Source organism: Phalacrocorax carbo, chromosome 3 (genome assembly GCF_963921805.1).
Source record: "Phalacrocorax carbo chromosome 3, bPhaCar2.1, whole genome shotgun sequence".
Taxonomy (NCBI): Eukaryota; Metazoa; Chordata; class Aves; order Suliformes; family Phalacrocoracidae; genus Phalacrocorax; species Phalacrocorax carbo.
Genome location: NC_087515.1, coordinates 13,206,948 through 13,783,663, shown reverse-complemented (window position 1 = coordinate 13,783,663; position 576,716 = coordinate 13,206,948). Strand labels below are relative to the sequence as shown.

At 40.1% G+C, this 576,716-nt stretch overlaps 9 protein-coding genes across 27 annotated transcripts; 3 read left to right on the top strand and 6 right to left on the bottom strand.

Moving 5' to 3' along the window:
- Positions 1-30,313: 30,313 nt before the first annotated feature.
- Positions 30,314-34,918, bottom strand: NANP (N-acetylneuraminic acid phosphatase). The gene is made up of 2 exons (XM_064445883.1): positions 34,365-34,918; positions 30,314-34,195 (listed from the first exon to the last, which is right to left on the bottom strand). Exons 1-2 carry the CDS (start codon positions 34,452-34,454, stop codon positions 33,500-33,502), a joined length of 786 nt encoding a protein of 261 aa, XP_064301953.1. The 5' UTR covers positions 34,455-34,918; the 3' UTR covers positions 30,314-33,499.
- Positions 34,919-34,921: 3 nt separating this feature from the next.
- On the top strand, positions 34,922-61,860 carry EIF2AK2 (eukaryotic translation initiation factor 2 alpha kinase 2). 8 transcript variants are annotated; one of them, XM_064445877.1, is made up of 18 exons: positions 34,933-34,967; positions 36,947-37,099; positions 39,026-39,120; positions 40,471-40,855; positions 45,665-45,779; positions 46,961-47,130; positions 47,937-48,063; positions 49,751-49,782; positions 50,727-50,811; positions 51,271-51,305; positions 51,473-51,610; positions 52,036-52,155; positions 53,381-53,488; positions 55,164-55,356; positions 57,509-57,634; positions 58,204-58,302; positions 60,220-60,282; positions 60,360-61,860. In XM_064445877.1, exons 4-18 carry the CDS (start codon positions 40,752-40,754, stop codon positions 60,474-60,476), a joined length of 1,632 nt encoding a protein of 543 aa, XP_064301947.1. In that variant the 5' UTR covers positions 34,933-34,967; positions 36,947-37,099; positions 39,026-39,120; positions 40,471-40,751; the 3' UTR covers positions 60,477-61,860. The 8 variants fall into 8 exon arrangements, with proteins under 8 accessions (XP_064301952.1, XP_064301947.1, XP_064301948.1 ...); XM_064445882.1 differs by lacking the exons at positions 36,947-37,099; positions 39,026-39,120 and having other exon boundaries at positions 34,922-34,967; positions 40,729-40,855; XM_064445878.1 differs by lacking the exons at positions 36,947-37,099; positions 39,026-39,120 and having other exon boundaries at positions 34,946-34,967.
- A 396-nt stretch (positions 61,861-62,256) lies between these two features.
- Positions 62,257-68,366, bottom strand: GPATCH11 (G-patch domain containing 11). 5 transcript variants are annotated; one of them, XM_064445884.1, is made up of 9 exons: positions 68,228-68,366; positions 67,745-67,877; positions 67,437-67,663; positions 66,516-66,557; positions 66,316-66,436; positions 65,490-65,580; positions 64,270-64,374; positions 63,424-63,505; positions 62,257-62,877 (listed from the first exon to the last, which is right to left on the bottom strand). In XM_064445884.1, the coding sequence occupies exons 2-9, from the start codon at positions 67,789-67,791 to the stop codon at positions 62,822-62,824; spliced, it is 771 nt and encodes a 256-aa protein (XP_064301954.1). In that variant the 5' UTR covers positions 67,792-67,877; positions 68,228-68,366; the 3' UTR covers positions 62,257-62,821. The 5 variants fall into 5 exon arrangements, with proteins under 5 accessions (XP_064301954.1, XP_064301955.1, XP_064301956.1 ...); XM_064445885.1 differs by having other exon boundaries at positions 68,215-68,233; XM_064445886.1 differs by lacking the exon at positions 68,228-68,366 and having other exon boundaries at positions 63,424-63,539; positions 67,745-68,007.
- On the top strand, positions 68,298-125,025 carry HEATR5B (HEAT repeat containing 5B). 3 transcript variants are annotated; one of them, XM_064445873.1, is made up of 36 exons: positions 68,298-68,327; positions 70,828-70,996; positions 71,545-71,756; positions 73,416-73,524; positions 74,609-74,758; positions 75,238-75,409; positions 76,224-76,381; positions 77,391-77,640; positions 79,257-79,412; positions 80,831-81,081; positions 81,533-81,644; positions 82,839-82,991; positions 83,283-83,382; positions 83,991-84,100; positions 84,921-85,084; positions 87,026-87,201; positions 88,406-88,511; positions 90,247-90,437; positions 91,999-92,158; positions 94,581-94,770; positions 96,141-96,310; positions 98,648-98,792; positions 99,668-99,907; positions 101,770-102,021; positions 104,056-104,237; positions 105,356-105,424; positions 106,028-106,207; positions 107,501-107,738; positions 108,385-108,645; positions 109,611-109,738; positions 109,925-110,069; positions 114,531-114,800; positions 117,075-117,299; positions 119,157-119,308; positions 122,301-122,514; positions 124,067-125,025. In XM_064445873.1, exons 2-36 carry the CDS (start codon positions 70,871-70,873, stop codon positions 124,369-124,371), a joined length of 6,222 nt encoding a protein of 2,073 aa, XP_064301943.1. In that variant the 5' UTR covers positions 68,298-68,327; positions 70,828-70,870; the 3' UTR covers positions 124,372-125,025. The 3 variants fall into 3 exon arrangements, with proteins under 3 accessions (XP_064301943.1, XP_064301942.1, XP_064301941.1); XM_064445872.1 differs by lacking the exon at positions 68,298-68,327 and adding an exon at positions 68,477-68,561; XM_064445871.1 differs by lacking the exon at positions 68,298-68,327 and adding an exon at positions 68,498-68,665.
- A 3,119-nt stretch (positions 125,026-128,144) lies between these two features.
- On the top strand, positions 128,145-194,910 carry STRN (striatin). Of its 3 annotated transcripts, none has more exons than XM_064445866.1 (19): positions 128,145-128,555; positions 141,714-141,817; positions 150,099-150,172; positions 153,282-153,360; positions 155,381-155,545; positions 166,229-166,364; positions 168,263-168,398; positions 172,236-172,346; positions 174,749-174,835; positions 175,379-175,522; positions 178,157-178,293; positions 183,474-183,649; positions 184,643-184,690; positions 185,369-185,490; positions 186,326-186,493; positions 188,705-188,845; positions 191,068-191,172; positions 192,501-192,587; positions 192,717-194,910. In XM_064445866.1, the coding sequence occupies exons 1-19, from the start codon at positions 128,256-128,258 to the stop codon at positions 192,884-192,886; spliced, it is 2,490 nt and encodes an 829-aa protein (XP_064301936.1). In that variant the 5' UTR covers positions 128,145-128,255; the 3' UTR covers positions 192,887-194,910. The 3 variants fall into 3 exon arrangements, with proteins under 3 accessions (XP_064301936.1, XP_064301935.1, XP_064301937.1); XM_064445865.1 differs by having other exon boundaries at positions 128,146-128,555; positions 191,065-191,172; XM_064445867.1 differs by lacking the exon at positions 174,749-174,835 and having other exon boundaries at positions 128,146-128,555; positions 191,065-191,172.
- A 9,442-nt stretch (positions 194,911-204,352) lies between these two features.
- Positions 204,353-261,917, bottom strand: VIT (vitrin). Of its 2 annotated transcripts, XM_064445868.1 has the most exons (19): positions 261,624-261,917; positions 246,139-246,208; positions 244,214-244,279; positions 243,064-243,220; positions 240,978-241,111; positions 235,553-235,630; positions 232,629-232,709; positions 230,613-230,822; positions 229,924-229,974; positions 225,731-225,769; positions 225,574-225,630; positions 224,885-224,956; positions 220,172-220,219; positions 214,657-214,719; positions 211,766-211,913; positions 211,467-211,570; positions 210,731-210,957; positions 208,151-208,664; positions 204,353-207,525 (listed from the first exon to the last, which is right to left on the bottom strand). In XM_064445868.1, exons 2-19 carry the CDS (start codon positions 246,167-246,169, stop codon positions 207,347-207,349), a joined length of 2,259 nt encoding a protein of 752 aa, XP_064301938.1. In that variant the 5' UTR covers positions 246,170-246,208; positions 261,624-261,917; the 3' UTR covers positions 204,353-207,346. The 2 variants fall into 2 exon arrangements, with proteins under 2 accessions (XP_064301938.1, XP_064301940.1); XM_064445870.1 differs by lacking the exon at positions 224,885-224,956.
- A 24,019-nt stretch (positions 261,918-285,936) lies between these two features.
- LOC104053258 (visual pigment-like receptor peropsin) lies at positions 285,937-317,281 on the bottom strand. The gene is made up of 6 exons (XM_064448595.1): positions 317,072-317,281; positions 308,083-308,288; positions 293,939-294,038; positions 291,708-291,812; positions 288,528-288,751; positions 285,937-287,868 (listed from the first exon to the last, which is right to left on the bottom strand). The coding sequence occupies exons 1-6, from the start codon at positions 317,190-317,192 to the stop codon at positions 287,428-287,430; spliced, it is 1,197 nt and encodes a 398-aa protein (XP_064304665.1). The 5' UTR covers positions 317,193-317,281; the 3' UTR covers positions 285,937-287,427.
- A 20,428-nt stretch (positions 317,282-337,709) lies between these two features.
- FEZ2 (fasciculation and elongation protein zeta 2) lies at positions 337,710-369,612 on the bottom strand. Of its 2 annotated transcripts, XM_064445863.1 has the most exons (9): positions 369,275-369,612; positions 367,528-367,636; positions 364,621-364,737; positions 363,065-363,209; positions 359,331-359,599; positions 356,510-356,590; positions 351,577-351,652; positions 348,332-348,397; positions 337,710-341,727 (listed from the first exon to the last, which is right to left on the bottom strand). In XM_064445863.1, exons 1-9 carry the CDS (start codon positions 369,505-369,507, stop codon positions 341,711-341,713), a joined length of 1,113 nt encoding a protein of 370 aa, XP_064301933.1. In that variant the 5' UTR covers positions 369,508-369,612; the 3' UTR covers positions 337,710-341,710. The 2 variants fall into 2 exon arrangements, with proteins under 2 accessions (XP_064301933.1, XP_064301934.1); XM_064445864.1 differs by lacking the exon at positions 356,510-356,590 and having other exon boundaries at positions 369,275-369,609.
- A 2,607-nt stretch (positions 369,613-372,219) lies between these two features.
- CRIM1 (cysteine rich transmembrane BMP regulator 1) lies at positions 372,220-570,185 on the bottom strand. 2 transcript variants are annotated; one of them, XM_064445861.1, is made up of 17 exons: positions 569,440-570,185; positions 555,892-556,065; positions 478,018-478,260; positions 468,044-468,164; positions 450,051-450,172; positions 436,884-437,066; positions 434,064-434,261; positions 415,861-415,989; positions 404,484-404,640; positions 396,372-396,493; positions 392,247-392,456; positions 385,578-385,793; positions 383,655-383,876; positions 379,567-379,761; positions 378,447-378,569; positions 376,847-377,034; positions 372,220-375,127 (listed from the first exon to the last, which is right to left on the bottom strand). In XM_064445861.1, exons 1-17 carry the CDS (start codon positions 569,789-569,791, stop codon positions 374,951-374,953), a joined length of 3,132 nt encoding a protein of 1,043 aa, XP_064301931.1. In that variant the 5' UTR covers positions 569,792-570,185; the 3' UTR covers positions 372,220-374,950. The 2 variants fall into 2 exon arrangements, with proteins under 2 accessions (XP_064301931.1, XP_064301932.1); XM_064445862.1 differs by lacking the exon at positions 555,892-556,065.
- Positions 570,186-576,716: the final 6,531 nt, after the last annotated feature.

Here is a 576,716-nt window from a genome sequence, read left to right as displayed (position 1 = left end):
GTTTTACTCCTTCCCATTTCTTTGCTTGTTTATGTATTCCTGCATCCATCAAGGCCCAGATTTCTTACTGTATCACTGGCACTATTTGTTGTAAAAAGCTTTTCTGCATTGCAAAGAATAAGTACAGATGCACTGGGGGGATGAGGGGAGTGGTGCCCTTGCTCCCCACCTCTGATCTGCACTGCCAACAAGAGACCCCACAGCGATCCTCTCCCACCCCTCCAGCCCCAACTGATGGCTTAAAGACTTGCCTCTGGAAATCAAGTTTAGAGGACAAAAATGATCAGAGTTAGTATTTGAATACATTTGTCTGCAAAGCTGTAGTTGTATGGCAAGTCACCAGGACATGTCCATAGCTGCAGCATCAGGCTTCTGTGAGGCTTTTCTAGCTAAAGGGGAGCAGCGGATGCTGGTCGTCTCGTGTGAGGTATTTCCAGTTAAGAAAAGCTGCCATTACAGGATCTGAACTGACAACCACCTGGCATAATAACGTAGTATAACAATGAAGCATAATAATGTAGTATAATCAGGAACATACCACATTTAAACAGACTAAGCAGGACTGTAAACTTGCAGTCACGGCAGAAATGAAATGTTGCTGCCTTTCTGCCTAGGCTACGGCCCCCTCTGTGAGTTCAGCAAAATGTAGGAGTATCCATCATCTGCACCGCTACAAGGTCTCCCCACTGTGGCAGCCTGGCTGCAATTTCCTACTCAACTTGGACCTCTAGACCAGTCATCATTTTTCACATCTCTTCCAGCATCACATATTCCCAGATTTCTTCATTTCATGAACCGTGTATATGAATGGTATTCCCCCAATAGAAAGCCAACATTTTTCTTAGTCATGTCAATTAGGCATTAATCCCAAAAATGTAAATATTCAAATCTGAGTAAGAGAGTAAGCCTATTGATTTACTTTCTTCCCATTTCTTATCTCTGCTCCCATTGTATTGTTTCTTAGCTCTCAGAGGTTTTTAGTAAAGATGTTACAATAAAACTGTTTTCTAGTATCATTCATGAAGAATGTAAGTTTAAACAGAAGCAAGCACATAATTGAATACTTTATCTGCTATGAGAAACATAATCAGATTATCATGTGGATACATTTCTGCTATTGTTGGCTGTCCAGAAAAACAACACCTATTTTACTCCAAACATCTGATAAGGTATGAATATCGCTTTGCAATACAGTTATGTGCAATGGACCAAAATGCTCACCTTCAAGGTGGAATTAGTCGGAAACTGAAGAATGTACAGATTTGGGCTTTGGTTGAAGGGGACAGAGATTTATAAAAGGTATCTAATAGCTTAGCAAATGAAGAGGGATGGCAGTGCAGGTCAGGAATTAAGATGGCAAGAAGGGGTTTTCTAATGAGCTCTCCCAAACCTGGCCATGGGAAGCATGCCAGAAGTGGGGCTGGCTTTGGAAGGCGGTAAAATCACATGGTGGCACTCCTGTCCAGAAATGCTGCTCTTCACAAGAGGGGTGGTTTAGGGCACCTTGCAGTGCCTCTGAGGATTTATTTGGACTGCTGGAGCAATGCTGTATCCCAAAGGTATAAGGACAGGTCAAAGCCATTTCTGCGTGTCTTCTCTCCTTTTTGAGTGCTTTCTCTGTGTCAGTAAGATGCATAGCAGATTCCTACATTGTGCATTTCTTAAAATATGTTCTATTCAGAAGCGGAATGTCATAACACATTAACATTATTTCAGAAATTTTCAAGTGAAAAAAATTGGCACAAAACCAATCCATGAAGACACTCACCATTTTATCACTGGGTTAATTCAGGACGTGGCATGAATGGCACATATCTGTAGATATGTAGATGGTCCTATTTGCACAACTGCTGAACTGGCCTGTGCGTTGGAGGGTGCATGATGAAACTGGAATTTAAACTCTCCTTTGGAAAGTGGCTGTTGACAAGGGGGCATGAGATCAGCAGGTTTCTAGCCACCTGCCTAAACCCTTAAGCCAAAAAATATTGAAATAAAGCAGAGCTGCTTAAAATGTGGTGGTTTGGATTTTCATGAAAACCATTTTCTGCTTGGATGGTTCCTCCAGGTTCACACCCACCAATGTTGCTCTGGTTTGCAGGTTCAGATTAATATAAAACCTCCAAATGGCAAGTCTAGCCAAAACAAGACAGAAGGCTTTATACCATGAAAAACTGTTGAGTTTCAGATGTGTTCCACCTAAACTCATAAATTTCACATCTGAACACATTTGGATGAAAACCAGCTAGGTTTCCTTAGCACTCAGCTGAAAACTGCAAGGGATTCCAGCTGTCCCTGTCTCCGATAGCAAATTAAACCAGACAAAGAGGTATTGGGCCACGCCTGACTGATGTTATTAATACTGTTCTCTGGTGACAGATTCCTGCCCTAGGACAATCATACAAGCAATGGAAGAAATGAACTTACCATACATTACTGGTAGTTTTATTTTTATTATTACCCTAGTTTTATGCCCTCCTTTTGTTTCAGCATCCTTTTATTCCTGCACTCATGTCAATTCGTGTCTGGTAGATAGTTTAAAATGTTTTCCTTCAACCTTCTGAGTTTTTTTCTTCTTTCCATTACTGTATGATCCATTTAAGGGCAGCACTGCGTTCTCTGGATGCTACTTCCTAACAGTGGCCAATGTTTAGGGGCCCCGTCTGTGAATGAGCTGATGTTGCACTTGTCACAGGACTTAACACAGGACAAGCAGAGATACTACAGGTATTACCTTTGTTCCTGTTCTCCAAAGCCTGGCCTGTGAAGAAAAACAGAAAGTCTGTGTTGGGTGAATAAATACCAATGGCAGTAGCTGACATACAGCATGTGCAGGGATGGTCATTAGAGTAGGTAAATGTGCTATCTTAAGAAGGGGTTTTTTTATACAGTAAGGTTATATTTTCACTGAACTTCACATTTACTTTGGGGAAAAAATGTATCCAATCTGATTTCACAAAATATTCTGTAGTGATCAGAAATAAAAATAGTGTAGTTTGAAAAATAAAATGAAACCTACAGAACAGGTTTCTGCGGGGAAGAGAAAAAGTCATCATGCAATGACTGAGATTAGAATTTGTCCTTTCGCTTAGAAGACATCTGTTTCCTATTTGTATGCAGCATATTCTGTTCTGTACAGATGCCACACAGTATATCAAGAGGTTTTTTACCAGTTGTCACAAAATATTGAGCAGAACTTCACGTGTATGAATTAATTTTTGTCAGACTATTGTTTCCCCCCAGTAGTTGAAAAAAAGAAAATCTTTAAAGCTTAGAGACATTTTCTTGGCAACCAAGATGTGATTTTATAGGGGTGCATGGAACTGTAAACGTACTGAATGCCTTGTAATAGTGATTCACACGGGCTGTACTCATTTGGTGGATTGTCAGTTATAGCCTGTAGGCAGTATCACAGCTTGGACGGCAGATACTACGGAATCATCACCCTTCATACTTGTTTCCTCATTTACTGGTGGATAGTAGAAAAATTATTGGTAAAGCCTATAAGATCTGTCCATTATATGGCTGAGCTGAGAACAACAAATATAATAATAGTCATATACCTATCAGTGAAGCATGCAACATATGGGCCAGCTATTACTGTTATAAAGTTGACTCAATCTCAGTGTGAAGAAAAAGTGGTGAACATATATATATAACTTCAGAAACAAAGATCCATTACTTAAAAATGAAATTGCAGCCTCAGAAGGCGGTGTTCGGAAGAGCCCTTAGGGAAGATCTATGTCAGGTCCTTTCACTGCGAGAGGATGAACTGCATTTAGGCATTCCCTAAAAGGGTTTGTCCAGTGAGTTTCTGAAAACTTCCAACATCCATAATGAGTCTGTTCCACTAGTTCAGGACTCCGATCAAAAGGGTTGTTTTTTCCCCCAACATCCAAATTAAAGCTTCTGTGATGCAAATTAAGATAATTTCTTCTTATTTTCTCTGAGTGGCTCTGAAGAGAAATTTATCACAATCCTCTCTCAAATAACCTTCAGAGCAATCCATTGGAAGATTACTCTCTAATCGTCCTCACTCTGCCCGCATGCAGGGTAAGCAAGACAAATCTTCTCTCAGAGTCAATACTTCAACATCTTGTAATCCAGACTCTTTCTCTCCAGTTTCTCCACATCTTTTATAACCAAACACAACGTGACATTTGAGGTCTTTTCTAGCAAAGAGAAGAAAGCTATTGTTAACTCCTGTGAGATATGTTTGATGCTGCCATTAGTACAGCTGAGATAAAATAACAGCATTATTACTTCACATTCAGCTTAGAATCAGCCTCAACCCCAGCCTCCCTTTTTGACTAAGCACTTACTTGTGTGTTTGATTTTTCTTTCCCGAGTATCACGCCATGCACTGTCATTACTGAATGTCCTCCTTGTTTGGATTTTATTCTTTCTGATTCCTCACATTCGGTTTGAATTCTTGTCCCATTCTCCAAAATCCTTTAAAAACCTTCCAGCATGGTGTGTCACCTTTCAGCCCGCTCTCACTGGAATATTGATTAGCGCTCTGCTCAGCAAAGGTCCTTGCGGGAGCACACATGAAGGTAGACACCAAAATCCTGAGAAGTGCTCTTTCAAAGTGTTTTTCCAACCAGCTGGGCACATTATGTTTATACCAATGGCGATTAACTTGCTTTTGTGAGTATCATGTGTTGCTACTAAAAACCTTACTGAAGTCAAGAAGTATCTGTATCCAATGCTTCCAACTTATCCACCAAGTCAGAGACTCTGTTCTTCAGATACCCATGCTCATAATTTTTAGTCTTGTTGATGTCTTCTAAGTATTGCCAGACTGTCTGAATAATAGCTTGTTCAACAACTCTTGCTGGTATTGAGAGTAGGATCACTGGTCTACTGTTTGCCAAGTCCTTGCCGAAGGCAGGCACCACTTTGATCTTCTGCCAACAGAATGGACAGTTGCTGCCTCCTGTCTTCAGTGGTGCCAGTGTTTCCCTCTGAAATGTCACTGAAATGGGACAATATCTAAAGTACTGTCTTCTCAGTTTATGAGCAAAATTTTGTTCTTCAAAGGGAAAAATAGATGAAAAAATCTATGGCTGACTGACCCCTATTTTCAAGTGAAGGGCAGAAGGTTTGGGTATATTTTGGGTGTGGCAGAAAAGACTGTGAGAAGACAAGTATCTGTACAACCACCACATTATTCCTACTGTTATTCCTTAACTTTTAAGAGCCTTTGTCCATCTGACAAGTCTCTCTCTCATTTTCCAGATCAGTTTAATTTCTTTAAGAGCCTTCTGTGAATGACCTGCTTCAAATGTTGTTTAGAAACCCAGTTAGACAATATCAGTGAGACCTGGTTTGTTTGCATGTTTGTTGCCTTCAGGTAACACTTGTAGATCTGTGACATACGACCTCACTTCTCAGAAACCCTACAGCTTTTCATTGATATACTGCATTTATCCACATGCCTACTGGCTGTGCTCCTCAGAACAGTTATGCTGTATTGCCTGGTGTAGATATCAGGTTTGCTTTTCTGACAGTTTCTTTATCTGCCTTGAAATTCTTTTACTTTCTTTTTTTTTTTTTTTTTTTAATCTCCAGTGAAACAGCCGATTTTTGCATCTACCAGTATTAACCAGCCCCATTTCTTTGGCACAGAACACTGTTTATGCACTGGCTTGAGCCCAAAGAGAGAGATTCATTATAAGAGTTTTACAGTAGATTCTTTATATTTTCTCAAGCCCTCAAAAGCTGATTTATTGTTTTCACAGCCATCATTCTGCAGAATAAGGCCAGATCCTGAAGTGACACAGATTAACATAGCTCTGGTGCTTTCAGCATTGTGTTAGATTAATAAAGCTAACCTGAGAGGTGACTAGTTCCCTTTCTATGCACAATGACTTTTTAATTTGGGTATCACAGTCCATCCCTAAGAAATATTTGATGACTGCCTCTGGTTTGGAAATTGCCCAAGCTCCTCCTAAAACCCTGAAGTTTTGCCTGTTTTCTCTTCTTCGCTCTCCTCCAGCCTAGTATCCCATTAGAAGAACTATGATTCTGTGATTCTCTGATTCTAGTGCAGCATATTTTCACCGAGGGTAGAGACCTCTGTTAAACTGCCTCCGGGACCCCCAGCTGAATCTGATATCTGATATCTTAATTTGTTGGTTAATGTTTAAAGACTTGCGCAGGTGTTATGTTCATGGTTCAGTTAATCAGGTCTTAGAAAACACCTACCATAGCGAACAGACAAGTAAGAGAACGGGAGTTACAGTAGTTACAGTAAGCACGATTTTTCTCCATTTAACACCTTTCATTCACCAGGAGCGGATTACAGGAAGGAGCATGACTTCCTAGCTCAGGGAGTTGCCTTGCTTCTGAAGCAGCTTCTGAAGGCCGTAGAGACAATGTGTTGAGGACCAAAACTCCTGAATTTCCCATTGTCTTACTGCATTATGGTAAAACCAGAGCCAGCATAGCGTGACTGACTTGCTAAGCCCAAGGTGTAGCGTGCCAGGACAGTTGCCAAGTTTTTAGACTATGTCTTTGTTGTCTTTCAGGATGTAGACTGCCAAGATATGTGGTTTTGGCTGAGTGGAAGGACTTTTTGTTTCAGTATGAAACATAGCAGGCTGGTAGATCAAAACATATTATTACTAAGTTCCGACATGCATGGGATACTGTCAATGAAAGTGGCTTCTTTATCTCTTCAACAACCAGGCATTACAGGATGTATTCCTGTCTGTGATGTTTGCTTTTGATTCATTATAGGTTTAGGAACACTGAAATGGCTGCAACTTTATATCTCAAACTGAGGTCACGGGCAGAGGAGAAAGTTGTTCTTGTCATTGGCTTTGTGAGGAAATGAGGATATTGACTGGAGGTCTTTAGGTGTGAAATTTGAAGAAATGTGGGTTTTACATAACCAAATGATTGTTCACTCACCATTCACTGTCCACTTGCTCCCAAGACTGAGAGGCATCTGCCTGTGCACTGCGGAGAGCTCCTGGTTTACTCGTGGCTTCTTGTTGCCTTCCTTTGTCTACCAGTTATGGCACTATCACCAAATACTCTCATGTTTGCTATGTATTCATTCTTTGTACACTGCATCCTCCATGACTATGCTATAGTATAATTGTGTGGTTAGCCAGTCTTTAGCAGAAGCAAACAGAGCCTTCACTGCTTGCTAATTCTGAAATTGCAGGGTATGGTGCATGATGTTCAGCTCCACCTCCCAGGGGAGATGTATTTCATTTTCTTCCCTGGAACTCTAAAATGCTAGCAGGTAGAAGTGACTACATTGACTAGAAAGTCAGTGCTCACCTTGGTCCTGTGAGTGTGACTGGAAGCTAACTAGTCCCCTGGCATAAATTGAGACTGCAGTTCTTCAGTGTTCATTACTGAATATACTGGGTAAGAAGAAGATTTCATGAACTCCAGTAATTTCTAGTCTGTCCCGTCCATTAGGCAGGGAAAGACAATGTCATCCATAAATACAAACACTTTTTTGTTGATTACTCTGATAGTTCTGACTGCTTTTGTTCAACCAGGATTTAGTTCTGAATTTCACAGAAGGTCTGTCTGCCTTCCTGCTAGGGTTGAGACTTGTGCCTGACCAGCAAAAAAAATTAGCTTTCTGTGAACTTTGCTAAAATAAGAAGCAAAACCACAGGACTGATCCTTTGAAGACTGGATGTAAGAGCTATAGGAAATAGACAAAAAGACAGGATGCTCTCCTCTAAAGCACCTGGGCCTGCCTACCATGCCCCTGGGGGCTGACCACCCCCAGGCCACCCCAGAATTCCTTGTAGGACACACAGCAGGGACATCCACGAGGCTGGTCCAGCCAAGTACAGTGGGAACCTGCCAACCCATGGCACTCACATATACACTGTTTTTTGCTGAAGAAAATTTTCAATTAAAGACTGGATTCCAAGATTCAGTTTCCAATTAAAAAGAAAAAAATATTTCTGGGTAAAGGAAACCTTCTTTTAAGAAATCAGAGGCGGACTTAGGCCCTGAGGGATTTATTCTGTTCCTGTTGCAGTCAGTGCCTAAAAGACAGTAGGCAAGAAGTCATCTGCTGAATTAACTGGCCTAAAGGGATCATGAAGTGTTAGTGGGGAATTACCAGCCCACAGGGGATTTTGGTAAAATGTGTTTCATGGGGAACAAGTCACATGAAAAGGCTGGCTGGAATTCACCAGTGATATGGAAGAAGCACAAACTGCTGGCTGACTGAAGACACAATTGCAGATGGCACAAAAATCAGAGGAATAGGAATTAACAGCTAAGGGAGGGCACAGGGGAAAAAGCACATTGTGGCTCCTTTGGTGTGATAGGAGCAACAAGGTAGCGCGAAAGCCTGGACCAAGGGGTCTGTATTACTTCGGTGGGTGCTCAGGAGTCTTGTACCAAAGGGTGTCCATGTCAGGGGTGCCTGAGTCCAAGGAGATGCCCTTGGTATGGGGGCTACAGGCTGCTGAGCACCCCAGGCCAGGAACGTGGGATGGGACAGGAGGGCACAGCCCGAGTAGCTCCCCTGCCATCAGTGTCTGCCACCAGGCAGCTGCAAAGAGCTGGACAGAGCAGTGGTTTGGGAAACAGGAGGCTGAAGGGCACAGTTCATTTAACTAATTGCAGAGAAAGTGAAGGGGTAATTCAATCAGAGTCTGAGTGTGTACGCGAAGGGGAGGGGAGGATGCCTGAAACTATGGGGCTCTTTAATCTCACAGATAAAGGCAGAACAAGATTTAGTTTCTTAAAGTTGAAGCAGCCAAGTCTAGCACTGGGCACAATTAGCTGCTGAAATGGCAGGAGGTGAGAAAGTCTTCAGCACTCAGAGTCCCCACACCAAAGCTGGATTTTTCTGCCAGGGACAGATCATTGCTCAGGCATGGATGGAAAATGAAGATCTCAGCTGCTGACCGAGTCCACAGCTAAATGATGTACCAGAAAGCCTGCTACACCGTCACCCAGTCTTGTGTCTGGATTTGTAATGGAATTTGAAACCAGGATGAAGTCTGCTGGTCAGTACTGGTTGGGAGACTGTCTGCAGTCATAGCTGAAAGTTATTATTAGAATCATCATCATCATTGTCCCTATTCCTACTATCATTATTATCTGTACTACTGTAGATCAGGACCATTTTGTACTTAGGGCTGTAGGGACACTGTGGCAAATAGAACAACAGTGTTCCCTGACCCAAAGAAAATTTCCTTGCCAGTTAGCTATAAAAGGCATAAAAGAAATTGCCTACTGATCTTCCCTCCCATCTTCTTTGTTTTCATTAAACCCTTATGGATCTTATGGATCACAGTAGTTTACTCTTGGAAAAAAACAAACCAAACCAACCAACCAAAAATCCCTATGACAGAAAAGTAACTTAAACTTTATTTCCCTTTTTTATTGAATAGTGGGAAACCTCATCTGCACTGCCCAACTGGGTGTGTTTGGCTGTTCCTCAAACGAAAACAAGACTTGGAAGATTAAAGTGAAGCTTGGCTCAGGATCAGGTGAATCAGCACAGTTATAATGCCACAAATGGCCTGCAGGATGGCCTTCTCTTCTGTAATTATGCAGGGGTTTTATGCTGTACAGGCAAAGGAAGTAATTTAATTTATCTGTTCTAATTAAATATGTGATGTAAGGAAACAGTGACATGTTTGCTTAAAACATGCTTTAAGTTCTTTTGGTGAGAAAGTGAATGGGCTGACTGCAGCTACAGTACTTTAGCATAACTGTAACTTTCCTGTTAATGCTCATGCTTTTAAATGTCATTTATGTAGCAAACTCTCATGGCAGGTTTGGGCTAATATATGGGATGAAACTTCATACAAAGAACTGGACTTGGAATATGGGTATTTCCCCCACCTTTTTATACTGCATGAGTTTACTTTGCAACCTCTTGCACACCAGTTGGGGAAATCCTCATGTCCACAAAAATTAAATGAAATTCATTTATCACAGAACCAGGACCAGTGAAAGTATTTGGGAAAATTAATTCCCACAGACTGTAGTGGAAACCATGTGGTTTGGCCCACTTGTGATTGTGGTCTCATTTAGCTGGGAAACAGCAATTTTTCCTTAGAAGGAGTATTTGAAGGCTGACAGTCAGTATTTCTTTTCTCATCTATTGGTAAATGCCTGATCATAAGGGTCCTGCCTTTGGTTTCAAAAGCCAAGGTCAGGCCTGGCCTGTTACAAGAAGGTGTTAATGGGAAGAACTGGAAAGAGGGAGGATTGTGATGAGTGAAGGAAAAGGATTTAAGAAGTCAAATTGCCAAATAGTGATCAAAAAAGAAAATTAATCAAGTTCTCCCATTGTGCCTGTCTTATCTAGGGCCAAGAGAAGCTGAAGAATTGTTTGCGGGCATGCATTAAGAAAATATCAGCATTTTAAGACCCCTAAGAATGTGCCATCTAACAGCACTATGTGTTTTTCAGGACCTTTCCCATATTCTTATGTATGATTTTTAAAAAAGCACCAGGCTGAACATGGCCTGGCAGTGTGCTCAGGTGGCCAAGAAGGCCAACAGCATCCTGGCTTGTATCAGGAATAGGGTGGCCAGCAGGGGAGCAGGGAGGTGATAGTGCCCCCGTACTCGGCACTGGTGAGGCCGCACCTCGAGTACTGTGTTCAGTTTTGGGGCCCTCACTACAAGAAGGACATTGAGGTGCTGGAGCGTGTCCAGAGAAGGGCAGTGAAGCTGGTGAAGGGTCTGGAGCACAAGTCTTATGAGGCGTGGCTGAGGGAGCTGGGGTTGTTTAGTCTGGAGAAGAGGCGGCTGAGGGGAGACCTTATGGCTCTCTACAACTACCTGAAAGGAGGTTATAGCGAGGCGGGGGTCGGTCTCTTCTCCCGAGTAACAAGCAATAGGATGAGAGGAAATGGCCTCAAGCTGCGCCAGGGGAAGTGTAGGCTGGATATTAGGAAAAACTGCTTCACCAAAAGGGTTGTCAGGCACTGGAACAGGCTGCCCAGGGAGGTGGTGGAGTCTCCATCCCTGGAGGTATTTAAAAGAAGGGTAGACGTGGTGCTTGAGGATATGGTTTAGTGGTGGGCTTGGCAGTGACAGGTTAGCAGTTGGACTCAATGATCTTAAGGGTCTTTTCCAACCTTAACAATTCTATGATTCTATGATTCTTAAAACCTGCCTTATCAGTGAAGAGGATACATGCTCTTGAGGAAAAACGGTACTTGTTTGCTTTAAGCTGGCACTGTTATTTCATTATGTATCATTGGTTTCTAATGTTGTGAGATTTGCAGAAGGATTTGATGTTGCAGCTGTTTAGGGGTGAGAAAATATGCTGTAAATTGGACTACAGCTTTTTGGTGAGGATTAGAGCTAGGCTTTGGGGAAGGAAAGAGAGTCTGTGAAAGCTCTGGTCCTGCTGACAGTGGTATCACACCCAGGGAGCCATCCCCAGCTCACAGCTTGGCCTGGGGGATGAAGATAAAAGAGAAAGGGTATTACCTGTACCATCCAGGAAGGCTTTGGCAACATTACCCTGGAAAGCTACCAAGGGAAAGTGATATTTCTGGGAGAAACTAATGGCTTACTCAGCTCCTAAAGCCGGTGGTGCTAATGACTTGGAGAGCAGGGTACCTTGTTTATGTAGCCAAATGCTTTTTGCTGACTGTGAGTGATGGGTTTGCCAGGGCAGAGCCAGTCCCAAGGTTTGCCAGCAGGCCAGGAGAGGGTTAAGGTGAACACCTACCTCTGACTTTGAGGAAAGGGGTGCACAAGCTGCCAAGGTGCCTGCTGGCTGCAGGGTGATGCTGCCGGCATCCACGGGGCAGGTTCACTTTCTAATGCCACCTGAGAGGAGCACCAACTCCTTCCAGAGCCCTTCATGCCTCAGGTCCCCCAGGATAAAAAGAAAGGTACCCATCTCCAGCTGCACCTCGTGGTCTGGGGTGGCTGACATACAATTAATCTACCACTGCCACAAACCATGAAGTGCTCAGGAACTCAGCAGTGACAGGCACTGGTTTTTGTTACAGCACCTTGCTTAATCCCTTCATCCTCCAGCTCCCACCTGAGAAACTCACCCCTTCATGCTTCAGGGTTTGCGGATGTCATGGTTTAACCCCAGCTGGCAACTAAGCACCACACAGATGCTTGCTAACCCTCCCCCACTTCCCAGTGGGATGGGGAGAGAATCAGAAAAAAAAGTAAAACCCGTGGGTTGAGATAAAGACAGTTTAATAGGACAGCAAAGGAAGAGAAAATAATAATAACAAAAATAATAATAAAAAATAATATATAAAGCAAGTGATACACAATGTAATTGCTCATCACCCACTGACTGATGCCCAGACCGTCCCTGAGCAGCGATCACTGTCTGGTGGCCAACTCCCTTCAGCTAGTTTTAACCTACCTTGCCATATATATACTCAAACCGGTTCACATATAGCTTTTAGTAAGATTCATGTGGCATACCAAATACTTTCCTGAAATCCTGACTTGTTGTATGAAACCTTTTCTCCTCTCCCCATTCAGCTTAATCCTGTTGCCCAGATTATGGCTCTATTGCCCACCTCTGCTAACAGCATTAAAACATGTGGGCTACTTCCTTAGCTCACTGTACGCACACAGGGAAAATTTGCTAGGGAGAATAATAGCATTGTTGCTAGTACTCCAGTCTCCTGCTTTTAATTACACTTTGGTAAATCCAAAACACTCCCTCCAATATTTCTTTTTCTCTCTCCTAATAGTACTTCTGACATAAGACCTTCTTGTATCACCTGTAGGAAGCAAGTTGGCCATACCTGTGGTTTTGGTTTCTTACTGCCCTGCAGTGCGTGCTTTTTTTACCTCCGTCATGTTAAGTAGAAGAGGCAGGAAATGTGATGTGTGGTGGAGGGCTTGTCGTCCTTAGGAGCTTTGGTCAGTTCGGCACTGCTGCAGTGTTGGGAACACAAGCACTGTGTTTGAGCGTGGCTGGGGACAGGCTGATACTCACAAACCTGGGATTTTCATTGCTTGTAGTAAAGGGTCAAGTGAGTTCAAAATCACAGCTACGCATTTTACTCCAAAATGGTTTTGAACAATTATATTGTTACCTTTGTAACCATACTTCAATGGTCATAAACCAGCATGGCAGTAGACAGTCTGTCATTACTGTTCCCCGCTGGGGACTATGCAGTAAGAGCCATGACTGTGTTCTCCTTGGAAGAGTTCTCCTACTCCTAATTTTTAAGTTTCACCTAGTGGCATGATCCCTCTGTGAGAAGAAGCACTTGAAAAAGAAAAAGTGAGCAGTCAGCAGCCTTGCAAAGCCAAAGCATTTTAACAGAACCCAGCTTTGATGTAGCCAGTTGTAAAAATAAATTATGTTTAATTATTGAATCTGTCCATATATATATATATGGGGGTGTGTGCATATATACATATATATACCACATATATATATATACACACACACCTTGCACACGTTACTGTTTCAGTTTTCCTGTTTAGTTCATGTTTCAGCTAAGGAGCTGTTTCAGAAACTTCCCACCTTCTACTGGCCTTCTTTCTTCATTAAACATAATAAGCATCTGTTGGTGTCTGATGGCATCTAGTTCAAATACCTAGCAAGATCAAACTCAGGAGAACATAAATGGGAGCCATAAGGCACTCTATAAAATAGCCTACACCTTTCATGAACTGGAATGGATGTTTGTCAGTAATGAGGCACTGCAATTAGACAAAATAAGCCTTGGCAACAGCTCTGCCATATCTGCCTGTACAATGCTCCCTCAGCAGCAACACTCCCATGGGAAATTAAATACACAGCCTGTACATTAACCAGTCTTATTGTCTGGGTGCCTGCAGCCAAGGAACCCTCAGCCCTGCCTCCAGAACACAGTCCTTGTGGAGGGAAGGTTTTGGGCTTCCCTGAAGTTTGGGTGCAAGCTCAGGAGGAGGCACTGTCCGAGTCCCTGCAACATGCCCGCCCTGGGGAGCAGGCAACCGTGAGGGGCAGGAAGATGGGGGAGAGACCTTGGCTCTTCTCCTGCATTGGGTCCCCTCCTGTGGGCTCCTTCCCCAGCGGCAGACCTAAGCCCTAAGACCTAAGGTATAACGTGAATGAAATAATATTAACAATAATAGTAACAGTAATCATAATCATCATCAAAACAGTGAAAAATAGTACTGCCTTCCTAGGATGAAAAGGTCCAAACACAGGTTGTCCCTTTCTCAAGAGATCACTCATTCTAACTCTTCAAGTGGGCATGGTGATCCTTCATTATCCTTATGGCGAGCTTTCCTGTTATTGGGAATCTGTTATTGTCAGATGAGCCTGAGGAGATCAAGGAACACCCTGGTGATAACAGTGGGATGAAAACTTCTCCCTTTGGAGAAGTAGGCATTCTGGGGGGGACTCAGTACTTCTTAAGGTGTTTTGGGTTAATGGCCACTGTCACCCCACAAAAATATTGTGGGAGGGAAAGACAGGAACCATTTTGCCAGCATGCTTTTATCTAAAAGTGGGAACCACGTTCCATGTCTTCCTGAATCATCTGCGGTCAATAATCTAGGAACAACTCACTTGGTTTTTGTTGTCTTAAGGTAGTTCTTCTTAAATTAAGTGTTTACTAGACTGGGAAAGAGACTAGAAATGTGTGAATGCCTGGTTTCTAAATTCTTTGTCTATGCAGGAAAAATGAACGCACAATTGCCTTCACAGTGAATTAAATATGTTCAACACCTCTTAATTTTTAAAGATAATTTAGTCAAATTCAGCTTCAGCGTTTTCTTTGGAAAACAATTTTTCCGAAGGGTTTCCCAGGTGTAATCAGCATTCTCAAATCTTCTCTAAATGGTTAGATTGAGATTGCATTTTCTTATAAACAAGACATTAAAAAATTGCTCAGATCTAACAGTGATGCAACACTTCAATAATTTCTAAGACAAATACTATTAAACAGTTTTGTGCTATTAAATATGATGGTAAGCATGGCAACGTAGTATTGTACTCCAATGTAATTATGTTCTTTCGATTTTCCCATGAAACTTAACCGCTTCAAAGAAGTTCTCAGAAAACACTAACTTCTCCAAGCTAGGTAAATCACACCAGAGTGTAATAGTCTCTGCATTATCCTCACTTTCATGTAATTAGGTATTTCAGAGACTTTTTTTCAGGACTTCTCAAAAACAGAACTAGGAAAAATCAAGAAAGGAGGCTGGGAATCAGGAGTTCAATAATGAGAACCTCAATTAGAACATAAGAGATGGAAAAAAAGAATAATGCAAATAGTAAGGGAAAATAAGAGCCTTTCATCTGACATGGTAAAAGCAGAGATGACAATATCACTTAAGGTTTGAAGAGGCAGTGTATGCAAAGTGAAATACTACAGATACATACTGCCAAGTATGTTTTAGAGATCAGTTCAGCACCTTTTCCTAAAAGAATAATGCCATGAATGTATTTTAAAATATTAATTTGATCATTACTTTCACAATGCATACATACAGGAAATACTAAAATGCATCTTAGTTTGGTAAATAATTCTAACATTAGAATTAACAGACGGGATTAGTACAATCCAAAATCAAATCAGGTACATAATAAAAATAAGTATTACAGAGAGCTGAAATAATCTATCTGTGTGTAAGATGTCTGTGACCTATCACTTCACTGCATTCACAGCTGAGTGCTCTCCAGCGTGGTGGGAACTGCCGAGCATGTCTCCTACATTGTCCTCTGAAACACCTGGTATTGACAGCTGTCAAGAAAGGGGAGTGGACTTAGTAGACTGTTCTTCTGATTTGCAATGGTAATTCCTGCAATGCCATTGCAGAAGTCAAAAAAACAGGCAAGTGATCAGTTGTGTAGAGAGAGAGAAAGAGAGAGGGAGAGAGAATAAAGGACAAAACAAGATTTCTCTTCTCCACCTGGGGATACTATGAAACTGAAGAGACAACCCTACCGTGGAAGCTTGGTCAGATGTTCAGCTGAGGTACAGCAGCAGAGCCTCCCTGTCTTCAGTGAGTTATTCCAGCTGACACCAGCCTGGACCTCACCCATGACATTTACACTTCCCAGTCAAGACAAAACTTAATACTGCGAAGAAAGAGGAATGGTAAATGCAGGTCTCAGTTACTGTGGAGGAATTTGGGGTCCTGTAAATCTGCGCCCCATCTTGGGACGTAGAGCTCAGGCCACCATCCTCTTGGCGTGCGGTGAGGGACAGGAAGCGGTGTGCTCTTTTCAGCCTGGTGAGAGCCGAGTCTGAAGGATGCCTTTTAGCAACTACTAATTAATATAGTTAGCTAGCAAACTGATTAGTTAGATAACTAATATGCACTGCTGCTGGTCTCCAGAGAAAAATGTTTGGGCTTTGTCACCAATGGAACTATCTGTTTTGTCCTAGTTTGAAGCCCAGCAGCAAATGAAAATACAATGTGGGTAATCAGGTGATCAGAGCCCCAAAATAAAATAGGAGCTGCTTCATCTGTGATACAGATGGGTAGTACTGCTAGCTGCTGTGAGTGGTGGTGCAGTCTCTACTCACTGAATTTGCTAAATGAAACTCCTCTGCTGTTCAATTGTGTAGATTCTTTCATCACATTTATTTGCTGTTTTAATATCTTGCAGCAGTATTTTTGTCCTGTCTGCTGGATCCTTAAAATAACAAATAGTGTCTTGGCTACAGTGACAATGGGTTATTTAAAGGAGTGTGCAGAGTTGCTGATAAAGGGGGAATTCCAAATACACCAAAACCATTTGGGATTGCTTTTTGGTTGAACAGGAAAGGGCAAAAAGCTTGCTAATAGTAACAAAGTAAAATTTTCTCTAAAAGCAGATTAGGTTTTCATGGCCCACAGCATTAAAGTTCTTTTTAAATAGCCATCCTTATTAAAAAGGTCTCTCTTTGCTTGTAGCTGGATCTGTTTAGCTGAGTTGGACGACACATTATCAACATGTTGTGAGAGAACAAGCCATTTAGTTTAAGATCTCAAAATATGAGATTTGCTTGCATCTGGGATAAGGAAGTTTTTAGCACTTTTTTAATTTAAATTTTTAAATTTTAGGTGAAGAAGTTATTCATCAGAATATCCTGCCAATATCCTGTTACCAGTAGGGCCAGTTCATCACTTAAGAGCTCTTCTTTTATAAACTACTGAAATTTGCTTTGTGCAATTTGTTTGTTTAGAACTCCTGCTCCTTTGGGTAGGGACCGTATCTCCTTAGGGCTAGGTGTAATTGAATGTGGACATATATTCATCTTTATTTCTGGGGTGTAAAACAGAAGTGCCTGTCAGCTTTTGAAAACCACTGTCTTTGCAGCTATGCTATGATGGCACACCACTTTAATTTAATTTTTAATCTAGTCTTTTTCATAGCGAATGCAGCTCATTTATTTGTAACTCACTGAAATGTCATCCTGAGTACATGAACAGCACATTAAATTCCTGCCCAGCTGAGGTTTCACAGCACAAGGAACAGCTCTCAGGGCAAACCTATGCCTCAACGTTCCCCAGCCCCAAGCTAGTGATTTGTGGAGCTCTCCTTTGGGTCTTTCCATGGGGATTGTGGCTGCCTGCGCCCTCTTCCAAAACTGGGTTTTCCTGACATAGATAGCATTTACCTTCAAAATTATGCTGGTTGGCTGTATAATTTAAATTTAGCCGTATAATCTGAAGACACTCTTTATTCACTTTTAAATATTACATATACTAGTTGAAGGTGGCGATAAACTCAATTAACTAGGTTGATATAAACCTTATTTAAATCAAATTAAGTGCATTTCTGCAGTGGTTAGCATCTATTTCATTAACTGTGAATAAAAACTGCTTGGGAGTTAAATTGGTATGACTTTCAATATAGATAAAGCCAAAGGAAGAGAGAACTGGCAGCTGAGCCTGAACCAGACTGGAAAGTTTGGAGTCCTTCTTTGTACCCAGAACACCAGAGCTTTGTTTGTTTTAATTAAAACTGGGATCCTGCAGAATGTAATGGACGTTGTTTAGAAAAGCTGCCCACTTGTTTCTGATAATCAGATTTTTCTAGCCCAGATTAATATCCTACTATGCCATTTCACCGGGTCCGAGAGGATTCCTCCAAATAATTAAAAAATGAGTGCTAAAGACTGTAACCACCTCATTAAGATAAACTTACAACAACATCTTGGGTTCAAATAAGGAGTTCCTTTCTTTTTTTCTGGAAAGAGGCCACAGTTTGTTTAGCCTGGCAGTGGCAAGACACTGCTTTTTGTGTATGCAAAAAAAAGGTTTTTAAGCCATTACTGCTGAATCATTGTGTCTCAAGTAATACAAATTGGACTAGTAAGCTTTGACAGGGGTCTGCAGGAACTGTTTTTGAGTTGATTACAGCACCTAAATAATGAAAAATAGAACATATGAGAAAGTGTAAATATTTCCAGAGATCTTCTGGCACACAGTCTCACACCAAACAGACACTGACAAATACACCTGCTGATACTTGATGCTAGAAAGAAGAATAGCTCTTCTGTTTATTCATCAAAATTATATTATCTATTTGCAGTTTATGCTTAATATATTATGTAGCAATATATATATATAAAATATATAAATTACATGTATGTAAAAAGATATATAATTATGTAGCAATATATTACTGCTGTTTGTCTTATTCATCAAATTTATATTATCCATTTGTGGTTTATGCTTAATATATTATGTAGCAATATATGTATTTATAATATATAACTTATATATATGTAAATATATCTATAATTATGTAGCAATGTATTAGTTCTTTTCGTTAAGACGAAGGATTGCTTACTATACGATCAGCTAGTATTATAATGACAGATCTAATTTACAAGTGCTGCTTTTTGTTAGTTTCTGCATTTTTTTCTGAAGGATTAATACAGAAAACTTCTGATACATAGAATCATACACTTTAGCCCTAAGACATATAAAACCTGGGAAAGCTGGCTAGCCTGTCTAGGAAGATAGGAAGCTGCTGGAAAACCTCAGTGGAAAAATCTTTGGAGGCACTGGAGAAGAATGGGAGGGGCAAAAATGTCTATGTGACTGTTTAAAATATACATGTTAATGATCAGAACTGTACCAATTAAGAGAGCCGGGGGGCATCTGCGGTTGCATGTGCTTGTGCTTATCGCACACGCAAGTCACCCAGGTTCTGCTAGGCACTAAGGTACAAATCTAACTTTAACCTGAGAGCAGGCGGAGGGTGCTTGCACATGTTGAAATCTTTGTAGGCTTGCAGGGTCTCCCCGTGCTTTGTGAGAGATGGTTTTAGACTCTAACTTGTGCAGTCCATAGCTTTACTCGGAACTTCTTCCTATGCAAATTTAACATCAAAAGCTGTAAAATCCAGTAATGTCACCTTTAGAGAGGTAAAATGTTAGTATCTACTTATAGAAATATATTCTCCATATATATTTGAGGACAACTTTTTGATACAGGTGGTGGAGGACCCAACAAGGTGAGATGTGCTGCTCGACCTTATCCTAACAAATAAGGAAGGGCTGGTTGAGGATGTGAGAGTTGGAGGTAGCCTTGGCTGCAGCGACCATAAGATGGCAGAGTTCAGGATGCTGCGTGGTAGAAGTAGGGCGACAAGTAGAATTACAACCTTGGACTTCAAGAGGGCCAAATTTGGCCTCTTCAAAGACCTGCTAGGAGGAATCCCGTGGGCTAGGGCTCTAGAAGGCAGGGGGGTCCAAGAGCTGGACAGTATTCAAGGACCACTTCTTCCAAGCTCAAGATCAGTGCATCCCCAGGAGGAAGAAGTCAGGCAGAGGAGCCACGAGACCTGCATGGATGACCAAAGAGCTTCTAGAGAAACTCAAATGGAAGAGGGATGTCCATGGTACATGGAAAAAGGGACTGGCCACTTGGGAGGAATATAGGAATGTTTTCAGGGTATGCAGAGATGCAACAAGGAAGGCCAAGACCCGCTTGGAATTAAATCTGTCAATGCATGTCAAAAATAACAAGAAGGGCTTCTTTAAATACATCAGCAGTAAAAGGAAGACCGGGGATACAGTAGGCCACTGCTGAACAAGGAAGGGGCCCTGGTGATGCAGAGAAGGCGGAGTTACTAAATGCCTTCTTTGCTTCACCCTTTACTGCTAAGGCTGGCCCTCAGGCATCACAGCCCCCAGAGAAGAGAGGACAAACTGGGACAAAGGAAGGCTTACCATCAGTTGAGAAAGACTGGGTCAGAGATCACCTATGCAAACTGGATCCTTGCAAATCCATGGGCCCTGATCGGATGCACCTGCGAGTGCTGAGGGAGCTGGTGGATGTTCTTGCTGAGACATTCTCCATCTTCTTTGAAAGGTTGTGGAGGACAGGAGAGGTGCCTGAGGACTGGAGGAAAGCAAATGTCACTCCAGTCTTCAAAAAGGGCAAGGAGGAGGACCTGGGGACCTATAGGCCAGTCAGCCTCACCTCCACCCCTGGAAAGGTGATGGAGCAGTTCATCCTGGAGATCATCTCCAGGCATGTAGAGGACAAGAAGGTTATCAGAAACAGTCAACATGGATTCACCAAGGGGAGATCATGCTCGTCCAACCTGATACCCTCTATGATGGCGTGATTTGCTGGGTTGATGAAGGGAGAGCAGTGGATGTTGTCTATCTTGACTTCAGTAAAGCATTTGACACCATCTCCCATAGCCTCCTCACAGGCAAGCTAAGGAAGTGTGGGTTGGATGAGTGGACAGTGAGGTGGCCAGAGAACTAGATCAACAATGGATCTCAGAGGGTTGTGATCAATGGAGCGGAATCTGGATGGAGGCCTGTCACTAGCAGTGTTCCCCAGGGGTCTGTGCTGGGTCCAGTCCTGTTTAACATATTCATCAATGACCTGGATGATGGGACAGCGTGTACCCTCAGCAGGGTCGCTGATGATACCAAGCTGGGAGCAGTGGCTGATACACCAGAAGGCTGTGCTGCCATCCAACAAGATCTGGACAGGCTGGCGAGCTGGGCCGAGGGGAACCTCACGAAATTCAACAAGAGCAAGCGCAAGGTCCTGCACCTGGGGAGGAACAACCCCAGGCACCAGTACAGGCTGGGGGCTAAACTACTAGAAAGCAGCTCTGTTGAGAAGGACCTGGGAGTGCTGGTGGACAGCAAGCTGACCCTGAGCCAGCACTGGGCCCTTGTGGCCAAGAAGGCCAACGGTATCCTGGGCTGCATTTAAAGGAGTGTGGCCAGCAGATCGAGAGAGGTTATCCTCCCCCTCTGCTCTGCCCTAGTGAGACCACATTTGGAGTAGTGTCCAGTTTCGGGTCCCCCAGTTTAGGAAGGACAGGGAACTGCTTGAGCAAGTCCAGCAGAGAGCTACCAAGATGATCAGGGGACTGGAGCATCTCCCTTATGAGGAAAGGCTGAGAGACTTGGGTTTGTTCATCCTGGAGAAGAGAAGACTGAGGGGGGATTTCATAAATACCTATAAATATTTAAAGGGTGGGTCTCAGAACGATGGGACCGGGCTCTTTTCATTAGTGCCCAGCGACAGGACAAGGGGCAATGGGCACAAGTTGGAACACAGGAAGTTCCACCTGAACACGAGAAAAAACGTCTTTCCTGTGCGGGTGCCAGAGCAGTGGCACAGGCTGCCCAGGGAGGCTGTGGAGTCCCTTCCCTGGAGACATTCAAAACCCACCTGGATGTGTTCCTGTGCTCCCTAATCTGGGTGTCTCTGCTCAAGCAGGGGGGTTGGACAAGGTGATCTCCAGAGGTCCCTTCCAACCCCTACCATTCTGTGATTCTGTGGTTCTTTTAAAGCAATATTTTTAAAATTCTTATTTCTGGCTTGGATCACCAGCAGTACCTTGCATACCAAACATAACAAATGACACTTAAAAGAACATGAGGAGAGAGTTGTGATGTTTGCACCTCAGTAAGAACTGGCTGAAGGAAGTGTCCTCACACAGAGAAGAAGAGGCTATATTTTATTCTCAGTTAGGGATGTACTTTATAGTTTTGTAGTAAGGTAGGGGTGGGATGTTTCTTCCTGTATGACTTATCTCAGGTATTGTCTTTGGGTTACATAGTTCCACGGGATATTTTAAATAACTATTATGGAGATTTCATGTGCTGGGTGAGCTAGGCAGGTCCCAAAAGTGCGTTTGAAAAAACTTGCCTCCAGGTGTCAGTTGGAAGCTGGGAGGTAATGAAGGTGGTTAGTGCCAGTGGGAACAATGTCTGTGTCTGAAATACCTGCATGTTTTGCCTGATTTTCTGAGGTATTTGTCTGCGAGCTGTAAGAAGCTCATATCATAATGTTTTCTGAGTGAGAGATGCAAGATATATGCAAATTATATAAATTTTATCTTAATTGGATTTCTTTTTTGAGATTTTTGGGAGAAAATATTGTATGAGAACATCTCTCTGGGGCCAGATCAGCGAGTCAGCCTCCTGTGCTGTCTGCAGCAGTGGCAAGTGGTAGATGACTGAGGAGGAAGATAGAAAGTGAAGCATTTTCTAGGGTGCTCCTTTCCCTGGTAAGCAGTTTTAACTGCTGACCGTTGGTGTGGTAGAGACTTCCAGAGGCATAAGCTTCCAGAATACCATTCTGTTCAGCATATTCTTTTGGCTGCATCCTCCACAAATAGGTTTCATCTTCCGAATCCATTTGTACTTTGACAATCACAACACACTGTGGGAATTAATTCTACATTTAACATGTAGGATGCCACTGTTCCCTAATATTGGTGTTGCCTTATGCTCATCTGCAGAGATCCTGGGGCATCGCTGCCCAGGATTTCTCCACTTTCCTCCCAGCAGCACTCAGGTTAAAGCACTTGCTATTCTACATACCATGTTCGTTTTCTGCACGCCAGACTGCCACATGCTGACAAATACCTGCCAGCAGCTATGGGTTTTGTCTTGGGAAATTCCAGGTGAACATGATCCCTCAGCCTCTCGCAGGTAACAGCTGCTACTTTCGCTCAAAGGGAATTCCCACTGACTTTGATCTGTAGGAGAGGACATCACCCCTGGTTTGCTTCGCTACGGTGAGGTAACAGACATCAGCTAAAATGTTTGTCAAGGACATGTGATAGCAGTTACTTCACAAGCAGCAGGCCAGACTTTTCTACCACTTACCTTAGTCATACATGCTTTGCTCTTAATGGGGTTCTCTATCCACCCCAGTGAAAGCGTGACCGGAGTCTGAGCCAAAAAGCAGCAAGTAAGAACACGACAAATACCAGTTATTTCTCTGGTATGACCTGTGGAAAACTGCAGGCATGTTGGATTTTGGCCTTTTTACCTTCTACATTTGCTGTCTTTGGTGCATGGAAAAGCACCAAACCTTTTAGGAGGTCTGCTTTTCATTGCTTAATGAAGAAATATTATTCATTAAAACAATGCAATTATTAGCTGTGCTTATGTTGGGCATGATGCACTGGCCAGCCTCCTGGGCTTACTTTATGCTAGGCACCGTAGAAACCTGTAGTAACACCATTCAGCCAAGGGAGCTTAACAAACGCATCTTGAAAAGTGGGTGAAATGAGAGAGAGGAGCTGGATGGGCAGAAAAAGGAAAAAGAAAATGAAAGGGAAAAGGAAAATGAAAGGAAGAGGAAAAGAAAAGGAAAAGGAAAAGGAAAAGGAAAAGGAAAAGGAAAAGGAAAAGGAAAAGGAAAAGGAAAAGGAAAAGGAAAAGGAAAAGGAAAAGGAAAAGGAAAAGGAAAAGGAAGGTAGCAAATACAGCATGAGGCACAAAATTCCTAGTCAGTCTTATGACATAGCCTTTTGCAGTCTCAGTGACCAAAGCTGCATTGACCATTTATGCTGACTCTTCCAGACTTTTGGCATCAAAGTTTTGGTATTTTGTGTCATTCTGGCCTGAGTAAGGCACAAAGGTCCTTTAAAATCATTGCATTCCCCACATTTGGTCTGTGTGTTTCAAACCGGCAGGTGCTTAGGCAATGCAGCATCCTGCCTTCTAAGCATCAATGAAAGAGCTTGGGGACTGTTTAAGAGCATTTTCTCTGTGCAGACATCTGATATTACTTAACACGGAGAAGGACCTCCTCTAACACTAGGCCTATTAAGAAAGCCCTAAAATGTTCCAGGTGCTTTCAGGACAAGACAGTCAGTCAGTGCAGAAATGGGTTTTTTTGAGTGTGTACCCTAATTCACAATTATTTATCAAAGGTTCTTCCCTGTAGCAATACTTCTCCTGCACAGCCATGCTTTCAGCTTAGCAGAGTTGCTGAGTGCAAGTAAACTTTTTGAACCACCCCAGTGCTGCACTGTTTATTCTCATTACATGGACAGACCCTGTCACCATCCTGTTGTCCTTGGCCTAGGAGAGTTTCAGAGGAGGCTTTGCCTCAGATTCAGTGGCCAAGGCCACTATCCAGGGCCAGACGTGGCTGGTTGTGATCCCTGTCTCCACCCTAAGCTTGCTGTGTGACTATCAGCCAGTCACTCCAGTTTTCTGAGTCCCTACTAAGACGGAGACAGCAGTATTTCTGTACCTCACAGTGGGGCCACCCTTTATCTCTCTGGCCACGTTCTCGTTCTCATTTTTTAAAATTTTTTCTACTCTGGCTGACTGGAGCAGTAGCAGCGGATCCAGCTGTGCTGCTGGTGTTCTGGCAGCCCTGGAGCTGCAGATGGCTCAGCAACAGCACAGAGGCCCACAGCATGCATGTTGGGCAGTCGTCCTGCCTACACACCACTCATCTGATGAGAGCCAAGTGTACGCTGCAGAAGATGCACTGGCCGAGCACTATACGTTGTGGTACAAGCTTCTGAAACGCAGAAGACCACTGCAGGTGTTGATCAGTTTTTCTATGCTTTTAGGGTCAGTGTGATTAGTGAGGTGGGGATACGCTTTGATGGGCTACTGAGTTGTACGGGGGTGTTGTAGCCTGTGGCCTGGTTCTGCTGAAAACCCATCCTCAACTGCCACCTGCTGAGCACTGTGGAAAAATGCAGCAGAAACTCCTGCCCGTGTCAAGGCTTTCTCATGCGGGCACCTAAAGCCCTCACCGAGTGCCAAAGTTCAGATCAGTAGCTGGGGGAGATGGCAAACCCAGTGTCACTGGGTTTGTGACTGAAAATCAGCCTACGTTTTCAGGTGCCCGAATAGGAACGGGGGTGGTCTGAATTGCTGGTCTGGGGATGGGGTCGAGAACTTCACAGAGTGAGGAAAATACAATGCAGTAGCAGGTCATGGCATGAGGTCATAGAAATAAAGTGCTACTGTGTTGTCTAATTATAGAAAGAGGAGCTCCTCTGGAGAATTTTGAAATCATAAAGATGCCACTGCAGTATCAGCTGAAGGAAAAAATTTTCATTTTTCTTAGATAAATCCAATACCTACATAACATACATAAAATTCAGTTCAAGCAAAATGCATCTGTACCTTAGAAGACTGGATTTTGTTGGTGTGCTCTTCTTCAACTGACATGCATTTTTCAAAATACACCAGAGATCCTTATACTTAAAATAGAGATCTTATCTACTTATCTCAAAACCTCTTCTAAGCAGGGCTATTTTGCCATGACTGTGTACAATGCCAGTAAAATAGGATCTTATAATCATTTATGATGTCAGGAGGGTAGTCTGAAGTGAAAAGAAGCCTGCTCTGACCTCATGTACGGGTACCAGGTATGTTTTATTTTTTAAACAGTGATGGAGAAAAAATAAGAACAGGGAAAAAAAAACCCTGTGCTTGTAGCTACATCTAACAAACCTGTAATGCCACCTGCTGAGGAAACACTGAAAATGAGAATGAAGTCTCCAGCAGACTATTAATTGCATTATTCTTGTTATTGATTTCTTTTAAAATTTTAAAATTTATATTATACAAAAAATCTGAAATTATTTTAAGAAACTTAGATAAGCAACTGTGAGCATAAGCTGGGTGTATTTTTAAATACCCAAATGATGGGACTTTCTTTTCAAGCCTACTCCAGACACTAACTCCGTGTAGTCAAGAAATGGTCCTATTATTCAACTTTAAGTTTCTCTTTCTTCAATCCTAAATTAGCCACCCCAAAATTATCCTAAAATACATTTGCATTTTTTTAATGTGGAAAGGATAGCTTATTGGCAACTCCATGACTCCTTAAGGACATCACTTTAGCACTCAGCAATACAGGAAAAAAAGCCATTTTCTTAACCAAACCCCGTTACTGAGCAAGTGCATGCAACCCCAAATACAGCACTGGTCCTTTGTAATAGAAAATAGAAATAGAAAAACAGTGAGGCCTACTTTTTAACATCTTTCAATGCTTTATGCCAGCATGAACCTGCTGATACCTGAACAGTTGTACTGTGTCACTAAAATGGAGAATCCAGGCCAATTACAATTCCTCTTGGCAGCGTATTATAAAATTATTATGCAGTATTCAGAAGCATCTTCTTTGCTCATCATTCACTGGTGACAGACGTTAAGCTGCAGAGAAGGCTATTAAGCCAATCTAAAACCTGCCAAGTCCCGTAAAACGTTGGGAATGCAAATCCTAACACAGAGGCTATCAGAAGCCAAAGGGTTTTTTTCTCTGTGTTTTGCGAACACCTATGGCATGCTGCTCACCCTGCAAATATGCACAAACACGGCTGCTCTACAGAAAAGTGAGAAAAACAAATGGGAAGTGGTTTGGGTGGACAGAACCTGGTTAAACAGGGGGCACAGTATTCAAAATAAAAAGAAATTGTTAACTAGGTAGATTTATCCCAAAGTAAGATATCTCTAAGGCAGGGGCTTGTTTTCATTTTGAGATACAGTGCATAAAATAGAAATTGAGCATACAAATACAGTGTAAAACTATAATAATACAATATTAAGATGAATCTCTGGCTACAGAAGTAGCAGTTTTTAAAACAGACGCACAACATTTCACAAAGTAACAGGATAAAGATAACAAACATATCAAAGTAGTTTAGACATCAAGTTATGAGGTACCTTTTAAAATATTTTTAGATGAGAGGGACGGAAGCAAAAAGTTATTTGTACCCAGTTACATTTACTGAAATAAAAATAAACAAGCTGTTTGTGTCATTTATGCATTTTCTTCCTGAAAGGAAAAAAGGACTTGGAACATTCAGGACCCTTCTCTTTTAAATGTCTGAAACAAATCACAATGGAAGGCATCAACAGTTTGCAGAACAAAGGCTGTCAGTCCATCCACTGCAGACTTCCTGATAAATCCTAACCCCAGTGAGATTTAACTGGCCACATCATTAACAGCAAAGACTGGTAGCACAAATGAAAACGGTTAAGCCTGACTTTATCAACCAGACAGACCTACAACACACTAGTGCTCTGATGAAAACAGCATGGTAACGTGAGGATACTTGTTGGCCTAATTCATGAAAATAATAAGGGAGAAGAATTTACTGAGATTCTTAATACTTGCATAGCAAAAGGACCAATAAGATATATATTTGAGTAGTTAATGTATTTTGACACAAAATTATCTCATTTCCAGTTGGACCTTTCCGTCACACTGGTCATTGGTTCAGGGTCTTCCCACATCTGCCTGAATGCAGTACCAGTGAGCAGACTGAGCAACAACACGAGTAAATAAAAATTTGATCATCTGATGGTCACCAGGCTGGATTTTGACTGGAAAGCAAGATAAGTTGCAATGCCTTCCACTTAATTTTTCCATCTTTGTTTCTGGGGAAACTGAGCCATAACTATTCTAAGTGACTTCCTAGAATCATTGAGAAGTACAAGAAAATTTCATAAATCCTTGATCTAAAGCATAGCCCTTAGATGACCACAGTCACATATACTCAGATACATCTTTGCATTTTACTGATTCTATATTTTACTGCATTTTTGCAATATTGATGGTTTAGAATAATAAATATTTCCAGGGCAAAATACAAAAAAGAAACTAACAAAAATGTGCATTGATACATGAAATACCTTAATATATTAACATATATTAAAACGTAGTTGAAGTTACACCCATAGTTTCTTCCATATAGCCTAAATAATATGTTATTTCCAAAATATAAAGAAGTTGGATCTTCTCAGTGTGACAAAGTTGTTCTTGAATATAGTTGACAAAAAAATCAAACTTTTAGAGCCTGCGATGAATGGGCTGAACAGACAGTGGGAAACTCCTGAAATGATAAGTAGTGTTTTGTTTTCCTCACTACATTCACTTTGTAAGTCAAATAATTGTCAACATTTATTTTGAAACTTGGAGAAAAGTAACTCAGATTTAGTATTTTAAACTGGCCTTGTAAACCTTGATATCTATAGGTGACTAACAGAAGATTTTGCCTGGAGGCTTTTTCCCCCCTACAGTTTTACATATTTTTGTTTTTACAAGTTGACAAATTTGCCTAGTCTGTGTGATATGAAAGGTTGCTTTGGAGGAAAAGCCATTTAAAACAAACACAGCCCAAACACTTGCCTGCAGCACACAGCTGCCAAGGAGCTGGTACTAAACGTGTGTACTCAACACGACCTTGCTACAAAAGCTGGCTCTCTTCCATTACTTTTTTATTGAGATCCTCTGCAAACGTTGTCCCAAGTGCTGGATACCGTTGTGATTCAGAAAGATATGGAAATGCAACTGATTAAATAGATGATGGAGATCAATCAGCCAAAGGAGAAGTGGAAGGCAGAAGTCACCTGCAGATGATCTTACAGAATGAGCATGCACATCGTACTTAAACTTGTGAAGTTCCACTGATGTAAATGGCAACATTTTCCTATGTTAAATTAGACCCTATATCAAGTTATCATCTGGTCTTTAGTTAGGCGTTGACTTGATAAACATGCCTTGCACTTCAGAAAGGCTGAAATTTCATGTATTAGCACCGTAATTTCATATCATGTTTTTAAAAATGCATCTCTTTTTCTGGCATTTGAGGGCTGTTCAGCAGAAGTCTCTCATGCAACCTTGTTTTTAGTAGATGGAATGGAAGGTCAAAAAATGCTATATGGAGCAGGCAATGTGATTCCCTGTGTCTAGGCCCCTTGCAACATAGGCAGAAAATGGCAGTTTTTGCTTTAGACACAGCTGACACAATCTCTGCATTGTTATGTCTCTTGTATGTGCACAGTGTGATCTAGAAAGCGAGTTATAATGGAGACAATCCCACTGCAAGGCTGATAGTAAAAGCTGTGCACAAAAAAAAGTATACTACTACATATGGCAGAGATACACTGCATTTCTAGTTGTTGTGCTTCTCAGCGTGTTCAAATGATTTCCAGATGATGAGTTTTGTTGGTATACAACGAAGGCAGGATTTTAACTTTCGTTTAAAGGCCTCAAGATAACCTGGGAGTAAAAATCCCCACATCTTAGAGCTGAAGTTGAAAAAAGAATCACTGCTCATGTGAGCAGGAGAAACCGCCCTGATGGATCAGACCACTTCAACTTAGTCTGAAACACTATTACTGGTGTTGTCTAGTAACAGAAGCTTCAGAGGAGAAGACAAATAGAACTGGTTCCAGTTAGCTGGGGCACAGGATGTTGTCCGTTGTCCGTATTTCAGGAAATAAGAAAATCTTATTTCTTACCCCATCCAGACATCTTATCATGTTGCATTAACTGAGTATTCTAACGAAAAGTACTTATCCCCTGTATAAAACATACAGGTCACCTTCTAGAGAGCTCTAACATTGTGCTGAAGTTTTTCAAGCCTGTAAGAAAATGTCCCCACTTCTGAGGTTCTCACTGTCCAGCTTAATGCCTTACACATGCAAAGCTTCCCCAACCAGAACAGAGGTGGTGCGCAGGTCTGTGGTACTTCAGACTGCTTGCTGGCACAGCCAAGCGCCTGCGTTAGAGGCCGAGTCCTCCTTTACTCAGTTTAACCCCCTATTCTCATCTACAGTACCTTTAGGTACCTTTTCACCTCCCTCCAGCTATCTCCACAGGTCCAGAAGATGAACAATTTGTTTCGTTACCCAATGGAAAACTATCAGAGAACAGTTTGGTTTTCTGCAGCCAAGAGAGCCATGAGGTGACCAATAGCTCAGATACAGCTTTGTGCACCCATAACCTGCGGAAATGTGTCCCCTGGACTTGAGTTTTCTATATTTATTTATGTTACCTGCTTTGCAGTCTGTTCTTATGCTGCAAGGCATGTTCTTATGCCATGAGGTCAGGACATGTAGGCATACCTGAGCCGGCATTCAGCTTGGCAAGTCAGGTTCAACCAGCAGTAAACTGCAATTAGGAACTGATACACATGGTCTGGCCAAGAAGTGTCATAAATACATCCTCTGTTGGAAATGATGGGAACTACACCCAGTCACCACATCTAAATGTGAGGTCACAGGTTTTGAAGCCTAATCCTGTGCTATTTTAAAAAACAAACAGAACTCTTGCCCTTTGTGGTAAGCCTGGTCACAAATATAATTATCCACAGTAATACGGAGCATTAAGAGTAATGTTTTATAATCAAAATACTTTTATTAGACTAGTACATGGGTTATTTCAAATCAAGAATTAAAATGCAGTTGGTATTAAACTATTCTTTCAATTAATTTCACTACTGGTGACTGACCTGAGGAGGTAATATTTATCTGAAAAAAGAAGGTTTTAAAAATATAGATGGAATTTATTTTTCCTCTTTTTATTTAGTGTGTTTTGGCAATATAATTCAAACTAGACAACTTAGCTAATAGAGCATAACACTAAGCAAAACAGAACTTAACTGGAACTAAATAGAGACTGTTTTATTGATCTATTTCTGCTTCTGATGTGAAAATTATCACTACGTTTATGTTTCCATTTCATTAAATATAAATATTTTTCATTAGGCTTTCTGTAAGAGCTCCATCCAAGAAAAACATCTGGAGTAGAGATACTCCAGATATCTAATCTAGTTTATTGGGTAACTGCTTCAAAGAAGACCTCTAGATAGAGAAATCCCTGCTATCTTTTCTTCTTGTATGATAGAAGAACTGTAACGCCTTTGCCCTATCTGGGCACTGGCAGTCACATCCAGCCTGGTAAAGTACTCGGCAGTGGGAAAAATATACTTGGCTGTGGCCTCCACAGACCACAGTATCACCTGAGTGTTCAGTCACAGTGGTTTTTCATAGATTCATAGATCTAAGAAAACCACTGGCCATGTGCAAAATGAAGAGCAGTCTCTTCTAGAACAAGAGACCCTTTCAACATGAAGCAGGCTCAGTACCCCACCTCAGAATGATGCAGTGGCAAGAGAACATGAGCCTCAACTTACATTAAAAAACTAATAACCTGGCGCACATATATATCCTTCAAGCCCACAGACTTGTGAATTATTACTGTGTTATTTTCATTCTCAGCTGTATCACAAATCTCATTGTGGCCCAAGCTGTATTACCCTGATGGTGTGCAAACAGAGCTATGCTGCAGCTCCTTTGGGATGCTGCTGTAAGCAAAGTTGTTGATTTTGTATCAGACAGTATGGTTAGAACAGATTACTTCACATACCTTATCTTTTCAGGGATCCATCAACCTTTTGGATACATTTCTATTTTTACACAATATTCCTCATAGGCTCAGTATCTCTATTATTTTCTCTCTCAGTTCCTGGCTATTAGGAATGTTATTAGCAACGCTTTGCTCATCAGCTAAACCGATGACTGTTTTCATGCTCTTCCAAATGCAAAACAAAAACCTAGGTCTCTTACTTCGTTAACAAAGGTGTGTCGAGTCAGCCCTGCTGGCTCCTGTTACATGTGGCAACTCACTGTACCCCTTGTAACTGGATCATTTTTAGCATATGCCCGTTTCCTCAAAGGTACAGGTGGGGCCTGCTTCTGTTCTCTTCACTGAGCCTGATGTCTCAAAGGTCTTGGCTAGATAATGAAGAACCTGGACTGCTTTACCTTTTTTAAGGGACAATTGGATGAAAGGGGTTCAAACAGTATTTCCTTCTTTTTTTTCCCCTGCCTCAATGTTGGAGCAACTTATCCTGATGCAGCCTAAACTCTACCAAATAATTTAACCCAGATGAGTAATAGCCTCCTCTAAACTGAATCTGTCAAGCTATGCAAGACTTAACTATCTTAACTTAGACTCACATCAAGTTAAACAACAAAACCTTTCTTGTATACAGGATTCCTTCTACACACATTTCCTGGTAGGCTTCTGTACTTTTTGCTGATCTTTTATTGCTGCCCACATGCCAGACACTCTTCTGCCAGCACCTCAATATCCCTGTTCTCAAAAGATTTGTCATGGATTTATTCTAAAGTACAAAATTTGATTGCTCATGTACGGTCAGATATTCAGCTCAATGTACATATAGTAAATAGGTTTTGAAAAACACAGGTTTTCCAACAAGTGTTTATGTTTCCCTTTAGTATGTGAAAACTCTCCCATTAAATAGCAAGAATACGAAGTACAGGAAAATTAAATTATTAAGATAATGATCAGGGAAAGAGAAATCTTAGTGTTTTAGAGTCATCCCCTGCATCTAGTGGAATTCGCACATACACATTAAGAAGTTGTACACAGTACCATAATACATGACATAGTTTTCCAGTTTCCCAGAAGAGAGTCATGAAAGCCTTTTACAACCAACCAGCTAATATTTTCTGCAGAGTAAATCACATGAAATACATGTAGAAACTGGAGTAAGGAGGGATTGTATAGCAGTGCCATTAAAAGAGTCAAAAAAAGCACTGATCCAGCCGTTGAATCTGGGTACTCATACACCTGAGCAAGACCAAGAACAGTTTCTCCAAGAAGTCTGATCAAAAATCTCTAATAAAATCAGACAAAATAATAATACTAGCTTTTAAGGAGCCTGACAGTACAGTAAGAAGACCATTGAAAATATACATTTTATCAATTACATTCCAACAAAAATAATAATCTGAATTACAAGTATACTGCATATCTGCATAAGCACCAAGAAAATATAAAGTAAAAACTTATCTGTCAAGTCCCTCTGATAAATGGTCCCCTACACAAATGCAAATTTTTACTGTACATTTAAGTACTTTTGGCAAGAGACACAGATTCCATAAAAGAAGAGTCACTGCAAAGTCTGAAAAAAATTCTAAAACTTGAAAACCTGAAAAAACATCAAAGGTAGAGCATTTTCTAATGGCCTGACACATAATAAATTCTGTCGATAAATTCTGGGTTCAGAAATAGCAAAATTCACTCCTGAGTTCCTGAGATAAACTGCAGATGAATTGTTAAGATTTACCAGATTGTACCACGCTCGCTTTCTCACCTTCTTTTACACACTGCAAACAAGGTTTGAACTGAAGCTTCTGCTAAACTTACAAGTCAGCGAAGTGTGTGAAAGTTCAAAACATTCAAATTTTCTTCTCCACTATAAAAACAAGAGACTGGCAACTTAGGTCAGAGACAGATAGGCTTTAGCCAGTCTGGCAAAATAATTTCCAGACAGAGGCAGTTGTTTTAAATCAACTGCACCTGCATCTTTTAAATTAATCTAACTCTTTGTTTCTATCCTGTTTTCACAGACAAATATGCTCTTATTCATTCACCTGCTGTTTAAGAAGCATACCCTACATGAGTTCAAAATCCTAGAGTCAAATTTTTTAAGAGCGCGAGTCATCTATCAGCTCAGCAGGTCTCTCTCTGATTGTAGGCTGGAGCCGTCAATGTGCTTCATTACTGCTAGCCATATGGTCAGTTCCTAATTTAGCGTTAATTGTGTGCTCCATCTTCTGTAAAACTGCTGGAAGATCCAGAACAGAAGAAATAATATAATGAGGTACTGGGGAGGTATCTACCGGGGTAGTCATTGATTTGTTTAACCAGACAGTTGCTTTCAAGCCAGCGTTCAAGCCTCCTTGGATATCTGTATCTAGAGAGTCGCCAACCATCACGCACTCCGCGGGCTGCACCCCCAGGAGATCGCAGCAGTAATGAAAGATGGATGGCGCCGGTTTCTCTTCTTTCTGCTCTCCTCCCACAACGATGGCATCGAAGTAGGGCTGGCAGGCGCAGGCTTCGATCTTCTCCCTCTGCGTCTGCCTGTCGCCGTTGGTGAGGAGGAGCAGGCGGAGCCCCTTCCGCAGCTCGGTGAGCATGCCCCGCGTGTCCTCGGCCAGCGTGAGGTGCCGGAGCCGGGTCGTTTTCCACAAGAAATAGCACTCGGCGGCCAGGTTTCGGTTCGCCTCCCCCCCGATCGTCTCCCGGATCGCCTCCTCCCAGTGCGAAATCCGCAGGTCGGTGATGCACATCTTGGCGGGGTCGTGACACTCCTTGAGCAGCTTGGCCTGCACCTTCTCGCAAATGACACGGGCCTCCCCCTCGCCGTAGTGGTGCTTGGACTGCAGGGCCTTTATCACCTTGAACAGACAAGCGGCCGGCGTGGCTGCGCTAGGCGCACGGAGCCCGCCGCCACGCACGCCCCCCCGCCGCCGCGCCGCGCCCCTTCACGGCCTCGGAGGGGCCCCGGGGTGCCCGCCGGTGCCGGGCAGGCACCACCCCCACCCCGTGAGGAGAGAGGGGCAGTACCTCCTCGATGGCGCGCCTCCCCGCCGCCGCCGTGTCGACCAGCGTGTTGTCCAAGTCGAAGAACACCGCCTTGACGCCGTGCAGCCCCATGGCGCCGCCTCTCGCGAGGGCCGCCCCGCTCTGCGGGCCAAGCCGCCGGGGCGGAGGGGAGCGCGCCGGAGCCGCCGGGCCACAGCGGGCCACAGCGTGGCGGGCGTGGCCGGGCCTCTGCTCCGCCCCTCGCCGCCGCCGGGCGGGGCCTGGCCGCCCGTGAGGGACGCAGCGGCGGGGAAGCGGGAAAAGGGGAGGGAGCGGCCGCCCGTGAGGGAGGCAGGGGCGGCGGGGCGGGGAGGGAGCGACCGCCTGGTCCTGCTGCCGTAAAGCGCCATTCGCGGGGGCGTCAGGGCTGCGGCGGGAGCCCCGGGAGAAGGGGGCTGAAATCGGGCAGCGCCCCGGAGCGGGGCTGTGAAGGAGATCCCGCCGGGGTCCCTGAGGGAGTGCCCGTGTTGCGCTCGTCGCTTGCCGTGGGGCGGGGTGCGGTACGCGAGGGGAGGGGGAGCCGCGGCGGCGGCTGCCGAGCCGGGGAGGAGGAGGAGGAGGCAGCAGCTGCCTGGGGAGAATGGGGTGAGCAGGAGCGGGGCGAGGGGAGTGCGGCGGGCCATGGGCCGCTCTCCTTCGGTTTTGGTTTTGTGGTTTTTTTTTGCTTCGGGAGTGGTTTTTTTTCCCCTCCTCCTGTTGTGGTTTCTGGGTGAGGCCGCCCCGAGCTGCCACCTCATTTGGAAGTGCGTGCTGAGGTGCTGCCGGGCGACGGCCTCACCCCGAAAGGGCTTCCCTCCGCAGCGTTTCCACGCGGGAAGGGTGGCGCGCGGCCCCCGCGGGTTTCCCGCACCCTACAGCCGGCAGCCTCGTCCCCGCTCCCCTCCCCTCCCCGCCGCTCCCTCCGGCCGCGGCCACCGGTGAAGCCCGTGGTCACCCCGAGATGTTTGCAGAAAGGCCTCTTCCCGGGGGGGCTGCCCGGCGCCCGAAGGTGCCCAAGTCCGCGGCTTTGCACTGCGGCGCGTTCCTTGCACGGGCGTTGGTGAGAAGGTAGCTGCGCGGGGGAGGAGGAGGGCGTACCCACCGGCGAGAGGTTCGGCGCCATGCGGCGTGCAGACACCGCATCTTTCCCGGCTCCGCCGCTGCCTCCCGCAGCACGTCCTCCCGCAGGGTCCCCTGCGGGCAGAGCAAGGCGCAGTCCCTTCTGCAGCACCCGGGAGGATTGTTTGTCATAAAGGCAAAGCCAATGGCTCCACTATAAATACCTCGGTGCTTGGGGAACTGGAATTATATTAGAATAATTGAAATTCCAGAGGTGAGTATTTTCTAGAGCAAACGAATCCGAAAGGCATTCGGATGAGGGCCCGGAAGGCCCGGCAGAACGTGGCTTACAGGTCCCCGCTGCTGTGTCATAACAGATCATTTTCCCCAGGGTGAAGTTTAACGCATGTTTGATTCCTCAGGTGATATTCCTATTGTTCTTTGACACCATGTTTTAATAAACAGAGTACCTTTTCTTTCAGCCAGCAAGCAAATTTTATTTGATTGACTGCTAATGTCGATTAGACAGTAACAATTAAATGCAATTCACAAAGCTGGAGGAAACTTTGTATCTTACCAGAGAAACTGGAAATTCATTCTAGGCCACTTTCAGTTCTGAAAACCGCACCTTTGATAGCAATGTCCTTGTCTTGATAAGAGATGTTGGGTGACACGTAAGGCTAAAAAAAATTGTGCCAAAGGGCTTGGCGCATGGCAAGTAAAACTATAGAAGGCAGGCATTTAAGGACGGAGGGATTCTGAAAAAGAAATGGAGATGGCTAAGGATCCTCTAGGTAAGGAAATGGGACAGTTCTAATTAAAAATTGGTCTAGTTGACTTGTAATAAAGTGTGCTACTGCCATTTGACAAAATAGCTGAGGTGTTAGGCATGCAGATTTCACATGCCTCTACTGAATCACTGTTTTCCAGAATTTACACAGAAGAGTGATTAAAAATAGCTGAATTTCTAGAATGCTCTCTGCTTAAGAAGATGGCGTCCATTTCAGACAGCCCTGCATTCCAGTCAGGAAGCAGTGGATCCTGTGAAATGTGTACCTCTTCCGAAACATACATTTACATAAAAGTAATCTTTGTGCTTTCTTTGACAGCTGGTTGAAGAGGTTGTAATTGGAAAATAAATTTCTTTAAAGGTTCTGTAAGATATATATCTTTATTAGAAGCTTTCAGATACAGAATCGAAGCAGTTAAACCATGGATTATAATTATATTTTAAGCTTATTTTTATTTCCATTTTTCTCATCAACCCACTGTGCATGGAAAACTTAATGTTCATTTCAGAGAAGGACTGCAGTTGTAGAATGTGCTTTCGTGTATACTTGTAAAAGTAACTGCAAGGTTGTTTAACTTCAGACAGCCATTTGCCATGCTGCATTTGTATGAGCCCCACGGTTAGCAAATAAGGCCACTCATGACGGTTTATTCTATGACCATTTCAGCACGCACGATGTATGCGCAATCTTATGCGTTCAGACACAGGCAGTGCTTTCTCATTGTTCTTTCTGCAGGCTTGCTAGAGGCCAGAAATGCCTCACAGAAGCTTAGAGCCAGGCAAAGAATGGTGGTTGGAAACCTAAGTGGGAGCCAAGCTGAAACGTGGGGTGTATTGCACATTCTAGAAGTGATAATGAAAGAATGCCATTTTGGTATCTCTAAATGAGGTCAGTACACAGGATTATGGAATTGCTCTAGGGGGGTTTTATCAAGGAAGAATGTAATGAACATTTTCAAAGAAAAATTGTTTTCTCCACATGTGGAAATAATAATTTGTGATTCAAATCGTGGCTTGTCCTTTTTTTTCTACAAGATGTTTATACTTCAAAGTTTAGCGTTTTGAACTCCCTGATGCGTTTCTTGGCATCCCTGCTGGCATTTGAATGGGTTCCTTGTTGGTTGTGTCAGCACTGTGGGAGAGCAGGCGTGCTTCCTGGGTGCGGGTGGGAGCCCAAGCCATTTCCTCTACTAAGGATGAGACCTAAAGCGTACTGCTGTTTTCCTTCTCTCCTCTACAGCTGACTGGTTTCTGCTGGAGAGAGATCTTGCAGGGTGTGGGAGTAAGAATCAAAGCACAGTCCAGTATGTTATGTGACTGGCTGATCAGGGGTAGGTGTTGAGTGCATACGGTGGAACTCATCTGCTCCATACTTTACATATAGCCTCTGGAAACTAATCTTGGAGATTTATTTTCTTTCCTGATTCTCCAGAAGATACTATTAATTTGGTGGCTGATTTTTTTTTTTTTATCCTGGTAAGAGATTTACTATGAAGTGCCTTAATGTTCAGTGTTACTAGTAATGTATTTTAAGTTTAAAGAAGGGTTAAATGATGAGAGATAAGAAATTGCTCTCATGTTGGAGAAAGTTATTTGTTGGCTGAGACCAAAACAGAACTGTGAGAAGTTTAAAGAGATCTGAGCAGACTGAGTGGTTTGACTAACCACATTCAGCTCTGATAAATGCAGACAGTCCAGGCTGGAAGAAAATATTGCTTAAGCTACTTTCCCCCCCACCCCCAGCCTTTCTAAATTCAGTATGTGCACTTTGCCATGATCTCTAAAAAGTGAAAGATCACCTTCATAAAATCAGCTCTTACTAATACAGGAGGAATGTAATGAAGCACCATGTAAAAAAGTATGTTGAATTTTTTTTTCTTAATTTACATTAGCGCTATGGCTTCATTTGGAATGACTGGTGCTTACTGATCACCTCATTAAAGAATTCCCATGGATGTAGAATTGGAGGGGTAGAGAAGGTGTTTGAGTGCTGAGGAAAAACTTAAGAGAGTGCAGTAAAATGGGATACAATGAAATAATGTGATGCAGTAAAATAGTATCCAACCAAAAGGTTGTCCTCCAGGAGGACCGGAAATCTGCTTCCAATGTTGTAAAATACACCCCGAAGGAGGTTTCTTTAATATTCCACTGGTGGAACTACCAACCCCCATTCGTTTAGATTATCTTACACAGGGAACGTTAATTTTCTTACAACAACAAATAAAACCAACTATTACCAAAGGTATCAATATGAAACCAATAGCATATGCTTCAACAGCTGTATTCATTTAGGGAGACATATCCCTCATATAAACTTTCAAATTAGGGAGTCATGTTCCTCCTTTGTGGGTACTTTCCCACATCTATCTTGCACGGCCAGATCCCTGCGACTTCCAGATAGCAATACCCAAAAACCCAGAAGAATGCCTTACTCAGAATATGCAGTTCCTGCCTCCAGCTCTTCAGTCCGGGGATCAAAGTCCCTCTCCAAGAAATCCCGGTGCCGGCTGAGGTTCCTGGGATCCCAGGATCTGTCGAGCTTCAGAGGCAGAGTCATATCTGGGTCGCCAAAACTGTTACCGAAAATCGGGAATAAACCTCGTAACACCAGTGTAGTGTTAAAAGGCAGGCATTCTTTATTTACGGCGCCGGATGCCCGGGGCATCGCTCCTCCTAACGTGCTTACCTCAAAACTCATCGGCAGGACTTAAATACACATACAAAATACATAATCAGGAAGGGGATGTACACATGTAAAGTAAAAGGTGGAGACTTCCGAAAACTTATTAACATACCGTCCCTCCTCTTTGCGCAGACTCTGTTGATCCGGGAGGGGTGTCTTCTCTGGTGGTCGAGGGGAGGAAGGCCAGTAGTCCTCCTCGCTTCAGCTTTTCACCTTTTTTTCTTATTGTAAGTCCGCCAAACCATTGTATCGGTCTTACCTAGCTTGGTGGTTGTTCGCTTTCCTGCCTTTCAGATGTCGGATAATCTTTGGCCTTAGAAATGCTAATTTAGTGGTAATAACTCTATCTCTGTTTTCATCCTTAGTTCCTTTTGGTCTTTGAGCCTATATGTCTGTTCTTTATGTCACATTCCTTGTAGGTCACGTTGCTCCAACCTAAGATACATACTTATATTGCTAAGGTATATTCCAATTATTCTAAACTACAAATGATATATTATACCCAAAGTAATCGTTAATAACCTACAGGATAATACTGGGTACAAATAAAAGCATGTATCAAGGTTAGCACCCAAATTTAAAATTCAGAGTGTATAACGGAAATGCTCTTTGTTGCGTGCCCTGTCTGTGGTTTGCAGTTCGTTTCTTTGGAAGGTGCTGAGAGTGGGACCGTGGCAGCGTTGCAGAGCGGCGGGGTACTGATACGGGCGCCGAGGACATTTGGAGCTGAACTTTGCTCTGTCACGCTTTGTAGGGGATACGAGCGTTGACTGGCTAGTCAGAGAGGGAAAAGGGCTACTAAAAGAAATACTTGGACTTATTCGGGAAAAGCTGGGTGCACCCCCACCCTCCGCTGTCCGTATGGACGAGCTATAGCATAGCGTGTGGTTACTGCAGCTGCCCCCTATCGTTTGTAGCGGAAGGAGGGAACAGCTACTCAGGGAAAAATGCCAGCGGGCCAACGCCGCACGGGCGTGAAGCGACCTGTTGTCCGCCGCCCCAGTTTTCCAGCGAGCGGAGCGGCGCCGAGCAGCGCAGCGGCCGCCCGCCCCCGGGGCCGCCCGCCCCCGGGGCCGCCCGCCCCCGGGGCCGCCCGCCCCCGGGGCCGCCCGCCCCCGGGGCCGCCCGCCCCCGGGGCCGCCCGCCCCCGGGGCCGCCCTCCCCGGGGCCGCCCGCCCCCGGGGCCGCCTTCCCCCCCCGTCCTCTTGCTTTCGTTTTCGGCTGGGGCGGGCGGTGCTACGAGAAACGAAACTTGGGTGGCGGCGGCTGTGAGACTGCGGTGCCGTGGGACTGCCGTGCCGTGGGACTGCCGTGCCGTGGGACTGCCGTGCCGTGGCGGCGGCGGGAGGCAGCTCCGGGAGGCAGCTGCGGGCGCCCCGGTGCCGCGGCGCGGAGGTAGCGGCGGGGCGGGCTGCCCGCACGTCAGCTCCCGCGGCGCTGCCCGCCCGCGGCCGGGAGCCGGGGCCGCCTTCGGTGCGTGTCACCGCGGTCCGCGGGGCTCTGCGGTGTGGGTCCCCACTGGAGGGACCGGTTCTCATTCGGTCTGGAGAAACGTTACCGATCTCTTTTTTTCACAGGATTCGGTGAGTGAATCAGCATTTTCCTGCCAAGAAGGCTTCTCTAAATTCTCTGCGCTGCTTTCTAAATCTGTTATTCCAAGCAGTGAGTCCTCAAAAACAGTCGCAGATCAACCACTTGAATTAGCAATTAGAATTCGTTTTCCGTGAACTCTGTTACTGGCACCGGTTTTCTATGTCACATCACAGCAGCGGCCTGCCGGCTGTCTCTATACTATGCCTGGAAGCACAGACATATCTTTGAACGTTGCTTTGCAGAACCTTTTTGAGATTGTGTCAAAATGGCACGTGAGTATATGGAGAAGATCAACAACTACTGTCAAAAGCAGAAATTTACACTGGTTTATAGCGACCTCAAGATGACCGGCCCGTCTCATGATCCTGAGTAAGTTCACCATGCATGTCAGTAAACATCAGGACTCTTCCTGCAATGAATGAACTGGGTAAAGCTTGCGATCATAAACGGTAATTTGCCGAAAGCGTGCGTGTGGCGGGAGAGCTGGGTGAAACCAGAAACTGAGCGGTAGGTGGGTGGGGCCGATGTAATGGGGTAGAGTTTGAGGAGAAAAGAGTTGATGGCTCCTTCTTGGGAAGCAACTGCAGTGCACACTGGTAACCACACTGTGTTATGCGTCTGCCATGAAATCTCTCTGGGATTGGGGTAGGTTGCAGCAAGAATTTCAGTTTCTGACCTACACTAACTTAAGTGCTTTGATTTTTATTCAGTTTTACAAAGCGTGGGAATTATTTGTGACTTATGTTGTTAATTTGTTAACCATAAAGGTTGGGTGTATATTAACTCATGGGATACCAACATGTTTTATGTGTAGTTAATTTTTGAACATCTGTTACAGGAAAAGGGTCTTTTGCTTAAGCAATTTTGCTTTTACTTTTAGAGACAATTACAGGTGATGGGATACATTTTATTTTTTAACACAAATATGGTGTTTTGCTATTTTTTTCCCTTGCCAGAGATCATAGATACTCAAGATCTATGGTGTTTCCTTGTGTGGTTTTTTTTCCTTTAAATTTTTGCTAGTTTGCATGAAGACAAGCCTTATGCTAATAATTAGAATGTTCCTTTTAATGTCTTCCATGTTGCCAGCCAGCACTGTCTGTGCTGACTTATTCCTAGAACTGGCTATAGCCCTAGAATAAATTAGTAAGTATGATTGGGGTCTCCAATGTTAATCAGTTATCTTAATTTTTTTCCCCATGCAGCCCATTGAATTAAAAAAAGTAACCCATATTGCAGTAATGGCCCCAGCTGTGGTCACACAGCTACAACTTCGTGCTTCAAAAGTGATGGCATGGGACTAAAAGAATTTGCACACATTTCAAATTTACTCATTTAATCTCACTTCTTGCACTTTTTCACTTTTTCTGTGTGCTCTGCTACATTCACAAATATAAATCAACCCATTTTCTTGTATCTGGAAGTGATGCAACGTGTGACAGTAGTATCTAGGAAAATCCTGGATAACTCAGGCTGTTCCAAGGAGTACAACGTACAGTGTCTGGCTGCAGCGATGAACGCTGTAAACCTCCTTTGGTCCCAGTGCCCTTCCTGCTTACAGGATGTATTGGCCACTGCTGGTCCTGAGCTGGATCCTTAACTCTTCTGTGCTACGTCCCATCTCATAAGTCCTCCTGCAGTTGTCTGAGGGGTGATGCAGAGACACCTGCTGTCATCTCCTCCAGTCCTACCCTGGTTTTGGTGCTTGTAGCTGCTTCCACTGCAATGTTTGTCAGGGTCAGTGTTGAATGCAACATCAGGAGGTTGAGAGAGCCCAGGCTGGCTCAGCCTTGAACAGCTGTGAGCTTTCTTGGGCTGGGAACACAGTATGTGGGCAACCAGGCCAGTCCTGCCTAAACCTGTCAAGTCTGGGCAGTGCTGTTTAACTTGGGGTCCATGGTGGATAAGCGTGACTTTACATTTGGGACCAACTCATGTAACATTCATTCAGATAATCCTCAACTAAGATAATTAACTCGGGTCGGTCACTGAGACTCAGACTGCTGATTTCTTCAGGGTGCTTAAATAAAATGGCAAATGCTGGATGCAAAATCATAGCTGAATGTGTGTAGTATTCAGCGCTGTTGTGGTTTTGGCTGGGATAGAGTTAATTTTCTTCACTGTAGCTGTATAGTGCCGTGGTTTGGGTTTAGTGTGAGAATAATATTGATAACAGACTGATGTTTTAGTTGTTGCTAAGTAGAGCTTACAGTAGTCAAGGACTTTTCTAACTTCCTGTGCTCTGCTGGGTGCACAAGAAGCCAGGAGGGGAGGGGGCACAGCCAAGACAGCTGATCCAAACTTACCAAAGGGATATTCCATGTCATATGATGTCATGCTTGATATATTAAGTGGGTGGAGTTGGCCAGTGGAAGCAGTGATAGCGGCTCAGGGACTGGCAGCATGGGTCAGTGGGTGGTGAGTAGTTGCATTGCTTGTTTTTTCCCCCGCCCCCAGGGTTTTGAGGCCCTCTCCCCCCCCCCCCCATTATTTACCTTATCATACTGTTACTGCTAATTATTTTAATTATTAAACTGTTCTTATCTCAAGCCATGAGTTTTCTCACCTTTGCTCTTCTGATTCTCTCCCCCATCCCACTAGGGTGGGCAAAGTGAGCGAGCAGTTGTGCAGTGCTTAGTTGCTGACTGGGGCTAAATAACCATGACAAGCACTACATATGGGTTGGCTAATAAACCTGTTCCCAAAGAACGACCCACATTTCTTTTTTTTTTTTTTGTGTGTGTGTGTGCTGTTTCTTATGTGTAGAGCATGTGGCACATGGTGGTGTGCCTTGTCCTATTGTTTACCTTCTTAAGGCTTGCTTACACAATGACTGCAAGCACTATTCTGCATCTGCATTGTTTTCCACCCGAACGTTTCATTAAAGGGAAGTGGAGCGTGAAGTTGGAATAATGGAAAAAGTGAGTTCCTGAAGTGATTCCACTATTTGAGACAAATTGCCCCACAGAGAAAGTCGTGATGTTATACCTAGACTGTTTCTTTGTGTGAATCTATCTTGTTGACTGTGAGCTTGTGTATCTATAAGCTCTGCTACTATCTGAAGTACAGATGTACCCCAAGGTTATAATGGTCACTTTAACTTGATGCAAGTCTGTGCTGCTGCCAAAAGCAGAAATGTAGTTATTATTTTCTCCTCTGTTGCCTTTTGTGCAAAGGCAGTAGCAGAAACATTAGGTATTTTGAGGTAAGATCTGGGTAGAGAACTGATTTGGCTGAAAAACCAACCGTTCGTTATTAGGTCTCTGTGGTGGGTTGACCCCAGGTGGCAGTAAAACCCCCAGTGAGCAACTCACTCGCTTCCCCACAGTGGGACAGGGGAGAGAATCGCAAGGGTGAAAGGGAGAAAAACTTATGGATTGAGATAAAGGCAGTTTAATAAGTGAGGCAAAGCTGTACGTGCAACCAAAGCAAAATAAGGAATTCACTCGCTGCTTCCCATTGGCAGGCAGATGATTAGCCATTTCCAGGAAAGTGGGGCTTCATCATGCACAACAGTTACTTGGGAAGACAAACATGAGAAGGAACTGGGGGTGCTGGTTGACAGCTGGCTGAACATGATCCAGCAGTGTGCCCAGGTGGCCAAGAAGGCCAACAGCATCCTGGACTGTATCCGGAACAGTGTGGCCAGCAGGAGCAGGGAGGTGATCGTGCCCCTGTGGTCGGCACTGGTGAGGCCGCACCTCGAGTACTGTGTTCAGTTTTGGGCCCCTCACTACAAGAAGGACATTGAGGTGCTGGAGCGTGTCCAGAGAAGGGCAGTGAAGCTGGTGAAGGGTCTAGAGCACAAGTCTTATGAGGCGTGGCTGAGGGAGCTGGGGTTGTTTAGTCTGGAGAAGAGGCGGCTGAGGGGAGACCTTACTGCTCTCTACAACTACCTGAAAGGAGATTGTAGTGAAGTGGGTGTTGGACTCTTCTCCCTAGTAACAAGCGATAGGACTAGAGGAAATGGCCTCAAGCTGTGTCAGGGGAGATTTAGATTGGATATTAGGAAAAATTTCTTCACTGAAAGAGTGGTCAGGCACTGGAACAGGCTGCTGAGAGAGGTGGTGGAGCCTCCATCCCTGGATGTGTTCAAAAAATGTGTAGACGTGGCACTTCAGGGCATAGTTTAGGAGACATGGTGGAGTTGGGTTGACGGTTGCACTTGATGATCCTAGAGGACTTTTCTAACCTTAATAATTCTATGATTCTATGATTATAACCCCAAATGTCCCCCCTCCCGTCTTTTTCACCTGGCTTTTATTGCTGAGCATGATGCCATGTGGCATGGAATATCCCTCTGTCCAACTGCCCAGGTTGTGTACCTTCCCAACTTCTCACATACTCGCAGCCTACTTGCTGGGAGGCCAGAACGTGAAAAAAGAAAAGACTGATGCTGTGCAGGCACTGCTCAGCAATAGGTAAAAGGTTGTGTTATCAACACTTTTTTAGTCCTAGATCCACCATGTAGCACCATACCAGCTGCTGTGAAGAAAATGACCTCCATCCCGGCCAGACCCTGAGCTGTGTCGTTCCCTGTTCTGGCTCACGGTGTTGCTGTATGGGAAGCAGTGTGTGCACAGCTGTGCAGTGGAGGCGGAAGGGATCAGTGGTTGAGTGTGAAATGGCAGGACTGTTTTTTTGTGTTTGTTTTCTGGGACTGCCTTGAAATTCATGTCTCATGAAGCACTATACCTGGTTTTTTTTCAGTTACTAAATAGTGTATGTAGTAGCATATCAAAGGTGAGTGTAATGTCATGTCTGGATTCATGAAATCAAGATTTATCTAATCTTTCCTTTCCATATAGTTTTGCTGTGATGAGATGTGAAGCCCTAACACTAGGACACAATCTTGCCTGTAAAAATTCTGAGCTTATGCATTCTTTTGCTTTTAAAAAATTAAATACTTTTGCTTTTAAAATGCAGTTAAGCATTTTAAAATACTGTTAGAACTCAAAAAGTACGTGCATTAGGGAGGAAACATTTAAACTATTTCTAATAAATAATTATGGTAATCAGGAATTAGATGTAGTAAAAACACATGAATACTTAAATACCTCCGCAGTTAACTTATAGTGCTTTGTAAATAATAACCTTCTCAGATTCAGCTTCCTTTTTATTAAGTATATATGAGACAAAAATGTGACAATGTCTTAGAAAAGTCTCCTTCGTTTGCAGGTTCACAGTTGTGGTTAAAATAAATGATAGAGAATATGGTACAGGCACTGGTAAAAATAAGAAGGAAGCAAGAGCAGTAGCAGCAAAAAAAACCTGGGAAATGATTGAGAAACAGGTGAGCAAACTGTGGGAGTTAATTTTTTTTTTTTTGCTAGTAAAGGTTGAAGATGAATCTCTAAAAGTACCGAATGAAATATCATAATCTTCTTCAATTTTGAAGAGTTTTTGTTTATTTATTTAAGTAGTCTCTGTTCTGTCTTATTCAGTGTTTTTCTACTTCTTATCACTGAACTATTTTCCTTATTGTTCTACTACCGTGTTGGTATATAATATCAAAAGTGTTTCCTCCTCTGCTGTTATAGGAAGATGAAGAAATATATTTGCCTTTTTTAAGCTGCCTTGGTATATCCAGAGTGGATAGCGTTCCTTGTTAATCTTGGCAACTGTTCAGTAATTCAGTGTCTTCAAAACATTTGCAGGGCATTGTTCAGTGTGTTTCCTGCCGCTCTGCTCATACAAGTGCTTACTTTCACTTGATCTGACTAATTTTTGTTTCGTTTCATTATATTTTTTAATGGTATAGCTGATTCTATACTCTCTACCCTTCCTTGATTTAGTTTAGGATTGAATTTTGCTCCTCTGCTTTCTGTGTTTTGTGGTAGCCATTCTTTAATTTTCTTTTTGACTCTGAACGCTTAGCACCTTTTGAGTGAAATCTTTCCTTACCTGTTTCCGCATGCTTTTTGCTGTGTCATCATCATTTCTTTAACAAAATTACTGCATGTTTGCTAATGTATTATTAATGCTACCTAATCATGAGATGGCCAAAAAGTCCTGCTTTCCTCTCTTGCACATGCAGAGGAGCATTTGCAGCCCTTGCTAATGGCAGCGTCAGCAGCATCTGCTGCCATCCCCTTTCTTGGCTTTGGTCAGGCTGTGGGAAAATTCAGAAGGGAGCATTCGGGTTTTTTTTTCTGAGACATTGCACAACTCCTTCCCTGTTTTTTTCTGAAAAGAGGTGGGAGAAGGCATGGTGATAGGTTTATAAGACGTTGGTTCAATACTTGGAAAACTGGATTTACATGTTTTTGGAAATTCAAAATGTAATAATTCTGGGTTGGAATGGCTGTCCTTTGCCACAAGGGACTCTGTTAATTTAAACTTGGGATTTCTTAAAAATATTTTGAAATGCTGACAAACCTTGCAGCTATATTAGATGTTGTGCACTGTTTATTTTAATCTATTTATTAAGCTTAAGTTTTTAAGTTAGCTATTTTGGTTTGTTTTTTTTTACAGCCAGAGACTCCTTCAAATACACAAGCTGCAGAATTATTGACAACACAGGCAACCTTATTCCATGTATTATCTGGTGACTATGTCAGCATGCTAAATAGGTATTCACAAAAGACGTTGCAAACAGTTGACTATACTACCGGAAAACGTACTGGAGATGCCCATGCTCCCATGTAAGATGTACTTTTTCTTTGTACTTGCTTTTATTACTCATTTGTGTTTACTAACACTGTCATTAGTTACCCTGAATAGTGTTAGAACAATCTTTAGAAATACAAGTAAAATTTGGAGGTAGTCTGGAGAAAATCCAGTGGAGGGACATTGAGGAGGTGAAGGAGTTGGAAGATCCGGCATAGGAGGAGAGGCTAAAAGGGCTGAGTTTGTTTAGCTGAGAGAAAAGATGGCATGATGATAAAATGATAGTCAGTCTTGACAAATTGTCAGTTATCTTGGTTGTAGCTCTGGCACCTTTGTGGACCTCTTGGCATGTATTTTGGAGACCCCTAGGAACCAAGTGCCAAGGAGAGCCTGTTTGTGTCCCCTTCTGTATGCGTTGCAGTCAGTGAGTTGTAGAAATGTTCTACTTAATGACAGCTGAGGGATAATAAGGAATATGTACATATTTTAACTCTCCTGGCAATATCTGTTGGAAAACTCCTCTCTTCCCCTGCAAAATCAGCCATCTTAAAACATAAACTGTGGATAATTTGTGGTTGTGGGTGCATATGATATGGTGCTTTGAAGAGTTCAACCTTAAAAAGCACTAAATATTCACTCTCTGAAAATTGGTTATCTTGAAGGCATGTCAAACTAGTTATCTACCATTATTAATTAGAATAAATGTATATTGGAAATGCTGTCCTGAAGATGTAATCTTAGATTTCCATTCTGTAATGTTGGTTAAATGTAGCATTTAAAATCAGTAAATTAAGACTTGTCATAGAGGATATAAGACTTTATTCCCTGTTGTATTTTACAGATTTACTTGTAGCTGTACAATTAGTGGTTCTGTCTATGGAATTGGCCGTGGAACTTCTCTAGCTGCTGCAAAACAAGATGCTGCAAAAAACGCGTTTGAGAAGCTAAAGGCGCAAGGGGATCTAACAGTATGTGCTGTATTTAGCCTGAGGACAGAAGTTTAATTCTTGTATCTTAAATCTTTGAACAGATTTCCTCATTGCATTTAAAAGCATGTTCCATGGATTCCATGTAAGAGGGAAACAATTCATATTTTCGTGGATTGGTTGGGCTTCATGAGTCTGTTGGCAAATTTTATGTTGTGTTTTTATATTCAATTGCTGGATTAAAAAACCCCCACAGTTGATATCCCTGCGTATTTCAGAATATGTGCATGCTTGAATGACAACATATCAGACCATATATTAATATTTTTCGAATTCTGACTACTCTAATATATTGGTTGTCTCCTGTGTGAAGTGTTATCGAGATGACAGGCTATGGACATAAATCTCTTACTGCCTTCTGTTGGATCAAAAATCTATTGTGAAATGCGAGAAATGCAAAGGCAGAAGTGACGGTCAATAGGACTTGCCTTCTGTAGTGTTTCAAGGTGGAGTCTAGTGAAACAATTGCCGACACTGTCCTTTGGAGAGCAGAGTTGTTGTCTTCATGTTGGCAGTCATGTTTTCATATGTGCAAAATTTATCACGATTCTAATAGTGATCCAAAACCAGTTCTGAAATGCACAGAACAGTACATATGGAGTAATTTAAATGAAGTGTAATTCAAAGGGAAGGAAGGCAGTATGGGGAGGAACAGTAGTTTAAGTACTGTTTTCATTATTTGGCTGTTTACTGTGAATTTTAAGTGCTTCTTTTATTCTTGATTTTAAGTTAACCATGTAATTAATGGCCTATTATAGCTCTAGGATCCTTCCTTAATATTTTCCTGTATTGTGAGCTCATGGGTCTTTGCATTTTCATCAAAGGCTGAAATATACTAACTCTGTACTACAGAACCTCTGTAGCAATTATTCTAAATTTGGGGTGGGTTGTTTTGGTTTGGTTTTATTTTTTATTGATTCCTAGCGGTGTCTGTGTTACAAACAAAATGTAACTAGCAAAAAGTAGTAAAGGCCCAGTACTCCTGAATTAAAAAAAAAAGGGTCGTCTTTGTTGGCTACCATTGAAATATAAAACCTTAAGATTTTTTACTTTTTTGTCAGGTTATAGTCTCTAACAATTGAAGGGGTTGCTTTTAATGTTACATATATGCTCTTGCGACGGGGGCGGGGGGGGCGGGGGGGAAGGGCGAAGGGCGAAGAACCTCTACGAAGCATTTAGGATTAATTTTTTTGGTTGACTCTGATTTAGTAATCCAGGTTTTCAGGGTTTTCACACTGAGGATGTCGAATGTCTTTTTGTACAGACTCAGATTCTCAGTTCTGCTGATTAGATGTACCAAAGCCTTATGTATCTCTCGTTTTCCACACAGACAATCATGTATGCAGTAAAAAATGAAAATATTTCCTTTTAATAACTGTTACTCTTATCCTGATTTTTAATAGATGCCAGACTCTACTTCTGCAAATGTGTGTACATGGTCTCAATACGAGCAAGAAAATGCTTACTGTGACAGGGCCTGGTGTTTCTCTCCTCTGGGTGGAAGTTAGGCGATGCCTTTCTTCTGCAGGGCTTTGAATGTTCAGTGCACTTAACTTTCACTTAGGGCCTTGTAATCTTCCCTCCCCACTCTTTGAATGGCAACTTTTTCACTAGGGATTTTTTTTTTACATAATTTCGTTAACTGTTCTTGTTTTTTCTTTTTTTTCAGGTGGGAAGTGAAAAATCTCAGTCTGACTCAGAGTAAGTTGGGTTCACTGATAATGTGATAGCAAAATGTATTTACTGGTCTTAGAGGGTCATGTGAGCTAGTTCTAAATAAAATCTGTCATAGCTTCTTTATTGCAGTATAAAGCTATTTAATTTGAGCTTATATTTCTTAGACTTCAGAGTAAAAGTTGTTGTACTTGTGCAATTTTATTGGAGTCGTTATTGGTTAGCTTATAATGATTTTAGAGCTGTTTGATATATTTTGCCATGAGTAGTTCTTTCATAAGCATTTTTACTCTGATGTAAACAGAATAACCTACCTCATTCAGTAGCATTCATGCCGTTTTTGAAGCTCATTTTCCTTTTGTGACACTCTCCTGAACTCAGTATAATTCAATTTTGTTACTTTCCTGTGCTCCGCATTGTGCTTTCCTCTTTTTTTTTTGTCCTCTTTTTCGTTCACCATAAATCTTCATTTCCACCAAAGGGAAAACTTGCTTAGTGAAAGAAAGTGAATATGCATAAAGTTTCCTGTGTGATTTGGGAACCCTAGATCAAGCCTTCTGTGTCCAGCAGTTGATTTGACTGCAGTGCCACTACCACTTTTTTTTGACCTTTGTGTGATTGTAAAGCAAGCTGATACGTACAGTGCTAGAGGTGGCTGCACTGCCTCGAAATAAACATCTGTGTTTAACCTGTTTAGTAAAAGGATATACTAGAATCTATATTATACGTGTATCTAGCTATCATGATATCCCATCGTAGAAATAGATGAGTATGTTACAAAATTTTATTCTTTTATTAGCTTTCCAGCATAAAGTTTTTTAGTTTAGATCAGTCATGATTGTCAATGCTTTTTCAGGTTTTGCTTTTAAAAACTGTGTCTTTTCTTACGCTGTTTTTTTTCTGGTGGCAATCATTTTATTTATTATTGTGTTACTTTCACCTGAAACTAGTCTATTATTTTTCAATAACAGCAGTAGTTGCTTTGAAGACTCAGGTTCAAAGTTCGTAGTAAAAATGAAAGACATGGAGATACGTGAAAAGCCTTCACCTTCTCAGGTATAGTATGAAAATTATCTTTCTCAAAATTACATTTTAGACCCTGAATAGAGCAAGCTTCTTGTCAGCGTGCAGCATCAGTTTATTCCTTTATCCACTAGTCACTAGAAAACACGTGCATTTTTCTGAGAATATTCAGTACTTCCTTACTGTTAATCATTAGCCATTTATTTCTGTACTGTGGACCCAATTTATGTACTGGTGACCAAATGGGCAGTACTCCCAAGAGAGGGGATCAAACTAAGCTCATATTCTTCTGGGGGAAGAATGGTGATGTCATACATAGCATATGTGAAAAATTTTAAGCAAAGGTATGGCTTCATTCTTATTACGTTGTTTATATAAGGTATGAAAACATTCATAGACAATTCCTAGATACATTCTCAGACACAGATTAAACTAAGTACAGTGCAAGTATTCAGGATATCTCAGTTAGGTTTTTTTTTCTTTTTCGTATAGGGAGATGCACAAAGTTCTGCCCCAAAATCCAGAAGGTATGTGTTTATTTCTAGTTTGCTATTTCCCATAAACTACATTGCAAAGCACTTTAGTGTTTCTATACGAAGTGAAGAAATGCCACTGCTGGGAGGTGTGTTTCTTTTCTCTTGTAACGTATTAGAAAAACAACTCGTTATAAGTTTTGCTTTTATCCTTGTTGAAGAAAACTGGCAGCTAATTTTGACAATGTAAGAAAAGAGGAAGAGAAAAAAAAGATGGCAGATTCACATGATGAAAGTTTGACAGATTTGGGCACAGATACCAGTGAGCTGAATGGAAGTACATTAACAGTGAATGATAGGTAAGAAGGATATATTTTTTTTTTTTAATAAGATCTGCATGGTAATTACCGTATGTAGTGGTCTAGATTTGTTTGTTGATTTATAATGGAATGTGGGAAAATACTGCTGTAAAAATAATTTTCAAAGAAAATTGGTATTTGAGATTTTTTTTTAAATTCAAATATAATATAGAAACTGACATGCAATGATATTTAATGCTTACAACCAAAAGTCGTGTGTGAAGATGTGAGTGTAATTTCCCTACATGCTTTCAAGGGTCAGTTTTCCTTGTTTTTTAAATCTTCAGTACTATGATTTAGACCTGTATAGCTGCTGAGTGATCCCTATAGAATTGTATTTCAGCAGCTGTGAGAGATCTGTCACAATAATTTTTATATAAATTCAATGTTAAGTATACTTAAGTTATATATCTCTTTTTTTTAAGGTTTCTTCAGTGTTTTAAAAATATAGAGCCTATTGGTGAAGGTGGTTTTGGGAATGTTTTCAAAGCAACAGCAAAGCTTGATAAGAAAACCTATGCAGTCAAACGAGTTGAGTTCACAAAGTACGTACTATATATTTACATCTGTTTTTTTTTTATTTTAGGACAACCTTTATCAAGATTTTAGTAGTTTGTTTTGTCTCTTTAGTAATCCCAGGAGTATTTAAGCAATTTTTATTATTAATTGTCCATTTTTTCTAGTAAACTCTTTATTTCTAAGCGAAGCTGAAAACAGCATGCAACTTTGTTAATTTTTGCGTGCACTGGAAAAATTTCAGATGCAGCTGCAGAAAAAGTAGATTTGTTAAGTTCTACTTTCCTGAATACACTAATGCTCTGGTTATTAACGTTGCAAAATGTATTTGAAGAAAACTTGCTGATTAATAAAACATTGAAAGTAGCGCTGTTACTTTTGACAGGTTACATGGAAAATTTACTTCAGTAATGCATAATGACGATAATTAGGGAAAAGAGAGAAAAATGAAAGCAATCTATTTGTGTTTTGTAATTAGAAAATGCTTTATATACGACCCATGTAGTCATTATTCTCACTCTGTGTTTCTTGGCCTTTATAAATCTCAGCAGAGAATTATGGTCTTAATTTTTGTTTTAAAAGGTAATTTTCTGTAACCAGTACCTAGTGGCATATTTTATCAGCAGATGAAAAACTTGAATTTCTCTTAGGTAATCTATTTGAAAAGTTTCAAGTTTTGGAGATACTTGTCCCTTATATTTTGTAGCTGCCCTTCCAATTCTTGTGTTATTCACAAAAATATGTTATTTTCATTTGAATTGCATCCTGAGAACTATACTAAAAAACATGCTACTGATTCTTCAAATAAAGGCTGCTGGTCTACTGATGGGTTTGAACTTACTTCACTAGGCAATGTTACAAAAACAAGCGGAAGCCGAATTTAGGAAGAGTTCTTCATGAGTATCTACACTGACTTCTGTATATCTAAACAAACTTAGCCCTGAAAAGAAAACATGGGTGTTTGCTACATTGTGTTTGGTTACCTAATATAATCACGTATTGCAACTATCTGCTTTTGTCAGCTTTTTTGAGTGGGGCTTTCATTTCTAATAAGGCTAAAACATTTTTGTAACTACAATTTTGAAGTTGTATGAAGGACAATATTACATTCTTTTTCTAAATTTTCTAAGTCAGTGTAAAACTGTCTGTATACTACTACTTGAGATAATTTCTTTTATTTAACTTAGTGTTATATTTTCATAGGAAAATGACATTTGGAGTCTTTTTTTTTTTTTCCCCTGCCCCTCCAAATAGGGATGTAGAGCGTGAAGTGGAAGAACTTGCAAGACTTGACCATGAAAACATAGTGCGGTATTACTGTAGCTGGAAAGGTAGAGACAACATAACTGATTCAGAACCAAGGTAACTATGAGATAGTAGTTTGCACTCAAACTTGTTTGCCATAGTGAATTTCGTGATGTAAAAAGAAAGGCTGATGATTGGTTATAAATCATTATACAAATATAAATGCATGCACATACTTTCATACTTATTGTTAGGAAAAAAATGCACAGTACTTTTCAGCAGCAGGTCATATATGACTAAGTATTTGTATCTTCTTTTCCTTGTTGAATAAGATACATTATGTAATTTTATCTTTCTCCTCTCTCAATATACAGAACTTACTGAATATATAGAGGAGCATAAGAATGCAGAACTCAAAAATTTGGGGCTAGAATTAACAACAGAAACTAAGAAATTGTCTGGCAGTTGGCTGCCAAATTCCTGATCAGAAGTTTCCTTTTTTTAATAAGTACTGGACAGCCAGTAGCTCTCATAGGTTTAACTATTTCTCTAAGTTACCATTTTAACCATGATGCATGAAACAGTTTTGGTTATTGAGAACAAAAATACTAAATGAAATGCTCTTTTATTTAGAGGTAGTCTTTCAACACTAAGACTTCTGGGGACACATTAGTAAGAGTTTTACTTGTAAGTTAGGTTATTAGCTTTTCAAAGCTTCTCTGGTAAGCTTTTTTCACTAGCTGTAAATTCATACCCTTCAGATAGGTTGCCACACTTGCCTAGAGCCATAAAATATTAATGGATTCAAAATTATAGTTGGCATGATATCTGTCCAGTGTGCTCAGTAAATGAGGAATAAGATGGGGGGGAAAAAAGCGCCTTGTATCAAACCCCAACCATTAATATGTTGGAGTCTCAGTATCACTTGCCCATTTTGTATTGAACAGTTTTTGGGTAAAAGACAGAAAAGAAGTCCTCAAAGCTGAGGCCCCAGCCTGGAATTCCGCTTAGTGCCCTGACCTCAAGGCTACAGAGAGTCCCAAGACACTTAATGCTGCTTCTTTCCATGCCTCAGGCATTTTTATTCCAGGGCACTCAGATCACAGTGCAAGTAGGAAAAAGTGGTGCCTCTGCCTCCTCATATTGACCTTCCCCTCACCATCTCCAGCCTCAGCCTATCCTGCGGGCTGATGGTGAGGGAACTCTTCTGGAAAGCTGTTGGTGGGTGAATATATTTCATCTAGATTTCCAGCTTTTGGAAGGGTTTCTTGCAGACTGTTGTCAAAGATGGTCATCGTACTACCTTCTTGAAGGGACAGAGATTGAAAGAATGTGATCATTCTGGGTAGGAGAGGAAGGCTAATGCTGTGTTTGTTGAGCAGAATAGAGAATACCTGCCAGGGACTTGCAGCACTTCCTAGGGGGCAAGACAGGAGCCAAGGACAATGTTATTTCTTCCTCTATAGGACAGGCCTCTAGGTATGCAGGGAGCAGAATTTGGGCACTCAGAAAACTTTTAGTGTGAACAAGGAAGCAAAATGTTAGGAATATTCATGGGGTATGTAGCAACTGAGCAGGGATTCTTTAGTTTGCAGTTCTATGTATTTATATCTAGTACAAATCGGTCTAGGACCTTTTTTTAAAATCAAGAGACTTGCAGACTTTGTTTTGGGGAACTCCAATAATAATTAACAAAAAGGTTTCTTAAAGGAGAAGAACCTGAGAATCATTGATGGCTTGGGATGAATTGTATCTTGCCAATTTCAATACTGTATATAATTTTCTTTTGCAGGCCAATGATGGTCAAAAACATTCTCTGCCTTTTCATCCAAATGGAATTATGTGAACAAGGGCCACTGGGAAACTGGATTGAAAAGAACAGACGAGACCGAAAGTATCATGAGATGGCACAAAACAAATTTTTACAAATACTGAAAGGAGTGAAATATATTCATTCTAAAGAGTTAATTCATCGAGACCTCAAGGTAAGTTAGACAGGTAATTAAAAAAAGTTAGATAAAACCAGTACTTATTGGAATTTCAGAAAACTTTAAATTGTACTAGTCTTTGTTTAGTCTCTTATGTACCCTAGTAGTGTGCCTCTTTTGATGTTGCTAGTGACTAACTTTTTTTTTCAGCAACTGCTGGACTTCATCCTAAAATCAGAAGGTGAACTGGAGGATCTCAGAACGCAGTAGTTCAAAAAATCAGTAGTCATCAGTTAACAGGCACTTTCAGTGTATTATGTGTTACTGGGCCACAAGACTGCCTATTGGAAAAAGAAATACTAACTTTACTCTATAAAATAATTAAGGGAGAAGTTGACTCTGGGAAGTTCTTGCCATATTGTAAAGGGATAGTTTGTCTATCCTAACACTGTGTTTGGTAACAACATACTTCAGTTGCTCTTGTATTACATATGCATACAAATATTTGAATGCTACTTTTTTGGATAGAATTTTAGTCTCTACAAGTGCACAATCATAAAAAGATTTTATTTCAATATAAAGATTATGAAGGACAAAGCTGCAAGCCTTCAGGGCTTCACATGCCAGATATAATGTTGCTTACAGGGTTTGAAATTGCTGGCTTTATGGAAAAGTCATTAGTGTGGTGGTATTCCTAAAAATGTCTGTAGTGGGTCACATTAAATACTGATCTAGGACATTGTTCTCCTTGTGTAGTGGCTAATTCCAAACATCTAGAGAGTATTAGAGCTGAGAGATGATACAGTGATGCTGTCCTTGATGCATATTCCCTTCTTCTCAATACTTCCAGTAATGTGAAGTTTATGGACTTCTTGAGCCAGAGCTTGAAATCTTTGCATTTTGCATTCACAGTGTAGTTCCAGATCATGTTCACTGCCCACTTGTAGAATCTTGTCTTACGGATAGATACATTCATATCTTCTACAGCTTTTCTATTAGGCTTATTGCTACAATACTGGAACGAACCACAAATATAGTCATTATTTTCCCAAGTTGCCTGGGAAAAGGAGGTCTAATAAGTGCCTTCTCTCTTCACCCATTTATTCTTAGCTCTTCCCACTCTGCTTTGTATTTTCTTGCTCCCTCAGTCCTACTTCATTTTAATCTCAGCTCAATCTGCTACTTTCCCCTATTCCTATGAATCTGCTGCCCCAGTCCCTTGTCCATGGCATCCAGCTGTAACCTGCTTCCAAGTCTTATTGCTAACTTGTCTGTCTGCATTTGAATTTAGGAGCTTTTCTCCCCACTTTGACCTGCTGTCAACTTAGATGCTTGGTCATCTGAGCCACGTCCCAGAATCAAAGCTGCAGGGTAGGTTCAAGCTGAGATGCACCCCCTTTGTGCCTGGTATGAATGGAGTCTTCAAATAGTGTAGCCAGGTATAGATACTGTATTAAGTGTGTGTGGACGTGGTTATACTTGAACAGGAGAACGGCACTGGCCATTCTTGACACAAAGACCTCTTCCTGTTAAATGTTAAGTCTCTCCTGGCCTTACAGCTCACTGGAGTGGGCTTTGAGTTCTTTGAGTAACAGCTATTTGGTTTTGTTTTAATAGCATTCAGAAACATAGTTTCTTTATCTTCTTTGTGAAACTTCATTCAAGCATGTACAATTCTATTTTTAGTTGCTTATGACTTTGTAGAATTTAAAAATGGGAAGTTCAATGGAAACTTAAAAGCAATACTGTGAGATGCCTGTAGTAAGCCCGAACTCAGCAATTGACTTAGCACAGATAATCCTGCTGCGCCTAGGAGAAACTATGATATGAGTGGCATTCCATGAAAGCCTAAATGCTTTGCCCAAGTGTATCAAATGCTAGGGCTAGGACTGAAGACTACAAAACACTTCTGGATATGAAATGTTATATTCACAATGTATCTGAAGAGCATTAAAGCATGATACAGTTATGACTGAGCTAGTGGAAGAAAAAGTTGCAGATACCATGGCATGTACTACTTCAGTTTGTGTTTTAAAAATTAATTGAACTTTTTTCTGTTTCCCAAACCATCAGGTTCTTAATGCTAATGTCTGTGAAAAATTATCAAATTTTATGGGGAACACTTCTGTGGCTGATTATGCTTGACAATAAACCTTGGTCATATGGTGGTTTTTTTTTTTTTTTTTTTTTTTTTAATATATACATATAGCCTCAGAATATATTCATATCACATGAAGATAAAATAAAAATAGGTGACTTTGGTCTTGTGACTTCTGTGGCATGTGGGGCTCTGACTGAGAACAGAGGAACAGCAACATACATGGCACCAGAACAGGTAATTATCCTGCTATATTAGTGTCTAACTAGATTTGTATTGTAAACTCAGCATTGGATGTTCTCAATCCTAATCTCAGTACTAGAACATGTTGCCTGAAGTTGCCTGGTATGACTGTATATGAGGATAACTATTCTGGAGAGAGCTGTCTGCAAGCGTGGTAATTTTATTTTGCTATGCTAACCTACAGGGTCTGATGCTGCGTGCGGTAAGGAACGCCCTTGCAAAACCAGGCTGCCAGCCATGTGTTTCTGTTTGAATTTAGGACCTCTGGTAACTGTGGCATTTGAGTCCTATTTGTTTGTTGGAGTTTTTTTTGTGACAGAGAGATACTGGCGTGCCTTATCTGTATAGGTCTGTAGAAGTCTTAATTTCAGTGTGTTTAGTGTGACATAGTAGTCACTATTTAGCAGGTCTGTAGCAGAAAGGGTTAACAAGTAATGAGAAGATCAAGCAGGGCCAGTCTGGTAGCCCTGGGGAGGAAATTTCTACTGATTTCAGATTTTGCTTTAAGAAGTGCTGTCCAGTTGGATGTGATGCCTATGTTGTTCTTGTTCTAATCTTTGTAGTTCGGGGGAAAATATGGAAAGGAAGTAGATATTTATGCACTGGGATTAATTTGGTTTGAAATTCTTTCGGCATTCAGTTCTCAGCATGAGAGAAGTAAGGTATGTAATCTTTAAATTAAAAAAAAAGTCTTGCTGTCATTGTTTTGCCTCGCTTGCAAGTGTCGCACAATGATTGCATGCTAGAAGGAGTCTATATATCTAGAGTATTGTCTCCATTTACATTTCCTCCCTGTAAGTCGTCACACCTCAGCTGAAATGTAATAACTGAGGTAAATATTACTGGTTTTATTTCACTTTTATCCTACTGACATACACTTAAAGCCTGAGCATGCCAAAGAATAATGTCTAGCAAAAAAGATTTCAAGTTTCTGATAAGTCTTTTTGTTTGATCAGAGTATTTGAAGGGAATATTTTTCTAACTTCAGAAAATAAAAATCATGTACGGGCAAGTTTTGTCTCTGCCACACTCTCATCTTCACTGCACAGTGGAGCAAGAACAAAGTTTCTATAAAGCCAAAACACTTGCAGTTTTCCAAAATGAAAACAAAAGTGATTTGGAATCACTTAATTGAAAAAGATGTTACTTCAAGAAGAAAACCAGTGTTACCTGAGCTTTTTTTTTGGAACAGGTATCTTTTATGTATTTTTTGCCTTTTTTTTTTGGTACTTTGCACTATTATTAGTGTAACAGCTCACATCTGCAAACCTGTGTATTTGTAGGACAGCAATATAGTTGCTGAGTATCTTGTCTAAAGTAATTGTAAGATGTATGTACATGATTGGACCCAGAAGCTTCTGAACACTGTTAGCTTGGTTCTTTTGCTAATAGAAAACCATACCAACCTGTCTGCTCAATTCACAGGCTCAGCTTAGCTCTGTTTAGCTACCTGGTAGTATTTGCTAAGACATCTTGTTCCTGCTCACAGCTGACTGTGCAAGTCTGTCCACAGTCCCATGGTGTTTACAGTCAAAAGGGCAAGATCAATTACTCAGTCTGGTTTCCTTAAAGCATAAAAATCTTGTGTCTGTAGGCAGGTGGGGAAGTCATGTAGATGGAAAGTCCTGGGATATCCTCCAGCTGCTCCAGCTGCTCCATCAGCTTAAAAAATAATTTCACTTAATGGAGCACCATGAACTCTGTTGTATGGTGCTGGCAAGCCCTGCTGAAAGAACATCATGCAGAAGTGAAGCTGGTGATTATGAGCTGAGTAACGGGTTCAGCTGATGATCACCAGCAGGTAGGGTGACAGGCCTAAAGCTACTGCTGAAGCGTAGGGAAAAAGCTTGGAGTTCATGGGAGCTGCTGATTATAACGGCTTGCTAAGCCAGGCTATAGCATCCATAGCTAATGATTCAGGGTGCATAGCTAAGCGTGCAGCAATATGACTGTCATCTTCAGGTACACATTACACTTGTTAACAGCAAAATGAATGATGTGGGGATTTACCCAGAAATCTACATCACGTGGAAAAAAATAGTTCTTACCCAGAAACAGTTTTTGAAAGCATATCATTAGAAATCCTCTATGTTAGTTGCTCTGAACGCCACGTAGCATTTTCTGAAGTGACATTAGAAATAAGTATGTGGTACTGAACAAGGTAATAGGAAGCGCACCTGCTTGGCTTGCAAACAATGACATCCAAAGTCAGAAATTTAGCCGTCTTTTTTTTTTTTTAATGTGGTGAGAGCATATAAACCCACTACTTTCAAATTAAGGAAAGACAGATAATGGTTCTGAAATAGAGCGCATTGCTGAAGCAAACATCATTGCAGCATGTGAAGCTTTTAAGCTTAAAAAGGGGTGAGAGTTGATGACAAGATCATAAAATCAAAACAAAATACAACTAAATGGAAAAAAACCTTTCAAACTGTTTAGTTACTTTCGTCTTGAAGCCTTACCTTTTCTATAGATTTTCATTTTCCCAATTACTTAGGTAAATTATATGGGTCATAAAGTGAGATGCAAAACAGAAACAATAAGAACATGCTGGAACTGTTCTCTTTTATGACTTTCAGGTATGGACTCATGTTAGAGAATGTAACCTTCCAGAGAGCTTCACCAAACGGTTTCCAGCAGAGGTATGGGATTTTAATACATTATTTCAGTTTATTTACTCATAGAAAATCATCAACTGACATTTAATTTCTTTTTGTAGGCACCCATAATCAAAAAGATGCTTTCAGGAGAGCCTTCAGGAAGATACTCCGCATCTGAAATACTTACGTTTTTAGAGTCTAATAGAGCCAACTCATTTAAAATTCATACTCGGTAAATGCTAGTCTAAAAGGCTTTCAGAGTCTGTTTTCATCCAGAGTTTGGTGTCTGTTGAAACTGATGAAATGATAGTAAATGTCAGAAGCAACAGCCAGACTTTTAGGACATGTCTTTTCCTTGGTGTTTTGCCTTCCTGCCATTGAGGAGCTCGTCAGCCAAAAAGGTCACATCACTGTTCACGCCCACCAGCTCCAGACCAGGACAGCATACTTCTGCAAGCAATCACTTGTGGTTTTTACCTGGAAACACAAGTTGTGGATGAGCTGAACTATGTCGTACAATAACTACAGGAACCCAGTCCTTGTCTCCTAGAAGATTAAGTTGATGTGGTGCTAACAGGCCTGTAGCAAACACCTGTATGCATGCTCGTACCATGTGCTGCATCCGTTATGAGTTGAGGCTATCTATTGCTTTCTGTGGAAGAAGTGCTGTCTTGAGCTATGTGACTCAGACCTTTCTCATTCAATGATGTTTTTAAATAGTTACTCCAACACTCTCATTAATACCAAGACTAGTTTTGGTATAAAAGGTACTAGGAATAGGTGTGTGTTATTCTTCATTGAATTTCTGTTCTTTAAGGTGAACTTTCTTCTCTATACATACCTGTTGAACACCTAGCACCTTCAGTGCTCTGGAATTTAAAAATACATACCTAAATTCTCAAGGAAAGCTTTCTTTTAGTGTTAAGCATTCAGCTTCTAGGAAATCTAGTTTAGATGTGTTCTAAACTTTTGAAAACCTTAGGTTTTGAGGTTTCCCCCCCCCCCATCTCACATAGGAACACTTAAGGTGCTCTTAATATAGCAAAATTCTCCAGTTTTCTCAGTAATAACCAGCTGAAAGCCTGTGCTGAGAAAGCACCTTAAAACAGAGTCTCCCATACTGTTAGGTTTTAATCCCTTATTGTAAGGGGTAGGCATGCCTCAGTATTAGCAAGTGTACCGAATACCTCTAATGGCCTTAGTGTCAGCCCCAAAAAATGTAACAGCAGTTTGCCTGTTACTCTTTGAAGTATGTAACTAAAGAGTTCAGACTGGTCTGGACGAGAAGAATTGTGTGTCTTTTCCCCTTGCCCTGACTACCACACAGGCACATTAGTCCTTCAGATGCTTGTCTTTGAGCAGTATCTTGTCAAACTATTCATTGCTGTATAGCCCACATAACTCCATAAAGGCAAATGAGTGGAGATTCCCCACCAGAAAAATATGTACTATGTCAGGTAAAGTACTGTATGCTTTTTTTCTGAAATGTTAAATGGGTTAAAAGTGGCTGTTTGATTAAAAGGAATAATACAAATGAATGCATAGTAATTTTTATATTCTTGCTGATTTGCCCTAAGTATTGGTTGCTAAATAAGAATCTGATTTTACATCCTTTTATAAGGCCTGAAGTTTGTTTTTTGTTTTTTTTTTTCCTTATCATGAATCACAGACACGTACATGCATTTCGCTATTCTGGACTAGTTAGTATTTCTTGGCAGTGGTCAAGATCTGGGATAAATGATAGTCTGACACAGACAAAATACCACTAGTTCCAGTTCCTCTTCGCTTTCACCCATAAAACTACTCTTATAATATGAAAATTGATATGTGACAAACTTTGGCTGAGCATCCATTACAGTTCTTGGCCAGACCATCCACAATACCATTACCACCTCAATGTTAAGTAATAGTGAGCTTGTTCCAGTAGTTTTTTGATATTTTTCGTAGTATTTGTATACTTCAGCAGTATGTTTCTAATAGTGAGTGTGTACAGTAGCAACTGCTGTTCCCTAAAAATAAAAGGTCTATGAAGATTTATTTTTATATAGAAAAACCCAACAATATGACCTGGTTCTATTTAGTTATGCAAAACACGCACCTTTATATACAACAGAATATTGGTTTAAATAACGCTGTAATGTTTCACAAGCTTTTTTTTTCCCCCAGCAGGTCTAAGATAGTAAGGAAAAAGAAGTCTGATGTTTAGTCATCTCTGTAAAGATGAAAAAACCCCTAACACTTTATACAACAGAGTAACTAGACAATATTTATTCCCTCAAAACTGAATTTTATTATCAGCTGATCTTGTTCATTTGGACAGGGCATAACCAAAGACTGTGGAAGGCTTAACCTGCCTCTCAGTTATCATAGTTCCATTATAAATGCAAAGTTTTAAGTCCTGTTAAATTGTGCATTGAGCAGAAAATCCATAAGATGCTTCAGACAGGTGAGTTTAACCTGTCAATATAAATATTGTTCTGCATACTTTGGTGTGAATTCTTCAGGATGGCACAGCTCCAAACCCTCTAAAAGATATTATGAACTATACATAGTTATGTAGGACTCCTCCTTTAGCCAGGCTTTAGTCATGAGCTGCAGCACTGTCTCCAGGGCAGTTTGAAGATAGATCTTCAGCATCTGCAGGATAAGCAGGGAAAAAGTGAGTAACTCCAGCTCAGAGGAAGGGGGGGGGGGGGAAGAGAACTGCTCTAATTATTTGAACAATCCATGTAAAGCAGATTAAATAGAATTCAAGGAAGTTTGCAAGTTATTAATTCCAAACTTCATTTTAAAACAGTGAACACAAGTTCTACCCACTTTGGTGCAGTGGAACTGGATAGTGTTCTAAGTGTTTCAGAGAAACCTGCAAGCTTTTGCAGCTTTTTATGGTACTAGTGTTAATATCTGAATTTTGTTTTCTCAAAACAAAAATAATATGAATACCAATTCAAATAAACGCCAGTACGGTTGGTTGGGATTTTTTTCTTTCTTCCATGCATGTAAACACCGAAAAATTGGCTTATAATCGAAACGTGCAAAACTTTGTGCAAAAACCAGCAGCCTAGAAGAAAAGTTTGCTATGTAGATTTAAAAGACTTCAGTAAGAGAAACATAAAGGATATATTGTACTATTTGAGTCTAGCTGCATAAGCAAAGTAAAACACAAGACAGGTTTACTCTCACCTTCATAGGTTGTTCCACACCAAATGCAATAGAAGTGGTGCTCTCTCAAATAGGCAGTCAGGATGTGTAGCTTTTCTGATACCTGCAGATGTGTACAGGTATGGAGTGATCTGGGGCTGACGTGCCAAAGAACAGTTTGAGCTACTAGCTTTGCTAAAATAGATTGTTTAACCTTTTGCTATGGAAAAGCTACACAATACTGTAGCTCAGTAAGGCATAAAGTTTCCCAAATTTGTAGCACAGGAGTTCATGATCTCTGGAAAGTTAATGGCTGTTGCTTGCTCATCCTTCCAGCTAAGAAACCTGCACTGAAGAAAAAGCTAAAAATATTACCTAGCTACCTTATTTCAAGTAGATGGTGTTTTTTTGGTGGAATTTTTCACACCTAATCTCTGTAAGTCAAACACATAAGGCCAACATCAGCTGTGTAATCCTCAGAAAACATGAATTTCCAGAGACCATTACCAAGTCCATCTGTAAAGCATTTTCAGAACTTACTTAGTGATTCTAAAATTCAGCCTAAGATGAGGCTTAGGATGCCTAAGATGAGGCATCCAAAATTAAAACTGAAAAGCAAATAACTTTGAACATATAGGTGGTCTTGCATATCTCGGCTAAGACACAAAAATGTTTAGAATTTAATTTCTAGAATACTTCTTTCAAAGATCAGCTCCAAAACAGATGAGCAATCCGTTTATTGTTTAACTGCTATAAAAATCACTGCAAACAGGCCATTCACTACAGCTTGGAATACGACATGTATACATACATCCTTTATACATGTATCCGTGTACGCATACATACTTTAATTCTGAAACAAGCCATTAACTTAGTTGTGGAACTTACACTTAAGTCTGAGCTTGTGCATTCATCTTCCTTGTCTTCCTCATCCTCTTCGTTTTCCTCTTCAGGTTCTAGCCAATACCAAGCCTCCTTGGGAACATCAATATCCTTAAATAATGAAGGATTAAAGTGAAGATTATCTGCCTTTGTAGGTTTTCTTGTAAGATGCTGGATAAAACCGATTTCTACTAGGTGAGATGTTAGGTTTTAAAACTTCTATGTATAGTATAACCAAGAATTACTAAACCTGTAGTGGCAAACTAAGTATAGTGCTCCACAAGAAGGATGATTCACTTTTTTTAGAACAAGTGAATGCATGCCAATATTAAGTTCTATGTTCAGTATGTGTAATGCTACTCAGCAACATAATCTCACACCAAGGTTGTGAACAGATACCCTTTTTTATCAGTTGAAGACATGCTGCCCCAAGTTCTTTTATCAAGAGATCCCACAGTGCTCCTTAGCCCACCTCAGGCAAAGTCAACGGAAGAAGGGTCAAAAGAAGGTGGTCTAAACTAATTCAGCCAACTTTGTTTGAAGCAGATGAAGGAATATCACACAATCTCAGCAGAACTCGTGGAGCAGTATTAACCTCTAAAAGGTTAATAGTAAAAAAAAAACCTTGAAGTTTTCAAGTGGCAAAAATTTATAGTAGTTCACCGCTATTACCCATGTTATTCCTTGCAGGTGGAAGGTTCAGGTTGGCTTTTTGTTTAAATGCTTTTTTGGTGAACCTGCTGATTCCCTCAATGATGATCCCCATCCTTGGAGATACTCAAGACCTGTCTGGACAGGGTCCTGGACAACCTGCTTTAGGTGTCCCTGCTTGAGCAGGTGGGTTGTACAAGATGACCTCCAGAGTCCCTTCCAGTGTCAACCGTTTTCTGATGATGATGCTCCCCCAGTGAGGCAAACAGCACTGTCATTTAGGACCGCCTGACTTCGGCTACTGGAAGATACGCAAACAGCTCAAAAGTAACCTCAAGAATGCAGGAACAAAACCAGGTGAGCTCCGATGAGGCGGACACCTTCAAATATCTTAATGGTGCAAACATACACTTTGAAATATTTTAAGAGGACTGAGGTGTTGCAAAACATAGAGACTTCCAGCTAGTTATCCCACAGTTTTAGAGTACTTCCAAGAACTGAACCACTAATTTGTTTATAGCCTGTCTCTCTAACCCATAAGCGTTCCTTCCACCCCCAAAAAATATAGGTCTCACTTTTTGCATATCTAATTGCTGGCAGGCCCTCTGGCTTTTTCGGAGGTCCCCTTCCATTTTACGTTCTTCTTGTTTGTTTTTGAATCTTATTCTGTTAAGAAAAAGTAGATAGCTAAAATAAGCAGGTGTACAAACAGACGCATTACAGTTGATAGCTTTTCTGAAACAGAAAATCTAAGATTCTAGCGCTACTAATTCTCTCTGACCAGGACAAGGGTGAAGTTAAGAAGGCCTTCTGACATTGTTTCTGTGGGAGCACACATGTATTTCTTAGGAATTATACCTTCAAGATGGTGCTTTTTTGATCACACTACACCAAACACTGTTTCTTCACCAGGTTTTCGTCAGACATGAAAAAAAAGTGGTTCACTAAACATTTGCAAAAGATACAGCCTTCCCTAGGCTTTCCTTCTCTACATATAACAAGCAAATCAGAAGAAAATAAAAACAATAAAGCCTGAACAAATTTACCCTAATTTTTAAAACCATTGTAGCAACATTGCTCAGGATTATCCGTGGATTTTATACGAAGAAAGATGACATGGTTCTCTGATTTAAAAAGTTGAAAATGACTTGAGAAAACCTACTATGTATGTTGTTCACATTATTAACATTTACCAAAAGATGCAGCCCACACTTTTAGTATTACGTTTGCTTTTAGCACTGCATTTGCTTTAGAACTGAGAAACAATTACTCTGTATTTCAACTCTTACCTGTCATTCAAAACATTCAAAAATACTAACACAGTAAAAGAATAACCAAACTTAAAGCATAAAAAGAATTGCTGTTAAGACATTGCTTGGAACATGAGTTACGTCATTTTACCTGAACTGATCTGCAGCTTCTTCGTTTGCTTGCTTTTTCATACGGAGTTTTTGTCTATAGTTTTCCAGTTTTTCTTCAGCTTTCCGCTTTTTTAATTCCTCATGACCAAGCCCACTTCTGCCTATGTAAGTTCAAAAGATGACTGTAAGCAGTTGAGAAGCTCTGATACCCAACTAAGTAAATTAGGAAGTATCACAAACCTGTTTTTATGTTCAGAGGAATAGGTTCAACAATGCCTTCTCCTGTGAGGGAAAAAATACATCCATTTAAGAAATCAGGTCCTTCTCAGACTATGATTTGTGCAGTATATTCAAGTAGGTAAGCTACTTTTGCCATTAAATATGCGCATTTTCTTGTGATTTTGTTACTTGGAAGGTGAAAAATCCAAATCAATGTACATTTAGTGCATTAAAAAATCACCCAGCTGAACTGGAACTTCCTCTTTTTTTTTAGCTTGTCTGCTGGACTGCTATATACTTTTTTCAGGACACTACCCAACTGAAAGAAAATGGTGTTGACTTGACAGGTATAACACACCTGTGAGGAAGACTGCTTTGTTACAGCCTTCTGTAGCAATTTTCAATCTAGAATCTCACAACTTGACAAAGATGAAATATAAAAAGAATCTGTCTGGGCCAGTTCATCTGCTGATTTTCTGCTAGACATGCTGACTGGCACAGCAGTTATTAATGCTTTGTTTTACTGATTTTGCTTCACCTATTAAGGCACCACAAGGGCAGACCAGCATGCACAATTTATTCTTCAGAGTCCAACTATAAATTCAAAGACAGGTTGACTTTTTGGAACACTATTAGCTTTGCAAGACCACCAAAACATCCTTAATGCCATTCCTGTAGACATGCACACAAGGAAGGGCATTTACTGAGCAGCAAGTACTGCTGCTTCCCTCATATCTCTTGATAGTCCTTACCACTTTTACTTAGTTTTTTACAGATTTGCTCTTATGTCTTGTTCTGCCACATGTTCACAGTTCCGTAACGCTAGGGCTTTCAAAGAGGCATTTATTGACCGTGACTACAAATGAAGTGGCAGCTACAGTCTGTAAAATATAAAGGCACACATGAATATAGCCACACGCTTCCAGACAGTGACAAGCATACCGCTTTTGCCAAGGGCCTGGCCGCTCTTGTAGCCCATCTTCTGGAGCAAAGCAAAGCCTCTGTTCTCGTTGCCTAGTGCACTTTTCAGTACCAAGTCACGTCTCTCTTTTTCTTCTTCTTTTATACTCTTTTGTCTGTTCTTCTCGTTGGCTTCTTTTTGCTTTTCTTCCTTCTGAATAGCTTCCTTCATCCGCCTCACCATGGGCAAGCCTGGTCTTACATCCTGTCTAAGAGTTAATAATTCCAGTAAAAATTAGAATTTTTTAACGTGCTTACAATCACTTAAGACGGAAGAGCCACCTACTTACTTAATAAATAAATCGGACATATAGTCTTCCTCTTCGTCTTCCTCCATGTTCAGCACGCATGCCCTGGTCCGATCCTTTTCCTATGCACACCGCCAACACGCTTTATCACGCATTTTATTTCTCTGCAGATTACCTGAAACGCAGAACCCGCATTAAAAACTTGCCGCTCAGGTCTGCCGCGCTCGGTACGCGGCCGGAGGCTGACGGGGTACGGCACCGACGGATGGGAACACGGGAACCGGGGGGACCCGGGAACCGGGGGGAACACGGGAACCGGGGGGACCCGGGAACCGGGGGGACCCGGGAACCGGGGGGACCCGGGCCGGGCCGCCCCTCCCCCTCCCGGGGCACACAGCGCCCACAGCGCGTATTCCTGGCCTCCGCCGAGCACCGACGCCCCCGCGAGCCTCCGCCCGCTGCCGCGGCGGGGCGGGGGGTGGGGATGGGGGGAGGGGGGGACTGCTGGGGACCCCGCGCGCTCACCGGCCCCGGCCCGCTCGCCGGCGCCTGCGCGCGACCGCCAGCGCCTGCGCGCGACCGCCTCTTCCTGCTGCGCGGCCGCAGGTTCCTCCCCGCTGCCGAGGTGTGTCGGGGCCGGGGCCGGCGCCGGGCCTGGGGGCAAAGCCGCTTCTGTCACCCCGCCCCGCCGGTGCCCTCCCCGGCAGCTTGGCCAAGAACACGGTGGGGGCTGCAGCCGCCGAGGCCGCCGGTGATGGCCCCGCGGCGGGCGGGGCGGGGGGCGTGGGCTGTGGAGCGTGCCCGCGCGTGTCCGTGACCGCGTCCCCGGGGTCGCTGTCACGCATCGCGCAGCCCAGAGGTGACGGGACGCGGCCGCCGCGCGGTAGGAGCGTAACGCGCGCGCCGTGACCGTTAATGGCGGCGGGGTCGGCCCGGTCCGGCGGTCTGCGGCGGAGAGGGCCGGTGGGTCTGCGGGGTGGGCCGGCGTGTGCGCGGACATGGCGAGGGGGGTGTGTATGGAAGGTAGCACGCTTCTGGCTGGATTTTGGCGTTATTCCCTTACCGAGGAAGCAGTGCACAGCTAGCTCTGTAATGCGGTCTCGAGGAGTTATTTCCTGAGGGATTTTTGAACCAGACGAGATGCACCGGGAGAGGGGCTGCAGCTTATACCGATACAGGCAGAAGGACCGAGGCACAAAATCCTTTTCACCTGATCCGGTTCTTGAGGGGGATGTAATTTCTCCTAAACTAGCTCCTTTTTAAGCTTTCTCAGTTAATCTGCTGAAGTCCACGCATGATGAAGATCTAAACAGTTGATTTAGGCTATAGAAATATAGCCAGAGAGTAGAAAGGATCCGTTGTGCTTTAGCAGCACAGGTGAATATAGGTGCAAATTTGATACCTCAGAGCTTGTGTTTCCTAAATTTAGACAAAGAGGTAAGGGAGTATGTGGAAGGCGTGTAAGGGCTTCATGGCTCTAAAGGCTAGGGGAAAATTAAAACTTTTATCTGGGGAGGAAAAGGAGTAATGAGCTCTGCTGTCATATGGTACTCCTGTGCTGCGCGGGTGTGACGAGCAGTGTAGATCTCTGGGATGACATCCAAAGAATCCCAGTGCTGTCATTCATCGCGTTCCTCTCTGCTCTCAGGTGAAGGCGTTTTGAGGCGATGTGTCTGTGCATTATTGACAAGCAATACCTCCTCAAGTCTTTATAACTTAACCAAAAAAAAAAAAAAAAGCCAGAAGATGTCTTCAGAGGTGTCAGGGGAGGGCTGTATGTGCTTCCATATGTGGCTTTTCCACCTTTGCTGGTCTGTCACTGGAAATGTATGCAGTGAAAAATTTTATAATGCAAAGTACCAAAGAGCAGGGAACAGGCTTAGTATTACAGACATTCTGATGCTTTAGCTTCATCAACACCAAATCATTAAGGTGAATTTAGAAGCATAATACAGTTGCAGTATTAATATGACCCTTTACTGCTGTCTAATCTGGGGACTGTTTTACAAAAAACTATTTAAATCACTTCATTTGACTTTAAGAATTTGTTGCATTCAGACCACGAATGAGGAAGCAGCTGTGAGCACTTGAGAGCACAAGTGGAACCGTGCAGCTGTCAAAAGATAATGTCTTTCATAATACTCCATAGTTGCTTTGCTTTTTATGTTTTGCCTGAGATCCTGGTTTCAGCATCACTGCATTTAGGCTTTGGGGTTGGGTTTTTTTGCTTCCTGGGTTTCTTTTTGCTGAAGATGGTTGACTTATTTTGTGATTTTTAGGTAAGTTTTGTATTTTCTGTATGTTCTATTTTAAACAGCTACACTTTGTTTAAATATGGTTTGCTAAGGTTAAGTTGTCTGCAGAGCATTTGCTTACACTGGTAGTGTGCTTTTGTTGCTACTCCCCACTCTCTGTCTGAGCAGGCTCTCTAGTGTTTGATCTGTAGTATTTTGCCTGCTGGGGAGACTTGCAGTCATTTGGCTGCTGCTTGTATCCCAGGCTGTCGCGTGTAAGGCTTGCTGGGTTTCAGAGGGCTTATTTGTCCTGCACTTAAAGCAAGGCTAGTGGGATCTCGGAGGTCTTAGGTCAGTGATGCCAAATGCTGCCACTGTTTCCGTCTGTCTCAAATTTGTGATGGGTGGAAATTCCTACTTGTGATAGGCTCATCGCCTCACCCTATCTGTTGAAGGTGTTGCGAAGGTGGCCAGGTATATGCCCAAGCTTCAGGAGTGTGGTAAAGGGTCTTGATTAGAGACAATTGTTATTCTGTTTCATGTAAGAAGAATCAGTAAGGTGACCCCTTTACCTCTTTTTTCTGTGTGGGTTTTTTTTTTCTTTAAACAGGGACTTCAGTATATTTTTTTTCCACTAAGAGTTAGCAGCCCAAAATTGCCTGTAGGTGCTCTGTTTATGATTAACAACTCTGTTCCCTGTCATACTAATAGATGTACTCAGTTGTAAGCATGTGAATTATTTTTGTGTGGGACTGCTTAGTAAGGCAAGTCTAAGCGGTCTAGAACCATGGTATAGTAATCTATAGGTTTCGTCTTCATATTTTCATTGGATTTTCAAAGCTTTTTACTGTTGTACGACATTTTGTACTAATATTTACATTTTTATTTTAGAGTTGCTACACAAATTTACAATAAAACCAGAATTTAACCAGTTATGGAGCTGGCTCATAGTTTGTTACTGAACGAGGAAGCATTAGCTCAAATCACAGAAGCAAAGAGACCAGTCTTTATCTTTGAGTGGTTAAGATTTTTGGATAAAGTGCTGGTAGCTGCTAACAAGGTAATATAATGGGTTTTTTTCCTTCTTTCTAAAACTTTTGTATTAATTTTATGGTAGAGAAAGTTAACAGATAATGGCTGGGTGATAACTGTTATGATTTCAGATTCAGCCTGAAGAGCCTCTTTATTAGTTTGTAACTTCTAAGTGTTTAATTATAGGCAGTCAGTATGACTCTCTGTTATATGCCACGTAGCTTGGTTTGAGTTCTTCATTGTTGTAAATATTTGGAAGGCAAAACCTTCCCTCCCAGAGTAGGGACTCTTGGTGGTAAAGGGGATTAAAAGGTGTTCGCAGCAGGTATTACCGTATTTTTAGTAAGTATTTTAAAAAAGTAAAAATTAAATAGGGTAACAGCTAATTCTGAGCATTTAGGATCTGTCTCTGCTATTACTAAATGTATCTCAAATCTCTGAGACAAGCAATTTGCTGAATTACATACAAGTGGGAGTGGTAAAAGATTTAATTCAATCCCTTGTAGGTTTTTCTGTTGGAGGCAATACACAGGATTAAATGACTTGTGGTTATATTTATTTCTGGTCCATTAACAGACAGATGTTAAGGAAAAACAGAAGAAACTTGTAGAACAGCTAACAGGACTCATCAGCAGTTCCCCTGGGCCGCCTACACGAAAACTACTAGCAAAAAATCTTGCTGCTCTCTACAGCATTGGAGACACATTTACTGTTTTTCAGACGCTTGACAAGTGTAATGACATCATCAAGAGCAAAGATGATACTGCAGCCTACCTGCCCACAAAACTGTATGTTTAATATTATAAGGGGAAGGGGAATGATTTTTAAGAAAAGTGGTCCTGGATATTACAGAAGAATCGGCCTGTATATGTGCATGTTCTGTTTACTTATACTCTGCATACTTACTTGGAGTTCACATATGCTTGATAAAGCACAAACAGAGCAGCATTGAGATAGTGGAGGGCAGGACCCAGAGGTGACACGTACATGGCTATCTGTGAGATGCTTTTCTCTAGGCAAGGGACTATCTCATGTTTCTTCTCATGCTTGTGTCATGGAGAGGATACCAGTTGATGAAGAAATGCGATGGAGGAATTACACCAGTGGGATTATTGCTGGTTGTGCTCAGGTACCCCATTTAAGATGGAACCTGCAGATTGTCAAGCGAGCATTATCCATGCCCAGAGAACTGTAACCAGATGTCGAAGTTTTCCCCCTCCTGCCATCAAACATTGCTTATATTCCCCTGCTGTGATAGACTGCTCAAGTCTTTCAAACAGACTCTGTGTACTTGGATGTGCGTGTGCGTGTGTGTGTGATCCAGTTCATCTTTGCTTATAGGAGCAGTCTCACTGGTAGGAGTTTGATTAATGCCACAAACAGCTTCTGCTGAAACTGGTTTTAGTACTTTCCCACATGTACAGCTTCATATGTTCACAATGTCTAGTCAACCCTAATTTGGGTTTGCCTTTAGACATTATTGTAACAATAGGATTTAACAATAAAATGTGAAATAGTCACCTTTTGGGCAAATACTGTCCTCCTTCTATTTGAAGCTGTTGCACCTCTGAGAGGAACTCCTACAAGCGGGAAGGGTTTTGTACTATAACATGCTCTGAAACTTATGCTACCCACTAAAGTGGTAGCCCAGAAGGTTTTTTTACTATATGATTTCAAACTTAAGTTTTTGATGTTTGTGTAGAAGAATTGTGTAGGAGACAGGACCGTTAAGGGGTAGGCTTTAATGAGTTTGTAACAAATAGCTTTGCTAAAAAGTAATTTATCTGAGAATTTCAGGTTTGGAAAAAAGCCTTGTTCCTTTGTGATGAGAAAGTGCATGTTTTCAGGAGCTGCTTCTGTCCTGGAACAATTTGTGTGTGTAACTGCAGTGTGGTGTTACTCAAAATGTTCCTAATCTCAAATGGCAGGGCAAGAAAAAATGCATATATAACTGTTTATAGATCCAGTGATTTTTACAGCGCCTATAAATTTTATTGTGTTATGCAATAATTTATGCATATTAAGTTCTTAGGCTTGAAAAATCCCTATCATTCAGTATCTACAAAAACGTGTCAAGGTATATTAAAGGGTGGGGGTTATCTTGCAGGTGCTTGGTAGAGGGGCAGTTTATTGAAACACAAAGTCCTAATCTTGCTGAGATTTCAGCATATACTCATCTTCTCCAGAATTTTTCACTCTATGTGTAGATCCTGTAAATAATACACGTTCAAATACTAGCTTCAAACAACCGGAATGTAACTTTTCTGTTACTTTTTTTTGTAAACAGAAGTGATTTAAATGCACGGTGTTAAACAGTCAGTATAACTAGTGGATAATAAACAGATTTTTATTCATTAGTGATGATTAAAACGTACATTGCTGTTTAAGTATTTGTCTGCGTGTAGATCCAGAAAAAGGCTACACTGATTAATGTCTTTTTTTCATAGGGCTGCCGTGGCCTGTGTTGGAGCATTTTATGAAAAAATGGGCAGAATGCTGGGCAGTTCTTTTCCAGAAACAGTGAATAATCTTTTAAAGTCTCTGAAAAGCGCAGAGGTACATTTCAGATTATTTTATATATGTGGTCTTGGTTCTGTTTAAACTGAAACTGCTTCCTCTAAAGGTGTTTGCCAAAATACCTGGATTGTTTGCCTTATACACAGAGAAGTGCAAATCGCTTCTGTAGATAGTATCAAGTTAAACATGTGCGTATATTTTTTTACTGCAGAGAGTTTAGAGTCTTGTTGTGTGAATATTATAGTAGCTGCTTCATAGCGGCATCAGTAATTGCAAAATGGTTATGTATACCATTTCTAACTACTGCATTAGGATTTCTGCTTGTGTATCCTGAACAAACATACAGTTGTATAAAAATGAATAATAAAAACTTAAGTTTTGCAACCAAGATGTTACTCTGCATGTGAGCAGGGTACATTGTGCCCTGAAAAGAGTGTGTGTGCCATAATATTGAGAGAATGTGTCCTGGGCTGTCAGTGGGTCTGATTTGATGCAAATAGGTCTGTTGGGGTTTTGCTTGTGGTGGTTTTTTTGTTGTTGTTGTTGTGGTGGTGGTTTGTGGGGTTTTTTTGTTGAAATCTGTTACAAGGTGGCAGGAGCACTGGTTGTGTGGATCTTGGCAGCTGTTTTCTTTGGCTGTGGTGTTGTACCTGTGTGGTGTGTCTTTTTGTTTTGTTTTTCTTTTATATGTGCGCTCCAGCTTGTAAGTACCTGGCTGTGTGCAGTTATAATAGAAAGCTGTTGACTACTTGGACTTCCTGTTCTCTCATATCAACTGGGTTTTTTTCTTTTTCCGCGGGGCTGCAGCAGATAAATGATGGGGCAGGACAGAAGCATCTTGTCTAGGACCAATTTGTTGGATTGCCTGGGTTCATCTTAATTTATGTGACAACTGAGGCAGTTTTAGTAAAGCTGTGTATAGTGCTTACTGCTATCTAAAACTAGCTAGGCCTTGGCTGTATATGACTTCAGTGAACTCTATTATCAGTGTTTCCAAAAACATGCCTGCACAGAAGCAGGAAAATGCAGAATTATACACCTGGTTCTTGATATAAGTGCTGTGTCTACATTTTTGCATAAATGTGGTTTGTTTGTTGTTTTTTTTGTCTCTGTGTGTGTGCAGTCTCAGGGCCGCAGTGAAATTCTGATGAGTTTACAGAAAGTCCTAAATGGACTTGGGGGAGCAGCAGCTTCTTGTCACCGTGATATTTATAAGAATGCCAGATCTCTGTTGACGGACAGATCTATGGCTGTACGATGTGCAGTGGCTAAGGTAGGTGTGTTTCTCACCAGCCCTAAAAATTGTTGTGCTGTGACTGTGAAGTACCTGTAGTTGCTTTGATAATTACTTGGGCAAGGTAAGTCCTTACTAGTTTATACTGAAGGTTCAGACATTTGACTTACTTAGTGTAAATGGAAGTACTGTAATACTGTCTTCCCCACTTTGTAAACAAATATGACATAGAATATATTGGCTGTCAGCCTCAGTGGGGGAGGTTTTTGGTAACATTTTTCTATTGTTGTGCTTTCCTCTTTTAATTTGTATTTATGTATTATCCTATTCCATGAGTCTTCTGTTTGTTTACTCAGCTAAGTTATTGGATAAATGGGAGAGTGTGAGGGGGGGAAAATAATTTCTTAATATATTAATATTAAAATATTTGCTGCATAAACCTGACAGTTACACTGGTACTTATCTAAAAGGTAGGCATGACCTCTGTTGGTGGTCAGCAAGTCTTTTTTTTCCTACAGTGTCTGCTGGAATTACAGAATGAAGCAGTGTTTATGTGGACAGCTGAACTAGAGAACATTGCAACGCTGTGCTTTAAAGCTCTGGAAAACTCAAACTATGGTGTGCGAGTTGCAGTGTCAAAGCTTTTGGGGACGGTCATGGCTACAGCACTGATACCAAAACAAGCAACAGGTACAAGTTCTTCTGGATTCTATTTCCAAGTGGAAAACTGCACCTTCAGTACCACAGGATCATCACATTGTTTAGGTTGGAAAAGACCTTTAAGAGCATCAAGTCCAACCGTTAACCCAGCACTGTCAAGTCCACCACTAAACCACGTCCCTAAGCACCACATCTACAAGTCTTTTAAATACCTCCAGGCATGGTGGCTCAACCACATCCCTGGGCAGCCTGTTCCAATGCTTGACAAGCCCTTTGGTGGAGAATTTTTTCCTAATATCCAACCTAAACCTCCCCTGGTGCAATTTGAGGCTGTTTTCTCTTGTCCTGTTGCTTGTTACTAGGGAGAAGAGACCAACCCCCACCTCATGACAATGTCCTTTCAGGTAGTTGTAGAGAGCCGTAAGGTCTCCCTCAGCCTCCTCTTCTCCAGGCTAAACAAATCAAGTTCCCTGAGCCACACCTCATAAGGCTTGTGCTCTAGGCCCTTCACCAGCTTCGGTGCCCGTGTTACATGATAGTGTTGCACAATACAAGCTTCCATCTACCGGAACAACAATGTATGTGGATTGTTTGGTTTTATAAACTCTAAGCTAAAAAAAGTAGAGCGTAGAATTTATGTTGTAGTCATACAAAGAAAGAGAGAACAAACTATCAAAAACCAGCTGGGAAAAGTAGCTTATTTTTTAAGCATGAAAACAAGCTGTTATCTGAGATGCTGGCTAGATCTTTGCAAGACAGTTTTGAATTGCTAAATCATGTCAAGATCATTGCTTGTATCAGTTGGAACTTTGGGATTAAATGATTACTCTTCTTTTTGCAAAAGTGATGCGGCAGAATGTGAAGAGAGCCACGCTTGAGGAGGTCTTGGAGCTTATGGCCACAGGATTTCTGAGAGGAGGATCTGGTTTCCTAAAGAGTGGTGGAGAGATGTTAAAAGTAGGAGGATCTGTTAATAGGGAAGTGCGAGTTGGTGTTACCCAGGTTTGTCATGAACTGTAATTTTTTTTTTTTTGATAAGGTAATAAATATACATAACTAACCCTTTTACTAGGAAAAATACACACTTCTGTATTTGTATAGAGGTTAACTTACAAGTCTAGTTTGACTAAGTCTGTTTTCTAAGAGGCACATGTGGTGTCATTCACCTAAGCTACTTGCTTTTATTATTGATGTGCAGTAACAGTAGATTAAAATATGTGCCAAGGAAAGCTTATTTGATCAGTGTATATTAGGTGGGATTAACTTGCAAAAATATTTTACAATTTAGTATGTTAAAGACTTTGGCTCCATATTTAAATTTTATTTCTTTTTAGAGAGGACATGCTGTTGTCCTTTCATGTGTGCTGGCTCTCTTTTCAGGTGCTGGGTAAAGTTTGCAGCCGTAATTTGTTAAACTATATTTCTTCTTTCCATATGTCTGTCTGGAGTAGGTGAAATCTGCTGAATGTGGAAGCTGCACTTGTCTGATAGAGAAAGGTGGCAGCAACATCTCTTCAAATGCAGGCATTCTCACTCTTGACACATATTTCAATATGCTGCAGTAACTTGCCAGAATCCAGAGTTTTTGATCATAGGGTATTTTGTGAAACCGTTTTATTTTTCTCAGCCTTTTTTGGGTGAACTTGGTGAAAATGCCCGGTCTTCATTCTGAATTAGAACACATTCAAGTTGCTGATGTTGTTGACACTATATGCTTAAAATTTTTTAAGAGACTTATTTAGATCAATGTACCGGGTTTTCTTGCTGTCATCCAAAGAGTATTTTGCACTTCACAGTGTATGTAGTGGTATAGGAGCTACTCTTGGCACTGGAAACAGTTTAGCTTCAACGACAAAGACCTGCCTAATGGATTGATTGATCCTTCTTAGCTTTGTTAGGGTTGCTGTACTGCATTTATGCATAAGTATAGCTGTAGTCTTTAGTCTTTGGTGACTGAAGATAGTCTTTTGTTTGTTTTAATCGGATCTGTATGTAACTTCTGAATTTGCAGGCCTACGTTGTTTTTGTTACAACATTGGGAGGTCAGTGGTTGGAGCGCAACTTTGCTACATTTTTGTCGCATGTACTTGATCTGGTCTCCCACCCTCGTGCAACCCAGACCCATGTGGAGGCAGTTTACTCTCGAAGATGCGTGTCCTTTATCCTGAGAGCAACTGTGGGCAGCCTACTTGGGGAGAAAGCACAGATTGCCGCTGCCAAAGATATATGTCAAGCCATTGGTAAACAAATGAAGGCAGTGGGTGAGAACTATTTTTCTTTATTTGAGACCAGTTGAAAGTTACTGTCATACTGGGTCAGCCGTTTTTCAGCTTTCTTCTACTGTGAGGGGTAATTTTGTTGTTATGGTAAAAGAGACTTTAGCTTTCTGTTTGAAATATGATATCCAAAAGGTTCTACTTGAGAAATGATTGTGTACAACTGGCTTGTTATTCTCTGATGGCTTTTGACATTGTGTTTGCTTAGAATGGAAGTGGGGGGGAAAGTGTATTTGCAGTCTATCTTGGGATAGGTTGTATTGAAAGTTGCACAGAGTTCTTTACTACCAGTGTTGAAGATCCTGTAGGTCAGGATCTCGTAGGTCCTTGTGTATCCACCACTAATATCCATACCAATATCCGGTTGGATTTTATAGGTGACATATAAAGATGTAATCTGAAGACTGGAATTAGAGAAGATAATGTGGCCCCTTTGCATAACTTTGCAGAATATGTAATCACTAAGAGGACTGACAAAATTGTGTAGGCATTTCTTTCTCATGAAATGAGTTAATTCGAGCTGGAGATTGAGAAAGCTGGAATTGCACAACAATGCATTTACCAAACATCTGTTTCTTCTCCTTTTCTGCTGCTATCTAATTTGAGTTTGAAGTAATGTTTAACATATGGAAATGGAATTGATTTTGAAACTTTTGTAGGTTCTTATCATAACTATTTTTTGATAGGGTGGGTGTGTTTTGATCGGGTAGGTGTGGAACCTTAATAAGGTTCTGATTACAGTAAGTATTACTTCTAGGAAAATAGGTCTATTGGAAATGCTACTTCTGAGAAGAACCAGTTGCAGAAGTTCCTTCTCCTGCCACCTTGTCAAAGCTGCAGGAAATTCCATCATGTATTTGGATGATCAGAACAACTGTTTCATTTTTTGAGCATTTCTGATGAATTTGATGATAACTCGGAAGGATTTTTATTTGATAATGAATTGCTTCCCTTCATATAAGGGGGATGATTTTCTAAATTTGCACTGTAGTAGACATATAAACATTAAGCTGATATTAAAGTCCCTTTTCTTTGAAATGACTGTTGCTGTGTCTGGGATATTGTGTAGAACAGAACCAACAGTGGGATCTGGGAACTTAATTGGATAACTTTAAGATGATTAGAGGTTGTGATTAATTACTTACTAAAGGTCTGGAGTGTTGTTTTTTGTTGTTTTTGGGTTTTTTGTGCTATTTTAGTTCTATTCCATATATATACCTGAAAATTTGTATGCATAGCCTAGATATGTCAAGATTATACTTTTAGTTACTATGTATAGATAAAATACACACATGCTGTGTACGTGTATACTTGCTTTTGCTGTGTTATACTACTAATCCTACCTCTTAGTGCACTGCCATCCATAGTAACTATGGGCATCTGTTTTTCATGGTCTTTGGATGATTGTGTTTGGCTAATAGCTGTAAAACTATTTCTCCTCAGAATGTGTTTGGTTTGCGAGTTCACACTATGACCAAACTTGTGGTGTTGTTTTAATATAGGGTTGATGTCAAAACTAAATTGTCGCTTCCTATCCTGTATGTATTCAGGTGTGATACAGATGGTAGTTAAGCAAGATACTTTTTTTTTTATTTTTGCAGAAGCAGTCGTGAATGATGCTAACACTGAAAATAAATCAGGAGCTGCTGATGTAGCTGCAAGCCAGCATGTAATGGTGTGTGCCCTCCAGGAGCTGGGTAGTCTGGTTCAGAGTCTGAATGCCACTGCATCTCCTCTTATTCAAGAACCCTCTATTGGTATGCAAATAAATTTAAATGAGACATTTAAGCAATAAATATGAAATATCATTACATCTAGCTAAACAATAAATTAATATGTAAGACATAAATTGATGAAACTGGCACTCCCTGTCATACTCCAGGTAGCTAAGTTTGTCCAGCTCATTCTGTTTAGTACCCTAACTTGAACTAAAGTTTGACAAAGTATTAAGCAGCTATTTTGATCAAAGCCTGCCTGAAGCTCTTTTAAAGGGTGAGTAAGGTTGCAAAGTTGTAATTTTTAGAACTGATTTGTTCCAGATTAATGGTTTTATAGGAAATACATTGTTTTGCTCTATAAGGCTTGAAATATTTGCTCCTGGAAAGCTGTATTGCCTTTGGATATCAACTTTCTGTGGGAACGCTAAGAGTATTTTGTTGAGATGAAGCTATATACAGTCCCATTTTAAAAAGCTAGTTATTTGGCTTAAGTTGACCAGGGTTTGTGGGATTTTCTTCTTGTTTGTTTTAACATGAAAATCCACATTTATGCTGTAGTGTTGCAGTTTTAAGTTCTTTCAGTTTGTGGATGCCTGTGTTTTTTCCAATGGAAGTGCAAGCTCCTTTAGACGTTTCATTATATAGATTGTTGTCTTGATGCATATGACATTCTTCTCATACTGATTTTGCTCCAGCTATGGGGTGGGGAAGATTGTGCTCATATTTACTCCTTCTGACTGCTGAGCCCCATCAGAACAGAGGGGACTGTGTCTCGGTGCTATTTCTGCTAGCTGCTATGAAGTGAGCAGGTAGAAGCTCTTCACTAGCTACAGAGAAACCAAGAGATAAGGCAGCAGTGGGGGCTTTGAAGTAGGAGTTTGCAAAGTTAGAGATCTGGACTAACGAAAGTGTTGGTGTGGAGACAGATTGGACTGAAGAGCTCAGAGTTAGGAAGCAGGATTAGCTAGGCATGGAGGTTTGGAAAGCGTAGAAGGGTGGTAACTTGGTGCAGGGGAGAGAGCAGTGTGTCAAAAGGGGAGAACAGCAGTCGGTGACATCTGTAGCATGTGCTTGTCTACAACGTGAAGCAAAACCAAAGAACTGTTGCTCTGTTATTGGCAATCTGTGTAAACGATGGGCAGATTGTAGGAATCATCTCATCCAGTGCCAATTCCCTTATATAAGGTTACTGCCTCTTTTTAGTTGTTCAAGTAGTAGAAGTCAGTGCTATGGCTCTGGCAGCTCCAGCTTTGCTGGTAAAACCTGGTATAGAGCAGCATATGCTAATAATGCTTCTGTATTTCCTTAAAGAAAAAGACAAAGTAATAAAATTCAAGTACTGTAATTCTGACTTCCTTAACTTTCATGTTGCCTGTCTAGTATTGATTCATTTTACTTGTCTATGTATATTAAAAAGCACATCATAACTTTAAGACTGTAAACTATCTTTTCTGTAGGTCTATTGGAGACAGTAACTTCAGTTCTTCTTCATCCCAGCATGGCTGCTCGACTTGCTGCTGCATGGTGCTTGCGGTGTGTAGCTGTGGCATTGCCTTTTCAGTTGACTCCATTTTTAGATAGGTGTGCAGAAAGACTCAACAATCTGAAGACCTCTCCTGAAGCTGTTAGTGGCTACAGTTTTGCAATGGCTGCTTTGTTAGGTGGTGTGCATCAGTGTCCCTTAGGTATTCCTCACGCCAAAGGAAAGGTGAGATAATAAGTGTTCCATCTGTGAGTGAGCATGCTAAATGATACCTTTTTGTCTAGTAGTAATAGCTTTACAAAACGTGTGAGACGGTAACAAGTTAAAGCGTTATTGAAGTTGAATTTGTGCCTAGCAAGAGAGCAACGGCTAGAGCATGTGTTTGTAGTATTTCAGTTATGATATTTACCAGCGTTTTTCCTCTCTCTCTTTCAAATGTGCATTCTTGTTTGGCATATTGATGAATAATTGCTGAAGAATATTACTGTCTGTATTGTCATATGCAAAACACTAATCCTCTGCATGAAATGTAATCTGCATTCATTCTTTATGGAAGGTCAATTTAAATTATTTGAGAACATCTTTATATATAGTCTGCAAGGGTGGATGTGTAACAGTAGCATGCAGTGGCTTAATTTATATTTTTTAAATCCATTGGTTTTTGTAATTGATGCAGATGGTGGTCAGTATTGCTGAGGATCTGTTACGAACTGCTGCACAAAACAGCAGACTCTCCTTGCAGCGGACTCAAGCTGGATGGCTTTTACTTGGAGCACTTATGACTTTAGGTTTGTAAAAATGGTTGCTTTTTGTTTTATTTTAATGCTTGTCCAGCATTTCTGATTATCTGCTGTGGCAAATGGTGTCTACGTATAATCAGTCCAGTATCTAGCACAAGAGTGTTTATACCAAGGGAAAGTGAGTGTTAGTGCATTTATTTCAGCAGTGTTGTTTGTGCTGGGGAGAAGTGAAATATTAATGTTTATGTAAGCTGAAGGATAGTAGAAGGTGTCATACCTAAAAAAAAATTCTGCTCTCTTTTTAGAAACCCAACCTTGCGTCATTCTGTAGTCTTCCTTCCTTAATACCGTGGTGCAGAAGAAGTGGACTGTAAATAGAACATAATACATATTCCAAGAAGTTGCATGTGTGCCTCTGGATAGGCAACTGTACTGATGAGAAGTGGTACCAGTTTAAGAGCCACTCAGTTGTTTTTTAAAAAAGCCAGCCTCATGTTCATATCTGCCATCACAGAAATGTTAGAAGCTATGTTTTGAGAGGTTATAAATATACTCTTGAATTTTGCAGCAATAGTGGAGTTTTTTTGTTTGGGGTTTTTATACTGGAAAATATGATCTGATGCGTTCTGCAGTATTTTGATCTCTCAGAAAATACCAGTTTGTGTTTCATCTTGCTTGTCTAAATTGTCTCTCTTTTTTGTCAGCTTATTGTCATGTTTTCATAACAGTGTAGCCCTATTTTGGTTGTCCTTCTCCAATATATTTTTAATACTCTTGCACTGGATCTTCTGGAGCTTTTTCAGAAGTTTTCTATAAACTTGACTGTTAAACTAGTTACATAATCAGTAACTGTCAATTATTTTTGTGCTCATTTTATGAATAAGTTAGGCTAGGCTAAAGAGCTTGTCTTCAAAATAGTAATATAAACAAATCAGAAGTCAGAATAAAAAGATAGTAAAAAACCAGTTGTCAGTGGTTACCTGTTACATGACAAATCTATAGAATTGCCTATTTCCTATTTTTAGTATTGATATCAACAAACAGACTTACCCATATTATTTATTTGCCATACTTTCAGCGTAGAAACAGGAAAGAATTCCCTTTGTTTTTCATTGTTCAAGTAGGGAGAAAAGGAAAAGTGAAGTAAGAGAAAAATAGCTTGAAGAGCAAAAGCCATCACAGAAGATTTTTCACAGTTCAATACAAGTTTTTATTATACTGTTGCTTTATTTTTTTGCATAGGTCCTTCTGTTGTTCGGTATCATCTGCCTAAGATGTTGCTGCTGTGGCGAAACGTGTTTCCACGTTCTCTGAAGGAATTGGAAGCAGAGAAGGCAAGAGGAGATTCTTTCACCTGGCAAGTAACACTGGAAGGCCGTGCTGGAGCTCTATGCGGTATGAATTTCAAATGTTGAGATTACAAGTGGGTGGTAAACCAAAACATGATCCCAAGTATTACAGAGAGAACTATTACTTCCCTGCTGTCTTTGAAAATGACTGATGAAAATCTGACATATCTTAATGTGACCTGGTTTTGGCATATAGTTTTATGAACATGTCACAAAGTCTTTGATTAAACATTTTTAGTTGCTGCTTTTTTGATATTCTCTTAGGATCTGTATCGCGCTCATGCTTTTATATTTGTTTGTTTCAGTAAAATTTTAATTTAAACTATTTTGTTACTAGCTATGAGAAGTTTTGTTGCTCACTGTCCTGAGCTCCTTACTGAGGATGTGATCAGGAAATTGATGACACCCATAGAATGTGCCATGACAATGATGTCACAGTAAGTAGGCAGTTTTTGCTTTGTTCTCTTTTGTCTTTTCCCAGACCTGAAGTACTAGAACTAATTTGTTTTCATTCGTAATCTGACGTAGTAACTGTGATGTTGCTGTTTGTCCCTGTTGAAAAAGCTTATATGAGCGTTGTGTTTATGGTCATTAGCTTTGTAAAAGTATATCATTGCATAGCCTGTGCTGAAGGGCCTACCATGGTAACTGTTGTTAACTGTGTTTTGGATTTCCAGTTCAGTGAGCTTTTGAATTCATGGTTTGCTTATCCTTGTGCAAGAAACAAGATAACTAAGATACCGATATACTAGATGTTAATCAATAAATTATCCTCTTATAAAATGTACTAATGAAAACATTTTAAATGTTTTACAGACTAAAAGAAAAAACACAGTTTTGGGTTCATTTTTTTTAAAAAAATGTTGCTGTGTACGATTACCTCTGAAAATGTACTGATAATTGAGTAATGTTGCTCAGAGTAGTTCTCTGAACACTGTTTTCTTGGCTTAGCTAGTGCCATACCCTGTTAAAAGAAATCTGCAAATACTGTTTTCAGTAACTTGCAGTATTTCTGGTTGTGTCTTTTTCTCTTTTGATTCTATAGCATTCCATCAGTAATTAAAGCCCACGGAGCTCATCTCAAAGCCAGTGCAGCAATGGTCCGTTTAAGACTTTATGATATATTGGCTTTATTACCTCCAAAGACATATGAAGGTACATGCATTTTTAACAATTTTTATTAAACTAAAAATTCTACTTACACCTTTTGATGTGTTTTTGGTGTTTGCCTTTGAAGCAGATATTAGATGCAAAATAGAATACTAGGAATCTCCAAAAGTCTTCTACTGTGTTCCTAATCTTCTGTATGTTGTCTTGACAGTATAGCTACAGAGTATAAATATTGCAAAATATTAGAGTAACACAGTAAAGAAGTTACAGTCCTGTTTATAGGATTGAGAGATATGGAGATCATGGTCTGATATTCAGTTTAGGTGTTCTGTGTCACTGTTACTTGAAAGATAGAGAGCATTATTTTGTGATATACTCAAAGGGCAGAGAGAAGATTTAGTTTTGTGGGTTTTGGTTTTTTTTCTTTTTTCTCTTGTCATCCTCCTCCCCCATCGTCCTTTTTTTTTTTTTCACCTTATTTGATCTATTGGACAGATTTAGGCTATTATTATTAAATTGCCAGGCACTGTCACATGATCTGACAGGATCTGAGAGATCAGCTTTTTTGGGTTTTGTTTAGTGTTGTTAATACATCAAATTTACCTGATCATGTGGATGAGCAGATTTTTGCTCACCCTGGAAGGGATGAGCCTGATCTGTTGTTTAGAACAATGGTTTGGGAATTGGGAGCCCAGGATTCTGTTTGAAGCCTTGCTCTCAACTCTAGCCTTGTCAGGTTTACCTCTGTGTTTGCTACCTGTAAAACCAAGGTAACAGTACATGCTTTGATTTCTAACTTCTGATCACTAGCTGAAATGTTTGGATAAGAAGCAGCAATGATTCTTTTTAATGTCCGTCCTTTTAGGATCATTTAATGCGCTGCTTCGAGAGTTGGTAGCAGAATTTACTTTGACAGACAACTCTGCTAATACAACCACATCACTCCTAAGGTCTCTTTGTCATTATGACGATAGTGTTCTTCTTGGCTCTTGGCTGCAGGAAACAGATCATAAGTCAATTGAAGACCAGGTAATAACTAGAAGAATAATGAATTATCTGCTCTGTCTATGTGATATGTCTGCGTGGGAAGCCTTCTAAAAGTGAAGCTTCATGCCTTGTTTTTAGTCTTATTTCAGAGGTTTGTTAGATATAAGTCCTTCCATCTACAGAGTACCATTTTGATTAAAAACTGCCTACAGCTGAGATAAATTGCATAACACTACTCATATGGTTGTGGTTAGTGAGCTAACCTAATTTCTTTAAAACAAAACAACGCTTCCCACCCTGTCTCCTCCCCGATCTTCCTAGTCCAGCAGTTGTTCTCTCATATATTTTTTTGAACTAGGAGAAATGTAAGTTCCACTTAACATGTTTTATAATGAATCTGCTGTCAAAATAACAGTATTGCAGATGGTATTAGAGCAAAACAATATTTAACTGCTTTTATAGATGTAGTATGAAATCTTACATTTCATTTGGAAGTATTGACACAGTCTTGTTGGTATAATAAGGAATTTGCTGAACTTCTTTTAAAAAGTGAGTGTTTGAAACATAGGAATCAAAAATTTAAAAGGAAACAAGTATTGCTATGAGGGTTTCTCTTAAAATTTTAGATCAGCTGGTAGCGTTGATCCACTTATCATTTTTCAAATGGCCCTTGAAGGAGGAATAGGCAAAAATTTGTTAATGTTAAATAGTTTAGGAAGCTATCTGGTAATAGCCTTCTCTTTGCTTTCCTAATTTGTGATGGCTAGGAGGGGGCTGGCCACCTCTTTCCAAGCCCTTAACCCTCATATATTTCAGGATTTAATGATATGGAGAAAAGATGTTTGCCTACCTGGGCATACTCACCAACCTGTCTCTGTCTTCGTAATTCTGCTCTGATTTTTGATTTCTCAGCGAACTGCGTTCCCTAGATGACTAACTGTTCTGAGCATTTGCTGAACTGTGCCATCATAAGCTTTGCAACTCAGCTTCTCAGAAATTTCTTGGTATAAGAAGGGGGGAGCTGAAAATGCCTCTTCTGCCACAGTTATCTAATAATACCAAGATTTCTCAGAATGCAGCTGCCTTGATTGAGCAGATCCAAAAGCCAGGACTGATACTAAGGGGAGACTGTTTCTGAGAAAAGATCTGCCTGTCAAAGAAAAAAAAAAAGGCTTTTATAAACTTCCCTTTTTTTATTGTGGTGGACATAGTAGACTTCCAGTAGACATCAATCCACAGAGCTTTCTGGGATCCTCTAACGTGTAGAACAGCATCACTGTTGGCAACTGAAGCCCTCTAGTGCATCACAGGATTCTCCTGTGCTGGGTCATGTTTTATTTTTTAGAGATATGGAGGTCTCAACAAATGTTTGCTGTTTTCTGACCTCTTAAGATGAATACAGAGCTGCTAGATTAAAATTTTGTTTCATGATTAAATAATGAACAAATAATGAAAATAAGTTTTTCTGCAGAGAAAATAGGTGATTGTTTAATTGTGTTTCCTGAAAGAATAATGGTTTAGGAAGTATCTTCATGGTGATAGGAATGTTAGTAATTTTAGTACTGTTTCTATGTATGGAATCATTACAGCCAAAACTGATCATTTAATATGCTGTACTGTAACTCGATGCTCAAAAAGAGATTGAATGAATAACCTTTTTTCTGAAATGTCACTTTGTAGTCAGTGATTCAGAATCTACTATTAGTACCAGAATTAATCTGCTCTTCTTTAGTTTCCATCTCTTACTACCAGGAGCGATAGTTTGTGCATTTATCCAGGTGTTAACTGCTTTGACCCTCTGGGATTTAGCTGGCTCCGTAAATGCTAGTGTGTGTATACATTGGGACTGTGCAGTTGCATTCAGGTGTTTGTGAGCTATTTTGTTGTTGTAAGCTACTGCATATGTGTTTTGGTTATCACTAGTTCCAAATTTTATGTGCGAAGGTATATTCAGAGGTATTCGTATTATGTGGCATTTTGCAGCTTCAGCCAAACAGTGCGTCTGGAAGTGGTGCTTTGGAACATGATCCATCTTCTATTTATTTGCGCATCCCTGCTGGTGAAGCTGTACCCGGTCCCCTTCCTTTAGGAGTATCTGTCATCGATGCATCTGTGGCTCTCTTTGGTGTGGTTTTTCCTCATGTCTCTTACAAACATAGGTCAGTTTACATCAGTGTTCAACTTCAGACTCTAATGCCTTGTTCTCTGGGTAGTGTATATGTATGGTTGTGGGTTTTTTTGTTTTGGTTGTTTTTTTAATAAGAGTCTACTTTGTTATCAATTCTCTTTAAATTCAGAGTTCAGTATTTGGTGTTCATTGTGTCTCAGGATTCCAGAATATGTCTGCATGGTTTAGAAATAAGGTGATTTCCTCAGTTTTATCAGTTTTGAAGGTTAGAGTTCAGAGGTAGAAACTAGATTATTTTCTCTTCTTACTGCATTTAACAGTATTAATTTCCTGCAAAAATATCCACTGCAATTACCTTGAAATCAGCCTTGAAAACATAGCAGTGGCATCCATTGAATTTAGTTTGGCTTCCATGAGTAAGACCAATTGATTTATACTCAGGAAATCATCTTATGCATGATGAAAAAGAGGGAATGGAATTCAGTTCCACATTACGTTTGCAGAGTTATTAGTTGTCAGGACTACTTTTGTCATTCAGTTTAGCTAATTTGTCAATGAGCACAGAGTGAAAGCAGTTCTAAGATGCATTTCAAAGTGAAATTATCCTTCAGTGCAATCCTGATGGGAACAGTTTTTTCCTAGCAGTCAATCTCATTTTGCAGTAAGTGTGGGGTAGACTTGAGGCCAGCTTGCAGTAATTCAACTTGATCTATATCTGTTGTTAGCTATGGAAAGATTTGGCTGGGGAACTGCTGAGTAGTTAAGAATGCAGATTATTCATTATACTCCTGTCCTTGGTATCTTCTAAGGAGCTCTCGTCCTACCAGTAACACTTTCTGGCATGGTTAAATGGGGGAAACAATAGGAACAATAATAGGAATATGGAGGGTAACACTATTTTGAATGGTAGTGGAGAGGCTGCATTTTTCCACTCTTGTCCTCATACCTTTCTAGTTATATAGCCAAATGTATCTCAAGACTTACTTCCTCTTGGTGGTGTGTTCTTCAAAAGGAGCAGTAAACATCTGTGGATGAACTAAAAGAACCAGCAAAGGGACGTTTAGAATAACTCTACCCTTTCCACCTAAAGTGAATACCTTTTGGAGCCCCTGAAGAATAAATTCTGTAACTGGACTTAAAAGGCCCTTTTGTTGTGTGCAGTTTTTTTACCAGCTGTGTTTTAACTTCTATTTTGAAAGAATATCACTTAAATTATGTTCTTTCCTTTGTTTTAGATTACAGATGTTGGATCACTTTGCTGAATGTGTCAAGCAGGCTAAAGGTGTTCGCCAGCAAGCTGTGCAGCTTAATATCTTTACTGCTGTTCTTAGTGCTTTGAAGGTAAAACTTGTTAACTTGTAATGAATGCCAAAATTCAGCAGTTTGATTCATCAGTTTGTATTTGATACAAAAGGCTATTAGAAGAAGTTACCACGTAAACATTCAAAAGTTTGAAAGTTCAAAAATTGAATTTTTACAGATATTAGTGTGAGCTCTTGTCTGCATGTATCAGTACAGAGAAGAAATTAGGTTTATGTAGTCAGCGTTCTATAGTATTCAGACCTTTTTTTTCCTTTTCAGTCCTGTAGGTTTATTTGTACTGAACTCATGGATTATGTACTTTGTCATATATACTCAGAAAACCCTTCATGTCACGAAGCATTGTGCAGATGAGGCTTATCGAAATAAAAACAAAAATAGATTTGGGTTTCCATTTGGGATATCATAATTTTTTCTTCTTAAGACTCTGTAATACTGTGTAGAATTCTAGATGTTTATGTCCAGTCCCACTGACTTCAGTTACAGCTCTGTGTTCTCTATTACACTTGGAAATCCAACCTCCTGCTATCAATTCAGGAAGCTAGACAGCAAGTCGCAAATAATATGCCTGAGAAATATATGGTTTCAGTGACTCGTATTGCCCCAACACAGGGGTAGGATTTTCTTTCTACTAGCCAAATTTCTTAAGACATTTCTTGTTTTTTCCTGATGCTGTGTTATATAGTTTCCAATTCATAAATCTGGACAGCATTTGTCATTGTCATCCTTGTTGTCCTGTGCACTGAGGAAGCTACCCTCATAGAAGTGCCAGCCTGTAACTAAAGATTGGATGAGTTTCTTCTTGTCTGACTTCTGCCATACAAAAAATGGGTGCCTAGTTTAAGCTAATTATTACCGGGGCTCCATGTCCTTGGTTGATGGGCAAATTAGGTTGGCAAGACAGCACCTCCGTTCCTTGCTTTGTTCTTAGAAATGTGAGCCATGTTGCTGCAAGTTGAAAAGCAGATTCCAAGACAGATGCCTGGAATTTCCCATGCCGTGCCAAATGGCCAAAAAATTGTCAAAATTGAGCTGAAATGAGGATTTCAGAACAGAAAATGAGAATCTGTTGTAGAGTGATCAACTTTTTCCTCTATAATACGTGCAGTGTTTGTACTTTACGTGTGTTTAATTATTTTTCCTGAAGTAAAAGACTTCTTGAAAGTTGTAGTGAAAGGTGATGTACTATTAATGAAATATGGGAACCAAAGAAGCTGCAGAAGCAGTGTTCAGTGTTACTGTCCTGTAGAATGTTCGTATAACAGTCTGTATAAAAGTTTGCAACGATGTTATTATTAAGAAAAAAATATTTTCATGTACCTAAAAGGTCTTTGATTTAAATGATTCTTGCAGAAACATAACTGAGCTGTGGTTTTCCTGTCTGACAGAAAGACATGTTGCAGTTAGATTTTAAAGCTTCTGGGTGTTTTTTTTTCTGGGCTTTCCTGTCTAAGACTAGCTCAGATTCAGTAGCACTAGGGTGCATGTAGCACTGTAACACATTTGATGAAAAAGGCTGGTACAACAGGTCTTCCTGTATGTCAAATAGATGGAGTGCTGGCAAACATAAGACTATGTTGTTGATTTTGAGTTATAAATATTTTCAACCAGTATATTGTAGGATAAATGACCACAAATTTAAACAAAAGTAAAAGTGCAGCATTTTTAATTGAAAATCTCAAATATAGTAAACCTGCTTTTGAATCTTTCCTTTCTCTCCTGATATGGAATGTTTTTTTCATATTTTTTCATGTAGGGTTTAGCTGAGAATAAAAGCACATTAGGACCAGAAGAAGTCCGCAAATCTGCTCTGACGCTGGTAATGGGTGCCCTTGATAATCCTAACCCTATTTTGAGATGTGCAGCAGGTGAAGCTCTTGGCAGAATGGCTCAAGTGGTTGGAGAAGCCTCTTTTATAGCGAGAATGGCTCAGTACAGTTTTGATAAGTAAGTTACTTTTGATTCAGAAAAGGAAATAAAAATATAATTTAACATAGTATAGAAGATTCCTCTACTGAATACCATATTGATTATTCTTCTCTTTTCATGCTTGATTGCTATGATTATGTAGAGCTAACAAACCTTCAGACAGAGTCTTCTCTTTTTGGTTTATTTAATGTGATTCTTCCAAGAATAAATGCTGAGTTGTTAAACTACTTGGAATGTGAAATGATACCAATTAATAGGTTTTGATGAGTTACTTGAAGGTGACTGAACTGCTTCAGATAGATAAATGCAGCTTACACTAAGTATGTCTGTAATATGAGTTGTGTTGATAGTGGTTCTGTTTCATCAAAGCATCCTCTTTATAGATGTAACTTATCTACTGGCCCATGATTTTATTCCGTATTCTGTTGTTAATCTTAGGTCTTTTGAAAGATGTCTGGTAGATAAGACAACATTTTCCCAATTTTTGGCTTAAATTTAAGATATCAGCCTATCTGTGAATCAGAACGCATCTGTGGCAGGGCTGCAGCCCATATTTTTGGCTGGCTAGGCTGCATGCACGTAGCCTCAGTCCAGCTCTCCTACCTCTGGGTAATTCAGTTTTTCCCGTCATTTCATCATGTAATAGAGTATGTAATCTTCACTGTTTTTCCATGAATTTCTATTACTGGGACTGTTTCCTTGGATTCTTATGTATTGATAAGATTCAAGTTGTTAACGGTAGCCAGTCTGTTGACATGGTCAAGTAATTTTTTTTATATTTGAGGTTTGCATTTACTTTGTTCACTGATGGATAAGAACATGCTTGCCTCTCATATACAGACAACCAGGAAAAAAGAAAATATTTCTTTGTTCTAATGAGGATGTCCTTCTTTTCTTTCTCTTCCCCAACCCCCAAAAATGTTTTAATTAAAAAGTTATGTATGTGACGTGCATTCAGAAGCAGGACTGTGGAAAGTACTCAAGTCACTGCTTCATACAACAGCTCATTCAGAATGCTATTCATTCTGTTTTAGTTTCATTAATAGAACACTATTTAAAAAAAAGCTTTACTGGAAAAGTCATAGAACTCAGCTGAAGAAGAAAACAGCTATACTAAAAGTTATTCAGTTGACTTTGCAGTGGAAGACATAGCTGTGGATTTCTTTATAATTTTTCAATATGTGTTGTCATTTTTCCATTCTTGATTCCTTTTCACTGCAGTGGTCTAGCAGTGACTTCTCTGATTATTAAATTAGTTTGCTGTGAAACATGGGTAAACACTAGATGCTTTTCCTATATTCTTTCACTTCCAAAACTCTTCATCTAAAATGTCAAGTTCTGACCAGGAAGAAAGAAAATAACTATTAAAATATCTTTATTTATTTACCGTATATGTAATCCGCTTTAATAGCAATATAGATTAAGTACCTTGTTTTTGCTTTTGTTGTTAAGACTTCTCAAGATCTTGTAAGGTGGCATGCAAAATTCTGCGAGCTGTTTGCACTGTTATAGTACTTGAAGGGTTCTTTGTAATAAACTTAGTGAATTACATGATTTCCTTTTATTTAAACATTGATAGGTTAAAATCTGCTCGAGATGTTGTATCAAGAACGGGCCATTCATTGGCTCTGGGCTGTCTCCATCGGTATGTTGGTGGAATAGGTTCTGGACAGCACCTGAAAACTAGCGTCAGTATTCTCTTGGCTTTGGCACAAGATGGAACCTCTCCTGAAGTCCAGGTAAAAAACATAGTTGGCAGAAAACTACTTTAAAATATTCAGGATTAAAACTAAAAATTAAATTACCTTTTCAGGTGTTCCTTAATAGAGATTGTCACATGTAAGCCAAATCATGTGGGTGTAGCATGTGCCAGGGAGCGTGAAAAAAGTGGATCTTTCCTTATGAATGCTTACTGTACAGAATCCCAAATAGGTATTGCAATTGAAGTGTAACCTTACTGTTAGTTAGGGAGACGGTTGCAAGTGGTCACGTTAATTCAGACTGACACGTATCTGCAGAGTAATTCTCTGTGGGCATATTCCTACCTGACTGTAATTGTAAAGCAGAATGTGTTAGTTGTACCTTAGCTGCCTAAACTAAAGTTTTTAATACCTGGCTAATGGTTGTCATGTGATCAGTAACTGGAGTCTCAGGTGATGAGCAGTAGTTTTCTTTCCCAAGTAATTTCCGTGTATGTGATACTGTGAACACAGTATGGCAGTACATCGTCTTTGCGGGTGTTATCACAACAAAAATATGTTGCAAGCTAAACTGCGGTTAGAGGGCAGAAGGGGAACTAGTAGGAGCCAAGTCCAAGACACAAGGCAAAAGTGGGAGGGAGTCTCTTAACTATAGACATGTGGAGTTTCGCAAAAGGTCAACTTGACTGCTAAAGCTTGCTGGTGGAGTAAAAAAGGGACTAAACATGCTGCTGAAAGAGCACTGAGTTGCTGAATATGTATAAACACTGTGCAGTTCAGAAAGTTTCCTAAGTTGAACGAAAATACTTGAAAATTGGGAGGATGCGCTGTCTTTACTCTCCCAGGAGACATTTGAGGGGTCAGTGTCTTAATCTGTCTTTACTCTCCCTTAAACATTTCTTTGTGGCTATTGCTGTAAAAAGAAGAGAGGGCTAGATGGAACAGTACATCTATCTTTACGGTAATGTAGAATATTAGAGGGAAATGTGCTGATTTTTTTTTTTTCCTCTAGCAATTAAATCTATCGAAGTATTAGAATAAAATAATTACTTCAGAAGGAGGGAGTAGAAGAAACCTTTTTTGAGGAAAAGCAAGTGTCTTGTCTGTAATTACTGTTCTTCAAAGACCATGGTGTAATTGCATGATATAAGAGGTATTTTTTTGGTCATTTTCACGAGTTACTGCAAGGAAACGATTATCTGGAATAGTGACTGACTATAATGCTTTAGCAGCAGGAAGTTGTGTGTCACCCATAAGTAGGGGCACTTTATACCCACAGATTGAGAAGCTGAAGTCCCCAGTAACTATACAGAATCATACTTCCACCTTGGTTTAAATTGTGAACTTGATAGAACATGTAATAGAGTACGTTCTTATTTCTTTTCTTCAGGGCAATAAAAAAAATCAAAATAATCATGCTTATCACTTGGGAAAACAAGAGTGGTTTTGTTTGGAGATGATGTATAAAATAACAAACTATTTTAAAATATTGTTCTATATAAAAATATAAATTGTATGTCTAGATTTCTATTATAACATATGAACTATATAAATATGTTAATCTAATATAAAATTATAATATATGATATAATTTGTATTTAAAAATATATTTGTCTTCTAAATTTCCCTTTAAGGTAGGAAAAGTTCAGTTTGCATATGTAACTTACTTCACGTATGAGTAGTAATTTTGAGGCATATAATTGTGTACCATTCATTTTAAAAAAAAAAATACAAAACAGAAAGGGTTACTGCTTTATGAAAAAAATTTAAGTATAAAGGGGAAGCCCAGGTGAACTTGCATACCTACCTTATTTTCTGTTGAGAGTATGACACCAGACCACTGTGAAAAGCTAAGCTTTTAAACCTCATCCCTCACTAGATCAATGTGGTTACATAGAAACCGTATGGGAATACAAGTAATGGAAATTTGCAGGAATGAAAGGATAAGCTGTAATGTGGTTAGGACTGTAGAAGTCATTACATGATTGCTAGTGCTAATGGCTTTTGCGTTGCATCAGAGAGGATTAAAAAGGAGCAGATTTAAAGGCAGGTTTTCCAGCTCATTCCTAAGAGTCTAGCTTTGTAACTGTAATATTATTTTAAAATTTTAATCCAATTTTACAGTGGAATGATTATGTCTTTCTTTTTTTTTAAAGTGGGTGTGTTTTTTGTGTTTGTATTTTTCTTCCTCAAAGAGCTTAACCATTTTTTGCTCAAATTCTTTGTCATCTTTATCTCCATTATCTGCAAAACTGCTGATAGCCAAAGAGCGTGCTAGAGAGATTTAAACTCCCAGGTGATTGCTTGAGATTCTGAGACCTTTGAAACACTTCTGGAGTCAGAGTAGCTAACTAGATACGTTAAAGCAAGGATGTACAGAGCTAGGCTCACACTGCAGACAAAATTGTTTACATTTCCTAAATGTATTACTGAATAATATTCCTTTTGGTTTTTTTGTTAGACCTGGTCTCTCCATTCACTTGCCTTGATAGTGGATTCTAGTGGACCAATGTACCGTGGATATGTTGAGCCAACACTTTCTCTAGTTCTTACTCTGCTCTTAACTGTTCCACCATCACATACGGAAGTACATCAATGCTTAGGTCGATGTCTTGGAGCTATAATAACTACTGTTGGGCCTGAGCTGCAAGGTTAGTGGGAACTTGAAGAGAAAACAAAAAATCTAGCTTGCATAAAGATTATATATCACAACCTTAAATGGAGGAAAATAAATTTTTGTTTGTTGCAGTTGCAGGCAGGGGTGGGGGATGTTGACAAATTCAGTTACAGTCCAGCAAGGAACATCACTTCTGATCCTACTTATAACTGCTTGGGGCTTTTTTCACTGCAGTTTGAGATTTGTATAAAGAAGCTGCAGTGCAGTATGGTGTTCTGGCTAATGACAAATCTGCATGGTAGGTAAAAGATTAAAAACACCCTTGCTGCATATTTTGACGTGTATATTTTTGTGTGTAGGTGGGGCAAGAGGCAAGATTTTTCCTCTGCTTTTTAAACATGAGTTGATTTTTTTTTTAATTGATGGCAAGAACTTAAGTTTGACATAACTGATAATATTGTGAACTATAACTCATTTCCACTCATTCTTGATATTCTTAGATCACTGTACCTTACTGTAGAGAATAAGAGCTTGTCATGCCAAACACTATATCTGAAATTCTGTTTCTCAGATGGCAAAACCATGGGTTTGTGACTTCGTCTAACTGGGATTTTTAGGAACACTTATAGGATGGTCTTTGATGTAGTGCCAGAGAGACAGCCACTAGTGAAATTTTAACTCTGAATAACTGGACTTAAATTTCTAGTTGTGAAAAATCTTTAGATGGTTTAATTGAACTTGTGTATCTGCTTGCTGTCTGCTAACCTTTTGAGCTGGAGCGTCATTAACTTTTTAAATAAACAGCACCTTCTGTAGAATGTCTTCTGCAGGTTACACTTTTCTATAATTCATAATTTTTTTTATAAGCCTGATGCATGTTAATTCTTAAAATACAGAATGGGACTATTACTCAAATTAAATACCGTTCTTTTGAATGCTTGATCTATTAGAGCAGTGCACTGCATGTAATGGAGTTAACTAAAATGACCTGCGTTACGTGTATGCTAGCTTAAGTGTTATCTGATATTTTAGGAACTATTCAGTGCATGAAATGTTGCCCATATATATAGAATGAAAGAGATTTTCAAAATGTAAATTCACATAATTTTACTGGTTTCATGTCCTGGGTAAGATATTCTCAAAATATTTCTGACTTAAGATCATTGGTGCAAAATTTCATTTGGACAGGACGTTGTTTATCTGAGCTAAAAAAGGAGTGATTGAAACACTCTATAGTGTTTCTTCGAAGTTGTGTAGATACTAATTTGTAGCAGGAATTCAGAAAAGTTACATCTTAATCTGTGAACTTTGAAGCATTAAAAATTCTTGTTCCTCAAAGGTTTAAAATCTATAGTTGTCATACAACAATTCTGCTGTCTTAAGGATATCTTATTACGTCATTAGGTAATGGAGCTACAATTTCAACAATCCGTTCTTCCTGTTTGGTGGGATGTGCAATTACGCAAGACCATTCAGACTCACTTGTTCAGGCAGCTGCCATATCCTGCCTTCAGCAGCTTCATATGTTTGCACCACGGCATGTCAACCTGTCCAGTCTGGTTCCCAGTCTTTGTGTGAGTACAAAATCCGTCCCTTTTGTTCCTCAGAGTTTTATGTATGTGCTTAGCAGAGGACAGGAGAAGCACTTAGCAATGTGTCAAGGATGCCCGTACGTAATAAGCAAGCCACATTTGCAAAAACCGTGGAGGTCAGTAAAAGTATGTTTGTCCCCAAGCCATTTTACATCTTTTCATAATGCTGCCCAAACTGAAGTCATAGGGTCTGATTGTCTTTTACCCTAGATAGCACAAGATAGCAAGCATTTATATATAATATGACTGACTAAAAAGATGCTGAAACACTCTGTTTCCTCCAACTGATTGCATGCATAGAGGGAAGTGAGTGAGTTAGGGAAAAGTAGGAGATTTTGGGTTTATTTCACCACTGTCAGCTTGGTAGATGCTGACATTCAGATTCTTGTGCTGATGGTGTTAGTGTTGCTTTCTCCTTCCATTAGTGTTCTGTCAGCAAAACCTGGCTGAAGCCTGGAAGTGAGGCAGAGGCTGGGACCCAATACATACCAAATACAAGTGTTAAAAGGAAAGGTGGCATGTGGGTGTGTGTTTTGGTGTGTGGGTTTTTTTTTAACTATTACTATTTTAAAAATTATTTTTAAAGGGTTCAGCAGTCCAATACTGAGAAATTTGAAAACCTCCTCTGTAATGTCTATTGGATGTTTTGTCAAGTTCTTTGTGTCATTCTTTGTGGAACTGGTGGTTCTGTGTTACCTGAAGGAGTGTGATCCTATTTACGTCAGCACTGGAACTTTTTCTTAGTCTACCATCCAGACTTTCCCTACTGCATCCTCCCATTGTTACATGATTCCCTGCCCGCACTCTCCCTTACTTCCCATCACTCTCTAGAGCACTCCTGGGAGTGCAGTGTGTTCCCAGAATGCGTCACTTGTCCTTTCACAAAATTTTGCATGAAAGAGGTGTAATGTACCCAAAAGTAGGTAGGCCCTTTTGTATTAATACTGTGTACAACTTGACAAACAATTGCTGTAGCCATTAACTCTAAGTTCCTGTGGGTAATTTTACAGGCAATGAAGTTCATACAGGAATGACTCTTTTGAAAACTTTTGCCAGGGTTTTCTGCCATCTCTTTCCTATTCCTTTGTGGCCCTCTGCTAAACAAAGGCTGTTTTCCTCCTCTTTTCTCATATTCCTTACTTCCAAGTCATACTTAGTTTGATAAGTTTTCCTCTGAATTGTCTTGTGCGTTTCTTTATACTGCAAATACATAGATATGTACGCAAGGTCTGCCTTACCTGCCCCATTAGCAAATTCTTCATTGCTTTCTAACTCACTTTTGAATGGAATTAATGCCATATATCAAAATTAAACCACACAGTTTCACAGTCTCATTTCATTTCTTCTTCCTGCATTGGCTTCATAACTTGTTTGTTTTGTAACTTAAAACAGGGAATACTCTTTCCATTAATTAAATCACCCAAATATTTTAGTTTTAGTTCCATTAAAACAACCTCAGTGTGATATTTAGAGGTTCTTTAAAGTCTGCTTGTTTTTTCAGGACTAAAATCTTGTATATTCATGTATGGAATAAAGATTTACTGTTAAAATGCTTTATAAACTATATAACCCTTTCATTTAGGAAAGCAATTTCCATCCACATAATAACCTAATACTGAGAAAGCAAATGTGTATTCAGTTTATTAAGAACAGGTTCCCCAGCGTAAATAAAGAATCACAGTTTCTTAAGGAGTACTCTTAATCTCTGTGGAAAAACATACAGTTCTCTGTGCAGCTACTTCCTCTCAGGAAAACAGGGACCATGCACAGTTCTATAGGAAAAATATTTGCTTGTACTAGAGGTGATTCAAAAGGAATTAGAAGCCAGTGTTGCTTAGCTAAGAAATTTGAAGCTGTCTTATTAAAAGGCACTTATGCTGTAAATCCTATTGTAATTTTGAAGTAAAAGTTTTTATGATAGCTGTCGTGTGTGGTGCAGCTGATGATGGCTTTTTTGTTTAAAAGAATGTGATTTACAGCTATAGCAGAGTATGAGGTTGAGTAGTACTGAAGAGTGGAACAGACTGGGAAGTATAATTAGTCTAAAATCAGACTGGCGCAGTAGTTCCAATGTTTAAGCTCTTATCTCTTTAATCAGATCACAACTGACAGCTCTGTATATGTCAGCTTTATTTTCACATTTGTACATTATAAAAAGTGTGTACTTCTGAACTCCCAACATCTTGTAAAGAGCTTGGTCCCCAACAGCTCACACATGGGCATATAGCTGAAAAGTAGAATGCTATTAGTCCTTAGCAGAGCTGATGTATTGATATGGGGGTGCAGCAGTTCACTCACCTGTAATGGTTCTCGTTTTAGGTTCATTTGTGCAGCTCCCACTTGCTGCTTCGCCGGGCTGCAGTTGCATGTTTACGACAGCTTGCTCAGAGGGAAGCATCAGAAGTATGTGAATATGCCATGAGCTTAGCAAAAAATGCTGGAGACAAAGAGAACAGTGGCATCAGTAAGTATTTCTTTCATGTGGCCTTTTTGCAACAATTGGGTGCACATACGTAGGCATATGTGTGGTTTGCATTCAGAGAGGGGGGGGAAAAAACCCAACAACACAAAAACCTAAAACCATCCCTTCCAGCTCCAATAACTTCTGGCCACACCCCTGCTTACCTCTGGAATTTCACTTATAATTTAACTTTTTGAAAAGATCAGACTTAAACTTCTCTGCCCCATTAAAAGTGGCAATCAAATAGAGAATGCAGTGTATGCACAGTGGAAACATTTTACAGTTTTTCTGGTATTTCAGGTCTTACTCTTTAAAAATTGACTTAATTGTATGCTGTTTGATTGAGATGCCTGGTTGTGTTATGTACTGTTAGCAGCACATCTTGCTAGCCTGCGGACTGCTGGCTGGTTCAATTCTTACATGTATCATTTTATTCTGAAAATAAGAGGCTCAACAGTGATCAGCACAGTCTTTCTACAAACATAAAATCATGAGCTTACTCAAATTAAATCACACCAGTTAAGTCTGTCTCTGGAAAGATTCTTTACAGTCCAGTACTATTAGGTATTTTTACATCTTTTAAAGAGAGGTTTATCTTTTTTTTGGTAGTTAGGTTTGGGGTTTTTTTGTTTGTTTTTTTGGGGCTTTTTTTTTTAAAGGAATAGTAGGAGGTGTTATTTGCCTTGCAGAAAATAAATTAAATGAATTGAGGTATTAAAATTATTCTAGTGTTACTGAATTCCTTCTGAATTAACATCTTGGTGTATCATTGCCTGAACTATACATGCACAAATACACAATGTCCAATTCTACTGTTGTTCAAAATTTTAAAGCTGAGTTACTGATTTCAGAAAAGATTTCTCATTGTCATTTTGCAGATATGAATCCTTTTGCACCAGGAGCTGGTTCTCGCCGAGATGTTCATTCCCGGCATCAGGGGGTTAATATAACAGAGACAGGCCTTGAAGGTGTCCTTTTTGGAATGTTGGATCGGGAGACTGATCGGAAGTTGTGCTCAGATATCCACGATACATTGGGACATATGCTTTCATCGCTGGCAGTAGAAAACCTTTCTCACTGGCTAATGCTTTGTAAGGATGTCCTTGCTGCTTCCAGTGGTAAGTGTTCTGTAGTGTTCACATAGACAATATGTCCTTAGGATTAACATCTTCTGGCAATATTTGTTTGGAGCTTGTCTTTTATCCTAGTTAAGACATAGCTTATATTGTATATAAAACTTTGAATATAGTACATTAAAGCTTGCTTAGAGAAAAGAAATCAACAATGTTATGTTAAGTTTTAAAATATTGCTTTTAAGATTATAAAATTAGCTGCCTCAAAGTAGGATTTCCAGTGGAGAAGCAGTGTGATTATTGCTCTGACATTTCAGTCTCTTAGTGAAAGCTGACATATTCTTTTTAGCCTTTATACATGAGGACCATGCAGAAGGAAGAGTGCTGTACTCACTCTGAGCTTTCTTTTATGAGGTTGTGTGAGTTACTGATGTGATGATGGGTTACCATGGTGATGAAACTTTTGCTGCTTGTTCAGCTTTGCAGGCTTGTTTGCACAGATCTTGTCCTCTGAGACCTTATTCCTGTTTTTCAGCTTGTAGGATGGTTGTGACGCAGATTCTGCTCATTTCCCTTGCATTTATACTTGTTTATTGGCATACTGTGAGTTCATCCTAAAGCTCTTTCTAAATGTTCCGGCTTTGCGTTAACTGATGAGTAATGCTGCCAATGATTTCTTTATGCAATATAGTTACCATACATCTACCCAGTGAGAAGGACCTTGTTTCCCGAGTTTGAAGTTGGCTTGTCCTTCTCCTATTTCACATGGGATGGGTTTAAAAACTTCTTTTAAAGTTTTCAACATGGTTTTCCAATCTCTTACTTATTTATTAGGAGGTGAAATAATCTCTGAGAGGACCATATTTAAACAAATTTCTCTTGGCTGTACTTTAATAAGCCAGCAACTTCATTTTGAACTCCTTTTATCCAGTTAACTGGCATATGAACAAAAGCTGGTTTGCCTTTTAAACAGAGATTTACAAATCAGCCACATGAGGTGCTGGATGCCCTCTCAAGGCACTCTTGTCGATTGGCTTAATCCATGTTTGATTTGCCCTAGCCTTTCTCTCTTTATCGAATGTCTTGGCTCTTCAGCTGCTTAAATTTAGATTTTATAAGAAGTGTGCTGTAGTTGGGCAGTGTTACCCTTGCAATAATTTCTTCTCCTTCTTTAATTATTGCCACAGTAATTTTTGTCAGTACCTTGGCATTTTGCTAATTTAGACCTTGCCATTGAGATTTTATGTTCTTATTTCTGAATAGAAGAAATATGTATGGATATTTAGTGAGTTGATTTTTGTCCCTGTTTGAATTTGGGGTTTTTTAATGTGATCCCTGAAGTATTTTTATTTTCTGAAATGAAGTCTCACAGCCACACTTAGAGAAAAGAATTTTTTGACTGTTAAGCACATTTGTGGGTGCCATAAACTGCCTACTTGGCTGCATATCTGTCCCATAGCACGGAACTTTGTAGTTTTGTTTCATTTTAACATGCATTTTAGCTTTTACTTGAAACAGGAGCTGAATGGTTCAAAGCCAAGCTGATTCTTTGATTTTGAGTCTGGTAGTCTCCTTACCCTGTTTATTGGCAATTTAATAGGTAAACTTCTCACCTTTGAAAATTAACATATGTGATTCAGCTATAATTGGTATGTGTGGAGAATTAAAGTTACAGGAATTTATCTCATATCATTTAAGCCAAATAAAGGGTAATATAGCCCAGATTAGAGGTGAAGAACATTTCTTCTATTGATATTCCTTTGCCTTTCTACATTTTTCAAATGTTATTGCTTCAACAGAAGAATTAGTCTGTTTTGAATCTGAGTATAAGAGGCTTGAGTAGCTGTCTTCTGCAGATTGTAACTGGGATTTTTCTTTTTTTTTTTTTCAATCGTCCTCTGTTGTAGACATGAGTGCTACTGCTCCCCTGGGAGGAGGGAAGGATGAGGAATCAGAGAAGAAGGATGAGATGGATGATGATACAATGTTTACCACCTTGGGTGAAGAGGATAAATCCAAGCCTTCTGTAGCACCTCGTTGGGCAACTCGTGTGTTTGCAGCAGACTGTCTGTGCCGAGTTATCATGCTGTGCGAGAATGCAAACAAGGCACACTTCGATCTGGCACTGGCTCGTTCAGCCAGACTTAAAAACCCAAAAAGTAATTACAGAATGTGCATGTTTTGTTTTTGTTTTAATTTTTTTTAACTTTTTGCACCTCTTTACATTTTAGGATTACAGGAAGAAAATATAAGCAGTTGAAACGGTTAAAACCAAAGCAAATGGCCAGCAAAAGGCAATAAAACTGTAGTTGTGTAACCATTGTAGTTACTGTACCGTGAACACAAAGAATGAGGTTTGTTGGAAGATATAAATTCTGACAGACTGATCTGCTTGGAAAAAAGCACCTTAGATTTGCAAACCTTTTCTCTAGTCTGAATTAGAAGCAATAAACTTCTAGGTAAGGCTGAGCTGGGAATAGTTTCTCCAAGTTTAACATAATGACAGCGGTGAATTAGACTTCAGAGATTATTTTAGCATCTCCAGACTGAAGGGATTATTGGAAAGAAGAAAGAGATGAAGCCAGGTAGTTATTGTTGTGGCATTGGTTGTGGAGTGAGGGATGTAGGAGGGAGTTAACACATGGACCCAGCTGCTTTATAAAGTTTATTCTTTTGGTATCCATGAAAGTGTGAACATTGGTTTTAAAGCTCATATTTTGAAGATACTTATATAAGTTAGAGGATCAAAATTGAGAGGTCAGTGATGACATAGCTATTTGTGAAGAAATGTTTTTCTAACATACGGGGGGAGGTTTCTCTCCTTGAGTTGTCCATGTGTATTGGTTCTGGTGCACAGTGACCGTTTGCTTTCACCCATGTAATGCTCATGAGGACTTTGTGTATGTAGGGTGAATATCATGAGCATCCTAGAATGCATGGGATTAATGGATTTTAGTGTCTTATGTTGTTGAAGGTGTCTGTTACGGTATGGAGATTTATCAAGTCTTTGCTTGTGTTGCTTTGATACAGTCTGGTTCCAGCACTGCGCATTGGTTTTGTGAGAATCTTGTTTCTGACTTGATTTGAGGCCGAGGTCACTGTTTGAAGGCTGAGAGGGAAGAGTTTTGGGGAAGTTTATGTTGAGATGGCTTTATATTATAGAGAAAATCAGGAAATAACTGCTGCTTATAGGATCCTGTAGAGAATTGCATATAATAATCCTGAGAATTTACAACTCTGCATTTATTTAAAGTGGACTTGATCTGCTTAGTTCATTGTAAAAAAGCAAAACTCAGCAAACTTCTAGCCCCCAACTTCAACTTCCAAAATATTTAAATTTTACTAACATCTGTGGCGATCTGAAAAACGTAAGTGCAGACTGTACCATTTAGTAGGTTTTAAGTGATCTCCAGTCTTTCTTTACTGACATGCCTTTGAAAAGTTTAATCTACAAAATGAACTTTGCTTTTTACCTTGAGACTTGAAAATACGTAGAGCTTTCATAATTTGTGCTTTATGTTAGTCACCCTGGATATTACGTTTTTAAATAATTTATTTTTGTATTACTTGTACAACAACTGGTAATTTCAAATGGAGAGTAAGGAAGGAAAGAAAATGAATTGAAATAGAGAAGAATAATCCTTTCAGAAATGTTACTGAGTTGCATCTTGTTCTTTTCTGCATGTTGTCTGCTGCTTACGTACAGCCTTTGATGTGGCTTTTGGGAGCAGAACTAGATGCATACTCAGTTTTTAGGTGTTTAAACTTGACGAGGTTTTCCTTTATCAGCAGGGGTCACTATAAGCATAGGACTCGAACAGGAATTCCCTTAAAGATATTTTGTAAACTGCGGGGGGGGGGGGGATTACTAAACGTTCCAATCTCTTCTAAACTACTCAGCCACATTTACATGCTCTATTCAGTGCAATTTCTGTACGCCATATATTTAATTTTGTTTCAAATATGTGCTTAATTTTTAAGGTTGACTTAGGAATAACCAGCCCTTTTATCACTTGGGGGGTGGAGAAAGGAAAATAGGTTACATTCTTTCCTGCCTTCTTCCATAACCTAAATGTGGACCTTTGAAAAGGAAGAGGTAAAATTTGTACGTGTCACTGAGGAAAATGTTCCGAATATCTGTTGTAGTAGCTATCTTTTAAGTTACTAAATAGTCCTTCCTGTTTTGTTCTAAGATGACTTTTTAGTACTCCATCTCTCTGACCTTATTCGAATGGCGTTCATGGCTGCGACTGATCACAGCAACCAATTACGAATGGCGGGTCTCCAAGCTCTTGAAGACATTATCAAGAAGTTTGCATCGGTTCCTGAGCCAGAGTTTCCAGGCCATGTGATACTGGAGCAGTATCAGGCTAATGTGAGACCTTCATAAGTTCAGAAAATTTTATATTTATGCCAATATGCCAGTATTAGCTTTGAGAACATTTTGTAAGTTCAAAAGACCCGTGAAGAGATTTTTGTGTGTGAAGATGTACTGAAGAGAATTTTATTTACCTCCTCAAAATTTATTTTGTATCTCTTCCTATTTATTATAACTCAGTAGCTGACAAAATTTAAAAATTCAGTAGCTCTCGATTCTTGTAACTTGTAATATCTGGCCTTCATTTAATTTTTGGCAAGAGTGACATTTCATTTGTAGAATTAGGAGTTGGAATATAATGCTGGTTGAGTTCCAGATTGATTCTAATCAATCTGTTTTCCTGGGAATTAATGAATATACTGCTGTTTAAATGAAAACTACAAAAGTTGTAGAATAGGAGGTGGACCGTTGAAGAGTTATTGGGGAGTAGTACTGCTTTATTTTGTTGCATAGCTTAACTCTTTCACCTCTTTTGTCTTCACTGTGTCTTCAAGGTCCTTGCAAATACTTCTTAAAGGCAGGCTTTTGTCCGTTTCACTTCCTGGCTTTTTTTTTCTCTTTATGTAGTGCTGTAACCATTGCTTCTGTCTCTTTGACTTGGTTCTTTTTGTTTCTGAAAAATGCTGCCTTATAACAACTTCCTAAAAGGCTTTTTTATTAGGAATTGTGATTTTGGGCACTTGATGCAAGTCCAACCATAAACATTTGATTTCACATCATTATTCCTTTGGACATCAAAAAGTCATTGGCTTCTTGAGCCTTAGCATAAATTGCACCTGTAGTGCTTTCATGATTAAAAGGATACTCATTAACAGAAGCAAGGTAATACTACATACTTGACAAAGGTAGTTAAGGCTTAAAAAGGCAATGGGCAAGCAGGAAAAGACTAGGACTTTTTGTTGTTCTTGTTTAAAGAATACTATTGGAAATGTTTGCTAGACAGCAAGGATAAGTTTGGGTTATAACTACAGTGCCAGAATTGTCAGTCTTGTCTTGCTTGTTCTGTATACGTGCTTGAGCTTTAAACAAGGTGAGATTCTGTGATTCTGTGAGATGAAGAACGTTGCGTCACTATTGTTTTAGCTGGATTTTTAAATTCTTCTTCCTGTCAACAGGTTGGAGCTGCTCTGAGGCCGGCTTTTTCCCAGGATACACCATCCGATATAACTGCAAAGGCCTGCCAGGTACAGAGGAAAATGTTCAGATAGTATGGGCCAAACTAATTTTCCTTCTTTTTTGAAGAAGGATGCAGAAGCGTAGTAGTAGCAAATGGTTGGAAAAGGCTGTAAACCAAAGCCATGATATTTTTGCAGCACCTTTTGAAGCTTCTGATTAGTATGCAGCCTTAATATATAATTTGAGAGATGTGGGTTTTTAAAGATGTACTTTTATTGGTTGCTTTCTCATACATTCTTCACAGTGAATTCAATGACCCATTACTTGAATGGTCTGACCAGACACTTGTGAACAGAATACAAAAATTGTTATTACCTATTTGTGGAGGATTACAAAACAATTTAAAGTATTTTCCCTGTACCTATTAAGTTCTGTTGTAGTATGCTTTGCAAACACAGTCTTTGTAAGCACTCACCTGAGCAATTCTTTTATAATGGATGGGGAGAAGAGATGGAAAACCTCAGATTTTTTTTCTGTTAAGCAGGAGGAGAGCTGCTAATGCTTTTTTTGGTGGTTGATTTGGGTTTTGTCTTCTACAATTTTTTTTTTCCTTTATAAGGCTGTTGGGTTTTTTTTGCTAGTTTAGAATGATTCTAAACTTTGTTGTCTAGGTATGTAGTGCTTGGATAGGAAGTGGGGTTGTGAGTGACCTGAATGACCTCCGCCGAGTTCACAACCTTCTTGTCTCTTCCCTGGATAAAGTGCAAGCAGGAAAGGGATCTTCTAGCCAGCTTTACCGAGAGAGTGCAACTACAATGGAAAAACTTGCAGTTCTGAAAGCATGGGCTGAGGTAAACATTGACCATTAAATCTTTAAAAGTTTGAAAAGATACTGCAGTGTAATAGCAGCCTCACATCTTACTGGCAGTTCAGCCAGTGAGCCTTGCACCTGCCCTCCTCCTCTACCTGTTGCAGTTCCACTCCTGGGATGTTTTCATCTCCATATCTTTCTCTGTTCCTTTTTCTGCCATCCTGTCAATCCATATTTACAGTGATGCTTGATTGGTTTTTGTTTTACTGCACTTTTCTGTATTAAAGTATACACTCATATCCTATCAGATTTCAATTTTCCTCCCATCTTATTGCTCTTAAACCTAAAAAAAAAAAAACCAAACCGAACACCCTTAAAATATATTCTGGTAAAATGTTGCAGTTAATTAACTAGGAGTTTGACAAAGTGTTCATAATAAGTAACGTGCTTAATGTAGATATTATTGGGGAATGGCTAGAATACCAGAAATTGCCAACTATTTACAAAAGACAGACTAGCACTACTTACATTGCCTTGCTATCTGAAATGTTACTTGCATGCTATAGAGCTCTAAATATAATTACACAAATGGTATTTTAGTTTCTTTTAGTGTAGTACTTTAAGGTTTCGGGTTTTTTCGTTAAATTTTCTTGGGAGTTACTTTTGAAATTACAAAGGAAAGTATTAACATTTCAGCTGTGTAATGTTAACCATGCTATGCTGTAATTTTTCAGCTTTGATATGGAGCATCTGTTGTGTGAAGGCACTTATTTCTGTTCTTCTCTAAAAATGCTAAATTTTACTGTATTTATTCCCATATTTAAGTTTTTGAAAACCTTTTATCCTCTCGTAGCATCTATCAAAGACAAACGTATAGATGTTCTTGTACTCATGTAACGCATTTAAAGCAATTTTCATGTCTTTATGAATCCTAACCTGCTCCCAGAAAATGACAGTTACTCTAATTTATCCAGTAGCTTTTAATGTAGGTCAAAGAAATCTTTGCAGTAAGGATGCGTTGGTTTAATGAAATCAGTTATTTAAATCAATATGTCTGTGCAGAGCAGCAGTATTTGACAACTTTTAGGAAAAAAGTGTGTAGCCAGATTGTTTTAGAGAAGTGCGGTTTATGCCCCTAAGTGTTATATGCTGGTAGAAATAAAAGAAAAAAGTATCTAAATAAAAGGTAATTGTATTGCAAGTCTCTCTTTCCCAGTCATTTTCCAGTGATTCATCTGTGTACAGAATCTGTTACTTTCACATGGGAAAGACTGCTGCTTTTTTTCTCTTAGGGTCTCACAGCATGTACTTTTCATATCTGTTTTTCTTCTAGGTGTACGTTGTTGCCATGAAAATCAAGAAGGAAGCAGAGACCAAGCCAAAGCGTACTTTAAAGAGCACAGAGGAGGATGAGGATGATTTTGGTACCATAGATGAGTTGCCACCGGACAGCTTGATAACACTTGTACAACCTGAGCTGCCTGCACTTAGCCGTCTCTGGTTAGCTGCACTGAAAGATTATGCTCTTTTAACTTTACCAGCTGAGTTTGCTACCCAGCTTCCACCAGATGGTAAGCACTGGAATTTTTTCTTGTGCCGTTGTGAAAAACAGAAAGAAACACTTAGATGAACTTTAAAATTATTCTATAAATTATTTGGCAGGAATGGTTTTTATGCAAGTGATAAATTTATGCCTATGTGTAATAGGAATGTATGTTTGAAGTTTGAGTGTGCTTTTTTCCTTTAATCTGCAATGAAGATATTCTTTATCTGAATCACAGAGATCAGTAAAACTGTGTCCTTGAAGAATTAAGAATACTTCTACAGCTCTAATACTTTGATATCAAATGCGAAAAGATATTTACTGTAAGAAAAACATACCCCTTGAGATTAGAGCGGATACTACCTTATAGTATTTTACTGAGTTAAGAATGAGTGTTCTTTATGAAAAGTGCTGCAAGACCTGATGACTTTGTGTGTCTTTCATGCTCTCTGCTCATTGTTCCATAGTGGCCAGTGTACTTTCTTGTGAGAGGTACTAACGTTGCTCTTTCACAAGGAGAATTGGGATGCAGTGTCACTAAAAAGGATCACATCTGAATATGTACATGGTCAAATACACCCAGAGTAAATAAACTAATAACTTTAGAGTATGTGCTTTTTGTCTATTATTTGCAGAGAATTTCAGAATTTACCTTTGCATTGCTAATTTAACAGGTGGAGCATTTTACACTCCAGAAACAATCGATACAGCTAGACTGCACTACCGAAACTCCTGGGCTCCCATACTACATGCAGTGGCACTTTGGCTAAACAGTACAGGATTTAATGCTTCAGAGTCAACAGAAGAGACTGCTGCAGCAATGCCCGGTTCACAGAAGCGTGCTACATCCATTATGTTAAACCAGACACCTGGCACTCCCCCCACCACTAAATCTTTGCCAGAGATAAACAAAGATCGGATGCACTTAATTTTGGGTAAGAGTTAAAAGTTTAGAGTTCAGTACCAGTACAGTATGGTACAAAATAGTATCTTTTCTTATTCCCATATGTTTGCTTGAAGTCTGGGAGGTTTAAAATGCATCATATATCTGGACAGTAATGTTTTGAAATATCGCTGTCTCCGTCTCCCTGTGTCTCTCTGCCTTCTGTGTTCTTTATAGCCTTACCAGAATATTTGTGATTGTGATTATTGTGGTTTTTATAGACAAGTTGTATATCCAGTTTGTTTATGTGACTGAATAAATAGGGACTGTTCTATGTTGTAATATCATTCAGATAGTACAAAATAGTATGCCTCAAAGACACAAAGCTGTAAGGTTAATTAAAAAACCCACCCTCATAAAAACTCAGTCCAGTAGAGACTGATATTTGACAGGTCATGTGCAGTAGCTTTTGCACCAGTTTTTCATCTGTGAGTCTTGCTGTTTCCCTTTGTTTTTATCTAGCAGCTTTGAGAAGTGGTTGTGATCATTTATTCTGAGGATTGCCAACAGTTTGCTGAGATATACAGATATTTAAAACCAGAATTACGTGATGTATGTATAATATGAATATTGCATAATTTTTGAGGCTTAACTTCATCTCTTTTATCTTTACATTTAAGAGTTCAGTAAAATAAAACTCAACTTACAGTTGAAGGATTCAGAAGTCTGTCTGACAGATCTTTGGAACAAAGAGTGGATTTCCATTTGTTAATCTAAGTTGCTTGCTGTCACTGTTTATTATTTTTCCAGCCAAATCTTGGGGAAGACGTGATGCAGAAGAGAAAGCAAATACAATTCTGCTACTTCTGACACATAAAGTCTCTTTTGCTTTAAAGGAAGGAAAATTGAGAAAAGCATATATCTTTCTGAAGTTGTTAAGAACCTGCCACACTTATAAAGACATTTAAAAAAGAAAACTTGATTTTATGATGATGTGAACACTCTTGCTCTTTCCAGGTGTTAGTATACAGTTTCTGTGTTCCCCACGACCTGAAGAGCCTGTTGAGCATGTTACATCTTGTTTGCAAGCACTTCATACTTTATTGGATTCCCCTTGTGCCAGAATCCATATTGCAGAGGACCAGGTACTATATGAACATGTTGTAACAATCAGCTTTTTGTAGTTCTTGGTCTTTCATCTGTGATGATTACAAAAGCTGTAATTATTTTTGCATGAGAAAAGTATCTGCTCATCATAGGCAAGTGATATAACAATTAGGAATTGTTAAGTCCTAATTAATTTTTTCAATATGTACTTTGTTTTACTGTAGCTCCTTGGTGTTGAACTCCTGAGTGTGCTTCACCGACTCCTCCTGACCTGGGATCCTCCTTCAGTACAGCTACTGGTCACAGGAGTTGTCCAGCAGATAGTAAGAGCAGCTCAAGATTACTTGCAGGAAAAAAGGAACACCCTAAGTAAGATTTTGAAAACACAGCTTGCTTTGCAGAGTAAATAAGCAACAGGTTTTCATATTGGGAAAGGAACTCAAATACATTAGAGTATGGTTGAAGTGAGGAGGAAGATGCTGTGTATTCCACTGATAATTTTGATGTATTCAGTATCTTACCTGCTGATTGCTTAACTCTTGTAAGATGTGGTTTTACTTCCTCTGATCATTCTAGCAGTTATTCTTTTCATGTCATGTTTTTCATTAATTTTTCTTTAATATGAGTGATGAAAATTATACCTAGCACACCACTTAAGGTCTTACTAATACCTTGCTCAGTTTCATTAATGTTTCTCTATTGACCACCTCATAGCACTTCATTTACCTTTTTTTCTGAAGTTTAATAGTTCGGCCCCCAGTGTAGAGTCTTGTGGTGTGTCCCTGGCACAACTGGCATTCGTGAGATGAATGAACTGCTACTGGAACCAGTGTGAAAAGTTGTCTGTCCAGGAGATTTTGCCAGGAAGTGGAGCAGACTTGCATCTGGGTTCTTACTTTGCTGACATTCAGGGTGTGTCAGCAACCAGGAGCTCTGGGAACAGGGTGTGCAAACTGGAGCAAAGGAGGTGGCATGGAAAGGCATGCTTTTGCAGCCCAGAAGTGCTGTTCAAGACTGTGCGAGACTGCTTGAGTCAGCATAACGATGGCAGTGACATACAGCAAGATACAGTCTGCTGACTGAGGAACAATCACCTCTGGCACATCAGAGGTCTAATGACCTGGCTTGAAATTCAGGTGAAAGTCCTGATGTGACTGTCCTCCAGGTGCTTGTTTGTGCAGCCAGGGCTGGCAGTGGCATTGGTCTCGCCTGTGAGATGTGAAGGAAGTGCATGTGAAGATGAGCAGACTGTGTAGTTCAGGAAAGGCAAATGGAAGAATGATGTGTTCTTCACAGAGATCCTGTAGGTACAGGAGCCCAAGCCCCACATGTCACAGGAGCGACAGCCATAGGCTTTGCTGGAATATGGCCCTGGAGCATGAGACTCCTACGAAGGTCGAGGCTGCAAGGTTGTGACTTCCAGCAACAAAAGGCTTTTTCTCCAGACATCCAGTAGGAGAACGCTATAGAGATCTGGCAAGAGGAGAAGAGGAACAAGCTGTCAGGGTAGGTGTCTGGGCCAGCCATTCCTCTCTGACAGGTCAGAACTGTACCACTGAGAGGATGTGAAGGGTGATACCAGTCAGGAACTCTCTTCTTGTTTGCCTCAGACTGCCTAAGCAAGAAGAGGAAGTAGGTGAAGCCATATTAAACCAACTGGAAGAGGCCTTCCAATCACAAGCTATGGGAGTCTCATGAGAGACTTCTACCATCTGGATGTGCTGGAAGGGCAACACTGCAGGATGCTAACAATCTGAAGCTCTTAGAAGTGTCTGAGGCACAGGTTTCTTCAGTCCAGATGCTGGACAGTCCAAATAAGGGAGGTGCTCAGTGGATCTGCTCCTCATTAATACAGAAGAAATGGTTACGAAGCTGTGGCTGTAGCAGCTATGAGAAAGTGGAGTTCATGATCCTGAGGGAAATGAATGCAAGTAGCAGAGCAAAAGCTTTGGCTTAACTGATGCACTTCTTTGCTTAGTCCTCCTGTATCTCTGTGTCTAGTGAGCAAGTTTAGGGGAGAGAAATGATACCTACAGTAGATGAGCATCAGGTTAGAGACCGCTTAGGTAAAAGCTGGACATACCCTGGGACGAGATGGGATGCATCTGAGGGAGCTGGCTAATGACATGCTAAGGCTGCTGCGGTCATCTTTGAAAAGCTGTGGTGCTCAAGAAAGCTTTCTAATGAATGGCAAAAAGTAGATGCTATGTCTAACTTTCAATAAGTAAAGACATGAGGCGGGTTTTGGGATACTATGTGTCAGTAAGCCTACTGTGTGTGTTGAAATATTTTGGAGTAAATTCCCTTGGAAACCACTTCTGAGTACATGAAGTAGAAGAACGTGATTTGAAATGTTGAGCACGTACTTACCAAGGACAAATAATGCCTAATCACCCTCTGTGACGAAATAACTGGCTTTGGATGAAGGGGGACTTGTTTACCTTCACTTTTGCAAGGCTTTTGACCCAGTACCCCGTAGTATCATTGTCAAATTGGAGAGACGTGGACTGAAGAGTAGAATAACTGGCTAGACTGCTGTGCTTGAATGGAGTTCAGTGATTCGTCTGACTGACAGCTGTTTGCAGCTGGTGTTCCTTAGAGTTCAGTATTAGTTCTGCTACTGTTAGGCATTGTCATTAACAACCTGGATGATAGGACAGAATGCACCCTCAGCCAATTTGTGGATGATACCAAACTGTGCAAGTGGCAGATACACACTGGAGGGCAGTGCTGCCTTTCAGGGGAATTTCGAGCTGCAGGACTGAGAGCCTGCTGAAATTCGGCAGAGACAAATGCAAAATCATACATTGGAATGGAGTAACCTTGTGCATTTGTTTAGGCTGGGAGGCTGACAGGCTGGATAGCAGATTTGCAGGATACTGAGTTGAATCTGAATCTGTGATGGGCCTATGCAATGCTGAAGACTTTGTTTCTGGACTGCATTAAAGCATGACCAGTAGATTAAGGGATCAGATTTTCCTTTCAACCTGAGCTTGTGAAGATGTATCTGGAGCAGTGTCTAGTTTTCCTCACCTTTCCCCTCATTCTGAATAAAAGAGACGTCGACGAACTGAAGGAAGTCCAGTGGAGGTTCGCTAAGGTGCTTAGGGAGGTGAAGTATGTGACATGTGAGGAGAGGCTGAGAGCTGAACTTGTTTAGTCTGCAGAAGAGAGGGTTAATATGGGATAGAATAGCAATCCTCTTTCTTGAAGGGGACTTAAAGAGAGATCAATCCAGACTCTTCTGAAATGCATATGGTGGAAGGACAAGAGTCAACAGACACCAGTTGCAGCAACAGAAATTAAGATGGGATACAAAGAAAAAATTTGTCACCATGAGAGTGGTAAAGCAGAACAGGTGCCCAGGAATGTTGTGGCATCTCCATGCTTAGAGGTATTAAAAACTGGTCCAGCCCTGAGCAACCTGCTCTAGCTTTGAATTTGGCTCTGTTTTGAACAGGAGATCGGACTTGGATGACTTATGGAGGTCCCTGTCAACTTAAATTTCTCTGAGATTCTCTGATGAGTTGATATACCTAAATCCTTTCCTCTACTTGGCCTTTATGAGCTTTAGTAAAATAAATTCTTTCTTCTTTTATCCCTGCTTCTTCTGGCATGATATTTCAGCTTCCGATGTTTTACTTAGGTTTTTCATCAATATATTATGTTAGTTTATTTTTACTTTATGCAAGAATATCCTTGATAGGGTTAACATCAGTCTGAAGGCTACTTTCTGAGGTACTTTTAGTAACTTCCTCTTTTTAACAGTGTGTCTCCCTGCTCAATCATCTGTTTACCATTTCTTTAAAAATCTCGCATTGGATGTACTATTTCCATCTTTGCCAGGTAAATTAGTTTCCAAATGGCAACGTGGCAAATAGTTCATTGATACCTGATTATGTTAGGTATGCTGTTTTCTTTTACATGAAAGAAGTAAAATAAAACCCAAAGAATATTCTCTAACTAAGGAAAACTACTATGTTAGTCTGGCACAATATTCTGTTGAATAAAAACCCAACTGTTAGCTTTTGCCTGTTTTCCACATAAAAACAGAGAGAGGATTTTGCTGGAACTTGAGGAGCCACCACAGCTAAAAAGGCAAGCTTTGTTCCTTCATATGAATTAATGGAATTGTTTACTGTAGGCCCAGTAAGTTGCATTTTTCAAATCAGTGAATGTGATAACACTAGCAATCATTTACATTCATAGGAGCTCCATAGGAGTAGTTCAGGCCAGCTTTGACTTACTGAATCTCTGTTGCTGTTTAATGGGAGAAGGAACGACTGCAGCTGGCCAAGCTGCCATTCAAAAGAAAGACTTTTTGAACTGAATGTACTCAAATCATGAACTCAGACATAGAATCCTACAGTGCTTTTCTTTTCTTTTATTTCATAATCAGTTTAGGCTGAAATAAGATTTTGTCAGGGTGGAACATTTAATTAATACCCATTAAATGAAAAACATACTGTCATGCCTATTTATTTGGCAGTCATTCCTGTTAATTTTACAATCCATTTTAAAAGAAGCAAAAAAATTACTGCATTTTTATTTTGTGTAAGTATTATTACTTTTTTCCTAGCTCTAGAAGGATTTTTAATAAGTATTGTTGCAGGCATAATACTTCTAAAGTATTTTAAACGCCTTTAAGTCGTTCTAACTAAAACTTCTAGTTTTATATGAGCCATGTTTGTTGTATCTCACTGGTGAAGCAACTTTTTCTTGATATTTTTGTGTCTTTTCTAAAGAGTCTTTCTTGTAATCTTTGGCAGGGGATCTTTCTTAATTGTCTCCTCACACATTTCTTTCCTTCTTTTTTTTTTTTTTTTTCAGATGAAGATGATATTGAGGAGAAAGAAAATCCTCTTGCTTTAGGAGAGGGAGGTGAGAGTGGTGGTCTTGTGCCTGGAAAATCTCTAGTCTTTGCAGCCATGGAATTGCTCATGTTTATCCTAGTACGGCACATGCCCCATCTGAGTTCTAAAGTATCAGATTCTCCAAGTCACACTGCTGCCAAATCCCACCTCTCTGATGAAAGTGCTCGTCTGGTGGCTGCCACTGTTACTATACTGTCTGACCTGCCTTCTCTATGTTCTCCAGCAGGTAAGGTATTGTAACAAAATATGTATGAGTGGTTACTGTAGGGGAAGCATAGTTAGCATATGATGCTAAAAAAGCAAACTATAAATATATTTTTATGGGATACTTTAAGTGTCATCTGTTGAAAAGTATGTTTAGGTTCTAAAATAAATTAAGAATTCAGGCTTTTCCAGTGAGCAACATAAAGGAAATTATTTGAATTTGAATTTCCATGTGTCTGCAAGATTGGTGAGGACATGAGCTCTATATCACTATGATTTTACTGTTGTTTTTTTCCCTTCCTTTTTTCATGATTTTTAAACCTTTTGGCCAATTTTAATCATATTGTAAAAGAACATAGACATTTTGGAGATAATTAAAATCCTGGGAAGTTGGTGAAAAGAGAATCTTACTGAGGGAAAAACCAGCACAATTCAGCTGTGGTACACTTGTTTTGGAGCCGTTGGCTGTCAGTTATCCCAAATGTGACTGTAAACTAAATGGAGCTTTCTTCTGCCCAGGGAGACTGCCACAAAGGATTTGTGTAAACTAGGGTAATTGCACTGATTGGAGTTCATGGGTAAAGGACACAATTGCATGGGAAGCTGTGCTCATTGAGTTTTGCTTTTCATGGAACAAATTGCTTAAGGGTTGTCTCGTAGATCTCCAGGAATTTTCACACACTGACGTAGATAAGACATTTTAGAGGTTGGTCCCTTAATGAGATGCATGGTAAAGAACATACTTGGACAAAGTCATGCTTGGAACGTAACATGGGCTGTCTTCAAACAGACAATGTGTGTCTTACAGTTCTTTAAAAAAAACAGTAGATTTTGAGCTGATCTGGAGTCCTGCACTGTTTTTATTTGATTCTTGATTCTGTTTCCTTTCTCTCTGTCTTTTCTTTGGGGTGTTTGTTTTTTTTTTTTGGGGGGGGGGGGGGGCGGGGGGTGGGCGGATGTGTGTGGTGACAGGGAAAGAGAGGGTGGGCAAAAACAGTAACAGTACTACTTCTGTGTTGACTGCAGTAAAGGCTCCAGATGACTCCCAGCACCTGGCAAGTGACCAGTGAAAGTAGCTCAGAAACTATTGTTAGTCTACAGAGACTGCTAGAGTTGGGTTTTTTCTCATCCAGAAGATGTAGGGGAGGGGGTGATAGTACATGCACAAACATTTGTGTTAATTGAGCCTTTGGATGTAAGGGAAACTGTGAACAAAGAGAATTAATAATTTTCTGTGATTGGTGCATGTTTTATATTTCTTCATCTTTCTTAAAACATGAACATCTTGCAGTCTCCATTGGACAAGATCCTAGGCAATCTGATCTAGAGGAACTGCTGCTTTGAAAAAGGGGGTTGGACTAGATGACCACCAGCAGTCACTTCCAGTTGTAATTGGATTACTTTGTGTATTTATCCATACAGCATTCCCAGAAGCAGGAAAATGGCAGGTTTTGTGTTTCTACAGGTGTGGGAAAAAGAGGCATAGAAAAGATACGGAAAGAGACTTGGCTCTCTGAAGTGAGATGTAGATTAATATTACACACCTAAACCCAATAGGACCCTTCTTTGAGTCCTACAGAGGCATAAAGTCTTACATGTGTTATAGAAACTCCTAAAAAAGTTCCCATGTGTCTAAAGTCAAATTATGTGTTACTTAGCCAGTATTTCTTGAGTATGCCTAGCCTGCATCTGCAGGACTGGCCGCACACTGCTTCAGAAAAGCAATGCAGTAGGAGGAGGATCATTTTGTCTCCTTTGTAGAGTAGCCACATGGCTACAGCTTTTGCCAGGGATATAACACAGCCAGATAACTTCCTTACTTTGCTTCTGGGGCTTGTACCACACACCAGCTTCCTTGGAAAGTGCTATAACTTGGTTTGGATACCTGTTTCCAGACCTCTTCTTTTTTTTTATTTTATAGGACCATAGCGGTATGCAGATCCTGGTTTAAGATACTGAACAATCTGGATGTGCTCAATATGATACACACCATGTATCACATGACACATAGGGTAAAGCTTTAACAGCTGCATCGTCATTCCTGAATTGACAGCAACATTTTAAGCATTGGCTTGTATGACTTGTGTTATGATATGCTTCAGAAATACTGATGTATGAATTTGGTGACAAAATATTGAACGGTACATATCACTTGTTACCTGAATTGCAGTTTATCGTAGTGTCTCCTTTGTCTCTTAGCCATATATATCCATATTGGGAAAGCTAAGGAGGTTATCTATGACACTTGTTGGAATTAACTTCAGAAATTCTATTTTTTGGTTGTTTTTTTTTTTAGGATGTATGACGATCTTACCCACTATTCTGTTTTTGATTACAAGAGTATTGAAAGAAACAGCAGTAAAATCAGCAGATAATCAGGTCCCGCCTCCAGTTAGTGCAGCCCTTCAAGGGATAAAAACTATTGTTACTCTTCCAACAGTCAAGACTGATGAAACTCAGAAACAATGGACAGGTCTTATCCGCAGCACACTGGCATCTATCTTGGAATACTCTCAACCTGGTAAGTGGTTTCCCAGTGCAGGAGAGTTTAAGAGAATTGGGTTTTGCTGTAATGAAAAGGCAAATATTGCATCTGCTTATAATGTAATAGGCTTCATGTCTGAGGGTTGGGGATTAAAAGTGGTGAAGAATTGCCCGTAAAATTGAAACGGGAGAAAGATCTGAGTGCATACAGCATAACTAATTAGTTACTTAATAGGTTGTGTCGAACACAAGCACAGCATTAGCTTCAAGAAAACTCAGTTACATCTCAGGAGTTCCCACCCCAGATTTGCTGCTGTTGGTTTTTCTTTGACAATATTGATCATAACCTCCTGTTAGAAATTTTGCCTTTCACAACTCATCCTGCAACACCCCCCCCCACCCGGTCCTTTCCATAGGGTTTTGTTTTTTTTTTGTACTAATTCAGACTTTCCTGTTCCATTTTGAATCCTATTATGATGTGATTACTTCATGCGTTTGATTTTCCTCAGGCTGGCCTTACCAGTCTTCATAGTTTCAGCTAGTGACTTGTTTCTGGAACGTGCAAATCTACCTTCTGATATCGATCAGTCTTTCTGACATCTGCTGAATGTCTCACAAGTAAAATCTAAAGGAGTTCCAAGCTGAATTCACTGTACTTTCTGGACTGTGTCTCAGTTTCCGTGACTACTGGCAACTCTAGACACGTTGGCAAGGCCTGAGCAAACTCATTTCCACCGCTACTTTCCACTTTCCACACAATACCTGCTAGCTTAAAGGAAAGGAGATTGTAGTTGCCAAAACAGCGTTTGTAGAGGAACTGATCTCTTTACTGAAACTATTATTGTTCAGTATTGTACATGGACTTGACACCTTTAAATAAACCTAAACCATTAAAAAAAAAAACCCAAAAATGGCAATCAGTGTATCTTCTAAGTGTTTGCTAGCGTGAGTCATATAGTTGTAATGACAGTGAGTGTTAAAGTGAATGAGTGTGAAGATAGCAAGGTTCATACTGGAGTAGGATATTCACAATACTGTTACAAGTGTCAGTGGTGAGAAGAAAATCCTACCCCTCCCCAAAAAATCAGTGACCCACCAGCAGGATGTCTACTGTGTCTGTTTAGAGAACTGCAGACTACTTCTTCTGGTTCGCATTCATACTTTGCCTTGCCTTTTGAGAAGCAAAGGCGACATACAGTCTCAGCTGCGTAGTTAGCAAAAGAGGCACAAAGATTTGTCATTTGCATAATGGTGGTTCAGCCAGAAAACATCCCATTACATCCCCAAGGAGCCATTTATAGAGACTGAAGAGAGGCTTGAATGGAGCTACTCATGTGAGAGATAGGGAGTGAGTAGTAATTGCAAACAATCCTGAAAATGTTCCCCGTCCTCTGCAGGGGAAGGATCAGTAGATTTGTGTTAACCAAGTCAAACTTCTAATTTGATTTGTCACATCAGCTCTTGTCTTCCAGTCTTTTGTTACTGTAAAGATTTCCCAGTTCCTCTTTCCAGAAATGTTACTGGCTTTAGGCTTTTTTGCAGACTTCAGAAATCTTTCTTTGTTCTGTGCAAGAATGTATGTTTTTCTTTCCAGTCTTCTGTGGAGTGGGATGCATCACACACACAATTATCTAAGCAAGGTCTACTGCATAAGATTTCAAGTCTTATAATTCAATAAAGTAATAAAAAAAATTAAAAACAAAAAATTAAAAATTTGTCAGAGTCTATGATCATAAAGTGATTCTGTGAGAAGTAGATGCATATCTGTATGCAGTTGCAAATGAATTCAAGTACACTTATCTCCTTTCTGAGTTTGCGTTCACTGGCTTTTACTGAATAAATTCTAAACTCTTTTTGGAGTAAGCTAATAGCATATTTGTTCTTTGTTTTTCAGAAGCCTCTAAGCCTATTCTTGATGAAATAAGCATACTTACAGCTATTGCTCTCTTCCTTTGGTCAGCAAGCACTGAAATAATTGGAGTGCAGTCTTTACAAAATGGATGTATGAACAGATTTAAAAGCGCATTAAATTCATGTGATCCTTGGGTAAGATCATGTTATAGGAATGTTACTGATATATAGCTGAGAAAAAACTAGTTGTGATACATTTACCGTATTTTCCGAATGCTTTGTGCTGCCTTTACTTCAGAGACAGGTACAGCCTGTCATAAAACCTAGAATTTTCAACAGTGCGTTATAGAAACTCTTCAGTGAGCAAAACAACCCAAACTAAGAACTTCCAGATAATGTGTGTTCATGGCCTTGTGGCAGGTTCTTGACTTAAAGCTTTTTAAAAGGAAAAAAATCTTTGATATGTGAAATTTTAGCAGGTGAAAAGGTTGGTTACCAGAGAATGGTGACACTTCTACATTAATGCTGATCTTTTAGAATACAAAATAAACCACTTTTTCTGTAGAAAAAATTACAGCCCACATTTCTGATGAATTTTTATGTTTGTTTATGCAAAACCTGGGCTTATTTTACATGTTCATACAAAACAGTTTGAGTGCAAAAATGTAATTTTGTGGTCACCATCAGAACATCTACAGATTGTGAAATCACCTGTCTGCTGATTTCACTTCTGCCCTTTGGTTTTTATTTATGAATTATCTTCTAAATTATTTTCTTACTAAAGAGGGAAACTAAAAAGTTGTAGGCTGACTTTGTTCAAGCAGGCTAATGTGCTAAATAGTTATACTTAACTGTTCCAGCCACATACTCATCAGTTTAAGTGGTTATACAAATCCGTGGGTGGGAGCTGAAGAGAGAAATCTATAGTGTTTCCTCACACGAGTGCTGCAGAGATTCCTGAGAAAAATATGCAAAAAATGCTGATTTGTTAGGGTCACAGTGAGGCATTTAAAATCCTGTTAGGCTGATGATTCTTCTCTGCAGCAGGGCTGGTGTTTTCCAGCGTGGACATAAATTCAGTTGGTTCTGATGCCTGACTTTGGGTGGAAAGCCACTTAAAATTTCAGTGTGTGACTGGAAATGTCAGTTGTGTTAAGGAGAAACTTTTATATCGTACTCTCTCTCAGCTCTGTATAAACACACAATCAGTGAGAGAAGTACATCTTTGCCCACCACCCTGCTGGAAAGCTGTCAGTGAGCAAGAACTTAACACTATTCTTGTAATTCACAGAGAATGCTTTGACAGCAGCCAGATTGTGTCCACTCTCCTCGCTGATGTGCAGAACATATAGTCTGTAATACTTGTTGTGTGTTTGTTCTAGCTTTTTGAATATAAAACACTCACTGTCGGGGTCAGTAATCAGACACCTGTTTGTAATAAAAGGATTATACTGATTGTACTAAAAGCATTGAACTGATTATGGAAAAAATTCTTTTAAAGAAATTCTGCTGCCTCATAAGAGATACAGGAGTATCTGTGAAACTGCTACCACCTGCAAAAGTTTGAAAAGTTAGATATCATGCATAGTAATAACCAGAAAGCTGGTGAGCTCGATTTCATTTTGCCCCAACAAGGGAACTCAGTTGAGACACCCCCAGTGTCTCTCAGTGCTAATGGGTGAGTTTTACATGAGAGTATGCCTTACGTGTTTTGAAGAAGCCCTGATTTTTACCTCGTAGGAGATTTTGTAGACTTCTGTGAACACAGAACATTCAGAAGTTTTGTATTATATAGATGTAATAGAAGAAGCTTGGATGAAATTCTGCTCTCAGATGCAGCTGTAAAACTCTTACCTGAATTATGCATGCATGTAAGAAAAGAGACTCTTACTCCTTATGTTGAAGGCTAGTAATCTTAACAGCTAATAAGGAGTAAAGTGTAAAGAAAGTTGTCAGAAAGGGAATTATTTGAAGTGGTATGGAGAAATAGAGAAATAATTTGTTGAAACAGGTCAAAGATGATGCTGAGTAAGGCATTAGGAGAAGATGTTCTGTGGAGCTCTCTTAGGAAGCATACAAACAGTATTAGAAAATGGGTTACTACTTCAGGCCTTAAAAATGTAATTGTATAGAAAACTTGCAGCTGTATACTAGTGAATTAACAGTGACCTCAGCTGCATAACTTGGATTTTCTTACTATTAGTTTTTATTATCTATCATTTTTATTCAACATTTTTATATATACATCTGTGTTCCCAGTCATCCCCAGACCTCCTCACAGATCATTGTGTTCAGTAATACTTTCTCTAGAATGTTTCTGTTCAGCATGTGCTCAGTGATTTACCATGTTTGGACTCGAGTGCAGTTTGAAAGCATGTGCAGTGTTTTATCCTTGTATTTGTTGTGGGGCTTTCCCTTTTCAAAAGTTCTGTGTTACTTGTGTGGGATTTTGGAGAAAGATCTTTGTACACCCAAATAAAATACATTCATAAGTTCGTCTAAGCAAGATCATCAGTGAGTCACTTTACCAAACATTGACTTTAATAATCCCTGCTTTCCAGAGAAAAGAGGGAGGAGGGGGAAAAAGGAAGTTGAAGGAAGACAAGGAGAGGGTTCTGTGATCCAGCTCACTGTATGGCTACACGTATACTCCTATGCTACTACCAGCACAAGATGGAGAATGAGAAGGAAGGCTGGACAGGCCTGCCACTTTTGGCTACAGCCTTGACTCATGTTAGAGTAATAAGATCACTTTGATCTGAGGAATTCTTATGGGCTGTTTTACCCTTCTGAGACTGGAATAGCACTTCATGATTTTGCGGATACATCTACTAGTAGTGCTGGTAGCTCTGAGACGTAAAGATGTAGTTCTCTGTGGACCTGTGCAACCGACTTGTATGGCATGAAGGATTCCTTTATTTTCTCTGAGTTCATATTGTTACTGCTATTTAGTACCTGCATGTTCTTACTAACTGGCCTTCCTTTTCTTGAAAACTGGGCTAATGTCATTTTAGCAGATGGGCTGTGTTGCTGCTTTGCTCTTGTTCAGTATGTTTCCTTCCTCTATAATAATTTTTTTTTTTTTTGGTATCACATGTATCTCTCATACATAGGTAACAGAGTTTATTAGAATTCCCTGAGTTAACAAATAACTTTCAGGACAATGTATTTATCTTGATTTGACTAGGTTCAAGCCAAGTGTTACCAGCTTCTGCTTTCTGTGTTCCAACACACCAATCGTGCCCTGTCAACTCCATATATTCATTCATTGGCACCGATCATGGTTGAGAAGTTGAAAGCTGTGGAAAGGAGCCGCCCGAACAACAATCTGGAGCTGTTAGCAGTCCAGGAAGGAATTAAAGTCCTTGAAACGTTGGTTGCCCTTGGTGAGGAGCAGAATAGTAAGTATTTAGTTTTTCTAGAGAAATGTGTAATGCTAAAATAGAATGTTCAACATTAGAAATCATGCAGTTAGGAACTTGATGGCATAGTTACAAATTTTGTAATCCCAGTACTAGAACTTTTGTATACGTGGACTTGTATAGCACATACAGTATTGTATGCTGTAGTTTTTGCATTTCTGGTGATTTCAGGAAAAAAAATTCTAAACATGAACTGCAGGAGTGAGTGATATTTTCCTGTTTGGAAATGAGTAGTTCACACTGTTTAAATTTACTTTTTCCCACTGTTAACTTTAATTTATTTTAGCAGACTCATCACTTCTATCAGGTTGCTTCTACTAGCTCAAGAAAGTTTATCTAAAAAGCCCAAGAAAATGAATTGTACTGGTCAGAATATCTTGATTGTAGATGGAGCCTCCTGTTTGCTTCAGTAGATAGAACAGAGTATTTATAGTGTATCTTTAAGTTCAGTTATTCTCTAACTGAAACAATGCATTTTCTAAAGACTTACTCTACGGACGTTTGGCTTTAAATACTGTTAAAGGTCTTTGTAAACATAATACTGTTGTTTTTGTGGGGTGTGTTGGCATTTCTCTTCATTGATGATCAAACACTAAATGTATGTTCTCTTGAGCCCCATTCTGCTTCTGGCACAGCTGTTTGAAACATGTGCAAAATGAAAGAGCAGCTAAAGCAAATGATGAAACAAAACATCTGATTTTTGCTAATGCTGGCTGGAGACAATCACCCTATGAATATGAATTTAGTCAAAACCTTTAGAGGAAAATCACTAATAATCTGATAATCTACAAAATTTTAGATAAATAAGTTACCATTAATGTTTAAGCTCTTTGAGCTTAAAATTCACAATTAACATGTTACACATTTCAAAGGTATACTTGTATCCTTGCTAGATACAAAAATTAGCCTTATTGCTTAAGTTCATTTGTTTTTTTGTTCTAAAGGAAAACCCTTTTGATACCTGTGCCATTCTGGGCTGTGGCCTTATTAGGTCGTGCTAGGCCAAGTATAGCTGAAGTGCTGGCTTTTGGATTGGATTCTTCCAGAATGGAGTAATATGGCAGATAACTGCCCCTGACTTTTTTGTGAATGCTTGCATAATAGCAGTCCTGTTATGCTCACTGGGGAGGCTGATACTCCGATTCGATTGAATGATGTTTGTCTGCCTAAAAAGTATTTTGAAATCCTTTACTATGGTAGGCGCTCTACATCTTATGATCTCTTATCAGTCATCTGCAAACAGATAGTTCAAAGGCATCTCTTAAGAAAGCATCAGGAACAAAGTAACTGTGATGAACAATAATAGAAGTCTGAAACACAATCCTGGTAAGAAAGATTGGAGTGACCAAAGGACAGGAAACCATCTACGTTTCAGTTGTTCTTTTATTTAATCATTCTTTAATTACAGAGCTTTAATTGTCAATTCTGAAAACAAAATTACCCTTATCAGTCTAGTAACTCGTAAAATTAATTTTCTTTTGTTTTCTTCTCTGATATGGTTACTACATTATTTTTTTTCTTTCACTTTTAGGAGTCCAGTTGCTTGCCCTTCTCGTTCCCACTCTGATCTCCTATTTACTGAATGAAAATGCCTTTGCTTCTGCACCTACAGCATCTAAGGATCTTCACGAATTTGCACTTCAGAATCTAATGCACATTGGTCCACTTTACCCACATGCTTTCAAGACAGTAATGGGAGCTGCTCCTGAGTTAAAAACACGTCTAGAAACTGCGGTCCGAGCAAGTCAGGCCAGCAAAGCAAAAGCAGCTGCTAGGCAACCACCACCCACAGTACATTCCACCCCAACAATTAAACTGAAAACTAGCTTTTTTTGAATTACTTTTATTATTTTTGGACCATTAAGTAGTCAGAAGCATTACATTATCCCCGATGTGTTACTGCATATATGTCTGTAATTTTGTGTAATTTGTATGTGAAAGGCTGTCTAATAGAGCTTTGTGTAATTACTTGAAATCCATGCATTACAAGGGATGTGGTGTTACTTGAAGTATTTGTATAGATTTTTAGGAAATTGAATGTGATCATATTTATGAATTGATGTTATAAATTATCCACCAGAAAAACCTATTCTCTATCTGACTAAACAGTTTTATTTATTTTTAAAAGCCACCCCAAACCTTTGAGTGGTCTTTGAAATCTGGCGATTGTTATCATACCATTGTGCCAACGCGCTAACATGGTGGGGATGGAGGGAAGAGGGGAAGCTGTTACAAAATACTTACCGTGTACCCTGGGGAATTTCAAGTGTAGAAGTATGCACTTTTTCCTTTTAAAAACAAAGTAGAGAAGGGGATTGTCAGACCTTGTACATCGTTTCAGCTTGCATGAAAAAAACCTATAGAATTGAAAATTTTCAGCCTTTCAGGTAAACGATCAAGCATGCCGTTTTAATGAGTTGTCCTTATTCATGTGGTGTGTATTTCTTTCAGATCCGTTTCCATGCTTGAAAATAAAGGATGCAAATCTAATCCCCATCTCTTCTAAGATAAATTTTAAAGAATGTATTGAAAAATGAATTTATAAAGAGAACTGCCGGCTATCAGCATTTTTGTAGGTGTAGATTTTGGCCCTCGCAAGGTGCTGTGTGTTAGCAGTCTTCCTATACTGCCAGAAACTGGTTGAATATGATGATTCAGTGCTCTGCTCTTTGTCCAGACTCCTAGGTGTTTAACCTTCCTGCAAGATTTTAGTCTCAGTAGATATATGTTATCTGCAGTCCTTGATAAAGTTTGCAGAACCAATTTACTTGTGCGCTTTGTACATGTACACAGAACACAAGTGAGAGCCAGGCTCCTCCAATTTTTCCTTTCCCTGCCAGGCTTTTCTTTTGAAAAGCACATGGCTCCCCTCACATCTGAGCGAGTCTGATGTGCACATTTTGGAGCTTAGAGCTCCGGTGCTGTGCTAACCTTACAGCACAGAGCCAGTGCCTCCCAATGCGTGCTGCCAGACCTCACCCTTCCTATTGGCAGAAGTGCAGAACCGTGTATTTTCTTGTATACACAAGACTGACTGACTTGAATTTTTTGACACTGCTGTTGAATCTATGGGGTTCTATAGGGCTCTTCATATCTATCCATTTGGCTTTATAGAGCAAAGCTACATAACTAGAAGCTTCCACTGGGCCTGCTGAATTTCATCTCTGATGTTTTTCTGGATACTCTGTAATCCATATTTCAGAAGCTTCTACTTCAATCCAAAGATAACAAAGGGATAGTAAATAGAATTTAATATGATTAATAGTTGGTTGAAATATTTGTTGATCATTATTTTTGCATAGTCACTTGCCTAGTCTCTCTCTTCCTGGAAGACCTTACACAACCCTTGGAGTGTAACTATGCAAAATGGAGGACAAGACAGAGCTCTTTTGCTCTGTTCTATTTGGTGTGTGCAGAATATTTAATATAAAATCAGAAAAGCTTTTATTTCATAGTGAATATTTTAGTACTAAAGGGAGGGCACAACAAGTGGTGCATACTCTATTCTTTCAAATGTTTTTTTTCCATAAAGATGTTAACTTCCAGATCTTGTTCTGTTGTCCTACAGCTGTAAAGACACACGCAGGAGTAAAACCAATATTCCGTATATGAGGAGAAAAGTAATTTCACTACTTTTTAAATCTTTGTATAGGTAGTGGGAATTGATTAAAATATATCACTTTCTCATAACTATTCCTAGTATTACAAAGCTATTTTGCTCACAAGTTCTTAACCTGTTTAACATCTGATAGAAAGCATTAAGGAAAATCTTTCAGTACAAAATTGAACACAAAAGTTTTGCAGGTAAAACAAAGAAAATAGCTGTAACCTGTTTTAGATTCCAATGTTTGTTGGAAACTTTTTGTCTATAATCAGGTTTTATTTACCTTAATTTTTATCTCAGCACTTCTATGTTTTGGTTAGACTCTAGTTTACAAGATGTCTGAAAACTCAGAAAAGGGGAGGTGGGTGGAGGTAAGTGTAGCAATCAAGCATAACTAAGAAGTCTGTAGAAAAAAGTTAGAAGGGAAGATGGCACTAGGCAGATAAAAAGGGGTAGAGAAGGGAGAGGTTTTTCTTTGTTTACTCTGTGACTGTATAAAACATGGTCAACTTTCACTTGTATACATCCTTCCCCAGTTTCCAGTACTTGTTTGCATCTTTGCTTGCTCCTGATACTAAAGCTATAACCATGTGGTTTTACATAATACTTTGGCATCAAATTTCATTTGATTAAAAAAAAACAAAATAACTTGAAATGCCCGTAGCACTTATTGTTCTTTGTCACCCTCTTTTTCGTCTTTGTCAATGGCCTTTTTAATGAAAAAGCATATTAATCTCATTTGCTCCATTTCCCCTTCATGTCTTTCCTCTCTCTCTCTGCTGTTTCCTTCCCTTCTGGGTGAGCCTTGTTGTTCTACCCTGGTTCCCTGCCGAGGTCCCCCAGAGCACGCTCCCTCTTCTGTGCTGTCACTCCTGTTCCTCTCTGCTCTGCAGCATGCTCCGCTCCAAAGGCTTCTTCAGTTGTCTTTCCCTCTTTAAAAGCATGAAGAGGTCATCCACCAGCCACAGCTCTAACCTCTGAGGGCAGGGTTACGAAGCGGCTGAGTACAATTTCGGCACAGCCAGGAGGAAACAGGAAGCGCTGCTTGAGTAAACAGCGGGGCGCTCCTGGTGCGCCCAGGGTGCGGTGTGGGGTGGTGGGGACCGTTCTCAGCAGCAGCCTCGTGCCCTCTTTTGCACGTGCCTGGGGTTGAGTGGAGGCAATGGGGTGCTGCTGCTAGCGCTTAGCCCTGCTGTCAGGCCTGGTGGTAGCAGTGTTGGTGTCTGTCTTCAGCAAGCCTCTGGTGTTAGTATGTATGCTGCATGGAAAGCAAGCATAGCTTTTTGTGTGACTTTGGGAGAGTAGGAGAGAGCAATGCTGCTGACAGCTTACGCCCTCATTTCAGGGCTTTGCCGCCGGTCTCAAAGTATCTTGGCTTCCCTTTCTGTGCAGAAAGGCAGTGTGGTATTTCCCAAAACATGCTGTTTTGCTCTCTGTTTCATCCCACCCTGAGATAGATTGATGGCATGTGGTGCTTTGAGGCTGAGCACTGCTCAGAACAGGGCTGCGATGGAAAAGCCGGGGCTGACCAAAGTTTGTGGAACTGCTGTGAGATACCAGATCTTTTTATTTCCCGGGGTGGTGGGCCACGAGTGTGCCAAAGCCGTTTAAATCCGGCTGCGAGGTGGAGATGACGATTGATCTGTGCTCTCGCTGCTGCCCTGCCCCTGCCGCCGCGGCCTGGCGGGGCGGGGGCCGGGACGGCTCCCCGCGGCCTCCCTCACACCCCGCCAGCCGACCGGCCCGGGGGGTAGGTTGCCAGCTGCTCCCTGCCCCGGAACAGCACGTCACGGGGATGGGGCTCCCTCGCCGTAACGCCGTTCCCCTAAATAAGGGCGGCGCGGGGGAGAAAAAGGCGAGTCCCCTCCTTCCCGCCTCGTCCTCCCGCCCCGCGGAACTACGTTTCCCAGAATGCCGCGGGAGGGCCCGGGGCGAATCGCTCTCCGCAGTTGTCCCCGCCGCGCTGCCGTAGCAGCCGGCGGGGGCGGCTGTCAGGCGGTGAGGGCGGGCGGGACGCACCCAGGTTGTTGCTGCTGCCGGGAGGCGGCTGGTGCGGGCGGCGGCTCCCGGAGGAGGGGGCGGTGGCGGGGGGCAGCGCGGCGGACCTGGCCCGGCCATGGACGAGCAAGCGGGGCCCGGCGTTTTCTTCAGCAACAATAACAACAATAACGCCCTGCTTCTGCCGCCGCCGACGGGCGGGCCAGGGCTAGAGCCGGGTGAGGCGGCGGCGGCAGCGGCCGCCGCGGCAGCAGCGGGAGGCGGCGGCGGCGGGGTCTCAGCTTCCGGAGCCGCCGCGCCGGTGTCGGCGTCCCGGGCGCAGTACAGCGTCCCGGGCATTCTGCATTTCCTGCAGCACGAGTGGGGCCGCTTCGAGGCGGAGCGCGCCGAGTGGGAGGCGGAGCGGGCGGAGCTGCAGGTAACATCCGCGACCTCCTTCCCTCCCCCCTGCTCCGCTCCGGCGGCCGCTGCCCTCCGGCTGCGCAGGGCCGGGGTCCCCGGAGGGAGCGGCCGTCCGAGCCGCTGCCCCGGCCTCCCCTTCGTCCCCCTCTCCGGGAGGGAGCCGCCGGCCGGCTCCACCGCGGGCCATTTCCCTCCCCCTCGGAGGGCGGGCGGCCGCCGCCGCTGGGCGGAGGGGCGTGACATGGCGGCCGGCCCTGAGGGGAGCGGCCCCTGCCCGCCGCGCTGCTTTTGCCGGTCCTCCGGAGTTTTCCGGGTGCCCCTCCAGGGCCGGCCGCGTAAACTTGTCACCAGTTTCATAATCCGCTGTTGCAGATTGCCTCCGGCTTGTTGCGCGCCCGGCTTGTGCCGCTGCCCCTTCGCAGCGGGCAGCACCCCCCCGCGCCCCCGGCCAGGCCTGTGGGACCGGCCGCAGCTCCTCCGGTGTCCTGGGACACGTTACGTAGTGTGTTGTGTTGAAAAGCGATGGGGTTGAGGCGCTCCTTAATGCACTAGAGGAGTGATAGTGATCTTGTGGTTAAAGAACTTGTGAACTGCTGGCCTAGAGCCATTACTGTCAGATACTAAGGTGATGGGCACGTTACATCAACTCTAATATTAGTCGATAATGCAACCTTCCTTGTTCCTCTTTGGCTTTGTTTACGAGGAAATTTCTGTGGTAAACCTTAACGCTGTCCACATTACCAGCTGCCCGCTGTTTGGTTTGCAGTTGGCCATGTCTGAGACTGAAAAGCGTCTACTTGGCTTCCTTTTCAGGTCTCCTTTCTTTGTCTCTTGCTTCCTGTCCATCTCTCTTCTTTCTGTGGCTTTCCTTGAAAGTACCACCGTCTTGAAGAGAATCTTGAGCCTCTTTAGCAATGCGAACCACTTCTCTGTTTTTGGGTTGTGTTTTTTGTTTTTTTTTTTAATGAGTAAGGAAGTCATCTTTTTAATTTTGCTTTCTATGGTAACATCAAACAACGGTTCTGAGAAGAGTGGCAGATGTGACATTCTTCGGTGAGGGTTCCCTTGTAGGAATTTAAAGGAAATGGTCATGAGGACAAAAGAATAATTTTTATTTTAACTTCAATGATTCAGTGAAAAATGTATTAGTAACAGTCATGTTTCAATTTTTGCCATCCAGTAAATACTATGTAGCTAAGCTAGTTACTTTCTATGTAGAAGAACATCATGTGTCATATATCCTGTGGAGTCTTATAAATATCTTGACATTTTTTTCATAGCGGATAAAGATCTACAATAATTGCTTTGGAGAGAAAAATCTGTTTAACAAGACCCAAGAAATTCTACCAGTGTGTTAACAGTAATAACACTTCACATATTTATAGTGCTCTTCAACACAGGCTAGCATGCCATTCCTTCTCCCCCCTCCTCCCTCAAGCATCCCTCAAAAGCTTGGTAAGCTTTTATGGATGAGACAGGAGGAAAGAAGTAGAGTATTTAAACTGTTTGCTGAAGTCATGAATTATCAGTGCAGAATGGGAAATATAACCCGTTTACAAAGCTGTTTGCTTGAACACCTTTGGCTTTTGCCAAAACACCTCAATAAAGTTATAATTAACTGTGGCTGGCATTGGCACGAGCTGTAACAGCATTTATCTACTGCAGAGTCATGTTCAGAAAGGTGCAAAATTCTTGGCTGTCTCTATGGTCATCAGGCATTACGTCTGCTGTGACCGCTTGCAGTTGAATGTTCTTTGATCCGTGTGAGAGGTTTGTGTTAGGGGTTTAGCAGCTAGGGGATGGCTTTTAGAAGTTGTACATGTACAGCTGGAGGATGAGCAGCGTTAATTAAAAACCGGTTCTGTACTCCTTCTGAAGCCTTTTGTTGGCCTATATATGTGGAAATGTTTAACAGAATAATGGAAATTTGAGGTTGGGCAGTTTCTCTCTCGAGATAAAGGTGCAGTGCTCCTGATTGTACTTTACTAGTCTTCTATCCAGTGTAAATTTCAGTATTAGATTATCCACCCTCTTGGGAGGCTGTGTGGCAGAGAACCTATTTTGTATGGTCTTCTTAGTAACCTGCACATTTTTTCTGCAATTCATCCTGTATCTTAAAGGTAGACTTCTTTTATCTCCAGTTTCTTCCCCCCCCATGATATTTAAATACTTCAGATACTTTATGCCACAGTATTACTGTGCTTGGCTTCTGCTCTGTAGTTGTTGGTTAGTTAAGGTATACCCTCTTTCTAGAAAACACCTTGTAAGTTAGTCCCACTGTGATTTCCTATCTTCCTTTTCTTCGCCTCTGGGCTTCTTATTTTCTCTTTTTTTTTTTTTTTTTTCCCTTATAATTAATTGTGTGGAACTAAATGTGATATTCAGGCAGAGTACCTTTCTGTTGCGTTATGTGATGCTTGTTCTGGTGACACACACCCAAATTTGTAACATATGTGAGTTGGCAGGCCAGGCAGCTTACACTGTGGTCTTGGTTACTGGTCTAGTACTGGCTTTCCAAGGTTTTTCTTCCTGTCAAGTGCCTGTATTTTGCTTTCCCTGGCAAATATTCATGTTTACTTTGATTTTCTAATTATTTTTCTTGAACTTTTTGAAATTATTGTTGCATCTATGTATAATCTTCCTCATTTGGGGTGAAAGAGGACTTCAATATTTATATCTGTGCAAGTATCATTAATAAGCTGTGTATTTGAAAAAAAAGAATGAAAACAAATTCATACAGGGTTCCCCTAGATGCGTGTCTGCTGATTACATATTTCACATTTAATGCTTGCTTTCTGTTTAAGGTACTTTGACATCTGCAGATTGAAAAATTATCCTAAGAGTAAACTTTCATGATGCCCTGTGAAGTAATTCACTAGAATAAATGCTAACATTATTAATCTTTATTTTAGTATTCACAAACTGTGTTTTGTAGCATCATCATTTATTTTCATATCTTTTCTGAAATTACTAATTTTCCTTTTCTTAGGTTCTTCTAGCAGCTGCTTGGGAAAGTTGGCAAAAAAGGGTTTCCTGTTCTGCAAAAGTTTTGAACTTCAGGTTTTTCTCATTCTGCATTTTTCTGGACCGTGTTTGTGAAGCATTTCAGAGTTGTCTTTATGTATTGGACAAGCCCATCCCAAAATAGCCAAGTGTTTGATCAAATGTGTATGCAGGGCACTGAAATTTGTATCTTTGCTTGAGGCAAGTAGGATTTGAACTACCTCCCATATTGGTGTCTTGCCTTAACCATATGTCTTTTGACTGGTTGGAGGTGATTCTCTGTTGCGGATGTTATTTCCCTTTTAATTAGCCATCTGCCACCCCTAGGAGAGAGCGGTGGGGACCCTGACCCCACAGCTGGGACCCCTGCAGAGCTGAGTGCTGCTGATGCACGTCCTTGTCCCAGCAAGTGACAAAGCTGTTGAGCTCTGTGGCTTCTGGGCTGGATGAGCTTGGAAGGCTTTTGTGTGTGTCTGTGTCTGTGTGTGTGTATGGCTTTTGTTTTGACTAGAAATTTTGTCTTTGCAAGGAATGCATATGTTGCTGTGGAAAGTTTTGCTTCTGACAAACATTTTTCTGGCAAAAATGCTGATCTGCAGACTTTGACATTTCTCCACATTTCACAAATGTTCAGAGTTGCAACAAACTGCTGTGCTGTATGTAACCATGTGTATAGACACCCTGTATCCTGCTAGGGAATTTTGTAGCTCTTGTCCACTTCACTACTAAAGTGTTAATTTCTCCTTATAACTGTGTCTGAAGAGTAGTAGACTGGTTTGGAGTAGTGGGACCTTATAGGGTTACGTTAAAATTATTTTTCTTGGGTAAACTTCCCTTCAAAAAGGTTTGCAAGGAAATTAAGGAGAATACATAGATACAACGTGCTTGTCTTTCCGCAGCTTTGTTACAAACATTCCTTGTAAGGCAGTGCCAAAAGAAAAACAAAAGCCCCAACTGATAGGGAAAGGGTTAATGAAATGAGATAAAATGTGGATAAATGATAGCAAACAACTGTAATAGAAGGAATGTGATGGAAATAATAGATGAGCACTTGAGGTGATTTATGGAAGTCAGATTTAGTAACGTTAGCTTTCGGGGGGGGGCGGTGGGTCATGAATGGTGATCTTCCCTCTCGCTGCTGCTGTTCTGAGGCAAGAGCCAGGCGGTGAAACCAGGCGCACTACGTGGTAAGATTGTGTTCTTGGAGACAGACAAGTTAAAGTCATGAGGAGAAGGGGCAAATCAGACAGATGGCTGTGGCTATTTATAATGTGGTTTAGGACACTGGTTACTTGATTCAGAAATAGTTGGTATTTACAGTTTGTTGGCTTTTAGACAACAGTCTTATTGGATTAAGTTTCTAGTTAAAATCATTGTGATAGCTGGATAATCTGCAAATGTTCAGAGAAAAAGTAATGAGCAGTGACTTGATGAAATCAGTTATTTAGTTAATGGAAAACTCCTAAAGATTTGGTTTGGCCCATAAAATAGAAGATAAAATACAGTTTGAAGAAGTTCTGTATGCGATTTGCAAATGTAATGATGTGGGTTGAATCTCTGAGATACTGTGTTAAAGGTGAACTGGCAGAAGTGCTGTAGAAGTTTTGGATGTAATATTGGCCTTATGAGAAAAAATATTTTAAAGACGACAGTGATTAATGTTAAATTCCTCTCCACCCCAGAAGGACAATATTTTCAACTTTATTGTTTTAAATATATCAGTTAAGTAAAAAAAAAAAAAAAGGTGGAAGAAAATAAGCCATGGTCACAGTACTGAGGCATGTTTAGTTGGGAAAGGTGATGCTAAATGGGTGCCGGTGACTGCCAGATATACTTTCTTTTGCTAAGCTTTTTTAGCAAACTTTCTAATTGCCGAATTCATGTGAAGCAAAGAAGAGAAGCTTCTGTACTCTTCTTCTGTGTTTGCTTATATGCATGACTGCCAGCTAATCCCAATATATTCATTGATAAACTGTCATGGCTTGTTTTATTTAAGCCAGGAGGACTAGTGGGAGTGAATGCTGGATGATGAAAGAGCAACATTATAGAAATATGTAGCTTTTGTAGAGAAGTAGAATGTAAACAGAAACTGATGAGACTGGTTCTTTGCAGGCCTGTACCTGGTTTTTATAGTAATTTGATTTTTTTTTAATTGCATAAATGATCCAAGCATTCCCCAGCACCAGATTTTCCAATTCCTCTCCAATCTGTTACACCTGTAATTTAGTTTAAATATAATGAAAATGTGTTTCTTAAATGGGCTTAACTCTTTCAGGACAGTGCTGCTGTAAATATCGAGGTGATGTGAACAGACAATTTTGCAATGTTACGTTGTCTCCAAGTGGTCTTTAAAGCTTACCAACGCTTTTCACAGAAAGTTGTACTTTAAAAAGGAAGAAGATTTTCCAGTTTTCATGATATGCTATAGAATTGTTGAATTAAGCAAAAATAAAATAAATTGTTACATTCAAGATAGAAAACTTTGGGTTTCTGTGTTAGGTTAGCATATGGTGAAACACCCTATATTTCTTCACTGGTGCACATTTATAATTTAAATTGGTATCCCTGTGTCCCACTGAAGTTGTAGTCCTCCTTTTTCTGTTGAAGGTCTTGGCTGATGTCAGCTTTATTGCATCAGGGCTACGTAACTTTGCACTGTTTGAATAACAAGTTGCAAATATAACAGCCTTTATCGACATTTCAGTAGGTACTGAACCTGTATTTACTAATTGTAGAACAGGCTGTGTAAAATTCCCCAAGGGGAGAACTTTTGGTTCATCTTAATTTAATGCTAAAAAAAGTAAGGCTGTACAAATGCCAAGCCTCAACTAAAATGGATATCTGTACATGGTTTTGTCAGAAAATAGGTATTGGTCAGCAACCTGCTCACATATCTGGCTTCACGAGGCTGCCAGGCCTTGTCAAGCTCTAAGTTCCTTAGCTAAAAAGTGGCAAGAACTGACTTAGAAATAGATGGATTGTTATGTTTTGTTTTTAGATGCTGAGAAATGCTTAGATCCTTGAAACGGCTCTTCAGAGTACTCAGGATCCAAGCTTTGCAGATAATACACTAGAAATAAAAATACTTTGAAATGTGAAAACAAAGGTTGCCTTTATTATAGTGACCTGTTCTGTATAGGTTGGTAGATGGATTAACCTAGAAGAGGTTCTTTTCCTATTTGAAAAGTTTGCTATATGCTAACTAATATTAAATATTCTGAAAATAACCCAGTAACAAAAGAAGTTAAATTTAAGATCACGGTGTGGAAAAACTGCATTTTTTTCTGCTCTTAGCTAGGAATGTGTTTCCCTTTAGGGCAGTCACACAGGGCAGGATTGCAAAAGCATTGGAACAAAAATGGCATGCACGATATTCATATCCAAGCTTGTAAACAGGAGGTGAGAATAAAATCAGTTATTTTTGTATCTGTTTCACTTGATGCTCTAGTCAGTTCAGGGTGGTGATGCATGCGTGAATACAAGGACTAGCTGCTCCTGGCTGTAGGAGCGAGAAACAGGAGTGTGCTGATTGCCTTTGCAAATGCTTGTGTGGTCAAGTCTGGTTTGCTCCTCTTTTTGTTGCCACAGCCAAATCTAAAAATCTCCTCCAGATTTGTTCTCCCTTGTCTTGCTATACCCCAAGTGATTCATTTAGCCTGTGAACTTCCATTATTTCAGTTTAAATGTGGGCCGTAAGTCTGTTCATCAGTCCTGGTGCTGACTGCTGTTGCTGCATTTCTGCCTTTCTTGTACAGCAAGTGGAAAGGAATTATATTTGAGCATTTGCCATTTGGACTCCAGCTCATAATAATGCGATTATTTTGTGACATGTTATTGCAGTGTTGTCTATAGAATTACATCACATTTAAAACTTGCTCTCTTTTTGTCCTTATATCAGCCTACATAGAGCATGCTCCTGGGACTCAAAAGGAAGAGAAAAAAAAGTTAATGCTCACCACTTAAGTGTGCTACGAAAATGACTGGAGGATCAAAGAAACTTTTTGCTTATGAAGAATGATTAAATAAGCTGAATACACATTGCTTGGCTAAGTCAGCAAGTATTTTGATGTTTGCAGTGAAAGGCAGCAGTGGAGAATAGAAAGACTGACTATCTAAACAGAGATCTACCTAGTAAAACACTTCAAACTGCAGAAAAAAAAGTCTTCCTGTTGTTTGAGATGCTCAAATTAGTAAGCAAGGTATTGCCAGGAATAAATTACTAAATAATTTTTTGATTCTGGATGACCTATTAGGAGTTTTGAATTCACTGACAAGAAATTGTTTTTCAAACAGTTCTAAAAGAGGTGAAGAATGTAAGTAAATAGCTTTTTCAACCATCTTTTTTTTTTTTGTGCCATAAGCTGCATCTTTATCTTTTGGATGGTTTAATTGTTTCAGGGCTTAGTTCTGATGCCAGTTTTAGAATATCTCTGAGAGGTCCACCAAAAATAATTTGCCAGTAGCAGATTGTGCTGTGCATTAGTCCCATGAGGTGGTATCGTCCAGTGTGAGCGTGCAGGTGATAAATGGGATGACATGCATCTGCGCGGGTTGAAACTAAATATGCCTCAGTGCCTGCCGCTTGTTTCAGCCTGTGGCACCACTTCAATTTTTTGTTATTGTAAATGGCTACAGGTGCTTAGAACAGCTTCCTAGCCTCTGTTTGCCTGGAGTGCTAGTGGGTGGGCGCTACACTGTTAAGTATGGTGCCTGAAAAATTGTTTGCCGGTTGTACAGACCACTGATATTTCCCTTCCCCCCTCCCCTCTGCCTGTTTTTTATCTATTCTCCTCTCTTCCCCCCACTCCTCCCCCCGGAGCATACCTATACTTATTTACAAATATGCTTAAATATGTAGTGCTTCAGTGAGCCAACTATAATCTAAAATACTGAGCACCCTGGCAGCCTGCAGAATCCTTCTGGCAGATCTTGGTAGATTGGTTAGAATGACTCTTTGAGGCTGAATCATCTGTATATGTATTTAGTTATTTTAGCTATCCACATATTTTTTGCAGTACTTTTCTTGCAGTTTTTTCCCCTCACTCATTCTCTTTCTCTCAGCCAGTGAAGACCTTGTTGAATTATGGAAGCAGCCTATACAGAATTGCATGTCTTAGTAACTCTTACTTTGTCAGATAATGCTTGTTTACCTTCAAGTGCCCATAGATTTGAAGTGAGGTTTACTTTAAAATGTTAAGATAAATATTTTAAAGAAAAGAATGGGACAGCTTTTTATAGTTTGAGAGTCTTAAGAATTAAAAAAAAATCACTTTTTAAATTGAAATAGCTGTAAAATGCAGTTGATACTATGCATCATTTGTTTAGCAGCCATAGTATTGTTTCTTTTTAAACATTTTCTGTTAAAGATAAATATTTTTTGATCTCTTGCTTTTCTGTAATGTCAAGGTGTCAGCCTAAAACACTGTGCAGGTATAATATACTTTTTACCATCCTTGTGGTTGCTGATTCAAGGAAGTGTAAATTTCAGTTTACTTTTTTAAACACTGGTAAAATCCAGATTTATTGAGATGCAATTCACTTATTTGATTATATTGTTATGGCTGCTAAGCCTGTATTTGGAACTCAACAACATTTTAAAAAAAAAAAAAAGTTGTTTCTAACCCAGCGCTACCTAAAACATTGCCTCACCCTTTTGTCTGCTTCACAGTAATGTGACCTTAGAGTCTTTGGGGAATTTCTTAAAACAACAATGCTATTGCATGTTAGATTTTTTTTTTTTTAACATAATGAATGTTGTTTTTAAAATGTCTCGGTCAAGAAGTGGAGTAGTTAATATATCTACAGTGCTGTTAATTTAGACCAAATGTGTGTGAAATGTCTGAGTGTTTTTGTAGTTGATAATACTAAAATCTTTAACAAGATAAAGTGGGGGGAAAAAAAAACTGGACTGTCCAATTGTAGCTGAAATAGACTGGTTTTTTTCCTTCCTCTCACTCTCTTGATTTTAATTTCACAGTTGAACTGTAATACAGTAACTTGTAGCACTTAGCCTGGATTAAATTTAAGGCGGATGCTGCCTTGATTCCTTGCTGTGGAGCCAGCGGGGCAGGGTGCTTTATGGAGATGATGCGCCCCACCCATAAGGCACAATATGAATTTTTGCGTGATCCCCGTAGGCATTTGAGAGATTTGTGATGACTAGCTTACAACTTGATGCATTTTAACCTTATTAGCTAGAAGGTCAGTTGTCGCAGAACCTGTTTGTTGGGCATATTTGTGAATTCTTGAAATTTTTGGCAGACCTTCCCGGGAGTGGCCAAAGCACAAGCGTTAGAACAGTGTTGCAGATCATTCAAAGTGGAAGCGATCCTCCTTTGCTCCCCTACTCCCTCAGGTAGTGCGGGCTTTGAGTTTGACTTGTGCTAAAGCTACAGCCATGGGAAATGGCCTGTGCAGTCTCAATCTGTTAAGATTCTGCTGTTTACATCAGAATTATAAGAAAACTGTAGTTGTACAGTTCAGTTATACTTTTCATTGTGTTTGAACCCAGAAGTCTTATACTTTAAATGTTTGCACAGACGTTTAGGCAGGTATTGGCTAAATATTTTGATCAGAAATGGTGAACCTAGAGTTATCGCTGTTTTGTTCTAGAGACTGAGAAAGTACTGCTAGATCTCATAGTTTGTAATTTTAGCTATTTAAACTCTGTATTCACTTAAGTTTTCATTTATACTACAAGTTGTTTCATTTATGGTATGAACATTTAGGTTCCTTGATGTATTTTCAGTTTATTGCCAAACATTGTAAAGAATGAAATCTGCTTATGACATATGGACTGTTACAGTATTATTGTTAGTATAAAATTTCAGTTATTATTTTAATGCTGTCCTATATGCGTTACAAATAAACCTGAATACTGTCATTAGTTATATATGTAAGCTCGAATTTTATTTAAGAAATTCTTAATGTTTTGTTGTCCCCTGAGGCTGACTTAATTCTAATTATCTAGTACTTACATAAATGAGGGATAAGGGTCACTAACATCCTGTGGGAAAGAGAGGGAACGTTCTCCTTACTTTTTGTATATTATGAAAAGAATCAAATGTAAGCATTCTCATTTTCATAGCCAGAACTTCTCAAAAAATGATGAGTACTCCACATAAGGATGCTGCTCAGAAGAAAAGCATAAACAAACTATGCTAGAAACTGCATATTGCCCTTTCCAAGGAGAGAGCGAAATTATTCTCAAGCCCTCTGGTGCACTTGTCTGTTTCTTGATTTGCCAGTAAAACTACCGATCTATAGAATATTTAGTAACCTTGAAGGATGCTGGCAATAAGCTTGCGTAGGGCTGGAGAGATGGTTCTTGGGCCATGAATTCTACTCTGTTGTTGCTTCATGCTTTTTGAGTAATAAGCACAAGGATTTCTTGGAAGTCCAGGAAAAAGAAAAGTTCTAAGTCATCAGTTAAGAGCATTGGCATACCACTGACAATAAAAGATGTCCAAAGAATCAATTGATATTTCTTCCAGTGCTCTTTCTTCCTGTACAATATGTGTATAATACATGTAGGCTGCCAGTGGCCCAGAGGAGGTAGGACACAATCCTTTTCCTTCGTGCTGAATCGTAAGACATAGATGCTTCAGCTGCTGGTGTAGAGTTGGGAACGTTTACATTAGTTTATGCACTTTAGAAGCTTCTGGTAACAGTTTTGAATCTTGGCTCTCAAATGGTTAGTCAGGCCTGCCCTGTATTGGAAGCATGTCTCTGCTCATTTTCACATAAAGGTGGTGTTGTATGATAACTCTTAATCAAATCCATTTACATCTCTCTCTCTTACAGAAGTAAGCTGTGAAAACTACTGAGAAGTTACTTTTTTTTCCCCTTTGTTTAGTCTGCTACCAGTGGAAGATTACATTAACCTCAGTTGTTAGCATGGTAATGCTGGTTTGACCATTGTAGTAGAGCAGCGTGTCACCCAGGGCATTAATGGCTGTCCTTTGCCAACCTGCTCAGTAAAAGTGTGTCAGTTCAACCTGGTCAGTCAGTTCATTCTTAGCTAGAAATTGCTTGCAGACAGCAGGTCACATCATAGATGATTTCAGCTTGTGTCCTGATGTTATTGGATGATCTTTTTCATTCCAGCCAAATGCATATTTATAGCATGTTCTACTATTTTTAATAGTTTGCTTTGATGTTCTCTTACTTTTTGGCTTTAAGGGCACTTATTTATTTCTGCTGGGCCTGTTTGGAGGCAGGGAGAGAGGAATCACTGTCACAGTGATATGCATTATAATCTGAGGGTCTGTACAGTTACTGCAAACTAAGTTGTATGTGCTTGAGGTTTTCCTCTTGTTACTGAGAGGGATGATGACATTATTGAGATGATGTGCTGCTTTCATAGTTACATTCTTCAGGGTGGGAAATGCTGACTCCAGCGCCACCATTTCTTTCTTCTGTGCCTTTTCCTAAACCTGAGCATAAACCAAATGTTAGAATTCAATTGTAGTTTTGTGTTCATCCCAGTTAGTGTTTAAGTGAGGAGAAGCTTAATGGCAGAGCAACAGAGGCCTTTCTTTTGATTCAGCTGAGGTTTTTTTGGCAGTCAAATACATTTACCCCATTAAAGATGACTGACTTCACTACAGGGCAGCCAGTGTTTTCCAGTCGTTGTAAACTGGCTGCTCTAGTTGGTGACTGGTGGTTAAGGATTCTTCAGGGGTCTGTCAAGCTGTTTGCTAGCTGTACTTGAGCAATGAAATTATGTCAGCTGGTGTCATATTTTAGAGCAGCTGCTATAGCTGGCCACCAGCAAATGGCCTTTTGGAGTAAGATTTGTCTTGCCTGATCTCCAAAATTCAACAGTTTGTTGTATGCATTTCTTCCGTAGTTGGTGGAGAGAAAATGGTGTTTACAGCTGCTGTTTTTCTCACCTTGGAGGGGTAAAAATCTGAAGTCAGACAAGTTATTCTTGACAAGTGTCTGTCTCCATTAAGTAAAATATCTGTGGGCAAGGTTGTGGCAGGTGAGGAGAGGATACTCCTGCTCATCTCTCCCAAACTTTCCCTAGAGATTGGTACAGACTGCAGTACCTATAGAAAACACTGCTTATAGAACTGCAATGGATATTTATATAAATGAAGGGCTTACTGGTCTTAATGTTCAACAGCTGATGGTCTAGACCAGTTGCCTTTTATCCTGTTTGTGCTGCTGAAGACACAGGTGAGATACTTGGAGACTTAGCTGCAAAGGTGGCAGAAAGCTTCTCACCCTGAAAATGGCAGGTGGCTTGCAATGCAGGTGAGGCCAAGGCATGAAGTGGTGGCTGCCCATACATATTTTTGTCCATAAGTGTATTCCTGAGTTGAGAGAGCATAAGAACCTCTGTCTTACGAGGGACTTGATTTGAGCATGAGGTACAAAAGCAGGTAGTTCTACCTTTATGATTAGGAATAAGTATCTTGCATATTACAATTTTCTACTCAAAGGAGATTTTTCACAGGCAACTAAATACTTATTGTCTGCTGGAAGTAGATAAAGCTTAGCTGTCTGTTTTCCACTTGACTTATTACTTCTATACCATTTCTCTCCTTGTCTCCCTCACCAAAATACCTTTCCTTTTTTCCATTTTTTTCTCTCTTAATTACAGTATTTCTGGAGAGAGCTTTCTTTAACCTGTTTTAGTAAGCATTATAATTAACACTTGGCACTGTATTACAAACACGGTTTTATTTTTCTTTTAGCCGAACATGCGGTACTTCAGTTCTTTGACTAGTATCATATATCTAACATGTATCTGTAGAACAGTACATTAATTATATACTACTTCAGTTAGTGAGCAGAAATACTTTATCATCTCCTGCTTATTGTTAGTAAATGCTTTTATTTGCTGAAGGCTTTTTGTATGCTTATTTTATCTATTCTTTATCCTTTATTGAATGTTTAGCCAAGAGAGGAAATAAACCCTGTCAAACAAACTAAAATTGCTTTATTTCTTATCTTTTTTTTTATCTGTAATAAGCATGCAGTTTAGAAGGCTTATCTATGCCGTGTTTTGTCTATGCATTTAATGTTTATGAAACACAGTAAGCCAGTTTCTTTTGAACTGTACAAATCAATTTTAAAATAACTTGGGGGAGACACACACTTAAGAGCTATGCTGAATGATTTTTGAGGAAGCAGATTCTAAATTTAACACTTCCTTTTGCAGGCCCAGATTGCCTTTCTTCAAGGTGAAAGGAAAGGACAAGAAAATCTGAAGAAGGATCTGGTGCGAAGAATCAAAATGCTGGAATATGCGCTTAAACAGGAAAGGTACGCTGCTTTAGTGATGAGTACATGATGAAGAAATTCTGAAGACATGCTTTCTTTTGCCTTTGTATTTGACAAAACCAATAAATATTTTTTCTGTATATGTTCAGATCTCAAATTGACAAATATTATTATAATACATAAGCCTAGTAGTCTAAATGTCCTCATTATAATAAAAACAATGGCTAATATAGCTCCAAAAACATGCCAATAAAACCCACGGTTGATCGATGATAAATACTTTTTCCTCGGTAAAATTCCACCTAACTGTGTAGATTATACCCCAGATTTATAGTGTATTCTCTTTTTCTTCAAAGTACTAGCTTTGTTTAACAATATCTGATAGCTGAAATCTTGAATAATTGTCTTCAGTCTAGTAATTACTAGTTTTTAATCTTGCTAAATTTTTAGTCTTTTCAGTATGATAGACTCTATAGGAATATCTTCTGGAGGCTCATTGTGTGAGGAGTGAAAAAATATTCATGTTTACCAGTTAATCAAATGTCTGTTTCTTTGTTCAGGGAGATTTCAGTAGAAGTCCTCAGTCTACTTTACCATTTATTCTTACATATACTTTCCAGTTATTCTAATATTTGAGGAAAACAAATTGTTTGGGTTTTCTAATCATGTTTCCAGAAGTCTTTCTGTTCAACTTATTTATTGTAGGCCAAGTTTAGTTTTAAAATTGTTTGTTAAAAGGCATTTTACTAATAATACATTCTTGACCAAAGAGTATATTTATGGTACTACTACAAAGCAATCATTGCTTACATAACATTTTCCTATCAGATAATTCCTACTTCTCTTTAATAAAATACAAATAAAATAAACCTCTTTTAAATAGTTTGTATTAGAAATATTTGAAACATACTCATATGCAAATGAGATATAGGATATTACAGCTAGGTAATTTTAAAAGGACAATAAGAGTTGTACATCGCTGTGTTGCATTTAGATTTGCTCATCTTACATGGGCTGCTTTACCACATGAGTCATGTCTTGCACCATCCAGTTTGGCTTTTTCCGGTAGCAACCAATTCATCCACTAGCATGGAGCTGCAACCAGTTTCCTGGCCAGAGTAGCCTCAGCTCCAGCATACTTGCATCCTCTTTGGGGAGTTCTCAGAGGAATGCTTAAGGTAGATAGGTTTTTTGCCCAGGCCTTGTTATGACACTGATCTTATATCAAATAGCACAAAAAATATCAAATGTATGCATAATGGAGATTGCTGTTTATAGCTGTGGAAGGCTTACATTTCAGGTGTGATTGTAAAGATTAGAGTCAATTCAAAAGGAAACTGAGGCCATGGAGTACATTCTTGTGCGGTTAAAGCCATCCAGAGAGGCCTTGACAGGCTTGAGAGTTGGGTCGATGTGAACCTCATGACATTAAACAAGGTCCTGCACATGGGTTGGGGCATTCCCAAGCACAAATACAGACTGGGCAAGAATGGATTGAAAGTAGTCCTGAGGAGAAGGACTTGGGAGTGTTGGTTGATGAGAATCTCAACATGACCCAGCAATGTGCACTTGCAGCCCACAAAGTCAACCACATCCTGGGCTACATCAAAAGAATCACGGCCAGCAGGTCAAGGGAAGTGATTCTGCCCCTCTACTCCACTCTGGTAAGACCCCACCTGGAGTACTGTGTCCAGCTCTGAGACCCCAACATAAGAAGGGCATGGACTTGATGGAGCGAGTCCAGAGTAGGACCACAAAGGTGATCAGAGGGCTGGAGACCTCTCTTATGAAGACAGGTTGGGAGAGTTGGGGTTGTTCAGCCTGGAGAAGAGAAGGCTCCAGGGAGACTTTTAGCAGCCTTTCAGTACCTGAAGGGGGCCTACAAGAAAGCTGGAGAGGGGCTTTTTACAAGGGCATGTAGTGATAGGAGAAGGGGTGATGGCTTCAAACTGAAAGAGGGTAGTTTTAGATTAGCTATAAGGAAGAAATTCTTCACTGTGAGGGTGATGAGGCACTGGAGCAGGTTGCCTCATCCCTGGAACTGTTCAAGGCCAGGCTGGATGGGGCTTTGAGCAACCTGGTCCAGTGGAAAGTGTTCCTTGCCATGGCATGGGGGTTGGAACCAGATGATCTTTAAGGTCCCTTCCAATGCAAACCATTCTATGATTCCATTCTGTGATTGTAAAGAAATGGTCTAAGGTATATTAAATTCAGTAAGATTTCTTGTATTTCAAATCTGAGGGAGCTATTCCTCATTACTTAGGGTTATCTCTAATACTTCGTGTTCATAATTCAGATAAAGTAGCAATTTATCTAAAATTATCAGGCTATGTATATACATTTCTGTGTGCTACCAGGGAAGCTGTGTAAGATTAAAAAAAAAAAAGAAATCAACAATCAGACTTCCATATGGTTAGTGAAAATGTCCCCCAGTTGCATTCAGTAAAATCCACCTAAATTAAGGCATTTAAATCCTGATATAACACTGTCAGGATTAGGAAAAAACATCCGGTGGTTTCTTAGCACTTTTTACATAGGTATCTTTTATCATTTCTTGTATTTTTTTTTTCTGCAGTGTATTGTATTAGGCTTGGTTACTCAGGTCAGTAGGCTACAGTCAGCTGATCTGATCCAGTTTGACAGTTTCAGTATGGGTGTGCAATAGTTTTTAAAGTAAATGTGACGCTTGTGAAAGGTGTGTGCTGGAGACAGCTATTTATAAGAGTTTGTGGTTTTAAACAGCAGTATTATTTGCCAGTTTCTGAAGAAAGAGTCTTGTATTTCTGCTGGAAATGTCTTCCAGCAAGTGTTCTTGCTTGATACTTAAAAGAATGGCAACATGCTGAGCTTGGAAGCACTGTTCTATTTCCCAGCATTTTCCTAAATCAGCCACCAGCCTGGTCAGGCAGTAGTCAGCTGGAATGGTGGCTGTTTCTATTGGGATCTTAGAGCTAGAAAATGAGATCCTACCAGGTAGGAGGAAAACATTTCTGGTCAAGTTACGGGAGAGGTGGTGTGGGTGAGAGGGAGCAGGGAAGCATTCCTGTGTTCCTTCATTTCTGCCCTGGCCTTGCAGCACACCAAATCTTTCTTAGCTAGATGAAATAAGTTATGAGTAATGGGACAGAATGTGAATTTGTGGCCTAGAGTAGTCAATCTTTGCAATGCCCTCAGGAAACCATGAGCAAGAAATGAGTGACATTGGTTTTCTCAAATACATGCTTTTATGTGCTGCTGTTCTGTATAGTGGGTGTTCAGTATTTCTTTTATGAACCAAAGGTTTTTGAAGTTTATTATAAACAATAACTTTGGAAGCATTGTCATTGTTCTCTGTTTCATGGCACTTATGTAATTTTATAGTAGGTAAGGTAGAAAATGAGTTTTACTTTCAGATTATCACGGTTTTCTGACAAATTTAGTTTAATGTTTGGTCTTCAGTAGTTGTAAGATTACCTTTTTGTTGTGTGTATGCGAAGTTCAGTTATTTCTCCTGAGGAGTCTTAATACACTAAAAGCAAAGAGCTTAGAAGGAGGTAGTTAATAGTTAAGCACTACCGTTTGTTCAACAGCAGTTTTGATGTAGTTTTGCCAACATCCAGTAGATTGCAGTGTGAGGCTGTTCACAGTGGAGGGTTACTTTATATTACTTTATCAATACTTGCTCCACCACCAGTAAATTGCGTTGTTTCCTCTGGATTTTCAGGGGTAGCTGAAATGTAGTACTGTTTCTCTCAAGTACATGTCCTGTTTTATCTAGTCTAGCTCACTTCCTGTCCTGACATATTTTAATCAAAGAACTGGACTCCTGAGCCATGTCTCTAGAAACACTTGATTTGATTTTATGTTGTTTTCTGCACTGGTGTGTCTGATCAGTGTAAGGCTGGCGCCTTCTCCCCTGGGTAGAATATCTCGCCGTGCTGTTCCTGGCAGTTGTTCTTGTTTATGTCTCTTGGTTTGGCGGCGGCTTCCAGATCTTCTACGGATGTTTTGGCAGGCTCCCTCAGCACAGCTGGATCAGATGCTTCAGGTCTGGCGACAGATATTTCCAAGAAATAGTGGCCTTTTTTGATCGGGATCAAACTTGTTTCTCTTGTGAAGTATTCAGAAACGTTTCACTACTCTGTCTTAGGAAATTCAGAAGGATGAAAGCTTATGGCCTTCTCTAAAGCAACTCTTGAACTGTTGTGGCAGCCATGTTGAATATTTCCAAGCACTGTTTGCACAGAAGACACAATTTAAAAAAAATACTGCTAATCAAAATAGGAGAATTGCGTAATGAAGTGCAAAAGCCAGAGTGGTGGTAATATTCATACTTCTCTGAGTAAGGGCATCTACCCTGTAACATAGTTCCACAGCCCCAAAACAACTTTTTTCCAAACAACTTGATGGCTAGTTTTGAGATTAAAAAATACCTTCTATACAGTTGTATCCTTCTGTTAGTTATTTTTCAAGTAATTTTTTCAGTCTCTGCATACTGTTAATAATTCAGATGCAATTTTTGGAAATTGAAGGTAAATCATCCAAGTTGAACAAGTTACAGATAATAAAGGTTCATCTTTTGTGATTTGTTTCCTTTCTTCCTCTGCCCCAAAACCACTCTCCTCATTTTTGACCAGATGATACAAAGGTTGGAGAAACTTTGATTTATTTTTTTTTCCTTTACACTTACTTACAGAAAAAAATAATTTGCTCTTTTTTGTGATAATGGTATCTCACTGCTGTGATGTGTGAGCTAGAGTTTAATGTGAACTGCAGAGGGCCAGTTTAAAGCTGTTAATAAGTGGACTATGTGATTTCTGAAAAAGCAGAGAAATTAAGTATGACAGGTGGCTGGGAGATGTTCTGTTGTAGAAATAGATTAAATATAAACATGCTAATGGAATAAGGTTAGTTCAGAATTCATGTAGAAGAGAATTAAAGTTTCTTTTCTGAGAAGTTTCATAGCCTTTGACTGCAATATGTGTAACTGAATGGTCAAGGCTCTCCCTCTAGTCTTGGAGTCTGAATCGTTGTGTTCAGCCCTTTCCTTATGCTTTAGAAAGATGATTGATTGTCTTTCATACCTGTGACATTTTCAACTGTACCATAAGGTAGTTTCTAATAATGAGATCTCATACTTGCTGCCTGAAGAAGTGTAGAAAATATTTCCTTGATGGACTGTTAGCTATCTATATTCATTTTTTAAAAAAATTATTCCTCTGAACTTTAGAAGCTGACCATAGCTGAAGGTGAGTTCACTGGGTCAAGTACTCTAACATGGTATTCATGTTTCTGTTTCACATCTAATGGCTGTCTCGCTCAGTTACCTGAGTTTATACTAATTGATTCTAATTAATTCAGGTTTGAGTTTGGCATTGGGTTTTTTGTCATTTTGTGCAGGTAAAGGTCTTTGGCTTTTTAACTTTCTCAGCAATATTAAAAATAAGGATTGCTTTTGGGGACTGTCAGCTCTTCAGTTGTCTGTCTTTGTTAGGACAAGATTCTTCTGCCCTATCTATAATTCTACTGGTCTCTGCCTGTGACACCTGAAGTCAAATCTTCTGAAAGATGAAATCTTAGTCCAGCTTGGCCTTAAAATAAATTTAAGGGCCAGAGGTGTACAAGACCGTGTAATCTAGGTTATCCTCCTGAAGAAGAATAACAAAGGCTTTAAAAACTGTTGCATTATGAGGAGGAACCAGTTAAAAAACCTGCTACTAATAGTTTTGAATGTAGATAAAATCAATAATCTCACTTTGCTGACCTGGTTTTATAATGCCTTTAATGAGTGGGAAAGACTTCAATAAGAAGAATATTAGTCTTGATTTACAAGGGGAAGAAATTTAATAAATAAGCATACACAGATGTAACAGATTGGAATAAATATACTGAGAAGTTTAAAAAATATGCAGGCTGAATTTTTGAAAAATGGAGTTTGGAAAACAGGTGACAGATCTGAGAAATAGTAGAGGAATAAGGAATGTTCCTTCCAGTTATGCTAGCAAACATTTTCCTTTGGTTCTTAGGGTGAAAATTGTTAACAAAATTATTAACAAAACTTGTTAACAAAATAAAGAAAAATTAGTGAATGCATGGAAGAAAATGGAACTTACATATAAGATCCATGAGCAAATGCCTCATGCCACAAAACTAACTGGTCTCTGAAATTATTTGAAGGAATTGAGTAGAGCACAGTATAGGTCACTAATCCAGATTAAAGTAAAATATTATATGTGCTCACTTTTGCTAAGTCAAAGTGGATTAAACATTAGGGTCACTTGAACTGCTGACTGCATTACAACTTGAAGTTTTTGACAAAGTGTAGTGTTTAAAGTTGGTGAGGTTAGGTTAGTGATAGAGTAGGAGATTTCTTAGTTCTTGATTAGTCCTTCTTATTAGTGATGGTGGGGGGAAAAAGTATACATAGCATAGTATTTAACAATAATGAAATGCAGTTGTTTACCAGGGTAACATCTCTCTGCTGCTGAGATGTAAGAGACAGAGCTGGGAAATTAAATACTTTAAGCATTCAGCTTTAATTTTGTTCTATTCTTGGTTATGCTTTTCTGTTCTGATCAAAATGTTTATTCTTCACTTATTGCTTTTAACATTTTTCAAGTGCATCCTTTTTCCTTTCCTTGCTGGTTGCTGCTCTGCTGAGTCAGTTCCTTCATCTGTCTTTGTTGCTATGGGTAAGAAGCATTTCTTCACTCTGCACTTACCCTTCTCATCCAAAATTAAATGTTTATTAATTACTGTTAATTAATGTTAATTAAAATGCAGCTGGATTAGTGGGAAACTAGTACTGTTGATTCTGAAGCATAAGAACTACCAAGCATTGCTTTCCTCAGCACTGTTTTGTTAGAAATAATGAGTTTCTTGTTGAAATATGAAAAGGCAAGAAAACCCACTAATGTAATGAAGATGTCTGAGAAGCAATCAAGAGGTGCAGGTAACTTGAAAACATTATCTTCAGTCATACTTGATACAGCCATTCAAGCTTAGTGAGACTTGCCTCACAGACTTATGAAGTGTGACACTCATTAATTTTTTAAAAACAAATTTTAATTGGAAGAATTGCCTTGTGAGTAGGGGAGCTAATGAAGCCCATTTTCATGTTGGTGTGTATGAGGTTTGTTTGGTTTTGGTTTGTGGTTTGTTTTGGTTTTTTCCCCATTCTTTTTGTCTTTAGTAGCCTGTATCTTGCTGCCTTACCCTAGCTCCATACATTTGCATTGGAGCTGCATGTGTGTGTGTGCTAGTTGGTTTTCCCGCTAGTTGGTTTTCCCACTACTGCAGGCTGCATGCCCAGCATTGCCTGAATTCTTCACTGCCTTTCATTCAGGGTAGAAGCTAGTATGAGTGCTGCTTTTCTACCCAGTTATCAATGTCTACAAAACTTTATAGGAAATCGGGGGGTTTTTTGAGTCATCTAAATTTTCATGTCTGGCAGAAAACAATCATAGAGACAAAGGTTACAGTGAGTGCGAGAGAAGAGGGAACAGATTGCAGAACTGTCTTAAGGCTCTCTTTGCCTCAGTTTCTCTGTTACTGTGTTGTAAGTCTAATGAATCTTGAATAACTTACATGTGCATTTGTAATGCTGTACTACTGTGGCATTATTTAGTGTGTTTAAAAGTCTATGACACTGACTCTGTAGGATGAAACTTTTCAAATTAAGCTTTTTCTTCTAGCTACTTTTATTGTCATCATATAGCATGCTTTGTGATGTTTATTACAGCAGGCCTTCTGTAGGCTAAATATTTTTGGAAGAGAAGTTTCTGGTTTTGAACTTGGTCAAGTGGCAGATCTAGCAGCTTTAAGAGAAACTGGTGTAGTTGGGCTGCTGTCAGTGCTAAACCTTATTTAGAAAGGTTCTAGCCGAGAGCCTGCTGCTGTGGGAAAGCACAGCATTTTGAAGAACAAAACTAAGGTTTGCTTAATTGAGGTGTCAATATGAAATACAAAGTAGATGGCACTGAACTGACATGGATAGTAAAAATGTTTCATAGTGATGGCTAAAAAAAAAGGCTGTGTTAGGGAGGGAAGCAGAGAGTAGCACATGTCCACAGGGAAGGAACCTTTTCTGTAGTAAGAATATTTTGTAAAACCTGCATTTTACTGATCCCTGTATTTCATCAGTATTCACTCTGCAATTATGTGTCAACGTTGGAAAAAACAATTAAGCAAAATTACATATCTGAAGTTTTGCTAAAATTGTTTTGGTTTGTTCCTAGCCTAGAAGAAAGGAGTGGCTTTTCAAGTGAAGACAGGTGACATTTATGTGCTTAGAGAGACCCTTTAAATGTGCTAATAGTTTTGTGTTGTTTTTTTTTTCTTTCAGGGCTAAATATCACAAATTGAAATATGGCACAGAATTGAATCAGGGAGATATGAAGCCACCAAACTATGATTCTGGTAAGAATTTAGTAAGAATTAGTTCATTACTGGCATAAAAGCTTAACTTTGGTTTGTGCAAATGGTGAAATGGTAGCGTTGATAAAATAAGCCACTTAATGGAAGCAGTGGGAATAGAGGTAATTAAAGACTATATTTTACTCATGTAAAGTTAAAAATCCTAATGCTCTGAAAGAGTCTGTTAATAAAAAGTTTAGATTTAAGAAAACCTACACCCAAATCAACAAGCTGCTCCTGGAAAGAATAATTTTTCTCTTCCCTAGAAGTGTGTATGGATGTCTTAGAAGAGGTTTATAGCTATAGAATCCTTTTATCTTTGAATAAATCTTCTGAATAAAAAGTTAGTGGCAAAGGAGATGAAATGTATAGTACATAATTTTTTGTTCAAATACCTCAATGGTATCCCAGGAGGAAAAATAATGAAAGTGCATATTAGACATAAGTGAGAGTTTCAGGGTGGGGAATTTATTTACAAAATTGCAATCATCACTGGAAATGCATACAACTAGCTTCAGTGCTATGCTGTGAGAGGACAGTTTTTCACCTTCATTTCTGGAAAGCTCATTTGTTTTTCAAGAGGTTGCATTTCCTACTTCACAGAAATAGTTTTAAGCACTGAACTTGAGGGATTAGGAATTTAAATTACTTCCTTTCACCCTGCTCTCTATCTCCCTGTTGTTTCCTCGAGAGAAAAAAGGAATGGTTACAGATATCTTGTTATGGGTCAAGCCCTTGAAAGGAGAAGTAATAGGTGGTGATTGTTGTATCTCAGTCCCCTGATGCTCCTACTACAGCAATGAAACTAGAACCATCTGTATGTAAAGGAAGGATATAGAAAGTCTGGTTTACTGTCATGGCTAATTCTTATCTCATTGGATTCAGAAAGTCATTAAAAACAAACCAACAAAAAAAATCCAACCCAACACCAACTGATGAAACTTTACACCAGGCTTTTCTTGTCCAAGCTGTAATGAATTTTTGAGAAATTTTATTTCACATTATTATCAAGGTTATTTCCTTAACTGAAGAAATAGCTTAATGTGGTGTTACTGAGTGGAAAACCCCAATCTGTATCTGGACCACTAGAAAACCTTGCACTGATCATACCAAGATCCTAGACATCCTTGTTTTTTGTAATATCTCAGGATGCAGATATAGAGTGTTGCGTCAGTTTTCAGCTGAGGAATGTAGTGCAAGGCCTGGCTTGCCCAGCAGAGCCGTAGCTAGTGTGTTACTTCTGCAAAGTGAATGTTAGCAGAATTACCTTTGTTACAATTTCGTTATACTGATCTATCCCATTGCGTCCTATATATGTAGCTGTCAGAAATGTACGCTTTTGTTCTATATCAAACCTGGACTGATTAAAGATACACACTTAAAATAGAAACTTTGTTATCATGCTTCTTTGGAGTTATCTTTGGAACATACTTGTATGTCCGTATCTTCCCCGCTCTTCCTTGTCCCATTCCCCCCCTGTTTTTCCTGCCTGGTGAGGAAAAGCATGGAAGTGTTACTAGTAGTTCTTCCAAATGGGTCCTTGTTGTTTTGGGTTTTTTTTATGATCTCATGGGGATTCAGTAATGGAGTTTAGAAGAAAGAGTTCAATCTCCTGATAAAGGGATGCCTCTTTTTTTTTAACTGCTTGTGATATCTTCTGCTATTATTTGCTCATAATGCATGCCCCTTCGTTCTCGTCTATAAACCGCTGTTCCTATTAGCAGTCTTCAGTTTTGAGGAGACTAAGCAAAAGAGAATTCTTGCCTGTAGATATACTTAATAGTGCCGTTGGAAGAAGAGCTTTTGCTTTCAAAAGGAATTTTCAGGCAGATTTTTCTCAGTCATGTTTTAATTCTTATAGACTGAGCTTTGGTTGTTGTGCATTGGCTCCAGCTGTGTTCAATTGTCTGAAAGTCATTGTGCAGTTGATTATTTCCTGTGGTTGCTATTAAATGGACTTGTCAATTTGAGATTATAAAATTCATATGGCTTTCCTTGCATGTGAATTCTGATTAGTCTTTGATAGCCTCTTTGGGTGGGTGGTGGCCTTTTTTGTGTGTGGTGTTAATCAGTTGTTTAAAGGTAAATGACTTAATGGTAAGGGCAATAGCTTTCCCTCATCACATCCAGTTACTCATAGGATTATACAACAGGTTTTTCTGGTTCTTAATTTTTGTTTATACAAGAAGATTGTTCATCTGTCCGTGTTTGAACCACAAGGATTTCAAGTTTTGTAGAGGCTTTCATAGATAATGAACCAAGATCTTTTATGTTGGGAAGCATATTCTTATGTCCCTCCTGGAGGAGGGGAAACACTCCCGTCATGTAGTATGGAGCTATATATGGTATAAATGTGTAGCTGTTGGTTGCCAGCATTCAGATAGGTTTCTCGCCAAACAGCCTCATAATTTTTTTGTTGATTTTCCTGGAGCAGTACTGTTTGGATACAAATTTATGGTTGTGGAAAATGTAAAAATTTTTCAACAGCTTTTCAGGTTAAAAAGTAAACAAACAACCCCTGTGTGTTTTGTTTTGTTTTGGGTTTTTTTTTCTTTCCACAAGACTAATACAAATATGGATGAATTTAAAGTTGATGTGAGTAGGTCTGTTGGTTTTATGTGGAATGGTCAAATGGTAAGGAAATTGGTTGGGCAGTAACTTATAAATAGGTATGATGCTGCAGTTGCATTTGGTATTGTGAGCAGTTAAATGTGTTTGTATTCAAACTTAAATTATGAGCAGCAGTTTTATTGGAAGGTTAATGCAAAAATGGAACTCCAGATTGTCTATGTGATTATGTGCCCTTAAAGAAAAAGAATTAAGATGGGGCTTTTGCATATGAGCAGAAGGGAAGGCGCTGGTGACTAGTGGAACTTGCTCTCATACAGCAGGATGTACCTGACAATTTTTATGTGTAATTAGTATTACAATTACGTGCTATGTGTATTTTTTTCTCTCTTAATTGGTTATTGGCACTTTGAATCTTTCGGTGTGTTATTAAACTATTCCTAATAATATTAAGACAAATCACATTTGTCTTTTCAAGTGGATGGGCATGTTTTTAAAAAATAGGACAAGGAAAAAATGTTTGAAATTAAATAATCTTTTCCAGATGAAGGGAATGAAACAGAGATTCAGCCACAACAGAACAGTCAGCTAATATGGAAACAAGGACGACAGCTGCTTAGACAGTAAGTGTTGAAAAATGGACTCAAATAACGAATACAAGGGAGAGAATCTGGTAATGAAATGTGATGATGGTGGTATTTGATTTTTTTCTTTAGATTTTCTTTCAAGAAAAGCTAGTGTGTGTGATAAAGTTCATTCAGCTTCTGCCCTGCTTTTCCTAGGTTTTTGAAAAATTTAAATATTTCAGAACTTCAGATGAGAAGCCTTGTCAAATCACAAACACCTAATCTCCTTTGCTTTTCTTTCACTGAGTATAATAAAACAATCTGTTTGGGAGAACAGTGGGTCATGACGCTTTGCAGTTCTTTTCACAATTAAAAAACAACACACACAAGTAATTCTGTAAAGAGCTATATAAAATAAAGGTAACTGATGTTGGAGAAAGATAACTCTTACTTTGGCCTGCTCAAGATGCAGAAAAAACTAATATCCAAAAAGTTAGAGTAGAAGTTTTCTGATTCTCAGTTCATCTCAATGAAGCAAATTTCTGTTAATCTAAACTAGTTTTGAATTGTGGTCATAATGAGTTAGTTAATTTCCAAGATATTTGGTCACATTTTTTTTGTGGTGTTTTTTTGCCTTGGTTACAACCCTTAGTTTAAATTGAAGAGACCTCTTAAAGACATCTCATCAGAGTGTCTCTAAGTTTTTTCATGCATTTGCCTCATCCCCTATGCTGTTAGTTAGATTCGAAGGTCTTCTAATTGGCTAGCAAAACTTCTGTTTTCTGATTTATTTTTTTTTTCAGTGTGTTGCAGAGGATTATATGAGAAGGGAGTAAGAACAGTCTGCAGCTTATATTGAAGAACATTTTTCCAAGGAATTATACAAAAGTTAAATTTCTGTTGGATGGCTTGTACACGCTTTTCTTTTGCAAGAGCTCAAATCTTTGTCCCTATGTTGAATAAATGTAAATAAAGTGGTCTTGACTTGGGTCAGTGATTATGAAGACAAGTCATTCCCTCTCAGCACATTTCATAAATAAGTGACACAGTGCTGAATACAGTGTGTATTACTGACGGGCTCTGTTTTGCATAGGTGACTTGTTTGATTTTTATATAGCCAACAATCAGCGTTTCTCTCCTATTGTGCTTATATGGAGATATTGTTAAATAAGTGGATGACAATGTTCTTGCAGGAAAAGTGCCTGTCCTTGATTTGTAACAGCTGTTACTGTAAAATAGCATTTCCCTTCTTTAGAGTCCTCTAGAATACTGACCATTTCATCAGTCCAGTGCTCCTGAGAAGATAGAGCTATTAACTCCATATTCTAGAATAAAGGACAGAGACCAATTTTTACTTTTTCGTTTGTTTGTTTTAAATCACTGTTTCCCCCCTTGTCCCCCAAGGGCAATATGGCATAATGATGAAAGAGCCAACTTTAGACCTTGAGGTTTTCATACAAGCTAGTGCAGGATTCTTGCTGCCCAGCCCTTATATGCAAGACAAATTAATATCTTGCAGATCCATTGCAGAATAAGGAAAAGACAAGACAAAGATTTTATCAAACATGGTGCATTATAAATAACTCTTACTAGTAGCTACAGAATTTGTTTTTATTCCCTCTGTTTTTGGGCTTATAATAATGCTTACATAAGGATCATATCTGATATTCTCGTAAGGCTTCACATGTAGTTTCCATGTGTTGAAGAATAAAAGGGCCATGTCATACATGCAATTGTGGTGATTTTTATAAGCCAGTTGTAAATATTTTAATTGAAAGGGCTTTTCCATCCATTTTAGTAAATGAATGAATAACGTATTGTATAACCTCTGACTACTAGGCTCTTTGATTTTTTTTTTTTTTTTTTTCCCCCCCTCCTCCGTGACTGTAGAGGCTGGTACTGCAAGAGGCGATCCCTCTGCAGCTGGTACAGGATGATTTATAAGCATGTTTCATTAGCACAGCACCGTACTTTGCAAAGATAAGGCGTTGAAGATGAGTTTAGGGAGAAGTTTTCATTTACTGTTTTGAATAAGTGAGATGCGCATGGAGGATTAGCATGAGTTCTGTTCCTACAGGTATCTACAAGAAGTGGGCTACACTGACACAATATTGGATGTGAAGTCAAAACGAGTACGAGCTTTATTGGGCCTCTCAAGTGATGCTTCAGAGAAGGAGAATAGAAATCAAGAGCCAATGGTAAATGGCACAGAGGGCCAGATTAAAGAAAACACAATGATTGGGTAAGCAACAAGATTACATTGTTATCTTTCCACATAAACGCACTTAATGGTGTAAGACAAATTTTTGTTTACTGAGAAGATTTCAGGTTTTTTCCCTAGTTGGAGATTAGACCAATTCTAAGAAATTTGATTACATTAAGCAGTAAGTATGGAAGTAACTCTTAAGATTCACAGCTTAAAAGCACCATAAGGTTTTTTTCTTTTTCAGTTGGGTGGCAGCACAAAGTCAAATCAAACCTCATTGAGATAGAATTGCTAATTGGTTAGAGGTCAGCATTGTTTCAAGTTAATGGTTTATTTGTATTGCTGGAAACTCTACTGGATTGATTACAGGCTTTGTTCTTCTGGTCTCTGGTGACTATGACATGCTAATGTATATGAGATACAGGATTTTTTTTGACTGGATGTGAAAAAGTCAGTTGTTACATTTTGATTCCTGTAAGGTTTTTTATTTTTTCCCACTAGTGTATGTGTATATTTATGTATGTAAATGTGACTGAAATGTAAGGTATTAATTTCTGTCTATCAATATTTCTAATACTATGAAAAGTCAGTCAAGGAAAGTAAAAGCTCGTTGTTGTTTGCTTTTGCTTTTAAGTAATGTTGAAAACATAAGAAGCTTTTTCCCATTTTCTTCTCTTTTCCATGCAGAGTTTAAAAAAAATAGTTAAATCTGAAACTTAACTGTAAAGGCTTCACGAAAACAATCTGTTTGTTCTTGTTTAAGATATTGTAATATCTTGAAAAATAATGAAAATTATGCAGAACTTCTGTCTGGACGATACCTGAAGTAGCTGTTTCTAGTAGTTTGTGCTGCATCAGGAAGCATTACCTTTCCTTTTCTATACTGATGTGGCAAAATTCATTATCTTCTTTTCCTTAAGGTCTAATATTGTTACATGACACATTGTCTTTTAAAAAGCATTTGTAAAATTTCATTATACCCAGCAGATAGCTGCAGCAACTTCTGGCCAACAAGTTATGTAAGGGCAGAAGTTCATTGTTATGTAATTAAACTTAATGCTGTGAGGTGGAAAATTTGAACGTATTGGAAAACCCGCAAGCTACTAAAATATATTGTGCTGCTATGCACTTGACAAGCCATGTGGTTTATGCACAGCAGCTTTGTTTTTGAAGGCCAATGCTTGATAGATTACAATAACAATTTTAGTTCAATTTTTTGGTAAAGGGGTTACTTCTCAGGGGAAGTGGGTAAATAAAGCTCCTCTTATGCTTCAAAATTTATTTAAATGTGTTTACTCAGGTTTTGAAACAGATGGATATATTTATAAGATAGTCATTTGATAGATGAAATTGTTGGACAGCAGTTTTGGATACATTTGCATTTCTTTACTAAGAACTTGCTTTCTGGGTAGAGCTGATACTAGGTTTAATACTTTCTAGTCTGCCCTGTGGCTGAGGATATTAATTGATGGAGAAAAATGAGTTCCCTTCTATTGTGTCTCCGCAAGCTTGTCAGCTGCAAGGCTGGTTGTGCTGCACTCTTTGAGAAACTTTTCATCTCACTTGTGATGCATAAGATGGCAGACTGTATTAGAAAGCTTAGGGGAGCATTTTGATACATGATGTATGAGAAGTGACTTCATGGTTTTACAGTGGAAGAATTTTCCAGGCATCTTGTTCAACAGAGTTACGCCAGTCTTCATCAGATGAGATGTCCCTCACTGAGAAGAAAAAGTTGGGATTTTACTAAAATTCCTTTGTCAATCTGAGTACAGGACTAGCTTTTAATGCTGTGATTCCTCTGGGTTTTTCAATTATGCTTTCAGACCATCTCTTTCAATTTTCTATATAGGAGGGATTCGGTGGCTTTCTTCCTGCAAGAGACTGCCTGTTATTTAACAGCTATTTCATCTTGTGCTACAAGATACTGTGAAATGTTAGACCTCACTGTTTCTGTAGCATGTGGCACTGTACACCTCCTCCCAGCTGCATTGTCACTTGCCTCTGAGATTTCAAAGTGCAGCTTTATTGCAGAAGGCAAATCAGAAGTGAGATGAGATTATGTTCTCGATTAGCTCATACTTACCTGTTGTTACCTGTCTCATCTATTGTTAGCATTACTTAAACATGTATAGAACAGCTTCTTTTTGAAGATTATTAGCATTGAATAGGTGACTAAGATTTAAGGCACATGGATCCTTCTCCTGATCCCACCTGGAATTCTTACTGAGTGTTTGAAAACTTAATTCGATGCTTTTCTACCTGGTTGGCAGAACTGGGAAAAATACATGTGGCTCTTGTTATTCCTAGCATGCATGTAGAGTAAGAAGAGGATTGGGGCCACAGGAAGCTTGTATGGTTGGAAGGAGTGTAGTGAACAAGTGTCTGCAGTTTGGTAGTGGTAGAGGAGGAAAATTACAGTGAGAGACTGGAAGAACAAAAAACCAACCAAAACCTTAGTACAATCCCAGGAAGTTTAAGGACATACGTGTGTTTTTGCCAGGACCACCAGACATTGGGACAGTTGCAAACTAAAATGCAGATGGAAGACGCTCTGTGACTGTACAGATACAATGAGGCTTTTTTGCAGGAGAAAGCTTTGCTATCACCACAGAAACTTGTGAACTGCTCAAGCCAATGCGGTTAGGCAAATTTTGTCATTCAAAACATTTAATGAATGTTGATGTCAAATATCTGCTAGCATGTCTGAAGCTAGTCGTCAACCTGAAGATGCTTTAGTTAGATGTGAAGAGCAGAGGGCTGGACAAAACGTAAGGCATGGAAATGAATCTAGTCTAACAAGGAATACCTCTGTTGAAGTGAGAAATTAAACTCCTAGAACATTTAATTTATTTAATCTTGGAAGAACTGCATAATATTGTAGATGCAGCTGAGACTGTGGATTTTAAGTCTGATTTTTTTAGAAAAACATTTACGTGGAAGGAAGAATGTGAGAAGCGGAGTACAGGGATTGAATAAGAGAAAGCTTTTGGGTGAGAAACAATGAAGGCAAATCAATAAGAGTTTGGAAAGAATGTGGGTGAATGTGATGAAGATAATATACATTAAAGGGGAAGATGGCACAGTGAAAAACGGAAGGAAAATGGATACAGTGATGTGTTTTGGGAACAGGAAAATAGAAAGCACATTAATTTTAAATTTCCTTCCGTATTTCTCCATAAAGCAAATTGCAGAAAGAACAGATTTGCTAAATTGCCTTCTGTACAACTGAACACTTGTGATGAATACCATCTTTATACTTTCTTTGAGATTTGGTGCTTTAATGCTGCCATATAGGTTACCTCTGTGGGAGGAGAGATGGGGTAACAGAAACAGGAAACAAAACTTCCTTTATGTTTTGCCTATTGCTTATTGGTAATCAGCCAATATATTCTCAGTGAAATGAAAGTGGTGGAGAACAAAACAAATTGGTACTGAGGGAAATTCCAGTAAAAGAATGGAAGAGCTGGTGTACTCCTTGACACAGTCTGATTTTACCACAGTTTTTGTGTAAACCCATTAATCTGTATATAGTGCTTGTTGCTGCTACTCAGCCTCCTTCAGCAATACTTCTGATCTACCTCAAACTGTACTTCTGACAACAGCAGACACTCACACTTCTCTTTTTTTACAAGTTGTCTGTTATACCAGTTATACCTACTTCAGCAGGAGGGGTTTGGGCACTCAGTGCTGTGATATTGACACTAAGTCAACCCTTTTTATGGGAAAGGCTGGTGAGAATGTTTACAGTGATTATTATGAAGTCGATGCTGTTTACTTTGGTATGTAGAAGCATACAGTAGTTACTGTAGTGCAAATACTTACGAGAATAATATTTTGCAGTAGACAATATGTAACTTGAATAATGGTAGGCTCCAGTTATTTTAGAAAATTGCCATCTGGTCCCTCATACCTCTGAGCTTAATTTTGTACGTCTTAGAGGGTTGCAGTTACATGAGAGGATTCCCCCCACATCTTTTTTTTTTTTTTTTTTTTTTCTCCTTTTTGGTACATTGGTGAACAAACTACTGTTGTCTGAAAGCCTTTTAAAGCCAAGTCAGTTTCTCTTCTTACTATTAGGTGAAGTAGCCTCAGTCTGTGTGTGTTACTAGCTGCTACATCTGTGGCCAAACCTGTATTCTTACACTGCCTGTTTATTTGCTAATGTACAGATCCTCTTGAAAACTTTAGCACTCAAGACATCATGTGGATTTTGAATGCACCCTGCAAGATTTTGATTCCATAAATGAAATGTTAATATGATAACCTGAGATAGATATAGTCCTGTTTCCACTTTTTTCATGGAATTTAAAAGGGAATCTGTTTTCGGTTTCTTCAATCAGCTCACTTGCATTAAAAAAGATAAGTACCACCTGGCATGACTGGACTCAAAAATAGATACTAAAATAATAACTTTATAATAATGGTTTAAATTCTTAACACCTGCAGTGAGAGCAATGGGTGCTTTCCCCAAACAAACTGAAATAGAAATGAAAGTTGCCTGCAAATGTCACTTGTAGCCTTGAAAACAAGAGAGTGTATTTGGTTCACTTATTACCTCATCTTTTAATAGCTTTATGTTATTGACTGAAACCTGAAGCGTGAAATTAGTTTACCTTCTTGAAGGTATGTATTTGACTACTATTTGATATGAGTGGAAGCAGATATAATAAAGGAATAGAACTGGAAAGGAACAAGGGTATACCAAGCATATGTGTGTGTGTGTATATATATATGGATACGTGTGTATATATAAAACCAATATAGGTAAATTATCTGCGTTCTTGCTAAGGGTTTGATCATTACAACTATGTTTAAATAGGCAATAGAAACTTTTTAAAGAAATATGATCCTGAATGGTGTATCAGTCTCTCTGTGAAACTGATCTACTGCCCTTTTTTCTATTGAACAGCATATGGCTTCCACTGCCTATACTTTACATGAGCAAAAAGGCAGCAAACCTCAACATTTGAGAGCAAATCCAAAGACCTTTTGAAAGATAAAATTAAACATTTGAAGTCCTTACCTTTCTGATGTACAATAAATCATTCCAACTGACACTTCAGCAAATGAACGTCTTTGTGTGCCAGAAGGCCTCGAATAACTTCTTTGCATCTCTAAATCCTATTAACACTGACCCATGTAATGAAAATGCTGCATACTAGCTGTTGAATGTTGTGTGTTGACTAGCTTATAAAATGGTTTATTTGGGAGAATATCTCTGAATTTTATAACCTGGGGTAATATCTGCCCTGAAAAAGATTTCCAAGGTAGTATGCCAGACTAGAATATTGAATTACAAAAAAAAAAGTCCAAAATCTGTTTGCCTTATTACCCTTTACTGGTGTGTTTTTCCCACCATTTTTCTCTTTGTCCCTGCCTTCATCTTGCAGTGACCTAACAGGCATTTCAAAGATACCTGGTTTAGGCCAGACCTGGACACTTTCGAAAGATGCATGAAAGTGGGGCGGGTAGAAGATAAATTGGGGTTTTGTGTGAAGAAAGTAGTACCAATGGACCACTCTTTTCATTTCATTGGCACAGATCTATGGCTTAAGGGCTTGAGGGATGTCTCTTGGAAATGTCACATAAGACTTATGGTACAGAAGGAATGGGGAGAAAGAGACAGAGAAGTTGTGCAGTGGGAGAGAGGAGAGGGGAGGTGAATGGAGAAATGACTTTTAAAAGTTACTCCAGTTCTTCAAACATTGAATTTATTTTTTATTTTTATTCTTTAAAAACTTTGTTCATTCAACATATTATAGTTACCTGATTAGATTTGGTAAGAGAAGTGGCCTTTCCTTTTTAAATGGGATTCCAATTTACATCCAAACCATTTTGTAAGTGTTGCTTACCAGTTGTAGTACATATTGCACTGGTTCTTGCATTGTGTGGTGTGAATTCATAAGATGTTTCAAAGGTTGTGACAGACTGCCTAGCCTGCCCCATGTTGCTTGTGTGTAAATTTTGATGATTGTAAGTGTTCCATAGTTTTACAAATTATTAGTTTGATATTTTTCTGTGCTGCATTATGAAAGATTTTGCACAGTATTGAAGATTTAACTAAATGTTCTTAAAGACAGGCCTCATGGAAAGGAATATATTTGAATTTGCATGCCTTTATTTACTGCGTCTAGTTTGAAGAACTCAACTAGCCACATTGAAAAGACTGTGTTAAAACATGAAATAACTAAATTCTATGAGGAATTAATAAAACCTATGACCTTGCAGTAGCACATTTTTGATAGTAGGAGGACACTGAGCTAAAGAAGATGGCCCAAAGAAGAGTATGCTAGAATAGCTCTTTGAATGCTGGGTTGCAACAGGCTTTTTTCCTGTGCAGGCCTCCAGAAAAATTTCTCAGCCTAAGCTGAACTTGTGTTTATTTAACTTTACTGTGGGTATTTCTTCCTGCTTCTGAATTTATCAATAAAATCTGGTTTTATTTAAGATAACTTGTGTATGTCTTGGATAAAACAAACAAAAAAACCCTCTACTTTTTCCTTTGGGGGAGTGGGTAGGACTGAGGCAGTTAATGGCCCTGTGGTTGGGCAGTTCATGGGAGAAGTTTATGATAGTCTACCTGGACGTGACCACAGGCTCCCAAGAGTTATTATCAGTGAAGGAGAAGGTAATGATAGAAATATTGAATGTGTTGGTTACAAAGAAAATACATGTCTGTAATGTGGCTTTAGTCTAAGTTAACTTGACTTTGCAATATGAAACATTCTGGATCATGTTGGGATCAGGAAAGGTATCATCGATGTGATGTTTTAGTTTCCACATAACAACTTCACCTTTCCTATAGGCTATGGTTTCTACTTTTTACTCAGTAAGAAACAGGATTTTGGTTAAGATCCTGTGTGTTAAATATTGAGAGCCAATTGAACATAATATGTTTTGTACAGCTGCTAATATTTCGATGTCAGGGCAAACTGGATTTTTACAGAGAATCCTTGTCTTAAGCCATGTGACTGTAGGGCAGAAAATGAAGTTGGCTGTATGGCCTGCGGAGGCCCAGTGAGAGCCACACTTGATTTAAATACTACATGTGGAATATTGACAAGTCATATTTTTTAGATTTAATGGGAAGAGGTTATTATTGATTTTAATCTTAAAGGGGCCAAGGGGTTAAGACAAATCTGAATAATTCAACAGCCTATAGAATACAAGTTAGGATGAGATTTTCAGGTCAGTTACAGCTGCAGAAAACTTTGGCAACTTTTCCTGAGGAAAACGTGATTTCACGTTTATGTTGCTTTAAGGGAGGTGAGTACTTCAGTTACCAGCCCATCTGTAACAATTTTGTGTTTTAAACAGGGAAATGCGTCTTAACCTTGGGGATCAGAAGTACCCTGTGTCAAGCCTGTGTCTGGGGTTTCTGGCTTCTTCTTCCCCAGCCCTACTGTCTGAAGAAAAACTGCTGGGGAAGAATGAAGAAGCTACACCTAAGTTCTTGCACTTTGAAAATTACCTTCTCCCTTACATATGCTTTGATACAAGACAGTCCAGTAAAGAGGAATTGTCCTTTTTGAGAGCGTTTTGGTGTTTTTGGTCTCCCTTTATTTGCAACAGGTCCTGAACCTTGCCATAATCTTGCCTCTCTCGTGCCTGTAATACTACAGTTCATGTATCAGTCCCTGCCTTAGCTCTATTCTATTGTTTTTGCCCATTAATTTTAAAAAAAGTATTCTGGACTACAAAAGCCCTAGAAATGTTGAGTTGTGGTTTTTTCCTAAAGTGGAATTCAAAGTAACTTATAATACTACCTTATTTCTGAATATATTTTGCCATTTCTGCTTGTTTATGTTGCTTTGTGAATGACCCCTTAAGAGAAACAACCTAAACAGGTGGAAAATAATGAAACCAGCAAACTTCAGATTGCCATCAAAGTATATAACATAAATTAGCTAAGGCTAGACATTTTCTTGAGTATATTTTACAATATTCCTAAGTTTTCATGCTGACAGTAATACCTAAAATGCATTACTTCTATGTGCTGCTAAAGGATGAAAAACAGCTAAGTGAAAAATAGCTAAATTATTGAGTTACTTTTGATTTGACTGCTAAAGTGTAGTGGGATACAATATAGCAAATTGACCTGTCTGTCAGCTTGAAGCTTCTTTTCCCTGTAGAACCTTTTATAGTTTAAATATACTGTCACTTCTGGTTTTTTTGCTTATTATGAGTTCTTTATTGGAAGTTGTGCCTTAGCACAAATAATCTTTTGTGGCGCTATGCTGACTTTGTACGTTTTTGTACTGTGCAGGAGTTTTTAAATACATGATAAACTACTGTACTGTGTTTTCCAGTGCATGAGATGCCTTTTACCCCCTTTTGTAAATTGAGATCTACAATTATATATGTGTGTGTATATATATCCTGCCCACTAAAGTGTGTTATGATTAATATGATAGTTCAATTTCGACCAGTTACTTGGAAAGACATAACCTTTTCTTTTGGTGGTCACTTTAAACTTCAGCGTGAGAGAGCCTGATTTAAGATCAACTGAGTACAGAGCCAAATCTAGCTATGAATTACTGCAAATAATTGTACCTGTGTTTGGTATTAGTTCATATGTTGCTGCTTACTGTAGCATGTCTGATAGTTGCTAATAAAGAACAGCAGCCATGATGTTTTTACATGGCAGATTTTTACACAGCAAAATACAGAGGAAAAAACAGAAATACAGTTGTGGTCAGATGATTTAGTCCACTAGAAGTTGACCAGGACACACAGAATTTGCTGAATATCAAGAAGTTAGTCAAGTGAAGCACACTACAAGTTTTGTCTTCTCCAGATTTGTATGTTGGAGACAGAAAAATAAGAGTACTGTAGGATTTCTGTGAAAATGTACAATCAACATTGGAATAATCTCCCCAGAGAAGTGGTTGACTGGGCCACATTGAACACTTCCAAGATTCGGCTGGACAGGGTGCTGGGCCGTCTTGTCTAGACTGTGCTCTTCCTAGAAAGGCTGGATTAGATGATCCCTGAGGTCCCTTCCAACCTGTGATTCTGTGTGATTCATGAGGTACTGTAGTCTGCCAAAGCAGTGATTACTTAAGGAAAAAGAAAAATATTAGAGTGCTTTCAGGTTTGTCATAGAAACAAAAGGGTCAAAATACTGCAGGAAGCTAGGCAAATTGAAAGCATGTTTGAGATTATTCTTATCTAAGATAAGATACGGGAAAGTGGAAGGAATATTCTCAGTAAAACCAATGACCATGAAAACATACTGTGCATCATGGTATATTATGGTACTGTGTATGTGGAATTTCTAATGGCAAGTGAAATCTTTAATGGTATTTTTAGGCCATAAAGATGAGTAAATGAAAAAAGTATAGAACAGCAAATTGTCTTCTTGAGATGCAGACATATTGGGGCTACGAAGAAGTCACTCCTGCTAATCGTTGTCCTGTAAGCATGGAACTGCTTGAGCAGAGACTGCGTAAAGAAGGAAGCGTGTTGCTTATCACACCTGATTACACATCAGAGCTTTTGCCCTTGGATGATTCCTGTAATAAACCTTTGAAAAGTGTTATGAAGAAACACTGGAATAAGTGGGTGATGGATGGCTAATCAGGTGTTTACACTGCAGGGAGTTTAAAAGGCCTTACTATATAGGCTAGTTAGTTGATTGAACCTTTTGAAATGGGTCATAGCAGAAACAAGATGTTGCATTAGCAAGGCACTTGCTGGTAGTAAGGGTGACCATACAAGACAATTTAGAACTACAATTCTGAAACAGAGAGAGAGGCTTCTATTGTTTCAGTGGTTGTGAAAATCAAGATGACGTGCATTTAGTGATGAACTATGAAAAACAGACAACTTGCTAAAGGTAAGAAAACAGTAAACCTCATCTTTACTGCTATGAAGTCATATACTGGAAGTAATCATTACAATTCAAACGATAGGTTTTTTTCACAACTTTATCTTTGAGGGATGATGGAAAAGTGCGTCTTCTGCATAGAAAACACAGTACCTGTTGTTAATTTTAGGATTGATTTACTTGTACTTTCATCAGAGTTTTAATACTGCTTCTTGGATTCTTCCTCTTCAGTTGTTAATATGACAACCCTTATGCTTCCTGTTCTGAGGCACTGCCTGAATTTGTGCCAGTGCAGTTGTAATTGTACCCAGTCTTCATCCGTTTCCTTATTTGTTTAATGTTAAGGTCCACATAACCATTATTTAGTTATCAGTGAAATTTCCCATTATATTGTTTTATAATGGCAAATTTACCATGTCTCAAAAGTTAATGAATGATAGATCCTGAGTTTGATGTTTCCCAGCAAGGTGAGGAACATCAGATAGAAGCAGCAAAGTTTTCCTGTTCCCCCATGTATGTGTGGGAGGCCAACTTAGTAGCTGTAACTCATGTCCTTGTCGCTGAGGTGTATCAGTATTGATGTTGCTTTTGGGCACATATCAGATGAACATTGCTTTAAAATGCTTTCCAAATAAAAAAAAAATTGAAGTGTCCTGGTAATTGCAGCTGGCTGAAGAATAGTTGTTGGTTCTAATAAGATAGTTTATGGATAATGTTTAGGTTTTTTAATCCACAAACTTTTTTACCTGTAATAGTCCATTTTTACCTGTAGGCTTATTTTAGTCTTGTGTTGTTGGACATTGTAATACAGAACAGACTGGTAATTGCAAAAGTGACTTTGTTATGATTTCTTTTGACTCATGATGGTGGTTGTTGTTGTTGTTTAGGAAACCTGAATTGACTGACTCTGCCTCTCTGCTAGAGACCTTCAAGTTTCTTGAAAACGCAGCTGCGGACTTTAGTGATGAAGAAGATGAAGAAGATATTGAAGGAAGAGAGAAGACAATCATTGATACCCCAACAGTGAGTGGAAAAAATAATTGAAAAAGTTACGAAGAACAGAAAAAGTGAGATTAATGAGATGCCTATATGCAAAGTATATGACTGTGTATGTACACGTGCAAATCATTAATGCATCTTTATGATGGTCTGTCCAAGCATGTGTGCGTAAGAGGAATTATATATGCATTTCTGAGTTTGTGCATACAAGTTAAGCTTTGCCATCTTTATTGCTTTAAGTTTGCAGTGACAGATTAAAAATTTTTAAATTGTCTTTCTACTATTCCATACTGCCTAGTATTTTTGATATATATTGATAAATTTTTAAGGTAGCAGATATCCTTTTTTTAGAATTTTCAGCTTAGTTTGAAGGTATTGTTTGTAACATTGCATGTCAAAAATGCATTGTTTCTTGAATATTTATATAAATGTATTGATATTTAAAATGACTTGTAGAAATTTATCTTTATAGGGTATGGAACCAACATACCACATTTCTCTCTAAATAGCTTGTGAAAGGAAGAAAAAATATAACTGAAAAAACTCTAACGTGTGGTTAATAAACTTTTTTGTTTACTCAAATACCTGAAACTCACTTATGATCTACACTTTGCTCTATGATTGGGTCGTATGATCATATAATATAAAATACACATACAATCAGTACTCAATTTTATCCTCCTCTTTTAAAAATTAATATTTATTCAATGAGTTGCATTTCCTAACAATCAAAGCAGATAAGATTTATGATGATGTGATTATTTCTATGTTCAGTTTTAAGAATGAACACTTAAAAACCCATCACTTTTAAAGAGCTTTTAAAGAGGATCTTTGTAAACTTGTTTGTCATCCATGGGCTGTGAATTAATGTCTGAGACTCTTCTGTAAAATCGTATGTAATACAGTATGTTCTATAAGCCTGCTGAAGGAATGAAGCTTGAAGTTTAGAATTGCTTCAGGTTTTGAAGTTAGTTCATTGTATTTAGGGGAAACAGTCATTCATCCTCATGAACTATGGGATGTTGGTCTATGTAGTGAAGTCTTTTCAGACTGACCCTTAGTAAGGTTCCAAGTCAAAATATTGTTACGAATGTAACTTTTCTTTTTCTGTAGGAGTAAAATTTATGCTACTGATTTCATGTATCGTGGCATCAGCTCTCCTGTTAGTCAAATAACTGCAAAGCGTCTAGTCCATTTTCATATTGAGGGAAAAGTAAATTTATTGTAAAAAGCATACAATGAGGTCTTTCATTAAAACATGTATTTTTTCTTTTACCAAAATTCGGTAAATTGTTTTTTTACTAAATTTGCTTTTGAATTTGAAAGGGAAATGCAGTTTAAACATGTAAGTACCATGTTTAAATAACAGTAATATCTGAGGAAGTATTAGGATGGAATGATTTTTGCCAAATCTAAGCAAATCAGCTCTTGTCAGTTGTGGGTTTTTGGTTTTTTGTAGACTTCTCTTTTGGTGCACATGTAGAGTGATTTCAGAGGTGAGAGTTAAAAAGGCTATTTTCAGAGAAGCAGAGTGAGTTTGGTTTTGCTGAAGTCCTTTCTGCATCATTCTGGGCTTTTTGTTCATGGGTTTTGTGTGGGGTTTTTTTAAATCTGTGTTAAAAGAAAGTTTGTACTTTTCTGGTGTTAAAAAAAAAAAGTACTGGTCTGGGCCAGTGTAGGTACATTATCAAATGATTGGTTATTGGTGGCCACAGGAACAAAAATCTACAGACAGATTTCATTTTGACTTAGAAATTTGAATGAAGTCTGTATGCTTATTTCAGATTTGCTTATTAATGTATGCTTTTCTGCTTCTTCAACTTCCTGCTAGGATTTTGCATAGAAGACAAGATAGTACTGCTCAGTATAAAGATGTGTGTATAACTTAATTCAGCTTTTTTCTCTGCTTCCTGACCTTTCAGATTGTGAGGAAGAGAGTGCTATCTGACAGCAGTGAAGACAGAGATACAGAAGAAGCTTTGAAAGAGTTTGACTTTTTGGTTACCTCAGATGAAGGTGATGGGGAATCAAGAAGTTCAGGAGATGGAACAGACTGGGGTAAGGAAATTTAATGGATTGTATCAGGAGAAAAAAAGTTGTGCTAAGAGTATATTGTAAGTGAGCGATTGAGATCTGTCACTATCACAGCACCTTTTCAGTATTCCTACAGTAAATAATTGGCAGACTGAAGTACTCTTGAAATAATATTCTCATTTTTTCTGTCTACTGCTTTAATGTAAGGATCCTTCAAGGTTTATGCTTCTGGTCATTGTCTTTTTCCTTTTCTTTAATAGTAAGGCAGCTAGAATTTGAATTTTATTAGTGGAATTTCAATGTGTTTTTCCAGTGACCCATGCTAATGAAGGGCTCTGATAAAACTGTATTTTACAATTATGACATGAAAGTTATTTCATCATCTTTGCTTTCTCCCACTTTGATACGGAGAGTAATGTGAGACATAAAGACTGAGTTAGTTGTACTCTTATTGTGTGTTAGCAATTTGGGCAATATAAACTATGCAGTTGCTCAAATTTTCTTTTATAACTTAGCAGAAGAATATCTCTTTAAGCCCCCTAGTCATGGAGAGACATTTCACAAACTGTTCTCTGTCCTTTGAGGTTTGTGTCCTGCAACCCACAATGCCAGCATCCATTTAACTTATATAATTATATAATAATTATTATATATATAATTATACAATTATAATTATGCTGCATAAACCCACTGCATAGGGAAGGGAAGAAGGAAGAGAACTAGTTAAATATCTTGATGGGGAGGAATTTCCTCCTTAAGCTGCTCAGGAAAGTCTTGGGCATAAGTGGACACAGAGGGAGCTATGGAAGATGAATGGGAAATAACTGAGCTTTATAATGGAACTGAAATCTTCACAGACAAATAAGCCGTGGTAGCTGTGGCTGTCATGTGAGCTAACAGCTCCAAGATGCTGTATTTCACTGAAACCATCTCCAACGCTTGGTTGGACTCCAAATTATTGTTCAGAGTAGTGTAGGCTTTCTGCTTAAGAGAATGTGTCTCAATATCATTAGATACAGCAACCAGTATTCTGTTCACCAAACAAATTTAGGAATGTTACTCTTTATTAATTTTTTATTAGGTTATTCTGATACTTATCTTTAATATTAAAATTTTATCCATTTATGCTTGATAAGTGTAGCTATTGCTTGTGTCACCGAAAAGTCAGTATGGCAACAGGAGCTTTTTGTTCTCAAATTCACACTTCTGGTTTATTTTTACTTTCATCGATGACAGCTGAGTACAAATGAGCAAAAGCCTAACATTAAAAATAAATTATCATGGAAAGTAGTAGTTTCATTTCTAGAAATATTAAGGGGATTTTTTTGAGTTATAGACATTCATGTTTTTCAGTTAGTTGTTTCACAACCTGTGTCTCTTATGGTAACTGTATATAAGAATAAACTCCTTCAAGGAACTGCCATTATGAATCACTTATGTTAATTTAAGTGAAACTGCTAAATGTAACATAGAAGAGTGATGTTGTGTAGCGAGGGTAGAAGCAAATAGAGGAAGTCCTTGCTTCATTTTGGATCACAAGCATTACCGATCAGTTACAGTAATCTTTTGAATCCATTTGGCTTGAAAGGTCCTCAGAAGTATTCAGGTAACTTTTAAACTGTAGAGCACTTGCATAGTAGTAGTTCAGGATCCATTTGTGAAGTAGAACAGAACCTATGGGGCATGCAGTAAGCAACCTGGGACGGTCTGTATTATTGCCAGGAAAACACCTAATATACGAATTTTCTACAATGTAATATAAATCTATTTAAACTTTTTGTTGGAGGGCAGCAAAGAATCTTGTCTGGTGAAGGAGGAAAAGCATGATTAAAACTTACAACCTGGTCCCAGGAAGAGTACATACTTGTTCCTCTCAAACATGATTTTCTCATACCTTTTTTGAGTTCCTCACTCAAGTTTTGATCATTAGTAATACTTAATTAGGCATTTGTATTAAGAGGACATGACTTAGCCCACAGACCATCTTTTTAAAAGTCCATATTCAGCTTATTGATACCTCTCTATTTTCATACTTGCTGCAAAAAGACAAATGCCTCAAGACTTCAGGTGTTGAACTAATCTGTCACTCACGAGTATAGGATCACGACTGGAGGGTTTAAAAGAGTGAGAGATCAGCTAGTCCAACCTCCTGCTCATGTCCATTTGTAGCAAGTTACTCTGGCCTTCTTCTGGTAAAGTTTTGAATATCTTCCAAGGAAGGCATTCCCATACTCTCAGGAGCAGTATTCTGGTATTTGACTGTCCTCATGGTAAAAAGTATTTTGTTCTTCCGTGATGCAAGTTGGGGCAGAGTCTGCCTCTGTCTTCTCTACACCTGCCCATGAAGTAGTTGTAGGCAGTACTAAAATGCCTCTTTTGCCATCACTGAATACTCACAGTAGTCTCAACCCTTCCTTGTAGCTCATCTGCTGCCTTAACTATCTTAGTGGCTCCCCTGAACGTGCTATACCACATCAATATTAGGTATTTAAGGTTACACTTACAAGGTTTAGCAATGTAAGAAATATTATACTGGATGCAGTACTCAAAAGTGTGGTCTCACAAGTGCTAAAAAGAGGGGAATAATCACTTCTCTCACCCTACTGGCTCCTGTCCAGGGTACGGATGAGCAGCTTTGCTGCAAGAGTTATGCTGCTGAATCCTGTTCAATTTGATGTTGATGGAGGATCCCTAGGTCTTTATCAGTACAGTTAATTTAGAACAAGTCAGTCCCCGTAATAACCTGTGTCTGGTTTTGTATCTTCTGTCCAATCATAGTGACTCCTTCAGATGGTGACTGATAGCGTTGTGCTTCCTCTACAAACATTTAATACCTTTTCTGAATGTTAGTCTGAGGATAAGCTTATTATTGTTCGTATTTTAAAAAATCTAGAGTAGTTTGTGGATGTACAAAGCAAACTTGGTCTGAAAGGAATTAATTTCTAAATAATAAGGTTGATATTTTAATGAGGAAAACAACGGAAAAAAGTAAAAAAAAATTGTGGCTGTAATGGTCATGAAAATAAATTTGAGGATAAGCTGTATTACCTTCCTCCTCTTGCAAGTTATTTTTCTAAGCTGCCTCAGTACAGTCTTTCCATATATGGAAAAAATGACTTGGGGGTTTGAACTCTCATAACACATTTTGTTCAAAATCTCCAAATACCATAATAGTGGAAGAATACTACTTCTCTGTATCATGTCACATGGGAAGCAATTCCAGAGAGGTGTTTTTAAAAAAAAGTGGGGATTTTTCTTTTTACTAGGCGTGTTGAAATGTTTTGTGTATTTTTTTCAAAGACTAATAACTCAGGCCTTCCCCTTTTTGTGAAATTTCATGGCTTTAGTGCTTTAAGATGTTATTGAAACCTTGGTGACATGTATAGTATGTTCCAAAATGATTTAAATGTGCTGCTGCTTTGTGTAAATGACAGCATAGCACAAAGACAATGAAATCAGAATTTGAAATGCAGTGATACATCATCTGAGTTGTAAAGTTATGTTGACCAGTAACATAGCTGCTGCTTCTAGATAAAGTAATTCTTTCCCTGGAGGAAAGAAAGCTGAAAAATACATTTTGATTTATTATTAAGTAAATGTTGCTTACATTTATGAACAGCTATGTGTTTGGTTATAGAAATTAGGCATGTGAAATTCCATCTCAATTTTTTGTTAAGAAAATTCTGAGCAAATAGAAATGGAATGTGAGTAGCAGTTTTACAGCTTTCACAAGCTTGGTGCTATTTCTGTCTGTTTAAAATAAAAGGCAAATGCCATTGACAGCAGCTGTTATCTCCTTCAGTGGAGATCACTTGGTGACATTATTGAAAAAGGATGTTTCATTTGTTTCACTTTGTTTAGAAAAGGAAGACCAGTGTCTCATGCCTGAAGCTTGGAATGTCGACCAGGGAGTAATAACCAAACTCAAGGAACAATACAAAAAGGAGCGCAAGGGGAAAAAGGGGGTTAAGAGTAAGTGGAAAACATTGCACCTTAAAATCATAAATCCCACATCTTTCACACCCTTAATTCTCTCTCTTTCAATGTTTTCCTAAAACTACTTACTCTTTTACTTTGCTGCTCCTGACTGCTTTCCTATTCACCAGTTCTCAGGGGTTGAAATTAATGGCAGTTAATCAAGTTACCTGATAAATAGTTGGATTAGATATAACTTCTTCCAACCAGGTGTTGGATTAATTAAAAATTTTTGCTTTGACCATGGATTATACTTCCGTTGTTCAGAAACTTAAATTGTAAAAGGCATTGGTTTAAGAGTTCACACTTTAATATAGAAGACTTCAGAACCCTTTCTTAGCTGGAAACATGCCAGTTTCACAGGAAGAGTTAAAGTCTGGTATGTAAATAAAAAAAAAAAAACAAACAACAAACCAGAAACTGTCTTGAGTATCCTATTAGATGACAGAGGGAGAAACCAGGTTAATTTCTACCCCTGTTTATACTTAACATTCACAATGTGAAAGTCATGCTGTCATCATAATTTGTTATGCAGGGCTCGAAATAGGAAGCAACTCTGACCATCAGTTTATTTGTAAATCACAGGATTTATGTATTGACTTTCATACTTGGGGGACTAGCCTTTAAAAACGTTGGGTATTGTTATCCAAACAAAAACTGTGATCAGTATCTGAAATACAGTTTCTAGCCCTGTATTGTATTTTTTGATACGTTTCTTGAAATACAAATCTGTTTTGTAAAATCAATGTTTTTTGATAAGTAAGCCTTAAAACTTTAACTCAGATGAAGTGTTTAAAATGAAACACTGTATTCACAGCTATGTTTCAAAAATCTAGGCATATTGAGAATTCATGTGTGAATGATGTAAAGTAATAATATTGCATGTAGCCCAGTAAGAAGTTTGAGGGATGTTTCTCCCTTTGTGGGAAGATGCTTATGAATACCAAGGAAATTTGCACTTCCAAAGAGACGCATAACAATGCAAAAGATGTCAGATCCTCACATCATTGAGTCTGACTTGTTTTGTTACTTTTTGTATTGATACTGTGATAAGCGACTGCTCAGCAGTCAGTTATATTGCTGAAATTATGCTATCAAATATACAAACTAGACCTTCTCTTTTATTTTTCATTAAAAAAACAAGTAAATCATCACCATACTTCAAATTTCTCATGTGATACTTTTGTAATCTTTGGAGTCATTTAAGTTACTGGAAATTAATTGCAAGTCTGACAAGAAGCTGAGCTGGCCGGATAGTGTTCATGTTTCAGAAAATTGAATCTAAATTTCTTTATGGTTGAGAGAGAGAGGGCATACCAATATATGACTTCAGTGAAACTGATTTTTTTGTAACTTGTCTATTATTTTTAAAATACATAGACATGCTATGTAATTCAGGGTAAACAGTTGTAGGGTTAACTTAGCAGAAATTATTTAATCAAACTGCTGAAATTATATTCTTGAACAGCTGTTGAGTGCTTTTTATTTTATAATAAAATTTAATATTTTATTGTTAATATAGACATATTATTGGAACATGTGTTGTATTTATGAGAAAAATTCCTGATGTAAGGCAGCACTTGGACATCCAGTGCTCCTTCATGAAGATAACCACTGCTTACTACATTTACAGTACCCTTTGGATTGATTTGATTGGTTTAATCTTGGGAGACCAAATGGTTTACTGCAGTACAGAAATTAAGCATCTTTCCGTGGACAAACCATCACTGGAAGGGCATTGATGCAAAAAAAAACCAAAACACAAAAACAAACAAACAAACAAAAAAAACAAAACAAAAACCAAAACAAAAAAAAACCCCAACCACAAAACCAGGAAGAATCACAGCCTGTTTTCAGCTGTTCATGATATTGCACGTAGTGAAGCAGAATCTGAGGAAGAAAGTCCGGGGGAAAAAGAAGGGACTAAATATCTTGATATTAAATTGTACAAAGTTTGTTTCTATGACTTTAATCTCATCATAAATGGTGCTTAGACACTGAACTGCTACTAGGTAAAATATTGTTTTTATAAATCAGATATTGTAGTAAAACAATCTTGCAAAATCCTACTTACTGTTTTCATGAATCAAGTAATATTTTTGTGACAGACAAATACAATTTAGTTTATTATCTGTCATTATGGTTAGGGTGGACAATGTAGAGTTTGCAACTGCATTAGTAAACTTATGATTTTGCAAGGCTGTAGTAAACACTCCTGTGAAGTAATAAAGGAATAGAATCATAGAATCATAGAATGGTTTTATGAGAGAATACATATATTAGAGTACACGTCTGTGTTAAAGCTGCTTACAAATAGCTGTATTATTTACTGGTCTAGGAAAAAAACATAATGTACTATGGGTAAGACATTTTCCCATTCTTAATTAAACTTACAACAGGAAAAACTACCGAAGATATGTTTCAGCCTCAATCCTATATAAAACAGTCAAAACAGGGATGTGGGAAAATGATGGAGCAAAGCACAGGTAAGTGTCGAGAAGGGCATGGGTCTTCACCGTATGTAGCTTCAGGAAGTAGGCCGGTGAATCCAGTTGCATTTATGTTTTAATATAACTTTTTGGATTATATAGTTCACGATACTACACTACTGCACAAATAAGTTTAAAATAATCATTTTGTCATAAGAATATGCTGCACAAAGTACCTGATGCACAAATTTTAAAATATTCACAAATAGCTTCTTTTTTTGAAAAGTAAATATTTTGATAATCAGTGTGACTCAGTTGGAGGCATTCTTCAGCATCCCATCCAAGTAGCAGTATGAGCTTATAAATGTGGGGAAAATTGTGTGTTCACAATTCTGAGTTGCTTCTATCACTTTCTTTTCAAGAACTTCATTTCATGCTGGATGATTAGTAACTGCTGAAAATAGGTGCTCATTAGTTTTTCTGTGGTAATGTTATAATGCAAGGTCCATTGTTGCATGTGCTGCTGTAGCATATATGATATAAGTAGTGCTGTCATGAAGTATGCATAAACCATTTAATTTTTTGTTTTTTTCTGGTTAGGGCCCAACAGGTCAAAGCTGCAAGATATGCTTGCAAACTTGAGAGATGTTGATGATCTTCCTTCGTTACAGCCATCTGTTGCACCTTCTTCTAGGCCCAGTAGCTCAAGGCTCATTGAACATGAGATAAACAGAACAGATGAAGGTAAGTACTAAAAATGTGCATACAGCTTTGTAGAGGGTAGGTGTTACTTCTGCTTAAAGATTATCCTCTAAGACTTTCCAAGCACTTTATAAATACTAATTCAGCATTGTGAGTTCTGTCAAAGTGAGATAAATGGCATTCCTATTCCTCCCCTCTGGTCACTATTAGTAAGGTCAAGACACCTACATAGGTAAAGTTTTGGCTGAATAACTTTGCACATGATGGAAGAAACTCATTTGGCACTGAGTGGCTTTGTAATATTAGGATTTTATGTCACTTGCTTTTGATTGTACTTACGCCTGGCAGTCAAGTGTGGAACACAAACTCTCAGGACATAAGAGCATCTGTTTTTCTCCCCATTAACATAATTCTAAATTGTGTACACACACATATGTATGTGGGGTTTTTTAAATGCAAAGATAGAAGCTCTGCAGGTAAATGCAAGTGGCTAGGTATAGGTTTTAAATGTATGTAGTGATTGTGTAGTTGAATTACACAGAACAGCTTACAGCTTGCCAGAGTTTTAATTTCTGTAACGTGTTCCAAAAATTGAAAACAATTCTCATAGCAGCTAGTCCAAGTACGGAAAGCCATGCATCTTTCCAATGAGGCATGTGGTTACCTTCATTAATATTATGCCTGAAAGTTGCTAAATCATCTATTTGATTCAACATTTGAATTCCTATAATATGCAACATAGTAAAATAAATATATGAGACTATATTGACTTGCAGAAGATCATATCCTATGCTCTTTATTTAACGGTAAACATGTCTTTTAAAAATGAGCAAAACACGGGTTTCACTTAGCAGTCTTTCAGCGAGTGTGAAAAAGTAGGTCAGCCAAGTTATAATTAAGATGCATAAAAAGCCATGGTGTGTGACATAGTTACCAAAGATCTCAGTAGTTGTTTCCAACATACTCGGTGATTTTCTTTATGAAGAAGGGGGTAACTTAGCAACACTTTGAGAAGTGGAGGAGTTTTTTGTTGAATGTTTCCTTTCCAACTTTTCTCACACATACCAAAAGCCATATTAGCAAAGCTCTATTTTCATGTCCTTTCAAGAATGCACTTTTTAATTCAGAGACTCAGTAAAACAGAAGAGAACAACTGATTGTTGTGGGTCTGAGTTCAGTATTACAAAGTATTAGCTGTGTATTCCTTTCTAAATCTGAGACTCTATGATATTTTTGGCATGTAATTTTTTTATTCTCATAACTTTTCAAATTTGATGTCTTGTATGTATTGTGTTGAGTTGCATATTACATCCTAAGTTCAAAAGAGAGACAAAGAGAATGATAGTTTAGACTTCAGGGTGAAGAAGGTAAGAGATGATTGTGATTAAAAGGTAATAACTAAGAGACCTAATCAAATGGCAGAGCTTGAAGTGCCTTTATTTGGTTGCAATAAGTAATAGAAAGCAAAAAGGACAATCAGGGGTATGAGTGTGGAATGGAAGGACCATAGCACGATTAGCTTACTTTATGTTGAGGGGACTGGAGGGGAATCAAATAGCTTCTGAACCTGATGCCTTCGGGACAAGAGGGAAGCAGCCTGAACAGATCAGGCTATACATGGTGAACCATAGTTTTCTTGGTTTTAACTTAGTGTTGGTGCTGTTAAACTAAATAAGATGCTGAGAATGAGATGGCGTTTCCTTTTCTCTCCCCCTGGTAGCAACAGTATTTGCCAAGGCTTGCATTTACAATGGAGCTAAAAGGGGAAAACATTGTAATTACTGAAAAATCCTTGTAATTTGAGACAAAAGGTATATAACATTGAGTGAAGTCTCTCGTGTTCAGGAGTTAACACATTTTCATCTATTCAGTCACCTTTTGTGATTTATAGGCTTGGAGAGCTACTGTACAGGGAAGTTGGTAAAGGCATAGCATCTTTCAAGTTGTACCACTTGATGCAGAGCCTTATGTGGCATAAGTTTGTGACCTGCATTCCTCTTAGCTTTTAATCCTCCCATTTCTAGTGAATCTGCCTATGGATGTGTTTATGTTACAGTGACTGGAACTCCTATAGGCATCTTATAGCAGCTGTAAAATAGCAAGTTTGGATACTGCTAGTAAAAACAGGGAATTCAGTGCTGACTAACCTGTTCGGTAGTTAAACTGATTTTACAAGTAATGATGCATTCTCAGCTTCCCGTTGTTCTGCCAGATTGGAGTGCATGTAAACAGCTTCATTGTAGACATGCTTTTGGATGTATGTGGAAACTGTTATGAAGGAAGAGTCCCACTGTTCCTAGCAGCTATTCTGGTCTACATTTTTGCTACTTCTCCACAGGCTATTTGCATATTTTATAGTGGAGCTGGGGAAGGGTCTGAGTTTTTCTGTTACTTTTGCATTATGTATGGATGAATGGTAGTGTACTCTTCCCTCCTGTGGCTAATTACACTTACTGTCTTGAGTCATGCACACCTCAAGTGTAAGTATTATGTTCAGAGGATACGATTCATTGTTAAGTATGGTGGGTTATCTTTAGCTGTTTTTTCATGCATCATTTTATATCTTTTTGCCCTCAGCTCCTTGAGAGATGTTTAGAGTTTTGGAAGTGGAAAATGTGCTTTTATTAATCAACATTGTATAAAGCCATGTTTCAAGATTATTTTTTTTTCTTGCAGTGGAAGCTTTAACATTCCCTCCTTCTTCGGGGAAATCTTTCATTATGGGAACAGATGAAGCCCTTGAAAATGAGCTGGGTCTTGGAGAACTGGCAGGCCTTACTGTAGCCAATGAGGCAGATTCACTGACCTACGATGTAAGTGGTTATTAATGGTAACTCAAGGTCCTACTGTCTACTTGCTGAAGGCAGATACAAGTTACATGTGTGTAGACTCAGCAGAAAACATTTTCCTGTTAAAATTATGATGCCAAAGAATGCACAAATATTTACTTGACTGTTATTCCCATACACAGCAGCCTTGAAGCTCTCTGCAAGCCCCTCCCCTTCTCTCATTTGCCTGCCATGTCATTCAAATAGTTGAAAGTGAAAGTAAGTGTAACTAGTGATAGTGATACAGCTGACTACTCGTAACCCTGGTGACCCTGAGCAAAATTAGCAATAGCATGGTCAGCAGATTGAGGGAAGTTAATGTTCCTTCCACACAGGGCTTGCAAGGCCATACTTGTATGTAGTTTTGGGCCCCTCCACTTCAATAGGGTTGTGGAGACTTGGAGGGAGCCCAGTAGCCTGTGACTGATGAAATGTTGAGGGAACTAGTCTTGTTCAGTTGTTAGGAGGCTACGGGGTACTCAAATAGCAGTCTACAGGTATTGGAAGGATGCTTACAAGGATGACAGAGCCAAGCTTGTCCATAGTGCCAGGTGTTGAAGCAAGAGAAAACAGTAGTAAATTATGGCTTGAGAAGTTCAAGTTGGACATGAAGGGAAAAGTGTGAAGTAGGAAGTGGTACTGAAGCAAGTTACCGAGAGAAACTGTGGAATCCTTCTCCTGGGAGATGTTCAAGACTTGGCTGGCGGAGAGTTTACTTCACCTGGGGTGGGCAATAGTCTCATTTCAAATGGGAAGGTGGACCAGAGGCTTTTTGGGAGACTCTTGTGGCCAGCACTGCTGTAGTTATGTGCATAGCCTATGTCTTTTTCTTTCACTTTTTATGAAAAATCTTTCTTAAAATTGCTTCTTCAGTCATACGCAATTTTTGTCTGTATTTCTGTTTTCTTGGAAAAAGATACTTGAGGTATTTCTTTCATCATCTGCTCCTTTGTGATCTGTCAACTTCAGATTAATCTTGCTATTGCATTATTGAGTTCTGTCAAGGTTGAGGGATTTCGGAGATGATTTTATTATTATTGCATGTTGGAGAGGAGTCATACCCTTCAGCAAATCTGACACTTAAGTAATTACCATGTGGGATTTTGATATCACAAATCAAATCTGAGACTTCAGAAATAACCTGCAGGTCCTTACTTTGAAGTTCTACCCTTGTATGTACTTGTAAAGCAATAAATTACATAGTTAATAAAAGGTTACACACATTTTGAGAGTGACACTGCAGAGATGTGCGCTACTACTAAAGCAAGTTTCTGAGCATGTGATGTGTTGTGAATCATCAGGATTGCAATGATGTAGAACATCTCTGCTAAAATTCAGTATTTTAGCATTATCTCCTAATTTGGGCTCAGCTTTTAATTTTTTTTGCTAATCTTCCCTAAATTAACTTCCAAAAAGGGCTTAGATAGTGTACAAATCTAATTTCTTTTATGGTTACACCTAAAACTTTGATGCTGAATTTTTAAATTCAGAGGACATGACAAACCTATACCATCTGTAAAGGAGTTTAATGTTTTCAGTGCTTGACTTCATTGTTCAATTGTCCATATAAACTACAGTGTTTGTCCATGTCTCCATATCCTGAACTAACAGTGTTCATGTATGGGATCTAGCATCTTTATCCACCCCTATCCTTTTCTGAGTGGTTAAGAATATTAACTTCTGTTTGTTTGTTTATTAAATGAAGTCCTGTGATCAGGAATTCATAGTCATGCTTACCTTACCTCATATCTTTTCCGGTGCTAACAATTAAAAAAAAACTAGTTTACAAAGCTCCTTGTTCTTGTCACTCTGCTCTTTACTGAAACAAAATAAAAGGCTAATTTTTCCATTTCAAATTTCACTGGAAGTTTAGCTTACAAATAATATAATCTGTTTTTATTTTGGACTACTTCATACCTTCTTCCAGCTGCCAAATGTCCATCAGGTAGGATTAGTGGGAACTCCAGTATGAGGTGTTTTTGTTGTGGTTTAGCCCCAGTCAGCAACTAAGCACTACAGAGCCGCTCGCTCACTCCCCCCACCCCAGTGGGATGGGGGAGAGAATCGGAAGGGCCAAAGTAAGAAAACTCATGGGTTGAGATAAGAACAGTTTTAATAATTAAAATAAAATAGTAATAATAATACAATGAAAAGGAAAACAACGTGGGGGGGGCAAACCCCAGGGGCAGGGGGGGAAGTGATGCAACCGCTCACCACCAGTGAGTGACTGGCTACCGCCAGTCCCCGAGCTGCGATCACTGCTTGCTCTGGCCAGCAGTGTGTATAAACTCCCCCCAGTTTATACACTAGGTTTGACATCATATGATATGGAATATCTCTTTGGCCAGTTTGGATCACCTGTCTTGGCTGTGTCCCCTCCCCTCCCAGCTTCTTGTGCACCCGGCAGACCGTGGGAGGCTGGAAAAGTCCTTGACTACTGTAAGCTCTACTTAGCAACAACTAAAACATCAGTTTGTTCTCAACATCATTCTCATATTGAATCCAAATCACAGCACTATACCAGCTACAGTGAAGAAAATCAACTCTGTCCCAGCCAAAACCATGACATTTTTTAAGTGTCAATTTTCAATCATATGGAGAATGAAGTTGAAAGATTTCATGTGAGTCAGTCTTTAAATGTATTTGCTCTCAAGAGCTGAAGATACTTTCCTTTTTTCAGTCCTTTTCTTCCCACTCATACTTTTACTGAATTCTTTTCTTCTAAAACATGGCAGTGTTAGCCTACCTCATTTCATGGCTTACCTTTTTCACATGTTGCTTTGGTTGTCTGTAATTTAAAGAATTTTCACTGGCTAATGGAGATTATGAATTTATTACTTAAAAAAAAGCAAATTTTCCTCTTTTAGGTAAGTTTGTAGAATATCTAACAAGATGAAATTTCCCAGATTGCTAGCCAATACTCTCTTAAGTTTATCTTTCCTTTTTGCTTTATTTACACATTTTTGTCTTAACAAATGTTCACTTTGGTTGGTTCTGGTTTTTCTCCCTAATCTGGATAGATTAAGAAGCTTCATAAAATCTTAATAGACTGAGTGCTGTACATAAGAGTATCTGAACTACAAAATCATTACATTTAATATTGTGTAGAGACTTGGAGATTTTGGACTTTGAAGCAGGCTCTTGCTTGATTTCCTGCAACTCTGAACAAGAGAAGTGTCCGTATTCATATTTGCCTATCATTGCAGTTTCTGGAGTTTTCAAGTTGTCTGTATAGACACAGATATTACTATTCCAAGTCCAGATCAGGTGCTAATTTTGCGGTTGACCATCCTCTCCCACCCCTCCTCAAACTACTTTTCAAGTCTCAGATTACATCGCTATTGTATTTTAGTGGGGAGAGATAAAAGGAGGCTGGCTGCTGTGTTAGTAACCCAGCCTCTCGCAGCTTGTGAGAAACTGGTGGGTGAAGAGGAGTGATGGTGGTGCAGCCGGGCAGGTGGTGTGTTAGGGCTAGGATCTGTTTCCACCTCTGCTGCTGGTTTGCCAGCTGGGACTGCTCTCTATCTCCTACCCAATTTATAAACTCATCATCTTGGACTCCTTTGGAATAACATCTTTGAATGAGAAGCAAATGGAGAATATTATCCTGCCAGAACTGGCATGCACTGTTAGGCCATCTGAGGTGTCTCTGTGGCTTTTGCAGATGTGACACAGGACCTGTGCTGCTGGTATGGCAGCTGGAGGGTAGGCAGGGTTCCCTTTGTCACCTAACCAGCATTAGATGCCTGCATTGAGGCAACCAAATTCCCCTCCAGATACCTGTGAATGCTCTGTATGCCTTGTACCCTTTTTGCTGAGACTTTCTTGGCCAATCTCCAGAAAATCTGCCAGAGCTGCTAACTTTGAAGTCCTGACCTATCCTTGTGCCAGCTCCAGCATTTGTCTGTTGCCTCATTGAGCCAACTCAGTTTAGTAAACTGGCAAAGAAACTGAGCTGTCTCCCTGAGCGGACAGTACAGAATTACTAAGAAATATGATAAGACTAAACCCACTGCTACAACTCCTTTCTCATTGTTTAAAATCTATAGAACCTCTTAACTGAAGCATATTTTTATTACTAAATCCAGAAGTAACAAAACTTAAGACAAAGCATTTTTGTTCTTAAAACTTCCCCCTTGCCCCGCCATTCCAGAATAAAATTCCAGAATAAAATGTAAATTCTTGCAGTGGCTCAAAACAGTTGTCTCTTCTTTGCAGTTAACCAGTTAATAAGACTAAATTATTTTGGTCTATCTGTAGCTTTCAACATAATGAAATCATCAATATTTGAGTTACAACTGCTTGTTTTCCTGGTTTTCCATAATCAGCATTGGCAGCAATTATGGGAAGGTAAATTTAACTATGGCAGTGTTGACTGACAGAGTGATAAAAGCCTCTTCAGCATTTTACATCAACATTTGTTCAGAGGAGCAATGTTTGAAATAACTGCTATTTTTTTAAGGGCTTTCTTTTTGGATCTGCTAAAAATGCCTTTATTGCCAAATAATTGTGTCTATATATACGATAGCTTATTGCTTGCCAGTTACGTTCTTAGTGTGTAGCCAAGTCCTTTTTGCACCTTCCACCCCACCCCCCCCTTTTTTTTCTGGCAAGCTTTACTTGTCTTGCATTATTGCAAAGCTTGTGTTGCCTTAGGTAAGTTAGGTTGTGTTCCTTTCTGTGCTGCTAGACACTTCTCTCTTTCTCTTAGATCTTTACTTCAGAGATGCCATGTCACTGGTACTTCAGCTATTCAGGGACCACAGCTTGGTTGAGTCAGGCCCCAGTGTTAATGCACGAGCCAGTAGGTATAGATCAACTTTCAAATACCAAACTGAGTTGACAGCAGTATCAGTCAGAAAGATACTTTTCAGATTTTAAATTGCGTAACTTAACAGGTGTGGAGCATTTCAGAATTGCACAAACTGCGTTACTGTGGATGCGACATTACTTGTTGCCTCTGTGGAATACATCCACCGTCGTTCTCATTTTGAATTGTCTGATCAGTGTTAAATGGACTGTTGCTAAAGATCAGTTTGTTACCGAAACTGGGTGAGGAAATTTGACATCTTCTGAAAATGCCAAACTAAATTTCTGATTTCTTCCTTTCCTCGTGCCTTCCAGATGAATTACAGGTTTGGTGTTTTGGTTTTTTTTTTCATTAGATAGCAAACAATAAGGATGCATTGAGAAAGACTTGGAACCCCAAATTCACATTAAGAAGTCACTTTGATGGAATAAGAGGTCTTGCTTTTCATCCAGTTGAACCAGTCTTAATAACAGCTTCAGAGGACCATACATTAAAAATGTGGAATTTACAAAAAACAGCCCCAGCAAAAAAGTAAGGTTTTTTTGCATTGTTTCAAAAACAATTTTCAGTTATGAAAAATAATAATTGTAGATGCTGTTTCACGGGATGGCCCTTGGAGTTAATGGAAATTGTTCCTTGAATTTCAGAGTAGGAAAACAAGCTCTTAGAGGAGGATGGAGACTTTCAAAGAGTGGCAGAAGAAATCTCTGTATTTGTGTTTTGTTTGTGAAAATGACAACCATTCACTTTTTTGTATTTCCTTGTAGATAACAATGCAGATTAATTTACTAGTGCAAATATTCAAATGTGGCCTGTTAGTGTGCTTGCATGTGTATATAAATGTATAAAAATCCATTTTTATATATATGTATACACATATATATTCATATACATGTGTACAGCTTTAAGCATTGACAGATGTCGCTGGGTTCCTTTGTACGCTGTCTCTTTTGTGTTGCTGGGAATTTGCAGAAACAACATTCTTAGGTGGGCTAATATAGTAAGAGAGCACATCATACCTTTTAGGAGGACTGGGCAAAGTGTGTGGTCTTCCTGCAGTCTTGACTGGGAAAGTCCAGAGCAACAGTTTTTGAAGTGGGTTGTAACTGTCCTACTGCATTGGTATAAAACCAAGGTGTCATAAGCTCCTTCCCTCTGATAGGGATTGGGAACACTTAATGATATATTCCACATGATACTGATGGCTCTCCACTCCTTCGCTACCATTGATGTAACTACCTACTGGTTTGATTGGTGTGTGAGAGTTTGTGGACTTTGTACCTTGAAGGTCTTTAAACAAACAAACAAACCAAACCAACAAACAAAAAAGCCCAACTCCTGTCATATTTTGCAAGAATGTAAAGAATTCCTGGCCATAGGAAAAGTCATGCTGGGCAAGGAAGTTGTGGGAGAAACACTTCAAAGGACGTAACGGTGATTTTAGAATTTAGCAATTCTGGCACATTTTTGTAAAGCATGGTGTAACATCATATACATGTTAACACTTTCTTGTACTTCATTTAGGAGTGCCTCTCTTGATGTAGAGCCAATATATACCTTCAGAGCACATAAGTGAGTATTTCCTGAGAAACATTGTCATATTTTGAGAAATATGATTTTTAAGCAGACACAGTATTTTTTAAAAAAAAATTTCCACCTTGTCAACTAGTGATTCCATGCGATGCTTTCAGTTCCCATGTTATTTAAAACCTCTGCATACGTTAATCTCCTTTCTGCATAATTATTTATGTCTGGAGCTAGGTATACCACAGTTTTAAAAAGAAAAAAATCTGTAAATTATACAGTTCAAATACGATTAGGTGTTCATCATTGCAGCTCTTACCTTTTTGTCAGATATGTGCATCTGTAGAATGAAGCTGTTTGCAGTGAATTGAAATCTACTGAATTGGTTTCATGAAAAAGCCCTAGATTTTTAAAAAAGGGAAAAAAGCTGTTAATGCAAAATAACAAAGCCTATCATTTAAAAGTGACAGGTTTTGTATTTCATTTGCATTATGATTAAATTGTCCTGATTTCAGTTATGTTAGCAAATGTTGTGGAGGATTTTTTGTGGGAAGTGTTGTAGCATATGATCTGACTATGCAGAGCTCTTGTTGCAGTCCGTGCAGCAAGTGAATTGTGTCTAACAGGGAAATTAGAAGATTTTGTTGTCACTGGTTTTCACATAATGGATTAATAGTCAATGTTTCTTTGGGGGGGTGTGTGTATGTATGTGTGTGCTTCTTCCAGTGGACCAGTGCTCTGTGTGGTGATGAGCAGTAATGGTGAACAGTGTTACAGCGGGGGAACAGATGGTCTCATCCATGGCTGGAATACAACCAACCCGAACATCGACCCCTATGACTCTTATGGTACGTTGTTGTCACACACACCAGTGCTCTCACACACACACACATTTAGTGACATTAATGTTACGTGGCTAAAATAGTATAATTTGTAGGTATGCTTCTTTGAAAAGTTAAGAGAAAATTGAATGTTGGCTTCAATTACTTCAAGTAAATTTTTAATACTGATGCTGATTGATGAGAAGATAACATTTGTCATTTTCCTAAAAAAGGCCTTGATCTCATCATGATTTGGAGAAACAGCTAGGCTAAAAAAGTACAGGACTAAGCCTGATACCTCGCAAGTACAGCAAATGTGTATTTTAATGTTCTTTTCTTCAACAAATCTCTGCAGTTGAGATAAAGAGAGGTTGTACAGTCTGAGACCAAAGCTGTTAATGTTGTCTGCAAACAGCTAAAAAGACCCAGTTTGGTAAGATTTACCAGATCTAAATGGATGTCAGCCTTGTGTCTGTATTTTAAAACATTCTTCACTTCTCATAGCTTTAGATGCAGTTGGCATCAAAGCTGACTTTTGGGAAAAAAAGGGACTGATGTGTCATTAACAGCTGTTTGAGAGTGAATTTTAAAATCGAAGTGTGTTTTGCTGACTTCGGTACTATCCTTTCTGCTGAAACTTTGTTTTGTTCCATTAGCTGTAAACTGCATAACTGAATGCCAAATTGAAGCATCTTTATACAAGAATAATTGAGACTTCTGTATGGATATGACCTGATTGGTCTTGGTTGATTTTTTTATGGACTAGTTTCTTAAGGTTGGTCCATAAACACAAACCAAGATAGCACTATTGATTTAATTCAGATTTTGTTTTGAAACATGGTTTGTTGTGTTTTGTTCACAGATCCTTCTGTTCTAAGAGGTGCTTTTGTAGGCCATACAGATGCAGTGTGGGATCTGGTTTACAGTGGAGCACACCAGCGTTTGCTGTCCTGTTCAGCAGACGGCACTATACGTCTATGGAAAGCTACAGAAGTTGCTCCAGCTCTCAATATCTTTAATGATAATCAAGGTACCGAAAATTGCTCTACTTTAAAGTTCATGATCATCACTATTCAGACTGTCATAATTTTGGCTACTGAATAGAAATCCTTCTTGTTTGTTTTGCTGGATTTTATATCTTTATGAATGTTTTGGGGAAGAGTAAATTCTGGGTCCCTTTTTCTTTGCCAGCTGAATAGATACCTACATAGATACCTGAAAGCTGACTGCTGCAGATGATGTGCTGATGTTACTAGAACCTTGGAGTATAATGTATCAGCTCCATAGTTCAGGTTCAAGCTGAGTTTCCATTAGGCTCTTGCTTTTTGTTTGTCCAGAATAAAAAGCCGTTTCTTCCCCCAGCAGAGGTTTGGAGTAACCAGTGCTTCAGCTCAGGCCAGTATCATCGTACCTTCTCAGATTATGTTCCTTGTGTCTCTAAAAGAGATTTCAGTTGAATTTCTGAGTTTGCACATTAGCTGAAGAGCAATAACGTAGTCATCCTAAACGCTGCTAGTTGAAAAAATTTAGTCCTTTGGATTTAGTGACTGAAATGTCATGCACAAATCAAAATCCAATTGTTTAGAGCCTAATTTCTTGAAGATGCTGTTTGAGTAAGCTAGAATGAGCCTGTTGACATGGCCAAACTATCTTAGACCTGATGGTCCTAAAGGCAACCCATGAGCTGAGACAGTTCCTTGGCTCTTCAGAACAACTTTGAGGCAAAATAAACTTCAGCATAATCATAGAATGGTTTGCATTGGAAGGGACCTTAAAGATCATCTGGTTCCAACCCCCATGCCATGGCAAGGAACACTTTCCACTGGACCAGGTTGCTCAAAGCCCCATCCAGCCTGGCCTTGAACAGTTCCAGGGATGAGGCAGCCACAACTGCCCCGGCAACCTGCTCCAGTGCCTCACCACCCTCACAGTGAAGAATTTCTTCCTTATAGCTAATCTAAAACTACCCTCTTTCAGTTTAAAGCCATCACCCCTTCTCCTATCACTACATGCCCTTGTAAAAAGCCCCTCTCCAGCTTTCTTGTAGGCCCCCTTCAGGTACTGAAAGGCTGCTAAAAGTCTCCCTGGAGCCTTCTCTTCTCCAGGCTGAACAACCCCAACTCTCTCAACCTGTCTTCATAAGAGAGGTCTCCAGCCCTCTGATCACCTTTGTGGTCCTACTCTGGACTCGCTCCATCAAGTCCATGCCCTTCTTATGTTGGGGTCTCAGAGCTGGACACAGTACTCCAGGTGGGGTCTTACCAGAGTGGAGTAGAGGGGCAGAATCACCTCCCTTGACCTGCTGGCCACGATTCTTTTGATGTAGCCCAGGATGTGGTTGACTTTGTGGGCTGCAAGTGCACATTGCTGGGTACAGTAGGTAAGTACCACCATTCCTGAGCAACATTCCTGAGGTCATGTGTCCAAGAAAGATGTTTCTCCCATGAATCTTAGGTTTAGAGAGAGGTGATTTGCATTATTTGGATCCATGGACATTAGGTTGCTTAACATTGTGTCTCATCCTCTACCTCTTCCTCATCCTCCTGGCAATTGTTGTTCTTCCACATAACGGGTGGTGAACAGGGCATTTGAGGAGAAAAATACTAAGGGATATTTCCTGTACCCAAGCTCTGCTGATTTGACCTGCTGTCCTCCAGTGTTCAGATAGCTACAGTGTAAAGAGATTAGATGTATACTGTAATAAGCAGGATGAAGAAGCTTTGTAATATGAGTTTATAATGTATTTATGTAACTTTCCATGCTGATAGTGTCAGCATATAAAATTTGCGCCAGGAAAGCTTTGGGGGTCTTTTAAGCTCTGAATTTGCCCACATTAATAACGTTAATCATCTGTCATGTAAATGATTTTGCCACTTCAATTTCATGTCCTTTTACTTGATGCCATGGAGGTTTGACTGAGAATTGCTCTTACATTTAAAGGAAGGGAAGGGGGGCAGGAAGTTCTTACTTTCTTAATTTCAGTGTATATTTCTGTCCAGCTGCATTTCTGCATACAGCATCTTCGTAAATAATGTTCTTGATATGCATATCGGGGAAAAATAGGATTAAAATAGTGATCATGCAGGGCAATCTTTTTAGATTGTTATAGTGTAGATTTTAAAATATAGCATTTCATAATTTTGGTACTAAAGTACTTACCGGTTGGGATTTTTTGTTGGTTTTTATTGTTTTCTTTACAGCAATTAAATCTTATGAAAATGCTCTCTACATTGTTTTCTAGAAATGGGAATCCCTTCATCAGTAGATCTTGTGAGCAGTGACCCAAGCCTCATGGTAGCATCATTTAACAGTGGACACACTAGCATTTTTAACATGGAAACACGGCAACGAATTCTTACCCTGGAGTCAAGTGTAGATACTAGTATGTATCAAAAAAAACCCAACCAAAACCAAAGAAATTGCTTGTTTAAGATTGACACTGTTGATAGTCATTTCAGTGTTTAGAACAATTAGGCAGTGTCGTGATAAATTATAGCGTGAATTATGTTACGAGCTGTCATTTGAGTGTAACAGAAAGTTATCACTACCACAGCAGACCTCGTGGGTATTTCAGTAGCAGAAGAGTGCGCATACTTTTGAAAGAAGGTAGAAGAAACAAGCCCACACTATCTGAATTCCTCTTCAGGGAACAGTGGCATGAGGAAAAGCACAGGTTTCTTTAATAGAGCCCAGTGATCTTTGCAGCTTCAAGACTTCCATTCTCTCTTCAGACCAAAATTGCAAGATAGAGGTAATATCAGGCAAATCTAAAGTTGAATTTATTAAAAATTGGGGAGTGTGTGTGTAGATTCTTTTTTATTTTTTTCTCAGAGATGTATCCCTCTTCTAAGTTTTATATACACTTTTGGCTCATTTACAGTTGGGCTTTAGTTGAAGTTTTCACTGTAGGAGAAAAGCAAAGCTCCAGTGGAATAATATTCATAAGGTCCTTTATAATGCCTTGGATCATGGTGGTAGCCAGTATCAGAAGTTTTAGAGGAAACTGTAAGGAGCCTGCTATCAGTAAATTATTGTACCCCAGCATTAGAAAAGAGACCAGAATGAGCTGAAGCATGAAGCTTCATATTCAGGCCAAAATGGTAACATGATAACAATATAAACGTTCAGTCTTTTTTTTTAAAATGTTGATAATTTTTTCCCCCCTAAAAGTTTCATGTTAATGAATTCTACTGTCTAATTATATTTTTAAAAGTCAGTAAGCCCTTCTTGTTGGCTTCGCTTGTCGCTTTAAAATGGTTGAATGACTGTCATTTTGTAAGAGGGAATGGAAAGTGCCATCTCCCTTCTTTGTATTAATCTTTGCTGTGCAGGATTTCTTTTTTTAACCCACATATTTATTCCTGTCTGAAAAACACAGTTCTAAATCAGTTATCTCTTCACTGGATGTTACCTTTTTTTTTTCCTTCTATTTTTTTCACTTCCACCTTCTTACAGTAATTCAGTTCAATATCTTTAGTTATGTAACAGTACTATAAAGCTTACATATATTTAAAAACAAAATAATTATTTCTACAAGAACTAGGTAAAAGGAAAATAAGTCACCTTACCACCACCGTGTAGGAACGCCGCTGTTCAGTATAAGCCTCACTCTGCTTGCATATTAAAACTGTGAGGGTAGCTGGCTGTGATGCAGTCTCGTGTGCATTTAGTACTTTTAGGAGCATTTATTAATATGGATGTGTTTTTTCGTAATTTACTCTTTTCATAAATTTGAAGTGTCCTGTGGATGCTGACACAGCAGGTATCAGGATCAGGTATCAGGATGCTGACACAGTAGTATTCTATTTTGTTTATTTTAGTAAGGATTTTGATTAGATGATATGAGTGTTCTTTGGCAGCAGTTTAAGTAAAAACAGTCGACTCCCACATGAAAGAAGATAACTGTATTTTGATGTTCTGTGGAGTGGCTTTTTGTGGTAGTCTATGCCTTTTAAAACCACTCATGCATTAGTCTGTGCATCACAGCTATGCCTAGATTTCTAATCAAAAAACTATATTCTTTTTTGCGTGTGTGTACAAATATGCATGGTATTTCAAGGTTCTTGAAGGCTAGGAAAATAGCTCTTCTGTGAATAGTCTAGCATCCTTTTCTTCAGTAACAATTTTAATTATCTATATCAAATAATAGTAGGTGGGTTTTGCTCTATGAGGTTGAGGGCACAGGATCCTCGTTGCTTGGAAACATACTGCCTGCAATGTTAATTTTCTTGTACTGACTATGTTATGAAGAAAGTTTGGCTTGACCAGAGGAGGAACGTGGAGGTGGGGAAGCGCAGAAGTATTTTCACTCAGTTTTTGGCCTGATGTTCTTGTCTGGGCCCATCTAAAACCACTGCCAAAAGTTGGTCCTTATTTGTTTGTATTTACACTCATACATATGGTTTATGTATGCCTCTGTGTGTGTGTAATTTGGAAAGTATTTTAGAGTAAGCCACGTTACATAAGGTGCTAGCTGAGACTTTCCATTTTATTAAGCTAAGAATTATTTTGCAGTTAAGATTGTTACTTATAAATATATAATCAATCTTCCAAAAAGCTTAACAATTTACATGTATTGATATGTGTGGGTTTTTTTCTTAGCAGTTAGTTCCTCCTGTCAGATAAACAGAGTCATCAGCCATCCAACTCTTCCAATTAGTATCACTGCTCATGAAGACAGACACATCAAATTCTATGACAACAATACAGGTATGCATCTTTTCAGCAGGTACTAGTCACAGCAGTTGTATAACATAAAACGTAAAGAGAATTTCATTTTGATTTATTCACATAAATGCTGAGGGATGTTAAGAATTGCATATCCTCTGAAACTGAAATCTCTCATCACCAGTAGAGGCCAAAGATTGCTAGCCCAGTTAAAACTTCATTGGCACACTGATAAGGAGCCTGCATCATTCTTTGTCCATTCTTTAAAAATGCCTTATGTATGGGGGTTATCAATATTTAACATTAAAGGAAGCTTTTTTAAAATGTTCATTGCTTATGTTCATGTTTATTCTGTTGTCGTCTGTGTTATTTTGATCTGAGGGCAGGAAACTCTGGCACTACTTTAGTGCTTCCAAGACCTCTGCCTGATGGCTTGGAGGTGGAAGTTCTGTTGTAGGCATTGTTCTCAGTTTGATCCTCTGTATTTCTCCAAATCTCACTTCTGCAGAAACAGCTGGACAGCTTATAATACGTTTTCTAATTTTTAGTGAGAGTCCAACTGAGATGTGTAATTATAAATCCCTTAGGTTTCAAAGGACTTTTTGATAGGACTGGTACTATTAATCTGGTATTGTTACTGTGAATCTTGATAATCTTCAGTTTGTGACTACTCCGCTTTCAGGTCACACTGTCTGAAAAGTTAAATTGAGATCTTTCAATATTCTTGTTCATTTTAAGTTTGCTACTCCCCAGATGTATGTGAAGTAGGAAGAGGTGAAAGGACCCAATGGAAACTGAGGAAAAAGCTGAAAATAGCTGATTTATTTGATGATTTAGTTCTGTATAAATAGTAAAGGAAACAGGCGCTCATTTGTTTGTTTTATTATCATCTGCAACAAAATCCTAACTTTGACCTATGATTTCTTATTTTTAACATTAAATCATTACTGTAATTAAAATAAGCTGCAATAGAACATTAATTCTCTGAATTGACTAAAATTATCCCATATTCTTATGTAGTTTATATTCATTGCTTATTGGTATACTCAGCCCCTCTCCTCCTTCCCAGTCCAGATCTTACTCCTGAACTTCCTTAATTCACATAAGGGGCAGATATTTAAAATGTAAAGTGCTTGCAGCTTCATGGTGGTTTTGCACACATGAAACAAAGGTCTAACAATGTTGGTGATATTGGTACTGTGCCTCTCCTGAGACTGTAAACATTGAAAGAATGACTTCTTGCGTAATTTTAAGGATTCATTCATAGGACAAGATCCTGTATTTACAATATGAGCTGTGGTAGGGTTTAAGCAGTGAATACAGATAACGAAGTGAATTGCAGAAAATAACCTAAATCTTTTCTTTCAAAGGAAAACTGATCCACTCCATGGTAGCTCACCTAGATGCAGTTACAAGTTTAGCTGTTGATCCTAATGGCTTGTATTTGATGTCTGGCAGTAAGTACATTCAGTTTTCATTTTCTTTTTCTCATAATGGTGGCAGATATGAGAATTATTTTATAAAAAAAAAAAAAGACCAAAAAAAACCCAACCCAAAAAACCAAACCTGTTTCCCCTTTTCTTTAGGTCATGACTGTTCTATTCGCTTGTGGAATCTTGAAAGCAAGACCTGCATCCAAGAATTTACTGCTCATCGCAAAAAATTTGATGAGTCCATTCATGACGTGGCATTCCACCCCTCCAAATGTTACATAGCCAGTGCAGGAGCAGATGCTCTGGCTAAAGTCTTTGTATGACAGAGTGCTTCCCTTTCAACTCTAGCTTTGTATATATTTAACCAGCTGCACAAAAGAGAAGAGGAGGGCATGAGTCATCCTGCCCTATAATTCAGAGAATGTTTGCAAGTGTTTAGTTTTGCAGGGCGCTGTTTTCTAAATTGATGTTTGTTCTAGTTTCTGTGACCTCAGCTGGTGCTGAGAGCTTGGAAACTCTCAGTTTCAAATAGTTACAAAACAAAAGAAAAGCTTTTATTTCAGAGGGTGTCAATTTTCGTCCAGGCAGGCCTTGGGTGAAACTAGGTCTATGTATGCTCTATTAATAAAGTAGAGTACTAGAAAGAAGGGGTCTAATTGCATCAGGGAGTAGGAAAAGAGGGAAACTTCCTAGGATGCTTCTTATTGAGGAATCTTAATGTACTTAAAATTAAATCACCTGGAAAAAGTGTCAGTTCACCTGCTCATTACTGTGTCATGTGGGAGGCACTTTGTCATCCCTTTGGTCTTAATAAAGTAGATCTTGTTCAGAGAGCAGTAGCAGATAGTTAATGTCAGCCACCTGGCTGCTAGCCTAAGATAAAAGTAGTTAGAGGAAAGCAAATTACTAACATAAATTACAATGCAGTAAAGTTTTTTGTTACATCTTCTGTGTTACAATAAATATTTAGTTTGAAAAATAAATTTATATAATTTTTTTAAGACTGTATTAGCATGTGGCTACAAGCTGAGCCTTTAGTCTAGTCCCAATTAACAATAGACTGAAGCTATCTGTATATACTGCAGTAGCAGATTTAACTTATTCAGATTTATAATGGTGTTTATTCTTGGAGATCTGGCACAAAAAATTATCACAAAGCTTTCCAAAGAAGCTGTCCTACACTCTTAACTATCAATATTCATCTCTTCTTTCTGTTCCTGCCAAAAGGGTATCATTCTGGGCATTAAGGATAACAGTGAAATGCTGCTTTTGAAGATTAAACCTATACCTGATGCTTTGTATGGGTCCTACTAGTGCAGTAGGTGGGAACTATACAAAGTTCCATCAGTTTCAGAGATTCTGCTACTTCTAGAGGTATTTCCCAACTTCACCATTTGTGGAACAACTTAACTTCTCCGCTTCACTGGGCGCATTGTACCATTGATTAGGTTACCTGAAGAACAAGTGCTTCTTGTAATTGCTCAGTAGATGTGCTTTGTGTATCTGTTCAGAGCTTCTCTGTTGATTTGAAGGGCAAATAACTTTTAGTCCAATCTTTTAGTCTTTTTATCCCTTCTTAAGGGAAGGTGAGTGGATTCTTTTCTATTATGCGTGATCAGAGTTATTTCTCCTCATAAGGCTGAAGTTGGTGTTTTCCTCTAATGGAAGTAGAAAGCAGAATTACTGCTGGAGATGATTTCTGGTGCTGATGTGAGTAGGAAAGAACCTGATGCAACTCTTTGGCATACCAGCCTGAGGTTAAGACTGGAAACTGATAAATCTTTACCTTTAAACTGACACTTTCTAAGAAAGAATCATTGAAAGATCTCAACATAGGGATTGACTGTGTTGTTTTTAGAGTGGTGTTTGGGGATGGGACCACAACTGAAGCTGAGCTCAGAGTGTAAATCAACTATATTATTCAGAATAAAAGGTTGAGCTGTGCTGTTTGAGCCTGCAACACATCATATTTACTGCTAAAATATCCTGGAATACCTTTTATTGCTCAGAATATTCAAATATGTCACTTCATTATATTGATATGCAATATATTTCCATAGATAAGATTAGAACTTTTACCAGGGAACAGATGACTACAATAGTAATTCAGATTATTTAGTTTTTATAAAGTGTTTTGGTTATGATGGAAAGGGGGAAACTTGGCTGCAAAACTGAGCATTCAACTTTGTAAGAGTTCTGTGTACTTGACTCATGTTTTGTGTCATTATTTTATTTCTTTTTGAAGAGGAAATTACAAAGATTTATTTGAAAAATTCAAAAACTTATGTATATTATATATGTGTATATATACTGTAAACATGTATTAAATATGTCTAGTAAGGGAAGACTCCACGGGTGAATTTTAATGTTTTAGTATTAAGAGCTCTCTTGAGTTTGTCTATACAAAGGATAACGGTGTGAGTATGAAATGAATGTTGTGCTTTTGCTTACACAATACAATATGTAGTTACAGTTGTTTAAATTGATGTACATAAAACTCATAGGCTGGCATGCTTGTTTTTAAAGACTGTCATTCTGATTACAATTGGAATGTAAGAAGTGGCTGTTCAAATGTGAATTGAAAGATGTTTCCTTCTCACTATTGAGCTCTTGCTCAAATTGAAGAGTGATTTTTTTAAAAAGCTGGCAATAGCTAGAGGATGAGGTGCCTTTTAAAAAAAAAAACCACAAACAAACAAAACAAATGTAGCCTTACAAAGAGGTTGTGGAGTATATATATTTTTGTGCTGGTCTTCATAATTGATGTCAATGTCTTTTTACTGTACTTGCTCACATACTTGTAGGACTGCAGGGTATTGTGCATGAGCCTGTCAGATCTTCTGAACATCATCCTAGGAGTTAGGGATGAAAAACTTATTTAGGTTATCTAGTCCATCTGCTTCCTAAAGCAGGGTTGTAGACTTGTACATTTTAATATTTTCTTGGCCAGTGAGGTTTCATATATGTTCTAAACAATTAGGCTTCCTTTTGAAGATTATTTCAATGATTGCATCTCACTGACAGGAGGATTTACATGGTGTTCAGTAGTTCCTTTTTGTAACTTCATGCCAGTATTCCAAGCCATGTTTTGTGCCATTACATATTCCTCATCGTCTTTGTAATTTGGAACCTGCATGCACACACTGGTTCTAGCTGTATATTTCTGTTCTTTTCCACTTTTTTCAAGCTATTTTTAGTCAGGTTTTTTTACACAACTTTTTCTTGTTTTCAGCTTTTTAACTCAGCTCTCCATATCTTGGTGCCCACACCACCATTCCACATGCATGATTTGTTGGACTTAGTCTGAAGGTCATCTGTTAAGTGTGGGTTTCCTTTGGTTGGTTTTTTTTCCTCTGTAGTATGATGTTTTTTGTGTCTGGCTAGTGTCTCACAAACCCAAATCATATTTCTTTATTTCTGACAACTGCTTTAAATAACTTTGAGCATTGCTGCTTCTCAAGTTTCTTCTTCGCTTTCAGAATGTTGTTGTTATTCTTCTGCAGCTGGATACTTAATTCCTGTTTCATGATTGTCCTGGGTTTTATAAGCTTTGAACTTCTGATCTCTGAGGGCACTAAATTATTTTTATTTTTTTTCCTTTTACATGCAGTTCTTCCTGGTTCAATGGAATTGGTAACTTTCATGAATGTGATACATACATCTATTGAAGATGTAAACAAAACTGGACCTAAGGCTTATTCTTGCAAAAAAGCATTTTCTGCAGCGTCAGTATTTTTACACTTACTGTTTTTCCCATATGTAATTTACATGGTACATTTTTTTTAATGGTTAACTCATGTAATCTTTTGTGTATATTAGCCTGTGCTACTGATTTTGGTTTCACTAACTAATTTAATGGGAGAATTTTCAGTCCTTCCATATATTGAAAATTGGTCCACTAGTTTTAGATACTGTCATTTTTATTTCTAATTTACTTCACTGTGCTGTTTCCTTTCACATATTTGATTCAGTTACCAAAACGCTTGCATGGAATGATTTGAAGACGCCTGGAAGTTCTAGATATAATTATAGTGTGGAAAATATTTTCTTCACTCTTACAAAATCCTAGCGTCTGCATTTCTTTTTGTTCCTCAGAGAGAAAAATCTTTTGACATACAAAGTGAAAGATTTTATTGCTTGTAAGAAAACCACCCGATGAATATTTTAGGATCTCATTCATCTTTATTTTGATAAAATAAGTTCTTTAGCAAGACGCCTGTACAACTATATGCCACATACTGTAGGTTATTTTTTAGGCCATGTGATTTCAAATAATGTTACATTAAAGCAGTCACAATTGTAATGTCTTTGAGTGTGTGATGTTCACTGTACAGCTTTGAGATTAGGTCATACAGCACGATTCCGCAGTTGTGAATTTAAAGTAACTAGAAACTTGTCCTTTTGCATAAATGTGTAAGAGATAAAGGACTTAATTGTACCACCTTTTTCAGTACACCTGTTTGATCACAGATATATTCCCTTTCCACACCTCCTTGTTCATGTTTGAACAGTGTAATTTTGGGGAGCAGAAATTTCTGTAAACTGACGTGTCATTTGAGCAGTGTTGTTGCCACATTGGCAGCATCCCAAAGGAAGCAAAAAATTAAAAAGCACGCATAACCATCAGATAAGCAAGTTTCGGGGGTTTTTAATGCCTTTCAAGATGTGTATTTGCAGGCTGTGGTTTGGCAGTGTCTTTGCAGACTGTCCTAGGGAGCCTACTTAACACCTGTGTGAAATCTCCAATAAACTTAGTAAAACCTAGTAACGTGGGTTGAGTTAAGGAAGAAAATGCAGCCATTGTGGTTGTCCCTGTGCCTGTACAGCAAGAGGCTATAGCAGGGTTCTCCTTAAAGTTCTCTTTGCTGAAGCATATGAGGTTTGCAGTGTAACACTCTGCAGCATGGGAGTGTCTGCAAATGAGATTATTTGTATTTTTACTTTGAAGATCTGTCGGTAGCAGTCATTTGGATTGTGTGCTGAACAGCGAGGGAAGCAGGGAGACCATTTGTGATTCTGTGATTTGTTGAACTCTGTAAGGGGTGGATAGTGGGTGAAATGGCCAGAACCAACGTGCCCTCTGTGTGACTGGTGTCATTTCGGGAGAACTGGGCTGGGGAGCAGCACGGAGTTTAGCCCGATGGTATCACAAAGCGAACCATTAAAAGTTTAGAGTAGCAAGTTTAGCAAGGCTTTCCCATAGTGATTCTTCAGATTTATTAATTTGTCCATTGGCTGCAGGTTATATGAAGTATAAAATCTAGTATATGTCCAGATTCCAAATTATGCATTCTTGTGTCAAAGTAAAAGCTGGAGTTTGTTCAGATTTCAAAACTATGTCACTTTAGGTGAGGAGATTGCAGGAGATTTATAATAGCTTATTACTTAAATTCTAAGAGCAGAAGTTACTCTTCTGTTAACACACTCTTCATGTTGGGGAGCAAGTGATGCCAAGATAAGTTCTTCAGACACTGTAGTGGGACTACTGTTTTCCTTCCAGATAAACATTTGTTTAAAAACACAATTGCAGGACTAAGACTTTGTCTCATGATGTCCATTAGTACTGAATCAAAGCCACAAAATTTGGGAAGCAGAGTAGAACTTTAAGCTTATTTCTCATTTTTCTTTTTTTTTTCTTCAGTCATATTCTACATATTTAATCTATATTACACACAGTGTCATCTATATGAGTCACTTCACATTAAATATCCCATTCCATGAAAAATACCCCTTCAGTACTTTATCATACAAACGAGATGTGAATGGAACCAGTTCCAGGTAATTTGTGACTCACTTAGCATGTCTTTCAGCTTTTTAATGGAGGAGCTGATAAGATTAATGGAATTAACTGTGAAAACATGATGCTGCTTATAATATAGCATTTAAGAATATTCTGAAATTTGTGGCTGTTTAGTGGAAATTGTTTTGGACTACACTATTAAGAATGAAGAAACCAGATTATGATGGTAAACCATTTACATATGGTAGATAGGTTTGTATAAGATGTTGCAATCTTTGACACGGTAATTTGAGTTTTCTTGGGCATCTGCTGTTGGTGACTATTGTAGGGATGCTCAGCGTAGCTGTTGTATTGAGTGACAGAGAGAAAGTAGAGATTTCCCTGAAAAAACTACTTGGGTGTTTCAGGAAGCTCCCTTTTTCTATAAGAAAGAAATTGAGAAGATTTTATCTAAATCTAATAATGTATTTAGTTGAAGAGGGTTGCAGTGGGTGAACAGCCTTGACTCTTTCATCATCAGTGTTTTTAAGCTTAGAGATGAATATCATTATTGAAACGAACAGCCTATAAACTGCTAGTCAAAACCTCTGCAGTGTTACTGAGCAGCAAAGAAACAGATGAAAACCACAGCGTTCATCCATCCAGTTATGTAGGGGATGCTTTACAAGAAATAACCCAAATTGTGAAAGATAGTACAACAGAGCAAATGAACAAACACCTTGGGATGGGGGGACAGGACTAGGATGACTTTTGCGGAAATAGTCCTTGCTCAGGCAACTGCTCTTGTTCAGTTGGTGGGACTAATCCCAGGAGGGAGGATGGAGGGAAGTAAGACCTTTAAAATGATGTCTCTGCCTGTGCTGATGACATGTCTGTTGTGCAGGTTATCTATCCTTTTGATACCTGTTTATCTTCCCAATGTAATCCTCCTTTAGGCTATATTTTCTTAGACTCTTAAAATCCCCCCTGCAGTGGACTGTCATTGCACAGTCTATTTCAGAAAGAACTATTGGTTTTTTTTCTTGGAGTGTTTTCTGAAGGGTGGGGGGGGTTCAGCTTCAGCCGTACCCTTCCCACTGCCAAAAGGCTGATTTGTACCTCTTCATTCCCAGTTCACTTAATTCTACTGAGTTATCTCTTACCCCACCTGCTGACTTTATTTTGCTGCTCTGTAGTCTATTGTGAAAATGTATTAAGTGCTGTATCATTTAAGATGCTTTCGAGATTCTGAATTCCATTGCAGAAGGTGTAAATCCAGTTGAATAGTACAATTTATAGGTCTCAGCTGGTTCATTGTCAGGAGAGATTTGTTGCTGGATAACAAAATCCAAACTGTGGCTGAACTAAAAAGGCATTTAATACCAATATATGCTCTTTAGCCCAACCCTCCTCCTGATAGACTCTAGGTTGTGGTATTGTGTGTTAAACTAGTTTTGCCCTGCTCATGCTGCCAAGCCACGTTGTGATCCTGGGAGATCACACCCCCGTTTAATCCATGCCCACACGTGTGTGTGTTAAGCTGTTCAAAGCCTCGTGTTGACACGGTCCTTGAGCCCGGTCTACTTGTATTCCCTCACTTTGAATTGCAGGCTCCCAAAATTACTTCCTTGCTATTTCAAGGAACCCTTGGTCCTCACACCAGACTATTAGACTGGGATGCTGAGACAAGATCTATGCAGCTGGATTTGTACTATTCGGAAAGGGAAGGGATAACTTGTTGCCAAACCAAATATTTTCTTTATTTTTGGATTACTTACTAGCAGCAGCCAAAAACATTGTATAAGGGATAAACGATGGAATTCAAACTAATATTTTTCCATTAAGAATTTATTTTTTTATTCTTCCTGTCATCAAGATAGTGCTTTTTGAATGTAGCTTGTTTTCAGGTGTATGGCTCCTAGAATTGTTTCCTTGCAGTCAGACGTTTACAAACATGCATAGGTTTTGAAAAGTATTTCATATGTGGTAGCACGTTTTCTGGAAACGCAAACTGAGCATGTTAGCTAGTTTCTTGTACCTTTATAGCCCAAGCAGGCTGAAAAGCAGTCTTGTGCTATGTTTTCCTTGAATTATGCATCTGAAAAAACTTGTAGAAGAAAATCCATGATAAGACTATTGTTGCTGTAAGATTTTCTGTTGACGTTTGTCAACATATCAACTACCTGCATTGTATTTCCTATAAATATCTGCAATTGGTTTCTTTTAAAAGAAACTGTCAGTTAAAAAAAAAAACTTTCCGTACAAATTTCTTTGCCATATGGACCATAGTTCGGATTTTTTTGAACTTAGAGTTACCGGACGGTTCTCTTTTGGAGAAGATACCACAGGTGATAGCCACTTAAATGTTAGTAATTCCATCTTCTGGTTTGGGTCACTTCCATGACAGATAGTTGATATGAAAAGGCTACTGTGACTGATATACACACAGATAAAGGAAATTAAGACTCCCTTTCAGAATTATGCTGAGGTTATGATTTTGCACACCTGTTTTGAATGACTACTTTGAAACAATGTTGGGCTTCAAGTGTCTTGCAAAGTGGTAGATCCAAATGAGAAATACCTACTTGTTGAGTAATAGCCTGCTTGTCAGTTTCTGTATGGCTCGGTACAAGGCTGTGTCAGAATTTCAGTACCACCAAATTACCTTGCTTGAATGCTGCTGTCGTACAAAAGTGAATGTTAAGTGAGAAATTCTGTTTTCTAACTTGTGAAGGAAATAGTTTTCTTGGGAGTAAGGATCCATAAATTTCATGTATGTCATGATTTCAGAAAGGCTTCTTAATCGTGGGACAAGTGAAAAAGTGATTCACTCTCCAAAGATTTGGTAAACCTAGAATATAAGTAGTAAAAACTTTTGCTTTAAATGGAAATGCTTCTTCAAACACTTAAATTTCTTAGTAAAATTCAATATTTTAAATTCCTGGATAAATATCTAAAATGGCAAAGATAGAAAATTCAGAGGGAGATTATTTTGAAATACACAAGTATATTTTTGAGCTTCAGTCACAGCCCTGAATTTTCTCTTTTTCCACTGCAGTTCCTATTTTGTGAAGCTTCTTGGATAGGTTATAATTAAAGCTGCGTTGACTTGCCTGAATAAGTCAAGTAAATATTTTGTAATTAAAATTATATAGAACTGCTTATGTCAGTGTATTGTTTAAAATGTGACCACATTGAGGTAACCATGCAGGTATTTGTATTGGTATGACAGTGGTGAAGTGGGGTTGCTGTATACTGTACCTGCGTTCTGTGCTGAGCAAAATCACATGAACTTCCAGAAATAAGCAATGGTTTCGAAGAGCAGCTTTATTTAATGTTACAGCAGCGAGTGTCATTTGTACCATATAATTATGTAAATTGGGTGCTAATAAATACTATTTTTCAACATTTTGTATTGTGTTCATAATTCTGCGTTTTATCACATGCGTACTAGGAGCGGGAAGCGCACTCAGACTAGGACAAGTAGACACGCATTTGGACGGGCATGAGGTAACTTCATGTGAGCTTCCGTCAGAACTGTGCAAAGCGTTACCATTCACAGCAGCGTCTCAGTTACTCTATTCTCCCTAAGTCTTGGTTTTGTGCTGCTTTGCCATCTTCTCACTGTTGGCACCCTACATCTTTCCGTGCACTTAGGCACTCAGTGCCTGGTATCTTCATGGGGTGAACAGACATGCAGAGTGGGTGCGGTGCCGTCATGCAGGAGCTGGTCGATCGCAGCGAGACATGGTGCGCTTGCTTCCTGGGGAGAACGTTCATTTAACATAAAAATAAGCGCACGGTTCTGCCCCTGGGGAGAGGATGAGGGAGAGCAAACCACACATCACAGATGGTTGTCGGGTTGCTACGGGAAGATGCTCAGAACGGCACTGTTGAGGGGGTGGTATGGGAACCTACACAGAACGGAGCAGAACAACTCGTTAGCGAGTCCTTCCTGTTTTTTCAGAGCTTGTAGGTGGGATAAGTGAAGCTCTCTGCTCCTCTCCATGGTAGGTAAAATCAGCCTTCTGATTTAGTCCTACTCATCTTCCCTCCTCACAGGAAAGGAGGAATTGCTTTGTGAATTGACAATACAGCTGCGTTCACGCCAGTGCTCTGCCTCCAGAGAGGGTCAGCAGAAGATTCCTGAGGTAGGGAGAAAGATTTCACGAACAATGTAGGAGTGACCTTCCCACCTGGGAGGCCTTCCTAACGTCCTTATGCGTTTGCCTTTGAACAGGACATGTCCCTATAATGACTTGAGTGTGAGAAAAGTGGGTATGTTCTCTTTGGCCGTGTGGTGAAACTTTTCACTACCATCTCTCTGTGCTTAAAAAGAAGTCGTTGCTGTGAGTGAGTGTTGGAGTTCTTGAGCTGCTTTATCAGAGTTTTTATTAGAAATCAGAGAAAGGGTTAACCTGGGGTTAAGAAAAATGGCACTTGCTTCTTTTGCCATTCAGTATGACTGACAGCTGATTGTGAATGGTGTAGCTTATGCAGTGCTAAAACCTGTGATACCCCCCAGTTTTAAGTTTTTAAGAAGAAAAAAAAAAAGTACTTTGAGTTGGAGGCGCTCAGCTATATAGACATGCACTTGCAATGTTTTCAATATGTAGGTGATTTGGCAAACGTAGATGGCCTTGTACTAAGACTTCTTAAACTGAGAAGGGAATGGAAAAGAAAAGGGCTCAAGTTGTTTCCATAATGTTGCTGATGGGCAGAGAAAAATAACTAGAAGAATGATAGGGAGAAAGACTTTTTTCAGCCATGAAGTAATTTAAGGTATGTGTACCACAGAAGACTGATATAGTGTGTCTAGGTAATATTTCTGATATTTACCACTTGCTTTGACTTGCCAAGTAGATAGTGTGGATAATTTTCTGTGGAGTTTACAGGTATGGTGTTAAATCCACTAAGGACCACTGGGTTGGTCCTCTCTGGATGCTTAACTCCAGAGTTTTTCCTGGTTGCTGGAACAGTTCCCCTTGTGTGCTGGAGAGCTGTGGGGGGAGGAGTGCAAGGAAGAAGAGGAAGCTCCTCTGCCTGCCTGTCAGAAAAGCAAAATTCAGCAGCTGCCATGGGGAAACCCTCCTCTTGCTGAACCAGCAAAGCGGCAGCAGCTGAGGAGCAAGAGGGTGCACACAGCAGGCAATGCCTTCTGTACAGGGTGGCATGGCAGCAGAAGTGCTGAGTGTCCCACCTCTGAACCAGCAAGGTGAGATATTGCTGGGAAATGGGTTTGAGTCTCTGAAGAGGTGGTTGAACTTTGAATTGAACTTTGATTGTCCACCCAGAATGTGAGTAGCTAATGCTGTAGTTAGGGGCGAGAGGTGCTGTCATACAGCTCCCCCATGGCTTTCAGAGCATGGATGTCAGTATTTATTTCCAGGTGGGTGTTCTGCATTGTGATTGCTGAGCAGCAATAAGCCACCAGCCCAACTCCCAAGTGCAAAGATGCTTTTTTCGTAGGGAGAGGATGATCAGACAACCCCCTTTTGGCTACGCATCCAGTGACTATTTCAGATGGCTCCCAGCCCTGGCTGGCTGCCCTGCCTCCAAGTCCAACCCCCTGGTGCCTTTCTCTTGTGCACATCAGCCAGATGGCAGGTTCCACGGCACTGGTCAGGCATCTGAAACTAAGTGGTCCAGCATCAAGTGTCCAGGCGTCTAGACAGATCCTTTCTGATTCAGCCCTGCCTCTAGAAAGTGTGTAGAGACTGTTAAATTTTTTCAGCTTTCAAAAGAAGTCTGTTTCCAAATAAGACATGGTCTTGCAGACTTGGGAAGGTACGCATGATTCTGATGCCATTCAGCCATTAGACTCTGCTTCAATGACTGGTTCCTCTGGTAGGTAATTTGGGGGTCCTTCCTCTGCTAGCTCACTTTTAGGGTGGGTTGTTTATTTTTTCAGCTGAGCATGTTAAAGGATGACATTCAAACACCTGGGGCTATACCAACCATGCTAAGTCTTCTAGTAAGAACCTCAGTTGTGTTGCAGAAACTAAAATGGCATGGACCATATTTGGTGTTTATTTTTTAACCACATACAAGATGACATGTACTGCATATGTCTCTGGGACAATTTTATTGCAAAAGATATAGCAACTTGTATTGATAAGCTAAAAATAGCTTGCATATGTTACAGAAGTTCTGCTGCGTTCTTCAAACAAATATACCCCGAAACATTTATGAAGATTTGTAAGTTTGTTTCTCAATAAAGCAGTATTCAGAAACCTTTAATACATGGCAAATATTTTGATTGCTATGAAAGATAAAGGTTAAAAGGAGTATGTTCTGTGCTGATCCACTCCCTTGCTTTTGTTAATATAAGAGTGTATTCTTACAAGTTTTGAGGCTCATGCTTAAGTCTACAGTGTTTATGAATAGGACATCTAAGTTTAGATGAGAGTCGGATTAAACGTTAAACCACTTTCACACGTTGAAATCCAACAATTTCAAGGTCATCCCGAGAGGTTAATAAAAATGCATATTGGCAAACGAGTGCCATAGTTGTTCTGTAAGCTTAAGACAAACCATTTAAACAACAACAAACTCCAAAATGCCCTTTGTAAATGCTTGAGACAGAAGATAGTTGTGCAACTTCCCTGTGAAAGAGCATTTGAAAGCTCAGTGACATTGCTTAAAGTTTAAGCTTTCAGAAGAAACGAAAATGTGTATCCTAAAGGACGTGTATGGCTCTAACTGTTCCTGATGTCTCGGCTGTCTGCGCTGTGCTTTCAGCAGAGGGGAGTCCCTGCAGAGCACCAGTCTTCCATGCTGCAAGGATACCACCAGTATGGAAAACAATATGTGGTGGTAAGCTGTTGCATTAAAAATTAAACCACAATATTAAGAGTAGCTAAAAGTTAAGACTTAGGCCTTTTTCTCAGCTAGCATTTGAGATTTGTCGAGCCCATATAATGTCTCTTGTTGACCAAGAAAGATGCTTTCAGCAGAATGATAGGGAGGTGGGTCAGGACACGGTGGGATATCAGGGGTTGCTCTGCTTCTGCCTAACTCTATGCTTAATCGGTTATGTTTTTCAAGCCAAGAGGCTATTGCTGTGAAAGTGCAGCAGCAGAGATTAGTGTTTAAAAATTCTACATACAAATATATTTTATGTCTTTGTTTTGCTTTTTTTTGGAAGTTGGCAGTGCCCTGTGTCTTCTCTCTGGGTAGCATTATTATATTGATGATGTTCGGTTGAAGGTGGAACTGAATATTTCTAAGAGGAAGATCTGAACCTTCTCTGTGTAAAACCATTGTTTCATCCAGGATTGGTTTTGATAATCTCTTGAGAGGACCCTATCCTGGCTTATGTTACCACACCAGGGAGATCAAGCAGAATCTCCCATTCTCATTAGTCATTTAATCATCTGCATTATGCTTGCTTCGCTGGTGACTTTTGAGCTACTTCAGTCATACTTCCAAACACAACAATTTCAGAGACTGCTACTTTTGTTGACAAAAAGGAGTCTCCCTTATGGCAATTTACTTCAGTTAATTTTTTTATGTGACTAACAAACATCCTGGGTGATGGTGTTTATTAAAACAATGAGGGCTATTAAAAGTCTAATTTGTAAGATGTGAAGTTTGAGTTTTAATTTCTTCCCATTTCCTGTTAGTTTCACAAGCCTGATGCGGTGTGGCTGTAATTGCCGTAAGGTGCATGAACACGCACGTTTTTATTGGCTCTGAAACCCCATCCCTTTCCTTTGATAACTGCTTAATGAACATGTTTTCTTAAATTGTACTGGATGGAAACATAACCAGCAACTGCTGCTTCCGAATTCAAGTGCAGTTCTTTTGACCTTCTTAATATGCCACTCCTCCCTTACTGACTAGTGATATGGATAGTTCTTCACTTAAGAAACAACCACATGTTTTGAATAATCCAGGGCTGTAGTAGGTTCATTTTGAAATCAATCCGTAAAACAGAAGTCAATCCCAAATTTGGGAGAGGGTGTCTGTAAATGCTTGAAATGCTGCTTTTCCCATGATTAATACAGAACTCAAGATGATTCCCTCTTAAATCCTGTTAATGGCTCTTGAATAGCTCTCTTCACACTAGAGACTGCTGAAAGCTGTTCTGAACTGTGGTTTAATGATAGAGCAGTGGGTCTTAAATGCACTTCTGACTGCGAGCAACTTAAACCCACAATTTTCTCAAAGTCGTCTCTGGGTGGTAGCTCTGCTGCAGGCCTTGAGCCGCACAAGAGGAGAGCAAGTGAGCTAAGGGGACAAGACACTTCTCAAAATCAAATATTAATGCAGTGCTGCAGGAACCGGAATCTAGTCTCCTACATGTTGGCTGCTTTGTGGATCTGGGGCTTTACTGGGGTTGACTAATGGCTGTAGGGTCCCAGAGCTTAGCCTGACTTTTTCCTCTTGCTTGCTTTCCAGTCTCTGGGTTTGGATAAATCTCAACGCTTGAGTTAACAGTAGCTAAAGCTTAACCTGTTGGTAAAACAGCTGTACAGAGAGTGCCTGCTCTTAAGAAGGTACTCAAATTTGAGTGGGGCGCCCCCAAAAAAACAAACAAACAAACAAACAAAAAAACCAAAAAACAAGTGTCTGGTGTCTCAGCCCTGACCTGGGTGCTGACCGTTGGGCAGTGCCATGCAGAGGTGCTTCTGCCACAGCAGCTAAGCAGCGTGGCTGCTCCCTCAAAGGACCTGGCCATTTGGGGAAGCAGGTGGTCCATTTTAAGGAGCCTGTGTGTGCCCAAAGGTAAGACTCGGGCAAGCCGGGCCTCTCTGCTGGAAGCAGCTTTTCAAACAGATCCAGTTATTTCCTCCAAGTTTACTGCCTCGTTTGCTAACCATCCAAATCAGAGTTTCTGAAGCCTGCAAGGAGAGGGGGAAAAGAAAAAAAGGAAAAAAAAATCAACAGTCTACACAGCGCGTTATCATGCATAGGGACAGAGCTGCAATCAACCTTGCTGACTGGAAAGCGCTAAGGAAAAACACCTCCAGTGTTTCTTGAACCGAGGGCTGGCATTACTCCTGTGGCACTTGGCGTGCCTTCAGCATGGCGCCTGAGGGTTCCGCCTTGCTTGAGTCCATCAGTTCCGTGGCTGGGAATTAAATTCTGTGCAAATGTTTTGGATGAGCTGATTAACAAAGCAGTAGAGGTTGTCAAATTCATCCACAAAGAAGGAATGCTCCGTATCGGGGTCTGTTGCAATGGCTTCCAGTTCATCTTGGGCTGCCCAAGCAACTCCAATGGAGTAAGCTATAACTCCTGGAAACAAAGCCAGAGTTTAGAATGAACATAAGTTATCATTGCTTAAATTTTATTTAAGACCAATACTGCAAACATAGTTTCCAGGCCACAAAAATGTGGGCAGTGAGTTGCAATTCTCTCTCTCTCTCTCTGTATAAAAATGGCATTTTTCAAATTGGAGAAAAGGCCTAGTTTGTGCTTTGGAATTGCCTTTTGCCAACAGCAAAAAGGCTTAAACAATAGTAAAGCTCTAGGTGTGGGTCTGAACAACAGGATCCTGAACAACAGGTTCTTGCTCCAATGCAAATGTCTTACAATTGTGTTGGAAGATGTATGATTACCCTGCCTGGAAAGCCAAAGGAGGCTTCATGTGTTACTAAAACAGAAGAAATCCCCTGAGATCTCCAACATATAGCTGCATTTTGCTAGATTTATGTGTGTGGGGTTTTTTTTGTTAAGGTCCTCATTCACATTTTAAATAGACGCTGGTTTCGCTTAGAGCAAGGTGAGACCCCAGGGTTAGGTGCTACTTTTCCTTCCTAAAGTTCCATCTGGTGCCTTCAAATCATAGCAGACTGTATTTCTCCGGCCTGGATAAATGGTGAGGCACTCAGGAGGAGCAGCTAACGATAGAATAGCTTACCGTTTTGGTGAGCGGCCATGGCTGGCACTCTGACATCGTCATAAGACCTGCCATCTGTAATGAGAATCATGATCTTTCTTTTGTTGGGTTTGGATTTGCTGAACAGCTGCTCTGAGGCGTAGCTGATAGCTGCTCCCGTGCTGGTTCCACCACTCCAGTAACTGATCCTTTTAATAGCACTCAGCACATCCTGCTTTGTGCTGTACTTGTCAAAGCTGAACTCCAGCCTTTGCTCGTAGGTATACTGAACAGCTCCGATGCGGGTGTCGGTGTCCGAAATCTCGAACTCTTTGCTGATGTTGGCTACAAACTGCAGGACTGTGCGGAAGTTGCTGGTGCCGACGCTGCTGGAGCCATCGATGACAAAACCAATGTCGGCTGAATTGAGGCACGTCTTGCTGCAAGCCAGCCGATCGGTGTCACAGACCCGCTTCACCAAGGGCTGGACCAGCCTGTGTAGGCTGAACCAGCTGGGCACGTTGATGGAATAGAAACCATTTGTCCTGCACACTGCCTGCAAGGCAACAGAAGGACAAATGCAATGGAAATTCAGTCTGCCTGTTTCAGCTGGGGTATGTAGCTAAATTGTAAATAGAGGCTCCTGGAAAGAGCAATGCTGGAGTCTGAAGCAGCCTCTCCTCCAGTCACCATCTGCTTCCCTGGGAAGTGACATCAGTGTAACATCACAGATACTTGTGTAACGAGCCAGTTTTTCCTGCCCTTTTTTTTTTTTTTTAAAGCTGTGGGATGGAGCTAATGCTATAGTAGTGAAAGAAATATAATAAGAAAGTTTGCCACCTGTCAAGCTTTTTTAGATAAGTTATATTGTTTGCAGAGAAAGCATCCAAATCACAGAGCTGCTGTTAGCGTGGCTCCAGTGGGCATTATGGGAGCCTGTGTGTTTGCCAGGTGGCAACTTCAGCTCCCATCATTCAGGGTAACAAGGGAAGTTTTGCCTGGTAACAAACCCTACTACCTTGAACTGAAACCTGGGACTGAAGTTAGGTTATCCTTAGCTCATACCCTTCTAAGCAGAAAAAAACCCAGGCAATTTTGGTGAAAATGCAAAAACCCTGTAAATGTTCCCTGTTGCGCTGGCTCTGCCAAATAGTTAAAAAAAACCCAAACAAAAAAACCCCCGACCACATTCATTTTTATAACTGAATACTTCTAGGGAGCAGATCTGTGGAAGCTTCTATAGGGTTAGTGGGAGTCAGGTGAGTGTGGGTACGAAGTAAGAGTGACACAGAAGAGGGAGTGGGAGAACTCAAGCATGGCTCAGGGAAGTGATGGGGACAGGCTGGATCAAATTGTCCTTGGCTTTAGGGCCTTTTAAATGCTAATGCCTCAGGTCTCTGTGTAAGAATATTTTGTTAAGCAGGATTTGTCAATCAACTTTTTGTGCGTGTGTCTGAGTGTTTTAAAATATGGAGGTGCTGCTTTCCTGGTGCCTGGTCTTGACTTGGGTAAAGCCTAACAGTTCCAAGGGAGTTCCGTTTCCCATCTGATGGCTTCTCACCATATCCTTGTCTCTTACTGTCTTGCTGCCATATTAGTGTTACAACGCAGCAGTGTCAAGCCACTGTTCCCTCTTTAGCTTCCTGTTCTGAGCCCACTCTACTCCTGCTTCTGTCATGTCCCCGGCAGGTTTGCAGAGACTCACTGTAGCTTTGCCCTTTTAAAAACTTTAAATGCAAATGAGACTACAAACCAATTAAATGCTGACCCAGGTGTAGTGCAGCTCTCTGGAGCAGCTCGGAAACTCATGGGACATTATTTCATAGGAGAGTGACACAGCTCAGATGGGAATCTGTTTTCTGAAAATACCAGATAACCCTACTTGCTGAGCCCAGCCTGGTCTGGCACTTGGTAGATACCTCCTGCTATAACTGGGTGCCAGCTTGCCCTGAAGTGCAGTTGAGCAGGCAGCTACCGTTAGTGCCAAATACAAATCGTTCAAGGCTTGCGTTCTCTGGTTTTGCTGCACATGGCAGGGATTTACTCTGTTCCCAAAGCTACTGTGAAGTCCATAGCAGCAGAAACAAATAATAGAAAAATAATCTGCATCAGATCAACAGTGGAAGCAAAATGTGTGTTATCCGGTATAGATGAACAACTGTGGTGTGCCTGTGTTGGGAGTGTCCCAACATTTGCATGTATGGGACCTGTTTGTAAATGCAACACTGCCTTAGGTTGACAGGGCTCCTCAGCCTTTGCTGTGTGGGAGATGCACAGCAGGGAGCTCGTGGAAAGCTCAGGCTGCAATTGTGCTTTGTCATGCTACCGTATTTTGGAAAACCTCTCATCTCAGCATGACTGCACGTTTGTGCCAATGTTTAGTCAGTAAAAAGCCATTTCCTCCATGATGCACCTGGTTCAAACCAGAACTTAGTACTGACTTCATCCCCTTTCTGACTTCAGCATCACTGCCTGGCTCTTTGTACAGGACACCTCAAGACAGTATAAGCAGGACAAAGAAATAACTGTAAGTGGTAAGAAGGAAAGGGAAAGGCCCTGAATGAAACAGCCTGGAAAACAGTCAGAGCCAAGATCCTGGCCGGAGCCCAGCCCAGTAAGTACCTTGTCCACAAAGTTTGGTTCGATAATGTTCTGCTGCTCACTTTCAGCAGCTGCTTCAATAGTGACAAAGAAAATGTTGATCCCTGATTCTCTGGCCAGCCTGGAGGCTCCCTCCACTCGGTCAGTCGGCCACCCATCCACCATCACTACAACCACGTTGGGTGCTCCACCTCGATTTCCATTAGCATCCGAAAAAAAGTTTTTGTTAACAAATGAAAGTGCCTTCCCTGGAATAAAAGAGGAAATGAGGATGAATTACAAGTCTGGAAGCCCTCTGCCTGGAAATATCTCACAAAATGGTAGGCAGAGGGCTGATTCAAGTGTTGGAACCCTGCTGAGAGCTGAGGAAAGCTGTTGCTGTGGCTGTGCGAGCAGGAGGGGAGGTCGCTGCTGTCAGTGCCAGTACCTCCTGAGCCCTTCTGCATGGAACCCCATCTGCCCCACCCCACCCCGCCATGCCCCAGAGGGTCTAGGGGTGACAAGTTGGGTTAGCAACCCCTGGTGGGGCCTGCACACAAGGAGAAAGGTAAATCCTATCCACTTGTGATGGACTCACAGCACCCTGGACCAAAGCAGGCAGGTCACGGTGGGAGCGGTACCCCTCGCCAGCCCTGCCCTAGCACTGAGCACCATTCAGTCACAGCCTCCATACCTGGTGAGGAGGTGTGGGCTTGCTACAGCCCAGGCTCTGGAGCCCTCCCCAAGCTGAGGACCCACAAGCAGTCCCATCACCTACCAACATTGGAAAGTCCACCCTTCTGTGGGATTTTCTCAATTGCATTTCTTAGATCTTTGGAATTAGCATAAGTTCTTAAGTTAAATTCTGTGGAAGGGTCATCGCTAAAAGAAGAAATGAGAACAATTGTCAGTTTTTTGCTTCACATGCAACAACGCAAAAGCTGTAGGACTTCTCTGTGCTAACCAGCTCCTGAGTGTGAACTGGAACGAGACCTTTAGTATGCATCAGCCGCAGAGCTACATCTCCCAGAGTGTGCAGTCATGCTCCATAGGAGTAGCTGCACGAGAAGCTCTTACCCGTACTGAACGATGCCCATCAGAGGACCAGCGCTGCCAATGCCAAGGGCCTGAGCCATGTTACTGAGGAACTGCTTCTGGAGCTGAAAGCGGCGTCTACCAATGCTCCAGCTCCCATCCATCAAGAAGGACAAATCAATCTTGCAATCTGAGGAGAGACACAGAAACACAGAAAACATTTTTAGTACTTTCTGGTGGCTGTGCTTCTTGTGAGGAGCAAATGCCTAAGAGGTTATATCCAGGGACTAGTCCTGCTGCGTAAGCTGTACCAAAAAGCCTTTGACAAGGACAAGTCACAGCTGGGGGCTCAACTCTGTCCCACTCATTGGTAGGAAATTCCAAACAATGTGGTCCTTGGAACGATTGTCTCCCATACAACATCCCAACCTGGCTGGGTGACAGAAGGGCAATAAGATGTACCCAGATGCCAGTTAGGGGGCTAGGGAGGAGAGGTCCCTGAGGGAGGACCAGGCTGGCTCATGTCCTGTGCCCACAGAGCTGTGGCTTGGGCTCAGCCCACTTTATTCACAGCCTAGAGGGAATGAGAGTTTGTAAAGCCAACATGACCCTTGGATTTTGTGGTTGGCCACCTGCAGAGAACAGACTGCAGGATTTCCTAGGTTAAGCTTTTGAGAGCTTAATTGATGTAATAGATGTAATAGCTGTAACAGGAACAGTTCTTCACATACTGTGTTAATGCTGCTCAGAAGGGAGGGAATACCCACCCAGTTCCCTAAATGTGTGATGCTGGGATGTGCCTTGGGGCAAAGGACATTGTGGGGTCTCTTCAAGGAGCTGCTGATGTCAATCCTGGCAACTCTGCGCTTCTGAATGGGAACCGTTCGGCAGCTTCATTCTAGGCTGGAGTTAACATTGGGGGATGGTGATTTCACCTGGTATGTTCAGACTAAGCAGGGGCTCTTCTCGCATGTAGCTGTAGGCTTTTACCTGTGTGTGCAGCAGCAGCAGTGCACTGTTGTGTGCTGCCTCTCTGGGCTGAAAGCAACATTCTAGAAAGGCTACACCTGCACCCAGACAAACTCTTCCCTCCAATTACACATATGAACCTTATCTTTGTGCTTCTGTGAATGCTATTCTCATCACTGTCAGCCAGCTTTTACATCTCTGCAAGTTAATGGTAAAACATTCACCGGTTGGACAGCGACCAGGAGTGGGATCAAAATTTGGCTTAACTAGAGCACTAATTAACATTTTCCCCCTCCGGCGTCCGGGTCATCTCCATCTCTTGATGTCCCTCTGATGATGCCTTTTACCAATCAGACTGTCCAAAATAGTGTGTTTTAATTATTAGGTAGCCCGAAGGCTACAAAGCGCCAATTGTTCCTACTGGCTTACGCAACTGCCTCCCATCTCATTACCTTCAATTTTTTTCTCCCGTAGCTGTCTGTTTTTCTAATTTTAATAATGCTGAATTATAGAAGCGTGACTGAGAACCGTGTTCATTCACAGCAGATCATGAGGCGAGGCCGGGACCCACAACAAATATCTCAATTAACAGCCAAGCTTTCCTGAATTTCCTGTCCCTCAAAGGGAGCTATACCACACAGTGCATATGTGGCAAGTGGGGAGTTTGTTAGCCAGCAGGGTCCAGGCATGCAAAGTTTTACATATGCTTGTATACTTTCTGGGGAGGATTCAGACAGCAGGAGTATTTTGGTGCTGGGACATTAGCCTTTGCTCTTGCAGAGTCCCACTAAAGGTGCTCTGTAGGGAGCTGAGCACTTTCTGATTTGTAGGGAGGCAAGATCTGAATTATAGCTTTTATGGTCCTAGAGGTATCGGTGGGATGAGAGTTTTGATTCTGGTGTACCTTATCTCAGTTCAACTGCTGGAAACACAGCTGAGCTTGCCTGTGTCTTTGCTACGCTGAGCTGTGCTTTCCTGCAGCGCAATTGGGTCTGTAGGGCAGATCCTTCCCCTTTTCATCTTTCCCTTATTTCTGATCAGTTTTAGGTGTATTTGGCATCTTTTATAGAGAAAAAAAAGCTTTTAAGGATTAGGAGGAGCGCCTGAGAACATATAGACGTTTGGGTTTAGCAGTTACTATAAAGAGCCCTTGAAATACCAGTTCTGCGAGAGACAGCGTTCTGCTGCTGGAGGATGGGCAAGAGAAGACCACGGTGCCAGTGGGAGGGTAAAGCCCCCTCTCCAGGGCAACTTCCCGTAAGGAGGCGGCAGATGACCCCATCTCTCCACCCAGAGCTTACTCTCTCTTTCTCCTTCTACTCTGGTCCCGCCTGAAGATGAGTTAATGGGCAAATCTGCCTTTAATTATAAAGGGCTGTAGAACATTTCTTTTTCAGAGCAGGGGACCCTATGTCTCCATCCCTGGACTGAGGGATCCTTGATGCTCCCTCTGCATCCACTCTCTCCTTGCCGCGGCAGGTGCTGGGTCCCTTTCTCAGGTGGTTTCATTCCTTCCCACCCACGGCTGTGGTAAGGGTGTCTGCACTCAGCATAGCCATGGGAGCCTCCTGTGGTCAGCAGGGCTTGTTCATCTAACCCTGGCCGCAATGCATTGGTTTGCTGTCCTCCACCATCGAAGTCCCTGAGTGAAGCTCTGCACCCCAGGAATGCAGAGCTGATGCTGCCCAGGAAGAGGTAGCGGTGAGCAGCCACCATCTCCCTGCCCAGGTAAGCTAAATCTTGGCTGTTATTTCCTTCCCTGTAGAAGCAACAACCAATTACATGTATGAGGGGGGGTTGGTGGAGAGTACTTACTCTTCCTCTGCAAGTGAAAAATGCATTCTTCAAATTTCTTGGACTTTCTTGAAAACTTACCTTTTGCTATTTAATTTGAATCCATTCTAGCAATGTGTGATTAATAAAATGGTATTATTTAATTATGAAATTAATTCTGAAGTACATACTTGGGTTCCCCTGGGAGGTGGATTCCAGTGGCTTTGGATTCCATTCTTCCTTTGAACTGAAGCCTAGAGAGAGGAAGGAAAGGCTCCATCAGTGTGTGCTCAGTGGCTGCCCTCCCTCTGGAAGGAAGCAGGCAATGGGGTGGCTGCAGAGTCCCCCCTGGCCTGAGGATTGATGTAGGAGGTAAATGAGGACAGGGAGCACATCCTTGGAGCTTACCTTTTTCCACCTGCATCACTTCTAGGATAAAACAAGAGGGGAGGCATTTCTAAAAGTGCCACCAAAACCTGTCCAAGCACCAACTTTGACTCCTCTTTGCAAGTCAGTTTCCTCACTGCAAGGGCTTGAGTAGCATGCACAAGTAGAGGGTTCCTTAGGTGCAGAGGCTGATGGCCATGATGTGGGGTGGTGACCCCCCAGCACTTTGCCCCTGAAAGAACCAGCATAGCCACCCCCTGGCTTGCTGTGCTTCACCCATGCTTTACAATGAGCTGCATAATGTCTGAAGCAGATGAGTGACAGATTTAGCAGGTTGTTTATCTGTCTGGGGAAGAAGGCACAGGCATCAACTCACCCTACCGTGTTACAGTTGGGGAAGCAATTCAAGCCACAGCTCCTCAGGTGCTCCTGGAGGACTGGGTTATTTTGGAAAGCACAAAAGAAACAGGGTAAATGGTGGCAGAGAGCTATGGTCAAGTCACTGGTAAGAGTCTCGCTAGTCACTAGTGGATTTTAGCTGAGGGCCTACTGAGATATTTGGGTGGTAGCTGCTTTGGGAATGTGAGTTTACGTCCTTGTGAGATGCACTGACTCACAGGGCGTCATCAGGCTGGTGTCAGAAGGTTTGAAAATGCTGAACTTCACTTATTACTTGAATGTCTGGTGAGAGTCTCTGACAGTACAGCATCTCCCTCCCAAGTGAGGGCAAAGAGCTGTTTCTTTTCAATACAGCATGATAAGATTAAGGGGCTTTAGCTGTGATAATCCTCAGAAGAGACAGCAATGATCAGACAAGCCCCAAACCGAGCACTCATCAAGGAAGCAGTTGGTCAGAAGAACAGGAGAATGGTTTATTTTTGTAAACTGCATATTAACAAGGAAGACTTCCTTAGACCTTCATCACCAAATAAGTTGAGGAAAGACTACAAGACTTCAGAGAGACAATAAAAATATATTTTTTGAAAGCGTGAGCTTTATATAGAAAAAAAGATGACAAAATACTAGGTGCCACAGTGTTTGTCTCTCCACAGCAGCCAGCCATGAGCAAGCCAAGCATGAAAGCATCAGTGTATGTAAAGAGAGTGTAGGCGGCAAAGGGACATTAGTAAAGGTCACCATGTAAATATGATGGGAGATGTAACAGCTCTGAGCACATGCATCGCCTAAGCTGGTTGCTGAAGATATTAATGACCAAGCCATAATAATGCAGACAAGAGCCCAGAAAATGGGGGGAAATTCCAGCTCCAGCTCCATCCATCACCACTCCTATTTCCATTCCAGCTATGCCTAATGATCTGCCCCTCTTAAGGGGCAAATACAACTACTTTGAGTCCTTCCTCCTGCATGCTGAAAGCTGCGCATAGTTTTGGGTCAGGGGCCAAGTTTTTATTAATTCTGAGTATGCAGTACCTAATGGAAAGCTGACCTGATCCCCTACCGGGAGGCTATAGCACACTTCATCATCCTTGAGGAACAGAAAGGTTGCTTTGGGTTCTTGTTTTTTATTCAGCTGCCAGTGAAGAAAGTTTCCGCTGCAGGGATTGAACAGACCTGCTATCAGCAGCACTGTGTGATTTCCCTCTGCTTTGCTCATCCCCAGGCATCTGCTGTTGCCTGTCACTAGAGGCAGGATGCTAAGCTAGCTGCAACACTGGGTTTGGCCTTGTACAGGAGCCCACGTGGTCACGTGTGAATGAAATAGGTAAAGAGCACAAAGATTGGCCCTACTTCATTTAGGACAAGAGCTAGTGATTTCTTTGCGTGTTTTCTTTGCGAGTTTCCCTGGCTATGACTGGCCGGGTTAGGACAGTGCCAGGACTGGTGCTGCTTTTTGTCACTGCACATGCGGTGCCCTGTGGTGCCAGCAGCCCCACTGCCTGCAGCCTCCCTGTGCTCCTACCCAAGCTTTGGAACAGATACTTTCTGGGCAGGGCATAGGGTCTCTCCACCCATCCTGCCACTGGCTCTTGTGCCCAAAATGCCTCACCCCACAGTCAGTGGAGCTGGCCCTCTCCTGCCAGAGCAGGCTGGGGAGCCAGGCTGCAGCTGGCTTTGTCCCTCCTGGCTGGAGCTGTTGGCTTGTTGGCTCTTGTCTTGCCCCTCTTCTGCACACCTGGGATGAGTTCCCAGGCAAGCAACAGGAGAGAGGGGCCTCCTGAGGGCAAGCGCACACCATCAGGAGCCATTTGGATGGGGTAAAACAGCAACTGGGGGAGGCAGAGTGGCGATGTTGGGCAGGGCAGCACTGCCTGAGGCTGGTCACTGGCTCCTGACTGCAGAAAAGTGACATTTTTGGAACAGGGTGGTGCAAAACAGCTCTGTCCAGTGACATCTGCTGCAGCAAACATTTCTGACCTGTCTCAAGTCTGAAAGTCTTGCTGCCAGGGACCAAATCTGCCTCTGTCCTAAGGAAGGACACGAGGCAAATCCTGTACAGATGCAGTTGCTGCTCCTGAGAGATAAACATTCTGCCACACTGAGGAGTGTTTTAACTGAGAATACTCGATGGGAGCAAACCTATCGGCTGCAGGCATGGAGAGGCACAAGCGGCCCCAGGTGCAAGCAGCAGTGGCACAGGGAGATGAAACAAGACAGGGTTAGAGGAGGAGGTGAATTTTGGGCTTAGGCTGGTGTATGTCCATGGCTGCTCCTTGGATAAATGTGAAGGAGGGTGGTTTAGCAGCCAGGCAAAGTAAAGCAAAGGAGCAAGAGCTGCAGGACAACGCTTTGAAGGAAGTCGCCACGGCATCAAGTGTTTCTTGCAGGCTGAGGCTGGGCTGCACACTTGTGCCTGGTGACCCTGCAGCTCCACCAGCAGCCATGGCCTCCCAAACCTGGGAGAGGAAAAGCTTGCCAGAATGATTTGGCAACGCCCCCTCTTTGCCCTTGCCTCGCCTGTGTGTAAATGCCTGTGGGCATTTACATGCCCACATCCATGTGCCATGGATGCTTTCAGGTGGTGCAAACAAGCCCCAGCACCCAAAGGCAGAGCCCTCCTCTTGCCAGGCACCCATCTGCCTGCTCCTGCCCTGCTACCAGCCCCTGTGCCTGCCCGATGTCAGTGGGTTGCAAGAAGGGGAAAAAAGCAAAGTGAAACTGGGAAGAAAGAAAAAGATTAATGATGGTCTGGACCAGCTCCCTGATGCAGCGCACCCTCTGGCCACATAGGTCCCTGGGCAGAGGGTGGCTGGGAGGCTCAATGGCTCTTTTCACTGGCAGCACTGGCTTATGGTGGGTTTTTCTGATGCAGAAGTTATGGGTGACATGAGAGAGACAGACAAAGGAAGCAATGACTTGGACTTGTACATTGCCTCTGTTTGTCAGCCACATGGATGATTGTGGTTTTTTCTTTAAAACCTGAAATAGTCAGCAGCTTGCCCTCCTGACTGTGTATGTTCCAGTACAGGCTTTAATTACATGGGCACATAACAGTTCCTCAGCAATAGACCAAAGCCATGCTTCATCCTGCAGCTTGCACACCACATACCTCACAATGTGGCAGCTTGGTATCACATGTGTGCAGCTCCCCCCACTTGCCTTATTTGCAGAACAGAAAGTAGGTGGATTTAACACCCTAGTGAAATTAGATATTAACATGTGCCATTCATTTTAGCAATTAAACTGTTTAGGGAAGCTAATTCATAGCTATCTACCTCATTCATTTATCTGCATCCAATAAAATCTGTATTCCTTACCCAGGCATACAGCTGACATTAGCTTTATCACTATGGAAAACCCAAGTGTAGGCAGTGCAGCACTTCTCATTTTCATTTGCAGTGCAATTACCAGTTTTTGAAGGCTGTGGGTCAGCTGGCTGATTTGTGCTTAGTGTAACAATTAGGTCACCCACCAAATAGTCTTCCCCTACTAACTGAGGAGGCGGTCATTCTCTATAGGCCTCCCTGCTCTGCCCATCCAATTTAATGTTGTAATTGCCATGGGAATTTCAACTTGCTGTATGGGCACTCTACTCCATGCTAATTAAAGTTCCCTTCACTGGCTGTCACAGCTGTCCATGCTGATTAAACTTTCCATTCATTTAAGTAAGACAGCAGTGACTAGATCCATGCTAGAAACCATTCCTTTGAAGTGACAATCTGAATTCCTCAGACTTTATCACACTAGTCTATGCAGGCACTTCGGCTGCTGAGAAACTATTAATACAACATCACTTCCCCCATGCCTAACTTCTCATTGCATTTAATGTGATCTGTAATTTTCTGCCTCAAAATACCCCTCTCCACCCCTGGCCCTTGTCCTGTAGCTTTTTCTAAATAAGCACACAGAGTCTTAAGCTACAGCAGATAGATTTTTTTCCTCTCTCTGGCTCAGACTTCTGCTGCTGGAGAAGGGAGATCTGTTCATGTCTAGGATGATGCAAATTTTGACTGTGGCTGCTGACACTGGATTTGCAAGCTAATGCGTATGGGCTATGCTGCTTGTCACAGCCAGTGCAAGGATTAGTCATGGCTCAGCTTTGAAGTAAGCAGAGTGCTCAAGGGAATGGTCTTTACGAGGGCCACCAGCACAGCCCTCTTCAGCAGCAAAGCTGGTGATGGAAAAGGCATCTTATATTGGATGGTCCAGCCCTTTGGAGAGAGAGAGAGTACCCTGTAATGAATTGGCCTGTAGTTTGTGTAATCTGCTTTAAATATTCACAAGGACAAGAATCCCTTGAATATTGAACAAGTAGAATCTGCAGTTGGTAACTGCTCCTGATTAAGGGTTGTGCAAGTCTTGATCTTGTTGCTATTTGAGCCTGCTACAAGCATAGGCGTCTTTTCCCCCTTGCCACCAATTATAAAAATGTCTCCATATTGCAGTTTCTAAGGCTAAAATGTCAGAAAATTTCAATGATGCTCATTATTCTTTACACTCAGCTTAAGCCCTCCTTTTCTTATCTGAATGTCTTTCCTAAGTATATTGACATCAGAATAATCTGTCATCTTCTTCACTTATTGCAACTCTAGGCTGTTATCCCAGCTGTGGCATTCCCAAAATACCTTATTTACAAATGGATTTCAGCAGCTAGAACCTCTTTACTGCAGTGTAGCTGCCATCTCTTCCCAAAGTTCATCTGTTCTGCTCCTGCTTTAGGCAGGAACTGGAGACTGATGCAAGCACAGAATAATTTTAACTACTAAGATGTAAACTACATACCTTATTTATCATTTTAAATACTGTAATTACTCCTTAAAATTAGACTGTTATCAGCACTGTCATGGGCCTGATGAATAGTGTTAGCTTTCCCCATGTGTGATGGAAACCAGTTAGTTACTGGATGCTTTAAATATTTACCTGTGTCAAAAAGGCTCAATCCAGGTTTCCACGAGTCTGTTTCCATTGCTTTCACACATGAAAGAGAAGAAAAATTATTACTGAAAATAATAGAATTGCTAGAGATTACAAAACTCTGACTTCATTTAGAAATGGTCAATTCATACAATGAATTATCATTAACAAGTAGGACCTAAGGAAATCAGTAAACCTGGAAACCTTTATGCACACATTTGAAGCCATATTTAGGAGCCTTGTATCACTGCTTCCAGAGCACTAATCTTTTTCATTATTTTAAATAGGCCTCTTTAGATCTGTTTTTGTCTTGTTCCTCTAAATTGTATTGACACTGAGGCAAGTATACTGACTTCAGTATACTTTTGCTTGGCTTAGATTGTTTTCCACTGAAAATCTCCAAGTACTTCTCATCTATGGATTTTTCTGTTCCCTCAACCCTTCCAAATACAAATAATTTGTCTACATTTTGCTTGTAGCCTATCAGGCATGGAAAACTTAATCAAAATTGCTGCTTTCACAAATAAACCCCAAAGCGTCTGTTTTTGGCATCTGTTGAAGAAGTTTCTCAAAAAGTGATGTTTTGTTCTGTGTTACAGCCAGATGAAAGCCCTTGCAGCTGACTAGGACAAGAACAGTACCAAGGAGCACTGGTGAGATCCTTGGCCCTTGACAGTCCATCTCCAGGTTTGTTCAGAGTGGTTTACAAATACATATATCTCAGGCCCATTGAATCTCTACTGTCTCCCATACCTGAGTTTGCCTATGCAGACTGGCAGCTGGTGCAGGCTTGCCTAGAGCCAGTGGGTGAACCACAATGTAGGTTTGGAAAAAGTCGTGGGCTTGCCAGAGTCGTCTAGCCTAGCGAGAGCACTGACCTTGCCCTTAGGTTGCCATCCCAGCAAGGAGCTATCAGCTTCTCTTTGGGAGGGAAACTCGTTGCATGAGACAGATGGCTGAATAAGATGTGTGGTCTCCCTTAGGGTATGAGGAACTCCGTCATGTTTCATTGTTAGGTGATTTTTCCAGACCCTTCTTATGCTGAGCACTGGTTAGATACCCTATGAAGAATCTGAAAACTCAGTAAAGTGAAGGGCTGAGAAGTTAGGCATGATACACCCAGAAGTTTTGCTGTGAATTTGCTTAGAGGGAGAAGTAGGGTGAAGGAAGGTAGGGTAACAGGGAAGGAAACAGGAGGAAAGACAGAATGAATATTCCTAATTTATCATCCAGCTGGGCAGGGTTGTTTGCCAGAATATTGTACATCCAGCAGCAGAGTCATGAGGAAACAGCAGCTGGAGCTAGGGGTACTGGTTGCAGAGCAGGAGGACCCTATCCATAGAGAAGAGCTGCTGCTCATTTGTTATCAGTGGCCAATGTGCCTCCTGAATGCTGTCACTGAGAACAACAGATTTCAGTGAAATGGGCTTGTGAGTAGATAATCTCAAAAGGTGTGCTTCACCCTCCTGGGGCTGAGAAATGTCCAGTGACTGTAAAAAAGAAAAGATTCCTGTGAGGCTACTTTCAGGCTGACCAGCTGAAGAATACAGCCAAGGAGCAAACCATGAAGACCCTCACGCTTCCTGAGAATTCTGTACAAATATGTTGCTCTCTGAGTTGCAAGGGGGAAAGGTGCTTAAAGCAGTAGGAACTCCACGGCACATGAAACCAGGCAAAGAGCTGTGCAAAGACCGGCCAGGTCTGTGTAAGCACGGATGTGAGCTTACAGACCACGAGCAAGGGAACGTGCCTGTCCAACTTAGCACAGGTCTGTGTCTGCTGCCAGCTCGTTGCCAGGGACTATCCTCAGTGACTGTGGCGCAGGCTCCTCTGACTTCTCTGACTGTTTAAGCTTAAAAAAGACAGGCAGATGCTTTTTGGTAACTCCAGGAAAAGACTGCTTTTTGTCAGTAGGAGCAATGCTGAAGTTTTTCTACATTGACTCTTCTCAAGAACCACTTCAACTTGGACAGCGGGTGCTGTAGTGTGTCCAAACCCCTACGGGTGAGGCTGTCTTTGCTGCTTTGAGCAGGCTTCTCATGGCTCACACTCTTTTAAAACTTTCTGTGGTGAGAAAGCCCCTGTTTTTTCCTTCTTAATGAAGAAAAGCATTAGATAAGTGCCAAGGGGTTTGGGCTGACTGCAAATATACAGAACAGACAACTTTCTGAGTGACCTGTAAATCCAGGTAAATCTCTATTTCTTTATGTAGTCCTAGATGCATATCAAAGCAAGCTCTCGATGAAATGCATAACTGAAAGGGAAAATTTTTATTCTTTATAAGTAGCTGGGGATTTTTTTTTCACCTGATGCTCATAAAAATCAAGGGTTGATTTTTAAAATACTTCAAGACTGGTCTTCAAAAAAAAAAAAAAAAAAGACACCACTACCACATTCTCCAGTATAATTGTCTTGAAAAAGATTCTGGCCTAAGTGAGTATAGGAATTCAAGAGACTAATGTGCATTGTTAAGTGCTTGGAAGAGTTGAGACCTTCTGAAGAATCTACAGCAAGAAGCTGTGCAGGCAACCGGTGTGTCAGGGTGGTTGTTTTCCCAGCACACCCTTTTGCTAACCTGAGCCGATGAGAGGAAGTTCCTCGACAGCCTGGCCAAACCCACAGAACTGATCACTGTTGTTTGCAGAGCAGCATGTGCACACTTGGTAGGATCAAGAAAAACAACTCTCCTTTCCAAGAAAGCATAGGAGTTGTTCAGGAATTTCCCTTTGATCGTTAGAAAAATTGGCTGCTTGGAAGCAACAAATTCAAGCTGCCAAAACCTGGGCTGAAAAAAAGATTGGGGCTCATTGGGAATACAGCAAGTATGTGTTTGTGGGTTTTTGCCTTCTTGTTCTGTGGTGGAGAAAACAGAATCATACATGATGGAAAATTTGTGCTTTGTAATCATATCTGGGGGGACCTCAAGGTGCCTTAAGCAATTAGGTGGAGTCAAACTCTGACTTCGATTTAAACAAAACTCAGCACTGTGTTCCCCTGCCTCTCTGGCAAACCTGAGGGTTATTCAGCACATCCTTTGGTCCAGGTGTTACGGCTCTTCCTATTTCAGCTCCCTCAGGAAGGCAGGTTTGACACCACAGGCTATCCCTGCCCTATATCTGGTGACATATACTTAGTGCATTACCAAGAGTGGCATGTTTACAGGCAATATATTTGCTCTGCTGTTCTCACAGGCAAATGTTGCCTCCCCTCTAAAGGTGGGCACTGGATCTTAACAAGGGCAAAAGGAGTTGAGGGAGCACAAAGCCTGTGAGATTAGGACAAAAAAAAAAAAAAGGAATGGCTGTGATATCAGTATGGCCAAAAGGATATGAGAAAGACAAACAGGGATGGAAACCACAGGGAAGAGGAGGAGACTGAAACAAGGAGTAGAGGTATAAAAGTGAGGGAACAGGGTAAATCTTAGGAGGAGGAGGAGGAGTGTATCCATTTTAAATATGCTGCAGCTAAGTCAACTACAAATTGCCATTTTGATGGGGAGATTGCTGGGTAAACTCATTTGGCCTGTATTATCCAGAAAGTCCTACTGCATAATAATGTCCTCTGACCTTAACATTAATGACCGCTTCGCTCTCTCCCGTTGCAATACCCCTCCTGTGCTTCCCAGCTCTCACCAAAGCCCTCAGGGCCCTGGGGCCACCCTCAGGCTCTGCAGCCTCTCCTTCCCCAGGGGGTTTGGCTGCCTGTGCTCAAGGTCAGCTCCACCTCAGCACAGCTATGTCGCCCTGGCCCAGGCTTGGGTGCAACAGTGAGCAAGGGCTGTGAGGGAGATAGGGCTGCAGGAAGCATCCATGGGGGCCCCCACCCATGCTGGTCAGGGACAGCACTTAAGTGCATACCCTTGCCTTTACTTGTTGCGTTTGTGCCTAGTCTTGTACTTCGCTATCCTGGTCTTGACCTTGCCTTGCTGGTCTGGTGTCCTGCCTCAGCTGGTCAGACCTGCCTCATTGCTGGGGACTTGCCTGGCAGCCTGGGCTGTCTGCTGGCCCCAGGTACCGCCACTGGACCTGCGCTGCTCTTCTGGTTGGGGCTCTGTGTGTCTGCAGTCCTTGTCAGTGAGGGGCAGCCCTGCCTCCCCTGCTGCCACCCCGGCTCCCATCCCTCACCCTGCTCTAGCTGTTCCAGGGCAAAATTGCTCTCTGAGAAACTTTGCTGTCCTGCCGACGGAGAGTTAGTGTTTGTATGTACACAAAACGCTCTGGAGGCCCGGGAAGCTGTCAGTGGCCTTGCAGAGCACCCACTGATGGGGCTGCTTGCTGGTGAAGGATGGTGAATTGCACATCCAGGGACAAAAAAAAATACAGGTGATGTTTCTATGCTCGGTATTAAAGGCAACCTCTACAGTCGCAATCAGCCTGGAGGCAACTTGGAAAACAGGAACAGAATATTTAGCTCTGCAGACCTGGTAGCCTGCACAGAGCTGTTTTTTTATTCCTCATTTTAACTAACAAATAAGGAAAACTGCAAACACTGCTGTAGATGTTGGTTCCCACGGCCTGAAACAACAGCTTGCCAGCGACAGAGCTCTCCTTTGCCTTTTGCATTCAGGAAGCTGCTAGTTGGCATTCAGTGTGTGAGGCTTGTCCTGGTCTTCCTCCAGGACACAAGAAAATGACCTGTGGTGTTGCTTGCAGGCTAATTTTGGGTTGCTGAAATTATGAAAGAGAGCGCAGAGAACCTGCTGCTAGCAAACTTGCTCACCCAGGTGGGCTGGAGAGCCGGCGGCCCTCCAGAAGGCGGCAACAGGCTCTTGGTGCTGAGTACCTGCATGATCTGACAAAGATGCAAGAGGTTAGACACCAGTGGGTGAGAAGAGAGAAGCACAATCACAAGGGACGTGGTGGCTCCAAACTGTCTCTCTGCATGTTTTCAAATCAAATGGAAAAGGAAGATGGAAGCTATGGATTTTAAAAAAAGGAATTTAAAAACTGAAAGAGGTTAGCAGAAGCAGAAGAAAAGAGTTTAAATGTTAGTAGGTGCTAGGCAGTGTAGCTGTACACCTGTGCATTGGAACAAGTGGTAGTGGGGCCTGAGATGCTGATCCTGCTCAGGGCCTGGAAACCGAAAGCACGCATCTCTCAGGGTCAGGCCTTCATCCCCCAAACAAAGTTCCCTTCTCATTTTGCAACTGCAAATGTTGTAAAAGACCTTTATAACTGGTTTTAGAATTCTATTTTAAGAACAATTCTAATTTTAATTATTCCTGTTTCTTTTTTTTTTCCTAAAAGTTACACTACTGTCACACTATAAAGCGTTATAGCTGTTCTCACTACATCCTGCTACAAATGTGGTCAGGTGTGAAAAACAGCATGTTACTGTGTGACTCAGTGGATGTGAGTGGTGGAACTAGCTACAGGGAGGAATTAGAGAAGGGATTGTAATGCCTTTACCTGTATTGGGTCGTAAAATATTCCTGTTACTTGCAGAGGTGGAAGCTCCCCTAAATGCTTTGAAAATATTATATCAGTTAGTACATGTAACTTAAATACAAGGTTTTCTAGTATTTCAACAATAAAAATTACTAGTGGTTACTGATTTAAGACATACCTGTATTCTGTCCTCTTCCTTGTGCAGCCTGAACCTGTCCTAAGTAGACATCAAAATGGAAGAGTGTGACATACACCATGTTTGCTTCAAGACTGCTTCTACCTGAGTTTTCGCTGAGTCTCATTGTATGGCTGTCAGAGTTAATGGCTCATATATAGAGAGTTTTCATTAATTTACTTTCTTAAACATTAACTCTGTATATTTTGAGCCAGCTTAAAGGAAGCATTGCCTTGCTCTGTCTGTCATATACATTAGCTTAGTTAACATTCCCTTCAGTTATGGATATTACTTGTACAGGTCTCTGGTCTGCATTTAAAAGGTTTGTAGTTACTGCTGTGATGTGCTTTCCCTTATAACTTTCCTTCTGTCACTCACACTGGCTATCTATGTTTATTTCTATTTCAGTACCAGCCAATTGTTCTGGTTGTGTAAGGAAGGTTAAAAAAAGCCCCAAACACCAAACAACCCCCCAGGCCAGATGCTACCCTTTCTGCAGAGAGTGAGTGGGCACAAGCAAGCAGGCAGACTGTAAATACTTAGACAATGACAAAAATAATGTGGGAGGATTCATGTGTCTGAAATGTCTTCACCAGTATCTGCACAAAAGGCTTTTTTTTTTTAAGGTGATTTGGTTATTAAATTCCCATTGTTCAAAAATTCTAAAGGTTCAAAGCATTTGCAGATGAAAACCATGTCTTTAATCATGCCTTTCATTTCATTAATTATTCTTAAGAAGCTGGTTAACAAAGCTATCCTTTAACAAGCCTTTATTCATTAGTTTCCCAGAAAGATTAATTCCAAAGCCTGGGGAAATCAGTGGGAATGTTTTAGCTGACTCCTGTGAAGGGGCCTCTGAGATATTTTCACCAATAAGATATCATGAACGAGATCATTTTGAATGGTTGTCTCAGAAAACAGGAATTGCTGCTCCTTGGGAACGTGCTATTGCAAAATTAGGTGACAGCAAATACCTTGAGTTTGACCCAAAATCGAACCTTTACAGGCCACTGGGAACCCTTTGATGGGATTTCTAGGAGCTGTCCTGAGACCTTGTAAACTCCAGAAGCCAAAGAGATCCTGTTTGAGGAAATAACACGCTCATCTGCCAAAACAGGCAAGGCTGTACACTTGTAGCTCTGGCTCCAGGTGGACCATGGCTAGCCCAGGCTGAGTTTTCAGGATGTGGAAGGAAAAGTTTGCCTGTGCGGCAGTGTTGTATGTGGTTGTGCAGGGCACACTTTCCACGTGGGAGACTGGTGTGTGCCAAAAAGGTAGAAGAGAATTAACTCTGAGCTGAGAGCTCACCTTGTTCCAGGTTTGCCACAACTGAGCCTGAATGTGTATATAACACTCTACAAGGTCAATAGAAACAGAGTACAAGAGGGTAGGAGAGAGATTAGCTCAGTATCAGAAGTAATTTTTTCCACTTTTAAAATTAATTAATCCTACCCTCTACACACCTGTTACAACCTGGATTTCTCTCTATGCGCCTTTTGACCGTGCTGTGCCTCAGGGCTCTTCCACCTCGCTGTACCCCCACCCCCCCAAAGGCATGTTACCACCATCCCCCAGTAAGCTGGTTTCTGCCACGCCTTCATGGCTGAGGCAGACACAGTGGTGGAGGAGGAGTGGTGGTGGGGGCTGGATGCCCAGGTACTCCCTGCCTGATGCTTGGTTGCCAGCTCAGTGCTTCAGCACGGCACTGAGGACCGTGACATGGCTTATGACTGCAGTGTTCACAGGAGCACGGGATTTATTCCCAGTCCTTATCTAGGGTCCAAGCAGCTGTGCAAGAAAGGATTGCTTGAAGAGCTGGGATGGGAGAGAGCAAGTGGGTTTGTGGCCCTTGGGAGCATGTCTGGCTAACTGCTGTTGGAAAGAAGCAGAAGCTATCATTGCACCAGAGAGCAGCTGAAGTTAATGTTATGCTCAGAGCAGGAGAGAGTTTGCTTCCACTTTGAAAGCCAGCTGCCGTTGTTGCTTCCCCCTCAGGATTGTCCTTCACCATACACCGCACCGGTGAAGTGCTGCACTTGCTAGTAGGGCAGATAGGACTAAGCTGTCAAAAGTCACGCTAGTGCAGTCAGTGGTTTTTCATTTAGCAGTTTTGCCACATCGAGTCTTTAAAGCAGCGGTCCTGCAACACAGCACAGTCTCAGATTTTTTTCCTGTTTCTGTGTCTTTGACAAACAGAAGATAAAGAGGAAAGAACAGCAAGAGCTAGGACAGAGGGGTTTTGCCCCTGCTCTAATGCTCGAAGTAACAAGTCCTGCTTTTCTTTTGCCCCTCTGAACCTTTGCCAGTGCCAGTGGCTGGAAGTGGAAATACTGGAGCTAACAGCAGCCGCAGCCATGCTCATTCTGACTGTGCTCTATTTCAAGGTTATTTACTTTTGCAGTGTCTTTTGCAGGCAAGCTATCAATGCCCTGTGAGAGATGGAACTGCGAGTCCCTGTGAGCCAAGCTGGACAAGAGAACATTTGATTCTGTCCAGTCAAACCAAACTCTGGTTAAGGCCAACAGCATCACCAGAAACTCTGGCCTGAATAATAGGAGTGAGTCCTAAAGGCTCCTCAGACAGAGAAAAACTCATAAACTGCTTTTTGTATTATCATTGCTTCAAAACTATTTGTACTTTCTGTATTTTTTTAGCTGGCTCTTATCTTCTAGAATCAAGAATAGATCAGAAGAATTCAGGAAGCCAGATACCAAGTACAGGCATGCTGGACATGGTCCTAGGAGCGAAGTCTGTGGAATCCAAAGTAGGTCTCCACCACTCTTCCAGCTCACAATAACCTGTCCCTAAGTCTGATCACTTTAATCTTTATGGAGTTAATTTAAGCTTAGAACCTCAGTAAAGAATATTGTGAAGAAAGATAGATCCAAATTGCAATTAAGTGACCAGTGAAAGACTTGAAAAAGTGAGTGCTTTTTTTTTTTTTGTTCTTTTTTTTTTTTTTTTTTTGACTGAAGGTTTGGTCTTATTAAAGACAAATACAACCTTCCCACTGATTTTCCGTGTTGCCGGAACTTTACCCTCAACATGCATCTCTCACTGACTGGGGAACCTCAAGCAGGGTTTCCAAATTGCTAGTAAAGACAATAATGGCCTCTTCTGTGCTCAGCCTGCAGGGGAGAGGAAATAGAAAAGAGAGCAACAAGCAGGACCAGGTTTACAGGCACATTAGATACCAAATGATGCAGATTCCCACTGAATTTAAAACCGTTTGAATTGTGTTGGCACTTCTGTAAATCCCACCATACACATACCTGCACGTGTGACTTGGTCCCCTCTAACTCCTGCCCTTATTTTGGGCTTGCAGCTAAATTTGTCTTAATAATCTTTCCCTCAAGCCCTGAGTTGCCCAGAAGATACCTGCCCAGCCGTGTGTTTGGCTCTGAATGACTTGGCAGCAGGGACAGCCACAGTTATGTATGTGAGAGCAAAGCCGAGCTCAAGGCGCTCAGAAATAGCGACAGAGCATAAAACCTAATGATGGCCCAGCTCCCTTTTCACTCAAAAACAATCATATCCCATGCTCAGGAACTTGCAAACAGTTGAGAATATTCTCTTTTACTTTACTGCACAGCTAAGCAATTACACATTTTATGGGAAAACACCTCTAAATACTTGCATTGCAGGCTGTGGGCTGGAATGGGAGCAGTCTTCTGGATCAAGATGTGGAACTCTGAGGAGCTGCTACTCTGCTGTCAATTCCACGACTGGCATGCCAGGAATAACATCACATTTATGCCAGACTCAGAACCACAGCCTGAGGTTTTTGAAAAAGCATTGGTTTAGCGTAAGTTGGCATTTCAGATCTCTCAGCCCTAAGTTTAGATGGCTATGCAGCACTCTGCATCATATATCTTACAACCAAATCAAGTCTCCCTTTCAGAAAGACAGAAGGAAGCAATAGGAAAACACGATTCAGACAGCACAAGCTTTGTCTCAAGTGTTGCGAAACCCAGCATTTGTCAAGGCTGAAATGCACAGTATTCACTAGAAAGGCTTCCCCAGAGCCTTGAGTAATCAGCATCTCTGACATTCAGGCCAAGTGTCTGTTTTTCAGTTTAAATCCAGTCTTGGATGCAGTCATTGAGTTTGCTGAGGCTTGAAAGGTTATTGAATCATTGCTGCCTTAAAGTACACTACTGCATGCCTTGTGGCACATACTTCTTCACCATACTTACTTGATGCTGCAGCTACCACAGATGAGTATGCTGGGTGGATGCTGCTAGAACCTAAAAATAAGAGATTTTAATTTTTAGTTATTGAACGAAAACCCCCCAATGTTAATGAATAAGAATAAACAGAGAAGAAAAGGTTAAGGAAAACTAGGTGTGCAAAAATCATATGAGAATTCCTTCACAGTGTTTTAATCTTTAAAATCCAAAAGCTGTTGCAAAAAAATATGTAACAACTTTCATTCATTGAAAGTTATCACAGAATTAATTCTAAAATGAATCTTGACCTATTTGTTGAACTCTCAGCCCAGACATGTGAATCAAAGTACTGAAAATCATGACAGCACTTGGGGATGGAGACCTTACTCCCCCATGAATCAATTTATATGCCAGAATAAAGACCATCTGTAGTTGTACTGCTTACTGCAGATGACCTCTGATGTCAGAGAATCTACACATGTTTGGGTTTATGTAAGACATGCTGCTTTTGTAGGTATCTTGAAGGCTATACCCCAGCTCTAACTCCAGCCCATCTGCTGGAATTAATTTCTTTATCCACTCCTAATATTTCTACATTGAATTGCTGAATTTGTGATTTACTAAATTATGGTATATTCAGCTGCATGTCTTGTTCCTTAAATTTTAGGAAAGCTGTAGGTCAGGAGGAAAGCAATTCAAGCATCCATGCTACTGACCTATATCTCTGACCCTATGCTCGAGTCCTGCTCGAGTCTTGGCTGCAGCTGCAACTGTTGTGGTTCTGGTTGTTGCAGATGTTGTGGTTGGCTTTGGTGTTGTGGTGGAAGGATCTGTCGTTGTGGTTGTTGGTGTTGGGGTTGTGGTGGCCATTTGTGTAGCTGGTGTCGGCACCGGAGATGTCTGATACTCTTTGTGGACTGCATCCCCTGTAGGAACATTGACACAATCACTGCAGCTGGATGTGTGACACGCATGGAAGCATCATTAATAGCACTCACTGTTTAAGGCAACCCAGACACTGGCATTCTCCTCAGGATGTCTACAAGCATCCTCATCTGTGGAGCCATTAGTGCCTCTGTGGCTGTGTGGCTGTGTAGCACATGTGTTTGTGTGACACAGTATCACACAGCTCTCCAGAGGGTGCTGACAACAGCCTGTTGTGGCCTTAGTGTTTCCCCTACACTTTCTCTGCTTTGGCCAGGAACACCTATCAACCTGACAGATGTCTTAGACCTATGAAATGATTCAGCCAGCCAGTTGCCGTTTCCATTTTGTCATCGTCTTTTCTCAGTGTAATTAAGCAGTTAGAAAGTCCATATAAATGGAAATCAGATGACATCTGGAAATGAAAGATGGCCATTCTGAGTCACAGACAAGAATAAAATATGTGTTGCCCACCACAGCACTGAAAAGCTTTTGGCAGAAAGACAGCTTTCAGGTAATGGTGACTGGGGAGTGGGTCAGAGCCGGAGCAGGGAGTGTTAGGGCTTTGGCTGAGGGGAGCCAGGGACAGCACCACCTGGGAGACGCCAGTTTCATCTAACTTTGACTCATCTCACGGTTGCTACTACTTTTAAAATGTATCATCTGTTGTGAGAACAGAGACAAATCTAGTTCCAGAATTTGTATCCTAAATATCCTTACATGAAATCGTTAACATGCTTACAGCTCTTTCAAGTCAATGTCTTGAAAAAGAGCCTTCACTGTTATCTTCTCCATCTTTCTGCAGAAAAACTGCCCTAAAATATAGTCCATGTTCACCTCAGTCTTATTCCTCTTCTCCCCACCCATAGCCCTGGGGATGCCCTGACATACTGTGTACACTGAAAGGGAATGGTGTGCAGTCTATTCATTGCTGCACAGCACAAGCTTGTATTTTATTGCTGGATGTTCTCCTTTTGGAAAGCATCCTCATGAAACTGTCTGGTGGATTAATTACCACCTAATGCTAGCCAGTGAAAAACTCAGATCTCAGACAGTTTTAATGGGATAATGCTGAAAGAGAGCTCAGAAGAAAAACAAAACAACTCAGCTGAAAAAATCAGTGTGAATGGCTCTCTTTGGGGTGAACAGTGCCCTGCTCCAGGCTTCTGCACTAAAAGAAAGAAGACAGAGGGCAAAGCGAGTCTTCCCCTGCGGTCTGGTGCTGCTGGAGCAGGGAGCAGGCACATCAGCTGCATTTATACCACAGGCTGCAATGAGCAAGGAAGTTGGGAGCTAACAGTATTAGCAGAAAATCCAAGGAAGCAGCACAGTAAGAGCAGAGAAAAGATGTTGCCTTGGTGCATGTTGGCTGTATTTCTGATGGAGCCTTTAAAAAAACAGGAGGGCTCTCAAGGGCTAGCTGTTCCCAATGCTCCTGCAGGCAGGGTGCCCATCTCCCTCACAGTACCTTCAAAGGGTTTGCAAGGCACATGCCCTGCAAAGGAAATTGCCAAGAGCTGTAATGCAGGCTTTGGAAGCTCAGGGCACCTGAACTCACCCAAAGCACAGGCAGAAATTAAACTGAGAGGGTGTCCTCTCTTCTCTGAATTGGCACATGCCCTTCAAGCACTGCCACAGGTGCTCATGTACTGGGGTTGGTTTGATGTGAAAGAGGCTGTAGAGGGGAGGTTGGATGGGGGAGGTGAAGTTGTATGTGTTACCAGTGTCGAACGGCTTCCTATAAACATCTGCAGGCAGCTTAGACTGGGAGAGATACTGTAAAAGACACCAAGATCCCCAACGCATACCTTGTTCTGATGCTTTTTCTGATGCATTAGCGGTATCTGTACTCTTCATAGCTTTTAGGTCTTGCTCTGGCTTTTTAGGATCTGAAGCAAAATTAAGGACATTAGGAAATGCAGCTCTTGGAGAAAATAATGTGTGTCTCCTATTTAGAGATTATAAGTCCCAAAAGGGAAGGTATCCTGTCACCTGAATTAGACAGGTCAGTCGGTCTAATCAGAGCTTTCTCATCAAGTGAGAAAAAGTGATGGCTGGGTACCTGAGAGAGTAGTCACCCCATATTTTTGGTGCCAGATTTAGGCATTTTTACTGCCCAAAAGCTCCTGCCAATGTCAATAGAATTTCTGAAGTAATAAATATGTTTTTTTACCACTAGTAAACCAATACTTGTAAGATTAATGCATCATGTTGTTGATTTTTCCTCTAAGGAGAAACGTGTTCTGAGAATCAGGGTCACAGGGTGTGTGGGGTGTTTGGGGCATACTAGCTAACATGCAATATTTCAGTTACTAATTCACACTCAGATGTAGTTCTTGTTTGCCCGACATCGTCAGATCATTATGGGGCCAAATCCTGAAGGCCACAGACTGGCTTAGAAGGAAAAAGAAGGGGGGTTTTGTCCTTTTTTTCATCTAAGATCCAAAGTCATCAAGGTACTTGGAACATTTGTTACAGTTCATTTACTGCTACCCTGCAAAAGAATCTGCCTCTGCTTTCATGTCTGACTGAGTACTGGAGGATTCTGAGCTTCTGTATTTTTCTCTTTAGCTATTTTGGCAGCATTGACCTATCTGGGAAATTACTCCAGACAATTGTTTCCTTAAAAATTGTATTATTTTTTCAAACAACAACTTTTGTTTGGTTTTTACCAGCTGTGAATAGTTACAATTTTGGGAAGGTTTTTCTTGCTATGCCCAGCATTTGGGAAACACTGTAACCACCAGCAGCATTTAAAGAAATGTCAGGCACTGTGAATCTCTGGCATCCCTCGGACAAGGACCAAAATTGCATCTCTGCCAGCCGATCAGCTGTGAAGCAGGATTTTTCACTGATCTGGCAGCGAGTGTAATTCTCAAAGGGCTGCCTTTACCTCCTACAGATAATGGATTTACATATCCAAGTGTGCAATGTGGTCTCTGTAATTTAAATCAGAAGAAAAAGGTAGCTTTTTAAAATTAAGAAAGAAGTAAGAAATCCTCTATCACAAGATGGCCCCAGCACTGTATTACAGAGATATTTATCTTAAGAGCAAGCAGTTTCTAGCAGAGAACAGCTGAGATTGCTAGGCTGAGGCAGCAGGGCTAAGGAGGGCTGACAGGGCCAAGTGGGGTTGGGGGAAGATGGGTTGTGACCATCAGATCTCTTTGGTACCTGTGGGACAGGGCTGGGCAAAGCAAAGCAGTGGTGTCCTCAGGTGCTGAGTTTGATGTAACAGTTGTTATTTGCTGCTTTGATCATCCTGGGTTTTCTCTGTGTGAATGCACAGTCTGTTGCTAGGATCTTAACATTTTCATTCACACTGTTTGATTCAAGAACAAAGTCAAAGCAACTACTTGCATCTTTGGTTTGCTGCAGGATCAGTATCCTGGTAGTTTGTTTGCATGTCTAGGATGTGATTTGATGATGCTCCCCATTCCTATACTGATTCTCACGTAATGTGGGCTTTAGCACTGGTGGAAGAAATCATTGCTTGCAGCCTGCTGAGCTCTACCCTGGCAGTGATTGTCCCTGTTCTGGTGTAAGGCGTTTGAGCTGATACTTCACGTGTGGGTACATTTGGGAATCATGAGGTGTGGTGTTATTGTTTCCTAGAAAAAACCAAAATTTCTAAGATACCGCCTTCCTTCTAGCAATGCATATTTGGGTCAGTAATTTCTGTGTACCTGGTTAAGACACATATACAAATCTGTACCCGTTTGATTGTAAATGCAGAGGTATTGCAAACTAAAAGTATGGCTTTGTGTGATGCATATTCCATCTGAACAACTACAGCATTCAGATGAAAATGTGCCTTTGTAGAAGTAAAAGCCTAAAGATGAGGAAAGAGCTCTGTACTTTGCTTCCATGGACCAAACAGTAGTGGGGAGAAAAGCAGGACTCCACATAACCTTGGTGTAGCCTTGGATGGATGCACCCACAGACAGGCCTCTGAGTTCATGGAGAAGATGCAGCTCATTTTATTATACCACAGCTCTCAGAGGATAAGCTCAGGCAGACTCAGGTTCAGAAAACAGCAAAAGAGCCATGTTAGGGAAGTGTGTAGTAGTACGAGACATTAATTTTGTTTTTGTTCACACCCCCAAGGAAGAGCCTGAACATTGCACAGTTGTTACAGGGGACACAAGCAAGTGACATTTCAGTGACGGAGGCACTTCACCTACACTTGAATATCAACTACCACCTGCTGTGATACTCTATCCAAGACCTCTGAAAACAACTACATTATTTAAACTGACTTGAGTCTTATAGAGGAGGATGCTGACTAAAATAGTTATACAGAGTAGTTCCTTATCACATCATCCTTAGCTAAAGCTGCAGTGCATTGCCATCTGTGTAATTAGTTTTATTATATTATTATTTATTATTGTAGTCTCGGTACTGAATAGCCCAAAAAATAACATGAGTAACATTAGGAGAAAGTCAACATGTAAAAGCTCAAATGCTTTCATATAATCAGTACAACATCATACTCACTAACAGTAAGTACTTGGGAACATAAGTCTGTGAAACATGGTATGACCCAAAAATAGAAATTGTCTGGGATAATTTCCATATGCTTAACATAAAATATCATGAGGGATTTGGATGAGACACTAAGGGATGCATTAACTTCTGACTCTGAATAATTATATCTTTGTATTACACAACTGAGAAGCTAAAACAGATAGCTGTGAATGTATGTAAAGGGGAGTCAATCATAATTACTTGCCTGATTTAACAGCTGTGCTTTTTGAAGAAGAATATTCAAGAGTTGATGGATATGTCACACCTTTTCTTGGCTTGCCCTCTACAAAAAAGTCATTAAAAAGCATCACAAAAAATTTCCAAGTTTTCTTGCAGCAAAACTCCCATCTAATATATTAATTCAGAATCAGACCCCACTTATTTACTGCCCAAGTAACTTTCTTGTAGATTTCTTTCATCTGATGGCAGAATCTCAAAACCATGCCACTAAACATAAAAATTCCTAAATCCAACATCATAAAAAACAAAAAAATCAACCCCCAAACAAAGAAAAACAACAGCAATAAAGACAAAAATCAGAATTAGAAAGCATGAAAATGCAGTGCTGGGAAGGATTTGAAAAAGTCAGTTAGTTCATTCCTTTGCTCGAATGGTGTTCAGCAGAAGGGCACTATTCCTGAAGGACATCTGTACAACCTGTACTTAAACCCACAGCCTCCCCAGGCAGCCTTTTCCAGTACCCCACTATGCAGTTGAATTAGAAAGCATGTTTGATGTGGGATTCATTTCGTCACACACATGGCACTCATATCTGACCTCACTTTTGCAACATGCCATTTCTGGCAGCAGTCTTGTGCAGTAATAACAGTGAGAGAAGGCTATGCTTTTGTGTGGGAACATATGGTATCTATATTTAGATCTAAAATGAGGGTCCTGTCTTAAAACAATGAAGTATGTTTCCCAGTTAAGCTTTGAACCACAAATCATTTTAGTGCTGCATCACATGCCATCTCTATTGGTACACGTTGCCATGCAATTCCATCTCTTGAGGCAGTTTTTATATTCCCATATATCACTGAACGTGTTGCAGGGAAGCCCAGTGATGGAGAGATGCTCTGCTCTCTAGGAGTTGGTGGGCTTCTGGACCATGGTGACTGCCTCCACAAGATGCTGTGCTATGTCATGTGTGTCTGGACCACCTCAGGTGGGACCTACCTCCTTCAAAACCTGAGTCATAATGGTGATGCTAGGTTTGCTTTCCTTTGTTCTTTCTGTGGATTTTTTTAAGAAGGTGCATACGGCACTGTAAGTGTGCCAGTTGTCCTGGGTGATTAATCCGGAGACCAACAGCACTGAACAGAATTAGCTGCTACAGACTGAGCTACTCTTGGGAACTGGGGGCTATTTCCTCTGTGATGGCACACAAAGAAAAGTATATGCCAGAGGAGCTGGTCCTCTGTGTGCAGGGATGGCCATGGAGCTGAAGTGGCACTGTCCTTTGTCCCTTTTCATGTTTCTTCTTTGATTTACTCTTCTCTGAAATTTCAGATGTTATTAAAAAACCCTAGATGAAGATGTTAGTTTGAGATACTAATGGAGTAATGATGTAAGGATCTCACAGAATCACAGAATGGTAGGGGTTGGAAGGGACCTCTGGAGATCACCTTGTCCAACCCCACTGCTTGGGCAGGCACACCCAGAGCAGGGGGCACAGGAACACATCCAGGCGGGGTTTGAATGTCTCCAGGGAAGGAAAGTCCACAGCCATACATGTTTGCCAAACATGTTTGCCATCCCCATAGGGGATGGTGAGAGCACAGAGGCAGATGTCTGTCTCTTGAAGCACTTCAGCCCATATCTCCCCCCATCACCACCACCTGAGCCACTCTCTTACAGAATGGTAGGGGTTGGAAGGGACCTCTGGAGATCATCTTGTCCAACCCCCTGCTTGGGCAGGGACACCTAAAGCAGGGGCCCAAGAATGCATCCAGGTGGGTTTTGAATGTCCCCAGGGAAGGGACTCCACAGCCTCCCTGGGCAGCCTGTGCCACTGCTCTGGCACCCGCACAGGGAAGACGTTTCTTCTCATGTTTAAATGGAACTTCCCATGTTCCAACTTGTGCCCATTGCCCCTTGTCCTGTCATTGGGTACTAATGAAAAGAGTCCAGTCCCACCCTTTAGATATTTATAGGTATTGATGAAATCCCCCCTCAGTCTTCTCTTGTCCAGGACGAACAAACCCAAGTCTCTCAGCCTTTCCTCATAAGGGAGATGCTCCAGTCCCCTGACCATCTTCGTAGCTCTCTGCTGGACTTGCTCAAGCAGTTCCCTGTCCTTCCTAAACTGGTGCACCCAAAACTGGACACAGTACGCCAAATGTGGTCTCACTAGGGCAGAGCAGAGGGGGAGGATAACCTCTCTCAGTCTGCTGGCCACACTCTTTTTAATGCATCCCAGGATGCCATTGGCCTTCTTGGCCACAAGGGCCCAGTGCTGGCTCAGGGTCAGCTTGTTGTCCGCCAGCACTCCCAAGTCCTTCTCAACAGAGCTGCTTTCCAGTAGTTCAGCCCCCAGCCTGTACTGGTGCATGGGGTTGTTCCTCCCCAGGCGCAGGACCTTGGACTTGCTCTTGTTGAATTTCATGAGGTTCCCCTGGGCCCAGCTCTCCAGCCTGTCCAGGTCTTGTTGGATGGCAGCACAGCCTTGTGGTGTATCAGTCACTCCTCCCAGCTTGGTATCATCAGCAAACTTGCTGAGGTTATGCTCTATCCCATTGTCCAGGTCATTGATGAATATATTAATGAATCTAATCCATTTCTCATTTACAGTGGCATAAACCAAGAGCAGCTCCACTGAAGTCAACATAGACCTGCCAAACATCAGAGCTGGCAAGTTAGCATGCAAGAACGAGTGGAAAGAGCTTCCTCCTTGCCCTCAGGTCTCTCACAGAAGCTGGCCTAAGTGAAAGGCAGCAGGTCTTCCCTTCCACTTCCTGCCTAGCCAAAACCACGATCAGGAGCCAAACAGGACTAGGGAGCTATTTGGCAGGCAGATGGAATGGTTATGGGATTGCAGATGATTTCTAGATGGGTTTCTTTATTCCCAACAGAGGCAGAGTTGTCAGGTACGAGTGGTTGTTAGACAGATGCAGCAATAGCGTAATAATCTGATTTTAATTTAGAACACTTCTGTGCTAATCTGATACCTAACGCAAACCTGAAGCCCACTGTTGTGCAAATAAACTAGCTGGCATGGGGCTGGCTGCTCCTGGACTCTGGGGTTTTTGATAAACAGCAACTTGCATCCCATATGCGACCAAGAGGTAGGGCTGAGGCCTGACTGAATGTGCCCCTGCTCTCCTGGAACAATAGTAATATGTCTTTTTCCACTGTCTGGAAAACATTGCATCTAGGTCAGGGTTTGCTTAACATACTTAAAGACGGGTTTACCTTTGGGCTGAAAACCCTCTCACACTTATTTGTGACTAGCAAACCCAGAGGTTTAGGACTATTTTCTTAACCCATTAGCTGTAAAACTCCCACTAAACTGAATGGAGTCATTCAGCTGAGTGCCAAGGCATTTCAGTGCTTGAAAGTGAATACCAGTGCATTTGCATACCTCCTGGTGTGCTGGCTGCTTTAATCCCAGAGGACAGACCTCATCCCCCTCTGCCCCTAAATCATGCCACTTCATCGTCTGGGTCCCCCGAGGATTCCTCTTCTATGCTCTTTTGTGCGGATGCTCATTCACAATTTAAACATCACAAAATCTTGGTGACAATATCCTAACTAGAAACAAACTGTTGGCACATTTCCAGGGTACCGTAGCACATACAGGTCTGGTCTGCTGAAAGGGAATTCAGCTAGAGAACAGGGGATTCAGTTCAAGGTCTAAAGCTGTCCTGAAATTAATGCTTTGGCTGACTTTGTATTTTTTATTGGGGGATGCTTTATGCAGCTCTGTCTTTTTATGACTCATAATTGTAAAAACAACCCAACTCGGATCTTTTTGAGAATGTGGTCTGTCTGTGTTCAGCCTCAGGCTGCTGAGATGAATAGCGTAGCCTTCTAGTGGTTTTAGTGTTCTAAATTTCTCTCTAAAATCCTAAAATACCCACATTATCAGTAGTTATAGTGAGAGTTTTCTTCCCATTTATATATGAAATATGTTAGATTTACACTTGAGGTAGTTTATAAACTAAGTAGTTCCACTGACATCAGTGATAGCACTTGGCATGCATAGAATTAAGTGCATGAGGGACAAACCTCGTCATGCTTACACATACCCAGATTTCTCATCATCCCCTCTTACATGTGCTTGTAACGTTCTCTTGTATCTTCTTTTATAGTGTCTTATTTATCAAGAATAAAGATTTGTTACTATAAATCAAAAATCCCTATAGTTTTATGGGATAACAACTGAGAGGTTGCTGAGGTAAAAACCCATCTTATTTCCCATTTATGTACCAGAATTACAATGAGCTGTTTGTTGGGGGAAAAACAGCAACACGTAGCAATTCAGCTATTCCAGGAGATTCCTACTCGTCCAAAATAAATCACTCACATAATGTGGTGTACCCGTGGCAAAATACTGTAAAAAGTGGATCCAAACATATTAATGTAAACTCCAGGTGACCATTTGTTTTGGTTAGTTTCTGAGACCTTCTTTGCTGTCCACAAATTTTCACATTTTTAGTGGCTGTTCAGTTGCTTGAGCTGTTGATTTTTTCAGGAATGATACAGTTAACTAACATCAATTGGTCATACCTATCCTAAACCTCCAAAAGTACAGACCAGCAAGAACTGACTCACTGTATGGATGCAGCAAGAAGTTAGATTTATAAATTGTATGTAAAGCAATGTAAATTAGACCCTCCTTTCACAGAGGTGGAATGAGTGTAAGTAGGTTCAAGACAACCTGAAGCTGGTGTAAAGGGGATCTAATTTAAAAAAAAATCTGTGAATGTTGTCAGTGAACCAAGTGAGCTGCTGCATGTACTATGGGGAGAAAAAGGGAATGAGCGTTAACTTAGGATGGCTTTCCCTGCACTGAGTAGATATCAAAACTGTTTGCTAACAGAGGTGGGGAGAAATCATAACATACTTAGGATGCACCAATAGAATTGCTTGATATAGGATTTGCATGAATACCATATGGCTATATGTGTCTTGAGATGGGTTGAGAGAAGTCAGAAGTTTCTTCAGAAGATGCTAACTCAGGTGCAGGCTGAGGATGCTTCAGAAGGATAAAAGGCCCTTTAGGTCCCTTAGCAGCACTACTTACCAGGGTGGGAGAGCAAGTGCAATAGGAAGACCTCCCCCTCAGTGTCAAGGCTCGGATTTTATGCGTCAATAGCAAGAGTTAAGGTGCTCTCAGAGAGTCAACCCAGACCACCTGTCACCTCCCGCAGTGGGCTCAGAATCACTCTGGGCTGGACCGAGAGCACTGCTGGTGGGGTGTATGTCTCTGCGGGCTATGTAAGAAGCCCAGAATAAAAACTGTCTTAAGTGCGTTATTCTTGCTAGAGCTAGGTGATGTGGGCCTGCGATGACTAAACAGGTCTTTAAAATGAAAAGGCTGTTTCCCCATCCTCCTGTTGCTGCTTGGCTGGCTGGGCAGCAGGGAGCAGCCAGGGAGGGCAGGTGGCTCTGGTGCTCCACTGTGGTACCTGACACAAGGAAGGACTCCCTCCAGCGTGGCAGTGACAGGGACCGGACCCCATTGGAGAAGCTCCCACGGTAACCGGAGTGGCCAGCGACTTTCTGGACAAGAATCTTCCCGCCTGCGTTGTCGATTACACCACTGCAAGGGAAAAACATGGTGTCTGAAGGTGGAATTTCCCCCCCCCAAAACTTAGAAACTGTTCAACAATGCAAGAGGTATGAAGTGGTCACTTCTACCTTTAAACCCGGGGCTGTAGTGGAGCTATGATGCTACTGCTAAGTCTGCTACTAAGAAATATTCATGCTTCTGCCACACAGAGAAGAACAGTTTGTTACAAAGTGCACTGGCATCTGTTTGCTCTTCCTACTGATCTACTGGTCCTGTGTTCAAGGTCGACCCAGTGGTACACAAGAACAAGCTACTGCTTTCATCAAAATTCCTGCAACCTTCATTAAATGACTGACGATACCAGGAGAGGTAATCAGAGGAGGTTTTGGGCAAACCATGTGACAGAAATACAAATTTGGGGCAAACCTCCCACTCACTTGACTACTTCTTTTGTAAAAAATTAATGCCTTCTTTGAATTCCAGTATATGCTATCTGCAAAAAACTAAGCCTGGTTCTGACCTCAATCTGGAGTAAACTAAATGCAATATTTCTGCAAGCTGTAGAAAACCTGGCAGGCTCTACCTGCGGTGTACATTAAATGGTTTTTGACATATGACATGTATCTCAAGACAAACAGAAGACCTTCGCTGTATGCAGCCTAACCATCAGTAGGAAAGCAGGCAAATCAGGAAGCGACTGCGACTCTAGAGGGGTGGTAGGACTGGCAATAATGATGCCATGCAGGAAAATAAGTAATGAGCAGCAAACAATGGTGAAGCGTATGCTAGAGCTGTAGATTTCTCTGATGGCTGCAAGAAGCTGCTGGTAAAATAACTGTAAGGAAAGGAAATTCACTGTCTGTGGAAATGCAATATATAAGCTAACAAAGCTAAACCCAGCTGGCAAACAAGGAAAACTGAAACCTTTTCTGCAGCAATACAGGCAGCCAGCATTTGAACTGTGGGGAAAATTGCAGTCTCTATCAGAATTTTGTAACGCCTCTTTGGGACAACCTCTGCATGCAGAGGCAAACGATTTCCGCTGTGCACTAGTATCTGAAGGAAGAATTTGTTGTCTGAAAGCCAGTCACCTGGCAGTCATCTTCCCAGCAAGGGGCTGAGCAGACAGAGCTGCCTCCAGGAGGTGGCAGCCCTATGCACGCAGGCACGTCAGCTTGTGCGCTGGGCAGAGCAGAGGTAAGGTATAAAGTTCCAAAGCCTTAACTTTTCAACTTTACTCAAGATCCCAGCTATTTCACAGAACTGGAACCACTGCAATAGCTCAAATAATTCCGAATGAGGTCAAGTTGTCAATAAGGCTTTATAAGTTCTTACTGCATTTTCACCTGAATGCATCCTTCCTACACTTCTGGTGTGTTTTGGTTTTGAAGCTATTCTCCATTAAAATTGTATGCACATTTTTGCACGGCTAATAAAACTTAGCAAAATTTGTGCTGTAAGATTTGTGTTATATATTGTCTTGCCCAGTGTCCTTTTCTGCATCAGGAAAGCACATTACTCAGCCTTTGATGTCAAGGACAGTTAAATTCATATCTGGAGAACCAAAGTCAATCCCAGAAGTATGACAGTTATATGTATTCATCCGTGGTGATACGCCTATTTTTTTCTGAAGCTACTAATAGTAGCAGCAGCTCAATCCCTGTCTTCCACTTGAATAATACTAGTACAATAGTAATTTGCTATGCATGAATGAGAGCTCTGCAGATCTCAAGATACTTCTCAAAAGGCTGAGAAATGTTTTCAAACATGACTGACTTCAATAGGAATACAGGATTGACAGCACTTTATAAGCTTGGATCCATTGCATCACACATGGACTTTCTTGCAGGTTTTCTACTAGAACAGCAGCCTGCAATCAAGCCTATAAGGCAGTGGGACTTCAAAGGGTTTGAAAAGCTGAGTGCTCCCTACACTGAAATGATGGTTTTGTCTGAGTGCCTTGCTCGTTTAAACTCACTCACCTGTGAATTGCAGCACTGCACACACTGGAAAAGGAAGCGTAAATGTCTGTGCCATAAACACGGTATTTTACATCTTGACATCCAGGAGGGCATTTTGCAATGAATTCTGGATTGATTATCTTCCCCGCCTTGACATCGCAATCGATCTGAGGTACATCTGTGAGTGCAAGATGTTGGTAAAGTCAGATTGAATATTTTCATAGCTGAGTGATCTTGTAATGAAACGAGTAACTGAGTGACAGGGATGCCCTCCTCTTATGCCTTCATATCAATGGTTTCGGGATACAAGACATGTCTATGTGTTCTGCATCTACAATATAACACATAATAACCCCAATTCTGAGGGATGCGGCTGTAACTAAGGATGGTGTAATGAAGCCTGAGGATATTTCTGACCAGTGTTTGCTTCTCTGAAGGAAGTAGCCATTATGACACTTTTCTGGGGAGAGAAAGACGTGTAGTCACCCAGGCTGTGGTTAACATGTGGGAAGGAGGGAATAGGGGAAGAGGTGGCTGTGTCAGGACCAGCAAGGACTGTGCACACACAAGGCAGATGCTTCCCAAGCCTCCCGATGTGCTCATGTAGCTCCATGCAATCTATAACGCCAGGCTGCAGCCCATTATCTTGTTAATTTTTAAAACTATTTGCTGGGTACAATTTACTTTGAACAAGGGGTTTAAGTGTGCGTTCACAACCTCGCAGCAGGCTAATTTGTCAAGTAAACGAGCAAAATAACCTGTGGACAGAAATGCTTTTACAGCAGTATAGCTGACAGTTATACATCTAGTGCATAGGACGTGCACCACTTGTCTCATGCTAATCAGCTACATATGTTTTGTGTTACAGCAGGTCCATTTCACATATTTGTCTCTCTGTGAAAACCTTAGTGCTTGCTTAGATCCTTGTGTGATACCTAATGACCTATGAAGACACATTTTAGTAGCGAAGTACACAGTTTTCCCTTTACATATGTTCAGTAGCACTTTACTTAGTGATTTGATTTCAGTAGAAGAATCTGTTAACACACGCTCCCATTGCCCCTGCAGACAATTTTGAAGAGTTACCAGAATATAACCTCACTTTACACTTCTTTTATGCATCAGACATGCGTGCTGTAAAACAGCCAAGAGTACTGCTGGAACCACTTACATAGCTTAGCCTTTTTCATCTTCTTTGTGGCTTCTTTAGCTGCATATGTACATATAAGAAACACACCTAAAACAAATAAAACATAGATCAGGAAAAAGGAGGACTGTCAACATCAGTCACCACAAGCTCCTGTGCATAAGATTTGCAAAATTTCAATCAACAGGTTGAAAAAATGAAATGGGAATATTCTCAGCCACAGCTAGGTTTCTACCTGCTGGTTAACTTTGCAGTGAAGATGGCATCTACCCTGGGGCAGGTTTCTGAAGAGGATTAAAGATCAGTTCAGCTCACACATTCATCTGTGGAACTCACTATCAAAAGATGACATTGAGTCCATGTGGTCCAGAAAACCACAAAAAATCCCAGTATTTCCACAAGCAGTGGAAACTTTTTGCAATTGGTGTGATAGAGGTGTCAGTTGAACTATATGTTGTGTACAGGAAGCAACTGGGAAGTTAGGGAGAGAAAGATCCTTCTTAACAGCTCGGTGGGGAGGTTATCCCATAATTGTGCGTTGTGGCATTTCTCTCACCGGTGGTAGTGGGTATGGGATACTGGGCAGCATTACAAACCATATGAGGTTTTAGTGTGGCATGACCCAGTGTGCTGTCCCGTAAGGGCACTGATTTTCTTCAGTAAGTAGAATCATGGTTTGAAAAGTGTAGTAGTAAAGGAGACAACACTGTTATGTTAAAACATACCTCACAATACATGCATGTAGCTTATCTTGTTAGGTTACTTGCTAAGTGCATGACATACAAACCCTCTTCATTTTCTGTGCTTATTTTATAAGCATTATATTATGGGTAATTAATAACTTCATTACAAATACCTTGACTTTCCTATTCACCTTTCCTTTCTCTGAGCTTTCAGAGGGAATTGAAACTATGGAGCGTTGGCCGAGCCTCTCATCATTTATTAAGTTACTCTTGCTGAAATATGCAACAGCAGTCTTATTTCTTTGTTGCTCTTCCCCCTGTTGACTGGTTGCAGAGAGTTTGTAGACTTAATCATTCCTAGAACTCACGCTAAAGAAAAATCAGTCTCATGGTGCCTGAAGTGACAGTGTATAGATGGGTACTGGGGCCTTTTGTCACTGGTGCAGTTGTGTAATCAAGGCAAAACTGTAGTTAGGAAAAAATAAGCAAACCAGTGGAAAATAAAGTGCAAAGCCCCAACTACATGCAGTGTTAGGGCATAATTTAATGTGGAGAAAGTGATTTGGTCTCTTAGTAAAGGCAGAAGAACTACATAGATAGCTATGAACTTGAACTAAGCATGGCTATTCTGCCAGACTTGAGGATCCCAGCCTGGGAATACCACAATCAAAGTTATCCGGCACTACAGCACCATTAGGCTATGTGGTGGCTGGATCGCCATCAAAGGGAGACATGTAGGTAAAGTGGGCTAAGAAACTGTGCTAGTTCAACCGAAGTGTTCATGCAAGATGAACTGAAAAATCTGGAGCCTCTACAGAAAGCAAGATCCTGTCTGACTTCCGGGGAAAGAAAATAAGACACATTTATAGCTTTTTCTTTGGCACCTTCATGTTCATGGAAAGAGCAAGAACACAGAAGAAAATTGGGAAGGGATGCTCCCATGTAAGAGACAGCTGATTTTTCTTTGGAGGGAATCTTTACATTACAGGCATTTTTCAGGTCCAGTTGTGCCATCTGGTACAGACTGCATGCAGCTGGTCATGTACTTAGAGATATCTTTTGGTAATTAATATTGTTTCTATGCCAAAGTCAAGAATTTTGGGTAGCTCATTTCTGAAAAGCTGTGCCAAGGCTTACTCCACCAGCCATTGCGAGCTTTATCAGCCATGGATTCCAGACAGAAGAGAAGCCAGCAGCCACTGGTCAGCCAGGACAGGAGGACACAAACCCATGAGCTACTAATTGCATCACATCAACTGGACTTACCAAAGAAGGTTGCAATGACTATGGCCTTCATGGCGAGTAAAACAAAATCTGGATGTGTCACTAAGAAGCACTGAAAAGGAAAAGAAGAGTACATCAGGCTGCATTCAGATGACACTGGAATGGGGGAGAGAAGAGGGGCCATGCACTTTTCTTCAACCTTTCACCGTCCTCACATGCTGCATCCTCTTCTCATGCTTTGCAGAGCAGCTGATGTCCCCAGAGGAAATGGTGTTTGGGCTGTGGCACTCCCATAGACTGATTTTTTACTTCTGTCCAAGATTTGCCTTTTACCTCAGGAAACCAAGACTTCATTCCACATACTTATTTCTGAAGTCAGTGGCAGGAGAGGGTGTGATGGGTACGGACATGCTCCGACAGCTATTCAAGCTCTTTCACTACTCTTCTAAGACATAATCACAGAAACTGCACCATGTAATCTCATAAAGATTCGGGGAACATAAGTCCGTTCACTCCTGAAGGATGTGGTGTAAAGTATCTTGCAATTGTGCCGTCGTTTGTGAGCCAAATTACTGGTTTCTTTCCTTTTCTGAGGATGTGTGTATGTGCATGAGCACCTGAGTTTAAAAGGTATCTGACAGAGCATCTGGACAACATTTTTCTCTGGGTCTGCATATGTGGTTCCTGACCCCTGCCACCCCTGAAGCTCTTGGCCAGGCTACAAGAACACAAACTTCTCAGAGATAACACCTCTCAGCTCCTCCTGAGCATCACCTAGGTTGGGCACTCACTTATTAATCTCATTAAAATACTACAAGATGCTTGACAAATATCAGAGTAAAAAGTCTTAGAAGGAGAAAATATTTGTGTACGGTACTCAAGGATCAAAATAAACTTGGTCTTCAAAGAAAATAATTACAGGCTTACTCATGGAAATATTTGTCCTAAAATAAAAATTAGCTTGCTATCAACAAAGAAAATAGATGGAATGTTAAAGCTGCAAATGATCAAGAAAAGCAAGATATCTGCCTCCTGGAAAAACAGCAGTGGCATATTGTGTACTCAGAACCAGGGCTTTAGCTGCCCCAGAAAGAAATTTAGACTGATGAGGCAGATACAGGAGAGAGAGAAAAGAAATCTGTAATCTGTCTTCATATACAGTGTTTCCTCATTTTTTATTTCAGTTGCTCTTCTTTTTCAAGCAAACCACATGCTTCTTGAGTGAGGATGACTAAAATGGTATGGTAGACTAAAATGAGTTCAGCCAGTAAAAAGCCTATATCTTATAACCCTTTTTACATGGACCATCTGCACCTCTGATTTTGGCTTCTGTGCTATGGTCAGAGAACTTCAAATGCCAGGACATACTAACAGTGTCACTTCCTAATAGTACTATGCCTTTCCTTAATGATGTTCCTAAAACAGTCCTCCTGCTAGGATGCTAAAGCAACAGAGGTTGCTCAGAAGATGCCAAACTGAATCCTGGGGGTGTGGAAAGTGGCTCAACATGGTGAGTTGACATGGTCTTTCTGCAACATGATGGACAGTGCAGTTGGGTTGACCCCAGACTGTACAAGCCATAGCAGCAAGAGCAGTTATGTGGTAATATTCTGCTGCCACTGTTAATTTCCATGAAAAAAACTTGCCCGTCTCCTGGGAGAAAAAGCTGTTTTAACCATCTACTGCAGTATATTTCCACTGTGAAGCGGCTAAAGGAAATAGTAACAAGCTGTAGAAGAGAGTTCAGAGGAACTCTCTTCTACACAGACTCTCAGATCAGCAAACTCTCAGATGCTTTACTCTTCACTTACATGTCTCAACCCATCACCATGTCAGAGGTATCCAAAAATTGTCCCCTGCAATGAGTTCTCACTTGAAGACAATCCCAGAAAAAGAAGAGGTAGAATAAGAGTTGCAAGTCATTTGCAGAACCACCATGCACCTTAAAGACTATACTGGCACTGACATGCTTTGGAAAAGGCATCTTAATATGAGCATTCCCAAAATCTGCAGCAAATAAATTCAGCAGCGACATCTTTATTTAAAGTCAAAGAGAGCTGTGAGAATTTGTCCTGACAGTACTTGGCTCGGTGCTGAGGCATCTTCTTCCCCAGTTTGATTACAGTAGAAAAGGTCTGAGATGATAAAGAATCCATGTAAAAGCTAGTTTTATGGGTGAGTTGCTGTGTGCTCTGTGGGGAAAGTCCAATACTACTTAACTTTCCCTGTCTCACAAACGTAAAGCCACCTGTACTACTGGTGATGCGCAAGACTTCTCCTTGCTTTTGGAAGGCCCTGCTGTCCCCAAGCCAAGGCCAGCCACCCCAGGAGCCATTGCAGTCCTCTTGGGTGGCACTGCTCCAGGCAGGGCTGCATTTTCAATCTCTACCTAGTCTGCTGGTGGCATTGCTTCCCAAGGCAACAGAAAGTAGGCTTTTTTCCCTAAAATATGAATTTCCTGCAGAAAGGCCAAGAAATCTAAAAGGAGTTCCTGTGTAAAGCCTGTTGGGGCAAATGAGCTCAGCAGACCCCCTTAGCCTGCAATAACAGATATTTTCTCAATAAGATAGTTAATAAAAGCATTTAGACAAGGCTGTTATATTTACTTAACAGATTTGTTGTCATAGCTACACACAAAAGCATCCTGTTGTGGACTCTGTACTTTTTCAGGTGTAGTTTATACTAGTATCCTGGTGGAAATAAATTATAATAGTAAAGAAACTTATTTTTGCCACTATATTAATTTCTACAATAGGTACTGGCAATGCCAGGAAAAATACAGGCACATCCTGTGACATAGCTTTGGTGGTAACACTCTCAAGGGGGTTCCTGACCTTCAGACCTTGGGCTGTCACATGGGAGAAAGTGCATGAGGATTTACACTGCTGACCATTAACAGTCAGGCTTAGAGGCTCCAAGCTTTCCATTGTGGGAAGTCTGTGTGCATTCGTTGTATCTGGGGCGTAGGGAGTCACCCGATTTAAGCTGTGTGAGATCTGCTATACTGTGCACTAGCATGGGATTTGCTACTTCAAACTGTTAAAGGGAGCAAAAAGCTGGAATGAAACAGTGGGGTTTTTTGTTTCTCTGTAATGGAAAGGGAAAGCAGGGCTCCAATCCATGCATAAGACAGGCTTTTTAGTCCAAGTAGATCCACTGGGAGCTTTGCGGATGTTTTATCTTTAGATCAAGGATGATACTTTGCTATTAAACCCAAAACTATTGTTCATTTACCAAATTAATACATCCCATTAAAACAAAACCAAAAGTTTCTGCTTTGGATTGGTCTGTAGTATGAGTTTTACTGACATTTCTCCTTATCTGTTTTCCATTAATGCAGTGTTTGCAGTCCCAGTCAGCACTGGTAACTAGTGACCATTCAGTACTAAATTTCCTAAACTCTGATGGATTTTTGTTTATCAGAGTCCATTTTCCACCTGTATCATTCACAGTGCCATAACAGAAGTTCTCCTTATGCCAGCAAAGCAGTTAAGTACATGCAGTACATTAACATGTGCTTAAATCCCAGCTAAGTCAAGTACAAATGTAGTAAGAAGCACCTCCTTCAGTGTTTCCCAGTGCAGATCCTATTTTATCTTTTAAAATCAAATTTCTGTTTGAAAGAATGGTGATTACTTTTTCTCTACCACAAATACTTGAAAAAGCTTGAATGTTAGGGAAGAGACAGAGTTAGCAAACTATTCTTTCTGCATATAAAGTAAGATCTTTTTATACGGACCTTTTATTAACAGCTTGGCTTTTATAAAGAGCTGACAGAGTTGTTGCATGTTACTAACAGTAGTACATGGTTTAAACCCATGTACGTTGTCACTCACTCTATGGCAAACCATAACACTTTCTGATGGAAGTGTAGGTTTTAAGTCCTTGATTTTTGGTGTCAGGCACAGCTGTCCATTCCATGTGCAAAACTAAATTCTTGCTGGTGCCACGTGCTTTGTCTCTGCAGGAGTAAGCAGTTTATTTCTTGTTATCTCCTGTGCGCAGAAATTAATTTGAGTATTCTTTTTGTACCACAATAGTGTGTGTTATTGTTCCCCTTCTCAAGGAGTTGTAATTTCACAGCAACAATGGCACCATAAAAAAACAGAAGCAGACTTTGTTTGAAATTTATCTGAGCAAGTAGCATGGAGTTAACAACAGCAACCCTGTGGGCTGAGTTAAGTATGCGCCCTTTATGGGAAAAGTAAGTGGGCTGGGTGTAGGTGTGAGTAAACTGGTTTGGATAAACAAGAGCTGATCGTCGTCTTCTAGAATAAAATGCTTTAGGTTTCTTTTTTGTTTTCTTTTGTCTCTTCTTAACAAATTATTTAACCCTTTCTGTTTTTCATGCTTATGCTCTGTCCCCAGGGTGTTGCACTTTACTCGGCCGTACAATAGATGTTCATTTTGGTGTACGCTAGGTAATATGGCTACCACTTGTCACATGCCATTTATTTTCACCATCTTTCTTGTCAGAGGGAAAAATGAGGTACCCTCAGTGCACAGTGTTGCTTTGAAAGCCTGTACCTAAAAAAAATAATCTAGTGGCTGTTTATTTTGTTTATTTTAAAAAGGCAGATGATGAGTTCTGCTGAGCCAAAAAAGCCAAGCTGATAACTGTATTTCATTTCAGAGGCTTCGATTGCCCTGTAGGTACCCCAGGCCAGGTCACAAAAGGTAGAATCCAAGGTGCTATTTTGCAAGGGTGAGCTTGTTTGCATGGGGTGCTGGACTTTACTCTTTGGGTGGTCTGAAATAGAATATATGCACCCAGGAATTAAAAAACACCACAGAACTCATCACCTTCTGTTATAAAAAAGGTGAGCAAACATTCACCTGTTTTCTTTCATACATGAAGGACAATGGAAGTGGATTGCTATAACTGAAGCAAGAGAAAGCTAATATCTGTACTAGCACCATTTGCAAAGATAAGACATGATATAATTCACCATATCAAAGAGAATAAAAGAAATGAATTGCTCATGCTGTGGGAAGTATCAATAAAGAAACTCAAGGTTTCCTGTACCATGTGCATTCTTCAGTCTTTGTCAGCTTTCAGAGGAGCCTCTGCTGTGGTTGCAAACCCCACATCTTGGCCAGATAGCTGGAGACAGGTGGAACTAGGATTGAGAACCCAAAAAGCTTCCTGGAGGTGGTACTGAGCTTCAAAGCACCATGGTACACTCTGCTTAATTATCCAGTGCCTCAGAAAGAGCCAACAAGGAAACTCAGGCCTCTATGGCCGCAGGTCTTTCCCTTGTGATGGAGGAGCTGTAAGAAGTTTCATATGTCACACATTAGGCACTTGTGTGTTTAATAAAATGAATACACTTTATGAATATATGTTAAACAAGTTTCTGAGCCTGGGGACAGCTTGTGCTTTTGCCTTAAAGAGGCTTTGCATTAACATACACAGCTAGCATTAGGATTACAGTCAGGGCTGTTCATTTCGGATAATTTCCTTTACCACCTAAGCATTAACTACAGACATAGCTGCTTTCTGTGGCCATACGAATCCCACACCCAGTCAGTGGTGGTCCTCCACCCCCACAGTAGTGACCCCTTCGACAGCCAGGGGACAGCTGCTGCAGTTTCTCCTTGCCTTTTAGGTCTTTTCTTTCAGAGATGGGTGCTGAGGACTTGAACACTGCTCTGTTTCTTAAACACGTGCTGGTTTACACCATACTGCTATACAGAGATAGCTGTTGGCCCTGTTTCTCAAAGAAGTTCAGCAGACTGGTGTCAGGGTGTGGTAACTACAGGCATGTTGGGCTGTTTAGCCTACTGGGAGGTCTGTGAGCTGCTTACAATGGGTGTAGCTTTATTGCCCCTAATAAGCAAAACATTGAAACTTTCCCGTTTGGCCTGAAAGACCCTGGCTACCCATGCACAGCTCAGAGGTTGTCAGAGGTTATAACCTCTGCTTGGAGAAGCCCCAGGAGTTCAAAATGACCCTGGAGAGAGCAGAGGCCTCACCTCTTGCAGGCCCTTTGTAAAGTGAAGAGATTTTTTGAGAGCGAGGGGGCCATCCCCACAGGTAATGAGGATGCCTGGGCACATTGTTGCCTCTCTACTGAAACTAGGCCACTGTGCATCTGGGAACCTAAGCGCTGTGAAGATGCCCACAGAGCCTTGCTGATGCCGTGTGGTTTGGGCATTCAGATGGGGAAAATGATGTAAGGTCCTAGGACCTTCCATCTCCCTGGACTCACTCTACTTCTTATGTAGTAATGAGCTACTGTGAAATGTATGTTTCTTCCAGGAGCAAAGCCAGAGACTCTGGCTCTGCTCTGCTCCCAGGCAAGAAGTAAGTCAGGCCCCTTCTTGCTTTCTTTCTTTCTGACTCCACGTTTGGCATTCCTGGTTGCACAGGGGTCCTGCTTCATCATGGAGAATGGGGGTATCCCAATCTTTTGTGCCCTGGAGTCTGATGATGGGGCCCTCTTTGGTGACGAAGGAAACATGGGTTCAAACTCTTTGAGACCACAGACAGCCCTGGTACAGTTACCCCTGATTAAGGGTTCTCACCACTTGCTTTGTATTACAAAAGCTTTGATTGTTGTGGATGCTACATCATGTTTTAAATGGTGCCTGCTCTGCTCCATGAGGTCTTTGACTCATAAGAGGGCTAGGGGGACTGCCGGTAGCCAGTACCTTTCATGGGGTACCTGTCAGGTCACTCTCAAGTTATTGAAGTGAAGCATGGGAGGATTCAGAGGTCTAAATTCTACTTGTGCACTTTGGGCACAAGAGTCCTTTTTTTCAGAGCTGCTTTAAGAAACACTTATATGCAGACTCGCAAGAGGAATTTAATCCAAAATAGCTCCATTCAGGTAGGTATAAAGAAGAGATGCTATACCCAGCATTTTAGAGCCAAATAAAAACACCCAAGCAGCCCTGCACTACTCATTTTGTGTTCATGCAATGCCCTGAAATTAAACCAACATAAGGTTGAAGTAACAGTGACAAATTATTCCTCTACTTTCCACAGAGCTCTTTCAGAAGAAGGTAGTTTATTTAGAACTAGTGTGATTTAACTTGCCAGACTTTTCTTAGGGCCTAAATAAAACTGCAATGATTATACTTTTTCATCTAGCTCAGCAAGGTAACCATCAATTATGCTGGTCTGACCTGCCCTTTTCAGCAAAGGAAGAGATACATTTAGAATATGCCACCCACTTACAGAGAAAATATAATTTGGACTATCCAGATGACAATTTCTATGAGGATCATTATACTGTACTTTCCTGATTTCTGTTAATGTATTATGCATGATTTTTTTTTTCATTTTGATGCACAGCTTTTATGGCTCATTGGGAATCACTGTTAGATCAAGGCTGTGAATCCCTATCCAGACAAGTCCCTCCCTCTGTCCACCTCCTCACCACAGCCCTTGTCTGCTCATGTATCTGTCCCGTTCACTCCCAGGCCTGAGCCCATGCTCCTGCTGCGTGCTGGAGCTTGCTCACTGTTGCAGAGAACTTCTTTCCCTTTTCTAATTTAACTACTTCTGCTTAGCATCAGTCAGACCCCAGCCAGGTATAATCAATCCCTGGCACTGCCATTTTCCCCAAGAAACTGAGGCCAAAGGGAAGTACCTGCAACTCAGCAGTGCCCGAGGGCTGTGCTAGCTTTGTGGCATGAGATTCATGGCCACATTTCTTTCACTGTTTAGAAAGTGTACCATTTTCTATTTCCAACAAATGGTTTTAACAAATCAAAGTGACGTTTAAAAGTGTGATATGTGGTTTCTCAGGTCGGCTGCACAATGAAAAGAGCACTGACTAACCATGTTATTGTGCTGCCTGCAAACTAAGAATTACTGTAGTGTGTAGAATTCCCCCGAAGGTACATATTCGGTCTGAAAGTGGAGAATTTGTGTTAAAGGCACTGAAGAAACTGCACATCATGCTGGGGATGGTATTTGGAATTTCTGTAACATGTTCAGACAAAACTTGACACCTTTTTTCCTTTTTTTTTGGTAGAAATTTAAAAGGAGAAATCTAGAGAAACTTTAGGATGTTTACTCTCTGCTTATTAAAGCTACATGTGTCCCTTTACTACAAAAGTGAGTTATATGTCTAGGTCGAAAGCAAAACTGATCCTTAAGCATGCTAGTAAATTTATAGATCTCACAGAAAACCTTTACCAATTCAATATCTCCTGCAGTCACTATGACTACTGATACCTCATGCCAAAACCATGGACTGGTTGGATAAGGATTCAGAAAATACATGTAATTTAGAAAAAAATCTGGAACTATCCTAGCATGTGGCACTGGTTCAGAATAAGGCAGTAAGTGGTGAAATTCATCAATGTCTAGTAATGACAACTCAGTCAAGGAAGCATCTTACACAAAGTATCTTCAGCAAATCAGGAAGAACTGGGGAAGCTGTAGAAAGCTTTTTGAAAAGCTAAGCTGAAATCTGCTTCTGCGGTGGAAACCAGTGAAACGAAGTTAAGAAAGTAGTTTCAATTTTGTTATTGTTCTCTGTAAAAATTATAGTCTCATGCTCCTTGTGCCACTTAATATTTTCCTCTTATATACTTTGCACTTTTCAAAAAACATTATTTCTTCCTGACTAACTGCATTATTCCTGCTTGGCAACCTTTCCCTCCAGCTTTCTCAGATATCTCTCTGATACCTTTAGTTTAGAAAAGACCAACCCATGCTAGGAAGCAGATTGCTACAAAAGGTGAATCAGAAAACAACCCCAAAATGCCTTATGGCCCTCAGCCATCTCCTAGTGCTGCTTTGCTGGGACCTCCAAATGTTTTGCCGCCATGAAGGGTCAGGTGCCGAGGGGCAGGATGCCCAACCCCACATCCCAGGACATTGTGTGTGGCCACCCTACCCCATGCCCTGCAGGTGGAGCCCAGTCTCCCCCCATCCTTGGGCATGGGATATAGAGGTGCCACCTGGACACTCAGGATATGCATGAGCTGTTGTGGTAGCCAGGTGCAAAAGGTACATCTGGGTCTCCTCCTGGAGGTGGCATTCGTGTCCTGCTGGTCTGAGGCATGAGGGGGTCCTAAGGCCACTGTGCTTTCTCATGCTCCTCACAGAGAACATCAAAAGCTAGTTTTTAGTCTAGTCTAGTCTTTAGCAGAGTCTACCAATACTTCTGTGGATAAGCTGGATGCTTCTCATCTCCAGAGAGACCTTTGGATCTGGAAGTCTGTCCTGTCTCCTGAGTTGGAGATGAGTCCTGCTCCTCAAGGTCTCATAGTGAAAGGCTGTAGCAAGGATGGAGTCTTACACCTTGTTACTGTGGCAGGCTGACCTTCCCAGCTAGTCTTTGTTGTTGCTTTGGCTTTGCTACAGGTTGTTTCAGTTATATCTCTCCCACCTGATGCTGGTCTGCAGCCCACCTGTAACCCAACAGGCACATTCAAGCTGAGGTCTCTCATCAGACATGGCTGTTGTGGAGGGCTATTTGAAAACTGTGGACCTGTGAATACTGTTTCCATTTTTTAATTACTACAGAAGACATCTCAGGACTCCCTGCTGCTTTTGGGATGAAAGCGAGCTATGGGTTTCCATGAGTGCCAGGATTATAAATGAGGCTATTATCGGTAGCACTGCATTTCTGAAAACATGCTGTTGGTGGAGGTGCTGGTGAGAGACCTGACATAGTGTAGGTCAAGCTGTGAAGCCTTACGGCGTGTGTGTTGGCAGCCCTTGTCAACTGGCAGGAGTGGGCTCTCTAGCATATGGGTCATACATACAGACAACATGAGGGATGGTTACGCTTCCAAAACTACATCCCTCAATATCTGACTGCCCTAAAGGGGCCTTGAAGAGCTAGAAAACATGGTGGCAGAGAAAGTGGCCTCCAGAGCCTGGTCCTGGATACAGTGACAGTGTAGGTGTAGGCAGAAATTTTTGAGAAATGTGTCTCAGGACCAGGCTGACACCAGTTTACTAATTTTGCATATTAGAAGCTTTTAAAACCCAGTGTTTCAGCATAGAGATGAATCACAGGATTCTGTTTCTGAGAGCCCAAGATCAAAAAGGGAAACTGCTTATCACAGAGTCTGTGAGCAGGAACTTGTAATTTTTGTTCTTTAGTTTTTAATACAAAACTAAGCCTGAAGACCTCAATATTGCATAAGCTACTTCCATCCTCAGGAAGCTTGTTCTGAACTTTGGCATTAGGAGATTACCATATAAGCTTCTACATCAAACCTAATTATTGCCTAACTTATGTATTTCTTTCTACACACAGATTTCACCATTGAGAATAGAAGATGTAGACCATGGAAGTCTGAGACTTTAAGTCCCAAATTACCACATATTTTGAGATGAAGTTTGGTAGAAAGACTGCCCCAAAGCAGGGTGAAAGACTTGTCTTATTTGTGTGATGCCTTTATTTGACCTTGCAGGCAATTCAATTTGTACCAAGTTGTCCACTGCAACTACTCTAAACTTCTAACCTTTCCTGTCCCTCATCTGGTCACTCCTCTCCTTCCCATTTAGCCTCATTTCCAAACACCATCTCTTTCTTTGTATGCTTCATGTACAAAAAATTCTTCCACCAAGCCCAGGAGAACAAAATGCTGGAGTGCTGCAGATGCATTGCGAGAGAGGTGAGGAAGATGGGCTCCCACCAAGGTGAGCAGGATGGATTCCCATCACTCTCAGCTGGCTGGCAGCTGTGAAAATAGCCCCCAGAGTCATGGAGCCATTATCCTTTCGTAACTCTGACTCACTGAAGGTGACCAGGGCCAGGATACACAGCACTGCTGCCAGCTTTCCTCTATGTCTCACCCTTGCTCTGTGGACTCAGGGGTAAACTACATATTTGGGAAAAATAAGAACTGAGCCTTCTGAATCCCTAAAGGAACCTGGCAGGGAGATCGAGAGACACAGAGGCGGCGCATCCAAACTTCCCTGTAAACAAGAGATTTTGGAGAGGTAAAAATTTCCACAGTTTTATGTACAAGCCTGGAGGTGCTGGAAATCCCCAACTCATCCTGGTGGGGACATTAAAGAACTGCATGAAACTATACAAAATCATTCAGAATTTTCCCAGAAATTTTGGCACATGTAAAACTGTCACTTGGAAGTCATGCGCTTTCTTTCATATGAAACCAGCTGCCAGCTGAGAGACTGTTGGCCACAGTGTTACATGTGTTACATTTACAAAGCTATTTTATAAGGTGACAGGCTGAAAACCAGTTTGCAAATGCAAGTTGATCTTGAAAGTACCTTTTATATCTGTGTCTATGGGATGTTCTGTAGAATGAGATATATTAATGATAACTGACACAGATCATGTCTGAATGTGCCACTGACCTTTTAATACGCTGTGAAGCTCTGGAGATAAAGCAAAGGTAGGATGAACTTAATGGGTGCTAGAAAGCCTGTTCAGTCATGTAAGACTTGTCAGGTTAAGAACTGCTTAAACCTAGATCATTTAAATGAAGCAGAGGTGGTTATAAATACTCTTCTGAATGCAAACGCGTTTCCAGTTTGGGATATGAGCTATAGATTTGGGTGCTGTGCTTCAAAAGGGAATGCAAAAGCTACAGATGGTGTTATTTTTTTTTTAACTAAAATACATTTTCATGAGAAACATTGCTGGTCATTGGGAAATTTTCTTTCTGATCAAGACTTTTTGGCTTTTTTCCAGGGCTCATTTGCTGAAAAAAGAACCTGAATAGGAAAGGCAGTCCAAGGCAACCCAGCCACATCCTGCTGCAAAGGAGACCAAAGATGCCAGCCCAGAGAAGGTGGCAAAAGAGGTGAGGTCAAGGCAGCTGCAGAAAGGAGCAGGCTCTGCTCGTCTGCTGGCAGGGCACTGGCAGAGGATGTGGGAGCAGCCCTCAGACACCACTAAATGTACAGCTGCCCCAGCACAGAGTTTGGTGCAAAATGTTTGCAGAGTCCAGACCAAATACTCGGGTAGCTGAACCATGAGTTCCATGCTGTCAGGACTGCCTGCTTCTGATACCTCCCAGGGTCATGTTACCCACACAGACTGCAATCTCAGCTGGCCAGTATAGCTACCCCATAGATGCCTTAGGAGCCTACATAATTTCAGTAGATCCCCGACTTGTCTGTGAGCCACGGCACTGGAGGAAAAGCCCATACATGCTCTTGTTTTATCTGCAGCAAGTCCCTTCACATCCCACTTTTCTGCAGGACATTATCAGGTGTCAGTAAAAGGCAGTCTTACTGCCCCCCTGCACAGCACTTGCAGCAGTGCCTGCTGTCCCTTTGGCTCAGGGGCTAAAGGAGTTCACGAGGGTGATGCAGGCTGTTGTGAGACAGAGAGTCAGAGTTTAATTTATTAATAGAGATACAGTCTAAACAGCTACAGATTTTCTGGGCACTTCTGCACCTCTCTGAGCCGCTTCTGTGGCAGGGGGAGGCTGCACTGCCTGCGCAGCATTCACCCAAGCTTTCCAAGTGTGAAATGTGCCGCAAATAAAGGAACCAGAATGCAAAAGAATGGCAGCTGCTCTAGGACTGTCAGAGAGGCTCTTTTACAGGCGAATGAACCGTCAATTTGTAGTAAGACATTGTTTTCTAAACATAGCATAAAAACTGTTATCTTGCCTGGCTGGTCATTAGAAGAGAGATAATTATAGTCTCTGTGTGACAGCCGGGCCCAGAACAGGGGCCACATTGTTCCAGGTCCCAGCTGAGCTCTAGCATGGGCACCCCAGGCCAGCGCTGGGACAAGGGGTCTCCTTGTGCCCCAGCAAGTTCAAAAGAGGAATTGAAGTGCTCTAAGTAGGTGCTAAGCACCTATTTCTCTCTCTGACTCTGGCCTTAAAAACTACTCCACAGGAGAAAGGTGAGGAGGGCAGACCTGTACTGCTGTAGCTGCATCTTCCCTGGCTTTATGTACAACACATACTATGATTATTATTTTTCTCTCCTTTACAGTTTTGCATTTATTTTTGTTTTGTTCTGTGTTTCTGTTTTCCCACACAGACCAATGAGTCCTGTATGATGGGTGGGCTTTCTGAAGGAAGGACTTATTGTCTCTTCAGTGTCCACTTCCTGAGCCCTGAATGGGAGGTCTAAATCTCAGCTGATGCTGCAGCAAGCTGGAGGAGTCCTGGTGGACTCAGAGCATCAGGGGGCCAGAACATCCCCCAGAGCTGTCAGAAAATCCTGGACTATTGCTTTTCACCACCCATCCGGAAAAGACAGTGCCTCCCCACCCCATTGCAATGGGCCAACACGCAACTCTGCTCTGGCATCTGCCCGTGGCAGTCCCTCTGTATGAGGAATTCATGTCTATGAGTGCCACAGCATTTTTCTATGTGTTTAGTCTCAAAACATTGGAGAAGGGATACAGTCATAGCTGCAGATAGTAAACTGAGCTATCACTTTTATTACTTATTTCAGCCAGGTGCCCTAAACCACTTACCTATCATCATTTAGGAGACTTTTGGTAAAACAGAGACTTAAACATGCATGTCCTGAGACTTGGGTTAGCATTTAAAGCTACTGGGCAGTATTTTCTATCCAGAGCTTTATTTGTGGCTCAGATGTAAAAAACAAAAAGTTAAAAATTCTCCAGGCAGACCAGGTACAGTCAAGTCTTTGATGCCACTGTTATGTAAACTTCAGATTTATTTTTAGCAATGTTTTCTAAAAAGCAATGGCCAGAAATAATAAATAATTCTGTTGTTTCACACGAAGTAATTAGCCTGCTTTCCCAGCTTCTGAGTTCATACTGTGGCTCAGGCAGTCCCTTTTCAGAAATATTCCAGTTAATCAAGTCTGACAAAAGAAAGTGTAAAAATTAATTTCCTACTACTTCTGTAAAGTAAGTGGCTGGGTGAAGAGGGAACACCTTGTTAATGTCTCCACTAAGGAATGACTTTGGTAGGTTCTCATTCTTATTAGACACAAGAGGATCCACATGGGGTGTCATTCTTGCATCCCAAGTGTGAGGAAAACTGGTTTAGCTAGTAAAACTACTTGGTTCAGCCAGCCAGTGGCAAGTCATGTGTAAGAATACTACTAAGGAAAGAAGTGTCTTACAGAAGAGTAGTGAGCAAGTTAAGAACTTAACATTCCTACTGCAGGTGGAAACACAAGGCAATATTCAACTATATTGACAGGACAGTCAAGGTTTCTTTTTTTAAAAAAATATTTCTTATGCCTTGAATAACAGCAAGACAGGAAGTCTTTTCTGTCATCCCAGTGAGATCAACCTCAGCAACTTGAAGGATTAGATAAAATATGCAAGCAAAATAAGTCTGCTTAAAATAAAATATTAATTTAATGTTCCAAAAGTAATGTGCATTTGTAATGCAGTTATTTTTGCTTAAGACCCCTTTGCATCTCCGAAAGAGACCTGTCTTACAGTCATGACTGTCATTCAAGCGATGAACTGAACAGAATCTGAAGAACAGGGTACTACAGATAAAGAAAAAAATAGGTATTATTCGAGTGCAGTCAAATGCAAGGTGTTTTTAACTTTTGGATATATGATAAAATACAAGCTATAAACATATATGACTCCATTGTTGTTCTCAGTCAAATATATTTTAAAAGCCATCTAAACTACTTTTTCTCTGTGTGTACTTGCTTGGTGGGTTTTGGTGGTTTTGTTTTGTTTTTTGTTTTTGTTTTTTTTTAATTTTGGCAAGGTTAGAGGAAAAGGAGTGTACTCCAAGGAGGATCTGCCTCTGTAATCTGTAATTCTGTTTTTGCTCTGGATGTGGCATGGTTCCCATAAACTCTAGGAACAAAATATTAACCAGGGTTGAAAGTTTGCTTGGGGCATTTGGTTCATGTTCATACTAGTCTGAGAGAAATGGCATTTTGAAGAGGCTTATCGAGACTCTAATCTTTCTGCAGAAAGCTGACTGGCTGTGGCAGGCTTGACAATGCTATTCACTTTTGGAGCCTCACAAAACAAGCACTCACCACAAAAGGACATCTAGCATCCAGGCTACTGTACTGTGCATACATCTGTATCTATCCATCTAGCAAAGTTGTTGACACCATATAAATACAGATCACTAGAATAATACTATTTTCCATTCTCTATCTTGAAAATTGATGTTCCCCCATGTCAGGTAGTGCTAATTAATGCTACAACACACACCTTTCTATTGATCAGAGAGACAAAGGAAAAGTCTTGAAAGCAAAACCATTTTAAACCTAGGGAAGAAGTTGTATTACCTATTACACATTACTTGAACAGCAGGCATATATATGTTGATTGGTGTGTGACTAATATACACCATTCTTTATCAAATAGTTAAACCGTTGCTGATCATGCAGTGAGTATGTATGTCCACTTTAACAGTAGGGGTTTAATGCTTCTATAAATACTTAATGAAGTATATATAATTTAAAGTACAGTTTCATTCTACATCTATGTCTTCATCCTCTTAGGTCTGTGATGCACACAGCTGGAATGCTAAACAAAAAATTTACTTCCCTACAGTTTCTTAGCAGTTAAAATATTTAACTATTATCAACAGGCAAAAAAGCAACTCCCCCCTCACCCCCATAAATAAATATAGCAAAGAAATTACATCAGAATTACCTTGCTTGAGGTGTGCAACTTTTTATTCCTTTTCTCCACACAGTATGAGAGTGCTATTTTTTCCAAGCTTTTCTGTACCCCAAACTCCAGCTAACATTATTCTACAGAAGGAGAGGCAGGCAGTGGAGGGAGGCCTGGACACCTTTTCTCTTTCAGAGAGGAGCTAATCAGACATTCCCATCAAGCTCTGAGCTCTGTGAAAGGCACATTGCTCTCCCTCCCTCTGTTCCTCTCTCCCTCTCTGTCTCTCCCTCCCTCTGTCTCTCCCTTTCCCTCCAGCACACACAGACGTACAGAGCTCCTTACACTGATTTAGCAGCTGAATTAGGCGGTCCTATTTTAAATAAATGTTCCCTCCCACATATTTTTGGTAGGGATTTCTATGTCTCTTTTGCACTAGCCTGTCAGGTTTTCAAGTTTTTCTCTTTTGGGAAATGAAGCTTTACTCAAATGATGTTTTGCTTGAATTTTTTTCAGTTTCCCTGTGCAGTTCATCACTGTAGTAAAAGGACTACAACTAGTAGCCAGGAGTAAACTACACAGCTCTAAAGATTATAAATACCAGATTAGTTAGGTGCAAGTCAGTTTTAAAGAGGGAAAAGAGCTTTTGAAGAGACAAGCTGTGATGCCTTCACTCATACGAATAGCATCATATTCCTCAAGCAGTTTCCCTGAAGTCAGAGGATTAGTGACAGAGCAGGTTAGCGAGTCTGGCCACAGAGAGGTAGAAATATGACACAGGGGTTAGCATGGACTTCTTTCTGATGAAGTTGGGTGAAGAAATTTAATAAAATGCTCTCAAAGTCTTCTAAACCAGCACTTATTTAGTGTGACCTCACCAAATGGGATACACAAAATTATTAACTTGCTTAAGTAGCTGTATACAGATCTCCTAAAAGAAAATTTTATTGAGGCAATCAAGCTCACAGCATTTACAAGATTATAACAGAAAGGTCTGGTATCATATTCCAGGATGCTGGAATGCAAACTGTAATATCCCATTCCACCTAGGTATTCAGAAATGTATAGATAACATATATGAGCAAACACACACTGTTTTATCTAGGATCATTACTAGTGAAAAAAATCTAGAATAAATACAGGGGATAGAGCTCAAAAGACACATTGGAAAGACATGTAGTCCTTGGTTATTTCTGATCTAATAATCCCACAAATGTCTTTGGTTTAAGGGAAAGTTATTACCTGGATTTTCGTGAAAGTGATGACCTATTATTTGTGCATCTCTACTCCAGTGCGTATGGAAACTGCATAACGGCTCAGCATACCAATAAACAGTACAACAACAAAGATTTATCAAGAAGTCCCAACTGTGTTACTAAGGTATAATGATCCATAATTCATTTGATTCTCTTAATATAGAAGTTCAGGCTTGCCATGGTAATCCCTTGTGAGGCAGAATGGACTGGCAGAAAGCCTCTCCAGGCAGCAAATCTGTTAGCAGATCTAGCTAGTACATCTATTAAAAACAGAACAAAAACAAACCCAAAGTCTCATTAATTCATGTTAACACTTTCAGAGTATCACCACCCTTTTCATAAGGCTTATTTATTCAGGTAGTCATGGGCAAAAGGACTGAGACCTTAGAATTGGAAGTTTAAAGGGACATAGGTGCTAGCGTCCAGACATCTAAATATTGGAGTTTTGCAGCTAAGTGGCTATGTGTCATTTCGCAGTGCTAGTGGAGGGCTGAAGTCCCCATGATAACCCCTTACCTGCAGATGCTGATAGAAATACTCTAAAATCTTTGGGCACAGACCTTCACTGGTATTTAGCCACTTATTTTCCACTCAAGTAGATTATTTTCAGAAATCTATGGGCAACTATGTACATGCTGAGATGTCTATATAGCTTTAAAGCCTCAGGTCAGTGGGTTATCAAAGAAGCCTCTGATCTCAAACCAGTGCAAATGAGAGTACTGAAGAGCGAGTTTCTGGCAAACCAAGACATGGTAGGACAGGAAAGGCTTGGGCTGTGCCCACAAAGCACATGACAGAACTGCATAGAAATAGCTGTACTAGCACTGAGTGATGAAGCTGAGATGTCAGAAGCAGCGGATGATTGGGATAACTAGCACAGGCAAACAGTCTTCCTAAGGGTCAGCTTCTGGTACCCGTGTCAGCTCATTGAGGGGTGCAGCTGTTGGCATGCCGAACATGGTCAGCAAGGTGTCAAAGCAACAGTGGCAGCACCTACACAGAGGTCATGCTTCATTGGTGCTGCCGCAGGGTGGTAGTTCTACAAAAGAAACAGCTGATAGATCAATTTCTCATTTTCTATGGACGGATTATCTAATTTGTGAGTAAATTGTATCAAGGGCAAAGAGCCAGCACGGACCTGGCAGGACTTAGCTCAAATGCAGTGGTGTGTGAACACAGCTCTGTTGCTTCCAGAAAGCCAGCAGTGGTGCAGCCCTGTCCACACTGTGCCCACCTGAGCTCTCCCAACCTGTCTGGCTCTGCTCAGGGCTCGGGGTCAAGGATGTTGCCAGTGGGCTGGCACATTTCTGCATCACTGCCTATGAGCTAGCCTGGCATCCTGGAAATAAGCATCCTGGGAACCACAGAGCAGAAACACTGAGTGGGCAGAAAAAGAAAAACTATCTAGGTTTGTCATTATCCAGGGTATTCAGCCTCTCATTATTGTGTGTAATGGAGAGCTGAAAAGTATCAAAACAAAACAGTGAGGAGGGCACTGGCTGTCTCTTTTTATCACAACATTTCCAAGTGCCGCTGCCTGTGCTTTTTCCTGACAGAAGCAATTTCCAGCCACCCAAGAGCTGGCAACACAAAGTGTGGGAGCAAGAGGCGAACCACATTGTGTGGCTTCACTTTGTTGCAGGGATTTGCCACAGGGAAAGATCTGTTAGCAAAAGATTTGGCTTGCAAAGACTGCTGACCATGCAGTCAGGAGGCCACTAGTTTGAAGACAATAGGTGTTGAACAAAATTGTCTAGGGGATGGACAAATGGTCCATATCCATATGTGTTCATGTCTCCCACCGTCACTTCTAGTCAGAGGCCTCCGTGTGAGTTTTCTGTTAACTGGTAGTATTGTTTGTGGTGGTAGTTTTTAAGTTTTACTATATTGTGTTTTCACTTGCTTGTTAGTTAAAGCAGAATTTAGCAGGATCGGCTGAAAATATTATTGAATTTATGAATGCACACTTAGACTGGGTGAGAAATTTCAAGGAGCAGTCTACTGCTTCCTGACATAGATATGTGTATACGTATATACACATACACACCTAGTAAGACTGATGTATATTACAGTCTTACTCCAGAAGAGCAGCAGCAGCTCAGTAACTCTCTTCAGTAAAATATTTTATGAAAATCACTGCTCTATTCATTTCCAAGTGGGTAGCACTGACATGTGGAGTACCTTTGTTTCCACTGTAATATGAAGCCTGAAAGCAAAGGAACACAGACATCAAACCTGTCCCCTGAAAGTCTTAATGAAGCAGCTAACCAACAAGATCAGTGAGTTGAACCGCTTTGGTTTCAAAGAGAGTTTGAGAAGGTTCTTAATTTTTGAGGAAAATGTAGTGACTGCATCGAATTGTGATCTACTCAGAGATTACCTTGCTCTAGAAGATATAACATCGGAAAGTGAGAGATATGGTAAGATATCGGCACAGACAGGGGAGATAATCTGGCCAAGACTCAGTAAGGAGGTTTGGTGTTTTCAAACTGGGTTAGCAGCAGACCTGGAAGACCAGACACTTGCTGATGGATCTTGGTCATAGTCCCTTAAATAACTTTTCATTTTGAGATCATCTGCCATGCAGAATTTTTAAGGTATAGTTTTGTTTAAAAAATATTGCTTTGGGTAACAGCTGGGAAAATACCATGTTGGGTAACAGCTGAAAACCTGACTTCACAAGAGGGAAGCTCACTTCAGTTAATCTAATCCTCATTACAAAACTAACGCCAAGTGTACGTATACAAATGCACGCAGTCTAGATAACAAACAGGAGGAACTGGGAGTTCTGTGCCCACTCAGAAGGGTATGACATCATAGGAGTAACTGAAACATGGTGGGACAACTCAAATGACAGGGGAATCTCAATGGATGGTTACAGGCTCTTTCGTAAGGACAGGCAGGGTAGGAGAGGTGGAGGAGTTGCACTCTGCATTAAGGAAAACCTTGAATGTATCGAAGTCAACTATGGTGATTGTGACTGCTCTATCGAATGCCTCTGGGTTAAAGTCAAAGGGGTCGTCTCCAAGCAGGACCTCACAGTGGGCATCTGCTATCATCGACCTCCTAACCATGATGAGGATGCCGACAAAGTTATACTTGGGGCACTAAAGCAAGCTTCTGGCCAACAGAACCTGCTCCTGATGGGGGACTTCAACTACCCAGACATCTGCTGGAAGAACAATCCGGCAGTTCGCATGTCATCCACCAAGTTCCTGGAATGTATAGGGGACTGTTCCCTGACACAAATGTTAGATGTGCCAACCAGGAAGGCGGCACTGCTGGACTTGCTATTCACAAACCGAGAAAGCCTGCTTTGTATTATCTTGGTTAGTGATAGCCTTGGCTGCAGTGACCACAATATTTTGGAGTTCAGGATCCTGCTGAGTGTGCTGAAGGTCAGCTCTAAGACAAGGGTTCTGGATTTTAGACGAGCAAACTTCAGTTCACTCAGGGCTCAGTTGCAAAGGATTCCATGGGAAGCTTCCATGGAAGAGAAAGGAGCTAGTGAGCGCTGGGAGTTCTGCAAGAACTCTCGATTGGAAGCACAAAGCCAATTTATCCCCTACAAAGGAAAGGGAAGTAAGCAGAGCAAGAGGCCCCCTTGGCCCAACCATGACCTCGTGGGTCTACTCAAATCCAAAAGGGAAGCATACCAGAGACGGAGAAGTGGAGGATTATCCATCGAGAGCTACAAGGGCATTGCCAGAGCATGCAGAGATGCAGTTAGAAAAGCAAAAGCCCAGCTCGAATTGAAACTGGCTGTAGATGTCAAAAACAACAAGAAAGGTTTCTTCAGACATGTGAACCATAAGCAGAAAAAGAAGGAAAACATAGGCCTACTGTTAAGCGGAGAAGGAGAGTCAATCACCAACGATGCTGAAAAGGCAGAGGTCCTCAACACCTTCTTCACCTCTGTCTTTACCAGCACTGTTGGGTCCCAGGCTTTGGGAATGAAATTGGCTGTTGATCCAAACATAGACTCACCATCAGTGAAGGAATTACTACATGAATTACTACAGGAATTATTACATGAATTACTACAGGAGCTTGACCCCCACAAATCGATGGGCCCTGACACCATCCACCTGAGGCGTTGAGAGAGCTGGCTGACATCATCGCAAGGCCACTCTCCATAATCTTCGAGAAGTCGTGGAGAATGGTAGATGCCCCAAAGGACTGAAGGAAGGCAAATGTTACCCTTATCTACAAGGAAGGCTCGAGGGAGGATCCGGGTAACTCTAGGCCCATCAGCCTTACTTCAGTCCCTGGGAAAGTTATGGAATGAATCCTCCTGGGGGCCATCACAAGTCAAATGAAGCACATGATTGGGAAAAGCCAACATGGCTTCACTAAGGGCAGATCGTGCTTGACAAACCTGGTGGCCTTCTATGACAAAGTGACTTGCCTGGTTGACATGGGGCAGGCAGTGGACATTGTCTACCTGGACTTCTCCAAGGCCTTTGATACGGTCCCCCACAGTCTTCTCCTGGAGAAGTTAATGTGTTATGGCCTAGACTAGTGGTCTGTGCAGCGGGTGGGGAACTGGCTGACAGGCCGCACCCAAAGGGTGGTGGCAAACAGCTCTGTCTCAAACTGGCAAACTGTCACTAGTGGGCTCCCTCAGGGATCGATATTGGGCCCAATGTTATTCAGTATCTTCATAAGTGATCTGGATACCGGCATCAAGTGTAGCCTGATGAAGTTTGTGGATGACACCAAACTGAGTGGGGAAGTAGGCACTCCAGAAGGGAGAGCTGCTCTGCAGGAAGATCTGGGTAGGCTGGAAGAGTGGGCCAACAAGAACCTTATGAAGTTCAACAAGGACAAGTGTAAGGTCTTGCACCTCGGAAAACATAATCCAGGAGTGCAGCACAGACTGGGATCCACCTGGCTGGAGAGCAGCTCTGTGGAAAGGGACCTGGGGGTCCTGGTGGACAGAAAGCTCAACACGAGCGAACAGTGGCTGCTGTGGCCAAGAAGGCCAACAGGATGCTGGGTTGCATCAAAAAGGGCATCACCAGCAGAGAGAAAGAAGTCATTATCCCACTCTACTCAGAGCTTGTCAGGCCACACCTGGAGTACTGGGTACAGTTCTGGTCCCTGCTGTACAAAAAGGATGTGGCCAGGCTGGAAGGGGTCCAGAGAAGGGCCACCAAGATGATCAAAGGACTGGGATGCCTGCCATGTGAGGATAGGCTGGGAGAACTAGGTTTGTTCAGCCTTGAAAAAAGGAGGCTTAGAGGGGATCTCATCACCATGTACTAGTACTTAAGGGGTAGCTAGAAAGAAGATAGAGACTTCCTTTTTACATGGAGTCACATGGAGAGGACAAGGGGGAATGGACACAAGTTGCTCTTGGGGAGATTCTGATTAGACACGAGAGGGAAATTTTTCACAGTGAGGACAGTCAACCATTGGAATAATCTCCCCAGGGAAGTGGTTGACTCGGCCACATTGGACACCTTTAGGAGTCGTCTGGACAGGGTGCTGGGCCATCTTGTCTAGACTGTGCTCTTCCTGGAAAGGTTGGACTAGATGATCCCTGAGGTCCCTTCCAACCTGTGATTCTGTGTTTTTTTAACAAAGTTCTTGTTTATAATATAACTAGTGGGCTTACATGTTTCAGCCAACACAAAAGTGTAAGATCCCTCATGTCTCCCTCCCTCTGCATGCAGTGATGCAGGGGTGAATGAAATGGGGGAAGCCTCACCTATTTGGGAAAGGCAAATAAATGTACCTGTTCTGGGTCTGACGCTTACCAAATGGTATGGCCCTTGAGCAAAGGGCAGGCAATGATGTGACTGTATAAAACCTTTCGGGCACCATCAGGGACAGGTGTAGTTTGGAATTCAGGTGTCCAAATTCAGTCCAAGTTCTTTACTGACCCGGCCTATAATCTTTTGATCATAGCTGGCCTTTCTGCAGTGATCCACATGAACAGGTCAAACTTTTGTAGATAAAGGAAAAAAGAAAGGTTTTACCACATGGTAGGTTCACATAGGTCAACATCTAAGTGAGAGCAGAGGGTGGTGGCTTCAAAGGCCATAAATTGCTTCTGAGAGGTCTGTGCAAGGTGATAACAGGCATACACGTCCTGTGGAGCAGGTGTGTGCAGCAGCACAACCCATCATGCTCACCTCCGCAGCACTCAGGAGGGATTCCTGACTCCACCAGTGTAGATACACACAAAGAAAATAATCTTCATCTATGTTACAGAACAAACTATGCCTGCAAATTTTTTAGAGAAATCTGAAATTTTATTGGGAAAGTTTTAGGGGGAAAGTGCAGAGTCTCCCAAATGCTGGGTCTTTGTTCCACTTGTGGGATCCAAGGTGCACGCTGCTCTTCTGGCATGGGGCCGTGGGCCACACTTTTAAAACCGTGCAATCATTTGCTCTCCAGGTTGTGAGTAGGAAATGTATAAGGAATCAAAGTGGTTCAGGGCTGAGCTAACTGGCCTGTGATCGTTCCACAGAAACTGTTGAATGTATCTTCTCAGATGACCACAGCAGTCTTAGTAAGCCAGTACTATAAAGTCTTGACTCTGCGTATAGGACAGAAAACACAGCTAAATTAAATGGTTTCTGCAAGATCATGCATAGCTATGTCACATCTAATCCCATCCAAGTGCTTAAACAGAAAGGAACAAGTTTTCTGCTCTCAAGCAATTACCCTCAAGTCTTTTTCCACCACATACTATGACAAGAATCAGAGAGCAGAATATTGTCCAACTTACAACACCTCAAGATGTCATGCACAGCCTGGCAGTGCTGGCTGTGTTCAAAGATAGTGTGGCTGCACTTGTTAGTGTTAACTCCTGGCAGTGGAGTTCAAATTCTGTAGTTTTTCTACATTTTTCAAGTTCTGTGAAATAAAATATTACCTTATGCATTAGCATGCTTAAGGTAATCTGTGCTTGAAAACCATTTATACCCGAAGAAAACAAGGCACGGGGAGAACACAGTAGAAAGTTAAAAGTATAATTGGGATGGCAAGGCAGCTAGGGGCTTAACATTGTTTGGCTTTAGCTGCTTAAAGCACTTACATCTAAATTGATCTCAGGTAAATAAAATAACCAATGTCCTGGAAGGCTTATATAAAATACACTGATGTGTTTTTCTTGTGTTTGAAAAATATATGGAGGCTGAATTATTTATGCTGTAGGCATTGCCAGCATCAGAAACTTCTTCAAATAATTAGAGCGATTGGGTAGCCAGGCATCTGTTTTCCTTTTTATGAATGAGGAGACCTCATGGGCCAAATGAATGCATAATGTTGGCATGCTTGGCTTAAATGGATGGATACCAAACTTACACTATGTAAATTTGACCCATTGGGTGTTTCTCGGTGAAGATGGCAATGGCCATGTTTCCTGAGACTATAGAGAAGCTGGGCTCTGTCAGTAAGCCCCAGGTTGATTTGTTTGCCCCACAGGGAAGTGAGGGACAAATGGTGACAAAATTAGCCTTTTCAGGTTTGCCAGGAGGCAATGTTCAAGCACAAGCTGATAAGTCCCTTGCCCTGGATCTCCAGCAGTATACAGCATGGGAATGGGGTCTGGCTGCGAGCCTGCTGTCCCAGCTGGGCAGGCTCAGAAAATGAGGGTTCATAGTGAAAAGTGGTGATGGGACCCTTTTCTGTGACTGATACGTGGAGAGCCTGAGCCTTTCCAATTGAGCATTGACCATTTTAACAGTCATGGATTTAAACTATTTTTTCAAGTTCTGAGTAGTCACTTTTAGAAACTTTTGACCTCATCCAATTCTATAATAATCAAAAGCCATAAAGAAAAGTGAATTTGAGCTTGGAAATGGAATCAATAAGGCATTTGAGAAAATTCAGAAGTTACTACTATCTGTAAAGAGTAGGGCATTAGCTGTGGGCATGCAGACAATACTAGTTAGGACCAACAAGTCAGCTGAGTTTGCTTATAGATCTTGGACTGTAGCAGAAAGAAGCAATGTTTCGATATTGCTTTCCTTTAATTATTTAAAGATATATATCTGTAGGAAAAAAGAAAACAGCTGGAGGATGCACTTGCACTTGAAATACTACAGGGAACTATCACGGCCATCAAGAAATCATTATTTTTACTATGCAGCTGAACCTACCCATACCTCCTATGCCCAATATTCCAATGCCAGATTTAGAACAGAGGCTGCCACAAATGCTGTGCTGAAACATAAATAAAGGGAACAGGAAATGCTGGGGCTGGAATAGCCCCATCACATTTGGGATCAGGAAATGCCAAGGGCGGCTGCTTGGGAGGGGTTTGCCCTGATTATGACCACAGGCCTTTGGTTCTGGTGGGGGTGTAACCAGCTTTAAAAGCTGTGACATAATGGATTGGACTGTGATGTTTGTATCTCACCAGTCTGCCATCAGAAACCAAGCAACCGCTACAGTGGAAATCCATTTTAAGAACTACTTTTTTGACTGAAATTACAGTTAATGCAAACAAAAATGCATGATGACTGAACAGATCTGGGTCTGTAGGAAGTGTAGCATATGGATTTTGCTCATCTTTAATCCAGTGTAGGTGGGGATTGAGTCTTCCCAGTGTAAGTGGGATATATTTCATTGCACTACTACCTCGTATAAAACCTGATTCATCAGCATAAAGCTCCCTGTATGAGGAGTAAAGTAATCTGTTTAGGAGAGTGTTCTTTGTTAATCAAAAATTTCAGCAGTGCTGGATTTGGTGCTGAAATTTGCAGGTGTGGACCACAGCTCTCCAAAAACATAAATGGCTTTTTCAACATGCTTTCCCTATCTGTGTACTGCCAGTGTGAACCGTGTGTTATCACTGTCACTGTTAATTCAGTTTGCCAAGAATACCAGGTCTCACTCTGGATCCCAGTGCCCCTTACCTTGGCAGTAAAGCTCGACTATTCACTGCAAATCAGGCCTGGAAAATGTAAACCCAGTAACAGTCTTCTGTCTGTTCTTCCTGACTATTTTCCTGGTGTGTTTTCTGTTTACGCTCTGTAGGGCATCAGGTGTCAGAGCAAGTAGGTGATGCCAGTAAAAGCCACTTCACAGTAGAGAGCTCATGGCTGCCTCCCAGCAACTGAATGCACCCCCTCTGTGGTGCCCTTATCCTTGTCTTCTCCAGCTTTGGCTCTCGGCACTGAAGACTGTTCAAAAATGGAGGTTTTTTCTGGAGACAACATGCAGAAATCAGAGTGCTGTGCTGGCAAGCAGAAGTGTCCAAACATGTAGTGGGGCCAGAACTGCCAGTGTGTTTAATGGGTGGATTAATGTATTTTCTTTACTGGTATGTATCCTTCAAAATAGGTATTTGCCAGAGTTCATGAAAAGCCCCTCTGCATGTACCCCTGTGCAAAGGCTCACCATGTAAGGGCTTACATCGCTCTCTCTCCCAGTCAAGTGGCAGCGGCTTGGCCCCCCTCCAGGATCTCTTTGCCCACTGTGTTTGTAGAGGCTCATTTGCCTCAAGGGAGGCAAAATTTCCAGGAGGGACTCAGCTAGTGGAGAGGGGAACAGGGTTGCATGCCCATGTGCCTGTGTGGCAATGGGGAATCTCAGCATGGAGTAGGAATACATAGGGTCCCCCCAACTCCTGTGTGGTGCTGTACCCATATAAACCTCTCTTTGTGCAGATCCGGGTGCTGGCAACACCATGCTGGGGGACGGTATGCGTTGTGGAGACAGACCGTCCCGTGTTTCAGCAAGGTTGAATTTAGTTGGGAAGGAAAGGAGAGAGGTTATATGGTCCTGGTGCTGGGACTGGCAGAGTGGGGGAGGGAATGGGGAAATGGGAGGGGAAAATTGGGGTCCTTCTGGAGGGGTGGGGCAGAGGGAAGGTGCCAGGGGATGTAGAGCACCTGGGGACCCTGTGGTGTGGATACAAGGAAAGTGTAGAGTGATGCTAGGGCCTCCCCGGGCATGCAGACACCATTGGGCTGGCAGAAACGCTAGCATTTGCCCTTCTCCCCATCCCTGCCCCCTCTCTCTGGTCCTCTCACTTCCAGTGGGATGGGAGGGATGGTGTTTCTGTGTTTTTTTTTAACTGGTTGCCACCAAGGTGTTCATTGCCCTGTGAAGCTATCGAAGCTCCAGACTACTATCGCTCACTAAAATAAGTTCAATACTTTGCTGTGTGTGAAACTAGCCCAACTTTGGAAACACTGCTGTCCGCCCAGTGTGGCTGAGCAGCAGCAGCTCTGACGTGCCAGGGGGCTGCAGGGCAGGGCTGTAAGCAGGAAACTCACACTCCTTCCTCCTGCTCAGGGTGTTAGCAACTAAGCTTTTTTGTAATATGTGTGCAAATGGGTGAGGGTTGGGGAGTGCAGGCTGTAAAGAACTGTTATGATGCTTTTTGCTGCCCATTTCCTCCATTTTAACCAAGTATCAAGTTGTTTGGGGCATTTCCAGCCATACAGAGCAATAAGGTGTACTCTAAAGGACAAACGTTTGTCCCTTAGACACAAGTTTCTTTGGTGCAATAGGCTGTATCTATACTTTCTGTAAGCCAGTAATTTCTCACAATCCATTTCCTCTTAAAAAAGCAGAAAACAGACAATATGCATAAACATCAGTCCATGCTGCAGCAGTTCAATTAACTATAAATTCAGTAATGTAGAAATAGAATAGCAAAGAGCCATCTTTCTTCTATAATGCCTTTAAGGGCCACAGAAAGATCCAATGCAATTTTAAATCCTTCTCTGAAATCAAGCCATGAGAAGAAGTGCTACTCTTTTGTTACATTTAAAAGAAAGAAAAAACAACTCTTCAAATCTTATTAGAAAAATAAATCTCTCTGAATAAGTTCTATCTTCAGTTCCTTGCCTCCAGTGCCACAACCATTAATATATGGTGAGCTCTGCATTTTGATCCCCAAATTAAGTAAATTACTTCTTATAAATTGCTTAGTTGCAAGCACAGTTAAGCCGTAAATACCATTTGCATTCTTATAATTGCCAGCATTAAATCTCCATAAGAATTGTAAGAGGAAAGCCTCTACATTTTATGCTTGCTAACTCAGAATGTTTTTATTCTATGGAAAACATTATAAATTATTTCAGAGTACGTTAATAATTAACATTTTCCAACTTAGGTTCCCAAAGGTCTTATCAAAGAAGACCAAACAATGAAAGAAAGTGAAAAATAGTTTTGGGAGAGAAAATTAAATTACATGCATGTTCTTATAAAGTATCAGAAGAAAAGAAAGGTAAGCAGCTTCTGCAGAAAAGAAAGCTGAGAAGCACAAGGCTTACAGAAGCGAGTTTGAAAAAACGCTTGTGTTACTGAAGATACAGAAGTAGATACATGTCTGTAGAAAGACCAAGAACCTATCTGCCATGGCTTGCTCCACAAAAGGCATCTAAGAGGTGGTTACCCCCCACAGCTGCTTGCTGCCGTCTCCAGGTGCCAGTTAAAAACCTGCAGCCGGCCTGGCCAGCCCTTCCGTTCCTGATCCTGAGCAAAGGGAGCTGCTGTAGGAGAGCCCTATTCTCTAACTGGGCTTGCTTCATTTGGAACAATGGTAGCAGGGGAGCTCTTCTGCAAATAGCTCCACAAGTAGCTTTGAAAGCTGGTGGCTTTTGTCAGAAAAGGTAGGCATGTATGAGGTAATTGCCTTTTTTTAATGCAGCAACTAAAAAAAAGATGTGGCAGACAAGTTCTGGGTTTTCTAGCCCTGTGAGAGTCCTCATGGCTCTCAGAGACATCCAGGGCTCTGCAGATATGTGCTGTGAAGCTATGTGTGCCGGGGAAGGCGTTGCTCAGGACCAGGCAAAAGGGAAATGTTTCCTGCTGTTACACCCACAGACCTGCAACACCACACCATGTGCTGGGGTCAGTGCTTGGAGTCTGGTTTGCAAAATCCTAATGGTTTCTCTTGTGTCCCAGTAGGGGTTTGGGAGTCCCAGGGAGAAGACCAGGGAATAACTAAGGTCAGGGGAAGGGTTACAGCTACAGCCATACCTTGGTGTGTCTGGATGCTGGTTTAGTTTCTGCACCTCCACTGACGGGTCACCAAGGCACAGTGGCCCAAAGCTGATTTGAACTCACCATGGAGAGTTTATCTTAGGCTGTTCAGTGCTGCTGGTGGTTTCTGTGAGTCCCTTAACATGACGTGAAAGACATTTATGATCAGTGAGAAATGCATCCAGCACGTGTTGTTTGCGTAAAGTACTTGCAGGGAGAAGAGAGGAGACAATCCTGATTCATGCCAGTGTAAGAGAAGGAGGTGTCAGGCCTGCAGAGCCACATAAAATGGTGCATTCCCCACCTGAGTGAGCTGATAAAGTACGTAACCATGCCGTTTCAGTTGTGATGTTAGATATTACATGCTACCCTGCCTTACAGCTCCCTGATTGCCTTGGCTGTTTGCTCTGGTGTGGTGGAGCTGCTGCTGACAGCCCAAACGAGTGTAAATAGTGGCTGTTGAGGCCGCTGGCACATCGCACAGTGGTTCTGCATTCAGCCCCCATCGTGTTTGCTGAGGTTCCCTCTCGCTGTGCCCTCCTCACAGGCTTTCTACCATCGAGCTGTCTTCACCATGGACTGGGCTAGCTTCTATATGTAGTCTGCATCGGTACTTAAAGGAACTCAGATGCTCAACGGGATGCCACCAGACGCTCACTTAGTCTCCTTTGTGGCATTGCATAGGAAAGCCTGTGAAGAAACATGCAAGTGCTAACTGTAATGGTTTCCATCCAGCTGTTCTTGTTCAGCTAAGCAGACAGTGATTTTTTGGGGAAATTACATTTTAAAGCTTCTGCTGCTCTAAAGTGAATTTCTTTGGTCTTCACAAAATTAATGCTTTACAACTTTCTTTTTTTTCTTCTTTTCTTTCAATAAGTGAATACCTTTCATCATCTAGTGAAAATTCAAAACAGAAGAGTGGGTAAGAAAACTGAAACAAGTGCTGATTTGCATATAATAAATTGGGTTGATTTGTGTTAACTGTTTGCTTTTAGTCAGTTGCTTTTTTTGATTCTTTTCACAGGCAGGGAGGAAAGGAATTGGTGTTACTGCAAGGGATGCAGATTGCCAAACAATTCTGCCTGGCTGTGGGAAGTTTTGAGTAAACTCCCTGTTTAGTTTGAGTCACATTTCCAAGGCTGGACTTTCTGAAGGTCACAGAGTCAGGGGTGTAAAATCAGGCCGATGTCCACTAAGAGATCCAAGAAATGAAAGACAACAGATAGATGGACTTCAAAAGAAAACTGAGTAGAGCCCTCTGCGCACCAGCTTTTTCCATCATCATGTCCGCTTTTCTACAAGGGCAGCATGTGCACACAATGATGTGCAAACAAGCAGTATTCAGAAAAAGGGTGATCAAGGACTTGGCACCACCTGTAACTGAGGAAACTGGTACAAATGGTAGCTTTTTCTCTTTTTTAAATAAGTTTTTTAAGACATTCTGCAATGTCTTTGGTGTTTCATCTATAGGAAACTGACAGTGCAAGCAAGTCTCCGTGGAGACAGCTGCTATGAAAAATAAGGTTCCTAGGAACTAGACCTTAGTGCTTGGGCTGGTGTTTCAGAAAGACATTTGCAACATTGTCACTTCTGCCATCAACTATTGTATAGACCAACAGGTTGGCCCGAGAGCTGTCCCAGAGACCCAATCAGTGGGATGTTTAATGAGTTTCTATGCCATAAATGGTTGTTGGAGAGTATAATTTACTGCTGTCGATGTGGTCGTTGTTCCTAATCTACAAAACTTCAAGAAGTCTGAGAACACTTTAATGCACAAGAATTTCAATAAGAGGGGCTAACCTTATCCTGCAGCATCCAAGCACATGGCCTTGGTGCCTTCCTGTCTCTAAACATTTCACTTGTGACTTGGCCTCATCTTGAGATGCTGTGGATGAAATCTTTGCAAGTTGTTGTAATTAATGAGTTTGCTGTTGCTTGCAAGGGAATAGGATTTCTGCCCCATATCTCTAGGATAAAAAGGGACCTTTTCTGCCTCTGTTCCAGGGGGCAGACATAAACATATTAGCAAGGGCATGATGGAGAAGGGAGAGGGGATGTTTCCCCTCTGATGCCCTCTGTTTCTTCTTCCCTCAGCACTGTGGGAAGAAGCTCTAGGGAGGATGCAGGGATGATCCTGGCTGCTTGGGTCTGGCAGGAACAAATGTAGCTGTTGGGGAAGACCTTGGGTTTTAATCAGTGCCTCTTACAGACCTGGTCATGGCTCGAAACTGCTGTGGCCATAAACACCAAAGCTGAGTCATTACTTAGGGCTGGGGCGATTTTGCCCTGGATTTGTAAGGGATAATGTTTGTGATGACCCATACTGAAGGAAAGCATCAATGGTGGGGTTTGTTGCAGTCACATGACTTTTTAATCACAAGGTTTTACACAGCGAGGGTCAGGACTGGAGCAGTGGTACAAGGAATTTGATCCAAAGCCCTGCATTTTCATCACTCTAGGCAGGCAGAGGAGTTGTCGCTCTCTCTCTACATGATATTTAGAGACTTCTGCAGCTGAATGCCATTATCAATGACAACATTTTGAATGAATAGCTCCACACATATATTCCATGGCTGCAATGTGAGTAATTGTGAACGCTCCTCAATCATCTTCTTCCCACTCCCCTCTCCTCCCTCAGCCCAAGCACAAACACTCATTTCAGAACTAAAGATATACTCTTAAATCACTTCTGACATTTCTTTGTTGTTGCCTAATGAAGGCTAGGTTGATGGGCTAGAGGGAAGTTTTATATAAGCTCTCGCTGACATGTCATTGTAGGAGCAGAAGTGGGCAGCAGTTGCAAATGTTAACATTTGTCGCTGGAGTTTTTTTAACTGCAAGCCTAAATGCCTGCATGGTGTGCGGGGCTTTGTGCCCCCGTCTTGGTTTTATGAGTCCCAGTGAAATGTCACGGTCCCGAGGAATATGGGGTTCAAAGAGCAGCCATGCTGCTGTCCCTGCCAAGCTAACAAGGGGCCTCTGTGTGCCCTGTTTAGAGGGAGACGTCCCACCAGGGACGTGCTGGCTACTCCTCCTGGTTTTCCCAACCCTTTCCAAACATTTTTACACTCTGCTTCTTTCATTAATTAGATTATTTTTTTTTAAGCTTGTTGCTGAGCAAGTCAAATCATCCCATGCCTGGTTAACAAAGCCTGAAATAATTGTGACTAAGTCAAAGCAGTGCTGAAGGGGGAGACCAGCCACCCAGACGAGGCTACTTTCCTGGCCCTGCTGAGCATACTTAATCCTTGCTGGGTTTATCCAGGTGTCAAGGAAGGGCTTGAATGGCAGCCAGAGGCTGGGAGCTTTGCTCCCTTGCTGCCCCATGGTCTGGTCTTTCATCTTCTGTATGTAACTTAGGCTAATCCAGGGATTTACAGACTGATGGGGATGAGCTGGTTTTCTTGTGGGCAGTCTGGAAATCTTGCTTTGCTGTGTTGTCCTTATCCTAAGGAATGAAAATGGTCTGTCAGAATGGGGTCTTCCTATGGTCAGCTGTATGTTAGGATGGCAGAACACTTCTGCTCCTTGAAGATTAGGTAAGTCTGTGAAATGCTGTAAATCTGTTGTAAGACCAACAGATGAGGTACACCTGCTGTTGTCGTTAAGCAGAGAAAATAACTTCAACACTGTTAATGACTGTGACTGTCCAGACTACAGCTAGGTTTTACTTTGTTTACTGTGCAAGATCACATATTAAAAAATAAGCTAAACCTAACTTTTTCATGGCAAAATACTTTGGATGTATTCTGCTATTCAGAAAGCAAGCAGATTCTTCAGCATTAGAGGCAGCTGAGGCATGTCAGCTTCATTAAAAACCTTTGGGAGCTACAGCTGAGAGACTGTATGTTGAGCATCCTAGACTGTGCCCACTGAACTGCAACTGACCTTGCTGTGTGAAGTACAGTTCCAGATTTTGCAGGTGACGGCGTTAGGAAAAAGTCTTTAGGTTATTGAGCAGATTCACTGAGTGGGTCTTATTTGGAGAATAAAATGTTATGAGACTGAAAGTATCATCTCAGGTATAGACTGTAGGAAGTTAACATTGTTAACTTCATTTCTGTTGCATATGGTTGTAAAGGGGGAATGGCCACAAATCTATGTTGTCTTTTGCAGGAAAACTCCAGGGAGATTTCTCTTGGTAGAGTTTTTTTTATGTATATGCTAGGCCTATTCTTTGCTGCTAGTGCGGTAAATGCTTTAAGGGCTATTTATGGGTAGAACAGGTAAGAGCTAACATTGTGGGAACTCCCCATGTTTCACTATTCTGTGGGGGTGCTCCATTTTCACAGTAGGTTGGATGAGGAAAAGCAATTGGGAAAAATTTTGCCTGCTACACAGTAAGAATTCATATCAGAAAGTGTTTTGGTGTTGTATTCACTTCTGCTGACTTTCTGGTTGTTGGTTGTGCTGCTCTTTATCTGTTGCCAAAGCACCTACCAATAGTGCCTATTTGGTATAATATGGGACATGGCAATAAAACAAGCTGCAAACACAAACCTTGAAACATGGGATTTCTGTTAGACTGGAAATGTGAAACTGGGATGCTCTTTTTCCTCAGGGTCACACTGAATTAACAAAAGATGTGTATGGGCACCAGCAACCATTATACAGAGCCAGTGAGTGGGGCATAAGAAAACAGGAGGTCTAAACTAACTTGAGGAAGACTCAAGTCTGCTAAATACTGCTGCAGCCCAGAACTTGATAGAGCCTTGCTCTTCTCAGTTGTAACCTGTGATGTCAAGGTTTTGGGCTCCTTTATCTGCAGGAATACCTGACTAATTATCCTAGTGCTAGCCTGGTCTTTCCTCACAGCCCTCTAAGAAAAAGTCACCTTTTCCCACACTTTCTGAGCCGATGTGTTCCACCTCTTGTAGAAGATCTGACTTCTTCGGAAGCTGAAATGTTTTTTTCTTGTGAATTTAGCCAAGACCTAGCAGTGACATTTGTCTCCCAAAGCAAAAACAGCCAGGTCAATCAGTACTGTAGCTCACCAAATAGGTAACAGCTCCCCAGACATGGGTCTGACCTGCACTCCCAGCCTTCCAACCCATGAAAGCAAGTTGCAGGTCAAATACACCGTGCCACACCTCTGGTCCTTGCAGATGTTTGCATGCCTCAGTTAGATTGTGTCATCCCAGGAAAAAGTGAAAATGAGATAAGCATATCAAATTTACTGTCCTGGTAGTCCATTTTCTTTGTCCTTTTGTATGTTGCATGACCAATCCTAGTCCTTGACTTGCTAAGGTGTTCTTGTGCTTTGATAGTCATCCAGTGATCAGTGACTTTCATGATGCTTGCCATGGTTTCAGCTAGGATAGAGTTAATTTTCTTCCTAGTAGCTGGTATAGTGCTGTGGTCTGGATTTAATATGAGAGTAATGTTGATAACACACTGATTTTTTTTGTTGTTGTTGTTGCTGCTAAGTAGTGCTTACATTAGTCAAGGACTTTTCAGCTTCTCATGCTCTGCCAGCGAGAAGCTGGGAGGGGAGGGGACACAGCTGGGACAACTGACCCAGACGGGCCAAAGGGATATTCCGTACCTATGATATCATTCTCAGTGTATAAGCTGAGATGAGTTGGCCTGGGAGCAGTGATTGCTGCTCAGGGATGGGCTGGGCATCAGTCAGTGGGTGGTGAGCAGTTGCATTGTGCATCACCTCTTTCGTATATTCTATTATTAGTTCCTTTTCTGTCCTATTAAACTGTCTTCATATCAACCCATGAATTTTACTTTTATTTTTTCCCCCAGTTCTCTCCCCCATCCCACTCTGTGAGGTGGGGGTGAGCAAGTGGCTGTGTGGCGTTTAGTGGCTTACTGGGTTAAACCATAAAAATGCTCTACCCTCCCTCCTTTAGACTCCCTGTCCATGCCATCACATTAAGGTGTATTATCTTTCCAAGAACATGTATTTCCAAGAATGTCTAGCATCTTTTAAAGAATGTGTATCAGCTTTTCAAAAGTGAATATTTTCCCCTGCCATGACTCCAAGGATGAGGAATGGTCTGGTAATAGCGCCTCCAAATTGTGGGGAGTTATGGGTCTCATCTCTGGAGCTAGGACTTAAACTTTCAAATTCCTCAACTGATAGGACACATGATAATGCTGCTGTACTCGGCTGTCTTTCAGCAAAGGAAGCTGAGGGACGGATTGTCAGGTAACATGGTATCAGTCAAGGATGAGCTAAATCCTGTTTTCCATTCCCTTTAAATCCACATATAGGCCGCATGTTATCCCAGGAATTGGCTAGCTTGTTCTCAGAGAAGTTAGTTTTGTTCATTTCGTACAGCAGTTTACCAGTGGTACAAAGCATGCCAAGTGTTCACTAAGTTTCTCCCACTTCTCTGAATGTTATATGATATGAATCCATTTGAAATTTGTCTTTGGTGCATGGTAAGCCTTTGCCAGCTCACATCACCAAGACATGCTCGTACTCTCATTTTTGCTGCCAGACATTATTCTTGACTTCACGCTTCCTTTTGCAAATATTGTGGCGCATGTGTCACACACACAGGTGCCCCCTGCTTGGGCAGCTTCCACTGACCTTGTGCTGGACCCAGCAGATGTGCCTCCAGTCACATGCATGCCATCCAGGACCATCCCAGCTTTACTCCAGTGGTGGTTCTTTCCAGCAGCCAGCCTGGCTGGTGGACAGTGTCAACGGGTACTGGAGGCTGTCAAATATCATCGAGGGAGGGCATTCACTGCAGTGATTTCTGTAATGCCTTCCACTCCCGTTTTACTAGGTTACATCCTATTACATAATTAAATGCTGTGTGTTTTTTATCCCCAAAGGGCTTTTGTCTCATTCAATGAGCATTAAAGCTGATGGTTATTGGCAGAGACAGCGGGTAGTTCTTTTTTTAGTTTTATCATTCAGTGCGGTGCTGATTTTTGTATTAGTAATGGGATTATTACTTTCCATTTAGTAATTTTCTTGTGGTTCTGTGTTCTTATTGTGGTACTTTTCGGACATCCTTTGAACCTTAAAATTATTCTTGTGCTTCTTCTGCACTTAAGAAGGAAGCAGTCTTGCTTCCCTTTTATGATGAACTATTGTTATATAGACAGATTGCAAAAAAACCCCAAACCCAACCCAGAAAACAAACTTTCAGAAGTATGTATTAAACACGTATTTGTGTGCTCACAGCTGTAGACAAAAACATAGGCCCAGATGACAGGCTCCTGTTCTCTCCTGCAGTCAAAGCCATTCACTTAGCTACCTCTCTTGACCTGAATGTGGGTATATGAAGTTTTACAAGAGTCTTCCAGGCACAAAGCTTCTTGCAGGATCTGTGTATATGTGTATCCAGTTAGGACCTTTACTCTGTTCTTCTGAAGAAGATCCTGTTTTCAGCTTTTGGCCTGCTTCATTTGGAATTCTCTAACTGCCGTCTCCCAGAAAGCAGGCGTATATACTAACCATGAGAACTTTGGAGGTGTTTTTCCAATTGCACAGACTGTAGTTTTCCATATTCCTAGATCATTGAGGCAGGAAGGGATTGGAAGGCAGCTACTGTGGGGTCTTTGCTGCAGACAGATATTAGGCACTTCAGACCACATACCAGTCACAGACCCATTTGACCCTGCAGGTACCTTCACTTTGGTCTGCAGAGTTCCCAAAGTGCTTGCAAAAATCCTTCACATTTTTTGATGTACTGAGAAGGTTCAGACTCCAAGCCGTTAGCATTTTGAGAGGTAGGCAGAGGGACACACACAGTATTGCAGGAGAACCTAGTTTGCCAGGCTGGTGTATCTCCAGGATAGTTGAAAATACAGACGTGGTAGTGTTACCCACCTTTTTGTTATTGCTGGGGTGAGAGCATTCACCAGGGTAGCAGGAGAACAATGTTCTTGTCCAGACCCACCCTCGGGAAGGGATTTTGTCTCCATCTCTCGCTCTTGAGGGAAGTGCCAAACCATAGGCAATGCTTGGATGGGCATGCTCTGTATCTCTCTTATCTTGTCAGTCTGTGTAGCAAAGAATGAAGGCTTTGTAGGGGTAGGGAGCAAGCCTGCGAGGGGGTGCAATCCTGAGTAGTCCACACTGTAATAAAGTCACTGTCTTAAGGCGGGGTAGAGGGAGATTTCCTGTTTTCTGGTCCCTGCTACAAAAAATACTTTTGCATAAGTCATTACATAAAAAGACATAATAGCATTGAGAACAGGGACCGGACTGCAGTAGGCTAATCCCACTCCCTCCAACTACACACTGAAGTTATTCATGTTACCATTAGAGGTGTCAAAGCTATTAAGAAATGTTGCTCTGTATTTCAGTGTGCTGACACCCTAAAGCCGAAGAATTGTGGGCCCACAAGATTTTCTTGGCATAAATGAACACATTTTTGCTATAACTCCCAGTCAGAGGAACCTATATTTAAATGTGAAAATTGAACAGAAGTAAACCTGTGTTAACGTGATTGTTCGAACTGTGCAGCACAAGTGAAAGGGTTGTGTCAGTGACAAGGTTGTTGGTAATCCACTTGCAAGGCCAAGTTGTACATGTGAGTATTAATAAATGCAGTGGTTATGGTATAATACTGATATGTTGATAATTATAAATAATATTGATAATAAGAAATAATCAAGTAAGAGCTGAGGAGATTTTGATACACATGTAACTACATGAATTGTGTAGCCATTTAGAACTCACCTGCTGAGTGTTCCAATCAATAGCTGATCAAAACAGGAAATGTTTGGAAATGAATATGCAGAGTAGCTAAAGGCATATTTTAAAGGGTGAGTTAAGGGCTTCAAGCCTTTTGCAGAGTAATTTTACCTCGCTCAGGCATGTTATTTTTGCCAGTGTTTTAATGATGTCAACAAGGCTGTGAGTCCAGAAATGGTTAATGAACAGCCAGCAAGGTTTTTTTTGGCCGGGTTTCTTGCATATAAGGTAAAAGAGGGCTAACCTCTGTCTCAGATCCTGCTGGAACAAGCCAGCAAATGCTGAGAGCATCCTTTGGAAACAGTAGAGTTCCTTGGCCTACTGCCTTCTGCCAGATGATGCTACTTAGTTTTAGTGTATACACAAAACCAACCCCAACAATTGCAAAACCTCACAGTAACATCCAGGGCTGAGCAAGAGAGACAGAAGGACCCTACGTGCTAGAATTTCTACGCTAAAGGGAGGATGATCGGAATATTGTTCTCCTGCCTCATGACAAGAAACTATTTGGATGCCAGAAATAGTAATGAGATCGCATTTGTACAGACTGACACAAATTCACTCAATACAAAACATATTGAAAAAGGCCCCTTATAGAGGTAGTGGAAGAACAAGGCCCTATTAGCAAGCCCTTGCTGCCTGCCTGCTGTGTGCCTGGCAGCACTAGGATGGGACGGCCTATCTCATGGAGATATGACATCTGGCCCTGCCTTTGGCACACCTATTGGCTTTTTGCATTAGAAAAATGTAAAAACATAGTGTTTCTAAAGAGAAAGCATTGGGAGAAGGTAGTCCTTTTCTTTGTCAAAGTAAGTGGGACCTCCCTCGTAAGCCTGTCTCAGGAGAGCATTCAAAGCTGCAGTTTCCCAGAAAAGCATCCTTGTCACCAGAGTATGAGTCAGGACCACAGACTTCTTCCATCTCTGCTACTGAAACTCATTCAGTGTAAAAGAAAATCAGACATTGTGGGGAGCAGCAAGGTTATGGTGAGGAATAATTTGACTCCAGGACTCTCTACTTCATTCTTGCTAAGTAAAAAGCATAAAACCCCAACATCCCCCTTCAGCATATCTAGGCCATTTCTATCTTTGCTGAGTGTCTCAAGCCCCTGAGCTCTTTGCTCCTCCCTGACTGGCAGTGTGGGCTCAGCAGGCAGAGGAGCCCATCTGTGGAGGGAGCAGCAGGGTTCAGCCCTGTCTGGGCATGTGTGGGACCAGAGACAAGGGGAGGAAATGCAGGACACAGGCAGTGTTTTACAAATTCATTTGTGTTGCATCACATACTTGAAATGCTGAAGCACATTTCCTTACCTACACTCAAGTGGTAATGGATTCTGGAACTTTTTTCTGCCTTCAGCCACTCGCTGGTGTTGCGGGTGCAGCTACAGGGCACTGTGCTTTGGGATTGGAAGCTTTTTAACCTGGGTAACTTCAGTGACAGATGTGCTCCTGCTGTTACTGAATTTGGAGCACAGGTTGGTGCCTGTGAAGGCATCCATCCTCTTTTCCCCTGTGTAACTTGCAAAATCAGATATTCTGCTCTACATCTACGCAATCCCATGGTATTACTGTGTATCCACAAAGGACTGTAGCCGCAGGCCTTGCAGGAGGGAGGTCTGCCATGGTCCACTCAAGGCTTTTTCTCTGTTGGCTGTTTCTAGTTGTCGTTCAGCAGGTATGCATCCCTTGGCTCCTAGACCCTTGCACTCCTGCTTATCTGGTTCTCCCCCTCTTATATTTTTCCTCTGCTCCTGTTTTGGTCCATTTTTACTACTCCCTTCTCTTCCCCCAGTATAATGTCACTGTACATGCTCAGTGGTCTATGAACTAGTAGTGATTTCAGCTGGAGTTAGGGGGCATTTTTGGAAATGACCTTGTTGCTCTGCCTTCTCCCTTGCTCTTTTCACATCTTTCTATGTCAGAGTCTGAATCCTGCAGACCAACAGCATTGCTACAGTGCAGCAGGGCAAGAATTTTCCCTACCTATCCGTAAATTACTGGAAATAGAGATTAAAAGCTAGCCTGGCATCTGTGGCCATGGAGGCTCTATAGGCAGGTGTCTGTCACCCCTTTGGTTGCAGGTACCTCTGAGAACCGCATCTGATGGGAATGCATGGCGCTCCTCTTTCTTTAGAGGAAAATCCAAGCACTCTCAGCAGTAAGAAGGTTCAGTCCAGCAGGGTTACCAAGGTGGATATTTTGCTACACCTAGAAGCTTTCAAAACTGCTCACTAACTTTGGCTAGACCAGCCTGGCTTCATCCAGCTGTGACAGGCTTTTGCCCTAAAAGATTTAATCTGTTTCTGCAGCCACAGCATGCACTTTTATCGGGAAACAAACTGTTTTCTTATTTGCTTTTAATTATTTATGGTAATGAAGTAGCACCCATATCTCAAAATTTTCCACAAAAATGAATACTCCTGTAGTTCAGCTCTGTGGCCATGAAAGAAAACACAGTTCCCCAGTGTTGCTTACAATGTTTATTTGTTTTTAACTTCAAAACACAGATGATTTTCTTAAAACAAATAGAGTAATGGGGGAAATGAAGGCAGGCTCTCTTTGTAACTTTCCCAAGAAACACATCTGGAAAAGCATACTTTTGCAAAACAACTACATTTTAGCACTCCTGGACAGTGAGATTCCAAAAAATCATAAATAGCAGTGAGGTTAGCAACCACTGTTGGCTGGGGGGTTTTCCTTCTTTTTTTTTATCCCTTCTTGTTTAACTTGCAAAGGGCATTAAATGAACTCACACTTTCCATGGCTGATACAGAGACATTTTCACCAAAGTTTCTGTGTATGCAGTTAATTTCCAAGGTGAGGAATTATGAAGACATACCTCCTCAACATTGAATCTGTAAGATAAACTTGGTGGAATAATTGGATATTATAACATCTGATAGTCTTGTTACTGATTTAAGCCTACCACTTAGCTATTTAAATCACTATCCTTAATTGCTACTTTTTGTTATGTTTACCAAAAAGTCATTTTTTACCCATAGGCAGGTACAAAAACTTTCTTTAGAAGCAGCAGTGATGTGTTGGATTATATTTTGTAAATAGCTCTGATGCCACAGTTCATTAGTACTCTTAAAACCTTAGTGTCATTTTTGGTTTCATTGTCTGTACATCACCTCTTGCTCCACCTTAATAGTCAGGTAGAAAAATAACGAGTTTGGAGACAGATCAGTAAAGTTAAAGGCCAGCTTTCCTGAATCTGAACGCTACAGCCAGGCCCTGCTCGCTGGGAAGGCTGGGGAAGAAGGAAATAATTCTGCAGACCAACGAGGAAAAGTATGAAGCCACTGTTCAGACTGCAGTGACTAGAAGATGCCAAGACCTACAACTCCTAGCACCTGCATAGACACACAGAGTGAGGCACAGAGGATCAGACACATACCCATGCACGCACTGGGCCTGGGAGCCCCACGGTGGGCACTCCTTGGTGCCCTGCAGGCACCACACAGTTTTGTCTACCAGCTCGCAGCCATTGGAGCTGCAGCAGCTCCACAGCGATCTCAGCAAGGCGTATCTTCTCCTACAGCCTGGGCCGTGCAGCACCACAGAGCTAAAACGATCCTCTATGGCTGGGACTGTTGAAGAGCAAAAAACATATTTGGAAATGCAATCTCCTAATTAATAAAATTTGGATAGGAACATACTAGTTATTTTTGCCAGCTAATGCCTGCTCTTCAGAAGTCAGTCTTCCTTTTCCTGCATGCATGTGAAAATCAAATGTTTCTGGCACTGGATGTGCTGCCCACGTTGTAATATGCTTCATAGCTTTTTGTACCTACATAGAAGGAAAATATCACTGTTCCATCTGATTTGCTTGAGTTGTAGAGTCGTCAGTGCTATAGCAAGGAACAGATGGACTGGGAATTAGGAAATCACTCAAGCGCTGATCTGCAGAGGGTCTTCCTGAACACAAAGTGGGTGCTTGTGTTAAGTGGCCACAAAACTTACAGTCTATCACATTCAATATCAGGGTTATTAGATGGTGTATCGAAAATACCAAAATACACTTCCCTGTTTGCTGGAGGTGGGGTATTGGTTGGACTTCCCACCCCAGAATCGGGACTTGGTGCAGGGTGCGTTTCTCCTGCATACTTCACTTCTTTCTGAGAAGGCTCTTGTTGTTTTTGCTTGAGGTTTTTGAAACGTTTGAGCTTCACAGGGTCCTTGACTTCCTTGGCACAATGAAACAAGATGAAAATGTCCCTCCGAAATTTGGAGCTCATTCCGAAGTAAATAATGGGATTGTAGAAGCTGGCAGACTTAGCAAACAAACTGGCAAGGATGCTGGTAAGATTGGGCACGGGGTGACCGTAGGCAGACCATATAGAGATGACAGCATATGGTGACCATGCAATAATGAAGGCTGTGCAAATGACAATAGAAACCTAAAAGACAGAAGGATAGTCTTAAATCTATTCTGGAAGACTACATCAGGGAAGGAATACACTGGGAATAGTAACTTGGACACTTGGATGAAAGGGAAACATTCAGATTGTCCTGAGGGTATGGCTCACAGGAGAGTAGAGGCAAGCAAAAGGCTAGCTTTGATGGAGCCAGGCAGACCAAGAAGCTATATATCTGATTTTGGCATGGTGGTGTGCTTGAGCAATGCCTCATCTAAAGAAATGAAAACAGCTACAGTCCCATGTATGTTTATATGAATTAAGAGGGTTTCGGGTAGACTTAAGTGAATAGTGAGTAAATTGAAAAATCCACTGTAACTTCTGTGTATGCTCAGAAGTAACGTGACTTCTGAAAGAAAAGAGCATATGCCAAGCCAAACTTTCATTTTTGTGCGGTATAACCTACTCCAATTATATTTAGATTTTTTTTTACATGGGATGTAGCACCAATATTTTAGCCAACTGATGCGGCAGGAGTTTTAAACAACCCTCCTATTCTTCACTGATTTCAGACTCCATCACTAGAGATTAAAGAGAAATGAAATGTGACTGATTGTTTTGTACTGTTCTAGTTGGGACCAATTTCTGGAAAGACAGACTTCGTCGAGATAAATGCCGCCCAACATGAAACACAAGCTCACCCTGGTGACGTCCCGCTCCATTCTCCTCTGTCTGTCTGTGGGATCACCCAGTCCTGTTAATGCATGGCTTAGCTTGACAGTATTGATAATTGACACATATGAGAAGATCATCACTGTTACAGGTAGGAAAAAGCAGCAGATAAAAATGGACACAATGTAGGACTTGTAGATTGTAGAGAAGTTGGCTTTTGCCCAGTCTATCTCACATGTGCCGTACATGCGATCTGGAAAGCAAAAAATAAGTTGGTTAGCATTTTTAGAACATTTATATGTGACTAATTTATCAGTTCAAATGCTGTATTTTTCTCCTTTTAAGCACTAAAGAATGGATTGATCCTTCTCATTTAGTGAGCTGTGACATGATTTCTTATATAAACAATTTTCCAGATCAGCTAGACCATAACAAGTTTTAATGCATATTACAATTTTGCCCAGTTTAGATTTCAGTGTAAACCCATAATGCACAAACTGTTGCTTCAGAATAGGAAACTGTGATACTTTAAAAAAAAAAAAAAAGGGTATTCATTCAGTAGGTTTGATTTTTTTGAGTGTTATCTACTCTTATTTGTCATAATCTTCTACATAGTAACTTCCTAAGATGAGCACTGTAACAGCATAACAAGCAATTGTAAAGAGACAACATGCCAAATCTAGAAAATCAATACTTACATAAGAAAGTAGGAAATAAAAATACTGAGCTTTTTAAAATAAAACCAAAAAGGTAATGAGATTTTTACTGTAGTAAGAGCCATGAAAGCAAACTGATACAGCTAATGATAAAGATTATGGAAAGAGGAAACATATAAATACTTGGAAAGATATGGGACCTTTTGCTAAATGGGAAACACACAGTTCTGCAACTGCCAAAGAGCTGCAGGCTTCTAAAAATGAAGTTAGGCAGATTGCAGAATCTGCAGCTAGTGGGATTTACAAAAGGACATTAGCTGATCAGGTACTGAAGGGAAAGGCAGTGGGAATCAGGTGCAGTCTCTGCATAAATACTTTTATGAATAACAGTTGACTTCTTTAGACCCTCTGATGTGTTTGCAAATGTGTCCTGACATAAAACTTGAATGTGATATAGCATTAGAGGTTTTCTATAGACTATGAATTGTTGATTTTTCTTTTTAAGTGGAAAAAGCTGTTTTTTCTGACAGCTATGGCAGCAAATTGAATTATAAATAAATGACGCATGAACCAAAATTTTGTAAGTCAAGTATTAACAAGTCCTGGAGATAAAATACAGGAGAAGCCTGCGTGATTTAACAACAGATCTCTCCCTGACATCCAGTGATAATTCTGAAGAAAAAAAAATAATCCCTTAATTCCTCACAGGTGATAGGAGGTTTGGACAGGATGAATTAAAGGAGCGAAAGATTAAAATCTCTTTTATGATTCTCATCAAAAAGAGCTCTGTACTTTTAACACCAAAAGCTCTATGTGTTGCTGTCTGGATGTGTCAGTAATAGAAATAGTTTTTTGTCTCCTTTGCCTTTTTCATCAGTAGACCCCAAGATTCAAAAAGATAACCATAAAATCTGGCTTAATTCCAGGTTTCTGGTTTGTGAAAACTTTCGACTGAAAAAAGAAAGCAGCCTCCAGATGACATGAAAAGAAAATCGTGCAGATCTTCTGCAAGTCGGGATTCAGAGCTGCTTTTCACCCCTCTGCACACATACTGGCAAGTGGCATTTCCAAAAATCAGGAGGGTCCTGGGGACCCCTGCAGCTGCTGTGTAGAAGCGAGACTTCCAAGGCAACCAGGTGTGATGTGCCATGGCCTGCTGTTGCCTGCTGCCTGCTCCCAGACTTGCCATTGCTAGACTCCCAAATGTCCATGTGTGCCCTCAATGGTAATGTGTTTAGAGTCAGATAGCTCAGGAACCTGAAACCTCTGTCATTCTCAGTAAGGAAAAGTGCTCCTAGAAGTGGCCTTGAAGACCACTGTCAGGGAATTGAATCCAAAGTACAAATGGGATCCATGCGGGCACTTGGATGCCCTGACAAGGCAGTGATGCCCAAGAAGTTCCTGTCTCCAGTTTAAGGCCAAAAAAGGACATCAGAAATCCTTCTACAAATGAAGAGCTAATAAGATAAATGTGAGAATAAGATCACCAAAACGTACACAGAAAATGACCAGTCCAAACCCCAAAAGTTTATGACATATCCAGACTGCAAAAACATGACGTAAAATTAGAGTTTGATTTTGTCTCAAACAAAAGATCCATTGAACACAATATCCTGGTAACATTTTGGTTTGGGAAGGATAGAGGATTTAATTAATCATAGAAATGGATGTTGTTCTCACACCCATACTTCAAGGGCCCAGAGGTACTTCAAAGCTTATGAATTTAATAAGTAAGTGGATATATTCACATAGCTGCTTTAATAAGTCTTCATAGATTTCATGACTGCTCAAAGAATGCAGATGCCTACAGGAGCCAGGCAGAAAACTGCTGGACAATTTCAGCCACATGATTTCAGTTGTTAAGACTCCTGGATCATTACTGTTTGTTCCTACAGATTTGTTTTATTGAATTTTTAGAAGCTAAATTTGAGACAATTTCTCCAACTTTTCCCTGCAAAGAAATCTTCTGGTGTAGGAATATCCCTTAGCCATTGAATTATCACAGCATTCACTATTAAAAAGTTTTCCTTTTTTCCCCCCTCCTTTTTTGCTATGGCCTTATCTTGTACCTTAATCGCTTCTTGGACGGACAAACTTTCTGACATCTTTTTCTTCTTCTGCTATGTTAGTTTTCGTATTTCCAACAAACTGTTTCACCAAATCTTTCTGGCTTGTCTTATTATAGTTTCAAGTTTAACCTGCTGGAACTTGTGTTCTTTTCTAGCTTCCTAATCTTGACAGTTTTTGAAGGATATCTTTTGACAGTTTCCTTTATCTCATTGCTTAACCATGCCAAATATTTCTGGCTTCTCTTTTTTCATAGGTAATGTGCACTTGGTCCAAGTCTTTCCTGTGATATCTTAAAAAAAATCTCTTTATAGCTGACACTAAAGCAGGCAACATTCTCTGCCTACGTCATGCATGATGAATGATTTTCTCAGTTGCACTGATAATCGGTCTGGTTTGTCACAAACAGCAAGAAAGGAAGGTAAGTATCTTTGTTCATTTAAGCAGAGAGGTGCCAAATAAATAAAACTAAAAGACACCTGTTACCTGTATAACTGCCCCAGCCAAGTAATGGAGCTGCTGACCAGAAGAAAGCTGCTATCCAAATGAGAACCAGAGCCACCGTCATACTGCTGTTGCTGATGCAGTGACCTGCAATGGCATCGTTTAGTCAGAAAATAATATCTAGAAAGGCAAACATATCTCTGAAATCTAAATGCACTCCTATACCAACAGCTAATAAGGAAAATACAACTATTTAAAAAAATATTAAGACAAAAAAGGCATATTCATAAGAAAAGCTTAAATTTGAAAACATTTGTCAGGCTTGTGTTCAAGACCATTTGTGAACAGTGGAAATGAATGGCTTTTAAGCAGAAGACAATGTATTTGTTGAGCACTGCAGAATTAGCAAATTTTGTGTTAGACTTGTTCTGCAATTTTGTAAAAAGCAGGAAACAGGTTTTTAAATAAATTTTACATAGAAACAAACAAGATAAGTCTAAAGTCAGAGGATTTTCCCTGTTAAAAAGAAAATACATTAGATGCTCAGACTACATTAGCCATTCAATACAAAATATTAAATCTGTCCTGCTGTTGCCATACATTGTGGTTATTTCTTCATTTCCCACATAAAGTGGGAAATATTTATATATACACCAATCTCTGTTCCTCAACACTTCTGTAAAGTTATACTGGGTACTTGCTCAGGTTTTCTCAGGAGGCAAACAGAAGTTATGCACACCCTCAGATGAACATGTGATACAACTTTGCAAAAGAGAAACGTGGGGTTTAAATATGACTTCATAATATGCAATGAATACAAGGTGTAGAATACTTTACAGCAGTTTGTGTTGAAAATTAACTTCAACAAGTCTATCATTACAACAAACTGCAGAAGACCTTCTTGTGGAAATAAGGCCTCCCTGCAGAAGTTCTTTTCACAACGAATGCTACTCATGCTGTTAGAAAGAAAAACTCATATGATGCATCCAGTGTATTTATTCATGCTTTGCTTGCAGACATTAAGAAGTTCCTGCCCGAAAGATGGTGCAAGCCAGTCATAACAAAGGCATGAAAATTGACAATACATTATCTAAGGATGGGTGAAAGGAAGACTAGGGATAATTTATGGAAAGTGTAAGTATAAAGAGGAGAGATTACATAAGGCTTTCAGTGGAAGTCGAAGTTTGCAGCAGGCAGGAGGTCCAGGATGAATGGTAAGGAAAGGTTTCTACTGATCCTGTGAAAGTGAGTGCCTGGGGTGAGTGTGGTGATGTAAAGAGGCAGAAGGGGAAAGGGGTAGGTGATGGTACGTTTATATAGACTTGCTGATGAGGGCTTCACAGGGCAGGAAATGTGTAAAGGATTTCAGACCAGATTTGTACAGTGGGGCACTGATATGCTTTTACAGGGGCATTTATACCAAAGGTAAATAAAAAAAAAGAAATTCAAAAAACCAGGAAAAGAGTGGTTAGTAAAAGGTTTCTAGCACTGGAGAGAGTAATCAACAGCGGTTGTCTGAGATATTCAGGTTACAGATCAACAGGGCACTAGAGAAGGAAGAAGTGCGTATGCAAGGCTGTGGTGATGAGGCTTTGCAGATCTGGGAGAGAGGCACCATCTAGTAGAGTCAGGTCATGGTCAGTTCTGGGGGTGGTAGGCATAATTTTTGTCTCCCGTGGTGTGAAACTGTCCACTGAGGGGAGGCCGGAGAGGCATGTGGGGATGGCAGGCTGCACAGTGCTACGAAAGCCAGGGGCAAGATGTGCAGACTGAATGCTCCCAGCACCACATAAAGCAGTCCATGATGCCCGCTGTGCACGAACCCTGGCAAAACACCCTGAAGACTGAAAATGTTTGTATGTAGGGCAGCCTTCTGAACAAGGGATCTTATCAATGACTGACAACTTCCCCAACATTATCTCATAGAAGGTGAAATTTGTTGCTTACAGTATGATCCAGATAATGATGTGTGCTTCACTTAGGAATCAGTTAAGTTGCATTTTGGCGAATACAGAGGGTCAGCAGGATCTGTGGTATCTTTAGTACAAGGGTGAATTTAACCCATGCTGACCAAAACATACTAGTAATAATTAGGCTGTTATTGGAGTTAACCCTGAAAGATTCTATGCAAACATGTTTGTAATGCAAACGACTGAGTCATGTTCTGGTTTCCAATGCATCTAATTTGTATTTGATATAGCCTGTGCCTGAAAGAAATACAGATTTGCACCAGGTTCAACGAAGGCACAACTGGACTTGCCTTTATTCCCTACCTCTCTCAGGATGGCAGCCCTTGATGTAGCGAGTCACACTGATTACTGTAAGGGTATTAATGCTCGCCAGGCCAAAGAGAAGTGTCAGGAACCCATCAACCTGAAAAACAAAGCAGTGCAGGATGTTCTTTTACTGCAGAGAGATGAAGGGGGAAAGAACCACAGGGATTGCTCCTGTCATTTTCATGTTAATGCTATCAAAAGCTTTTCCAGAAACCCAGCTAGCAGGGTAATATAAACTGTCAGGTGCAGTTATCTTCCATAGGATCAGTGAGCAAGTAAATGTTCACAAATTATATAAGTGCTTTGTCATGTACATAAAATAAACAAGCAAACACACCCTTAACATCTCTGCTTCCCTGAAACAACTTGCCAAATGAAGGAGAAAAAATTGAACTGAAAAGAAAAGCCATGAATAGGCAAAAATGCTCTGGATGCAGCTGCCCTGCTTAGGCAGAACAAACTTGCAAACTGAACCCATGAAATTTACACCAAAGACGGAAGAACATAGGAGGTAATAGGCTTGACTGAGTGAAAAAAGCTTTTAAAAAAAATTAAATAAAACCATCCAAAGCTAAATCGTTGATTGAATCTCAATGTTGGTGCTACTGATTGCCTGCTATTTATTAAGCCCTGATCCTCACCACCTCTGAGTGACGCAGGCAGCGCCGTACGGCTGTGTAGGCGCCCACCGACGTCACTGTCTCAGCGATACACGCACAGGACAGTTACAACTCTGCTAGCTTCTCTTATGGGTATAGGAAGGAAGTTGCTGCTGGCTGTAGTGGAGATGGATGTAGCCATCTGCTAGGGAGCATTATATGACTGGGAAATGATCCAGACAAAACACTGAAGGCAGTCCTTTTTTTGAAAGCTTGCAATGATATACCGAACTGGCCAGAGCAGAGGAGCTCTTGGAGGTGCCAGTTTTACACTGAGTGAAGCAGGAATATTAAGCAAGTGTCTCTGCACTGTAACTTGGCATTCAAGTGCTAAAATTATCAGCGGAAAGGCACATCATTATTCTATGGGAACAAACTCTGTCTTTGTGTGAATGGGCACAACTCCCGTGGAATTCAGTTTATCCCAGCACTGAATCTGGGGCTTTAATCCAGGCTTAAAGCTGAGACCATGGCAGATTGTATAAATTAAATTGGGTGAAGGGTTAGGAAAGGGCTACTTCACCATTTCTTTCACTGGTGGTTTTTCTTGCTATCAGTGCCCTTTTATTGACTCTATATACTTCTTAATGCCAACGTTTACAGACCCACCACATTTTAAATGCACACAAGACTTGCAGCTACAACAATCTATGTCCACCTGTGCTCCACTTCCAATCAACTCATGCTTGGTGTATAAATGCAACCATGTTTACATCAGAAAACTGACTTCCTTGGATGTCTCAGCTACTTGCTAGAAGCTGCACTTGGCTGAATTTGGCCACACTGTGTGCTGTGGAGATTGGTGAAATACCTGGATATGCAAATGTGCTCTGCATTTCATTAGCCTTATTGACGCAAACAGCTGCCACATCTCCATGCGCTCTAACAATGCTTCTTAGATGTGGAGAGCAGCGTGGCCAAGGACTACTGAGAAACCAGGTTGCATAAGCATAAGGTTGCATTAGTTATTAGATTAGAAAGGAGGCAGTATTTCAGCAACGATGCAAGTAAACTCTTTGAAATTAAGTCTAAAGAGCTATGAGATTGAATACAAAAGCAATGGGACAAGCTTCTTGGTGTGAATCATAGCCCTCCTATGCTGAAACTGGTTGAGTTTCTCTGAAATGCATCGGTGTATGTTTTATCACTTGCAGATGTGATCATTATTCTCCCACCCCCCTTCCCTGGCATCAGGCCAGAGAGACACAGCTATATTAAGTGATCAGTTCAAACAGCCCTTGAGTACACTTACAAGGGAGGAAAGAGGGTCTAAAAATATACTTTTGCCCATCACCATTTAAGATGAAACTCTATCAGTGTAAGAAAGAATAAGCCAAAACGTTTTCTTTGGAGTGGTGCCTTGCTAAAAAAAATGCAGTTTTACCTAAACCAGCGCAGTTCATAGGACCAAGCTATTGTCAGTGCCATGTCTTATTTTCATACTGCTTCGTAACACCATTTCAGCAGATCAAAATACTGTTGCTTCTTCTACTGTGGGGGCTATCATCAGAGATTTGACCAGGGCCATATGGTTAGTAAGTGGCTAAAGTGGCAGCAGTCTCCTGCGGCGGCTGTGCCTACTGCCCCCATGCTAGCCACGGGCTCGGCGGTTTAGGAACAGGTGACAGGGTGAAATGCCAAGGAGGAGAGGAAGCTCTGGGGATGTCAAGAGTGCCGGGATGAAATGAATAAAGGGGGTAAATAAGGTGGCTTTCAAGCTGTAGAACAGCCCATACAGAGGCCACGGCATCTGAAACATTAAAACACAAGAGAGGACCCAACAGGGTCAGGGCTGCTTTGGCAGTAGGATCCTCAAACCTGTATTGTCCCTGCCAAACTTCTATCAGCGACGAGTTAACTCTGGAGACTAGCTATGTATACACCATTTCCTAGCAAGTCTATTGATTCTGCAGTACTTTTATATTGGTGTCACTTAGACATGTGTCTTCAGAAGAAAACGAGGGATCTTACTCCACCTGTAGCCAACCTGCATACACCTACTGGATATGGAAGAAAAATCTCTGCCACTTTTTCTGCTCCTGAACAGACAACACCGACTGTAGGCAGCAATTCAAGTGACTGCTTGGAACCCAAAGTAGTTAGCAACAGAAAAACTGCTTTAGCATAATCCCGATTGCTATAGACAGAGATATTAATGTATGTAGGTAAAAAAACCCATATATTCTCAGTTTTCTGCATCCTTAAAGATATATAGAATGACAGCCAAGGAAATACTAGAATACTATTTAGTAACATTTAGTTACTTTGGAACATTGATGCTCTTCTCTTCGCCCAGTTCTGGTTTTCCTTTTCTTTTATCCTACCCCCAACCAGCTCCTTCCTTCCACAGTCATTGTATTTCCTCCATTTTCGGTAATGCAATTTTGTCCCTCCTATTATTAATTACAATCATATAGCAGCAGTGTTAAGAGGCAATAGTGAATTCTGACATAAATATAACTTTGCATGGTAATGTTAATCCACTAGGTTTCCTTTTTACCCACTAAGAAACAGGAGCAGATTATCAGATTTAAAAGCTTTTCTCTAAGCGCTATACCAATATTACTCCCTTGGCTATACAGTTACTCACAGAACTTGCTCATTATCTTTATGTTGCCTGGAAGCTAAGACACAACTGAAGAAACGGATGGGTTTTTTCTGCTTCATTCTTGTGCCTGATTTTAAATCTCACTAATGTTCTTGGTGTACTATTTACAACCCACAATATATAAAGCTCCTACTTCATGCAAATTAGTTTCTTAAGTTTTGCTTCAACACAGGGAGGGTCAGGAATCTCCAGTGCACTATCAAGTTTTTAGCTATGAGCTTGGGTGTGCCCCACTTTTACAACCTTCAATACTTATGCATCCCTCCTGAATTCATAAGGGTTATCTTCATTTGAAGCAGAGCAAAATATAACCTATTGTTCTTATTATTGGATTAATCAAGGTTTAATGGCACAAAAGCAGATTGCCAAAATAGTTATTACATTTCAGTTTAGGCTGAAACAATGATCTCACCAGCCAGAAAGGCTGCATCGCTCCCTCCTCTGGCCAACGGGTGAATCTGTTGCAATTTCCTGAAGTCCATTTGTTTCCCTTCAGAACCACAATACCCTGTCTTTCCCTTCTATTAAATATGAGATAATTAGCATACAAAGAGAAAGATAAACTTTAAACAGGGCTTATTTGTCCATTGCATATATTGAAAGTTATCAAAATAAACTCAGATTTTTTTTTAATACAGATCAGATTATTCCAAGATCATCATAAAAACAAATAATGGCAATAAACCTCCTTCAACCTCAACCTCCAATCTATCAATAGTGTGTCAACAGGACTATAGTAACTCTTCTGTCACATGGAAGAACCACCAAGGTTCATAATCAAAATCAGTCTTCAGAGGAAACTACTTAAAACTCCCAATGCAGAGCATTCCTAAAGCACTCAAATTGTTTCTTTAAGATTTACTATGACACAGGAAGTGAAAGAGACCCACCATTTACCACAGTTTCCACATCTTTCACTGATGCAACATTTCTCTGCCACAGTTGCATTCTGCCTTTTAAAGTGTCACAGCAGGCTTCAATCACTTCTTAGAGGTGATTGCATTAACCCAAGCCATTCTAGACCTCTGGCACAAACAGCACTTCTTTTACTAGTAAACAATGAAAACTGATATGCTATAGGATTATATAGTTTAAACCATTAAGTGACAGCAGCAGACACTCAGTATTTGGTGATGGTAATTCAGAGCCTACTTGTTTATTGCTAGCAACACCATTAATACAAACAAAGAAATACACGGACAGATAAAAGAAGAAAACAGCCTTATGAATCACCCATCTCATCTTTACATTTCCAGAAAGCAAGGCTTGTCTTTGTGGCCTGTGGTTATCCTACCCCAATAACTAAGATCCATTAACAGATTAAAGTCACGCTTTTATTTTCAAAGTAAAGAAGTACTATATTTGCCTTTTCGGAATATCATGGCAAATGTTTCTGGAGGCTTACACAGGTCTCAAGAGAAGCAGAGGTTCCACAGACTGTTCACAGGCTCTGCCAGACAACCCAGAGATTACAAGTGACCCTCCACATTCTCCAAAGTACAATTGTCTACGCTGTTTCCCAGCAAGAAAGAATCTGCTTACGTAGCCACCATCAGGTTAATACAAGGTCATCTCTGATTGCTGGCTGAATGGCCACCAGTGGAGTTATTCTGCTCACAGAGCTCCTAAGCACAAGGCAGTGCAGGTTAGTGATGGTACCAGTTCAGCCATTAAGTGGCCAAGACAAGAACATGCTACATCCCTGAAAGCCTGAAAAAGCTGCATGGCTACTAGGAGATCTCCTCTTAGCTTAATACTCTTAGCTCCTCTGGATCCTGTACCAAAATAACAAGAGAAACAGAAGATAACTTACTTATCCCAAGAAAATGCTTATAGTCCTAAAATGGGTATGGACCATAAGGGTCTTCACATCACAACTGTGAATGATAAGCTGGACTCCAAACAGGACTGTCACACACATTGCCAAGGAGTCCTAGTAGCCCAGGGAGAGCCTCGAAGGAAGTGTAAAAGATATAGGTTATTGTTGGCCTTAAATCACTATCTGGAAAGCCACCAGGTTCAATGTCACCTCTTCTGAAAGGACAGTGGGGTAGAAATACTGGATGTTATGTCATATGGAGCCCATTGCAAGCAACGGTCATCATGTCATTGATCCTGTCAGGACAGGATTAGGGTCAGGACCCGAACAGGAATTGCTTGCTACATACTAGCAGCGAAGTGACTTAATGGGATATACATTTATGAAACAGGAGATGAATAAATGTGAGGTAGGACTGTTTAAGATACTTCCAGATATTAGCAGAATTATTTTCAAGCTTCATATGAAATGTTGCTCCAAGTGAGTGAGAGAACGTGGCACACAGGGAAGAGCCAGAAAAACATGAATTTTCAGCCCCGTGGCAAGGCCTTGAACAATGAAGGTAAGTAATGGGCAGCACTTTTTTGAGAGAAGACATTTAATCTCTTAGAAACACACATCAGCACAGAAGAATGAGGAAGGCTGCTATTTTCCATATAAAGAAACAAGAAAAGGAGGTTACAAAGCCCTCTAAGAGGAAAACCTAGTGCAGGAATCTTAATTTAGGCTTTGAAAATCCTGGTTCTGTAGGAGCACTATCAGACAACAAATGCCCTCTCCAGGCAGCAGTGCGTGGTTTGATGGAGTGCCTGGGTGGCATGGAACGGGCTACGTCAGACTTGTTAAACAAGGAAATGGATAGTTTGAGCATTCACAGTTTTTCAAGTACCAAATACATAACTTCCCTAATTTGTTGCATTTGGCTGCAGAAATAATAATTTGCAGGAAAATGAGGGAGAATTCATGGCTAATGAAAACTGGCATAACTTCCCTGCAGTAGCATTAGTTACACTGAAATGGTCTTCTGTGTTGCTAATGATTCTGTTTGTGCAAAGGCATAGTTTTTCCCCCCTTCCCTGCAGATGAAGTATTTTTCTCATTAAAATTTAGCTCACAGATGTCAGCATGAGTTGTTTTTATTTCTTTGACTGCAATGTGCACACTCTTCAGATTGTATCAAGGAAGACCAGAAATAAAGAAATGGGGAAGACTAATATCTGCAACTTTTTTTTTTCAGTATCCAAAACTCACTTATTCAAGAAAACAAGAATGAGGATATATTCTATTGTACATAATATTTGAGATATTAAAATTGCTCAGAAAAACATATCTGGGAGAGGAAGATATATGTAGCATAGCACAGGCAAAATAAAGGGCACAATTTTTTTAAAGAATTTGCATTATAGATCAGTCTCCACATCCTGCCTTTCACAGTGAATCAGCGTGTTAAGGTGAGCTGAATACAGAGCTAACATTACACAGCTTTTCTTCAGCACCTAACACCTGTTTTATCTGTTAATGCTCTTAATGCCAGTTCTGTGATTTGACTTTGGGTTATTTTCATCTTACTGAAATGTCAAGAATGATAAACTATATATAAGTAAAATCCCAGCAATATCATACCTCAGTACTGTGCTAGGATAGTGTATTTTTCACTCCCTTTTTACATTTGGTTTAATTTCTTTTAACATCTTATTGGTAGATAGCTGAACATTTTTTCAACTAAGCAGACACTAGACCACACTCCTGTGCTATTACGATTTGAGAAAGAAATAAAGAAAAAAAAAATCTGTTTCTTCTGTCCCAGCCTCAACTGTAGAGGTACGTGCTTAGACACTAGGATAAACAGTGATATTCCAAGATGTTTTTACACCAAGCAAGGTTGAGCTAGCTCAGCCTTTGGATGGGAAACCTCTTCCAAAGTTAGACACAGCAGAAAGCCATGCTGAGGATGAAGGTACTCTTGCAGCATGTGTTCTGGCTCCACTGCATGCGACCGCTAGTGAACTCAATGTGAGTCTGCACAGACAGTTCCCAACAGGGAGAGAGAGGCAGAAAAATGTGGAAGAATGTTCAGGTGCTCTCACATATGGGCAAGAACAATAACAGCAACTGTCTGTGTGTCTTCCTGTAGTCAGCTGGGAGGGAGGGTGAGTGGGAGCAAACCTTTATCCACCTTGACATATGTTGCTAGGGGTAAAGATGAACAGCTTGTGGATTTGTCTGGGGTTCATAAGTGAGACCTCTGTGGTGAGTAAGGTGCTCACACAGACAGCTGCTGGGGAGAATGAGAGGCAGAGAGACATAGGCAAAGGTGTGCTTGTTACATATGGGATGAGCTGAAAACAGGATGATTTTGTGAAGGAAAAAAATGAATGGATGATGGAGAAATGTGAATGGGTGGTTATGCTGGAAGAAGTTTGATGAAGAATGCATATAGATACCTCAGCAATCTTCCAAGTTTGGGGAAGGAACGAGAAAGGAAGCCTGCCAGCTTTCATTTCAGTCCTTTCCAACTGCCGTTGCTTTTATTACCTGGTCATGCTGACTTCTGAGCTACCACTGGTCAGTCATCTCACCCAGAACATGAGGGAATACCATATCACATACAGCAATACATAAACACTGTCTTGGCATTTACAAATGCATAAAATCACAAACTGAGTCAACAGAGTCAATAGTCTAGCTAAGTTGGTTTTACCAGTTATATTAAATGGAGAGAAATCAATGCCCTTCAAATCTACCCTAAATAGATAAATATAGAAGAACATAAATGCCTTTAGGGTTTTTGATTTATCAGACAATTTACAGAACAGTTTGTTAAAAGAAGAAGGTATTAACCTTCTGTTTCCTCCTCAGGCAAGATTTATCAGTATTTTACAGTCTGCGTACAGGAAAAGAGATAAATGCATGTTCTGAGAAAGCAAATGCCACCAATAAAATATAAAATATTTTATTCAAGATTAGAAGTCCTCCCCTCAGAAATTCTGAAAAGACCTCATATATTTTCATCGTTATTGAGCTCAGAATTTCCTACTGTTGCAATTTTCCCTTTGGTGATTCAGATCCCCACCTCTAATTTTTACAAAAGACAGACATTACTACTTCTCAGAAATGTCATGCTAGGAGTCTAAACATTTAATAACACCAAAAATGCTGGATTTTTAAATGTCAGCAAGAGGCAGTGACTGGAAGTTGAATCTACAAGAGGGAGTAAGGGCCACCGTGCTCAGCTTTGCAGGGCTGCATCTCTGGTTGCTTGCCTGGTGCAATAGCAATTGTGGCTCTGAGCTTGACTCCTAGACTGGATGTGGCAAACCTAGTGGGCAAATAAGGCTCCTGAAGTACCCAACAGAACAAGGTGAGGTGCATATCTCACCACCCTTTTGATTTTTAATGCCTTACTGCAGTCCACAATAGATTAGACTTGCTTGGTATTCACAGCCATATCCTCCCCTTAACTGTGCAAGACCATTGAAAAATTAAGCAGTGTCACTGTGAAAAGCTGAGGGATTGCTGGTCCATGCTCCCTTTTCCCCATGGACGATGGAGGAGAGCTGGATTCACTTTCTCCATCCAAAGGTGCTCAGATCCACATCCCCTGCCTAGGAAGATAAGCCCCAAGACTATTCAACATCACAGAATCTCACAGAACATATGGTGATGCTCCACTGTCCTTACAGCAAACAAATACCAGGCACATAGACAAAGAGAAACTTCCCTACATGAGTGGTCAGACACACTGGAAGGAGGGGAACCCTCCTTGTCCAACAGCAGCATTGTTAAAGCAGAGCTACTTGCACATCCAGCCTTTCTTAGAGATCCCCATTTGTCTGGGGTTTCAGCTGGCACCTTGACCAGCTACACCACTACAATTTGGAAAAGCCTGTTAAAGTGCAAGGAATCCCAGACATTTCCATGGGTCACATCTTCCTCAATGCGCACGCACTGAGTTTGGCGCTTCTAGAAAATTTTGGACTTCCTAGCCACACCATGCCTTTTCAGGACGCACATATACCACAGGTCTGGTGCTGTCAGGCAAACTGTGCACAAAAGAATTAGGGATAACAGAGTAAAACAATACATGCATGCAACGTGGGGCTCACTGCTGCTCACTACATTGCCAGTGTTTCTGCCCAGGGTATGCCAGACAGAAATACTGTATAAAACATCAAGGCATTAAGCAGTGCAGGATTCAAAACCAGATTTCCTCACTGCTATGTAGCAAACTCAACCACAGGGTGAGACAGTCACGTCTTTCTCTCCAGATCCCCTCTGTGGCTTAATTATTCCAGACAACACAAAGCAAACTCAGCAGAAGAGGGTGAGGGCAGGCCCTTCCAGGCTGGCCCTTGGTGGGATGGTGAGGGCAGGCTGCAGGTACAGAGGTGATGTGGGCTGAATCCTGTCAGGCAGGATACTGTCATGCGCACTAATACCTCAAAGCTGAACAGATTTTTTTTGGTTCCTCCTGAGGCTGTCTCTGTGTGGAGCCAGATCTGCTGGGGATGCTCTGGCACCAGATGGCTGGACAGATGGACCAGGGACACCTAGACTGACAGTGAGGTGAATGCATCTGTGATAATAGCATCAGTTAGCACATCGGTGGCAGTAGGTCTGTCTGTGATGGTACCATGGCCTGGAGATAACTACGTTGTGCTCTGTTGTGCACAGTGGAGATACACCTTATATGTAAGAAACAGTCAGAAATAAGTAACTTTTTTTGTAAAGAAGCCTATAGCAAGCAGAGTAAGCACACGATAAGAGCAGTCAATTTTCTTGACCCTTGTAGTAAAGTTCTTAAGTATTTATAAAATTAATGTCAAAATAACCAAACCATGCTCTAAAAGAAAAAAAAAAAAGAAAAAAGAAAATAAGAATAAGAGAAATTAGAAGAGTGAATTCGCAGAAACAAGTTTTAACTGAGGTACCAGGATTATGAAGGATTTTAAATTCTAAGGCACCCCACAGCCCATCCTTGGTTTCTGACATGACTACAGTGCACCTACGTGGATCAGATAGGTTATAATACTTCCCCTATATTTAGAGGCTTGCTGAAGCCTGCATCTTTTGTATTCACTACATGATTAACAGATAGAAGAAAAACTTTCTGTTGGTTGATTAATAAGGTTTAGAAGAAACTGTGCTGTTTACCTGCAGAAAATTAACATTTCTCTACTTCCTACATGTAAGAACATTTGAATGCAATGTTATTTACAGGTTTCAGTGCAACTTCTAATTCAGCAGAACATATGAATAAAAAACATATCACAGAATCCCAGGTTGGAAGAGACCTCAGGGATCATCTAGTCCAACCTTTCCAGGAAGAGCACAGTCTAGACAAGATGGCCCAGCACCCTGTCCAGACGACTCTTGAAGGTGTCCAACGTGGCCGAGTCAACCACTTCCCTGGGGAGATAATGAGAAGGACAACAATATATCCCGAGGTAGCTTTTCACTAGAAATATGGTCAATGGGGGATCAGATGGCTTTTGGTCACTGGCTTACATTCCCTGACATGAACTTTATCAACTGCTTTACTTACTGATAATATTACCAGAGGCTAAAAAATGAATATGCTAGAGACTTGCTGTCCTCCTTCTGTCCAGATCACGACTAAGACACAGTGGTAGAGCAGGGAAGGGATAAACAAGAAGTGAAAACAGAGTCCAAAAGCCACCCTTGGAAAACCATATCCATAACACAGTATTCAGCCTTTGGATACAGACCTACTATGTGACCTCCTTCCTGAGGAGAGCTCTGTCAGATCTCCAAAAAGAAAAATAATGTTTGGCATGGGGAAGAGTAGTGGTGTTTCTTCCATACAGAGGAGGAAAGCAGGAGGACACATTATCTGTCCCATTCAGCAGGTATGCCATGAGATGGTGCTTTTAGGTGGAGATGCATCTTTTGTTACAGAGAGTTTTCACAGGCTAGACTGGTTTGAGAGAGAAGTAGTATCTGTCTGACTTCTCCCCACTCCCTCTAACTTGGACAAGCAAGAATGGTGAACCTTAATTTTGAAAAATATTACCTGAAGGCACAGAAGGAGGCCCGAGTCAGAGGAAGGGAAAATAGTTAGGTGGATTAAGTGAGGTGAGCTCATGAAATTTCTTCATAAACAGAAATGACAGGCTAGCTTGGGAAAATAATGTTTCCCTAAGCACACCTGACAGCATAAGCTAACTGATCAAATAGGAGCAAATGTGTAGTGAAATGGACAATGACAGAAAGTCAAGTAAGGCCATTCTCTGGACTCAGCAAAACAAACCAAGGCAGGGAAAACACAGGGGCCATGCTAAGGAAAGAGCCATGTTCTTGTGTGAAGCAGCCCAAATTTTCATCCCAGCTACTCGCAGAGGAGCCTGGGTGCAGTGAGGGGAACAAGAGACACTGACTTCGAAGAGCCATGTCAGAAAGCATGGGCTTTATCTTCCTGGCACCAAGCTCCTCACTCCTCATGTGCCAGATGTGAGACCCATTCTGGTCAGACTACGAATGCGTCATGTTTTACAAATACAAAAAAAAAACCAAGCAAACAAAACCCTACAGCTGTTCAACACTGAACATTTTTAGAATGACCTTTGTGCTGGCTGTCCACACACATACAGAAATGTTCATATCTTTTTTTATGCACAGAAGCTTCTGGCTACTTCTGCACAATATTCTTCCTAAGAATAGCCACTCTACTTCTATAAGTTACTTCTTCATCACTGGCTTGTGTTTTGCCAAGCTTAATAATCAAGAAGACAGATGTCAGGGATTAAACATGCTTTTAAGACCCCCCAACACAGAATAACCTTGGTGGAAACAGGAATCCTACATGATTGTCTCTCAACAAGCCACAGCCAGCTCAACCACTCAATGACTCACAACCAATTCAAACTATTCATTCAGAGTACAAATTTACGTTTCCCTATTACCGTGAATTTTTAGTTAGCAGTAATACAGTATCAGTTCCTATTTTAAAGGATAAATGTTACTTTTTAAAGCCCACAGAGGATTACCAAAACAGAAACTTTAATACTTTGCAAATCAGAGTGTCTAGAAAAGCCAATGCATCATTAATGACCTGAACAAAATCTTTGGATCCCAATACCTTAAAACTTTGCTTGATATCCATATTTTACAAACAAATGCTCTTTAAAAATGGGAGATCCAAATAGGATTACTTAACACACCTTGACCACCAAACTATCTGGGTATCCCAAAAATGTGAAACTTCTCCTTGTAAAGGGAGCTCAAGCACAGCAAGATTAAGCACTCCTCCATCATGTTAAGATGTTAAGGTCAAGCACATCTCCATCCCAGTCTTTTTGCATCTTAAAAAAACCCAAACCAACCCCAAAACAAAAAAGCCAGCCAGACCATTGTAACGAGACTCTAAATAGCTCGAAGTCAGCCAAAGAGGGACTCCCAGGCAGAGGCATTGTGGAAGAAAGCTGTACGGCTGCTGACAGAAGACTCCCATGTAAATCAAGAGGTATGGACATGGTGTGACATGCCATGTAGATTCCTGTGTGTGCTGTTTTTTACAACCCCAAAAAGGAGACACAGCATAGATAGGGCTCTGGAAGAGCTTTGACTGGGGAGGCAGAAGGATATTTAATGTTACCTCTTCCAACCTGCAAAATTATGCCACAGATCTTGGTTCAGGACTTCACACTGAATGCCTTGCCCTGTCTCACATAGGAAGCCTGCAGCAAAGCTCGAACTGAACCTGGAGATCCCGATTTCACCTTTCCTTTCTTAATCATAGCCCCAGCCTTCCTTGAAAGAGGAAAAATTGGGAATCTGTTTAATTCTGAGTGGGGGCATGAGTTTTACAGTTTGCAGGTATGTCTTTGTTTATCTCATGACTTCAAATGTTTCCATTAATTAAAAAAAAAAATAAATAAAAAATTTAAGAGGTGGCCTCAAAGTTTATCCTCACAGGCCTTAGACTGCAAATGCTGGTGTTCTCATGAGAGAAATAGTGGGATTTTGCTGAGGAAATAATTAGCTTCATTTTGATAAATCCTTTTCTACCAAATGGCTAGACATACATTTTAAACAAGAAAATAATTTTTCAGATCAAGCTACAGCTTCTAGGTTAATCAGAGTCTTCTGTGGGAATTCTTCCTCTCTGCGTAAACTGAACCTTTATATTGAAAGAGAGAGGACATAAGCCGTAAAATTTCTTTCATCTGTGTTGCACAATAGTTCAACTACCTCTTAAAAAACTCAACCAACCAAAAAAACACCACCAAAAAAATAACCCAGAAAAGAGGATTATTTCTCTCTCCCTTCTCCTTCATCATGATCTTTCTTATACCTTGCTATAGGCTAATTCTGTCATTTTCAGAGTCTTGATTCCCTTATGGAACAGACACACCAAGTATAGTCTCTTTCACAGATATTACCAAAAGCAGTAGGGGACCAGGTTTGCACCTATCTATCCATGGGATGTATTTATATTCTGTCTATGCAGGTATGTTTCAAATTAACAATAAAAACCATATAAAAAAGCTGCCTCCAAGTTCAGGGATGACTGTGCCATAAAGTTAATTCACTGATCCTACAACAGGCAATGAGGCAACCAAGAATTTAGGAGTAAGATTGAAGAGTTATGACTGATTTAGTACAAGAAGTCATATGCTAAAATGTATGGGTATACCCAAGTACTGTGAGGAGGCTTTGCTTTACACTCCTTGTCAAGTAGGAGTCCACATTACTTAAAGTCAAATGTTAAAGTGCCAAGAACTAGGCTGACTTCAGGGGAGCTGAAGACAAGCACAGCCTACACCTTAGCTTTCCAATACACGTGGGAGCTATGACATGAAGTAAAAAACCCAAACTAGTAGGAACTATGCAAATAGATAGAAAAAAATCCCAGAAAATTGGTCAAACACTGATCAAATGCATAGATTTATGGGTAACAAAAGAGAACACTATCCTTTTGGAAAGTCAGGCAGTGTCTCTTTTCACTCTTTTGGGCCTGTCTGGTTATTATATACAGCATATCAACAAAACCAGCTACAACTATTTTGTCTAATTAAGTGTAACCGAGTCTTACCTGGCAAGTCCATATCGACGTGATAATGAAACCATCATCTCTGAAGACATTGAAGATTTCAATGATCCCCCGTGAATAACCGAACACAGAGATACTAGCATCTGATACTGCCAAGTTAAATGTGAGGTAGTCGGTGGGCTGCAGAAGATGTCTTTGCTTATACAGGACAAAAATCACAATGCTGTTTCCAAACCAAGACAGCCAACCTGGGAAAAAAAAAAGCCAAACCCATGAAATCAAAAAGCAAATAAAGCAAGAAGCAGTTCAATGTGTAAGTGTGCAACACCTCTTCTAAAATTACCCTTTTGTTCCATTAGAAAGAAATTAAACCAGATTATCCATTGGAAAACCTATGCATGAAGCCTTTTTAAGTAGCTGGGTACATTTCAGAAGCAGGAACAAGTGAGTAGCCAGCAATAAAACAGAACAAACACAAAAAGCTGCTGCTGCGTGTGGTGAGGATGCACCATTTAAGGGCCTAGAGAAGGTGGGTTTTTTTCTAAGCAGGCAGATAAAACTCATGAAATGTAACACCTGGGGAACAAAGGAAGGAGGAAAGATTGGTAGAATGGAGCAGAGACTATAATCTGCCAAAAGCTGCAACTGTTTATGAACATTGTACACAGTAATGGATACTGAAAGTTCATGCATATAGCCAGAAAGCCGCTTTACCAGTCCCCTCCTGAGAAATGCAGCTAGTGAGATTAAGGTTCTCCTAGAACAGCCTAGGATCTCCTTGCAGCAAAGCCTGTCCCAGATGGGTATATTTTTCAGTAATATACCTGATAATCTATATGAAGAGAACATTTAGAACAGACCTTTTGGAAGCTTTAGAGTATTTTTAAATTTATATTTAAAGAAAGTTGTGTCCCCTCCTACTCTCCAGGAACAGAGATGCCTGACATGGACATGTCTAGTTACATAAGGAAAATGCAAGCGAGATGACTGTAAATCTGGTGAAATTCAGCCACTTATTCAGTTGGAGAGACCTAGAGTTTCCAAATGTGCATGGCTGTTGCTCCACCCATCGTTGCAAGACCTTGATAGTTTGCGTCCCACTTTTTGGAATTAGGTAGACATGTAGAAACGAATTACTTTTAACAAAATGTTTACTCACGAGTATCAGGCTCAGTGTTGAAAATGGGGATTAGCCAGTGAAGGGGATGGCTCTGGAGTGGCTGCTGGAGTGGGGCTGAGCAGCAGGTTGGGCAGCACCCAGCTCCCTGTTGGCTCCCATTTCCACCCCCCAAACCAGCTCTGCCACTACCAGCATAAGTGGCCTCACTTCACCTTGGCAATCTGGAGCAAAACACCGCCTCTTTTGAATGCTTGCAGCCTAGGACAGGTTTAGGAACCCAGCAGCTGCTGATTTTGTTCCCCACAGTTGACGCCAGGGTACAACATTAACTACCAGGTGAGGGAGAGAAGAGTTGATCCAGAGCCCTCTATCCAGCCACAAGCAGCAATCCCAGAGTGAGGCTGCTGTATATTGACACAGCACGAGGTGAATATATGCATCGACGAGGGACGTGTCACGATGTCATTGCACAGCCTATTCAAAGGAGTTCACAAGATGAAAGATGGCTGATAGGTTTAACGCTGTAGCAAGAGGGCTGCTGCCTTCCTTCAGGAGCTATCAATAGCCCCATATGTCAGGAATCCAGCTCTTCGCCGCCGGGCTGCCTCGGCTGGGCAGGGATTGGAGGAAATTGCCTCTGAACCTCCAGGCCATCTGGGAGTATCATGAGCTGAAACGCTAAAGAGCAACGCATTCATTCTCGAAACAGAAAGGTTGGGTACTTTCTGCCTGGTGAGGTGCTCTGTGTAGTCTAAAGGGAGGGGAGGTGGCTGATGGGACAGTCTCTGTACAGCACTATGAACTACTTTTTCTGCAGAGCAATTTCCTTTTAAGAGCTTCTTTTTACACAACTGCCAAGCTGCTGCTGCTCTGGCTTGCTTAGCAAACACGCATGGTTTACTAAAGAGCTTTTGAACTGGGAAGAGCTGACATGTCAGCATATGGTATTAACAAGAACTAGTCACTGCTGCAATGATAGAGAGATACATATATTTTATAGATATCTCGTTATAAGGATGAGATCGACAATAATAAATGCATCTTATTCTGGCCACTAGGTGACAATGTTTCTTAATCATATCTCATTTCCAACAGCTGCATGCTCTTCAAGTCAGGAACTGTTTCTGACTTTTGTCTGGGTCTAGGTATTAGAAATAGGCACAGCAGGGCACTGGAGGAGGGTGATTTTGGGACTGCATCAGGATAGTCTGCAATGCAAACATGGTGGTAGTGTTGTTTGTATACATCAGCTCTACATTCTGTAAGGTAAGACAGTTTTTGAGGCAGTAGGCATGGAAATATTTTCCCTGTCAATATGAAGGCATATTGCTAAAATGGCAGACAAAATAAAATGACACCTCCATTGTAAATAGCAAAATTCTGCCAATGCAGTGTAATGGATAGCAGGGCTACCCTTAAAGTATCAGACAAGTGTATTTCCTGGGAATATGCAGATCAAATTTCCCCCAGCCTGGAGGGTAAGGGTGTTTTCAGTTGAAGTGTCTTAAGGAAAAAATTGAGCAAAACACAATACACATTTTAGATGGAGGTGACAGTATTTGTGATCATTTTCTGGACCTACATTCACACACTGAGGGTGGGGATGAGAGAAGCATTGAGGGAGACAAGGTTATAGAGCGAGCATGACTTCAGCTGGTAGGCATAACCTTTTTAATCAAAGCAGGTGGAGAACCTGCACTGGCATATCCAGTCCCTAAAATGTCTGAGTGGTAGACCTTATTAATACTGTGATAAAAAAAACTGGAGAAACTCAGTTCTCAGTAAAATGTGGAGTAACAAAAACAGTGGTCACATAAAAATGCTATCAACTAGAGCAGTGACTATGGGACACTGGATCTCTGCACCATCAGATAGATGTGGTGGTCTGGGATTGCTGACTATATTGACTGACTGATTTAAAAAAAAAAACAAATCAAAAAACAACAAAAGCCCCCAACCCCCACCAAGCAACCCCAAAACAAAAAACTAACCAACCTCAACCAAAAGAACACCTCAAACCAAACAGCCTCCCTCTATCCGTCCCCCAAACCCTGACAGCACTACAGGAAAAAAGGTTGAAAATGCAATGCGGAGGAAGGCCAGCAATAGCTCTGACACCCCCAGTGAGGGTAGGGACCTTCTCAACTGCTTTGCAGGCAGTCTGTGCCTCAGGGTAGATCACAGGCAGATCAAGAGCCCAGAATGAAACCTCTGAACTTCAAAGTGCTATAAGCCCTTGGTGTCACCAGGTGGCATCTCAATAAAACAGAAGATAGAAAAGAAAACAGAGGGAACTAGTTTCATTTTTTTGCAGGCTGCCTACAATATTCATTAACAAGTGTATACGAAAAAAACCCAAACCCAAAATCCAACCCCAGCATCCTAAGGTAATCGTAGTGAGAAAGGACAGGTTCCAACTGAGAACAAAATGTGGCTCAGAGAGAAAAGAAAAAAGTGGGTAGGATGAAATTTAAGCACTTCCACCCCACACAACGTTCAGAGGGGAATCACCACATTTCCCCCGTAAGCTGTAACGCTGTCTGATATGAGCTGCCCATCATGAGCAGCTTCTGAAGTGGCAAAATACACAGATAACACACAATTACTGAAGTTCATTAATGCAGGGCAGGACTGAGAGCAGCTGCTGTGAGTCAGGCAGCATCACAGTAGAATAGGTTAAATGAATGTTGAGAAATGCTAAATATTGAACAGCTAAGGCATCACCTTTTCTTCTCCAACACTCACAGAAAAATACTGGGTACCACATTTGCAAATATTGGGAGGTAGGAGGAATAGGATGGACAGCAATATTAAAGAGGTTGTATTGCCCTTATGTAATTCAGTAGTAATCCTTCCCCTAGACTAATATCCCTAACAGCACATTTTAATCCAGAGATGACAAAAGTGCTCCACAAAGAAGGGTGCTGCAGTTATCCATGATTTCTGGGGGAGGTACAGGAAGGCTGCCAAGCAAGCTGGTAGTAGGCAGGAACCAAGACCCTATCAACAAAGTCCTGTATCAGCATGTTGTCTGCCAGCCTGTGCAAAGACAGCACTGAAAAAGTAGCCAGCAAGAGTGACTAAGGATATTGAAAATCTCTCTGCTGAAAGTGACTGGGAACAGTGAGACTGTTTAACTCCAGGAATAGCTAAGAGGGAACTTTACTAAGATTTCTGCCAAATCACTGAAGCCTGAGCATCTAGACAGCCCCTATTTTTCTCTCATGTACCTGAGATGGTCTTTGAACAAGCAATAAACACCTGAGGCTGCATGCTTTTTCATTGTTAACATTCAATTCATGTTTTTGTGGAGTCAAATTTGGTACGAGGGAATTGATAGCTCGAAGCTGGTCATCCACATTGCCAATAGATGACTGCATCTGTACCCAACCGAGATAGGTTATTATGCTTTGCACTTAGACTTGTTCTTATTAGACATTGTTATATGGCCTTTACTTGTAAAATCTGACAAGAATGAATTAGAAAAATGGGTGTTACAACTCCACCCATTTGCAGTTTAAAATATATATAAAAGGGAACCTTAAGTGGAAGAATTCAAGGAATGAGAACAAAAGGTGAAGGCTTAGTGTCACAATACAAGCTACACTTTTCCTCAGCAAATAACCTTATCTCTGGGACAGAATTGGATTGACCATCTAGATATAAGGCAGGCATGAATGAAGTCAATTACTGATTCAACTACCTGTACACAAGCATAAATGTCTGTTTGAAGAGGTTTGCTGTAAAAGATATTCAGATTAGAAAACTTTATTTAAAACTGATAAAATCTAGAGAATTTGCAAAGCTGTCATTAACTACTGCAACTATGAAGTGACCCTGCTGCATTTTCAGCCTTCGCTGCTAATTACACATACACAATAGCCTATCTGGGCATATTGCCAATTTTGGCAGGAAGGAGAAGAGTCATCATGTTTTAGACTTGACAAATCATGGAGAGATTATTTGTTCAATATATGTGATCATTTTGCAGATGGATGTTTTGTGAATAGCTTGTTTCCTTTCCCACCTTCTCAGATTTATCTGTCAATGTCTCAAAATAAGACTGATTCTGTCACTTGTCAAATAACAGTTTACTGTTACCAATCAGAAATGTGTTCCATTCAAAGGCATGTTTGGATCTTGTGATCTATTCCAGTTTTCTGACGGGATTGGTAATGCTCTCAGCACACCATTCCGATATAAACACTCACGAAAAGTTAGAATTTGTCCTCTAACAAATATTCTCCTCTACTAACTGAGAATTTCCTTTTATGCTGAGCGTTCACTCTAACAGTTCCAGTTAACTGTGAAACTAGGGAATATGAGCAAGAACAAATTTTGTATAAATGCAGAAAAGAACAATTTACTTAAGAATGCCAATTAATAATTATAAAGAAAAAAAAAAGTTTCATTTTTATCCCCCAGGTCTAATTTTGATTTAGCTAGCAGCTGTGGACAGTACTTTTAAATTGCACCTAATAATTTAAAATACACAAGGATTTTCCACATTATTATACCACTTAGAGCATAGGCAAAAAAGAGGTCAGATGTAATGCTAGCAACAGGACAAGCTCCCACCTGCCTGTGAAAGACAGTTCTGAGCTCATGGAAGGGAAGGCCGAAAACAGAGTGCTGCCTTCAGAAAGGGGATGCTGACACAGCTGACCTAACAAAGGGTAACACAGTGGCTGCCATCACCTGCAGGTAGTGCCTCTACGCAAGCTATGATGGCTCACCTCTACGGGATTAGCATTGCAGTTTTCTCCCACTTAGCTGGTCCCCTGGCCAAAGCATTAGCAAGGATGATGGAACGGTGACTTGGATGCCAAGAAGCAGTGCAGTGATCTCAAAATCCATCAGCCTTTGCAAAATGCACTCATGCACTTTGATGCTGGTTTGCTTGTGGTGTAAGTGTGCAATACCTATTCCAGTGTGGGCTTTGAGCTCAGGTTTACGTGCAGTATGCTAAGGACCCGGCTTTCTGGATCTGATACAGCCTGGCTGGTGATGATGTATGACACATACAGTGTCCTGTCTGTCATATATGACACCCGCACTACATGTAACATGTGAGAATTTCCAGAAGGGGACAAGCAAAGAGGCCTCAGCAAAAGGCGTTAGATCATAGTTCTTGGATATTCACATCCTCTGTCAAGATGTGTGACTGTGGGAAGACTTGGCAAAGATAGTTTTTTTGGACTTTATCACGCGAAGGTGAAGAGATTCAGAGAAACCCCATCTTCTGGGTAAGTGCTAATACCAATCATATACATCCCTTTGGTGTTGGAAATGAACACCAGAATTTGTGAAAAGCTGCACCGGTGTACTTAGACTCAAAAGAGAAGAATATATGTAGCATTTACAGAAGTGTAACCAATTAAGCCATTTTCCAAGGCATCAAAAACCTTGAAGTACGAATAAGAATATCTTTGGGACTTTGTGTAAGGAAGTACCCATAGACTCCTGCAAACACTGATTGTCCCTCTAGATCCCTAAAGAAACGCAGGTATGGGAAGGTAATGCGTGGACTGGCCTTTCTCCTCTGCTGCCAGAAGGGCAAGAGGGTATCTGCATACAGAGTACTTTGTTCTGCCACATCACTGCTCCCCAGACAGACTGTTATTGGTGTACATAAAACTAATAACTGTAAATTGTTATGGTTGGTGCTTGCAGAAATGCAGCAGTAGACCTTTGAGGAGAAAAAGACATGACGACTTTTCTGGTTTATTTATTACCAACAGATTTTTTTCAAAGGTTCTTATTGCAAAAAGGTATACCTACCTCCATCACAATTTAGCCAGATCCACACTACGCTTAACTTGGAGCAGTGCTATTACTGGTTATATTTACTCTGCAAGAAATGCAACTTCCGTTTTGAATTGGCAGATAAGTTGCAAGTATAGCAGCTACCACATGCCAAGCACTTGTAAGCTTGGCAGAAGGATCTGGAACAATCAAAAACCAATAGACATACAACCTAAAAGCTCAGGCACCTAGGTACTTTAAAAAGTATTTGCTAGAAGACGTCGGGTCACTGTTAGGAAGCAGCAGAGGAAAAAGACCTCTGTTGGCTGACTGATGGAAGAAGTTTGAACTACCAGTGTGATGCAGAGGCAACACTAAGAGGGATCAGTAGACCTGGGGAAGTGTAAGGATTAATGTGAATGGTGATGGCAAGACCTTGCTTGGATGCTGTATTCAGTCCTGTGGCTACAAGTTTGGGGGGGGGGGGGGAAAGGAGTCCAGGTTCGAAAAGACAAAGTAAATAAATTATAATACCCCCTCCCCCAATCAATGAAAAAAACACCCCAAAACCATCACTTGCTTAATACAGGAATACAAAGGTTCACCACAGGTTATGATTGTTCCTTCAGGAACAGAGATTGACCATAGGATGTTAATTGCAGGCAAAAAAAATTATTTCTATTAAAAGGAATAACAGAAAGGGTATGAAGTTGGTGTGGTCACGTTAGCTAAGAATTTAGGGAAAGGCTCCTACCCAACAGAGGAACTAAATCAGGATCAGGCTGTCAACTGGAAGAGTGGTGGCAACACCAGAAAACCCCTAGCCAGTTATATGACGGAGCATGATAGCTTCGTAAGTGAGCTTATATATTGTCACAGCAGGGGACTGGCCTTGCTGACCTAAGATGTTCTTTCTCATCTTAAGTGCTGCTGATTAATTCATTAGCTGATGGTGCAGCCTTTTCCCAGCCACTCATGAAGGGATATACAGACATGAACAGATTGGGGATAAATTGGAACAACTCTGTTTATCTTATGGCCACTCTTCTAATTAAATCTCCCAAGATAGAAGCCATACTTTCTTCTACTAGAATCTCTCTTTTTATTCTAAACACAACTTTTTTTTCTCCCTAGCTCCTATAGGTGAAGACCAGAAAGTGTCATGTAAACATATTAAAATACTTAGCATTTTACATTGTAACTTCCATAGACCTTTCTCAAGCATAAGCTGAGGGCTAGTAAGCTACTTGTAATATGTGATAAGCTTAGAAAAAGAAAAAAAAAAAAATCTGTTTAGATCAATCATTTAAAACCAGAAACATTTTTGTATATGCTATTTAGAAGAACGGATTTAGGTAAAGTTACATTTTCTTGTATTTTCCTGTGAGGTTTTATGGTTGGAAATTTTTGCTGTGGTTGGAAAACCTAGCAAACCCAGATTCTTTAAAATTTCATAAAGTTTCCCTGTATCCTGAAATAATTCTGCCCCAAAATAGACAGTATTTAAACAAACAAAAAATTGCGCTGGGACCAAAGTTCATCCATATTGGGTGCCATGTTCAAATCCATATTATACACTTGCAATAGCTGTCTTGCAGCAGAACCAAAATAAGCACCCAGTATTGTGGTTGCTAACACAGGATTATGTTCTAGTACTTAGATCTTTTGTAGATTGTTTGAAGAAGTTTATTTCTTTGTGCATCAAACATTTAAGTCAAGAGCAGCACAAATAGTTAAAATTTAAAGCTGTGGAACTGTATTTTCTGTCTCTGCAGGACGTAATTTTAGGATGCCAACTGACAGGCAGCAGTCAAAACTCTGGAAATCATAGAGCATTAGTTCAGCACTACTGAGACAGGAGAATACACAGAAATATCATGCACTACTGATAAGGTACTTTTTTTATCTTCCCATAGATTAAGTTGAGTGAAAATTAGTTAAACATTTATGGGCTTGACTATTATTTTCTCAATATTTCTGCATTGATTATACATCTCTTTTTAACAAAAGAAAGCTGTACCTCTTTGATCTTGTAATAGCTGAAGAAAAAAAAGTTGCATTTTCTAACATCCTGTTCCATTAGGGATGAAACCCAAATGAATCACTTTAAACTTTATACCAAACTCTACTTAGGAGCTTCCTTTCACATCCAAGCCAAGTACATACCTAAAGCCAGCAGGTAGAAACCTATGATAGTCTCTCCTTGCTCTGTTACAGCTGACTCTCTGGTCAAAAAACTGATGTTGTTGTTCCTCCAGGGTGCCTGTGGAGAAAACTGGACAGACATTTTCAGCGGAGCTTATAACCCAGAAATTGCTCTTTCCCAGTTTGTCTCAGTGAAATAAAATTATCCCAGCCTTTTCCTCAGTTTCTGCTCCCAGTATTTGAGGGAGCTCTTCAATGAGACTAATGATCTAAAGAAGGAAATCTCAAGGGACAGGAGCTTTGCAGCCTCTGACCGGTTCTTCTTCACTAATCCTATCTATTAATACAGCTGGTGAATCTGTGGCCAGCCCAAGACAGCAGGTTTCCTCATATCCTTATTACTGCTCTGTGCAAAAATCTTTAATGAAGAGCATGTATCTAACAAAAAGATGACTTCCTTTAAAATAGGGTGATACCACATAACCTACAGGCTCACAGGCACACCCACAAACATAGTGCATATTGATATATTGCTAAAATAGCAGTACTTTTGTCTATTTGTGTTCACTGAGGACCAGCAAAGTTTTAGTTCAAATAAAATTGAGGGAAATCTCACACAGATTAGGAAAAAAAAAAAAGGCACAGTAAAAAACAATGGGGAGACATCACTGCCTGAAAATGTGACTTTAACATAGCAGAAGAAATCATCTATGAAGTTACTTTATCACCAGGATAGTTGCTAATTTAAAAAGAAGGGAACATAATTCCAGTACAGGTTGAAAAAAATAATTCTTTAAGTCCTTTGAATCATATTTTTAGACTGCTAAGCACCCTCCAATCTAGTAAGCTCCAAGCACAGTTGGAGTTTCCCACATTGTTGAAAATGAGATTGCATCGTGTTGAGAAGACATGTTACATGTGATTTAAGTCAGTCCAGAGTATTTTTAGTCTTTACTGAGGTATTGATGATTATATTTCAGATATAGCTTCTCTTACCAATCAAGCCATAGCAATAATTGAAAAAGTTGAACCTGAATTAATTCACCTGGAGCAGAAAAGTTTTCCTGTGAGCAACACACTCTCACTGCACAGAAATCCCTGTGTCCCTCTCCGCACCCCAACTGGCTTGTCCCTTCTCACCCCTGGCAGCAAATCAGCCCTGGGGGTGGCACATGGCCAAAGGAAGCAAAGCACCTCACTGGGAACCTCTGCTGCCCGTGGGCTGGTTTTGTCCCTCCTGAGGTGGGTTAACTCCTCCTGTCAAGCTTTTCCTGTGTTTGTTGTGACAGCCTCACTGTGAGAGAGGAGAATAAGGGCAACGTGACCAGAATAAGAGGGGAGACCAACTCTTTACAGTGAGAAGAAGGGAGAAATAGCTGTGTTGCGGTGAAAAACGGGAAGTCTCTCACCTGCCTGGTGAGGACAGTGACTCACACACTCGCTTCATTGAAGTCTGTTGCAGGGGTGCTAAGCTTGACTTGTCCCCAGCCATCACACTCTTGTACCAGTCACTGGAGTGCTGCTCTCTCTCCAACCTAAAGTCTGGCAGGTCCTGCAGATCCCATTTAAGCAGCCATGTGGCCTGATTTTCCCAACTGCTAGCCACAGCCCACCTTCTACTGACTTTTTGTAGACACCTCTTCCTAAGTCTGTCTATAGAGAGCTAGTTTAACCCCAACAAGCCTCCTAAAACATGCCGCTTAGCAGACTGTGAAAGAGTGACCTGGGACTTACCAGCTCAGTGATTAAAAATGGCCCTAGCAGCGCTCTCAAGGCCGACGTCCCTCACTGCTGTGCTCCTGCAACAGTCCCAGGTTGCCCTCGATATTCTCAGCATGAGGCCAGCTTTGGGCACCACTTGACCACGTGCACATCCCTCACAAGGCTGTCCGGCATGCCGGGCGCATGCGGCCTCTCCTCGGCTGTGATGCTGCTCTCCGAGGTTGCCATTTAAGCATCCTGTGGTCCTCAGCAAAACCCTGGAAGTGCATCATCTTTCCCAGGGAATAGGGGCACAGTCACAGCTTTTCAACATTGAGTGACAGCAGCCATTTCTGCCTGTAAATGGATCACTGTTCAATGGAGGATTGGGATAAAGTTGTGGCTGAAGGCAGTGCTCAAGGACATTAAAAACTGCTCCAGAAGGCCCACAACAAAGCTTAGCAATACCACCTACTCTTCAGGATAAGGAACCTGGGTCAAAGAAGAGGTCCTCAGCTGACAACCCGTTACAAAGCCTCTGCCCATGGATGCTCATGTCTTCTTTGGAGTGTATTTCATCACCTACCAAGAGAAAGATGCGGGAAAGGATGACACTTCACGTTAGGCAAAAACTGTCTCCCTGGTCTATGCTCCCTCTATTGTCTCAGTGAAAATGAATCAGGCACCCAACAGCCCACTTGTGGGACAAGTCCAAAGCCTCTGGGTAAGACCCCTCAGCCTTGTGAGAGGGAAAAGAAGAGCTCCTCGATGACTTTCCTCCTGTGATGGGGCACATCTCACCCCCAAGTAGGTTGCTTCTGCTGTGCAGCCAGGACCTGGTGTTGGTCCACACCTCACTGGAAGCCACGCTCCTGGCAAGTGGGGGGAGTGCTGATCTCGCCCACCACAGGCAGTGCTGAGGTGGCAGAGCATGCTTGCTAATCACTTCCCTTTATGCACAAGCAGTTTTTCCATGGCTTTTGGCACAGGCCTGAACTTCCAAGTCTGTTTGGAATCTGTTGTCACACAAATGCCAGTGCCCATGACTTTGATTAAATAGGGACAGGGACCAGCCGCCATTATTTTTCACGTAAGCCATTCAAGGAAACTAACATGTTACTTCTTTAGGCATAGCACTTTAAGCAGTAATAAAATAACATTGATCATTATTTCCCTTTTGCTACAATAAAAGGCAAATCATATTATTTGTCTTGATATCCTGAACTTGAATCTTGACTTTTCCCAGCTGCAAGTTTCCTTTGGTTTCATATAAATGCCATAGCTCCATGGGCACTTCAATTAAATTTTCCATTTCCATGAGAAAGTGTTCTGCCAAGCATTGCAGCTTGCAATAATAACATGAAGAAGAAGTATTTTTATATCAAGGAAAAAAAAAATCAGGGTGAACTGTTGTCCATGGTCAAGCATCCCTTTTGATGATTTCTTTTTCCCCTGGTCTTCACGTACTACACTGAGAGACTAATATCTTGGCCTGTTTGCAGTTTTCTCCTTACTCCCTCCGGTGGCATCCTTCAGTAAAGGACAGAGGCTTTTCAAACTCCTGTGGTTTGTTTCATGTGTCCGCAGGTCACTGTACTTCCAAAGGAGAGGAAGGCTCCCTCTCTGCAGATTACAGTCACCTCATTTCATGTCTCTGAGCGCTTCAGTGGTGACCAATTCACTGGCCTCACAGAGATTATCCCTGCATGCCTCTACTATCTTTGCAAAGTGCTTTGAAAAGATTAGAGCAGTATATGCTGTGGGCAGTTCTATAAAAAGGAAAAGAAAACTAAACCGCTGTGGTGGTATGGAGAAATTACTGTGTTCTACATAGCTAGGATTGTGGGAAGGCATGTGAAAAAAAAAAACAACCCTGATTTGGACATGAAAGGGCCCTAAGTTGCTTTTTTCCAAATACGTAGGAGCTACAGCGTGGCTCCACAGAAGGGACACAAGCAATCCAAATGCGCCTTGGGAGACTGGTGCCGTGGTTCCTGCTATAGGCTCCCTCTGCTCACCCAAACCTCTTACGTGTGCGTTCCTCCCTGCTGCGACCTGCCTGCCAGGTATAGCAGAGCCATGCAACCCATCTCCTGTCATCTGCGGGAAGAGGGGCTGCAGCGGTACTGGAGACCTGGCCGTAAGGGCTTTCTCTCGGCAGATGATCTTACCCACACCCTGCCAAGTTAGGCGGGGAGCAGGCAGGTACCCATCATGCCGCCGATGCGCAGGTCTGGGAGCAGGAGGAGCGAGCCCTGTCCGTGCACAGCAATACCTGTCTGAGCTGGACATTTCAGTCCTGCCATGAACTGCTCTCCACAGACCTTCGAGGAAGGGACTGCACAACTGGCACGAGCACGCTGGGGCCAACCCTGCACACCACCCTGCCAGCTGAAATCTAATAACCTCACTGATGCAAGTAAAAGCAGAATTTGGATTTTAAGACCATCAGTAAGTCGCTTTTTCAAGTCTAACAGAAGCTGAAACTTCTATGATAGATACAAAAGAATATAAGAAATTAATACTTGTGGCTGCACTTAAGCGTTTAATGCAGCTGTTACTGGAAGGTTAATGAAGGAGGAATCCCTCTGAAACCACTGACACCTCAGAATCCCTGATTAAAGTGAGTGATGAATGACTGGGTTATGACATGACAGGTTAATAAAGCCCATTTTATGGATGCTCCAAACCAACCAATGGTCTCTGAGGTTGCAGGTAAAGCCAATTTAGAGCGGATATAAGCCAGCAGGTACCCCCGATTTGGGCTGCTAAAAATGTGCAACAGCCTTTTAATCCCTACTCACCTCTATAAATGCTTTCAAAGTGACATATATACCAGCACAATAAGGCAAGTATCACAGCAGCATTAGCTGGCCTGAGATACTAGTGTAACAGGCTAGTTACATTAGAGTTTACTGACTGTTTCCACTACATCATAACAGAAAAATCATAAGAATTAAAATGTGCGTGTGACAGAAAATGTATGATATATGTTTCTAACAAGCACCTGTTTCCCTGAGAAGCACTGATAATTTGCAGTTGCCAAAGGAATGATTTTGTCAGAAAGCTAACGTAAACTCTTGTAGCACTACTTTTGCATGATACCTGTTACACGTGGATTAAATAAAGGCACAAAAGAGGGAGGAGACAAAAGGAAAAACATGCAGAAGGGGTGGGTTAAAAGTAAAACATAAGCAGATAGAAATTGGCTCTGTGGAATAAAAATACAATTTTGTCTCTGGAAGGCATAAAATTTTGTGAAATTTTACAGAAATATGTATCGGGGATTTCAAGGCAAATCCAATGTTATATTAGTGGGAATATCTCTACGTAGACTTTTAATAAATTTTCATTTCTACTTCACAATTTTCATTAGACTATCCATTAAAAAAATTAAAACCCTGTTCATATCTACCAAGACATCACTTAATCTTGCAAAGAATAATCATGCAATGATGACTTATGCCTATGGATTTCATTGAGGTAGTCAGAAAATACGTTTCATATCAGTAACAGACAATTTTTCCAAAATCAGATCACATATTGGTTCACCACTTCCAAGCTGTGAACCAACTTGTTGAAATGATTTGCACAGGGTGTTTTCTAACCCCTACTGAATTCAAAGAAAAATCTCCTATAAACAGATAAGGTCAGTAATGCTTAAAACATGTCAACAGATGAATGGGAACGGCTGTGTGAGCTGCACACCGCTTGGAATAGCTTACCTGTAAGAAAGCAGAGCTGAAGCTGCTCTTTCGTTGCTGAGGTTCAACTGGTGGTAACATAGTGACCTCCAATTCTATAGCAGAAAAACACATCTGAAATATTTAAATTGAAGAGTGATCATAATATGAACCATGCTAGACCATTTATGTTTCAAAATATGCCCATTTAACCCCATGCTGTTCCCTTGCTGTGACATTTTAGCATGAAAACAAATGCACTCGATGCATTCTCTAGTTGCGTGTCCAAACAACATTTCAGCTTCTGTGTTAGGTTACTTGCCAAATTCAGTTAAGAAAATTATTACATCATATAATTAATATATTGTAAAATCCATGCTTTTGCCATGATTTTAATGGAGTTTAGCTTATTCTGGTTTATACTTTACTCTTATTTTCATCAATCTTGAAAGCTAATATTCCTCTGAGGAATTGTGTTTGGCAGCTTGCAACAGATCTAGAAAATTACCTGTCAGAAAAAATGCTTGGTTAGCGCTTATTCCTGCAATATGCAGTTTGAAATTAACAATTTCTCAGGGAATAGTGTTTAGATTGATGTTAATATGAAAACAGGCTATCTTCCAGCTTCAAATATATGCTACTTTCTATTGAAAGATGATTCAGGAGAAGGAAAAACTGCCTTGTGCAGATTAGGTGGCTGACGCCTTGTATTATTTAAACTCCCCACTCTGAGCTGAACTTACAGCGAGTAGGTTAGGTGATGCTAAAGAAAACGAAAACCCGCTGGGCAGCTGAATCAGTTCACGAGAGACTGAAGTGAAGAGCATGAAGTCCTGCTTCTCAGATGACAGGAAGTGTGGTCTAAGGGAGAGGGGGGACCAAGAACTCTTGGCAACTACTGAGAAAGAGTGGAAGTTTGGCTGGAAGGCGGGAGCCCCTCTGTGGTATGGGGGAGTTAAAGACTGGAGCACTTTTATTTCCAACTTGTCTTCATGAATTGCGCAGATTTTTTTCTTTTCTTTTTTGTATTAGAAAACTGTTACTGTAGTTCCTGCTTTAGCAAAACTTGGCTTTTTGGCTTTAAAAGCCTTCCAGTTATCCTTGGCGAGCTCATTGTAGCAGCAAGTTTAGACAAAACTACTTCAAAGCAGTGGCTGACTTGGTGTTCTGACACTGGGGCACTTTTTCTCTCTGTGTTGCAGCAGCACTTCCGTGCTCCAGTTGAGAGGGGAGCCCAGCTAGAGTATAATTTTTTCCCCAAATATGGGCTTGCATCTATGCCTGCAATCTCATGCAGAGTCTATGGACACTGCAAATATTGTGAACCATGAAAACTGAAGGAGATGCTACAACTTACGAACAGGATCAAAACCCAGGCTACCCTTCACAGTCAGATATGTTCAATACAGAGCATGCTTGCTGGTTGCTAATAGTAAATGACATTTTGGTACAAATTATTGTGAACAAACATTTTTTTTGAGGACTTGAAGTTAATTCCTTAGGTGTTGGTTCAAAGAGGCAGAATGTACTAGGTCTTTTTTTCACTTAGGAAATTCTGAAGTATGCTATAAGGAGGCAGGTGCACCAAATGAACTGTCACTTTGACTCATGTGAAGAAATCACTCTCTGCAGAAAAGGCAGAACAAAAACCCCAGCATTTCATGTATCAGCAGGACTTTAATGTCAGGAGAATCTTGAAGTTGCATTCTAGGGCCTAAGCAAACTGCTGCAAATTTGGCAAATTAGGGAATTATACAGGGGAAAAAAAAGTGGAAAAGTATCTCAAAATGTATTTAATTTATGACAAAAGAAAAGAAATAAAGAAAACTAACATGGGAAAAAGTCTCAACAATAATTCAATAAAAAACACACTTCCTAGCATCTACCCTTCTCCCTGGTGTTATACTTATCCTTCCACTCTTTCTCTTTAAGTCTTTGGGTTGTTAGCTTCAGTCAGGGGGAGGGAACGGTTACAGGGAGCCATCAGCTTTCCTAGGTTTTTGCTGGGGGGAGTATGATGGCAGTGGTAGAGGTTTCTTCCCCTCCTTTGCCAGGAGGAGCATGATGAAGCTGCTGATTTCTTCCTTCTCTTTCTAAGGTTCACTTGGATCTATTTTTGTACACTTTCTTTCATTCTTTATAACTTGCCCTTTTTATTTGGTCTGCAACTCCACATTATGTCTGACTATCCTATATATAAAAAAAAAATCTCTTACATATGTGTTATACTTCTTACCTATTTTCTCTTCTACCTATAAAACAAGTAAAACAAATGGGGAAATAGTCACATGATAATTAAAAAAAAAAAAAATGCTGTCACAGCTAAGTCAGCTAAAACAAAGTTCCAGGCAGGCTAAGGCAATTTGAGGTAAACCAAACGTGACGTGCCTTAATACCGCAATTTCAGTACATAGCCTGTGGCATGTAACTAGCAATAGCAATAACTGTATTTGTTGGGCTACAGGTTACATGGATCAGGCAGTAGCTGGATAGAGCAGTGTTGGCTTCACTGAAGTTTTGTTCATTCATATAAAAAATACAGAATGAAGCAAACCTTCTGCTTAACTCCGTCTATTCTTGTCCTGTGTCAAATTATGCACAGATTGATTCTGGCCCCTTTGAAAAAAGCGTGGGTTTCCTTTCTGAGGATGCTTTTGCTTTACATGCTCAGCTCCAACATCCAAATGGGCAAAACAACACAAACTTTTATCTTAATGTGTTCATATGAGACTCTGTGCAGGCAGCATACATGAGACCGAAACCCAAGGCACTGTGCTTTCATTCCACTGCCTTTGCCATCATGCCTAAGAAGAGAGCACGCAAGGAGTCCCTCTTCATTCCTTTTATTTAATTTGTGCTTGCCTTGCACAAAATGTCCAGAAATGACAAGGTAGTAAGATTCACACCCCACAACTTCCTGTTCAAACCTCCCATTCAAACTGATGGGCTTTCCAACGACTTAGACATAATTAGAATTTAATCCTGGATTAAGAGAATGCAACACAGGAGGAGGAAATCACTGAAAACATAAGTAACCTTAACCTGGTATTATGCTTCCATCAGCTGAATCCACTTAATTGTTTCCAGGTGCTGGTTGCTATTATAAACTATATTCCGTAGACTCCTGCGAAGTCTTTAATACCAGCATTCCAGCAGGTGTGGGAGCCGATAACAGAAATGTCTCATAACAATGACCAGTCTAGGTGACTGTTATAGCAGAGGAATCCTAGACATGCTGGATTTTTCTGCTTTTACCTTTCTGAACTTTTTGTTACATCGTTATTGTTTTTCTGTAGCAGGAAATCAGAAAGAATGCATCTTCTCAGGGTGCTGAAAAGGAAAGATGCTTCTGCACAACCCACGGAGTAACAGGACTAATGGACATTTACAGAGTACCAAGAATGTCACTCCCCCAAATGAGACTAGGGCTTGGAAACAGTTACAAGTGATCAGAGAACTCTCCACGAACTATATAGCAATACACAATCAAGTCAGAATTATGAAGATTTTATGGAGAACCACACATTTCTTGCTTCCTACACATTGTTCCTTAACATCAAATACTACCCCTTTATTTTCCTCCTATGCCAGGGTTTTGATTCATATATTAAAATATCACCACCCACAAGCCTTTATGTCTAAAATCCCAAGAGAAAAAGGAAAACAGAAAACTCCTTCCCACTACACGAATGAGTTTACTTCGCAAAAATACATTTAAAAAGGCCCATATATTGTACTCTTTCTTAGATAATGGTAGAAGTCCATCATTGACCAGGATATATGAATTTAACATTAGTATCCATGTTCTGGAAAGTTAGTAGGACCACTATTTTTGGACAAGCCACTTCATTTTTTCTTCCAGACTTGGGGAAGGAATCAGGAGTGCAATTTCTGGAAAAGCAAACTGAGGTTTGGACTACTACTGCTAGGTACCTACTGGCTCTTTTGTGTGACTGCCAAATGAATTCTGTATAAATCCCAGGTATCTGGGCCACATGGTGAAGAACATGAGTTTTATCACCAACATTATTTCCTCACATGAACAGTTTTAACAGAAGCATCATTATGTCACAGAATACAAGTGTTTTGTGCAGGGACTCCATTTTGGCTCAGAATTTAGGTTGACATTTTATGGCAGACAGCTTTCTGCCAATATACTGTATATACAGTATTTTATAACCAAAATTAAACTATACTCACTCTATTAGAGAAGAAAGAGTCACATATCCATGTGACTTTTATTTACTAAAGGCAAGACTTATGCTGATTTGCAACAAGACAGGCAAAAGAAAGGGAAAAATGTCACAATCCCTGTATATTTTGTAATGCCAGAAAGCTCTGTCAAATGTGAGGGTTTAGGCTTACCTACATCTGCCTAAGAATATTTTGGAAGCACTATAGGTACCTTATAGACTGCTCTATAGATAAAACACAACCAGGTGATGATTATAAACCAGTGCACCTCAGAGTCAGGTGAAGAGAGCACTGCTGCTCCGCTGATGTTCCTACACCTGAGCCCCATAAACCACACCACCATCCATGCTTCACCCTGGCACCTGCAAACAGCTCATGCCTCGCATATTTGCAATACAAGAGCTCCAGATTTTACCTCAAAGACAGATAAAGCATGCATGCAGCCATACATGTTTGCCAAACATGTTTGCCATCCCCATAGGGGATGGTGAGAGCACAGAGGCAGATGTCTGTCTCTTGAAGCACTTCAGCCCATATCTCCCCCCATCACCACCACCTGAGCCACTCTCTTACAGAATGGTAGGGGTTGGAAGGGACCTCTGGAGATCATCTTGTCCAACCCCCTGCTTGGGCAGGGACACCTAAAGCAGGGGCCCAAGAATGCAACCAGGTGGGTTTTGAATGTCCCCAGGGAAGGGACTCCACAGCCTCCCTGGGCAGCCTGTGCCACTGCTCTGGCACCCGCACAGGAAAGACGTTTCTTCTCATGTTTAGGTGGAACTTCCTGTGTTCCAACTTGTGCCCATTGCCCCTTGTCCTGTCATTGGGCACTAATGAAAAGAGCCTGGTCCCATCGTCCTGACAGCCTCCCTTTATATATTTATAGGTATTGATGAAATCCCCCCTCAGTCTTCTCTTCTCCAGGATGAACAAACCCAAGCCCCTCAGCCTTTCCTCACAAGGGAGATGCTCCAGTCCCCTGACCATCTTGGTAGCTCTCTGCTGGACTTGCTCAAGCAGTTCCCTGTCCTTCCTAAACTGGCGCACCCAGAACTGGACACAGTACTCCAAATGTGATCTCACTAGGGTAGAGCAGAGGGGGAGGATAACCTCTATCGATCTGCTGGCCACACTCCTTTTAATGCAGCCCAGAGCCCAGCCTCTCTCTTCCCAAGCCTTCTGCTTGTAGGGGAAGGCTGATCTTCCTTACGGTCTCTTCTGTAAGGATTTCATGGAGCCAAAATGCTCATTTATTTTCTTTCCCATCCAAAACCCAGGACTTGTATGAATACAGAAGGTAGATTCTCTCACTTCACTGGGTTACTTTAAAGCTGGCTGCTTTTCAACATCGTTTCCTAAAGAAAAAGCATGCATGCCATTCCTCTATCAGCCTGTCCCTCCCTGGCAAATTTGAATCTATGTGCCAGTCCCACCCACCTGCAACAGAGAACCTGTAGTTTCAGATGTACAGATTGCAAAAGGTTTCAGAAAAAGCTTTCTCAGCCTTTAATAATGCCAACCAAGAGTTACTAACGTGCTTTCTTAACCTCTTCTGTTAAAAGGATACTAAGAAATGGCAATGGTGGTATCTCTCTCTGTCCTTCATCACAAGGTTTGGATCAACAGTTTTACAGAAGATAGACACACCATTATCTCAGCAATCTTCAAGATTCCATGGTGGTACACAGAAAGGCTATAGATGCCAGCCTTTCTCATGGTAAACACTGATGCAAACCATACCTAAAGATAAAAATGTTCCTATTTTTTTGTTTTTTAAGCTTTCAAACATTTCACATTTCTAAGTTGATCTACTTAAAGGATATTTGCACTGCAATTTAAAATCCTAAGGCTGACCACAACGCCACCTGAGAATTGCTCACATTAGTTTGCCAGGGCTTTGTTTAGGCTAGGTAATCGGTGTCAGTAGCTTCTGCTGAAGAACCATACAGGGCTACAGCTTTTCCACATGGCTGTGTGCCTGCATAAAGTTAGCATTCCTACAAAAGAAAAAGGTTCAGCACAACACAAGCCCTACAGAAGAGAAAACATTGTCTCTTCTTTCCCTGGGAAGTCTTAAAACACCAGTACTCTTTGCAGGGACTCTGCTCTGACAACACTTTAGGGAAAGGATGGAAGTGGATGGCTTCGCAGAGGAGAAACAGGAGCAAACAACTCCAGTGGGGATTTCAGAGTGGCTTGCCTGAAAAATACAGCCTCTCTGATCTTACAAATGAATGGCAAAGTTCTTCAGCACTTCAAAAGGCGCAGTATGGGCTTTTCAGGGCTGTTTGCCTGGTGTATAAGTAAGCGGGCTGCTTATTTGGGCAAGAGCTCACGCTGCCAAATGAGGTCAGAAGAGGTGAGGAGTTACTCACATCAAAACTGCTCAGCTTGACAACATGGCTGAGGAGTCAGGCACTGCACCATGTTGCCCACTTTCGCTCCTAATCCTTCGAGCAGGTCAGCCAGGGCTGCATCTGCTGAGGGGAAAACAGAGACCATCACTGTTCACAGATGCACAGAAAGTGAGCTTTCAAAATGCTGTCAGCCGATCCTTGAGTCACTTTACCAATGCAAACTGGAAAAATAAAGCCTAAAATTTGAACAGCACTTTTCACCGTTAGAGTGCCAAGTCTTTCCACAAAGGGTATTTTATTTGCCCAGGCAAACCCAACAGATCCCTGCCAAGCTCAGGGGTTGGTCACACATCAGCTGAGTGATTTGAGCCTTGTTTGCACTTGTGGTGAGTTTCAGGGATCTTTTCTGATATTAGGTCAGAGATCAGATGTATTTGCTCCCTTATAACATTTGCAGTCCTATTCTGTCACTTGAGAAGGAGAATTGTAAAGCTCAGGGCTGCTGAGAGTTTCCTCTAAAAGCCTAAAAAACCTGATCCTTTAACAGCCTGGCTGGAAAGAGGAGATAGTAGAGCTATCCATACTGTGGCAGTACTACTACTACCACTCTTCTCCCGAACATTAATTGAAAGCTTTTATTCTTTGAATGAAAGCCATGTGCCCTCTCCATCCTTCCACAGATCTTCAGAGCTGTTCTTCTGTCACCATACCCCTTCAAAACACATCTGCATGCACTGCTCACAAGATCTGCGTTTGTGCTTTAAATTCAACATGTCCTCTATTTAGAAGTTGAAAAACGTGGACAGCCAGCTGTGCCCCATTGCTGTGCTCCCCAGAAAGAGCATATTGGCATTCACTGCACTTGGGGCATGCATTAGATATCTCAAAGTCATCTTTAAGCAAGGAGTTAACCATGAGTCAGGACAGTATTTTCACAAGTCAGAGTAATAAACGGGTTTATAAAAACTGTGCCTTTATCCATCTACATGGACCTGTATTTGGGGAACCAGTGTGACACTCACAGCTACAAGAGCTGGTTCAGGATGCCAAAACCCCCGCAGTCTGTAGGACAGGACTGAAGAATTTATTTCACCTTCAAGTTTACTTTCTGTTCCCATAAAGAAAATATTAAACTTTGCCTATCATGTCATGCTATGCCATCACACTATGGCTACCCACAAGCATGTTGTGGGTTTTAGCTGCATTAATTATAAAAAGAAAATAGAAAATACACCAGCACAGGAAATCTTTAAAAGAGTTGGCTAAATGCTTTTCGTCAGAGCAGAATTCTTGATTTGAAAACTCTGTTGATAAAGCAATGTTCACTTCCACTAAGGGCAGGACAAAACCTCACTGAAAGACATCCAGGTTATTCCAAGTGACAGAGACAAACTCACAAAAGTGATTGCGATTGGTCATAGCAGAAGGTTGTGCCTCTGGTCTCTGAGAGGTTCCTCCTCTCCCCACAGCAAAACAACCAGCCAAGTCATTCATGGCACAGCAGCTGAGGCAGCTCTCTGCAGAAATGCTAGATTTTTCACCCTCTCTGGGATTTCTGGGAAGAAAAGCCATAGCCAGCAGGAGACTGAGAATGGATGAATACAAAGACCATAACCAGCTGTTAGACAAGAATGAAAATCTTCTGACCTATGTGAACATCAGAGGGAAAGCATCCTTCAGACTCTCAATGCTGTCCCTGTGATGACGCTTATGAGTCTGCACGGGCACTGAGGGAACGAAGGGGAGAGAATTCTGACTGAACACATCTAATTCAGAATTATCCTCCTAAATCTGTAAATCTATAACCTAAATCTGTGTCCCATATGAGATCATACAAATCCTGCCAACAGTTCATTGCTCTCTCTCCTCACATACACTTGCTAAAATCTCAGGGATAAGGAGGAGGTATGCTTTGATAAATAGATCCTTGATCCTACCTCTGATCTGACACCTCCAATGATGGCAGATCTGAGCTGTGTCTTTTTCTTCCCCACTCAGGGCTTTCCACATGCGATTTTGTTTCCTGATGCCAAGCACCCCCACACCAGTCACCAGAGAGTATGCTGTCTCTCACCTTAGGCATGGATGTGCCCCAGTCTACCCCCATCACACACAGCCAATGCTGGGAAGGAGGCTGTCTCCCACACCATGGGAAGAACAATTCTGCAGTAAAGAGGAGCAGAAGTGCTTCTTCTCTAAGCAATGTTTCTGGCACAGCCCCAGATTATGGACCTCTGTGGTATAAAAATGTGTCATCCTAGTATTATACTGTCTCAGGATATTTTCCTTCAAATACTGAAAATGACTTCTCAGACTCCAAAGGGGCATGATGTCAAACAGCTGGGCAAAGACACTCAGGACACTTTCTATCATTTGTGCAGGGAAAAGTATGCCAAAAAATATGCTTGTTTTTGCCCAGACTACTCCAGAACAGCAATTAATACATTGCTATGTGGGCAAGCCAGGAAAGTCTACCTGCCAGAGTGCTATTAACAGCTTTGAGAGTGTCTCATGTCTTGTCTGGTACTAGGGTCTCCAATACTGAGTCATACAGGCTTATTTTAGCCAGACACTTGAAATTTATAGAACTCTTTTTCCACTCATTGTGAGGCTGAGATTTTCCTTCATGTTACTCTTCTACTTTGCTACCTCTGTCACTGTGAAGCTGAGGACCCCATCTACAAGCTGCCTGAAGGAGCCCAAGTCTGCTCTCCTGAAGTCCAGGGCTTTCTCTCTGACACTTGCCTTCCCTCAAACCCCCTTTCATTCACATCAGACACCATGTTTTTATACCCTATTGGGAGAGTTTCTGGTCTCTGGTGCTCCCTAGGTGTCAGGTAAGCCTCCTCCCCACCAAGAGGACATGTCTTTTGCTGGTTTGTGGTTCCCAGCCGAGGCTTGCTCACCGCAGGCGTGCCACCACACATGCTGCACACTCCTGCCTCCTGCTCTTTGCCCCACCAACACGCGTCCTGCCTTTCCGACTCGATGCAGAAGGGCTGCACCTGAGGCATCTGCCAAATATTCCAAGTTAAAGGAGGGAAAGGAAAAAATGGAAAGAGGGAGACTTACAAAAAACACCTCGACCAAAAGAGAGAAGAGACTGAGCTAACCTGTGACTCGCAGTGCAGATATCCACGCTAGTAAGAAGAGGGGCTAAAGCTCTTGCTGTTTCCCCCACTGGTTCTGTGAGCAGCACAAACACCTCTTCAGCAGCACCATCTCGATTGGTATGACTCATGTTTTAAACCTGATTAGTCTTGGGGGCAAGAGAGGCTGGCCTGGCACTCCAGCGCTGCGGCACACAGCGCTGCGGCAGACCCCTGGCTGGAGGCAGCAGGACATACTGTCTGCCAGGGCAGAGCCCTCGCTGGCTACAAATCCTCTTTCACGCCTGCACTGTTTGATTTTTAAAATCGTATTTCCTAACAGAAAGGCTCAGCTTTCACAAAGTAGAACTTTCAAAGAACAATTTAATTTTACCAAACCCTTCACATGGTAAAGGCTATAAATCCTCTTCGGCTTTCATATAGAGTCTTACTGAATGCAATGCTTCTACCATTCAGTGCTGGGGCAGGTCACTGATCATATTGACCACAGAACCAACCAGGGACCACTACAAGTGACTTAAATTAATTTTTACATCCAGGGTTCTTTTACTGTTTCAGATGAGATGACAGCAAACTAGCTGTAAGTAAATGTACATAATCATTAAAATGCTAATGACTGGCTCCAGGCACTGGATGCCTTCAAACAGGCACTGAATACCAGGGAAACTGAAGGTACTTCACAGCTGGGCATCACACTGCAGTGATGGATAGTTTAATTTAGTTGACCTCAGGCACTGGGAACCCAGGCCTAAAGGTGGAAACCCCTCAGATTTTGGTAAGAATTAAATATGTACTCTCTGGGAAGCATTAAAAAGAGATTACATACCTCACCCTCAGTATTTAATCCCCCAAAGAATGATCTCCCATACAAACTACTATATGATAAGGTATTCAGAGCTCATCCCCTGGACCAGCTTTTGTAGCCAAGCAAGTTATCATATTATAATGAACTTTGTAAACCACAGTTTTCATTAATAATTAATAAGAGCACACAAAGGCTTTCCTGTGTTTGTTGTATCATCTTCTCAGAGTTATCTAGCGAGACTTGTTTATCTTTGGACTTCCATCTTGAAACGTAATACTCGAACCGAAAGAGGATGCTTCAAAGGTGACTGATTGCTGCCATCCTGTGGCAGACACATGTATTTCAGACCGACACTTGCCAGAGAGAAAATATTCCTTTAAAGGTGTCATTTTAGAAAGAACCCTTACTAACTCATATTATTCTTAAATGCCACAGAAGGAAAGCTAGTCGTCTGTAAAAGGCAATCATCATATCTTAGAAAGCCATGGGCCGTTACAGCGATTGTAGCAGAAATGACTCCCCCAAGAAGAAGACAAGCACCAGATGAGAAGGGGCTCATTTCCCTTTTTTTAAGTGGGGAGGTATTGCACTATTCAGTGGTCTAACTCCAGAAAGGATACTAACCCTAACCCAGATCTAACCCTAACCGTATCAGACTGCCAGTTCCAGAATGCACATAAATACAAAGATCTCAGTTTTCTGTAACTCTGCTGATGTCCATAATTAGAAAAGCCATGAGATGGCTCAAATAACATGAGACCTCTGCTAAGACTACATCCAAACACAACACAATAGCATTGTTCGTAACACTGAATCTAAAGGTGGGGGGTGGATGGACCAATGGGCTGTTACTTTCCAATAATCTATTTCTCATATCTTGTCCTCAGCTTTAGTCTTTTGGGGGAGAAACACAGTTTTCTGTAACATGGCTGTGAGACCCAGGCACCTGGGAACACATGTGAGAACTTGCAGACTGAGAGCAACATGCTTTTTAACTCCAGATGAGCTGGAGACTCCAGAAACAGGCAAACTGAAGGCTTAAGAGATCTCAGCCTAAACAAACCTCAAACTCCCTGAAATAGTACAGTGACCACGCAATCCTGGAGAGGCTACAGTTTGCAGAAAAAGACCCACACTTAAATCTCTCTTGCCCTTGGCCAAGACTAATCATGATGTGGGACTGAGACATGAAACCTGACTGGAACAGAGAGAATCCGAGAATCTTCAAGAGGCCTGAGACTCTGCAGGCCCTGACAAACATGGCCACAGCTGAGACCCAGATTTCCAGAACTGTATTCTTGTTAGAGAGCCAAAGACTTCGCAGCGACTGAAAACTAGCTGGTATCCTATGCAAGGCTGCTGTGTCCTCCAGCAGACTGTGCTGTGTCCTTGGAATGAGCCCTGCAACAGAGTGGACCCCAGGAGACCTTGCACCTAGCCACCCACAGTCTCCTCTTGCAAGACACTCTGCACGCTCATGTGTCCCTCATGGGCAAAATTGCATCCACTTGTTGAAGAAGCCGTGAAGCCAACATACTGAATGAGTCACAACACTATTTAGCAACCTTTGCAGGACTCCTATGCATCCTGCAACTAGACAGGCTCCCACTCTTTCATAATACAAGCCCTTAGACACCATCAGGAACAATTCACAAACACCAAGGTTACCTGTACCAGTCCTGCCTTTGATGACAGATTGGAATGCTCCGATCTCAAAGAGTGAGGGCAGAGTCTCTTCCACCCTGCAGATACCAGGTTCTGTGGGGGTCCAAGCCCAATTCACACAGAGGAAATAACACTTACCTCCTGCTAACTTCACCTGAGCTGCCCAACACCTCAGCAGAATAGGCATTTGGCCAGATTGTTAAACCTAAAGGACATGTGCACGCTAGGAATGTGCATCATCTCTGAACTATGAAGTGTGTGCAAAGACGATGAGAAGCCATTACAGACCACTGCAGGACTGTGCCCACAGATGCACATGCAGCCCAGCCTTGTTTTCCCCATAGCACATGACGACAGAGTGGGCAGAAAAAACAGAGTCCCTCCATACCCAGCTGAGAACTAGACCATAACATCCTCCACATATGAGTTTATACCAACACAGACAACATGAGAGTTTGTCTCCCAGCACACTCCTACTCTCCGAGTCATGCAGTGACCACCTCCTTTCACCCAGACCCGCTCCTTCTCAACAGCCTCTTCCCTCCTTCTGGGCTCAGTACTCAATAGCTTACAGCAGACAGGCAGCCAGCGTTTCTGCCCATCAGCCTCACACCCACTGCGTCAGCGACTGCCTCCGGCTCTGACAGTGCTTCTCCATGCTAGCAGCTCACCACAGCCAGCCCTGCAACTCATTTGCCCTCAGTGTTGTCAGCACCAGCTCAACACATACTTGCTCAGTTTCCGAGAGGCTTCTTTATTTACTTGGACAAAATTTTCACAACACTCAACTCCCTCATTAATTTCCCCTCTTCAAAGATATGAGTCTTAACTACTTACATTCCATGGGGTATTTAAAAAGGAGAAGAGGCTTACAGCTGGTAACACAAATGAAGGGCCACCAGGCTGGGAAGGAGGGGGAAAGAACTTTGGTTTGGAGTAGCAGGGGCAGTATAGTGCACCCATCATGTTCCTCTGAGGCATGGAGCAACAGTTACCACAAAGGTAGCCTCAGGCAAACAGGGAGGAGCAGGTGTAGGAAGGAGCACAAACAAGGGAAGGGACAGGAAGGGCCACTTGGAAAGGAAGATGGGCAGAGGCAGGGAAAGTTGGCCACTGTGGGACTCAGCACTGCCCAGGAAACACAGGCCAGAAGGAAGCAAAAACCTTGCAGCTGGTCTTGCTGCTTCATTTCCTAAGTCAGTAAGGCACTTACATCATCAACGCTAAGTATCTGGTCTTACCTTCTGAGGTCCATCCATCTGCAGCTGATTCCACCTGCTCCTGAGCTCTTCCATAGCAGCAAAGAACACAGCTATCTCCCGATCTTCCAACACCTTGCGATGTCTCAACTCTATGATTGCTTTCAGCTGTGAGAAGGGAACTGTCTCTCAGTCCAGGGAATACAGTTTCTACAAGAGAATGCTACGGTATGGTCTGTGTGCTATGTTCTCATCTCCATTCCTGGTACTGCTTTAGCTACTGAACCATGTTTGTGAATTGTTTAGGGGTACTAATGCGAAGTCCACTGAAATACATTCTGTGTTCTTCAGACGCTTATTTAAATAAGCTTTTCAAAACTCTGAGCTCTCCTCTGAAAAAAACTTCTGGCTGCATAGGTGAACTTTGTCCTGGGAGCCATTTGTAAGGCAGTGCAGAATTCTCTGTCGGCAGCCAACAGAGCTGTTGATCAACACTTCAAAAGAAAGTGTCACTATTTTTTATGTCAAAGAGTACATGACAAAGACTGATCATTAATAGTTTTCTAACCCAAGCATGCAGGATTAGAAACAGGCCTCTTAAAATTACCCTGGAAGCTATTGGATTTTGCTTGATTTTTACCCCAAATTTCAAGACTTACTGTTCTAAGCCAGCAAAGTCATACTTCAACTCCTTAAGTCAGTTCAGAGCAGTACAAAAATTTACGAGGCAATGGAAAAGCAACATCTACAGAAACAGGGAAAAAGACCTCCCTGTCCATCCTTCATGGCTGAAATGCCTGACAGAAAACTTAAGTATGTCAAGGGCCCTGTCCTACTAAAGCTGTCACCACTGTGAAGTGCAGTGGTTCTCCAAGCCCATCCTTCAGTACCAAGTGCTTTTGCTGCACAGCTCCCTCTTCTGCTGTTTGGTGATACAGGCAACTGCGGTGCCACGCTGTGCCTCCGTGTCCAGGATGTTCAGAGGGGAATCGCCCGCTGCACCGAATGCAAAGCGAAGCTTTCCAGGGCTTGATCTTTTATGATCTCGGATATGCATTGGAGGAAGCAAATGTTCAATTTTAGGCAAAAGCTCTGTGGTTCTGGTGACAGTGAGGTTTAGATCAGGCTGATACGACTGCTCCCTCCATGCATCAACGACAGGTGCACGCAGAAGGAAGCAGCCCTCTACTGAACTATTTTCATGCTATCGCTAGCAGACAATATGAACTTCTGGAACTGAAAGCGACAGAGGTTCTGCATTTGTCTTTTTCAAATTTATCTCAAGGACAGCTTCTATCCCTCAGGTGGGAAAGAGGTGAATGCAGGTAATACTGTAGATATTTTTTTTCCCCATGAGGAAATAGCTGTAAGGTGTTTTGAGGGACTTCCATGCTGATTTAGGCATCTTCCAACCCAGATTCCAAAATACGCAGCTAAGCAGCATGATCTATATGGGGCATACTTTACACAATTAGTTTTCCTGTGACAGCAATATAAGCAGAATGAGAAACATTCCTGGGAACAGTCAATGATTTGTCTACGGAGAAAAATGAACTGACATTTTAACAGCAATGCTGCCATTCCACTCAAAAGACTGCCTGTACACCAGCCTGCTTGAGTTGGGCAATAGAATACTCCTGAAGGCCAAAAATGCAGTCAGTGGGAAAGTCTGGGTTGTTTTCTTTGAATAGGTCAGCCCCTGAATACCATCAAGCCATCGAACTGTGCAGGATTGTATATTGACAGAAACAGATGTAGGATCAGAATTTGCTTTCCACAGTTTTGAAAGAACTGGAGAATTCTCCAAACACTTTCCTCATCAAGAAAATCCACACACTTTACCTTCTTTGTTGAGTTTTTCATCCCATTGTATTCAGCCTACGTTATAACATGTCGTTTCCAAGAAACATGTACTTGAATTCAAGAACTGGCATGCAACGCTACACAAAATTAAAATTAGTATTTATTACATAAAGTTAACACAAAACCCAAACAGAAAAAATGGTTGGAAAATGAACAACAAAATTATGAGCTCTGTTTAAATTAGCATTCAGTGCAAAGAGAGGCTTCTATCCAACTTTTGTGGATTGTAAAAGAGAGAAAACCGAAACACAGTGACAAAGTTCAGTAACTAGTTCTCCCAGTTCATACAGTTTCTTCAACAATTACTGTTAGGTCTGGACGCTGATCAGCTAATCCAGAGAGCCAGTGCTAATCAATACATACAAAAAGTCCTGAGTTAGGCCCTGATCAAAAGAACATGAGTAAAGGAACACCACACTCCCTTTCACCAGCAAGGAAAAAGCATTGAAAAAATGAAAGCATCCTTTCTAATTCTTCAGTGATAAGAAACTCTGCAAGGAGAGTATCTAGCACTTCATCATTAGATGTGCCCTAAACACCCTCCAGCACTCACTGCTACCTGCAAAATTGTAGACATCTTGAGAAGGAATTGTATTATCTTAATGTTGGAACCGGTATATTTCCTATATGACACTAGTTTCTTTTTAGGCTTAAAATAAACACTGCTATGCCGCCAAGAGAAGCAGAACACTAAATCCACCCAACACGATTCACGATCCATTTTGTTCTGAGATTTCATTTTTTACTGGATGACAGATTTTTTTTAATGGTTTCTGGAGTTACTTTATAGCCAGGGATAACTGGGAGGTTCATCAGAAGTTTTAAAAGTTAGGATTTGTATCTGAATCAGAAAATAATTCCAAACCCACATCGATTCTGTTACAATACAGCACCATCACCCAAAAGAAAGATACACTTTGCAGAATGAGATGAGTCAGTAAGTTCAGGCTCAGGTGCATCGGAGCTGAGACCGCTTCACTAGAAAGCTTTGCTTCTAGGCCCTTCCCAACCAAGTGGGGTAGATGCCATTCGAAGTGAAGCAAGCTACTGATCTCCACTGCCCATTGCTGCCACAGCTGGAGAAGCAGGCTTCCTGCTACACAGACTCTGTACCACCTACAATGTCACGAGTTAAAACCTGTATCTTAAGTTGTCCCCTTGGAAATGAGGCGGCAGCTGCTGTGAACAGTGCTGTGCAGAGACACGCACTTGATCATCAGCTCTGCTGCCAAGCGCACAGAGTGCCATTTCTGGGCTAGCGGCAGTTTCCAAGTGACACTCATGCATAAAGAATGCCAAGGTATTCCAGGCTGGAAGCAACAATGATGTTAACTGCAGCAATAAAACCACCACTCCAAGTTAAAGGCAACAATTACCTGGCACAGTCAACAGCAGATGTTCTTTATCACCAATTACCTATACCAGCTGAGAGTCCAGCTAAAGCATTATCTTTCACCACAAGGGAACCAAAATTGTTTTCAAGTTTCTTTCCTTAACCAAGGCAACATAATTCTAGGACTCTTGACTACCTCCAGACAGTCCCTGACTCATCATTTGTCTCTAGCCAGCAAGTGAATAAGCTTATATCAAACAAAATACCTGAAACCCAGAAAAAAGGGTAGAATTTTATAAAAAAACAAAAAACAAACAAACAAACAAACAAAATCACAAAAAAACCTCACAAAAGCCCATTAAAGCAAGTGATGCACATAACCTAACTTTAGGTAACTTAAAATTCAATGATTTTAAGGAGACTTTGCTTCCAGGACTCTTCATATTAAAAATGGAATTGATTTTGGCAAAAATATAATTTTACCAAATCTCTTCTAGGGTATTTGTCAGCAGCTGTTCTTGGATGGCCACTAATAGCTATCACATGCTAAAACTAAAAAGAAAAGAATAATGGAACCCAGCTCCCTGAAAGAATACAAGATTCAATAATGCATCTGGAAAAAGGATGCATAATAGACAATATGAAGTACATACAACTCAGCAGAAAAGCAGATCTGCATGGTTCTTTTTATTCAAATATTTTGAGGTTTTTTTATGCACACATATAATACTTGTCACATTTGGCAGCTGTTGTTTAATGCTACGATTCTCCATACAAGGTAAACAGGTACTTTTCATAGTGAAATCTTGTTTAGTCTGCTGAGGAGCACGAGATACCCAAGCAGATGCTTAGCTCACTAAAGCTGTTACTGGTCTTTAGTGTTGGGTTTTCTTTCAGGTCCTACTACTTTTAGTATTTTGTGACTTTAAGTCACCCAAGATTTGCTACAAATAACACCATAAACTTTGTCAAAAGTTTTTTTTTTTTTAAAGTCTCCCTTTAATTTTGTTTTTTGTTCCACCTTGTCACCTCAAGCCTCAAAAGTAGATTGCAGCGTCTCTGAATAGACCTCATTTGGAGACAGTGTATTTCACAACACGTGCAACTTTTTTAAAAAAATGAAGCGAAGTGGGGTCATCCCCTTTGCCTATTTCCAGGCATCAATAGTCAACATCAATCATTTCTATAGAGAAAGCATGCCATAATGAGTTTGTAAGACATCAGCTAAAGAAATAAATGGCAGCTTTCTTGTTGGAGACACCACAAATGAAGTAGAATAAAGTAACAAAAACTCTTCCTCACATATGACACACTTATGCAGAGGTTCTATTTATTCCTGAGCAGGCTGGGAAGTATCCACTGGTGGTCAAGCATGGGGAGAGGGAAGAAGAAAGAGTTTTAAGCTGAAAACTTTACCGACTGCAAAAGGCACAAAAGACAAAAATATTGAGAAAGAAGAGAAAGCATTATGAGAACTATTTTAAAACTCGATGTGTTTTACTGATCAAAGTGAGTATTTGGTGACAATGATAAAACTGCATATTAGAGAAGTGACACAAGGTATTCAGGAGCAAATTCCTCTTCAACTTCCAGTGCCTCCACACGTGCGGTGCATCAAGCTGGGTATAGAACTGATAGGAATTCAACCTAGAAAATAGCTCCTTTATTTTTATTAATGCGCCTTATAGTTCATTCTAATCTTTAAGACTGGCAAAATTATTTGTGACAAGTATTTAATGTTGAGATTATGGGGTACGTTTCTTTTACAGGATTTGTAAAATACATTCTCATCTGCAGATACATCATCACAGAGGAGACAGTGCATACAATTTACAAGAGGGATTTTTAGTAAAATTTAGAGATACACAACAACCAATGTCTCAATACAGTACTCACTTGGAACCCTGGAACCCAAGTGCAAGTTTTTCAAACTGTACATGTATTTTTAAAAAGATATAGCCTTTTAAAATGTTTATATATATATATTTTGAAGCATTTTCATTAAGATCAAACACTTACTAAAAACAGTAAAATCATAGCAGCAATATGGGAGAATATCTAAACCACATGAACATTAATAATGAAAATAAAACCAAATATGAAATATTACATTACTTGGATGTTTGTGTTAGATAACAAGGACAGGTAACACATCAATTACTTTGCCACACCATCGAAGAATGTGGATTTGTTCACTGTATGAACAACACTGTTGTATAGTTCAACCAAAATTACCGTTTTAAAACAAGTGTCAAATGCTGACTTCCATCAACACTGTTCTGGAGTGCTTCCTGGAGAACTCACTTGAATCTTTTAGTCCAAGCCCGACCATGATCCTTTTAGCATCTTTGCTATAGGAACTAAGGATGCTTTTAAATATGGATTCCTTAAAACTAGGCTTATTTTATTTACACTATTCAAAGTTTACTTCTCCTTCCAACAACAAAATGTGCAGGAGGATTTACTACATGCTATACAATGTAAAAATAGACTTTAAAAAGCCAGGACAATGTGAGTAAAACTGTACAATGCTTGTTCCCTGCTCCAGTTCATTGCACTATTAAGTTAAAACGGATGAGTTGTCATGCCCAGAAGACTTACTGTAGGATCAGAAAATCCACGCACACACAGAGGAGGTAAATGCATACTGGTTTAGGTATAATGCCAAATGAAAAAATACTAAGAGTTATATCCATGGAAAGCTTCTCATCACAGGAAGGAGCATGGCTAATTCTGAAAGGCAGCCCTCTTCATGTAGGACACAGTACTGCAAAAGAACCACAAATACATCTTGATAAAAATCAGTGAAGTTAGTCCATATAAGATGTATTGTGTATACTAAAATACTTAAATGTTGAATTCTATCCTATCAGTTACACAGTAAAATCTAGAAATCAACTGAAACTGGCAATTAAGGTATCATGCTCTTCTCAAAAGATAATTAAATGACACAACCCACTATCTTTAACTAATATTTCCCAGAAATGAGTTAACTAAAGGTCATGTCTTAAACAGTGCTTTTTTAGGTGTTCTATTAGAAAACAGAACATTAATAAAAAGGTGATGCATGCAATTTTATTTTAAAAATATGCACTGACAATTTGAGATTCTAGCTCTACTTTCTAATTCTGGTGCATGTACTTGAATCACACAGTGGGAAGATAAGACATGTCCTTCACGTGTTTCTCATTCCTGTTTCACATGTAATACACAAACCTCAGAGCAATCCAGCTTTCAAACCAATGCTAGCACAACACAAAAGCAAATAAAGAAGTCAGGTGTAACGATTAAACAAAAACTTCAAAGGCATGAAAAGTAAGTGTTGTTCTTAACTGAAATACTTGCATAATTTAAAAATAGAACAAGGGATAAATTCTTGTTTTATTAAAACAAAAAACTGTGGGCTTTTTAAGCCTTTACTAGAAGATAAGAAACAGGAACGCACGCTAAAAGATGGAAAATTATTCTGCTTTCATGACATCTCCATTCAGAAAAAAGCCTGAAAAAATAATACTAGACATATTTAATGCATTTTACTCAGTAGTAATGTATAGGATATTATTTTTAGCACTGTATTTTTATGTTACAATTACTGTTTAAGCACAGCTGGAAAAGAACACAAAGCTTAGCAATAAATACATTTCAGAACAGTTTATTTTAAGGATAAATGCACTTGAAATCAGATGTATTTCATCTATAAATACATACATACTTAAATATTGTTATATATAGTACTTACATTTTAAGAATGTTACATTTATTTACACTCTACATGTGTTCTCAAATTAAGCAAAAAAACCCAACTAACTCTGCAAGGGTACAGAGTGTATTTATTTATTCAGTTTGAGCATCATACTGGTAGTATGTTATATTTTTAAATTATCCCAGTAACTAAGTTAAATCTTCAAATTTTGTAAGAACTGAATTAAAAACTAATAGCCTTGAAATAATGTGTCTAGATGTGCTACCTGACAACTTATCCCTAATCTTTTGGTCCTGAGTATATGAAATGTTAGCCTGTAGATATCTCTCATTGATTTGTTCTGTAAGTAGCTAAATTAAGGAACCCTTGCTTCCAGCAGATTTCCTAAGATCCTCCTCCTTATCCCATAACAATAAAACTAGGTAACTCCCCTTCCCACCATGCTTTCCTCAGCTTCCACTTTAAACTTTGCTATGAACTCCATCCCAGCAGGTCCTCCCCATATTGTCCCCCATCCTCATGCCTCTCACAGGACTGACAGGAGCTACTCTAAGTACATTCACCTGTACACAAATATATAAAAGCTATCTGGCCAACTGGATGTTGGTTTTTAAGAGCCAATAGCCTTCAGCTCAATAGTCGTTTCAGTCCTTCTCCTACCTAGATGCAGCTCCCTACAGTATTGGCGAAATGCAGTTATTCCTGTAACCCTCCTTTCTGCCTTGTGGGGTTGAAAGTGGCAATTATTATTTGTGAGGCTGAAGAGACAGACAACATGACTGCACAGAGGCATTTTCTTCAGGAAACAGCCTAAACTTGCATAATTCAAGGAATTACAGATGCTACTACTTGCTGCATTATTTTACTTGGCACGTAAATCATAATGCAGAGAGTTATTATATTACCCATGCAAGAAGAAAGACTGAAAGCTTCTGTAAAAAGAAAAATTTCAATGGGTATAGTCAATACAAACATGCTTTCATCTAAGGATATGGTACCTATTCCTGTTGCAACACCTAAAACCAATGCAACTACAAGATGTGACAAAAAATATCTCCATCTGTGCTCCTTGCTTTTCAGCTTAACTTGTGTACAAGAAACTTCGCTGCTTACTTGCTTCTGTAGGTCTTTCAATGGAAACAAACACAATGTTTTCAAAGCACATTGTATTTGTTAAACCATCAAAAAAGATCAATAGGAAGATGAACACAAATGGCATTTAAATACAGTGAGCACACTAAGCTGTCAGCTTCAGTTGAAAAATGTGCTAAGATCAAGACTTTCACAGCATTGGCTTGATATTTTTTCCCCTGACAGCAAATGCATTCCCCCACCCTCCTCTAAATCTCAGTTTCTACTTCATAGAATCATTTAGGTTGGAAAAGACCTTTAAGATCATCAAGCTGAACCGTAAACCTAACACTGCCAAGTCCACCACTAAACCATGTCCCTAAGCACCACGTCTCCACGTCTTTTAAATACCTCCATGGATGTGACTCAACCACTTCCCTGGACAGCCTGTTCCAGTGCTTGACAAGCCTTTGGTGAAGAAATTTTTCCTAATATCCAGTCTAAACCTCCCCTGGCACAACTTGAGGCCATTTCCTGTTGTCCTAACACTTGTTATCTGGGGAAAGAGACTGACACACATGATCCCTAATGGTAAAATATAGTAACAATATTACTATATTGAAAATGTATTCAGAAGAAAGTAAGCACAATTGCAAATGCTTAACCATTTCATGTTACCATTTATTTTCCTTCTAAATCTATAAAATAGAATATGAATCAAATGCTGGTAGGAGAAGAACTACAATATACTTGCAAAGCAAATCACTACATCCCTTTCATTATTACTAATTTCAGGATGGAAATGTTGACTGAAAATAAACAAAACCCCACAAAAATGAAAAAAATCTCCTTGAAGATAATTTAGGTCGCATCAAGAGTAATACGAACAAGAGAGGATAAATTACTGTGTTGTACAAGACTCTACATGGAATATGTACATAGTCTGGCCTTGGGATACTTATCTTTGAGGAGGTACTCCCTATGGAATAGATACAGGAGAAAGGGACTCAAGCATGACGACAAAATGATGATACTTTTAACATTTTGAGAGACACAAGGGGGCGGTAGAAATAGGGAAAAGAGGAGGCTTTGAAGAAGCAAATACCAGAAATAATTTCAAAACTAATAACCCTATTCAGAAATGCATATGGAGTTTTCTTTTTCCCTAACATGAAATGTATTGAGTTGCATTGGACTTTTTCACTTCTCACTTCTTTATTACACTGCATTTTCACATCCCATGTTCTGAGGATTTCTACTTCCAGAAAGCAGAAAGCTTTAGCTTTCAGAAGCATCAGCTGGTTACGAAAGAAAGCGCAAGAGTGATCCACGGTAACATAGAAAGTCAATAGCAGATCTGGTTGCAGAACTCTCCTTCAAGATCCAGTCCCATGCTCCAGCTCTTGGCCAAACTGCCTTCCCAAAACAAATTTACTCAATCATTATTAAATGAAGATATGAAGTATTAGACAACACACATGGACAGGGTCTGTGTGTGTCCTCCTACATGATCCAAATTTAGTCTTTCACAAATTTCAGAATTATTTTGGTATTTAGTTCAAGATATTCAAGATGGTAACACTTCTACAAAACACCATGAAAATCAGAGAAAATATGAACTTACTGCCCTTTTTTTATCAGAAAATCAATGAATTTGGCAAGATTCCTTGTTAAATCAACACTTACTGCTCAATCTAATGGTTTCGTTAACCCTTCCAGGTTCACAGCATTCTTCTTTTATTTGCCCCATTACATTATGCCAACAATACTATGGCAATTGTTAGAATCACTTTCTTCCTGGTATTTTTTCTTCAGCTCTTGATTCTAAACAATCTGAGTAACTTTTCAACAGTAACCAACAATATCTGGGCAAGTTTAATACTAATTCTGTGGACAGCCATAATACCCACGAAAGACCAGCATGTTCTAATTTTTAATACCATAGAATGAAAAGAATCAAGCTACACATATCCTGTTGTCACATGTAATTTACTGCCTGCTTTTTTGTTGTAAGACTGGAAAAATGACCCTCAAAGGAACAATACGTTAACAGATTTTAACAGAACTAAGTATCTTTGGTGATATAATTAACACGTTTCAGAATGTCATTTCTTGATTAAAGCTTTAATAAAAAGAAATGTAATCCATTCAGTCTAAGACAATAGCTGGATCATAGAGTAAAAAAAAATGAAATGTAAAATGAATTCAGTTATCACTATACCATATGGATTATTATTACTGGGTCCAGAACTTGTTATCCTTCTGTTTCTTTTGGAAAACAAATTCAAACCTCTAAATCCCCATAATCATTTTCACCTTGCCAAGACATTTTTTATCTTTCTAGTGAAGACAGCAGACTCTCTGAAAAGTAGGTCACTCCTTTTAGTTTGAAATTGAGGGAGTAGGTTGGAATATCAGGTACAAAAGCTGAGCTGAAAGTTGCTTCAAGTGATTGTTCGAATCATCTAATTGCCCTTTAACAAGCTTTAAAAATAATTTTCAGACAATAGACAGGTGGCTGGGGGTATTTTGTGCCATGTATGAAGCCTCACTGAAGCTTCAGGCCAGAAGTTTTAGTGGCAGAAAAAGAAGAGAAACAGATTACAACTTCAGAAACAGTTGGAAGACTTTGCCTGTTCTACAGGACAAATCTACATTACAATGTAACACTGTCAGCCCAGCTATAAAATATTTAATATAATCTAAACGTAGCAATATGAAGTTTAGTTTAGGCTACCTGGAAAGGAAGAGTAAAATTCCGTGCTCGCTAGCTTGTAGACTGCTTGCCATTGTGTAAACAGACCCACAGAAGAGTGAGAAAAGCTTAGTTCTGTTCAGTAATGAAATTATGACAGCAGAGGGGAAATCACCTTTTCCTTTCAGTACGAGTGATGTGATTACCTTTTGCACTCCAATGACTTGTGTTTTACGATTTAGAGACAAGAGTGCTTATATATGAAGACCTGGTTTGATCCAACACATTTAACGTGAGCATTACGTTTTTGTAATTGTTGCATCTAGCTAGAAAAAACAGCACTGGTGATCTTTAAGTCACGAGCATGCACAAGCAGAGGTAGGAGGGAACCTCAGCACCAAGCTTCCTAGATCATCCTGTCATATGTTCAGCTGATCTACTTTTATAAGCCTTCTATGCCTAAGATTTCTCCGTTTCCCTAGGCAGCCAGTTTCTTCTCAGTAGCCTAGTAATCTGAAAGCTTTTCTGTATAGCTCCATCTAAAAATAAGAGCAGACACTGTAGGGAGCACCGTTCATTCCAATCAGTTTCTACCAGATGTATTTTGAGGAAAAGCAAACAGCTTTAATTATTGACAACAGGTCATCCTCTTTGGTCAAAGATTCTGCTTCACAAAACTAAAGTTTAGTGCCATGACCTTGATCTTCAGCCTAAATGGCTCTTAGCTCATAAGCAAATACATCTGTCTAATATAGGAAGGATTTTCAGAAAGGGTAAGTAAACAACAGAGCAATCAAAGGAACCATCTGAAAGGATCTCTGCACTCTTATTGTATGTGGTAGTTCTGCAACCCTACATGAAACTTAGAAGTGAGTCTCTTCCAACCGAAGGTCTGTCAGAGCTTCTAGAATACTGCATGTTTCTCCCCATAGATTTTCTGAAGCAACAGCACACTAAATTTCATCCACAACTTCAACCTGAAAGTACTTTCAGATCTCTGCAAGATGAGAGCGATTAGAAGTCTGTGTAAGAAATACAAAAACCACTGAAAAATGTATGGGGGCAGTTAAGTCAAACGATTGTACTTGAAAAAACAGTGAGACGTGGAAATCATAATACCAAAAGAAAGGAAAAACTTTGCAGCATATGAACACGAAGCAGAGCATAATATGCACTTGGGTGGCAAATAAAGAGACATCCGTCTTCCTTTTGTACATTGATTTGTTCATATTTTGGGAGTTTGATGCATATGCTGAACTTTAAAGATGGTACTATTTATATGTCAAGAATTAAGAACATAAGCATTAATAAGATCTAGGCAAAAATAGAAGTCAGAAGAAAAACTTTTAGAAGTAATTTAACAACCTGGAAACTACCTGGAACAACTCCTTAAAGCTAAAGCAAGCGGTGATTTTCACTGTCTGACATTCTATTAATATAATCAATGTACAAGACTGGAAAATAAATGATTAGTACAGAAACCTTTTAAATAAAATGTGAAGAAGGCATAACAAGTAAATGTAAAAGGTAACACTTAAAATGATGCTATAAGCACTTCATCTAGCAAATCCACAATTACCATAGGCAGTTTGAGTTCTTTACTACACCCATTCCACTTGTAAGCCAGAGTGCTCTGCTCTGCTGATGTCCCTCAGCTGTGTGAATATACACCACATGCTTTGCTATATTATATTATCACAAACAAAATAAACACATCTTATTCATGAGCTATATGCTCAGAAACCTCGGACAAAATAGAAGAGAATAAAAATGAGAGCCTTGTTTGATAGAAGGGCAACATAATTAATGAATGCTGTAGGACTACTCTTTTCAAACACACCTTGTATGTACATTAAGTTAATTTAGATTTAAAAAAAAATCCCTGCTAAGAAACATACTCACCCTTTAAAATATAGTCTGTTAACAAGCTTGGCACTTTCTCACTATCCTCTTTCATGGCATGCAGGACTGAAATAGGAAGACAAAAAATCAGATGTTTAGTCATAAAAACAACATTCTCAAAAGAAATACCACAAAGCTGTTTCAATTGCTTATAGAGGTATTACCACCAGATCAGTAAGAAAACTCTTAACTGGAGTATGAGAAAACACAATGAGACACATCACATCTCCATCTTTCACTTGTACAATTCTCACTGAACTCTGCAGTAGATGGATAGAAGAGACCAATTTTATGTGCTTAATTATTACCATAATTATTACCATAAAATGTCATGAGTCATAACAAAAAAAGCACCTCTTCCCTATTAAAAAAAAAAATCTCTCCAAAAGAAAGTCACCACATCTAAAACTAAAATATGCTAGCACCTGCTGGACCTTTTTAAGGTAAAAAAGTATGCTCTGTTCCTTAATTTATTTCTTTGATCTTCATCCCAAATCATAGAATAGCAGCACTCTTCTAGAGAAACACTGCTGTGAACAATCTGATGAAAATGGTGGTATTTTTTTTCCCCTGAAATGGTGAACATTAGCAAGTGTAGCTTAGAAAAATCTTAAATACGTGATTGAATTTGGCATTAACTTAGAATAATGCCAAAGTGCTATTTTTTCTGATTTGTATCAAGTAAAAATTGTCCATCCTTGCATACTTCCGAAGAAGGAAAAAAACATTTGGACTAGCTCAACTTGACACATGTAAGTTTGTGTGGGGCCAGTCCTGTACAAGATCTTCACTGATGATCTGGATGAGGGGATTGAGTGCACCCTCAGTAAGTTTGCAGATGACACCAGTGTGGGTGGAAGTGTCGATCTGCTGGAGGGCAGGAAGGCCCTGCAGAGGGACCTGGACCGGCTGGATTGTTGGGCCGGAGCCAACGATATGAGATTTAACAAGGCCAATTGCCGGGTCCTGCACTTGGGTCACAACAACCCCATGCAATGCTACATACAGGCTGGGGGAGGAGTGGCTGGAGAGCTGCCTGGAGGAAAAGGACCTGGGGGTGTTGGTCAACAGCTGCCTGAACATGAGCCGGCAGTGTGTCCAGGCGGCCAAGAAGGCCAACAGCATCCTGGCTTGTATCAGGAATAGGGTGGCCAGCAGGGGAGCAGGGAGGTGACCGTGCCCCTGTACTCGGCACTAGTGAGGCCGTGCCTCGAGTACTGTGTTCAGTTTTGGGCCCCTCACTACAAGAAGGACATTGAGGTGCTGGAGCGTGTCCAGAGAAGGGCAACGAAGTTGGTGAAGGGTCTAGAGAACAAGTCTTCTGAGGAGCGGCTGAGGGAGCTGGGGGTGTTTAGTCTGGAGAAGAGGAGGCTGAGGGGAGACCTTATGGCTCTCTACAACTACCTGAAAGGAGGTTGTAGCGAGGGGGGTGTTGGACTCTTCTCCCGAGTAACAAGCGATAGGACGAGAGGAAATGGTCTCAAGCTGCGCCAGGGGAAGTTTAGGTTGGATATTAGGAAAAACTTCTTCACCAGAAGGGTTATCAAACCTTGGAACAGGCTGCCCAGGGAGGTGGTTGAATCTCCATCCCTGGAGGTATTTAAAAGAAGGGTAGATGTGGTGCTTGAGTATATGGTTTAGTGGTGGACTTGGCAGTGACAGGTTAGTGTTTGGACTTGATGATCTTAAGGGTCTTTTGAACCTTAACGATTGTATGATTCTATTATTCTATAAACAAAACCAATGACAATCCTTTATAAAGTGCTCTGGACATGACTGAAAGAATCAAAAGTACAGAATTATACTGAATAGCAGTACTTCATCTGCTCCAAATTCCTCATATGAGCCTCTGGACGCGAAATATAACAAGTGCCTTATTTAAATTTTTATGTTGAAGTAGAGATATTAGTGCTCATAACTACAGAATAATACACAGCTTTGAAAGAAAAACCAAAGAACCCCAAACACCTGCTTTACTGTCTGCCTTAACAACAGCACAGAGAGTCAGAAATCTGCAGGATCAAGTTCCAAACAGCCCACAGAAGGCAATACTCTTAATACTTTTTGCAGTGCATTTATACAAGACATTTTGTTAATAAACCATCACACAACACAAAATGTTTTCAGTAGGCTTTAACCTCTCTCTGCTTAATATTGAATTTTTGAGAATACTTTTAAGTGAAATTTAAAGGTAGCAAGAGGATAAAATGTCTTTGCAGGAGCAATATATTAATGAAGAATATATCTGTCACAGAATAAGTATGAATTACCAGCTAAGGGTGTCTACTGCAGAAAAATAAAAGGAATTTAATTCTTGCTTAAACATTTCATTTACCCCAGAATTTGTACAATACAGGAAAAAAACCAAGGAGCCTTTTACCATCCCTCAGCCACCTGTGGAATCACAGACCTGTGCTGCTGGGAAGTACCTTAAGACATAGTCAGATCCAAAGCCCTGCACTGACATCTGATCAGATACACTGACGCACTCTACCATCTATTTTTAAACTGTTCCTATAAACCTCAAATGAAGGAGATGCCACTGACTCCCAGACATCCTCTGCTGCATTTAACCACCTTAATAATTGATTTTTAAAAAATACAACTTTATTTTTGATGCAAATTAGAACAAAAAAACCCAGAAGACTTACTACTGATAAACAATTTTGAGGATCTAGCCTAAAAAGATTTGAAGAAAGGGGAATTAAAAGCACTATAGAAAAACTCTATTTTATACTCCCTAATTATTAATATTTATTAACAACAAAAAAACCCCACCAAACCCAGAGAGAAGCAGGCTATTTTAAAGGCAGTCAAGTGCAATCATTAGACAACTACTCATAAGTGTCTCAACATCCATTCCAATTTTTGAAAGCCATTACAATAACCTCAATAAAGCACAGCAAGTGTAAACAAACATGGGTATATCAGGTACTATAAGACAGTACCGCAAACTTTCATGATGTGTGGTACTGACATAAGGCCCACCTGTTGAAATAATGTGAGAACATTCACTTTCTGATACATGCAAATTTCTGGCCTTCAGGGTTTCAGAGAACAACCGGAAAACAAACATGCCATGAAAGTTGAGAAGACAAGTAAATACTGGCCAAAATGCATGCCTGAAAGCCACACAACTTTACATACATGCCATAGGGTAACAGGGAAGACATAACTGTACGATTCATTGGTTTTGAGCAACCACAGTTGGAAATAGAAAGAGGAAAGGAACTTCATATGCTCACTTTTGGTTAATGTCTGAAGATCTTCAACAGATGGGGGTCCATTTTTCTTCTCATAAGGAATGACAGTTGTTAAGTACTGTCAAATGAAAAACAGGGTTACTTGACAGTCCCTTCATGCAATTTATGTTGCTTGCATTTCAGTTTACAAAATCTGTAGCAATGAAAATTGCTAGCCATGAATAGCAGCTTTTCAGAAGATCGTATTTCACAAGAGATTAAGATTCTACCTCTCCTATCTCAAAGCTTTTATCACAGGAGCCCACTTACATTTAATAAGTGATGTGAACATCACTAAGTCATGCATCTAAACACTACAACAAAGTATTTTAAAAATTGGAGCTGTTTACAGCAAAAAGTTTCTCCATTAGGTTTCTTCCTCAGAGCCACCAACAGCAAAATCTTTCTTCTCCTCCCTTCAGAAGTTAACCATCTATTTAAAGTACTTCTTACAAGGAAATAAAAGCTGGAATCACAACCTTCCCACCACCTCCCCTCAAACAATACTATAAACCCAGAAGAAAATTTTCACTTGCTCTTAAAAAAGTATAACTATCATGTGTCACCAGTTGTATCAAAAAATCAGAAAGTAGTTCTTTCCTTCCAGTAAGTGCATTTAAAAAAAAAAAATTATTTCCAGGTGAACATTGATGTCGCCTTCAAATTATCTGGGAAACTGGTAACAGTCAGATTTTTAAAGGATTCCAGAGCACAACTGATGCAGGTTGTACGGGCGCGTGAAATAAGGTGTTCAAGTTTGTACAAGCGAGCTAACAAGTATTTGGGGGGTGGGGTAGGGGGGTGTAGAAATCTTCAAACTCAGCATATGCTGTGTTTGAACAGCCTCAAGAAAAACCTACAGAATTTTCACAGTGACTGCATAACTCTTACTAAGAATGTGAAACGTTCCAAGGATTTTGACAGACCAAGAGCATTGCCCAGTCCCAGCTCCAAAGCTGATCTATCATCCTCTGCACAAAAGAAAATAGACCGCCCTACAGTTAGGTGAAAATGAAATCAGACAACTTTTGCCTTCTGACCCTATACACTTCCAGCCAAGAGGTACAAAGCAAGCCTGATCACACAGGAGAGCCCACCATTTTGATTTTTATTTTCATTTTCAGTTTTAATAGTCAGGTATGCAACAGGTTTTTTCAGACCAACTCCATTTTTGTTCTATTTACCCTTTACCAAAATGTTTCCTTCTTGTCAGCTTTAAAAAAATACAAACCCCAAAACAACAACAAAAGCCAACCCACAGAACAAAAACACCAATCAAACCCCACAGTTTTCTTAAATCTTTCAGGATTTTCCTACCCGCAGTGCAACCAAGATGTGTTTTCAAATAAATCTTGAACGTTCTTGAAGCAACCCTGCTGCTGTAAGACTTTTATTAAACACATTTAGGCCACATCTTACTTTGCACCCTGTATGAATGCATATTCTTCTTAAGAAGGTCAGCATTTCCAAAGCACTGAAATCACTAGAATTTTCTTTAATGAAAAAGCTTCCTGAAGTCTCTATCAACTCAATTTTTAAGAACTTAACAGGAACTTTATTCTGGTTGAACAAGGTTGAACAAGGCAGTAGGCAAAGCAACCCTCTATCTCGCATTCAACTTGAAAGATATGTGGTTTTCCACATAACAACCAGAGAACACGTTATATGCAAGGTCTCCTTTTCTCCTAGTAGCAGCACTTTAGCAAGAGTCAAGCGTAACTCAGACCCTAGTGAGGAGGTTCACTTTACAGATGGAGATTTAGTGCTGCCAAACACAGCTATAACCATTGCCATGTTTAGAGTAGGCTCATGCACCTCATGCTCAACCATATCCTCTGCTTAAAAGTCAGACAGACTCAATTCTGTGTAACTTAAGGGAGCCTATTGTACGTGATGTACTGACACCTCACCAAGACCTTATGCAAACACAGGGTACTTTTCTCCCACCTTATTCCTTTTGCATTTTCTCACACCCACTTAGCACATCAAAGGAAAGTATGCAATGCTTCTTAGGAAACAGACAATTTTCAATTTCTTTTCCAGCAGGTATCATTAAAGATTTGCACTTCTAATAAATTACCTGAATCAATAGCTAGATATAAGGCTGTTAGATCTGCAGATGTCGGAGATGAAAGTAGATCTAACTCAGAAATCAGATCCCAGGCTGTCACTTCCAGCCTTCAGAACTAAGTGGCTTTCTACCCTTTACCTAGACAACAAATAAATAGGGCAAGTTTCACTGGACTTCTCCTGTATACTCCACCTTCCAATTTTCCTCTCTAATAGTAATAACTAAAAAAACTAATTTATTTTAGTTTTCAGAAATCACCTTGTTTTTCTCAGAAATACTTCACTGCTGCAATAGTAAGTCTCTAATAGCACTCATTCCCTGAATTGCTCTGTGAAGGATAACATATTATGAAAAGGAAGAGGAAATGACTAAAGTGTCGCTTACTGACATGCCCAAGTGTTACGTCTACTGTGACCTCTAAATTTTTGAAGCAGATTTGACAATATGATAAGCAGCAATCCCACTGCAATTTGTAATCACCCATAAAAAGTGTCCAATATGCCTAAAAACTGACATGAAGATGACTATGTTGAATATTCTTCTGGAAATATGATCACAGAAACAACCACCAACTTTTCAATGGCTTTTATGCAGTTGGAGTTGTTTTTTCCAACTGCATTGTCAGATAGGAACAGGTAGTTCCCACTGGAAGTTTCTCTTTAAACACTGAAAAATTTCAAGCCATTTTTACTTACGTCTCAAAAACACACACACAAAGGACTACGATTTTAAAAGGAAAGTACCCACTATCAGAACAATACGCAGGAAATAGTAAAGCAGGTGAATACCATTAAGACTGAAAAGAGTTCTGAAATAACCGTACAAACTTGCCATAAACTTTATGCTGTGACTTTATGTCTATGAACTTTTCTACCTTTTAAGGCACCCAAAATATTGTCTGTCCTTGCATTTTTTTTTTTTTTGGAATACAACTCCAGATTGGTAACTAACGCTTCCCTGCTATCAGAAAACACCTGAACATGAGTTTAGAATGACAATACACCCTGAAAAAATGCTTGAATATTCTGAGAGCAGTACTAACCAACTGAGCATCTGATACTTTTTTTACTTTGCAACTTGCTGCAATAAGATGAAACCAATATTTAAAAAACAGGGCCAGGGTTTGGTAATGCAATTAAAAAAAACCAAAGGAAACCAACCCCAGACAAAAAGCAAATGCCATAGAAAAATGGATTTCCAGAACTAAATCAGAAGAGCTGGTGTCTTTCCTACCTTCCCCCCATATTATCATTTTACATTCTTGTTATTTCCATGATTGGCTTCAGGATACAGGAAGGGGAATGCCCACCCTCCCATAATCATGCTAACAAGGATATAGTATAAGATAAATCAGGGGAAAAGTATGATCAACATGAAGAATAACATTAGTAAACAAACTCAAAAAACGACTGGAAGAGTTATTCAGTGTTATTGTTAATACATGATTATGCTACTTAAGTCTAGAAAGTTAGGAGGCAGTCCAAGAACAAGAGGTATATTAGAATAGAGACATGCATATAAAAGAAATCTTTTAACCAAACGTAAGAGGGGCTGGCATAGCTAAAAAGGTTCACTTTATGAAAATACGTGATATTTAAAATAGCTAAAAATCCAGGTAAACAGCTGTAATTTATTATAAAATGGCAAAGACAGCAAAGAAAAAAAACCAGCACTGCTGATACTTTACCAGTATTGAGATAACTTAGAGTGATGAAAACTCTTGTTAGGTAAGCTCTATGCATGTGTTCAAGATCCCAAAGCTGGGGACAAACAGCTGGATCTATGTGCTCATGACATCTTGTTCATATACCTTTGTTTGAGAAAGAGGGTACGTCCATGATTTCTAACCTCACGACTCAGGAATGACTTGAGTTCTTTTACCTCCTGAACTCCTCTAAAGGATACTCCAATCATCTTCCAGTCAAAAGCCTGATCAGCCACAACTTCTGAACCACCAGGCAGTTTATTGCCTCAATGGACTTCTCACTGGGGTCGGAAATCTAACACACTCCTCTGACACAACTGCATTCACTAACAGGTGGGTATGTGTTAAATAATGTGAAATACCAGTATTTTGTAATATGTGCCAAAAGCCTGAGCAACAGCATAAGCGTTAACACTTTACCAAAACACAGAATGCATTTAATAAAATACATACTACAGTTCTGAAACAAACAATTAAGTATTACTTTGAAATAAAGCAAAAGAATCTTGCTTCTTAGGTATATGTAACATCTACAGTGATACCCACTGAATCTGGGTCTCTGTGCTGTATATTTCAACATTTAAACAGTCAATGAAGAGACACAAACTTGCCTGCGGCTTATTTATTTTTTATCAGTAATCTGCATGGCACACATTTGGCTGCTTTTAACATCATGCAGTTTCCAAAGGCAAAAAAAGACACAGATGCTACTCTGTTTTTAGATATATCAGCTCTGACCATTTGAAGAAAAAAAGAAAGCAAACCTTTTTTTCAGTTGTAGGTATTACCCAAGTCCTAAATGCTGAAGGCTGAAATGCTATGTCTAACCTGATACATATTGATATTAGATTTTTATAGGCATAAAATGTATTTGAAGCTTGCATTATGCCGAAACAGACTTTTAGTCTGGGGTAAGAAATAAGGGTTATTATTTCAGTGCATCAGGATATCAAGTCCTGACTGTCTTGAGCTGCTGAGGAGAGAAAGAGAGTGTAGGCTTATCAGAGTCCTGAAGCAGGAGAAGAAAACAGATTCCAACTTGTTTGGCCTACTTTTTCCTTTCTCAGCATTTATCTTCAATTGCTGTCAATTTTCAAGATCTCAGCTCCTACCGAAAGTGCAGGCAGAGAATGAGGAAAAGAGAGAAGATAGCCCAGCACCTGTTTCTCTCCACCCGAGTTTCCAAACGTGTGGCGGAAGCCATTCTGTATGACATTTGAGATCCCTTCCATGCTGAAGCGCTAAAAGTAGTGAAAACATAGCAGAAAGAAAAAAGGGACAGAGAAAAGTTCAGAAGACTATTAATCAGCATTTATCAAGGCTATAAAAGACAAATGACAAAGGCGAGCTCTAAGATGTATTTCAGCACATTTCAATTTTTCCATTCATCTACTTAATTTTTGTAATTAAAACCCAAACCTTATAATGGCAGTTAAGCAATATACCTGCATCAAAATTTCATCAAAACCACCACACTGCAGGCCCAATAATCAAGACTTGCCTTTTAAGCCTGTTTCATTTTGAGATGTAAAAAACAGTTATTTCTGAAAGTTTAGTCCACAGTACAGTCTCCTTTAATGTTTGAGCAATATACTTATAGAGACACCGCCGATACCAATTTTTCAGCTTTTAAGCACCTACTAGAAACACTCTTCAAGAGGCAGTCATTTTCAGCTCTACCCCTTTAAAACATTCTATGCTTCCTTTTCCACGGCTGAAGCAACACTTAGTATTCCCCATTTTTTTGTAATGTAATAAAATATAAACAATTAGTTAATAACGCACCCACATTAATTTTTAAGCTCCATTACATGGAATCATGGAATCCAAGTGAAGAAAAAATAATATATAACCAAAAGTTCTTCTTGAACTTTGTAATCCTTTTTGCTTGCTGGACAAGACAAAAAAAATCAAAACAATTTTGATGTTTAGCATGAGATATAAAAATCAACATCTGACAAGAGCGGAGAAAGAAGGAACTGTCAAGCTGCTGACGCAGGGTAGTATGATGAGCACACCTCAGCGCTGTTATCTGAATGTATTATTTATGGGAGGGAGAATAAAATGTGCTGGAATACTCATTTGCTTTCTAAAGCACAATGAGGTCAGTAAACAGACATAGATGTTACCAAAGCCATCTTAACTCTCTTAAGATATCTTCCTTAAAGGAACAGGTATCTTAAGGCCCTGCCTATTTTTCATTACTCCCCAGTTTGCCCTTGTGAGAGAGGTTTAGAAGTCTTTAGAAGTTTTAGAAGTCTAAGAAAGTGATTTACCCAAAGACTGTATCAAGGACAAAGCATTAAAACCCTCTATTTACTAGAATCCAATTACAGTATCTAGAGAACTGATTTTCTTAGAGAGTATGAAAGTTTAACCCTACTTCCAAGCTTTGTATTTAAATGAGACTCCATTATAGTTTTAGTTAATAAAATTACTAAATTATACATTATTTATTAACAGAAACTCACTCTTCAAGGAGTTACTTGAACATACTATCTGTATGCACATTCTCAGCAAAAAAAAAAAAAAAAAAAAAAAGGAGTGTTGAAGGTAAGAAGCGTGCACCTCTTTCTGGGAGAAGGCTCTCAAATCCTGGTGATAGTGAAAGCTATTTTCCAAGGAACCACCCATACACAGCCTGCAGTCTTAACCTGGGAGCTAGTTTGTTCGATCCCTCTCAGAAAGGAATCTGACACATCTGTATCTTGAAACCACCAAATACGAAAGTGTCTTATACTGGGACCACGTATAGTTACATTTGCAAGCACTATTCAAGTGTCTAAACTTGAAACCAACCAGAAGAGCTTATGAATCACTTGACTCAAGTTTCAAAACCAAATAATTGTTTTTCTTTCTAGTTAGAATACCACTTTTTGTTTTCCCATGACTGAGATCCAAGAAGGAGTACATTTGAACTTTTCATGGTGCTTTTGCAAAGGGATGACAATTTTGTATTGTTTTCCAGACATATACTTTCTTAAGAGTTCTTTAAACTTTGCTACATACACAAACACTTTCCATTAGGTGGACAAGATCAGAACTCCGTTTGGGTTATATCACAGGTGTCTTATTCTTATAAGTTTAGAAATAGATTCTGAAGAACTCATGTCTCATTACAGCTGTTTACTCCTTATGTTTGAAAAACAAACCCACAAACCATCTGATGTCAAACTGAAGCATTCTTTCTGGGAGTTAACCAAGACCTACAATACATTAACCACATTTTCTGCATCCTATAAGAGACATTAAGAAATTCTAACATTAATATCCCAGTTAAGTAATTTAAAATTATACTAGACAGGTAAGAAAGAAAAAATTGCATTGACAAGATAATAACCTAATTTCTTTCATTCTCTGGCTCCTACTATTCAAACTCTGTTTGAAAGACAATTTTCCTTTCATTGTTATGTTCTGTAAAGAATAAATTATCTCCTTCCTGTACACCTGCGCTACACTTTGGCCTCACCCCTGTCTCTCACTGGACATAGTAATTCTGCCACAGGTTTCAAGAGATTCAGGGTAAGGCTCTTACTTTTTTCCTACCTAAAACCCAACATTATCAACAAATATCTGTACAACTACACTAACAATAATACCAAAATTCTGTAAGACTAACAGTGGTACACACTAAAATTCACAGTGAAATCAAACAGATAAATGAGTTTACCTACTGACAACAGAACACACAGCAGTACCTCCAAAGACAGTATGTTTTGCAAGAAAGGTATGCTAATTCCAGGCTAATTTGCAAAGAATAAAAAAATAAATCTTTTTTGAGTATAGGAAGAGTAAAGTGTTATGGAATCTTGTCCAAAAAAAAAAATAAAAATATCTCAATATGAAGTGCCTAAGCCTTGTCTGCAAATGAAGGCATAGAAACAGGTGTACCAGGTATCTTGATATAATCTAGGACTACTACTTCCCATAGAAAAAAAAAAAAGGAATATTTTGAATGTATAGTTACAAAAATTTTCTTACTGTTCCAGGCATATGACCTCTTTCTTGTTTGCCATTCTGAGGACTACCATTTTTCAGCTTCTTTTTCTTCTTTGCTGTTTCTTTGTGTTCTCTCTGTTTGTTTTGTACTTCGATGAGGACAGAAATGAAGCTGTTTTTCACTTCCTTTTCAAACTCCAACTCATCTCGTAGAGCCAACTGCTGTACCAGTTCCTCAGAATAATCCTTAATAGCAGTCTCAATTTCTTCTAGCAGTTCATTTAACTCAGCAACAGACAATCTTTTTACTCCTAAAAATAGTTCATATAAAAAAAGTGATCTGTCAAGATTTTAAGTATAAGAATGCTTGTAAGAATTACAAGAAAAAAACATTCAAATTTTTCAGAACAAAAAATTCAATACCAGAACTACATAGAACAAAACAATGTTCCTCAAGGAATAAACACATCACAGAGGCAACTAGATTAGCAACAAAAAGATGGTTAAACTTTCTTCTTATTTATGAGAAATCTGAGATAACCTGCAAAAATGGACAGCATGAGCATGCTGTAGTTACGGAAGCTGAAGTAAGCGCTAAATTTCTAATGCTAACACCTCTGTTAACTACGACTTTCCACCTACACTCACTGTTCAAAGTAAAAGGTCTCTATATTTTCTGACACAACAACCAACACTTTAGCATTTCTAAAATCCTTGGAATTTTCTCCTGCAGTAATACAGAAACTATATGAGTGTGGGAATCTTCTTGCTAAGGTAGGCGTGTATATTACTGAAAGCTTGCACCAAGCTTTTATGGTAACATTTTTAGATGCCTTTAATAGAAAAACAAACAAAAAAAATCCTTCAAATTTTCGTTGCCTAGGGACTGGCCTTGTAGTGCCTGAAACAAAGACCTAGATCGAAATTAGCTGACAGGCTCATTTCAGTCAAAAATAAGCATTAATACCTTTGAGAAAGCATGAGACTGAATTGGTCAAAGCTAAATCAGAGGCTTGTAAAATGTCAGTTTGGAAACCAAAAAATCCTCCAGGTTTGCATTTTAAAGGTACTATTGGGGCATGTGTTACAGAGAGTGAATTTATGACCAAGAAAGATGTTCTGAGGCTTGCTTGGGTTAAAAGCGAGCACATTCTTTGAGGACTGCTTTCCATTCCCAATCAAGTCTGACATACCTAGGAAGCTAGTAAGTCCCAGCAGTTGCTATATCAAAGATCATAATTTTCACTGGCATTTGTGAAACAGCTAGTCCTGGTTACACTGAAGGGTACAATCTGTTTAAGGACACTACATAGATGTTTGTAAGTATTTGGTTGCACTGTTTTAGTCTAAATGTCATGCCTAAAAAAATTGTCATATGGAAAATGCCTACAGAAAAATGTTGAAAAATACAAATAAGGCCAAACTGCAAAAAAAGTAGAGCTGTTAGAAGCATCAAAGGTAACAGGTGAAATGTGATTTTTCTCTCTTAAATTACAGCAGGGAGAACTGGTTGGAGAAAGTTCCTTGTCACTCACTCTCTAAAGAAAAAGCAATGAAGCTTGTTAAGGCAATTCTCTGGCAAGAAGCCCCAGTTTTTCAGAGTAGCTTAGGCCTTAAACTCTGTTCAAACACTGTAATGGTACCTTACACTTAAGAATCTAATTTCCAAGTAGTTTGAACCATCCAACACCTATCTTGTTGTTTAAACTATGCTAAGTACGTAGCATGCAGGTTATGGCCTCTACCTGTAACACAGATCTTGGCTGTGCTCACAGTCATTGCACATACCACAGCAATAACTTTTTGCAAAGTCAACACTGGTTGTCATCAATAGCAAACAGCAACATGAACTCAAACACAAGCAGGGGGAAGAAAGGTAAATTCAGTGACAAATTATCTGGTGCTCTGTGGTTGCAAGTGCCGGACAGGCCTTACAGTCTGTGAAACTGAGTATATTCAGTGGTAATAATATATGAGCAAGTTCCACATGCATTCAGTGCAAAGGACAGTCTAAAAAGCATAGGTTGCACCATTTTGTTTTTGTGAAAGATTAGAGAGAGCACCAGTGAGTCACAACACTTAAAGAGCCAGCTTCACAGCCTAAGTAACAATTATTCCAATAGCATACCTGCAGATCACCTAACTGCAATCCTGACTTGTTTATGATAGATCAGTTGTCATCAAAGCCTACAAAAGCACGACATAGGAACTACTCATCTGACGCAAGTGAGTGAAGACAGAGTAACTGAAATGCAGATCACTTGGATTACATCTTAGATGTGTAGGCTAAAGGCCTCACCTGTGTAACCAGAGCTGTAACTCGTTTTATTTTTGGACTGTCTTAATACATGTGTTTTCCTGTCCAAGAAAAAAAGTAAACACAAGATTCGGCTTCCTGCTCTCAAACCTAAACGTGAACATCTTTTGTCTTATAAAAACCAGACAGTTTCTTGGAAAACCCTGCAACAATTTCAGAGAGATGCAGGCTAATTCTGAAGCAGCTTCACGCACAACAAAAGGTAGCAAAAGCTTTTCATAAAATAGTGACCCGAGAGACAGGAAAGCAAAGTTAAACTATCTGCTAAAGTAACTCAAGGCATTGTTCAGTCAGGGCTGACCTTTAGACCATAAAGATGCAACAGACAAGATAAACTCCTGGGGCACAGCAAAATAAGTATGCTATGAAATACCAAGCAAGCTTGATTAGCTCCAGAGCTAAGGACATATGGAACCGTCAGAAAAGCAGGAAGCCCTGCTGAGCAGGATACACTTTGCTTTCACATTCCTGAAGTTTATGAGTTGAGACAGAGAAAAGTCCAACCATGAATATGGGATCTCCTCCATAAACCTAAAGTGTAGCAGAAACCATAAGTCATGTCACACAAGGTCAGCCAGTTTTCTGAATCTTCTACACAATTTATACTGCTGACCCAGGCTACAGGAAAGAAAGCACCAAACTTTGTAAGAGGGACCAAAGCAGGAGGAACACCTAGCAAATATTCTTTGTGTTCCCATCACCTTCTAGAATTGATTTTGACAAATACACAGATGAAAAAAATCTCCATCATGAAATTGATTAATCACAGGTTTCTTTTACATTCAGCCTACTACAATTAAACTATACATGCAATTTCTGCTTTCCTTTTGTATAGGGAAGAACAGATGATTCTGTTTGAGTAGAAGATGATACAAAGGGGGTTTTTTTAACTTCTAAGCCTTTTGAGGAGGAATGGAAGGGGAGGAGAGAAAAATATACAAGGTCTTTATGGGGGAAAAAAACCAACCCCAACAGTTGCCTTATTTTTATGTTACTGTACACCAATATATGCTGCAGTGACTGAAACAGCAGCAAAGAAACTCACCGTTTTCTTTATTTACTGCATAGCTTTTAAGAGCTTTAGCTAATATTCTTAAACACAGTGCACTGGCCTCAAGAAAGTGTCTCACTTTAAAATATAGAAATTAATAAAGTTTAATAAAAATTATTGACTTTACCTATGAAGGGACCTCATTCCAGTGAATGAAGCATCAGCATCTTTGCTTTAATTTAAAATTCTGAAAAAGTTTTATTCGTCTTCGAATGTATGAAAGCTGGCGAAGATAAGACTTCTATTTACATTCTAAATCTAGTTTATTCTTTCAGGGCATTTTGAAAATATTTTTGAATGCAGATATTTCATAAGAAGGACTTGCTATAAATCAAACACGGGGCAAACTTACCCTTTAAACTATTTTCAATAAGCGTAAGAGCAAAATACTAAATAAATATCACTTACTCTCTTCATAGCTGTTGTTCGTACTGGATCTCTTGAGGGTCTGTATTTCCTGGGAAAGTATGGAGAGCCGATCTGATTGGGTGGGTGTTTCATCGTCTTCTGGATCAGGCGATTCCTGCATCATTTCCTCTATTTCTTCAATCACCTTCAAAAAATGAAAACCCTTATGAAAACCCTCCTGCATAAAAAACAGCCTGCAATTTGAAGCAAAGCTGTTAAGAGCATAAGGGTTTTTTTTTTTTTTACTTTCAATTAGCAAAGATGCTGCTGGATGAAACTAATATCAAGACTACATGGAAGAGATGCAACAAAATTTTACTGACATTTCCTCCCCATCCTTGCTCTCTGAGCAAGAATGAACTGAGAATAAGCCTACCTTTTCAAGGTAAATTGGAGATCTCACAACAAGCAGTGTGTTGAAAGTACACAGTTATTTCTATGTGAAGGTACACATCGTTCTGCTTAAGAGAACTTCACCAAAGGGTGAGCTGGAATACCTTTCCTGAGTATTCAGTTGAAGGAAAACAAAGCAAAACCAAAAATCAATTACCCCTCCACCCCCCATTTCACTACACCTCTCTAAGGAAAAAAAAAAAAAGGCTCTGAATAACCTGAAAATCTATTGTGCTTATGAGACCTTTTATGAATTGATTCATCATAACCTGAAGCTGATTGACATCCCTGAGCCTAAGACCTGAGCCAGACAGTAAGTATGAGAACAGAAATCCTCTGCATAGAGAGCTTACTTTTCAGTATAGAAATGACCATATTTCTACAGGCTAAATTATTAACTGAACAGCTGACTAAATAATACAACAACTTTTACATGTTTAAAGGCTGTAGACAGTGTTGAGATTCATCTCACAGTAAAAAAAGAGCTGCGGCAGTTCAAGTAATCCTGTCTCTTCTACTCTTAATAACCATGTTCATCAGAGTTCACAGTTACCATTTAAACAACAAGAAAATATATTATTGTGTTTGCTTACTAAAGCAGGATCTTAATGGACAGTCATTAACCTTACTCAGAAGAGCAATTTTCAATATCACTCTTCAAGAGTTTAACTTTTACTTAAGTTTAAGTAAATCCATGGACTTGGAAGAGAAGCCTTTAGACACTAAGTAATTTGAAAGCTTAGTAGCAGAACTGTTGATCTGCTCTCATATTAGGCAGAAACTTCAAAAAATTCTCACTAACCACAAAGCCACGTGAAGATATGAATGGTCATACAGTTATGCTGGAAAACTCTACAATACTGCCAATATTCTGGAAATATTTTTGCTTCTTAACTAACGTATTTAGTTTAGTAGTATTTCTGACTAATTCGTGGTAAGAAATGGGTAAAGATTTCGGAGACCCTGGACTATCAACCTCACCTGAAGCACTGGAATAGTTTTCAAATCTGAATGACTCAGTAATCTCACACATTATTATGAACCTAAATAAAGAACAATCAAGAATCTTAGCTATGATGAACAGCAAGGAAGAAGAACAAAAAATACTTACAGACTAAAAGAAAATACTACACCAACAACACCGTCTTTACTGAACACTTTACCTGCTCTGCTGTGAAGAGTGGTTCATCATTGATGCAGGAGACAATGATAGAATGCATATCCAACTGTTCTCTCAGCTCTTCGTCATCTGACAGGTCAAGGTTCAAATTATCATTTACCTAGAACGCATGAAAACGTGTATTTATATAAATATATATACACACACAAAAATGTGTATATATATATATAAAAAATACATGTACATATTAAAAAAGGGAACTAATATTGAATTTTAAGAATGAAACAGATTCCTTGTGCATAATAATGGAATCAATGATTCTTGCTGTCAAATATTTGGAAACCGAAGTACCTTAACTGAAATCAAGATGGCAATTGGAGAAAGTCAAAATAGCTGTCAGCCTTTAAAGTCTTTAAATACCCTCAACATATAAACACCATATAAATATACACCATCAAATTATGCTCATCCTTCACGACCAAAGACATACATACAGTAAAAGAAAATATTTAAGTCCCCTCATTTAAGTCAGGTATATTTTACTCTCACACAGTGATACATTCTAGTTTATTTACAAAGCGGTTTTCTTTTTCTGCACTTTGTCTATTACTAGATTCCAGCCAAACCAACCTAGAAAAGCCCCCCAGCCCCCAAAAGCTGCAACCCCTAACTTTTGAAGTTTTGAGTTTCATCGCTTTAGCTGATCTTTGGGCTAATTCACAAGCATTAAGACTGGCTGTATAAAGTCCTTGGTCTCACTGTATCAGTCTTCAATTTTTGTTGTAATTCCTCCCATTTTTCCAGTTTCTTCAGAAACCTTTATAGTTTTTGGATTAATTTTGAAAATGCTACTGATAACCCCAGACAGCTAGCCTCTAGGGAAAACATACAAATTGCATTTCTTCGGCCATCAGAATGAAGTCAAATGTCCGCTTTTTTCCAGAATCTAAATTCCAATAACCATGCAATTACAGGGCTCCACTAAGAGTATCTGTTCACCTACTGCCAAGATACATCCCAGTTTTGACATTCTTTAACACCTGTAGTCCTCAAATGTTTTTGCATGTATATAGGATTATGACAACAACTATGGGATAGTAAGCAAGGATAACAGTTTATCTAGAAGGAGGTCAGTTTCCCCTCCTGACAACTCCAGAAAAAAGATTTTGAGAGACTGTCAGAATATATTCTGATAATTTAGGCTGATGAACCACCTGACACAGCCCAAACCACAGCTGATGCCAAAAGGACTACCTGGCCTTCCACCCAGACACACTCCTTGCCTGTGTCTGTCCTCACACTCCTACCAGGGAACGACTTGTTTAAAAGTCATCTAACAAAAATACAACAAGCAAGCAATTGTGCAATCCTGTTCCTTCTACCGCTGTAGAACACTTCCGCTGTCAGAGCCATTTAAAAATGTTCACAGACTTATGAAGTGAACAAAGATCAGATGAATCAGCTTAGTTCACCTTACTTTTTTTTCCTACTAAAACAGGAAGAGAAATACTTTAAGCACAAGTCCAACAGCATATTATTAGTTTCAAACACATCAAGGAAGTGTTGCTTAGCTGTCAGTATTCACTGAAAGAAAGTTAAAGGAAGCTACTAGCTGGTCCATATGTGCTGTCACACATCCAGAAATACTGCTGAAACACAGAGAAGTGGGGAAAAAAGTATGTCAAATGCTCCCAAACAGATGGGCTTTACACATCAAAAGGCATGCCAGGTGGAGTGAAAGCTGAAAAAACTTGGTATGTGTAATCCATAAACTGATTTTCCCTCTACTGGCAGCATACCTAAAATTCTTTCTAATCCAGCAACACAACTTTATGTAGTTCCTTCATAACTTCCTGCAAACAACTTACAAAAACTATATGAAACTTCTTTTTAATATTGAACTTAGTTCCTTATCAAGAAATCCATCAGTCTTCGAATCCATTTTTCAGTCACACAAGAAGGTCACAGCATGGGGGATTTTAAGTCTTTTTACTTTAAATGTAAGGATTTGATTACTCTAAAACCACTTAGAAAATCTGAACACTCTAATAAAAATTAGAATAAACGCAAGTCAAATTCAAGGGGTAGTCATCAGACTCAAACTGAAAGAGTGAGTTCCAAATAGCACCTTCCCCTGCTGAATCCCAAAGTATCCTCTTCAGCAGAACAATCTTTGTTCCTGTGACAGCAAAAAGTAGCTATGGATTATAGAATAGATGGCAGAAGTCAGAACATTACCCTGTTCTCAGGTTACACACACAGTTATTTTTACAACATAACTAAACTTCACTATGTTTAAAAGATAAGCCTCTTGTTTCCTCAGAAGACCTGGGAGATGGGAATTCTTCCTGAAGCATTTTAATCCACTTTTAAGAAGATCAGAGGACAACCCTTTCTATAAACCTATCTGAAGCTCTTCATTCCCTGCTCTCTCCCTAGACAACTATTCTACTTATTAAATAAGAAAAACAAACCAAAACAAACTCTTGCACTTCAGTATCTCCTGGGTCACCTTTCCTGTAAAAGAAACCACTTCAGTGTCTGACTGCAGAATTGAGGAGGACTTAAAAAATAGTCCACACTGCATTTACTACATCACACTACTCCTGCCTCTTTCCCTCTCTCCCTTACCCATGAGAGTGTTCGACATGAAACAGAGAGTAGAAAGATTCTGTGCGAAACAGTCTTTCATTTTACAATTTTTTCTGTCATGCTCTGGCTCTAATGAACATCCAAACTAACCCCAAATTATTCCAACCCAAGGAGATGCAAACATACATGAACAGCTGTTTGATTTTTGATTTTTAGAAACCTCTCATGTATAATGCCAAGCACTAAAAATATTTTAAGCCATTTAATAACAACACTCTTTTATACCAATACAAATTGTTTTATCTCCCTGCTGAGTATAAAAGATCCAAACAGGGTATTTTTGCTAATCAGAACTTACCCCTTTTTCTGAAAGGTTCAGTGTTGGCAAATGCAAAGCTCTGGTGTGGGAAGATTTCCAGTCAACTGGCATTACGTTACCATAATTATCAGTCAAAGCATTCCAAATCCTGGAGAGAGTAATAAAAGAACGAAAATGCAGACTTTAAAACAAGCAGCAACTGATCAGCAGTAAACATTTTTGTAATGATGATATGTTTCTATGAACAACTATTTTTCCCTCCCTGAATATTAATCTACAAGTTACTGACAATATTTTTATAATGTTTTGAAGCTAAGAGAAAATATTTCTGGATAAACATAATTTATTTCCCTTTTTAAACCAGCAACGTATGCACAGTGGTGAAATACAACAATGCAATGAAGAGACAGCTTCATCACTAATTATATAACCATACTTAAAATTTTTTGGGGGGGAGGGGAGGAGGGCGGATGAGTCTTTCCTTTAATGAAGTTTGAGCTCAGCTATAAATTCCATTCCTAGTGTTGCTCCTGTTTTCCTTGCCTTTTGCACATTAGTATCAGGAATTAGCAGAGGCTGACTAGCAAATTCTGAGCCAAATCTTTCTTTTGTGCATGTTCTTTGCATTATTCTGTGATAAACTGAAAGAATTATACTAAAATTTTCCAAGAATTTGATTTTATCCAGAGGTACTCTTGCTGAGCTCAGCCCATCACTTGTGCCTACAGTTGATCTTAACCGTGTCCAACCTCTCTGGCTGCACTAGAGGCTTACATGTGCAGTGCTATTCTGGTATCGTTCAGATTTTGAAACAGAGCCGCCCTGTTAGCAGGCTGCTGCCTCAACTCAGCTAACAAACCCTGCCTCTAAGCTGTGGGTGCATGTTTGGCACGGTTGCCTAGCTAGCCCAGAGGAGGTCAGAGAAATGGCTGAGCCAGACACAGAAGGGCAGAGAGCGCCTCATCACTGCACACCATGCCTCCGATTCATGGTTCTTTGCACTTACCTCACTGTTTATGCCATAGATATCTAGTGTTTTGCTAACACGTTTTTTTCCTTCTCTTAGCATAAGACACAGGATTTAGTTACCTCAAAGAAAAACTGCAGTACTTTTAATGAAGATAAGCTGACTGAACTTTACTGTAAAATAACAAGTAGAAGTACTTGTAAAGCAATGTTAAAAACAGGAAAGCAGCATAGATCAGAAAGGCTCTACTGCTCAGGGGAAAAACCAATTATCACAGTTGCAGATGAGACTTTATTCTCCATCTTCTTTCCGTGCTTCCCACGGTTAATTTCAGACACTGAAACAACGTGCAATTTTGCAAGAAGCTAAACAAACACTACCCTCAGTCACTCTGCATTCTAGAACAGCTACTTCTTCCTGCGCCGGAGGCACGGGGCACTGGGAGGCTCGCACCCTTCCCCGGCCGTTAGGGCATTAAAACCCGAAGGCTGGACGGCAGAGCCGCGCGGCGGCCGGGCCGCCCCTGGGCCGCCAGCCGCTGCGTGCCCGCCCGCCCGTCCCCGGGTGCGGGGCGGGGGGGAAAGGCTTCAACTCCCGCAGCCCACAGGCGCTGCTGGGTCGCGGCGAGAGGCAGCCCCAGGCCAGAAGGCCGAGGGGCAGCGCCTTCGCAGGGCAGGGCTACCGAGCGACGGCGCCCGCGCTGCCGCCGGCTCCGCTCCCTGCCCCGGCCCCGCCTGTCCCCTCAGCCCGGGCCTCCCCCTCGGGCGGCCCGGCCACCGCCGCTCCCTCTCCCTGACACCCGCCCCGGCCTGCACTCACTCGTCGTCCTGCAGGGCGCTCTGCTCCGTGAGGGGCCGCAGCGGAACGCGGATCTCGCCGCCGCCAGCCCGGGCCTGTGGGGGCTCGAAGCAGAGGGACAACTTCGCCCCCAAGTCCCCACCGCCCCAGCCGCCTTTGTCGCGGGCAGCCTCGGGGCCGCTCCCCGCGGAGGGCTGGAAGCCAGAGAAGTCTTGCCAATCGCCCGGGTCTCGCTGCGAGGCCGCCGCCGCCATAGCCGCCACCGCAGCTGGGAGACGCCGGGCTGCGCGCCCCCGCCCGCGGCTCGCGGCGGTGCGCGCTCCCGGCGGCGCGCGCGCTGCCGGCGCCTCCGGCGGGGCGGGGCGGGCGGTGGCGGCGGGAGGCGGCGCGGTGGGAGCGGCGGGTGGCGGCGGCGGGAGGCGGGGCGGGAGGCGGGGCGGTGGGAGGCGGCGGCGGGAGGCGGGGCGGGAGGCGGGGCGGTGGGAGCGGCGGGTGGCGGCGGCGGGAGGCGGGGCGGGAGGCGGGGCGGTGGGAGCGGCGGGTGGCGGCGGCGGGAGGCGGGGCGGGAGGCGGGGCGGTGGGAGCGGCGGGTGGCGGCGGCGGGAGGCGGGGCGGGAGGCGGGGCGGTGGGAGCGGCGGGTGGCGGCGGCGGGAGGCGGGGCGGGAGGCGGCGCGGTGGGAGCGGCGGGTGGCGGCGGCGGGAGGCGGGGCGGGAGGCGGGGCGGTGGGAGCGGCGGGTGGCGGCGGCGGGAGGCGGGGCGGGAGGCGGCGCGGCGGGAGCGGCGGGTGGCGGCGGCGGGAGGCGGGGCGGGAGGCGGCGCGGCGGGAGCGGCGGGAGGGGCGGCGCGGCGGGAGCGGCGGGAGGCGGCGGCGGGAGGGGCGGCGCGGCGGGAGCGGCGGGAGGGGCGGCGCGGCGGGAGCGGCGGGAGGCGGCGGCGGGAGGCGGCGGCGGGAGGCGGGGCGGGAGGCGGCGCGGCGGGAGCGGCGGGAGGGGCGGCGCGGCGGGAGCGGCGGGAGGCGGCGGCGGGAGGGGCGGCGCGGCGGGAGCGGCGGGCCTGGCGGTGACCGCCGGCATCGCGCCGAGCCGCCCGACCGGGCGCGTCTCCGTGCGCGGAGAGCGACAGCCGCGGGCCCGAGGCCGCTGCTTTCGAGGCAGCGAGTAGGGGCAGTTCACGGGGAGGGGAAAGGGGAAGGAGGGACGTTTGCAGTAGTTTCACTGTGACCGGGGGACGGCGCCCGTTTGGGCTGTCCGGTTTCTGTCCGACTGAGTGTCGGAGATGCTTGGTTTGTACTAGCACGGCCCCTCCCGTGCCCTTCCTTTGCTGGTTTATGTTGTGCCGTTACGTGCAATACCCTATGACAGACTTTTTCGTATTTTAAAAATTATTTATTTTATATGCATACATATAAATAATATAAAATTTATATATTTTTAGATTTTATTTTTTTTAAGCCACTGCAAACTTTCGATATCCTGCAGCATGTAGCAAGAATTGTCTCAGCTCAACTTCTTCAATCTGTTTTGAGCCTCCTTTAAGTTTCTTTTCATACTTCCTACTTGGTATTTGGAAGGAGACACAGTGAGCGGAAAATTCATTCCCTGTCAAGCATCTGTGTGCCACCGAGCTATTTAAAGACCTTATTTTTATCCCACGCAGTTACAGCTTTTTCAAGCTGACAAACCTGGTGGTACATAGGCGTTCCAAACGGGATCCCTTCCGACACTGGGAGTGGGGCAAAGGAGGCCAGGACTGCTTTGTTCCAGTGTGGACACTCCGTTGGTTCATACATTAGCACAATGATGTTTCTGTTCCATTCTGATGAAAAAGCAAAATGTTTGCAGGAAGATTTTGAAGAGGCTGTTCTAGAAGACAAAGTCTTCCACAGCCGTAGCCTTGGAAGGAGCGAAAATGCTGGAACAGGTAACTAGCAAGGGAGAGGATATTACTGGCAATTCAGCATATATAAATGTAAAGGGATGCACAAAAATACCGATCTATCCTAGTCGAAGTCAGCTATGGGCTTTGCAGCCGCTGTTACTACTTGGGCGTTCTGGATTATTGCGCTAGCTCTGCAGGAACGTGGACTCAGTGGTCAGCAGCAATCCAAACAGCAAATACGATGCTATTTCCAGGGTGTACCATGTTTGAACAACGTGGTCATTTTCAGTGCCTTTCCCCTTGACCTCAAAGGGATATAATAGAATGGGAAGGTTGGCCAGAAGGTCTGGAACAGCTCCCAGAGAATCATCCTGGGCTTTTCAGCACAGTAAAAATGGGGAGAAGATACAAGTCTCTAAATTAATGGGTGGCATATAGATACTGATTCGCTGCTGCTTTGAATGCACAAAGGAAGGGATATGACATGAAACCACCAAGGGGTAGGTTCAAATAAAGAAAAGGAGGCAGTTTTTCACGCAGCAAATAGTTAAGCTGGAAAAAAATTCTTGCCTCAGGAAGTTATGTACCAGAACTTTGCATCAAGTCCTTTAATTTACAAATTAATAGAAGAAAACAATATTATAGGCTAGTAGGTAAATGAGTGATCTGTGGCTCAGGAAGTCCTCAAAGTGCAAATTCTGATTCCACACATGTTCCATAGGGCCTCATCTCACAGCCCCGTATGATTGATTATGGCTCTAAGGCAGATGGACTCAACGGCAGGGCAGAGGCATAACTTCATGTCCGAGAGATTGCTCTTTACTGGATGCTGAAACCGTTTGGAATTCCACAAATCCCTCTAACGTGAAAATTCCTTACTGTAAACCCCAGAACTTTCTGTAACTGCGAACTGTCCTCTCCCCACAGTATTTTCTGAACTGCTCTGATCTAAGTTCAGCAGGACTATAATATGAATTCCTACTTCCAGGGGAAAAAAACTCACCATAATATCAAGATATAAACTAACGTCTCAAGGACCAGCGTATGGAAGTAATAAATATGAAAACTTAAGAAAATATGCATCAATAGGTTTAAAATTTTTTATTGTGCTGCCAAGAGCCAAATTACAAGAAACCGCCTTACAGTTAAAAAAGTAAACAAGCAATCTGCTGAACCGAGTGCACTCCAAGTGCCACATATGCAATCTATTTTTCAGAAAATTATATCTGTATTTCTCTTACAAGAGCACAACAGGAACCAAAGTAAAAGAGTGTAATGGATACAGCACATAGGATAAATCATATCTTTAAAATAATAATAATAAAATAATAATAATAAAAAACATTTTACACCATGTCCTATATCCTGCTAATATTTTCAGAATATGGCCTTGATTGTAAAACAAAAGCAAGCATTTACAATTTCTGGATAAAGACTGCTTACTCTTATGCAAGGAATGGCTGTTTTGTCTTGACAAAATCTTTGTAGTAACTGGACAGAAACATCTCTGTTTCAATATCAGATTGAGTACAAAACACTGGGGAGACTACATTTTTTCTTATTGGTGGTTGGAGACTGAAGTTATATAAGCAGAAAAAATGTTGACCCTTAATGAAACACCTATTTTTTTCTTTGATGCAAACAGCTAGAACACCTTTTTGATATTCTAAAACAAAAAAATTGTTAATCTTCAGATTAATAAATTAGGTCATTATAATAATAAATTAGGGTTTTTTTTTTCAGTTTTAAAGTTCAGCAACCTCTGACCAAGTATTTACAACAATACTTGAGAGTTCCTTTACAAAAAATACATTTTCTTTTCACATTAAGCATACTGGGTATCTGTGTCTCTTATGACAAGCATTTGTAAAAGAAAAAAAGGCAATGCACAAATGGGTAATTAGTATAAAAGTGCCAAGACCTGTTTGGAAAGTTAACATTGTATTATACAGTCAGAGTTATAAATGAGGCAAGCTACAACAAACTTCCAGCTTAATGTGGACAATATTCCAGTAGTTGTTTCAAACAATTGTTTGAAAAAAAAAAACAAAACACCAAAGAGAAAGAAAGAAAGAAAAAAAAGAAAATCCAGGAGCCGATGGTGTTATTCTATGGAGCTGATTAGTGCTGCATGTATATTGTCATCAGTGTCTCTAGCCAATGCATTCATTAAAAAGCCTTTTTAAGGCTAAGCAGGAAAAGAAAAATAAGAAACACCCTGAAATGTAGCAAGTAGCAAGAGCAACGCTTACTGCTATAATCGTGCACGTACTGTACACACGCAAACACAAGAGTGCACACACACACACACGCGCGCGCAAACACTTTCAAATCAAATCAAATCAAACTGTAGGTAGAATGAGATGCTCTTTTCTTGTCTTTCCTAAACTCACAAGCGATTAAGCATTGATATGGAATGCCTGTTTATCTGTTTCTGCTCTGGGTAAAATCTCTCTCAGATAAAAATACATTCAACAAGAAAAAAAAATAGAAAAAAATATATACTGTATACATAGTATTTTATATATACAGTATATATATGTATAGTGTATATACACATGCACGTATATATACATATGTATACCTACGTGCATTTGTATATACATATATATACACAAACATACAAATACTTTTTGTTGTTTTTAGCATAATTATATTTACATAAATATTCCTATAATGCTAAAGTTTAAAGAAGCATGATCTCCTTTTTTTCTGAGCTTCAAAAAAGGTGCTTGAGTAATATACAATTAAAATTAAGCAGCTTCCTAGCATGGAAGTAGTTTCTAAATCTGCATACCAGTAAATAAGAACATCAACAAGAAAAAAACAACAACCTTAAAACAGTCTCTTTTTTACTCTCTTGTAAGCAAGAGCTTTGTCCAACAAAAATATTTTTCCTTCTCCTGTATGAACAACCAGAGATTGATATAAAATAACAAAACAAAACCACAACAGACAAAACAAACGAACAAAAGCCCCTGGAACTGCATGGTGTTCTTGACTTTTCCTTCCTTCCTTCAATACTGCTGTCAGAAGATCCAGTGCTCATATCAGGAATTACTTAGGCCTCAGTCATTTGCTAACTCTGCCAAAGTCTGGCTAATCTAGCCAATCAGCTTTGAAGAAAACAAAAATAAAAACAAAAAGCAGCACAAGGTATAATTTTATACATCCTTAATAAACCCACCCTTTATTTTCTGCCATAACCTTTTCCTTGCTATTTCATTAACTACTGCAGCTTCTCATCATATAGAAAAATATTTGCAGCTACACCACACCTGTGATGTGACAATTCTGTTCTAGGAGTATATTACTGTAGCAACAGCTGGAAAAAAAATCAGACCTTTTCGTATTTTTTTTTCACCTGGGGTTAGGCTTTGCTGCAACAGATGCAATTTCAGAGCAACAAGAAAAATCACTATCCTGCTGCTCGGCAGTATCCTTTATTCATTTTCTTCTCCAGCCAAGCATGACCAGCTTCTCCGAAGTTTCCTTTTGCCTCATTGCCTACCCCTAGCCCCTGATTCCCCCTCCCAAAAAACCTCTACAGCTATGTTACAAGCAAATACATCTTAACAAGTTTTAAAACTTTGGTTCTAAGAAAACACTTGGTCAGTTATCTCAAGGAAAAGTGGGAATGCTTTTTCTGGCACATTGCAGGAGTCAGAGCTCATCCCAGTAAGGTCTTAGAGCTGTACATGTAGTCACAAATCCAATACAATCCACTAAGCAAGTGCACAATTCTAGTTTTATTTTAATAGCAGACTTAGTCTCTTTCTCTCTCTCTCTCTCAAATCCTTGGTAAGGGTGCAATTCTTCAAACTGTTTGATAGAAATTATCTGCCTGTAGGTTGTTCTGTTTCTGCATGCTGTAAAATCCGCTGTATCTTGAATCTGGGTCTGCAATTCTTAACATTCTCTGAGAACTGTCCACCTGGACCATGGTACCTTTCTTGCAGTCCACATATACCAGTTGATTGTTCAGGCAAGAAGGCTGTTAAAACAGAAAAGGAATATTAAATCAGTTTTAAAAAGTTTGTATTCCACCCATTATTAAAAAAAGGTTTATGGTTCAAGTCCATAAGCACGAAACAAAATCAAATTGGCAATGAAGAGCCTGGACTTTTGCTAAACTTGGTAAAGGCTTATGCCAGGTGCAATAACAGCCCGACACCCTCCTCTGAATCACCATTTTTCATCTTCTGAATGGAGCTCCTGTATTCCTTGTATTCCCATATCCAGTCCTACTATTCCTCTGTTTGAGAACCCTTCAACTGAAAGATTCTGCAGCTGAGAGGAAGGTGAGACAGTGCTGGGTGCACACTACCTTAAATACTTATGGGCTAAGCACAAAGGAGGACAGGCAGTGAGCATACTCTATGGATACATATGAAGTTAGTGACAATGCTCACGCTGTAGGCATGCTACAAATCTTAAAAATTCCAGTTTCCACTGGTGTAACTTCTTTTTCCAAGATGTAAATCAGAAGGGTTTTTATTACTAAAAGTTTACATTCAGCACCCCTTATCACAAAAAAGGTTTTTTTTTTCCCAGATATTTATCACAAAACTTTATTGTAAAACGAAGTATTTGAGGGAAATGATGTTTCATAAGTAAAAAAGTACATAGAATTATTGATTATAGTTCCACAGTTAGAAAGTTGTGATTTTCACTTCAGCTTCAACTATTTTATCACATAGCAGCCTTTCTGAGAGTTTAGGAGTGAATACATTAGAGTTAAACAATGAATTTTTAAATGCATTCCTTAAGAAATTCAGAAACTGGTATCGCTTACTTGTCTTGAAAGACTGGAAGTAGAATAATACTAATTCTTCATGCCTCCTATTTAATTACAATTGAATTCAATTTTATGCTCTGACAATATTTGTAAGTTTTGATAAAGACTTTTTTTTTAAAAAGCTCTGCAGTGACAAAAAGAATATGGGCACTTATTTTTTAAAGATACTGTATTCTTTTTCTATGTGGAACTGAAGAAAAGATGCCGTCAAAATGTGTTCCAACTATGGACAAAGTCTGTCTGATTAGAACTAGGAAATGTAAGTGGGATACACTGGGGAACTGATAAAAATGGCATTTGAATATGGAGTAAGGGCTTAGTCTGCTGATGGAACTGTTACTCAAAACAAAACAGTGCTCTTTTCACTGTTCATTTCCAAGCTACCTGCTTCTTCCTTTTTTTGGTAGTCTCAGAATACTTAGTAGGTAGATATTTCCTGAGATCTCTCTTAAAAAATCCCAGAACCATATGATACTTTTATTAGAAAATGTGATGAACACTACTAGTACATACAGTACCTGATATTGGACAATACTTTTAAAGTGGATGAAAGTTAAGAAAGCAAAAATATTCTCGTACTAGTTTCACTGCAGAAAAGAACATTTTGTGTATTTACCTACACGTATACAGAGTTGGGTATTTTTTTAGAATTTTTTTTTGCCAAACGTGATTTCTATCTAGTGACAACTCATTACTGTATGGAGCAGGAAATGTTTTCGTTTGATAGTCAAAAAAAGCATTTAGGAGACTAAATCAATGCCAACAGACTGACTGGTATAAAATGGCTTAAGGCATAAAGAGGAAATAATTTAAGAGAGTTCAGATGATGTGAACTCAATTTCATCCTACACAATATTCTGGTTAATCTTGTTTTCCAAAAAAGTAAAAGCCTGGAAACAGACATAAACACGGCACCTTTGTTGGAGCTTTGTAGCAGGACACTGGAATCCACTGCTTTTTCTGATTGACGAGCAGAAGGACAATGATCAGTAACAGCGCTATCATGATTGGAATTGTCACCAAGGTAACAGAGCTAACCGACGCATCTTTACTTGGGTGCGGTCCACTGCCACTTCTGTACTCTCCCTGGAGATGACTCATGTCTGCAAGGCAAATGTGAGCATTTGTTAGTAATTACAGACGGGCCTTGACCATAAAGAACAACATAATTATCAAAGTCCCAGTCGTGGATCTTTTCACTCACATGAATTTGGACTTTCTCTCCTGAAATGCCACCTTATTCACACAAATTAGAATAACTGAAAGGCCGTATCTTATACAGTGACTACATTAGCCGGGAAAAACAATAACAAGCAAGTCTGACAATAACCTCTTAGCTCAGTTGCATTCGCAACATCTTAACTGATCACAACAAAATTCCCACTTGTAAAAAAAAACAACCCCAAACCCCAAACAAACAAAAAAAAACCAAAACAAAAAACATCAACGAAATCAGCCTGTGTTTCTATGCTAAGGAAAACCTGGAAGTCTTAAGGTGAAAGCCTGTGGTGTTTTTTTTGTTTGCTTTTTAAAAACTGGTAAGATGATTCTGATGTGTATGCTCTCTCCTTTGTTGAGAACGTACTACAATACTTTCACCACTCAGCCTGTGAAAACAGACTGCTGGCACTCTACTAGACTGTAGCAAGTTTTGCATGTAATTGCAAAGAAGAGTAATTTTCAATGACATATACAACATTCCCACACAGTTTGCAGTGTGTGTTTATAATCCCCAGCCAGGGTAGTTGCAAGCCAGCTAGTAATGCTTCTGAGAAATGAAATGCTGTAATTAGAAAAGCATAAGCTTACAATTTTGTAAAGCAATTACAGTTTATGTATCCTTTCTCCTAGCCACCGAACAATAGTATGCTATGAGATCATCCTTTGGTTTAAAATAAAACAACAAGCTTAGGTAATCTTTCAATTAGAAAAGGTTAACAAAGACCGTGTCGTAGAGTATTTCTCCTACACCATAATAACGATTTCAGCACAGTTTTAAACAAAAGATGGATTTACATCCTTGGATAACTTTATCAGCCCTATGTCATTGTGCTTGTGAGGTGTTTTTTTGTCTATGATACATGTTAAGTTGTGGTACATGTTTTCCTGGTTTTGTTTATCAGTATAAGAATGTCAGTTGGATCAAAGGAAGGTCTATCGACTCCGGTGGCCTGACAACTGCCTGCTTTCTAGCTTTTGTATCAGAAAAGACACTGCAGAATCCCTCATTCATCATTTTATCGCATTCTTAATTTTATAGAACTCCATCATAGCAACACAGATGTTTCTTCCAAGCTGAAGAGGGAATGATAATGAGACCAAATAGCATAAATATAGTTTAATAGACTGACTCATCTTTACTCAACACAAAATGCATGTAAGAGTTCTGCAATGAAGAATATTCTCAGATAATCACCTTTTCAAAGCATTACACAGGTGCTACCTGAATAGAACAAGTAGATGCATTAAAACATGGGGAATAAACACAGTTAGCCCAGTTTATATCAGATCTTACCTCTGTGAGTGTGGATGATATCATTTTCACTTGGTGTTGGCCAGTTTGGTACTTCTAGTTCAATGTCTCCTCGATGATTTGTCTTCTCAATGGGGATGTTAGTAGGTTCAGGTACATACATCTCTGTGAAATCGGATAAATGTATTTCACAAATTACAGGCTGCTTAACTTCCCAGTGCTACTCTGAATTCAGAAAATATATTGGCCATCTGCAGCGCTTGGTCCTGTGAATCCCTTCATTTGTTTCAGAATTTTCACCATTACTAGTCTGGGATTTTGTTTTAAAACCTGTTTCATATTGTATATGGGATACACATGTGCTGCCATTATCATTATCCTAACGTGAATGGGATGATAAAGTTGTGTGGACAAATTTGCTTTTGAAAATACCATTTCAGAATACACACTTCACTACGGCCTTGCTCCTTTGTGATACTAAACCACAAAAATACCAAGGGAAGGCTACACCTTCCCAGTTGATACGTAAACTGTCACTATTGGTTTCTTTGCCTTCCTCTTTTTGTAGTCCTCTAAGTAGGAGGACTGCAGAAGGGGGTACGGCTGAATCTCCCCAGTTGTCCTGTCAGAAGTAGTTACCAGATGACTGAATAAGATGAACAAGCTCCTGCAGAAGTCAGTCAGGACTAGTAAAAAAAACCAGTTGCAATTCTTACACCCCTTATGTCCATAGCTAAGAAAGTTTCCTATTACTTTTAAGCAAAAGTTAAAATGATAATTAAAGCAATGCAATACTTGAAAAGTAACAAAGAGACTTGGAAAGGACAGAAATATTAATCACTGACAGAATTTGCAGAGATGCAAGAATATTCATTGTCCTACTTCACAAATATATTTCCATAACTTTGTGAAGGGACAGGACAGAGCAGGGACAAGCAACTAATTTTTGGGTTCACAGTTCTCAGAATAAGTAAAATTCAAGCTATATATTTGCACAATGTGCCCATCTGTTAAGAATATTAATTTTCCTGAAGTCTAAATGTCTGTTGTCTTCTAGATTCTGTTCAAACATTGACTGACGTTCAAAAGCCAATTAAAAACACGTTATTATCAGTGCTGGAAAACTAGCGTTATGATAATCTGTGTTGTCACGTCACATTACCTGGGCACATGGGACAGCAGCTCCCCTCCACATTGATGGGTTCAGCACAAGGGAGGGGTGGGCAGCTGACAGTGGAGCAGAGGGTCTGACCCTGCAGGCAGTAGCAGTGTGTGCAGCTGTCAATGTCCCAGCGTTCCTCATCTGCGTATGTTTTTCCATTGAAGTGGCAAACCACTTTCTTTGGAACTGTATCTTCTATTGAAGGAAAACAGAGTGGTGTGATCATGCAGTAATGGCCAATTACACACAAATCTGATTTATGCCCCACACACAAAAGTGAAACAATAGCTACAAAGAAATCCCAGCTGTAATTAAAAGACCCTCTCCACATTTTCTAGAAAAATCTGTGTTATAAGTGTCATTTTTGCTCCTTTATGAAGTACATAATTAGACTGGGCTGCTTCTCCTCATTTTCCTCATGCGAGAGGCCGAAGGATGAATGATTGGGACATAGAATGACAATATCAAAAGGGCTGTGAAAATTAAGAAAAATTGATTTTTAAAGGTTTGGATGTTTGAGACTGCCAACTCTTCCTCCTCCCTGTTTCCTAGTAAATCCTATTTAGCTAAGAAAAAACCCAGACTACCTACATTTCTAATTACTAAGGCTCAAGAAGGATGAACTCAGTCTGGAATACTTCAAGAAAAGATTAGGCTGGACGCCAAGAAGGATGAAGCAACTCTCAGGTGAGATAACTAGAAGGGCTTAGACTTTTTATTATGATGAAACTGATTTGAAGAGGATCTGATCATTACCTATATTTCCCACCAATGGAAAAGCCCAGGAAAAGGGTAATAAACCAAACTCAGTACATTTTTTTTCACAGTTAGTATTATATATATTGGAAATCTGTGTGTTCCTAACCCTCAGAAAAACGTGAAGTTTCAGGACACCTTTCCCAAAGGCTGAGAGCTGTAAAACGAACAACTTTTCAGATAGATTTTGACACAGCATGCAATAGGGACCTGACTTGATGAAGCAAGTAGCCCTTAAGAAAACTCTTAAAAGAAGCATTACACTTTCTGCCTAAGAATTCATTACACCATTTTTTTTAATGCTGCATCCTACAGAAGCCTTTCAGGTGGTCTGCAGTATATCTTCCGTTCTACTGAGAAGACAGTCATGAATTGCTTAGCCTAGGATGTTTTTTGCTACTATAGCACTTAATAGATAATAAAACAACGGAGCAGAACCTCCACAAGCCAAGCAACACCTCATTTTCATCTTAGCTTCTTGTTACCTTTTTTTCTTAGAGGCAGAAATTATTATGATGAAACCTGATGATGACATGAACTTTCAGATTAAGCATATGCATGAGATAACAATGAAATCACAAAGTAACTGCTTAAGCTGTCAGAGAAATACTGGTTTAACATTCACACAGATGACATATCTGAATATGTCAGTTAGAATTACGTCCCAAATATAAACAAAAAGCCTTGTTAAATAATTTGGCCATCAGAACAGCTTTTAATTTATGGCAACGTAACAGACTGGCATCATCCGGAATAACAAGGTTAGCGGTCAGCAGACCAGTGCAACGGATCTGGACAGAGTAAATTCAAATGCAAAAGGAGACCAGCAAGGAGTACCATTACGTAAATACTAATGGAATTATCTGAAAAGTGTAAATGTTCCTTGGTATGGGTATCCTGTGGCTTCCATGGCTTTAAGTATGGGTCCCAACCTCTCCAAGTAGAAGATTTTGTAAATGAATATGGGGTGGACATGGGAAAGGAAGAGTGGGAGAAAAAGGTGTCTACAAGCTGCAAAAAACACAATAGGTTCTTCCATAGATGACTTGCATGTTGGCATATAGAGCCAGTGGAGCCCTGTGTTGGTCAGAAAGTAGATACGGTTGGGGAGAGAGCGAGGTGCACAGCCTGAGCAGTCCTCTGCTGCTCATTACCTAAAGCTGAGCACTCTGGGTTGATTTACTCCTGAAAGTGCTACCTTGCCCCACTCAGGACAGCTTCTTCAACTCAGCAGCTGGCTTGGCTGGAACAGTCCTTTAACTTGCTCAGGCTTTTCTAAGTTTGTAAAGAACACATCAATTTGATACATTACATGTTTTTTAGAAGACTGAACAAGGGTAAAATCACAATAGCAGTGTTGTACTTTTGAACCTTGAGAAGAAACTTTTAAGTCCTAAGCAAGTATTATCCTGTGTGCACCTCCTATTTTGGTGTCAATCTCCATGCAAGTATAAGCACAGGAAGAAGATGAATGCCACACCACCACCAAGTGCTCAAGGACGGCGGAAACAAGGGAGACTTGCAGTAGGAAACCCACATACAGAAATGCAGTTCAGAATACCGTGCCTAGCTCTACCGTTCTCTCAGATTTCCTCTAGCTGCACCAGTAAATCAATCTCATCCGGTGAACAAACCATTGCTCTGTTTTCCACAGAAGACTAATCTTATCTCTAATCAAATAGATATCCCTTTATCCGCTCTAGAATAGAAGGTTATCTTTCCAAATTAATCTTTCTTTGCATGAGAAAGAAGAATGTTGAACACACAGGATGAATTTGAGGATTCAGACGAACAACTAAGCATCCAAGGCCTGTAAAATTTTGAATTTGAATCTATACTAACTTGTTAACTTGCATTAACCGGATCTGGATCCAGAATAAAATACAGTGCTTAAACACTGCATAATTTTGGACATTCCAATAAATAAGGAAGGCCTGTTTCCACAGAGTTTGCCTAATAAACATTTTATCAACTATTACATGAAAGTAGTAAGGAAGAATCTGTACAAAGACGTGCCTCACAGTTCTCAAGAAATGAAGAGTAAAACAATAAGAACCAGAAAGATAAAAATTAAATGCATTACCTCACTCCTCTTACAGGCAAGAGTTCACAGAAACCATTTAAAAAGTAAGTTTCCATGAATTTCAGTTATGTAGACCACAAAACATACTGACAACATAGTACAGCTTAGATTAATAAAATGTATCGTCATTGAAAGTCTTCATACGTGGGCCCTAATTAAAATCTGGCTTCTGTATTTCGTATTGCTGAGCAGTTGCTGCTAAAAAAAATTAGGTTTCTACAGCTCACACATTTCAGTATTTGCAATATTGTGCAACTATATGGGATTTAAAGTGAATTAGTTAAAGCCATATCTACATGTTGTGCGTATGTATTTGCAAACCTGACATGCAAGGTGTAGGCACAAAGTTCTAGATGTTTTATTTTTATAGTTCATGGCACTCTATCTCCCCCTACTTCTTTTGGAAATGAAGGTTACAGTAAGTTCTGAATGCTTTCAAGGAATGCTACAATGACTTAATTTCAGTAAGTTCATCACACAATTCTTCTCTATCAGCAGCTTCCATTCTACAGTCTTTGTACTTATTGTGAACTCACAAAGAAGTAATCTGTAAATAAATAGACCTATTCAAAAGACAATGAAAAAGTGATCGGGAATCTCAAATTCCACAGCTTTAAAAATGCCTGGCAATTTTCACTGTCTACAGCATCCACCCGTTTCAACTCCAAATTAAAAACCAGTGAGTGGCCGTTAATTCTTATGCATTTTTAGTATTTTAAAAAATTTATTTTCTCTATTTTTTTCTCCAATAGGTTATTTTACCTCTTCTATAACTATCTTTAATGACCTTCCTATTTTTTTCCTGTGTTTTAATTTAGATGCCTTATCAACACTTCTCTATTCTGTGAAATTTCATAATGCTTCAACTTATCTTCTGCAGTCATAATTAATATTTTCCTCATATTATCACATATCTTCACATAACATACATGTTACCTGGCAGATTTTCCTTTAAATAAAACAATTTTTGTGAAATGTTTTCATCTAGTAAGGTATATTACCAAGTTTTCAGGAGAATGTCCTCTCAAGTTTGTAGGCAGTGACATTTATATCTTCCTGCACTTCTATCTCAAAACCACAAACCATGATCCTCAAAGTTCCCTATGCAGATTTCACTCTCCAGTTCAACTGAAGGCACGAACTGCATCTCCCCGACACAGGGAAAACATATTTCAATTTGGAAATACAGCTTTTTTTCCTTATTCCCGAGAAGGGAACAGCGAGTTATCAACTATTTTTATTTGCTCACCAATACAGTAAGGACAACATTGTCCCTTTCTCAAAACAGGTCTCTCACAGGATACCGGTGGGCAAGACTCAGAGTAGCATCTAATCACACCATCCATGCAAATGCAGCTGGTGCAGACATTGGGCTTCCAGGACTCGGCTGTCAGAAAAATATCTCCTTCGTCATTTTTGCAATAACTGGGCATGCTCTCATTGCTTGATGAAGAGGGCTGAAGAGGCTCATCTGTAAATATAAACAGATTAAGTTATTTAACTTACAGTAGCTAACATATTTCTTATTTCCTCAGAGGCTTCAGTCTTCAAGAACACAATGGAATTGTAACACATTGGCTCACTACAGAAGAACTAGGAGGACAAAGCCTTACACGTGATGAGGATCTCATGATGAGCTCTAGAATAAAGTTTATGTAGATCTTTATTGAGTTTACTCAAATAAAACAAAAAGAAAAAAAATGAAAAGCGAAGAAAGGACAGCAAAGTGAAAAACAATCACCATCAGAAGCAGCCCCTCAGAAAGCCAGTCTGAATGCTCGAACTGAATGGTATATAGGAATTCACCTTAAATTAGAGATTAAATTTTAAATCTAAAATTTGAATCCCAGCTTCTGCCATGTCAATTCAACTCCTTGAATGATGCAAAGTGAAAAGTTGTTATGCTGCTGTCGCCTTCACTACTGGACTTATATGAGCTAATTATAAGCTGTTGAGAAACAAATGGAACTTGATTGGGCTTCAGCTTGATGCCAGTAGGTCTGCTTTAATTCTCATGCCCACACATGGGGGAGCCGCACTTCTGCAATGAAGCTGTATCTTAACAGACATTATGCATCAAGAAATATGACTGTATGTGCAGAGAACATACAACAAAAGGAGAAGAAAAAAAAGGATTCATAAGTACAGTCAGATCAGGTTCTCAATCTAACTGCTTAAGTTATGAGACTAAGCTCCTTATATAGTCAGTAAGGAAAGATCAGCTCCCCCAAACGGTATTTTGAAGTCAAGCATATGTTCACTGTTAATAATGAGAAAAACACAAGTCAGGAGAACTGGCTAAATCCTTTACGTAAAATATTTCATCACGAAAAAAAAACCCCACCCAAAAAACCAACAAACACCAAACACCCTGTAGAAGAAATGGCAAAACCTAACTTTTTCTTTTTTCCTAAAGTAAAAGTTTTAGATTTTGTTTTTAATAAAGACAAACATTTTCTCAGTGAATTTACATAAAATTCACAGGTTTGGACTAAATTTCCACTGCAATACCCCCCCCCCCCAGCCATTTGCTATGAAAAATAGGAATTCACGTTAATTTATAATTGCACCTCTTTCCTCAGGGGAAAGCAAATCCTGTTATCTTCCTGATATTGTAAGGCAGTCTAGGAGGAATCTGGCACACCTGCTGGACTGGAATGCTTTGATCTTACTCAGTTTTCTTTGAGTCACTCTCAAATCATAACAGGTAAAGGTAAAAGCAAACAGAAGTAGTTCTGAGACCAAATCCCAAATAGACAAAATAGTAATAAAAATGTTCATAGAAACCAAGGCATGTAGAAAGGAGAAGAAACAAGCCTGTATCTGCCTAGCACTCTGACTACTTTTGAAGTTTCTCTAATCCTGCATGTTTCGATAAACAAGCTAGCCTATATTTTATAAACCTTCCAACTAAGGATTCTGGTTCTCATGCAACCCTTACATTATTAGACAGCCTTCAAAGACGTTCAAACTTCAGGGCCACATACAGGAGACCTCTTGCATACAGTCAAGTTTTGCAGTTGAAATAGAGGACTGCAGGCTCCCACTCCAAACTGCTAAAGAGCAAAGGCACCACCGCAACCAACTGTGCACATACCGAAACATTCAATTTCACACCATACATCCTCAGGTCAAGAAAGGACTCTGATGAAAGCTGGTTGTCAGTATATACCTGGGCACTGTGGACAGCAGGAGTCCTGTGTGCGGGTGGGGCTTTGACAAAGAAGAGGTGGGCAGACTTCAGTCTCACACAGGACACGTCCACTGTGGCATGTACATTGTGTGCAAGAATCAATATTCCATGTCTCGCCTTCTACAAAATATTCCCCACCGGGAGCATGACAGATCGATGGACTGGTGATCTCTGGCTTCTGCACAATTATTTCATCTGGGAAAAACAGAATTGGATGACAGGCAAAATCAGCTGTGACTCTAATGATTAACAAATGGACCCAAGATTAATAATTTATGTTATTACTGAAAATACTAGGAATAATGTATCCAGCTATAAATATATCTTAATGAGACTGTTTCGACTTTGTCACCTGCATCTCATGTAAAATGGGAAAAATATAAACAAGAAACAATTTGAGAATCAGTCTGGATAAATGCTAGTTAATATAAATCAGAGAGAACTTGAAGCACTCTTAGCATTTCAGAAAAAAATCAAACCAATCTGTGATGTAGGAATTCTAAGAGGCAACTGTCATCTTCTGAAAAATTATACTGATTGGACAGTTTCTTAACTGCTACATATTAGCATCAGTGCAATTCCTGAAAGGATGGATAAGTATGCTTCTCATCTGGGATTCAGGAAGTCCAGATTCAACAGTCTGCCTTTAAGTTTCCTGAGTGATATGTGCCTGTACCATTTGGTGTCAGATTAAAAAAACACCCCACAGAACCCCCACTCAAACCCCTAAAAACATATAAGCATTTAACATTGGTGGAAGCACTACATCACTTTGTTTAATTAATAAATGTATTAATCATTTGCAATCTTTGAAGTAAAAACTGGACCCAAGGAGATGCCACAGTGTGTAGACTCGTATTTCCAGTGACTGTATCTCACCAAATGAACCTTCATTCCTTTTCAATTAATTACATTACCTCTACCACCCTGGCTAAAAGACTCACCCAGCCTGTAGCCCAGGCAGTTCTTCAAGTTAAGAAAGGACCTGAAACACTTTCCTGTGTTCATGAGTGTCCTCCAGCCACTGGGGTATTAAGAAAATGGGAGAACTCTCTTTACCTTTTGGTATTTTAAAAGAAAAAAGAAACCTGTCCTGCACTTTGAAAATGTTTAAGCACTTAAGTGTTTAAGAAAAGTTTATGCCACAAACTGCATCCTCATAGCCTGCTTAAAATACTTTGAAGCCCAGCCCCACATAAAGGGCAGTAAGTGCAATAATAGCTGCCAGTTTACCGTGCTTGTTGCTTTGGACCTGGAGTGACTCCACCAGCTTTTTCCGTGCACTGGGTATCGGAATTGAGATGCCTCACACAGGCCATTTTATTCAACTCCAGAAGCCATGGGTTTGAAAGCTACATGCTGCAACATGAAGCTTCAGGCTTATAAGTGATGTTGTCTTTCAGCACATGTTCTACCTGTCTAACATTAGACAACTAAGCTAGGCGCCTATGTTAAGAACTGAGCTGCCTCAGGTTTCCTGTGCTATGAATGGAGGGGGAGAGAAAGTGACTTTCACGTAACAACTCCACATCTCTAAACCACTTTCTGAAGGTCCCTTTTTCCTACTTAATTATAAAGTTGCCCAATGTGAACATCACCCTAATCCAAATGTCTTGATTAAGGACAGAAAAATTAAATGGATAGCAGCTTCTATAGTCGTTTAGGCAGGCCAAGACTCACAAAGTGCATGTGCTTCTCTCCACATTCGTAGCACTACTGTACTCCTCTGGAGAGCGGTGTTTGTGCCCGTTGCTCTATGACATTGCCATGTAGAAGACACACCACTCAATTATTTAATTTCTGTAGAATGATCAGTAGAACTCAAGGAACCTGACTCTGGCTGATCTTACTCTATTCACAAACACACTTCTTCTTTCAGGAAATTATTTTATCTGTCACTGATTCGCTTGTGCTATGCTATTGCTATTGCTTACATTTATGAACCACATATGTGATTCAGCAGCATTTACCCGAAGCAGGATAGCTGGTCCTCTAACTTGTCACTCTTTGTTTTTTTATTTCAGCTGAAACAATATATTACATTTTGTGCAATGGCATCTTAACTCACCATGACAAAGGCAATACTGATTATTTTCTGGAAATTGTCTGAGTCATCTCCTTCACATTTAGCTCTCGGCAAAGTTACAGGCCTGTTTTACTACAGCTCATATACTGTTCATAATCAGGAAAGCATAACCAGATAGTACTGCTCTAAATGCAGTACAGCTTACTGCTCCCTTAACAGCACTGATATTGATATATCACTGCAACTGGATTGCTACAAATGTACAACTACTATATTCCTGAAGGAGCAACTAGCCAACCAAATACACTTCCTGGATAGCATCGTTCTACAAAATACCAGCAGTTAATGGCTTTCTAAGTCTTACAGGCAGCCTGGAGCTTTTCACAAGCGTTGTTACAATCCACTTAAACCTCTAGAAACCTCTAATATCTAGAAACGCTGTTATAATGAATGTTGTAGCAGTTAAGGTATATCTTGCTCTGTTGAAAACTAAATATGGAACTGAACGTAACCACTTTTTTCAGTCTGAAAAACGACCTCTGAGAGCTGCCACCTCCCTGTCGATAGGTTAACAGTGCAATTCAAAACTCAGTACTTCAGGATTGCTAATTATTTCAATATCCTTATGCCAGACACATTCGAGTAACATGCTTATAATCTCACATATCCAAACTGCATTCCTATCTACTGAAAGCCATGATATTTATTTAACACCACCAGTGGGGAATCAATAAATTGCAAAATAAAATCAGAAGTACATTTCTAACAAACATAAAACCTCAGTGGGGGAAACAAAACCACACTGGGACTAATTTGGCTGTATTCATTCATACACTTATATATGCAATCTCTTTAAAGACATGCCGTGTCTGCCCTAGCATTGTAAGAGTTTACATCAAGTATGACTTAGCTAACACAGAAGCTAGGTGACCAGAGCCTTGAAAGCAGGAAAGATGTCAGACAGAGAAACCTATGCAGACATCGTATCTCAAAGGAACGGACACTACTGGGCAAGCAACTGCTCTTTTATACAAGAGACCAACATTGCTGGTGCTCAGAATCACTGATCTCATCCACAGTAAATGTATGGCATGAGAAGATAGGTACTGCTAATCTCATACTGATCTTTCTTCCACGAACTGAACATTAGACTTCTTAATGGATTTACCCAAACTCATTCTCTGTACACAAAGTAACTAGCCACTAGTGCTGCTAAAAGACCAAAATTAACATTACTCTTATTTGAATGCTCTGAGGTCTTCTGTATGTGTTAGGTAAATCAATATGCACAAGCATGCTGATAGTAGAGTGAAATGAAGAATGAGTCTTGGAGACCTAACAACAGAATTGCTAGAACTGGAACAACCATCCTGCATTTTAAATTTTGAATCTTGAATGTTCACCTAATGCAAGACTGACATGTTAACCTGTTCCCATCCATATGAAGTACATCGCCTCCTACAATCATAAAGTCATTGAATGGTTTGGGTTGGACGGGACCTTAAAGATCATGTGGTTCCAACACCCCTGCCAAGGGCAAGAACACCTTCCAGCCTGGCCCTGAACACTTCCAGGGATGGAGCAGCCTCAGCTGCTCCGGGCAACCTGTTCCAGTGCCTCACCACCCTCATAGTGAAGAATTTCTTCCTAATATCTAATCTAAATCTCTCTCAGTTTAAAGCCATCACCCCTTCTCCTATCACTACATGCCCTTGCAAAAAGCCCCTCTCCAGCTTTCTTTCTTGTAGGCCCCCTTCAGGTACTGAAAGGCTGCTATAAGGTCTCCCGGGCGCCTTCTCTTCTCCAGGCTGAACAACCCCAACTCTCTCAGCCTGTCTTCATAAGAGAGGTCTCCAGCCCTCTGATCACCTTCGTGGCCCTACTCTGGACTCGCTCCAACAGGTCCATGTCCTTCTTAATTTGGGGTCCCAGAGCTGGACGCAGTACTCCAGGTGAGGTCTCACAAGAGCAGAGGGGCAGAATCACCTCCCTCGACCTGGTGTCCATGTTTCTTTTGGTGGGGTACAGCTGGCTTTCTGGGCTGCATGCACACATTGCCGAGTCATCAAGCCTGTCAAGGTCCCTCTAGCATCCCTTCCCTCCAGTGTGTCAACCACACCACACAGCTTGGTGACATTGGGAAACTTGCCAAGGATGCACTCAATCCCACTGTCATATCGTCAAAGACATTAAACAGTGCTAGTCCCAATACCAACCCCTGGGGAACGCCACTTGTCACTGGTCTCCACTTGGACATCAAGCTGTTGACCACAACTCTGAATGTGACCATCCAGCCAATTCCTTATCCATCTTTCAAATCTATGTCTTCTCCAATTCAGAGGCAGGGGTGTTGAGTGGGACAGTGTCAGATGCTTTGCACAAGTCCAGGGAGATGATGTCACTTTTCCCTTATCCACCATCACTGTAACCCCATCGTAGAAGGCCACCAAATATGTTAGGGCATGATTTGCCCTTAGTGAAGCCATATTGGCTGTCACCAATCACCTCCTTATTTTCCATGTGCCATTAGCATAGTTTCTAGGAGGATCTCCTCCTTGATCTTGCCAGGCACAGAGGTGAGACTGACTGGCCTGTAGCTCCCTGGGTCTTCCTTTTTTCCCCGTTTTAAAGACAGGTGTTACGTTTCCCCTTTTCAGTCAGTGGGAACTTCACTGGACTGCCACAACTTCTCAAATATGATAGGCAGTCGTGTAGCAACTTCATCTGCAAGTTCCCTCAGGACCCATGGATCCATCTCATCAGGTCACATGGACTTGTGGACCTTCAGGTTCCTTAGACGGTCTCAACCCTGACCTTCTCATACAGTAGACGGTTCTTATAATACAATAATACACAAAGCACTGTGAAAAGGTGAGTGACTACTGCAGGTACTCCAGCAGTTCTGTGCAGCCCTGAATTCCAGCTAGTGCGAGTGGAAAATAACATCCCTGTCCGGTGACATGACTTTTGGAATACGATATTCTGTATTTATTATTTGCTGTTTGGCTGCCTCTCCTGGAACAATACTCATAACTGAATCTTTTTTGTCGTCGTTGTTTTTTGGTGTTCTTTTTTTTTTTTTCCTAATTCCCCTGCCCTCCCTGAGGTTTCACAGGTGAGAGAACTGTACTATTTAAGACAGACTGTGGGGAGCTGGAGGAAAGAACGTCAGTACCTGATGGGATGCATATGGACCAACACCCTGTACTGCTGTGGCAAAAAGATGTGCTCCAAGTGATAAAACATTAAGGTTTCCTTTAAAAATCCCCATTAGAATACTAGCCAGTTACTCAATAATGGAAGAGAAGGAAGCAAGTGAAGAATGATTCCTCTAGTGTGCATAACTGGTGGGAGTATCCTCCTTAATGCTTCCATCTCAGCTAAAAATTTCATTAGTGGTTGTCATTACTGAGCTGCTAAGCACGAAGAGCTCTGCCTCAGTAACCATTCCTAAATTACTTAGTATTGAAAATAGCTCTAGCTCCATGAAAGCCAGTGCCAAAAGCAACACCATGGCTGGCTGTGGAACCACAGGAACCACAGTGCCCAGTATCAATGAGGGGAGGAGAATGGTGAAGACTGAGAAAGGCTGAAAGGCAGACAGACCTTTTGGAGTTCCGCATCTTTTTGGGACTACGTTTTTCCAGTTACCACAAGGTGGGAACTGGATTGGAGATCACCATTTGTCTATGTAATCTTAAGAGATCAGTTATCTTAGCTCCCAGGGGGAACACACTCTTCTCTGTCACTTTCAGAAGGATGATCTAGCTGCTTATTTTTGTCCCTAGGATTTCCTATTCTTTACAAAGACTTTGAAATAGTTCGTAATTGCTCTTATCATTTTGCTACTCATAATAGTATCATGAGCCTCTGTGTTCCTACTTGTAACGTGACTTCCAATGAAGTCACAGACAATATCACTATATTACAAATTAATCTATTTAGCACATAAAATACTGTAGGAATAATTCTGAAGACAGAGGGCATTAATCTTATACTCTACCCACACTTTAACATCTTTCACAGATGCTTTGCATATTAACACATTATTAAAACTGTATTGGAACGCAACATTAAGTGTACTTGGCCTTCCCACCAAAAGCATTAGAATAATCTGCTGCTGGTGGCACAGGAGCCTCCCCTCAGAACACAGAATGATAATGTTCAATTACTTAAGACATCTATTTAAATGTGTACTGCTTTGAGGGGTTATGAAACATAGATCAGGAGATGAATTTTAATAAAACTCCACTTTAAATTAAAAGAGAGAGAATGTAATGGCTTATTATAATATTTGCTACTGTAGGTAACAAAATTGTACCTGAGTATAAATTTACCAGTATAGTGAATATAGACTGGGAACTTTTCCTAGTTTAAAAGATTTCAATGGGTCAAAAATTAACATGTTAGGACCCAAAACATGTATATGCTTTCAATATTTAAGTTCCTATTTTTCACATCTGAGGTTTTAATGAAAGTCCCTGATCATGTTATATTTGGGCATAGAAACCTTCATATGTACCTATTACTGAATGATGCATGAGATTGTTTTAATGTATTAGGAAACAGAACACATGTGAAATGAAACTCAATTAGAAAGCATAGTAAAGAAAGCATGTTACCTGGACATGATGGGCAACACTGCCCTGGATGTATGGTGGGGTTGCCACAATTAGGAACAGGGCAGGTGATTAAGGCACACATTTCCCGTCCATTGTGACAGTAACACTCCCTGCAGCCATCATGCCAGCTCTCCTCATTCTCATGTCGGCGCCCATCCATTGACAGGCAAGAGCCTGTTTTAACGGGAGGCATAAGAGAAGCAGTTGCCTCTGCATGAAATCAAAGAAAAATGAAGTGTCCTGATAAGCATGTGTTGCTTAGGAAAAAACCACATCAACTTCATGCCTGGACTGCATTTGTTTTTAAAGCACATAGAACTATTAATCATTTGATTTTGTATCATTTATGCTTAGGAATAAAGTAACAACACACATGAAACAATTGAAAGGTACACTGTAGGGGATGGTAGGATGTAGTAAAATGTAATTCCTTGGAAAATATAATCCCTTCTTTCTATTGTATCTACACTTAATCATACAGAAATGCAGTATTGTAATATAAGAAACAAGAAATGCAACGGAGGGAAACAGCAGAAAGCACAAAGCATATTTAAAACGAAATCTTTAAATATCACAGTGTATTAGATTACCTACGAGTGTCTGATAGCAAGTAGAATATAAAAGCATTTCTAAGAGCTAAAAATGGTCTTGTATCATCAATGACAAGAAATTACAAGCAAGTTCTAACAGGGTCATGCTAGATACTGGAAATATTTCATAAAATACTTACCTATGAGAAATTATTTGCTTACATTACTATGATAAATGAGATGTTTGGAACGTAACTGCCCTGACAATTTTATCCCTCATTCCCAGCTTCTACTGAGATGAGAATACAGTAGCTTGGACTGCTGCATTACTTGCACTCAGCCAGAACATGCAAGCAGTTGGTCTAGGGAGGATAAAGTCTCCTTTGTATCTTAAGGGGTATTTAAGTGCTGCAGCATTCAGCCTCAATGTATTCTTTGTTAATCAGCAGAGTGAATTTAGAGCTCAACACTCCCTCACCCACATCATTATGATGATGAAGGATTTAGGATCAGTTTGCCAGTGAAGTGACTTGTTTTCAGTGGTATGTCAACCATGTTCTGCTGACGCTTACATACATATACGGTTATTTGTATTAAGTTGCTTATTTAATTTTCTGTTTAAAAAAGGATGCAGTATGAAAAGTAGTAATGTTTATATGTAATGTTAGTAAGGTTTTTTTTTGTTGTTGGTTTTTTTTTCCTAACGTGGGTCAGCACTACTTCAGCTGTGGCAGATCTATCCAAGGTGGTCTAAGAACCACAGGCAGATGGTACAAAGTTAGTTTGATGCATGTAAGAACCCAATACACAGAAATTACATTACTATACCATTTTGTGATTTAAAAAGAAAAGCCATGGCATAAGGATAAAATACTTCTTAAAACAGACTTCATCCTATTGCAAGAATGGAAATACTACGAAAAAAATTTATATAGAGTTACTACACTTTTATACTTTTGCATCAGATTATATATTAATTCCTGTTTGAATTAAAATCACTGGAATACTGTCCTACATTAAAATGATTACTGACACATGAAAGTCTTAGATAGTAATACCCTTCCTCGTCCTTAATAAATAATCTGATGTAATCAAACCTTTCTTCATGAAATATTCTAAAGTATACTCCAAAATTTGGAGAAACCAACCAAGCACATAGGCAAGTATTCAAAATTAACTTCACAAACTGAGATTGTTTTCACTTTTCAGCTTTTAATTAAAATTAGTACAAAAGAAAATACTGAAAGAAGAATCCAGATGCCCAAATACAAAATGGGAATAACTGGATAACTAGATGTATGGTTGAAATGATCTGGAATTATGGTAACTCACAAGTAAAAATGAGTCAGTAATGTGATACTAATGCAAAGAAGGCAAGTTCAAACTAAGATAAAAGTACAGGAGCACTGTAAATTTAAATGCAGTACTATCTCTTCTAGTTTGATGTTTTTACTACTGCTAAGTACAATATCCAGTTTTTGAACTGTGATGAGAGACTAAAATAACTGGATTTATTTGATTTAGAAGAAAAACCCAAAAGCAAAAAACCAAAAAGTGTTTAAGGGGCTCCAATTGCAACCCCTTAAATTCTAAAGGGAATGGTGCTTAGCTGTTCCATATGTCTGCTGAGCTTAGGACAAGAAATATGTGGGTCAATTTGTAGACAGGGAGACAGAAATATCAGAAAATTTATTTTCTAATGTCACATTTTGGTAACTACAGGAAAACATTATTTTAGAGAGCTTTTTAAATTTTTTTTGTTTTTGAGACAAACATCTGTCAAGGATTATCCAGATACACTCTATTTTATGTGAGGGCAGACAAATGTACTCAGTTTTCCAGAGGACTATCCCATCCCTGTACTTCTATTGTTCTACTTCAGTTAATCCTAGCATAAGCTATGGCAGAAGCCATTAAGAAAGTGGAGTTAATTCACAGGCACATCCTTGCCTCTTACTTAGGGATTTTGGGTCAAAATTTTAACAAGGACTCACAGCTCCCCCAGAACATACTGGTGATTATTCTAATTATTCTTGGACAAGTTGCTAATGAAGTGACATTGAAGTGATACAGTCATGGCTTAGTATCTTAGACTTAGAGAGGGATTAAGTTACTTTCGCTAAACATTTGTGCATGTTTTAAAATCCATCCTTGTTAAGGAAAGCACTTAAAAATGCGCATACACAAAATTAGTAACTGAAGAGCTGCATCTGTTTATAGTCTGAGACTATAAATCTGAGACTCAGATCTTATCTCAGAGAACACCTTGTCTATATTCCATCACAGCATTACAACAATCAGAAAAAGTGTGTTGACTGTGAACATGGAGACAAATAACAAGATATGTGATGAGAATTGTCTTGATGGGACTCCATTCAGCAGTTACCCTTTCTTATTTAATTTTAAAAATTTTTATTTCTAGTAGAAGTCATATGTTGCTGCTTATGTCAGTCAAATCTCTCTCTACTTCTCATATGTGCAAGGTACATTTATAACATTTCAATTCTTTTTGCTAGAAGTCTTAAAGTTTTGTTATAGTCTTCTGCAGTGCATGATATCATGTGGAAAAAATACAATGTTGGATCCTTCTGATTTATATGATTGCATATTTGCCTTCAACTACAGGACAGTGACTTCAGGAACTCATACACTTTCTTCCAGTCCCATGTTCCCATAGCTTGTCTTATTATATTTTATAATTTTTTAAAAATGCAAAAGAAATACCTGCTAAAAAAGTTAAGAATGGAGTCATTACACAAAGCAATGGGAAGATATTCAAACTTACTTCCCTAGAGCTAGAAATGAAAACACACGAGTAAGAATCAAAGAAAATATGCATGAAAGAGCAGTTAGGATCAGAGAGAGCTTGAGCACAAACGGAAAGTTATTAAATGCAACACATGGAGATGAGCAATGAAGGAAGACTGAAACCCATACTAAAACAAAACACAAACTGAAAATATCTTTAAAAAGAGACATGTTAAAAACAGCACAAAACTAAAGCAGACAACTAATGATTGTCTTATCTCAACCTCCACCTCGAACTTGGTGGTTACAGGTTTGGGATATGGCACATGTGAAATCTTTAGCTTAAGAACAGTCAGTCCTTTCTCCTGGGTAAGCACTCTCTCTACTCATTGTTCCTCAAGACCACCTGAAAGGCGTCCAGGAAACAGTACTCTAATTTTAGGTGGTGTACAGGGCATCTATCAAATCCAGAACTTGAGTTTGTAAAGAAAAGGTGAAGAAGGTGAAGAAGCTTAGATGAACACCGCTACTGAAAAAACACCCCCAAATCCTCAACTAGCTTATTTCTAGTAGTTACTTAGAAGCCTGATCTAATTTTTATTAATGATAATGAACTGATTTTTGTGACTTTGTAATGGGAGATGAAAGTGGATCTGAGGCTTTCTGCTGATGCCAACATGAACACAGATAATAACTAACACCTGCAAAACAATACAGTCCTTTGAGCAAAGTTGAACCAACTCTCCCCACCATATTCTGTGCAGTATTTCTCTTTCTTCTTTTGCTCTATCTTCCAACTGCTTTGAAAACAAGTTCTAATTAGAGGTGGTCATGCACTCTCACCTACCTCTGCACTTGCAGATAACACAGCCGTGATTGTTCTGCTGGAAGCCCATCGGACAGATTTTACCACAAGGCAGGTCTGGGCATTTCTTACACCGACAGATTTCACAGCCATGCTTGTTCTTCCTAGATGACCAAAATAATTTGTAAAAGGTCAGCAGGTCACTTAAAATATCTACATGTCATGATCTTTAAATCAAAAGCATCCCGTAAACAAGTGACTGATCAAGTAAAGAAAATTATTGTTAACTGTCACCCCTAGGTTCAGCGGGTCTATGGGGTGTACAGGTGTCCATCCCTGGCATGTGCTCCCTCCACATGACCAGTGAAATCTCTGCATTTGGTATTTTCAAGCCATAGCAGATAATATAGACATATGTGCTTGTGACCACTATTGATGATCGATTCTTTTTTCAAGTGAAAGAGTAGAAAGAATAACTTCCAAAAGAAGTGAAGAAGTTGGAGGGGTACGTAGGAATCTGCTAGAATTACTATGTTTTTATAACACAAATTACTGTTAACTTTTTTTCCTCCAACAATAGGTAAAGTACAGTAGATTTCCTCTCTTGCATGTTAAAACGGGAGAGATTTCTGAAAACATTAAATAACAGACACAAAGCTTACTTGAAAACTAGCATGTGGAATGCCAAAAACCAATATAAGAAGTAGTAAACACACAGTAAGGTATTTCGAAACCGAGAAAACCAGAGAACTTTTCAGCAGACAGAGTACAGAGAATCAAGAACACAAATGCTTCCAAAGCTTCCAGGTGAAGCTAGGCAGGAGTCTAGAGCACCACCTGACAGCATGCTTTCACAGTACCATAAAAACATGCTGCTTCTAAGAATCCTATACTGAACACTTGCTTGTCTTTTTTTCAGGAAGACAGATAATACCGCTAAAACTCTAGGCACAAGTGTACTATTTCCCTTCATACAGAGATAGAGGAATTTTCTGTTTCTTCCCAAGATACAGGAAAAAAACACCAAAGTTGTAATGAAATTCAAGACAAAGAAGGGAAAAAAACCCAATAAATGTTTTCACGAGTCTGCTGGTAAACATACCGCTCTAGTGAGATAACTCACTAAAATGGGGAAAAACATTTACTGGGAAACTGACGGATCCCTCACTGAATACTGTACGATTAAATGTGCACCAGGTCCCCCCCAAATCAAGACAAGACATAGGAAGTTAAAGAAGATCATCTAGAGGGACAGACTAGAAATAAACGATGTAAATCTCTAAAAAGCCTGACTTCAAGATCTGAAGACTTTATTTAATTTTTAGTTAAAAGGCTAAGGAAAACAAATTGTCACACAGGAGGATGGAGAATGGAGGACTTTCTGTCCTATCCATCGTTTTTTCCTCCTTAATCTCTGTAACTGCAGTCCATTTAATATCAGAAGTGCCTCTTTCCATTAATGTGCAGAGCTCTGTGAACTCTAATGTGCTTGTGAACGCTATGAGTAGTTTTTTTCAGAGAATTTTGAAAAGGTTTTGGTATCTTTAAAGATGCACAAACCTGGATTTTTCAAGTACCAACCTTTGACAGTCTTAAAATAAACAAAAGAAGACCCAAACCACAAGGATGATGATTACTACTTAACTTTTCACTATCTAATATACCTTTCTTTTAATACTTGCTTCTTTAGCCTCCTATTTGTGACCAAAGTTTTACATTAAAATAGACATTTGTCTTCCATCACATCCTATGCTTTTAACAGTCCTAACAGGCTTGGAAGTCACAGAAGGCTTGCTATTTTAGAAAAGTAATTGGCACGGTAACAGTAAAGAACTGAACAAATGTACTATACAACTGCAAATCTAAATAATTTTAGCACCAAAGCAAGCCTTGAAGTGAAATGATCTTAAAGTATTTCTTACCACAACTTTAGCCCTTTATACTACAAACTGTTACCTACATAGTTATCTTTAAATGTTAACTCATTTCACTCAGTGCAATTATTCGTATGTTTTGGAGACAGTGACAAGATTAGGGTGCTCATTTCTAACGTTTGTGGGTTTTTTTTAATTTAAATTGCAATAATCTTAAGACTTATTAAACACTTATCATTTAAAAACAACAAATATTATGCACAATTAAATTACATTCTACATTTAAAAACAGAATTTGAACTAAAGATTATTTTCCAATTAGCTTTAAAAAGGTTAAAGTTCATTTTTTTTCAGGTGTACAAAAACACAAGGGAAAGACAGGGTTCCTAAAACACTAGGATCTGCTTGAAAACAACTTGTTTTTAAACCATCTTTATTTTACTGCTAGCTACCATACTGTGCCCATTAATATTTGCTGTCATTTCTAAAATGCTTTTGCTACATAGACCAGATACATTTTCTAATAAAACTGTTTTATGCACAGTTTATTCAAAAATAAAAAAGGAGAAAGAGAAGAGTGTGTTTCATCTTATCTAAGGCCAGAAAGCACATGCAGAAATAAGTACTTTTCCTTTGTAGGTCAATATACTAAATGAGTCATACATACAGTCTAAAAATTACTACTCTACAACAACCAGTGTAATCCTGTGAGAGGCTGAACATTATATTTTTTTATAATGCCTTCTATTTGAAGATGAGTTACGTTGTTCAGTGCCAGTCCATGGAGCAATCCTGACCTGTGTGGTGTTTTCACCCACCTCCCACAACTCCTCTGAATAGGATATGGTACGGTGGGGCAGACAGTGTGCCTTGGACTGGGGGGTGCCTAGGCAAGTCGTTAAATGGTCCAGACCTGATACTCTGAGACAATGTCTGATCAAGGTGTCACTTTATCATGTCTAGGACTTAAAATTAATAGTTGCAAACTAGAAGATTCATTACTTATGCTTTTTTAACTTAACCATTTTTCTTCTGTTTCACTAAATTCCAGATACTTTCCACTTCTGAAGATCTGAAGCTTGGTAGTTTTAGTCTTCCCCAGGTGTACAAAGTAAGCCTAGTAGATCTCAGAAATAAAGCCTGCCTTATTATTCTCTTCTTCAACATCATAAACCTTACTATTTTTCAAGAAATTTCCTACTCTTATGTGACAGTATGACAACTTTGTCCATAAGTTTAGAAAATAACTTGAATTTGTGACTGAAATTTGTATCCTTTAACAGATTACCCTTGACGCATGATCAATACTGAAAAATACTTGCACGTAGGACTAAGCATCTCTGTGTTTAAAGTATTCTTGCAGCTCATGAACAATGCTCTCAGGACTTTCTCTATCCTTCTCAGAAACCGAGACATTAGTTCTTTTTTGCAGGAAAGCGTTCCAGGAAAATGAATTATTTGATCAATTTCTTTATATAAAGGTATGGCCCGTCCATCTTTTTTTTCTTCAGTCCTCTCTGATTTCCATTCAGAAGACTGAACCATTTCTGGGTAGACAGACAGCATTAACGCAAGCTTCAGGTATATCCACATTGAAGAAGATGGCATGGACACCTTCCGATTTCCCGATACAATCAGCTAGATTATTACCAAGATATACCACGAATTTCTTGACAATCATCATCTTAACTGCTTAGGCACAGGTACCAGCAAGACTATACTCTCAGATCCCACAACCTAAGGGACTCTATAGGTCAAGAGGATTGCATTCAAACACAGAAAATCAGTTTATTAAGGCACAAAGTATATTAGGCTCTATTCTGGTGTTCTTATCTTTCTCTGAAGACGTATAGTACGTAAGAGTATGTAAAGGCTAAATAGAAGACATACAGCTAGAGAACAGCCTCAACTTACAGAAGGTAGGCATCTATGGTGCATATCAAAAAGTAATGCTATGAGGACTTCAACAGCTTAATATCTGCACCTGCATCTTCAGATCAGATTTAATTTACATGCTTCACTTTAGTGAAGTAGAACTCTATATTCTATCCCCCATTCCCTTCCCTATGAAGAGAAAGAAAATTTCCATTTCCAACTAGAGTATTAATACTCATTTTTAGAGATTTCTCCTTTGAGGCCTTTCAAAAAAACACAGACACATCTCACCTAAAGTGTAACGAGAGAAGTCCAATAAAATTATTTCGGATTTTTTTGTTGCTGTGTTCAAAAGGTATCCTTGATGATTTATACTGGTGTGTCAGAGTATAAACCTTACACATCACAGGTCAAATTCATTGCAATCTGAGGGTCAACTTCCAATGATACATAAGGATCTTCCTCATCTTAGTTCAAAACTTCCTTTAGAAAACCAGTTAAGTCAGAGTTCATGAGAGAGACCATGAAAGTCAGACCTCCCAAACCAAGTAACAGGTTTCTAAGTTAATAAAAGTTAATTAATTAATTAATTCAGTTCCATGGAACAGCCTACTTCGCTGCAAAGCTAACCATACTACGAAGTAGTATAAAAGACAACAGTAAAAATCAGAAGTTGCAGAGTAAAGATATATGTAAGCAGAAGTAAGGGGCCCATCTTTACTGAAAGCTAAGGAAGTAAACAGGACCAGAGAAAATATTATTCTTTTTAGCAGTTATATGTGGTCTGGTCACAAGTGAGGCAGACATAAATCAAGAGCACGACTGACAGTCACACACACTGGGGAGCACAGGCCCAGGGATGGAAATTTACTGTCTTAACTTATCTTAAAAGAATATTTGCTTTTTCCTGAAGATTCAGAATTTTGAAGGTTAAAAACATTCAGTTCACCACACGTTATTAAGGTCTCTACTATGTTCCTTTTAAAGTTGTAAAAATACTGTCTGCTTTCCTCTAAATAAAAATTACAGTTTATATAAAAAAATCCATGTTGTTGGGAAAGAACTAAAAGAATGCAACAGTGAACTTAATACATTTACACAAACAAAACACATTAATAGTAAATGACTTTGGTAAGTATAGTCCAGAACAATCCTTATCAGCAGTAGAAAAACATTAACGCTTCCATGGGACATTTACGTTGGGACTGTCAGTGAAGAAAACCTGTAGCAGTAAATGGAAAGAAACTAAAAGGAGAAACAAACTTGTCTGCTTTAGATACCACAGAAAAGTCAAAGAATAGAGTTCACTAGAATGGAAATAAACACCTAGACCTCGGTTCATGAATATATTAAAGCTATATCTGTGAAGTCAAAAAGGCAAAGACAAAAGACACTAAACAGACCTTATTTAATGGTTTTCTCATATTATAGCTTTTGAATAGACTAAAGCAAATGGTCTTGAAAATAATAATTTATTTATGCACTTGTAATATTAAAATTAAAAAAAAAGCTTTTCCTGCTCCAGGCTGAATGATATTCAATCACACTGAGTAAGCAGTGAAAAATTTTGTAGTTCATACCAACTGCCTCTGCTGTTATGCAAACACATGCATGCACACACTCCTTGAGCATGTGGATGAAAAAAGTCTTCTCAGATTCTGTCCTGATATCTTAAAGTTATCAACCCTGCTACAGACAATAAATTAAGAGCTACAATATGGAAAAAGTATAAACCCCAAGATCTAACAGCTTTAGTGTGCCCTTTAAATACGACATTAGATTAATCCGCTGAGTTTATAAACTAATTTGAAAAATAACCAGTAACTGAGTATTCTTAATGGAAATTAGTTTTTAAAACACAAATATAAGCCAGAAATAAAACTAAATGTTCAGATATACAGTCTGGAGACTGCTGAGCTCACATCCCGTACTTGCTACTGAAGACGCTTTACGGCTCGTGAACAAAACAGATGGCTTCCATCTTTGTTGCAAATAGCAATGAAATATATTCTGATGGCCATTATTCAGAATTTTTCTCTCTTTGAGAGGAGAGAAAAGAGCTAGTGCAAATTATTTCAGTGCCCCTTGAGAAATGGTTAAACCATATGAAGACTAGATGGCAATTTCCAGCAAATGCTTTAATATAGTTGTAAGTTGTATTCCTTCATTGCTGTTGTCTCATCCCAGCCACCCTTCCTGCTGATTTCATTGCAGAGTTCTCACAGTTTCAGACACCCCGACACCATTTGCCTCTGGCTCCCAGCTTTAAGAGACGTGATCTTGGATTTTGTGCCTGCTCAGTAGCATGGCTCAAACTTTACTCTCCCTGGATGCTTTCTAAGCAAGTCTTCATGCTTTGAACTTGTTTTAATTGACTTCACTCCTTTGATCCGTAACATAAACAACTTTATCCTATCTAAAAACTTGAGACATCTAACCACTCATTATTTCTGCTCAATCTTTCACGTTTCTTTTGTTCTGCTACCTGTCTTCAGCAATCCTTGCCTTTGAAGCCACTAGGCAAAAGTTCTTGTGATGAAAAAATCAACATCTCTTTTCTGTAACTTCCCTCCTGCTCTGCCTTCTCTTACTTGCAAAACTGAAAATAACTCTCAGCCACTCTTGAAGTCAGTATGCCTGAAGATAATTTCATTTAAAATTCTTACTTCTTCTCTCTCATATACTAAACTTTGCGTTTTGGGGACAGAAGTGAATTTTGATTTAATCTTTGTTGTCTTTCCCTCATTTTGTCGTATTTCAATCCTGTCACTCTCATGAGTAGTGTCTCCTGCAAAAACTTCCATTATTTAACCAGAGACAAGTGTAATATTGTTACTCAAGTAATAGATACAGGATTATATTAAATGGTATTACTTTGTTTGGCTGGCCTGCTATTATGTAGGTATTTTCAGACTACACTAGGGATGCCTCACGGATACAAGTCAAGCATCCTTTCTAATGTAGGAAAAAAAAGTGACTCAATGTTTTCAAGGCAAACATACTTTTCAAATGTTTGTATTTCTTTTTTTCCCTTTTTTTTTTTTTGTGTGTGTCTGTGTACTGCAGCATATTTGTGCCATTATTGTTCCATGGGATATGGGTCTGCTTTTTGTTTGATGTAATGCTACCTCCTGTTTAGCACCATGCAAAATGCAAGAGCTATATGGGCAGTAAGAGGGAGGTCAACCAGAACACTATATTCACCGAAGTGGAACATCATTCTATGGCTAAGAATAGCATGAAATTAAAGTGAGGTGTAAGGCTGTTATTCTCCTTTTATTTTCACTTGGGCGGCACAACTGGAGAGAAAACAAATTGTTCACTGGCACCATCTATGAGCAGAGCTGATTAAATCTGAGAATATCACTATGTCACAGCTTGATTTCTGGTTTTCTAAAATCTTTGGTATCTCTCTGATCGTTCAGGTTCTACCATATTTTGATTCCTCCAAACTTTATTAAACAGTGTAGTAAGAGGAGGACACACTACACTATAGATTACTGTTATAAAAACCTGCAGTGTTTATGAACACGTGTCAAACACAACTCTGAAATGAACCAGAAATTAAAGGAGCATTAGTATCAAAAACTAAGAGGTGCAACATTAGTAAACTTCATTACAAATCCTAAACAAACAAATTACAAATGAGCATTATCTGAAGATCAGCTGTCATGAGGTAGAAATTAAACTGTTACGAAAAGCAGGCAGTTACATGGAATGGACCCATCAAAAAGAAAACGTACTGGCAAAATGTATATAGAAGCCACCAGACCGATTACAACAAAATTTCTATGTAACAAAAGATCTGCCCAGTTTTCATCACATGTTCCACAGTGAATAAATAACACAAATATTTCCTTGCATGGAGAAAGAATCCAGCAACAATAAAGGTTTTTAAAACATTTACAAGAACTTAGATAAGAGATGGTACTGTTCTCTTCATGAATCCTGTAAAGTAACTATCAGAAAAGTCTCATTAGAACTAGTGCGCTGTCTTATCAACATTAAAAAAAACCCTTGAAATATTATAAAATCATTTGAATAAAATAGATGGGCTACAAAATGAAAGAGTATCACAGTGGAACACGTAAACAGAATTTCAAAAAGCTACATGCAAGAGGTGTTACTTTTAAGTAGCTTTTTCATCTTGTTTGTCAAATATTCTTCAGAAAACTTTAAGCACTGCTTTGCTTTTATAATCTACCACTGTTTTTTAGTTGCTATTTCTTAATTTCTGGATCAGAATCAATTTTGAAGAATAATCTCACATCAAGTAATGACATTTCTATTTTCCTACATTCTCCCCTGCTTTGCCACAAACTAAACAGAATTACGCCTGGATTTTGCATATTTTCAATACATACAGGGATTGTATTAAACACACTTTCAGAATGAGAATACGTACAAGTATCCAAAGGGACAGTACTTGTCACATAAAAAAGGCTTGCACTTCTTAGGCCGCGGTCGGCACTGACAGATCTCACAGTTGTGGACGTCGGTCTGGAAGCCAAAGGAACAGTCCAAGGAACAGCCCGAAATGAGGCCGGTGCACAGCTCCTCCCCTGTGAAGGACACATGCAGGTTATCACAATGTGAGAACTGTTTATGCCAGACAAAAGCATCTTTAGCAGACTAAATCTTCTGTTCACTTTCACTTCATAACTTTTTAAATACTGGTAGGCCTTACCTTTGGACTGTCCTAATTTTAACGTATTTGACAGAACTCTCCAGTAATGACCCAAACCGTATGAGCAGACACTACAGGACGTCTTCAGTTCCAGTCAAGAACTTGGGGAGTACTACCTGGTAGCCTAAACTAACATGATTTTATGAATAGATGCACAGCTGAAGGAGTCCGATATCCACGATTCTGTTGGCCTTCAATAAAACATTTAAAATAACATATACTTTCTACATATTAAAAAGAATTAATAGGTTTCTTTTCCATATAGAGCATCTTTATTTTAAATAGAACTGAAAGGTTGGGATATATTAACAACTTTATTCCTTACGCTGTTTGCTGTCAACTGTTTGGTGATTAAGACCTGCTTTTCAAGAATATAACTAATACCCTAAGAGGTGATCTAATCTTAGAGATGTTAGACTAAGAGACCTGTATCTTGAAGTCCACTACCATGTTTTATTAGCCTCTTGTGGTGGAAGGGAAATGCCGGATTGTTGGCATCTCAATTTTTCCAGTACAGAGATGAACAACGGACATTATATTCACTCTCATTGGAATCTACTATTTTGAGAATGATGGGTTTCTTTTTGTTCTTCCTGAAAGAAGTGCCAGAAAAACCTTCTTAACATACTCTGGGATACAAAATCGATTTACTAGTTGTAGAGGTGAGAGGAAAGAGAAAATATTTTTTGTTACTCTAGGGATGTAAACCACAGGAAAAAAGAAAGACATTTATTACAATAGCCAAAGTAAGATCATAATAGAAAAGGAGGGAAATATAATTGAGATTCTTCAAGAGAAGAATATGATGGGTGAATTCAAAGAGCTGATTTTCAGGGGGATATTCAGAGGACAGCTCATCTGTAGTTCAAACATCCACACCACTACAAAGTGCTGGCCACAGAGTGCTCCTCCAGATGTGCTCCTCATTAGAGCTCTGAAGACCATCTTCCTTTAGGTTTATGAACATTTAGGGATGGGTTTTTTCCAAAGAGGAGATTAGCCCATTGACTTACTCTGTTCCTTACACTACTTCTGTGGGTCTGAAATACGAAGATAATTTTCATGTCTCTAGCATGGTAATACACAGTAAACAGAAGGAATCTTTGCTTTACTTAAATGCTTCCCCTTCTGTTTTTGTACTGTTGCATTTAAGCCTGAAAAATATAGCATAACCTACTTACAAAGACAATGGGTAGACATAACCAGATGTGGTTAAGCTGTTTCCTTATCTGTTCTACCAGGTTAATGCTCATTTGGTAAAGAAGTCATGTACTCCAGAATGAGACTGAAGCCTCGCAGAAAACCAACAAATTCACTGTCTACTTCTGTCGTGGAATTTGGGCATACAAGTGCCACGCAACATAAAAACCTTATTATCCCAAACAACTGTTCTCAATTTAAGTAGGCTGAAGCCGTCATCAGGGTTCTTAGCTCCTACCTCTCCACTTTTATGCAAATTTGGTGTCTGAAGCTAAAAACGTGGAAGTTTATTTGTCATTCAGACTACAGAAGAAGAAATGCCACAACCTTGCATATCTGGTTCTGGAGATTGTCTTTGTCAGCAGATTAACAATGACACAATGTTTAAGCATTTACCCTCTATCAGATCTAACCTGTGAAAACAACTGTAACCCTTATCTTAGGTTCTTGCTTTACTCAGAGACACGCATACAAATATCTTCATGAAATCTGCAAGTTTTGAAAGAGTTCAGGCTGATCTATCAAGAATATTAGATCTTTCTAACATGTAGCCACTAATGTTGATTTCAAAACATTATGATGCAGAGGAAATTCAGATACTTTTCTCTGGTAAAGAGTGATGTACATGTAACACAAGAGAAAGACATTCCCTGAAGCAAGTTAAAATAATGATTTTTTTTTTTTTTAAGGAGCTTTTGCAGTAGGATGTTCACACAAAATTATTCCCTGACAGCATATAGTGATAATAAAATTATCTAAACTTTTCATTATGCATGACTTTATAAAGTAGCCATAATTTTTAAAGCTAGACTTTAACTTTATAAAGAATGTATGGAAAAGTACACCTACAGTGGAATATTTCCAAGAAGAATTAAGGTCAGTTATGACCTTTGATATGGTGTAAGTTATGATATCTCCTGCTGATGCTCAGAACCGATCAGTGAATAATCCCAGAATTACACAGGTTGGATCGATCAGAACCATTCGTTTTCTGACATATACTTTGTCACGAAGATGAAATGTTTAGGTGGCTGTCCATGAACATCAGGCTCATGGAAGACAGGTCAAGGAACAAAAAGATACAAATGCAAAGGGTTAGGAGAAATGAATAAGCATCTTAAAGTGAAAAGAAGAGCTGGAAATAAACATTAAAAAAAATAGAAACAACAAGAACACTTTTGAGTTGAGATATTTCTCATTTGTCTCCAGATTTGTGTTAAAGAGAGCTATCAAAGTACGATACCTAAGTTTGAGTATGTAGTCAACAGAAAATGGCAAAATAATGATTCCTCAAAATCCCACAGCCAAATATGTTTTTGTTTTCAATCTTCCATTCTGTTTTCATTACTTCGATTTCATTTGTGAAACTGCTTTTCAGGGATGCAAACCAAGTTTTTTACGTGTAAAGTTAATATATGATATTAAAAGGATCAAGATGTCTAGGACAGTGCTATAAAAAGAGGAAGTGTCTCATCCCAAGTAGCTTATTATGTTAAAAATACTTAAAACTCAAATAGTCAGCAGACGTACTAACCAGAAGATCCAGTCCCAAGGCAACGTCTTCCCTGCTTAATCCTATAGTGAGTTACAAAGTGAAAAATCTGTTTAGGATAAGTGGCCAAGAAAGGAAAGGCCTTCAGAGCCTTAGGATGGTTGACTGACTAACCATCACTGCCTCTCAGGAAGGGACACCAAAGAGGATATAAAATAACATCAAAATTCTGGCTATATCACATGTACAAGGAAAGTCTGCTAAGTCAATACAGACCACTGTTCACATCTGAACTTTACTAGTGTTACATCAGTGCTATATGAGGGCATCAGAATAACCGACTCAGACCTCTCCTGACAGTCTTTCTAACAAGATGCTAAAAATGCCTTCTGAGATGTTTATTACTAAAATATCATGTAATCATACTTAAATTTCTGATAGTATTGCATTACAAGCTGTGGAATTAGCTTTTAAGTAGTTTTTGAAAAAAACATTTTCTATGAAGAAACTTAGAGTCATGAAAATCAGAAAGTGAATTCTGATCCACTGACTTCTCATTTAACCATCTAAATTTCTCCTACTCAAACATTAAAAACATAAGAATTACAGGCAGTCTCACACTTAAGCCAGGTTTAAAAGGGTGGACTAAGGTTTTCAATAAACCTGTGCAGCAGACATTAACTTTGTATGCGTACCAGATAGTGCTTTTTTTTTTTTTGTTCAGAAAACAGAGTGACCCATCAAATTTAAAGAGCAGAGTATAGCTCCCAGAAAAGAAATAAAAAAAAAAAAGAGAGAAAAAGATTGCAAGCCTAAGGATTCAAATATGAATCAGTATATGCAACTGTCATCCTGACAATATCTCTACAGACTTAGCTACAGCTTTAAATTCTTCATTAATAAAATAATCACACGTTCATTATGAAAGGATAAGTAAAAACAAATTTTCTGCTAAGATTTTGCATTTAAAGTGACAAATGCTAAAGAATAAAGAGAACTAGTTCATGAAAGTCAATTCCAATGAACTGAGGAAATTTGTTATGGCAAAATATTAGGAGGCTACTTGTTTAGGGGGTTTTCCCACATCTGCTTAGATAAATTTCATCAGGACCCTGAATCCCAAATCGTGGAACCTATTTGTAGAGAAGAGATACAGCTCTAACTGGGCTAATAACGGCATCAAAAGTGTATTGGGTAATCAGACAGTCTGAAAGGAGAGAATAGGAAACATTTTAAAAGCTAATGCAGAAGGAAAACGACCTTTCAGAGTTCAAGAGAACTGCATTATGCACCTGCACATCACTGCAACTCTTAACAGAATGGGATCAAGCTTCTGATCACATAGCATAAGCCACCTTTATTTCTCTACTGATTAGCTATAGTGACATCACCTAGGGAACTAAACCAATGCTTAGACAGGAGGTAGAAGACCAAAACAGAAAACAAAATGATGAACAGGAAATTGATTAAAGGGAAGACATCTCTCATTATGCTTCTTAGGGAAATATCTGGCTGGAGAGTAGAGTTTTTCTACGTGAGTAGTAGAAATATGTTCATTACCTTTTCTTATGAAAGATGAAATGTCAATGAGGCAATGTCAATACAGAAAACAGTCCTTCTACACAAGGAAAGAGGAGGGCTTAAGGGGATAAAATAAAAATAGTGGGGTGAAACTCAATACTGAAAACAAAGTTGTGCCGCCCACAGGGAATAAACAAGAATTAGTGCTACAAACTGAGAGGTCAGGTGCAGGATGTTGGTTGATTTCAGAATGATACCGAGGTGTTGTGACTTTAGAAAAAGACCAATGTGTCCTTGAACGTCTCAGGCTAATACAACTCTACCTTTACCACAAACACTTAGCTTTTTAATGTGACAACGGACATTAGCTGGACTACCACATAAAATTCTGGAAGAATTTCAACTAAAGTACAGTGGAAGGCTAGGACAATAATCACGGCAAGGCTGTTTGTCCTCAACCAATGACATTATTAAAATAGCCTCCTGTTAGCACTGAATACTCACTTGAGGACAAATATGCACCAAATACTTATAGCATTGTATCCAGCCCACATAACAACACTATGAAGTTTTCTTTTCCATGTGCAACCATGACTGCAAAAGCAGCAGCAAAGTTAGCTACCAACAGGTCCGCATTTCTAGTCCCAGTCTTTGCTAGATCTCACAACAAGATTCTGTCCCAGGATATGCAGGGTTTCCAATCTTTCCATTTGTGAGAATATACTCCACAGACAGATACTTCAGATATAACACAATCTCTCCTTCATGGGTAAGGTATCTCAGACACAATGTATCTCAAAAAGAATCACAATTCTTTGGCCTAAATTCAAACCATCAGATCATGATTAAGTCTTGACTTCAGAGTGCTCACATCCACACCTTGCATGAACCTATGAATATTTGGAGTGTTACAAAATGTTGCTCAAAAAAAAAATCAAACTGAAAAGCAAACAAAATTCAATTCCATGAATTGAATTATTAGGTCTAAAAAAGGACTTCTGTTTGAACTTCTAATAGTTTGATTATAATTCCAGCTGATTTTGTTTAAAAAAAAGACGACTTCCCAATTTCCTTCTTCTAGCATGTGTGTCATACAAAAAATTCTATCCTCTTAAGCAGGGATATTTATTTCTCTACAATTTATGATTTTACATATGGACACATTGGTAATTGTACTGTAAAAAAGACTGAAAGTCATCTTGGTCTAAAAACTTTTGAAAATGCATTCTAGAGATGCATAGCCTGTTGAAATACTTGTAGTTTTCAATCCTCTAATTCACAGATAAAAAATAACTGCCAGAGAATATTAATAGATATTTGACAAGAATTATGTCAGTATTTCAACTTGGCTTAGGCTGGTGTCCATTTTTTGAAAATTTGTAGCACTGCTACACAAAGCTAGCTACATACCTTTACCATCATTATTTTCTTGACGCTGAGGCTAGATCATATCAGGAGAACTGTTTCACAGTACCTTTATAATTAAGCACTCCTCAGCCGTCCTCTTGGTGTGGATTGCTACTGCTGGTTAATCTTCAGGGGTGGGGATCTGGGGAGGCAAATTTATGAAGGAGAAAACTAGGTTACTTATCAGTAACTGGAATTCTCTGAATATATTGCCTCCACAGATCCACACTAACCCTCCCTCCTTTTGTTAGAATTAACTCACGATTCACAATAGCTGGATAAAAATGAAGGGACTGGGCACTGTGATGCTAGAAAACCCTGTTTAAAAAAATAATCGCATGAGTCCGTTGAGGCAAATTACCCAATTGGATACTTGCTCTAAACAACTAGGATTCACATACAACACATGACTTAATGCAAATGGATTTGTAACAGTGATATCTCAAAGGTGGAATTGCTAGAAAATTATTAAGCTTCCATAAACCTTCTAGCAGCAGACTGGGTTTTTTCCCCCCATGAGTCAAGTGACGTTCTTATCTGCTTCTATTGCGTTAGATATATTATAAGCATTACTAAAACCAATATATTGTTGTAATCTTCAGAGATCCCCACCAAAGATTTTTCTCCTAGTGAGAAGACAGATAATATTTATTTGGCATGAGTCGTTAGTTCACTGTAATTCCACCCTCTTCAGGGAGCACTTTCACTATCTTCCGCATGTGTACTTAGAGTTAATATTTCTATTCTACCTCGAATACATAATTTTTTTTGACCTAAGCCTTAAATTTCTAAGAAACATGCTTCATCCTCAATTTTCCATAGCAGTATTTCACTAACCGAAGTCTAATATATTATAGCTATTCCTTTCACATCACTGCAGAAGGATAATAAAACATCCTTTTTCTGCCAGGTCTACAAAATTATTCAAAAATCCAGGATGCACTCTCCTTGCACTAAGGGAGGCTACCTGGACTGTCTTTGGTTTTTTTGTTGTTTCTCTCCTCCCACACCCGGAATTTGTTGCTAAATCAAGGTAGCAATGGGAGATAATTGTTACTAAAATAGAAGAGTGTTACCTAATCTATGTTACTTTACTATTTCCAGGAATTTTGCATTGTCTGAAGTGTACACTTCTTGCAAGTACTGTGTATGATTATTTGTCCCACCTTAGTTTGATATCAAAATAAACATAAAATATATTTAAATGACAAAATTAACACTCGGGGAGTTTTGAAGTGTTCAGAACACATCCCTGAGTACGGATTATTTACAGGAAAAAAGTAATGAAATATTCAAATTTGGCTAGGAAGAGTGAAAGGTTAGGAACCCTCATCCTAAACTCTAACTACAGAAGGATTAGCACACAGAAAAGAGGTGTACTCTCCCACTGCAGTCCCTGCAGTTTTTCTTAAGCTTTTTCTCCATTCACTCTTTCAGTGCCTTAACTGCTGCCATTTACAGACAGCCCATAGATACACCTACCTAACTTTTGTCAAACCTTCCAATCCTGCCTTTGAATATCTACACAACTAAACGAAGTGCCACACTTGCCAAACCCAAATTCCATGTCGCTTCATCAGCTATAAAGGGAGATGGTGTGACTGGCCAGAATGTTGAAGCTCATGTTGCAGATATCTGCCAGTATAGAATGAATACTAGTACCTCCTTTTTTAACTCCATGGTAGAATACATTTTCTTCTCATTTAAGGAAAAGGTATCAACACTCTTCCAAAAATATTTCAGTATCTATATAGGATGTATTTGGGGGAAAGGGTTGGTTTTATGTCTAGAGAACTGTGGAAACAAACAATATATCAAGATTTCTAATTTCTGAATAGCAGTTTTATGCTTTGCTTTGACAGGCAAAAGAGACCATAATATGAAGTGGATGATGGTGCACTACAATGTGCAAGGAAATGACTCATCTCACACTTCTACAATTGTGTCTCTCCATAAGCAGTCTGGAATTAATGAAACTGCATGACAATTGCGTCTTGTAACTGCAAAGGTAAGCCTTCTAAATGAAGTCAATTTTAAAAATTGACAGCAATGTTCTAATTTAATTTGATTTTCAGTAAGATTTAAAAGGTTAAAAAATACTAAAGCCATACACGCTCGCAGTTACCTAGCTGAACAGTACTTCATGTTCACTTCATTTAGGGTAAAACGCTATAATCTAACTCGCTGGAGAGATTTTAAAGGCTTTTTCTTTTTAATGAATATAATAGAGGGAATAGAGGCCAGATGAAATACTGGCCCTCACTGCAGACTCTCACTGAAGAATGATTTACTCTCCAGCAACAACTGTCACGTTTTAAATCCTATGTTACTGCCATCAGCAGGCATTATTCGATGTGCCCGTTCGTCCTATTCGGAGCATCAGGAGTCCTGCCTTTCAAAGAGCCAATTGCTGCTCTTGTTTTATTCCCCTAATGTACTCCTCCTCCTAAAGACTTTAATCCACTCCAGTTCTCCCGATGAAAACAAAGGCCTAGACACTCCAAACACAATAGTGATTGCTGCACTCTACAAGTAACATTTTTTTTGTTATTTTTCTATTTGTTTCTTGTTCTTGTATCATCTTACCTTTTTTTTTTTTTTTTGGTAATGCATTTCATGTTTTTCCTACTGATTTAGTTTTATTGTTGATATTTTGCAGTGGTTCTACCTATATCCTGCATTATACTTTTCTCCTTTTATCCTCATTTAGTGCTGCTTTGGCTTCTAGATGGTCCTGGTCAGTATGATCATTTCCTCTCCATCATTTGTGGTTCCATCTCTACACACTGAAACTTCCCCCCATATCTATCTGTGCTCACCCTTTGCTCAGCAGTAGTTTTTTCCTCCCTTCCCTTACAACTGTGGTCTCCCTCTGCCTTTTTTTTTTTTAAAGTTTTATTTTACTTTACAGCATGCATGTTTTCACTGCATATAGTTACAGCATATTTTTGCATCCTGCAAAAACAGGAAGGATAAAGGACAAAATCAACTACTTCTATTAAAATTGTATTTTAGAAGTGTTACTGCCTGCTTCTTTCTTCCTTCTCATTCAGCTGGCTTGAGTCAAGCTGGATAAACTTGAAACTGAATTATAATAAAGCACCAGACAAGTTTCATGATACTGTACTTATTTCAAATAAACCCATTGTTCTGATTTCTGGCTACAGGAATGTAAATGGAGGTACTAATGAGGAACAATTTAAAGCTTTATGTTCTTCCACTTTGTCATTTTACTTTTATTTTGGCTGAAATAGGTTGAAGTATAATGAATCTTCAGCAGAGATGTCTAAAGAGAAATTAGTAAAAAAGGAAACTTTATTGGAAAGAGATTAGTAGAATTAGGATACGATGACTTCGAACGGTAATGGGGGCATGTGGGCCTCCTTTACCTAGGCACCTAAATCTGATTCAGTTGAGCAGTTTAGCCCAGCAAGAAACAAGTGGGTGCAGTACAAAGACGCTGATGTTCCCAGAAGTCCACACAAGTCTACACGACCTAAAGGTAATACACATTCCCACATTCTTAGAGAGCCAAGACGCAACTAAACTGGTTTGGATGTGAAAGTACATAGGATCTCAAATCACAGAGAATTAGCACAGTACATTTTCAGCATATTTGATGTAAAACTCCTTTCTTCTCAGTGCTGACACACTCCTTTGTCCAGAGCCTTGCAAGTGAGAGATATTACTTGACAGAAGAATTATAATTCTGTCATTTTGCCTGATAATCACCAAGTGATGAAGACTTCCAAGCTGTTATTTTTCTTCAGTTCTTTAGAAAACTGAGATTTTAAAGCAATCTACAATTGAAGTTATTTAACTGAAAAAAAGATGAGAGACAAATGATACTATTAAGTTTGCTCCAAACAGTTTGCTGCTGCAAAATGAAAATGATTTCAAGGAAATTTGGCAAGAAAAAGATTCCCTTGAATAGGTTCTTAAGCACTACTTAATCAGGAACACTCCAAGCAAGAACAGAGACTTCCCAGGATGTGCTATGTGTCACGTGCAACCTGCTAATCTAGAACAAAAGAAATTATCCTTTGGAGTGATGGAGAGAAGCACTGCATGCACAGACATAGATGATGAAATTTGTTGAGTATGTCCATCTTCTTGTTTGTGTCAAACTCCCTAATCAATTATAAACAATAAAAAAGGAAAAAAAATCCAAATACAATGTTAAAAGCAGAACTTACATTTCTAATTTTGTCCTTAGGAAGAACTAAGTAAGGCATGTATGCAATAGCTTGGCTGCAATCTATGGAAAGTCATCCTTGCCACGAATACAACTTATTATCTTGTATTATTTCTGTATTACCACAATGACATTATTGCTTCCCATATATTTACTTGTTATTAAGATGTCCTGCCCTTTACCTTACGGAAATTTTTTTTTAAAAAAAAAAGTACATTTCCCCAGAAAAAAAGTTTAAAAAGGCAGGACAAATCCTTTTCTTTCTCCTTAAGCAGAACACCAATCCAATCCCAAAACTCTTTAGTTTGTACCAATTAAGAGTTTTATTTTGACCATTTCTACTGGGCACCCCTAAAATAGTCACATTTGTTTAGAAAGTGGCTGAGAATGGGCAGACAGAAATCAGAAGAAGGGGAACAGAGAAATACTTTAGTTGAGAAAGCCTCAGAGGCTACCAGGAATCTGCAGAACTACCATGAAATTGCAAAGAGAGTTTAAACTCACTCCTGGGCTGGGCTGGCAGCCAGAGTGATGCATCCTGCAGCTGATGCTAGTACTCCACAGGTGTCCTTTGTTAGGCAATTCCAACAATCAACCTGACCTTGCTTTATATTTAATCTTGTAAACATCATATTCTTAAGGAAGCACATACAGAAAATATATTTTTGCTGCTTCACTGATACACACAAGGCACAATGATTTTCCTTGGGGAAGAAATAGATGTTAAAGCCTGCATAAATCCTAACTAAAGTAATATCTATAATATAAATATAAGAATATGTTATAGAAATAAGCTTGCAAGTGGATATGTTTCTACATACACCCCCCCCAGCATATAATTTTCAACAATTTATCCTCAAAATTTAAGTTTTGAGGAAAAATAGCTAAGTTGAAAATAGGTTGTTTAGCAATAAGAGTTTTTGAAGTGCACAAACCTGGATGCCCTTTAACTCTTTACACAGAGGAAAATGAAATGTGGAATTTTGACAAGACATCTCAAAGTCTGAATGAATATTAAGTCCCAAATTATTATCTTTTCTACCTAGCTGTTAATTTTCACCTGAAATCAAATATTTTATGTTTTCCTCCAAACATATTTTAAGCAAGCAAACAAGCAATGGCAGAAGACAGGAACCTATCCTTTAAGGATGAACAACTACAAAGCACATACATAATAACACAACATATAATCATCATTATGAATGGAGAAAACACCATACTAGCATTTCACATACAGCTTGATATAAAAGGTAGAAGCCACTTTATTTTTGCATACTCACTAGTTTTGCACTGACAAATGCGGCAACCATTTTGGTCCAGTTTGAAACTATAGATACAGTCTTTTTCAGTCAAAGTGCAGTTCACCAGAATCTCACAGGTGGGTGGACCTATTGTGATGTATGTTGGTTCTGAAGGTAAGAAAAAAAAAGAACAAATAAATTTGAGACTACTCGAGTATTTTAATTAACTTTGCAAAAAGGCATACACAATGCAACAGTGAAAAGGATAATTTTTAATTAATATGCTTCTGATTAATTAATATCCTTAGTACTTCTGAAACAATTCAAGAGACAGACTTTGTTTTGAAGTGATGTACACTCACCACAAATGGTACGAAGCTGCATAAAATTTTTGAAATACTGTAACAGGTAAAAAAATGCTACTTTTTTTTTGTTCACTATGAAATCAGCTTTCCTGCATATGCAGTTTAAAACAGAACGTAAAATACTTATTTTGCCCACTTTTCTCCAAAAGTATTTAATAAAAACTTCGTGCAGATACTTTTACTTTGGAAACTGAACAGAACTTTCCGCAAAGCTCAGCTGATTGATACTATCAAGCTGCAAGTCAAAGCATGTGACTTATTAGATCAAAACTTTCTCTGTGTGAATAAGGTAACTTCAACTGAAATTTAAAGCAGAAGAGACTCTGAATACCTAAAGGGTATGTAAAATACACTGGGATCTCTGGGAACCATTTAACATGTCTATTCATTGAAAACATCACTTCTTACAATATACTTTGCAGTAACAGCTATGCTTTTTGAAGTTGAGGATATTATTGCTAACTATTAAGTATTTATGAACAGCATAATACTTACTTCTGGACACCACTTAAATATGCTGGAGTGTGAAATTTGTTTTAATACATACGGTAGCCAGAAATATTAATGCGTTTTAGTACACAAAGTTGTTAGAATACAGATAAAATCCAATTACTTATGAAAACAACAAGGAACCTCAAGACTACCACCATAAAACAGGATACAGAAGGAATAAAACACTTTTCCTAAAAGACTTTTTGCTCTGTCAGACTAATTTGGTCTATCTTGTATTTTTCATAGAATTCAAACACTTAAGAACCAATGAATTTATAGTTACGAGCATTATCAACATTAAACTAAAGCATTCAGGAAACACAAATTGCATGACTTCTGAAGAACTAACTGTGAGCTTTTATTTCACTGTTTTCAATTCTTTGAGTTTATCTTGTACCTCCATCTCAAGAAATGAAGACTAAAAGGAAGTTACATTTTAAAAAAATTCAATACATGAATTGATAAATTGTGAAAATATGGAGAAACATTATACTAACCATCAGGGCAATAAACCATAATATGTTCTATACAGGATGCACATTTTCGTGGATTGGAGGTGGCCACATCTCTCATCCCCAAACCAAATAAACTGGAAGGCAGATTTTGTTATTCTTAATTAAAGGCAGCTAGTCTTTACTCTCAGACCGATGGTAAGATACTACTCAGCACCGATCAAGTTGTTAAAACTATACATTGTTAACCAAAATGTGAGTTTCTTTGCCTACGGGCTCCATGTCCAGGCAGGCAGCTTTTGCACCCATGCCTTCCGGTCAAGTGAACACGATCGCATTATGAGAACATGCTTTTCAGCTTTCATTGTCTTTCACATCTTTCAGCTTTCATAGCTTCTCCCCAGCCCTACTATTCCCTTCACAACAGTTTATACAGCGGATGAACATTTTTAATCCTTTTTAAATTAGGTCAGCTAAGTACAGAGTTTGGAGGGAAAAACTGCATGAAAGGCACTACAGTGAAGTTAGACGACTTCAAACTTCTATCTCAGAAGTCACGGCTCACATGCCTCACTTTGCTGAAAGTTTTGAAATAACATTCAAATTCCATTGCCTGTGTAGTTTTTGTAGGAAAAGTAGCTATACATGTTATATGTATATAAAATACCACCAACAGCTTTTTCAAATGCAAGCTGGAAATTTGGACAATGGCATCTGTGTGTCTGTAGACCTCTCAAAGCACTTTTAACTGAAATGAAAACTTTTTCAGATTTTTTTTCTAAGTATTTAATACAGATCGCTAGGTTTTGGGTCAAATAAAAGACTTCAAAATTTTCTGTAAATTACTCATTTCACAGCTCTGAGTTTGCACGTGTAGTATGGAAGAGTAACCAGAATGCGCAATGTATTTTAGAATCCATGGATTCCCAAACTAGGTTTCTTCTAATCTCAGTAAACTCTTATTTGCTTTCAAGTTCATTTAGTAAACTGAGAGAATCTTATTCATGCCCAATATATAACATTTGCAACTTCAACAAACCATTAGTTTAGGGATCAAGAACATATTGATATATATCAATAATATATTCCGGAAACTGTAAGAATTAATCCCACCTGTTTACTACTCAGAGTATATAAACGGGCTTTGCAAACAAACTGATTTTTAGCATCTAGTGCCTTTTCTGAAAACCTCCTTTCCTACCTCACTGCATTCTCTACCCAAAACACCCTAAACATGCAGAAGACCAGAATACAACAGCTACCCTGAAGCTACGTTCAGGTTACTGGCCGGCTGGCCAGCCCAAACCCTATGCTTCAAACAACAAAAAAGCCACAGTAATGTTTATAACCACTGGTAGTTAAAACCACTACAAGTCATATGAATCGTTAATGCTATCCAAAGCAAGTGAACAAAGTAGTTCACAGACAGTAACAAGACCTGGAAAAATGAAGGAGACTGTAGCTTTACCATCTGGCTGCAGAACAGTTAGGTAAAAATATGTAGTTAAAAAACCAACAAATACTCCTTGAAGGCTGAAATGGAGTTTAATATTTGTTGATCCACTTGGGTGTAAACTAAACCTAGAGAAAAATAGGATTGTGTTTTACCCCCATCACTGAAGTTCACCCCTCAAGATAACTTTATTTGCAGGTATAATTTAATATCTAGAAAAAAACCCCTTGTTATATCTTTTTTGTGGTGAATTTTCAAAGCTATACTTCTGTGTTTTGATGGTCTTTTGTCTTGGACATACTGACACAATAATCCCCCCCAAAATACATCCAGTAATGTGGTATTTCTTACAAGGGACAAAATTAAACTGTCATTATACTAATTTGTTACTCCTCCATTTGTTGTGTTTTATTATTCTATTACCTCCTGTCTTTTGTGTCTGCTCTCAGCATCCTCAGTGTTTCCAGACAAGCTTACAAATGTGGTTTTTCTCCCTCCTGTCCCTAAAGGTAAGCCCTGAGATACAGTAATTTGATATGCATGCCTGCTTCTCAGTGAGCTGCAAGTAGAGGACAAAAGAAATAATTTCATTCCCTACCCCCACATGTGCAAAAATGCAGCCGGGGGGGGAAAAAAAAAAAAAAAATCAGCCCTTTTCACTTCGCTAGACAAGACTCAACAAATAAAGCCAGCTCTGCTCTGCCAGGCTTCTGGCTATTTGAATAGGCAAGCAGAGCTAAGCTTGAAAAAGCATGTACTGTTGCATGATCTGAGCTAGGCTTTCACTGCTGCTCTTGGTAGAAACGGCAGAAGAAAGATCCAGTGCACAAATGCACAGACAATGGGTGGGAAAAACGGGTGCTGTTTCTGTCTGTGTACTTTACAACAATGCAACTACACTGTAGAAAGAGAGAAGAAGAAAATGAGAAGGGTATTGAAGAGAGGTTGGGTGAAAACAATGGATATTTTCAATAACATACAGATTTTTGCCGCTGTGAAGTACTTGTATATAAGGTTAAATGCTGATTGCTATTAAAACATTTTGCTTTCATATACTGCCTTTGAGTCTGACACTTTCTATGCTGAACTTTAGTGCAGAAGATTATTATTTTGCCTGCTGGGAGGTTGATAAAAACCTTTGAATTATTTTATTTATGCTGCCATGTACTTAAAAATAACTTCAAAAATTTTGAAATCATCAGTCTGACTGGCCCACTAGAAAATATTAGGGTATGTGATCAAAACCCTGAAACTTGTTCATCCCAGCTTGAAATCTAACTGTGCATTTACAGGGGAAGAAGGGAAGACAGCGACATCCAAGTAATGCCTGGAGCTGGCTTTGTCCATACAGAGGCTACATTAGCAATAGCAACACAAGAACTGAAGCATCACAAAAAGCAAGTTCGCAAGGTGGAATAAGACCATCTTCACTGATATTTTTCTATCCAGGATGCTTTTGTGATATGAAAAAAACACCATTCCCAGGCCCCTCTCCTACTATTTTCTGTTGTTTGAGACATCTGACTTCTGTGACTGATGTGACAGCCTGTATTACAAAGAGCAGGTGCTTTCATCTGTTAAAAAAAGTGAAATAATACACATACACATGTACACCAGAACACAGGATGGTTGATCTGGTCTAGTACTGTGCCTCATACACAGATCTTCTCTTGTTATACTTGGATGACTGCTGAAATCTTCAGCAGAGCATTATCTTAAGACTTCAGAAACTGAAAGATGGAGAGAAGCTGATGCATCCATGTTTCAGGTAGACTAGGGGAAGTTTCTTGGGGTTAAAATTTTATTATACACAAAGTTTGATCAATTACATTTATCAAAAAGAGAAAGCAAGCTAAAATTCACTGTTGATTGCTGAAGCCCTGGAAAACAAAACAAATCAATCCAACCAACCAAATCAGAGACACTTTATTGTAATCTTGTTGACTTCTACTGTTTATCTGAATATTAAAAATGAACTATTCACTGAAGATTTAATTTTTCCTTTGACCTTTGGAGATTTCATTTACATAATTCTTCAGTTAATTTTAAAGAGAACAAAAAAATCCCCCCTAAGGCTGGTACCAGAATGAAAAATTATACCCATCTTCCTATCATTTTATTTGTTCAAAATCTGAACTCTGGCCCTGGAATTTCTATCAGAAAACAAAGAGCAATTCCACTTAACTGTACTACTGCAAAGCTGCATGCATTATGAGAACAGCAAGCATTTAGTTTCATTTGTGTGAAGAACAGGAGGGACCTCTGTCAGCAGGACCACAGCCTACGGGTGCAGGGACAGGATGCTTCCCCTCCGCTGAGCACTTGCGAGCCCACAGCAGGAGTGTCCAGCTTTGGGCTCCTCAGCAGAAGAGAGTCAGTAACACACCTGAGCAAGTACAGCACAGGCCACCAAGGTAGTCTGGGGCTGCAGCAGCTGGGGTGTGAGGAAAGGCCGAGACACCATGGCTTGCTCAGCCTAGAGAAGGAGGGCAAAGGGGACATCCTACTGATGTCTACTACTACCTAACGGGAAGGTTCAAAGATGACAAGGCCTGGTTCATTGTGGCAGTGCTCCAGGCTACGATGAGAGGCAACGAATACAAGCAAGAACATCAGAAGTTACAACTTTTATCAAAGTTTTGTTCTTTCTTTTAAACCACATGGGTGGTCTAACTATGACAGAGTCCTAGAGAGGCTGTGAGATCTCCATCCTTGAAAATACTCAAAACTTAACTGGGACGAGGCCCTGAGATCCTGCTGCCACTGGACCTGCTCTGAGCAGGAGGTAGGACCAGAAAACCTCTGGTGGTCCTTTCCAACTTGCATGACTCCGTGAATTGCACTTTCACACAAACTCAGGACATTTCCAGTGAAAGCAGCAATATCCTCGGTGGATCCAAATCAGAGAACTGAAATCCAAAGACAAACATTACAATTTCTGATGATTTCTGTATGCTTTTGCCAAGTACTGATTACTTTCCTTCTGCAATAAAAGTACATGTTTGCCTAATACCACTTCTCTGAAATCCACTTAATGACTTAAAGAGTAGCTCTTTATTTAAGAAGCAAAATTTATTCTCTCTGAAGCATTACCTAGGAACAGCCACAGCCACCTTTAATCAGTCTCACTTTTTGTCCTCCTTTAAGTTGATACATGCGTCACCTATTGGCAAGGTATTTTTATTATGATTATGACATGAAAAACACTTAAAACAAGGTCTTTGCTTTGTTTAGTTTGGAATGCAATATTTTAACTCAAAACAGGTTTTGTTTCACACTTTCAGTAATACCATGCGAAGGAAATGCCTACTCCAGGCTTTGACAAAATTGGTTTTAAGCAGGGAAGTAACTATTGTGTTCTAAGTTTTTTCTTCTGCACATGGTTAAATATAACATTGTTAAACACAAATTAATTTACAAGCGAATAGGGAACCTCTACTGCTGCTTCTAATCGACTGTTAGAAATCTGAACCATCATATATCTTAACCCAAAAGTACCAGAAATAAGGGGACAGGTATTTTACACTACTGAACCATTCAGTTTTTAATTCTGCTTGTAAATGTTTCCCTGTCAATACAGAAGGGAAAAACCCCACCTGATCCCTATTAGAATAAAATTACTGTATTTTTCCTTCCCATAAATGTATGACAGAAGTATGCATTGAACACCTGGCTTCAATTACTTTGATTCAAGCACAATGGTTACTCCAGCAAAGCAGGCACAGAAGGTCTGACTTCTCCTCTTCATCATCTTTATCCGTGCTCCCAGAGCAGCTCTAATCAGTATCACTCCATGCACATATGCTTGAAAGCTAACAAGTCCTACCGATGTTTGGTGTAAAGTGTCCTAAACATATCGCAATATTATTTGAAAATGCCACAGCAACAAACTACAACACAGTGTGGGGTTGACAGCAGTCCAGAGGACGTTTTGGATCCCAAGACTGCAGGCGTTTTATGTATGTATTCATGGTTTTCATGCCTTGTTGGATTTTTATGTACAACTCCCCAACCTGCACTTCATGTGCCCATCTTGGTAATGTGAACCAGTCTATAGTTTAACTAAAGACAGTCAGATAAAATAGATTAATTCCTTGGGCATATTATTAAAGAGGCTGGAACACGGAAACAGATTTTCAGTGTATAGCACAGGGAAGCTTTATATCCACCTGCAAGCACCACTATGTATCTTCTCCCTACCTTCAGACCAGCAGTACTGATCACAAAAACACTCCTCTTTTTGGTATGAGAAAACAAATAAAATAATTCCAATTTCTGCCCTTTGATATTTCCAATACTTTTAGCAATAATTAACTATGGGTTGGGTTTTTTTTTTTGTTGTGGGTTAGGATTTATTTTTTTTTTAACGAGGGACAACAATAAGAAACTTTGTATAACGGTCTTCTTGTGCTTAGGCACAAATTAAAAAAAAATGACACTCTGAAATTTACACATTTAATTTACAGTGATTTTTAACCACAGCGAGAACAACACATAAAATAGCAACACATTTTGAATCTGCAGTGGTTGGTGTTGGGATATTTGGAGAAAGTGTTAGCCATGTACAAAGAATAAGCTCAACAGAAGAGGATTCTAGAAAGCTCAACATCTCACTGGGAGAATGAAATGAAAACCTTTTCTGGGGGAGGAAGGAAAAATGCATCAAAATCATGTTCTACACATGGAGAAAGTCATCTAACATCAATACTAAAGAACATGCCTGTGTTTGGGGAAGTGAAATAGCTCCCTCTTCTGTAGTATTTTATAACACAAACTATCTCTAAAAGGATTAACACATTCTAATCCTACAAAACCAGCAACTACTGACTTAAAGAAATACAGCATCAGTGCATTCAAGGATTTCCTACAAAAATTAAGTAAAAAAAAAAAAAAGGTAAGTGAACAGCAATTTCACTTTTTACCTACTGCTTTTTATGATAACTGGCTAAAAACTGGTCCTGAAGGGTGTGCTGCTCCACAGCGTTTTATTCGAGTCTGCATACTTGTTTGAATTTTGTCTGCTGTCCAAAAAAGTTAACTGCAGCCTACTAAGCAGCAGCATGTGTGTTTACTTAGGCTTCCTGTAAAAACATTCATATCATTCCAAGAGTGACTAAATGTTTTCCATCCTCATAGTTCGCATTCCAGCCTTCCCCGCCCCTCCAGTTCATTACATGAAAAATATCAGTCCTGGGCAAGAGAATTTCCTTCCTGGGTTTGAAATATCTAATGCCTCACAGGATTTTTTTTCCCAGCATTTAGCTATCTGTGTTAAAGATCAGTGTTCAACGATTCAGCATCACATAACTATTTATAAAATGTACGCAAGGACTTAAGATGTGATAAATTTCTAATGTCACAAATGACTCTGAAAATATATTAGCTAATACTTCCAAACACATAACTCAGTTTGGCAGGCTTCTCTTTCAAATTTTACTCATACTGTCCCCCTGAAACTACTTAAATATGTCTTTTTTCCTCAAAAGTAACTACTATAATCCAACACTATTTTTACTGTTGCAAACTGAAGAAGCCCTCTATGAACGAAAGCTGCATGGCAGCAGGGTTCTTTTTTGCAGTGACGCAATCAAAATACTCATAAACTTTCCACTCTCAAGATGCGAAGTTAAAAACTTTTGTCTCTCATAATCAGTTCTTCCAGTTTTCAGCTTAACAGGCATGTATACCCTTCAAATGTATTTTAATGCTGATGAGACTTTTTGGACAATTTTAGGTGGAGTGACGCTATGAAATAACCACCTTTCTTGAAGCAGAATCAATTAAACCTGTCTATCAAGAAATGTCCAAACAGGTAAGAAGGCCATTCAGTTATTGTTACTAGGTGAAGATACAGCAAACACTAAATTAGCATGCATCTGGGGCAAATCTATGAATGCTATAGGCACTGAAAAGAATTAATTAGAGGATCCATGAGGTTCTTTATATGTGAGACATCCTTTGCTGCTGCATTGATAGATATTCATTAGGATTCTTTGGTTATTTATCCTTTCAGTGGTTTGCTACTGACCTTAACGATCAATCACTGAAAATTAGGAAAAGGTTATTTTATATTAGTATAGTCTTCCTGACTTTCTTAAACTTAGAGAGACTTTCATTGTCAGTAGGTTTCATTATACCCTGGATTGCGTGGTTCAACAGCCTCAGCTGCCTTGTCTAAAACCACTATACTAAATCATGATCTGGCAAACATAAGCCCAATTCTCTGCAGCATGGCGTTTGCATCCCTTAATTGACTTTGATGAAAAGGCTGGTTGAGAGCTACAGTGCTGCTGCCGAACAATAACTTATACTTCACACTCTAAGGAGATCTCTGGGCACAAATCCTGTGCCGGTGAACACTGCTCACTACCACTGACTTCATCCTGAATGAATCAAATTTCTTTTCACTGGACTCTACTGCCTGTTTTTACTTAATGAAGTGTTGGACACGCTAAAGGAACTGAACTGAATTACATCTCAGCTAGAGTTTGGAGCCCTTTATTGATGAAAATGTTAATTTCTTTTTGTGAAGATAAAGTGTCAGCCATAATGACAGCGAAGTAATGCGGGCCTTATTCATGAAAATCCTCTGAGGGGATTTTGTTTAACACTTAATTTCTCATTCACAGCTTATGCTGGCGCCCTGCCACCTGTACCTGAGGGCTCTCACACAGAAGGACATACCGCGAGATAACCAATTACTGTCTATCAGCAGACTGGGTTACAGCTTTCCCCGTGAAAAGCCTGAGCCTCTGGTGTCTGCCAGAAGGGAATGGAAGTGACCATAGACTTTCTTGAGGGACATTTTTGGCATCAGTGCCAGTGCTGAGCGCTTGTATTAATATCTTGTTTAAAAAAAAAAAAAATCAGGTATTTTCATACTATCCAACCCAATATTTACTTTCTGTGAACACAACTAATATTCCGATTTGCAGATGGCTGTCCACAGATGCAGATGGCCTGAGGGAAACATGGTTATTTCTATCACTGCAGCTTTTTGGTGTTATTCATGTATTATCATATATTGACACTAAATAGCAATTTTAAGCTCCAGTATTCACTTTTTCTGGTAAAACCATTAAAAATGGAATTGCTACTTAAACCACACCAATGGAGCCCAACAGGAAGCAAGCAGTTCTGTAAGCAGCAGTACTTACAGAAACCTGATTGCCTATGGATCTGGTTACCTCTGATGGGACAGGCGCACAGACCAGCTCCAGTGAAGAACCTCTGAGTCTAAAGAAATTTGAGCACATACCAAATTTTTGCGGTCCCTTATGTCACTTGAAAAAAATCACTTTCTTCCTTCTACCTAGCTGTCTGTTTTCATTAAATCTGTAGAAATGGGTTCTCTTTGAGACTTCCTCATGCTGCAGGAAGCCACTGGCTCTAAAACTGTGGGGAAAGCAGAGGGCCGTATGACTATCTAAGCCTTGGCTCTTAATGACAACAGCCTAGAAAACAAAGAAAGAAAAAACAGACTAAACAGATAATAGATTAAACAAACAAAGGCAAATCCCAAAGGACCAATATCATCACAGCAGCTATAGAAGCTATATAGAAGCATCCCTCAGAAGCTTAAAACTAATTCTTTGTGTTGGATCCACAGAAAGTGATGGGCCTGCTTTTCCCAGCTCTCACCAGTGAAGGGAGGTGCCTGCCTTGAGAAGCTTCATGGACTGAAGAGCTTGAGTTTGGGGACAGGCTGATGAATTAAGGTTTTCCCTTCCACATGACACTGTCTCAATGTGCCTGTCTCTAGCCTCATGCCTTATTGGTAGCCCTTGCTTTCTGCCTTCCCCACCCAGACACACTCACCTTGAGGTAGGCAGCTTCCTGCTCACACCCCGGGCTTTTTTCTACACACCGCTTGCCCCAGTACATCCCAGAGGCACTACTGCGTGGGAAAATTGGCAAGTGACAGGAGCGGACATACTGTAACAAGAGGTCTTGCCAAAAGGGCTTTGATCACTTTGATGTTTACTTAAAAAACCCAGCAGCTATATATTGGTGAGCCACAGACATCACTTGCATAAACAATGAAAACTACTCATTAATTACTATTATTGCTTTCAGTTATGTATGCAACTTTGTGAGCAAATCTCCTTTCACTGAGACTGAAAATACAAACTGCCATGCTCTGAATGCATCAAAAAGACAAACTTGCTCACGACATGCCACAGGAGTTCTGTGCTCCTCACAATTTTCTGCTTTCCTCTAAAACGCATCTTCCCTCTTGCAATTCAGTTCCATTTTTGCTCATCCTGTCTTTCTCTTTGCAACAGCCTTTTAGGCACTTGAAGATATATCTTCTCATTCCAATTTAATCATTTTCTCTTTAAGTTAAACCAACTCAATTTATTCAGTCTGTCTTCCAAAGACGTGTTTTGTGAAGTTTGGACTGTCCTCATTGCTCTCCTTTTGACTCTTTCCAGCCTGCCTACATCTCTTTCAGCAGAACAAGGTCTGGAGAAGGACCAAGGGCCTACTATGCCAGCTAGGGACATACCCACCCATACGAAAGACAGCAAAAAAGATTACTTCAGGTCTTGCAAACTGTATTTTTGATAGTAAGTTCAGCACGGTGTTTGCCTTCTCAAGGCTCCATTAATCCACATCAACAACTTCTTTCCCTTTAATCACCAGACTTCTCCCAGAGAACTGCTATTTAACAATTACTCTGGTTCAGGACTCATGAAGAGTCTCTTCCAAGTTTAGTGCATTGTATTTTCCCTTGCTGAATTTGGCCAACATTTTTCTGCCAGCTCTCTGCTTTAAAACAAGCGTACAAATTCATACTCTGCTCTCCAAGATGCTGGCTGCCCTTTTTAGCTTTGTTGTCTGTAGATAAAGTAAATTTAGCTTTGATCTGAGCTAGTGAAAATGTCAAACAGAGCTGGACCCAGCAGAGATACTAGTGGATACCAACTACAACACAAATCAAGAAAGGCTGCCCACAGCTTTGAAGTCTAAATCCGTATACAGCCCCATTGTATTGGAGCGCTACACCCGTACATACCCCCTGTTCTCTATGAACCTACCCATCTTCCTGTCTCTTACATCCGCCAATCGCCCCCAGGAGCTCCAGCATAAAGCACCTCAAGCCCTGCACTCACACTCCCCTTCTACCAGCAGCACTGGTAGACAAGACTCAAGTATGGAAGAGGTGGGCAGAGCTGGATAGTTATCCTCTTCTCCAAGTCCAACAAACCCCAGGCAAGCATTCAGAAAATTACACATTTCAAGCCAATTTGGCTGTCCAATCAACACCGGAATGTGCATCCTGTGGGGTACACACACAGGGTATACACTATGGATATGTATACATCTGTGTGTGAAGAAGTATTAAAAAGGGTTTACTGTGGAAAAACTCATACAAATTAATTCTGTATGGTAATATTACATATCACAGTTGCTACTCCTTGATCTCTAATTTAGAAAGCCATGAACAGCTATTTCTGTATAACTTCAGTCTCTACAAGTCTGGTTTTCTCACTGCTGTAGTAAAAACACCAGGATTTTCTTCATGTGGGAGTGGGAAAGTTCTACTTCACTCTGAATTTACTACGTTCACAAGCTGAATACATTTGTGTGCTGACACACCATGCTGGTATTTCAAGAACCTGCGTTCAGAGAATTTCTACTACATCATATTTGATTCTCTGAAAAATTTTTTGAAGATGTAATCCAAGAATAATTTTATCCTTCTGTAGCTGCAGGAATGTAAACTTATCTACCTGAATAGGTATCTCCTTTCACTGAAATTGATTATAAACCAGCCAGGAAATAACTGAATTGGCAGTGCTGTAAGTGCAGCAGCATTTAGATGGAAGACAGAGCAAGGAAAGCCAGAAGTGACTGGTACTAATAACCATTTACTCTGGATGAGCCGCAGCCAGGCCAGATCCACAGGCAGCTTTGGTTACAATTTGTCCATCAGTTTCATGTCCTACGAACCCCACTTGATTCTTCAACACTCAAATCAAAATAAATGATAGAAACATCTTTGACTAAATATTTTGTTTCACATACTAAAGAGCTAGTATCTGACATGCTTGAAGTTCACACAGTTGAAGCTGGCCACTGGCAAGCTGGATCTCTTTCACATGTAAACAGAAGTCTGATGAGAAATAAATGCATACTTAAAAAAAAATAGTGATAAGCATAGAAAGTCTGCATTATTGTTCTTCATCTGAGGCCTATTTTTAAAAAGAAATACAGGCTTGAACTAGTCCATCAGCAACCAAATTGACAAAAATAAGTTTTCAACAGACATCAGTCTTCTTTCTGCTTTAGAGCTGAAGCATCATTAGGATTCTAGCAGAAAGTTTCCTACACTCTGCACTAGTCCCAAAAAATTAAGTCATTCATGCAAAAACTAAGAGCTATAGCTTAAGAAATGTAACATACAATACATGTAACAGTAGAAAAGTAAAGTATATTCATGATGAAATTCTATAATACGACTTCAGAATTACCATGCATGGTTATTTTAAACTGATCTACAAACAGAACAGTATTTCACTGTGGTATATTCTCCATGGATTGAACAGCGTGAGTTGAGATGTCAGTGAGAACTGGGAGTCATTCACAAGAAAAGTATAAAGTGAGCTATGTTTATCCTTACAATCACTAGTGAACTACTATCTCAAAATCCCCTGCTAGGTTTACATTAATTTTGCCCATTTATTGAATACACCACTAAGTTACATGGCTTTCTCCCTTGAAACCCTTTCTCTAATAACTTGCACAGTTGAAAATATGATACTATATAATGTCAGTGATCCCATAACTTAGCCCATTTTTGGTCTTCTGTGCTGAAGAGAAGGAGAGAAGAGATGCAAAAGGATGGGGAAAAAGGACGAGAGCACAGGACAGCAGATTTAAGCTATTAGTGCAACATTAGTAACATTTGCGCTTCCATTCTGTCAACACTTCTGCTCATACACTACACTGTAAAATTAAGGTTAAGCTACAGATATAGATTTAATGGGGCAGTATGCAGAAAAGCAGCACATGGCTGACACTGAAGGTTTTTAATTTCTCTTAGGAAAAACTGTGTCTGGAATGTATTTTATTGCTTGCAGATCTTCACCAAATGCATTGCACATCTTTTTCATTAGTAACATTAGAATCAAGAGATTGATTTGTCAGCCAGCTTCCCAGTCAGGACTTTCTTCTTCCCTGATCCCACCACCCCTGCAGGTCACTGATGAAGCAGTATTAGAAGCAGAACCGTGACAACAGAAATGACCCTCAGGAAAATGAGTGAGACACTGATTAAAAAGGGGAAAGAGCACCAACCAATGCAGCCTAGCTGGTTAAGAGAAAAGGCATGTCAGCTGGCTGGATGATGACAGAAACAAAACTACATTTCAGATAGGACAATGTTGTCATTAAAACTATTTAACCAAAATTCAAGACAGTAAGATGGGCAAAGGACACAATATTTTTAAGGCCTGTCTTCTCATGGCATATATACTTTCCCAGTTCAGTCCTACTACAATGAGAAAAACAGACAACAGAAATCTAATGCTCATGGCTTGAACAGGCATATTCTTCACTGGGTAAACGACTGGCTGGCTGGCCTGGCCTGGCCTGGCCTGAAAAGTTGTGGTGAACTGAGTTAAATCCAGTTGATGGCCAGACACAGGCAGTGTCCCTCAGGGCTCAGTGCTGGGGCCGGTCCTGTTCAATATCTTCATTGATGATCTGGATGAGGGGATTGAGTGCACCCTCAGTAAGTTTGCAGATGACACCAAGCTGGGTGGAAGTGTCGATCTGCTGGAGGGCAGGCAGGCCCTGCAGAGGGACCTGGACAGGCTGGATCATTGGGCCAGAGCCAAGGGTATGAGATTTAACAAGGCCAAGCTCTGGGTCCTGCACTTGGCTCACAACAACCCCATGCAACGCTACAGGCTGGGGGAGGAGTGGCTGGAGAGCTGCCCTGCGGAGAAGGACCTGGGGGTGCTGGTTGACAGCCAGCTGAACATGAGCCGGCTGTGTGCCCAGGTGGCCAGGAAGGCCAATGGCATCCTTGGCTTGTATCAGGAACAGTGTGGCCAGCAGGGGAGCAGGGAGGTGACCGTGCCCCTGTACTCGGCACTAGTGAGGCCGCGCCTCAAGTACTGTGTTCAGTTTTGGGCCCCTCACTACAAGAAGGACATTGAGGTGCTGGAGCGTGTCCAGAGAAAGAAAACAAAGCTGGTGAAGGGTCTAGAGAACAAGTCTTCTGAGGAGCGGCTGAGGGAGCTGGGGGTGTTTAGTCTGGAGAAGAGGAGGCTGAGGGGAGACCTTATGGCTCTCTACGACTACCTGAAAGGAATCTGTAGTGAGGTGGGTGTCAGTCTCTTCTCCCAGGTAACACACAACAGGACAAGAAGAAATGGCCTCAAGTTGTGCTGGGGTGGGGTTTAGATTGGGTATTAGGAAAAAATTCTTCACCAGAAGGGTTGTCAGGCACTGGAACAGGCTGCCCAGGGAGGTGGTGGAGTCTCCATCCCTGGAGGTATTTAAAAAGATGTGTATATGTGGCACTCAGGGATGTGCTTTAGTGGTGGATTTAGTAGTGTTACATTAATGGTTGGACTTGATCTTAAAGGTCTTTTCCAACCTAAATGATGCTATGATTCTAAGTAGCCCCTTGCTTGTTAGCCCACTAGGTAATACCTATATTGCAAAGAAAGCAGACAGTACTTTTTTCTACCCATGTATCAAACTCCAAGTAGAAATGCTATTAATCTCAAATTTAAATCTTAAGACACATGGTGTTATCTGACATTGGAGGTGGGCCATAAGTCTATGGCTAATGCACAAGTCCCTGCTGCCGTCAGCTCAAACGTTTACTTTTTTCAAAAATAACTTAAAAATACACAGTTTGCAACCAGCCAACATCTAACAGGTTATTGTTTTCCTAGTGTTCTGGGATTTTCTTAATGCAAGCTTTCAACAAAAAAATTTAACAGATTCAGCAAGACACACAAGTCTCCTTAATTAACAAACTTCCAATCTGGTAATACCTTGACCTCCAGTATATATAAAAATTTCTATTCAGGCTGCTAATCATAAGGCTTAGCAGCCTTGAGCTTGTTTGATACCCTAAAACATAACTGCAAGAAGTTTACTGGTACCCTTGACTGATTCATTTCTCAGGGATTTTTAAAATTTATTATTATTGCAAGATAAATCCTTAGGTGTCACATGCTGAAGTAATTTCTCATAGTCATCTGAAGCTGCTTCTTAAAACCTGTATTTTTTATCTCTCGGGTTTTACCATCTGAACTCACTGCTGAGTTTTAACAGTCCAGATTTTTAATCCTTGAAGTATTCCCAAACCTAAATCTCTGAAATTAAATAACTTGGCATTAGGAGCATAATAATCTGGTTTTATTTTGGGTTTGTTTTGTTTTGTTTGCTGTGGGGAGGGAAGGGAAGAAAGAAGAGAGGATTCAAGTGTGTTTTCAGGTGTCCTCTGACCACTGGTACCTGAGTATGCTCAAATCTCCTCCTAGCATTAACTAAAACTAGTTCCACTACTTGTTGGTTCAATCACTTATGTAATTTCATTACCCCTTGATTGTTTACTTGACAGTATACACTATCAAAGAAACACCATTCAAATGTGATGCTTTAAAGCTGAAAATTTAGGAAGTCACTCAAAAGACCATTCAGTATCACTCTCCTCCAGATGACACACTCAAAACCAGATGACTACAATTAAGTGCTAACATGACAAAATAACAAGTCAGATTATTTTCTGAGAGAATATAATTAATATGACACAAGAATCTCATTTAAATATTGATTCCATGGTGTTATTCTGACAGTCTTGATCTATTTGACATAATTTGTATCGTAAGTATAATTTAATACCGCTCCCCCCCAAAACAAAAAAAGTTTTATGACCTTAAGCAGTTGCTAGCCAGTTCTACTTTTAAGAGTAGAAACATGTTATAGCACAGAATTACCTAACCTCGTCCAGATGGGCTAACTGGTGTCTTGAAAGCACTGTAGAGGCATTAGTGTGGTATGTTAACGAAGCACCAGCTTGGCTGTGTTGCAACCTTTAGTAATGAACGACGGGAGCCTACGCTATACCCCATGTTTGCTTCCCACGATTCATCATAATTATCTCTGTCTGATATAGATAAGCATTTAATCCAATTAACCCTCATACATTTTATCCAGTCTGGAAGAGGAAGACTGAGACATTTGTCTATCCCTTCTCTCACTGAAGAAAAAGATCCCCTCAGCATATTGAAAATACCTCCATCAGCCTCTCTTTCTGTACTACCTTCCCAAGCTTGCTCACATACATCCTAAATAATGAGATGTGACAGCACATACTCTGATATCCATCATGAGGGTATCACCGGGGTTTAAAAGCAGTTAACCTGCTTCCCCATCGTAAAATTAATTCATTGCAAGTAGCAACTTTCTATAATTCACCAGCAGCTTTTATACATTATCAGACACCTTCCTCATATCTTGTGATGTGAATTTTGGAATGAAAGAGCACCTGTAAGAAATCTTTATTCTCCTCAGATTTATCCTAAAAAGTAAGAAACTCAGTGAACTTGGATGGATACTGCAATCCAACAAGGGCCCCGAGACACATGCAGTTACACAAAATTAATTTTGTTCTATCAGAGGTGGAACAGGAAAAACATAAGCTGTAGCTCACTGTGCACCCACAAGCATCTGTACACTGTGAAGATGGGTCTGAAGACAGGTCTAGATTAACCATTTCTAAACTTAGAAATCTGGTGTTTTTCATGATGAAAAACTACTCCATAAAAAGCAACCCTGAACATACAGACATCTATACAAATTTTAAATCTTTTTTTTATTTTAATGCCTCAGTTTGCAAATCTTCACATTTCCGCTGCCAGGCAGGGCAAGCGTTTACCGTATCATTAAGTTAAAAACTCCATCAGTTATAAAAGATATATTTCTATTTCCACAAGGTAATGAAATCTGCATTTTAAACTCTAAAAATCAATCTAACTCCCAGATAACATCATCCTCTAAGTTTCACTGAAATAATGATCTTTTATTCAAACAAAAATTAAAAATCTTTTTGCACAATATAGTTTGATATTGGACATAGCTGTAACTAAACAACACTGATAAATAAGAAATGAGGAATAATCTAATTATCAGTAATACCAGCTGATGAACATTTTAATCTTTTAACTTCTCCTATATATATTAATAGGCTTTAAGCAAAACTAAGAGTAAAATTAGTGAACAATACTGATTTTAAATCATCTCTTACTACATTATTTTGGGCCAAAAGAGTATCAGGCATTGCCACATACAGGTGTAGTTAAACCGTGCTTATTTCTCCCACCTTCACTAGTTTATTCAGTCACAGGCAATGCTGTACCAGCTACTTCAATCCTCCAAAATTTTAAAGTGAACCAGGATAAGCAGCAGCCATGACATACTGAAGCGTAATAGAGGAAATATCAGTATTACCTTCACAAACTGGGCAGCACTCCCCAGGGACTTTAACAGGATTTAGACAGCTCTGCCCACAGGCTGTTGCAACACAGTGCGGATCTCCATTGATGCACTGGCAGAAAGTACAGTCGTCCTCTCGCCAGCGGTCACCATGAGCTTGGATCTGACCATTGGCATAGCAGCCAGCAGGGTTATTTACTGGATAAACTGGGTCTGAAATGAGACAAATTGCAAGTGAACAGTAAGTTTTATCTTCCCTTTTATGCCTAAACTTTATATATGAATAACTGCAATACATTACCTCGAATCGGTTAAGTGCAGCCACTATTAAACCCTAAAAGAACCACACTCTGGTATACAGTGATAAAATAAGACAGGTAACAGCTTAGATATTTCAATATTGCAATTTACTGTTGAAAAAGTCAAGTCAACTTATACTGAACATTCATAAATTCAGGTATTTTTCACTACTTCAACTCAAATATTGTAAGCAAATAGATCTAGAATGGAGACTATATCTACAAATGGCTGGGTAATGTTTTTTAACAGGCTTGATTTTTGGATTTTCTGATTTCTTTCTTCAAAAAAAAAAAAAAAAAAAAAGGATCTTAGATCTATTGATCCATTTTTTTTGTACCAACTTAAATGCTGAGGGGAACTGAAAATACCTCAGTGAATCCTTGGAATGACTCCTGTCAGCATCGCACCACTATTTTATAGATGAGATCTCTGGCACGTTTCCTGCTGGAACATGGAGTCTGCCTTAAGCTACATCTCATCGCACTTTTAGAGATACTGTAGTTTTCCCGGACAGATTATCTGGCTCAGTTTTCAATTTCATTTCAACCCTGAAAAGCTACAAGGCCCATTTACCTGCTAGCAATCAAATTAAGACTCCGGTATTTAGACTCTGTATATGCCAATTCATGACTTGAAATAAAAGCAGCTTTTACTCTTCAGAAAGAACATGTTTTACTCTTCAGAAGTGCGATAAGCAATGCTGATATTAATAGTAAAAATATATGCATGTGAACATGTGCAACTTATCATGGTGGCTAATAAAAAGATAACTGTTAAACTCAAAAATTAAATATCTGAGAACATACAGCAATGACCACCAAGTTTTCAAAGCAAACAATAGTACAAGTTACATATGAAAGCAAATTCAATATATTAAAACCAATAAATACAACTAAAAACTTTGCTTTTAGCAGACATCAGATAGCAGAAATAAGCAGAAGTCATTTACCCATAAGTCAATTTTCAGAAAGCATTAGGTTTGAAGGATTTGGGAAAAAAGACATGTCCTGTCTAAGATGAAGGGGGGGAAGGCCAGGACTCTCAGGTTTCATCAATCCCCTTTAAAAGGGGGCAATCCATGTTAAATCTAGATAAAACCAGTAGCAGTCCAAAAAGCTGTTGTCTTATTATAAGACATTGTATCAAGTTTATGACACTATCAAACTCTGAACATTCGGAGTGAAACTGTGTAAAACTTCTACCTGGCATTCACTTCTATACTGATTTTTAGTGATAGTCCTAATTTTAGCAAAATGGGTTAAGTCAACACAAAAAGCAAGTGTTTGGGAAAATAAGACGTTTAAAAATTAAGGCATTTCCTAATCTTTTATTTTAGCACCTTTTCTGTTTTAGGATTACCTTGCATCTGTGATTAACTATTTTGACGTAGCCCAAAAATCAAATCATACTCAAATACATGAAATACATTTTATCGTTCAACTCATGTATGGGATTCTGATTGACCCAGGAATACAGAGAAAGCACAGAAAAGCCCTATAAGACTTGTGTTATTTGCAAGTGTCTTTTATGTGAGTCAAAGCACAAAGTTCCTGGTACTCTTAAAAGGTCAGTAGTATTTAAAGCTATATATTGTGCCCAGCAAATTACATATCCTGATGCTAAGGAATTCTACAGGACTTTGAGAAATATTTTGTCCTGGAGCTAAGGCAAGAAGGGCTTGTGCCTGCACTACACATTGCACAAATTTACCGTTTACCATTTTAAAATAATTATTGCAGAACAGAAGAAAGTATTGTATTTCTAACCTCAGGAAAACATTAATTGGAAAAAATTAATCACCTTGAAAATCAGTGATAAAATAATAAAACAGAAAGAACAGGTAGAAAAAAATGCCACCTCCTCACCAACTAGAAAAGCATGAATGGGCGGGCTGTTAAGTATACCTTCTGCCCATTTAAAGACTTACCTTGTCAATTTAGGTGTCACTAAACATAATCCAAGTTATTAAGAGATGAGAGCTTTCCTTTTTCTTTTTAAATGTTTAAAGGAATGGGGAAAATAAATAGCATATATCTTACTATCCAATCATTCAGAAGTGAGAAATGAGACTTCCTTGATCATAGAACCATAGAATGGTTTGGGCTGGAAGGGACCTTTAAAGATCACCTAGTCCAACTCCCCGGCAGTGAGCAGGGACATCTTCAACTAGATCAGGTTGCTCAGAGCCCTGTCCAATCTGACCTTGAATGTTTCCAGGGATGGGGCACCCACCACCTCTCTGGGCAACCGGTGCCAGTGTTTCACCACCCTCATCATGAAAATTCCGATGCAGAAGCGAAAGGAAACCCAAATAGCTCTATACAAAAAGGGCAGAGAGTCAACATCAGATAAGCACTGCAAAAAGCAAGACAGCACACTCAGACACAGCAAAAATTTAGAAAGAAACTGAATTAAGGAGGAATCTGCAAACTTTCGACGAACAAATTAAAGCACTTTTTTGCTTGTTTGTATTGAAAAGGCAAATAAAAAAAGCAGTGGAATTAATAACCAAACAGGATTAAAAAGATACTGTACCTTCACACACTGGACAGCACTCTCCTTCTGGCACGTAGTACCTGTCGCAGTGTAGCTCACCACACTGGGCAGAGAAACAAATAGAGACTCCACCTTGGCATCGACAGAAACGACAAGCATCCATTCGAAACATATCTCCATCATAATATTCCATGCTGTTAAATATGCAAGTTGGCTTCACTTCTGAAACAAGGACGAGTAAAATCAGAATGTATTTTACAGATATTGATAAAGCAGAAAGAGTTAAACTCATGTTGCTGCTGACAAGAACAAATATAAATAGAGAGCTGATTTTTCTTTCATTTAAAAAACTGTATTTGAGTTTAAAGAACGTGGTATATTTTATTGCGTGTTTCAACAATGGAAGAAAATAAAATGCAACTTTCGGAGCAATTATTTACAATTCGAAGTCTCCCTGTTAAAAATTAAAATACTGAAGGAAGGTTAAGGCACTCAAGTATTTCTTCATAGGTGCTAAATATTTCTCATTCTGGATGAGCCAGAAGCTACTTCAAGTTCTAGCACATGAAGCAATAGGGTTTTTTCTGTTTTAAGAAGAGAGTTTCTGATGTTTCTTAAATGTAATCTTCCTTTCTGCAGGACTCAGCACAGGTGGATAAATTGCACTAAAGCTGTCCAATCCATAGGGATATGTTTAAAAAAAAACCAGCAAATATATTTTATGGCTGCATGATGCAGAACCAATTACTTCCCAGTTCAAGCAACCTGAAGCTGTACTTGTCAGCTCATATATACACTCTCCGCAAAAAATCTAACTGTAACAAATATGTATGTGATCACTTTAGTGTTTCAGAAACATGAGACTATGTCTTTCATGCTTCCAACTAAAGCAGAGCCCTAACATATAATTAAATCCAAACTTTGTGGGAAACTAAAGGCCTGTGAAAGTTCTTAAGTATTTTGGGTAGGACGTTGCCTATTTACTTTGTTAGCATTACAAAAAAAAAAACCCAAAAGAGATGTTAACTAAAACTACGAAACAGTTTGCCGATTTAACCACCTTTAAAAATTATTACTATCTTTTTATACTGAAGAGGTTTGGTTCCAGATCAGGAAGCAGATCCACACATCATGAATACATCACAAGGTCTCCTTAAGGCTTCTGACCTTGCAGTTAGCCCACACGTACAAACCTTCCTCCACCTCCACCACTTATTGCCAGCAGAGCGTATTCAGCCAGCCTAACTGACACGCATGCACCCCACTGTGAAACCCCATAGTCCAGGTCTGTGACTCAAGACACTGTAGAAGAAATAGTCCAAATTTATGTTCAAGTATAATATATCACTTTAGTCATTAGGAAATCATGACTTCGCAGCTTCATCATTACATTTTTGGCTTTCTATGACACTAGCCCAAGGTACCTGAATACAGCTACCTGAAGTAAAACAGTATCTAGTAAACAGAGGCATTTTTTCAGAAGCTACGAATCTAGCAGTCTCAAAAGCCAAACGTTCTGCAAACAGGAAGCTACTTATTTCAGCAGCAAAACCAAAATTAAAAACATTACCAAACTGTAGATAAAACCATCACATTTCATCTGATTTAAACACAGCAAAGGGAAGAAAGGACAGCCACCTATGTTCCTGATTTTTGTAAAATACAAGGAAAAGACTATCTACTCACATGTGTAATGCCTGGTCACATAGGGCTAAAAGCTGGGCCCACTTTGTGGTCAGGTGATTTTGCTTTTTTGGTTAGTGGTCAGTCTCACATGGGAGATGAGAAATATTTAAATGAAAATTTAGGATTTGCAGATTCCCTTCCACCCACCTCAATCCTCTTACTTTTGGGGGCTAAAAACTTTTCATCTGAGTTACTCTTGAAAATGATATACGTTTTCTTTAAAACTCTAAAGCATTTCAGGGACTCCAGTATTTATTTCTACATATGCTTATATTGAGCTCCAGCCTCGAGTCATTTAATATGACTGTGAAGCATTAGAGTTGAAACTTGGAAATATCCTGAGCAATGTTTGATTTTTTATATGCCTGTTCTGTCTTCAAGGCATAATGTAGAAAGCAGGATAAAAAATAAGTAAGAGGAGGAAATACCACTGTGTCCGGGAAAACAGCTATGACCTCATTAGAAAGCAATTCACATAAACAAACACTTGAGACATATTTCAAGTTTATGTAGCTCAAGCTGTTATTCTAAAAACCTTCTCAAAAAGGAAAAAGTGCCAACACAACTCAAAAGGCCTTTAATCCATTTGCTTCTGACTGTACTGTTTTGATTGAAGCTTTCCAGATTTTTACTGATTCCCCTCCCCCAGAGAGTAGATCTGAATTCTTGCCGAGTTAGAAGTAGAAGCATCATCTTCCATAGATTACCATTAACTTTTTAAAATGCCCAAACAAGACCAAGTAAGGAAGTGTAAATCCTGAAAGGAAACAGTGTTTTATTCCTACAATGAAAACTACCGTAGAATTTTACTATACATGTATTTTTACCATCCAGATTTATGGTAGTGTATACATTCATGCTAAATTACTGACCTAAGCTGATATATCCAGCTATGAGACAAGGATTACTTTTGTTAGAACCATATGTAAGACTGCAGTATTAAGACTCAGTCAAGCCAAAACAAGTACTATATGAAGAACTCTAGCTTTGGATACTCATAAAGTGGAAGCCTAAAATGAAAAGGTGAGCACCACACCACTGAATTGTAATGATGCGTTTTTTCCACCACAATATGCTGGAAGATCCTCTGAATTCTCTCTTTTTTAAAAAAATTGCTGATTTTATTGCCTTACTGATCGACGTATGGCAGCCACAAAGGAGTGAAAGAACATAAAGCTAACATTAAATAGATGCATGTTTTCCTAAAGGCCAGTAACCATGAATTCATTATTCTGCCAATAAAGAGAATACTACAGGTAGAACTCTTCAAGTACCAAAGCTTCACTGCATGACAAAGCAATTTAAATTGACTGAACTTCATAGCACAAAGCGTTTAAATGTATCCAAGATCGCAAATACCTCTTCTGATGCAGACTACCACGACAAAACAGTCAGTGGGCATGAGACAGGCGCCCAGGCCATGGATTTGTGGACTTGAATTCTGTGTCTGCCAGCTATCAGATAACTCAGTAATACAAGACTGATCCAGACCAAGCACAGACGTACCACTGCCCATCTATGAAAGGAGCCAGGACACAGCGGAAGGTACCCAGAACAATACAGAGTTTATACTGGCTGTGGAAGGACAAATGATATCACATCTCTGCTCCTATAGAAAGTTAAGCATGACTAAGAGACTGGACTCGATTTGGCATTAAAATTGCCTGCCACAGAGTTAAATGGGAAACAGTTCTGGCACAAGTTTAGCGCTACAGATCTCACAGCCACGGCCTTTTTGTTCTGGGAGAGAGAGCCCTAAAAGTCAGCATCGCAGTGAACCACACAGCCTCACGCTACACAGACACAGCCAGTGCTTATTTCTTAAGACCTTTACCTTCAGTCCGAACTGCAAACATACACGATCTATTTTATCAAATTAGCTTTCTAAGGTATTTTACCGTATACTTTTAAATCTAATTAAATTCAGTTCTATTGGCTGAACTAGCTCAAAATAAAACTTCTGTTATTAAGATTTCTGTAGATTCCCAATACTTGTGGTTTTCTTTGATTAGAGTCATGGAACAGCTCAGAAACACATGCAAGTCTGGCAATTCATCCCTCGCGAGGCAGCAATTCTGCACGTGGTTATGCCAAGCGCATGAGACGCTTCAGGTATCAGCTGTCTGTAGGCAAGTTTAGGCATTTTCTCTTGTAGTATCAAAAATTCCAGCCCTCCCAAAGTGGAAGCGAGCTTCAAAACAATTTTCTGTTGTTTAAAGGATTAAAAGGCTTGTGATTCCAGCACTTCAGACATTCCTTCAGTGTATAGAAGGGTTTGTACCAGACTCTTGGAAGCAAGTGCTGTGAACTTTCAATTAAATGAAAGGGAAGGAAACTGATAAACTTGAATCCTGTGTCCGTATAAACAAAATACAGAAAAGCTTTCTGTTTTTCAAAAGCTGTGCTGCTAGGGAGTTTAAAAAAAAAAAGAGAAGGATTCATTTCAGTGAAATTAGCCCATAACCATGTTAAAAGATGACATACTGTATGCTTTTGTTTCCTTGCAAACAGATAAAAACAAGCTAGGTAAAAAAGAAAATTGGGTTCCTGCTCTTCAGGTTGTTCTGCTTAGTGCAGTATATTCCCTATTAACACAATCACAGGACCATTCTGAAAGTCCTTTGGTCCGGCATCTTCTAAAAAGGTTATCTAGAAACACAGAGATCAGAATTAAAACAAACCTGTAACTGTTATTTGTAAATAAATGCAATTATTTATGCATGTGTTTACACAAATATTTATACATACGTGCTCAGGTTAAAGGAAAGAAACATTCTGTGGTCTGTAAAAGATATTAAAAGATAGTTGGGACACTGAGGAAAATCAAATTCAGCAACTTGCCTTTAAAGCAAAATCCAAATAAGATTTTTATAGTGAGGTTTCTAGCAGAGAAAGTCCATATCATCGCATTGTGGCAGCTGAATATAAAAGTGGTTCCTCATCTATAGTCAGTGCTGATTTTCAACAACAGTCTTAAAATTTTCTGTCTATCTCAGCAGCAGATCCCAATCCAGTAATCTTTAGGCAGCTTCAGAACACAGCTCTTTTGTCTTTTTTTACACACAGTAGACAAGACTGCGAGGTGTTCCCCACAGAGACAAAAGACCTATTTCAAAGTCACCGTATCATCATGGAAAAGAGGAGGGAAAGATCCCCCCAACAGAATCAGCTCTACCTAATATATCCCCAGCTTAATCTTTTCTTTAAAACCACCGGTAACAGAGAAGCTGCAACCTGCCTATTAAACAATTCCACAGTTTCAACTCCTCAAATCACAGCAAGGATACTACAGGTTAGATAGAAACAGCAAACGAACAGAAAGGAAGTTTCCAAAGTTTCATTACTTTTCCAATCTTTTAAGTCCTACTGCTTTTGTACTTTCCTCCAATGCACAAGTTTGTTGCTAAGAGGGATCCATCCTGGGTGTCCCTGCCTCCATCCTCTCTTACAGATAAAATGCACACTGTTTTTCAATTTTGATTTTTCTTCATCAGGTCATGCTTTTCAGCGTTTGTTTCTGTGGCTTTCCTCTAGGCTATCCCCCTTTGCCTATACCTCCCCTTCTGGCAATTAAGCAGTGCTACTTTTTAAACATCCTGCTGTAGGTTACAGCCCTACCACAGAAAACCACCAGGACAGCCAAAGGAGGAGCTGGGGCCACTGAGGGCCGTGGTTGTGCTCTAAAACCCCCAAACAGCAACAGATTTTCAATAAAATTGCCAAGCAGTTCTTGGAAGGAAGCCATGTTCTTCATAACAGAGGAATGTGTTTAAATCCCAGTAGTCTCTGTCAGTCTATCGCACGGGAAAATACATGCTGTGATCAGTTTAGCCCTAGGCACGGCAGCAGGGCACAGGCATCTGAAACAATCTCAGCACCACTAAAAGGTACTGGCATAGCCCATCGTTCAGTGCCAGTCTGTCTGTGATAAGCCTCCAGTGCATGAGAGAAGTTAAAAATTGGAGGAAGAAAAGAATTCCCAAACCTGTAACACAAGGCTATGGTTTGGCATTATAAAGGGTCTAACCATTTCTTCCGTTCTTTGAGAAAAATATTTAACTCTAAGCTTGTCCTCCGAAGTGATGGCAACCTTGTCCAAGTTTAAGCATCTCGAAATATCTGAGAGTCATAACATGATTGAAGATATTTGGTTACCAAGAAAATTAGCTTTGGCAAAAAAACATTACTACTTCAAAGTAAATACTAGAAGTATTTTTTTTTCTTTGAACTTTTAAAACCAGACAGAACTGCAGCATCTGGCATCTAATTTTCTTTGTATATGACATTATCAGTTCCACAGAATCTATTTAGCATCTTGTTTTTCATTAACTGATATGAATGAAAGAAGTGAGTTTGTCCTTATGTTATTTAAAACTCAGTCTCTACTACCCACTGACCAACCCTCCCACTCTTGGTGAACTGCTGTAAAAGCTTTGAGTTTGTTTCACGTCCAGCTGTGGTGCCAACAGTTGCTACTTCCCCTCTTTTATTTATTTGCATTTTATTTATTTATATTTTATTTATATGCATTTACAGAATGAATATTTTTACCGGGAATTTTGGGTTGACTGGCCTTTTAAGTGGCCTGCATCTTCCTTTTCTTTCCTCTTAAATGTAACTGGTAATGACTTGCATTGCTTCAGACGCTTTTCCCACTTTGACTAGGGTGAGTATGATCCAGGTTCAGAGGATCTAAAACATTTTACTTCATTTGGCAGACTGACTTGCTTTTCACTATACTAGACCAAATTCTTGCACTGCTGTGGCTGGTGATTAGCCATGATTTTCAAATACTGTTCAAGTGTTCTGACTGAAGAAAAAACAAGCAAACCCTGAAACCAAAACCCCACCCCACAACCACTAGGTCTCTCTACCTTTCTGGCATCAGATTATCTTCCTATAGTATTAATCATCCTTTTATTAGTTACCACTTTGTTATCTTTTGCTCCTTGCAAGCTGCATTTTATATCTTGTTATTTTTAAGCAGGTGTCTATTTAAAGTACACCATAAAATTCTGTGGGTTTAGATGCCACGAGTTTAATTAGGATCAGGACTATATTTGGTTCTCTGCTTTGGGACGGACTGTTGCCTTGGTCAAATCCTTATCTTTTAAGAGCATGTGTGAAATAAGTTTAATGAAATTGTAACAGAAGTTCTGTCAGGATTAGTGCAATAAATAATGGGAACTCTGTGGCCATTAGCTGGTGTCTGTGAGGTGTCTCACTTGGACTCCATTCTTCCTTCTTTAGTGAAGATTCTCCTTGCTGACCCAATATTCCCCATCAAATCCCTTCAGTACACATTGATGCTCTCTTCAGAAACTGGTGATTCTTATTTTCCTTTAGAAATAGTGGAATCACCTTTATCCTTTTCCACACCATGAGCTTAATAATGGAACTGCAATTGCTGTGAGAGGTAAGCGCATCAACAGGTGACAAGAAGTGTGATTAAAGAAGGGTTTTAATCTCTCCTCCATTGCAGTACCACTGTATAGACATACAAGCATGAAGAAAGCCAGGAGGCACAGAGAAAAAAGAAATGCCTCATTTGTGTCAGTGGTATCTTCTCAAGTGAGGAAACAAATTACAGAAACAGTTATAAAACACAGGTTATGTGTCACATCAAATGAATGAGCTTAATAATTTAGGTCACTTCTGTACCACCCTGTGATCCTTAGTACAGCCTGAAAAAACAGTATAGAAAGGGTCAGAGTCCCAAGTCCCAGGGGAAGTCACCATCCTTTCTTCCCTAGATCAATGCCAGTTATTTTTGTGCATGCATCAGGTAGTCCCATTCTCTATGGACAGAGCAACAAGAGTCCACACCTCACCTCCAAGGAAAAGGGATGCGAAGCAGGGCTCCAGAGCCACTGCTGGCAAGGCTGGACTCTCAAAAATACGTGGCCGTGGCAGAAAGCAGCCTGGTCCCCTTGACGTCAGTCCACATGGACACATTAATGAGGACCACCCTCACGCATGCAATTTAACATCTTTCATAAAGCAATCAGACCATTTTAAAGCAGTTGTATTCAAGTAAACTTACTAAGAAGTGGAAGCTCTGACTGACAGAGGGAAGCAGCTGCAGGATGCTTGGTAATTGCTCTCTCAAATTTCAAGGCACAGTCAGTATGTGCTTTAGCACAATTTACATTCAAGAGACCCGTATATCAATACCTAATTAGAGAACAAGCAAGTTTGGATACTCTCTTGTTTCCAAACACTTCCAACTCTTGCTGCACGTGCAGCTTTTAATCTCTTTAGATTCACTTGTTGATGCTTGTAATTTAATGCTGAATCAATTTTTTTTTTTCCTTACAAACTCTCCCATAAGCAAAGACAGCACACCAGGATTAGTAGCCAAAAATCCTCCTAAGTAATATATTTTGGGTGGATCAGAAGAAACCTTGAATTAACCTCTGTAAAACAGAGGATCTTGGGAAGGACTGCATCTTGGGAATTTCTTGCTCAGTTTTCCCCAAGTTTATCATATATGATCAAGTGTTCCTTAGATGGAAAACAGATTTCAGATAAGTGCAAGTTGGAAACTTCACGGCAATTGGAAGAAGCTATCTTTAAACAAAGCAATATACACTCTCACTTTCAGCAAAAGCAGCACTCTGTTACAATGCGCTGGAACCACACAATAGGCACAACCTCATTTTCAGTTTCATATATTAAGATGAAATTATTTGCTATATATTTCCCATGTTGCCTTATTTTCTCTGTATCTACCTCACACATGTCAGGAACAAGCACATTTGACTATGGATGTAGCTCTTCCCTGACAACTTCATTACTGAACACCACTATGCTAATCTCTGACTCTCATATGCAACAAGCTGTGATGTAACTAGAAGTATAGCTGATATAGCTATACACACTACTTTATGGCAGCCAGAGATTTAAATTTAGCAATCCACACTTCTCTGTCTTCTTCAGGCTAAAATTCTGTTACGTGCACAACCTGGGACTTTCCCTGAGGGTCATCAGGAAAGTAAGATTAGGAGAAACAGCCAGCCATCTTCTAAGCAAAGACGACTGACAAAATCGTATCACCATTGCTTTGTACATTAATGTTTACCAACAGTTCTAGAGAGTTGCAAGGTGTAATTTACAAATTAAACAGTACAAACCTTTCTTCTGATAAGGAAATTGGAGCAAGAAACAACAAAGTTGCAGCGATTACTGCTGTCTGAGCTATCATTTTGACACCCAAAGACCAGGCAGGGTATACTCTGGGATGGCCCAAATATTCATGCTGGATAAACTATGACAGAGAATTTCACTGCATCAAAAGAGAACTTTGATTCCTACCACCTTTTAAAGAATACAGAATGATTTTATTTTCAAAGATGCTTTCCTTCAAAATAAAGGAATCAATACATGCCTTAAAATTGACCTTTTTAATTGACTTTTGGGAGAACCACATTCTAATGACAGTAATACTTGTGCATTACTTGTAATGCTGAATTCTTTTAACCACAGCAGTGCTTTGATTAAGAAGCACAAGTTTATGTGTCCAGTTAGTAAAACACTTATGTAAAATACTCTGATCTCTGCATAGATTTGTGATGATTAAAACATCACACAGAACTACTGGGAGCATCAGCTCTCTGTAATATATTTTTCTGTTCTCACTCACCAATGAGAAAGTTGTTCTCAGCATTTTCTAAATTATTTCCTGTAACAAAAAATTCAAAAACTGCTCAACCTAAACAAAGATTGAACAGCCACAGACAGGATGTACTTAACAACAAGCTCCAATTAAATAAAAATATCAGGATCACTTCCAAGCAGGAATAAATGTTGTTTTCGTGATAAAGAATATAATTATAAAATAAACTATAAGAAGCAGCAGATTACACATGATGGGAAGCTTAAGGACACATCCAATATAAATCTGAAGCACAAAAAATCATGATTAGCATATTGACTTACTGCTGTATTTATAATCAAACAGCAACAACTCCACGATCTGCAAGGACTGACTACTGTAGAAGTTTCTCTCACTGCACATTAACATGCTTTTCTAAAGACAGATTAACCAAAAGCTAGTTTGAGACAGTGTGTACTGGGACAAAGATAACGACACAAAACCTACGGATATATTGCATTAAATGTCGGAAAAACATTTGTGAAAGAATGACTGATCTGTCCCAAAAAGGCTGACGAACAACAGAGAACATACTGCAGTGTGTCTCCGTGACACGTATTTTGCTGCCCTTATTAACTACCCTCTCAACACTGCCAGTCTTGTTCTGCAACAAGAGCAGACCTCTTTCCTACACAGCAAAGGCAGCCTCCCATACTGCCTCTGAACTTGCAACTCTGCGTCTATTACATGAGCACGGACTTGGAATAAATACTACAGAAGGCAGGCCTGCTTTAACACTCTGTACATCTTTAGGGTTGCCTAAATACACGATTTAGTTACCCCACAACACACGAACTGGATTTTTTGCAGCCTACATACCTTAAAATAAAGGTATCCATTATGAATATGTGCAAGTCAGATGATCAGTATTACTCCTGACAGCTTTTTCCTCTACTGCCCCCCCGAATTATGTAACTCTAACATTAGATGGATGTTATCACGAAAAGTATACTAACGTGACTGCGCACACGTCCTTTTTATTCCATCCTATTGCCAGTTTTCAAACAGAGAAGTAACTAATGGAACTCACTGGTAAGACTGATTACACAACTTCCCCACTTACCATCTATAAACCAATTAACTTGCATTTGATTAAAACACACTCTTTAAAAAGGCATATAATCCTAATTGGAAAGGATGAAGATAAGGAATTCAGCATCTCCCCGGCAGTTTGTGCCAACAGTTAACCACCCTCACTGTTGAGAACAGCATGTCCTAGATCTTACAGATTTGGCTCTTGTTACTTTGATGACTTTTTTTTTAATGAAGTGAAGAAATTGATCTAAGCCTATCACTGTAAGATATTTCCTCCATCTGCCACTGATATCTAATATCTCTTCTGCACTTATTAGTATTTCAAGACCCTTCTAAAAACTAGAACTGCATATTATATTCAACTATCAGTCTCACGAACAACATTCTCCCCCCTTTATTTTAAACCGACAGAAGTAATCGTAGGGATTATATACATACATATTTTTTTTTTACCAGTTTATCATTGCACTAGACATTCATCTAGTAAGCTCTTGTCAGAATTAGTTTTCTAGGAATTTAGGGGGTTTAAGAGGTGTGGCTTGCAATATTTGTCCCTGATGCATGAACCACTTAACCACCCTAAAATGCATTTGAAAAATCCCAAATTATAAAGCAACGCAGATCAAATTCTATGACTACTCTGTTCTCTTTAAAAATGATCTGCCACACAATCTAAAAGTCACATACAGAATTCCTCACGAGCAGTTTCACAGTTGCTCCCAGCTTGTTGAGAAAAAATTTTAACATCTTCAGGCTTATAACTATTTTCTCTTTCCAAAATGAAGCATCATTAGTAATTGCACCTGGCAGTTTCTCACTTCTAAATATACTTAAAGAGCTTTCAAGTCACATCATACAGCGTTATTTTTAAAAATCTGATAGTAGTATTAATTAGCATAAACACAAATGCCCTTTTAAAAAACAAAACCCAACCAAACAAAAACACAAAAACAAAAAACCAGAACCAACAAAACAACAAACCCAGAAGTATAACTTTTCTGACCAGATTTCACAGAATTTTTTTTTAAAGAGGAACTTATTAAAAAAAAAAAAATCACACAACCTACTTGGCACAATATTTTAATACTGATGTTTTAAGGACATTAATCAAGACAAAAGATTATCTCTTCCTACAAACCTTCATTTTCCTCCAATCTGGCCTTTCTGTTTCCCTCTCTGGCATCAGCTTCCCTTCAACCCCCCCTATTTTTCCTTCCAATTTACTGTCTTCATAGGTGACTAAGGTGATTAGGAATGGGAAAGCCTGAGAGGCAAAAAGAAATCCTGACCCAAAAGCAGGCTGACTCTTTGGAGTGAGCAATAAGGCAATGATGCACGGGGCAACAGTGCTAAGACAGTCCAAATTCACTGTTAACTATGAAAAATCAATATAACTCCTCCTTGGAAATAGGATATGAAAATGACTACGGACAAAACCAAATTTAAACAGATCCATCTAACACCTGATACGATACATACTGCAACAATTTTGACAGTGGTACCCAAAACTTGCAGGCTGAAGAGAAACAGGAATGTTAGCAACATTGTTTGCACCTTTGAGATTGTTTGATACCAGTAAAGACATTGTATCAGATGTTGGCTTTGCATTTCTTCCTCAAAGTACTGCAGTAAATCCTGAATCAAACATTGCACTAAGGTATGCCACACAGTTAAATCAAATTCAGGAATGATACTTCAACAGAATGACACGAATACGAAACAAAGGAAGATGAGTGTTACTCATTACAGGCTGTATAAATCAGAAATTTGGTAATTCTACAGTATCTACAGTCTTATCCCAGATGGTGAAACAATCTGAAAGCTAAAGAATCCGTGATTCTTCCTGATGCAAATTCTTTTAATCATATGAAAGAAGCTGATTTTGATATCTAATGTCCCATTACATGTATTTAGTAGTATTTTTGAATTAGCATTTGATTATTTAAAATATTACTACATGTAAACATCACACATTCTCCTGGGGAAACATGTGTGTCCCTACATATGCCTATGTGCATATGCAATGAAGAATGTAAAATGAAAGCTGCTTCAAACATATGATACATTCACCACTAAACAAGATTAAGTATTGCTATTGCTGAATAACTATTAATTAGTAAATACTGCACCAATGTATCCTTTTATGCTCAGAAATTATCTGAGCATGCAATCCTTCAAGAGTATTTTTCCCCTTCTATCTACTAACAGTCAAATACCCAAATCTCTTTCCAACTCACCATATATGCAGTTCTATGCATATAGCATGGAGCAGTCCCGAGATATAGTCACTTGCATAACAAATTCAAGGTTTTTAAAGATTTTATAAAGATTTACATCAGGAAACAAAGAACGTAAATCAGTCTATTCTTACACTGACTTAAAATTTCCTAAGGTTGTATGTTCATGTTAAAAATCAATTTGCAACTGTTACTTCAAGTGAACCCCGTAGTCTAAACAGCATGCTTTTGTTTACACTACTGCAACAAGCAGTTGCAGTGTGTAGCAAAATTTTCACTTCTAAAAGGACTCTAGTGTTTGCTACTGGCAAAGGAGTACCTGAAAACCATGCAGCGAGGGAGTCTTGCCAAAACTGTAATTCCCTGGGTCACAGGTAAAAGTGTTTTAGAAATTAAAGAAACATAACTTACAAATGACACAGTTTCCACTTAAGTATCTTCAGTAGAACTTCCAGTTCCCTCTTACTGAATGAATGTCAAAATTATTACTCTTAGATCTTGACAACATGGTAAAAATAACCAAATGCCCAGCATCTCCCACAGACAGATAAAATCCTCCTCTCCAGGTGCAAGAGAAAGCATCTCGTCACGTACCATTGACACATTCAAAGACATCACAGCACTTGCCAGGTGTTCCATCTCCACGCGAGACTATCTGGGGAATGGAGCCTGCCTCGCACATGGGGAAACCACATAAACCAGAGAGACACTCGCATCTGAAACCAAAGAACAGTAAGGAAAACCCCATAAATAAATGAAGCCATGTGTAAGGTAAAAGAATAAGCATGAGGAAAATGGAAACCTTGAACACAAGTTCCAGTATCAGCATATTCATCTCATATTTCGTTATCTTTTATTAACCCAACAACCCAGATAGCTTATCAACCTGAAGTTTTTATTTTTTTAACCACCCAAACTCTGTTTGCTGGTCAAGCAAACGAGACGATGGTACTGTGCAACACCAGCACTTCTATAGTGCTGCATGTGAAAACGTAGAAAACTGTAGTTCCAGGTTGTTTGAAAATAATTGTACTCTCCAGACTTGCAAAATTAGGCTTCTCCTCCAATTATCTCTGGAAAAAAAAATCTAAATTGGTGAAATACTAATAGCAGTAACTGCACCCATTCTCCATTCTCTCATTAGGAAACCATTTTATACCCAGTTTTATATAGGGAATAATTAAAGAGAAAGGAAGACCATGCAGAATCATTAAATCTAAGCCAAATTAAAATAATTTTGATGGTGCTGTCCTCAGTTTATGGAGGGGCAACCAATTACATGAGATGCCAAATAATGTAGGAGGCTAGACTTATTAAATACTGTGGCTAATTTTAGAGACTGGATCATGTTAAAAAGAATATTTTCTCCACGTTAGTAGTATTTATTTGCTTATTTAAGAAAGCAGCCTAAAGAACTGGAAGACATAAAATGTAGATAAACACTAGTCATGTCTGTTTCCAGATTCTTTGCTTGATGATTAACATAATAGCTTAAGAGGCAAACACTTAAGACTTGATAAGTTTACATTTAACAGAGTTCTTGCCCCGAACAATGGGCACATTACAGGGATAAGCAGCAATGATTCAATAAAACGCAAGGCAAAATGAACAAAGAGAAATGTGCAAATATCATAGCTGAGAAACATCATGGAACAGGACTTAAATTTTTCAATTGCAAATCACAGATTTTTTTTTTTTTTTTAACTAGTGTATTTGTAGTATTCTACATTAATCTACATGAATTCCAAAAGGAAAAAAAGAACTCAGCAGAAGATCTGGTAATTGTGAGTTGAAAAAAAATTAAAGTAAGCACTCTACTTGTTAATGACTGTTTCAAATACTTTTAAGTATTCCAAGACAATCCCCACATTAAACCACCCATTAGTAAGAAGCATCATTAGCACTTAAGATGCTTGCTTATTCTTTATGCTTAAAGAGCAAGAAGTCTGATTCTCCTCTCCCATGCATGTCTCCTTAATTGCCCAACAACCATTTCATCTCAGACCAGGGTTCAATGAATGAGGAAGAGCCACCGCTCACCAGACAGGGTTTTAATCTCTCTCCTATTAGCCTCATCAGTGTTACATAATATTGTTATGTTCTCCACCATAAGGTATTACTCAAAAGGAAATTTTCTTGAAAAACAAGTCAAGGAATCTCACAGAATCTTTATTATATTATCTGAAAAGTATTCTTAAAATATTGCATTTTGCCTTTATAGTAACACGCTGCTATAAATGAGTCCTTGAAAAAACAGTATTAATTAGATCACATTTCATAAATAACATTAAGTATGTCAAGATAAAGTGAAGGAATTTAACTCTATGTGCATATATGTACTACAGTGTAGTGACAGTTTTAAAACAGGCATTTCAATGATCTTTTTTTAATAGTAAGCACAATATTATAACAGTAAAGGATAAAAAAAGTGAGAGTACAGAACCCAAAGTTATTTATCATAACCGTGCTTTTGACTTTTTCTTCAACTTACTTGTAAATACAAAAAAAGGGGGAATCTAATTATTTTCTTTACTGTATGCCCTTTTGCCTTCAGAGATGTAGAAGGAAAGAAAGCATTATGGCTTCTACTATATGGGATCAGAAAACCCAAACGATGTGTTACAGCAGCTTCCCTTTAAGATGGATCTGTAAGTATTCTTACAGAATTTTGTACTAAGATCTCATCTTTTGCTGCCCTAATAAAAGGAAGATACTGGGGGGTGGGGGTGGTGGGGAATAAAAGAAAAAAAAAGATGACTGCTAGAAATCCCCGAAAAAGAAGAATTAGAACTCTCTCAGGTTCCAGGTATTTGTACCTTAACCCATGTAGCAGACATTGCTTTGGAAGATGCTTTTCTCTTGTGAGAAGAATGAAGCACAGAAATAAGCACCTACATATTACTAAAGAAGAAAGAAAAAACAGGCACAATATGAGAGCACTATTAAGATAAAAATATAAGGTTTCACCTCAACCAGCCTATATTCACCATCCAGATAACCTGTGGGAAAACAGGTAGATCATACTTCCTGAAAATTCACATCTTTCACAGAGAAAATGGCACATGTGATGGGAATATCGTTGTGGACCGTGATTTTTCAAGTCTCATGAGCTGAAATTACCACTCTTAGTTTTATTGCTTTCACAATAAACTTTCAGACATGCCTGTATCTTCTCTATTCTTTGCCTCACATTCATTGTCATTGATTTGAGTTGCAGGAGAATATTAAATTATTAGATTAACAACTTTTACTTTCCCCCTCATCTTCTTCCCAGTCAACTCCTTTAAAAAAAAAAAAACAAACACACACCAAAGAAAAACCAAAACCACCCCCAACGGGGAAAAAAAAACCAAACCACCAAACCACAACACCACAAAACCAAACAACAACAACAAAAGAATCACCAGATTACATAATTTAAGATAGGACAATCTTCCAGAAGGGCTGAAAAAGATGTTTAGAAGACTTCAGGGAGCCAATGTTCCTTCCTGCAGAAGAGACTGCCTCACATTCAGAGTAATCAAAGCTTCACACACTCATTCACAGTGTAAGCAAACAAAACCCCACACTCCAAAATTTTCTTTTTTAACCAGAGGGGAAGTGAATTTATAACCCATGCATAGGAGAATGTCAAAATAGCAAATGGTCTCAGATGGACTTTTAAATAGCCTACGTTCTTTTCAGCCAGCTCTACTAGGAAAACCTTTGATTACGGTCCAGGCTATTAGCATGGAAAACATTGTTTTGCAGACAGAAGACTTTCAGGAAGAAACCCAAGGAATTCTGGTAGCTGAGCATGGCTGTCATACTGCCAAAACAACATCTGGAAATTTGGAATAAGTGATCCCTTTCTCAATAAGAGAACAAGATGAGCTTTATAGTACTAGATTTTTCTGTAGTGCCGTTTGGAGCAGAAGGACAGATGGAAGAGAAGTTGTAGTGCAGCTCTGTGCCCTATCACAGGCAGCTATCCACCTGCAGGGTGTATCTTAGCCTTGATAATGAGCATTAGGTTTGAAGAAGTTTAGCAGGCCAGATTGGGATAAGCCTGTGGATAATGGCCATGGTCCTTCTTATAGTAATTTCTGTAAAATCTAGCAGTTCAGACGGCTGATCAGTAAGGCACAATGTTGCTTCTGAGCTGCTCCCTCTATAACCATAACTTGCCTAAGGAAAACAGGTACAGCAGAAGTTACTACAAGAAAACCTTCCCAGAGAAAAGACAACTTTATACATTCCCTTCTCTCTTCACACAGCCTGCAGCAACACATTGCAACATCAAATAGCGTGGTGGCATCCAAAAATTCCAAGATTAAAGGGAGGTCAGTACTTTAGGTACCAAGAACTTGGCACTCAGTATCGGCCCCTGACACATCTTACTAGCAAAGGCTAATAAGGAAACACATCTCTTGGGATTTTTATGGTATAAGAGCACTAAAGTCAAGAACATGTCCTGTAAGAGAGTACAATGTCCCCTAACAAGAGGCCAGAAAGGCAAAAAAGAGAATCGAACAGCCAGGAAAGAGACTTCATGGAGCACAGCCTGAAAAGGTGGTGGGGTGGCCTGGAAGGAACCAAGAATCCCAAGAAGTCAGCTGTACTGAAATTTTGAAAATACAGAATCACCCTGACTGGTAAAAAGAATTGTATCCCATTCTTCAGGCTAAAAAAAGAGAAAAAAGTAATAACAACAATAATCCTAGAAATTTCAACAACTGGTCAAGGGAAACTTTGGTACATAAAGAACAAGAAACAAGACAACGCTCATTAACCAATGATTTACAGATTAAGGAAGGTAACTACTTCAACAATATAAGTGGCTTGATTTTTAATTTCAGTGTTTAAGTTCTTCAAAACAGAAATAATTTCATTACCTGTTTCTTTTATGTTTAAGGGGGTTTTGTTTGGGGTGTTTTTTTTTTCTTTTATATCATTATTTTTCTTTTTTCTTTATGTCACCAAAAGTGTGAAAAGGAGAAAAAAATAATAAGTCAAACCAAACACTTGTAAATGACAATTTTTATTTAAAATCTAATTATCTTGGTTCAGTTACTTCTGTTATTAAACAGATGAAAAGAGAGAAGGGCTTGGTTAGCCACAGAAAAGCTGTTTTGATGGTACGATCAAAAGAGTTCTTCAAGCACAATGCATAATGGCTATGAAAATAAGAACAGGCACCCTGGAAAAAAGATTTAGTACCAGTGAATGGGAAGGCTGGGGCATGGGTGTGTTGAGAAGAGAGATGTATGTTTTGAGGATCAAAACAAAATTAAGTCTGAAGCACTGAGACTAGAGAAAAGCATTCCTGAAGCATACATCACATTCCTGTGGAGATCTTATCACCATTCCCCGTTTTTTTTTTTCCTTGCAGGAATCTAATACAATTTGCAATAACATAATTAGCACTTATGTCACCTAAATCGAGTAAACTCCCACAGATCCATAAACATTTAAGGATACTGCAAAATAAGGAGTTTTCAGAAGAGAACTCCCAGCATTATCAAAGTTTGATGATCTAGTGGCAAGGAAGACAGACTAGATGCAAGACCCTCCCTATCATCAAGCATAGGGTTTAAGCGATGACGATACAGCAAAATGAAATATTAACATAGCAATCTCAAAATCGAAACATTTTGCCCATGTTACTTACCCTTGAAGCCACAATATGAGTTAAGTAGGCAAGATGATGAGTTTTAAACTGGTCAAACTACAGCTTAAGGAATCAACCAAATGCTAGTCTTAGAAAAAATAAATTCCAGTCCTACACAGAAACTGACACTGCAGACAAAGACAAAGACATTGGGACACTTCCACCCAAGAAGTTCAGCCAGAATTTTCCTAATCTTCAGACATTCAGACTGGAAGGTTTTCACCCACAGGTTCAGGGTCACTGTTTTATACATTTTGCATTTTCAGTTTTAAAGGCATGATTAAGCAAGTCAGTAACAAAAATATTCCTTTTTCCTGGAAGGTTTTTAGTATTTTGTTTTGGAGATCAGCAATAAACCTGTAGAGAGAGAAAGCAGAACAACCATGGAAGTTGCATATAACGCTAATTATTGGACCATTTCCAAATGCTCAGAAGTTTTGCATCACTTCTATATAAATTGTCTCCTATGGAAGTTCTTCCTATTCTAGTTCTCCAGGGGGTTCACTTACTGAGAAACAAAGCTAGTATGCTCCTAAGTAAGAATTCTTTCCTAAAATTCTAGGTATTGTTACAAACAGATACCTGACGTAATAGTACAGTTTTCCATGAGTATAGTAATCTTTATACACAGCGAATATTTAAGCATTACAAAAGGCAACTATCTAGCTTTTAATTAAAGATACCGTGAAAGGGGATGGTTTTTGTACATCTTTTGCATATTATTAGCGTTAGGAAATAGCAAACAGATGCTAAGCAAGAGAAAAAGTCATTATCTACTTAATGTGAATGCTGATTTTACCATCTTTCCAAGGCTTATTAGAATCCAAAGAGTTCACTTGACTAAAAGACTTAATTTCATCCTTTGACTAATGTTAATTTAACTGGTCTCTTTCCCAGAGGGATGAGAAGGGAAAAGGACAGTGACAAAAGAGTCATGCCATGGAACCAGTAGGCATACAACCACTGGCCAAGTGCACTGACTTTTCAATTGCACCAATATATGTATAGACCCTTTTGAATTCATCAGTGTATGAAATAAAACACAATATAAGCCAGTTCAACCCTGCCTTTTTCTTATATTTTGCCAAAGCAGCTTATGTTTTTCTTTGTTGAAGATCTCAGTTTTCTACCACTATGTACCTCAGTTATTCTTTCCTTAGGTTCATCAGTCTCACCCTTCATAATATAACAAACTTTTCAAACCCAAAGATAAAATACTAGTTCAGATGTTATATAAATGTTAGTTAGCTGACATTATGAGAATCTATTTATTTTCTTATTTCACTTCTTTTTAATGATGAATTATAAATATCTGATCCTCTTACAAATAGAACAAAATTCCTAAGGACCTCAGGTCAAAATCACTTACAAATAATAGTTTTAAGTAATTCACTACCTTCAATATTCCTATAGCTCCAAACTTTCTTACTCCTGAACAAGTCTTCCTCAAACTAAGCCATTAGGGACTCAGCATAAGCAAACCAAAAAAATCTGAAAAACAAGAAAAAAGCAAAAATCCCCACCAACCTGCGCAAAACACATAATTTTTAAATTTACCTGGTTATTTAATTTGATGTCCACTCCTTCCTCTTTGAAAGACACCCCCTGCCCCCCCCCCCCCCCCCCCCGTAATTATTCCATGCTTAGCTTTTCCATGCCATTCATGGTATTAAACACCTTTTTCATACCCCTGAAGGCAATTCTGTAAAATTTCGTGAGGATAAATTGACTAAGAGTCTGTTTGAGAACTATTCCATGGTGTTTTCATATAAGAGTGGTTGGAAAGCAAACTATCCAGAAGATGCAAATATGACCTTTCTAATAAAATATGGCAAACTATTAGATGATCGCTTGGCTTCTGAATTTATTCCATTATAGACTAAATTTAACAATGAGGCCAGAGGTTGCTCTAGAATCCTAGTGTTTCTGAAACCAAACAAATCCATTCCATTAGTGTGACCTTTTTAATGTAGAGGGAACATTGTATGCAGGAACTGTAATGGTTTTCTAGAAACAAGATTCTTCAAATTCCACCAATGGCATTTCAAGGAAAAGCAGAGAGAAACTAGTTATTTTAAAACTGTCCACAACCTTCAGGTTCACTTAGAATCACAGAATCGTTAAGGTTGGAAAAGACCCTTAAGATCATCGAGTCCAAACACTAACCTGTCACTGCGAAGCCCACCGCTAAACCATATCCTCAAGCACCACGTCTACCCTTCTTTTAAATACCTCCAGGGATGGAGACTCCACCACCTCCCTGGGCAGCCTGTTCCAGTGCCTGACAACCCTTCTGGTGAAGAAGTTTTTCCTAATATCCAACCTACACTTCCCCTGGCGCAGCTTGAGGCCATTTCCTCTCATCCTATCGCTTGTTACTAGGAAGAAGAGACCGACCCCCGCCTCGCTACAACCTCCTTTCAGGTAGTTGTAGAGAGCCATAAGGTCTCCCCTCAGCCTCCTCTTCTCCAGACTAAACACCCCCAGCTCCCTCAGCCGCTCCTCAGAAGACTTGTTCTCTAGACCCTTCACCAACTTCGTTGCCCTTCTCTGGACACGCTCCAGCACCTCAATGTCCTTCTTGTAGTGAGGGGCCCAAAACTGAACACAGTACTCGAGGCGCGGCCTCACCAGTGCCGAGTACAGGGGCACGGTCACCTCCCTGCTCCCCTGCTGGCCACCCTATTCCTGATACAAGCCAGGATGCTGTTGGCCACCTGGGCACACTGCTGGCTCATATTCAGGCAGCTGTTGACCAACACCCCCAGGTCCTTTTCCTCCAGGCAGCTCTCCAGCCACTCCTCCCCCAGCCTGTAGCGTTGCATGGGGTTGTTGTGACCCAAGTGCAGGACCCGGCGCTTGGCCTTGTTAAATCTCATACCCTTGGCTCTGGCCCAACGATCCAGCCCGTCCAGGTCCCTCTGCAGGGCCTGCCTGCCCTCCAGCAGATCGACACTTCCACCCACACTGGTGTCATCTGCAAACTTACTGAGGGTGCACTCAATCCCCTCATCCAGATCATCAATGAAGATATTGAACAGGACCGGCCCCAGCACTGAGCCCTGGGGAACACCGCTCGTGACTGGCCGCCAACAGGATTTGACTCCTCCATTCACCACCACTCTCTGGGCTCAGCCATCCAGCCAGTTTTTAACCCAGCGCAGAGTGCACTTGTCCAAGCCGTGAACAGCCAGCTTCTTCAGGAGAATGCTGTGGGAGGTAAGTTGAAGTCTCCCACAAGAACAAGGGCTAAAGATTGTGAGACTTCAGCCAACTGCTTGTAGAGTAATTATCAGCCTCCTCATCCTGGTTGGGTGGTCTATAACAGACTCCCAACCAGGATGTCTGCCTTATTAGCCTTCCCCCTGATCCTTACCCATAAGCACTCAACCTTATCATTACTGTCATTGAGTTCTAGACAGTCAAAACACTCTCTAACATGCAAGGCTACCCCTCCGCCTCTCCTTCCTTACCTGTCCCTTCTAAAGAGCTCGTAGCCATCCATTGCAGTGCTCCAGTTGTGCGAGTCATCCCACTATTGTTCCCTGATGGTGACCACATCATAGTTTCCCTGGAGTGCAATGGCTTCCAGCTCCTCCTGTTTATTGCCCATGCTGCGTGCATTGGTGTAAATGCACTTCAGTTGATCTATTGATCTCTTCTCCAAAACAGGCATGCCACCCCCAGGCTCATCCCTCGCAAGCCTGGTTTTATCCCCTTCTCCCTTCGCATCTAGTTTAAAGCTCTCTCAACGAGGCCTGCTAACTCCTGAGCCAGAATCCTTTCCCCCCTTTGCGACAGGTGAACCCCATCTGTCTCCAGCAGGCCTGGGGCCATGTAAACTGCCCCATGATAAAAAAAAAAACAAAATTCCACCGCTGGCACCAAGAAGGAAAAAAGGAAGCAGCAATTTGTGGCTGCTGTAGTCTGGCACAATGTTTCCTGCTATTTTCTACAGGAAACAACTGCAAACTCTTTTGGTATAACCTCAGTAAAGTTGATATTACCATCTACTCCAAGTACTGTTGTAAACTGCTGGGAAATTCTCATGTCTCTTTCCCTTCTAAAACGCAAACATCCAAGTGATAAATCTATTGCTTTATTATGTATATGGATCTCCCTAGGCATCTGTACAGTTGTGCCTTTGAAGACAACTGTCAAAGACATTACTCATCTCTGTGATACAAACAGAAATTTGCCGGTTCAAGTCTAAAATTATTCTGAAATAAATCACCTATTCAATTTCCAAACAAGTTAACAGCTGAGTAAGTAGAAGAAATGGAACAAAATACAGTGGGAAGTCTTGGAGGGAGGAGGGAGTACAATACTCAGTGTGATCAAGGTATACACTAATTCTTAGACTGACAAGTGAAAACAAAAATTTGTAACAGAAAGGTATGTCTACCAGTTTATTATAAATTGAAAGTGCTTAAACACCAGCTTGCTTGTCAGGAATGCAAACAAAACCAAATTCTACAGATACTACAATCTCATTCTACTTCCAAGTATAAAACACCGTCTGAAAGTCGACACAATTGAGAATTACTTTAATTTACCTGGGTTCAATTTAAATTTAACAGTGAAGGAATAAACATATCATTAACACAGCACATGGTTAAAGTACTACATATGCTGTTCCATAAAGACTCATACATGAAAAAGCAAGATGCTAGCGTAACTATAACCGGTACTTCCTCCCCCCGCGCAAATGCTGGCTTGCCTTTTTTTTTTTGTTGTTGTTTATGGGAAATGGGGTCCTTCCTTTAGGTAGCATTGTCTTGAAAGGTTCTGCGATTCAGTACTTCCTAGGAGTTGGTGGAAGAGCGTGGATGTGTGTTTTTAACTTATACAATACAGGTGGAAAAAGCTGATCTTATCAAAGATGGAAGCTGGGACCCCTGTATTTGCAACATTTTACAGCTTCTTCTGAAGATTCACACACTATTTATTCTGAAAATGTTCTCATATTTCCCCTCTGTTAAAGGTCTCTGACACTCAGAAGTCAGCCATCAGGCCCAGAAACACCTTGTGTTTCAAGAGCTTCTGTTCAAGTTTTGAGATGGCTTTAAAAAAAAAACCCAACCAAAACACTTCTCTTTTCCTTATTTGTGGACTCCAGGCACATATGGTCGCTTGCCAAAACCACCCACTGTGTGAGGTTGGACACCAAGGTCACAATAACTACCATCACACTGAGAACATCCAGGAATTGCTGAGGCAGCTGTAGTAAGGAGGAAGAAGGGGACTGCCTGAACTTTGAATTCAGCAATTCATTGCATCTCCTGGAAGACCGGCATGAAGATGGACATGGAGCATGGGCCATCTGTAAAGGTCACACACGTGCCCTTTTATTCTTGATCTTTGTGGATTGTCAGTACAGCGCAGTCTGGTATTCCGTCCTGTTTACACTTTCTCACTTACCAAACCTGAATGAAGAAAAACAGTTTTCCTGGGAAAAATATTTGCTGTTTCATAACTTTTGAGGATGTCTCTCTAAATATTAAAACACATGAAAAAGCCTACCTAAACACTTATTTCCAGATATTATGAAACTTCACAAAATTTCAGTGTTCTAGTTAGTCTTTTCATCAATTGTTAAAACAAACAAAACCCTGCTACATGGCTGAGCTCAACATGTGATGGGTTCAACTGGCTTTCCTTTGATAGAAAACCTGCCTCTTCAGTAAGCAATGGAGTCTCCAATTCAACACCAAGTGTTACAACACCATGGTACTGGATAGTCAGATGTACTTGAGATGGTAAAATGGTTTGCTAGAGTTAAAGTACAGGAGGAACAACTTGATCAAGTTGGCCACAATAGCTGGAAAGTAGCATTTCTAAGACACTGATGAAAGAACTGAAGGCATAGCAAAGCTTCTGCAAAACCTTCACATGCTTTTATTAGACCTTAGGTCCACCCATCTGGATTACTCAGAAATCAATCCCTGAAGAGAAATCTCAGGAAGATACAGGTGCTTGGATTTGTATTTGGTCTTACCAGTTCCAGGTGAACTTTCCTTTAACAAAAACTGGGATCCACAACCACTTTATCTTGGATACCGTTTCTTGAGGATGAGATGGGTGGAGGAGAAGGATCTAAAATTCTAGAACAAATACAAGGGAGACCTCTGTATCAGCAAAAGTTGCTTAAGAGAGGTGACTGGTACAGGGGGAAAAGAGAAGTTACACCTTCTGAAAAATCATGACAGCCCTCTGAAGAAGGTTGGGAAAAAACAAAGTGGTGAATCCTGTACTGAACACCCAGTGTATCATAGAATTAAGGTCTTCCAAAGACAGGAAGGCCTAAGAAAAGAATCTAGACAAACATGCAAGAATCATGCCACATTTTGGTAAGGAACAATATAGAAAAGATCTGTACCAGCCAAGCAGCTAAGAAGAATGAACGGAAGGGGTGTACTCTACCCTTCTATTGAGTGGGATAGAAGCAAAGGTAGTCAGGGACTCAGAGGCCACCTCTACAGATGCTATCAGAAGAAAAACATTATCCAACTAGCTGTGTATGGGTAGTCTCAAACATAATGCTAATATAAGTTTGTAATAGCTTAAAAGAGAACTTAACAACTATAGTCTTCCCAGTTATGATTCTGGTAGCTGCCATAAAATAAGAAAAAAAGAACTGTGCTGGTTTATGTATAGCTGCCACTAGAATTGCCTAGACACTGGTGTAACACGAAATACAGAATATTGGCTGGTAGGGCTAATGCCGTGACAGGTTGTGGACACACAGATCATACAATGGCAACAGGTCGAAGTATCATATAAGGAGATACAGTACATTAAAAGCAATTGCTTACTGGGCAAAGTAATCTAGGAGGATAACAAAATCATAAATAAATTTAAGTTATCTCTGAAGAGATGTGATTATTGTATAAACAGCTGTCACAGGACCTGTTTCAGTTCACTAACATGAAAAGACAGCATGGTTGATTTGACATACATACACATTTTCCGAAAGATAAAAGTGAAACTACTAACAATTAATTTCTCAGGTGGCACCTATACTGTGCCTAAGACAACATTTTATTAGAAACAAAAAAATTATAAATAATGAAACAGGCAACTTCTTCCTTTGGAATCAAAACCAATTCAGCAACGGTATACAAAATTTAGAGACACTCTCTAATATAAACTGCTACTATCCCTTAATGCCTTTAGAACTGCTAAATAAAGCACACTCACATTAAAAATATTTTAGTTCAGGACAGATGCAGAAGAGTGTTTTCTTCATTTAATAGATTAATCTTGAAATGCAACAAGTTTTTGTAAATTTATTAGTTTTCTTATTATTTTATCACTTGAAAGGTAATCTTAAATATGATAATGAAATCTGGTTTTGTACTGTTTTAAGTTGTATTCAGTTTCTATCCAAGTATAGGTTTATATAAACCTTGGGTAACTAAATTACTTGCTACTACATCAAAGTATTACAAAGTATTTTGATGCTAATACATCAAAGCATTATATTTTCTTCAGCTGTATAAAAACGTAAGTATTTAAGAATTGGGGGAGAGGAGGCGGAGCTGGGCTGTTTTCTAAGTAAAGCTTTATGCTTGGCAGGGGGGGAAATGTACATATAAATTGCCCCTCTGACCCTCCAACAGGACTGAGTGGGTGATTACAATGTAAAACAATGTTTTACTATACTGTCCAGAGAAACGACCCTTTTGCTGGTCAAGTACATTTCACTACTTTTACCATACCACAGACCAGACTGGGGCATTGCCATTCACAGCGGCCCCAGATTGAGACATTTTACCCACATATAAAGAAAAACCAACAGGGAGAAGACTATTCAAACAAGGAAAAAGAAAGTGCTATGACTGATTCATTTAAGAAACTTTCAGAGGTTCTCTCTTGAACAATAAACGTATAAGCCTACTCCTCCATGCTACTCCAGCCAGTTGAGAGTTTTGCATTTGCAGCACCATCCAGCTATCTGTAACTAGGACAGTGGAATGCTCCAGTTCAAAAAGTCTTCATTCACTCACCCCTCAAGCCCACGTCTTTTGGGATCCGATCCTGCAAGACTGTATCTGTAAAAAAGCTCTTCACTTTTCTGACCTATGAAATAGTCATTGTGACTTGTATTCCTCTTTCATTTAGATTAAACAGTTCACTGCTCATAAAGTTTCTATCTCCCTATAAATTGTTATCTGCTTCTCTTACACTTCATTTAGGTTTGTTTTTCCTCTTCTCCTCCCACCACAACAACCTTGAAACAGCTTTCTTTAGAGCTAAGACTCAGATACAAAATAAACTACTGGAGATTGATGGATAAACATATATCAATTATTTCTGAACTGAAGGCAAGCTTAGTATCTTGAAAAGACAAAATCAAGTTTCATAAAACTGCCCCTGTCAAAGCAACATTAGTTGCTTTTAGCTATAATTGTCTCTTTTAATCCTTCTCAGTTCAATCCTCTATCAGTTTTCCCACTATTTTTCTCAGAACTGATGTCAAGATAACCAGGCTTAAATTACTTAGTTTTTGTTCTTTTTAACATTACCACAGTACTAATATATTTCTGGTTCTCTAGAATTTTCTTGGTTTATCTGGTTTTATTAAAAAGCTGACCAAGAATAACTGAAAAGATCTCCATGATAACAGAGCACTGAATGAATATTGACTTTCCAAGATTTGTAACAGGGCAGCAGCAGGGAGAATGGAAACTGAAGCAAGGGAAGAGATTATACTTGGATTAAAGACTAAATTTACAAATTATCCTAATAAAGAGAACAGCCAGAAAGGAAAAAAGGTAATCCAAGAATATTTGGTGCAAAGCTATCCAAATATGCCATTTACTCCTTTGCATATAATCCTATGAAAAATGTACAAAACCATGTGAGCAATAAAATGTAAGCCCACACTAATCACTGACATCAGCTCCTGTTGTTACAGTTCATTCTTTGTAAATAAAAATTAGAGATTTTGATAATGATTTTTACACTTACAAAAAATTCTTATAGGGATATGAACATCTGAAAAAAATTCATTCACAACAGAAAAATTGGATCCATCCGAAGATAATGGATTCTGTACACTTCATATTGATCATCCTTTTGTTTAACTTTGTAACAGAAGACGACAAACATATTAACAAAACTGGGATAACATGGTCTCTGTAAGAGCTCCAACACATTTTTATTTTATAAACTCCTTGGAGAAGAGAACATCTTTATCAAGACTAGAGACAGACATATCATTTAGCTTTCCTAATGTAATAGATGTAAATTTAAGGTAAGTGGTTCACGACAGTCTTATGAAAGCTAAAGCAACCGGTGTTTTGATATTACTGCCAAAACGTTAGGCTGTTCTGTTTGCAGTACTGCATTAGAAATCAGTGTGAGACTAAACGTAACCCCTGAATGAAGAGTACAAGAACTTATGGTATCAGCTGCTTGTTTACTATTCCAGCTTTTCCCCTGGCATTGCTAGAGGAGTTTCAATATTATGAATATGCATTCAAGAGCTCACTTGTAAAACAAATGCCAATTTAACACCAGACTTAAGGATCTCTGTTTCCCTAGCATATTACATACAAGAAACCAACCAAGAACAAGATGTGGGACGGAAGTCAACCTAGTCCTGCTTCATGAGAAGTTGTCAGCTACTTGTTAACAGTGACATGCCACCATCCTTACCTGTGATACCCTCCTCGACACTTCTCCGGTTCTGCTGGTATTAAGCCTTTATTTTAGTGTCAGTAAATGAAGCAAATAATTTTAACTTCTTTAAACAGTCCATAATTTTAACAGTCATTTCATGATGTCTAAAGACCATGACCTTATGAAACACTAACCCTTTGCTTTTAATTAATTATTCTCAAATGTACATTAAAAAATTCAGTGCTATTTCTTTTGAACTTTAATGATTAAAAAGAGATACAATATGGACTTAGGTGAGTCTAAACTGAATCACAGTCAATGCAATGCTAATATTTCATAATCAGTTTAGTAAGAAATTCCAGAATTAAGGAAAAACATCCCCTTTTCCCAGTGTAGAGTAATTCATCCATAAATCTGCACTTTATTTGACTTTTTCTAGAGTTTTGGAATGCAAGTTTCATGTGGGATAGAGACCCTGGCTTCAAATATAAACCTCCAATGTTTGCTCAGATCTGAGGAAACACTGAACCTGAATTCAATTTGATGTTCCAAGTAACTGAACTTAGTTTCCCTTTCTGCTCTCTCTCTTCATACCTGTACTTCTCTTCCTTATAACCTTCCTCTAAGCTTCCCTTACTGATGAAAGGGACATGTCTGCTACCCTTTATTCTCCTCTTCAGGTAATATCTTTACCTACAGCACATGAATGATGACTATGGCACTGTCTTCCTTAAGAAGCACAGCAGTATATTAAAATCCAAATATTAAACACATTTCTAGCAGGCATACATGTAAAGCATCTACACAATCTTCTTGTTGTCAGATTCAGCTTTTCTTTCCCTCTCACCTACTCTATTAAAAAGTACATTATTGCTTTGGCTGAATTAAGACAATCCAAAAATCTAGCAACCCACATAATAACTATATACAGCAACATAGACTGAGCCACAAAATTAATGGAAGCATATAAGACACCTACAATTGTTTCAACCTGCCTGTAGAATTAAGACTAGGTTATGCTAATTATGGGAGGGGTGGGTTTTTTGCAGTTTTACACATCAATACACATCAAGGAAGACAGAGATATTAACACAAAAAGCCTCAGAAATCCTGATCCGGTCATAAGACTCCAGGAGCTAAGAACTCATCTATCCCAGAGCTCTGATCCCTTGTTAAACTCCGATTTCAGTAATGCACAGCAACCTCATTTCCAAGAGGTTTCAGTGCTATTCACAATTATCTAACAATTCACACACTAAGGCTGCTTGTACAATTGGGGTCTTTTTGTGCAGGAGATGGGAACAGTGGTTTTGTCACTTAAGTACCATGCACATGTACGCATACATTTCAGACATCAGTTACAGTTAACACACAGCAAACCAACTGGTTTTATTTTTAAAAATTATTGAAGAAAGAGAAAGCTTCTTTCAGGGACATGTTTGCTCTAGGTGTTTTATTTAAGATCAGTTCCCATGGGTGTGCTAGAAATAGAAGATATTTCCAACTGGTCATTTTTCTGAAGTAAATTAAGTTTTTTTTTTCTCGGTACTCAACTTCCCTGATAGAAGGAACACTGAAGTTATCTACAAAGAATAAAGTGGATATTTTTCATTCCCTCCACCCAAGCAATAGAAAAAAAACCAACCCACAACTTATATTAGATTGCAGAAAAATAGAACACAATTTTACTCTTGGGAAACAAAAATAATTGGGCCTATTTCACTTTTTAATCCAGCAGATTGGAATAAATTTGGAAATAAAAACCTACCATTAATTTAAGTTTTCTATCGTGTCAAAGTTTGAGTGTTAATCTAAACCAGAAATTTATGGATTTTTAATTTGAGATTGCTTCTTTGACTTTATAATCTACCTTTCCAAATACTGTCCTTAGTAGCATTTTATTCTAGTTGTCTTGAACCTGCTGAATCGTACTGGCAACAATGTCAGTACAATGACTAGTTAAAATCTACATCCTGGGCAATCCCAACTCGCCAAGTCAGCTCTCAACTAACATGGAATTATCATAATTCCTAGAAAGGTTAATAAGAATATGTTAAAGAATAAAAGGAGGATACTGAGAATCCATGCCATGTTCTGGTCCAAAATTCGGAAAACAAAGAAAAAAAAGAAAAAAACAACTCTGAATGAAAGAACATTTGTAGCATTCACTGAATGAGGATAAGTTTTTTTAAGTAGCAGTCTACTATGTGTATTCTACAATTACAGTTAAAATTTGTCATGTTTAGAAATATACTGTAAAATTTTATTAGACAGGATTACTGTACTACATGAAGTTTTCCACATCTCCTTCCTGTCTTTTTTTTTAAACAGATATATTTTTAACTCTCCTTGCAATAAGAGACACTCATATTACATTGGAACAACTGTTTCAAAGACATCACCGTATTAAATCCGTTCCCAAAAGCACCCAACAGGGAAGATCATCGATTCATTATGCAACCTTTGCCATTTTCTACTTTCTGGATTATTTGCAAGTTTATCACCCCTTTAAAGATCTCACAAGGGGTTGATAATATGGCAATATTGGATGGTGCAAAGACCTTCATAACAAATAAACCCACTAGTTACACTTACAGGAAGTATTTTACTTTTGTGTAAAATATTTTCAGTGATGGCACTTTTTGCTTTTATTCATATGTATTGGGCTTATTGCTGAATCAGGTTTTGGGAAGTCTGTTGTAAAAACAGAAGCTGATACACTGGTGCATAATTTTTTAACAAAACCAACTCCAAATTGCCTTATTTTTCTGAATTGTTATAAATCATACATACTTGAACAACAACAGAAGTAAAATGGAAGGAAGTACTTGAAACTTCTGTTTCTCTACAGTTCTAGAAAGCCATTGTCTTTCAGCTTCTTACAGTGGTCTTCCACACACAAAAAATACCTTTTTTTCCTTTTACTAGGTGAAATTTTCTATGGCATTTCTGCCATCACCATCATTTAATTCCAACACCTTCAAAAGTTTCTCAAAATAATTTATTTTTGTAAAATGAATTGAATACATTAAAAAAACAAGACATTGAAAAAAGTAATCTAGAGGCACAAACCCCTCAAAATAATTTTAGCAGAAACCAGATTCATGCATTTGTACTGAGAGTAATTTTCTTCTGCTTAAGAAAGATAGATTTCATATTTCTATCCACCTGATATACCTTTAACCTACTTCACGTACCTTTTATTCTGCATTAACATTTAGTGCCACAGAAGTTTGCGTTATTATCCTGTATTTATAGTACTTGAATTATAGAGAGCAAGTTAAAAATACTCAGCCATCAAGACACCTACCTTGTGGGCAGGGTACAGCAGCCATCAGCCGTCAGCCTGACTTGGGTTTCATAGCTATCCAGTGGGCAAACAACTTGTTGAACTGGAGGACATTCGACTGTGCTGCAATCCACACTGAACACTATGGAGAAAGGGGAAAAGATAATTCCTTTTACTCATGCTTTAGAAGCTATTTGCAAATTACATCATCATAAGCAATCAGTTATGCAGTCATTTAAGTCAGAAAAGTTATTTAATTAATACATGCTCATTAGGTAACAAAAAGACTTCAATTCTCTTTAAGTTTCACTTCTCAAAATTATTGACTTGGGAAGCAACTGAACATTAGTTAGTAAAAAATTTATTGAAGTTAGACATGCAACCTTAAACAATCATTACATCTGTGAATAACATTAGTTACTAGAAATATACTAGATTACTGAGAATATAATTTCCTCACAGCTTTTAAAACAGTAAACAATTGTTTAATTTTTTCCTGATTAAACTCTGTTGAAAGAGTAAAATACCCAGGCTGTATGAAATAAAAGAAATATTAAAGATACACTATAGATTTAGGCCTCTACATGTAAACTACGTTTTTAAGGATTATTCCATTATGTTGTGTTGTTTATGTATTTATATATGGCAAAAAAAAAAAGAACTGCAAAATTACCAAATCTATCTGCATTAACAAGATAAAGAATTCCACATAACTAGCAAGAATGACCAATACTTCTTAGAAAGCAACAAGTAAAAAAATTAACCCCCCCCCCCCCCCAAAAAAAAACAATAAAAAAACACCCCTCAAAACAACACCAGGCTGAATATATATTTAATCCTATCAGTCATACTCAGGAAAGTTGAAACACATCTTTATCTTACTTGGCCCTAAATTTCCCAGATATACAAACAATACCGGCTCAGGCATTATCTATTTGCTATTCCTTATCATAATTATACTAAGAAAGGACAGAATAAAACATGGCTTCCTCTTTAAAGAAATAAGCTACCTACTGAGTAGGCAGGATGAACAGAATGTTATCTGACTGAAAATGATGCAGTATGATATCCCTGATTACTGATTAAACTTCACTTCAGTATTGACATTATTATGACTGCTTTACTGCGGCGCCAAAGGAGCCCGGCAAAGCTACACCACACTTCTCGCAAGAGCCGATACCTTTTAAAGTCCCATATTTTTGTCTTCTGGTCCTACATTTTTCATGCTTGATCCTCAGAGGTACACAGCAATAATAATTCAGTCATAAGACATCAGTCTCAAAATTACAACTACTTAGCGTATTTCATTAAGCATTTAAAAAAAGCACAAGTTCAATGAAACCAGCTTGCAGCTCATCAAGGTTACATTTGTCCTCAAGACCATTAACTTTCAAAGTACATGAGTATGTGAGTATCCTCTGCAGAAGTGATACTCAATCTGCCTTTTTCATGTTATTTGGGAAATGGGGTAATCTACTAAATCAGATGCTAATTATCTCCTAAATCAGAGCTACCTGACAAGTTCAAGAAGTTCTCACTGAGAAAGGCACAAATTTAGTTAAAGTCCATTTTGTGGAGCAATGCAGAAAGTTATTAAATTTGAATAGAAAGATTCCAGTTACTAATCTTTGACAATGATAATTATCAGATTAACTTTTATGTCTCTCTGTAAACATACAAAGATACTTATTTGCCTTTAAGACAGGAATACTTTATAACATTTCACTTTGAAAAACCCTGGAGTTTTATGTTTCATTTTATTAACAACACATTTGAAGCAGCTCTTCTGTAAGAAATATACATCTAATTCCTCCATTATCACAACAGGCACCAAGAATCATGAGCTCATCAGTAGGGCCCAACGCAACCAACACAATTCGCATAATTCTCTTGTGCCAAGTACCCACCAGTGTCCAGTTTCCTGAATTTAAACTAGTAACCTTTCTACCTCCCTGGATTCAAGGCCCCCTCTGCCTCCTCCCCAGGTAAGCAGCCTGGGAAGAAACAACCAACGAGTTCTACCAACAAGCTGCACAGCCATTTCTGTGTCCATCTTTCCATATATTAGTAATGACAATGAAAGAAAAAACCACAAGGAAACTCCCTAATCACACCACCAAGCCTCAGCTAAGGTGCTCTTTCTCCTAAATAGTTCAAATTCTTTCCAGTGGTTATAGTGTACTACTACATGGCATACTAGCACTGAAAAGCAGCCCAAATAGCCTTTCTTTTTGAATAAAGTAGAAACTTGAGAAAAATTACAAAAAAACCCCCACGCAAATCAAGAGCATTCAGATAGAAAATTCTCATGTAATTGAGTAGCTGTAGTTACTCAGTGGTTCCTCTGATTTGATTTGATGTACCTGTTTTTATTTATTTTATACTCATCTCCTACTCATACCAGAGCGCTCTCCAATCCTTGTAAAGATTAGTAGCTTTTGGTGAACAAAGGGTGCACACCGAGGTTATCCACCAGCCACGGAATTTTATAATCCACACTCACACCCCACCTCAGCCTTGTCTCCAAACTGGAAGATCTTTATTATTACATTATTAGATTAATGATAGAACAGGTGAGCTTGGATGGAACTCAGCTCATCCTGGATGACCAGATGGAGGTCATCTGGTCCAACCCCTCTCCCAAGCCAGGCCGCCGTAGATCTTGTTATCCAACGCTGTGTCTAGTTAGCTTTTGAGTATCTCCAAGGATGAAGACTCTACCACCTCTCTGGGCAACCTGTGCTTGGTCACCCTCATGGTGAAAAAGTGTTTCCTGATGTTCCATTGTTTCAGTTTGTGCCCATTGCCTCTGGTCCTACCATTGAGCACCACTGAAAAGAGCCTGGCTACACCTTTACACCCTCCCTTCAGGCATTTACATGCATGGATGAGATCCCCCCCCCCCGAGCCTTCCCTCCTCCAGGCTCAAGAGTCCCAGCTCTCCCAGCCTTTCCTCACAGGAGAGAGGTGAAGATAGATAAGAGATGAAAGATATTTGAAGAGGAAAAAATGTCCCTACTTTTTTTTTTGTTGTTGTTTTGTTTAAATGGGTTTTTCAAACTGGAAAAAAGTATTGAGCCAAACTTCCAGATAAGCTGAAAATATTTTAAGGTTACAGAACAGTCTATAATCAGAGTCTTCATTATTTCAAGAGATGTCTGCTGGATTAGCTGTACTACCATCCTAAAAAATAAGACTGGAAGCATTTGCCACTGAACTACTAGTTTCGTTTTCACAACTTACTTTGATTGCAATAATTACAAAGCATACTTTTCACGAACAGGTTTATTATAAGCTGTTGTTATATATTTTAATATAAGCTAAAAAAATTAAAATCCTGTCTGAAGAAATTTATTTTTCTCTATCCTAGAAACTTTAAGCTTTAAATACATTGTTCAACAAATATGTCTTCAAGAACTCATAAACATGTTGCAATTTCCTGCCAGCAAAGATGCACCTGATCAGCCTTTGCTTACAAGTCTTCAGAACCTTCTCATGCACTGAATTTGTATACGCTTGCACCTGAGAGTTACCCATCTTTCTGCAAGAATGTAGCAGAAACCCTACAATGGTTGCAGACCTTGACATAACTGCAGTAATGTGCAACCTCTTTTGTAGACTACAAAACTGAAGGTCTTTGATCATGAAACTTAATACCTGGCTGAAAACTTTATAGTAGAAAATGTTAACACACGTACATTAAGTTTCATCTTTACTTATTATGATGGCTTTCCAAATAATAGAATGTACACTTCAGGGGCAAGATGTGGATGCGGAAGGTCACCTTGCCAGTAAAGATGAGAAGGCTGAGGTACTTACTGCTTTCTTTGACTCAGTCTTTAATAGTCAGACTGGTCATCCTCAGGGTTGTCAGGCCCCGTGCTGGGAGATGGAGATAGTATGCAGAATGAAGTCCCAGTTGTTGAAGAGGTGGCAGTCACTGACCTGCTCCTTCACCGGGATGTTCACAAGTCCAAGGGGCCGGATGGGATCCACCTGAGGATACTGAGGGAGCTGGCAGAGGAGCTCGCCAAGCCACTCTCCATCATTTATCAGCAGTCCTGGTCAACCAGGGAGGTCCCAGACGACTGGAAGCTAGTGAATGTCATGCCCAGCTACAAGAATGTTCAGAAGGAAGATCTGGGGAACCACAGGCCTGTCAGCCTGACCTCAGTGCTGGGAAAGGTCATGGAGCAGAACATCTTGAATGCTATTACATGGCACATGTGGGACAACCAGAGGGTCAGGCTCGGCCAGCATGGGTTTATGAAAGGGAGGTCCTGCCTTGCTAACCTGGTATCTATGATAAGGTGACCTACTTAGTGGATGAGGGGAAGGCTGTGGATGTTGTCTGCTTGGACTTTAGTAAGGCCTTTGACACTGTCTCCCACAGCATTCTCCGGGAGAAGCTGGCTGTTCACGGCTTGGACAAATGCACTCTGCGCTGGGTTAAAAACTGGCTGGATGGCTGAGCCCAGAGAGTGGTGGTGAATGGAGGAGTCAAATCCTGTTGGCGGCCAGTCACGAGCGGTGTTCCCCAGGGCTCAGTGTTGGGCTGGTCCTGTTCAATATCTTCATTGATGATCTGGATGAGGGGATTGAGTGCACCCTCAGTAAGTTTGCAGATGACACCAGTGTGGGTGGAAGTGTCGATCTGCTGGAGGGCAGGCAGGCCCTGCAGAGGGACCTGGATGGGCTGGATCGTTGGGCCAGAGCCAAGGGTATGAGATTTAACAAGGCCAAGCGCCGGGTCCTGCACTTGGGTCACAACAACCCCATGCAACGCTACAGGCTGGGGGAGGAGTGGCTGGAGAGCTGCCTGGAGGAAAAGGACCTGGGGGTGTTGGTCAACAGCTGCCTGAACATGAGCCAGCAGTGTGCCCAGGTGGCCAACAGCATCCTGGCTTGTATCAGGAATAGGGTGGCCAGCAGGGGAGCAGGGAGGTGACCGTGCCCCTGTACTCGGCACTGGTGAGGCCGCGCCTTGAGTACTGTGTTCAGTTTTGGGCCCCTCACTACAAGAAGGACATTGAGGTGCTGGAGCGTGTCCAGAGAAGGGCAACGAAGTTGGTGAAGGGTCTAGAGAACAAGTCTTCTGAGGAGCGGCTGAGGGAGCTGGGGGTGTTTAGTCTGGAGAAGAGGCTGAGGGGAGACCTTATGGCTCTCTACAACTACCTGAAAGGAGGTTGTAGCGAGGCGGGGGTCGGTCTCTTCTTCCTAGTAACAAGCGATAGGATGAGAGGAAATGGCCTCAAGCTGCGCCAGGGGAAGTGTAGGTTGGATATTAGGAAAAACTTCTTCACCAGAAGGGTTGTCAGGCACTGGAACAGGCTGCCCAGGGAGGTGGTGGAGTCTCCATCCCTGGAGGTATTTAAAAGAAGGGTAGACGTGGTGCTTGAGGATATGGTTTAGCGGTGGGCTTCGCAGTGACAGGTTAGTGTTTGGACTCGATGATCTTAAGGGTCTTTTCCAGCCTTAACAATTCTATGATTCTATGATCTAAATAGCTACCTATGCATCTAAAAGGTCCAGGATCAAGCCAGTATTTGCATCTCTGATGCAATAAGGTGGCTCTGCACAAGACAGACTTGCTATTTTTCCAGAAGGCACAGCTTTCTGGGGGTCCAGTACAGATAACTAACAGTAACATTCTCTTTACAGTTGTGTTTAAACCAAGATTTGGTACCAGAAAAAAAACGCCTCCATTTCAGTAAGAGTAATTTTTGTGCCACGCAGGGTTGCTGGAGAAGGTGAGTGAATGAAAGCTCTGCCAGAAAGACTGCTACGAGAATAGCAAGTGAGCATTCATTTCAACAGAAGTTCTGTCTAGCATGACAGACATTTCCCAAGAACCTCATAGATGATACTCCTCACCTCACCATATACAACAAAGTTATCAATAAAGGTACAAGAAACATCTCTTGGATAACTGCCAAAGTAAGCTATCTACCTTTCCTTATTCCGAAGTGGCAGCTAGAGTTCCTATCATAACTTCAGCAAAATACCTTTTAGATTAACTTTTTAACTCCATCTTTAAACAAAGATGATTTTAGAAAAAAAACACTGCTCAGTGTTTTAACTTCTTAGCAAAAGAGGCACATACACCCCCACAAATCTTGATTCAGGTTATTTATATTTTCACTGTTAACACATTATGCAGCTCTATTTGAGAGACTGTTCAAACTATCTTTAAGAAAAAAAACAAACTACAACCTTATTTTGAGAATGCTTTTTAAGAACTGTAACTCCGAGCTTAAAACTAAATTCAGTGCTCGTTCAGTAAATTCACTGCTCATGAATGGACAGTTATACACAGCTGGTAGGAAAAAAGCAGGTTGTTTATGGCACCAGACCACTGTTATCTCACCTCTGAGCTTAGGAACTGCAGCAAAACAAGAAGGACACAACATACCTTTAGGTACCACAGTACCTGCCTACTCAGGTGCTACAACTGTGGTGAGATGCCTGTTGGAGAAACAGGTAAGAACATTTCAGACAAATTAATCTGGAGGTTAATAGACAGGTATGACTAACTTACTAAGTTTCTTCACTGTTAATTTTAACTGAATGTCAATGCCTTTAACCATTATATTCCTAAAGCAAGAGAAGATGACGAAGTGCATCTCAAAATGAAAGATTCTATTTTTATTCTAGCATTTAGTCTTAAGGAAAGACTTCCTATTTTCCTTTTAGTAACTCCATTGCCAGTCACTATATTTGAACATATGCAGTTCTCAGCAGAAGACTCCAAACTCAAATGCCACTGTAAACTGGAGAGCAGTGACATCTTATTTAAGGAACAGAAATAAACACAGTTTATGCTTTAATTGCACAAACACTTAATGGCATAAGGCAGCACGGCTATCCTAGGAAGCAGTCCTCCCAGCTTCTGGGAATTTGTTTCTACCAGAAAGACCTAGCTGGTGCAAAACCCCTATGGAGGCTGGTTAAGATGACACGGAGGCGCAGGAAGAGCGTTCTGGTGGCAGCACTCACAGAACTGAAGTTTTTAGGTCTGTGGCAAAGCATGGAAAACCATTTCCTCTGTTCGACATGTAAACTCCATAGACATGCTGACAGTGCAGCAAAACTAGTGACATTGGCCCCATAAGAAACTGCATGAATATTTATCTACCAGGTCTTATACTGTCCCTTGTCCCATTTGTGTGGTGGTTTTTTGGTTTTGGTTTGTTTGTTTTTTTTTTTTTTTCTTCCAGCAATATGGCATTAAGAACAGAGGAAAAACATGAAACAGAGCACTGCTACTTCAGTTCCTCTCTGACAATTCTTCAGGACAAAGTCAAACTCTGAAGACACAAGGTTTATTACCAGGCTCACCATGGGCTGAATAAACATTCCTGTCATGTAACGAGCATTATCTGACTTTACTTTATGACCACTATTTCAGCAAATCCGCATAGATAAGTCACATAGTGTTCATACATATATACAAACAGTTATATGCTATGACATATACAGTAATACATGTACAGACAGAGAATGAATGGCATAAAACAGTGCAGGAGAGGCAGGATGGACTAGATTACCTCCAGAGTCATCCAGTCTTCCAACCTAAATTATTCTATAACTCTGTAAGCCTATGAATATACAGTCCCAGCAGAAGATATTCCATTGCCTACTCTTACACAAAGAAATTTATTTAAAACCAGAGACAGGACAGTAGTGAACATGATGGAACAATTAAGATGGGAAAAGACAGAAAGGTTTATGTTGACTTGCAAATTTAAAAATAAAATCCCTAAACTTTCTACAGGAAAGGAAACATTAAAAAGATTTCAGTATTTGTTTAGTCTATAATTTTCTTCATGTATCAAAATACAGATTATACTGTCTATACAAATATAGTTTCTAATCTTTAAGAAGAAGGTTTCTCTGAAAACTGAGAAAAGTTCAGATTTGCAAAGATTTGCCATCAAAAAAAAAATGAAAAAACCTTCTGTGGTACACAATCTGTAGTCTAAGAGTTGTTAACTTCACCTGTTCCCTTCCCTGTTTTCCAGTCTCGTGTTGGCTTGTTTCTCCTTTGCGATCTTCCCACTATGTCAAACAGCAAATGAAAAATGTGTAGACGGAAGTTATAAAAGTCAACTTGGACAGCCACTGAAGTCTGACTTGACAAAAACCAGGCTATGTAGCAACTAGTAATTCCATATTAATAGCACTCCCTTTTTTTCCCTAAAGCCAAGGCACTGCAACAAGGTGGGGCTCCACTTACCCTGCAGTTTGTAGTTTAGCCATTACATCTTTCATCACCTGTCACTGCTGGGATGTACAAGAGTACCTTAGCCACTGCCAAAGAAACACACCATCATCTCCAAAGGTAGGGGAGAACTCCCTGCCTTCCCTTAGCCTCTCTCTATTTCTAAGCCCCGTTGCAAAGCCTATGCTTCCCTTAAATTCCATTAGCCTCCTTCCTCAATCTTTTCAAAACCTCTGCTCTTCTACCCCCCTAAAATGCATCTTTATTTTTCCAGTCCCACGTACCTTCACCTCTTAACTCCCTACAACAAAAAATGGCAACTACTTCAGAAAACAATACACACACAGTTACATAAATCCACTAATGCAATAAATAATCACATACTCAGATTGAAGATCGTGTAATACTAACAAGCTGAAAACAACCTCCAAGAAGTAAGCTACAAAGGCAAGTTTGCAAACTACAAGATGGGAATGCAAGTAACAGTCAGGAGGACACGATCAGAGCTAACATTTATTTTGAGAAATAAAGAAATAATCCAAAGTCAGCAAGACAAAATTCAGTAAAGGCATATTTGAAGTATATATTGGAAGAACCAAAATGTACATATACTGTGGTTCTGTAGCAGTCACCTACAGAAAGTTCTTGGGATCACAGCATTTCACAAACTAAATACAACTCTTGCAAAGGAGTCAGCTCTTATTTAGAATTCTGCATGAAAGGCAGAAAGTAATCATTCTACAGTATTAAGTGCTGATTAACTCACCCACAATAGCAGTCTGCTTTTAGATACCACATTTTAAGAGACACGTGGATAAACTTAAGAAAACTTAGAGGGGCCACATAAGGAAGGAGTCCAAGGAAACTACGCTAAAAGAAGTTACAGCTAATTCTAGATGAAGGAAGATTAAGGTTGACAAAATACTCCAGAGCAAAAATATTTCTAAAGACTTGTTCACTAACTACTTGGGACAGAGAAAGAAAAAGTTTGCTTAAGTTTCCACACAGGCAGATTTGCACTAGATATTAGGAAAAACACAGAGAGAAGCACTAGAAGATACAAAAACTGCACAACCTTCTTCAGTGGAGGATTTCAGAAGAAGTTAAACAAGCATAGGAAAGGCATAGCTTAAGCACACTCAAACCTGTTTGCATATAGTATTTTGGATTATACAATTTTATATGCCTACTTTCATCCCTCTATTCTTATTATTCATCTTTACCAAAGCCTGGATCAAAAAAAAAGTGAATTATATCTTCCACTTCACCAAGAATAATAAATCACAGGAAAGGGTGATTCATGTTCTCATGAAATGGAAAATGGGTAAGTACTAAAAATGTGAAGTCTTTCACTGTGTTCCTCCAAAATCCTTTTGCTCTCCAGTTTTGAAGGGTCATCACTTTGTAATCTAGAGAAATCTTAAGACAGAAAACTTAATTCCCTGTCCATGCACAATATATTCCTACTATGAAAAACCTTTGTATAATCTAACCAGTATATGAAGTATGTCACTTCCAATAGTAGCATCCACAGAAATGCAATATTCTCACTAGGCTGTTTTTCTCTTGTTGCTCAGTTTAAATTAATGTCTGAAGGAAAAAAAATTATCATAATATTTTTTTTTCAATTATTACTCACATAAAATAATTTTAATTTTGAAGAATCAGAATAATTTAGAGGCTATATAGGCTTTATTAGATGCAGTTCTATAAGTTATTGTGCTTGTCAGACAGTTAGAAAATACTGATAGAAAAAAATTGTGTCAACTTTTACCTGGTTTGCATTCATAGAGATCACAGCATTCCCCTGGCTTTCCTGATGCCTTAGAAACCAAGATATTCAAATAGCCAGGCTGGCAAACCTTCCTCAGGCAGCCTGCAGGATTACACACACAGCGGCTCGGGAGTGGGCAGCATTCACCAGGAGGAGCATAGCCTTCAATCAAGATGGAATCTTCTGGACAGCGAGGAGAAAACTGGACTTCACAGCGGGCCTTCGAGCAATCTGGTTTCTCTTCTGAAAGGAAAAGAAAAATCAGTGTGCCGTGTCAGTAAAACACTGTACCGAAGGCTGTAAAGATGAGCTCAGATAAAGCTCCCTTTCTTCTCCCTCCCCCAAAACAACAGAAAGAAAAAGAAACTGCTGCTGCTGAACTGATTAGCAAAAATTATGGAATATGCTTAAAAAATAATCTTGGTATTTGCAAGATGACAGGTACCTTAGGAAGTATTTTACAAAAATTCTAATTCGTGCAATGCGCATGACTGCCGCACCCACACAGCTGTGATGCTATACATTTGGCCAAGAATTAAGAAACAACTTTTCATATCATGCACAGCCCTGATGTTCACACCTACACCTTCAGTTTCCTAAGATTTTCCATAATGAGCAACTGATTTTGATTGATTTACTGATTTAATTGATTGATCTGAACTGAGATTTCACATATTCAAAAAGCTAGTTAGAAGTTCAACAGCTCATATATTTGGAGAGTCCATACATTAGCAGAAGAGGATTTTTCCTGTACACACTCCCAATGCTTACATTAAAAGAGGCGTTCCCACATACTTCAGTGGCTCAAATAGTAAAAGAAGAGGTTTGACTAGCACTGGCTACAGGCACTGGAGGTCTGAGGCACTAGCTGCAGGCACATAGCAATAAGAAAAGGAATATTGAGGAGCAGGGTCTACAGTCTGGTGGGAATGATGACAAGCTGGACAAACACTAAGACAAGACAAAGAGAATGAAGACATAGAATAAGGTTCTTAGACAACTAGGTAACACTTTTCAAAAACTTGGGAAAGTCAAGATTCCCTGTTCTTAAAAAAAAACAAAACACTTAATTCTGGCAAAAGTGTTGTGTCATGCCCTCCAATGACTGGGAAAAATCAGGCCACTCCCATGATCAATTTACTCCATAATGCAAACAGTGAGAAACTTGCTCATATCCAGGAAGGTCTCACTTTGCTCAATATACCTGAGCATTGTTAAAACACAAGTGGATTCAAGACACTCAGAAGAGCAATAGTTTTAGGTCAAAAGGACATGGTGACTGATGTGTTTGGAGGCAATGCGGGGAACCTTCCCAGGTCTGAGCAGAAGAAACCCCCCCAAAAAATAGCAAATCAAGACCTGAATTTATAAACTGTTTGTACCACTGCTTGGTTATTTGCAAGTTTGTAAACTAGATAGTTCCACTACAAGTGTCACTATTACCCCATTGAAATTGACTACTTTGCTTGTTATTAAAGTTAGATGCAGAATAGTAGAAACAAGTAAAAACATCATTAAATTTATTAATCTGATGTTTAAGCTACCACCATTTAAAAAATTAATCGCTAGTGATAATTTCAATGACTGAATATGACATATCAAATATGAGCATCTCTGATAAAAAGCCAAGAATATCTTCTGAAATTTTAGTAACTCCAAAAACACTGAGTTACTAAAGTTACTGAATATTGCGTTTGGGTTTTTTGAACCAAAATCAACACAGCAAATGTTTCATTCTGCTTCCAAACATATACTGAATGTCAACAACAGCAATATTTTTTTTCCAGAGGATCATTTTTACACCTAATTTTAGTCTGTTCTTTGGAATTCTAGGTCATATCAAAGAATCAAAGCAGTATTGCTTGTCTACATGCTTGATTTGCTAACTATGCTTTAGTTTCATTTAAACTTAGAAGGATATAATAATGCCTAGACATATAAGTGCTTAAAAAATATTAATCTAGGTCTTAGCGTTAGCAATTGCAAAAGGAAATAATGAATATAAAGATTTGCCTCGATTTTAGTTGGCTAATATAGCAAAACAGAATAGAAAAATTTACATGTAATTCCTTCGTGTACAAGTACTTTATATTTTTTCTTACAAGCAACAGACATTACTAACTTAAATGTGATACTAAATAGCATCATAACTCTTTTCTTACAGTTAAAACCCCCACTATTTCCATCTGTCTTTAAAATAGCCTAGGCTAGATACGTACTTTGCCTGGAGTTTTAAATAACATGTCTAAGACTTCTTTTTTTTTTTTTAAACCTACCCTTAGGTTTAGGTTCTTATCTGCTTTATTAAACACATTGTTCAGTCTGAACATTGCTCGTTACAGAGGTTCAGTACCAAAAGTTGTAGAAGTAATAGATAACACACTAGTTTTGGTTTTCACTGGTGTTCTTTAGTTTATGGATATAATAAAAGGCTTGACATTTTAGCTTTTAAAATATCTTTTCAACACTGCATGTTGTTCAATCGTGTACAGAGAAGTGATAGAGCATTAGCAGCCCTTGAAGTTCATGCTCATGATAGACCCTTAAATTCATACTGTTCATTACTTGATCTGCCCTAGCATTACGCATCCACCGATCTTCTGATTTCCAGGACTAACAGATAGTCCCACCCTCATGCACTCCTTCTTGTGAAAAGACTGTGTTATACGTATTTTTAAAAGTTTACCTACTATTTTGACTTGACTGCATTTGCATACCTACACCTATTAATATCAGGGTAAGTGCTTCCTTAAGGACTGTAGCTGACCGATTTAAGCCAACTTTTGGAAGTGTTAAGTTTGTCAGAAATGCACGTCAAACTGTTGGGATTCAGACTATTCAGGACTCTAGATATATTTATTTTGAAGACCAATGTGAAGCCTACTGTTGGAGTTGATAAGATCACCTAGCAAAAATATGAAGAAAATAAGGATATGTCACGATCAGCATGTAAGAAGCATCACAAGCAGAAGAAATTTTAAATAAAGAAACATGACATTTTTGTACAAAATGCTCAGTGTTTCATAGTTTTCTTTGATATTCTTTTCCACATTAGAGTTTTGTGCTCAACGTAGTTAACTGTAACAAAATTCAATCGGACTCTACTACTAAGTAAAACCAGCATCGCTTTCAGAGGAAATTGTTTAAACACAAACAACCACGACCTTGCAAAGATATGTTTGTGCTTTAATACCAGATTACGTAACACCAGCAGATATTTAGAGATCAAACTTAAATTCTTTTTAATCCAGTGTCGCTATTACTTTTGTACTTTATAGTGCTGCAAAAACAAAGAAAAACTCCTCCCTACTACCACTTGTGTAAACACTGTGCTTCCAAACTACAATCTCAAAACTATGTACACGGTAAAACACTCCCTTCGCAGTATACAAGTGCAACTGAGCAACAGGAAAATCAAATATATTATCCCAAGTTGGATCAGCCAGCAGACAATTGTCCTTCAGCTTCCCTACTCCAGCCCACAGCAGAGTCAAGGGCAGGTAAAGAAACTTTCTGCAGACTGCGTCATGATTTGGTTCCTGATTTAGATTTGGTTTTCCTTTCATGGAAAGGAACAAGTGGCTGAAGTGACATGTGACTGACTATTTAAAGTGTTTTCTTGTAGAGTCCCTACTTCATACTTCTGAAAATAATCTTTATCTGAAGCGTGAAAATCCAGCAGCTCCCAGTGTAGCATTACTGTATTTTAGTTAAAACTTTAATCAGCTAGCACCACACTACTGTAACTGCATCCTGAGCCCACCGCTCACTGCCATGTAAGAAGGTGGGAGTCCTATTTTACTGTAGTTCAGTAAAAGCTGATAAGGGCTCCTCTTTTTGATACCAAGCCTAAATAGAAGACATTACTTTTAAGCAACTGGCAAGAAAAGTTTCAAGGTTTTTCTTCTTGTTACCTCAGCAAATGGCAAGCATACCCATCTTTTCTATTCACAGGGATAAAGTTTTGTATATGAGACATATTTCTACAATTTATTGTGCTAAACTTGTTTACCTTTTCATTACTTGCTCAAAGAGGGCATCAAAATTGAATTTGTTCTCAAGATAAATTAGACATTAATACAGCCATAAACATCGCTGCTTTAGCAGGATTCCTGATTTAATTCCATTACATACAGCTACTTAAGATTTCATCAAACAAGAGCAATTGTTTAATACCTTTTTTCCTTAATTAACAAACACTTTGGCCCTTACGAAAGGAATGCATAAGAAAACATGTCAGAGCAGATTAAAAATACAACAACAGACTATCACAAAAGACAGAAAGGGAGGGCAATGCAAGCTGCATTCCACAGAAAATGACTATGAAATCACTCACCAGTGATATTTTTGCTACTTCACCTGTTTTATACACCAAAACAGGGACTGTATCAAAAGCAGCTTCTCAACAGACCAAGGTAGCGTCACAACAATAACCTACTGCTCCTCTGTCAAATACACACATACACTATGAAGCACTGACCTGTCTCCCAGACATTGTTTTAAGCCACTGTCTATCATACAAATCAGGATCTTCCTAACCAACATCTTCAAGGTCAAACAAGGTTTTCAGAACTTAAACTCCATTTTATTATCTTAAATATGATAAAAGATAGAGTATAAACAATTACTACGTTTGTACAGAAACGGGAACTTCTTTTTTCAAAGCAGTGTATCAAACCTAAAAAAATTACATTTTTGAGGAAAGGGAGAACTATACATGCGACTTACTATGAAATAAATGACAACAGCAAATATATAAGACACTTATTCCTGAATAAAGAAGCATCTTAACACAAAGATTACATGGCAAGATGATACACGTGCCACATTCTCCTAATGCATAATGTAGATTCCCTTACAAGAACAATTTCATATAACCCTAACTGCATGCAGAAAGACAGTAAAACTATTTGTAAAGCATGTGTCTAGTTTTGCAATTAAGCTTGTACTCAGGGCACTTTTCATACTAATTAAAATATATTTTTATAAAACATTGTTCTATCTCTACCCTTGAAGCAGCTGATAAGTCTCAATTAATAAGCTGACCATTTTAGCAAGGCAAGAAATTGCTTATACAACTCACCAATTAGTTTAATGAAGTGAGGAGTTGCACACACTTTTGCTGTTTGATTTTCACAGAATCAGACAGTTAATGGAAAAACCATATAAAACTTAATCACATTTCAGTCTCCCCTTTAAAAAAAGACCCATTACCAAGGCGAAAAATTACTTGTCAAAGATGCATCCATCAAATTTCTCATAAATTAAGTCTGAACAGATAACCTACAACCCACTAAGAAAAAACTTAAAGGCAACGTTTGCAGCCAACTATGTTCAAAAACCACATCATTTCAAATGACTACACAAAGCACAGAAACTATCGGTTTGCTGGTGAGGTTTCTCTGTGGGACACATTCTCTTTAGAGCCTTTCATCAAACACCACCAAAGCAGGAAGCACTCTGGCATCTCTGACATCTCACCAGCCTGAGCCAACAAAGAATCTCTGCAGAGATAAAGGAAGAGTCTAGATCAATCAAACTTTTACAAACTATCTACTCTGAGCCAGTCAATCTTCAAAAAATTAAAAAAGGTAGCTGGAAAGATAATGTTTTTAGTAAGTTGAACACAATCGAAACAGGAAAACTGACATTTTGATGAATTCAACATAAAGACTCCTACCCTTGGAATCAAACTTCCCATCTACTGTAAAAGGCAGCCTTACAGACTATTTAATATAAAATTATTCCGTTTACCAGTGACAGTGCTATTTCTAGGTATAAATTAATACAGGTACCAGATTTGCATTTCAATATGAACTTTACTTTCTGTAAGCCTGAAGGTTCAGGTTTACTTGCTGTTACTTTGCAATTAGCCTGCAAAAAGAACCTGCCATTACCAAGCACATGACAGAGGACACCCTGTAATTACCAAGAATAACTGAACCACCTAAGTTACAACATGCAATTGAACAATAACTGAGTAAGTTACAATGTGCTGTCTGCTTTAATATTAAAACAGGGATCATTCATTTAAAGTGTCAGGATGTCTCAAAAACACATGTCATTTTCATCTCCGAAGCACACAGGGAAGTTTTAGCATCTCAGAAGTCAAGGCATAACAACATTCAAACTGGCCTTTTGCTGCAACCACAGTATATTCCTTATAAAGTGCATAAGGGGAGGAGAGCAATCTTCAAAGCATACAATAAAAAGAAGAAATCAAGGTGTGGATTTGGTTCTTTTGGGTTTTTCTTCTTTGTCAGTAGAAAGAGTCTGTCATAAAGCAACAGCCATAAAGCTAGAACTTTCACAAAGTTTTGCCATATCAAAAGCTACTACGTATTTTTAAAATTATAACTGCCATGACCTTACTAAGTTATTACGGGGAAGCAGAGGTAATGGCAAGGTACTAAAGTCTTTATGTTACAACCAATGTAACCTTACCTTCCTGAAAGGTTTATACAATTCTCAAACTGGCCACAGGTATTTTTATCAAGACAGCCCCTGAATATAGGAAGTCTGGATCTCAGGCGTTCTTTATTTTGTTGAAGTAGATCAGTTGTAACAAAACCCAACCAAACTTACACACACACCCCCATCTTGGTTAGTACCAAAGTAGACTGGAATGGTTCCTGAAGAAGAATTAAAAACTTTGCTTTCACCTCTTTATCAAATTCTTTTCCTTCATTATGTTTGCATGCTCTGCTTTGACACGCAGAGAAAGTATAAGCCAAGTTTTGTTAATGAGAAAAGCAGAACAGTTAAAGCACTGGTTAGCACAGCAAAAGGATCTTAAGGTATAACCTAGTGCCGGAGAAATGGAGAAGAAAAGCCCTGACAGAGGTGGGAGGGTCTTCTCCTCATTCTTCAGGTGAAACGAAACAGATCCATGCTTTTCTGGAAACCTTTTCAGGGTGGGATTTTTATCATTTTATCAAAACTTCATGTGACCAGAGATGCCTTTACTCAGTCACCACAGAAATGAGGACAGAATGTTTTCATCCAAGGAGAAGGTTGAATAGAACTTTCAAAGACTCGGGTCCGAGCACTTCTGCAGAGATACTTAAACTGTTCTACAGCTGCTCCTTTAAAATACAAGTTTTTTAAATATATACATATATGGATATATACACACACATATGTATCTACACAGAGAACAAGATTTATTTTTCCTGCTAGGTCCCTAAAGAGAATGCAGAATAAGAAGCATTTTGAAATCACTAGCTTCATATTTCAGAGCAGTTCAAAACAGAATATTGTTCATAAAGACGAACATTTTGTATGACTAAGCAAATTGAGGCACTAAGGTCAGTATACATGCTTTGAAGACATGTGTTGTTCAGCTTTACGTTTTTGTTTCATTGTAAACTGGTTTTGTGACATCTAGGCTAAACTACAGCCACGTTTACTGTACAACAGTCTTACAGTAGTCATTGAAACACACTCCAAACAATGGGCATACTGTACTGTTATAGAGTGGCAGGAAGGAAATATTAAAAGGATTAGGGATAAACAAGAAGAAATGATTACCCAGCTGAAGCAGTCAGACAGGGATCGATATCGGAATGCAAAATACCCCAAAGGATTTTCAAGAATCAAAAGGACAGTTATAGTAGATTAAAAAATGAGATTACCTTGCACAAACAAAATGCATGGTACTGTATACGGATGAACTGCTACAAATAAAAAGGAACTAGAGCCTGACCTTTTACCTAGAACTGAACTTTATTTAAAACCCATCAAGTTTTTTAACCAACTTTTGCTTTGCTTTCTAGCATTCTGACACTCTGGATTTTGTGTCCTACACAGTGGCGCAATCTGTCTCACCCATATTATAGCCTAATCTTCTTGTAATATAACAGCACCAGCCTGCGACTAAACTGGCTTAAGAGAGTCACACACAAGACGACAGTCATAGACTCAAGTTTTACTAAATATGCACTTGATATGTATCTTTTGCAACATGGTATTCACTACAGATGTCATTTCAAGGACCAAATAACCAGGAACAAGGGTTATGTCACTCAGGACAGCCAGAGCCAAGGGCAATAATCCCATTTGGATAGCAAAGCTATTAGGACATTATAATTCCACTTCTTGAACTTTCTTCTTTTCCTGTACTGAAAATATTAAAAAGGGAAGTGGCAATTCAAAACCGAATGCACACTAGAATTGCAATCAAGCCTTACCCCAAGCTGTTGTCTACCAAAGAAAGGGTTCTAACAGAATCAATGAGGATTTATCAGATGTCAGACACCCTGCACCTAAATGCAAATACAAGTTCTATGAAACCAGCATTGTTCGTGGCAGTAGCTGCATTGGGGTTCAAACCCCCCAGCTAAAAGCATTTCTCCATTAGCACTAGAAACAGTCCTGTCTAGAAAACTAAAAAGCTAGTTTTCGTTTTCCTCCATTTAAAACCTGCTTTCAACAGATACATATTAACATTTTTTTTTAATACAAACTAACAGCTTAACACCAAAAAGTTAATCCAAATCTATATTGGATAACATTAGCTTTTTAACAGAACTCTACAGGCAGGGAAGGACATGAGCTCAGCCTGCTGCACAGCGGACAGGGGAGGTGTGCCATCCCAGGGACAGGATCCATTCCCACTGGTAACTGGACTGCTTTCAAACAGCAATAAAGCACCTTTAAACATCACGATTGAAAATCCTTCACAGGTTAGACGGAGAGAGCACCAGATAGCTACCTGTAGTCAGGTTTACAGCTGGGTTGCCTCCACTGGAAAATAAAACCAAACCACAAGTGTTTTCAATACTGGTGTGACTGGAATAACATTGTACATTGTTATTTCTTTATGTAAGAGAGCATATCATTCTGAATGAATGATGCTACTCTACTATTGGTCAATCTTTATGCTGGCAAATCAAATGAAATCTCCAAAGAAAGAAAAAGTATGTAAACAGTAATGAGGTGGTCTCAGCTACGGAGACAAGACTTTAAAGAATGCCAAAACATTTTGAAAGTAAACCAAAAAAGAAAACACTACATTCACAACCAGTATAAACTGCATATGATTCAATGGTTCACAAAAATGTATACCAGTAGGAAGTTTACCTCTAGCAGGAAGTATTCTTTATTGCAGTGATATAAACAGCTGCGAACCAAAGGTAAGGCTGAATGCATACCAAAATGATGATAAAGCACAAATATTCAGAACAATTCTGCTTAATATAACTTAAGAAAAATATAAGCTAGCTTGACATCTGGAGAATTAATCACAAGTATTCACTGAAGGAAAACTACTGCAACACATACTTTGATGTGACAGGGAGAAAGAAGTTTGAATTTGAGCACGTAACTTATATCCCACAAAGGAATAAACCTCTGGAGGCAGCTCTGGACATAAGTAGCACAGAACTGCATGCTGTACCACACAGCACACCCAAAGTGGTATTCCCAAAACACTGTTCGCTTCCTAATCAAAGACTGAAAACATAAGCATAACAAGGACCCAGAAAACACTTACATTTACAATAAATACAAACCACAATCAAAATAAGTACATGATTTCACAAAGAAATGAGAATTCTCGTAGGTAAGTAGTTAGCAACTAACATAAAACTTGGAAGAGCCAGAAAAGCAATTATTATCTAGAGCTAGGTTAAAAAACAGAACTGAGGTATAAAAACTAGCTTAGAAGTGAGGGTTTTGATATTCAAAGGGACACAACTTTTTGCTATTACTGAAATTGAATCAACTTCTGTCTGCCCTTCAGTGTTTCAAGTTGATAAAAATAAATCCATGTGCTTTCTTCAGGTTCTTTGATCTCTTCTAATGTTAAAAAAAAAACCAAACCAAACCAAACCAAAAACCCCCACCAAAACACAACCCCAAAAAGCCAAACACAATAAAGTGAGGACTTTAATGCCTTAAGATACTTCTAGCAAGTAAACTCCGCCATTATGCAAACTAGTTTTCCTATCTATTATGTTCAGAGCACCTCTGCATGTTTTGGTAGCATCTTAACCGCATATTTCTTAAATTCGTTGACAAAAACACTCAAGATGCATAACAGCAGAAGAATCAACTGTTCAACATTTCATTCTTTTCTTGTCTTTACTAACCTAAGGTACCATAGTTATCAGAAAGTACGAAGAGAGGCATAGTTTCCTCCTTCTAGGCAAACAGAAGCGGACTACTTCCAGCGGTGAAGGCCAATGCCCAAAGGTTTTGAAACATTTTTATTCTCCAGCTGCTATGGTTCATCTCTCATAACTTTTCTGGGTTGGCTTCTTCTTAAGTTCTTCTGAATAGCCTCTCTAAATTCAGAATTTAAGTGCTTTTCTATTACATAATATTTTCCATATTACCAGAGATCATCTTCAATTATTTATTTTGCTTTTTAATTTAAAAAAACCCTATTTGTTAAATTTGTCTCCCTAGAATGGATTTTAATGCCAAGTACTATAACTATTACTCTGTAATTCAATTACCAAACCTGCATCAGCTTACTGAAGAAAATTTCTATGCGTTACTTACAACAAGAGAGAGTTCTAGCTATAATAAGAAATATGACAGCAAAGCAAAAGGGGCCATTATAATTTTGGGTGAAATCTACACTGACATAGTGAATTCTTATGTAAAAATCCCTGGTGCCTGCAATGAAGAGATTCTACATAATTTTACTACATTTCCAATTGCAAGACAAAATTGTCAACATCAAAGACTTTACTAAACAGCTCAGTCCTCTAGAAAAAGTAGATCTGGGTTTTTACAAGATTTATTTTTGCAGAGGACTGACACTTAACAAAACTCTAGTTAAGAGCATTTCACTGAATACAAGGATGGAGGATATTTCACATAAAACATCATCTTTTCTCCAAAGACAAAGTCTTCTAATAATCTGCCACATCTGACACTTAAGATGCAAGTCGCACAAACAAGCAGCATATAAGAAGACTCAGTTGTAAAAGAAGTTAGAGCACTCTGTTCTTTGGTTCTTATACTGGAGGCAATTTCTCATATTCCGTATAAAAATATGATATATTTTAAATATAACATTCTCTGGATATAGCCTTTCTTGCATTCAAAGAACATGTGCACTAGGAAAAATAAAATTAAATAAAGCATTTAAACACCACACAACTAATTTTGTTAAATTCCAAGTTCCTGCTTGCAATACCTATTTTAAGTCCTAGCTTAGATGGGCTGCTGTTTTTTTCATAACTATCAATCAAACAAATACAAAAAGAAAAACATTTATCAGTAAAAACAACATCAAAAGAAAAAGCAGCATATGAAATTTTAATTTTAGTCTTAGGTCTAAACAGTTTGAGAAGACAGCTGTCCAACTGTTTGCACGAAAGTTTGAGAACTGATTAGAAAAATTAACAGAGACAGCTGGAAATCTGAGAATCATCTTACTCTCCCTGCTTCCAAACTACAGTAGGTATCCAAACCAGAAATATCTACACGTTTATATGAGGGAGGAAAAAAAAGTAACACAAGTCACATGCACACATGTATTCATAACCAGCCCCCGAACAGACTAAAGACAACAAGGAACCCCAGTACGGGAAAAGCAAACAAGTTGCTCCATTCTGCATCCCTGCTATACAAAATCCAGCCAGATTGCTTTTAACACAAACTGAGAAACATGCAATATCCACAGTCTTTATTCCTCACGGAGCCACCTAACAGGTAAATAAAATACTCAAAATACACTATATGAATTAAACACAGATTCATGTCCATCATATATTAAATGCTACGAGATATCATCACCCTGTTGCAGCATCCCTATTCTACCTCAAAGCAGCAACATCCCCCAGAGGGAATTAAATGTGAAAACTACAAAAAAAAAAAAAGCAGAAAGTCAGAGCTTACACAGCACTGAGCTGCTGCTAACTCTAGTACAAGGATTTTGCTGACTGCAGTAGTCATTAAACTTGGACCCCTTTATTTAAAGCTGGATTCATTCCAATACCTTTTATTATGAACAAAGGTCAGAGTCTGTAAAAAGACCAACAATCCCATGCCAAATATACAAAATTAATCTCTCAATTTCAGAATATCGTTGGCTGCAATGTTCTTTAATTAGATTCACTTTCTGATCTCATTTGAAGCATACAGTTGAGTATTAACTAGCTAGGAAGCTCTTTTCCAAAAGCAGATTAAAGGGGAACAATCTAGATGACTACAAGTACGGTAATCAGTTTTTCCTGAAGAGGTTTTTTTTTTTTTTAAAGCAGAACTAGCAAATGAGAAGAGTACCACAAATTACCCTGGCTCAGAGATTTACTTTGACTCTTTACCCTGTGCTTTTCTTATTCTTTCTTCTTCATTGTCCTTTCCTCTTAAGTTATCCACTTATTGTTTATGCCTTCTTTAAAGCAAACCCCAAAACTACCTACTCCAGATCTTTTCTAACCTTCTGTCTTTCTTACTATACAACTATATTAGTATAATATGCAGCAACATACTTGGTTCGTGTAACAATCTACTTTAATACAAAATATTTTCTCTTGGACACCAAAGAAAAGCATATTGTGGCTTTTTGTATACCAACCTCCATGACACAACTAGAAAAAGAAAAAACCAAGAAATTCAGCTGCAGAAGTATTTGATTAGCATAACTTCTTAGGACAGTGTGACTTAAGCCTTGTTCATCAATTTATGAGCACTAAAACGCAGGTTACATAGCTCTGTGGAACCTCACGCATCCTGACAGAAGTTACTGCCAGGAGACTGCAGGTACGGTTGCACTTCGTAAGTGAAGCGAAGCAAACAAGTATTACTTCCAGTAAGATTTCCATGATGGCACTCCTTGCATAAGTTTGGGATACAGTCACATCCAAAGCCAATTTTAGATCAAATTATGTGCAGGGCATGTCTCAGGAATCTGACACAATCAATGTACATTAATCCTACACGTAAGTTTGCAGTAAACGTTATTTTACTAGAGTATAAGATTCAGAGACAACACATACCAGTTTACTAATCAACCAGTCAAGTATGTGAGATGGCACCTAATCCACAAAAATTACGTTTGCATCTCCAAAACAGGAGAGAGCCACCAGTGATGTATTTGAAGAGCTGATGGACTCCTCATGGAATCAGGACAAACTCTGCAAGTAGGAAGATGACAGGCGCCGTTCTGAATGATAGCCACCCAGCACCCTGAGGAAGGGAGTGGTTCTGTACCCTTTCACATTACAGTGATAGCGATCCTACCTGATAAACACACTCTGGGAGGCAGACACGCTTCCTGAGAAGATGGAAGACCAGAATTTTAATTGATACCTGTTGTGAACAAAATTATTCTCCCACTCAAAGCAGACTAATGAAAAAATGGGAAGAAAGAAATATTTGAGGTTACTCGCAAATACTAGGAAGTTATACTCAAAAGATGCAATGATCCTTACAACCAAGATACTGCACTGATTTTATAAACGCACGCAATACATTTAAGAAGTCCCAAGTTTAAGAACGTATTCCTTCATCAAGGCCAAGCTGGGAACTGGTATCGCAGAAGTCAAAGCCTAAGCAGTGCTCACAAGGAAAGCCTGCTGGCATCCAAAAACATAATAGAAGAAAACAAAAGCTACCAGATACTTTACCAAATACCATAGATGCTGATGCTTATGCATCCCAGAGTGATGCTACTTTAAACAACACTGTTTTCATTAGTTTTCCCCATTTGGCTGGAAAGAGACACCAAAGAGTATAAAATCAAGTATTGCTACATGATGAGGTATCTCACATGACACTAAGATACCTCCCTCCATGATACACCTCAGTAAACACCAGTCCTCACAGTCTTTCTACTAAACTAGCGGCAACATAAGTAAATGAGAAAGAATGAAAAATGTTTCTCTATACTCAAAACCAGGTCTTTAGTTAAAGCAGTTGTAGGAGTTAACTGTTATTGAAGGAGGTATTAATGAGGTGAGTTTTGAAGGACACTTTTCCTTAGCAGAACTCAAAATGCACACTTTTTCCAATGAAAAGACTAAGTTGCATAACATACCACCTACTATTACTGCTGCCAATCAAACAATTCTCCTCTAATCTTTCTTCCAATCTATGCAGTGAATGCATTTTCTTAGCACAGAATAAATACTTTCTTTCAGGAAATCTGGATCAAGACAAAGATTTATCAGAAGTCTCTAATGTAAGCATGCAGGAAAGATAAGATTAAGTAATACGGATATGTCAATAATGGGGAAATAGGATGCAAATGTCAAATGTGTCACCTTTGAAGCATGCCTTCAGAATCTCATCAACATAAAAAGAAAGAAAAATTGAAACATAACAGAAAAATGTTAGAAAGTTTACTCTATATTTCCTACTACATGCATACCCTCCCCATGCACTGTGTCCCATTAATACCTTAGGGGAATGCTTAAAAGGAAGCAAAGCTAGTAAGTTTAATAAATCTTTCACATACCTAACTTGTAATACTGATCCTAACCTTATGCTTAACCCACCTAATCTGTGAAGCAGGTTTTAAGTATCACCTTTAACATGCAGACCTTCTGCCATTTCACATAATTTTCTTGAATCATGTTATAGAGATCAAGATACTTGAAAATACCATTTAAGCACCAACTATATCAAAAAAATGAAAAAAGTTCAACTGAGTCAATGTCACATTCTAGCCACAGTTTCTATTATGCTGCAAAACAAGGAAAACTTAGATCACACATAAAAATGGACAGTAGGACAGGCTTAAATAACCTGTAAATGCACAGTTAAAAAAAATATGGAAACTTCTTTGGAAATAAGTTATTTATCTAGCAAGATTTAAGAACAAATCTTCAGTTAGCATAAATTGCTTTAGATGCTTGACTTCGTAATGAAGGACTTCAAAGTACTTGTGTGAATTTACGCTGTCTCAGCTCCTGCACATTAAAATATGGCAACCAGGAGTACTGACTAAAAGAAAAATAACACCACCACCACCCCCAATATAACAACAAACAAAACCCCCCAAACAACTAAAAAGAAAATATTACAAGAAGAGAACAAAAACATATCAAAAGAACAGAGAAGCTTATGTAACTAAGCAGCCAAACCAAGAGACCCCCAATGGACAGGAAGGATGCTCCAACTAACAGAAAATTCAGAAGTCCTAAGGCAAGACTTTAGCACTACATTGAGCTGGACTAAGTTTCTATTCCTAGTTTCAGTAATTCAGACAAGGTATTTTGCTCCTGTTTCAATTCCCAATCTACCATTCATTTTACAAACAGAACTGCTGCACAAGTGAACGTTCTGCATGTGGTACCATGCTTTGTACAACACATGATCCTTTTCTCGGTCAAGATCCCTAGGTGCTACAGAGAAAAAAACCCAAACAACAAAAACCAAGAAAAAACCCACACCACACCACACACCCCCCCCCCCCCCACCCACCCAAACACACACCACCAACCAAAAAATATCCAACTGCTTAGTACATATCTGAAAACACTATACAGCTGCTAGGAAATCTGAATATTCAGGAAAATAATTCACAAGATCTTCCATATAAAAATTGCATCTGACTATAATTCCTTGACTAGAATCAGCTGAAGAGATGATAACACAAAGCACCATCAAATGAATATTCACTGATCAGTGACCAGTAAGTAGTTGCAAACTGGCATTTTACAAAGAAACTCCAGTTTACCAAGTTTTAGGTAGTTAAAATTCAGACTAAACCAAAGTTCAATGTATTCATTTTTCTTCTTTTAATTAATCCTTAAAGCTTAGTCTATATACCCACGATGCAGTTAAGATAGTTTGCTAGAAGCATATTATACTGATTGGAATAAAGCAAGAATAGAAGAAAACACATTTTATTTTTGTTAAATTTCACACACTATTTTTTCAGAAAGCAGCTGTTTGAAAGGTCAGGTAAAAGAGCCAACCACTGTCCCAGCAGGGTGAGCTCTATGGACTAAATTTTCAAGCTGTCCCAAACACATCTTAAGAAAGAAGATTTAGATATAGGAGATATAGGCAGCAGCTAAACCAACCACAGAGGAAGAAGTGGGTAAAGTATTAATGTCTCATAGAAACTATCTGTTCTGATATATATAGAGAAAGAGAAAAAAATAGAGCACGAGACCTTCATGAGAATTCTGCAAAGGTCTCAAGACTTTTTGCAAGAGAGAGTGAAAAACAGCTCGGGTTGGCCCCTAGAGTATCTCATTATTATATTCATTATTGGACTATATTTTCCATTATCAGAAATAACCTTGGTCATTCACCAAGGGGATCAGTACTTCTAAAAGGGAAACCTGCTGACTGGAGAAATTTATGTTCAACCCAACAGTATTACAGGGTCATCAAATGTCTGAGAAAGGACTACTTTCTTTCCAAACATAAACCACAGTAACAAGAGTAGCAACCCTTCTTGTCTCTGTTGACCCACAATGGGAAGTAGGAATATGTAACGGGCAAGCCACATACTTTGGCTCTGGTACACTGATGTAAAGGCTGTGCTGCTTCTATGTATATTCTGAGCCCTTTAAATTTCCATTATGTGCCTCTATAAAGACATCCACCAAAGAGTGGCTGGATAGCTGAGGGAAATACCAAGGGCTTCCTTTCCAAACATTTCTGCACCTAAGTGATAGAATGTCAGACTTGTCTTGAAACAGATACACACAGGAATGTGTATCACAGTGATAAAGGGTTCAAGGCCACAACAGCATACACCACGTATACTATCTTGCGTATGCTGCTTTGTAAATACAGCATCAAAATTCTCCTCCCCTGCAAAACAGGAATATTTTTGCCCTTTGCAGTGATTGTCCAGCTATTCCTGTGAGGGGGGAAAGAAGGAGGGTAGGCAAGGGAGCAGCCAGGATCCAGCAATGTTTAGAACAGGTCCTGTAGAACAACGGCCCTCAGGAATGGTAAGTGTTGCTAAGTCAAATTTCTGGGCATGTTCCTGTAGACAGGCCATTTCAGAACTCTCAAGGTAAGCCTGAGTCCCTCCATCACTTTTGGTGAGGATCTGTCCTTTCCAAGCCTGCCAACTGAAGACTAAATCCAGTCCGAAGTGACATCTTGAGGTTTCCTGGTCCCATCCCCTAAGCGAAAGCAGGGCTGATGCTAGGTCAGCTGCTCAGGTCCAGGTGAGTTTGGACAACCCTGAGGATGGCAATTCCAGTCCGCCCCTGGGAAGCCCATCCCTCCATTTGACCACCCCCACAAAGCACCTCCCAGCATCTAACTGGAGTGTTTCTTGTTGCAGCTATCTGATGCTTCTCATCCTTCCACTGTGCACCTCAGAAGCACCTAGCTCCTTCTCTGTAACCAAGTATGTCTTCAGCTGCCTCAGAGTCCCTTCTGCTGCTTCCTTTTCTTAAGGTTGAATGAAACCTCTTTCTCCCCTTAGATCATGTTCCCCAGCCTCCTACTCAAACATGCTTCTTGCATTAGGGATCCCCACGCTGGGCTCACTACTCCAGATGAGGTTTCACGAGCGCTGAAGAGAAAGAACGAATGTGCCATCCTGGCTCTGCTGGCTGTGCTCCTGCTAATCCAACCTGGCCTGCAGTTGGCCACCTTCACCGCAAGGGCACACTGCTGACTCATGTTCAACTTGCTGCGCTGTCAGTCTTGGTCACGGTAAGTCACTACTCCTGCCTGGGACAGGTAAGCTTCTTCCCTGCTACAGTTTTAACGAGGGTAGAAATTTCTACATCAGTAACGTATTGCTCTCAGTGTGACCTTTTCTTTATTAGTAAAACAATTTAAACTATGTTCTGCATCCCATCATCAGCATCTGCAGTCCAGCAAGTCAAACTTCAGGAACTTTTAACTATTTTTCTTTTGGAGCTAAATGTTTATGACTGACAAGTGTGATAAGTGAAGTTCAAAGATTTTTTTTTTTTTTTTAATCCTGGATTCAGTTTTTATCCTCCCTCCACCTCAGCTGTATCTCCTGAACCTGTTCAGATGTTCAGCAGTAGCATAGGCTTATGCACTGCAAAAAAAAAAAGAAATTAATTTTGTCCAGAAATTACTTCTGCAGTGGGGAATTTATGTCCTCTTCGTGTCTTAAATTGTGGCCTGAATTCAACTTTACCTGTAGTAGACAGATTCTGAATAAAGAGGAGGAATTTTCCGGAGTACTAGACATTGTTTACTGCTGTATTCATAGAGAAATATTTATTATTTTTGTTAAGAACTTCCGTTTGTTTGGGCTACAAGGGAAACAATCTTGCTTAACATTTTGTCATCCAGCTTTCGCAGTTTTGGTATGCAATATAGTCTCCACACAGTAAGATCAGATGCCCTGTTCTGCTCTTGATCTAAATATTAACTCTGAACTTAGCTTAATTTGTTAGCTAAGAGAGAGTTATATGGACATTAATGTGCAAATAAGCTTCCTTCTGGAGGTAACATACTTTCTTCAATAATTTAACTGACTTGATTTAATATAAGGGGATAATGCCAGAAGCATTAGGATGAGTTGACAACCTTCCCTCTCATCTCAACATATCTATTTCTAGTACTTGAGCATGGGCTGGAGGGGGAGCGCAGGGGGAGAATCTATACTGAATAACAACTGAGGAGAAACAAAAGCACTCTTCCCCCTAACTCCAAGAAAAATTTGTCCCAAAATATTTAATATAACCTTAAGTTATCCTGGAAGCTCATCTGCTCCCAAGCAAAAACTCCAAGACCTAAGAGGCTAGAATAGTCTAAGAGTTATCTCTTCCAACTTCGCTCGGTCAGTTCAGCCCCTCTTCAGATGCATGTTCCTGTCCAGGCAAGTCTAAAAAGAATACAGCCTTGTTTATACAGGTCAAGTAGAAGGTATGTCCCAACATACCAAGCTTTGATACAACAGGCTACATTCTTCCATTTCAAACACACCCACCTATACTAACAACCACAGTTCAGCTATCAGAAACCTCCAGTTATGTTCAGTGACATGTTTACCACACGTGTAGACATATATCAAATCAAAATGACAACACATAACTAAACAGATACCTATTATTTATACCTACATTGTGTTTAGTTACATATGTGACTGCCCGACATTAACTTTTTCTGTTCGAACTCAATATAAGTGAGCAAGACTTCCAATAAGAAGTCATTTTCACTTCAACTGCAAAGCGCTTGCCTTTCAAACAAAAAAAAGAGCTGGTTGCAATGAATACTGAAATAAAACAAATACACTTGCATTCATGCCCATGGCCAAAGCTGAATTTGCCCTGTAACACCAACCACGCTAATTCTCTAACAGTGAATGCAGTTGACTGTTAGAAAACATAGCAGTGTATGATGATCTGAAAATAGAAGGAACAAAAGTTGCACGGGAGCCAACAGTTAAGTGGGCAACATTTGTTATACTAACATCTTCTGTGCCTCAAGAACACTATCATGTTACAGTTAAATAAAAATAATGATCTATTTTACAAGTGGTGCGAAGAGGAAATTATTTTGGTACGCTTGTAATATATCAAAGGTGTTTCAGAAATTTCAAGTACTGGTTTTCTTTATATACATATAATATATATTAATACATTATTATAATATTTAATAGAAAAATAACTGGTATATTAATATACATACATATATATTTAATTCAGATCCGCATACTGAGCAAGATCAAATGTGTAATGCACCACAGTTTTTTCCCCCTGAAGAAAAAGAACACTGGAACCTATTCCCCCTTTAAAATTAGATTTATTTACAATATTTTTAAAACACAAAATAAATACTGCTTAGACTTCAAACGAAAATTTACTGAGGACACTGAGGACATGTTGACAGGACACTAGAATCTTGTATATTAAACACTTCACATATTATGCAATACCTAAACATCATCTTACAGCACATATCTGTGTGGAGCAGAGAACTTTCAACTGTAGCAGGCTTGCTGCACTCTCAACTTTACTAAAGTGACTCAATTTCATGAGCAGTAGTACCAAACAAAAAGATTTCTGTAGTATTTTACATTCCAGAGCAATAAGTCAAAGTGAAATATAGAAGCAAAGTGTCAAACCTTACATGAATACGGTGAAGTCTTTAAATAAGCAAGGAAACTCTTAAAGCATGCATAGAGGAAACAACGCAAAAAGCCACTGGCAGATCTTGAGAGTCTAGATTACTACTTCACCTTAACTTTAAGTGTTGAGCAGAAAATCAGCTAAACTTTCCAGGACTTCATTTTGATTAACCTTTATAAATGAACTGGAGTTGTGTTATGGTTTTACAGGCAGTTGAAGTACCACACAGCTGTTTGCTCACTGCCTGCCCACCACTGGGATGGGGAAAGAATTGGAAGGGTAGGAGTCACGGGTTGAGATAAAGATAGTTTAATAAGGAAAAAAAAAAGAGAAGGAAACAAAGAAAAAGCAAAACTCCCCAAAGAAAAACAAAACAAACAATAACAAGTGATGCAAAAAATCCCAATTGCTCACCACCAGCCAACTGATCAATCCCCAGCCAGTTCCAGAGCAATGGCAGTGCTGGCAAACCTTCCTCCTCACCCAGTTTTTGTTGCTGAGCACCATGTCATACAATATGCAGTATCCCTTTGGTCAGTTGGGGTCATCTATCCCAGCTGTGTCCCCTCCCAACCCCTTGTGCAGCCCCAGACGACTTGCTGGCAGCGCAGCGTGAGAAGCAGAAAAGGCCCCGACTCAGCATAAACACTGTTCAGCAATTAACATACTGATATTTTACTATTAACACTATTAACACTAACTATGTTTTCATCACAAATCTAAAACACAGCACTGCACAGGCTACTACGGAGAAAATTAATGCTATCCCTTCCCAAACCAGCACAAATGAATACCAGAGCTCAGCCTGCAAGGTAGTAATTCTGCTGCATGCATACATGCGGTACAGCTTTATCCCCACCCAAGTACAGTTTTCCTGTTAGAGGAATGCTTTCCCTAATGTTCGCAGGCCAACTCTATACACATCTCAATCTGGACATCAGTTCATGCATTTCCGAGTCCCACTAATGTTGCCCAGTAAATAATTAAATGCAAAACACTGTACTCCATGACAGAAGTAGGAAGGCTTTGTAAAACATACACGTATACAAATATATAATTATGGATCCATCCGAGTGAAACTTCTACCCCGTGAACTCAAGGATTTTTGAGATGACATTTCTTTTAGAAAGTTGCCTTTATTTTTAGACTAGAATACAGATTTGCATCATTTTGAATTGCATTAATTCATCAATAGGAAGGATATTTATTAGATTCACCACAGATTCACAATGTTTGTAAATAATCTTTAACAATAAAACCTTGCAAGATAGAGCAAGTTATTAATTTCTACCTGGACCAACATTACAGAGAGTCAACACCCAACTTAATTAGTATTTAACACATACACTAAATTTGTCAATTATTCCAAGCTTGGATTGCAGAGATTGAAGATGCAACGACCCAGACCTTCGTGGATCCTTCTCTCCCCATCTCCTCTTCAAACACCAGTCCCTTATAACACCCCCATTGTGTTCTAGTTCTTGCTTTCTGAATTCCTGCCACCATTCCCTCATCTCCAGTCACCTCATATTTATGTTCCTAGTCCTCTCCCTCTTCCACACTCTTCCTCCCCCTTCTTCAGATCCCATCCCTATTCCGTTCACTTCAAACAAGCTCACACTGCTTTCAACCCTTATAGGTGACAACAACATAGAGCTATGAAGTGGCATGAAATCTGCCTTAACCTTCTCATGTCCAAAGCACACTGAATCCTCAGAGAGCTAAAATAGGAAATTTTTTCTTAAATATCTACTGAACCTTTGCAAATATTTTTGAATGGTTTATATCCTGTCCAACTACAAGCAATGTCTCTCTTGACAGATGAAGTAATATCAAAACCAAAAGGGGCAGCCAATAAAGAGTATATTGAATACAGATTCCCTACCTGTTATCTCCAAGTACAAAAATCAATGTCAAAGGTAAATGGGAAGTACAGCAAAGTTTTCCTGTGTAAACACTGCAGGATTTTCTTTTTAGTGATGAACATTACAATGTGCTTAATAAAAAACCTCAAAGATAACAAAACCTATACTGATTCTTTGCTTTGGAATTGCACTTTGTTGTTCTCACTTCGGTTTGAAATCATCCAGAAGCAGAGGTAGCAAAGAGCACTTCAAGTTACACGTTTAAAGTTTAGCAAACAGCTACAAAACTAAAGACAGAAATATTTCAATTGCTAAATTATCACAACACTAATCATAACTTGCTCCCTACCTACCTCATCTCCCACAGGAAACACCACCGAGAAGGCAGAAGAGCACAGCAACTACCACGGCAGTTTTAACAGCCTTTTTGTCCTGTACCATACAATACACACAGAAAGAAACAAGCAGTAGAAGGAAACACACCTCATCAGCACTCTTAATATGATTTAAGTGATACATTTGCCTCCATTTAACAGGTATGCATGCAAAAGCACAAAAACTAGAAGTCATTATTAGCTTGAAAGCACAGTCAATGCGCACAACGAAAACCAGAAAAACAGCCAGAACCCCATAATTGTCTAAATAACTTTCAGAGACAGTAACATAACTGAGAGGGCCCATAATACCAAATATGCACCTGAAACATTATATAAACCAGGGTCATGACCTAGTCACTAACATAAAGAGAACTAAATACCCAGTGTACCTGTGTATTTGTTCCACACAGCATGGCTGTACGAAAAACCAACTACAGCAGTGCCTTAATGGCCTAATCCACCAAAATTTATGCAACTTCAGTTGTTGCTAGTTCTCCTGACTTCATGAGTATCATGCTAGCAAACCTACCCACAGCACTTATAAAACTGGACCACTCTTTCTAGGACAAGTATATTAGAATATGTTATGTTTTTTAGTAACTACTTCATGATTGCCATATTAGTTCAGCAACATACTTCAAGAGAAACTGGGCAAGTCTGCAACTGTACATTTACTCTCCTCAAAGAGAAACACAATTAAGAAAAACTCTTCTCTCAAATTATATTCTGAAAGATAACATGTACCACATGCCATGATACAATGCATTTAGGCAGTCTGATACCTAGCTTAAGTCAAAAACCTGCATATGCCTTTTCTTAAGTTTCTTTAGATTTTGCAGAGGCCCCAGTGGGGGTTCATAGACACCTGGATGAGGAAAAAGAATGGCGTGCTGTGATTATCACAAGGGCACCTTCCTGAAGGAGTTGGGCTCTAAACCCTATCCTGGAGATCAGCACTTTCCGTGATAAATAGACCTCTTCCTTAGGAATCTACAGTAAGCACACACTCACCACCTTAATTGTGGAAGAAACTCCGGTTCAAATCCGCTTTCCACATGTGAAGGTAAACCCATATTTTTAAGAGCATACTCATCACAGAATTTCACAGGAATATAATTTTTCCAGATTTTTCCAGTTGCAGCTACTTCATTAGGCATTAAACATCATTTTTCCCTCTGCATTATGCTGCTCAGCCATTAGAAGCTTCACTTCATTGTAAAACCAAGTTTCCATCCCTCCATCAATTAATACTTATATATTTTTTTTTTCAGAGGAAAACAGTTTCAACCACAATGACAGAAGCCACTTTCCACAAATCTATTGTAGTTTAATGTAAGAATCTGGAAAGAAATAAGACTTGCCAATTCCATTTCCTATAAATACTCTTTTGAAGCCAAGCACAGGTACCTTGGTAATTGAGAAACAGATGCTGCCAAGAACTGAACATTGAAAGTAACACACTTAAATATACAGACGAAATGGAGAGCAAGAAGGTTTTAGCCTTGACAAAGTATTAAAAATAATAGTTTGATACACCTGAAATGCTGTGTTTCAAGTGGTACAGCTGGAAGAGTGAAAACTGGTAGATCTATTCTCAACACAGCAATGAAAGTGTCATTGTACCTACTAGTTATTAAATCAAAGCTGTTTGGATTATGAATATTAAGAGCAGTAGGATACAACAGGGAGAGAGTGATGCAGGATGAAAGATGATAAAACTACTTCTCATGTAACTTTTGTGGGAAGGAGCAAGGTTTGGGGCATGCTTTTTTGGCTTTAAGCTCCACATTCAGCTTCAGACAAACAAATCCCACACATTTTTCAGTGAAGATAGATTTCTCATATCTACCTGAGAATATGGGGATAAATACATAGAAAAGATTAGAAAGTAGAAGAGCATGCTGTTAATAGGCTAAATCATATTTTAACTAACAACGTGAGAATGGCAAGTCTAAACTTTGTCATTTGAGAATGTGAACTATTAAAAGGAACTCTTTCCTTGCTTCATCAAAACATCAGCAAAACGACAGTGAAAGTCAACTCGGGTTTTGTACAAATACATTTTCACAGAGAAGCAGAAAATAACAGGAGATGAAATCCTGATGAACTCTTTATTGACAGGAACAAAGCCATAACTATTATAAACAAAAGATGTTAACACTACTTACTGTACCTGAGGTATTCCACCAGTAGTGGAATAAACACTATGCTCTTAAGAAAAAGTAAAAGGAAGTTAATCATAAGGTGTTTACCTCTCAAGCATCACAAGTCAGCCCACAGTGACCTTATGACGGAAGAGTACATACAGGCAGTAACAACCTAACAAATAAGGCACTGTAAATTTACGGTCCTTGCTTACACCAAACACTAAGATAAGAATTGTGTCCTTTGCTGTTTCTTGTTGTGGGGTTTTGGGCTTTTTGTTTTGTTTTGGGTTTTTTTGGGGGGTGGGAGGGTGGGTCTTAAAGTATTGTAGTTTCCTGTTGTTGGTTCCAGCCCAAACCTGCTGGAGCTGAAGATTCATTGCTGGCTAAAGAAAATATGTAGTAAGAAGAAAATATATAGGGAGGCAGTGCTCATAAATATGAGATGTTTAGAAGCACAACTTCAAAAAAAAAAAAAAAAGAACCCAGCAGGCTTTTAACGTAATTGCATCAGATTTCAAGAAAACAAATTTGTAGCACTGAAAAGGAAAGAAACTACTTAAAGACTAAATGCATCCTCCCCATTAAAATATGGGTTTAGTAACTGTACCAGGCATGATATAATTGAAGCAACTAGACACACTTATGAATGCAGAAGCAAACTGCATAATCCAATGAAGTACAAAGCACAGCAATCTCTTTGAAAAAATAAAACGCAATAGAAAAGAATGATGACTAACAAGCCTCTGTCAAAATATCAGATGGTGAAAACTGAGTTTGTTAGAGAAGAAAAGGGTATGGAAATACCTTCTGGAATACTAAACAAGCAACCAGCAGAATCACTACATGGACCCCAAATAATTGGCAGGATGTTGCAGCACGTGTACGCTATTTCTGGCTCTGCTGTTTCCAGTAACAGAGGCTGTAAACATCATTTAGATGCAGTCCAGCTACAGTTCATATATATATAGATATATATATGGGAACAACTGAATCAGTATACTCAAACTAGGTTTCCAAGCTCATACTAGAAGTTACCATCTTAATACCAAACAAAATTGAAATTTTCAGAACAAGAATTTCCAAGAAGATAGTGGGGTTGTTCCCCCCCCCCCCCCACTTTTCATGAACAGTAAAATCAAAATAGCATGGCAGAAAAAAGTGTTTTTAAAAGCTTATTCAGTTTAGATTTTACTTCAGATTTTCATTTTACCCTAAAGTTATTTCTCTTGTATTATAAAAGGAATTTACTCTTCAATTTTTCCCAATAGTTTTCTCACTAATGATAAAAAACAAAGCTTTAAAATTATTTACTATTTATATGTATAGCCAGTAACATCTCTTCACAGTTAAAGAGCAAACCAAAAATGTAAGTAGAAATTCACATGCTCTTAATAACAGTCACCTGGAAAAATATTTTACTAGTTCAAGCTGTAAACAAATAAATATTAAGGCATACAATGCTTAATACACTACATTTCAAAATGTGGAGAAAGTAAAGAAATTATTAAATCTTTTTTTGGGACAATGAATAGAACTGTCAAGCCATTTATACAAACATAAGCTTCAGACAACTGGAAATGTCTATAGTCTACAACATAATTTTATTTAGTCATGGATATATAGTCCCTCCACAGTCCCTGTACAGCAGGTTCATTACACATGAAGAAGTCTGCCTTAATATTATTCTACAATAAAATTAAATATAATTGATTAAAGGAAAAAAGTAATTCCTATATTACTATTTCAAGACTGTTAGATAAACTTTGGGGGAGAAAAAACCTCTTTTCCGTTATCATCACTGCATTTTCTCTCATCACAAAGCATATTGTTTTGCTCCATCTATGATGATACACAGAGTTGTTCTTTGAAATAATACAGAAGCAATAAAGAAAATAGCTAAGTAGGTCAAGAATTCAAACTATATGAAGATTTCCACACAAATAAGCTAAAAACCTAAAACAATAAGCTATACTGCTTATCCTAAAAAGACCCCTCTCTCCCCCGCCAAACAAAGACACAAATCCTGCATTCTACATCAGTAGCCTCTTATGTCCCTGAAGCTCACATTATAAAAACCAAATGCTTTCAGGAAGCAGCTGATACATCAGGGCTATGAACCAGTGCTACATCATATGATGAAATTTTAGTCAGACGGTTCTATATGTATGGTTTAGTTTTTATATATACACATGTACATATGTATGTTTTATCTATTTCTCTATTATAATATATATTATTTTCATAAATATATTTTTACCTATAAATTAAAACATACATGTGTGTATATATAAAGAAACAAAAAACCCCAAAACATTTTGTCATCCTGGATAAACCACTCACTGATCATTGAATTTGCTACTGTATTATTCATACATCCGCTACAACTAATAATAGTTATAAAATGTGTTGGTGTATTTTTGTCCTGTCTACTGTTGTTAACTGTAAATCAGAAGCGTAAAGTGTAACTGGAAACACGCACTAGAAAATAAAGATCTACCAGATCTGTATCTTTAGAAAAAATGTCAGTTACTGTCAGTTTGACATACATATTCCTAGAGTACTGAAATCTCTTCAGTCATATTCTAATTCCCCGCATTCGCACAAATGTAGTTGAGAAAGAAACCCACATCCAGATCAATCTGAAAAGCATTTAATGGAAAAGGTGTTTGCTTCTGCATTGTATCTGAAGAGGTAGTCAAGAACACCTCCCGTGGGAAGAGTCTCTTAGGGGGCAGCACTGAAGCAAGCTACAAGTAAACGAACAAGAAATACTTGTTTTGTCTGAAGACAGACAAGTTACTCCAATGTACAAAAAATTCAGGAAGAGTTAGTTACGTTTGATATATCATGAGGAATGACACGACCACAAAACGCTAACGGCTAGGAATAATCCAGATCTTCAAACCAGGCCATGTTGCACAGCAAGAATAATTTGCATTCATAGAATCATAGAGTCATTAAGGTTGGAAAAGACCTCTAGGATCAAAGTGCAACTGTCAATTCACCACAAGCATTGCCCTTGCAAACTGAGCCTGATCTCCTCACAGGACCAAGAGCATCACAGAAGCCACATGAAATTAAGAAATAACAGATGCAGCCTTTTCTTTTTAAGAAGATGGGTACATTTGCAGAAGCACCAGACATCATCCATGATGTGCTGTTGTGTTGGTCAACCCGCCACAGAGCAGGGTGTTGAGGAACAGGCTGGGGGCAGTCAAGAGCACAGCAAAATGAAACTGCAAGTGGGTCAAGGCCTACTCAACCCTCAGAGAAGCCTTCAGCTTCTTCCAGCACACCTGCTCCAAGCATATGCCTTCTTCATTAAATGTTACTGCCAGGACAAAACAAGCTATGAACTCCTCTACTTTGCCCATAAAAGCACATACAGGAGAAAAATAATCTAAATCAAGTACTGCTGCTGGTTTTTATCATATTGTTATAAAATTATGCAGAGCTTACTAAAATACCAGACAGTCCAGGACACTGTTTTTTTGAGCATCTGAAGAGGCTGATACAACTCTGCCTGAAGGTAGAATCAACCACAAAACAAGCTCTTCTGCTACCAACAAAACTTACCATCAGATGTGCAATAACCTATTTTGGGAGAATTATAAAAGAGTGGAAGACGTGATAAAGTTGAAAAGGAATATCATACTGCATACATGGCTTTTATTCACTGGTGCAGCATCCTGAGCAGTGATGTCTCAGCAAGCCAGAACACTTTTGGCTACCTGCCCACTACCAATGTCAAGCACTGCAGATAACTGCAAGCACTACACCTACTAATTTCTCTATCTGATCATACTTTTTACAGTGAGCTTGAAACTATCTGCATCAAAGGTAATTTTCATACCATTTTCAGTCTTCAGTCAAATAGTGAGAAATGCTTTCAAGATATGTTTGTGACAAATGTGTAATATTTAGCTTCATACTGCAAAGATCTTTCCACACAGAGTGAATGGACGTGGTTATGCACTGAAATTCCAACAATCCTCACATCAGACACTTCTTAACATGGAGAGGATTCCTTTCACAAACATCAAACAGCTACACTGACTATGTATATGTGGTATTTGTGCATTAACCATCTGTTATAACAGACAAGCATTTTTTCCTCCTCAAAACTTGTGTCTATGTAGTATACAATTCAGTTACCCAGAATCGGTAATAATGTATACCTGAGTACTGAGAATTTCTTTCACTGATTTGGTGGGCTATCGTACTGGGATTAAAAAAGGTCATCAACAAAATGGCCTTAGATCCTACATCTAAATCCTGTCCTACTTGCAGCTTATATCTACTATTTTCAAATTAATGAATGTCTCTGCTCTAGTAACAGATCTAGTACACAGAGAGGTACAAGTTGTAAACCCATATCAACCAAAATACTGATGAAAAGGATGGCAAAGTATAATTTGAGTACAGAAAACATTTAGTTTCTTACTTGTATTAAGAGACTATTTTGATCAAGACACATTAAAAAAGGCATAAAAATGTAAAAATATTATCAGTCACCACTTAGAATTATAACAACACTACAACTCAGTTATTCAACAATGCTACTGCTCTCTGGTGAAATTATTAAAAAAACAGATACTATTTGGAGATGCTTGTGTCTCTGTATGTATGATTTACTACCCCAGATGGTACCAGTAACTGGTTTTTTTTAACCTACTGTATTTTCTAGTATCTAACAACACAATGACAGCAATACATTACTTAACGCTGGATGGGATAACAGTCCAAACAGTACATGTTAGACAACATTATTTTTCTGGAAGGATTTTTCATATCAAAATTAAGTACAGAGCAAAGATAAATGGTAACAAGAAGTAATGCACAGCCAAGGTAAAGACAGAGCTAGAGATGAAATGTCAGCCATAAAAAGTCTCAAGAAATTGAAGACAAAATTTCTTCAAAGGTTTCATATCAATTACAACTTGAAATGAGAAAAGCTGCAAGTTAACATGAATAAGGGTTAAGCTCTTTCTGTAAGCAATGCATTTCTTTTTAATATGATTTTAATATAACTTTACTTACATTGCCCTGAGAAAGGATTCACTAAATCTAGTTTAACTGACCACAGCCATGTGTATAACATGGAATATCACCAAATAGTACTGAAATCAAATACCGAGTAATCAAAAAATTGAGTACTATTTGATTAAGTGAAAGAACAGAGAAACCCAGGATTCTGAGGAAGGGACTTCAGGGATCATCTAGTCCAACCTTTCTAGGAAGAGCACAGTCTAGACAAGATGGCCCAGCTCCCTGTCCAGACGACTCTTGAAGGTGTCCAACGTGGCCGAGTCAATCACTTCCCTGGGGAGATTATTCCAATGGTTGATTGTCCTCACTGTAAAAAATTTCCCTCTCGTGTCCAACTGGAACCTCCAAGAGCAACTTGTGTCCATTCCCCCCTGTCCTCTCGTGTGACTCCTTGTAAAAAGGGAGTCTCCATCTTCCTTGCAGCTACCCCTTAAGTACTGGTACACGGTGATGAGATCCCCTCTAAGCCTCCTTTTCTCAAGGCTGAACAAACCTAGTTCTCCCAGCCTATCCTCATATGGCAGATTCTATATAAATAAACTACTCTTACCAATACTGAAATACTAAATCTTTGTATAAAGTAAAACAAAATACTTGTAACTTATGCAGAAACCCTGGAAGCCTTTTCCACCTCAAAGTACATTTACCTCAGAAATCTTCTCTTTTTCTACTTTGCTTGCTCACACACTTTTTTGTGGACATGAGGTGCTATATTTTAAATAATGGTGAAAGGTGCTAAGAATGGCAATAGTCCTTTTACTATTACCTTCTTCAGACTCTTCTTTAGGCATCTTTGTAGTCTCCAAATTATCATCAAGTCCACAAACTCAAGGACCCACTTATTAAGGGCCTTAACAGATTACTATTGCTAAATCATGAGTATATGAACCTCTCAGATGCTCGTTTAGTACTAACAGCTACCATATAGCTTTTGAACTGTAAAGTTTTATTTTAAAGACAGCATTATGTAAATCCTAAATGGAGCTACTACCTAACCAAGTAAAAAACTCAGTGTGAAGATGACTTTCAATCGCACCATTTTAGGATAGAGAAAACTTGTTTATTTGAAAAAGCTTCTCTAACTTCTTGAATCAAGCTCCAGTTCCAACCAACAAGAAAAGCTTCATAATCAATGAGTAAGGACTGTGTTGAACTCCTTCAGAGAAAAGGTAAGAAACAGGTTTTTAAAAAGTGTGTAGAACTAAATAGATTTTTTTCAGCCCATGATTTTCTTTTAACTAACAACCTCCAAAAACATACAGGTTACAGGAGCCCTATAAAGTCTGTAAAAGATCTTAAAAAAATGTTATAAGGTTTTTTTGTTCTTCCGTCTCCCATTCTTAAGGAGCAGTTCTGCACATCAGTTTCTACTAACAAAGCAAGGCTTCGTCAGAAGCAGATCAACCAAGAGGAAGAAATAGAGCAAGCACAAGAACACGTTCAAGCCACAACCTGTAACACTCAGTGGTCTTTTAGCTTTGTGACCAAGATTACTGACAAGGGAAGGAACCACAAAGACTAAAAGGCACATGAGAATTGATGTTTCTTTCTCAGCACAAGGAGAAGCAAGCAGTTAATGGATTAACCAGGAGCTGCAGAAAGGCGCAGTCTGATAACCATATAACTGGGAGGCTACTGGAGTTTTTCTTCAGAAGAAAACATACATCAGAAGACCTCTACCATGCCTGTAACCTGGAAGGAAATAGAGACATTGCATTCCATATAGTTAAAGGTTGAGGGGAACTGACATGCTGCCTGGGAAGAAGAGAAGAACAGGTAGGAGGAGATGTACCACTGTCCAGGCCTCCATTCCAATGGCCTCTACTCACCTGCAGAATGGCTGAGGCTGCTCCTCCTGCATGGAGACCACTGGGGGCATCAGCAGCAGTGGGAGAGACCACCTAGAAACAAAGTAGAACAAAAAGTATAATTAAGTTTAAGGAAGTGGAGATAGGTCAAGCTCACTGGATCCTAAATTCTAAGAAAATATGTTTGAAACTTTAAAGGAAATCAAATTATATGCCCCAAGCTTGGAAACTGTCACCTAGTGTGTTTTTAGTAAAACAGAAGATTTTATCCCAAAGAAATTCTTGGAAACATTCTAACTATAAACAGCTATGTGAGGGATTCAGTTTAAATATGAACCAAGCTCATGAACAACAGATACAAATTAACTAGAGGAAACTATGAGAAAGCTACATGCAGTAAGTAAGATCAGTATTTCATGAACTAACATTTCCACACCCGTGTCAATCTACAGCAAAGCAATGATATCTATGTAATTACTTAATGCCTTCTAGGAGAAAACCAAAATAAAAAACACATATGTTGCATTTGAAAAAAGGACTTGGGGGAAAAGCAAGTGACATTTGTTTATATAAATATTTCCCCCCAATTTCCAAAATCCTATTATGCCATAAGAAAATTATAGAGGGTTACACTGCACCACAAAGTGATGTCCATTATGGCATACTACCACAATCTGGGCCTTGAGATCTACCAACATAAAGAAAAATACACATGAAATTACCAGTCTAAGCTATATGACAAGGAACGTAGGAGTTTGTTTATACCATTTAAACACAAAAAATTATGAACTCTGCTACTAATCATTTTTGTCTGTGCTATAGTATAAACCTTCAATAGATCTATTGCCAATAACTACTGTTAATTAAACAAGTATACAAAGAGAATATTTTCTTCCATGTAAAAGACAGATGGAGAGCAACATCTTAATTAAACTCTAAATTCTGTATTGAAAAATATTAGATACAACATCTTAATCACCTCTGACAATCAATCTCACCCTAAATGTTTTAAATAATTAATCATGTTGAAGACAGATGAGTTATTTGTTTAAAGGCTACAGTCATAAAACCAATCAGGTTTCATATTTATAGAGCTATTTAGAATTAACACAAAGGCATTTTTTGCATGAATAGTTTCCTACCATTTCAGAATCCCTGGAATGCAAATTCAGTTATGAAACCAATTAATCTTTTAAATTACTTCATTATCTCTCAAATCCAACAAACAGGCAATTGTAAAATACAAGAGCAATAAGAGGCAGAATGAAGGCATTTGTAACTGTACAACTTCTAATCTGCTCCAGAAGAACAACTGCCCTTTGGAAGTGGCAGTTACATCTGTAAGGCGGGAACCCCCAGTACGCTTGCAAGAAGTTGGGCTGCTCTGGTTGGAGTGTTTCTCAAGTGCCTGGGTGTAATCTGAGATGTTCACCTTTTCTAATGAAAATATGTGCAAATAGACTGTTAATAGCATGAAGCATCTTGGATTCAGATTTTATTTCAGAAGGCTCTTTTCAACTTTTCTGGAGCAGAAGGTTCATCTGTTTCTCCCATCTTGAGGCAGACTGAGCAATTTTTACTTTCTATATAAAAATATATATTACTTGTGAACAAAAGTTAGGTCCTTCTTCACTGCAATTTATCAGGTTTATTTTGATTTAGCCCTGTTCAGATACATTTTTTCCCCATTTACCTGATTTTGCTAATTTCCTCTTATTTTGTCTACTCAGTGCATTAATCCCTTCTCATCCGGAGATGTTCACTCCATCTATCACTGTCCCCAGTGTTATATATAATCTGCTGCATATTCTTAAGAGACCAATGCAATACTCTACACGCTTGCCTATTACAGAACCACGTTTTCCTCAGGCCTGGATCGTCCACATAAGTTGCTTTCTTTTGCAAATGGAAACAGTTCACTTTTTGAAAATCACTGATGTCAAGATAATTGCAACCAAGAGATTTTGGTGTGGATTTTTTGTTTGTTTGTTTTTGTTTGTTTTGTTTTTTTTTTACAGCAGCATTGGCCTATTCCATTAAAAAAAAGTCTTAAAATAGCCTATTGATACTGCTTGCCACCCAGGCACTATTTCTGCGAGCCAATTCAACACGCTCCCCTCACCTCCCTGTTTCAAGCACATTTCAGATGTATGTGTCGTGGCTGGGTTTCAAAGAAAGCCTCAAGTGTCATGGATATTTCCCAAAGCCCCAAAGTTTTAAAACAAAAACTACATTGTGTTGAAAGACTACCCGGGCGGGTGGGGGGGTATGGATAAAACGGAAAACCAACAAAAAGTAAGATATCAAAAATCTCTGGTTTGGTCACAGTTTCTAGTGATGAAATATAATTAACACAATTTACCATTTCCCTTTGAAATCGTATTTTGGTTGCTTCTAACTGGCAAAACAAACCCTTTAACCTGGAATTTTTTGTATTTCATCCCCAGCCTTTACTATTAAGGAGAAAAAACATCACATTTCAACACTGTCAGCTCAGATTTCTTCAAGGAAATAAGAGAAGCAATACTGACATTTATTGCCAGGGCTCAAAGTAAGCAGATTTTTTTTATTCTCGTTTCCAAGGCCTATGTATTCTGCTAGCACTTCTGCCTCAGAGGTTTGAAACTTGTTGCCAATTCTAGTCAAATAAGGACACTTGGAAATATAGGAAAAAAACCCACACTCCAAAAAGGTAAGGGGTAAAGAAGAATAAAGCCAGTATCCGATTATTGCCATTAACCAGTGACCTGACAGGCAGGAAAGTAGAAAAGTTGACTTTGTTGTTGTTGGATGGTTTTTGCTGTTCTTGGATTTTGTTTATTCAATACTATTGTCTTTAAACATAGTTGGCAGACAATCATCGTATGCTTAGCTGTTAATTACACACTGAGCATCTTTCTTTGCCTACCGAGGTGCCACGAAAGATGCAGAAAGAGTCAGGAAAATAGAATAAAACAAAAGCTTATGAAACAATGACCAGGCCCTTTGTACTACCTAAACACATTCATCTTAAGGCATCCAGCTCAAGCAGCTAAACTATGAACCCAACTTCCCCATGCTGTTGTAAGACTACGGACAGGCCTGGATATATGCAAAGGCAATTCAGACCTTCAGTGGCTTAGATCATCTTCCCCAGCTTCCCTTCTCCTATTAACCACAATGTAATGACTCCACACTGTTGGCACATAAGAAAAGGGTAGAATGCATCAGAATTACACCCACCAGAAACTAATCTAATCCAGAGAGTCCCGTAAAATCTTCAGTTCTTCCAAAGAACAGGAGCACCACTGTATTTTACTATGTATAGCAGAACTCTGTTACAGTATATAATTGGAAGAAGTTAAAATATTGTTCCACATTTGAGAAAAATGAGGAGGACAAATACAGTACTGATAACAAACATGCAGTTTTCAGGTCTTTTCTTAGGAAGGAGATATGGGAAAATAGAATAAGATGCAAGGACACAATATTCTAGAAATGAAAGTTTTATCTGTTGCTCATTTTTTAATCTTATGAGTAATTTTTATACTAAACCTACATTTATATGCTAATAACCATGCCAAGGCTGAGAGTATGCTGCAGTGCTGTTAGACATCATATAAAAAAATTGCTATGAAAAAAGACTGTTTTAGGTAGGCTAGAGGTAGAGAGAAGGGATATAATCAGTTACATTTATTATTTATGAACTTTGTTCATGCTGTAATTTGTACAGAAGAGTATGGGAGAAGGTGAAAGCTGCAGTGTAGAAGAGACATTTGTGGAGAGGCTGGGAGAGGTTAACCTAAACAGACAGTGGGAAGGGGGGTGAGAGGATCTGGGAGCCATTCAACCAGCAGAGGGAAGAAACTCTCCATACTGGAGTCACCCAGCATTAATTTGTCAGATGGTTTAAACAGCTCCTACTGCTGTTTGAAGGGGCAGCTTTAAGCTCTTTATGGCTCCTCTACAAAGCTGCTTTTTGAAGGCCTTTCACTTCAGGCATAGAAGCTCAAGTGCCCTCATTAACTCTAACTGCAGCTTTGCCAGTCACCAGCACTGTAACACAGTCAAGTACAGATGATTATTTATCCATATGCTTTAAAGCTACACTACAAACAGCATATGAAAAAAGTGAACACAACATGATTTGCACACCTTCCTCAATGAGCCTTTAGGGAGGGCAGTTAGGAAACTATTGTGTCTAGGAAACATCTCACACATGAAAACATTATTTTTGTCCTGCTGAAGTTCTCCTGTTAGGGCAAGCTAGTGTGACATGAAAAGCATTTTTGTAAATAAATACTGTATTTTTGCAAGATTTCCTTAGCTTTCAATTAGCTCCATGAATTAGAGGATTATGCACTTCATGGGGCAATGGAGATCAGTCTAAGAAGCTTTACAGTATCTTTCATCTTTTTGAATTTAAAGGAGCTATCATCATATTAACAGAAAGTTAAGGTTTAGTCTACTGTGCAAGTCAGGATTTTCACACTGTCAAAACACTAAACTCTATGGCACTTTCAGTGAACCAGAAAAAAACCAAATGATTGCTGAGGCAAAGTAGGACATTGATGGAAACACAGCAGGGAGAGAGGTACAAAACTCCAAAACCAGAACAACAAAAAAACCTCTTGCCCTTACTCCATGTGTCTTTGCAACATAATTCCTTGGGAAAATTGATTTGCAATGCCAACATTTGTTGGAACTTTTTGCTCGCCAAAAATGTGAATAAATGCAGAGAAAGTTTTAATCTGTGTTTTCAAACATTTTGTTTTCAAGATTGGATTTCTTCAGACAATACTTCATGGTTACTTCTTCTACAGTTCTGAAACAAGCCAAGAACGTCTCAATTGGACTTTGAAATTAAAACCTGACCACTATGAAGGTAGAGTATATGCCAGTGAATGTTGTATACAAGGTGAGACACACTACCAAGAGCCATTTTCTTCCAAACTAGAATGGTAGTGGTTAGTGGTGGTGGTGGCAGAGGGGGACGGAAAAAATCAAGCCACACTCTAAGGATTAGTAATTATATCTTCCTCCTCCAAGGTCTGAGAGCAGAAGATTACAATAACCTTTCAAAAACATATGAAAATTATTTTGGAAAATGGACACTTTCCTGTAATACTGTGGTATTGTAACACTGCTATTAAAGCTATCATTTAGTGCAGACTGTATCATTAATATTTTTACATAATAGAACACTTGCAATTTGATGACACTAAGATGGGAGCATACTAAGAAAAGAGAAGATGAAATTCAAACATTTGGTTCATTATCACAATTTCTGAATTGGATGGTATTTCTATTAGTCCACAATTCTTTAAAAGAAGCAAAGCCCTTCAAGGTTTTATTTTAAAAGTAGTACTGACAGCAATGATTAGTCTTTATGTTCAAGGGAGAGAACAGCATGATCCAGGCAGCGCCTTCCTGTCTTACGTGCCATTATGAGCACACCCTGGAAAGTTTTCCCTGCAGTAAACACTGCATCTTTTTCAGCCAAGCAACAGATATTTTACACATCCTCTTCCTCAAAGACAGACCTATACAAAAGTTCACAGCTGTGGAAGAGGGCATAAAACCCCCTGCTTGCAGGCTTTTTTTTTGTTTGTTTAAAGAAAGAAAATTAGCTTTTTCTTCCATAAAACAAAATCAACAGTTTTGTCTTGAAGGCAAGGCTGTGCATTGCTAAAATACTACCATACAAGCAAAAGTTTTGTTTGGAGCACAAAACTTGCTTACAGAGGTTGGCAGAGGTTGTTCTGTTTAAATTAGGAGACAGAAATACACAAGCTCCAATTTCAAACCTTAATAACTCAAGCTCCAGAATTTTACTTAAGTATTCCATACATATAATAAAGGTATCTTCAATTTTCTGCAAAACTTCAAATTAAAAAAAAATAAATAACATTACAAGCTGTGGCACAGCTAAGTACTATTCTAAAAGGCCATTAATTATTTCATTTTTAAATAAACTCTTTATGAAGTTGCACTGTCCTAGTTCACAGAATGGTTGAGACTGGACAGGGCATCTGGTGCAACCTCCCTGCTTAAGCAGGGCTGCCCTGAGCAGGCTGCCCAGGACCACGTCCAGATGGCTTTCGAGTATACCTACGGATGGAGACTCCAACGTCTCCCTGAGCAACCTGTGCCAATGGTCAGTCACCCTCAGAGTGAACTCTGTCACCCTTAAAGTGAAAAAGCATTTCCTGATGTTCAGAGCAAGCCTCCTATGTGCCCACTGCTTCTTGTCCCGTCTCTGGACACCCCATAAAAGAGCCTGGCTCTGTCTTCTTTACATCCCCCCTTCAGGTATGTATATGCATTGATGAGACCCTGCCTAAACCTTCTCTTCTGCACGCTGAACAGTCCCAGCTACCTCTGCCTTTCCTCAAAGGAGATATGTTCTAGTCATTCATCATCTTTGTGTCCTTCGTTGGACTGTCTCAGGTATGTTCATGTCTCTTGCACTGGGTAGCCCAGACCTGGTCACAGCACTCCAGGTGTGGCCTCAGCAGTGCTGAGCAGTGGGGACAGATCACTTTCCTCCACCTACTGGCAACACTCCTCCTAATGCAGCCCAGGATACCATCAGCCTTCTTTGCCGCAAGGTCATATTGATGACCCATGGTCAACTTGGTGTTCACCAGGACAGCCAGAGCCTTTTCTGCCAAGCTGCTTTCCAGCTGAGTGGCCCCCAGCATATGCTGGTGGTGTTTTTCCTTCTCAAATGCGGGACTTGGCACTCCTCCTTGTTGAGCTTCATGAAGTTCCTGCCAGCCCATTTCTCCAACCTGTTGGTGTCTGGATGGCAGCATGACCCCCTGGTGTATCAGCCACTCCACCCACTTCTGTATCATCAGCAAATTTGCTGATGATTGCTCTGCCCCATCATCCAGATCATTAATGAAAGTGTTGAACAGGACTGGGCCCGCTATTGACCCCGGGGTACACAACTAGCATCTGGCCTCCAACTGGGCTTGACACCACTAATCACCACCCTCTGGACCGAGCCATTTAGCCAGTTTTCACCTCACTGTCTGTTCATCCAGACCATACTTCATCAGCTTCTCTATAAGGATCTTATTGGAGTCAGTGCCAAAAGCCTTGAAGTCAAGGTAGACAATTGTCCACTCCTCATCTACCAAGCCAGTAATTTCATCATGGAAGGCTATAAAGTTGGTCAAAGCATGACTTCACCTTGGTGAATCCATACTGACTAGCCCAGATGACTTCTTTCCTAACGTAGCCCTTGCTTCACACTCCGTTCAAGTAAGCTTTACAGTACTTCATACATATGGCTCCCTTAAGTATTTTAGTCCAAGACAACCAACCAGTATTAGTTGAACTGACCTGTGTAATACACACCAAAAAAAAAAAAAATCATAGCAGCTACTGTCTCCAATTAAGCTCAAGAATCTTTTTAGAAAGATACAGAGCTTGACTTTGAAAGTGCAAGTGGTAGGAAAAAAAATCTACATCTTAACCAGCCTTAACATCGAGACCTTGTTCTAAGCTTTAGCTTGTAGGTTCTAGATCTGTTACACTTTCACCTTCCAAATAAATCCCCATGCCCACCCCATTTAAGAGGGCCTTTCTTCCTTTTACAGCATTTTAGGAAAAACAATCAAAGACTTCTCTTTATACATTCACCACACTGAAGTTACCTTACCAGGTAACATGAACTTTTCCAGTTCTAAAAAAAGTTCCAAGCACATCTAGAAATCTTTTCCTAAGAATACAAGCTAGATATTATTTGTATGGTTCTTGAACTGATTCACAAAAAAAAAGGGAAAGCTCTGAAATAGTATCATTTGATCTTAATTCCCCTGAAATGTGTTCACAGTACCAAAGAGAGCTATGCATATAAAGCAAGTCAAAAAAGAGAAGTAAAACAAATAGACTGCACATCTAACAACAATACCTTAGGCAAGGTTTAGTTGCAGTGTCATGAAAACGCAACCTCTGCTTTAGGCTGACTTGTGTTTGCTCAGTGTTTAATTATTAAGTGGTGAATATTCAAGCAGCATAATTATCATCCAGATATGTTAATCCTGTACCACTGTAACCACAATCTACAGAAAGACAGAAAGACAACAGTTGAACAACAAGGCTGAAGGGTACATGGGACCTTCTCCCTTCCCAGCTGAAGTGCAGCTGCCACCCTTGGATTACTAGACTGTCCCAGAGTGTTGTCACCCTTAGTCCCTTATTAAGCTCCTACTAAGATACCAAATACAAATCCTGACAATACTGGATTTCCAATGCTAGCCTCCATGCTAGACAAATTCCCACTAATTCTATGCAGTCATACATTCGTTGGTATCTTATCTCTTACTTTCTGTGTAAATTGGACAGAAAAGTACTTTTGTTTTGAACTTGTATAACCCTTAACGCAATTGGAGCCACTCAGCCAGGCATACATTTTGATAATGTCATTAGAAAAAACAACCCAAAAAACCCCACACAACTCAAACCCAAAACCAGTCTGTCTATATTACTAGCCACATTTATCAATCTAACTGCTACACCTGATCACTACAACTCTCAATGAAAAATAAATATCCATTTTTAATACATACAGTGGATAAAACAAAGTAAAAGTATTCATGAGCATGACTGCAGTACAAGATTATGTTGATATATCAAAATTGTTACCTTCTGAAATTCAAGATTCCTGTCTAGTTGTATCAGCTAAATTTCAATAAACATGAAGCTGTCAATCCAAACCAGCTGGTAAGGATGCATGTTGATACATTATGATAGGTGACAGGGCAAGAGACCAGAACGCCTGACTGTGCCCAACTGAAAGAACAGAAGTCGTAGGAGAGACTGGGATGGGAGGGGGGAGGTTCATCTCATGTTTAACAGCCACAGGGAAAATTCAAGCTTTGGCTGAAGATGATAATTCCTTGTAAAAGGAAAAATTCCTCCAGAAACACAACATTTGGAATGATTATTATTACAAAGCCTTAGAGAAAAATCACAGTCCAAAAAGATGTGTTTTATTTTAAATACTTGACTTCTAGATTTGCATCGTTGTCTTGGCCTTACTAGTTGTACCACCCCGCATCAGCTCTGCCTCTCTCCTGCCTCTGGAACTGTACCAGCACTGGGAACAGCAGCTGGCGACGATCTCAAGTCAGACTTCCTATGGTTCACCACAAAGCAACTACCCTGTGGTGAACTGGAAGTTGGAGTGCTGTGGGGCTACCACAGCAATCCAAGGCAGACCGCCGGTCGCTGGGGAGTTCTCCTGCCAGTTTCCCATACAGATGCATCAGAGAGAAAGCAGAGGCAACACTACAGATTAACCTATCAAGTGCTCATTAAGACAGCTACGCTCTTCCAGATCCCAAGTCAGGTATTTCAAAGCATGCATGGATATCCCCGTGGCAGCGAACTGTACTCAGGGGCACGCTGTTAGCACTCGATGTCAAGTATGTTGTTCTTCATTTAGGTAAACACTGAGTATGATGGAATAGCCATGAGGGAGGTTGCCTGTTTACTTTATCCAGCCTGTTGAACTCTTTCAGGTGAGATCTTATGAAAGCAGGGAAAAGTGCCCTTTTCCCTGGAGGCAGCTAACCATACCCAGCCAGGGGAAGCTGCTGCGGTCCCAGGAAGAGATAGCAGGCGGGCAGAGACAGAGCAAGCCAGGATCCCAATGCATAGGAGATCCCTGAGAAAGCAGAGAAAAAGGTGAACAGGCAAGCCACAGATGTGAGAAAGACAACAGGATCTTCCCAGGGTCTATGTGGGAATTGGGAAAGGCTTGCTGTGACACAGGAAGCCTGTGAAAACTGCCTGGTTGGAAGGTAAATCTCTGCAAAGACAGAAAAGACGGTTGTGACTTTAAGCCACTAATCTTAACATTTCACCAAACAGATGTGAGTTTCTATGGCATGCAGGTTGACTTAAGCTTGTATTTTGTACTCTTACATAACATATTTTTAAAGGGAAAGCTTAGGTGCTCTGGGAGGCACTGTAAGCTTGGAGCAGGACAGTTCTACCTCAAGGCATCCAAACCAGCAAAGCCAACCCAAGTAGTAAAAAAAAAAAAAAAAAAAAAGTATCTTTGCTTCTCTTTCTAAAAACATTGAAGTTGTTCTAAGGACAAATTTTGATGGTATATAATTTTTTTTTTTAACCCAGCACACTTGCTTCTACTGTATATTCCAAAAATAATTAACCTGAATGACCACTCTTGTCTCATAGTAAGATTTGAATTTCATTTCAAAGTTTCTTTTCGAAAGAATAAGAAAGAATGCTGTAGTTTAAGGTGTGTACTGCATTTGAGTATTTTCACACTGGTTGTTGCATACAGGTCATCTTGCTATTAATCTTTTCAATTACATTTCACTGGATGAAATTATATTTCTCAGTTTAAACTGGAGGTCAGATTGGATGGTGTCTTCCAGCTTAAACTACAAGAATTGGTGTTTGAAAATACTGTAAGCCAAAAGTACGCTGAATTCTACACACTAAAATTATTTACAAGATCAGGAGTAATTAATAAGCCTATTGGAACTGCTACTCCAAATTTAAGAGCTTTCAGAATACTCTTAAACACTGTAATCCCCTTATTTTAGAAAAATATCCAGGAAACAGATGCCTGTACTCAATTTTCTCCTATTTCAGAGTCAAATCTGTTATAGGTAGAGTACTACACTCTCCACATTCGTACTGTAGCACAAGGTAAAAGCTGACATGATTAGCAGCTTAATGGGAGAAACCTTCAATTTAGTCCTAAGCATTTCCTCCATTGCCTCTTGGCTTGTCTTCCTGAAAACATTCCATTTTGCTGCTGAAAATATTTCTCCTTTCATTCCTGAATATGCTTCTAAAAAAATCAGAAACTAAAAACTGGAGTACGATTTTAAGATAAAATATCAATTAAACTCTCAAGAGCTCCTATAATGAATAACAGAGTTGCATGGAAAAACTAAATTAAAGACACAGTCACAAAAGTGCCAAATTTCCTTGAATGATGCAGTTCCCAAGATGCTCTTTCAGTGTAAGTCACTGCTAGATCTGACTATCTTACAGTCTGAGTCAGAAAGTTAAGATGCATAAATTGTTCCTTTCATCCTAAAAATATGACTGATACCTACATTTAAACATGCCTGTTTTAAAAACAAGAAATACAGGGAGTTCTGAAAGTGCAGAAATCTGCATATGCTCCTCTGTGCACAGAAATCACTACAAGAGATACCATTATAAAAAGAAGTAAATGGAGTTTCAACAATTAGGAGTTACCAGACCTAAAATTTCCATTTATGAAAACTCAACACTAACAGATGCAAGGTATATATATTGAAATATGAAAAACTAGTGAAGGAAGGAAAAAGAAAGATATGATGATTCTCTGCAGAGCTTCCGGGAAGATCTTATTCCTGCTCCAGTATGCAATGGCTATTTAAACAGATCAAATGACTTAATTACAGTATGTCCTTGCAGCTGTATCCCAACAGACTTTCAATCATTGCATTGTTCATTAAATGATCATGTTTTGGGTCTTCTCCCCCAGTAATTATTTACAGTTTTGCCTCCCCATAAAATATAAGTAGTATGGACAGACAACTTCAGAGAAGAGTTTGTTACATATTTCTAGTTTCTCTGGATGCGTACAATATACTTTGCTTCTTGCAGTTATTCGGTTTGTAATCATGTGGAAGCTTTAGTACATACGCTGTTTATTACCACTTCCAGAACACTGATAAAACAAAAGGCTGCTCTATCAACATGATGCAGTCCCCAATATACAGGTACTCTTACAGTCATTATTATATAGCATTTAGTATTGGCCTTCATTATACTTACACTGCTCTCCAACACGTGTCAGTATTTCAGCTTCAGGTGCATCTGAAATGCTGCTTTATTACATTAACACTTGCTTAAAGCAGACTTAACTCCTCAATATTCTTCAAGAACAAAGTAATTAATTGACAACATTATAAAAACACCAATACTAGAGAAAAAAAAAAATCAATGTTCTTGCTGCCCATTCTTTCCTATCTTGCTTAATATTACACAATTCATGAACCACCTGCACAACTCCCATTACCTACTTCATACAGTAAGCATGACACCGTTGTAGTAAGTTATAGCCAACAAAAACAACGAGGAGGCTATAGATCACAGAGTCAATGCAAAAAAAATTTTAAAAAATCTCAGGGCAGAATAGCCACAAACACAAAATCCTTTCCTCAAGTGTACACATAAGGTGGGGAACCTCCATGGGAGAAGCCTCACAAAGATGCATCTGATCAGGATCTTCTGCTGAGGAACTGACTGTGGGAAGTGCTGCTCTGCCCTACAATGGTTACAGGTCACAGGCCCAGGCACAAGGTCCCTTTCTTACTTGCCTTCACAGTGTATGGCACATGCACTGTACAAAACATTGATATTAAAGCTTTCTGAATGTTTGCATTTACTAGGAAAGCATGAAAAGAGACTTAAAATTACAGGCAGTTATTGTAATTTTCCTTTGTAGATTTTCACAACTGTAGTGGAATAAAACTGATTTTTTTCTCAGTGCAAAAAACCAACCCTAATTAGAACTGCTATTAGCAAGTAAATCCCAAATTCTCTTCATCTGGACTTTTTTTTTAAAGCTTTACAGATAAACTTTCTCAAATGCTGGTTTTCTAAAGCTTTTATCTGTACTTTTTGTACTTCAACCATGAATACCTTTTTTTCCATACAATTTCATCAAGGAAGAGAATGTACCACTTAATATCTTGGGAACAAGGACAGACAACAGTAATATTTTTCATTGAATTTTTAATGCTGATTTTTGGAAAAGCCTCTTTACTGCTTCTTGGGTACCTGAAAGACAGTTAACCCCACTGTTGCAAACTATTTCTTAAAATTTGTTGTCCTTGTAAAAAGCGTCAAGCTTTTCTTAGTCTGCAGAGTTATATTTGGTATACAATAGCCCGAATCTGTGAACAGCTAAAATAAAGCCAACCTTTCCCAGACACTTAATGAATGAGGCATTCCTGACTGTGTGCAAATTCAAAACAAAGCATAAGTGGAGTTGGACTGCTTAGGAGTAATACAGAAACACTGCTCAGACACACAAGGATGAAATTAAGAAAGGCAAAGTTTGCCTGGATTTAAAACTGGTAGCATGGGTAAAAGCCACAAGGACTTCTGCAGGCTATGTTGTCAGCAAAAGTAAGATTAAAGAAAGCGACGGCAGCTACAGAGTGGATGGAGGACACAGCAATAAAAACATACAGGAAAGGCTGATTTATTCTGTCTCCTTTGCCTCAGTCCTTACTGATAAAGTCTACTGTCAGACCTCCCAGGTCTCTCATCTCCCACTCATGAGGATGAAGGACTATCTCAGTTTTAAGATAAAATTGGAGACAGTTAAGAGCAACTGGACATACAGAATTCCTCAGTCCACAAGAATAAGGAGCAAGTCATTGTAGAAGCCACTTCTGGGTACATGAAGAAAGTGACTGGGAACAGCCACCATGGATTGAATTATGCCCGATCACTCTCTACAAAGAAATAATTGGTTCAGTGGATGAGGGGAGAGCAGTGGAGGTTATTTACCTTGACTTTAACAAGGCTTTCAACATGGCTCCCCCATAACATCTTTGTAACCAAAGAAGTGAGGAACTGACCAGACAGGCAGACCATAAGGTGAGTGAATAACCTGCTAGACTACTAGGCTTAAAGCCCAGTGGCCACAGACCTCATGTCCAGCGGGTGACCCGTTATTAGCAGTGCTCCTCAGGCACCTTTACAGTGACTGACACAGCTGAGCGTCTTCCTGAAGCTGGAAGACAGATCAGCAAGCCTGCAGATCACACCAAGTTGGGAGGAGTGGCTGAATGGGAGGTCACTCAGTGATCCTTACAGGCTGGAGGAAGAGGCTGTCATGTTCAGTGAACACAGAGGCACTGCTGCTGGGATGAAGTAACCCCACCCAGCAGTACAGGCTGGGGCTAGCTGGTCAGAAAGCAGCTTTGCACAAGAACCTGTGCGACCCTGATGGACAACAGCTTGCACATGAGTCAGCAGGGTGGCCTTGTGTCAACGGACAGTAGGGTGCACAAGTAAGTTTACCCAACAGGCTGAAGAAAACTATTATTTCTATTTGTGATTTGGGACACTACACTGGACATACAGTTTGGGATCCTCCGTACGAGGCACTGCATTGCAGCAAGTTCTAAAGAGCCATCAAGACAAACTGGCTCTGAAGCACACAACATACAGGGAGAAGCAAACAAATGGCATCATTCAGCCTCAAGGAGGAGGCTGAAGTGGAGCTACGTGCTGACTTCAGCTGCCTCACAGGCAGCTACAAAGAAGGCAGCACCCAACTCTTCCGAGAGGTGCCCAGCAAGAAGGCAAGTGCAGCAGGGTCACAAACTGCAGCAAGGGATATTCCAGTTAAACATAAGGAAAACATTCTTCATAGGAAGGGTGGTCAAACACCAGATCCAGCTGCCTGGAAAGCAGCCTGCCACCATTACACTTGAAAACATATTACTTCAGTTACTTTTAATTCTTAACTCTAAACAATCCTCTTGGTTAGGTGCCAGATTTCTCTTGAACAAATGTTGTTTCAGCCCAGTGCACCAGCCACAGTGGGCATTTCTGGTTTCTTAGGAAGCTGGCTGCATGCTTCATTGCAGAAATTTTCAGGGTTGTTTTTTTTTTTTTTAATTCACACTGCAGTCCTACTTCTTATTGCATATCACTCACTAACTGTTTTATAGCGTCGTTTCTGAAAATACGTTCATTTTTGATTCCAGAAGTTTTTCTTAACTGACCAGTTGTCTTGTTTTAAATGTACATTACACTTAGAAGAGTGTGAACAATTTCTGGCCTTGGAGGATTTTTTCTCTTTAATGTCCATGCATAATTTATAACCACCACCATTAGCTATAATCACCTTAAAGCTATTAATTATTAGGCAAATAGCTATATTTTTCTTTGTGTACCAAATAGAGTATCAGTGAACATGGTACTCCCACATCACACAATACACTTTCATAGTTACTATCTTGTGGTCATCTCCATATGGGAGATTTCATACATAAGTAGAAGTTATTCATCATATCTGTATATTTCCTTTGAGGAGGAAAATCAGGTGTTGCCAGAGTGAGGAAATAGAGCTTTTCTGAAACACTTGGGAACAAGTGGAATGGGAAAGAAAAGCTGCACAGAAACCTGCAAAAATATTACTGCTACGATTTTCTGAACAACTCAGAGAAGGTTAGGAAGAGGGAAGAAAGTGATTAAGCAGACTTTTGGTGTTTTATAAGGGTTAAAAAGAAAATAGGAACCATCTCTGCCTTGCACTGGCTTTGTTTGTTTCTGCTTCCAGCTGACTATCACACCCTTTGCTCCCAATTAGAAGTGGTAAGATGGCACAGGTGCTAACTAGCAGAGAGCAAGCATTTTGACATGTATAGCAAAAATGTTTCTGCCTCCAGGCATCTGGAAGTATACACAAGTTAAACACTTATGACTTTTAATAACTCCAAGATGATGCCAGTAGTTTCTCAGTACTAGTTTGCTGTTTTCTCTTCAGTGCCTGTAACCTCGCTGAAATGGAACTGTTCACTACAACCAACTATGGTATAGCTCCGTTTCTCTGTAGAGTCCAGCAAGCCTGACCCTTTAGCCTCACCTGCCTCTGCTTTCAGAGATACTAAAATACGTGAGCACTGTCTAATCTTTATCAAGCTCCAGAGATACATAGTGTTTTCCAGATGAAGAAGCTGGAGCAGAAAGAATATCTGTTTTTCAAAGGGCCCAGAAGGAAACCTGCCACACTTACAGAACACTTGATATTCTCGATTTCTATGTTTGCTAAGCTACCAGACTACACTCCAAATATCCAGAATTAAAGTTACGAAGGTCTGATCAAGCATTAATATGGTTTTAAGACCTTAAGATGGTTTCAGGGTATTAATGGTGGAAATCTATGACAACATGATGATGTTGCCAAAATTAACTCCAGCTCGCAAAAGCTGATGACAATAAGAACAAAGTAAGTATTATGAATCAGCTAATTATTTTTTTTTAAATAAAATACTATGAAGGCAGTTTCCATGTAATTGGAAGTCAAGGAAATGTTTGATATTCGCAAAGATTACAAGATTAGTTTATATTCATGCATATAAAAAACCACTGACATCACAAGTATCTACCGTCCTCCACTGTTTCTGGTTCTTCTTAAAGTACTGTTGAAAGACACAAGGGACAGCAATTTTATTTTGTGTTTCTATCCTGTATAAAGGATCCATTTATCATTGCATATCCCAGGTCCTAACGTAAATGCATGTGATAATGCATTTGTAATCCATCTGTTTATAGTGTCTTTTTTATTCTCATGCAAATTTCAGCAAGTAATGTAAAATTTTACCTCCCTAAGCAAATTTCTTTGTTAGCATAGGCTACCTTACCAACCCTCTTCAAGGCTTTCTGGAGGCTTCCATTCTGGTTACACAGATTTACCCCAACTCTTTGCTTACTCAGGATGGCAAACACCGTTTGATGAGTGTTCTGCAACCTGCTTTTGTGATTACATTTGTAAAGCTATTACTGTGTTTTACAAGTAAAACTTTGCAACTTTCACAGGTTAGTGTGTCCATATTTTTTTCTAGGTACTATCATTACCTTCTAATACCTTATGATAGTTATTAGGGAGCTGGGGCAATCTTAGTGTAGGAACTCAGCCAGGATGATTCCTGAAACCTTCCCACTAATTTTTAGTGCTGGCTCTAGACACAGTAGTCATGTACTTTTCAGTGTTGATTTTCAATGGAAGAGGGCTGTAATGTTGTTGCTGTATGTAAAACTAATTGTTTTCATCACATAGTGTCAAGATGTTGCCTGTTCTGCAAGGCTACACAAGGGCAACACATCCTGAATTTAAGTGGCGCTGCTCACTTTTCTCTTGTACAGATGGACAAAATAGGTAGCTGTCACTATTTCACGCTTCTCTTCCCCTGGCTACAAACAAATGTGCTACGGACTTCACTGATACCAACATGGGAACACCAGCATCCTGTTCTTCCTCAAGCCTACCATACCATGACCCAGAAAACAAAGATTTTAAAAAAGAATATTAGAACGAAACACATCATCCCAAAAACATATCAGAGGCAATTCAATTAATGAACATATGTTTGCCTATACAGCCAAACAGCAGACATAACTTTGAAATGCCTTTATTCCTTTTACAGAGAAACCATGCTCTTCCATCCATTTTTGTCAGATGATTTTTGCTGAGGGTGAACTTCCTATTCTTAATACACTTCTAACATGGTATTTGAGCTCTTTTAATCCAGAAATACGCTGGAGATTGAAAATCCCGCTACTCTAAAGCCTCTCAGATTGAGCCTTTGTGCCCCCACTACTGGAAAAACTGGTTGGAACAACTATACTCAGCTACCCTAACCGCCTGAGAATTTAAGATGTGTCCCGAAGTAATATGGAAAAGCTTCCACAGAAGCCTCAGGAACATACACATTTTCATCTAGAATCAATCGTTTTTCCAGAACAATCACCATATATCGTTGGGAGTGTTATGGGAGGGGAGGAAGTGTTACTTACCAGTAGTCCAGTTTATTGCAGTCTTCCTCTTCCTCCAGCCTACAACAGAGTCCTTACTAAGCGTTACGGCTCCCACCTACCAGGAAGCAAAAGAATTGTCAATCAAGGTCATTAGGGAAGTACCAGCCTGTGCACTTCTGTCTCAGTTACATTTCCATAGCATGGAGACCTAAACTGCATGTGAGAATCTAAAAAAAACTTCAAGCTGTAAGAAAGAAAAAATAAAAGGAAAGTAGTTGCTTGAGGCATTAGGAGGCTGGAGAGAAGCAATTGCTTGTTGACGATTTCTTTCTCCCCTGCCACACATTTCTTAAATAGGAGCCCCTGCTAAAGAAATCAGAAAGAAAAGAAAGGCTGCTATGAAGTTACTGGAGGCCAAAGGCACAATCAAGGCATGCATCCAAATCTGTGCAGTCTGAACACTAGGAGAACAGCTGAAATTTAATGGGGTGTAGCAAGTTATACAGGAATAGGACTTTGTTGCTATTACAGACACTGACTTTTTCTGCTGTGATAAGATAACGTGCTACTAGGCTAAAAAACTTCAGCTATCTGCAGCATTTAGCTATATTGGCTACTGTCCTTTGAAAACAACATATATGAAAGGACTTGTGTTTCTCTATTAATGCAACTTCCAGGGGAAAGACTGTCCAAAGGATTGATGCGTATAATCCATCTTAAACTATTCTGTCTCTACTTGTGTATCACTAAATTCTTTATTATATGCACATAACTTTTTTAAAAGGTTGACGACAAGCATGTTATACTGTCTTTTTGTTGGAATTTATGAAAGTATCTGCTAAATTAATCTAGTCTTTGTACAGAGGGGAAAAAATTACCTATTCTCATAAGTCTTTGAAGAGGAGGAATGGAAAATGTATCGACTAGCACAAAACAAGTGTTTTTAGGGACCATGTGAGCTGATGTAAGACAATTTACCTGTCTAAGATGAGGACACCTGACAAAGTTGTCATAAGATTTCATGTGTATAATGTGCTTTTTCCAAGTATTACAACTGCTTTATCAAAAAATATGGTTTTTATTTCGTGGTAAAAGTGACAGACACCTCAGCTGCCAAACTTACTGGCATTATCACATTTGAAACTCAATCTCTGTGGAACTCAAAGGTATAAAAAGCTTAGCTACAGACAAGAGTTGATGTGATGATACATAAGGTGATGAGAGAAAACAAGGATGAGACCATCTTTCCAGCTGAGGTTCACCTTTCCCTGTGCTAACTTTCTTTACAAGGAAGTTTATCTACATACAGTTTTTGAAATTGCCTCTTTTAGGAGCTAAGAATTGAAAATAAAACACTGATCCCACAAATGATGTCAAGTTTTCAAGGACAGTCACATACTACTGTCATTTACAAAAACTATCCTATCAAACCAGAAAACTAAAAAAAGGTGTTTCTATTATAGCTCTGTACAGCATGTTACATGTAGTTGTAAGCAACCAGCAACCACAGCTATTTAAGGAAGAGGGGTAAAGTGAGAAACATTGCTAAATGAGAAATTGTCATTATTTGACAAAATAAATCAAATAGCAGAAGACAACCTGTGTGCCAAATGAAGAGTCCAGAGATAAAGACACCATATCTGTGAAGCAGTATCTGTATGAGTTATTGACTTGAGATACCCAGCAAGCTCACTACACTTAGAATCATAGAATAATTTGTGTTGGAAAAGACCTTTAAGATCATCATATCCAACCATAAACCTAGCACTGCCAAGTCTACCAGTAAACCATGTCCCTAAGCAGCATATCTACAGGGCTTAAATACTTCCAGGGATGGTGACTCAACCACCTCCCAGGGCACCCTACTCCAATGCCATAAGGTGAGCATGGCCCTGACAAAACACCCCACCAGGGTGAGAATTTTCAAGGAATGGAGTCTCTTCCTTACAGATTGCCAAGGACTATTCCTGGAGGATGTTCTCACAGAGGTAACTCAAAATGTTACAATATAGTTTCTCTGCAAATTGGAGTCAGATGTCTGCATTTGGGCATATGTGTTTTTCAGACAGTGCTTAAAAAAGCCCAAACAATGGTAACACAGTTACCAACAATATACAAACAGGAAAAAAAATTGTGGCAAAGGAACATTAGGAAATACACTAAGTGGGGAAGAAAACATGCATTTAGCTTGTGCAAGACCAGAATCAAAAGAGAAGCAGTACCCATTCTTCCTGCCATTCAAAAACACCCAACACCCCTATGAAAACGGAGAACCTTTGTCCTGGAATTAGCCAGGACAACTGAAGCGGAGTTGAAGGTTCCCAGTTTGAAGCCAGAAGTTGAATACCTCCAAAACTTCAAGGTTGAATAAAATATTTATCATTAAGCATGAAACCCAGAAGCTTTAAAATGTGCCCCAAAGCACTAAAGATTAAACCCACACTGTGTGTTCAAAAATCTTGACCCAGCTGATACTATATGAGAATCACTGGAAAGCACACAAAACGCCTTCAGGCAAACACCTAACCAATGCTCCTAACAGTTGCTTTAAATGCTACTCCATTCTCTCCCCCACCACCCCACCCAATATACAATTATTTACAATAACTGAATGAATGCTTCTTCACACAGATGTGTTGACCCAGGAGAACAAGCCCATAAGTGGGCAACACTGCGGTTCTTCATCCTGACAGACTGCACCTTGCCACTACTCAGTATCTATCTTATCAAATGCTCTCTGAACACATTTGTAAACTGTCAGGCTGCCAAAAGCCCTTCAACAGGTATTTAACACTACAGTGACTTTCCAGAATGGCACTATCACTCGCTTCCATTAGATGTCATGTTTCTGTCAAAATCAAAAGAAAAGACAGCCCTTAAATTCCCAATCCACAGCTGACCTTTCTGCCTCAGAGAATTAATACTCTTCACATTGCTCAGTCGTATCTTCTGTGCTTTCCCTGTCACCGATTCATCTCATCATCCAGAAAGACAGTTTTCCTTAGTAAGAGTGACACTTTTCCATTCACAGTGACAGGTATTCTTCTCAACTGCTCTTGAGCAGCACAAGCATCTTGCAGCCTTCTCATGACTGTCTTATTCTTACTACAGCTAGAGTTTGGATTTTCGTTAGTGACTGTCGTCTTCACCTTCTCGCTTTTCTGCTTCTCAAAACCACACATAACTTACACATCTTTTCTCAGTTACCCTCTTCAGTCATGTTATTAACACCTCTTCTGTTACTTCGATTCCTAGACCTTTCTATGCGCCACACCAGCTACAACTGCACCTCAACCTCTCCTCCTTGATTCTTACCGAGGCCTTAAGCTGTCAACTTTATCATTTGTTTAGTTTCTCTCCTCTGTTTTCATATCAAAAAAACCCGACTCTTGGCCATGGCACTGCCTGTTTCTTTCTTTGATTGAAGTTCCCATAAACTGGCATCACTGCATGTCTGTCTTGCCCGTTTCAGTTTTCAGCCCCTTTGCACAATGTTAGCAAAAAGCATATACACACGTTGACACTTGTCTAGTATCACTCCACATCTTGAAGAACGGCATTTCTGTACAGATGTTTTCAGACAGAAGCAGCACATAAAAGTAAACTTTTGTGAAGCAGCATTTGCCTCTCAATATTCAAACAGAAAGTGTTAAGTTTTCTGTTCCTTGAATTTTGCTTTCTTATAGCTATATTCTGGTTTAAAATTAACTTTGAGTGAAGGAAACCCCTTAGAACCTTCACCTCCAAAATACTACAATGACAGAACATCTCATTTATTTCAGTCCTTATGGGAGTTAATGCAGGTTTCCATCCACGTTTGACAAAATAAAAATGGTCTGAGAAAGCCTGTTTGTTTCTCAAGGTTCACTACAACTGCATCAGTAACTATAACATAGAGGAATTTTACCAGGAAAAACAACACTGGAAAAGCCTGAACTTAGTAAAATGATATTGAGGATGTTCAAGAGCTCTGCAGCAGAGGGGACGACTCGTATTTTAGAAAGCATTTTTTATTTTGTTAATGCAAACAAAGGCTGTAAGAAAAGCAAGCAGTTATTTCCTGAAAGTAGTGATTCAAGCCATCAAGAATCATGTTTGAAAATGCTGAAAGGAAATAATGATTCCAGCCTCTACTGACAGAAGGCCCACTACATACAGCCCCCCAAAACAGGGAAAAAAGTGTACAAAAGTTCCATGTCTCACTGGGATGCAATCATTAGGGGACTAAGCAAAAACTTCCACAAAACCTTTTAGTCAATTAAATGAACATCTAACACGTGAAGTTACTCAGAACTAAGCATTTGAAGACATTTGGAGTCAACAGAATTAAATAATGAAAAAGTGTATTAGGATCTTTGGGGGCAGGGGAGGAGGAGGTTGAATTTAGAGGCAAACAAAACCCAAAGCATTTGAAAATGCACGTGGAAGTTTTTCCAGGAAATTGTCCTCGTGGTAACTTCTCTAAAAGAAGTTTCAAAAATCTATTATATTTTTGAAAGGGCACTCTTGGGGTTATGAAAAAAGAAGAAAATATTTTTTAATTTAGAGCAACAGTATTAGTTATTGCAGCACTGTATAGAACAAACATAATAAAAGAGTAGAAATCAAGGATTGATAATACTGGTCAAATTTTAAAATCAGTACTTTCAGTGAGGCCAAGGACACAAATATGCTATCTAAACCATATTAGTATTACCTTGTCGTAACAAGCTAGCACTTATCAGCTACACTGTGACAAGAAATGACAGGGTGCTTACTCCATCCCAAATGCAAATTCCAACTAAACTTATGAATTTTAATGTGCATTTGTGGTAAGCGAAGCATGTAAGAGAGCAGTTACAAGTTATTCAGCTGACATGCATCTAGCTACTGTCAGATAACATACCCTCACATTTTAGAAAGACAAAGTAAATCTGATTATAGAAGGATTCAAAATGGTTTGAGCGTAACAAATACCCAACATTGTTAGCAAATAATCAGCAAGATTTAAGTGCAGATCTAAGACACTTTCATACACACTCCCATGGATACTTCACAAAACAATTCCTTCCTCCGCTAGGAAAAGCTATGCTTTAAGATCATATGTGGATAAGTAGAGCAGCTGATGAGAAATATTCTTACTGTGAAAGGAACAGGAGAATATACTGTAAGGAAGAAAGCCAGCCAAGAAAGGCAGCAGCCTAGGGAAAGTAATTTATTGGATTATCTGAAAGAAATAGACAATTGTAGATCCAAGAGAAGGGAGAATTAAAGTCAGGATGATTAACTTAGCACCATTCAACTTGAAAAGCAAACATACTTTTTCATCTAGATATCTTAGTCCTATTACAGGACTGCTAAAATTAAAAGTTCATAGACAGTTTTTTTCAGTTCATTCAGTACACTTACCAGCATTTGCTGTATAGAGAATTTCATTGATGGGTCAGTTGTACTTCCTCTCTAAAGTGCTTTGAGGGGAACTCAAGTGCATCCTCTTCCTCAATCTTTGAAGTGTTTACCTGTACCACCAGCTTTGAAAGTAAAAGGCAACAGGCAGGCAATGCAGAGACAGGAACGAGGCTGAGTACAATATTATATTATTCCAAAAGTATTTTAGTGTTGCTCTTCAACTCTTACAGGGACACAAAGTCTTTTTTTTTTAATTGAGACTTTAGATACTATTTAAAAGATGCTATTTAAAATTGACACTTTGGAATTAAGTCAGCAATATATCAGTTGACAAGAATATAAGAACAGATACTCTGAAATCATATACATTATACACATAAAACAAAGAGGATTCTTAATGAATAGAATTATTGATGTGCTGTAACAAAACACAATTGGAAAGCTTCCAATATTAAATAAAACTGTATCGTATTGGGTACTAAGAACTAATGGGAGCACATTATAATAGGAATGTCGATGAGTGTGGAATTATGAAAAATAATTATGTCTGTATAAATACATCAGAGTAAAAAGAATTCAAATAGTGGTGGAAACACTACAGTTGAAGACTAAGACTGGCAAAGATTTGTCCACAATGCAGGGAGAAAATAGTATTTAATGGATAAAAAAAAAGAGATTTATTCAACATTCACATCAAGTGTTTTACATTCCAAAAGTGACTATAAAAGATAATGCCACTCTGCGGTCTGTCACAGTTATTTCCAAAACCCAAAAATTAAGTCTGCAGGATAAAATGTTTCACACAACTATTAAAGAGAACTGGCAAGGAGCCAATTTTGACTGCTTCTGTTTATGTTAGAAGTACAAGCATGAGAATGAGATTGCTTTTGAGCTGATGGACTGCAACTAAGGAAGTTTCCACCATACTTAAATGTTAGGAAGCTCTCCAAGCACTTGGTTTTCATAGCATATTGTAGGCCTAGAACTTAAAGAAAACAAGGAAAAATTACTTTTTTTTAAAACTAAATCTAACTGGCAGGCAGTCATGCTGCACAATACTAAAGCATCTACATATGCAAGAGAAAAATATTGGGGATTAATTCAGTTTAGTCTCCATTTCTTCTCTATAAGGAAGAGATAGAAAGAAAAAGGCAGTGGTTGTTGCTTCTCCTACCTTCTCCTACCTTTTCCAACTGCTGATTTTTTTCATTATTGTTTTTGGGGGGTTTGGGGGTTTTGTTATTGTTGTTTAAAAAAAAGTTACATATAGTTTTAAAATTTTTATGACTAAACTACAAAAATATATCTAAGAACTTTTTTCTTGATCATGGAAGTGTAGAAACGAGTATTACAAACAGTGGCAAAACCTATCCTGTGCTTCCACGTGCAATTAGGAAGGAGCAATTCTGGCACAAACTGAAGTGGATACATTTCATAGTTTCTGGGGAAACACAGCACAGAATAAAGCAGATGTCTTGACTAGAGGGGAAAGGATTTTATTATGGGGAAAACAGTGAACTTCTCCCTAAAATGTTAACCCTAGACGTGAATTAAGTAAAGCGTAAGAATATAAAGCTCTGTCTACTAAATGAGAGAAAGTCACAGATGTTAGTATGTAAAAGGAAGCGACTAAAGACAGAAAACTGTAATAGATATATATTGAACAAGAAAACTAAAGGAGATTCATAGTTTCCATCATGTTTGTTGACTAACCAAGACGAAGTTTCCAAATCAAGCTACTAACAACATAACATGGATTATAAATCTCCTATTTCCTACAACAGAAGATTCAGAAGTGAAAACTACAGTGCACCAATTCCATAATTTGCACTGAACGCTCCCTCATGATTCAGCACCTGTTTTCCAAGCAAAAACTCTGGAAATTCGGCAAGACAAAAAGTTCAGTATCCTCTGCAGGGAAGCTTCAACCCTGTGTGCATCAGAAACCCCGAATCTCTCTCACTGTGAATGCCTGCAAAGTGAGTCAGGGCCAGTTTTCAACACTTATCCCCCCTTCCTCAATTCTTAAATCCTTGATCTATCATTTTCTTAATATTCTTCCCTCTTTTTTACCGCTACCTCCTGTTTTATAAATTGAAAATTGAAAACTGAGATGCACTTAAATTCCTATGTGTCCAGGACCTGCGGTGGGAGAGGGTGAGCAAGTTGACTCAGACAGCGGTCATCTTTGCTTCCACTCCTACACAAGGCTCACTGCAGAACAGTAAGAACTGCAAATATCTGGATATATTCAAGCCACATACAGTGGAAGTCACAATCTCATAGTTTTTTGGATGTTAAGAACCACAGTCCATTTATGAACTTTTTAACAATAAAGATAAAAGTATGACATGACTATAAAAGAGATACTTCACATTTTCACAGATAAAACATCTGTACATTCAGCATTCCTTTTGCTAGGTCTTAATGGGGCAGGGAAGGCAACAACCACTTATTATGCATGAAAGAAAAGAATTCTACCATCACCCTTAGGGAGCAAGGTCAACGCCTCCACATGCACAAGCAGAGGGTCTCCAAACCTTTGGACAGCATTTGTCCTTGCACAGTTCTTGGTATCAGCTGCAGCTCCACTACTGAGGAGCAGCTGCAGACCTGTCCCCCTCGGCGGAGGGGAGCAGCTGTCAGTACTTTCTACAAATGCTCTCGGTCAGTAACTGCAGCCTGTTCTTCAGCTCCCACCCTGGCCAAACAGTGCAAAGCTGGGCCATGGGAGGACGAGCCATGGTACTGCTCTTGAATATCCTGTGACCCCTCTGGATCCAGCATAGCATTGTGAGCCTTGAAAAGCCATGCTGAGAAACACTTCTCTGCAAGAGTTATGATTACAACATGATCACTTGGCATGGACAGTATTAGTGAGAGAGCTTTAATGGAAAGTAGACTTCAGATAGCCTTCTTGGGAAGAAAACTCATTCATAAATACACAGCACTAACTCTTACAGTTACTACTATTACCTCCTCAAAAACCATCTGAAAGTGATGCTGGAATTGGTGGTGTGGTTCGGTTTTTTTATTCCAAAGAAAATTCCCTTTTAAGGGACTTACCTTCTCCAGTGACAATGAATCCACAGGCTCAAGACTGATGGAAGTCAGGGACTGTAGAGCTGAGACTTAATCCACCTGCTAAAAAGGATCATGCTGGAGCTGGTAAGAGCCACTGGCTGCACAGTCCAAGTCTAATTTACTTAACCCATTATGAAGTCCCTACAAAACTATTGTCTAGCTTCTTGGCCAGACAGAGTCTCAGAAGAAATGTAAAACCAACAGCCCATGGTTACACTAGTCCCTCAGAGAGCACAAGACATACACAACTAATGCATTGCTCCCCAAAGGAACTCTCATAATTAAGCAGAAAAAGAATATTGCACATTAAGCTATATTGCAGAATTAAAACATGTACATCCCAGTCAGCAATTACATCTACCATGAACTGGAAAAAGAACTGCAAGGCTGAAATTAAATGTCTCCATACAGAAGTTGGCAGAAAACTTATTGAACTCTTTTCTCCCCAGGCTGACAAGACCACAGCCACAACCTGGACATACAAACCAGTGCTGTCAGTCTTTTGTCTCTTATTTCAGAACAACTAAAGGATCATCATCACTCCAGCAATTCAGAAACACCCATTCTAAATAAATAAAGCCTACTGCACTCATACAGTCTCAGTACAACCTTGTAGACAGGACAAAATGGTGTTTTAAAGCCAAGCCTCTCTTCAAGCAAGCGTGTCTCCCAGTCTCATAAGCAGACATCATAGTGTTTCACACTCACCAAAACAAGGCCTAATGTAACCCAAGGTTGATAGTACAAGATATTTTCCCTCACTGTGGACTGCCAGCTCCTCTCTCTAAACAGACAGAAACCCATCAGGACCCCACGCAAGACTTCTGCCACAACAGGGAGCTTTTCTTCATTAGGCATCCTCTCATCAACAGGAGAAAAACACACATTTATGTCTACTACTGCTTCTCTGAATGCATACTTCACAGTTATCATTTGAATGGTACTCAGGATACCATCGGTAAAATAGTATCTTCAGTGTCTCTCCATGCCCACAACTGTTTTTTTTTTCCTGGCAAGGCTTGCTTAAGAAGTTATTTCCTCTCTACATCACTACAGTAGCTTCCTCAGAAATTATCACTTTAAAACAGTCAACAAAATTGGGATGTTGCATCCAGGCATCACTCTTGCTCACAGTTCATCTGCTTAGTACAAACCTGCTTTCATCACCAGTTTAGTATGCTAGGCTGTGTACTGCCTTAAAAGACAGTATTAAGATTCACCAGACATCACAGGCCTTGCCTATCAGAGCTCTCAAGTTGCCAATATCCAAACACCACTATTTTCAACATGGCATAGGGAAGCAGAGTCAACACATTTCTTTCTGAAGGGAAAACGATAGACAAACCTACAGCCAAAGTAGCACCTTCCCACAAACTACCCTAATTTTTAGCAGAGTTTCTCGCCTTCACAGTATTTACTTCAGCTTTCCTTATGCATTTCAGAAAGACTCTTCAGTGAAACACTAATCATTTTAAAGGAATGGTAAAGACAAACCAGCTTCAGACATATGTACCACTAGAGACCTTTTCAAGGTAGGTCATGCCACCTGAATTTGACAGCCTAAGATCTCTTTCTTAACCATTAAAAAAATGAAACAAAAAACCTACCAAAACCAAACCAATGTTGTCTAGACTAGAATGAGAGTTACCCCCAGCAACACCCAGAGCAGAAGTTACCAAATATCCGTATCACATCCTCAGAGTGGTACTGCAGAGCTAGGGAGCAGCTGCAATAGCACTTGCATTTCCTGATCAGCTGTTCAGAGCAGATCCATGGAGAATGAAGCAAACAATGAGGTGTCCGTGAGGTGTGGGCGTGCCCAAGATCATCAGAAGGGAGGACCATTTGATGAAGGGGAGCTGGGGAAAAGATGGCTAGGAGTAGGCACAGCAGAAATGTTAGAAAGGTGAAGGAGTAAGAAGGTTGTGCACAGCTGACTGCAGCACTGGAAGAAAATTAGAAGTGGGGAGGAGCCCTTTGCATATGAACTTATAGTTGGACTTGCTGAGAAATAAGGGACTTGTATAATTCCTCCAAGACACTACATTCAGAAGGTCATTTGCGTTCACATGATTATTCCACAACCGCAAAATAAAGTTATAAACTAACCATCAGGTACCCAACAAATGGAATAAGCTGGCATCCCTTCGTATTTCTTCATAGGCAAAAAGAATTATCTGTACTAAGCTACCCTGTTGCAGCAGAGTGTCAACTGTATCCAAAATTCAGAAGAGGCATCACATTCTGGTAAATGAATCTAATCCCTTTCAAAAATGTTTATCAGGTTGCTCTGAAATCTGACACTTCAATTTTAATCAGTAGTAATACTCCAAATTTAAATATCTAGAAGATGACCCTAAAATACAGCACCTAAAGAAAGAAACCCATACTGTTGCTTTAGATCTGTCATTCAGTATTTATCAGACTCATTACTAGGCATCCACCCACTGAGGTCTTCATTAGAAGAGATAGTATACTTATGAAGTAGATCACAAGAACGTGGATGCCTTCTGGCTTGGTCCCAGTGTATCCCCAAACGCAAGATGGGGACTGTACCCCATGTATTACCATAGTCAAACAATACAATGCATACAATAATAATTGCAGAATTTATCACGTCCCCACACCCAGGACCTATACAGCCCTCTAAGTAAATACAGGCAGGCAATTCTTGGGCTGTTCTCAGCTACCTCCCCAGCTGCTCTGCAAGTCAAAACAGCAATAAAATGGAGCTAAAATGATCTTCCACATTGAGCGGATGACAAACACATTGCAATCAAAGACTAGCACTAAGAGAAGAGGAACTTTAGTAAAGACAGTCATTAACAGGTATTGCTTCAAGATACATTTGTTTCCAAGTGGCAATTTTATTCAGCTACAAACATCCCACCAACAGAAATTAGTCATTCCACAACACTAAGCTTCCAACAGTCAAAAATCATGCTTTCCGCCATAGGTTAAGCTCAAATTCACCATCTCCATGCCCCTGCCACCAGTCCTTACAACGCAGTCCTCAAACATCACTTTGTCACCATCTCATTTCTGATCTTTTAACAACAGAACCAAGAAACAGAGAAAGAGAAGTCATCTATTGACACCCAGATGCAAGCAATTGCTCTGAATAGCAGGCTTTTCAGGGTAGAAGTCTGTGCAATAACAGATAGAGCGTTGAAAGCCCTGCAAGTTTCCCACAACAACGATCAATACTGAGCCCTACTAGGATAGCATCTAAGCATCCCTACTGATGTCTCTTCTCATTACGATATAGCTGAGAAGTATTTTCAATATATTCAAATGAAGAATCAAGACAGAAAAAGACATCCACAGAATAGATGCAGGGGTTCTGCCACCTAGTGGCATCTAGAGCCTCAAATTGTTGTTTCTACCATATTATTACTTTTTTTAAACTGGAAGAACTTAACGGCACAGAAAAGAATAGAGGACAAACGGTTTCACTAGCATTGAAGTTAACAAGCCTGAATTACGTTCTGTAGCACCCCAGATAATGAGTTTCAACTGAAGCTTTTCTAGCCTTTTGGATACTCATAGCATATTTCTCTTCGTCCCACCTGCAGCTCCTGTGGATTCTCTGCTGCCTAGTATTGAAGTTGATAACATTTTGTATAGTTTCTCTCTTAGTCAGCTGCCCATTTTCAGTACTTGCAGTATTATATCTTTGAGGTCCCTATACATTTGTCATAACTGCTGGAATCTGATAAATCTCAAAAGTAATCATGGGCAGGAGAAAGGGAAAGGCAGATACTGAGTGACAAAAGCAGCAGAATGATAAAAGCCTCATTTCCTCATGACACCGTCTGCACCACAGTTTGTCAATAAAGAATCTTTGAGAGCCACAACAGCTTAAGGGATTCCCCTGCCCAGTTCACAGCATGGGCCCACAGCATGTCATGTCAAAGGGACAGGGACACAGAGCAGCACAGAGGCAGGAACTCCTTAAGGCAAGCAGCTAGCACAAACCACCCTTTTTGCCAGACCATAAACTCAAAAGCCCCCTTTCCCACTTGGGATTCAAAGCCAGAAGCACTTTAATGCCTAAACTAGGTCAGGCTTTGTTTACACAAAACACAGATGAGAAAGGAAGTATCACTCATTCAACTTAGTCATGATCGTCCAAAATGCCAGACTACAAAGCACAGAGCACCATACGGCAGCTTTTTTCTTTTAAGAAACAAAATCTTATCAAAGGCACAGTCAGAGAACACACCTCACACAGATGTAGCCAGGTAACAAAACTCTCTTCCACGTAAGACAGATATGCTTCTTCCATAATCTTGCTAGGCTATACCCTCACAGATGCTTTAGGTTCCAGCCCCCATTTGTCAACTTTTGTAACCCTGGTAAGCCATGAGCACTTCTGGGCTATTTCTCCTACAGGTTCCTTAGTAAAGTTTGGATATTTTAGTTTCAGTACAGAAAAAGAGACCACAAAACAAAGACCACCTCCTCCAGCTCCCAAAACACAGGCAAGATCACAAACACTATACAGCTGTAAGTACTATCCTTTTCAGATTTTTCCTTTGCCTCTTCAAGTTTTTCCTTCTGACTCTGTGGCAATCCCTCCACTCCCCCCAAGTTCCTTAGCCATAGCCTATGGCAGTATTTCCCCCTTAATGGGTGGGGAAGAGGCAGTGATGAATAAAAAGCATAAGAAAAAAGGGAAGATTTGCCACAGGAGACTACAGGTAAGCCAATACCTGAATGATTCACAGATGCCTGCTGGACTTTTATCAGAAAATAAAAGAAGGTTTCAGCAAGTTTTATTTCTTGCTCTGTATTCCACAGAACTGAATTTCAGCTGTGTAAGATATTGCTGTAAAACAAGCACATAAGAACCACCACAGTGATGAAAAGAGGTGCACGTGTACCTTGATGTGAAACCAGGTTTGATCATTCAGTGATGGTTTTGTGGACTGCAGCTGTAAAGACACACTAGATTTCTTTCCCTTGTCAACAAGCTAGTAGCTTTCACAGCAAAAGTCCCTAGGACTGAGAAGGAAAACAGAGATCGTTGGAATATATGTGTTGGCAAAGCAATACTTCACAAGTGTAGGACTGTGAGTAAAAGCCAGACACAGATTGCTTCTGTCTGCAGCCTCCTGAACCAAACCAATGATGGCTCAGGACAGAAAGTACTAGATTTTCTTACAGTGAGCATCCATGCTCTAGTGTACATGTAGAAAGCTACTTACATTATTAGAATGTCATGGTATCATTCAAAAGAAGTTAGGAATGCGCTATAGTGAAGGTACATCTTTATCATGGTTCTCAGGTTTCACTTAATCTCAATTTACATTAGTATTGAAAGCTCTGTCAAAACTCAGCCGCAACACAAGGAACTTGCAGAGCACAGTGGTAAACCAGAGTCCCTTCCATAGGAACAATCCTCATAAGGGACTGCTAATTAGAGGTTAACCAGAGCCCTCATTTATGCCTCATTTCAATAAATAGTGTGCTCAGACAGAACGGCACAGATGCCACTAGGTTGTTTTCAGGCAGTATCAATGTGTATTGTCCCTTTAGATGGTGCCAGCTCCCACAGATCTGGTTCAGGAAACTCAGTCCCATGCTACAGAGTTTTTTTTAAAAGATTAAAGACACACTTTATCTTGATAAAGTTAGAATAATTTTACACAGTGACAGAAAGCTCTCAAATAGCACACTTTATGTTAAGGGCAGCAACAATTTTCTTCTCTCATTTATATGAATCTCTAGAGCTGCACTTCAGACTCAGTCTTTAGACATTATGCATATCGTATCTTGCAAGAGATCCAGATCTAGCAGTGAATCAGTCAGTTCACCTGTTTCTTTATAAGCTACAGAGACCTATGATCCAGGTACAGCCCTAGAGTCAGGATTTGAGTCCTATCCAGCCCTGGTTACTTGTATGTTCTCCCAAAATGCCACATTCCTGAAATATTCAATTTCTTGCTTAATACACCAAAAGTGACACAAGGAACAGCATAAGCAGATTGATCTGTTAGGCATTTTATCTCCAACACTAGGAGGAGATGTCTGGGGGTGGTGGCAGTAGGGGAAGAGAGGTATTTCTTTCTCATTTCAGCTTCTAGGAAAGACGGGATGAGGAGTCCTGCCTTATTCTGCTCCTCCTATCCAGGATACTGAGCTCTGCCTTGGAGTGGAAGGAGAACAAGTTGAGAGCTTGTGCGTAAAAATTAAAGGACAGCCAACTATGGGTGACACTGTTGTGGGCGTTTGCTACAGGCCACCTGATCAAGAAGAGGAAGTTGATGAAGCCTTCTACAGACAGCTGGAAGTAGCCTTGCAATTGCAGGCCCTGGTCCTCATGGGGGACTTCAACCACCCTGATATTTGCTGGAAAAGCAACACAGTGAGGTGCACACAATCCAGAAGGTTCCTGCAGAGCACTGATGACAACTTTTTTATGCAAGTGATGGAGGAGCCAATGAGGCGAGATGTGTTGCTCGACCTTATCCTAACAAAAAAGGAAGGGCTGGTTGAGGATGTGAGGGTTGGGGGTAGCCTTGGCTGCAGTGACCATGAGATGGTTGAGTTCAGGATACTGCATGGTAGAAGCAGGGCTGAGTCGGGTTACAACCTTGGACTTCAAGAGGGCCAACTATGGCCTCTTCAAAGACCTGCTAGGAGGAATCCCATGGGCTAGGGATCTAGAAGGCAGGGGGGTCCAAGAGCTGGACAGTATTCAAGGACCACTTCCTCCAAGCTCAAGATTGGTGCATCCCCAGAAGGAAGAAGTCACACAAAGGAGCCAGGAGACCTGCATGGATGAGCAAAGAGCTTCTAGAGAAACTCAAATGGAAGAGTGAGGTCCACGGTACGTGGAAAAGGGGACTGGCCACTTGGGAGAAATATAGGAATGTTGTCAGGGTGTGCAGAGATGAAATGAGGAAGGCCAAGGCCCACTTGGAATTAAATCTGTCAATGCATGTCAAAAATAACAAGAAGGGCTTCTTTAAATACATCAGCAGTAAAAGGAAGACTGGGGATACAGTAGGCCACTGCTGAACAAGTAAGGGGCCCTGGTGATGCAGAGAAGATGGAGTTACTGAATGCCTTCTTTGCTTCACCCTTTACTGCTAAGGCTGGCCCTCAGGCATCACAGCCCCCAGAGAAGAAAAAAAAAATCTGGAGAAAGGAAGACTTAACCGTCGGTTGAGAAAGACTGGGTCAGAGATCACCTATGCAAACTGGATCCTCACAAATCCATGGACCCAGATGGGATGCACCCACAAGTGCTGAGGGAGCTAGCAGACGTTCTCCATCATCCTTGAAAAGTCGTGGAGGACAGGAGAGGTGCCCGAGGACTGGAGAAAAGCAAATGTCACTCCAATCTTCAAAAAGGGCAAGGAGGAAGACCTGGGGACCTATAGGCCGGTCAGCCTCACCACTGTTCCCAGAAAGGTGATGGAGCAGTTCATCCTGTCGTGGAGGACAGGAGAGGTGCCCGAGGACTGGAGAAAAGCAAATGTCACTCCAATCTTCAAAAAGGGCAAGGAGGAAGACCTGGGGACCTATAGGCCAGTCAGCCTCACCACTGTTCCCAGAAAGGTGATGGAGCAGTTCATCCTGGAGATCATCTCCAGGCATGTAGAAGACAAGAAGGTTATCAGAAACAGTCAACATGGATTTACCAAGGGGAGATCATGCTTGACCAACCTGATAGCCTTCTGTGATGGCATGACTGGCTGGGTCAACGAAGGGAGAGCAGTGGACGTTGTCTATCTTGACTTCAGTAAAGCATTTGACACTGTCTCCCATAGCCTGCTCACAGGCAAGCTAAGGAAGTGTGGGTTGGATGAGTAGACAGTGAGGTGGATTGAGAACTGGCTGAACAGCAGAGCTCAGAGGGTTGTGATCAATGGTGCAGAGTCTGGTTGGAGGCCTGTAACAAACAGTGTTCCCCAGGGGTCTGTGCTGGGTCCAGTCCTGTTCAACATATTCATCAATGACCTGGACAAAGGGACAGAGTGTACCCTCAGCAAGTTCGCTGATGATACCAAGCCGGGAGCAGTGGCTGATACACCAGAAGGCTGTGCTGCCATCCAACGAGACCTGGATAGGCTGGAGAGCTGGGCCGAGGGGAACCTCATGAAATTCAACAAGAGCAAGTGCAAGGTCCTGCACCTGGGAAGGAACAACCCCAGGCACCAGTACAGGCTGGGGGCTGAACTACTGGAAAGCAGCTCTGTGGAGAAGGACCTGGGAGTGTAGGTGGACAGCAAGTTGACCATGAGCCAGCACTGGGCCCTTGTGGCCAAGAAGGCCAATGGCATCCTGGGCTGCATTAAAAGGAGTGTGGCCAGCAGATTGAGAGAGGTTATCCTGCCCCTCTGCTCTGCCCTAGTGAGACCACATTTGGAGTAGTGTCCAGTTTCGGGTCCCCCAGTTTAGGAAGGACAGGGAACTGCTTGAGCAAGTCCAGCAGAGAGCTACCAAGATGATCAGGGGACTGGAACATCTCCCTTATGCAGAAAGGCTGAGACACCTGGGTTTGTTCAGCCTGGAGAGGACTGAGGGGGGATCTTATCAATACCTATAAATATATAAAGGGAGAGTGTCAGGACGATGGGACCAGGCTCTTTTCATTAGTGCCCAATGACAGGACAAGGGGCAATGGGCACAAGTTGGAACATGGGAAGTTCCACCTAAACATGAGGAAAAACAACTTTCCTGTGCGGGTGCCAGAGCAGCGGAAGAGACTACCCAGGGAGGTTGTGGAGTCTCCTTCCCTGGAGACATTCAAAACCCCCGCCTGGATGCGTTCCTGTGCCCCCTGCTTTAGGTATCCCTGCCCAAGCAGGGGGGTTGGACAAGATGATCTCCAGAGGTCCCTTCCAACCCCTGCCATTCTGCGATTCTGTGACTTCTGGGAGCAGCTAGCATCCTGTTCAGGGACAGATACAGTTCAAGGAGGCAGGATTTAGCTTCTGATAGCTCTGTAGCTCTAGCAGGTGAGTTCCAGGCTCAGTGTTTGTTCTTCTATCCAGTCTGCCTACTGTGCAGGACATCAAAGCCCCAGCAGAAGGTATACAGTTATTGCAAGTTGGAAGCTGAAAGCAGTGGCTTGCATACAAAGGGCAGGTAAGGACTGGATGCTTAGAACAGTGTCACAGACTAAATTAAATGCTCTAACTCTACAGCTGATAATGCAGTACATAGTACCAGACTTTTGAAAAGCAGCAGCATTGAGATTGCTATTTTAGTTTTCTTGCATGTGATCTATCCAGGTAAGGAATACCCACACTGCCCACAAACTATAACAGCACAATAATTAGAAAACTGTGTTTAAGAGAATTATTTATCTTGTTTCTTATCCAGCATTCCAGTATAGCATATCAGTCACGAGTTTATTGGATTATTTTTTATGTTTGAAATTGTTTTCTTCAGAAGCATCCAGACTGGCTTTTCAAATTACAGTATTTTTACTGAAGTTGTAAAATCGTGATACTCATCTTCTAGCCTGATTCTAAAAATGTACAAGAGATTAGGAACTCATGTTCCAAACTCTCATAAAGAAATTAATACATTTTACAGAAAAACCAAAGCATAAAGATTAAACATGCTGCTTCTGGAATTATTCTGTCCCCTATCTACTTCTTGTAGAAGTCTACAATGACAGCTAAGGAGAGAAAAATATCAGACCTACATGTGTAAGTGTGCCAAAGAGCTGGACGCCCCAGCTCAGATGGCTAGAATGTCAGGCATTTCCTCTGCTACACTATGTGACTGCATCTACTAGCCAGAGGTCAAAAGCAGATTTGAGTTTCCAGTTGCAGCGTTGGGTTTTTTTGTTTGTTTGAAAACACAGGAGTGTTTTCTTTGCCCTTCTGAAGTTCTATGCTAGTGCCAAACATATTTAACATATTAGTGCATTCACCTATAGAAGCTGCAATTCTGGAATGTGTATCTGACAAGTCATTTAAATTCTAACACCTTAAATTATGTAGATTGGTTTGTCACTATGACAACAATTTTTACATGCCTCGAACAAAGTTGATCATACAAAAGTACTGTTTGTTCTCTCCTTAACTGAAGCTAAGAGTTAATGAAAGCTTTACCTCTTCTAGACAGAAAGGCAGAATTTACATCCTTTAATGTAAGTTGGCATAATATATCTGATTCCAAATGAGCTATTTTATGTACATCATATAAGTTACTACATGAGTGAGAAAGGAAGTTTTCTTGCATTTGAACAGCAAGAATTTAAAGAAACACTTTGAATAAAAAACACTTGAGGGAATCCAGAACAACAGCAAAGAACATGTGCAGGAATCCCGGAGGGAGTAGAGCTATTACTCGTCACACTAAGGCTAAGAATGCCTTTGGCTAGTGGTTTGCCTTTTGGGTTTGAGGGTTTTTTTGGGTGGGTTTTTTGTTTTTTTTTTTGGGGGGGGGGGGGGGGGGGGGGGAGTGTTTTGTTCTGTTCGGGGTTTTTTTGGGGGGGTGGGGTGTTTGGGTTTTTTTCTTTTTTGGGGGGCTGGGGGGCATGTTTTGGTGTTTGAGGTCATTCAACTTCGAGGCCAGCACTTCACCTATGGAACGCCCACCTTCAAGTATTTTTGTAGAGAAATCCTTTATCAGTAACTAAAAGCACAAATATGTGCCTAGAAATATATTGGCAGTGAGTAGAGAGATGCCCCAGCATTTGGAGCTGAGGCATTTTATTATAAAGCATGCACAGAGGGCACACACACCACGTACGCTCAGGTCCAGCGCATAAGGATACTGGCCAGAGTACCATCTCACTGCAGCATCACTGGGAAAGGTGGAACTGAGTCCTGAAAACCCTAGTTACAAATAAGTAGTTTCCATACCCTTAAACAGATGTTTGGACTTTCATTTACACCGTGAGCTGTACCCCTGCTAACAGTCTGGGGTAGGGTGAGAAATTATTCTCAGAGGTCTTTGTAAGCGGAGCTCGTAAAAAAAAGTTTCATGCAGGGGGTTTTCCATGGGGCAAGAGTGTAATCAAGCAACACCTGCTCATATTGAACCTAGAAGGGCAGAGTAACAGGCAAACAGAAATAATAAGCTCTGAATAAAACCTCCTGCCTAGATCATTAAATCAGACTGCCAGTGACAGATTACATCTAGTCAGATTACAGCTAGACTGAAGCAGTCATGGCTACAGGAAAACCCAGAATGGTTTTGCACAGACACACACGCCTTTTTTAAAGAGAAAGGCAGATTATGGATTTGTCATGTAGCATCAGCCAGACCTAATGCTACTAAATTAATAAGGACTGATAATCTTGAGAAAAGGTTAGTAATGCAGAGTCTCCTTGAAAAACAGAAGTTATTCTGCCTAACCCCATGGGAAGATGAGAAATAGTTCGGCACACATCTGAAGATATTTGGATGTGATTTTTAATTGTTACAATAGTAACGCTGCTCTTCTCCAAAGGTGTACCTCCACCAAAAAAAAATAATCACACCCAGTAAAAGTAGAAGGGCAGTTTTCTAGAGAGGTACCTCACACCTAGGCCTGATGAAATGTTCACTTGACACAGAAGGAAACTGCCATTTCTAGGAAATAACACAGTCCCAGACTAAATATCCCATTCCCAAAGTTGCTGGAAGTGGATACCAACAATGGGATGAAGGAAGAACAACAGAAGCAGGCCAAAGCTTCCACTTGAAGTTATTCACAATGTACACTAAAACAGACTAACCAATGGAACAAGTGGTGCAAGTGCTCAATGCACAACTCCACAATAGATCTAGGACAGTACCTGACTTACAATATTTTCCAGAGGTTATTACACTGGCATCTTTGATATACTTCTTCTGAATGTGGAAACAAACTAGAGACTTTTTACCTGCAGATCAGCACAACTGATGGCAGCAGTGCTGAGAGGAACCTTGGGTTGAAGATGATGGGGCAGGAGGTCAGCTAGACCCCAAAAGTTTGACCAGCAGTTAAAACTCCCCTGCATTTACCAACACAGAAAAGCCAACAGTGGAATGGCATGTCAAGCCCCGTATTAGATAAGTTAATGCACAGAACACTAAATATTATTATAATTAAAAAACAAAACACAAAACTAAAACATTCTTGGTAGGGTAATGATTTTTCTTATCTCAGTATTATCACAAGTCTGTTGCAAATACAAATCTTTGTTTTCTTACAGTGCAAAAATTTTACATTTGCAAATTACTTCATAGGGATATCTTCTATTACTGTATTAATTAGCAAGTGCTTTTGTATATGGGGTAAGTGTTTCAACTAGCAGTGAATACAGATAAAAACAAACTCATACACATTTTTGGAATGCCTAAGTCAATACTTTCCAACTTAAATTCTTATGCATCTGAAAAGGGTATGGTTGGAACAGCTGTACAAGTATTCTTGCTCTACTTAAAAGCTGCTGGGGCAAACCAAGCTTATTAAGCATCCTATCTGCAACCTGTTCTGAAGTAGAGCCAATGGAAGTTTTCCGGAAACACTGCTTTCTCCTTTCCCCTCCCACCCCCTGCAAGGGATTATCCAGCTTCAGAGTTTCTCCAAAACCTAACTGGTTCAACAGATCTTGCTTCCACTCTATTCTCCATCCATCCATCTTAAAGACAAATATTTTGCTGTTAATGCTTCATTCTGTTGCACAGAAAAGTTAGTCTGATGCTGTGGAAGCTTCATAGTGTTTGTTCTATTTACAAAACAACAACAAGAATCTTCAAAATAATTCAAGGCCTAAATTTAGAGACAAAGAGCTAAAATAGTTTGTCACCATGCTATACAATAATTCAAAATTACAAAATGTAGTTATATCATTCTTTTACAGGGACAACTGAAGTATACTAAGGGTGATCAAACAAACAAGCCAATTTTCTTTTCCTATAAGTTGTTCCTCATTATTTATAGAGACTTAACCATTGTATTAAAATTGCCATGTTGACCAGTATGTCACCAATACCACTATCACTGGATACATCCATCCAACACTCAGTTATCTGTCAGCATCAATGCTGCTTATATCCAAACAAGACTTGCCTTGTCAAAACAAGAGCTGTGACCCAGCACATCAACTGCCACAGGAATATAGCTTCCTGCTAGTATGCAACATCAGCGTAATGTTTGAGATCTTTGCTCAGGTCTCTATCACCTGCAGAAAATTTTACTCCTTAAAATTAACACTGCATCTGGAAGTGTTCTGCTGAAAGTCACCTGCTCCATTTTCTCCCTCTTCCCCAACTTTAAAAGAAGTTCAGGTCAAGCGTTCACTAAAACCTGTAACTTGCCACTGCAGTTAAAGTGGACATACTTCAACGCAGCCTACTTGCCAACATGGGAAAGAACATTTGGAAGGCACTGACATCATCAAAAGCAAGATCTTACCAGCTGTAAGATACCGGTCCTGTTCTTTTCCTTCTCTTATAGAGGCCCCAGGTACAATAAGTCATCTTGAATTGCGTTTCAGATAAATGCAGGTAAGCATTTGAAACAGAAAAAGGCAAGAATGCTCCTTTGTCTTTAGGATGCTTTTGTGACACAAGTCCTATCCTAAAGCCTGCAGTTAAAGTTATGCTTCTGTCCACAGCAGTCTCAGAAACAGCAACTTTGAAGGAAACTAAAGTGTCAAACTGAAGATCCAGGAACCTCTCCAGAAGCATTACACACCCAAGGGACTTGGATGTAGGAGGAGGAAAGGCAAAGGTGGCATCTGTAGAGCAACTCACGTGAACAAGTGTAGCACACAAGGAAAATAGGCTCAGTTATTACACAGTAGAAACACATTTACATGAATTGGCAAGGAAAGATAGAAATGTAAAGATACAATATTAGTTACAACTGTAATTTCTGCAATACTAACACTTCCATTTTTTTTTAAACCAGCTGCTCAGTTCTGAGTTCTTTCTTCAATCTCCCCACTTAACAGTTTCTGCAATGCTGTTTTTCCCCCCATTAATAAAAGCAGCATTATTCATAATCTAATTAAGCCTAAAATAAGGTATCTAGCCACATCAATACAGTAATCTGAAGGTCAGTTTTCCCTTTTGATACTTTTCTGAAACTTCTGCAGGGTTTTGTTACTGTTAGCTTGAAGTTTCACGGCACAGGTGTTCTCTGTGTGACAAATCTTAAAAAGAGGACATGCCAAAAGAGCCAATATATGAGGAAAAGAGAGTACTTCCTTGATCAGGGACAGTTCTCTGAGGAGCTAGTCAGAAAAGTGACAAGTTCTGCAAATTTAACACCGTTTTGTGAAGGCAACTGCACTGCCAGAGGTGCCACTGCCACATGACCCTCTTATCAATTAATGGGCAAGTTCTCCTCCCTTTAAGTTTTTGGAAGATTTCTTTGTGTATTCAAGTTTATATCAGTATTCCTAATCTGTACTATTTCCACATCAAATGGTTTTTCATTCTGTGTCTACGCATTCAGAAACAAAGCCCGAAAGCTACACTGCTCTCTTCCTCTGTGCCTCATGAAATTTTGCCTTCAGATGCATTTACTTGGCTCTCACAAGCATGTTCAAGGGTAAAATCTGGACCTTTGCCACAATTGCATTCCTTATTGCAAATACATGCCAACCTTCAAAGTTCAGTTATTTGAGCAAAAACATATATTAATTGTTATGCAAGAGGAGTGGAAAATATATCAGATTAAGCACATCTGAAAGTATTTCACTCCCTTCCTTCCCTGATATTTCAGCAGCATAAAGCTGGATTTATTCTGTTCCAGTTTTTCAACATAGCTACAGTCATTAAGACCACACAAGTGAAGTTTAACACAAAATCAGACTTAACAACAACCAAACAAGCATTCAGAATAAAATTACCTTCTCATATTTGTTATTCCAGGACTGGTCTAACAGGTATTGCAACATTTGCCAGTATAAAGTTATTCAGTTACATGTAAAAATAGTGGAATGCAAGGAGTATGTTGCAATAAGCCAGCTTAATAGATACCAGTGACTTAAAAGGCCTTTTCCTTTCACCTATGAAGGACAGCAGTGAATAGCTTACAAAGGTACAAGACAGGTAACCAAGAAGCAAGTCTTATTTTAAGGGTTTTCATAGCTTTGTATCAGCAGCAGGTTTTACATGCAGAGAGAAATGCAAGTGAAGGGTGTTCATGTACATAAATCACATCTTTCAACAAAAAAGGTACATATTTTATCCTTCACATATATTCTGAATAAAGACTGGGCTGAATTCCGACATGAAAAATGCTTATGCTTTTGTTAGAGTATGAAGTGATAAAGAAAGTTGATTGGTTTCTCCTCTTAGAGCTCAAGGGTACGTTGAGAGAACTTGAGAGACACACAAAAGCTCCACCTTTGCTATGGCTGGTGGCACTCATGCTCTCCATAGCCTCTGACCCGCAACTTCCCCCCACTTCCCAGAGGGAAGAGAAGATAGCTGTTCTAGCAGGGAACATTTTTAAGGAGTGAGTTATCATTCCAAAGACCTGCTGCTGCCTCTGAAGGGGGAAGGGTGCAAGGAACACTGCCTTCCCACAGGCAGCTCACAAGAGCTCAGATCCTGACCTGCTCTGGTAAAGGGGGATGAACAGGCTCAAGAACATCCTTAGGTTCCTGTCCTTTAAAGCTCTGCTGGCTATACGAACTGCTGTACAAGCCTAGCATAGAGGGAGAGAGAGAAAGATCCCAGAATTGGAACACAGTCTGAAATTACTGAGGCTGGGTCACTTCAGATATTGACTTCCTAGTGAGACTTCATACATGCTAGGCAAGATTTTGAGATAATTGGACTGGCGCTAGACAACAGGTTTTCAACGCTACTACCTACCAGTGCCCTACAAATGTATCTCTATGAAAAAAAAATTACTTCCTCTTTCACTTCCCCCACCCCAATCCTCAGTGTCTCACAAGAAGTCTGAAGAACTGATTCTTCTGTACCATCTGCAGCTAATTCTCAGCAGATCATGACTGCAAGAATGTGTAGATGCAGCTTATTAGACTTCTGCCTGTTATTGTGGCTCAGCAGACAGATGGCATCTCATCACTTTTCACCCTCTGGGCATATTTTCCAGAGTCCACTCCAGCAGTCCAGGTTCAACCAAGCTGTCATCGTTAGCAGTCTCCTGAACAGAAACAAACTTTCTAAGCTCAAGAACACAGGATTTCCTGAACCATATCAGAGCAGGCACTCATCAAGACAATAACCAAAAGCAAAAGCATTTTAAACAAACAACCCCAACGCAGGAATCTTACTATTTAGGTATATGATAGCTTTACCAGACAGTTTCCTTCTAGCCCCAAATGTATGCATTTCCTCACATTAGGATGTTTCACAACCTCTGTATGAGAAGTCATTGATGCTTCATGCAGAGAAGCAGGGACACTAAGCCTGGTAATAGAGTTGGGAGACCCCTAAGGCATGAATGTGCTTTATGATGTATGATAATCTATTCAAGTAACAAGTCTTCAAACATTTGCAGTATGTCTACATGAGGATCAGTTAGAAGTTAGCTACCAATCCTTTCAAATGTATCCTATCCTACTATTTTCCAGGAAAACAAGGGCACAGGGTGGAGACGACAACTGCCTTCAGTACCTGTATTATTGAGGCCCCACATTAGCCTCTCAGTACTTTCTTGCAAATAGACATCAGCACCCCTACAGAAGTTACACAGGTTTGAGTTGAGGTTAAAACAGATGCTCCTCATTACAGGCTTTCCCAGCTCCGGGCTGCGTCAGACTTTGGGAGACAAAATAAAGAACGTGGCTTTTGTGCCCTGTCAGTGACATCTAAGCAATGTGACATTAGAGCCCATGCAGCTTGATTTTGGAAAGGAAGGGCAGACAAAGTTGTCTATTTGCCTCATGTGACTTGTTTAAGTGAACTGGGGTACAAACTATGAAATAGGGAGGCAAAGAAAGCAAGAAGAGAAGGCAGGGAAAGGTGAAGGTAGAAAGAAATATGAGGAGCCCAGGAAGGCAGGCAGACACAAGCCAATAGGGAAAGAAAGATCCTATATGAACCTAACAAGAGAAAACTTTGTTAGCTGAGTAAGCAAGCTAGAACTGACATCAAGCCCAGAAAGGAAGACCACACACAGCCTGAAAAGCTTAAGTATAAGACGAACTAAAAACAGATGACTAGGGAAGCACCTGAAAGGGAAGGTATGAGCACAGAAAGACAAGAAACCAAAGTACGTGCAAAAGCCTTGACCCCTTAGCACATACACATTCATATCTGGAAATGGGACTCCAGATTTTAGCTCAATACTTGCTGTTTGCCAGGTCATATTTATGGAACAGATTCTACATCTGTAGGCAAAGGGAGCTTTCAGTGAGCCATACAGGCTGATAGAGCTGGCAGCTACAGCTAACACTATGCACAGGAGATTCTGGTGCTAATGCATGGACTTACATATACTTGGTAAGGCTGGGACAGCCTAACTACACCTTTCCTCCTCCTTTCAAGGAAGCAACAAAAAAATTCAACAAAAAATGAGGGTGGAGGGCGAGAGGAAAAAAGAAAATCCACAGAACTCGTTTTAATCAGAAGAAAGCCACGCTGATCTAGCACCACTGGCCTCTGTAATACCCTTGCCTCAACGGCTCAGGAAACTGGAAGACAGGTCCTCAGTTAAATTAATTTATAAAGCCTGAGATAACTTGTCATAGCTATGCAACTTTAATGAAATTGCTTGAGCCAGAACTTATCTAGATGCCATCATATACTACTAATTTTCTAGGTTTAGTTGACAAATATTCTGTAAAGTTATAAATCTATTTCAGCTGTGCTTTTAATAACAGTACTACCAAAATTAAAAAAAAAAAAAAAGAAGAGTTCACTCTTCCTGATTACCTAATTAGAAGGGAAGCTACCTAACCCATTTTCCCCTCAGCTGGATGGGGTTAAGTATATTCCCTTGCCTCAGCTGTGTTATCGAAGTTCATCAACACATGAATGATACACATAACAAAAACCTTGCAGAGTAACACACTGAACAACACAAAACATTCTCAGTTGCTTAGTAAGTATCCTCACAGTAGAGGACTCATGGAAGCAGCTGCTTAGATGGCACTTTAATTTTTTGTCAGACACTCCAATTATGGTGTATCCTTCATTCAGGTGCTCAACTTACATCTTTTCAATTACACTGTGTATGTAATTATCCATATCAAGTGTGGTGAGGAAAGGGAAGTTGAACTACCCTGCCTTGGTCCCACTTTCCATGTCAGCAGATTCTATTAGAGTGTTTCAAGATTTACATTACTAGTTTCAAATCTTCCTGCTATCATCTTTAACAGACAAGCCAAAAGAGTGAAGTTTACAGCAGTACTTTGGATTTCAGGAAAATATTAGACTTATTTAATGGATCTTATGAATCACCCCTTTTTACATGACACTACAAGACTTAGCTTGCCTTGAAGAAACTAAAAGATTTCTCTATTTTAACACACTCAGTGAGGCCCTGGTTTGGATATTACCTAAGCCATTTTTCAGGTGGACCTTCCAAATGGATAAATTCAACTTTTAGACTATAAACTTTGAAAGTCTGAAATACTCAAACAGCAAATATTGGCTCAGATACACCAAAGTGTCTATCCCATTTTACCTAGAGACTTGGCTTGCTTACCAAAGAGGGATTTGGCAAGCATAAGGGGAAAGAAGTTATTCTTTTCCATTAGCTTAGGTACAGGATGAAGCATACATTTTAATTACCAAAACAAGAAGTTATGCATTTAAAGAAACAACCTCCATAAGCAGTTAGCATTCAATTCCCAATCCTAGTTAGAGAAAGAAGGAATAAGCATTTACAGTGCAAAGCACAGTAGGCAGATTTGACTGACTACAGCTGTCAAATGCAGGCAAATCAAAGCTATGCTATGACTTCTGCTTTTCTAATAGGAAATGTGGTTGGATTTAAGTTCAAACACTCCCCAGTGGTAGGGTTTGATAGTCTGAGGATGCAAATGCAAATTCGCATTCTTATGAGTAAAAGCTGGACTGTTAATTAACACTCAAGGTATAACTGCCAGATTTCTGGTATTTAAAGGTACCATTGTTTCATCACTTGCATCAACTATCCTTCCTATCTGTGAAGGATTAAAAATCAACAGGTCTTAAACTCTTCTACTGGTGCCCTATAGTCTGAGGCTTTGGAAGAATACCAGCCCCACTTCCCAAAATAAGTCATCAATAAACAAAGAAGAAAATTACACCTCTGAAAAACTACACCACTGCTGTCATACCGGACAGTTTACATGTCGAATATTGTTACCTCATGACTAAGCTCAAAATGCTATTTTTTAAAACAGGAATTTAGCCAAAACAGGAGGTTGCTGAAGGCAAGCTACTCAAAGAATCAACTTGCTTTAGCTATGCCTTTCCACAAACTAAGTCCATTTCTTCCAAGCCTGCAAAAAACAAAAAGGCATCCCACAGCAGGTTTTCTTCACAAGTTAAACACCTTTTGGCATGACAATACATCATAAGTCTTGCTGAACTAGTAGACTTAATCACAAGGGATAAAAAAAAAAAGTTACTTAAGAACCCATATATACTATTGCCCACTACCACAGCAACGAACAAAAGGCCAAAGGTAGTGCCTCTCTTCCTAGAGCTAAAAACAAGAAAAACCCACACAAAGCACTCATATGCCTTTAGCGACCACCATAATGACCGATGAAAATGAACATGTTTCCACCAACTACATTTTTCTCACAAGTTAAAGCCTGTAGCTTAAAGAGTTTTCTTATCACAAAAGGAATGACAGATGACATCAGATCATACATCCTTAACTCAAAGATAGTAACTTTAAATATTGTTAGTAGCTTTATAAATACATTTACTTTTACAATATGACTTTAAACATTAGTGGTGTGAACCTGCTTAATTAGTCTGCTTTAAGCCAATCAGCTTTTGTATGTTCCTGGACACTCTGGAAAATAAACAGTAATTACAGCTTCATAGACAGAGCCCAAGATCAAGCCTTTGACAGCTGTTCAAAACAATCCTAGAAATACACCATGGGAATTTAATTCCAGCTGAGTATTTTTGACCCAACTCATTTCCAGTTCAGCCATAAGCAACAAAAAAGCCCCCCAAAAAAATCCAAACATAACCCATCATGTATGTGTGCAGAAACATAAACGTGTGGCCTAATGCAAGTCTAACCAAAGGAACAGACACCGAAAAATATGAGCACTAAAGTAATGCTATACTATGCAAACAAAGAAAATAGCAATTCATGCATTCATATAAGAAAAGATAAAAGTATAATCAACAACTAGTCCTCTTATTATGCCTTTGCTATTAAAATCCACTGTGTGTATTCATGGTTCAGTCACATCAATACATCTAAAGAGTCTTCCACACTGCTTTACAGCTAAAGATACGCAAAGGTAGCTACCACAAACTGAACAGAATGGTTTTGGTCTCTAAAATCTGCAAACGCCGTAACACACTCAGCAAATAGTATTAGTTTCTTCCGTTCTTAAACCTACACACTTGGAAAGCCAAGCTTACCAAAGTCCTATCTTCCCTTAGAACATACAACTGTCGTCTGGAAAGTACAAGACCACAGGTATCTGGAACTACCCAAGTCATCCCAAAACATATTAAACTAGACCCTAGCTTTTAATCAAATCCACAGAAAAATTACTAACTCTGAATTACTGAAGACAAGCGCTTACCTTCAATCCTTTTTAAGGCAGACAGGCAAGTATCCCGGCTTGGAAATTCAAATGGATTATTACAGGTCCGAATGGTGTCACATTCGCATTTCCCGTTGATTATGTTACAACCTGTTATAAGGTTTTCATTGCACGGTTCAAATCCAAGAAGCTGATCATCATCCCAGTTTTCATCTAAAATAAACAAACAAACTCGCTCACTATTGGATTTTGGCTGCAGTATATAAATTCAGCTGCTTTGGAGTTGGGTGCAATTTACTTCAAGTTCAACATAGTGCTTAACAAAAGACAACAGATTAAAAAAATAATGGATTAACCTGAACTGTGGGATTTGCCAAATACCATGTTTCGCAGCTGTTCTATTGCCCATTTTGCTACAGCTACTGGCATTGTTTATTTCCATCTGTATGAAGAACTATGATGTCTCAGGGAAATGCATAGCTGTAGTACAAATGAGTGCTATTCTATCTGAAATAACTTTTACAGATACTTGAAGTTATATTTATCATGCAAGTGAGAACATTGGACAGAATCTGCAGCTGTTATAGAAGTCAAAATTGAGTCAGAAGGAGAGCATTTTTAAACCCAATTAAAAAGACATCAAATAGCATTCACTCCACAGAGATAACTTTCTATTACAAAAATACTGCAAGATGCCAGGCCTTTGATTCTGTAGTATAACCAAAAGTGAGTTTTCCAGCACTCCTGGATTACCATCCATACTCTAGGAAAATTCCTCAAGCACATCATGCTCCTTGCTCTCAAGGGGTTGGGGGATTGTTGGGCCGGAATGAGTCTTTCCACTCAAATAATTCTACTCCTTTTGAAACAGCCCCGTCAAACATGTTTAACTCATACTCCTACTGTACAACTGCCCATTTTCCTTTTAGAAGGGACTACATGCAACACGATTTTTTTTCCCCCCTGCAGGAAGCAAAAAATCCAGTCGATCCAGAGTTCCACTAGAATTGCCAGTCCTGTAAAATCTCAGCTTCCTTAGGTCAAGTGCACATAGGACACCATCCCACCAACTTGAAAGTTTAAGATACATGCGAACTGTTTGTCATTCAGCAGTCTGACACTCATTGCAGTCTAAAAACTGATAGTAAATAACAGTATGTACACACAGACATAGTGAGGTGGACATGTAAGTACTGTTTCCTCACAGAAATATGCAGAATATCTGCTAACCTGCATTTTTTCCTGTTTTTGGGGAAAAAACCCAACACACACATGGAAAGGGCTGTTTACCAGTTAAGTACTTCACATGATCTACAGCAAGTGTCACAGGATATTCTCACAGGTGTGTTTCTGCCTGTACAATCACTTGCTTTCTGTTATAAGTCAGCAAAGTACCCTGCTGACAAAAAGCACTAAATAAACAAAGTCAATTTTAGGCATGAAGGGAACCTTCACAGGGACCTCACAGCTCTTGTACTTCATAAAAATAGCAAAGGAAGAGTATTCATTGACCCCAGGAAGTAATTTTTTTTTTTAATATATATTAAAGTTAACCTATCACCCCATACAGCAACTGTATCCACAGAAGTCAAAGGAAGTGTAGAATTTCCTGAAGAGAAACTATTAAAATTCTTTCACAAGAAGATGTTGCTTCAGTAATGCTTGAGATGTTTTCATCATGAGGAGGCCAAGCATGGGGGGAGGGGGAACAAAAGAACCCCACAAAACCATGAGAATTTGGAGAACAATAATACATCCTGTTTTTGAGAAACCGGAATACAGCCTGGACAATTTGTATTTTACGAATCGCGGCAGTAATCCACGTAATGGCAAGAACAAAAGGGGCTCTAAGTATGCTCCAAGATTTAAGCGTTTCAAATCCTATAACTGCAGGGACCACAGCCTCATCCAGATCAGTCTGCTTAACTACCTTAAGAAGACAGCTTGAATTGCTCCTTGTTTCTAACACACAGGCTCTCCTCCCCTGCCACTGGGCACCGGCCAGGAGCTTCGCCTGCCCTGGGGCCCACGTGGCAGCGCACCCTTGCCCCCAGCTCCCTGGAGCTGCTCTACCCACCAGCCTCCTGAGGCCAGCGCAGCGCAGACAGGTGGGGCACGCAGACAGCGATGACAGCACACTTGCTTTTCCAGCACACCATTTCAGAGCATTTGTGAGTTTTTCCCCTGTAGCATTTCAACAGTAGATCTTTCCAAGGCTGACAGAGACATCAGCAGAGCCCCGTTACACAAGAGCTGCGCGTCCCACATAAGGTGGGACCCACCTGGCACGGAAAGCCGAGACATCCTTTACTCATGGCAGAATCCATTGATGCAGATGCACCACGTACCGTGGCACTACTCACAACATTATCTGATTTCCAGGGCAGATTAGTGTTTGATATCTCACCTGCCACCTCTCATTGCTTTTCAGATAGGAGCAGGAAACAAGGCACACAGGAAGCGCACGGCCCAATACTAGGTCCACCTAAAATCTTCAGTGCCACACCTCTCAATTAGATCAGTAGCCATTAAGAGGATGGAAGAGAAGAGAATGCCTCAGGAATACCTGCAGACTATACATCTAACATGCCGAGTCTTGAACAAGGTATTTTTCATTACTGTGAGTGAACACAAGTCATATTCAGACAGGAAGAATGCAAATCCAGTTCTAGCCTGGACATCTTTTACCAGACTGGTTTTCACACAATTTAATTTAGAAACAAGACTTCCATCAATGAAGGAGCAAACATTTAACAAGAAAAGAGTTTAGTTTAATAAATCAATGCAAAGTCCAGTGTGATCTTTCACGCAGACTTAAGACTACTTTTCCTAGCAGATTTTTTCCTTTTATGACCAGAAGTTCAAGTTCCTGTTAAATGAATACTGGTTTACCACTTAGGTTAAACCCTCAGAAGTCACATCAGTATAGGCAGAACAAAATTCCTTGGAATGAAGGGTATAGCCACATGAAAGCACTCGCATGAGCTAAGGGGATGAATCCAGTGTCTCACTTCAATTCAATGCTTTAGTTACCTGATGTAAAGGCATCTAGTGCTCTGCTTGATGCAGATAAATGATGGTCCAGTACAACACGCTTGTTCCTTCAGAGGTCTGCAATATTTCAACTGATCATGGAAACATGTCTTGAACAAAGTGTAGGCTCTGTGAAGAATATAACCTAGCCTCTATTACTCCCAAAATTACCATGTCCTGCAGACTACTCCAAAAACCAAACTTTTACACACCAGTGATTTGGAGACCTGGGAGAGTTCATGAACAATTCCAGACTGTAGCACAAACATTTTCCTGCATGTTGTTTGACCTCCTCTATGCCTTCCTTTTCAGGAGCCTACACTTTCACGTGCACCTCTCAGAAATCTGGACAATATGAAGGAAGAAACTGCGATATAGTTTGTGAATGCTTTACTCCTCTGTAAGCAGGGTTGACAAAACCCAAATGTAAGAATACAAGAGCCTCTCAAACACTAGTATGTGCATCCTACCCACTAGGTGACTTCTAGGACGCTTCAATACAGAAAAAAAAATCAAGTAGGCATTCGACACAAGTTTTTAGAAAGAATCCAGCTGAAGAGCAGCCCAAGCAAACTTAGTTTTCATCCAAACTGATCTTAGTTTAGCTGCAATTTCCACCATCGTATTGTGCTGGCATGATCAGGTAGGGGCAAAAAAAGGAAGGGGCCACTCTTCTTAGCAGGACTGAGTTGACAGTGGACTGTTATAGAGCCACTCAACTACCTTTTTCACACACACGTAGAAGCTGTTCAAATGCTCCCAGCAAGCCAGTGACTATAGCTTCAAAGTCACTCTTTCAAATAATTTCTATCTATATACAGTTCCTCACTTCTAACTCATTAAGGCAAGTTCCCTTCTCAGACAATACAGTACTTTTGCATTTACTCAGACCAAAGTTAAGTTTCAGAAATAATACTTCTTAATTCTTCTATGTATGCTTTCATATCATAAGGAAGCCACGGGAGGGAAAGGACCACATTAATTCCAAACATTTGTCATTTTCTTCTATCATTCATATAATCACTTGCTTTCTGCAAAGCAAATGTTTCAGCTTGCTCACAATTCAAGTGCTGCTGTGGGTTACTGAACTCCCAAGTCCTGTCATAGCATGCATCTAAAGTAGGGAAGAGGATTAAGGCATTAAGAAGTTGAACAAGAGGTCCTTAAACAACAGGTCCAGTCTGGGAACAAGCATGAGAAATGTGTCTCTGGTAAGCAGCATTCCATCACTTCTTCCATGCTAAATCCGACATACTAGCACTCACAAAACAAGCACCACAACAGCGTGCAAGGCTCGATGCTCGCGTTTGAAGCTGATCAGCTCTTCAGGTGAAGCTTCTTTTGTTTCCATAAAAACATACAACTCTGAGAAATTAACTTGGAACTTTATTTTTGAAGTAGATGGTAGCTTGCTATAGTTGCATTTATTGTCCCCATATGCAAAGGATCGTCTCAAAACAGGTGCAAGTTAAAAAGTACACGGAAAGACCTTTTCAGAGACGACTCCTCCTTTGCTTAAGTTTCTGCTTTCCCTTCCTTCAAGTTCTCAATTCCTTCTGCCTGCCACAGAATTTCCTCTTTTGTGCCCCAACCCTCCCCTTCCTTTCTGGAATATTTCATTTAATGAATATCAGCTATTGTTTGGAAAACCATACACTATTTTCCTTCCCTGTTTATAAAGATAATGCATCACCTCAAACCAGCAAGCAACATACTGGAATGGTCACTAAAGTATCACTGTTAAAAACTAATATACAGTCACTGCACCCACAAAAATCTTAAATTACAGTTGAGGGATGAGGGGGTAAATATAACTGGAGTGAACTGGGTGAAATCCTATAATTTACATTTAACTGCAGCATGTTACTCAGCTATTTGTGCCTTTTTCAGCATCCTGAGAACCTGTCTGTCGTGCTTTAAAGAGCAGACACCATCAAATACATCACTGATCTGAAAGTGAAACAGTCAAAGTCACATCTTACAGACTCTTGCACCCTTTTAAATCCTGCATTTGAAGGAGGAAAGGGAACAGGTTTCACAGTGACACAGAAGTGATCCTCACTGAGGTTAGTACTGCCCTCTGGGAAGGCAGGGGGACCTTTCAGAAGCTTCTCCATCAAACCAGACCCAAGGTCTGAGCCCTGCCACACCAGCATACTGGTATACACAACAGCATTTTCACATCAGTGGTACTCATTAAGATGGTATGGGACTCTGAAAGGATTCTACAGACTTTCTAAAATAAAAAAAAATAAAAAAGGAAATACTTCTTGCCAATAGGCTTTGGCTTCTCTTTGAACAGGAAAAAAGAATGATGGAAAGGAAATTCATGTTTTGGAGGAGCTGAACAATAGAAATGACTAATCATCACTAAAGAATGCTTGAAACCCAGCCCTAGACCTTGAAAAGCAGCAGAAGGGAAGGCTAGCCTTGAAGTGAGTTTGAGCTCATGTACTGGCTGCAATCCTCTCCCCTCTCACAACTTATTCCTTCAGTGAAGTCATAAATTGGGGACCAGAGCCGGCAGAAACTTTTATGGTAAGACACACAGCTAAGAGTTATGATAAAACAGTTTTTCTACCTTTTGAAAGGGTCCACTTTCCAAAATCAAATCTTCATGTGGAATGCACATCAGTACAAAAGTGCTTTGCAGCCTCCTGATAAAATTTCTAGTCACAGCTAGAAAGCAAAACCATATTTAGGTGCCTCAGGAAAACCGTACATGTAAGGCTTGTCTCAAATTTGACTGCCTGCTTTATCTTATTCAAAGAAAAGCATGTATCTCAGGTGATCAAATCCCCAATTCAGCGAGAAAGATCTACTGCAGCAGCTCTGCATGTATCTCAAAGCAGTTATTTCATACTAAGGAATGCAGAAAGTATTTAAACAAACCAGCTTTCCACTCAATTATCAGAAACTCCAAAGAAGCCGGGGAAAGCAAGGAGAGAAATGAAAGCATTAAGTGAAGCATGTGACATGGACAACTGTTTCAAGTTTTAAAGTTTCTGTTGCCCACACTTTCTGCAATATTTCAGTTCTCTAGGTACAACCCCTCCCCCTTTTTTTAAAAAAAGGTTTTTTTGGGGGGTGGGGTTATTTTGTTTTGCCTTTTTTTGTTTGTTGTTTAAGACTCACAGTTAGGGTCCCCCCCAACAAGACTGAACAATATTTCCAATAGCCTTCTGTCCCAAAGACGGTCTGGAGTGACAAATTGAGTTTTGAAGTCTGACCCCAAGACAATTAAACACCTGAAAAGAGACTTGTCAATAACTTATTTTAGTCTTATGACCACAACAACGTCTTGCTTATAAATAGTTGACTGGAAATATTACAGCGTCCCAGGGTTTGATTGGTCAGACACAGCCTCTGCCAGTACTCCCCTGATTAGAATGAGCATGGACCACAGCATTTCAGCCGCCCTACCAGATTTTTACCTCTAGCTCTAGAAAACACTTTAAAAAATGCTAACGACTCAGGAAAGGTCCAAACCTTTGTACCAATTTTCCAGAGGAGGCTAAAATTCCAGGTTTTTTTTCCCCAAGTTGCACAGCGTACCCACATGCTTCAGAAGCCTTCATGTACAGCAGCATGCATCGGCTTCACTGCAAACAAGCAGCTGGCTGGCAGCCTGCTGAAGCTGCTCAGCAGAAGCAGGCTGACAGGAGTAGGAAAAGTTTTACATATGACAAATTCTGGAACAGGGCTATGAATAAAGCAACTTATACCAAGAACAGTCCACACTATTAGAAGAAACCTGATATCCTAAACCTTTTGCCACTTTTCCCCCCGAAATCATTAACGCAGCATCACTGAACACCAGAACTATAGGATGTTTCAGAGGAATTACACCCAATTTCTTAGTCACAGAAGACTACAGGAAAAACTCTACATACACTGGATTTAGAATTAGCATCAACGCTTTTTCCCTTTTCTAAAACATAACTTAGAGATAGACATCAACTTGAGTCTTTCTATTATCAAAGCAGCACACGTTATGTTAGCACATGTAATACCATTACCAGTACAAGCCCAGCTTTTCATCACAGGCCATCAGTGAGGGGAGGAAGCACCTCCACATGCATACATCCAGCCCTTCTGTAAAAAATTCTGAACAGAGCACAACACAGGCTGTGGCAAAACTCTGAAGTTTAATTTGTTTCAAGGATAAGTGACCCAACAGAATGGGCTCTCTCAGATTCATAAACATTACACTTGCTAGACTTTTCATTAATTAAAAAAACCAAAACCACTTGATACCTATGAGTATCAAGGTAGCTGGCTATATAAGGCTAAAAGTTTTGGGCGTGAGAACATGGAAATGGGTGCATGCGTGTAATCCAGTGCTTTTCCTCCTGTCTACAACCCCCATACTCTCCTGTGTTTTCTTGTTGAAAGACTTGCACACTCATGACCCACAAGGTGTTAATATGATTTGCAGATTCTGAAGTTAAGTACCCAGTATACCCAGTGAAAGCTGCTGGGGACCAAATATTGCCTCTGGTAAAGGTGTGAGCCGCTTCCATTCCTCTCAATATATTACTAAGGGCTTACTTCCTCCAAACATGGCCAAACTAGTCTGTTTAGACTAGAGCTCCCTCAGGGACCATCTTCTAATCTGCGTGCGTATGTGGAATTTAATCTAGATAACTTTGTATAAAGGCTATCTTCCCATCTTAGTTTATATTGGTTTCTCCATACACATAAGCTTTTTATGTCAGTATCAGTCATTTTCCAAATTGCATGCCTACATACCAGAAGGCATAGTTAAAACATAATATTGTCAGACTACACAACTTGTGTCACCTGAAGTCTCAGGCAAAACCCTGAATTCACCGTTTTCAAGTTTACATTCCCTGTAGATTAAACACATTTGCAAATGAAAGCAGTTTACAAGTCACAAGAGACATCGAATAGTTCCCTTCTACAAAGTAGTTAATCCATTAAAATAAATAAATATTTGGTCCTGTTTGCAAGATGCTATGAACTTTACTCATGGAGATGAGGAATCCTTGAGGGGGGTGCAAAGGAAGGATGGGACAAGAAAGGCATTTTTGAACCATATTAACAGATTAGTTATTGCATAATATGCCTGTCATTCAAATGACATTTTGGTTGACTAAGTACTATGCAAGAAGTTAAATTATGCAAGTATTCTTGAATCAGCTGGAGGGTATCTCAAACAGCAAACATGCCTAGGGGTGCAGAAATTAGTGACAAGTTTGAAGGTAGTTTAAGAAAAAAAAATATCTTTAAAAGCAAGATGATTTTGGGGAAGCTGATGAAATAACCATTTTCTACAGGGAAAAATTCACATCAGCAGAGGATGCTTGGCATACAGTCATGTGAGATCAAGTGGTGTAAAAAAAGAGAGTACAAATCTCAACCTCTGTTAAGAGGAAGTCATTCAGCCTATCCACAAGTAAGATTGCTAGTTTTAAACTAACTGTTTAACCACAACAGCAAAAACCTATAAACTCCTGCATCAATATCCCCCCTCATAACTGCTGGACTTTTCAAGTTCTTTTTTGTTGAAATATTGGAACCAAGTGATTTCTAAAATCGAAACATGATGCTCAGAGACAGAAAGAAAACTATTTCCAAGTCAAATAAGCACCTGATCTAATTCAGATTCCATGTCACACTCCAAGTTACATGCTCTTACTGATGTTGAGATTTCAGCATTGACATAAGTCAGAGTAGAAATAGCTTACAAATTATCCAGCCTATATGTAAGAAGTCAGCGTGTGCCTAGCAAGCGTTTCCTGGGGTTGGGGGAAGGGGGACGTTACATATGGTCAAGACTAGCATATCAAAAACTGAACACTCGCCATCAAAGGATTACTTCTCATTTCAGTTTCACAAGTTCAGGTGGGTTTTTTTGACACCATGAATAAATTTTTCATTTTCTTCCCCGATAGTCTGGATTCCTGACAGTCTTTGAACAAAGTATTTTGACTGTCTTCATGCCAACAATCATTTGGTGCACCACTTAATTAGTATTAAGTCCCCAGCTAGATCATCAGTTCTAACACTTGATGTTAGTGGAGGAAGTTCTCTGTACACACGTACAACACACGGACATCAGAACTATTTGGACATCTCCCCAGCCATTCACTACGTAGATTAAGAAAAACAGTAAGTTAAGAAATCTGGGCAGCACTGTTCCAGTCAAACAGGTATAAACAACCAGCTTACCTACATGCAACTTCTAAATCACTTGAACTTCAGTAGCTCGTACGCAAAGCAAAATACTGCCTGATCTTTAGGGGTCTGGTCTGCATCACAGGCAAGAAGCCAAGCATGTTGTATGGAAGTCCGCCTGGAGACAAAGCATCCCATTCCAGTCTTAGGGTCCATTGACCCATTAGATACAGAGTGCAGGACCAAACACAGCTGAAAACAAGGTTCTCCCAAGGGTACTAGCTACAAAAGTTACAAGCAGCAGCACTACTTGTGATAAAAATACTGGTAAGCCTGTAAGAAGTTGTTCTTAATTCAGAAATGCAGAGGACAACTCCATTAGCATAGGTACAAACTAATGCCTGGACAAGAAGAGACCTTAGCTCTTCTCCTCACAGTTTTGAGGACAAAAAAAAGCTAATTGAAAAATTTCATTTCTTCTCATCAGCTCATTTCACTGTGCTTTGGTTACATACAGTATACTGTGTCCTCGCATATCATACTCTATTACAGGTTTCTAGGGGAGGACAGTTAGCTCACAGGAGGCTTAAAGGTGTGTGTGATGAGGGGTGAACACCCAAGCTCTCCCCACTTGCCCCGACACAAAGTCGGACAGACAGTAACAGTCCAAGCTCCCAAAAAGCTGCAGTTCAGTAGAAGAAACTAGGACTAGCCACAGTAGGGCAAGCTTCTACCACTGTCCTAAAGGATTAGCCCACGTACTTCCAGACACTTGCCTAAAATCCACTGCAGCAGCTTTCTCCCGGTCCCAAGGGAACCCTGGATCAGAAGCTAGGCACTAGGCAGACAAGCCTCAGGTATTCAAGGCAAGCCTTATATTAGCTGCAGTGTGCAAAAATAATACAGCAATAACTGTAACCCCACCACCACCACAAAAAACCCAGCCCCACCAAAAACAAAACAAAAACCCCAAAGTACTACATGCCATTGGTAAGCTACTGGAGCAGAATTACCTTATTTCAATGGCTACCCAGAGGCTAACTCAACTGAAGTATATTCTTAAAGGAACCTAAGGACACAGTAGAACTAGCAGTTTCATTAACTTTGCATTTCAAGTATATTTCAAGTATATTTCAAGTACATATTATGTTTCCACTAAACAGTTTAAAATACTATCAGCTCATTTTCAGCATTATTTGACATGATAATGTTGTGCCTTAGAAGAGTTTAGCAAAGCAATCAAGGCTTCTTCATCTAAAAGCACCAGAAATTGGGGAAGTGTTGAAACAAAGGCAAGAAACATCAAAACAAATACCTTCACAGAGTAACAGGACTTCTCTGGCAGAGCTTTTCCAATTCCCCATAAGCCAGCAGCACTGCCCAGCTGGACTGCTGCAGAAGCCATGGCTAACCTGATTCTGGACAACTTCAGTCTAATTAGGGGGTGGCTCTAGGTCTACCTTCAAAGGCAGAAAGCAAGTGCAGTCCCTGATCTGAGTTCAACATTTCTGAGTGCTGAAAGTGTCTGGAAGGGGCTGTAGGCTCTCGCCACCTCACTGCATCAACCCAGCAGCATCCCTGTAAAGCCAACAGAGAGGCTGGAGGTGTTTAAACTCTCAATGTTGCTCTTCAGGAGAAGTACCCACCTGCCCAGGGAAAGTGACCTCAGAATTATTCTTTATCAAGAATAGAACTCCATTCAGGAAGGGCATTCACATACTTCAGGCTAATGCCACAAATGAAGCCTTAGAACTGCAAAAAGATGTGAATAGTTAAGGTGGCAAGATGAATGAGGCCTTCCTTCAGGTTTTAGAAGGATAAAGAAAAGAACCCAGAATCAGCAACAGATTTCATTAGTAAACACTGGTTTAAATGAAGACTACTCCGTTTCTAGTTTCAGAAAGAGACTCTACCAGTGACAGATGCCACAGAGACTTCTCCCTCAAGTGTTAGAGGGTTAACAAGTTTTAGTATTTAATGCACTCTACATAAGTGAACAAACAAGGATTTTTACCTGCTGCAATTCCAGCTCTTAACATTTTCTGTAGCCTAGTATGTGTTGGTACTCGGACATAAGACACTGCTGAGGCTTCAGAAGTGATTAAAAAAATATGCTTATAACTGTAGCCAGTAGGGGTCATTTCAGTGTAAAAAATTGCAGTGAAAGAAAAGGCTAGAGACGGGAAGGAGAGTAAAAACATCAATTTCTGTTCACAATTTCTATTCTGTCACTTCCATTTCCCCTCCCCTGAACTGGGGTAGGAAAGGGTTTACACTCCCAGTAGGCAGGATTAAAAAAAAAAGGAGCCTTTATTCCGTTAATGGATAAAGGCATGGCTTAGTACTACTCACACATCAGGCATCACCAGCCTAGCCTGTTGCACGTGTGTCTATAAATTGCACAACCTTAGGTTACCACGGTCAAAAAAAATAGAGCTAATCAACCTCATTTTCATGATCAGAGGTAGTACATTAAGTCCCCTTTTTTCCTTGCTGCCACCCCTTGTGCACAACAGGCACCATGAAGAACAACACGTTACTTCTGTTGCTTAGAATGAGGCAGTTCCCTGACAATTCAGTAATAGGTATTCCAGGACTATTTATTAGGCTGACAGTTCAGCTCACTTGCTTTTCATTTACGAGAATGAAAATTAAATAGATAACTTATCTTCCTGACTACTCCTATAGGGACAGCTGGAACTAGTTCCTAACCACAACACTAATTGAAATGCAATCTTGCCAACAAATGCTTCATACTATTTTCAACAGTAGATGGGACGTGTTATGAGTTGAACTACAGCAACGTACAGATTGCATCACTTCAAAGGAATGAAATGCTCCTAAACTGCCAGAGACATCCGTACTGCGATACAGTAAGGGAGGTGGAACGTTAAGGCATTTAATGACTGCAGGCTTTTAGTTCCTTTAACCAACGGGGGTTGGGGGGAAGCTGTTTAAGCCCAGCTTTTACCTGAAAACACACAAAAAGAAAAACTCATCCAAAACCAGGTAGGTTTTAAAAGTACCTTTTCTCTTTGCTTGTACTTTTCTATTTAAGCAACTTTCCCAATACAACTTAAAAATAACAAGAAGGAGAGACTACAGCAATGTACTTAATTCAGCAACACGGTCTCAACCAAGGTCTTGAGAAGTAGTTAAACAATTAAAAATGGTTCTAAACAACAGAGCTTTTAACCCTGGCGCTGCTCCTACCCAAGGAACAACCGCAGAGGCTGGTGGCATTGGTTCTAGTACAGGCAGGACATGCTGCCCCACTCTGCAATTTATTTGTAAGGGAGGCAAGTGAAGTTTTAAACTAATAACGAGCACCAGGACGAAGGTCAGCTGCCCACTGACATTTACCAGTTTTATCTCTCTCAAAACAGTGCATCATTTTAAATACAAGGTTTTATGGATGGTAGGGGTTTTGTTTTTCTTTTTTTTTTTTTTTTTTTTTTTGGACAGATGCTGCCTCACCAGCTCTCCGGACTTTCTACTGCCCTCTACCCGCCGAGAGGAGACCGCCTCCCTCTCCTTTTCCAGAATTGTCGAAGCTCCCGCTCCAAGTCTCACATACATTTATACATATCCCAAACTACTGGTTATTTGTAATCTCTTTACAGCGCCATGTTTTCCCTCAACTTGGGAGAAAAAGAGAGCTGGAGGAAGAAGACAAGAAGAGACTAAAAATTTGTCTTTGTTTTTTTTTTTGTTAAACTAGATATATAATTAATCTGAGAGACTCTTACAGATACAAAATGTGAAGGGGTGGGGTGGGGTGAAATTCTCTCGCATTTCGTACCAATTCATCACCTCACAAGCAGCCGGCAGGAAGCAGGAGTGACTTTGAGAGGAGTTCTAACGTGGGGATTTCTCCCTCCCCCCGGATGCTCCAGCAGGGAAAGCGACATCCCTTATCATCATATACCGAGGCGGACAGGCGGGGAGATATTAAGTGACAGGAACAGGAAGGGAAACTTTACAACAGATGATCAGTCTTTGTGTTTCCTTACAGAGGAGGGAATCCGGAACAGGCATCATGTGTGCACGACTGACCTCCCCCGATTTCCATCTGCCAAGCCCTTCCCAAGCCCTTTATCGAGGAATTTTAGTTGGGCACCGGTCGTTGACATCAGCTATTAGCAAAACAGCGAAGCGCTACGGAAAGTGAGAAGTGGAAGAGGCTGAAAGTTTAGGCTAAGAAAATGAAGGGTAAAACTTTTAAGTAGGGGGGTTTGGGGAGGAAAGCTTAGAAGACACGCTCGCAGATGAGGCAGGCGGGCGGCGGGGCTGGAAGGAGGGCGCCCCGGCACCTACGGCACCCGCCTTCCCGCCCCGCCGCCCGGCGGTACCCCCACCCCCGGGGGAGGCAGGGAGAGATGGAGGGATGGATGGTGTCCCGCCGCCTCTCACCTTCGCAGACGCCCACTTCGTACTCGGTGATGGAGTCCCCGTTGAGCGGCGGCCGGATGACACAGCGCAAGCCCCGGTCGCAAGCTCCGTGCAACCCGTAGACACCCCCGCAGCTCTCGTTGCGTTGCCGAGCGCACATGAAGCAGCAGCCGCAGATCCCCAGCACGATGCTACCAGGGCAGCTCTTCGGCTCTTCGCATTTAGACTCGTCGCAGGGTAAGCAGACGAGAGCCCGCGTCCCCGACTCGCCCAGCAGCAGGGCCAGCAGCAACAGCCACCCCGCCGCCGCCAGGTGCCAGCCGCCGTCCCCGCCCGGGCGCCTCCTCCCCGCCGAGACCGCTGCCAGGTACATCCCGGCCGCCGCAGCCCGGCCTGGGCCGGGGGGAGCCGCTCGGGAGCCCCCTCGCCGGGCGGCGGACCCCAGCGTGCCGCGGCTCCTTCCCGCCGCCCCCGCCTCCGGCCCCCCGAGGAAAGTTTCCTCTCGCGGCGGCGGCCGCTTCAGCCAAACTTCTCCTCCGAGCGGCGGCGGCTCCGCCCGCTGCCCCCTCCGGGAAGCGGCGTCCGTCAGTCCCTCGTCCCTCGCCCGCCGGCCCCGGGTCCCACGGCACCGTTCACACCGGCGGCGCGGCGCCCCGCGCTGCGAGCGAACGAGCCCCCGGGCGAGGCGGCGGCGGCGACTGGCTCTGCCCCGCTCGCTGCCCGAGTCCCGACTCGCCTGCTGCCTGCGACTCGCCCCGCTCCGAGTGCGCCCTCTGCCCTTCCCCCATTGGGCGGTGACCGCCTTCGCTCCGCCCCGACTGCCCGCTTGCGCCTTCCCATTGGATGCCGCGCAGGCTGGCCCCTCCCTCTCCTGCTCCCGCCTCTCCCCCCCCCCCCCCCCGCAGCCTCAGATCCTGAGGCTGGGGAGAGACGCAGTGGAGGCGAGGCGCAGCCTGGGCCCCACGGCGGCCGCCGCCGCCGCCTCCCCCCGCCCCTCCCCTCCCCCGCCCGGGGTCCGAGCGGAGCGAGGCGGCGGCGCCAGACACCGGGGACGGCCCCGTTGGCGGCCCCGGGGGACACCTCTGCCTGCGGGGGACACCGAGGGTGGGGAGACAGAGGGCCCCACGAGGGGCGCAGCCACCGCAGGGCGACGGCGGGGGAGTCGCCAAAGGGGTCTTGCGTCCCCGGCCGCGGCGGCGAGAGCCTTCTCCTTTTCCTCCGCCTGCCCTCCTCCCCCCCGCCCCAAGGGGCGCGGGGCGCCGGGACGGGGGGCGGCTCAGCGCCCCCTCAGCCTCTGCGCCACGGCGGGGAGAGCCGCCGGCTCCCCGCCCGTCCCGTTCCCGCAGCCGGGCCCCCGACCGGGTGCCCCGCGGGTGCGGGGCCGCGACTGACCCGCTCCGCCGGGGCGGGAGGGGGGGGTTGCGCCGTTGCACCGCCGGGCTGCCGCCGCGCTGTAGCGGCGGAGCGCTGTCCCGGGCCGCCCCTCAGCCCGCTCGTAAACAAGCGGAGGTGCCGCGGCTCGCCCGGGGACCTCGGCGCCCGAGACCGGCCCCGGTGGTCTCCGCTGGCGCACGGACGGGAGGCGGCGGCGGCCACCGGCCGGTCTCTCCGCCAAGCGGCTGCCGCCGCTGCCCCGAGCCGGCCGGCGTGCCTCGGGAGCGGCGCGGCACGGGGCGGGCAGCCGCGGCCCCGCCGGCAGCCGGTGCGGCGGGAAGCGCGGCCGGGGCGGGGAAGGGAAGGGAAGGCGGCGGCCGCGGCGGGAGGTGCGGTTGCGGCGGCGCTGCCGCGCTGGGCCCGGCGGCCGGGGCCGGGGCCGGGGCCGGGACTGGGCGCCGCCCGGCGGCGCCCCCGGGGGACCGGCAGGAGGCTCGCTCGGCGCCCCGCTCGCTCCGGCGGAGCGCGGCCGGAGGGAGCTGCCCGCCCCGAGCCGGGACGGAGGGACCGCAGGGAAAGCAACGTGAACGGGGCTGCCGAAAGGCAGATCGCTGTCTCGTCTCCGCTCGGTAACCGCAGGAGAGGCGGCAGGGAAACGGGAGGTGGTTGCCTTCGCAAGGGCAGCGCCTCGGTGTAACCGAAGGGCAGGACCCGCCGCTGCCGTGCCCGGCGTGCGAAGGCGGCCCCGGGAGCAGCGCACTCGGCTGCCCGACATGCCCGAAGCTGCGGCGATCGAGGGAATGAAGTCATTCGCTCGGCAGGTGGGGTTGTGTCAGCTGCACGGTGCTGAGCCTGGAAAGTCTTGGGTTGCGCGTACCGGTGCCAGCGATGTGGGAAATTTTAGGAGAGAGGTTCTGGAAACTTAATATGGGTTATTACGGCGAGTGCCAAGGTATGGCTCCTACAGCCTCTCCAGTCCCACACGCTCGTCCGCTTTAGCAGAAGGAACCAGTTCTCCTGTCAACGGAGGAGCTGCTATGCGAGGGCAAAACTCCCCATTGGCAAGGCAAAGGACAAGTTGCTACCAGTAACAGAAGAAACTACAGCATAAAGTTTTGTCAGCAGTAGAGTATCTTTTTGGTGTGTCTTAAAAAGCACTTTAATTCATTGTCGTTCACTCCAGCCTAAACGTTTACTGGTAGCAAAGGTTCCAATTACTAGCGCAGGCCCATTACTAATGGAAACAGTACAGCTGTGTAACATGATGCTGAAAAATAAAGCATTTTCATATTTGTCTAAAAGAAAGCATTTACCATATTTGCCTAATATTAAACATAATGCTGTTTTTATAATATCAGAATGGCTGACTATATTCTGATCTATTCAGAACTTAAACTAAATTGTAGAAGATTATTTTTCAAGAGCAACAAATGTTTTAATTAGCCCCAATAGTTTGCAAGGCATTGGTTTGTTTTTCAGTGAAATGTCATTATTGTGATAAAACACTGTCAATACAGCATATATCACCTGGATTAGGGCCACTCAGCTGGCATACCTCAACAGCAAACGGACAACGAGAAGCAGCCATTTACTGGGCATCAGTATTTGAACTCATACTGCGCTACATTTTTTTATAGGTCTGGAAAGTAAATGGCAAGCTGATCTCGTTGAAGGCACTGTGTTTTGATATAAACAAACCTGATGCATGCATCTGAGAACAACCAAAAACATGTGGAGAGCAGTAAGTCAGGAAAGCACCCTGAAGGTCACATTAGACAAGCACTCAAACTCTGAATGTTACGGCAAATGGAAGATACTCCCGGGTGCAGCAACACACCCAGCAAGAAGTTTTGCGCTGTTTCCTCAAAAATGCGGGTTCTTGCCTCAGCCTCAGCCCTCTCGTGTCAGTTTGCCGAAGCACCTGCAGGGGTCAGAGTACTTTTGATTCACCAGAAGTTTCCACCAAAAAACCCACTGTGATTTGGATGAGAGCAGTTTGTAAAAACATACCGTTTCCTACGAACTGGAAACACTGCCTTTTGGTCATGTCTTTTACTGACGAGGCGCGTGAAGGAGTTTTACCTTCTATGTATAGCATCGCTGAGATTGCTTTTCAAATGAGGCGTACAGTTCCTGCGGCTGTATTTTTAAAACACTGTTCACAAACCCGAGATTGTGCAGAGAGGAGTCATGAAAGTGATTTCAGTGCTAGAGAGGATGCTGCACAATACAATACACAATCAGAGGCTTGAATTCAATAAGCTTAGTTTATCGAAAGATGAAAAGTGAACTGATTACAGTGTATTAATCCCTTCATGTGGAAAAATGAACTGGTCTATGAAAAATATGTAGGTATTTTTCCAGGACTTGTGAACATTGCCAGCATGGAAATCCCAGACATGTTGGATTGCATGCACAGGCGGTTCAATATTTCCCAGACATGCCAGACCTACCAGTCATGTACTGTACTGATGTGCAGTATACTCAATGCACAAAGAATTCATTGGACCTACTGTGCCTGTTTGCCTGTGTGGGAACGAACAAAGAAGCGCTAGAAGCAGTACAAAAACAGATGAAGAGGAAAGCTACGGGCGGCTTAGATAAGAATGTTGTAGGGCCCTGAGAAAAAGAGAGCAAACTTTTGAGCTGACTGCCAAATGAGAGAGGCTTCAGCTGTGAACAGGATTAGAACCCTGCTTCATACACTGTTTAGCCCAGTGATAGCTGCATGTAAGGGAGCGAAATATGGAAATATTTATGGGACAAGGACCAAAATTTAGGATTCTTGTCTCCTTATGTCTTGCCCTTTAGGTACAAGTCACAAACTGCTCATGCGTATGCTTCTGTTTCCCTCTCTGGTCCCAGGAGTCTAAATACTGCATTGCACAGTGGCACAGATTCAACAGGAAAGGTAGAGAATGCTCCTGCCCCAAACCTGGGAAGAGTCCATAGGGACAATGAGGTACTTGGAAATCAGCAAATCTGATATCTGGCAACCTTACAGGGAAAGCAAATATCCCCGCTTTCCCCAGCAAGAAGCAGTGAAGGATCCTTACAGGGGAATTCACTTACCCCTGCTTCTTGCTGCCTCTTGATTTATTAAGGGGTCTACTGATCCAAATAGCTTAGGAGTAAGTAGATTAAGGTACTGAAGTGAAATCCAGCTTTTAATTTCCCCTAGAAACAGGTTAGTAAATACTACTAAATACAACTGTGGGAGGAAGAAAAGCATTCTGATAAACAGGCTGCAGCAGCTGTAATTTCCTGGGCTTGTTTTCCTGCAATGTTAGTGTTGTGTCAAAGCCACATCTAGGCTGGATGAAGTTGCAGCAGTAACCAAGTGGAGCTGTATAGCTTTCTTGGTCATCATGTAATGTGGAGCTTTTGCAAAACCACACCGTGGAACGGGAAAACTACTACCCCTTTTACTAATTCCCCAGTCCTGTACTCGCTCCCCTTCCTACTGGCAAATCTCCCCTTGTGAAATACAGGTGTTCAGCATAAATCTCCTGATAAGTCTGATACTCACAATAATGACAACTGAAATACAGATTTCATTTTATGACATAGGTGAAGATAACATTTACACTACCAAAAATAAAAACATCTCACTCCCCTCCCCCCCCCAGTAAAATATCAAAATTTCTTCATTTCAGTTCAAAAGATTGTTTCTACTGTGCTGATATATACCGGTAGCTCCTTACATATCTCTGAATTTTGGGAACATTGCTGATTTTAATACCAAAGTTGTAGTTTTTTTCTATGCAAATGTTTTGTTTCTTTTCTGTGCCTCATTGTGTCTTTGTTGCACATTAAATTCCTTTTTTATTCTTTAGTCTGTTAAGATTGTTTGTGTCTCCTTTGTAGCAGTCTCTTGACATAAACTCTTTCGTAAACAGGTTATACACATGAGCAATCTCTACTCCCAGGAAAAAAGGATCGAGATGAAACCTGCCACTAATACAAGCAGTGCTGAATCAGCCTAAAACACATGAGAATACTTTGTCTCTTCTTCACAGAGATATCATGGACTTAGTCCATTAGTATTCCATTATTTCCTTAAATGGCAAATGGGGGAAAATTGGGAAAGCACATATGAGGATTCTTTTTAATTGAAACAATCTTCTAAAGAATTGTTTTGAACCAGTTCATAATAAATAAATATCCCATCAGACAGTCTCTCTTGGTTTTTTCAGTCCTGTAAGCTTTTCCTCTCAGTTGAATCCCTAGCGTGGGACAGCTCAGGAGTTCAAAATTTAAGTCTGGAGTAACTGACAGGCAGAATTGTTTATAGCTTTTTCCTAATACATCTTGGATGGGTCACATGGAATATACAAGTAAAAGGACCTGCTTTTTTAATGGCCTCAGAGAAAGGTGCATAAGCAATTTTAAAAGACAATTGCACGACTAATTTACTTGTGTGTGCTTTTCACAAATTTAGAAACTATACATTAATAAAAATTATAAATAAATAAGCTATAAATGAACAGGCCTGGCCATTTACAGATGCAGTTCTTCACAGTGCACCTAAATCAGTGAAATCACTGTGCATTCAACCTAAGCGTTTTTTTCGGATTGAACATTTTATAATAAGATTTTATAATATATATCTTTAAAATGACAAGGGTAAAGAACTAGGGAGTCAATATCTATTTAAGGCTATCTACCAGGAGCACACTGGGAAAAATAACTGCTATATCTAGAAATGCAATTTTGTATTTACACTGATCACACTCAAGGTCACATTGGTTTTAGCTTCTTTAGCACGAAGAAAATATTTTTAACAAATAAGCACAGTTAGCAGGGAAAGACAATTTGCTGTCAGTTTACAAAAGAAAAGTAGAAGTCTTTTAAACTGGTATGTCATTCTAGGGATTATATGCATTTTTATTACAGAAAATCTGGCCACCAGAAAAGTAGGTGGATTAGATCATCATCGACAATCCTTTTCATAGTGCTGCATACTGATAAGGTTTTAAATGTTAAAATATAAAACTGAAAATACTGTGTTTATTTCTCTGCAATCTGCTGTGTATCAATAACTGCAGTATGAAATAGAAACCAGAAAAGGTGAGGGATACACTGGATGTGATCTAAAATTTGTCATAGCCAATTCCTTAGCTTAGCATGTCCAAGAGAAGGTCAGCAAGTTCTAGGCAATGTACTGCCTATTCTGAACATGGATTTGAACTCTTGAAGGAAAAGCATGAGAGGCTGAAGTTGGTGGTAAAGACTAAGCTGCTGGGTAGCTGATTATCAAGATAAAAGTCAGGCCCTAGCTTTAATACCCTGTATTTCAGTTCAAACTCATCAAAACTTGACTGAACTTCAAACTCTTCAAATAACTGATTCAAAAAGGGGCAAAATGGCTTGTCCTCTGGTTTGCAGCTGAATCAAATGCTGAAAGGAAGGTTGTCTAATTATGAGTTAATGGCAACCTTATTCAGAGACCACTGAAAAAAGATTTTTTAGTAACAACATTAATGACAATTAAGATCTTCCATTTCTCTTTCTCTAGAAGGATTATACCTACAAAACATCTCCGAAATAGATCTTCTGTGTTAGAGAAATTTAACTTCATCAGCTACATTTGTATGTGTGGGCCTAGTCAGCTCTTGATTACCAAGAGTAACCTTAAAAGAGGGGGGGAAAAAAAGCATCTCAAAACCCAACCCTACCCCCAAACCCACAGGCAGTACGAGGTGAATGCAAGGTGGTCTTTGGGATCACACAATGAGAGTGCAATGGGGAAGAGGGTAGGGTGAGGATACTGGTGGCTGTGGAGGGTGGGCACCCAGGCAGGTGTGGGGAACACTGGTGTGGCAGTGTCCTGCAAACACAGCTCTTCTGCTCACAGATATGAGCTGGCTCATGCCAAGCCTTTCAGGTGTCTCCAGTCTTGCAACGTGGTTAATCCGTAACTC

Bases quoted from the DNA above. Each gene is read 5' to 3' on its own strand.
- NANP (XM_064445883.1), bottom strand. From the start codon at position 34,454: ATGGGGCTGCACGGCGTCAAGGCGGTGTTCTTCGACTTGGACAACACG. The intron at 34,196-34,364 runs GTACTGCCCCTC...TGTCTGTTCAAG, and splicing joins GGAGGCGCGCCATCGAGGAG to GTGATAAAGGCCCTGCAGTC.
- STRN (XM_064445865.1), top strand. From the start codon at position 128,256: ATGGACGAGCAAGCGGGGCCCGGCGTTTTCTTCAGCAACAATAACAAC. The intron at 186,494-188,704 runs GTACCGAAAATT...ATTGTTTTCTAG, and splicing joins TATCTTTAATGATAATCAAG to AAATGGGAATCCCTTCATCA. The intron at 188,846-191,064 runs GTATGTATCAAA...TTTTTTTCTTAG, and splicing joins GGAGTCAAGTGTAGATACTA to CAGTTAGTTCCTCCTGTCAG.
- CRIM1 (XM_064445861.1), bottom strand. From the start codon at position 569,791: ATGTACCTGGCAGCGGTCTCGGCGGGGAGGAGGCGCCCGGGCGGGGAC. The intron at 434,262-436,883 runs GTACAGTATCTT...GTCTCATTTCAG, and splicing joins GTGCTGTCCAGTGTGTGAAG to ACCCAGTTTATCCAGTAAAT. The intron at 383,877-385,577 runs GTATATACTGAC...TTATATTTACAG, and splicing joins CTGCTGTCCACAGTGCCCAG to ATGAGCCTCTTCAGCCCTCT.
- HEATR5B (XM_064445873.1), top strand. From the start codon at position 70,871: ATGGAGCTGGCTCATAGTTTGTTACTGAACGAGGAAGCATTAGCTCAA. The intron at 82,992-83,282 runs GTATGAATTTCA...TTTTGTTACTAG, and splicing joins CCGTGCTGGAGCTCTATGCG to CTATGAGAAGTTTTGTTGCT. The intron at 83,383-83,990 runs GTAAGTAGGCAG...TTGATTCTATAG, and splicing joins GCCATGACAATGATGTCACA to CATTCCATCAGTAATTAAAG.
- LOC104053258 (XM_064448595.1), bottom strand. From the start codon at position 317,192: ATGTCTGTCCAGTTTTCTCCACAGGCACCCTGGAGGAACAACAACATC. The intron at 308,289-317,071 runs GTATGTACTTGG...TTTTTTTCCCAG, and splicing joins TTTCTACCTGCTGGCTTTAG to GTTGGCTGTCTTGGTTTGGA. The intron at 287,869-288,527 runs GTGAGCTTGTGT...TCTGTCTTTTAG, and splicing joins TGGAGCGGGACGTCACCAGG to GTTTCTATTGTCATTTGCAC.
- VIT (XM_064445868.1), bottom strand. From the start codon at position 246,169: ATGAAGGCCATAGTCATTGCAACCTTCTTTG. The intron at 229,975-230,612 runs GTCAGTAGCATG...TCTTATTTTTAG, and splicing joins GCATAGGGTCAGAGATATAG to GTTCTAGCAGCATCCACCCA. The intron at 220,220-224,884 runs GTGAGCAAGTTT...CATGTGTGAAAG, and splicing joins CGGCTCTCCAGCCCACCTGG to CAATGGAAACAGACTCGTGG.
- GPATCH11 (XM_064445884.1), bottom strand. From the start codon at position 67,791: ATGGAGGAAGACGAAGAGGAAGACTATATGTCCGATTTATTTATTAA. The intron at 66,437-66,515 runs GTTTGTGATACT...GAACTTACATAG, and splicing joins TCCTCTGAACATAAAAACAG to GCAGAAGTGGGCTTGGTCAT. The intron at 65,581-66,315 runs GTAAAATGACGT...TTTTCTTAACAG, and splicing joins GAAGCTGCAGATCAGTTCAG to AATAAGATTCAAAAACAAAC.
- FEZ2 (XM_064445863.1), bottom strand. From the start codon at position 369,507: ATGGCGGCGGCGGCCTCGCAGCGAGACCCGGGCGATTGGCAAGACTTC. The intron at 363,210-364,620 runs GTAAAGTGTTCA...CATTTTTTGAAG, and splicing joins CACTCTTCACAGCAGAGCAG to GTGATTGAAGAAATAGAGGA. The intron at 356,591-359,330 runs GTAAGAAAATTT...CACTACTTTTAG, and splicing joins GAGGTCATATGCCTGGAACA to CGCTTCAGCATGGAAGGGAT.
- EIF2AK2 (XM_064445882.1), top strand. From the start codon at position 40,752: ATGGCACGTGAGTATATGGAGAAGATCAACAACTACTGTCAAAAGCAG. The intron at 51,611-52,035 runs GTAAGAAGGATA...CTTTTTTTTAAG, and splicing joins ACATTAACAGTGAATGATAG to GTTTCTTCAGTGTTTTAAAA. The intron at 58,303-60,219 runs GTATGTAATCTT...TATGACTTTCAG, and splicing joins CTCAGCATGAGAGAAGTAAG to GTATGGACTCATGTTAGAGA.